Source organism: Rhipicephalus sanguineus, chromosome 11 (assembly GCF_013339695.2).
Source record: "Rhipicephalus sanguineus isolate Rsan-2018 chromosome 11, BIME_Rsan_1.4, whole genome shotgun sequence".
NCBI classification, from domain to species: Eukaryota; Metazoa; Arthropoda; class Arachnida; order Ixodida; family Ixodidae; genus Rhipicephalus; species Rhipicephalus sanguineus.
The window spans coordinates 56472014-56958941 of NC_051186.1; the positions used below are offsets into that span (position 1 = coordinate 56472014).

Here is a 486928-nt window from a genome sequence, read left to right on the forward strand (position 1 = left end):
AAATCAGTGCAAAACCCTCAACTCGGGTGCTAGCTTTTGCAAAATGTAAGCAAACAAGCAGTTTAGCAAATATCTCAATGTCTGCAGTTAAGATGAGAAGGAAAATAAAACTTTCAAAAATCGACACAGTCCTTGCTCATCGGCAGACATGCAAACGTTAGACAGCTAAACAAAACAATAAAAAAAACTGGATACAAGACAAATTCTTAGTATCCTTCGTGACACTGCGTAATTTAATGCGGCACCCTTTCAGACGTGCTCTGGGGGGACGCGCATACCACAGTTGTCGATGGGCCAGATCGCGACGGAGGGACAAAAAGCCAACCCGTCCGAAGCACACAGTGGCGGTGACCTTTGTTCCGCGGGCTCCGAACTCAGACAAAGAGGCACCTGGACGCTTAAGCTTCCTCATTGTGGGCCTCCCAGAGCAGCGGTCACCCTCTCGCAAACCTGGGGGAGGACCTTTGTCGTTACAGTCGCGTACGCACCACCTCGCTTTGCTCCACCGTTTAGCCTTCACCAAAGATGAAGAAACCAGGCGACTACTTCGGCGTCTCTTTTTCCTGGCCCTCGCGACACGCTTTATGGCTAATCTCGATTTGTGCGAGACCCGCAACTTTTGACTTTTAGAGAACCTCTTCGGGGTTTCCAGCCTCCGCCCGAGGCAACTTGGACCTTTCCCCTTTCCCCGAAGTTTTCGCTGGCGCCTTTTTCTTTCGGGGCGGCACGGAACGCTCACCGACTCGGCAATAATACTCGGAAGTACATTGCTCAAAACTCCAGGCGGCTCAACTGGCCTATCCTCGGCGTTATTTCTAGCTGTCTGCACTTCAGAAACAACGCTACAATCGACACTTGCTAAACCAGCCGGCTCGCCATCAGATGTCTCTCCTTGATGAGAGTCATCACCTCGCGCTAATCTAAGCGCTTCATCACCTCGCGCTATGTTGAGCGCCTCTTCCTCTCGTGGTAAGCTAAGCGCCTCATCATCTGAACTTTTACAGTTTGCTTCATTAGCGCTTTCTGCTTCCGGAACCTCATGAGCAGTCTCACAGGCCATCGGATCCGTCATAGCTGCCGCCGATTCGTCACCAAAACAAAGGCCTTTCGAAAGCATATCCACGTCATTCTGAGAGGGATAATGGTCGGGCAGGTTTTGGGACACCAAAGTTTTCGTGGCGAGCAGTCTGAACGTTCCCTCACTCTCAACGCGGGCTAATGGCAAACACACACTTTCATTTTCAACTACTTGCCATGCACACGGGAGTTCCCCTGTGGTCACCTCATTTGTCAAAGAGTACGGATGTACACTATCAAACGTTGCGGCATAGTCCCGCGGTACGTTTTCCTTAACTAATTCCTGAATGGGGGGTTTCAATTGTTCCAGATCATTGTCGCTGCTGTCCCGAAAACAGAGAACATTCCTAGGCTTGCGGCAGCCGATTGCGATGTGACCTAGCTCTTTGCAACGGTGGCATACAACCGGCTTCCTAGCCTTAAACGCCTTTTCTTTCTTTCGATCTTCTGAGTGGCTCACTGTAGACGTGGACTTAGCAGGACTGCCTTTCTTTTTCTTATCTGAGGGTGCTATCTCGTTATTCGGGTTACTTGATGCCTGATAAAGTGCTAAAGCCAATCGCCTTTTTTCATTTATCCTGTCTTCTTCAGCCCATCTTTTGTTCTTCTCAACTTCCTCCCAGCACTCTTCAATTTCATCATCCTCCGCCCCGCATTCCTGAATAGCCTTAATCAGCTGCGACTCTCTCTCTTCTCTCCCAACCTTAATTCCCAGCTCTTCACACAGTAGTAAGAGGTCTGGTCTCTCTAGCTTCTTTACCAACTCCATGGTCTTCACGAGTGAGGACTTTCTACCCGCCGTGACGTTAGGTAGCGAACAAGCGAAGCCTAGACGCACGGTAAAACACTGCCAGTTTTAGAACATGAAAGCTAAAATGGTGAATAGCTGTGACGTATGGTAGCGGTACAACGAAGCCTATACGCACAGAAGATTACACACAGATTTAGAAAACTTCAAAAGCTAAAACCTGGCAAAACTCAAAGAAAGTCAAGCACTCACCATATCGTTGAGGCCCGAGTCAAGCATGGGTCATCCCGTTGCTGCTAACCAGTTGATGTGTTCCAGTTGTCAGCAGCATCACACCGCTGCCATCCAGTTGATGTAATCGGGGGTCTGCCCAGATGACCGGAGCCAGCCAGAGTCCCGGGGAGATGTCGAGGAGAGGAGCCCGGAGCTGTTAACAGTAACGTTTATTACATATTTACAGGTAGCGTGTTGCTACATGATGGGGTTAGCATCATGGAAGCTCTCGAGGGGAGCTTCTCGTAGCTTGTGACAGCTTGAGAAAACTTGTGAGAGCTCGTCGGGAGCGCATCGGCGCTCGCATTTTATGTCCTGGCCTTCCCAGGGTTCCCTGTAGGAAAAAACAATGGAGGCCAGGATAGTCCAATGAAAATTTCCATCTTCACCTCCGCCCCCAAAAGGGGAAGGTGAAACGCCGCCTCCTTCCTAACCCACGAAAGGAGAAAGAGGCACGTCCAGTCCGTCCCATGGCGAGGGAAAACACTGCCCACCGCGCACACACGGCACAGCACGAAGACGTTGAGTCTTACGTGGAAGTCAATTTCGTAGTCTGTTGCAATGATGGGTATGCGCGAGGCAGACCACGAACTGTGGAAACAGCGGCAACAAGGCGCCACGGAGAACGTGGGAAATGCATCCGAAGACGGTTCCCGGACGCTGGGTCCTTTGTCCGGGGCACCTTGACGACAAAGCCAGCCGCCTCGACGGCCAACAACTCCTCCCAATCTGTCAGTCGGTCAGGCGTGCCCAAAGGGTTTTACGAGGGGCGCAGACAACCTGAGAATAATAGACGAACGACCTTCGTGTTGTCGCCGCTCTTGGGGCATCTCTGGAACAGCTGACCCGGAAGAAATCAGGGTAGTCTTAGCCGCAACGTCTCATGCGTCAAAGCGGCGCCAAGCCAGGCAGGCCGATCATAACACTATACTCTACTTCAGCATTACTATCAGCCTTATGTCGGCTCATGTTTATACTCACGTATAGTCCCACATACTTCAACGCGCTACCGTTCATACGTCAGCTCAATATTTATTGATTAGAGGCGTGAGTTGAGGGAGAGGGGGAGGAGGTGCCTTGACCCCCCCCCCCCGCAAACTTTTTCGCGGGAAGTTACTGATAAAAATATCTCGCGTGAGTCATCTTTTATAATAAAAAGGTCCTTACTGAACTGCAAACTCAGATAACTCGTATTTGAAGGTACGAGATCAAAATGTGCTAAGTAGTGCACCGACTATGCGAGATATTGGCGTTAAAGAGCATTGACATTATGGTAGAAAAAGGCTAATTATAAGCTAACGGACTCATGAGTCGACTCACTCAGACTCTCTCAGACTCAGATCGAGCCGTGAGTGTGAGTCTGAGTGAGTTCGAGTGAATTATATTTTGGTGAGTCTGAGTCCGAGTGAATCCGGTTGAGAAAAAATATAGTGAGTCTTAGTCCGAGTGAGCCCGGATGAGGAAAAGTTTGGTGAGTCTTGAGTCCGAGTGAGCCCTAAGGGTAAGATATGTTTCGTGAGTGAGTCTGAGTGGGCTCCACATTTTTTGCCGACCTATGCTCCTCGCCGCCACAATTGTCACAAAAAGGCTTGCCAACCATTTCGATTCGAAAGGAGAATGACTTCGTGAAAGCCACTCTTAGCCATAAACGGCGTGATCTGTAGCATTGATGGGGCGTAGATAAGAGCGCCAGCGAAAGACGAAGACGAAGGCTGTTGTTGTTGGTGCTTGCGCTCACTCTGCTTGGACCGCACACCATGTTACCTGTGTCAGTTTTGTCATAAACATCTCACGGGCTCAACGCTACACGCGTACCATCAGAATGCATGAATGAATGAAACAAACATCTCAGCCAAGTGACATTCCTTTGGTCTGAAGAACACAGCGTGCGATTCGAGATACCAGAACCTGTAAAGTTTCAAGCGAAGCTTGTATTGGCTGACCTGTGTAGCTGGTGGTGTTCCAAAAAACCCTCCTCACCCAAACCTTGCGCGCGCGAACCAAAGAAATAATAAAGAAAATAAATTTTCTTTTCGGGGCTCGGGTATGAACCCAGATCACCCCGGTCCGGAAACTTGGCCTTGGCCACTAGTCCACGCGCCGATACTTGTCCAAAGTGAACTGAACTGAAGCATACGAATGCGTTCGACCGACGATGCCGGAAACAATAGGCAAGCAGGGCACTTGCTGTGGGAGCTTCATTGCAATATTTCGTGTTGCTGGACAAAAAGAAGCGATCTGCTGGGCATCTGCATGGATGGATGGATGGATGGATGCTATGAGCGTCCCCTTTATAACGGGGCGGTGACATGTCTGCCACCAGGCTCGAAGGATAAAAAAAGAAAAAAAAAAGAAAAAAAAACTTCCTTGTTTCATGTTGTCCTAATGCCTTATCTACATTGATTAAATCTATGTTATTATAACAAAAAATATAAATTCACAGTCCATCTCTCTGCCTCTTAAGGCAGAATAACCTTTTTTCCCCCAATTATTTATTTTTGTACTTTATCTCTACTTTTCTGCCACCAATACTCTAACCGTCTCTTACTTATTTCTATCGCGGGAGTGTTCAGCTTTCCATTGTTGTCCCTAAAACCCAAGGCTTCATGTAGACTCGTGCCCACACGTATACCTGGGTGAATATCGCCACATTCAATCAGTACATGTTCCATCGTTTCCTTAGTTCCCCCGCAGCATGTACATAGTTCTTCTTCGTTACTGAATCTCGCTTTATAACTACGCGTTCTCAGGCAGCCCGACCTTGCTTCAAACAGTAAAGCGCTTCCCCTTGAATTATCATAAAACCTTTCCCTCCTTATTTCGTTTTTTCCTTTTCGGTAATTACTCAGAGCCGGCTTCTTTTCCATCGCTGTCATCCAATAAGTCTTCTCCGCCTCTCTGACCTTCCGCTTAATGCTCCTTGTTGCCATATCGCCCGCACTGCCAGCCGTATATTTACTGGTGAGCCTCCTAGTTCTTTTTCTCCACTGCATGTCAACGCTTTTTCTATACAAATACCTGAAAACCTTCTCTGCCCATCTACTCTTCTTCATTTTCCTCAGCCTCTCTTCGAATCTCATTTTGCTCTGCGCTTCCCTCACTTCAAAGCCCGTCCATCCCATATCACCCTTCACCGCCTCATTTGTCGTCTTCCCGTGAGCGCCCAAGGCGAGGCTGCCCACCGTCCTTTGATTTACATCCATTCCTGATTGCACCTCTGACTTCATGCACACCACTGAGTTCCCAAATGTAAGCCCCGGAACCATCACACCCTTCCACAGCCCTCGAAGCACCTCGTACCTATTGTATCCCCATAAAGCTCTGTGCTTCATAATTGCAGCATTCCTCTTTCCCTTTGCTACCGATGCTTTCTCTTGTACCTCCATATATCTATCTCCCTCATTTACCCATACTCCGAGGTACTTGTACTCGCTTACCCTCGGTATTTTTTGGCCCTGTATTAAGACCGTATGGTCTCCGTGATCATTGAATATCATCAATCCACATTTTGTTGCACTAAATCCTAGTCCTAGAGCCTCACACTCCCTTCCGCATATATCTGCCAGTCGCTGTATATCATCTTGACTGTCCGCAAATAAGACAATATCATCAGCATAAAATAGACCTGGAAGCTTCTGCTCAACCATCGCTCCGACCTGTTTGTGTGACAAATTAAATCCAATGTTGCTACCTTCTAGCGCTTTTTCCATCCTCGCCATGTACAGCATGAATAACAGCGGGGACAAAGGGCATCCCTGTCTCAGCCCCTTGCTAATTGTAACGCTGTCCTTGCTACTTATTCCTTCCCATTCTATACAAACTGTATTTTCTCGGTATATTTCTCTCAAAAGCTGTACACAGTCGTCACCTATGCCCACTTCCTTCAATATATCCCACAAAATTTCCTGATTAACGTTGTCATACGCCCCGGTGATATCTAGATAAGCTACGTATAAGGGCCTGTTTTCTATTTTAGATATTTCTATACACTGGGTAAGAACAAACAGATTATCGTCTAACCGCCTGTCGATTCGAAATCCATTCTGAAGTTCTCCCAAAATATCATTTTGTTCTACCCACGCTTCTATTTTTAATTTTACTGCCTGCATCGCCAACCTGTATAGCACCGATGTAATTGTTAGGGGTCTATACGAGCGAATGTTATCTTTTTCTCTCTTGCCTTTATAGATTAAGTTCATTCTACTTTTTCGCCAACTGTCTGGTATTTCCCTCTCCTGTAAGCACTTTTCTACGGCTTTCAGCAGTGCTTCTTTAGTGTTATGTCCGAGTTCGTTAATGAGGCTGATGGGAACCCCATCTAAGCCCGGAGTAGTGCGCTCAGGAATTTTTCCTTCGGCCTTCTTCCAATTGAAATTCTCAAAATTCTCAAAATGCACAGCGCCATCTGTCGACAAGCCCGTAAGATCGATCCACCATGTTATGCTGAGTGCGAAAACAAAACTTGTCGCCTATCGCAGCCTCTCAGATGCTAGCGGTTGGTTTTTGTCGTCTTTCTGCGATGACTTCCCAATGCTTCGTACGCTGTTCAGGCAACGAGATAGGTGTCACAATGTCGGGAACTAGGTAGCACTTATTTTCGTCTGATTTATTGGTCACCCCCCGAACGAAGAAAAAAAAAGTACCGACGCGAACTTGTCAGTCGTCAACAAGATCAGCGCTCCACTTTGGTTCGAAATTGACCGGCACTCGCAATAGCGCTCTCCAACCGCAGTTCATATGTCCCCGTGCCGTTTAGTTGAACGCCTGCAATATAAGCTAGACTTCCAAAAGAAAATTTAAATATACGTATTTTTAAACGGACGGACGTCGCACGAGAGAGTGATTGATCAACATTTCCTTGTCAGTGTTGCAGATCGACTAAAGCGATCGTTTACGTGTATAAACGTGTGTAAGGCTCCGTCGATGTCTTACGACGCAGGACTATGGAAAACACGTGAACTCCACAGTACTGCGTGCGTTCTTGTGCTTTCTTGGCGTCCGGCGTCGTTTCTTTGTGATAAATCTCAAAATATGCGCGCAATAAGCGGCATTTTATCGCGGCATTCCATGTCGCAAAACATTCCAACAAGACTATTTAAATAGTCCGACCATTTTTGTCACTTCGGGTCTCCACCATCGTCTTCACTTCCGTCTTGTTTGGTTTTATAACTGAAAGTTTATACCTGATATTTATAGCTGAAATGTTGTCTATCCCTTCACTACTGATTAGCGCAAATTAGTTAGTAATTAATAAATGAACTAATGCCATTGATCAGTTAAGTCGCAACGCACTCGTGTTTTTAGTGTTTGTTCGACCAACCAAATAAGTAGGATGGTGCATGATCTGGTGCATCTCACTCTTTTTGAGAACATCCACCAAAAATGCATATTATTCGAGAAAAAAAGAAACCCTGCATCGATAGCGATTGTTGGCTAAGCCTGTGGACGGTTAATCGTTAAACGATTAAAAAAAATTGGCCGCGTATCTGCGTGCTTCGCTGCAAATGTCGTCTAAAGACGATAGAAGAGGTGCTGCGTGAGATATGGACGCCATCTGGCAATAGGTCCGGAAACATGAGTGCTGTGTTGCGGGCTGGTAGTCCCGGCGCAGCGGCAGGCGAAGACAGGCGGTGACCAACGCGACCGGTGGGGACGACGGCCAGCCCGAACACGCTGTTTGGCGCGATGCGCCGAAGGAGAAGAAACGTCCGCACTCAACGAGTACTATCCACAAACTCTCTTACTTACACGTCGCCTGGGTAAAACAGGAATGCCAGAGCGGCGCCCCCTGTCATTCGTACAATGCAATACTGAACCGAAACGGAAACACAACATGAACCTGCCTCCTCAGTCGTATTCGCCTGGAACGTTGGTGTGGCTTCGCGTTCCCTCCTCCGCTCCTGGCCTTTCCACAAAGCTATTACTGCCTAAGTACGAAGGCCCCTACCGCGTCCTACGTCAAGCATCCCCAGTTAACTATATGATTGAGCCTGTTCAATCTACGGACCGCCGTCGTCGCGGCCGCGAGACTGTTCATGTCGATCGACTGAAGCCGCATTATGACCCACCAGTTGTACCTGTTCCTTAGGTCGCTAGGATGGCTCCTTTTCCGCGGGGGAGTGATTTTTAACATGGTAGGGCGCAGACAAGAACGCCTGCGAAAGAAGAAGACGAAGACGGTTGTTGTTGGCGCTCGCGCTTGCTCGGCTGTCTCAACGTTAAACGCATACCATCAAGGTTTTTAAAATTTCGTATCTTTGTATTTTCTATTAAAGGAACACACGACCTAATACTTACCAAATGATGTTATGCCTCAGATATGCGTAATATTTACTTTTTAATCGACAACGTTCACAAGTATGAACAACCGTACCAGTGGTTCAACTTTGGCCGGTTGGCTGGATCGGGTGACGTGCCGACAAACAGAAAGACAGACCAAAATTGCTGCGTTTAAGTTCCCCAAGAAAGACTATCGTCTTTAAAATGTTTCGGCAGCTTCGAACTAGTGGTGCCAAGCCTGAAGAAAGAGCAGAGCTGTGCGGCCTTCTTTGTTTCTCAAAATTTTTCTCTTTTTTTTTTCTCTTGCCCTTTCTTTCTTTTCCTCTCTTCCCTCTGTCTTTTCTGTCCCTCTTTATATCTGTTTCTTCCTTTCGATTTCTTTGATCTCTCTCTTTCTTCATTTCTTTCTCTCTCTCTCTCATTCTTTACAAGCTATCCTTTACTCTCTCCCCTCCTACTTTCCCTTGTCCTAACCCGCATTTCCCTTCCCCACCTGCTTGCTATACCATACTATACAAGACTATGCTATGCTAGCGTGTCTGGATAGCCGAGTGCTTAAGACGCTCACCTTCGGGTCGTGGGTACGCGGGTTCTATTCCCGTCTCGCCAAGAAATTTTTTCGCGAAGGGTTTTTTCTGTTTCTCTTTCTATTTCATTTATTTCCTTCTCTCTATTTCTGTCGTTCTTTCTCGCTGTTCGCGTTCTCTCGCCCATCAGAATTATTGCATTACACGCCGGACGAATCGCCGCACGTGTTCGGGGAGCGAAGCAGTAGATGAAGAAGAGGACGAAGAGAACATGTGCTGGTTCATAATGATAATCATTTCTAGTGTTTCAATATTTTTTTCTAAGCAACACGATTCTTGGCCAATCCCCCTGAGTGGGTGTGAGCCAGCAGTATAGGATCTGCGTCTACATCTATACATTTCTCTTCATTCGTCCCGCAAAAATGCCCTGCATAAACCTACACTGGCCTTCATATGCTAGAACAATGTATATGCTCCAGATCGCCGAGCTCCCCTTGCTTTCGCGTTGTCGGGGACTTAGGCGTCATCTAATCAATCGCCTACCAACGTTCAGTATTAAAATGCTCGCTATTCCACCAACCGCGTACAGTGATATAATTTATGTTGCACTTTTCTGACGACAGCGAGGTCGCACAGTGAGCCAAGCGTTGCCCTCGCATCATAATAGAGACGACTTAAAGCACTGAGTTGTAGCATGTTTCGGGAGAGTTACTAAGACAGCTATTCCTCAACATTGCCGTCACCGATCAATGGTATCCACGCAGCACTGTCGATGGAGCCAATTGTCTTAGGGCACACTTAGCTTATGTCACCCTGAAAAGCCTCCGTGCTCGATCTTGTTATAATGCAGAATTCTGCTGCCTGTCCAAATGGCTGTATTCATAACCTACAAAATAAAAAGTCCTGCAAAACACAAATTAAGCTTCCATTTCGTCATTTAACTGAATGATTGCAAGATAATTAAAATGGCTGGAATGGCGCCGTTTAAACGTCTCCTACGAAACTGTTACGAAGCAAGGGGCGGGTTCAACAAGTAGAATGTAAAAACATTACACCATTTCCCGCTAAAGGGGACCATGGATGGGGCGATGCGAAGCCGGAGCACTCGCACGATCGCGTTCCGTTGGCGTTCTTTGGGCATGCTACCGACCTCGCGTCGTGGAACGCGAAGAGGAACGCTACGCGCGTCTTGTCTTCCCTCTAGCCTGGCCGTTAATTCTCACAGAGCGAGCGGGGAATGCGGTCGGCAGCGTGCGAGAGGGGGGCAGCGTAGGAGAGGAGAGAGAGGGAGGAGGAGGAGGAGGAGAGGTTGAGGAAAGGAAAAGGCGCAACTTCTGCAACCCTAATTGGGAGCACGGCTCAGCGCCTGTAGGGGAAAGGGGGAAAGGGAGATAAAGATGAGAAGAGGGAGGAGAAGGAGAGGAGGAATGCTGTCCATGACCGAGGACGCGGCGGGCGGCTACTATAGCCGGTTGGCCAGTCCAGTGTCCTCAAGGAAGCGAAGAACCGCCTTGAAAACCTGGGTGTGGTGCTTTGCAGGGAAGAGGAGGTCCCTCTGTGTAGCCGCGGGAATGCCCTGGCGACGGAGTGCGGCGAGCAAGGCAGCTCGTTGTGCTTGAAGCGCTGGGCACACACACAACAGGTGATCAATTGTTTCGTCTGCCCCACACGCACTGCACGCAGGTGACGAAGCTCTGCCGAGCCGATGACGTCGTGCCGCAGGCCAGGAGCAGCCGATGCGTAGACGCAGTAGAAGGGACCGCTCCCTCCTGGAGAGGCCCCTGTCAGGCAGCCGGGTCGGAGGTTCCAGCCTGGCCACACGTTCGTCGGGGTGGCAGCGTAGCAACAGCCGCCTCAAGGTCAGCCTCGAATAGTCTGAGGCGACCACAGCACGGCAGACAGCGACAGTAGAGTGGTGTGCCTCCTTCGCCAGTGCGTCTGCTTGCTCATTTCCCTGAATACCCACATGAGATGGGACCCAATGCAGGGAGACATCGACGCCACTGGCGAGGAGGGCATGCAGCTTGGTGACCAGCAGTTGAGTTCCGAAGCCCGCCCGTTCCGGTTTCGCGACGGCCTGCAGTGCGGCTCGTGAGTCGCAAGCGACAGCCACGGGACACATGGGGGGGTCTTCTGCCAGGAGATCCACGGCGAGGTGGAGACCGGCCGTCTCTGCGGCGGTAGAGCAGGCATCAAAGGGGAGACGACAGGAGGCCGTTCTACCAAGGGCTGACATGACGCAGGCGGCCGTGGCGGAGCCTGTAGCTGGGAGTACGGAGCCATCCGTGTAGACAGTAAGCCTACCAGCCAGCTCTTCCTCTAGCTTGGAGGCGACTGCCTGCTGGAGAGCGCAGGTGGGTGAGCGACGCTTGGAGAGCCGACCTAGATCGGTAGTGACTGTCAATGGTTTCACTGTCGGCGGAGGAGGGGGCATGGCTGGAGGCACAGGTCCTACAGCTTCTCGATAGACCTGTAGCAGTGCGCCCATCCGAGATGTTGGTCGGCTTTCCAGCCGGGCAAGGAGAGGGCGTCCATCAGGCGCGTGGGCGAGCCGATCGATGTGGAGGAGACCACGCTGCTGTAAGAGCAGGGAGAGGGGCCAGGCGCCCGCCTCTGCCAGGGTGGCTGCCACTTGCGAGGACCGCGGCAGGCCAAGGACACTCCGAATGAAGCCCCTATGCAACAGCTCGAGGCGCTCCAGTTGCCGGAGAGGAAGTGCCACCAGAGGCAAGGCGTACAGGAGCCTCGCGGTTGCAGCTGCGGCATGAAGACGGAGAGCCCAGGATGGTGCGCAGCCGCGGCCGCTCAGGAAGATGCACTTCACCGCCTTCTGAACTCTTTTCACCATCCCCGTGGCTTCTTTGATGGCGGGAGCCCAGGACAGCCGGTGGTCGATACGGAGCCCAAGGTAGGTCACCGTAGTCTCCCACGGAATCATGGAGCCATCGATGGTGAGGCGCGCCACGCGGCTGCGCGTTCTTGCCTTAGGGTGCACAAGAAGGGCCTTCGTTTTGGCCGAAGACACCGCCAGGCCAACAGAGGCGATGTGGTCGACCACGGCGTTCAGTGCATCCTGGAGGCAGGATCGGACAGAGATGGGGAGGGGACACGCATGCGCTGGTGCTCATCGCGGCGTTGCGCAGGAGAGAATTTCGGCATGTCTAGCCCGCGTTTCAGAGGAAGAGTGGAAAGGGAAAGTGGAGAGGGGAGAGGGAAAGTGGATAGGGGGAGGGTAGAGGGAAAGGGGAAGTGAGAGGGGGAGAGGAGAGGGTGAGTGGAGAGGGTATGCGCATGCGCAGTAAGGGTGGTCACGCCGCACACCACCACCACCGGATTGAACTCCGCCATAAGATACTTCGCATCTAAAATTAAGACACTTGTGGTGCCGAGCCTAAAGGAGCAGCTGTGCTGAGCGGCCTTCCTTGTTTATCTTTATTTTTCTCTTTATTTATTCCTCTCTCTCTTTCTCTCTGCTTTAACAGCGGATCTGTTTAAGCTCGAGGTTAGGCTGCGTAGGGTGCGCGGGAAACTATAATCATCATCAACGGCCTCTGCATTATATGGCATCTGGCGTCGCCTAGGAACGCATTGGAAGAAGGCAATTGACAGAAAAAGAGAAGTGGAGAGGAAGAGGAGAAGAAATGAATACGCCAAAATTAAATTTCTTGGCGAGGCGGAATTGCGTCTATAGGTGAGAAAAATCACGCCGTATCCACGAAGTGAACGATGATTGAGGAGCTGGCTCGGAGAAGATCGGGAAAACCCGTGAATATTCCGTACAAATCCTCTACCATCATACGAAGACGTGACACACGTTGTTATACATACATATATACACAATGTTGTATTATTTTACCATTTTGATGAACTATGTACACAATTCACAATTATATACACATTGATGAGGTATATATACAAGAAATATCTAAGAGCGTCTGATTCTCCATTGTCTACACTTGCAGACGCAACGCTCTTGATGTTCTTTCCATTTGAAAACTGCCCTCGAGACGCGAACGACAAAGTGGCCCTAAAAATAGCTGTCCGACGCTCGCCTGGCTGTCGACCGCGTCCCCCCCCCCCTTGAGAATTAACGGCCAGGCTAGAGGGAAGACACGACGTGCGTAGCGTTCCTCTTCGCGTTCGACGACGCTTTAAATGGATGGATGCAGGTTACGGCGCGGGGCTTCGCCCCAGCCTAAGAACCTGGCGAGCCAGCTCCTAACGATATAGGTAGAAAGAGAAAGAAAGCGAACCAGAGAGAGAGGGAAATAAACACATAGAAAGAGAGACAACAAAAGAAATAGAGATAGAGAGAAAGAAAGAGACAGAAAGAAAGCACAAAAATTCCCGCTCAAAGTGGTGTGGAGGCTGGCCCCCTGCTAGTCCCGCAACAGAATCACGGGGAAGCGAGTGCTGATGCGGAGATTTCTGCAGGGGTGCAACGACCCCGTTTGTGTCCGACCAGAGTTCAGACTGCATCGATATTTGCTGTAATTGACACAGTGCTCGGAACTTCACCGGCTCGAGTGGCTGGCATTTGAGCGAGCGGCCCTCGGGCAGGTACGCGATCGCTCCAGCCATCAACCGCCACTTAGCAGGACAGGGTGGGGGCTCACACCGACTCCATCGACGGTGGTACACCGTCTGACGGCTGTAAGACGCAGCCAGGTTCCTGGATTCGAAACCGCAACGCATTGCGTATTCAGCAACGATTGGGTCCGCGCCACATGGGGCAGTCATGACTGCATCGTCACTAGTCTGATGATGAGAGTGCTAAAGGTGACATATACCGGATGTCCCAGCTATCTTTAGCCAAGAGTTGAAGAATACAATATTAGAGGCACTGTATGACTTACTGCCGCTAGAGAAAAACATCCACATAAGAGAGACACGAACGGGACGACATATGGGCGGCTATAGCCGCTCATATGTCGCCCATAGACGCCCATGTGTCGTCCTCTTCGTGCCTCTTCTGTGTATGTTTTACTCTAGCGGCAGTATGTCATACAGTAAGCAATACCAACTAGGCCAAGAAGTTCTCCTCAAGTTAATATTAGAGGCAGGCGAGTGAAATCAGTTGCAAAATGCTGACAGTCACCTTGCGCACTGCAAACATTCTTGTTTTGTAATTAATTAATGTGTTCATTATGATTATTTACCTGAAGTGCTAAATATTGACTTTAGGCAAGAAATGTGACTTGCAAAGTTCGAGAGCGTCTTCAGGAACCCCCATTGCTTTATTTGCGATAAAGAAAGTCTCAGGTATACCACTTTTTTCCAATCTGCAAAGAGCCCGCGAAATACAAAAAAAAAATCACAGCATATCCACGGAGTGAATGATGATGAGTGGGCGAAGCTGCGGAGGTTCATCGGTAAACCGTGAATCTTCCGTGAATTCTGCCCAGTACATCATCACCGACGTGAGATCGGGCGCGTTTATACTAAAGGTTCGATGAGTTATGACGACTTGCAGCTGACTTTAATTTTACATGTACGCTGTGAATTTTCATTGTTTAGAAAACCATTGCTTTAGAAAACATCTGGCGTCTTTCGTTAAGCAGCTGGCGTCTTTTTTAGGGGCGAAGCTCCTTAAGGCGGCACCCGTTCGTCCCTCGTAGTCGTCGTGGTCGTAGTAGTGAGTAACAAGTCTTACGCTTTGACCTCCAAGGTGGTGCCGGTGGGAGATTTCTCCTGTGCGTTGTTGAACAATAAAAAATTCGCAGCGTGCGCGTTAACTAAAAGCCGAATTCTTCTGTCTCTCATTCCCCATTAGCAGCCATTGGCATGTTCCAGTAGGAAACGTTAGTAGAAGTAGAAGTGTAAGTGTTAGCTAAAAGCCGACTTCTTCTGTCTCTCATTGCCATTAGCAGCCATTGTTTACCTCCAAGGTAGTGCCTGGTGAGATTTCTCCTGTGCGTGATTAAACAATAAAAATTTTGTTCAAAACGCCGTTGATTGATGAAATAAACCAACGAAAGACGCCAGATGTTTTGTAAAAGCAGAACGAAAGAACGCCAGATGTTTTTCTTAAAGTGTAGTAGTAGTAGGGTAGTAGTTGCATGTAGCCACCTCGCCCGATCGTCAACGGGCGAGGTGGACCGGCAACGGCGCGAGGACCCTGCCGTACGAGAGTTAAATCACACTAAAAGACATACTTTGCGGGCGATACACTCTAGTGAGCTTTCAACTTTTCGTCTTAATGTACATGATAAAGAAATTATTTCTACGAAAAACGCAAGGCACACCTTGAGCAATATGTTTGGTTTTGGGACGCTAAATGGAACCATGAGGCGATGCGAAGCCGGAGCAGGCTAGTGAAAGAAACCCACGTGACTGGTATGGCAAATTGACCCGCCATCTATGGAGTGGGATCAGAGTTAAAATCTGCGTTCCGTCTCTTTTCTCCCAACTCTCCTCAACCCCCTCTCTGGCGGGATCAACTCCCTCTCCTCCGGGAGGCGCGCTTTCCGCCGCCTTTGAAATCCGTTGGGAAGTTTCGTGTCTGGCGTTGGTAAGGCGTGCGTTAGCCGTCGTTGCTCGTCCGTTTGACGGTGCGCGCTCGCTGTGTGCTTGTGCGACGCGATGTTTTACGACTCGGGATGTTCGTGCATAGTGCTTTGTTGTTCGAATACTTCCAGAACACGTCCCGGAATATATGTGCCGGCCCCCAAAAGAACAACAGGTGAGCGTGCCCTTTGAGTTGCGGCTTTCATTGTGTCAGTTTGAATTGACGTCCATACCGAGTAGCTGTTCTCTGCAGTGGGGCTACAGTTATTGTTTTCAAAAATGACTGATTCGAAAAGGGCACGATGCTGCGTTTAAATCGTTATACGAACAAGCAGCGGACATGAAGCCCATGCGACGTAACTATATAGTTACAGGCTTACAACTCTCACAGAACCGCGTGCTTGAATGTGTGCTTTGCATTTATCTCCGGTTAATTACTCGCCATCGCCTATAACCGCGTTTCTAAGGCTGTAGGTAAATGTATAAAAACTTGTGCTGCTCTGAGACGAACAAACGAATTCGCTTTTGCACGAGTCGACGGCGCTCTTCATCTGATTGGAACTTGTTCCTTTTCTTCAGGGCGGAAGCGTTTTTAAAGTACTCCGGAACGCTAAACAGCTGATTGGTGCGCCCAGAGAAAAGCTGAAGAATTGCAGAATCGGCGCATTTCAAGAAGAGATGCCATGAACCCTCCGATACCATCTGTTCATTTTCATGGCGTTTATCATCACTAGTTGTATGAAAATCAACGTTTTTGGAAATGTAGTCAATAAAGTGCGGCCAATATTAGTTGTGGTATATGTGGAGTTCGTTTTCACATCTTTAAAATGATCTTTACATGATTATTCTATTTTTAGGTATTCAACTGCTTTCATTGTTTTTGCATTGCAGTGAATGTTCAATTTTGTTAGTTATGATAATTTTGTGCAATATCGTGCGCATATATCAGAAGCTCTTCTGCACTTTTGTCAGTATAAAAATTGTTTTTTATTATGTGCTCTAATGTTATGCTGTTTTTTTATTCCACTGTTCTTTAAGTTCTTAACTTTGCCGATACCTTTTGTGTTGTTTAGTGGTCATGAACACGTCTATGTGAATCTCCTGTTCATCACTTCTGTTAATCTCCTGAACCTCTGTCGCACCACATTTGATGAAAATGTTGATTTTCGGAAACGAGGACAATAAAACGAGACCAAAGATATTTTGTGTTGTGAGTGCAATTCATTCTTTTGCGTTCTGGCACATGCTGCACGACTGCAGTGTGTTCAGAATGCTTGATTGCAAATTGCGTACATTCAAACGCGCAACGAACGCGCGGCGCAGCACGCGCAAGCGGATGCAAAAAAGAAAAAAAAACGCCGGCGCAGCACGCGCGAGCGGGCGGGCGAGCGGGTTCATGAAAAAAAGTGGGGGAGGAGGCTGCGCAGCACGCAAACAAAACAAAAAGAATAAAAAACGGCGCTTGCGAGAGAGCTAGGAGAGGAGGTGCGAGGCGCGGCTGGTGTTGCCATGACGACGCATACCGTGTGCGCCGCCATTCTGCAGTTTGAGCTTCTGAATCCCAGCCGCCAGGATAGTAACTGAAGGGACGTTTGGCGCTGCCAGCGCTGACGTCATGAATTAAGACGTCCTATGGGAGGTATACGGAGTAACCTCCCCCTGGCCGGAGCACTTGCACGATCGCGTTCCGTTGGCTTTCGTTGGGCATGCTACCGACCTCGCGTCGTGGAACGCGCGTCCTGTCTTCCCTCTAGCCTTGCCTTTAATTCGCACAGGGCGAGCGGGGAATGCGGTCGCTCTTGGCGCTCTTTCGCTCGGGAGCGGACTTCTTCCTTGCATTTCACCGATCACAAGTGATAATGAAGGGACCACGTAAACCAACAGTACAATAAAAGTTTGATGTTTAATATATACACGATGTTTCACACTCTTTGTATTATGTACTGGGCGCATTTCACGGAAGAGTTTCACGGTTTACAGATGATTCCCTCCGTAGCTTCGCCCCACTCATCATCATTCACCCCGTGGATATGCTGTGATTTTTTTTTCGTTTTGCTTTAGAAACATCTGGCGTTCTTTCGTTTTGCTTTTACAAAACATCTGGCGTCTTTCGTTGGTTTATTTCATCAATCAACGGCGTTTTGAACAAAATTTTTATTGTTTAATCACGCACAGGAGAAATCTCACCAGGCACTACCTTGGAGGTAAAGAATGGCTGCTAATGGGAATGAGAGACAGAAGGATTCGGCTTTTAGCTAACGCTGCGAATTTTTTATTGTTCAACAACGCACAGGAAAAATCTCCCACCGGCACCACCTTGGAGGTCAAAGCGTAAGACTGGTTACGCACTACGACTACGACTACGAGGGACGAACGGGTGCCGCCTTAAGGAGCTTCGCCCCTAAAAGAACTATGTGACCAGCGCATTCGCGCGCAGCGAACATGCTGCTCTCCGCCGGGGTTTGAGCGAACGAAAACAGCAGCGGCCGCGACTCACCGGCTCCGTTGCAGCGGTATAGGCCCATAAGTACACGGTGGTTTATTGGCCCGCGCTCGGTACAACTTGCACCGTCACGCGCACCAACTTGACGCGGGCCAAGAAGCCACCTCACTTAGTCCTGTACGGCGTCCGCCCTCTTGGTGGATTTCCTTTTAGATGCAAAGTATCTTATGGCGGAGTTCAATCCGGTGGTGGTGGTGTGCGGCGTGACCACCCTTACTGCGCATGCGCATACCCTATCCCCTACCCCTCTCCATAGAGTTTCCTAAAATGACCTAGAGGGAACTCTGGCGCTGCGATCGTTCAGCCACCATGGGAATGATGGGTAGTACACGGATTTGCCTAGTCTTCGTGCTTGTGGGCTTCGAACGCACTTGTGGCTTTGTTTATTGCTATGTTTTGGTTTTCTTTCGGATAAAAGAATGGATCGTTGTGAACTTCGTGACCAGATTTGAATCGGTGAGCCTGGAAAGTCTGGAAAGGCACAACCCCATAGCCCTCGATACATGCTTGCACTAAAGACATAAGATCATGCTGGGGTACGGAATAAAAAAAAATCTGCTATGTCAACTGAGAAACCATATCCCACATTAGTTTTCCCGCGCATGAACTGCACTACAACATATGAATTTTTTGTACGAAAGGGATCATTGTACACTAGCGACTTCAATTTTTTTATGTAAAAACAGGCTAACATTGTGTTGCCAGCACCCAGATTCGTTGACGATGGTTCCAAAAGGTACTTCTGTTTTGTGGGTATTGGCCGTGAAAAACACTGTCAATGACTTGCCTCTGCTATTTTCTATGCTTTTCGCAAGCGACGTTAATTCCGATTTTTCACAAAACTCTACAAACCTTGTTTTCACTCGAACCTCCCGCTTCCCAACAGGAACAAAGTTTTTTGGCACAGCCTGCAGCGTTTTCTGGTTAAAAATGCCTTTTTCCGCTATAACAAAACCCCCCTCCTTATCAGCCTGCATGAGGCAGAGGTCATTAGTTCTCAGAAAGGACAACGTGCGCCGAACACTAACATCTGAATGCCGGGGTGAGATTTCTGGCACCGACTCGTCTAAACTTACTACACCTTCAAGAAGGCATTGATCGCGGGACTCTTGCTTCGCCTTGGAATCGATATTTCTATCTATTGCGATCAGATCATGCGCAGCAACATACGAAGGTATACAAAATTTAGGGTCTTTCACCAGCAAGTGTTCATCGTCATCAGGCAGGTTAACATTTCCAAACACCTTCACACTTTTCTTTACAACAGGAGCAGATCTGTCACCAGAGCGGCACAAAAGCTAGATTTTTTCCCAGAACGGCACCAATAGGCCCAAAAGAATTTTTACTTAAGGTCCAATCACCCGGCGTCTGCTCAACCCCCATGATCCCCTATTATGGATGGGGGGGGGGGGGGATCATGAACCCCATGATTCCCCCCCCCCCCCCCCATCTGTTAGCTCGGGTTGGTGGTGACGACTAACAAAACGCCTGCCGAAGCAGAGAGCCCTGCGGGGGTTTATGTTTATGTGAAGGTGTTCGTCAGCCTCGTTCGCTCAAAAATTGAGTAGCAATAGAAACGTATACCCGCAGTTGCCGATAGAGAGAAGGACATTTTATTTTGAAAGCAAATTTGATAACCAGCGCTAGAGTATTGCAGGGCGAACTTTCTAATAACTACAAATTGCAGAATTAAAGCAAGAGCTGCATTTCAAAGCCGTCACCGGACGGCCTTTCTTCTTCAATGAATACGTCCGCCGCTATACGCTAAATAGGCGCTCGACGGACGCGTTGGATGGTACTCTTAAGCCGGCATCAGTCCGCCGCTGTGACAAAAGAACGTCCGGCGTGCTTTGCAAAGGTGGCGCCTATAAGACGATGTAGTTTTGTGCAGAACTTCCGGGATAATTTGATTAAAAAGTAACAAGTAACGTGACACGTCACGTTACCGAAAAATGTTAACGTAAGTACGTTACCCGTAACAATTCCGAAATGGTAACGAGTACGTTACTAAGTTACCGAAAAAAGTAACGCGGTACCGGTAATGCCGTTACTTGTGACGCGTTACCGCCAACAGTGGCTGTACGTCATACTGCAGTAGCGCCAGCACACTACGCCAAGGCAGACGCCGCCGCCACACTTTCTCGTCTTCTCCCCTACCGACCGTGCCAGCGCGGACGATTACCCTCTGCTACTCTCCTCCTCTTTCTGGCTATACTCTTAATAACGCAGAAAAGATGCAGTGTTTAAATGTAACTGTCGGGCCTACGCAAAAAGGTACGCGTCAACAAATGCCCGCTGACAGCAGGAGTGGTGTGGAGTCTGGCCCCCTGCAGGTCCCGTCACACAGCTCATCGCGGGGAAGCAAGTGCTGACGCGACGATTTCTGCAGGGGTGCAACGACCCCGGTTGTGCCCGACCAGAGTTCAGACTACATCGATCGTTGCTGCAGTTGACACAACAGTCAGACACTTTTCCGGCTCGAGTGGCTGGCATTCGAGCGAGCAGCCCTCGGGCAGGCACGGGATCGCTCCTCTGGCCCCGGACCATCAACCGCCACTTCGCAGGACAGCGTGGGCGCTCACACCGACTCCATCGGCGGTGGGTCACGTTCGGACGACGTTACGACACAACCGTCTTCCAAGATTCGAACCCACGACGCCTTCCATACTCAACAACGAATAGGTCCGTGCCACGTGTGGCAGTCCTGACTGCATCGTCACAGGTGTGGTGGTAACAGAGAGATAAAGGTCACATATATACCTGTGCATACAGCGGGTAACTATGTTGGCAGATAATGCAATTAAGGTCCGGGTATAGTAGCCAATCGAACGCATATACTTTTTTGGGACATGGCTGAAGACATAGTTCCGCAGTCAAAGTATATTCGCGGAACGAATGACACGATGGCCCTTGTTGGCCTCCAATTGGTCAGGGAACAAAACGTACAGTAGGCGCTGCTCAGGAACAAACGGACGCAGTCACGCCGTCGGGCAACAAATATGCGGACATTATTAACTGTTTTAAATGCGAAGCATTTCTTAGCGAACTTTTGGCACTTTGAGCGTTTCTATCTATCTATCTATCTATCTATCTATCTATCTATCTATCTATCTATCTATCTATCTATCTATCTATCTATCTATCTATCTATCTATCTATCTATCTATCTATCTATCTATCTATCTATCTATCTATCTATCTATCTATCTATCTATCTATCTATCTATCTATCTATCTATCTATCTATCTATCTATCTATCTATCTAGCCACCTACGTCTGGGTGCTCTCATGATCGCCTCCTTAACTTGGTCTAGACCAAAATTGGCATGGGAGGGTTAGAGGATTTGACGAATATGACTGTCGGGTCGTAACATGAATAACGTGAAAATCCTGTCGTGTACGTCGTCAAACCCTTTCCTCCAGACACGTGTGGCACATACCCGTTTACCACGGGCCGCGGTGCTCGGGTATGCGCCACAGGTGATTGACAGTTTATATCTACCCAGGAACGGCGCGAACAGACATTGGTAACTTATATGCGAGAGCGTTAAGAAAAACCGACATCGGCAGCGTTGACCCGACGAGTGTAAAGAATAAAAATTAGGATCCCAGCAGGAATCGAACCAAGCATTCTGCGTGGCAATCAGGTATTCTACTACAGAGCCACGCCAGGTATATAAACAGGTTTGGAAAAACTGCCTACGCAGGCGTAATGTCGGTGCAACGTCAATTGTGGTTGTGGTGCTGGCTATCCAGTTTTGCAAGAAAGCAATAAACACTACGTGATACTCCTACGATGTGTACTCCTACGATAGAGGCGTCATATCAGGTTAACGTCTATGGTTCGAGTGTTGGCTCCGCTTTGATGGCAGTCTAATAAACATTACAATTGTATTCCTATGATTCAGCAAGCTATATTGAAGCATTACTCGACTCCGGAAAAATATATCAACGAAAGTTACATATGATATTTATATCATCGCACCGTAAGGTGCACTTAGTCGACGCAGTGTCATCTTCATTTCTTACGAGGCTGGGCGATGGCCTCATGCTGACCGAAGACGATGCCAGATTGACTGGCAGCCGCTTTGTGGACTAGGTTACGTAGGCCACATACGTCCAGATAGTCTACAAATACGACAAGCGCCATCCACTGATGTTGGTCTACCTAGCACTATTCAGGCCTACCAGCCTCGACGGCCTATACCTCACCAACGCGAACGGTGACTTCAGGTTCCCGCATGTCGCCGGCTCTGTAAACAGACAATTTGTCCATGAAATGACCGAGGCATCCACGATTTCCATAAGCTGTACTATACCTCATACTTCACTACACATGGACCCCTCGTCACCGCGATCACGACCGAATCCACTAACAAGTCATGACCAGCTGCTGGTGCTCACTGACCACGGTGATGATGACCTTGTTCAAGAACTGTCAAGAACTTCTTCCACACATGCACACGGGTTCGTGAAACGTGCGTGCGTTCTCCATCACAAGGGACAAGTATAAGCACTACATATCAGCTTACCGCTTCTGGTTTTAGTAATACCCACGTTGCCGTTGGCAGCGTTACCAACTGTAAACAACTGGTTATATAACACATATGCGGCTCTTCAACATATCTGTGTGCGTACAAAATTTATGCAAATCATTAGCGTCATTTTGTAACGTTTCACTCAGTAAAAAAATTACGCCACAGTCGCCTTCGCGCCGCATGCTTCGCATAACATTGACTCCCACGGTACGTGGGATCTGCCGAATTTTTTACAACGGCGAGCTCGCCAGCCGGATCTACTGGCCGCGAGATCGAGCAGAGTCGCCGCCTGGCGGCTTCCGGATGAACCGCTCCTAGTGTGGATTGCTCCATGCGTCGTCTGCTAGCCACGTTGTGTTTGCATGTGCGCGTACGTCATGCAGGTCCTCAAAAGGCGGTTTGTTCCGTTGCGTTAGTGCAACTTTAACCACTCGTACGTATGCCTAACACGCTGTAAAGAAGCATTTGGCCTTGATCGGCTGTATATGTACTGTAATAAGATCAGTCAGTGCACTTGTCAAAAGTGCTGTGTGTGGTCGTCGTACCCTCCGTTCACGAGAGTCATATCAGTGTAGGTGCCACTCTGTGGTCCAAGCGCATTGCAAAGAGCACTTGGCGTTGTCCTAAAGATGAGAACTATTAAATCTCATGTGAATATCGCCTTTTAGCGGCTCGGTGGTAAAAAAAAGGGCTCTCATGCACTTGCGCGTTGTGGTTAGGTATATAACTTCGGGACTGTCGTTTATAGGTTACGCGACGAGCTTTAGTTTTGTATGGTCCTGGTCCCACTGCAGAGAAATATTTCTGTTAAATCACATCTGACACTTCGGTACTTAAATTGCCCTCCAAAAAGAACACAAAAAGGAATGACACGGAAATCGCAAAACTGAGTTGCCTTGCGCAATTATAACTTGTGGCCAAATGTATACAATGACAACCATTTACTTAGATTAAGGTACACGTTAAAGAGCCCTGATGGTCAAAATTAATCCAAACGGCGTTCTTTACATTTATGTCGTAGTAATTTCACGCGAAGGTACATCTTTTTTTCTTTACGTTACCTTGAGTGTTTGTGTTGCGTTGGTATAGTAGATTGATGGAAGGCAGCGGACATTATTCGCATGAAAAATTTATTTTGGTCCCGTGAAATAACATGGCCTTTGGTCCATTACTGTCGTGCAAGTAATTAATCGAAGAATGTTCCGTGCTGTAAAGTTACCTTTGTGAACAGTTACTGCAATAAAAACAAGCCTGTGCGTGTTAAACGTCTCCGTAGCGCTAAAGCGCTGTCGGCCACGTACATTTCCTCAGTAAACCTATCAACTGTCCTACATTTTCATGGAGAACTGAATAAGAAATGCGGATGAATATTTGAGCACGCAGTGCACATAGTGCTATTTGAACTCACCGTGCAGGAATACGGGTTTTCTTTTTGTTGGGGGGTATCCAGATGAACGAGAAGTAAATAAATTCAGTCCCGCTACAGCATTTCGTAATAGGTGGAACACAAGCTAAACATGTACAAATAAAACAATAAGAAAACGTCATCTATTGCGAAAACGCCGACTGTCGCCGAAGGCGAGCAACCCGTTCGTTGGCAGAATGCGCTTCTCTCACAAGTAATAGTGACGTTCGGCGCGCTTCGTGCATTAATTCTGGAATGAAGAGCGCACATATTACCAAAAAGCTGCAGTCAACGCATTTTGTTTGCCGGGAATTGGGTCAAATTGCTCACAACGAAGCGCTGTTGTGTGCGTTTGTATACGCGCCGACAACCGCCTATCCACACTAGCGCGGCGTCGGTGCTGCCACCTGTACCCCGATCTCGCGGCTAGATGGTTGCAGCAGGGTGGAAGATGGTCGCAAGATGGTTGCAGCAGGGTGGAAGCTACGAGGTGTAAGCAAGTCACACGCTTGCGCAGCAAAACGTAGTTCCGTTTGTAATTGCATTATAATTGGAGAAGGTGCTACGTGCCACAGCAATACGTGATGCGCTAAGCAGGATTCGCATGAACGTCACGAGCATTTAATTATTGCTTCGGTAACTTGCAATAATTGTGATGACGAACCAACATGGCAACGCCCATGCAGACGCGATCGCCCGCTTCGATCGAAACTCGCGCTTGCTACTTGCACGCTGTCCTCACAGCAATAAATAAAGGGTGGAATCTGCTATCGCTTTGTGCCATCTCACGCTGAGGACAAAGTATCAGGTGCGTTTTGTCCTTATTATTGATATTAACTGTTTGTTCAGACATGCCTGCTAAGCCTTGTCGCCGAGAATTTGAGAATGAATCTTGGAAACAGTGCAAAATAGAACGAATACATTGCTGTCGAAGCACCAGGACGCAAATACAACGCAAACACAAGCGTCGGTTTAGAACTTACGGGCCGCGCAGCTCTCTACGGCTTAATTTCGAGGCGCAAGGAACCAGTATCGACGTGTGCTGCCATGTTATTCTTTATTTTTTTTATTTTTTTCCCCGGCGCTACCGTTGCTGCCCAATGCTAACAGCGTTGATTGCTACCACTTGTTCGTTTTACTCGCCCTACGCAGCCTGCCCAACGCATGTCTTTTTTTAAATGCGAATGCATTTCTTAGTCGGGCTATGTCAGGCGTCGATCGGTGTCCGCGCGCCTCTCCGCTCTCACTCCCTCTCCCATAGCAACAGCTGCGGGCGCGCGCGCTTATCCTCGCCCCTAGCAACCGGAGCAGGTGGTGCGGGCGGATTAGCGGAGAGTGAGTGGAGAGGAGGAGCGCGCTCTGGCGTGTGAGGGCGCTCGCATCGCGGGAGCTCGGCGGAGCTCCCGCCTGTGTGGAGAGAGTGTAGGAGAGGGTAGGTGCAGTGCTTCGCCGCTCCTTCTCTCGCCGTTCGCTCTCTCTCCTCCCTGTGCCACCGCCTCAATGCAGTGCGTTTGATACCCCTGTCACACAGGGCAACTTAAGTGCACTTTGAGGGAGTACACTTCGCCGCTAGTGTCATTTGCACGCTGTCACACAGGAACACTTAGTGACACTCGCTGCTAAGTACACTTGCCGGCAAGTGCGTTCGCCAAACTCACTTCGCTGCGACGGAGTGTCTAGCCTCGGTAGCAGTGGCCTGCAAATAAATACTCTAATGCAAAACACGGCGATCACGGTATTTTTAAACCATCGTTCTTGTTATTAGGAATACTGCCATGTATTCAAACAAATCATACTACATCAAAAAGCCTCGCTACTCTCGCCCTCGGGCAGTTTGCGGTCACGTCCGCTAGGTGGATGCAGGAGCACATGCCGTGCAATGGCCGCGTCCGTCGCGTTGTTTACTTCCTTGCACATGTGTAGGTCAGTCATTCTTTAGTCATTTGCGATGGCATGTGCGACGGGTGCCACTTCCACGAAGACAACGTGGTTCGACGCAGAGACGCGGGCACTTATACGCCTTTGGGAGAAGCAAATGAGTGCTGCCAAAACACGCTCCAAACACCCGTCACCACTACGCGTCCCTTCTGCACCGGAGTCCGCCTTTTTTTTTTATTCGACTTTGATATGACACTGTCTTGTCTTGGCTCGCGATGACCAGTGATGTTATACGGTTGCAATATTTACTTCATTTGCACGCAAAGTTTATTGTAAATTATGTTCATGCCTATTATACGCTATTAAACAGCGAGCATTGCCAAAAATAACAAATATATGTTGCGCTACTAAACCACCAATTGCCACTGCCATCATTTCCAAAGCACACTTATCTTTCTCGTGTAGCAGCGCGCCGCTAAAGTGACCCTCTGTGAGCGTAAGTGCACTCGCTCAAAATGACACTAAATTTGCGAGTGTGACCGGGGTATGAAACGCGTTTTGTAGCGTTTGTGCTGCCTTGGCTCAGCCTGAAAACAGTGCGTTCTAAACGCGTTTGTGCTGCATTGAAGGCGGTGGCAACATCCCTGAGGTGATTACGAACGCACGTAGGAAGCGTTCGTTGAAAGAGGCGCCCAAAAGGGAGACACTTGAGCGCGTCGATGTGTCCAGCTTTACGCCATTAAAATTACTACGCCGTGTATTCTCGGCGCAAGAAATGCATTCGCATTTCCTCACGATTCCCTTAGGGGAGGTGGGGGTATTTTTTTTTTCGGCGCTGTCGTTGCTTCCCAATGCTAAGAGCGTTGGTTGCTCCCGTGTGCTCGCTCTATTCGCACAACGCGTTATGGTTACAAGGACGCCGAGCAGACGCCGCGGCGCGGGAGAATACATCGTTAGGTGTGCTCGCTCTTCCTATTGGCTGAGCCGCCCCGTAGCTTCCACAGTGCCGTGACCAGCTTGTAAGATGTAGTACAATAAATAACTAGTAACATGACAAACCATCCAATATAATGCCAATAAAACACACAGAACATAATACGCTCAAAACAACATAACACATACAATGCACCGCGAATGATGCGTCACCGACATCCGACTGACCACGGGAGCCTGCGGGGACAAGCCGCGGTATCGTTCCGGCGGACCTCCCGCGGGGATAATAAGATAGGCATCCCTCCACGGCTGCGCAAAACCCCAAAAGACCAAAAAGGGGACCATGAGGCGATGCGAAGCCGGAGCGCTTGCACGATCGCGTTCCGTTGGCGTTCGTTGGGCATGCTACCGACCTCGCGTCGTGGAACGCTACCAGCGTTTTAGAGGAAGAGTGGAGAGGGGGAGGGGAGAGGGAAAGTGGAGAGAGGTAAAGGGGAGAGGGTGAGTGTAGAGGGGAGGAGGAGATGCGAATTGGAGAGGAGATGTGTGGAGAGGGTATGCGCATGCGCGGTAAGGGTGGTCACGTCGCACACCGCCACCACCACCGGTTTGAAAAAGCACTTCCTCAAGCGCCTGCGTAACCTTGCTACCATCAGGCGGCGTGGCTGGCGCTACCGCGCGAACGCAGTGCCACCTCTGGCTCGGCGGCGTTTAAGCTAACTACGACTAATCCAGGAGAAAATGACTTCACAGGGGATGTTATCAACCCCCTCGCCCCCCCCCCCCCCACACACGCACAGACATTCCGTATGCATTCCAATCCGTAAGAATGGTATGGAACTTTAGTGAAATGTTTATGCCCTCATATGTTCCGTAATTTTATGCGGTACTTATATGGCTTTATTACAATGGCACACGAAATGTTTCACTAGCGTTACCTTTTCACATTATGAAAAAGTGTCACTCTTGCCGAGAGCAGGTGCTTGTTAGAAAACGCACGAGCTGAAAATACAGGTGGCGACGCTACGTTGACGTACTCGCCCGAACTCACCATGGCGTCATGGATTCTGACGGCGTCCGCTGCAGTCTACATATTTCGTTATCGTTAAAAATGTATTACTCTGTGTTTTCTAAGGAAGCCAGAGAGACATCGCATAGCAAGTTTCGGGAAATTTTATTGGGCCATTGTGGTCAAAATGTACAAAAAGAAACTGACATCGGTGACGTCAAGATGACATAAAGTTTCAGCAGTAAATTGAACAATACAACTTTGAGCCTTCATTTCTCTTTTTTTTTAAAGAATGAATGTATTATTACAAAATTAACAGTATAGTCCTCAGAATATAATTTATCAACCTAAAGTTATTGTTTCACTGAATTACGCAATTAATTGTCATCTACTGTTACAGCACTCTATTCAACTTGGTCCTCAGTGCAGCGTCCGTGATACGTTTTATTGCAATGGGCTCGTGCGGGAGGTCTGCATTTCGGAGAAGGAAACAATAAACTGGTATTCACGATGAAATGTTTATAAAAATGGATTTATGAAAGCGATGACCCACGGTTACATCGACACTTTGTACTATCCCGCCTCTACTCTGCTCGAGGATAACAGCTGTCGCGCTAAAGAGACACCTTTTGTCCTCAAGTAATGAGCCAACTAGCTCAGCAACATGCCCTGCTGAATAGCATTTCCCCTGCGCTCCAATGTCGCTAAACCTGTGTGCAGGCACTGGCAGTTGTGCAGTCCGTGTCGCGTGCGTGCATGAGTGTTGCTTAACCGTAAATACATATAAACTCGCCCTTATTTATGTGCTATCTGTCTTCAGGCTCCATGGGAGCTGTAATTAATAGTTGTTGTTCTGATCGCTTGAACTAGATAGTGACTCTGCAGTAGTCACCTGGACACCCTGCGCAACAACTTTGTTTATTTTTTTTTTCGAAAACTTAGTTTTAAGAGACTTTTCGCATGAGGTTATTGAGTTTCCATTTCCTGCGCTGAATGAAGGACCCGGATATTAAACACCTATGAAGGATACTGACAAGACTCCATAAACCCATGGATAATTTTGTCTTGGTAGCTTTTTCTACGGTTCTGTTTAGCTTCCCAGAAAGCGCATGTATCGTGACGTCATGCATTGAAAGTGGTCACGTGAGAGCAAGAAATTTGTACGTTTTGGCGCCCAGTCGATCCTCTGCTACGCTCATCTGTACTCATTGCCAGGCCCCATGTGGCAGTGTTAAACAGATTACAAGGAGAGCTGCAGCGATTGCCAAAATTTAAAAAAAAAAACGACGCCAAATTATGCGCACGCCCTTTTTCCTCATCAACTAGCAGCCTTCTACGTCATTGCTTTGCTATGCACATGTTACCCAGAAAACGAGACTGAAACTTATCACGTGCAGGGCTATGTAGAAAAATAATAAACTCACTTCGTTGCTTGCCAGTTTATTTTTTAAGGGTCTCGATATGCGATACCTTGAAACGCAGAAGGAAAACGATCTTAAACTCGGAAACGTAACGTCTTTACTTTTTTTATTACTATGAAGACGCCCTTAAGGCATAATTCTTGGTGCGTGCATGTCTTTTACGTGAGCTGTAGGGCCTATGTTGTGTATGAATTGAAGCAGTATTTTGTGGAATTTGTTGTTATGGGTCTTAACGCTGCAGCAGGGACTGCTTGCAGCATAGGAGACGGAAGCTTTGCGATTGTAAGCCTGGACATGTTTATATCAGGTGGTACGCATCTGCCTCCATCACTGAAACGGAGCAGCGTGGACACGTAGCAACAAGTGGTAAATGCGACCAGTTCCACAGTTTTTCATTTAACGCAGAAAGCAGGAAATCAAAAATTCGAAAATGCCATGTCACTACTCCTTTGCCCTGCCCGCCTTCTTCTTCTCAAGCGCGCGTCGTGTCATGCACGCGCTAAATCAGCGGACTCTCTCGGACGACGGTCGAGTATCTCGGGGGCTGTTCTCCGAAGCGAGGCGACTCGGGGTTGAACTCTATGTGCCGGAAGCCGTGGCTTACTGGTCTCGCGGGATCCCTGGCACCGCCGCCGCGCTGGTAACGGCACGCTTCGTGCAACTCCGCTGCCAGGCTGTTGGTGCTGGCGTACTTGCGCGGCGGCGCGCCATTGAGGTGGCACGGCTTCTGCGACGTCGGCTTGTACAGGCCCTGGTGTAGACTGCTGCAGCTGATGGAGCTGACGCGTGCGTAGCCCGAGCAGTTGTCGTCGTCCTCCACCATGGCCTCCTTGGGCTCGAAGGCGGGGTTCACGTAGGCGGCGGAGTACCGGGATCCGTAGGCCGGCCGGTGATCGCGCGCGATGTTCCGCTGGCTCTCCTTTTTTCTGCAACGACAGGCAGGTAACATATCGATTAAGTGCAATACTTTTGACTATAAGTCGTGTACATAGTAAACCACTCGACACCCTTAAGGGGGTTTTACCGTGTCTATAACTAACACCCTCAAACCCTAGGAAAACGGCGTTTTCTCGAATCAAAACACCCGTGACATGGGAGGTTACCAATCCTCTAAACACCTTATTTCTGAAAAGCAGAAAAATAAACGTTACCGGTAAAAAAAAACAATTAAATCAGCATCTAAAGATGCAATGCTGCACATACACACCCAACCATGCACACAGAGATATATCATATAAGCACCAAATGCGCAGAGCGCTCGGACTGCACAACTATACACCGACCATGTGCTGTATATAGCCATAGTATTCTGAGGCGCCGTTCAGTGCCGGTGAGGATATTCCTGTTTCGCATAATTAAACAATAAAGATTCACAGAATATGGCTAAATTTATATGGGCTTGTATGCTGCCCTAAACCAGTCAGATCTGTTATTCTAAACCCGCCTCATATACAACGCTTTTTAAATTAGCCCGTTCCAATTATCAGCTGGCACTCCTACCGTATGGGCCACAAGTGTTTTGATGACCCATAACACCCTTACCTCCTAAAGGGTGTTTTAGTAAACCATTAACCCTTACGCAAACGAAAAGGCTATTTGGGCAAGTAAAACACCCTTTCGCCCCCATTTTTGCAACTTATGGTCTGGCAAAAGGGTGTTTTGATTGCTTAAAATCGCTTTAAAGGGGCCCTCTAACACTTTTTCAGCATGGCCAGAAAACGCTGGCGATCGGTAGTCGCGGCTTCTGAGAACACGCGAGCCAAACCTTATAACACAGCACGCGGCCTCGAATTTGATATTAATTTTCAAGGTCAACTAGAAATCTTTCCCTCTTCTTTCTACAAATGATGCCATATACCCAAATGACCGCTCCACATACCCAATTTCACGGCAATTGGCTGATTTGAGCATCGTGAGCTGCGTAGTTACCCAGGATGCCGCAAGAGGCTGCCACGTGCCCGCGCTCGCGATCACACTGAAAGTGAGCTGCGCGTTCGAAGAAAAAAAAATGAAAAAGTGCTCAAGGTCATGACGCACGCGTGGCGTAACTTCTTTCCCCTGTGTCACCCCTCCCTGCTTAAAGCCCCTCTACTCCGAAGGTAGAGGGGCTTTATCCCTGCTTAAATTCCAGCGTGCTCGTCAGGACAAGAGAAGTGAGAAGGCAATTACACTCTAAAAAGTTTTCGGGAGTAACTGCGCAGTTCATCCGAAAAAGGGCGCTTTACTCCCTCGAAGGACGAACTGCAGAAGCATGCGTGCCGTGCGCAAAGTTCGGAGGGTAACTGCTTCGTCCTTCGTCAAAATGAGAGGAACGGGAGGACGAATGGCAACACTTACTCCCGCACGCCTCGTGAAGGAGAGGGAGGGAGCCGGGGGGTTGAGGGGGTGAGCGGGTATATCTCCTTTCACTACTAAGCATATTTTTACGTTAAGTGCATTACGAAGTGTCAGTGCCTGGAAAATGTATATTAGTGGCCGTAACGATGCTCGTTCGTTTCTTGCAAGCAATAAGTGGATGAATAAATAACTAAAATAAAATTGTTAACAGAGATGACAGGATGACCTTTATTGAACGGTGGAGGTGGGCCCTGTTTGCCCGACGGTATGTATACGTCCAGGCCGGTGCACCGTGGCCCATACTTCCTTTATTCCAGGGTCCATACTTCTTCGCACGGGGTATGGGGCACTGGCGCGAGAGCCAGATAGTATATTGCTTGTGGTTTCGTAGCTGTGGGGCGCGTTGTGCATTCAGATTTCTGTCTCACGACTTGCTGGTATTTGCTCATGACATAGAGCTTCCTGTTATGCTTACTGTATGAAAGTCTATGGTGTCTATGGCTCGTCAGTCAAAAGTAGTGCTGCGTTTGAGAACATCGCAAAGAAAGGAATTTCTTGTTTGTCTGGTGATATCACATTAATGTAAACTTAGTAAAAAAACGTAGAGGTTCTTTCATTTTTGTAAAAAGACCAAAAAGCAGTAGATTCCGTCACCTTTTCACTGAGTCAGAAGAAATTACAAACATCAGTAGAGCTACTGATAAATCAGCAGTCATGGCCACGAGGACCGCACGTGGATACGTGCCGTGTGTCGCGGACAGTTTGTTTTGGAGTTTCCAGTGCTGGCAAGAGCCACGCGTAGCGAAGGCCGTCTAGCATACGGCCCCCGTGTCCGTGGCCTTGGAACATAGAAAGCGCGCTTGACTGAAACCGCTACTGTTGTCCCCTCCGAAGTGGGCCATAAAACGGGGGACACGTGCACCAGTGTCCATGGGCGTAAGCAGGGGGCACTTGCTCCCCTCAAGCCACACCGGCACTTGGCCCCCCTTCACCCCAAGCTATGCCAGCTCTCTCTCTCTCCCCCCCCCCCTCCCCCAGACGCGATGTAACACGGGTTTGTACCCCCCAAGGCAAAATCCTGCTGACGCCCATGCTAGTGTCGGTGGTTGTTTTTGTGTGTGTGTGTTTGTGGTGCAAGGAGGAGAATCCGATCCGGCGGGCCCGGGAAACATCAGTCGCCAGCGAACCTTTTGAGCTGCGTGGACGTTTCCTATTTTGGTGTATCAGTAAATAAGTTCGTTTTGTTTTAATCACCGGCTTTTTTTCACTTTTGGGTGTTTCAGGACTAGAGCAATCGAGTCGTAGAGACACTACACCGTGTATGTGTGAGCGAGTGCGTGTGCCGAAGCAGGCTTGAGAACTGTTCTTTGTCTTGCGCCGTTGTCGCCCAATGTCATCGAAGTGCCTCGTTACATACGGCGACAGAAATGCCGTCATCACTTTCGACGAGCCGTGGATGGGGCGGGATTCAATGGAACATATAAAGGAGTTGGACATGTTCTCTGAAGTTGACGTCTCCATCATCGGCTTAACGGTGAGTGCTTGATCGTCATGTTGTAGCGGTTGCAGCAGCGTTTGTCATCGATTACTGCAGCTTTGTGTTACATTTTTGAGCATCGTCCATTTTATATAAAAATCCGGCAGCGCTAAATTTTACGTTATTGCCAAATTTGGTCCCATCTAAGCCTTGATGCACCGAATTTAGCCCTCACTTCTTTCATCATAGAAAACGTGAACGTTATTTCTGTTGAGTAGGATATCATTCTTCGAGGCCACGCAAGGCGTCAATTCCAGTAGTGTTCGGCATCTAGCGCTGCTGCACGTGTATGGGTAGCCGACACTGTCAGTAGTCGAACCTCGTTATAGTGTGTTTTAATTTTATATGTAGTAAAATGTCGCGCTTGTCACTTGCTATGGCGGAAATTTGGGATATATAAATAGTATGAATGCTTGTGGCAACAGTCTATAGGCTGTGAATCTTTGTTGGCCAGCATTGCAACCACGACACTTCCGAACTTTTCATCCGTGTGTTACGTAGTTCCCTTCTGAGTTCTGGCATTCTTATTTTTATAGCGTTTCGACGAAGACTTCCAAGTGTCTGTAGACATTAGAGAAGTGGACGTGATCGAAAATAGAGCAAGAATAAATGCTCGAGTGACCAGCCAGGTCCCGTGAGTAGTAGTATCGTTATCAATTACTACTTAGTCTGCTTGTTGCACACCGCTTTCAGAAAAACTTTAGTTAGATGGGGAAAAACAGCTAAAAAAAAGACGAGGACGCAGGAACACAGTAGACTGGACGAGCGCTGAACTTAAAACTGACATCTTTATTGCACCAACCTCTCGTTTTTACAGCGCTCAAGCCGAGCACGCCATTCCAATCAAACCGCCAATCAAAATCATCAGGTATGCAAACTACATTGTCACTAAAAGCTATCACGTGTACATGAATGACACCGTGCGCATGAATCTTTCACACTCAGATAAAATGAACAAACCAGTTCCTAACAAGGATTAACAAGCAACAAAAAAAACAAAAAAACAACAACAAACAATCCATGTTCGATGCGCAGGCTCACTTTCCGCGATAACAATGATTGAGAGTAAGTCGATGGAAAATTAGAGGATGACCAACAAAAAACACAGTAAAGGAAATGATTTACATGAAAGCTTTGAGATATTGAATCTCAGCGTGAGTGAGCAAAATAGATGGCTTGCTGATGCAAGTGTCTCCTGCTTCCCTGATAAAAAACGCTTCCACGATTTCAAATTCTGTTTTGAGAACACACAATTTTTAAAGAAGGCAAACGGCAAAACAGAACGTGAAATTCATGTACATGTGATAGCTTTCAGTGACAATGTAGTTTGCATACCTGATGATTTTGATTGGCAATGTGATTGGAATGGCGTACTCGGCTTGATGCGCTGTAAAAACGAGCGGTTGGTGCAATAAAGATGTCAGTTGTAAGTTCAGCGCTCGTACAGTGTACTGTGTTCCTGCGTCCTCGTCCTTTTTTGCGCTGTTTTTCCCCAGCTAAGCATGTACCAACTAGCCCAAATCGAAGTCTTGCTCGTAGTTAGTTTCTTTATAAAACAGGCCTCTCAAATGGATAAGCCTCTTTGCTCAGTTGCTAGTTGCACCTTCAATGGATAAGCCTCGCCACGGCGGTCTAGTGGTTATGGCACTCAACTGCTGACCCTGTCATTCGATCTCGCGACCTTCGGGTCGCGGGATCGAATCCCGACTGCAGCGGCTGCATTTTCGATGGAGGCGAAAATGTTTGAGGCCCGTGCACTTAGATTTAGGTGCACGTCAAAGAACCCCAGGTGATCGAAATTTCCGGAGCCCTCCACTACGGTGTCTCTCATAATCATGTCGTGGTTTTGGGACGTTAAACCCAGATATTATTATTGGGTCATTCCATGCCAAGTGTCCCAGACGTGGCGCTCGCACATCGCAAATTTTGATGATAAAATTTGTGCCTTTTTCCTTTGCCACATAGAGTATTGTGGCAAAACATTTTTGCTCGATAAAAATTTTGACGATCATGGCGCCCCCTCTATGCTCGCTTGTATTTGTTAAACCCTGCCTAATAGAAAAATGTGTATAAAATCTATTTTTTTTGTGTTCAGCTTTGAAACCACGCTGGCGCTATCGCGGAGGTTCTCTTTAGTTGTCCTATTCATTAATTCCGAAATATTTGTGTTTCACTACCAGCTACGTATCTTCAAAAACTACAAAACTCTTCAATGTTCGTGATTTTTTCTTGTGCTATCTCCAACTCCCCCTAACCAATCTTAATACTAGTATGATTTTCAGGAAAGTTTATTATAGTACAAAAATGTTTAGGGGTAAAATAGACTTCAAAGCTTCCCGAAAAAAATTGTGAACTTATGCGATTTGTCGCATGTTTGACCGTATTTTTCATACTGATTCGGTCCAAGTAAAAATCCTCGTCATGCGGCGTTTGATAGAAGACTTTGTCGTTAAGTAATGAAGAAAGTCTAATCAAATCATTTTTTGTTTTAAGGAAGAAAATAATTTTTGAATTTGGCGCTCCGTAAGTGCCCGGCATTTCTTTTTGTTGCCACTTCGCCGCAAAGAACGTGGTCGCCCTTGCAGCTGAAACTCGTCACAGGCAGCGGCAAGATGCGAGATGTATGTCAGTGGCTCGTGAGTGCTCGAAAGTCTTGTCGCGTTGATGTCAGGGTGACGAGTAATGAATTCGCGTTACAATGTGAGCTTGCTTGGCGGGCCCAATGGGAAGTATGGACGCCCGAGAGCAGCCTATGGCGTCGTTGGCACAATGTGCTAGAGGCCGTCTGCACAACACGTATACCCCCAAAAAAAGTGTATACAATGTGCATTATTTCTTTCGGTATATATGTGTATGCTAGTTGTGCAGACGGCCCTGTAGCACACTGTGCCAACGCCGCCATAGGCTGCTCTCGGGCGTCCATACTTCCCATTGGGCCCGCCAAGCAAGCTCACATTGTAACGCGAATTCATTACTCGTCGCCCTGACATCAACGCGACAAGACTTTCGAAGACTCACAAGCCACTGACATACATCTCGCATCTTGCCGCTGCCTGTGACGAGTGTCACCTGGAAGGGCGACCACGTGCTTTGCGGCGAAGTGGCAACAAAATGAAATGCAGGGCGCGTTCGGAGGGCCAAATTCAAAAATTATTTTCTACCTTAAAACAAAAAAATTACTTCATTAGACTTTCCTCATTACTTAACGACGAAGTCTTCTATCAAACGCCGCATGACGAGGATTTTTACTTGGACCGCATCAGTATGAAAAATACGGTCAAACAAGCGACAAATCGCTTATTTTCTCTAACTTCACAATTTTTTTCGGGAAGATTTGAAGTCTATTTTACCCCCTAAACATTTATTCAATCATCAAATATTCAATCATCCTTTGCAATTCACAGCCATCTGTAAGGTCACATAGTTCTAAAATGTGTTTTGTGCGAGGTGTTGGCAAAATTAAGGCCATGAAGACCAGAGACGGCATGGTCTTTTCGCACTCTGTTTACTTGCGGGTCATTGCTGTAGTCATGCTAGCATGCTGGGCATGCTCGGTTCTTTCATGCCTCCAATGGAATCACAATAATGTTTTCGTCGATAATGCAGTTCTTAACTCCACAATTCTGTCGATTGATGAGATCATGGCCGAGTGTGCCAATGCGTGCAGTGGTGGTAAAGTTTGGGAAAAAGGGCTGTGTTTTTGGTCTTTCACTGTTGCAAGACATGCGGCCATTTACAAGCCACAACAACCTGGCACTATGCCGAAAATACTGAGCAGGTCAGCTGAGATCGTCATTGCTCGTGGCATTATCGCCGGTGCATCCAGCGATAATCTTGTTTATGGATGTGAAAGGATCACGACGGATGGTCGCTTCAAGATACCGTTTGAGGTGCTGGCCACTCAGACACTGGGTTTATTCGGAAAAAATGTACACTCAAGTTATCATGGCAGGAGCCACGTGGCACAATGGGTATCTATAATTAGTGCAGGAAAGTAAGTCTCTCAAGTCGATAATTGATTCTAACAGCTCAACTCACCTACCACAATGAATTTGCTCGCATTGTGCTGATCAGATGGAAAAAAGGTACAGGAGCCAACGCTGCACTTTTTTTTTTTCGTCAATAACCACTGAGATATGATTGTGCATTTCACTACGACTCTCACTTTTACTTTTTTTCCCATTTCCTGGCTCCTACATTCTTTTTGCACATGGCCTTGAAAAATGTATCAGCAGGGTTCTACTTTATAAAGTATGCTAGCATGAGTGCTGCCTGCAAACAGCAAAAGCCTCTGTTTTTTTTTTCAGAACCAATTAATTGGCTTCCGTGTAAACGAGACCAGTCTCTAACCTGTGGATAAACCTGTAGCCTTACTGCAAATGCTTTGACTTGTTAAGAATGTTCCTTCCAGTGCCGAATCATGTTTTGCAAATAAGTTGCAATTTCATTTATTTGTCAGTGTGTCGTAAAGCATTAGGTTTTATCTGTTGCTACATGAAGCAGCTGCTGTAATAATGAAGCAACAAGCGTTGTGTTAAAATGTGCCTTTTTTTTGTAGGACCACATCAAGACGCATCATGTGCCGACAGTGACATACAATGGAAGCTTGTTGACTTCAAGGGAATTTACTATGCGCCTGGAGGGCCTTGATATTAAGGAGACTGGCCTTTTGGCAGCCATTGCCACACAAATCGTGCTATACTGGGCGCTGAACATTGTTTTCGGCAAGAAAGCTCAGCGGACCTTCGATCTCCTGTGTCAAGTTCTGAAAGTTCAGAGCGTCTTGCGGCCGACGTCACTCGTCCGTGTGGCTCTAACCATCTTGAGCCAGTGAACAGCCAGACTGATTTCAATAAAGTATTTTTCTCACAAATAGATCTGGATTTCTACCCTCTCCTGGAGCATTTGTGTCAGACTTGGCGCAACCCGATGAAAATCATGTTCCTCAAAACTTTTTTTCATTTGCCGATGGGAGAGCTGGAGTGCTGGTTTCTTGAGGAGCACTCAATACAAGCAAACGTTACTCCATCGAGAGTCATTGAGAATGATTATAACTGCATGCTGCTCCGATGAGGAATGTTGTGAAAGAGTAAATGTCGCTCCCATGGGGGTATTGAGAGATAATATACATTCCTCCCTGCGGGACTAATGGGAAAGAGTAAGTGTTACTCCATTTAGGTGTTCAGAAAGAGCAAGCATTGCTCCCGTGGGAGTATTGACAGAGAGCATCCATTCCTCCTTGTAAAGAGAAACCGTCGCTCCCCTGGGAGTATTGAAAAAGACTATCTTTTCCTCCCTCGGGAGTATTTGTAAGGAGCAAGTGTCACTCCCATAGGAGTATTGACCAAGAGCATCCGTTCCTCCCTTTAGGAGTTTAGGAAAGGAGCAACGGCTGCTCTCTAGAGGAGTAATCGAAAAGAGTAACTGTCGCTCCCTTGGGGCTATTGAAGAAGAGTAACCGTCCCTCCCGTGGGAGTATCGAAAAAGACTATCCGTTCCTCCTTTGAGGAGTATCGAGAAAGAGTAACCGTTGCTCCCGTGGGAGTTTTCACAGAGAGCATCCGTTGCTCCAGTCAGTTACTCCCTGAAGGAGCAACTTCTACGAGGAGTAACGGTTCGTCCCCTCGCAGTTACCCCCAAAAAGGAGTAATGGGTGTGGCAGGTTAGTTACTCCCCTAAAGGAGTAACCTCGACCCCCCATTTCCTCCTTTACTTTTTAGAGTGTACAGCGTGCGAGAAATCTCTGCAACTCCGCTCGTACTTGACGGATTCTATGAATGAATGAATGCACAACTTTATTTGTCCCTGGTTAACGGGAAGGGGGCAATGGGACGGAGGGTGGGGGGAAGACCTGCTTGTAGTAGGCCTCCTCTACGTTCTAAAATTTTTGCCGCGGTCGATTCGTGAGGCTATAAACTCCTTTAATGAAGTCATTCGATGGTTACTTGGAAAAGTGTCGCAGGGACCCTTTAAGGGTGCAAACTGGTTTAGTGTGCATGGGCGTAGGAAGTGGGTGCAAAAATTGCATTAGCACCCCCCTCCCCCCTACGCCGCTATGCAACACGGCTTTGCACCCTCCTGAGACGAAATCCTACTGATATCCTTTGGTTCCCGGAAAATCGGGAACCGAAGGCAGGTAGTTGCGACATCATCGCTTCATTTTCATTTTTGCATCCATTGCGAAATTTGGTCCGTATTCCCAAAAACGTCTTAGGCAAAAAAAAAATGCGTAGGAGAATACTTCAGCCAATCACGATGCGGGACATATCTTTAGCGAAGCCGGCTGCCCATTGGGAAAACGCAAGAGTAATTGGGTCCCTTGCTTTTTTTCGGACGCCATATTAGCTGGGGGGCACGGTTCTGCATTCGCCCTCCAATGGAGAACCCTGCCACGCCTATATCCACTAACCCTAAGACTTCAATTTAAGTTCATGCATCAGTTCCAACTCGCAAACCTATCTACTTTACAGCAATTTAAGTTCACAAGGGCTGTAATCCGGGCTATTTCTTATTCAAGATCGTCTATAGAAGTACACACCGACGAGGGACGAACAAACATTAGGAGACATACAGCGCTTGTATGTATCCTCTAATTGGTTTTTCCCTTGTATAGGCGCTGTTCTTGAGGTTCGAATAAAGCGATATTTCGAATAAAGCGGCAACTTGGCTCCGCCTAATTGAGAACCCTACGCACGCCTAGGGATACAATCGGCAGTGCAGAGGGCCGACCTGTACCCGCGGTGGTGCATGGTATAGTGGTTATGGTACCCAACTGCTGGCCCGAAAGTCGCGGGATCGAATCCCGGCCGCGGCGGCCGCATCTTTGATGAAGGTAAAATGCTGTAGAGGCAAGTTTATTCGATTTAGGTGCCCGTTGAAGGACCCTAGGTGAATGAAATTTCCGGAGCCCTCTAATACGGCGGCCCTCATAATCATATCGTGGTTTCGGGACGTAAAACCTCAACAATTAGATGCGAAGCCGCTTATGGCGGAGTTCAGTCCGGTGGTGGTGGTGTGCGGCGTGACCACCCTTACTGCGCATGCGTAAACACTCTCCGCACACCTCCTCTCCTACGCTCCCCTCCTCTGGCGCGCCTGTCGACCGCTTTCCCCGCTCGCCCTGTGAGAATTAACGGCGAGGTTAGAGGGAAGACACGACGCGCGTAGCGTTCCTCTTCGCGTTCCACGACGCTTTGAATGGATGGATGCAGCTTACAGCGCGGGACTTCGCCCCAGCTTAAGAACCTGGTGAACCAGCTCCTAAAAAAAATTACACCATCTCCCGCTCGAGCGAACCATCTCCCCGCTGCTTCGCATTCACACATGGTTCCCTTTAGTGGGAGATAATGTAATTTTTATTATTATATTAGCGGGCCGACCTGTGTCCGTGTTCAGGATCCTCCTGGCCGGGCAGCGACTTGAGGATGCGGCACACGGCCGCCGGCAGCAGCAGCAAGAGTGCGCCGAACGCGACGAGCGACACTCCCACGAGGAAGGCGTAGAAGGCGCACACCGTGCCGGCGATGAGGAAGAGCAGGCCCGGCACCACCAGACCCAGCACCGCCTGCCGACGCACCGGGTCCGCCACCGTCGTAGCGCCGGCCGCGACGTCGTCAGCCGGGGACGACGTCTATCGATGAGGGGCCGCGACGCTCCGACGACCGTCTTTGGAGGGCGTCTCTCTCGCTCCAGGTTCCTGGGGAGGATAGGGTGAAGTCAGGAGAACAGGCTACAATGGCTGTAATTTGTCTGACTGCAATTGAGAATTGGGTGTAGTTGGTGTTACTGTGGGGAATGATAAGAAGTTGCCGAACTATGGGAATGACGCCGACGTTTCGACGAATGGACAAGCAGATTTGTCCCTGGCGGAAACGAATTCCCTTCATGGTTTTCGGAAAGCGCGAACACCTGCGACAGTGAAACTTGCTCCCCCCACTCCCAAAGGATAACACCCCACTCCCAAAGGAGAACCCCCACTCCCAAAGGAGAACACCCGCGACAGTGAAACTTGCTCCCCCCACTCCCAAAGGAGAACACCCGCGACAGTGAAACTTGCTCCCCCACTCCCAAAGGAGAACACTGCGCACGCCTATGCCTACTAGCACTTATTCAACCGTCCCTTAATCTTCGACTTAAATCCACAAGGGCGGTATTCCAGGACAGGGGCGTAGGCAGAAATTTCTTTCGTAAATGTCGTTGAGTGCCATTTTGTGCTCTGTATGCCATGGCAAAAAAAAAAATTCCGAGGGTAGGGGGGTGGACACGGGCTCGGTGTGCCAACCCCCGGCTACGCCACTGTCCCAGGATACTTGTTATTCAGGATCGTCTATAAGTACACACGGACAAAGGACGAACAAATATTAGGAGACATACAGTGCTTGGATGTATATATTCTCGTCCGTCCCTTGTCTAGGCGCTGCTCTAGACGTTCGAGTAAAGCGGCATTTCGAATAAAGCGGGATGTTTCTCTTTTCGTACTTGTCCGAACGCGCACTAAGCCCGTGGAGAGGCGCCTCTCAAGACAACGCGTGCCTCCTGCTCCAAGCTCGTACACTCTTGCCAGGGGCGTAGGCAGAATTTTTTTTTTTGGGGGGGGGGGGGGGGGAGGGGGCGTGGGGGTGCATTTTCTTGACTTAAGTGGGGGCCGGGTAAGTTGATGTGGTCGATTGTCATTTTGGGCTCTGTATGCCATACCAAAAAAAAAATTTCGGGGCGGGGGGGGGGGAAGGGGCGCGGGCCTGGTGTGCTCCCCCCCATCCCTCCCTGGCTACGCCACTGACTCTTGCGCGCCGCGAGTCAACCATCACACCCCCCGTCCCACCCCTTTTTCATGGGGCATAGTCAGAATTTTTTTTTTCGAGGGGTGGGGGGAAGGAGAGGTTTCAGCCACCATTTGCGTACCACCACCGCGTGTATAAGTAAAATCGAAAAATTTCGGAGGGGAGGGGTTGAATTCCTTAAACCCCGATCCCTGGCTACGCCAATGTCCCCTTCACCGTTCTCTCCCTGCTCCACGCCCCCTCTTCTGCGTGCGCAAGCGCACTGTCATCCGTCAGGATGATTAGAGCGTGGCACGATAACAGGTCCTCTCAGCGTGGCTTTGTTGGTGGGGCCGTCGACCTGCTGCTATACTGCTGCCGACAAAACCCGGGCCACGCACCTCATTTGAATGTGTATGCGTGTGTGAGAGAGTGAGACGGGCAATGGCGTCCAGCGCAGCGTTCCAGCTCGCTTGTGTCCGCGGAGAAAGGAGATGCGCGGTGCTGGCGTTTTGACAAGCACAATGGCGAGTCGCCGTCGCGCGTGGTCGTCGTTGTTGCGCGATTCGTCTACCGAGAGCGCGGACGAGTTGCCTTTGTACGCTGCCAAGAGCTCTCCATGCTTGTTTTTCTTTCTATGCGATTACATCTTTGTGATTTCTTGACGTTGCCGAATGAATACCTAGCTAAGACAAAGATGGCACGCTTCGGTCGCTGCTGGACCATTTAACGAGCGGCACGTGCAACTACTAATGTGCCGCCGGCATCTAACGTTTAGAGACCTACTGGGCCTGAGAGAACTTTAAATATCTCTGCGATTTGTGACTGTATTCGGTAGAACTCCGGAGTACATGTTAGCGCGCTTTAGAACAGGCCGGAAATCAGAATTCAAGGCTACCTGCCGAAGCAGCAGTAATATTACGTTTTTTCTTGTGTCTGGTGGTCCTTAAACTTTTGACGCTAACCGTACAAAAGCCGTAGTATATTAGTCCGAGCGGCAAAACCGTAAAACTTTTCACTTCGTAAATGCTCTTAACAATTTGCCAGCCGGTTTTGCTCTAGATATGTCCAGCGCCGTGACAGGCTATTAAATTTTATCCTGCGAGCGATTATAGCGTATATAAGACCATTTTGCGAATACGGGCCCTTTTGTACTTATATTAGACACTTTTAGTTGGGCGTACGTATCGAGCCCACGTACGCAGCACTGCCACGGGAGAGAACTGCGCATGTGCAGTACGTAACGCATCGATTCCAGAGATGCGCGCGTACGCCCGATAAAAAACGCGGCGTGCGTAAACGTGACCAGGCGAAGCGTACGCGGCGTGACGCTCTCGCGATATCTCGATTGATATATAGGAACCAGATAGCAAAACGGCAGCGATGGCGTCGAACGCAGAGAGCAACAAAGCCGGCCCAAATCGAGTTTATTTTACTTTGAGCGACGATATTGCGCTGCTAGCGGAAATACAAACATGAGGTCCTCAATTTCCGCCCAACTCAGGACCGACAACAAGCGCGCACTTGATAACACGCCCGTCGGAGGCATCCTTAGGCGCGCGCGCCGAGCTGAGCAAAAGCGCTACTTTCACGGCAACTGCGCAAAACACCACACCGCACGAATAGCGCACGCACACGCAGCGGAACTCAGCACAGTAGCAATGGTCAACACAGTCTGTCTAAACGCACACAACGTGACCAAACACACGGTAAAAGCGCACGCACATGCAAAACCTCGCGTAACTAACAAACCGACGTAGACCATGGATCCAAAAAACGATTCGCCTTGGCTTGGATGCTAGTGTCCATTATGACGGCCGCTGCTAAGCGAGGGCGCTAAAAAGCACCCAAAAGCTGTTTTATTTCTAATAACATACGTCCAGTTGAGCCAAACGTATCTCGGTACGGCAATACGGGGAACTAAAAGTGTCGTTGAGCGCTTCGCATGCAGCGTACGCAACGTATCGTACCGCGTACGTGGGCTCGTTACGTACGCCCAACTAAAAGTGTCTATTTAGCTTGATCTCGATAACGTGGGTTCAATTCCCGGCTACGGAGGCCGCATTTAGACGAGAGCGAAATGCAAAAGCACCCGCGTGTTTAGGCTTATAGGCACCCGTTAAAAGGTAACCCGGTTGGTAAAAATTAATCCGAATTCTGCCACTGCGCGGCGTGAATAAGTGATAGCCTTGCGACTGGTTTTCTCTTTTGCGTTGTAGTTCTAGTACTCCCGTTACGTAAGTACTCCAGTTGCATAATTATCACCGTTGCACAACATCAGGTCATACCTATAGACGAAGACATCAACGTTTTATTAGGCGTGATCCGAGATAGCGAGAACTGTACACGTATAATATTAGAATATCGCGCAGTGTTTGTTGCTCCGCCTATCCTCTGGCTGTGCTCAGCGCACCCTGCAGTATGTTTTAACGTCATAACGTTCGTCCCTTGTCTTACTATTAATGTATTAAACTTACTATGAATGTAGACATCGTGCAATAGCGCGATGTTTACATTGATAGTAAGTTTTAAAATTGGGTACTCAAGCTCCCGTACGAGCCTTATACTTTCTCAAGCCTTTCGCCATTGCCTTGTCCCGGGCGTTGTCTGTGTATTATCTCACAAATATCACATGCCTGTCGGTTCGTGTAATGTTAATTGTTGCGGTCGCGTAATATGTTGCGGCCGTGTGCACACGGCCGCTGCTTTACTTTCCTGTGTATAATGTATATAACAATATCATGAAGTATACATTCACAAGGTCGCAAAACTAATAAAATATTCACGCACCTACACTATAGCCTGTACCAATTGCGATTCTTATTTCAATCTGCCTGCCGTATTGTCTCGCCACCACCTCGCTGTCAAGGACAAACCGATCGAGACTCCGTAAACCGCTGCTTTAATTGTCTGTGGCAGAGACCACGTGCCCTGCAGCGTGTGCCATCCGGGGAAAATGCCGCTGTATTAGCTCGACGACGCCGACTCGTCTTGCATAACGTGTATACCTGCAACACCGGATGCAAGCTCGCACTGCCGAGCCGTTTATATCATCCGTACCTGGCTGTTCTGCGCTCATGCAGCTATGCACAGCGCACGCATCCATGACGGGCTCAGCGACGATGCCGCGAAGCAAGGACGTCTGCGCAGCCTGCTCCGCGCCCACCGCGCGCCAGCCGTTCGTCGTCTTCTGCGGCAAGTGCCTGAGGCAGTTCCACTGCAAATGCGTCGGGATCAAGGATGAGGACCACGACTTGGTCGTCGGCACGTTCAAGTGCTTCGCTTGCACCAGGCGTCACGACCCGGAGAGCGCCGCAGTCCTGGGCGGCGGCACCGCGGGCACGCCGGCCGTCGTCCGTGCACCTCATCACAAGCCTGAAGTCGTGTCGCCGACGGGCGACTCGGACCTGCTCCAAGTGGTGCGTCTCCTCTGCCGTAAAGTCGACGCCGTAGCGGCCGACGTGCGCTCGCTTAAAGACGACAACGCGTCTCTTCTCGAACGATTCGCCGAACAGGACGTGGAAGGCCAGAACCTCGCCGTCCACAGTAGCAAGAAGGGCCTGCTCTGTCAAAAGATTGACGGGACGTCCGCGGAGCTGTGTCCGTTGAACAACGCGAACGAAGTCCTTTGTTGCCAGATCGCGACGAAAGACGCGGCAGAACGTCTCGCTCCAGGCGGTGGCGGCAAGGGCGTGGTCTGCGTGGGGCAACGAGACGGTGCCTGCACCAGCGACGACTGCGAACTGTTCCAGCAGGTAGCCCTTCTTCGGCGGGACGTGGACGCCCTCGCGAGCGACGTGCGCCTGCTCAACAACGAGAGTGAGCTATTCCGGTTGCACTTGGCCAGAACGACGGAAGTTCTGGGTAAGATCGCGCTCGGGTTGGAGGACAGGCGTCCTGCTCCTCCGCTTCCGTGCGCGGCGACGGCGGCGAGCCCGAAAAGCTACGCGGCCGCTTTGAGAGGCGACGCCCGCCATTGTGTCGGAGGAACGGTTATCGAGAAACCTCCTTCGCCCACCAAAGAGCTCGAGTCGAAACGGAGCATCGCAACGGAGACTTCGAGAGAATTGGAAGGCCGCCGTGATACCGCCGCCTTGAAAGGGGCTCTGCCTCCGCGTAGCTCTTCTACATCGTCTGCGGCGAAGAACAACGCTCCCTTCTATAAGAAGCCCCGCGGACTTCCAGGAGGTCGACGCGGCCGCAAGTTACAGTCTTGCGTAGGAACGTGCCCCAACAGCGAGCTGCTGTCCGCCGCGCCAAGGCGTCCCGCCCGCCGAGCGCTGTTCGTCTCCCGTCTGCACGCGTCGACGACGTCCAAGAGCATCTCCGACTACGTCAACGGCGTGACGGGTGGCGCGTGCGTGTGCACGAAGCTGCCGTCCAAGCACGACACGTACGCCTCGTTTCACGTGGCCGTGGACGAGTGTGACTTCGAGGGCCTCCTGAAGGCGGAATTGTGGCCCGCCGGCTGCCTTTTCCGACCGTTTTACGGCAACATAAAGGAAGCCCGCTGCTCCGACTCTCAGAGTGTGATGATCGAGAAGTCGAAGTGAGCGTTCGGTCTGCCCGACTGCTCAGTGCATTTTGCGAACAATCGGTGCAATTAACATTTGCTTGTATGTGTGCCAGGCTTACTAGAAATCAGATGTAACCAGCCGGCTCTATTTTATCTCGAGTAAACCGTTTACCTCTTACTTAAATATTGCTTTCTGGTTGGCTTCGTTCCGAGTTTTCTGTGCATATTACGGCATTTGTAAGTACTGTATAGTGTTGTAATTAAGTATCCAAGCATATGCATGCATACTGACTTTAAATACGCACTTTTGAACCTAGTATTGCTGATTTGTTCGAAGTGTACTACAAACAAATCTACTATAGGGTGTACTAGATTCAAGACAATGATTCGATGCAGATATACCTATAAGGGTAATATCTCAGATATTCGGAGGCTCTCGTTTTCTGCCATTTACTGAGTTTGTAAGTCTTGCGTAGTGTTAGTAAAGTGTTTTGTTGGAAAACGTAGAAGTATGTCCATCATTCTTTTATTTAATCGCGTGGCTTGTCACGACGGATCGGACCCAAACAACGAAACCTATAACTGTTTGGCTAGTTGATCTGCAGTGTTGGCATGACAGATGGTCTGACAGTGCTTGTCGATAGTCTATTCCTTGCATCTTTGACCGGGTGCGCTCTTTATTATATTTTAATTATATAGAGCAGTGGTTCTCAGCGCCATGGATGTTTCGGGGACCCCGTGTGGACTGGTGGAAGTGATGAAGGACCCCTTGCGAAAAAAAAAAAAAGGGGGGGGGTCATAAATTAGCACAACATGCAGCGTGAAATAGGTGCCTCTTGTGCTTCGCAAGGCTTACATTACCTTGGAAAAGAATGGTCAAACTAAAGTGCCACGCCAGTTCGATTTCAACAGCTTGTCAATAAGCTGTGAGGTCTGCAGCCACATTCAACCTGTTTCTAGCTATGTTTGCTCTTCAAGTATGCAAGCCTGGAAAAAGCATGCTCGCGTGCATATGTCGTAGAAAACTGCAACAAATGCTTTACAGTCATCCCATTGAGAAAGGGGGAAACATAAGTCAGCTCCGCCGTAATGCAATGATGTTATGCGGCGAAGCAAACCAAAAAAAAAAAATCAGAAGGGGCCGTTGTCATGGGACATAGTGTATGACATTTTGCCGCTAGTGAAGCCAACACACACGCGAAAGGCACGAACACGACAAAATGTCATACAGTAACCAATACCAACTAGGTCAAGAAGAAGCTCTCAAGGATATAATGTGCCTCCAAAAAACGCGTTTTTTATTTTTATTTTCCCTCGAGGACGGGTTTCGCGAACATGGTTTCGCGGACCCCAATTTGAGAACCACTGACATGGAGTATAGACGCGGTAATATACAATCTACCATTTGTATACGCTTAGAAGCAGAGGGAGAAAGAATGAATGAAGGAAGGAGAGGCAGCCCAGGTTAACGAGATGCACGCCCGGTTTGCTACCCTGCACTGGGAAAATGGATTAAAGAACACAAAGAGAAATATAGCGACAGCGAGTAAACCACAACGCAGGCACGGCTGCACTGCAAGTGTATTAGTCTATTCTGACGTTGTTGTTTTAGGGGCGAATCACCTTAGGGTCGAGACTTGTCCGTTGTGCGTTGTTGTCCGTGCTCACGGCACAGCACCGTGTAAAATCGAAACACCAGGTTTAACAACGGACTAATGTCAATCATAATTGCGACAATATAAAACACCTACAAACACAAACCCTTTATACTAGTCGGCGACTTCAACGTAGACATTATGAACTTTAGGACCTATTTTGTTTTGTTGTTGTTTTTTAACATTCAGAAAGACCTAACTAGAAAGGCATAGGAGGAGCTGTTTGTATTTACCACGTTAAGTGTCGAAATTAACCCGCGGGGGAATGAAGGAGGACGAAAACACAACTTGACACCGCTTGTGTCCTTCCTCTAAAACGTGTAGCCCATATGCATATTACACTAAAGGACATCTTCGATGTGAAAATATTGCACTGCAAGTTTTTTTGTATTGAAGCCTCTATAATATATTCCGTGTACAATCTTCACGTGTGTCTCGCACGCAACCACAGACATCACGGTGGTTTCTTAAAATGAAGAGTAAACGTAATTCTCCGATACTTTTGGCTCCAAGAGACGTGACGTCCAGGTGTTTCTTTCTGACTTTCAGAGCGCATAGTACTATATGTGTTCGAACGTTTGCCTAAACGAGCCCATGTCGGCATTTCATATTTTAAGGCGGAACCCTTAGGTGCCTCATCAAACGCAGAAATTAACCGTCGGCGTCTGTGTCAACACGAGTGATGTAGAAAAGAAAAAATCATCATCACGGGATCACATCACCGACCGCCAAAATTTGCGACTTCATCGCATGACACCATCGCTTGGTCAAAAGTGGGCCGATTACGGAGGCAGTGCAAGACCAGGTGAGGCATAGAGAGAGAGAGAGAGAGAATAAAACATTTATTTCAAACAAGTTGAGTCTCTAGTGGTTGGACCTCCTAGTCCGGAAGACCATTGGCTCTTGCCGCCGTCCGGGCTCGGTCGACCAGGGCAGAAATTTACTTACTTCAAAGTGGCCACTCGAGCCGTGTCGCGGCCGAGCAAGCGAGGGTCTGAACACCCGCCAGGTGGCGTAGCTATGCGCCCTTCTACTCGTTAGTCAGCATCTCTAACAGCCGCCTTAGAAGGACCACCGGAGCGCGAGTTTAAGTTTTGCATAGGAAAACTTTTACTACTGTGTGAAATCCTCCACGTCGGCTCTACATCGTGTCCTGCAGACGTAGTTTAGTGCACTACCGCAAAATTTGGTAAAGCCTTTATGGAAAGTGTTCTCCTTCTACATTTGTTTTGCAACGCGGGTACAACGCAATCGTGTCAGATACACACGTATTCACGTAGTACATCAGGCATGGCTTTATAGCCCAGTGGTAAAGACACTCGCCTTCGCAGCATGAGGGCGTGGGTTCAAATTCCAGCACCGGAAAAGAAAAATCTCTCTTGTTTTGATCATTTATTTCCTTATGGCGATTATCGTCCCATATCTCGGAAGACATTGTCGGTCTGACCAGCCGCTTGTGGCGCTCAAAGCAGTACAGTAGCTCGGCCGTACGGCCATGCGGGAGTGTCCGCTCTTTACTTAAGTATACTTCTCTATAGGTGAAGTGCAGAAAGCTTGCAATGCCACCGATCCCGGAGGCAGTACAAAACCACGTTAGGGGCAGAAAGCTTTCGGAAAGGGGCGGTGCAGGATCAATACATTGACTGAGAAGAATCAGAAAAAGACGGTATTCGCCTTCGACTCATCTTAGGCGAATGCGTAGGGGACCATGTGAGTTTTTTTTTTTTCAAGTACACGGAACAGCTTTGCAGCTCTCCCATGGTAGAGTACTCGGTGCTCTTAAACCATCTTTTAACACATACAACCATATACAACTATTCGGTTGAGAGGTAGACTAGCTTCCTCACAATAGTCTTTGTTGAAATTTCAGGCCGGCTTACTACTCTCCTATAGTAGAGTACTCGGTAATCTGAATCTTCAGCGTTTCTTCTAGAAACATCGTAGGTGGTGCTGTTAATATCTCTACCTCTCTATCGCTTACCTTTCCTTTCTCAAAGTCGAACTGACACCAATCTTTGAAGCTCACAAAAATCCTAGCAATTACTAATTGATTGCTGAGGTTTTACGACCCAAAACGACGATATTCTCATGAGAGACGCTCGCCGTAGTGGAGGGCTCCGGACATGTCGACCACCTGGGGTGCTTTAACGTGCACCTAAACCTAAACACACTGGCCCCTAGCGTTTCGCCGACAACGAAATGCGGCCGCCGAGGCCGGGATTCGATCCCACAACTTTGGGTTCGGCAGTCGAGCTCGTATACGTTTGACTATCGCATTATGAATGTGTGCTGAATCTTTGGGCCTGATGGGCACTGCTTTGCATTCAGACTTCAGCAGCGTTAATGAGGACGCATGCGCGCATATAGCCTTGATGTGATCCCAGGCAAGACGATAGCGGTCGTGCGTGCAGAAGACGAGTGTACCGTTACAATAGCAGATTGTCGTGACGCTACAACGCCGTGCGAACGGTCATGCGTTAATTTTATGCAAGCGCTTACGCTTGACTTTTTTTTTTTTATTGGAATAACATAGGACAGTCGTAGATGTCGCCCTGCAGGCACGGCGTATAGTTCCTGTCAGCGGTTGACGCAAAGCTCGATTTACAGGAGCTGTCGGAAACTCCCGAAAGCAGCATCACTCTAAGAAGAAAAAAAAGAGTACGTGTGACTCTTTTCGGAGAGTATTGACTTGCCACGTATATGACTCTCTTTAAAGAGTCATATTAACTCTCTTTTGGGTCCCAGTACTCTCCGAAGAGAGTATAATGATCTCCAAAGAGAGTTCACATGCCTCTTTAAAGAGAGTCATATATGTGGCAAGTCAATACTCCCCGAAAGGAGTCAAAAAGCTTTTTTTTTTTCTTAGAGTGCAGCGCTCGTGGTCGTACAACAAACGACTCTTTTGAGAATGGTCCTTGCCGGCCGCCTCGCACGCAGGAGGTTACTATTGTGTTTTATTTCAGCGACAACCTAAGCTTAATATGGTATAGGTATGTGGCACTGTCTAACCCAAACATAATTGCATATATGCTCGAGCTAGTTAACGTTCACCGATTTCCGTGACTTCAAGCGCCTTTGCGATTTGAAGACAGTTAATATTACCGTACAGGTGTACCTTCGTGTCGCTGCATTTAGATTGAAATCGAATGTTCTGCAATGTTTTCTGGTGCCGAATGAGATATTGTACATAGAAACCACCAATGACATATTGTACATAGTCACGCCTCATTGTTGCCCGTCAGCCTACGCATTGTTAACGAGACACCTGTCGTTTGGGGTACGCATTATCACTGGAACGGAGAGCGGCAAAAGCACAACCAGCGGGAATGGAGGAACGCTACCGTACTGCCCTACCGTATTGGCGTACCGTATTTCCGTAACTTGCAAAACTCTCTAAGTCTGGCCTGTCCTGTCATGGCCACGCAGGTTTCGGACCATAATTACGGTGGCCGAGGACCCTTGATGTTGCATTCCGAGAACTGTTTACTTCCCAACTGCGACAGAACTTCGCTTCCCCTAATGGAGACCCCTGCGCCCGCCTATGGTTCGAGCAGCCGCTTGATTCGGCGCTGCTACGGTCCGCGATAGGCAATCGTCACCTTCCAGATTTGTCGCCACTGTTTGGCAACATGTTTCGGCAGTGAAAGTCACAGGTACTGCAGTGATAGTTGCAGTGTGCTCAATTGTGTTCCTTGTCCCGTTTGCATTCATAACGGTATCTCGTGAAGCTTATTGTCATGCTATATGATACATAGCCAAGTTTGTTCGTCCGATCGGGCTTTGCCTCGGATGGTCAGAGCTCACCAAGAATCGAAGACCTCGGGTAGAGGTGAAGGTGCTGTTTTTCAGGCTGAGCAACTTTGGTCTTACCATGTACATATTTGGAGTTTACAGAAAAGCCAGTTGCATGGGGTAGCAGCAGTTCGACTCGCAGTACATGCATGTAGTACGGCATAGAAACTTTTGCGAATAACTGACCGACGAACGTCACGCAGTGGTCGTAGTCGACGTTTCGTAGCCGACCAAGTGAAACGACCAAACAAGTTGACAAGCGTTGCGCCGGTAACATTTGATGCGTCGCGTGACACACATGAGTGGCGACCAATCGCGGTACCCAAGTACTTTGATTTGTCAGTAAGGTTATCAAATTTTAGTTCCTGGAACTTTTGTTTTGATTCGTTTGCTCGGTGCCGCATAAGGCAGCCGTCCTAGCCGACTCACCTGTGCAATCCGATCGTCCGCGCAGCCTTTCATAACCGGCACATCATAACGAAGAGAAACGTCACAAAGGCACGATGGCACAATATAAGGCAAGCTTGATATCGACTCCTCGGAGTTGCCTCATGACCGATGCGGGCTCTTGATTTGACCTATCCTGGTGAACACTTCCCCGTGATGAAGGTTGCTTGCTGAGTGTATCACGGCGTCTAAAACGCCCACCGAACTGCACAAGACGTTCGGTTAGGCCCACCACCCTGCTTCTGAGAAGTGAATCTGGAGACCCCGCGGGAAGGGATGCACTGCTCGAGCGACTCCTTTACACGTACTACTCGGACAAGACGTGCTGTATCCGTCGTGACGTCGTATATGGTATCACCGGCGGCAGAGTACCGCCGTACAAGAGACGAAGCGCAATTGAATGGGGCGTTCGGCCCGTCCGACTCTACAGAAGTGGGACCCCGCCTTCTTTCGCGCTTCGCTCGGCCTGGTATACACACGCACGCACACAGATTCGCGGGCTTCGCGCACTCCCAGCCGAGCGTGACGAGAAGTCGCGGGGCCGTGCTCCTCTCGACTCGTACATTCATCCTCCGCGGCGGCAACGTCGATCCCTCCTCTCTCTAGCAGTTTCTATGTCGTCCGCCAGGAGGAAAGGGAAAGATGCATTGTCGCTCCCATTCTCTTCTCGTAACGTCGCGTCCAGCTGTAGTTGTAAAGCGCCGCCTAGTGAAGCCACCGGATATCCTCCTTCAGCTGGTTGAGAAGTGTTCCGCCACGCGTTTCGCGGCGCTTGTCGCGCGTAGTGTATAGTTTTTGCCGCGTATTGTGAGAGGGGGTGGACTCTCCTTTGTTTAGAATGCGCGTCCGGCGCGTTCGCCTTAGATCGCTGACGTGATTCTGGGAGGACCACCTCCTTTCCGCAGTAACGACCTCCTCTCCCAAAAGACCATTGTTCCTCCCGCGGTGTAACAACGCTTCAGAAGCCGTAGCGGAAGGGCAATTTGCCGTCGGCTTCGTGCGTGCCTGCTCCGGTTTTTTTAAATGATCCCGATCCTCTCTCTTAACGCCGTATCCTCGATGGCGCGTCTTTCTCGCCCCCCTTCTTTCTTCGACACCGTGTTCATCTATTGTTGTTTTGGCGAAGCTGCGTGTATGATATGTTGGATGTGTTTGTTTTGCTTTTTGTTTGTGCAGCTAGGCTGTTCGCGTTCTTCGTGAGCGTGGAGCGTGACGACGTTCGTTTCCGAAAGGCGGTGGCGCTTCCTTGCACTCCGCGCCATCCACAATACCGTGCAGCTCTGGGAAAGGTAGAGAGCGTGGCTATGACCGACGCTTAGATGTGGACATGATTTCAAAGAAAGTCACCGACATCGTAATGGTTCGTCACAGATTAAATAACTATGGGGCTTTACGTGCCACTTCAACGATATGATTATAAGACACGCCGTAGAGGAGGGCTCCGGAAATTTAGACCACACGGGGATCTTCAACGTACACAGACATCGCACAGTACACGGGCCTCTATCATTTCTATCATTTAGCCTCCATCGAAGTGCGACCACCACGGCCGGGATCAAACCAGCGAGTTCGCCGCAGATTGGTGCACGCGACTTATGATTATTGACGGTAGTAGGACTGGTACTTAGCACACAGTCAAATCACACCTCTTTTTTTTTTTTCCTAAATGTGATCGGCTTCTCTAATTACGTCCTAGATGGGTTTTAAACTGGAGGCGTTGTCAAGTTCAACCGCGTTCTTGAATGGCGTCAATTCTAAATGGTCCAGAGGTCCGCTGCGGCCTCCGCGATTGGCTCAGAACGCCGGCATGGCGGAGTGTGACAGTGTCCACATGGTCCAAACTGAGTCATTTCATCGAACATCCATGGTTCAAAATGGATGCGCAGCGAGTGATCGGGTAGTTACTAATCCTGACGCTGCGTGATTGTCGAATTGCGAAATGTCGGCATTTTAAGCCAATCAGAGAGGAGGCAGCCCCCCGGCCCAAACAGAGCTTAACAGACAGTTTGGTCGCTTGCGCTACCTGCAATGATCCAGCATTGTAGGTAGCGCAACACTTTACGAAGGACGGATACAGAAAGGACGAACCACAAGCGCTTACTTCAACTAAACGTTTATTGCGAGAGGCGAATACATATGCGGGTACAAGGAAACAAAAATAAAATAAACAAGCCCACTTGCCAAGCCAATCATTACTCAACAGAAAGGAGGACATTTGGGCGTGTTGGTAGTTCATCGAACTTCAGAAACCATAGTGCACTAAACGACCATCAGACAAGATGAAGACAGGGCAAGCGACATTACCCGACAATTTGTATCATGCAAGCCATTATTTTAGTATGTAATGAAACCGACAGACAATTAGGACTTAATGAAGGCTTAATTGTCTGTCGGTTTCATTAGTTGTGTATAATACAGAAAGCGAGCCCCTCGGACAATTCCCCTACTATCGTACTTTTTTTAGCAAGTGAAATAGATGCTCCACTCACACATTCAATGTCACCACGTTTTATTTCAGCTTCCTCAACAATCCAGCCTTTCTGTATCCGCCCTTCGTACGCTACCTATACAATGATCAGTCAGAGCTGTCATAAGGGCGAATTCGGCAACGTGGCCGACTGCAGCGGTGTCCAGAACAGATACCCGGGGTAGCCAACGCCGGCTCTACTTTCTTCCTCGTTGAACGGTTTTAGCCGGCCAAAGTAGGACTCCCTCCTCCCCCTGTTGTTAGTTGCTATCTCGTCCTTCTCTCGTGATGCTTTTCAGAGCCACTTATGAGTCGCTGCTCGCGTGAAGTTAACGCCCGCTGCCCCGGCGCTGTTCTCGTTGTGCGACTTGCCAACGAGCGCATTCATGTTCGGCTCGCAGTTAAACAAAAGGGGTCGCGCGGCTTTATTTTTAGTGCAGAATGAACTTAGTGTTTCGTCTTGCGGGCTTCTGTGTTCGCTGCTGCTCATACAACGGTATGCGTCTCCGCTGTGGTACGGCTTGGCTGCACAGAGTGCAAAAAAAAAGAAAGAAACAGCCTAGTGAACAAGTTAACGGGGTCTCGTAAACATTACGGTGGATAGACAGGTCGTCAAACTCACTCATGAGTCAACACACTCAACCTCCCTCAGACTCAGATCTAGCCTTGCGTCGGAGTCTGGGTGAGTGCGGGTGAGTAATATTTTGGTGAGGTTCAGTCTGAGTGAGTCCGGTTCAGAAATATTTTAGTGAGTTTGAGAGAGAGAGCGAACTTATTAGAAGGCAGAGAGGCTGGCATGAGCTAGTGCGCTCTGGCCTGCTACTCTGCACAGGGTAAAAGGGGAAGGGAGAAAAAGAGTAACGAAGATGATGATGGGGACAGGAAGAGGTGATGCGTATGTACAATATAACCACGTGACACAGTGGACTTCTTAAAGTCTATTGTCAAGTCCTGTACTCTTGAGAAAATCTATAAATGCACTTGTAGCAGTCGTTGATGCTGTCTGGTCGGACATGGCGGATAATAAGTTAGTTTCAATTAGAGTGTTCGCACCGAAGCCGGCCAACGTTGAAGTCTGAGTCCGAATGTATCAGGTAGAGGAAAATTTTGGTGAGTCTGAGTCCGGTTGGGGAAAATTTTTGGTGAGTGTGAGTCCGAGTGGGCCCTAAGCGCGAAATATATTTCTCGAGCGAGTTCCACATTTTTTACTGACTTATGTACATAGTAAACATTTCTGTAACAGTGCATCAACTATAGTTCCGCTACTGTTTTCGTGCGGCGGCGTGTGACGGCGTGCCTGATACCGAACGCGCATGCAACGGACATCTGTTAAGACACCTGGGTTCGCTTTGATATGTGATAACTAATGGTTAGAAAAGGTTTGCTTACGTATCTCTCATCCCAGTATAGACCACGTATCGGCGCAGTTTTTTGTTTGTTTGTTTTTCATCAGAAACCGTACAAGGATTTTTTTTTTTTCGCACACTGTGCGTTTAGCAATGTCGTTGATCAAGTGTGTCTTCAGCTATAGTTATCTGCTCCAACGTTTGATTAAATGGCTTATCTACAATCTTTAGACTCGATTGAGAAGAAAACAAAAGAAGATGGCTTTCGCTTTCGAGTTGTGTGAGGCGAATCCATTATGGACCACGTAAGTTTTTATTTCTCACGTCGATTTATACAGGCCCATCGTCGAAGGTCATCCAGGAGTTCGTGACGACGTGATGCTGCAGAAAGCGTGACGACGCGATGCTGCAATCCATCGCATCGCGCGTTGACGTCATCACCAGAACGTCCTAAACGTGTACACCGTGACCGTATGCTACCCAGATATCGAGGTCATCAGTTTCTCAATGACCGATGGCGCCTCCGAATCACTGAGACATTCACGCTGTTTTCCTGTAGCTGCGACAAATACGCGAGCTACATTTTCGCCTCGCTCGTTCGACTTCTGTCATAATATTTTGCGGATTTTCTGCAGTTTAAGTGATTTCTGCGTGGCCGTGCATTGTTACTGCTCTGTGTACTGTTATGATACGAGGAAACTTTGGCTCGAAGAATCCCAGTCATATGCGTTTAAAAAGAGCGAAAAATATAGATTTGTTTGACTATGCATATCAGGCGCACACGTAAGTATGCCTAATTATGTTTCTGAGGTAACAATTTATTCAATTTTGTAAAAGCTTCTACATACATTCATATATCTATGATTGATGTAAATCTATCATTGTGGAACAACGAAATATACAATTATGAATTAAAAAATTCTGTGCCATAGATCCTTGATGGCCCATGTGTATGCTGTCCTTTTTAACAGCTTTTATTCGTTGAAGGATTGCTCACATGTTTTTTTTTTCACAAACACACATACACACACGCAAGCACAAACGATAAAATGCGCGCGCGTGCGTGGACACTAACACGAAGGAAGCTGGAGTAAAACCTGAAATCAAATATTCCAGATCTTATAATCCTTCCTGATTGTTGTTGGTCGCTGGCAGTTTAGTATACGGTCTCCTTTTTTTTTCTTTCTTTGCTTTTCTTCTCTCTTGGGCGGCTTCTCTAAATGTCCACAAGAATAGGAAACGCAGGAACGCTTAAGGGCTGCAGTGCACGGACCTGAAGGGGCGTGATAGCGGTGCTTCCCCTGGGGGCTCAGTCACGCACGGCTAACGGACTGCAGGCTTTTTTCGAGGTATGCACGTGTGCGTTCTCCTTTTTTTTTTTATCGTGGAGATAGTGTTCGTTTGGGGCACGATCTTGCCTTTTTACGCGAGCTTTTATGGTCGGCTGATCGGGGTCGCTGGACGGCCGAGTATGCCCATTCGAAAGGATTATCGCGACGGTGACCTAGTGTGGTTCCTGTAGCTGCCCCCCATGATGTGGAATAAGCCGGGGAAAAGGAAATAGACAGTCGTTAGTAGGGATACCACATTAGGTAGACCAGTGTGGCAAACTGTTTATGTTGGAGGCCCCTAGTACGTGCCACAACAATCCTAACAGGAGAAGACGACGACGACAAGCCAAGCAGGAGAGATGGCGGAGCCTGTTTCTATTCTCGTCTGACTAAATGGCTTCAGAAATATATAATTTCTGGACTCCCAGCATCGACGCCTGTGTGCCTGTTTTCACTCTACGAAAAACAAGATTACATGTTCCTCTTTCTGGCCAGTCCTGACTCGCCACATATTACCGTAGGTTTTTAGAAGCTAGTCTCGGTTCCTATTGCACCCTGACGTCACAACACAGTGTGGGGCTTCTCGTCACGTGCTCGCGCAAGATGCCGTGACGTTTTCACCACTTCTACGCTCAGTGGCTCCGTTGGTGGCGGCGCACAAGCGGCGATTTTGAATGTTACGGTACCTGACGTCATCGCAGCTAGCCATACTGGTGCGTGAAGTCATCAGAATTGACGCTGTAGCTTGACGTCACGATAGTGTCGATGTCAGTAGGTGCGCCATGGGAAAATTGACTTTAATGTCAAAATAACATGTTCTATCAGCGTGTTTACTGAGCTTCACACATGCACAGAGCCCGTGTCTGTATGCAGGATACTTGTATGACACAGTAAACTCACCTTCGAAAGTTGGTGTCAGTAGCCCTTTAAGTTCTGAAGGCTCGAATGCTGGTAGTGTAAAGTGACTAGAACGTATAGCAAGAAATGCGGAACATGTAGGCTAGAGAAGAATGACTAGGAATAAAGAACAGACACTGATGCATCAAGCTGCGAAATGATACTTTATCTTGGCACGATTTCAAATGCTCTTTACACGAAAACAAAAGCTTCGAGAACGCTGCAAACCATGTCATCTTGCGGGATGTTCACCTTCTTGCTAAAATTTTGTGAATGAATGCATAATCGGCTGCTTTGCAAGTCTGAAACCTGAAAGAGAAAGTTGCTTGCTAAATCGACCTTCAAAGCCAAAAATCAGTACAGCTAGAAACTATCCACCGTCTTCCATCACAAATGCTGTCCTTTACGGACCATTTCTTTGCACACTCTGATGAACTCCTTAAGATGTCTCTTGGCAGATTTCCGGGCATTTGTTCCTAATGAAATGAACCGTGTAGTTGTCGTTATTGCTCGTGCCGCGTCTCCGGGATTGGCTTCCTAAAACAAATGTTTTTCACAACCTTCAGCTTTCCCTCCATATCGACACCCCACACATGCACCACATATTAGGCCATCACGGTACCGAGTCAAACTGGCGGTGCTTTCAGCCTGTTTTAGTACCCCTCCTATCGCGTTTATTGAACAAGTCAGGGCGAACCCAAATATTCATTCAGGTAACGTGTGTACGACCACGTAGATTCGTTTTTATGCTACGTAAGTATCAAGACAACCTGCGAAGTTCAGGAGAAGATAGAGGCCCGAAGAGATGAAAAATCCTTGAACATGGGCAGTCGCTGGAGCCAACGTTCGGACAAACGGTTTTGTCTTTTCTTCAAGGTGGCAACCTTGAAGAAGTCTTGGGTGTGTCCAGATAAGATCGAACACGAGGTCCTGGTCACCATTCCCGATTGTGATGAAATTTACTGTAGGTCTAGGCATTACACCCAGAACAATGGTTTCGCAGTTAGTCTTGCGAACAAAAATTTTGTTCGCCTGAAAAAAAATATATAAATTTTGGCCGCAAAAAACGCTTTTCGGCCAATTTCGCGATTTCTGAATTTTGAGCACACCTAGGAAAAAAACGGTGCGCTTCTTCGTCACAATATTTATTCTCCTTAAAGAACAAGTGAAATACAATCTTATGAGTCTATTATTTTCCTTTCTTGTCGAAGCATTTTTAAAGAAAAAAATCACAAACTTGGCAAATCGCACAAAATACCTCTATTTCAGGAATTTATTGCTGCAAGCAAGTTCAAGTGAGGATAATGAAAATCGGTACATATTAACTTTGATACTTTCGTTCTCTTTTAAAATAATTTGTGTGGTTTTATCGTGCTCCGTTTTACTCGATAATTGGGCTGAAACGTAAGTGATTTACCAAAAACGCCGAACTTTGGAAATCATTTTCTCAAAAAGGCCATTTTTAATTTTTTTTTAAATCCCTCTGATTGAAGTCAAGGACGTCATCTACCATTGTGCAGAAAAAAACGTTGCATTATTTTGGTTGCTGACAAGTTATAGTGCGTCAAATGTGACCATGCCACCCTAGCGGCCGCGTCGTTCGTTATGGACTGAAACTCGTATATAAGTTGCTAAAAATACTTGTACGTGGCATAATCACAAATCAGCAGCTCCACACCAACAAATGCGCAGCCCTGTGTCATGGTTAAGCAAGCTTTGTCTTGGGATCAGCCGCTTGACAAACCCGCAGCAGCGGCTGCTCGATGCGGCGGGCACTCACATTACATGAGTACCACTTCGACGGCGGATGAGCTCCGCTGGCGCGCCAAACTACGATCAGAGGACAAACGAGTGAGGGAATGCATCACATTGAAAGTTAAAGGCCGTTAAGTGCCAACAAATCTCATAATATGCAACGAAAACTCTGCCGGCGATTTCCCAGTGAGCGCCTCCAGTAGTGCGCTCATGTGTTACTTTCTCTCTTCGGATGGCCTAAATATAATTAGGTTCATTCTATGAGCAACATATGGCACAAAAGAAAGCCATTGACATCTAAAGAAAGCTGTCATACGTGCTTCCGATGGTCGAGCAACTCAAACTGCAGTTGTTCATCTCGTGCCAGAACACTTGTGTCAGCCGGCTGTGAAAAGAAGTGTGTCCAAGTCCTTTACTTCATTAAAGAACCGCTTTTACAATACTGTATTGTTGTGCCTCCGCAGATAGAATATTCAACGCAAGTCGAGCGTTTATCACGATATCATGCGGCTTCGGGCATAACAGCAGGGGGAAAAAATACATCCGTGCTGTATTGAAGGCGCCGGCAGAGTTTTCGTTGCATATTATGTCATTTGTTGGCACTTTACGGCCTTTAACTTTCACAGTGATGCATTCATTCTCTCGTTTGTTCTCTGAGCATAGTTTGGCGCTCAAGCGGAGTTCATCCGCAGTCGAAGCGGCACTCATGTAATGTGAGTGCCCGCAGCATCGAGCGGCCGCTGCTGCGGGTTTGTCAAGCGGCTGATCCCAAGACAAAGCTTGCTGAATCATGACACCGGGCATCGCATTTCTTGGTGAGGAGCTGCTGATTTGTGATTATGTCACGTACAAGTATTTTTAGGAACTTATATCCGAGTTTCGGCCCATAAAGAACGACGCGGCCGCTAGGCTGGCATGGTCACATTTGACGCACTATAACTTATTAGCAACCAAAATAATGCAACGTTTTTTTCTGCAAAATGGTGGATGACGTCCTTAACTTCAATCAGAGGGATTTTTAAAAAAATTAAAAATGGTCTTTTTGAGAAAATGATTTTCAAAGTTCGGCGTTTTTGGTAAATCACTTACGTTTCAGCCCAATTATCGAGTAAAACGGAGCACGATAAAGCCACGCAAATTATTTTAAAAGAGAGCGAAAGTATCAAAGTTAATATGTACCGATTTTCATTTTCCTCACTTTAACTTGTTTGCAGCAATAAATTCCTGAACTAGAGGTATTTTGTGCGATTTGCCAAGTTTGTGATTTTTTTCTTCAAAAGTGCTTCGACAAGCAAGGGAAATAATAGACTCATAAGATTGTATTTCACTTCTTCTTTAAGGGAAATAAATATTGTGGCGAAGAAGTGCACCGTTTTTTTCCTAGGTGCGCTCAAAATTCAGAAATCGCGAAATTAGCGGAAAAGCGTTTTTTGCGGCCAAAAATTGTATATTTTTTTTCGGGCGAACAAAATTTTTTTCCGCAAAACTACCTGCGAAACCAATGTTCTGGGTGTAATGCCTAGACCTACAGTAAATTTCATCACAATCGGGAATGGTGACCGGGACCTCGTGTTCGATCTTATCTGGACACACCCTCTTGTCTTCTTCAACGCAGCAACCTTGGAGAGGACAGGACCACAGGTCGAAATGTTGGCTCCAGCGACAATCCCTGTTCAAGCATTTTTAATCTCTTCAAGACAACGTGTCGCCACCTGCATGACACTGTACAGCATAAAATCTAAATTTCTCCAATCATTCCCTGCCGGACGCACCTATAGTCTCGTAATCTTGTCGCGACTCCACAACGGTGTTATTGCGTTTCTTGAGATCCATCGGCCTGCGTGACCACTATGTGAAGTACTGAGTAACGAATGCTTCAGCACGTACGTTGGAGCGTGTTTGCTTGGTGTGCACTTTTCATTCCTTGTGCAGGGTAGCCAACTACTGGCTAAACCTAATTAACAACCGTGCCTTTCTCACAGATATTTCTCTCTGTCGGTGGATACTATGATCACTTGGCCATGTAGGTGCTTCGTGTAATCTTGAGTGCTTCCCAAGGTTACACGAGGGCGAACCTTGAGTTCACCGAAGGTTGACCCAAGGTTACATTGGTTGAACACCGTCACAAGTAAGCGCACAACAAGTGATGGTCTGTGTCATTTCACGCTTCAGCGCTAAGACGATTCATGAACAGCGCCCGGTTACGCTTGCTTACTATTGAATGTACAGGTAGTGTGGACGTGGCTGTAGCGAGCCTCCGAGCGTGTGCTCTGGCGCCCTGCGTAGACGAGTGCACAAAGGTGATCAGCATGCAACTCGTGATCAGCATGCAACCGGACGGAGACCGCGTACCGTGCACCGTGTACGCCGACAACACTAGCGATTCTCTATGGACGAGTAGCACGTCGGCCTGGCCACCAACATTTCCTTTTCGTAATTTCCTCTACGACTGAATCCCAGCTACGAAGAAGTTTGAGCAAGACTAGAAGAGGAGTCCCGTTGTCCGGACGGAGACGCACTGTCCTCGCGGTCCGTGCCCGAGTCCTCGTCGCCGCTGACGCTCACTGTGACGATGCGCGGCACCACCCCGCTGGTCTCTCGGACACCCGCCTTCGCCTGCTTTAGCGGCAACAGGCTAGCGGATTCCGCCTCTTGTTGCTGCGGCTTGCACAGAAGCGTGATCACGCCGGCGGCTGTCTGGACCGCCAGCGAAGTCCACGGCGCCGGCGCCGCCGCTTCCTTCGACGTCCGGGCCGGTCTCCTGGAAGGTCCCGACGACGTCCTTCGGAGCTTCGGCGACGCGGCTTCCGCCGCGAGTCTTTGACTGGCGTCGTTCGATCACGAGGAACTTGCCTTCGCGTCCCGGCTAGGGGACCCGCTCTTGTCTTTGCTAGGCTTGCCAGTCATCTTCGGGCCGTCTTGCTGCTGAGGCTGGGCGAGGTTTGTCGAGGATCGGGAAGTAGTCATCGACCTTGTCCTGCGTGTAATGGCGTACAGTGTTGGCATCTTGTAACATTAGATTGAAAAGTCTGTCAGACCTCAACGGCCTAAGTCTTGTCCAAGGCATTAGGCGCTATCAGAGCAAACTGGTTGCACGAAATCATCTGCATGTTCCACATCGTTTCATGAGCGTTCCGCGTGAGTTACTGACCAACCCTAGTTAAAACTGATCATCGTATCATTCGCCAGCTTACGTAAGAAAATAAAAACAGTGCAATTTTACTTTTACTACGTCACTTTCTTTACCGAGCACTGCATTGTATTCAGCTGCAAGTTTATTTATTCTAGCAGTGCAGCTGTTAAAGCCGGGCGTAAGGTGTAATCCGTGGACTGGAAAAACCAGTTGGTGGGTGGGCGCCACAGTAATTGGGCAAGCCCCACAACAGAGTACAAGCATTTATGGGAACCATATGAATACGTTGCTGGTAGGAAAGGGAACTAAGGGTGAGGAGGAGGGAAAGAGGGGGAAGCATTGCATAGCCATGTATAGTATAGTCAGGCCCGTAGCCAGGGGGGGCCCGGGCACCCCCGAAATTTTCATGATACATGGTGTTTTACCAAAAATAAGTAATGAAAATAGGCGTATTTCTCAAATAGTCCAGGTTTTCAGCAAGTGCCCCCCCCCCCCCGAAAAAAATTCCTGGCTACGGGCCTGAGTATAGTATAGCAAGGGGTCGGAAGTAAGAGTGAGGAGGAAGGAAAGAAGGAGGGGAGAGGGTAAAGCTTGGCATATCTGATGAGCGAGAGAACGAATACAGAGAGAGAGAGAAATAAAGAGATAAAGAGAAAGAGAGAAAAAGGAACTGAAGAAAGATAGAAAAAGATAGAAAGACAGAGAAAGAAATGCACAGAGAGGGAAAGAGAGAAAGAAACAGACACAAAAAAGACATTAAAAACTGAGAGCAAGCGCAGCCATGTATAGTACAGCAAGGGGCAGGAAAGGGAAGTAAGGGTGAGGAGGAAATGAGGAGGTGAAAGGGTAAAGCATAGCATAGTCTTGTATGGTATAGTATAACAAGAGGTGGGAAAAGGAAGTGAGGATGAGGAGAAGAGAAAGGAGGAGGGCAACGCCACCAGCCCCGCTGCTTCCTCAGACTTCGCACCACTAGGGCGTTGCTGCCCCATTTTTTTTTTTCATTTTCAATACTGCCAGTTTCTACATAGAGGTCGTAGCAGGTGGTCGTATTGTTACATCGCGAGGGTACAACAGGATACAGCACATTTCAGAGGACAAACATACGCCGATAAAAATACACATTATCATAATTATGTCATGGTGAGCTTCACCCCTTATCTAATATGTAAAAAAATGAGAAGGGATGACAGAGTGAAGACAGACAGAGAGGGCATAACCACGATTAAGAAACACTATTTGCTACCCTACGCGTCTATGAGTGTGACAATCAGGACTTAAGGACTCGTCTAATATATGCTTTTGCGCATACTTGTGCGCATGTATTGCTTATCACCTTCCTGGGGATAAGTTATGTGTGCGTCTCAGAGGAAGGACCCCTCACCACCCCACGTTCAAAGACGAAGGAGTGGTTTCCTTCTCGCCTTCACTACCCCTCCTACAGGCCATATCTTCTCCTCGCCACTTATTTTTTAAGAGCACGTGTACCATGTCAGCACTAAGCGTTGACCCTATCAAGATTTCGCGCTTGTCGGCTACACGCTGCTATTTCCGTTTGCACAGTCGCAAACACAGAAAATGCAGTGAAACCAGTTGATAGCACACGATAGTCATGCGAGGCAAGGAAGAACGGATTGGCGGCTGCATGGCAAAGCAGTGCAGGAGACAATTAACAACTAATATTTCGAGTATACGGACCAATCGAGAGTATGTATACGTCACGGGACTTACTGCTATGCGTCATGAAGTGCGCCAGAAAGACGAGAAACGCCAGGAGAAAATACTGCTCTGTTTTTCTTTTGTGTGTTTTCGGAGGCTGGTGAGGGACCCTCTATGAACTGGTGGCGCCGGTTTCCCGACCAACCACCTTGGAGGACGGCGCGGAGAAGAAATAGGGGAGAGGAAAAGTTACTGAGATCACGAGTTACCTGAGGAGTAAGTTCTGCGACGTTGCTGCCTCTTTCCGGCGAGCCGTGACTCCAGGAGCACCGACGGCGGCTGCCTGTAGCTGTTGCTGCTGCTGCTGTTGCACGGCCCGAATGCGGTGGAACCGCGTGTAATTCTCGTTGCTCAGATCCGAGATGGCAGTCCTCGCGAAAGGCGCGTCGTACAATTGCACAGCCATCGTCGCCACTCGAGGGTCGCTTCCCGCCGCGACACCACCCTTGGAGCTGCGAATGTACGGCAAAACAATATGGCATGCGGGTAAACACTGGCAGTACATTGGCATGCGGGTCAAATTGAGCGCATACAAAAACTAGCGGCTAGATCCATATACTCTGTTTGTTCTTGACAATCCAGTGTCTCTGAACTAATAGCTCAAGCAAACCTAGGACTACTGGCATAGCGAAGAATAGTTTCAAAGTTTAAATTCGTTTATCTTCTGTGCCATGGTCATTTCAAAATTCCAAAGACACGTTATTTACTTCACCCTTTCCTGCACTCATCAAGAACTAACCATAGTAAAACAATTGACAGTCTTCAAGCCGCGTCAACACGCATAAATATTCACTCTATTCCTCAGTAATCTCCCACTGAAACGACTTGCAGTACTGTAGAATCGTTTGTTACCAAAGTGCAAACCATTCATTTCTGTTCGTGATTGCCATTTTTTATACCTCTGTAACCACTCCTGCAAGGGCCGTTTGAGCGTGCAGTACGTTAAAGAAAATCGAACTAGCCCGATTGGCTTGGGCTAGTTGGTTCTGTAGCCCTACGCGTCGCAGGCCAACAAAGCGATGCGGGCACTGATACTGTTCTTAAAGTCGACTGGGCTAAGCGATCGCTTGTAGGCGGTTCAGTGTGGTAGAGGCGCACCTCTCCCACACTGACGGCACTCTCCTTTCTTTTAATCCCTCAATCAAATTCTTCCAGTGCAGTGCAGCACACCAGACGCGCGTCTGGTTGACCTCCCTTCCTTCCTTTCCTTCGTTTTCTCTGTATGTTTAACGCTACTCTCCCGAACTTATGGAGAAAAAACTGCAATGATGCTTTTTTTTGCATGTTCGCCCGCAGGCGATCGCATTTAGTGCAAATGCAGGCAACAATACATGTCAAATCACTTCGGAATGAAGCTGACAGCAACCGAACCAGGCTCCAAGCCAGACGTTGGCAATTGTCTATCGTTATTACCTGTAGCTTTCTCTGTAGTTGTTATAGATTGCTATTGCTGATCGTTATTCTGAAGTGCATCACGTGGCGCGGGGTCCAAACAAGACGGCGCTCTGAGCTGTTACAATAAGTGATGGACAAATGTTATATCGAACAACCCGTTCTCCAAAATTCTGAAAAATACAACGCAGATCAAACAGTTGCCAGACCTCTGAATTCGCATGGCGGGTATCTGCTGTAACTGCTGAACCCTGGCCACCGCAGGAGCTAGCGGGCGTTCCTTGTACGTCGAACTGTTGGCTGCAGTCTGACCCCTCAGGGACCTGGTCGGCGAAGACTTGGCCGAAGAGGACGGCGACGACGTGGTCGCCTCGTCACCCGACAGGCTGCCTCGGTGCATGACGGCCGACTTGCTCCGATGGAACGTGGTCTGCTCGAAGCTCACGCCCCTGACGAGCGTGGCCCTCGCGCCGGACGACTGACCCGACGCAGCCCTGGTACGGCTTCCGCCAGACGGGGTCCTCGCGGCAACGCCGCTGGCAGCCGTAGCGGCGGGGTCGTCGGCGTCCGCGCCAATGTTGAAGCGAACGACCTGTGACACAGACGACATGGGAGATGAAAGGGGACATTGACGACCGCTCGTTTGTAGCGCGAAGCTACGAGGAAATCCGTGCGAATTGACGGAAAATTCGTCCTGGTGCGGGAATCGAACCCGGGACCAATGCCTTTCTAGGGCGTTGGTCCCGGCGAGCCTTTCATGACCATTCCGCTACCTTGCGGAATTCCGCGGAACTGATTTTCGATATTTAGTGTCCATGTGTTTAGAGTTGTCGATTAATTCGCCCTCACCCTGCCAATCGCTAGCATTCTGGTAGCTCAGTTGGTAGATCTACCAGGTCTCTTGCTGAAGTCTCTCATGCACTCATGAGAGACCTTAACAGCATCGCCTTTTGTACCACTGTTCAGTGCACTGGTTACTTCCTTTGCGTTCATCTGTGTTTCGCTGCAATTCCTTTATCCTTCTCTTTTTATTCCCGCACACCATCCCTCCATGCAGGGTAGCCAACCGGAACTACCTTTGGTTATCCTCCCTGTTTTTTTATGCATTCTCTCCCTCTCTCTTTCTGTTCCTTAACCTAATGGTGATAATAAAACGAAATGCCGCAGCGCCATCTCTTCAGTCTGACCTGCGGTGGTACGTTCTTGGGCAGGTCCTCGGCGCGAATCACGGCCGACCGCGTTCGGTGGAACTTGCACGTCGGTGACGGAGTCGCCTCCTTCCTGGCGTCGTCCGCGGGCGGCGAGGCGTCGCTCCTGACGTCCACCGCTGAGCCGGGTCCAGTCCTGAGAACGTCGCTTCGTGTCCGGTGAAGCTGCACGGACCTAAAGGGCGATATGGATGAGAGGAATGAGAAGATTGTACTGCCAGATAGGTGTAATAATACTGCAGAACGTACAGCTTGAATTCACACACACACACACACACACACACACACACACACACACACACACACACACACACACACACACACACACACACACACACACACACACACACACACACACACACACACACACACACACACACACACACACACACACACACACACACACACACACACACACACACACACACACACACACACACACACACACACACACACACACACACAACACACACACACACACACACACACACACACACACACACACACACACACACACACACACACACACACACACACACACACACACACACACCACACACACACACACACACACACACACACACACACACACACACACACACACCACACACACACACCACACACACCACACACACACACACACACACCACACACACACACACACACACACACACACACACACACACACACACACACACACACACACACACACACACACACACACACACACACACACACACACACACACACACACACACACACACACACACACACACACACAGCTGCCACACGTTAACATGATCTTTTTTCCCCAGTATATTAATTAGTTGTTATTGGCCACATAAGCGACAGGGACGGCGCCAGGATTTCTTTTCTAGGATGGCACCCACGACAAGTGAACTCCATCGGGGAGATCATGTAGGCACGAAACTTAGGCGTCGTGTTCTGACTATGTTTACTCTTGGAGTGCAAAAGGGGGTTATAACTATCGTAGTTTGCGAATCATTGCATACAGTGAGGCAATGGCGTATTACTTCGCATGGGGTATTTCACTACATTTCTATAAGAGCTAATACACAAAATTAACTATCAGTTAGTCAACAGTATCCAGTGTTGCGTATAATCTTCTAGATATTTCGTTTTGTTTATCAAAGCGAAAGCCTTAGATACCTCACGAAACACTAAAATTGACCGTCGGCGGCATCGGGTTCAACACGAGTGGTGCAAAAAATCATCACGTGACTACGTCGCAGATCGCCAAAATTTGTGACGTCATATGATGACGTCATCACATGACATCGTAGCTTGGTCAAACGTGAGCCAATCACGGAGGCAGTGCAAAACCACGTTAGGTGCAGAGATATGTCGGTGGGGGGCGGGGGAGGATCATTACATCGACTGGGAAGAAAAAAAAGATGGATTTCGACTTTGAGTCATCTTGATCGAATCCGAGTTAGTCAAATGTATAAAGAACCCCGTGAGTTTTTGTTTAATGTTTAGTACGATTGTATGCTCGTTATTTCACTAAAGTTCTTTCTCGATTTTTGGTCCCGAAAGTGCCGTTATTTAGGTGAATCCCACAACTGCCTCTGAAGCGCCACTTGACCTCTCGACTAATGCTTCGCATTAAAAGTAAGAGACGCGCACTAAAATAGGACAAATGGAATTTTAAGAATGACAAAGATAAGCGAGCGGGGTTTACTGTACAATGCGGAATCACGTACGCGTCCGGCGGCGAGTTCTTCCCGGCCGGACACGTGCACCGGGGTGAGGAAGTCCGTCTGCTGTCGGCGCCGGGCGACCACGACCCACCGTCCTGCAACGAGCCGCGGGCGGCGTCCCCGCTTCCGGCTTCTTGCAGGACCACTTCCGGCGGAAATGTGGGAGCGTTGTCGCCGGAAGCGGAGAGACCGTCGTCCTCGACCACCACTTCCGTGGGCCGGTTGTCGGACTTTGTGCTGCCCGACCGCGAGCACCTGGCATTCTCCTTGTGACCTGCGGGGAGGTTGTCTTGTCAAGAACCATTCATTGCCCCCGCGGTTGCGTTACATATTTAAGAAATTTTAATTAGAGTGCATGAGCAGCGCTGGTCTACCACATGGTAATTACGGCAATACCGTACTGTTGTGGTCGACACGTATGGCTTCCTCAGCCCTTTGCGACACGCATTATGATCGACTGCCTATAAATGCGTGAACTTTACGTAATTTTATGCCATGGTTCTCTGGAGACGAAACTTAAGGCAAGCGGTTGTGTTAGAGTAAATTACAGTGTATTTTACAAGCCATTATTTGTGACGACAACGTAAATAATATGCAATAGTTATCTGCCAAGAGCGAGCACCTGCTGGTAGCGGGCTAGGTCAGCTTATGGTAGAAGTGGGGGTCGGAAGAGGACCTACCAGGTCCTATGGTATAATAATAAAATAAGGGAAAGGGGAGGGGGGGTCTGGACATCCGGACCCGTGCACCTATGGATTCGCCCGTTGAGGGGCCGGGAGCACGAGTCGTTGTGGTATACCTTTGAAGTCTATGCATAGCCCGAAGAGGAACTCGGCGGGCACGAAGACGAGCACGAGGCCGACGCCGGCCAGGGACAGACCTAGCCGGTGGTTGACGTACAGGCTGCTCATGCCGGCGAAGAACAGCACGATGCCCAGAACCATCTTGATGGTGATTGAGTTGCGCAGCACGCGGGAGAAGCCGCCGCCCAGCAGGCGGCTGGGACGCGTCTGCAGCACGAGCATGGCCGGCGCTGCGGAAAGACCAGACAAAGGCAATCAGTCAGGAATTCAGTCGCGGCAACTCAGTGGCGTCTTACACTGAGACCGGGTTAGTTGGGACAAAACCTTAGGTTCTGCAAGCGCAAATTGAACGAAAATATGTAACGACGTTGTTTTGCTGCACAATATTGCTCATGGGAAAATCATCATGGGGAAGCTTTATGTCACATTATGTCACTCAATTTACATTATATGGGGCAACGCTCAGGTAAAGTACGGTTACTCACGCATACGATACCCGGAGCTTCGCCCACTCGTCATGATTCACTTCGTGGAGATGCATGTTTTCTTTTTTTTTACTGGGAATGGGAAAACAGGGAAGCGGGGGAACTTATGCGTCGTAGTTGTGTTCTTCACACCGCCCCTGCATAATCGATGAACCTGTTGTTTTCAAAAAGCTCCTCTTCTCGGTCCACCGGAAGAAGCCACCATTCCAACATTGTTCCCTTGAATTCACCCATTGATGGTTTTAGATTTTCACATCCTATTGGGACTTGCAATGGCCTTCAGAGATACTTGCGAGAGCTATCAAATGATGAATTAGTGGTTCATTAGCCAAATATCTCACCATGATACTGTTCATACTGGAATTGCAGAAGGGTTGAAATGCGGGCTAGTTGGTATAGGTTCATACTGGAATAATAGCAGCACAATATAACGCGACATGGAAGGGGAACACAAACAGCTGTTCTTTTTGTGTTGTTTGTTTTCTTTGTATTTTTTTCATCTAATATGCATTGAATTAATTAACGGTATGTATGTATTCACTCCTGCAAATATCTTGCTATGCAAGATGACAGTACAAATACAGTACAAATAAATAAATAAGGAAACACGGGAGAAGCGCTGCTATCAGCTGGGTTTCAAATTAAGCTAAGCAATACTGGATATTTAGGTGTGTGTCCCCGAAGCCAAAAGAACAACAGGCAAAGCTAAAAAAATTGGCCGCGTATCTGCGTGCTTCGCTGCAAATGTCGTGTAAAGACGATAGAAGAGGCGCTGTGTGAGATATGGACGCCATCTGGCAATACGTCGGGAAACATGAGTGCTGTGTTGCGTGCTGGTAGTCCCGGCGCAGCAGCAGGCGAAGACCGGCGGTGACCAACGCGACCGGCGGGGACGCCAGCCAGCCCGAAAACGCGGTTTGGCGCGAAGCGCTGAAGCAGAGAAACGTCCGCACTCAACGAGTACTCTCCACACACTCTTTTATTTACACGTCGCCTGGGTAAAACAGGAACGCCAGAGCGGCGCCCACAACCGGCAGCCTGAAGGCCGCCCACAACGCTGCTTTTTCATTTTTTAAATATTTTTTTTCACCTTCTTGGCCTTCTCAAAAGTAAAGTTTTTCAACACCAACCCATGGCATTCGTACAGTGCAATACAGAACCGAAACCGAAACACAACAATGAGCTCGTGCGAAGGGCACGGAGGAAGGCAAATTTCAGCGCAGTCGCATTTTCAGCTTTGTTGAAACAGCGCTCACTAGACGACGACGAAGTAAAAGAAGGCACAGGACAGGCAGCGCCTGTCCTGTGCCTTCTTTTACTTCGTCGTCGTCTAGTGAGCGCTGTTTCAACAAAGATGAACGCATACCAACTCGCTCAAGCTTCCATTCTTATGCATTTTCAGCGCAGCTTAAGAAACTCGGGTCCTTAAAATTACGTACGTATGCATTTTCTATTAAAGGAACACGCCACCTAATACTTACCTAGTGATGTTGCACCTCAGATATGCATGATATTTACTTTTTGATCGACAACGTTCACAATTATGAACAGCCGTACCAGTTCAAGACGGCTGGCCCTTGGGCAAGTGGTTCAACTTGGGCCGAGTGGCTGAATCGAGGGACGTGCCGACAAACAGAAAGACAGACAGACCAAAATTTCTGCGTTTAAGTTCCCCAAGAAAGACTATCGTCTTTAATAGCTAAAAAAGACATGCTATCGCCGGGGAATGAGCCTCTGGCAATAGCGTGTAGAATTTTTCTCTGCTCCTGGTACACGTTCAAAAGAGTGGACGAATTTCCTGGTGATGGCATGTCTTTTTAACAGCGAAGCTCTTTAAAGCTAGCCGTAATTTGTGCGGCCTATCAGAAAACTATCATCATCAGGATGGGTACGTGCCAGAGAAATTGGGCAAATCCCACTACTCGACACTGGTCCACTAAGAACGAAGAAGGCAACAGTTAGCCCAAAAATGGCTATCATCACGCGTATGTGCCACAGAAATTGGGCAAATCCCAGTGCCCACCACTGTTTCACTAAGAGAGAGAGGAAGCTATTGAAAGATAGAGAGAGAAAAATTGAAATAATGGGAATAAAGACATAAAAAGATAGAAAGACGGAGAAACAGATGCAGAGAAAGAGAGAGAAAGAAGCAGAGAGAGAAATAGAAAGAATATAAAGATCAAAAGAGAAATAAAGGAAAAGAAAGAGAGAGAAAAAGGCAGAGACAAAGAAAGGGTCGTTCTATGAAAGGTGCGAATGCTCGGTTCTGGAGTTTGGACATCCGTGTTGTGACTAAGCTAGCTAAAGCTTATAGCAACAACCTAGAAGCAACCAGATTAGACTTCTGAATCGTGCAGTTGCGCTTTTTCAAAACTTCGCCATTTTTTTCTTTGTTTCTTTAGCTTTCTCTGCCGTTCTTTTCCTTAAGGGGCCCATACCTGTACATTGGGCGTTGCCTCCCATTAAAACTGAGTTGATCGTAGCGCTTGTCCTGTGTTGTCCTTTCGTGGTCCTTTCACCCCTTCTTTGTCTTGTGTTCCGGCGAAACGCGCTATTTCCCCTCCTTCCGCCATCAGTAAGGCCTACCAGTTTTGAGTAAAGTGCAAAGAATGACGTGCATTTATGTTGTTCATTGTTTTCAACGCGAGCGAGGCAATCGACCTTCGGCGTTCTGCATGCTCACGGGCTTGACAGCCCAAGGACAGCGTAGTCCGAGGCAGCAGCCGTTTGTCCAGCATTCTCTTTCTTCTCTATTGTGATTCGCTCGAACGTGCTCGGGTCGATGGGCAAACCGACAAAGGCAGTCTACTGGTCCCCACCTCTTGACAATAAGACAAAGGACATGGATCACAATCAGGCTGATTTATGCCTCTCGGTTACGTATTCTGAGATCCTTATCCGTCCTGCCTTGTATGCTCACTTGTTCAGAGTACGTCGAAGAGATTAATTAATGAGCACGATTGATTACTGATTTTGTGACGTTGCTTACATAACCACTTTTCCGCCGGGTGCGAATATAAAAGAAGATCCCGCCGCGTGTGCAACGGTCCAAAGGACATGAGTGTTCGTTCAGTCCAACCATAAAGGTCACTTGGCATAATAAGTATCACCGAAAATAATCATCCACCCCGAAAGAAAAGCAGCGGACAGGTGGGACGCCCTAACAAGGCTGCCAGCAACATAGCAATACATGACGATAAAGCAATTATCTCTGATATAGGAACAAAGCATTGTGAAGTCACCTCATCGATACATAATACAGAGTCGAGTCACGCATGATGTAGCATTTCCCTTCGATGCTGTCGCTGTATTTTACAGAATTACGGAATTTAGTGATCAGTCCATGCTGCGTAACTGCAGAACTCTGAAGTAGGTGTTAATTTATGTGTATTTAGTTATCTTGAATTTCCTCGTTTGTGCAAGTATTTTTGAGGTTGAAATTAATATTTCATTTCAAGATTCGCTAGGATTCGTTGAAGCGGTTGTCTGATGACGCAATTTTGGCGTTTGAACGTGTATTTCAGCAAGGAGGGCCATATATTAAAGAGGCAGATAAATTTTATGAAATTACTCCTTTTTCTGAAAGCTCCTTTTTCCGAGGAAAAATATTTCACTGCTTCAAGAATCCGTCAGCCCTTGGCATACGCGTGCCGCGCACATTTTCGCCAGAGCGCATACACTGCAGGTCATTTCGGATTGGATGTCGAGGTCTAAATTTTAACTCCATATCTAAGCACAGCTGCCAATCGAGCTACCCACTTCCGATGGCACCATTACCAGATGTAACTGTGTTTTGTAACTACATACTTAACCAATCCTCCCATGACTTTCAATACAACAGCGGTGATGTGCTAGCAAGAGAGTAAATCGGCGAGAATGGTGAGCAGAAAGAAACCAAGCTAGCCGCGCGCTCTCATTAAAATCCCTAAAAAATGTGGTTAAGTGCCGCGAAGTAAGCGGCTGTGCCTTAACCGTATGTGTGTTGAGGCCCAGGGGCCATTCCGTCCTTATCAAGGGGAGTGCTAACCGTCTCTCCTTTTATACAACACGCAAGTTGGAGTACGCCGTCGGATATATATAGCACCCCCGTTACGACCTCTCATTAATTGCGACCCCGTTTGTTGTCGCGTAATCGCAACTAATTGATGTAGATTACGCGGGTTTTCTTGTACTCTTCCGATTGCTGAGGCTTCTGCGGATTGGCCTTTTAATTGAAATCGATGCCACCTGCGTGTTTTTAGTGCTACATGTCGGAAATGTAGCTGCCTGTGAGAGGCCCGTCCGCGTGAAATATCTAACATGCACTGTGTATATAGCTACAGTACTCCAAGTACTGCCATATTCATTTTGCATGTTCTCCGTCGAAGTGGTTTGTTACAGACGTTTGTATCGCTAAATAAATAAATAAATAAATAAATAAATAAATAAATAAATAAATAAATGGGGATTCAGTGAGATGCGATGACACTAACGGAAACTGGAAATGAACGAGAAAGTGAACACAACTTCCCGAGCGTCCGCCGCGGTGGATCAGTGGTTACGGTGCTCGACTGCTGACCCGAAGGTCGCGGGTTCGATCCCGGCCTCGGCGGTCACATTTCGATGGAGGCGAAATGCTACAGGCCCGTGTGTGTGCGATTTCAGTGCACGTTAAAGAACACCTGATGGTCTAAATTTCCGAACCCTCCACTACGGCGTCTCTCATTATCAGATCGTGGTTTTGGGACGCAAAACCTCAGATATTATTATTACAACTTGCCAAGCGGCGCGCGGGAGCCGAACCCACATGTTTCGCATAACGATGAGGTTGTATTGTGCAAATTCCGCTACGAAGACATCCGTTGATCTAGCATATCGCAGTATAATACTCATCGCAAATTTACTTCATCTTGCATAAAAACATTGGCCGCGTATCTACGTGTTCCGCTGCAAATGTCGCCTTAAGACGATAGAGGAGGCGCTGCGTGAGATATGGACGCCATCTGGCAATACGTCGGGAAACATGAGCTTGTGCAGAGGGTTTTCTTCCTCCGTGGCAGAGGGCGTTCGTCGGCGCGCATATGACATTTTCAGCGCAGCGTAAGAAACTAGGGTCTTTATAATTGCGTATCTATGCATTTTCTATTAAAGGAACACACCACGTAATACTTACCTAGTGATGTTACGCCTCAGATATGCGTAATATCTACTTTTTGATCGACAGTGTCCACAAGTATGAACGGCCGTACCAGTTCAAGATGGCTGGGCGGTAAGCAAGTGGTTCAACTTTGGCCGGGTGGCTGAATCGGGTGACAGACAGACAGACAGACGGACAGACAGACCAAAATTTCTGCGTTTAAGTTCCCCAAGAAAGACTATCGTCTTTAATATTTGTGCGTCGTAATATTATAAACGAACAGCCACTATAGTATAGCGCGTCCAGGACGGTACAAAAACGAGCGGCACGGAAATGCACACACTCAGCGCTGGAACTGGAACCATAAAAAGGTGTTTACCGCCTCTCTGTTATTTAATATGCGATCAAGTGACAATTAAAAAAAAAATTCAGGAGCCCTCCCCTACCGAGAAAATGGGGGCAAGCCAAGCTCGTAACGTCCGTGCTTCACCTACTGGACTTTTCTTCCTTTCTATCGCAATGCTCAATACTCCCTTCTAACTTTTTTTTCCTTCCTCCATGCCGGGAATGGGACCTTCATCCGTATGCTTAGCAGCGCAACACTTCAGCTGCTACGGGCAAGAACGACGGTCATGCGTTCATGTCCAGGCGATAATGAAATGTGGCAGCGTGAAATGACAGGCGACATATCGATAAAAGATCAGGTTGCCACATGAGAAACGGTTGATCGCCGACAAGCCCACGACCGAGAGAGCGTCAATTATCGGAGAACGGCGCCTACAAATACGCATGTGACCGGCGCACCCTTCGATGGCCGCATTGCTGTAAGCTCAGCGGCGCCGACTTTGTCGCGCACGATGCCGCCGCCACCGAAATGTGTAACATATGTATAACTCGTAACAAGCTTCGCTTGAAATAGCTTGACTTGTTCCGAGGGACGGCAGACAACGTTTACCTCGGTTCCTTCCGGCTACGTGGAACTCGCATATTTTGTAGCGTTAGCTACACTGGCCTAGCCGAGCCAGTTTCGCGTGGATCCTCAAGAGCCGTGCTGCGCGTGCGCGAGGATCAGTGATGTCACGCACCGGAGCCGGCAACTCCCGCGCACTCCGCCGCCGCCGCCGCCGGTCTGCGCTTTCGAGGAGTGACGTCGTAGCCGTGGCAGACGTATTGGCCTCGGCGCGCGCGCTGCTATTCGCCTTCGCTGTGCAGTCGCCGTCTGACAACTGCGCGGGAGCCGTTTGATAGCGCCTCTGACTGGCGTTTGCCAGTGTGGTATAGCCATGGAGAAGGAGAGCGCAAATGCTGCTCAACGGCGTAGAAGAGCGGAGAAGCTTAACTCATCGGATCCCGAAGTAGTTGCCTGGCAAAATAAATATACATGTGCCACATAATACGTATACCGTGTGTGTGTGTCATTGGAACAGCAGTAAGCATGATAATCAAGCTAATCCTAGACAATCAGGAAAGCTAAGAATAATTAGCTGAACCTTTGCTAACGCTGCTTTATCCTGGCATAGCCGAGCTAAGCCACTGCAACATTTTTTTAAACATTGGCACAAGTTACGTTGAAACACCTTGTATGCAGTGGTTCGTTGATTTGTTCTCCTATTGCCGTATAGTGCAGTCTTCCCGTTCGCTCTGATCCCTGTTCATACAAGCATCAACTAAAAATGCACGCGTTGTCCAAAAACCGCGTCCATGTGGTCAACGCCCACACTATAACAATGCGGATGTCGGCAGATCGCAGTCCTCTTTTATCGTGCAGCTATGGTCAAGCATTATTACCCCACGCAGAAAGGGAGCTGTTAGTACACCACTTCTGTCTAGCACAGAAACGAACAGTGGCAAAGAAAGGAGGAAAGAAAGAGAAAGAAAACGTTGCTGGGACGTGGGTTTTGTGACAGCTTTACGACCCTTGCTTTCAGCGTCGCTTCCTCGCGTAAAAAGAGTGCGCCATAACCAGGAATCGTATTTTCCTAATTAGGTGCAGCGCTGCCGCGCGCAAACTTAAACTTACGGAGCAGTTCGGCGCGAAAGTTTTTGGTATGCGTGTGGTATTTGAGGAAAAAGAGCGGATTCACGCGCCGCACCCTGGTGACATAGTCCTGAATTCAAGGTATCAGTCTGTGCTAGCAACCTTTGACCAGGGCTTAATGTCTCGCTTTGCCACAGAGGGAGTGTTTTTGTGTGCGGATGGTCAAAATCTGTTGTATGTATGTATGTATGTATGTATGTATGTATGTATGTATGTATGTATGTATGTATGTATGTATGTATGTATGTATGTATGTATGTATGTATGTATGTATGTCACATACACACACAAACACTGTTCGTGAGAGGGATACGGACGAGTACATGTATTGCTGGTTGTGCAGGCAAGGATGACGGGTATTCAGACGGGGGAGAAATGCTCGGGGGGTAAAGGCGGAGCCTAGTGACGTCAACTCGCGAGGAGAAGTCGCCACAAATGCCCCCCACTCACACGGACGGGGCGAACGGAGGGGGAGACCAGTGTTACCAGACTACTCCTGTGGCTTGTACCGCCCGTTTCACCAGCTGCTGACGACGATGACCCCAGCTACAGATGACCCCAACTGCAGACTGGACACCCACTGCCGCTCTCTGCAGGAGCAAGTGCAACAATGTGGCCAAACAAGAGCCAGAAATTCCGCCACATCCCCCACCGCCGAGGGATTGTTTGTCCTTTCGGGGAAAACGTCCCCGTCTCCTCCGAGGAGGCGCGGGGGGGGTCACGCCCACTCGCTAATCCGTGACGTCGCGGTCACGTGATCCGCAACCCCCCCGTCTCCCCCGAGCATTCCTCCCCCGTCTGAATACCCCTTAAAGAAACTCGCACCCCCCGCTCACCCCCCATCCGATATTATCCGCTTTTGACGACATACACGGTTGTTTATTAAATGGACCACTGTGTACAGTGGTCCCAGGGGCCGACTGGGACCGTTGCCGTTCCAGGACTTCCGTCATAATGCAATAATTTTCCATACCCCTAAAGCGTTTTTGACATTTTGGAGCGAAGTTTCTATTAAAGATGGTTCCGGAAAAACCAATTGTTACATGTCTATGTAATTAACGTGCTAAATAACTATGAGCTCTATATAGCGTTACCGTAACGTTTTTCTGGTAAAGAAATAAAAATGATGGTCATGTTCTACTTTTTGTTCACGGGATCTCGACCTACATGGTTTGATCAAGCTGCATACTGCGTTCGAAACGCCTTGCGATGCACGTTACAACGTATGTTTACAGGGTGTATTCACGGGAAGTCGCATATCTTATGCTGTTCTCTCGTCCAAAGCTTCAACTGCACTGTTTGTGATCAGTGAACTCCATGCTGTTCACCACGCTGACTCTGCGCAGCAGTATCCCCTTCAGAGGTGCGTAAGTGACGTCACACATACGACATGTTTTCGTTCCGTTGCAAATACCCACTGTGTTGCTCGAGATAAGCTAATCGAGATAACACTATAGCTGTTCACCGTGTTGACCGTACAGTAATACGGCGGCGTCGATGACGTCACAAACGCCATCACTGTTGTTGTTTTACCCAGTTGCTTGAGATAAGTGAACAGAGATACCGCGTATAATTGTTCTCCGCGCTGACTATCGGAGGCGTGGGAACAGAGGGGAAGGGGGCAGCGCCCCCCCCCCCCCCAATTATCTGCCCCATACCTTTTCTCAGTCGGACCTGTCACGCCATTATTTAATGGGCATTAATTGTTAAGACCATGCATCTTTTTAGTGATCTCGTTGTAGGTTACTACTACTTGGGGCGTAGACAATTCCCACTGCCACACGTAAAGTTGAACAGGGCTCAGGCAGTCACGCTACGTTTACTGCAAACTGGGACGTACCCCACTCCGTATTTTGTAACAAAAATTCACCCTGAAAGTGAAATTAGAAAAGAATGTGACGCATGCGGTGGCATCATTGAAATCAGACACATGCTGGCGGGCTGTCCCGCGACTCTCGCCAACCCCGAAGAAAAATGGCTTCACTGGCAGAAGATGATCTCCAGCTGTTCGTATCAGGATCAACTACGGGCTGTCCAGAGGGTTCACGATGGCGCCCTAAGGCTCGGCCTAACGGTGCCGACGTGGACGCGGCCCGCCTCGGTCTGAAAAGACCGGGCTTCAGGACTCTTAATAAAGTTTTGTGAATGAATGAATGCATCTTTTTGGCGATGATGGCCGCCGAGGACCCCTGATGTGAAGGGGGGAGGGGGAGTCGCTGCTGCGAAACATTGCACCCCCTGTTCCCCGCTCCCCTTAATGGAAACAAACGCACGCATATGCTGTCTCTGCAGAGCAACATGGCGTTCTCAACGTGAGCACGTGACGTCATATACGCCGTCTTGTAGTACGATTCACAGCTTCACCTTTTCTGCTGGACGTGATAAACGAATCGAAACAACGCGCAGCAAATGAGGCAGTGCTGACTGTGCAAGCAATATGGCGCCCTCGATGACGTCAGTTCATAACCCCTCTATAGCCTCATACGTAGAAGCTCTGCTAGACTTCGTTGTTCCCGTTCTGTGAAGACTAGAAGCTGCGCAGTTCGAACGTGCGCTGCACCCAACTACGAGGGGACGGGGCGCGCGTCTCCTTCTCGTCTCGCGCTGTCGATTGGGTCGTTGCACGGCGCCCACGGAGCGTCGCCCACATATCCGCCCACGTGCAGTGTCTGTCCGCCCACCGAAAACCAGAGGCGTGCGTCAATTGACTCATGCGCGGATTGCGTGTCGTGGTCTGTATATATGCCCGAGTGATATCTCGCGTGGGTTTAACTGACCCACGAGTAAAAGCAAGAAGGAAACAGCCTCGAAGCGAAGGAGGAAAGGAAGAAAACGCAGGAACAACGTGTCGGTGAAAATCCATAGATGTAGCTCCCGCTTTTTTACTGCTAATTCTTTTGAACGTCCTCTCATTGAAAATGTTGCCGAACCGGCTATTTGGTCGGTAAAGTTGGAAGTGTGGGCAACTGTAGTGTCACCGGCACTGATTGATTGATTGATTGATTGATTGATTGATTGATTGATTGATTGATTGATTGATTGACTGACTGACTGACTGACTGACTGACTGACTGACTGACTGACTGACTGACTGACTGACTGACTGACTGACTGACTGACTGACTGACTGACTGACTGACTGACTGACTGACTGACTGACTGACTGACTGACTGACTGACTGACTGACTGACTGACTGACTGACTGACCTGACTGACTGACTGACTGACTGACCTGACTGACTGACTGACTGACTGACTGACTGACTGACTGACTGACTGACTGACTGACTGACTGACTGACTGACTGACTGACTGACTGACTGACTGACTGACTGACTGACTGACTGACTGACTGACTGACTGACTGACTGACTGACTGACTGACTGACTGACTGACTGACTGACTGACTGACTGACTGACTGACTGACTGACTGACTGACTGACTGACTGACTGACTGACTGACTGACTGACTGACTGACTGACTGACTGACTGACTGACTGACTGACTGACTGACTGACTGACTGACTGACTGACTGACTGACTGACTGACTGACTGACTGACTGACTGATTGATTGACACAGTCGCGTGATGGGAGGCGTAAGGACAAAAGCCATTCAGTGATGGCTGGAGGAAGTCTGGAGTCCCCAAGCTGACAAAGGTGGCCAGTAAAAGCACAGCACAAGCGTTCTCTCTGCATTGCCGTACACTTTGAAGAAATCATCGCATTAAAATACGTAAATAGTTACTGCACTATAGAGAGCGCCATGCATCCATGCGTTATCACAAGTCCTCTTTTTGTGGCACTTCCCCGCAAAACATGATTGTTCAGTGATCAGTGCGGCGATAGCATAAGGTGACGCGAGAAACGGTCGGAAAATCAAGCACATATTTTCAAACGCGAGCCCAATGCCGAAAAATTAAACAGCGACAAAACGGCACGTTCTGCTCATAGTCATTTCATATCATACGCTGTAAAGTTTCCGCAGCATCAGACTATGATCATTTCTTTGAACCCTCGATGTTGAATTGTTACTGCGCGTGAAAAGCGGCTGGTTGTTTTGCTTGTCTAGCGTGATGTGGAGCGATGTTTGTACTAATAGCAAAAATTGAAATGCAAACATGTCGGACACAACTCCAGCGCATTGAGCTCTCTCCTATGGTAATATATTCTGTAAAAGTTCATTAAGTGCACTCATCATTTCAGTGCGAGCTGACTGGACGGAGCTTGAAAGTTGACGGGCTGGTACAAATTGTAACCTCTTGGATCGACTCCTGTCCAATCACCGCGCGCCCAGATAGACAGCCCACTTTGTGAACTCTTACAGAATACCACCCCTGAATCACATGCACCACCCACCAGTGGCTTACTTCAGACACCAAAACGTCTACCTGTGGCTACGCCACGCTGACAGAAACTGATTACAGAGAATTTTCAGGCTACACTGCCATGTTGTTACCCGTAACATGCATTCTCCTCGCTTATATCGTGGTCGCTTTTCTAATTATGCTGACGATGCATAATGCGAATGCAGCTACTGAGGAAGTATCACTGCACTTGCACAACATTACGAACTAATTGACAGTCACTTCTGACTCGAAAGGATCATGCACTCGCAAACGCCATTCTATGCTCGAGAGTAATGATAAATCGTCAAATGATGAAGGGCACTGGAGGCTGGACCGTAACGTTTTCGTCAAGTAGACGTGTCCTCGTCAATGCGAAGGCAAGGCCGAAACGTTGGCTTCTGCGACATTAGACAACTTTAGAATAGGGTTCGTAGCGTTAGCGTTGATTGGTTACATCCGCTCGAAATATAACGTGCTTATCCAAGAGGTTAGCGAATGACGCTCGTGCAGTGGTGACAAAGGCCAGCGCAAACTTTTGCGTACCCTGTTCAAAAGCTGCCTCTTACCTGTTCTCCTGCACATACTTCTCGTCAATACAAGCGTCCATTTAACACGGACCTTCGGTCTTGTTCAAAGTTCATTGCAGAAGCAACACAAAAATGTCGAGCCGCACCGTTCTGGGTCTGACTAAGGCACGGCACTGCTGTGAATTTGGATGTATTGGATCAAGCCTCGGGTTTGTGAAGGTCACTGTATTCTCACTGAAATGCACAATGTCATTCGTAAGAGCCTCGGGCGATACCACGTGGATATGTTCCGAGTATCAGAGTTCTGTGAAAACGATAAGATAGCAGATTGGCCGCCATGGTGGCGCAGTGGTCACGGTGCTCGGCTGCTGACCAGAAAGACGCGGGTTCGATTCCGGCCGCGGCGATCTCATTCTCAGTAGAGGCGAAAATGCTAAAGGTCCGCGTACTGTGCGATGTAAGTGCACGTTAAAGAACCTCCGGTGGTCGAAATTATCCGTAGACATACACTCTGACAGCCTGAGCCGCTTTGGGGCGTTAAACCCCCATAGAACAACCAACGCAGATTCCAGCTTGAAAAATTGGCCGCGCATCTGGCGCATCTGCGTGCTTCGCTGAAAATGTCGTCGAAAGACGATTGTGTTGTACTGGCGTACTTCACGAGTCCTCCTCCTCTATGTTGAACCGCCGCATCTGGCCTAGAGGGTGTTGATCTGGCTCATAGCGCCGCATTTTCAGCGCAGCCTAAGGAACATTAGGGTCTTCAGAATTACTTATCCATGTATTTTCTAGTAAAGGAACACACCACCAAATACTTATGTATTGATGTTGCGCCTCAGATATGCGTAATATTCGCTTTTTGATCGACAATGTTCACAAGTATGAACGGCCATACCAGTTTAAGATGGCTGGGCGTTCAGAAAGTGGTTAAACTTTGGCCGGGTGTCTGAATCGGGTGACAGACAGACAAACGGAAAGACAGACAGGCAATGGCCTTCGTGCGTTTCACCGTGCATCTTCACCTTCTACAGCGGAGCTATAAGTGGCACACCCAGGCACACCTGCCTGGTTTTGTGGCGTCCGTCCGCGTTCCTCCAAGAACACAAAAAAATCTACGTAACACCCTCCGAGAGAGTGATTACATCATCATGGCGTCACAGATATAAAAAAATTGTAACGCGATCATGACGTCATATGAAGAGGTCACCAAGTGACATAGTGGATAGCTCAAGGGTGGGTTGATCCTGGAGGATGTGCAACACCAAGTGAGGAAAACTTCAGCGGAGCGGTACGCGTTCCGTACTTGTTTCGCCACGTCAGTCGAGTCTAGGCGCTGCGCTGGCGCGGTCGTGCGTTGCAAGTACGGGCCGACCGCGCATTCTTAGGACGCCCGAGGAGTAGCGCGCTCATAATGCCGACGAGAGCAGAGACGGGAGTGCGCCCGTCAGCTCCGCTGGTCACCCAACTTCACAGAGTGTAATCGTGTAATGGCTCCAATTTTGCTCATCACCTCTACCGCACCTTTTCTCGTGTAGCTTCAAAATCGGTCTATTCAATTTATTTCCAGGGAAAATGTATGAGGGTCCGCAAAAATAGCGGAAATTACAGCACTTGACTAAGGCTCGGGCTTACTGTACAAGGCAAACTGCAACTAGGCCGTTGTCAGACCTGAAGCAGTTTCCTGTAGGCCAACATTTGGCCCTTTCGTATACTTTCCACTTGGGCCAGATATGCGGTCAAATACGCTGGAGGGCAAGTTTGTGCGTGTGTGTTTTGAGCCAGCGTTTAATCATAGAGAACTATTTTCTCTCTCTGTGGTTTAATTCCGTCGGTCGAACGTCTAACAGTTTGTTTCTGTACCTTATGCTGTACACGAAAGTTCAGCCTCTAGTGTTTTTTAATAGCAAAGCTGTTTGAGCCAGCCGCGAAAACTTCGGTGTGTACAAAAAGTTATCGTCATCATGGACGGGTATGTGCCACAGAAATTGGGCAAATCCCACTACTCACCGCTGGTCCACTAAAAATGAAGAAGGCAACAGACTGGCGGCAAACACCAATTAAGATTTCTAGACAGACACAACCAGTAATTGAGAAGAACGTTAATAAGCCGTCGGGATTAACCCAGTGATGAACACCGTGAACGGACGTTCCAGCTTCGCTGAAGCATCTGTTCGGAGCGGGAAAGGCAACTGCGGCTGCGAGAAGACCCCGAAGCGATGGAAGCACTACGCGGACTACGACGTGCCCGTAGATCTATGGGAGGTGCGAGCACTCGGTTTCAGCACGAGTTTCTGTCTCTGGGGTGCTATAGCGGAACGATTCTATTCTTTATTCCAATGCTTTTCGTTCTTTTCGCGCTTGGCCATTGGTCAGAACGACGGTCCGTCCGCGTTATCAACGCGATCAGCCAGCCGCGAGTGGTGGATGATAAGAATAGCATAGAATATGGCATGGAATCGGGAATAGCGTCGTTCCGCGATTGCACCCCTGGAGTTTGGACATCCGTGTCGTGTCTGTGACTGTGGTTTAACTCGAACCTCTCTGCGCTGAGGAGCAACCTGGAAACAACCTAGCATCACCTAGCTAAAGCCTAGCAACAACCTGGAAAACACCAGATTAGACTTCAGAATCGTCCAGCTATGCTGTTTCAAGCGCTTGCGCGACTTATTGCAAGCTTCACCGTTTTTTTTTTTTTTTCCTTTTGCAATAAGTAGCTAACGACCCACTTATCATGACTGGAAACCTCGTTTGGTCGAGCGCGCGATTTAATTATTAAGGTGAAAGCCAACACGAGTGACGCAAAAAAAAGTCATCACGTGATGACACCGCCATATGACGCCATCGTGAGGTCACAGATAGCCAAAGTTCGTGAAGTCATCACATGACATGGTCGCTTGTTCAAAGGTGGGCTGATCACGGAGGCAGTGCAAAACCAGGTGAACCAGGGGCGTAGCCAAGGGGGGGGGGTTGGGGGGTTCAACCCCCCCCCCCCCCGAAATTTTTCAGTTTTGCTTGCGTATATAGGCACGCACACATACATACACACGCACGAACATACATAAAGTATGGTTGAACCCCCCCCGAAAAAAATTTCTGGCTACGCCCCTGAGGTGAACATCTGAAAGCTTGCAATGCCTCCGATCCTGGAGGCTGTGCGAAACCACGTTAGGTGCAGAAAGTGGCCTTTCGGAAGGTGGTGAGGGAGTATCAATACATCGGCTGAGAAGGGAAAAAAAAAGGAGATGGCTTTCGTCTTCGATTCATCTTAGGTGAATGCATAAGGGACCCTGCTAGTTTTTTTTATATATATAAATTATATTGCGCGACACAGTTTCACTTCCGTGCTAATAAAGTCACTGGAACGGGAAAAGTACCGCGTTCCTTTTCTCTTCGCCGCCGTACCCTTTCGGCGGCTTCGCCACACAAATGGTCCAGCTCGCTCGCCTCGCTAGTGTCTCCCGGCCACAGACGCACGGCGCTTTGGAAGGCGATTGTTTTTATAGGCTCAGGAAAGCGTGCAGAAATATTACGACATCCCGTATCGTTTTGAGACTTCATCGAAAGCCTATCGAGGCATCGAAGAATGCCCGGGTGCTGCGCTTTTGGGTGCAGCAACCGGCGGGAAATGGGCAAAGCCCTCTTTGCCATTTCCAGCGGGAAAAAGGATGCCAAGCGACGAGCTGTGTGGCTGCACAGAGTAAAGGCCGAGACAGACGGTACGATTTTCCGTGCGATGCGGCGTCCGACACGGCGGTGGGGGAGAGGGAATGGTGGCTGTCCGATGCTATGAAAGGTCACCATTCCGGTTTTCCCACCGCCGTGTCGGACGCCGCATCGCATGGAAAATCGTACCGTCTGTCTCGGCCTTAAGGCGGGAAAAATTTGTTCCCGCGACTGATACCCGCCTTTGTGAGGTAAGCGCTTCATTGAGAATTCGCGAATGTTGTTTCGGGGAATGTTTGCGCCTACCCTGCACTAGTGCAGCTTGTTTCGCGTGGTTGTCGCAGGAGGCTCATGCACAATAACATTGCCGGGCGGCACTTTATTATGTTTGGCGCAAAAGTGACGCCTTTGGGCTCACATATAATGATCAGGGCGCCATGAAAACTGACTGCTACAGATTGGTACTGCCTGACGTGACTGTATGACGAACACAAATAACAGGTGGTAGCATGAAAATAATGGCCGATGCTCTGGCGGCCGGTTCGCTTGCTTGAAATGTACCAAAATCGGTATTGCGTGGCGTGACTGTATGACGAACATAAATACCCTGCGGTAACATGAAAATATCGGTACGCATGTCATGTAAGATCTAGTTCACTATACATTGCATGTTTGACATGCATGCATGTTGAATCACAACGCGAATGAAAAGTACGTATATTCTAGTATATACAACGCATGTCCTGTAATTTATGTTCGTCACGCACTCATGTCATGCCATACCAAATGTACTATACATCCAGTTAACAAAACGGCCGGAAGCGCGCCAAGACAGTGTAATGCAAATCATGCCGCAAATGCCATGCATGCTATTATTTCCATGCTACCACCTGTCATTCATGTTCGTCATACAGTCAGGGCGCGCAGTACCAATCTTCGTATATATCAAGCTAACGAAATGGCCGCGAGAATACCAAGAGCGTGCCATCAAAGTCATGCCATACATGACACACAAGTCATGATTTTCACGTTACCACTTGTCATTCGCGTTCGTCATACAGTCACCTCACGCTATACCAACTTGGGTGCATTTCAAGCTAGCGAACCGCCCGCCATCGCAGCATGAGCGCGGCAAGTAAGTCATGCCGTACATGACATGGAAGTCATGATTTTCATGTTACCACCTATCACTAATGTTCGTCATACAGAAATAGCTCGTCATAAAAGTTTTGGTATATATGCATTTCATTAAACGACCGCGAGCACCCCGAGACCGTGTCATGTAAATCATATTTTACATGGCATGTCTGTCATGATTTGCACGTTATAACCAGTCACTTATGACCGTCATACACTCTTGTCACGCCATACCAATTTTGTTGTGTATCAAGATCGAAGCGGCCGCGAGTGCACCATGAGCGTGGCATGTAACTCATGCCGTACATGGCATGCATGTCATTATTTTCATGTTATCACCTGTAATTTATATTCGTCATACAGTCATGTTATGCCATACCAAATTTGGTGTACATCCCATTAACGAAGCGGAGCACAAAGTCGGGGGCGGATAGATAGATAGATAGATAGATAGATAGATAGATAGATAGATAGATAGATAGATAGATAGATAGATAGATAGATAGATAGATAGATAGATAGATAGATAGATAGATAGATAGATAGATAGATAGATAGATAGATAGATAGATAGATAGATAGATAGAAAGTCGCAGAAATTCGCTAAGAAATGCTTCGCCTTTAATAAATGCAGACAGCCGAGCTCGTAAACGCCGCGCAGTTCGCATTTCTTTATCGCGTTAGTACGCGTGCGTGCGCATGTAGGCAAGTGAAAACTGCCGCTATTTCTTTCCTAATCAGTCAGAGAACAACGGTATGCTTCATTGGGGGCTGCAAAAGCGCACACAATGCGTACAACATGCGTCACTCCACGTGAAATCAACACCGCACTGCCGCCGCTACGGCCGCGCTGGACCAAATATGGCGGCGCGCAGGACGGTCGCGGTACTTTTCCCGTTCCAGTGATTTTACGTGCTAAAAGTTCGACGCGCCCTCTAGGCATCACACATATTTTTTTTTTCCATAATATACCGCCTCAATAACTACCATACTATTATTGACATATACTACCACTATTTTTTAGCGTGATAGCAGCTGGTCTAAAAATCATCGGGTACACTTGAGATGAAATTACACTTCTGTAAAGTGTCGCACCAGCTAGTTTTCATTCTTAAGCGCCATTACTTTCCACTGATGTAAATACCAGGCATACTGGGAAAGAGAGTTTGTCGTTTTTGACTAAACTAGATTCTTTGGCTGAGTACTAACATCAGAATATCCATTTAAATTTGTCGGGAAGTTCAAGTTTTCTATCCAAAACCGGTGACACATGCCTCTGTGAAAAAAGTTGGCTAACTTCAAGCACTCTGAATCAACACCCCCTTCACACTGCTGCTTTAATATTCTTTGGTTGAGTTCCGCACGTATTTCCGTCGCGGAGTCCATTGAAAAGCAATCAGCACTCTTTGTCGTCTCCAGTTCAAGTGCGGGTCACTTTAAGGGCCCAGGCTGTCGTCTCATGTCGTCGCTTGATGCCCCGCTCAAAGTTCCAAAATGGGTCAAAAGAGGGCGCTACTAATCAAGCCAGTACCAAAATAGGTCATAAGAGGGGAAGGGAAAGGGGGAAAGAGGGTGAGGGGAGTGGAGAGGGGGAGTGCGGAGGAGGTATGCGGAGAGCATTTGCGCATGCGCAGTAAGGGTGGTCACGCCGCACACCACCACCACCGGATTGAACTCCGCTAAGTTCATTCCTCCTCCTCCTTTCCCGCCATGGACGCCGAGCAGGCAGCACGTTTGGAACGCCAGCGCACGCTTGCCCGTGAAAGCGCGCCGGTTAAGCTGTTTTCACGGTGTGGAACTGGCTGGGCTTTTTTTAAGGCGAAAGCCTTAGGAAACTCCGGTGATTTTTCGATATTCACCGATTTCAATTAAACTTTCAGCATATGTTCTCTTCGGTACCCTGATGATATGTGCCAAATTATACAACCGTAAGTCATTTAGTTCTTTAGAAAACGAATTTTAAAATTGGTAGCCAATTCTGGAATCACGCCTCTAAGTGCGGGCCACCCTGTGTACGTGACGCATCGTTTCTACCCCTTCTTGTGCGAGGCGGTAAATGCAGGAGAACGATCCTCAGGTCACGTGGGCATAAAGTCACGTGATCAAAGCGATAGCTCATCTAGGTACATCTTCACCTAGGACCAGAGAGTGTGTCTAGGGACGGTTTAGGTACAACCACCGAACACGCGGAACACGTAGTACAATCGCGTGGTGCGTGATGGGTGTGTGTGAGAGGCATGAACGGGGTGGGCGTGTGTCCACAGCTTCCGAGCTAGTAAAGTTGCGTTAATTCGTTACCACTTAAAACGCGGCAGCCGTTTCAAGCACGTCTTCATTAGCACTGAAACCGACTCTTGGGAAAAGAAATACAGGCAAGTGAGGTGTGAAAACGCAATGTGAAGTGCTAAATGTTGAGAAAGCTCCTATAAACCAAGTGTACTGGCAACAGCTAGGTTGAGGCATTTTCATTGGTGTCATGTGTGCTGACTCTACGTAGTTTCCGTGAATGGTTTGAGAAGTGTTTTGCGTTTTTTTTCCCTTCATGTATTGCATGAAGCTGCACACATTTTAAGTGTCCCGTAGAAATGCCTGTACGCAAGAAGAGTAGCTTGGGCTTGTTCGTGTACATACATAACGCAAGCGGAATAGCTCACACCGAGGCAGGGACGGTGTAAGCAAGTCGACACGAGAGCATGTGTTGTCTTGCTTGCTCCGTCGCTGTCTCAGTATGTGCTATTCCGCTTGCTCGTGCTAGGTCTAAGAAGTGCTAGCGCGCGCCCCGGCGCTTTCGCTGCCGTCCATCGAGAGCGTCCGACAGGAGAAAAGAATCGCTCTCCGCTAACTCGGGAGACGGGAACGCGAGGCTCACTTGTTGCGGGATCGGCAGGAACTGTAGGTAAACTGGGAAAACTTGGCATCGCCTCATAGCAGGGGCGTAGCCAAGGGGGGGGGGGGGGGTTCAAACCCCCCCGAAATTTTTCAGTTTTGCTTGCGTATATATACACGCGCACACACAAACGCACGCACGAACATACATAAAGTATGGTTGAACCCCCCCCGAAAAAAATTTCTGGCTACGCCCCTGCCTCATAGGGAATAATCGAGCTCTTGATTTCTCTCGTGGTTGACGCTGCACCGTCTCTAGAATTCCCCAGAAAGCGATGTTATACGGAGCGGTGACGTCTGCATCGAACTAGCCAATGAGAGCGAGGATCACCCTCCTGGAGTTACCGCTTCGCCCTTCTTGTACCCCGCCTCGCCCAGCAGACGGACGCTGCGCGCGCTTTCTTCTTCAAGGCGATGACGATGCTAGCACAGTTGTTGCTTTTTTTTGCTAGCTGCATATAGACCAGAATTTCCAGCGCTCGAAGGGGGCCGCCATGTTTGGCCGACCGAGGCGCCGCGGTGCGAGCATTTGCTTGGGGGCTGCTGAAACGCGCTGGCGTACAGCGCGGTGCACCACGTTTGTGGCTCTCAGTAGCGGGCGATGGCAGATTCGCGAGCGCTGCAGCCGCTCAGTCTTCTCTGAATGTCGGAACGTGCATCTTCTTTCATGCGACAACATTTTCGAACAGTGGAATTGTGCCAGGGAGCTTGCCAAACATCGCGAGAACGTTCAGCAACATCGTCAGGAAAGTTTGAATAGTTGCAACGCCGTGCAGTTGTCCACTCTCTTTTTTTTTAGAACTGTATCATATCAAGAAACGTTTTCAACTTACACACTTGCGTATTATAACGGCCAGATGAAGCCTAGTAAGCTGTATCTTCTTTTTTTTTTCTGAAAGGCAGCAGCGACAGATATTTTCGTGCCGCGCTACCGTCCGACTTTGTGCTGCACGATGGCTGTTTTGTGCTCTCTCGCAAAGTGCAACGGGATGAATTTAATTAGGCGATTATTTCAGTTTTTAACGCAGAACGCTGTAGCGGAGATTACGTGCGGCTTCTTTAATTACTGCGAAAGGATGGCCTGGCGCAGTGTCCGAAGCTCTTGTAGCAAATCTAAGCGCAGCGCGCATGCCGGCCCCCAACCTCTGTGTTCTTAAAGAGCAGTCTGCAAGAACACCCCGTCGCACAGGTGCTTTGAATCACTATCAAAACAGACGAAGATTACGTTTGAGTCCGATTTTGATTGAGTTCGATCCTGACCAAGCGGCGCACACGCGTGCGCTTTCTGTCGCGACGTGCCTCGTTCAGGATATACTTAAGACAAGATCCCTGTCACACGGGCACTTTCGATCACAATTGAGCCGGATCAGGATTTATCGCCTCGACCTTCCTTTGCTGTCACAGTAAAAATTTGTTGTTATGAAACCACAGGTCGACATGCCTCGCGGCTGTGAGGTTCAAAATACATATGTTCTATAGACACGAAGTTGTAAAAAGTGAAACAGTTCGTTACATCGAGGTTTACCTGGGCCTTTTTGAACAAATTTACAACCAATGTGGCCGCATTTTGATTTCAGAAGCAAGATTAAACAACCGCTTGTTAAAATTTCTGTGCATGTTAATAACTGAAGCTTGTTTCCTCTCGGCAGCTGCGGTGGCGCCTGTAAGTCTTCAGGCAAAATTAAGAGACATTTGTTAATTGGCTTCGCAGTGTGAGAAAATATTTGATGAATACTGTCTTTCTCATTTCAAGATTCGTCGTTGTCGTTCTAGTATTTCAGTTTAATATTTTGTTTTCATCCAGCAGGTGGTCCTGTTTTAACCCATACACTTGCAGTGCAGCCGTTTGAATAGGTAGAAAATATGGCCTCCTGAGCAAACGCACCAGCTCACTTATTACTTATCGAAATCAAGGGCCTTGCAAACGTCTAGAATACACGCTGCACAAACACAAGCCGCTCGTGTTCCCGTGAACGTCGCAGGTCTGTTGCATCAGCCGCTTCCTTTTTCTCTCGTTGTTCGGGCACCCAACGACGGCGCAGTGCCACCCGGATGAATGTTTATACATTGCACTGCCGTTCTTAGTACGCGGCAAACAAGCAACTAAGACTGCAACATTCTAACAGCTCTGAAAGCACTGACACAAGCGAACCCGCGACGCAAGCGCGGCTATCACCTGCCGCCATCAGCAGCCCCCGCCGTCGTCTGCACCACCAGGCGGCGCCTGGTGTCGAGAGTAGCGGCGCGGCTGACACTCGCGCTACGAGGCTAAGAAAAATCTGGTCTATAGCATGTGGTAAAAAAACGACGGGTGGAGGCAGGTGTTGCGCTTAACCCCTTCAGACACGCATTATGATTCATTGTCTGCAAATGCGTCAAATTCGCATGGCATGATTCGAAGACACTCACTATTACATTCCAGGAAAGAAAACGAACGAATGTGTTGCTTTGTGTGAGTTTGAGTAACTGATGTTAATTCGCGTGTGACTAATTATCTAATTATTCTGCCATCAGTCAGCGTCAATACTTGCATAACAAGAATCAACTATTAGGCCCGAGAAGCATGCACATCTTCTTTTTTGGTTCTATTCGTTTCGAGCGAGGAAAAAAAATACTATTGACATTGGTCCTGGAACGCGGCACGTCGAACGATCGTCTAATAGGGCAGTGTCTCAAGCAAAGTGATCCTCTGCAGCAATACGCAGGACAATGAAGTTAAATGACCGCTAGTTATCAAATCAGCAAGCGTGCACGAATGTGCACACTCAGTTTCAGGACATTTGAAGAAACACGCGGCGTGGGACGTGCCTCTGAAGTTCACGTCCCCAAACGAGGACGCCGTGTCGCAAAGGGTTAAGGTTGCAAGGCTGTTGCGCTGAAGGTCGCTGAAGGTTGACGCCGCATGACGACATCATCACATGACATCGTCGCGTGGTCTATGTTGGGCCGTTCACGGAGTCAGTGCATGCAGTGCAGTGCATCTGTACATAAAAACACATACATACGAACACATACACGAGCATACATAAAGGGGGTTAACACCCCCCCCCCCCCCCCACTTCGAAAATATTCCTGGCCACGCTGCTGACAGGCACGTTTGATCTCCGCTCACGTAACTCTAAAAAAACACTGGTGTAAGAGAATACGGCCGCTCTAACGAGAGAAGCGGATTTCGCACAGTCTCTTCGCGTTGAGAGTGCAGCACGTTGAAGGGTATGCGTACCTTCCGCTGATGCGTGCCGAGATAGTGCGCGCGCCAGCGATCGCGACCGCGCCCTTAGAATCAACGTTCACAGTTGCTGCTCGAGCGAAACCCCCTCACCCCCGCCTCCCTTCATGCTCTTTCAAGACGGGCGGCGCGTTTCCTCTTTGCTTGAGTAGCATTCGATGGCATGGCAGGCAGGCCTTGCACGCGGGTGATGTTATTGATGTTATCGCATGCGCCCTCCGAGCGACGGAAATGCGCCGGCTCGTTTGATCTCAGCTTCAGCCGCGTTCGTCTTCCCCGCTCGTGCGATTTTACCCGCGGGTAAAACATACGATGCGCGGGGGATGTTATCCATTTGGACTTTATACGTAACATGACGGCGACGCCAACGGCAAAAACCCGTCGAGTGTGTCCGTATAATTGCTATCGCAATAAAACGTTATGTTTGTCTTCTCTTGTGTCAGTGTTGGCCCGCCTAGCTTTTTTTTTTTTTCTACGATGAGCATTTAGCAACAGTTTCAGCTCTTCGTCGTTCAAAATGAAAGCGGCATACATAGCAGTACGAACGAGTACGAATTCACCATGAAACTTGTCTCTACGCTAGAGCGGGAGTTCGTTTACAAAAAAGAAGAAGAAGAACGAGACAGGAAAAGAGGATAACAGTACCGCCACTCCATAGCTACGTGAAAAGAATTCACTCCCCGCTTGTCGTTTTCAACCGTACTCAGTGATTACAGCTAGGGCGCACTGCGAAGTGGCGCGCGTGATATACAAACGATGTACAAATAACGACACATACAGATGACATACAAAAAGAGCGGCGCCTTCGGTCGAGTTCCTATTTCTCTTATATGTATAGTTTCACGCGTTCTCATAGTGGCCGGCGTCGGCCTCAATCCAGTTTCTACGCCTACCGCAGCACGGCTCATTGTGTTCGGGCATTTCGTCCGCAATATAGACGAAGTCCCTCTTCTCACATTCTTTTCTTTTATTTTTCTTGTTCGTGCTCCATTCAACGAGATTCGAAGCTATGTGAAAACGAAGTAAGCACACTGGAACGCGACAATAAACGCGAGACGACGAACATCTTGAACTCGCTCCCCAGAAGACGGAAATGACGTGCACACTCTTTCGAACTCGTGCTATAGTTCCCCCGTGAGAGATTCTCGTTTTTCGTTCGGATTCGCCGTATTGTGATGTTTTGCTTTACTCGAACGCACGAACGTTTGACGTGCTTTCGAAAACAGTGCCTTCTTCGAGCTCTTCCGCCCGCATTCTGTGACTGGGTGCGACGTGCGATTTCTGACCGAATATTTGTGGGCCGATCTCGGAGGCAGTGCAGTCAAACAGAGAACACTTAACCTCGTTACGTGACTTATTTAAACTACCGTGTTTGCTTGGGTACTCTCAGCACTCCTCAGCACCGGCTAATATTGGCTAGACTATGGCTAATGTCGGTCGTAGTGTTGGCTAAATGATGGCAAATGTTGGCTATGGTGCTGGCTAATACGATCGTAGCCTTGGCTAGGAGTGGCGCTGGCTAGCACTCCCAGGATTACACCGACAGAAACAACCAATAAAATGACTGATAAGAAAAAGAAGCTGGCTTTCGCCTTCGTGTCGTCTTAGGCGAATGCATAAGAGGCCGTGCGAATCTTTTCTTATAAAGTTTTGTGTGTCTATTTTCGTTGTTCTTGGGTTTCGCCCGTGGCGCATACCCCCATACCAAGGGCCGTGTTTTGCGGGCATGTGCCACGTGTGGCTGGGGAAAAGGGTTTCGCCACGTACGCGACAGGCATATTGTGTTATTCATGTCGTGACCTTTCAAATCGTGTTGCTCGTGTACTCATTTCCTACTATGCCAATTTTGGTATGCACCAAGAGGATGACCAGGAGAGCACCCAGACCAGGCGGATAGATAGATAGATAGATAGATAGATAGATAGATAGATAGATAGATAGATAGATAGATAGATAGATAGATAGATAGATAGATAGATAGATAGATAGATAGATAGATAGATAGATAGATAGATAGATAGATAGATAGATAGATAGATAGATAGATAGATAGATAGATAGATAGATAGATAGATAGATAGATAGATAGACAGACAGACAGACAGACAGATAGATAGACAGATAGATAGATAGATAGATAGATAGATAGATAGATAGATAGATAGATAGATAGATAGATAGATAGATAGATAGATAGATAGATAGATAGATAGATAGATAGATAGATAGATAGATAGATAGATAGATAGAAAAGACCGAATTATTCAGAGCTTATCTTATCCAAGCCTTCTCATGATTTGTCCTGCGGTCTGCCGCGCTGTCTCTTTCCTACCGTTTCTTTTTTTTTTTTCATTCCCGCCACAGAGGACAGCGACTTCATATGCGCCCATTGCATCATGGCGGGACGCTCTTCCATCTTTCCGCTCAGACACGCATCGGAAGGACTTCCCTCGGGCCACTTCCATCTCTCTTTATTCCCATTATTCTTCGCGTCAAGCTCTCAGTGTCGCTAAACTGAATCCCCTTATAATGGCCTCCCATGATGCGAGAGACCCTTGTATGTCTCCCACACTACCCCTTTGGGCTTTTTTTTTTTGTGTGTGTGTGTGTGACGTTCTCATCCTATACCCGACGTGTCGGAAAACTTCGTCGGGACTCCGCTCGAAGATCACTCGCTGTGTAATGTCTTTCATGACGGCGGACGAGAGTCGTGGCATCATCGCCTTTTAAGAGGGACACTTGTTCCCCCATTCGGCTGCTTCCGCTCGCTCTGTTCCCTTTATATTTGTTCTCTATCTTCTTATTCTTTTTGAAACCTTTCTTTCCCACTTTTATCATCTCACTTTGTCTCTGTGCGGGGTGCGCACTTCGAGAGAGTTGTTTGACTTGCATGGAGACAGCACCGGTATCCGTGCGCCGGCTATATATACATCATTCCTACCTAATTTTGCGTGCAAAAAAAAAAAAAAAAGATCGAGAAAGAAGAGAAAGACGTCTTAGCGAACAGACTTGAACTGACGTAATCTCTCGTCAAACAAATTGTCCGTTAAACGAATAAGCGTGTCCGTCACACTCACGAGTGTCCTGTCGTAGATTCCTGTTTTATTTATTTTCTCCTTCCTTTCTCCCCCCCCCCCCCTTTTATCCGTGATCTCGGTTATTACTGTTTGATGGGAAGTAAGTATTTTTTGAGTTATCGCAACTCGGATCCCTTCCTTGCCGGTCGTTACTTCAACCAGCTTTCGGGACGACCCTCGCAGGGCATAATCATCATGTTAATTTTCCTAGAAGTGACTCTCACCCCTCCCTTCTTTTTTCTTAGAAAAAAGAAGTGAAGAAGAAGAAGAAGAGAAAAAGAAGTTGATATTGAATAGGAAGAAGTAGAAGTGAGAAGTGGGAAGAAGTATAAGTGAAGCGGAAGAAGCGAAGAAAAGAAATAGCTATAAGCGAAAGAGCAGAGAGCAGAAGTGAGAAATGGAAGAAGTGAAGAAGAAGAAGAAGTCGGAGTGAGAAGTGAGGAATAGAGAGAAGAAAACGAAGTCAGGAGGAAGGAGGGAGAATTGAAGAATAGGAATAAGCAGGGATAGTGAGTGGTGTAAAGTTAGAAGAATTGAGAAAAATATGAAATTGAAGAAATGAACAGAGAAGAACAGGAAGAAGCAGGAAAATTGAGAAGTGAGAAATGGGAAGAAGTGATGAACGAGTGGACTTAAGGAGTGGAGTGATGAAGGATTGAAGAAGAAGAGGGGGAGGAGTGAGGAATGGGACGAAGTGAGGCAAAATGAAGTGAAAGCTGAAGAATAAAAATAGCTGGAGGAGGGGTAGGAGGATAGTCAGGAATATGAAGGAGGAGCGTTGAGAAGTGAGGAATTCTAAGAAGAGAGAAGGTGATGAAGTAGGGACGAGTGAAGAATAGGAAGGGTGAGGAGAGGAGTGAGGAAGAGTAAGATGAAGTGAAGCGAGAATGAAGAAGTGTAAAGTGAGGGATAGGAAGGAGTGATGTGGAAGTGGGGTGGAGGAGAGTGAAAAGTTAGTAATAGGAATAGGTGAAGAGAAATTGAAGTGCGATGTGAACACTATGAAGAAGCGATGAAGAAGAGGAAGAATAAGGAGGAGTGAAAAAGTGAGGAAGGGAAGCAGTGAGGAAGAGGAGTGCACAAGCAAGAATGAGAATTGAAGGATGGGAAGAAGTTGAAAGAGTCAGAAGAAGAAGAAGAAGAAGAAGAAGAAGAAGAAGAAGAAGAAGAAGAAGAAGAAGAAGAAGAAGAAGAAGAAGAAGAAGAGGTCTATAGCTGTGCCCACCCAGGATTAATTCGCGGATCGTGGGGCGAGTCGTGGTGTCTCAACTGGAGTCGTCGTCGCCGTACCGTTGTCATCTTTTTACTCGTCGTCCCGCCAGCAACGCCGGTGTGCCACACGACGACGTCCTCCGAGTCTCCTTGCGGTATAATTTCCTTCTTTCGACGACAGTTCTGGCAATAATGGCTCCTCCTACAGCCATCGAAGAGCCGAGTGCCGCGCTTTCGCCACTTCCTCGACGTTGTCTTTCTCTCTTTCTCGTCGGTCGTCTGCTTGCTTGCTGCGCGTGTACCAGGCGTCGCCGCCAGGGCTCGCGGCCGGCAGATGTTCTGCCACTTGGCGCCGTTTCAAGGACCCTCCCTCCCAGTATGAGCCGCGGCAATCCTCGCCTGCCTGCCATTTTTCTCCCCGCGTGCTGGTGGGGCAGCGGCGCGGTATCGATCGGCGCTCGCGACGCGCGCTCTACACGGGCCGCCGCTTAACGTCCACCTTTCTGTTGCTTTTGACGTCTCCGCGAACACCGCTGCATTGCGCGGCCGACGCGGGCACTTATATTGACGTATACTAATGCTCACGTCTAGATATAGACGTATTCAGGCTCACCGTAACAGTGTGTTAACGTGTACCTACGACATCTTTTCGAAAAGACTATATGTTCAAATGGAAATCATACCACGTTATTTTTCGGCTTGCACAAGCAATACGGATAGTAATGTCTTTCACGGCTCGTAGATTGCTTGGAGTGCTTGCATTGCAAGTTCACGTTGCTGTAAAGTTATACAGCGCGAAAACAGGACTGAGATAAGGAATGTACTCGACATAGGCGCTGTCTTCCAACCTGTGTGTACCTTTAAAATATGGCCAGTTTTCGCGCTGTACACAGTAGCACCTCTTCATGCTAACAGGTCCGGCTGAACGACATTTTGTAAATGTTATGTCGTTTGACATGGCTATAAAGTGTACCTTCCCGACGTAGTCTTATTTGCAATATAAACAAGCGATATATTTGAGATATATTTGAGATTACATGCAGGTTGGAGGCGATGCTTGATGTCCTTAGCCGCGGGCTGATATTCGTCAGGTACACCTTGTCAGAGTTGGGTTCTGACAAAGTAAAGACTATCAGAACATTTCTACGAAAGTTCTCATTGCCATAACACACCTTAATGGTTCCACCTCAAACTGCATGGAAATGTACACTGCGTAAACTAACCACATGCGCTCTCGTGGATGGTTGAAAACATATCCTCAGAACGACAGCAAGTTGAGCCAAATTTGTACGGAAGCTATCGCAGACTAAAGCACGGCGCACAGGAACGGACACACGAAAGAAACTGCGATACTTTGGCTTTTTTGCATTGTCATCCGCTACGATGGCCTAGTGGTTATGGGGCTGGACTGCTGCCCCGAAGGTCGCCTCATTTCGGCGGCCTCATTTTCGAGTTAGGCCAAAATGCTGGAGACCCGTGTACTTACATTTCGGTGCACGTTAAATAACTCCAGGTGGTCGAAATTTTCGGAGCCCTCCGCCATGGTGTGCCTCACAATTATATCATGGTTTTGGGACGTAATAATTGATTTTTAAGGCGCAAAGCAGGACATACACAAGAAAGGACACTGGACGGAGCGCCGTTTTGGGGACGTAAAACCCCAACAATTATTATATTTGGCGGTGTCCATTTATATTACATTGAGTCCGTCTCTGTACGCCCATTATTCAACGAAGGACGAGTTCTCTGTTTTTATCGACAAAGAAAAAGAATGCGCTTGTAGCGCCGTACTTATAGGCAAATTACGCTTATACATCTTTCATGTATTACGTTTATTTTTTATTAGGCTATCGCTTTCCACGCTACGTGCGCTGCGAACGTTGGACGTGGTTTTTCTGTCGCTGGCTCTGTTTAACTCCTTCTTGGACGAGACATCATGATCGCCCCAGCTGCGAACGTCTCAAATTCTACATAAGCTATCGCGCCCTCCCTCCCCATGTCTGTATACTTCTCGTGGGAAATTTTCTTGTGTCAACTGCGTAAACAGTGTTTATACAAACGGGCCGGGGACTGTATACACACTTAATTCAATATAAAGCAAGAGGCCCGTCCAACCACGCATACTCATTTATGCCAACGAGGTAGCACATTCGAGCCAGTGACTTAGCGCTCCCTCGTTTCATTCCGTTTTTTTTTATATATATTTTCGTCGAACCACTTTCAAAACACTGGTCGTTGCGAAAGCTACGCCCCTCTTTTTATGGCTATCTCGCTCTCGCTTCGTTGGGCCGTGGTGGCTCATGTTTTTCTCTCTCAACTGTATACGTCTTCTCCTAAGTTCAACAGCTTATGCGTGTATATAGGAATCACCGGCAACGCGTTCCATGAGGTCTCCTAAACGAAATTTGAATTTCGTGGCAAGGTGCATGACCGCAGAGAAAACACGTTCTGTGAGTCTTTCTTTGTTTCTTTTCTTTTTTTTTTCTTTCGAGGAGCACTTCCGTCGTGTGCTTAGTAAACCTAAACCCTGGCCATTCACTTTTTTTTCTTAGTTTATGGGTTTCATGGGATATGTTGCTGCCTTCGTCTGTACCGACTGTACTCCTCTTTGCATGACAAAAAACCACAAAGCGCAATAAAGATTTCAGGGGCTTTTGAAAAGGATTGGCGACGGACAAATACGACAAAATATTCGCTCAGTTCCACGCTGAGGCATCTAAGCGAGTAAATTAGGGTACCGAAGGGGGTAATTAAGGCACCAGGGTAAAATAAGGCACCAAAGGGAGTAAATGAAGGCATCGAAGAGAGTAAATTAGGGTACCAAAGAAAGCAAATTAAGGCACCGAAGAGAGTAAATTAAGGCACCGAGGAGAGTAAATTAAGGCACCGAAGAGAGTAAGCTAAGGCAACGAAGAGAGTAAATTAAGGCACCGAGGGCAGTAAATTAAGGCACCGAAGAGAACATGCGCATAACTTCTTTCACACATCCACCTAACAAAACACGAATACACAACATAATAAAACGCGGGCTACACACATAGAGAGTTGAGTGTGCACATAAAAAAAAATCAATTCGCATTTAGAAAAACTGCCTCAACCCGGCGAGAACGTTTATTGTTACTCGCATTGAATCACTTTATCAGATAATTTATTTAGGGGCTCTTGCAATAGCGTTGCCGCACTCATCTTTACCCAGAGCTTTGCATATACGCAATTACATTAGTTTGTCGCCCCTGTGCATACGCTAACCACTCTCGTATTCTCGTGTACGCTTGATTCTATTGCATTTTGGTTTACGGAGGAAAAAGATTCATTCTGAAACATCTACGGTGCGCTTACGCAAGCCCATCGAATCTAACAAACCCAAGGCCTAGGTAGCCATTTATAAATCACTGTAATGAATTTAGGGGCATGTAGAAGCCCAAGTAAGCAAGATCGCACAGTACAATTGCTTGTTTTCTTTGCCTGAACCACGCTTTAATTGTGCACATTGTTTCAGCCAAGTTTGTCATTGTAGCACCCCAATATTTACATGGCTCGTCGATTCAGGCGCGTCTACTCTAAGCGTTCGCCATGGTGTTGTAATCTTTGTAAGACGCTGACGTATCCTAATCGCGATTATAGTATCATAGACGTGACGTAGACGGTGAAGCAAGACTCATTTCTTGATTGCGCCAACATTTGTTGCTGTGAATAGGCGTGGGCGGTCCAAGTTTCGACAGCAACCTTTCCTGGACGGTAAGTTAGCGGAGCCGAGAAAAAAAAAAAACTGACAATTAGTTTCGTTTTCCTGAAATGTTCAGATTTCGCGTAACGTCCAATCTGCAAGTTTCCCATAACGTGAACAATTTCTGAATCCCCGCCCAATCAACATATGTATCGTCGGTGTCCTAATGTGTCTGTAATATTTCGGATCGGTAAGGCATCATTATTGTTCTATCTATCTATCTATCTATCTATCTATCTATCTATCTATCTATCTATCTATCTATCTATCTATCTATCTATCTATCTATCTATCTATCTATCTATCTATCTATCTATCTATCTATCTATCTATCTATCTATCTATCTATCTATCTATCACGTTTTTCTTCGCTTCCACCAAGGATCAGGTACATATTTATCCCTCTCACTTCGTTCCCTCCTCGCTCCAGCGATCATGTTCCTGCAACACGTGGCGACGTGGCGATGTTGACCCGCCGCACGTCCATGTCGTCGTACGAGCAGATTTCCCAGAGACGAGTCGCGTGCAGGATTCCCGTTTCCTTTGGACAAATATACTCCCACATCACGTTCTTTGGACACTGTCATCGCGTGTTCGCTTGTATGTGCACACGATACATATTCATTTGCTCGCCTGCACTTGCTCTCTACACATAGAAACACGGTGTAAGAATATTCAGGTGTTGACACTGCGCTCGCCTAAGCGGCCAGAAAATGTTCGGTCGTCGGTCCGTTGAGCGGTGCGCCATCTAATGGTTTGAGGCGGAGAGCGCCCGCGAGTAGCCCAATCACGGTGGTGCTACGTCATCGCCGCCGCGCTCGCCGTGCCCTCTCCTGTTGCTCTCTCGATTTCGCCCCTCGACGCCGCTTGGCGGATGCACATTATCCACCAAAATGGCACAGAAAAATGCACGTTATCAGCAGCATGCGCTTTGCTATGGAGACGACTGCCCCGCTTTTCGTAGCGCCCTCCAAGTCATCTGATAAGAAACCGAACATTATCTGGACGCGCGTGGATTGCGGTTTCCCATGCGTTGGGGGAAGAGTGTCATCACCTGAGTATATTCTTACACCGTGCATAGAAACCGAGGCGATAAACGTTTTGGTGACACAGGGAGACAAGAGATGCCTTTCTATTTGTTGAGTCATTGTTTCCTGTTCACCTTACAATAATGTTTTGTTTGTTAGTTTCCTTGTTTGTTTTTGCTTGTCTCTTTCACTTTGCTCGAAGGACCAGCATTTCGTATATATATATATATATATATATATATATATATATATATATATATATATATATATATATATATATATATATATATATATGGCTCGATATTTACCCTGTGAGTTTTGCAAGCTTGTCTCTCAGCAGCAGGATCGTCGAATCGTTTCGTTCCTAGGTTTTCTTTGAAACAGGATCGACGTCCGTGAAGGGTTGTTCTGTTTTTAGAATCTATGTGTGCTGCTACTCTCGAGAACAAACGAAGGTATCTGTTGTTCGCAGGCTTCCAAAGTTAGGAGCAAGAAGTAGTTCGCTTACTTCTACACCATGATGAAATTCCGACAGTCCATCGCGAACAATTGCGCGCACTATATGTGAAGCGTGGAAGCCCTGTGTTTGTATCTCGCGTTCGGCAGGCGTTTTTATATTCACACGATAATCTATAGATGTATCATCAGCAAGTTCGACCAGTCAGTCGTCGTGTCGCCGTGGCCTACACGTATCCAAAGATAATAACATAATAATTGTTGACGTTTTACGTCCCAAAACAACGATATGATCATGAGGGACGACGTAGTGGAGGGCTCCGGAAATTTCGACCGCCTGGGGTTCCTTAACGTGCACCTAAATCTAAGTACACGGGCCTCAAGCATTTACGCCTCCATCTAAAATGCGGTCGTGCTGCGGCCGGGATTCGATCGCGCGACCTTCGGGTCAGCAGTCGAGCACCATAACCACTAGACCATCGTGGCGGGTTAGGCAAAGAGACGAAAGGGGAACTGAGGCGCTCCATTTTCGCTTGTCACAGCTACGTAGAAATAGTTATTCTTTCTCCGCTGTTCAGCGATTTCTCATTGTTTTTCGCGCAGGCAATGCTATAGTCATCTTCCAGTAAGTGACTGAAGTGGGCGAGTTGCGATGTCAGCCGGAATACTCTTTAAAAAAAGAAAAAAGAAAACTTGTGTAGCGATTGGTGTAGTTCTAAATCATGCGCTAAATGCAGCTGTGAAACCTAAGGAAGTTGGCAGGACGGGCACCCAGCGATTCCCGTTCTTAGAGTTCCCACTGCTCCGTTTACCAAACCGTCGAGGACGTCAACGTTTGAGGTAAGCATGTAGGGTTTCCCCGGCACGAGTAGAATTTTGTTAGGGAGATTCGCAAACTCGGTGTACGACATGCGCGCTATACTTTTCGCTGCTATTTATCGAATTCCTGCTTGTTACGGCAGTTGAGATACGTGTCGTCTGCAGCGAGTTCCGCCAGGTTGTTTTCCCCTTCGGATGTAGCGGCGAAGGCGCCGGTGGGAGGAGCAGTCGCACGCTTGGCGAGGCGGTGGCGCCCTCTCTTTCGCTGCGCGAGTGTCAGACGCAGGTTTCCGATGCGTTTTTAGGGATTTAAAGTTAATTATTACGATTAATTATTGGCCACTTCTGCTAATTTTATTATTTTAGACCTTGTTTGTTTATTTTCACCCGGTTTTGAGCATTGTTTTTCTTCCTTTAGGCCTGTATTGTCTACTTGATTCTAAGCGTGATCACGCCACATGAAATCTATGCGGATGGACGAGTCGGACCTCAAAAGTGCTACTTACTTAAGACTGCCCCTCGAAGTAAAATGTGATCTGGTCGTAGGGGGTATGGAGTACACAATATTACCGATGTTACACTGTATACAGAGTGACGGCAAGTGTATCGTTACATTCAGTGATTAAACTCGTAACAGTGACTATTCAACGTCACTCTTGTGTTTCTCAAGCACGGTGACGCGCCTAGGTTAAAAAAAATGAGAAGTTGTTATTAAACAGTACAAAATGTTCCAAATGCCGGGTGAGCTCATGATTCTAAAATATTTACTCCGACTTAACGTAACAAAAACGTAACAAAATTACATAGACGTTTCGTCCCCTATGTGGGTGGCATCCTCTGTATACACTGGCACCAACTGTAGTAGCAAGTTCCGCTGGCACCACTGGCGTCTGCGGTTAACAATAATCGCTTTAGAACCATCATTGGCATCACTCGCTCGCCGCCCTCCAAACCCAGAGACAACGGAAACGTACACCGTCGCTAGGACAGGCCCGCGAGCCCGAATAAGTGGGGCTGTCCAAGATGCGCCGGTCTCATGCGCATTTGTCTGCGCCGTTTTCCAATAATTGATGCTCTCTCTCTCGCGGGCTTGTCGGGGATCAGTCGTTTATGACACGGCAATCTGACCTTTTATCGAGGTCACTTGTCGTTTCATGCTGCCACATTTCATAGTTGCTTTAACATGAACGCGTGACCGTGGTTGCTGCCTGTAGCAAGTGAAGTGTTGAGCTGCTAAGCACGTGATTCCCGGCATGGAATAATCCCCCCCCCCACCCCCATTTTCTTCCGTGAAAGAGACCAAAATGCGAAAGAAAGAAAGAAAGAAAGAAAGAAAGAAAGAAAGAAAGAAAGAAAGAAAGAAAGAAAGAAAAGTAGTAGATCAGGCATGGACACGTCAAGCTTCTCTTGCCCTCATTTTCCCAGCAGGGGAGCAGGGGATGGGCTCTTGAATTTCTTTTTCTTCCTGATATCGGCCCAACACGTGATTCAAGTGACTATATATAGCGTATTGGTCAAGAATGTTCGGCTGCGCATGGCGTATCTTTGCTTGCACTGTAACATGTGCTCGGACGAGGCGATCCTATGTTGTGTCGATGCCCCCCCCCCCCCCTCCTTTTTTTTTTTGCTTCAGTCGTACTGCGCAATGTTCTCTTCTAATCTCCCCCCACCCCCCACCCCCACCCATTTTCTTCCGTGAAAGAGACCAAATCTTTCCGTGCTCGAGCCCCGATATACGGTAATGACCAATCCCGAGTACGGCAATGGCTGATCATCTGCGCACTCTCCGCCCAAGCTCTCGGTCTTTATTGTATTCCTTTCACTCTGTCAATCTATCTGAGTGCTAGTACGGACAACGACGGAAGCTGCCCGAGCGTTATGCAACCGCGATGCCTCTCAGACTTGAAATGTGGCTCCTTCGACCGGTGAGTGGAAGAAGCGGACACACTAAATGACTGACGTCGGATGCTGTTGCTGAGAGCATCACAACGTGCAGCGGGTCCGATACTTACACGCTGGTCACGGTATGCTGAAACGATCGAAAGCTGTGGCCACACAACAGGGAGTGGAGCTAGCGTTTGAATAGAGCCGCCGGCTTCTAAGCTCTGCAGCACTCTCAAACCAGGGTACAGTCTTGGAGGGCCGCTCTATAGTAAGGCAACATAGAGAATAGAGCACTCCTGTACTAAAGAGCAGGGCAACTCATTGACCGGGAATTGAACTTGTTTAGCTCAACAGGACAATGTAAAAAAAAATCGTTTAATTTGGCAACCCTTTGAAGTACACTTCAAAGGGTCTGAAGTTTGCAATGGAATATAGCGTGATACGATATATTCAGTATTATCCCTAACAATCTCGTTTCTTGCTAATGCTTGTTGGTAGGCTAGTTGGTTTTGATGCATACTGAAACAAAAAACAGCGCGAGAAGACAGGTATGGAAGGTGGGACACACGAGCGCCCGTGTGCGTCTCCCTCCTTCCCTGCCTTCTCTTCTCGCTCTGTTTTTCATTTCAAACCAATATGCTGGTTTCTTGGTTATAAACAGTGCTACCCTTAACGTAATAAATTATTAGATTAGCCAAACCACTTAGAGTTTGAAATCCCAGTTCCAGAAACGTGCCATGTGGGGCAAAAACACGTATAGACAAAATTACGTCGTGTGTCGTTGCCATGTTGACATGTTTGCTACCATTTACTTTCCGTGTTATAATCATATAGATAGATAATTTTACCACACCATGTGTTCGTATCAACTTCGCAAATGCTCTTACCGCAATAACGTCTCTCGTACCTGTGACGTTTTCTTTTTTTTTTTCAATGCGGAAAGGTGTACCACACAGACAGACGATTTTTTTTTTCCACGGTAATGATTTTTTCCATTGTTGGGGCATTACGTCCCAAAATCACGATATGATTACGAGGGACGCCGTAATGGAGGGCTTCGGAAATTTCAACCACCTGGGGTTCTTTAACTTGCACCTAAATTTAAACACATGGTTCGAAGGCATTTTCGCCTCCACCGAAAATGCGGCCGCCGCGGCCGGGATTTGATCCCGCAACCTTCGGGTCAGCAGTCGAGGCCGAAGGTAGTGACTCTTTAATTACGAAGGAAGATCACATTACTTCAGAAGTGAATTCAACGTATCAGAAATGCTCGTCGATAACCTGCGTTCCTAGTTCACCCGGGCATCGCTTTTCAACGTCCCTTTTTCGAAATCGAGCACAGCAGCGGCCCTGCCAGCTCCCTCACTTGAAAGTGCATGCGAGTGAGACTGTGGCGCCATCCGCGAACGCAGCGCCTATGCGGTGATAAACGCCGAACGCCTATGCGGGTCATTTTTCATCCTGATGATGTGTCGAGGGCTGAAAGGCCGTTACGAGGGTATCCGTTAACTTCGAGGAAGCTCGCGCTTGTTGGACTCGCGCGTTTCGGCGATTGATGCAGCACCGTTGCATGCGACTCGCTCGAAAACAAGAGAAAGACAAAGTTCGTGTATGTCACGCAATAGAAAAAAAAGCTGCATACTGATAAAATTATCTTCTATCTAGTTTTATATACTGATAGTTTTATCTTCTTTCGTCGCCACTTTGTAAACGACAAGAACTGTTGCCAGGCCGAGAACTCCTGAACTGTTGCCATATGTGCAAGAACTGTTGCCAGAACCGTTGCCAAGGATTGTTGCTATGTGTAGTCGGTACCTGGAGCTCGAAAGCTTACATGAGTTAACTCGGTGGGCCACTCTTCCTCTCAAACTGTTTATCTTTGTGGCACCCATGGAGGATTTAAAAAAAAAATTTAATGTTTTAAAACGACCGTATAGTACCTTACATTCCTCATGAAATTGAGAATGCTATAAAGGCAAATGTGGTAAATCCTCAACTGTTGCTGCACGCCCATGCACCGAGCACTACGCAACACGTCTTGAGCTGCGTATAGATTATAGGATACTCTTCTCAATCATTTTAACCTTTTGTAGTACATATAACATTCATCGGTAAGTTTGGATTGTTGTAAGCCTGTACAAGTTTTGATCGTGGCAAAGCCATGGAAACTTTTTTGTGTGCGTGAACTTCCGCCAATGTTCTTTATAAGTGATATCAGGTACATCAATAGTAGAGCGCTAAATCGGGCTAGTCGGTTGACGTTCATCGTAAAGGCTTTTTTTTTTAACCGCGCTAACAAACACGGACAAAAAGGGAAGAAGACAGGAATAGCGCAGACCCACAACTGAGTGAGACTTCGCAAGTGCAGTTATCTTCCCTCCTCATTGTCCGAGTTTGTTAGCGCAGTTAAAAATCCTTGACGATGAAGTACACCAATATCCTTTTATTTTTTAAACCATTTTCGCAAAGCCCGCAAGACTCAACCGCGGAGTATTCAATTGAAATCGTTAGGAAACTCGGTGTCTGTATACTCACGCATCTTGACACTTGTCCCGAAGCTCGCCTTGGCAACGAAGGCAGTAACGGCAGCAGCAGTAGCGGACGATGCGGTGGCGAATACGGTGGTCGGGCGGCGACACCTCGGGAACGCTGTCCGGGGCCGGGACGCTCGGTCCCAGCGACAGAGGGTTCCCTACACCCCGCCCGAGCGGCGCGGTACATAGCTCCTCGAATCGAGGGCTCGCACTACGAACACGGGCCCCCAACGCTACGCCAGGGCTGATGGAGCGTTGGCCGACAGCGAGTCCGCCACGGGGGTTCGCCGTCAAACTCCTTTTTTTCCTTCGCGGTACGTCGGCACACCTCTCGCACTTCTCGCGCGGACACCGCGACACCGACTTGTCTCGGCTTGTATCTAAGCACGCCGCCGAAAGTGGACGATCTCCCACACTGAGCGAACGGGTGGCCACACGCCAATATTCAAACTCGCGGGAGCAGCGCAAGCAGCAAACGGATGCGCCGCATCGAGCTTAGCGAAAAGAGCAAAGAACTAGTACGATGATCGTCCCGTCGGAGATGTCCCTTCTCGGAATCGCGCCCACTCCGCCCCCCTCCTCCGGCACCTCACGCTCCCTCTCTCCCGCGCCTCCCATCCCCTCCTCTTCCTCAACTTGTCCCCACGCGCCTCCAATTCGCCGCTTCCTAATTTTCCTTCTCTCCTCCTCGATCCCACTCCCCATCCTCCCTAAATGGGCCTCCTCCTCGCCCACCACGCAGCGCGTCTGTTCTCCTCCTCGTTCTCCTCCTCGTTCTTGCGGTGCGCGCCAAGCGTCGAGCGAGCGAGGCGGCGGCGCTGATCACCGCGAGAAGAGGAGGCGCGGCACGAATCATGGCGGCTGCTGCATGAATTTGTCGCAGTCCTCCACGCTGGTACGGCTGCACGGTTACGGGGCTCGGCTACTGACCCGAAGGTCGCGGGTTCTATTCCAGGCATTCCATGGCATTTTCATTACCTTAAAGTCGTTTAGTTAAACGATGAAAGGGAAACTTAAATTATTTTATGGCAGTACTTTTTATCATGTAAGTTATGAGTATAAGCTATTTGAATAGGCAGCGGAATTCTTCAGTATAACCAGATCGAGCACGGAGGCTTTTCAGGATAACTTGAGCTAGGTGTACCCTTACGGATTTGGCTCCAAAGGCAGTTGATGTGGACTGCTAGAAGACGAATACAAAAGAACAAGCGGCAGATCCCATGCGTTGTGGGAAGCGGTTTCATGCGAAGCAAGTTCTTCTAGCTGTATGTTATGGCTATGAGCCAAGCGTTACGAGGTTGATCTACGTGTGTTTGTGAGTGTAGAAACTGTGTGCACATCGTGGGCTTACCAGGGACGTCGACAACACTGACGTTTAAAGGGTAACTTATGGTGCGACGTAATGTCAGCCCTCACGTTTGAGTACATACGTCAGTATGATCGAAACTAAGGGCACTTTATGGTGCAGTCATGTGATTATCATACGTAACATTCGTTAATGTATTCCTCCGGGGTCGGGCAATGTTTCAATATAGCTTGCTGACTCTGAGTCATAGGAATCCAAATCTAATGTAAGACTGCTATAAAAGCGGAGCCGACACTGGATCCGCATACGTTAATCTGACATGACGCCTGCATCATAGGAGTACATATGTAGTGTTTATTGCTTTCTGGTAAATTTAGATAGCCAGCACCACAACCAGAATTGACGTTGCACCGACATTACGCCTGCATAGGCAGTTCTTCCAAACCAGTTTATAGACCTGGCGTGGCTCTGTGGTAGAATGCCTGATTGCCACGCAGTATGCTTGGGTTCGATTCCTGCTGGGATCCTAATTCTTATTCTTTCCATTCGTCGGGTCAACGCTGCTGATGTCGGTTTTTCTTAACGCTTTCGCATTTAAATTACCAGTGTCTGTCCTCGCCGTTCCTCAGTAAATATTAACTGTCAGTCACCTGTGGCGCATACCCGTACATCGCTGCCCGTGGTAAACGGGTATGTGCCACACGTGTGTGGAGGAAAGGGTTTGACGACGTACGCGACAAGATTTTCACGTTATTCATGACATGACCCGAGAGTCATATTCGTCAAATCCTCTTACCGTCACATGCCCATTGTAGTCTACACCAAGTTAAGAAGGCGATCATGAGAGCACCCAGGCGTAGGTGGCTAGATAGATAGATAGATAGATAGATAGATAGATAGATAGATAGATAGATAGATAGATAGATAGATAGATAGATAGATAGATAGATAGATAGATACGCTCAAAGTGCCAAACGTTCGCTAAGAAATGCTTCGCATTTAAAAACGAACCCAAGCCGATGGAAGACATGGAAGAAAAGCAAAGTCCCTGATGTGGTTCGCGAATTTGACTGCCTGAGAAGATGGAGCGTGTTACCGACGCGTCAACGCCTCGCCAGATTGCACGTGACACCAAATGATAGATGCGCGAATTGTGGGCAATCCGAGATCACTAAGCATGCGTCATTCGAATGCGTTGCTACTAAAGGTGTATGGCGCCTTGTTTGGCGCACCTTTGGAGTTAGAGCTACACCTCTGTCGATCGCAAAGGCATGACGGCACGTTTGCCCAATTGATACTCTTGGTGACAACGTACGTGATCTGGAGACGTCGGTGCCAGGCAGAAGCTCGTCGACAACCACATGTAGCGTGTAGCGTTCCCAGCCATGCACCGTATTTATCCTATTGTTTTCGGATACCTAGTTGGCGAGCTGGAAGCGAGTGGTGTTGATGCCTTCTTAAGGCGCTGGCACACTCGGTTTTTCGCATTACGTGGGGAGAAACTGGAATTTCCAGCAGCGCCATATTGAGTTCGGAAAAAGAAAAAAGTTACCCGACTTCCCGTGCTACAATCCCCCCTCCCCCACTTTCTCCCCCCCCTTTTTTTATTTTTCTTTATTTTTCCCCGCCTCCTTGAGAAGTAAGATGCTTTAGTTAACATGTTTGTTGTTGTATAGTTGCTTGGTAGCGCAGAGTGTATTACTGCAGTCTGCATAAGATTGCGTCTAGCGCTTGTGTAAGTTACACTGACGCAATTTATAAGTGCACTCTAAGAAAAAATCGAGTATTTGGGGAGTATTTCTGCCACACAACAATAATCGTCATCCACCCTTGCGTACTTTCCTCGCAGTATCACCGCTGTCCCGGCAGTTCCCGGTCATGAACGACGCACGCGTTATCAGCATCACAAGCATTCTCGATAGGAAAGTGACGAGAGCCGGATTTTCAAGAAAGGAAATGCGAGCAAGCCAGATGACGATTATTGTTGTGTAGCAGAAATACTCCCCAAATACTCGATTTTTTCTTAGAGTGTATTTAGCTTATAAGGGGCGTCTCTAGCATTTGCGTGTATCGGTTCAATAAACTTTCCTCTGTGGTGTTCGCCTGATTTCAATATCTGATGTACGCAAGCTTCGAAGGCCTGGTACGCATATGTCAGTACCTTTCTCATAGTCGTCTACATAGAGCGTAGTAGCCAGTTCCGCTTATAATAAGCGGATTTGGGCTTCTTTTTTTCGCCGATGTCGCTGGTAGAGTTTTAACGCGATATCGTTAAAGAGCTCGTTTCGCAGACATTCCGGCGTCGGTGTCTTTGGTTGTGAGCGAAAAATTGATGCAAATAAAGCAAATAATAAAAATTATATGTTCTAGTGAGAATCGAACCCAGGCCGTCTGCATGCATGCGTGGCAAGCAGACGTTCTACCACGAAGCCATGCTATTGCTTGAAACTCCTTCGGGGGAAAAAAAAAACAGTATACACTCTAAGAAAAAAACCGGCTGAAGGGGGAGTAAAGTCAGATTTAGTCCTCAAATCGTGTCATTAGTCCCAACTGCCGCGAAGTGCGTGTCGTGTGCAAATTCGGAGGACTAGACATACCTCGGAAAAGACTAATGGGGGGACGAACGGTTGCATTTACTCCTGCGGGTAGAGGTTGAAGGGAAGACGTTTATTCTGTGGCCTTTGTTTGCAGCAAGGCTCAGCATCGAACGAACGCGAAGCAGTGATCGTAGACCCACGAATGCCTCTTTCAAAGGTCATGAGCTTAGCTCTCGGCCAGGTGCGCCCTATTGTTCCGAAGCCCTCCTTTCTACTCTGTCGCGGTGCGGGTTGCAGGCAGCGACGACCTGAGGGGTAAGGAATTCGGCGAACGCATGTTCAAAATGTCCACTGCACAGATGACAAGAAGGCATCGGCGCGTCGGCCCGCTTACTGCTGCGATCAAGAAAATAACGCGAGAAAAGTTTAATTTAATTTGTAGTGTGTTAATATTGTGTCATAAATTATGAGGACTTGAAACTTAGTTCACCAATAAGCTTCCCATGGCGGTGACAATCGTGTAAATCTGACGGACGTTTCAGCGCTTATGTTGGGTATCCTTCCGCGCCGCACTCCTTCTTCAGTATCGCTCGCCGGAGTGTCGGGTGCGGGTCTTGTTTGTCACTTGTGATCTATCTTGCTCTTATTTCGGGGTCAGCGAGTGCCGCTATTTACGCAGACTATGAACGCAGCTGTGAAGAACATACCTCGCTGCATGTGCTGCAATTGTGGACGCGCATGCACGTTTGTTTCTGTGTACCGGCTGTTTTTTGGACCCAACATCGTAACTTTCCTGCGGAAAAATGGACACCTCAGCTTACATGCAAGACTCCATCGCAGCTTCCTTTCTGCAAAGCTTCAGAGATGGACGCCGTCACATCGAGGTGTGATCAACAATTTCTGGATTTACTTGCTCTGCAAACAACGTCCCTCTGCTAATTTTAAAGGTAAGTTTATTATTTTCATTGCCTTGGTACATTGTATTATAAATAATATGAAGACTAAAAAAGCATTGTGCGTCGCATGTTTTTGAGCATGCGACCGCGCAATTATTGGGGCTTACCATTAAGTCGTTCTCTTCTAGCTACTTTATTTTGTAACAAAATTTTCTTTTTTGTATTTCTTCCAGGTAGGACTCGCCCTAGTAATTCGGGAAAAGGCCCTACACCAACTAAATAATGGCATTCGTTCCTTTTTGGTGTTTTCGTAAAAATAAAGATTGATGTTAATAGAATCGTGTTTCTCTTTCTTCCTTGAATAATTTATAGAACACCGTAGGTTATCTGCAACTTACACAATCAAGAAATCAAAACCGTTGGTAACCTGAATCACTGTGCATGTGTGTGTGTTTGGTGTCATTCATGTGACCTGTGTTCCCGTGTCGTGGTTTGCCACTTCTCGCCAAGTTTTTACCTTGTTCATAGGATTCAAAGTGTTTTAAAGGACTGAAAGATCAGGGCACGCAACTAAATATTCTCGCTAGGGCAAGTCTTGAAGCCGGTATACACAATTTCTCTCAAGTTCGGCAAAGTAAATTCGAATGATCAGCATTATTGCTTGCAAGCGCTCACTGAATGCATTAATAGCAGTTAATACATGTAAGTTGGGTACCACTTCTAAAGCACTATTTAAGTGGCATGTTTCCGTGAAATGTCCGTTCCTAAGAGCCCAGTAACTTCGCCACCATTTTTTACAATTGCGAAGCGCGATTTGCTCTCCCAAGGATCATTTCTGAGGATCAACCAATACTCCTTCAAGGAGTAACATTTGCTCCTTCAGGGACCATTTCTAAAAACCAACTGTTAGTCCTTACAGGAGTAACATTTGCTCCTTCAGGGACCATATCCGAAAATCAACTGTTACTCCTTACAGGAGCAACCGTTAGTCCTTTGCAGTTAATCCTTCAAAGACTAACTGTTTATCCCCTTGCAGTTCATCCTCAAAAGGACTATTGGTTGTGGCAAATCAGTTGATCCCCAAAAGGACTAACCTCCCTACCCCTACCTCCCCAACGCATGTAACAGGGGCGCAGCCAGAAATTTCTTTGGGGGGGGGGGGTTCAACCATATTTTGTGTATGTTTGTTTGTATATGTGTGTATATATATACGCAAGCAAAATTGAAAATTTTCGAGGAGGGTTTGAACCCCCCCAACCCCCCCCCTTTGGCTACGCCCCTGGTATGTAACATTGCATGACATAAGCGTAGAATCGGTGAAAACATGTGAATTACGCGACGAGGGGGTGTTTTAAAGGCCCATCTATTACTAGCGCTTAGGCCTATTTAATCATCATCAGCTGCAAAAGCATCAACAAACTGAGAAGCTGCGTATAGTTTTCGTGTTTCCCTACACTCTTAGCAAACGACCGCTTAAAACAACGCATATAAGGCGGAAAGTAGGTCAAATTTTCGACGCTTATAAATGGCTCTCTAAGCGGCCTACTTATACGGCTCTTTCATGCGGCCCTTCTTTATACGGCCTCTGGCTAAGCGGCTCTTTCTTATGCGGTCTAAATTTATGCGGCTCTTCCCTATGCGCGGCCATCTCGTTGCCAGAAGGCCGTTTAAAAGTGACCGCTTAAAGTAACGCATACCGTCGATGTGGTTAAGCGGTATTTCAGGTCAAATCTGTCCGGCTTATATACGGCTCAATATGCGGTCGAAATATATGCGGTACTTTTCGCAAATTTTTAGAAAAAAAAAAAGAAATTCTACGTTGATCGTGCAGTGTTCCTCTTTTTTTTTTCTTTTGTTCTCTTCAGCCTTTCAACTCATGAATATGCATTTACACATCACAAGAACACTGTACAGAGAGTCACAAACCATGTATCAACACACACACACACTCCACCACGGGGATTTGAACCCAGGCCAACCGCGTGACAAGCAGACACTGTAACCACTACGCCACCGCACCACACGATCTGGGTGGACTTCCGCGGCTTTATATATGCACTTCACGTTATCTTGGACGATTTTACGATCGGCTACAACGCTATAATTTTGCATATATGAGAGGCATCGTTCGCGTATAATGCGCGTGTATACGTGTGCACGACCTTAAGCGAACCCTCGCGGGCAGTCACAGTCAGTTTGTGTGTGGAATTATGTTTCTCGTCCGACGGCTTGCGCATCCCGCACGGAGACAGAGGTGAACAATGAACGATGCGTTTCCGAGTGCATTTCCATTTGCCGGCATCATACAGCAGCCGAACGTGCCCTGATGTGCAACCAGCCGCCAAAGAAAAGTTTTCTGCGATGTTTGACGCAGTACAGGCGGTGGAAGTCAGCTGATCTCATCTCTACTTGGCGAAGTACAGTCTCCCACGTCCTTCGCGAGCATCGCGTTGATGTCGGTGCGTTTATACGGATATGTAGAGGTTCATCTCAGAGAATCGGATTAAAACACATAATCGCTTATTCGCGCAACTGATGGGTTTGGTGTAGTGCAGCGCGTACGAGGCGACGGACCAGCTTTCAGAACGGGCGCGCTCATTTCTCTCTCGAGTGTAGCATAGGCGATGAAGAAACGTTGTTGTTGAGTCGAAAGAACAACGAGCCTTCGCAGAAAAAGAATGCAGTCTCCCGAGCTCGAGGCTGACGGCGCGGACGAGCGATGCCGTGGGATTGTCATGCTGGGGAGGACGGCGGGTCTGAGGTTGTTCGTTCTCGTGGTTCGTTCGTTGTTGACAGTTGGAAGTGATGCTCCCCTTGGCTTCCACAAACGATGAAACGTATAGTGCATGACTGGCGCGGAAAGAGCACGCATGAAGTCGCTTGCATCACCCGTTAGAACATATGTTTCCTGCCAAGCGTCGCATCAAAAATAGCAATGCTTGAAATCGAATGAAGTCACAATATGATCCAGCTTTCAAGGATAAAACCATGCTATTTCTTCAAAAGTCAGAAGTGGCCTGAAGGATTCAGAAGGATCATGTGAACAATTATACTGAATGATGCAAAGATTAACTTGAAACATTCTAATATTTAATAGGTGCTGTTAAATCTAAATAATAACCCCAAATTAAATATGCACTTGTTTTGCACCTTGAAGCTTCATGAACGTTAAGCTCTATAACATGCCTCAGTTGACCACATATCAGCGCCGAACAGCGATCTGGTGGAGGCCCTGTGTTGGGAAACATAGCAGGTTGAAGGTTGTTTTCGTATTCCACCCATTGTCGACGAGTGAAAGTGATTCTTTCCTTGGCTACGAGATGTGATCGGAGCGACAAGGGCCAGTATTACTTCACTCCACGTCATCCAGTCGAGTATGCTTTGAGCTTAACAACGCTTAAACGTATAAACTAGCAGAATGCTAGAAGTGGCTGAACTCGGGCAGTAATCTTGACTTCTAGGAATAAATGTTCACCTGTCTTAAAACTGTGCAGTCAGTAGCATCCTGCTTGATTCTGATCATGGGACACGACATGCAAACGTAAAATACTAAATAGTAGATACAGAGGAACAATTCTTTTACTCAGTAGTTGTCATAATTGCAAATAACAGCTGCAAATAAAAAGCACGCTTTCACACTAATAGCACACCCATAAATGTTGAGCTTTACGTGTCCCAGTCAACCTCCCTCATGTTCAATACCCGGGGCGTAGCCAGAAATTTTTTTCAGGGTGGGGGGGAGTCATCCATGCTTTATGTATGTTTGTGCATGCGTTTGCATGTCTGTGTGTATATATACACAAGCAAAATTGAAAATTTTCGGGGGGGGGGGGGTTGAACGCCCTCCAATGCCCCCCCCCCCCCCCGGCTACGCCCCTGTTCCATACCATGTAGCTTTACGTGCACCTTTATTTAAATATAAGCTGTCATGCAACATCCTTAGCTTTGGCTGGTACAGCAGCTAATACAAACTGTGCTTGAGAATCCAAGATTTATTGCCAGTACCAACACTAGCTATACACAATAACATTCTGTAGTAGTTCAAGCGCAAGTGTTGCAGCTTTTTTTTCAGAATTAGCAGCTCATATAGCGCTCACATAAGCATGCAGACATACACGTCTAAATGTGCAGCTATTATTCTTTTTTACGAAGAACTGCGTGAAATAAACTGGCACAAGGAGACGCACGGACAAGCGTCTTCCTTGTGCCAGTTTATTTCGCGCAGTTCTTTGTAGTCATGGATTACCAACTTGCCCAGCGATCAATTCTTCAATATTATCCTTTACGTGCAGCCCCCTTCCGTGGCAGTTACCACGGCACACCATCTCTCAGACATTGTGCCACATAAAGGGTATTTGCATATAGTACAAGATTTGTCCTTCACTAAATGTTGAGACCTGAAATGTATTTGTTATTTTTCTGGTACCATTTCAAAACATGACCTTTCCCTTGCAGTGTTGAGACATATATTTGCAATAAGTTAGTCAGGCATCGAGTCCAAATCCATCACTGTGCCAGCCTGGCACTTAATTATGTATGCATGGGTCCCTTATTTCCATTCTCTGCTTCAAGCCCTTCCCTTCACCCATTACTGTAGAACTGTGGCATTTAGGTGTTCCATCTGGCACCGCTAATTGTTGTTACATTTTGTGCCATTTCTTCGAGTACCCATGCCAGTATTTAGTGCACTAAGTGAATGAAGGAACATGTTATGCTGCTGCGCAGCTGCATACTGAGCAGAACAATGAAATGTAGAGCCATGAGAGAAAATATAGAGAATATTGTCACGCTACAACGCAAACACAAGACAGTGAGAAGTTCTACAAGAGTAGGAGGACAGCTTGTTGACACAAAAAAAAATAGCAGGCACAAACATGTCTAGCAAGACTGAAACTTGGGCTAGTTGGTTGTTCTTCATGATGAACCAGCAGCACAACCACACACAGAGGAAAGGTACACGAAACACAGCACTGTGTTATGTGCCTTCTTTCCTATGTCCGTGTGTGGTTGCAGTGCCGGTTCATCATGGACAAACACGATGTCTTCGGCAAAATCCCAAAGACCCACTAGACATTGATGTTCATTGATGTCCCCATTGTCTTTCTCACCTGCAGAGCACACGCATCACTACATATACAATAGGATGCATTGCAAGGGTTCTTCACCTATATGCTCTCTTGTTGGAGTAATAGGGCATTGTGTGAACAAAATAACGAAGGTAAAAATAAAATCACCCTAAAATACATGCCATATTCTTTATTGCTCAATTTGCAACCTCCACGTGTTCCACTTCAGCACCTGTGCACATAATGGCCCCCTAAAGGATCTCGGCAGTAGTTTCTCTGAAGTGGTTTTCAAAGCTGCTATTGGATCAGATTAAGCTAATTGAATCTCATGAACTTATCCTTTCAAAACAAATAAGGGGGCAGTCCACTTGTTATTTTCTAGCAAGCTACCTTAGAAATTTGGCTTTGAACGTGTGCACTTTCCTTGCAATTGTGTCCCAAACAATATTAACTACAAGACACATCATTCTACACTCTTAAAAGAAAAGGTAGTGCTACTTACTAACTTTGAGGTAGTAAATTGCTGTCACAACATTCACTACCTAAGTAGTAACTGCAGGTAGTAAACGGCAAGGTAGTAAAGTTACTACCATGTCATTTACTACCTGCCGCTATTACATACCAAAGGTAGTGACAGAAAGTTAGTAAATTTACTACCATGACAGTTACTAGTTCCTGTTACTACTTATTGGAAGGTAGTAAGCTAAGCTAGTAACATTACTACCACGACGGTTATTACTTAGTTACTAAATGCAGGAAAATAGTATTTGTAAGTTAGCAAATTTCCACCGTGCATGTTAGCTATTTGCAGCAACTATTGATGAAAATTTGCTACATCATTTGATAACGTCAGTCAACTTCATGAACTAGAAAAATTGCATCTTCCTTAACACAAGGAGCATGCATCAGCTAATCTCACAGAAAAAAAAATTAATGTATTTCAATAAAGAGACTAATGTCTTTAGACATCAGAATCATTAGACTGTCTTTTGCCAGTCTAATGCGCTTTCTCATGCACACCTAATGAGGGTCTACAAGGAATTGGCTGCTGTTAGTGTGTAGAATTCTGATGTATGAGTTTCAGCGTATTGCAGCCTTATGCCTGCAACAGCATGTTTGCTGCACACAGGTCAATAAATCTTTTTGTGGTTAACAATACGAAAGTGTGTAGGCTTTAGAGGATTGTAACAAAAATATCAGCAGAACATTTCCAGCAATGACTATATCAACAGCGTTCTTTACATGTAAGAGTATTTTGAAGGCAATAAGTAATATTGTAGGCCTATGATGCAGGCATTTGGAAACAAGCTCTACATTGTCAATTTATTTAGTTTCAATGGGACAATAAATGGGGCTAGTTGATTCAACTCCCACGAAAGTGCAGTTTTATAATCACAAACAAACCAATAAGATGATACGAGAAGTTTCCAGGAGTAAGTGCTTTTTTATTTAATTTCTCGACGCGGCACTGACGATAGGCTCTCCTGTGCTGCACTGTTGTGGTGGTACAGTTGCTGTATTTGAAACCTGCAAGAGAGAGTGTGAAAATGTAGTTTGGCATTGAAGCGAACAGCTTAGCGCAACACATCAACAGATGCTGCAATTTATGATTGATGACTTTCTGTTTCGAAATAGTGATATCATTTTTACCATTTTACTTGAATAATCCACGTGTATTCAATGCCCAACCCCATAGCCTTGGCTTAATGCTGCTTTGATCAAAAACATAAGAAAACAAACCGCTATACAGCACTTCTGAGGGCTGTGGTGTCATAGATAGGCCAGCTATCATATACAGGCCAATTAGCTCGGTCAGCTTCTTTGATGTAATGTTGCATAACAGCATCCTTTCGCTACTCAAATGGTACTCCATGCATGACTCCTGGATGACTCCAGGAATAGGCTATTCTGCCATGAGAAACGCCCTCATCCGATCATGCCCTCAGTGGACGGAAACAAGTTTTACGATTCAAGTGGAACGCTCGAGGAGCACGGGGTTCCCTAGTGCTCTTTTGAGCTCCCTAGCTGAAAAGATGCTCGTCACTCTTAGAACGACCAGAAATAACAGGCCAAACAAGCACACTCGCTCTCCCTTGGCTGACGTTCCCTACATTCACGGTTTCTCTCATAGGTTGAAGAAGACTGCAGGCAGAGTAGGCATAAGAGTTTTGTGCTCCATCCCAAACCATCTGGCCTCCCTATGCAGGCTAGTTAACAGGGATGAAACAGTATCCTTTTGCTGTGACAAGAAGCACAGAAATCATTTCATTGAATGCGTGAAGAACGTCATTTATGACATTCCATTATCATGCAGAAAATCATATGTAGGACAAACCGGACGATGCATAAATTACAAAATGCGTGAACATGCCAAATCTTTAAAAGCAACAACAGGCAGGAACCTGGCATTGTACATCATGCGGCTGCTCCCCATTGCTTGACAATGTTTAAGTTCTCATGAAATATCGGGAGTAATGTGCTCACAAAATTTGTGAGGCGCACATAATTCACAAAAGGGGAGCAGCTTGCGTTAGCGCGCTATCACTAGCACTATTTGACGAAGAACTTAGCTGCCATGAGCCTCAATTGTGATCACTAAGCTTGTTGTCACATGTTTTGTTTTCTTGTTTTGTTTTCTGTTTTATTGTTAGTGGTTGCAGTTTTCTAGCCTTGCTGTCACTTGCTTAAAAACCTTTTTTTTTCAGATCCTGGTTCTTCGTTTTTGTTGATTTATGAATGTCAGACTTTTAGCGGTTTTAATCAGTTTGGTATTGACCACCATGTCATTGTTCTTTTTTGCCATTTTTTGCTTGTGTTTATGTTTTAATGAAATCGGCTTCTGCCGCATCTTGTAAACCCTATCCAAAAAAAAAAGCCGGGCGGCCGAGTCACTTGATAGCATTTGTGCCATTTTTCGATTTTTGCTCGCCTGCCTACAGATTCTCAGACTTTCCAATAAGGAAATCAGTTGATAGTCAGCTCTGTGCCCTGTATGTTCTTCGTCCCGTTGTCTGCGCTCTTTTGCCACAAAGAAGAATCCACATTCAAGTGCGTTGTTACTTGTTAAACATCTTGACAGGATAGCACAGCTACTCAAGAAAAGAGCACATAGCAGTGCTGAACTCACGACTAACTTTTCTAGAAATCACGCAGATACTTAAGATATCACCTGAACCCAAGTGTTTTCACAGAGATAACATCATTTACAATGGTCGATTCCATGAAAGATAAATAAAAAGGTGTATACTTGATGTTTCCGATTTTCCTGATAATTTTGTATGTTGTGCACATATGACTGCACAGCACGAAATCGCAATTTGTTTTCACATAAAAATTTTTTTCAACACACGAAAATTCGACGAGTGTCGCCGGTTGACGACGACCATCTTACGAAGAGTGCGTTTTCGTAAATTCGCAACCATGCTGGCAGCTACTGAAGCTATACATTACAAATATCTTTCTATTTAGCATAAGTAGAAGTGAAGAAGAAATAGCTCATAATTTGATGGAATTCTGAGCAAATTATGCATTTTTAAAAATTCACGACAAACGCTGCGTTAGTGAAAATTAGTCAAATTTGGGACGCTATGGTTACTTCTGTGAACATCTTAGTTTGTTCATATTTGCTGTATGAATAGGCCTTTATGTGAATAATGAACCTCTGCATTTGTATTTCTCTAATAATTTTCAAAGTAGTAAATTTTCATGTATTATTTGTATGGTCGCCCATTTGATGTCGTCACCGATCATCATGCACTATGCTGGCTGTCATCATTGAAGGATCCCTCGGGCCGTCTCGCCCGCTGGGCACTTTGCCTGCAAGACTACGACATCCGCGTGCTGTACCGCAACGGACGCCAGCATGCTGATGCCGACGCCCTCTCGCGCTCCCCCTTGCCTGACGCCAATGCCTCCTGCTCAGTATCTCACATTGCTGTTTCTTCCATCGACGTTCACACCATCACTACCGAGCAGCGCAAGGATAAATGGATCACCTCGCTGATAGACTTGCTCACTGATCCGTCGGCAACACCAACCACTCGCCCGTTGCGTCGTCAAGCCCACAATTTCGCCATTCGTGACAACCTACTGCACCGACGCAATTACAACGCCAACGGCCGCCAGTGGCTACTTGTGATACCCCGAAGTCTGCGTGCTGAAATATGCGAGTCCTTCCACTCTGATCCGCAATGCGCGCACTCTGGGGTATCCAAAACTTACCACCGCATTCGACAACGATACTTCTGGCGAGGGATGTACCGTTACGTGCAGAAGTTCGTCCGCTCCTGCCTCGATTGCCAACACCGAAAACCTTCAACGCACGTGTCACCAGTCGGTCTACAACCATTACCTTGCCCTAACCATCCGTTTGGGCGCGTGGGCATCGATTTGTATGGACCACTTCCTCTGACCTCGGCTGGTAACCGTTGGGCCATCATCGCCGTTGACCATCTAACGCGATCTGCCGAAACCGCCGCCCTCACAGCGGCTACAGCGTGCGATGTTGCCTCCTTCCTGCTACACCGATTCATGCTGCGTCACGGTCCACCCTAGAAGCTTCTCAGCGATCGAGGCCGTGTCTTCTTGTCGGAAGTCGTCGAAGCCATTCTCAAAGAGTGCCATGCTGTTCACCACAAAACTACTGCTTACAACCCGCAGACGAATGGCCTAACCGAACACTTTAACCACACGCTCGGCGACATGCTCTCAATGTATGTCGCCGCCGATCACACAAATTGGGATGCCATTCTGCCCTTCGTCACCTACGCCTATAGTACCGCCCCTCAGAACACTACTGGTTTTTCACCTTTCTTCCTGTTGTACGGAAGGCACCCATCGCACACCATTGACACGATACTACCCTACAAGCCGGATCCATCTGAGTGTGCGCCTATTTCTGACACAGCCAGGCTTGCTGAAGAGTGTCGCAAGCTTGCAAAGACCTTTACAACGCACGAACAAGAGCGGCAGAAGAGCCTTCACGGTGGCACCACCACTTCTGAGTCCACGTTAGTCGCCGGAGCGCTCGTATGGCTCTCGGTCCCTACCACTGCAACTGGCCTCTCTTCAAAACTACTGCCGAAATACGAAGGCCCCTACCGGGTCATCGAGCGCACATCACCGGTCAACTACCTGATCGAACCCATCGAACCAGCTTTGGACATGCGCCGTCGAGGGCGCGACATAGTCAACGTGGAGCGCCTCAAGGCCTACTAACCCACTAATAGTGACAAGCTGTTAGGTCGCCGAACGGCTCCCTTTTAACCATTACGTTTATTGCAGAGAGTAGTGAAGACAGGACAAGAAGGGACACAGATAGGCGCTATCTTTTAAGTGTTTTTTGGACTCAGATCACGCATATTTATAATTTAAAAAGAAAAACTTCAACATGCGCAGGCACAGCTGCGTCCAGGAAAAATAGTTATTTCTTTGACAAGTAGTGTAATGACACACTAACGCAATCTCGGCCAAGATTATGAATACTTGCTGACTCAATAATCAATGTAGTATAGTTTCTTTACTGTTTGGCAAACAGGCAATCGCTGCGTTTCTTTACATTGTTGCAATGTTCCCTGAATCTTTCCTTGAGATGTTGCCCCATTTGCCCTCTATAATGCTTACCCCATGATAGGAGTATCTGATAAACGGTACCTTATATGCAGGGCACATAACGTGTCCTGTGATTCTTATTGCAGCCAAGCCTCTCCTCTGAGTATCTGGGTTGCTGCTTTTCCATAGTTTAACATGCTTATTTGAGGCCATGAACATTATGCTGATGATTCCGAGCACCAACCGTTTTTATATTGTTGAATATTCCGTGCAGATATGGCATCGTGGCAAACATTTTTCGGCCATCAAGATTTGGCTTTTTTTTTTTTTTTGGCTTGGCAACTGGAAGGTGGTTTTCTGGGTAGGGCATATGCAAACGATACAGCAAGGTGAACAGGATATCCTGCTTGTGTCAGGGGAGTTCTTTGGAAATTAAGGCTTGTCCACAAGTAATAGGAACAGAAATTTTACTGCGTTAGCGAGCCACAGTGGCATAGGCAGAAATTCATTTCGGGGAAGAGGGCGAGTGGGGGCATGGGCTCGGTCTGCTACCCCCTCGCTACGCCACTGTCCAAGCAGTGTCAGACAATGCACCTTTCTGCCATTATTGAGTGGGAGAAACTAAGAGGCAGCAATGGCTTGTTTCCCATCAGTTCGTATAACTAGCTCATGCACTTTTTATGCAAATGAAATTGTACATTCAGGAACCTGATATGGTACAATCCTTGCCCGGATGCTCGTGGGTAAGCACCAGTGGGTGTTAGTAATCACGTGCCAGTGTTAATATGTTAGTGGCTTCAGATTCGAAAGAACCCTTGTGGTTTTTACTAAAGAAAGACGCAGTCATCCTCATATCTAAAACATTTAAAAACTTATGTGCTTGCATATTGTACTAAATAATCATGTTCCTATTTCTTGTGGACGAGGCTTGATTTCAAGAACTCGCTGGATGCAAGCAGGATATCCTGCTCCCCTTGCTGTATTGGCTGCAGAAGCCCTACTAAACAAACACCTTCCAGCTGCCAGGCCAAGGAAATGGCTAATCGTGATGGCCAAAATATGTTTGCCACTATGTCATACCTGCACGGGATATCCGACAATATAAGAACGGTTGGTGCTCGGGCAATCATCAGCATAGTGTTCACGGCCTCAAATAAGCGTGCTAAACTATGAAAAGGTTGCAACCCAGACACTCACTTGGCTGCAATAGGAATCACAGGACACATTATGTGCTCTGTAAGGAAGGCATCGTTTATCAGATGATGGGATAAGCATTATGTGGGGCAAATGGGGCAGTGTATCAAAGAAAGGCTCAGGGAAGACTGAAACATAAAGAAAGGCAGTGATGACTGGTTAGCTGAACACTGGAGCATGTGTGGTTGCTTCCCACTTTTTGATGAGAGTTTCATCGTGCGTATGCACAGCAACGAAACTACTACATTAAAATTGAGTCAGCAACTATTAATAATCTTGGCTGAGATTGCATTAGTGTGCCTTCACTATCTTTAACAAAGAAATAATTATTTTTCTTCGATGGAGCTGTGCCTGCGCACGCCCAATTTTTTTTTTTTCATGGCAGCTGCACCACAGTTTCATGGCAGCACAAACAACACAGATGTTCGATGGAAGATGGAGGAGGCTTGAAGAGACGAAAAAAATCTTCATACGGTATGTCACTGCAGCCAACTCTTGTACGAGTAGACTTGCCTTCATCAAGATGGCAACATCAAGAATTAACAGTTGCTCCCTTTATGAAGACAACTCCAAGTTTCAAAAAGTTGGCTCTAGTGACATCCCATGTTCAAAGATTACAAGCTCAACAATACAAACTATTCGACGTTCCATGTTCAAGGAATGCAAACTAAATAATATGCATTGCACTGAAGTGCAGAAGGTACGTTTCTCACTCCTAAGCTAAAGGCCAGTATATGCTGTATATCAATAGACCTTATGCAAAATTGCTGCCATCTGTTGGAGGTTTGACGAAGCTAACGATTTGGCGCCATGTTGGAGGCTTGTGCCCGAATTCTATTGCTGTCGCCGCTATCACTTCTTGCTTGTATCCGCTTTGGTAGTCGGCAATCAGGGCATAAAAATGTCAGGCAGGCCTGTACACGTTACCGGCATTTCCTAGTTTTTACGTTGACGGTTATTACGTGTAAAGAACCGCCTCACAGCGAGAAGAAGGTACAAGTTTGACACTGCGAGTCACGTGCAGGCCTGTCGTCGTCGATAATGAAGCTCTGCACTAGGTTACAAATTGGCCTGTCTGTTTTCAGTGTAGCGAATAAAGCGTTGTTAGCTATCTGAATATCATGCTTGTATAATGTAGGATGGTTGGGAAGAGGCTTTATTTAGCGCGGCTAGGCGCAGCGATGACGGTAAGAAAGTGCAGTTGACCCAATTGAAAGCATATTTCATGAGGGACAGCCTATGTCAAGCCGACGTAGTGTCCATCTAATTTTAAATAAAACGTTGTCCTCTTTTTTATCTTTGAAATAATATTATTTCGCTGTTGTAGTCATCCGACCTATGTTATGTACAGAATTACCGTGCGATTAAAATGCAGAAAATTGCGCATCTCATGCACGTGGAAAGTGAACATGAAAAGTGTAGTGTCTCCTAGAAGTAGATGCCGATCAGCTGCTATTTTATTGAATATCCTTCAGATATGTGATCCTATATAACAGGAAATGCCAAGAATATTCGTGTTCACATTGTCGCTTTAGGGGCCTACTGGTACTTTACAATTTAAACCCGTTGCGGCAAGGCAGTTTTGCTTCGCCGACTGAAACCGCCTCAGCGTGTAACCAGTGGTAGCGCACCCACGGTAGAATGTAGCACATTTCCCGGAACAGCATTTTATTTAGTTTCATAAGAAAAGTACCACGCACTTGAAGCACCTGTTAACATTTCATAGCAAACTGGAGTGTACAGAGGATTTTTCCGAAGGGGGGATCAGCTTTTGGGAGAACCTGATTTGCTCTTCCTGGGGTATAAGTTAAAAAAAAAAAAGTAAGGGGTGGGGGCGGTCAGGACATCCGGGCAACCCGTCTGAACCTGGCAGTGATACCACATGAAATGCTTGAAAAATACGCATAGTGAAGAAATACGCACGCAAAGCATCCCACCAGACGCTACCTTGTTAAACTCCACCATCGAAAACAAACTACAAACACGCTCCAGCACAATCGGTCCGTCCGCTGCAAGTCAATGACGCGCACGAGCTATCTGTCTAACATGTAATTGTTATCGCAATTTAATAAACAAGCTAATATCAACAGCAGCGCAGGCATGCGCGAGTAGCCGCGATGCAGCTTTGAAGCTCGTACACGAAGCGGGTTTGTGCCTGCAGCAAGCACACGGTGCGAAAACTTTCTTGTTCTGGCATGACATGAAAGAGTGTTCTCTGATGAGTGCCGATGCTGTCACATACCGCATATATTAACGGCGAACGGAAACACGGCGTTAGTCGTAAGCAGTAACCGAAGCAACGGAACGATCTGCTGATTCTCGTCGGCCACGAGGAAATGTACTAACATGGAGGCTTGTTTCCTGCAAACCTTCTTTCAGCATCCCAATTTCCTCAATCTCAGCAACACAGCACTCGAAAATATGTTGGCATTTTCGTTCTTATCAGCCGCTACACGTTGATATGTACGCTCCTTGTCTACATGCGGAGCGCGCTTAGCCTTCAACATGGCGGAAATGCACACAGCGGCCGCTAGATGGCAGCAGATTTTGCATAAGGTCTATAGGTGCTATAGAGGAGGCTATGGTGCTATGTGTCCAAACTGTCGCAATCTAGTGATGAAAAGAAATGCCTACCACTCATTATGGCTTGCCCGGGCTTGCAGGAAGTATGCTCCTATCTTGTACTGCAATCTGTCCTCTGTGTCGGTGCCATGAACAGCTCTCATCGCTGATACATGCATAATAGATACCACAAGGAAATGTTGATTTTCACTCAAGACAAACCCAACCACACACAGATAGTGAGTACCAAACATGTCTTCAGGCAAGTCTATATTCATATATTAAAGAGATCGATCCTTGAATGAAGGGATCAGGGTGCAATAAGAACAGGTATTAGAGGACCAGCCACTTGCAGACTATTGAAAGAGTGCCATTGCGTGTTCAACATTCACACATGTACACAGTAAGCAATCAGTCATGGGCACGTTACCAGTAAAATGTAACAGTGTTACAGTTACCTAAGCCAAAAAAGTGGGATAGGTTTCAAACAGGAGAAAGTGCCTCAGACAGGCTGGCCGACGTTTCCATAGGGGGACCTATCTTTATCGAAGGCACCTTGTCATCCTTGGCGTGTTAGTTTTAAAGGGTTAGTGTTGACGTCATGTCTAGCGGTGGTGCTTGTCGCTGTTGGTAATTGCTGCCTGGAAAGAGAAAACTAGAGAGAGGAGTGTAGCCCTTGCCACATCATTTCAAGAAAGTTTGCAACGGCGCTCAGGCCTCTCATCTCAGAAGTAAGGGGAGCTGCAAAGAAGGAAAAAAAAAAGCAAGAAAAAGGAGAGAAAAAAAGAAAAAAAAATGGAAAAGGGGGGGGGGGGGGGGGTCTACTGAGCGAGAGCCGTCAAAGGCAAAAAAAAAAAGAGTGGAGTATGAAAGCCACTTGGAAAGGCTGCAGAAGGGCAGCACGTCTAGCCCTCACAAAGGGCTGCAGAAGATGGTGGGTAAGGCAACTACAGGCGGGGAAAGCGGGCGGCGTACTTTTAAAAGCCCACATGTGGAATTTAAGTGATATTGAGAGGGGTGTCTGAAAAACACGTGCTTGATGGGCGAAGTCATTGGCTCTGTTAAAGTAACTGTTACAGTTACAGTTACAGAGTTTCCAAAAGTAACCTGTTACAGTTACACTTACTGTGACAAGTAACGTCGTTACTTTGTTGCAGTTACTGTGACGAAGTAACGTTGCTACTTTTCCGTTACTGTATAAAATAAATAATAGATTACAAACCAAACGATAGAATTCATTTATTAAATAAGTATGAAGGCATGCGGGCAGTCAAAATTGCACGTGGTAAAACCCTAGACGAAGTAAACCTAATAGGGGGCCAAACACAAGCATTTGTTGTGTACACCTCATTTTGTTGCATCAATTTTGTTGTTCATGCACCGTTGGTGAAAAAGGGAATTTATTTGCAAATAATAATAACAAATGTCCTCCGATACTCAAAATGGAAAATGTGGTTGATGCACTAGAACGACAGCAGTATCATAGGATGTTTATTAACGACACCCAGAAGCGCATGCAAATAGCAACGGAGAGTGTGTGACGAATGAAGACGACGTCCATTGTGTCTGTTCCATATATATGTTCAAGGTGTATCAGACCCTGTTCGGTTAGCTTTGCGTCCGCTGGGCATACAAACCGTTTCTAAGTCCCGTTATACTCTGGGGCATGTGTTCGCGAAACCCAAAGATTGCACACCTGCAGACGATCAGAGTAGGGTGATATACAAGCCCGATGCGGGCATTGCGACGCGACTTGCATCGGCGAAATGGGAAGGAAAGAATCAACGAGGCTTAAAGAAGGCAAACGGGATGTTGTTAAAGCAACTCATGCAACGCATTCTAAGATGGAGCTTGTTTAACACTTCCGGAGAACAGGGCATAGCTTTGACGTAAACACTGTGACGACGCTGGCTCGTGAACGAAGGTGAGGGGAAGGAACTCCTGGAATCGCGGTTCATTCGCCGCAACGCGTCGGCTTGCAATATAGTTACTGTATATGGCACCTTTAGGAGCCATGTCGTAGCATATATAGTAACTATAGTCGGATACAACTTAAGAAGTCAGGAGAGACTAAAGAAAAGAAATGGTCCCGCTCATGCACGCGCCGATGTTCTCCAAAGGCGAAGCCACCGCCATCCCGCTCATGATGTCCGTCCCGAGTGCGCGCCCATTGGTGCAGGCTTGTGTTCATCTGCCTTTGAGGAGAAAATGCCGCTGACTTCTAAAGTTGTATCCGACTATAACATGCAACAACCACATTCCCCTACTGGTTTACACGGACGTATGGGACACTGGTCGATCTCCGCAAATTTTTTTCTTTCTTTCCTTTTCTTTTTCTTGTTGCCAGTGTATACTGAGGATGTCACATGCATAGGAGGCAAAACGTCCATGTGATTTTGTTAATAATTGTTGTATTAAGTTGGAGTAAACCTTTTACAATTAGTTTCAAAGAGGTTTTGAAAAATTACTCAGTTCACAGTATTTGTGCCTCTCAACCGTTTCGCGCTCTGCTGCTTTCTAGCCGTCAGTCAAACACGATTATTGCGCAGCCTCGGACGAAGGAGAATATAAACTTGGCGTCGTGATGTTCCACCGGTACACCAAGAACCGAGCTAGAAGCTCAAGTGACAAAAAGGATATATATACGCCGGAAAAAAAAAGCTACTTGAATTTAGCAAGTTGTTCAGTTCCAACATGATTGACTTACGACATGTAGTTTACAAGTAAACTTAAGTTGTGTTAAAGACTGACTGCTGACCTCGGTCTTCTGCAGGGTAGATAATTCTCTAAGCGACCTCCACCCCTAAATTGGTAGGGGAGCCGTGCTGTGGAAAGATGAAAGGTGGAGAGGATATGGGAAAGTAACTGTAACGGTATTTCCCATTACAGTTACTCTGTAAAAAAGTAACAGTGTTACCGTTACAAGTTCCTATAAATTAAAAGTAACTAGTTACAGTTACAAGTTACCGAAAAAAGTAACTAGTTACCGGTAACGCGTTACTAGTAACTAGTTATTGCCCAAGACTGTAAGGAATACCCGAAATATGCACATAGCCCTATGGGCGATCCACATGAAAATAACGATATGCACACTTTTATCGAAATATAAAAAAAATGAAAGTGTGCGTGGTCCATGTGCACTTGGTGTGAGGTGGGAATGAGCCATGCATATTGTATTGCATCATGAATGTAAGCCATTCAGGGAACAAACTTTTGGTTCTCTACAGCGAATTCCCGTGTAGTTTGTCTTGTAGAGTTGAGCTGTCAATTTGATTTCATTTTAAGTTATGTAAGGCCTTCACAAAACCGATAATATTTTCCAACTTTCTGTGAACTTCTGGAAACATATATGAGAATTGAGATCTTTTTCTTTTAATTTATGACCTTACAAAGCTCAATAAACCCTAAATCACTGCATACTAAACCTTGGTTATGCATTTAAGTAAGAGAGCAATATTGGTACTATGCTAAGTAAAAAAAAAGCGTGAAAATACAATAACTTAAAGCACCACACAATAAAGCAACATTCTCGCAACATGAGCACAATCTAAGTTATTTGTGATAGAGAACCTCGTGTGCTTAAAGATGCTAAGAAAAAATATATAATGGCAGAACACGAGCTCACGCATATTTTCTCAAACACACAATATTGAAACAAAGAGTAGCATGTGTTAGCTTAATTAACCTAATTGAATTGACATATTCGTCTACTAACACTATTTGATATAAACATGTGCTTCTTCACATTAAGTACGCATTTGTTGGAGTGTGCACTTAGTACCAGTACGTAACGTAATTCACTCAAATACATTACTTCGAGTGAGCTCCTTTAAAACATTTATGAGGCAGCTAGGTTAAAATCCTAACCACAAAACAACTGCATGGATTTCTGGCGAAAAGCTCGGGGACGCAACCACGAAAACATATCCATCATCGTGTGCGCGTGTCAGGGCTGTGTGTTTTGCTATCACGTCAGGGGCGTAGCCAGAAATTTTTTTCGGGGGGGGGGGGGGTTGAACCCCCCCAACACCCCCCTTGGCTACGCCCCTGTATCACGTCCCCAGTCTTGTGATAATTCTGCGTGTTATTGCCGAGTTTGGTGAACTCTCGCATCACCACAGTGAAAACATTATGGGACGACCCCATGTGTTTAAAAGCACACACTTTCTAACGGCGACAAGGGATTCTAGAAACACTCTCAAGCGATGATCTCGTACAGTAAACAGTCAAGGAATAACAGCACAACGACACGAGGCCTGCATGATCGAAGCATAAGATTGCGTAGCGCAATGCGCATCCTTCAAACATGTCATTTATGGTGGTGTATATAAGAGCACCCAAAGCACAAAACATACCTGCCTATCGGGTATCTGTTGATCATCCTCGCTGTGCCAACACGACGGTTCCTGCAAACAGTTTTCATGCAATGAAGTAACAAAGTTACGTAGTTCAGCGACCTTCTTCAACTTACCCAAGTTTTGCACAGTCGCTCGTCAAAAGGCTCAAGCTTCCGCTCCTGTGGAACCGCGGTCGCCGCTTGTCAAAACACTCGGACGCGGATTGTCTTCGGAAGTACACTCGATCACTCGATCAACGTGAGTAATCGATGAACGAAGCAAGAAAGCACTTTTGAGCGCGGACACAAAGCTGTGCGTCCCGTGAGGCTGTGTTGAGTGGCAACGAACAACGACCATCATCCGCCACTGGATCAAGGCAGGAGAACGCCCCAACACGCGGAAAATGCCCAGTCGACGAATGTCGCGTACGATAAGCACACAATTTTTATTAAAAATAAAACGTATTTGTGGCTTTTCACACAGGCGAAGGTCAGGGAGGCGGGGCTCTGTATATAAGCGTTGCGTCCGCCTTTCGCGTCGGGCCCCATATAAGCGTTGCGTCCGCTCGAGCCATTTCCGCCTCGGGCTCCATATAAGCGTTGCGACCGCTCGCGGCCGCATATAGCGGGCCCAATCCGTCACCGCAGAATTTGTCACGCTTAATGGCGATTGAAGGGCCGCTTATATGCAGTACGTTGTGGTGGAATAAAAATGGGCCGTTTATGTGCCGGACGTTATACGGTACTTGAATAAGAGTGTACATACGTACGCGTAGTGAACCCTTCGCTGATTCGCAAAAGGAAGAATTATGGAGTAGTGGGTACTTAACAAGTGCATGCCCTTGCAGTAGGGGCCGATGTCACGCGCACAGTCGTTTATTTTCTTACAGCACGGTTGAGGCATGCACCGACAACCGAATGAGGCTAGCAATTGAAGGTGTGATGTGCGCAGGGCCTGATTACGCTATCGCGTTCTACTCTTGAAGGCGAAGCTCAGGCGTCCTCCATGTTTTTCCAGTCGCTTGTCGCGTTTTTCAGGCTTATTTGCATTTTTCCAGCAAAAATTGTTATTTTTGGTGATCGTCGCATTCACCAATAGCGCGTTTGTCGATGGCTTTGAGTAGTTCAGTGTTTAAGTCAAACGTACATTAGGGGAATCAACAAATAACGTTAATCATGCACTGGCAAACGTGCATTCAACTGAATGGACACTATAGTGTCCATTCAGTTGAATGCACATAGTCTTCATGGTAACCATGCATGGAGACTATGTTAAAAAGTAAATATGTGCTTTCGTTGATAGTTGCGCATATTTTCGCTGTACAAAATAAGCAAAGTGATTCTTGCAACCCCCTTTGTATATCAGTGATATTTTTACATTATAATTAAAAATATTTTCAAGAATGGGAAAATTCATTTAATTTCCGCTTCTTGCGGGCTTCCTCGCGAAATTCGCGCCGCTTTTTTTTGTCTTTTTTCGTGATGATTATTTGCTTATTAGCTCGGTAGCATCTGGCAACTCTGACATAGAACCACGGGACTGATAGTTGGAGCTCAAAAATAGTACTTTATATCATCGCTATTGCAATTCGAGAGAGAGTGTCCGTCGCGGTGGGATCGTGGTTACGGCGCTCGGCTACTGACCCGAAGGTCGCGGGTTCTATTTCAGGCATTTTCATCATTTCATTTCATTTCACTTATTTTACCCTCAGTCGCACAAAGCTTTACAGGGGGAGTGAGGTACATAAATATAACAAAAACGCGAACAAAAATAGCATCGAATTAATAACTACAATACATATGAATATGCGATGTTAGGCTGATACAATTGATTTCAAATGCAGGTACGATGAGAAAGGCAAATTTTAAAAAATTATGCAATGTATACTTTACGCTTCACCAAGTAAATAGTTGTGTAAGGTGGAAGAAAACAAGTCATGACCAGAAATGGAAACGATGTCGGGGGGAAGGCCAGTCTTTGGACGTACGTGGGTCAAAGGAATAACAAAAAGTGTTAGTGCGGCAACTAATGACGTCCACCTTATGGCGATGGTCCAAACGAGTTGAGCGATGAGATGGGGTCGCGATCAACCAATGCCTTCAAAACTGGATGATTAAATATCTCACGAAAAAGCATGACACGAGATGCTTTGCGACGTGATTCCGGTGACTGCAAGGGTGCGTTTCATTGGCGTGATACTGCCAATGTGATGGTAGTTAGGTAATATATGAAGCGCGCTGCGTTATTCCGTACCATTTCAAGCGAGTGAGTCAAGTGCGATTGAAAAGGGTCCCAAATGGAGCATGCGTATTCGTGTTTAGGACGCACTATGGTGTTTTATGCATTGTTAGTTTCACGGCTTGAGGTACGCGACTAAGTTTCGTCGTAGATACTCTAGAGTACGGTTACTATTGTTAATAACGCAGTTAACGTGATGTTTCAAGCATAAGTCAGACTTTATGTAAATGCCCAAGTATTTATATGAAGTAACAGAATCTAGAGTAGCGTTGTTTAGGGTATAGTTAGCAGGAGGTCGGGTAGTACGCGAAATGCCTAAAACTTTGCATTTGTTAGAATTCAGGTCCATGTGCCAAGTTCTGCACCAGCTAGCGATATTAGTAATGTCAGTTTGCAAAGAACTATAGCGTCGAGCAGGTTACTTGAATTTTCACGGTAAACAGCGCAGTCATCTGCGAAAAGGTGGATAGAAGAGGTTACAACATCGGGTAAATTGTTAATATAAATACGGAAAAGTAAAGGGCCCAGCACCAAGCCCAGCCCCCAGCACAGAGTTCTGAGGCACCCTAGAGGTAACAGGAGACGAAGGTGAGCTAGAATTATTGGCAAGAACGTGCGGTGAGCGAATGCTTAAAAAAATCGAAGTCAGTCGTTTAGTTAAATGATGAAATTGAAGCTTCAATTCTTTTTTGCAGTGCTTTTTATTGGGCTATTTATGAGTAAAGCTATTTGAATAGGCAGCAGACATCTGCAGTATAACCAGATCGAACATGGAGGCTTTTCAGGCTGACTTAAGCTAGGTGTACCCTTGTATATTTGGCTCGATCGACAGTCGCAGTGACGTGGACCATCGCTTTTAGATGCGAAGTAGCTTTTCTGCTGGGCTGTGTCCGTAGTTCCATTGACGACCGTACCAACGTTACTGTGTACGCGCTAGCGCGTTCGGGCCTGTGTAAGGGGCTGGGTAAGACGCTGTGGCCTCCCCCCTTACACTCTCTCAGCAGTCACGTGATGGCGCCGGGGAACGAGATTCTGCAGACGCACGATGAACCCGCGTGGCGTGCTCTAACAAGAGCTCGGAACGAGTACCAGCAACAACTACAGTGAATTCATGGTGCGCTCCACTTGCAAGGATGCGTTAACATCGGGCAAGGTGCCCGCGATGAACGGAACTTTAAGTCGACCCATGCGCTGCTTCGCATCCCCACATGGTTCCCTTTAGTGGGGGATGGTGTAATTTTTTAGGACATGACATGATGTACAGCCGCGGTCACGTCTGTGTAGAGCGCGCGAGCAGCCGGTTTTTCTAGGGTGCCTTGATGCGCGTTTTGTTGCGCGTTTTGTCCGCACACATCGAGGCACACTAGGTTTTTCCTCTGCGGGGCGACACCTTCAGGCAGTTTCGGGCTCTGACGTGGTCAGCCTGACTACTAGGCCGCGCATGCTCCTGACACACCCAAGGAGGTTTAAAAAAAAATTTTAACCTCCTTGGACAGACCACTTCAGAGCCCGAAATTGCCTCAAGGTGTCGCCCCGCAGAGCAAAAACCGGCTGCTCGCGCGCTCTATACAGACATGACAGCCGCTGTAGATATATATTTGCATGCTCGTGAAGTTATGTATATTGCGTATATTGTGATAAGTGTGTGTGTGTTAGACTTCTGCGAAGAGACCACGTATATCTGCACCGTTCTTCCTCCATGTGTCGATCATTCACGCGCAACGCCTGCAAAGGCAAGCAGTCTTCTACCACTGTGTCCGACGAAGCGGGCATGTGAGAGCGAATTCAACCAAACGATTAATCGAGAAGTATGAAAGGGTTCAGGCTACGATCCAGGAGCTCTTACAAACTCCAGAATCACTTAGAGATGTTCGGAGAGCGATTATGAGAGGTTACGAAAAGCAGCCGCTAAAGTCTGAGGCTCTATTCAGACTGAACATGTCAAAGGAACTGTTTGGCCCATACGAGCAACTTGCCAGGGCTCTTCAGAGCCCCAAATACAGTGCGGCCGGAACAGAGGATGGCATTGATCGAGTTTTTCACGAAACACGAAATGCCGCCATGAGGTTGCGCCTTGAACTGCTTGAACACAGAGTTACTGTATATGCTACCTTTAGGTAGCAAAGTTGCGCATAGGTCCGCCATCTTGCCCGCCGAAACGTCCACGTCATTCAGGAAAGCCACTCCTTTAGAATGTAGGAGCCGACGTGACCCAGCTGCTCCGTGAGCTTTCTCGCTCGTTCAAAACGCGTTGCTGGCGCAATGACTTTCGCTTCAAAGAAAAAAAAAAGGAAAACTAGAACAAATAATGAATTTAGATGAAACTGCATGATGCTGTAACTTGTTCGATGGCAGTCACTATCGGTATTAATATTTTTGTCTTAAATAGCAAACAGGAAAACTTCAACTGACACGATTCTGGACAAATTAAGTTCAGCAAATCGCTCGTTTCACGCAGTTTTTGACGCAACGCTTTAAAAGATTAAGTAGGTGGCTCGAGAAAACACGTGCTAGGATTAGCACTCTGTGTTTTACAAATAACGCAAACAAACTAGAATTTTACGCTTATCCAGGTAGCTGTGGCATAAAGTGAACACCTGGTAAGGCTTCGAACTTAATGCCGCACAGTGCTCGGACTGAATTATTCTGTTTTGATAGACCTGTAAGGTTAATATTCACAGATTCATTCAAGCACAATCTTACCGTTCTGTCCCATTCGATTTTTGTCATTGACAGTGGGCGAAAAGTAATGCATATCCTGTTTGTTGTCGCCTACTCTAGTCGCAAGAATAATGCCATGAGATTTATAACTACACTATATAGTCATATTTCAGTAGGTCGTGACGTCTATGGGGATGTGCATTCTGGAACGTACTGTTACGCTGGAATAATGAGTCGTATTGAACTGCCGACGCATTCGACCTGCTGTGACGATTTCGACGGCTGACGAATGTACTATCGTGACGTGAGCACTGAGTCACGGCGCTGCTCCACACAGGCAGCGCAAAAACTGGCGTTCATTAAAAACGGACAACACAAAACACCAACGAAACACAATCCGCACCCGCGTGGTCGTGACGTTTGCTTTCCCTCAAATGGACGCTTTTTGCGCACGTGTGCGCGCTTGGCGAATGCGGGTGCGAGCGGCGAGTTCTATCAAAGCCGCAACTCTGCTACCTAAAGTGAACCCGTGGTTGCCAGACGCGTTAACCGCCCACTTGATTTGAGCAGTCAAATAACTTAGCCTGCTCACGCAAGGACAAACCTTCGAAAAGAGTTCTTTGCAGCAGGGCCGTACCCAGGAATTTTTTTCGGGGGGTGTTTGTGTGTAGAACGGCTAACTTTGGCAACTGGTGGTCGCTGTGTAGGCGTGCAGGTATTTTAGTGTCACCCGAAAAGTTAAAGCATGAATAAATTTCGGGGGGTGTCAGAACCCCCTCAACCTCCCCCTTAGCTACGGCCCTGCTTTGCAGAAGTTGACTGCGTGACATCCGAAATAAAAAATAGGTTTTATCAACCTGGCACAGAATTTCTGGTAAAGCTCGAATGTGCGATCGTCAGCAGTGCACGTGGACAGCGATCAACAGAGGAACAACTCAAAGGAGCTCTCGGAGTCCACAGCACTGGCTTTGATTTAGGCAGGAATTTGATTATATATTCCCATCTAATGCCAACCTTTTACCTTCTAGATATAATAGGATTGTTAGACGATAATTTACTTCGATTGGGCTGATCATCCATGTGCGAAGAGAAAGCGGGAGTGGGCATATTTTCATAGGCTTTATCATGGTCGTACTCCTTGCTCCGCCCAGATTGTACTCCCATATTCGAAGCTGAGCTCGTAGCAATTATATTAGCCCTTCGAAAACTACCAGTAAATGAGTCATCAGTTGTTGGGTGATTCCACGTAAGATCGAACAAACGATGGCTGGTCGACCTCTTAAATTTATCTCAAAATTTTATATATTATTGCCTGATGAGTGGAAAGAAGAGATCCGCAATTTGTTTTGCCACCAAAAATTTTTTCGAAGCACAGGAAATCAATAACGACGAAGAGGTGGAGTGGAGCGCTCATCCGCTCTGCTGTTTTGGCCAACTTTCGTTATGAATTGCACAAAATATATTAAAGTTAGGTAGCTGAAATTTATTTACCTAAATATATGCATGTTTTTGCTTCTGGTCAGGTATTTTTAGTTTTTATGTGTAGTGTAGATGTTTTTATAAAAAACCTCAAAAATGGCCCAATTGGCAAAATTTTCTTTATTTTGAAGGTCTTTATCTCAAAAACGCCTCGTAGCAGAGCTACAAACATTCCGCATTACGTTCTTCGCATGCTTATCTACCAAACTGCCAAATCTTGTCGTTCTATAACTTTTCAGTAAAGAGATATGATCGGGCTAAGTTCAAGAAAACACCAAACAATGGAAATTTCTCACGACAATTAAAAAAAAACCCCATTTTTTAAATTTCTTAAACTTTGTCCACTTATTCTCCTCCACATCAGCTTTCATAATCATTGAAAACATGTTGCATAATGTCGTTGCACTAATAGTTACGGCCCCTCCAATGAGACCCTTAGGCAAGGATGGGCAATTCCGACTTCCTGCCCAGCAAGTGTATAAAATGCAGGCAGGATTGAATTTCCTTTTATTAAAAGGCCAGCAGTACCAAAAAAGGTGTCGCCGGCACTGAAGACGTTAACTTTGAAAATATTTGGTCACTGCAGCGGCCACGAGCGCGGGGCTACCGAGCAGGCGCGCGCGCACCCGAGAGACGGTGCAGTGAGAGCTCGTTTTCGCGTCCTCAGACCGATTGAGTTCGAAACAGCAACACCTCTCGGGTGACTTGAACGCACGTGCACCGGTAGTCGCAGTGATCTGGTTAATTGCGTCGATTTCTTTTTCAGGAGGCATAAGAATGTCATCGTTAAACTGTGCGTTCCGTGAAGATCTTTCATTGCAGTGGTAGCAAAAGCACGCGTAGCACAAGTAGTCCGTCTCACTGACAGTCACTGATCTTTCGGGCGTTAAGCGTTCCTTCAAAGCATTTATGTCTAGGTCGGTAACTCTGCGAAATTTTGGCTTCTTTGCAATAATTAAAGGAGTACTGACACGATTTTGAGACATCGCAAAAGGGACATTTTTTGCTTCGTTGGTATGCAGTGTCCACGCTGTCCACACACTGGAGTCGGAGAACACGTATAAAATATTTTAATTTGACTTTGAAGTTTTCGTCGCTGAGCATTTGCAAGCCAGCCACACTGCAAGGACATTATCCCGACGAGTCAAGACAGTTCCTCCGAGTTCGCGAGTTCTGCGTCCTGCATGCAGCCTAAATCGTAGAAATGACTGTCAGGGTCACTGGACGACAATTCACTCATCGTTGTCTATTCCACCACGAGCAGATGACGGATTTCCCGCTAGTACGCCGCGAGTTTCTGTATCTCCGTGACGTCACACTGCTATGAAACGACACTGAGAAGCCACCCCCTCGATATCGAAACCGAAAGTGTCTTTTCAAGGTGGCGCTAATTAAAATATATAGGATGCATTCCCAGGCACCACAATAGTCGTTTTAGGTTTCTCGACACCAGTATTTTTATTTAGAGCAACAATCCGAAATTTTTTAAAACTCGTGTCAGTACTCCTTTAAGCTTCTTGTGCTTCGAAAGGTAGTCTCCACAAAAGACTCATTCAGAGCTATACTTTCTCGCCATGAGACGCACAGGAGGAGTAGAGTAAGAGCAAAGCACAAGAACTATCCGCGCCGAATGAAGTGTGAACAGCGCACCGAACGCGCGGCCAGTTCAGGCCGTCTGCTGCCGACATCTAATATAGGCAAGCGCATCCGGTTACCGATAGTTTTGCTTTTCTTTCCTTTGACAATCCATATTTTGCTTTGCCACTGGAGCGCCACGTTCATGCTTTCCACTGATCGCAACTGGCGCAGCGCAGTTTCTCTGGCAGCAGCGTGCGTGAAGCGAGCGCTCATAGCTCCCTTATAGAGTTTTCATCGTGCTTCCATCTCCGCCGTGTTATCAGCGCCTAGCTGAGATGCGAACAGAGGGCGGATAGAATAGCGAAGCTCCAGTGCACGTGCGTTAAAGTCACCCGAGAGGTGTTGCTGTTTCGAACTCAATCGGTCTGAGGACGCGAGAACGAGCTCTCACTGCGCCGTCTCTTACAAGGAGCATCTCGGGGGCGCGCGCGCCTGCTCGGTAGCTCCGCGCTCGTGGCCGCTGTAGTGACCAAATAATTTCACAATTAACGTCTTCAGTGCCGGCGACGCCTTTTTTCGGTACTGCTGGCCTTTTCATAAAAGGAAATTCAATCCTGCCTGCATTTTATACACTTGCTGGGCAGGAAGTCGGAATTGCCCGTCCTTGCCTAAGGGTCTCATTGGAGGGGCCGTAACTATTAGTGCAACGACATTATGCAACATGTTTTCAATGATTATGAAAGCTGATGTGGTGGAGAATAAGTGGACAAAGTTTAAGAAATTTAAAAAATGGGTTTTTTTTTTTAATTGTCGTGAGAAGTTTCCATTGTTCGGTGTTTTCTTGAACTTAGCCCGATCATATCTCTTTACTAAGAAGCTATAGAATGACAAGATTTGGCAGTTTGGTAGATAAGTATGCGAAGAACGTAATGCGGAATTTTTGTAGCTCTGCTACGAGGCGTTTTTGAGATAAAAACCTTCAAAGTAAAGAAAATTTTGCCAATTGAGCCATTTTTGAGGTTTTTTATAAAAACATCTACACTACACATAAAAACTAAAAATACCTGAGCAGAAGCAAAAACATGCAGATATTTTGTTAAAAAAATTTCAGCTACTTAACTTTAATATATTTTGTGCAATTCATAACGAAAGTTGGCCAAAACAGCAGAGCGGATGAGTGCTCCACTCCACCTCTTCGTCGTTATTGATTTCCTGTGCTTCGAAAAAATTTTTGGCGGCAAAACAAATTGCGGATCTCTTCTTTCCACTCATCAGGCAATAATATATAAAATTTTGAAATAAATTTGAGAGGTCGACCAGCCATCGTTTGTTCGATCTTACGTGGAATCACCCTGTTATAGTTACCGATTCGCTGACAGTATATGTACATATCTTTATCTTCTACTGCTTCTGAGTCTCCTGTTCTGAATGCATTCACTTCCTCAATCCCAAAAAATTTGCGTACCGTGCGGTTGGTATGGGTTCCAAGTCACTGTGGCATACTAATAAACGAGATGGCAGATACTCTCGCGCGGTGGTCTATGGGTGGTCCTATTTTGTCCATTGTGCCAGCTGACACAGCTTTTATTACTGATTCGAGATTTCGGAAGTATTCTTTAATTCAAGATGCCAACAGTATGAAATTACCAGTTACCGAATACGGTCATTTTTCATTCGGCTGGAATAATAAATGGTGTCCCACTCGAAGACTGGAAGTGGCTATTACGAAATTGCGATGCCGAATACCCCCACTTAACTTTTATTTATACAGGTCTGGTCTGGTGTCATCTCCTATGTGCTATTTTGGGCAGGAATCAGAAAATATTGATCATTTCTTGCTTACCTGCCGTCGATTCATTAGGCATAGAAAAAAAGCACTTCGAAATGCTATTCAGAAACTTATGAACTTGAATTCTCAAAATATTCTTTCCCTTGGGGCGGCTTCTGTTAGCTTCAGCAACAGGAACGTCTGCTCAGCCCTATGCGAATTTCTCGGTGAGACACGAAGAATTCGTTGTTAATTTATTCCTGAACAAAATTTGGTACTCCAATATTCATTTCATTCGTTCATAGTTTCTCATATTGTTGCATTATTCTGCTCCTTATTCCATATCGACAAGTCATTCTTAAATTTTCGTTTATTCTTTCGGCAATTGATTTATCCCTAATTCTTTAGCTAAAAAAAAAAAAAACCGCCGGTTTCATGGCCGATCCCCCGTAGTGGGTGGGAGCCAACACAAGGAACAAGCAAGCAAGCAAGGCTCGTGGCAGAGCTTGCACTCCTCCGAACTGTTGATTCTGGGGCAGATGTGACAGCTGTTGAAAATGTCGCTGAAGCACCGAGGGCCGAGTCTCAAAAAGTTCGGAATCTTTTGAACCAGGTTGTCAAACTTGTACAGCTTTTGTTGACAGCATATATACCATCATCCGCGGCATCGGGAGATCGCTCTTTTTGTGCACTCCGGCGAGTGAAGACGTATTTTCGGAGTCGCGTGACGCGGACCCGTTTCACTCATCTCCTCCGCATGCACGTCCACCCAGAATGGACGGGAAAGTTGACTCTGGATAAAATCATCAACGAATTTATCGCGAAAACGGCCGACAGCTCAGCAACGTTTGGTGCATGCTATAGATGTGTTTTTTTTTCTTTCGTGCCCTAATTATGGTGGAGTACTGAGCGTTCTATGTTTGTAATCGACACACCGACGAATTCGATTGTCGGTCGAATGTACACGTATTTTTAGTTTCCGTTCTCATCCCGCATATTCTTGTTGTTTCCGTAATACACTATCGGAATTTTACTAATGCGTAAGACGCCTTGTCAATCCGTGACACGTTATCTTCCTTGCTCGCACTTGTCTTTGTGCTGCCGGCTTCTTTAAATCTGTATTCGTCTTTATTGTATATTAATTTTTTTCTTGCGTGTGGAAGTGAAGTGCCCAACTAAATGTATGCCTCTATGTATGTGGAAGGGGGCAGGGGCGTAGCCAGAAATTTTTTTCGGGGGGGGTGGGTTCAACCATGCTTTATGTATGTTCGTGCGTGCGTTTGTATGTGTGCGTGTATATTACGCAAGCAAAACTGAAAAATTTCGGGGGGGGGGGGGTTTGAACCCCCCCAACCCCCCCTTGGCTACGCCCCTGGAAGGGGGATTCTTGCTTCGGCACAATTTTTGAAGGAAGTATATATATCTTTCCGTTGTTCTTATTGTGCGTTACGCAATTAACACATTATTTTTGAGATTGCAAAGGCTCACTTTATTGAACTAACATTGTTCGTAGTACACCTATCTCGAGTATGTATTATGCTTTCGTTTGAAGACGGGAAATGACGTCTTTATTAATGTCAAGCTAGAAATACCTTAGAAATACAAGCGTTTTTTGTCTTAAAAAATATATCATAAGCAATAACGGTAGAGGAAACAGCCATTTGCAAACAGCTAAGTAGCAAGTATGCATATAATTTATTGTGTAGCCTTAGTCAAATGATAGAAACAACCAGGGAATGCTGCCTTTCACATCGTGACCCAGACCGTATACACACATACCAACAGGATTGTTTCCAGTTATTTTATTGCTTCGGATATGGATACACTATAAACAAAGATGTTTTACTTATTCATAAAATGCAAATTATTATAAGACACTTGCTCCTAATTTAGTGAAAAAGTAATTAGAGTAAAAAGAAATAAAAGCAATGGTCATGGGTTGAAATGCTCCGTCCTACAATCTGACAAATATCTTCTGTAAAGTGCACATGCTAAGCATATAAACAGATCAGAAACGTGCGTGCACGTGCGTTGCTTGTGTGCGCGTGCGTACTTCTTTGTGTGCGTGTACATTAGAATATGCAGTTTCAAACGTTGTAGAGGTGTGCAAATATTCGAAAATTTCGAATAACGAATCGAACAGCGTTCTATTCGATTCGGTACTCGAATCGAATAATGCATATTAGAAATGCCGAATATTTTTCGAATAATAAGCACCAATGAAAAGAGCCTAAAAGAAACGAAACGTTGGAACAGATAGGGTAATTACGTTTCTTGCTTTACCAAGATTCATGCAGCCCAAGGTTTTACTGGACCATTGACGCCATATTGATTACAGGATGACAGCGATTTTGCTTAAAGGAGTACTGACACAAAATTTCGAAGGCGAGATAACCTGTGGTGTAGATTAGTGTGGGCACACACGCATCATCTACGAAATATCAACGGATAATATAGCCTAGAACATATTTAAAATCACGTTTAAAGTGCGCGTCTCGCCACTCCACGCGAAACGCGCCTTTGGTTTTCTTGTAAATAAACAACCGCCACCTGCGTCACGAGTTTGTGTTGGCTGCTACGATTGTGGCGCTCTCTCCTAGCAGACCTTTTCAACGGAAAGAAGGTGAGGCTTGCACGGGAGTACAAAGGCTGATGTTCTCGCCTCGGCAGTGCATCTTTGGGGGGGGGGGGGGGGGGTACAGCACCCAGGAAGCCTTCGTTGAAAAGAGTTGTCGACGGCGCGGTTTTGTGTGCTCACGTAGCCAGCTATGTTTACATAAAAAAACACTCTGGGTCCCGCCTCCCTCGGCGCTCTCTGAAACCGACACTGCGATCGACTGGGCCCTATAAAACCGTCTCCAAATAATTAACGGTCGCACTCGAGCAAACGAGCTTTCCAGCCGTGATAACGTGGGTCGTTAACTACTTATTGCAACAGAAAAAAAAAAAAAAACAAGATGCGAAATTCGCCGAAGTGACACTGGTCAAAAATCCACTATCTTCATCATGACAATATTCCTGATGTTGACTCGTGAATATTGTTACCTGCCATGGTAGCTTAGCAATAGGCTGACTCGCTGCTAAGGCCGAGGGCGCGGATTGATTCCCGGCCACGGCGGCTGCATTTCAATTGGAGCGAATCCCCCCCCGCCCCCCCCCCCCCCCCCGAAAAAAATTCTGGCTGCGCTACTGGCAAGGATACTTCACCTCATTTGTTTCAACTATATTAGGGTACGAAAACGAGAAATTAGGCACGCATGTCCTCGTCATTGCATATTCCACCACGCATTACATGCGAACGTGCCGACGGTGAAAGTGCGCAATTTTGTGCAAAGAGAAGCGTTCCAGCATCAAAAAAGAAAAAAAAAGAAGAAACTTGTAGCTGCTTTCAGTTTCAAACGTGGCCTCCGCAATTGCATGCCACAACATAGTAGTACACTATACCACAACGGCACGCAGGGACTAAATTGCGGAAGCAACGTGTCAAGAAATAAACATTCTTCTTGGGATGCAGTAAAGGCGAGCTCCCCGCACTACTGGCGTGTAAGCCGCGTTCAAGGAACCTCCTTGGCTGCATTTAAATTCCCTAGATATTAATTTTAAAAAAAGTCTACAGCTGAGCTAGTTGGTAAGTGTTCATGCCATGGAGGAAGGAAAACTCAGGAGAGGCCCTATCGTATCCCAATGCATTGCGAAAAGTGTGGCGGAAGTGACGTCAGATTTATGGGGCAAACAAACCGGTATGGGGCAAACAAAACAGCAGACGCCCCGCGGCGTGCTCTCCGCGGTGGTTCGCTTTGCTCAGATTTGGTAGTCCCGGCGTAAACTTAGCGCGTATTGTGCGGTTTGCACGTAGTAAAACGTTGCAAGCAGACGTTTACCAGGCTGTTCGTGCGTGGCAGGCCCGAGCGAGCGTTTTTGTGCTACAGAAAGTACCGGTACGTGCCGTAATCAAAAACATTCAGCCCCTGCATCATTGTATTCGAACTCACCTAGCAGTGACTTACGCGTTCTACTGGGCTTTAGATCTCTCTTTTCCGTTCTCGTAGCCCGATTGCCCGATTAGCGGTTGTGGCGCAACGCCAACCTATAGTTGACGTAACTTCACGTCGAAAAGAGGACACCGCTGAATTGTATAGGCGATCGTGCACGTAAAGTTTGTAATTCCAGTGCGCACACAACACAAGCACGCAGCGAGCGCACACCGAACAATACATACATCACGTAGTCCGATAATAACAACGAAAGTTTATTGCCCTTTCGTTGAACGACACAGCCTCTAAAACGCACGATGCCTTCAGCGCATGTTATGTACGGCGCGTCAGACGCCAAAAACAAAAGTTCACATGAGTTCTGAGTTGACAGAATGAGTAACAAGCAACAGAGCGCACATCCGAGAGCTTCGCACGCAAATACCATGCCTTAGTGATCAGCAATGAAGCGAACGTATACGTACACATGAAAAGTGACACCCGGTACTGTCCGCGTGCACGCGATTTGCACAGGGTATACGCAACAGCTGGGCATTGCGTAGCTTTCCTAAAGAACACACACAAAGAGCAGCATGCGTGAATTGACTACACCGCTCGCACGGCAAAAAAAAAACAAACAAACAAACAAAAAGGCTGCAAAGTTTCGCGATGCGCGCATGCGCTTGCAAACATCGAGACGGAAGTCGCGAAATGTTTCGCTGCGCCTTCGCTAGGAGGCAATGCGGGTGTTTGCGATGTGGAGGCTTCACGAATGTGACGTCAGGGCCTCTCCTTAGTTTTTCCTTCCTCCATGGTTCATGCTAAAGAGACAGGGCGTGCGAGCACGGCCACAAGAGAGAAGTCAAGACACCACAAACGCCGTTTGTGGCGTTTGTGGTGTCTTCACTTCTCTCTTGTGTCGTACAAAATGGCAAAATGAGGCTAATACATGGGCAATATTCATGCTTAGGAGACAGGGCGTATTAAAGCCCCTCCATGAGTTTTCCGCCGACCAAAAATGCGGCAGAGGACGCGATGGAGGGGCTTTAGGCGTATTTTGCCATGTATTGGTATTGGTTGTATCGCGTGCGTAGGCAGCGCCGTCCGCCGTAGTGTTGGCTTTGTGCAGTGTCCTTCTACCAACGTTTGCCTTCTACCAAAAAAAAAAAGAAAAATTCAGACATAGTGGGTAACGATGCAGTTTTTTTTCCTTGAACTTTTTTGTTCGACTTGGAAAAACAGCAGCTCTGCGGACGCACGTACACTTTGGCGGAAGTGACGTTAGTGCTGCACGGTGGTTGCCCTAAACGAACACATAATTTTTTTGTGTTAAAACAAAAAGTATTGTAAATTAGTAATATTGTCAACTCAAAGCCTGCGCATATTTAAAATAAATTTAATTTTAGTTTTTATAATAATAAAATGAGAACGTTTTAATCAAAACTTGCACTATTATTTCGCTGGTTTTTGCACCAGTGTAAGCATGTGACCACTGGTGCTGCCCTCGTGCAGAAGCAATGAATTTCCGGGTTTGTTCCGCTAGCAGTCATGGCGGTGCGCTGTCTTGTTTTGTAATGGCCAGCCTTGCGTGTTGTGTGCCCGTAGAATGTAGACTCGCCTGCGCGTAACCGTTTGTTTTGCCTCGTTTTCTCAGCGCGCACCTCTGACAGCTCAGCATGGCGACCAAGAAGAAGGCGCTCGAAATGCGCCGTAGCACGGCGGCGCAGTTTTTCATGGACGAAGAACAAGTTGAACAGAAATCCACCAGCGACCGGGTGATTGCATTTCTTGTTCACATACGCGTTCACTCGCTATGTTTGAGTGAACAGAGGTCTTAGGGGAACTTGTGTTAATGGCTGGAATCGTGCGATCTACGTTGCGTTTGGCGAACGCGTTCAAACGCGCTATCTGACAAGTGCCACGGGTACGGCCGTGTTCGATGTCACTCATTTATAAAGTAACGCGTTAAAAGTATACAATCACTGCATACTGCCAGTTCTAACATATGGTGCTGATACATGGAGGATAACAAAGCCACTAGAGAAAAACTTGAGAACCACGCAGCGTGCAATGAACGTAAAATGATAGGAATAACATTAAGAGACCGGAGGACTGGCAGATGGGTCGGGGAACAAACAGGGGTTGCAGATATCCTAGTTGATATCAAGCGAAAGAAATGGGCCTGGGCTGGCCACGTAATGCGTTGGGCAGACAACCTGTGGACTGTAAGAGCAACAAAATGGTTACCAAGGGATGGGAAACGCAGTTGAGGAAGGTGGAGAGTTAGATGGAGTGACGAAATTAAGAAGTTCGCAGGGACATAAATGGAATCAGCTCGCACAGAATAGGGTAAACTGGAGATCATTGGAAGAGGCCTTCGTCCTGCAATGAACTAAAACACAGGCTGAGAATGATGATGCTGATGCTCTTGACAGTTAAGTCATGACGGTGTTGCACACTTAAACGTGGTATGCTTACAGAACTGGATTTTGTACTGTAACAAACCACGCCGACATACTCATTCATGCGTTTACATCGATTGAGGAAGAAACGCCGTATGAGTGTGTGGTGTTCCAACGTGCAGGTTTAATCTGTTTACTGTGGATTGGCTTATCGGCTTGCCGTGGCTAGTGAAAAAAAGAAAATCTTTAAAGGATGTTGAGCCATTGTGGCAAGTGCTGGAAGGTTTGATAGCTTACGGTTCCCTTTCGTCTACTTTTCAGGTTGTCGAACTCATCAACTTTTCCTCATTGCATCATAGTATCAAGGACCATCACAAAGTGAACAATCTTCGCCAGGTTCAGGAGCTCATAGTCTACAAGGAGCCGGACCTACTCGACAACTTTCTCGATGTGAGTTTCATTGCACATGTACACGCACACACATTTGGACAGCAGGAGCATGTGCATAATGTGCAACAGCAGAAAGCGTACACAATGCACACTAGAGTAAAAACGTGTACAGCATTTTACAGTATTTTATAAATGGCTTACATGACGTCACTGAAACCACCGTGTTGGAGCACCAGCATGTGGGTTCTTTCATTATTTATGCACAGAGGTGTTCCTGCCACGTAGTTAGCCCAACTTGTTTGACGCAAAAGCCACCATCATGGAGTGTCTGTACGTCCAGAAGCTGCGCCCATGACGTCACATGCAAGCTATCTATACGTCAAGTGGACCAGCAGCATGCAGATACAAATTGATTTGCATTGCAACACACCTATTCAGTGCTGCAAACATAAGTGTCGATGACTGTACTTAAACTTTGCTGCTTCAATATTTATGTATTGCTTTCTAGTTACCTTATTTTATGTGTGGTTCTCTGGAGATTGTTATGCTCTTTGTGATATTTTATTCTGACATTATGATGTGTAATTCTTTACAGTGCTACAATGCTACTTCAGTGTGTATACGGAGATGCCCTTACATGTGCTCTTTCTTTTTCTTGACTGCAAGTTTTACTTTTTCAGTAAAAGCAAGCCCACCCCTGCCTCTAACCTACTAGTTGGGCTGGCAGTTTTAAATAAAAGTAAACAAAATAAAATGCCGAAGCGCTTCAGACCCAGGGATAGGATCACTGTAAGCGCGTAACGATGTAGCACTGTCTTCGAGAAATAATATGTCGCTAAAGAGGGAAAAGCTAGTGCAGGACTTTCTAAGTTCTGCGTGCACTTGTACTTCATTTAAGACTTCTAAATGACACCAATGACTGAAAGTGAATACAGTAATTTTGTGACGGCCGACATGGTTTCCTTTTCTGACTTCTCCAGGAAATGCTCGCGTTCCAAAACGACCGGTCATCGGAGGTCCGAAAGTTTGTCGTGGGATTCATAGAGGAAGCATGGTAAGAGTCGCCGTTGACATCCACGCCAAATATTATGCGCGAGAGAGACTTAACGCTGTTGCACGTGCTGATTGTTATCACTTTTCTTCAGCAAACAAGATCCGGACATCTTCCCAAAGGTCCTGGTCAATCTACGCATGATGTTTCGGGACGAAGCAGTCGCGGTGCAGAAGAGGGTCATTCAGGCCACCACGCAGCTGTACAAAGTAAGTTTTGCACAACTGTCATTACTAGTGGTGACTTGCTGAGGTAGAAGTTTCTACATTGCAGTTGTCATCGGTGCTGAAATAATGTCAACTAAAAGAGAGACTACGCACCTGAGGAAACCGAGTCATTTGCAGTAGTGCTGTAATCACTGATTGGGAAGTGACATACAATGCATGAATTTTGTGTGCGGGTGTGAAAAGGCAAAAGCTAGATGATGACTGTTCGGGTGTCACAGAATGCTTGCATAGGCAAGAATAATGTATTTACTGTACCAGGCCTTAAAAACCTTTTTTTTTTATCCTGATGTTCACGTTAACGATTACTGTTTCATTAGGATACCACCGTAGGGTTATACTAAAGTACCGTACAAAATTGTAGATTGTAATTGTGCAGTGGGTTTTGCGAAAAGTTAAGATAATTTTTAAGATTGAAATCACATGTGTTTATTACATTAGTAGTATTTGTGATTTTGTCAGTGCTAACCTATTTAATAGGGACGTAGTGACTATTTCTTATTATATTACTAAAATATCAATACTTTTATGCCCTTTTAGGTGGCACTACGATGGATATGCCAGGCCAAAAAAGTTGATGATCTCATGGAAACATCTTGGGAGTACATCAGAAGCCTCAAGAACGACATTGTGTCTCTTCTGGACTGTGACAATGACGGGCAAGTTGTTGCTTCTCTTTTATGTTGTTTGATCATTACAACTTTATTCAGTCGTGGAGCTGTAATTTATTTGTGACAGCTCGTATTGCAATCTGAATTATTGGGATACATTAGCTGTGATAACAGGAGCCCTGTTTTCACCACTTTCATCACCTCTGACAGTTGATGCCTCAACTATAAACGAATCTCGTTGAGGTGTCAATTTATGTGGAATCCATTTCAGCTCTACCCACAACTGACGGCATGTGGAAATTGAGGTTAGATAGCAAATGTGAAGTGGACTTGTGTAACTGTGTAATAGAAACATTTGCATTGTGAGCCATTAAGAGTCGCTATTTGCATGACTTTGTCCTCTGGTAGTTGACACCTCAACAATATAGGCGTCTCACTGGGATGTCAACTATGCCAATGCCATTTTAACTCTTTTCACAACTGTTGCATGTGGAAATTGAGATAAAATAGCAAATGTGATGTGACTTGTGACACTGTGTAATAGAGAGATTTGCATTGTGGGCCATTAAGAATTTCTACTTGCATCACAAGTGAGTCCAGTTTTACGGAGATCACTTCCATCCCTATAATGCCAGTGTATTGTATTTAAAGATCACTTGCAGTTCGTTAACATGTACCAAAATCAAGGGGGGGGATTAACACTTCACCTCGTCAGATTGCAACTGTCATTACTGAGAACAACCGAAATGTGATACTTCGCTCAGTAGCAGAACATCATATTTGCTAAACCTCTGCGGCTTGCTGCTGATTCCGTGGCATTGGATTTAAAGGCCACAACATGAAAAGCTCCATACATGTGCAACTGCCAAAGACTCATTTCTTGTCATATCATATTTCCATTTCAGTATCCGGACGCATACCATCAAGTTTATGGAAATGCTAGTCATACTGCAAACTTACCCGGTAAGTTGTTTTTATTGCACTCATAATGCCTAAAGTGATTTGTATCTAATTCTTATCACATTTCATCTGGCTATTTTTTAAAAAGATTTTTATCATGCAGACATTTTTGTTACCATGGATCACTCACCATCCTTTCTTATGTCAGTATGTTGGCCCCGTGCTTCGGGGCTTTCCAAAATTTGGCATAAAGGTAGTAAAAATGTGGGTTCATTTTGTGATTTTATGAATGCTGCATTGAGTTTTACAAACATTATTTCCGTTTGCAAAAATCTTCCAGGTGAGTCGGTCTCCAAACCTTCATTTGGAAGTGTTGTGATGGTTTAGCAAGTTTCAACTAGCTAACAAGTGTAAACTTGCTTCACCGAAGTTTATACAGACAACTACCCAATAGAGGTGAAAGTGCCGGGAGCAAGGTTACTGAAAATGTCGCTGTTTCAGAAAAAAATAAAAGCGTTATTTTCTTAGCAGTCTTAGCTGTTCCAAGCTTGCATACTGTGGCTAAAGGCAATATCTAGGCTAAACATAAATTGTGAATAATAAAATGCTTACGTATATTCCATTAAAACCCTGTGCTCAAAACATTTTTTCTAAAGACGCTATTCTCATCTACTTCCTTCTTTCTCTGGAATATCCACTGTATTCTTGCAATTCTTGAAATTCACATGTTCCCAGACTTGCCGATAATTGATTCTGTTATTTGTCTTTCCTTGCCGCGACTTTAAATGCAGGACGGTGACAGTCCAAAGAAAACGGGCAACGACTTTGCTCTGGACGACGTTCCATTGATGCTCAAGTTCATCAAGCCTCGCAAGTTGGAAGAGGAGGCAAAGCAAGTCTTCGACGCACTCGTCGTGTTCCATGGGACTCCGCACATCTCAAGGTAATTTGCTTGCATCATGGCCAGCTTAGATGTAGTAGTACTGCAGGCCACAGTTGACTTTCATTGGCTCCATCAGGCAGTTGGATGTTACTTGCTCTAATTGTTAACAGGACGTAAAAGACAGAGGGGGCTTAATTCATTCACTGGTGCCTGTTTTCATGTGACCATGTTGATCACGCAGATTTGTTGATCACGACCATGTTGATCAAGCAGAAATATGTATTGGAAATAGGGACAATATGTGCGGTCATATTGTATACTTGACCACATCGGGAAAGGAACTGTACTGTGACAGTTCTTCACTTCAACTCGCATGCCTTCTTGGTATGTAATGGTGTATAGGACAGGTTATTTTAGAATTGTGTGCACTGTGAGGCACCATTTTTCTGCATGCTGATGCCACAAAAGTTTGATGTACGTAAGCTGTACATGGGCAACCTCAGGTGTATAAATGCCTTGTCATATTAAGCTAGCCTAATGTGTAAGCTGAAGGCTCTACTGCATAAAATAAATTTCTTGTTTAGTAAGACAAAAAAACTGCCTTTTTAAAACAAAAGATTATTCACAAGCACCATGGACCTTTTTTTATTCAATATTTCAGCATCAACTTGATGACCTGTATGCAAGCTCTGGTGCTTATTGCGAAGCACAGGTCGGAGTTCATGTCAAGAGTCATTCAGGCACTGGAATCGCTTCACGGTGAGTGTTTCGTGCATGCGACCTTGGCCCATGATTTCAGATGCAGTGCTAATTGTAGTTAGTGTATGTCGCACGCATAGGCATAGATTCCCATTTTCCCAGGAAGAGGGAGAAGGTCTAAATCAAATGGGCATTTGGGGACACACCTAACGTAAATCAGTCACTCTGTTTTCCAAAATCTATAACTTTACCCACGCAAAGTTCATTTCAGCAGTGTACATATATGTAAAGCAAAATGCAGCTGGTAATAGGCCGTGCCATAGTTTGCAGCCTTGGGACTTCCCTGCCTGCCTTTGCAACTGATGTCTGTAGTCTTAGGGATTGCTAATACAATTGAGCTTCACCGCTGCACGTGTTGAGATGCAGTAAAAAGTGCCTTTCACACGTTGGCCTAGTCAACAACCCCATAACTGCTAAATCCAAGTTGGGCCACTCACAACCCTATTGTCTCGGGCTAAACTGGTTCGAACTGTTTCATAATGAAGTGGTTCCACTAAGTTGACAGAACACTCGTAACTAACACACTGGTAAAAGGCAGGCAGTGGTTAGCTTACGAAAGTCGCAATATTCAGGTTTACAGCATTCAGTTTTAATGTACCGGGGCACTTCTTGAAGCCTGGAATACATTTGTTTTTGTTGTTGCACAAATTAACCTATGCACACTCTTCGTCTGGTGGCACCAATTTGCTGACATGTATATTTACGAAATTTCAGCTAACCTGCCACCAACTTTGGCCAAGTCCCAAGTGAGCAGCGTGCGAAAGCATCTCAAGGTAATGAGGGAACACTCCCAGTCTTCAGTTCATATTGAACTTCCTGTCGTTTCTGTCACAATGTTGCATTAAACGTTTGACAAAGGTCCAGCTAAGTATGGCAGATTCATCTTTGTGCTTTCCCAAGTTCTCTTCGAGACTGTGAATAGTACCAGGCTGTTGTGATGATTATATTGTTGTGGTAATGACGTGTGCTCAGCATTGTGTAAGAACAGACTGTTGCAGAGACTTATCTTGGTATTTGTTTGTTTGTTTGCAGCTTCAATTACTAATCCTCATGAAGCACCCCGCTGCTGTTGACTATCATGGGCAAATTAGTACCCTCCTAACCGATCTTGGAGCAACACCTCAGGAGGTACAGTACCCATTTTTGATGTTTTGCAGAGGTTCGTTTGACGAACAAGTGAAATCAAGCAAAGAACAGATTGCCACAGTTTCATGGAAGCTGTCAGTGAAAGTGGTGACTGCATTCTCTGTAAATTTTGGCGTAAGTTTTGACTTCACAGCCACTGCTTGGGAAGCCGTCCATTCGCACTGCTGAATGTACAGGGTGACCGGTAAACACTGTAATGCTAAAAAGCACCCATAACTCTTGAACAGATAAACAAAGTGGAGATCACATTATTTTATTTGAAAGGTCATTCAATTCTGCACTCAAATTTTAGTTCCAAAGTGTCCACCTTACACTTTGATACAGGCTTTGAAGAGTCTCGTGGAAAATTTTCAAAATATCCGTGACGTATTCCGGAGGAATTTTGTCCCACACCTTTGCCAGAACACGCTTCAGCGATTCAATGGATTTCCGCTTCGCTGCCGGTCGTTGATGCAACCTGTCTCCGGAAACCGTTTGATGACGCGATGGACCTGAACATGCCGCAATCTGATCAATTTCGCCATCTGTGGAATCGCCGTGCCCTACTTGCGGTGGTCTACGACTATGTGGCACAAGTTTCCAGAGACTATTTTTCGTTTAAAAAAAACATGGGTCATCGGAAACAGTAACAATGCCAGTATTGTATCAAAAAAGAGCAGTGTACACAAGTTGAATAATGTTTCTGGTAAAAGATGTGAACAATATACTAAAATAAAAAAATTTAAGTGCGTTACGTTACTTTTTGGTCACCCTGTATTCGCACTGTTTCAGATCTCAAAGAGCATGCCCAAGCCGGACGAGATCAAAAAGCGAGCACGCCTCATAGAGGAAGGCACAACAGCCGCACCTGGAGGTGCCTCAGCACCGCCCAGTGTCAAGCGAATAAAACTTGAGGTGAGCATCATTGTTATTTTATGCCGCAGCTGTTTCGTGCAGTTTCGTAGCTACTGTCGTGCAGTGAAGGCCAGCAGGTGATGGCAAACTCGGTGTCGGCCAGCAATCACCTGCGTCAGAATCCTGAATTTTTGCGTTGAAACATCACTTTATTCAGGTGCTCTTAGTTTTGTTTTAACACACTGCAGGTCGATCGTGGCCCATGTGAGAGTGGGTCATGAACAGGTTTTGTTTGTTAGAATAAAGCGGAATCTTCGATAGTTGTCAGCAGTGGTGAAATGTCACTATGATAATAATATGGAAAATTGGTGTAGTACAAGGGAAATATGGAGTAGTACAAGGGAATAAGGGGTACCATAACAGACAGCAGTGGCTGGTAAATTGTTAAATTTTTTCTATGAGAAATGGCTAATAGGAAGAGGGACTATGTTCTTGTTTTGTTTTTTTTTTCCCTCTTTTTTTTCTTTTTTTCTTGTTTTTAGAACCTTGTAGGATGAAAGAACTTATTTAAAGTGTGCACAGCCAGGCCTAGTGCCGCATGTTAACCTCATGTAAAGCACCTTGATCAAAGGCGGCATTTTGGTCACGAAACTTCCTGGGCCTGGGGTGTTAAAAAATATAAACAAAGGGGGGAGGGATATTTTTACACTCTAGTGACACAATTTCTTTCTTCTCGTCAAAGGCCGAAGAAGAGGAGGAAGAGAAAGAGGAGGAGGACACCTCACCAATATCGAAGGCAGCCACCAACACGGCCATCGACATCACTGCTGAAGATCTGGTGCCGCGGCTGACGACCGTCAACGTCACCGACGTCGTCCTTGTGAGCATGGTGAGTGTTTGCTTTCTGGCCTTCTTTACAAGAAGCCTTTTTGTTGCTTTTTCTCATTGTCACAAGCCTTTGCTGAGTGTGCAATGTGTGAGACGAGAGTCACCAATACATATTGCCACGCACGCTTCTTTCTTTCTTTCCACGTGACCGAGTCTCACTGACAAAAACTTTGACGTGTTACCATTTGGCGCAAACTGGGCCTAAAATATATCGGTACATTCCCAAATGTTGTCAACGACTCTCATCCATTTTCTGTGCAACATGAAAAGCCATGTACATTCTGAAACTTGCTCAAGCACCAGCGATAACGTTGGAGCATACACTGATACATGTATAAAATCCAGCGCGCTCCATCTGAGATCTGATGATCGACAACCAACAACCGTGCTCGCCTCGCTGCTATCATTGTACTGCGAATGTTACTTGCCTGTACTTAGAGTATTCCTTTAGCAAGGCACAAGTTTGCCCAGTAACTAACTCAACCTTTACTGGTTTTACTATTTGGTTCTTCACTGTCGTAACCACATGACAATATTTTGTTGTCTTATTTTTATCTGTACTTGATTAAATTGGTACTCCTTGTTTAGTTGGGGTACTCATTGATCGACTGACGTGATTTTCCTTTTCTGTTTCCGTTAGCTTTCGTTGCCAGAGGTAATGCCGGCGCATTTCCAAGCATCCTACACTCCCATTGCTGTGGCCGGCACAGAGACCCAGATCAAGCATTTGGCGAGGCTCATCTCGACCCAGATGACTGCCTTGGGATTGGGCAAGGGAGTGGAGGAGATGATTGCCAAAGCCAAGGTGAGAATACTGGCACGAACTGTGCCTACTTAAAAATGTGTGCACTTCACAACATTCTTGACGATAGACGAAAAGAAGTAGACTGGACAGGCGCCTGTCCCATATATATTCGCCTATCGCCGAAAACGTCGTGAAACTTGCTAGAGCTTCAATTCTAATGTGTCTACTTGGGTTGGAAGCACAATACTGAGCACGAAATTGTGTGCAGTAACTAGTTTTCCAATTAGCAAGATCACCAAAATCCTGTGGATCCTATACAAATAAAAACTGTTACGAACCATTACAGAACATTTTTTTTCTTGTTCCGGAACAGGAGCGAAGTGGAACTTTTTTCGGTGGAACAAAACTAATACCAAAACGAAAAAGATTTCGTTCCGACACCCTGATCAGCAGTAATTGGCCGGAGAGAATATTATAAACAGGAGCAGCAAACTTTTATTTTTAAATGTGCCTAGCACAGTGGAACCCTGATTATAAGACTTTGAGGGGGCAATGCAAAACCGTCGTATAATCCGGGCATCATATAATCGAAAAACTAAGAATATAGGCAGCGACACTCAGCCTTGCTTAAAAAACGGGTACAGACGGCCTGAATAAGCCCATGGCACGAGCCTGCACTTCTCCAAGGAAGGTAGATTAAATTATTTTTGAAAATTGCAGCTAAGCATTTAATCGAAGGAGGTGTGAGTGAATATTTATTCTCAGCTTTAAAAAAATCGAATCCAATGCGCATCTTTTTTCCGATAAATCAAGCCCGAAAATTGCCTGCGTGTCAAAACGAAATCGAAATTGCATTGGCAACAGCCTTCCTTCGGAAGAGTCGGATACAGCGACATCGCCATCACATAATAATGATGGAGCACATTTTATTGCGAATTCGCGTAGGATGCTTTGGTGCACGACTGAGCCGGCCCCCATAACTGAGCTGTGTGCGTCGTATTTGTTCTCTTGTGAAATGTGATTCGGGATCTGCTGCTGTTATTAGAACAATTAGTATGTCAGGGGAAAGTATGTATGTACACTCATACCTCGATATAATGAACACAGATATAACGAAATATCGGTTATAACGAAGTAATTAAAGAATAGTCTTACAATACAGTGTTAGAAATATACTTTTATAACGAATTTTCGGATATAACGATATATAACAGCTGTTGCTTTGTGGTTGTGATTTTCCTTTTTTTTTTCGTCTTTCGCTTTACAGGAGCAGCAGCAGCAGGACGAGGAGGCCATGCAAACAGACGAAGCAGCAATGCCAAAGCAAACAATTCAGACTCTGCTAGGTAGACCACATTTGCTAGACATATTTCTAAGACCCCTAGAAATGCAATTAAGTTTCTCACTGCTCTCTCTTTTTCAAAAACTTGCCATCTCTCTAGGTGGAACCACAGCAGATGCCAAGAAGAAAGAGGCCAAGAACACCATTCTTGTTCCTACAGGCTTTGAGGTAGTTCCCCTCCACCGTTTATTTCACGGCTTGTAATTTCACGGCTTGTAACTCCAGAATATCTTAATGTATCATTTTTTAAATGCAAGAGCACTTTGGGTACTCTAACTCATTTTGGCCTAGCTTGCCGTCTGGCCCTCTATCGCATGACTACTATAGCATAACTCATACCATGACTACCTCAATACCATGACTCAGTACCAAGGCACCTTTCTGTCTGACCTCAACAGCACAACTGTTTGGAAAGAATTGAGAAAAATCTCTACCCTATAATAATTTGAACCTGGGCCAGTAATGTAGTAATCAATCGATCAGTCAATTTTGATTGTTTCTGATACATGTAATGACGGGTTACTTTTATACAGACAGGACCCCAGGACCCGTTCAAGAGTTTTGCAGGGGTCCATTATTTAACAAGTGGTTACTATTGAAATACAAGGCAAGGAAATACTACAGGTGTTACAGAAGCTATGTTACAAAGACTGCAAAACAGTTTCTGTTTTCCTTTTGTTATTGTAGTTACTTTTGTAAGTTGTGTATATTAACGCACACTCGTTGCTTTTATAAATAATAAATAAACGAGCACCTATCCTCGATTCCTTGTGAACGGTCAGAGACATGGGGTGCTTGTGTCTAGTAAACTATAAAGAAACGCTGCCTAATGGACAGCCTGTCACACTTCATGAATAGCTCTCGAATAAACTTAGACAATCATTGTATATAAGATGGATGCCAACAGAATTTCCTTTTCTCTCTCTCTTCATTTTGGCAGCCTAAAAGCCGAAGACTCCGGCAGCTGAACTTGTCAGACATCACGAGGCCCCTTTCCGACGAGGAAATGACGCAGATGCTCGTCTCTACGGTTCGGAGGATTCTCGACGCTGGCCGTGAATCGAGTATGGGTTGCCTTTACTGATCACTGTGTCTCACTGATTACTTAGATTTAGTGGTGTGCAAACATTAATTTCAGATATGAATGCAATATTTTTCTTACTCAAAGCATATTTGATTTTAAAATTGCGTATTCGGATTTTCTCGAATATAATTGGTAACAGCCGAATATTCTGTCAAATAGGCGAATATTCTGTTAAAGAGGTGAATACTCAAACAAATTCTAATATTTGAACAAGTGAAGACTTACAAATGCTACTCATTCTCATCTTTAAGGTAAAGCATCGCTAAAACGTTAATTCTGCTGATACACTAATGCGCTAACGCATTAACTTATTTGAAAAGACTAATGAAAGTTGTCCTTACTTAGGAGTGCTTTGGTCTAGGCAAGTTGGTGCGACATTTGCGAAGCTAACCAGCACGAAAGACGAGATGAAAGACACATGTACAAACAGGACCAGTGATGAACTCGTTGGTAGTTCAGCACTGGTCCTGTTTGTACATGTGTCTTTTGTCTCGTCTTTCGGGCTGGTTAACTTCGCAAATTGTCCTTACTTCTCGTTTTGCGACTTTTTAAAGATGCACGCATATTCAATGTGTGATTCGTATTCGAAAATTCCAATACTCACAACCCATACTTAAATTGTTTTTCTTGCGTATCTTGAATTAATTGCTTGATTTTTTTTTTATTCCTGTTACAGGGGCACACAACACCAGTATATCGCCGGTAGGTTTTCCTCCATTCTTCCCTTTTCAAACCTGCTTCAGTTTCGCTAAGTACATCCGACACTGATTAAATGTTGTTACGTTAGCTTCCATCTCGCGCACGTTCACGTTTCACAAGACTATATTTTTGGGCAGCGTAGTCCGTCTTAGTGATGATTGTCAGGCCATTTTCTAAGTAGGCTTCGGAATACTCATGCAAGGTTTCGTTAAAGTTGCGCTAAATTCTTCTTTAGTGCAGCAGGACAGTTTGTAAAATATAATAAAAGTCTGCATGTCTTCAAGCAGACCTTTATTTTTAAATTAAACAAAAGTGACTGCATTGCAAAGGAGGTGGTTGATGGAACAGTACATCAGCACAGCTTTATCCACATTAGCAGTTGAATTTTCACAACTTCTCATGTCGACTCTTTAGGAATTACTACATTCAGTACGTAAAAATGATGGTTGTCATTCTTACGTGTGCCTTATTTAGCCTCAAGGACAACCAATTGCTCTTGGCAATTGCTAGGTTTTCTGGGCAGTCTAGTGGTATGCTTGGTATAGTAGCAGTGATGGATGTTAACTTGTTAATATACTCAAGTGCTGTCGCAGCTTCAATAAAGAAGTGGGACAGGCTGCAGTGTCTTCTTCTTTTCTCGTGCCATCAGCAGCTCTCTTTGGCACCCCTTCGTCTTTTGAAATGATACTATTCACAAGCGTGGTTCGTAACTTTCATGTTCCCTTTTCTTTAGGTCCAAGTTAAGATTCTTGCTGGATTGGCGACCCAGTTTGGAGGAGAAATCAGCGCAAGTATGTGTTTCTTTCTTTATGGACTACTAGTGCATGTGTACCTATCTTACGCAAGCTTGAGTGAGCTCTTAAACCATTGAAATGCTCTCCAGAGTGGTACTATTTGGTTTTGGAATGAATGCATATCTAGAAACTCCGACTGGGACAAAGCGGGGCTCACTCTTGATCAGATTAAGCATTCACAAACCAAATGCAGACACGCTTGACAAGGCTATCAGGATCTGGAAGTAAAAACTTGTCAGGATATCTTCCATTGTAAATAAACACGGACCAATCGCGTGTGCCTGCCTTTGAAGACACAATGCAGAAATTGAAAATTTCATCAATCACATTACTGGAGCTGCATCATACTATCTCTATTGCTATCGCAGGGCATACTGCCTCCAAGAACCTTGTGCTGCAGCATGGTGTTCTGAAAGGACTGGCCAAATGTATTCTGAGCGTTCAGTTTAGACTGATTACATGTAAAGTCGACCGCCAGAGTGCTCTAAAGCATTCAAAAGCTAACGGCCAGACGCACCACAACTTTATCATAAAACCTCGTTGATGTTCTTGTACTTATTGAGGTTTCGCAAACTAGTAAACGGAAGGGTGAGAATGATTTAACAGTTCTGAGCTCAGAAGCATAATCTTCTGTTTTCCGAGAAAGTCTGCAAGATTGATGAAGTTTTATAAAAAAAGAAAAGTTAGTGTTTGCACTTTTTTTCAGCTCGTTTTTGGCTACCTTGTTACTTGAAAAGCTACAATGCTACATCCACACATGCAAGTTATGCTCTGCCAATTTAGCTATTGTGACTGCGTGTCGTCCCATTCCACCTTCTTGCCCTGGAATGTGAGAAATCAGATTAAAAAAAGACATTCTTGCGGGCTAGTTGGTTTGGACTTTGTGTGAGGTTAAAACTGTGAAAAAAATGAAGACATGTGGAAGGAACGAGCAAGATCATGGTGTCTTGCTCGTTCCTTTCGCTTGTTCTTTGCGAGCAGTTTTAACCTCACTCAAAACAGATTTGAAACTTGATGAAAAGCAGGAATAAGTAATTTCAGGTGTGCCCAAAAGCTCTATCCGTTGGGCGACAGATAATAGAGCTAATAGGGAGATAATAGAGTTAGTTGAGCATCCACAGCAACTCTGTAGTCGCAGACTGCCATTGGAAATGGCTGGCAGCATGTACAGAGCGGAGAGCTGCTGCGTATGCCCAACTAAAGCTGTCTAAGAAGTTTCCAGAGGTACTGGGACAGTTGCTGCATGGTGTGGTATTTTTTAATTCTTTGGTACAAATTGTGGTCTCCATTTTTATTTTGCAGTGCTCAAGGGGTACATCTTGGAAGACCTTCGCTCGCACGTTGACATCGCCCTGGCCTGGCTGTACGAGGAATATGCGCAGTTACAGGGGTTCCTGCAGAGCGGCACTGGCATGGAAAAGAGCACTAGCAGCGACTCATACGTTCACTGCCTGACCAACTTGCTCGTGGATATTCTGCAGAAGTGCGAGTCACGGGACCGAGATGCGTGAGTGGTGCAAACATTTCTCTCAGAGCTGTGTGGTCTCTTGCACTCTAGGAATAAGGAACACATGGCACGGATAATCGCAAACAAAAGGGAATTTATTGCACTTCTTATGCAGTAGTCCAGCTGGTTGAAACGCGAAATCACTGTACAATGCGGACTTCCCACGTTGAGGTATTGGGGATGTTCAGCTCACCACACTGGGATAGGAAGTGGGTAACATTCACCCCTGCCAGAAATCCACACCTATGTCTTTTGCGGGTGAAGTCTCGGTGACAGAGGTGCATTTGAGGGCACGGTACACAACTGCTGGACACACTATACGCAGCTCTTCATGATGTGTGCAGAGTCAAGCGTGCACAACTTCAATCTCAAGCTAAAGAGGAGAAGTCATGTTCGTCTTGCGCCTGAGTAACCACGCAGTCGAAGAATGTGACAGTTCGTGAACTCTCTCACTCCATCTCTTGCTCTGCAATGCAACTGCGCCGACCTTCAAGCAGCCAGCGCCATTGGAGGAAGCCAGTTTTCGGGAGACATGAAAGCTATGCTGGCGAAACAACGTATCGAGGAATGCTAGAAAGTCAGGCATCCCCACAGAACACAGCAAAGGAGTAACGTCTTGTGAGAACAAAATGTGAGAGAGAGGGTATTGGGGTCCGTGCCCACTCCTTATGTTTTGACAGTTGTCCCCAGTCATTGCTATCAGGAACTGTACAGAGACCCACCTGTAACAAACTGCAAGCCACATGAAAGGATTTTTGGTGTATCTATTATCTTTGTATTGTTGAGCTAACATATAACTCATAAAAAAAAAATGGTGACCCTCAAAAAATGAGACCTAGGGGGAAGTTCGTTTTACCCACCGTGGTGGCCTAGTGGCTGTCACATACATGCTGCTATGCACGAAGACATGGGTTTGATTCCCAGCCACCAGGCCACATTTCAGTGAGGGCGGTATACAAAACGTATATTTAGATGCACAATGAAGAACGACAGCTGATCGAAATAATACAATGTCCCCCACTACGATGTGCCTCATTATCATGCTGTAGTTCTGGCACATAAAACCCGGCAATTAAGTTAATTTTTTTAAGTTTGTCTCATCACATTAACGAGAAAGGCTGCACATTATTCTCACACTAAACAAGTGAATGGAAGCAAGCCAACTCATTCTTATCTAATTCCAATCTTCACACTCTTTTTATTGATCAGGTTGTTCAGCCGCTTCTTTCTGGAGATACCATCCATCACATCAGAGGCGCTCATCATTCTGAAGCAGTACTGCCAAAACGAGGTAAGCTAACACGGTGTTTCTTTACCTGCAGTGATTGATATAAACACCAACAGTTAGGTGAATGCTATTCAGAGAGCAGGCTACCCTGCATGTCACTAGATATGAACCGAACGCACAGAGGAGCAGCAAGTGGTGATCGAGCTATGTAAACACGGCATTTCTCCTGCTATCCTTGTTTTGATGCACTACTGTTACCTCGTGGTAACGCCCAGTGGCCTAGTCTTGTGCTAACCTGCTCCTGAAGTAATACTGTACGTTGCCATAAGGCAAAAGAGAACACATAGTGAAATGCAAACATGAGTTCTCAAAGGGGTACTGATAACAGTTTTCGGAGGTAAGTTTACTTTGCCATACAAATCTCCTGTATACCGAGACGGCTCTGAGCAAGTGTGAAGCTCAGTAAATGCTGATAAGATATTTTATGTTGATATTAAAGTCGATTTTCACATGGCACACCTACTGACATCAACACTGTCGTGACATCAGGCTACAGTGTCAATTGCGGCAACGTCACGCTGCATTATAGCTAGCTGTGATGACGACAGGTACCAAGACATTCAACATGGCCGCTTGTGCACCACCACTGGAGCCACGTAGGGGAGTAGCCATGGAAGTGTCACGTTATATTGCACGAGACGTGACAGGAAGCTCATACTACACTCAAACCTCGATATAACGAACACGGATATAATGAATTATCGGTTATAACGAAGTAAATGAAGAATAGTCTTGTCATATATACAGTGTTGCAAATAAACGTTTATAACGAATTTTCAAATATAACGAAGTTATTCTCATGGCAGATGTGACTTTGTTATAATGAGGGTTGGGTGTACTCAAACCTCGATATAACGAACACGGATATAACGAATTATCGGTTATAACGAAGTAAATGAAGAATAGTCTTGTTATAGATACAATGTTACAAATAATTGTTTATAACGAATTTTCGGATATAACGAAGTTATTCTCATGGCAGATGTGACTTTGTTATAATGAGGGTTGGGTGTAGCATGTTGTGACGTCAGGGTACAGTAGGAACCGAAAATAGTTTTTATTTTATAGTTAATAGTTAAATAGTTAATTACTTTTCCGGGTGCACTGACACTCACCAGCACATTTTGTAGGCTCTTGAGGGCTTGGCCTTTCATCTAACGCAAGAAAAAACAACTGAAAATTTTCATGTCAGTACTCTTTTAAGTGAAAAGTCTACTGCAGTGTACCGAGTGACATACAACTTGTTCCATTGTATGCCCAGTCCACAGTGGCCAACGGTCTGTCGATCCTGAGGTCGCTGGTGGACTACCGGCCTCCGGGACAGATCGAGTACCTGCAGAAGCTGCTCGAGCTGACTGTCTCTCAGAATCAAGAAGTGCGGCTGCAGGCAGCCAAGCATGCCAAGCAGCTTCATGAACGTGGAAATTTTAGGCCAATCATTGAGGTAAGTGATTATATAGTTCTATCTCTTGAATATGGCCTGTGTTCAGCGCAGCGAGCCAACCTTTTGTTTGATTCTTCGGCAGGACTTTGCATTGATGTACCTGAGGTATCTCCTGGAGCCGTCACCTCCCCAGCACTTGTTCCATGGCTGTCATGGTAAGTTGCCAGACGCATCGGCATTTATACATGTGCCATTGAAGATTCCAGCCTTGTCGCTGGTGGCCGTTTTAGTTCCAGAATAAACTCTACTGTTCACGCTGCGCGCTCAAGCTTATCAGAAGATTCTAAAATAATCTGGAAGGTTCCCAGACACTCAGGCACGCTTTGCATAAGGAAGTGGTTATACATGTAACGGACTGGTTACATAAAAATATAAAAAGAAGCGTGCATAGCAATGTAATGATTTCTCTCTTGAAGTAAAAAAAATAAACATTCTGATTTTGCCGGCTTGAATACTAATGAGGTGTTCACCTTAGATGGGGTTAACCTGTACATGGTACAAATTCTCGAAGGAGACTAGCGTAAAAACATTTATGTTAAAAAAAAACATTGGAGTATCATTCACTCTAAATATTCGTGTGCATTGTGGCCTTTGTATTGTAAAAAAAAAAAAGGTCTAAATTTGAAGATACATCCACTAGTGCTATAACATGCACACTCCGAATCTATAGCTTTGGCTGCATATCCACAAATGTCATGTGGTTGGGCTAAGTAATTGGTTTGCTTGTTTTGGGCCCGGATATTGTAGCGATGCCTTCCACTTTATCCTAGCCGCTGTTATTCTTAAGCTATGGTGGGCTTAAGAATGGGAAAGAACATTGCTTCCAGGTTAAGTCCTTGTTTGCACAGTCTTGGTAGTCTTTGTTCAACGAGATTTCTTGCCTGATACTGCGTCAGTTTGGCCGTTTATCATTCATGCTATTGTTCTGAAATTTTTTTTAAATTTCTGCAGTGTGGACGGAAGACAACACGAAGATCTGCATGCAACTGTACATAAACCTTCTGCCTGTCAATCACAAGCTGATCCATGAGTGAGTCTGCCCACACACGTGGGCTATGTACGAACTTGTCTCTTTGAGCGCATGTATGCAGTTGTGAAATGTGTGCAAACAATAGGCTTTCAGTGGCTGTGCATAAAGCTAGAGCAGCCGTTCCTCATTCTGTCTTCGCTGAATCTGAAGGGAAGTCATGACTTCTGAAAACACACTTTGTTAAGTGCAATTTGTTTTTTGTGAATTTTTTAATCCTTTCGTATTCCACACAAATATACCTTCGCTATATCGGATATTCGTTGCAAGGATCTCTTCATTACATTGCAATTCATGAGAAATGTTTATTTTCTTCACTCTGTCCTGCCGTATAATTTGCTCCAAATAGGCTTACGCAAATGAAGTTTGCTGACTGACTGATATGGGCTTATGTGATTCTCTTTATCTTCATTTAAAGAAAGTAGTAATTAGAGTCAAACAATTTTGAGGCAAGTATTGTCAGAATATTTGACTTCAACACGCAAGCCAGAACTTGGCATACCTAAAGGACTTCGTAGTGTGCTTGCTCAAGCCATTGCATTGATGCACCTCGTGTGCTCATTTCTTTGTCATCTTTTGCGTTTAGGTCTTTATTGCGGTCTAGCACATGTTTGTGCCGTTCTCCTGCAAGCTGGTTGACCGCATCTTTATCTTTCATGTGCCGTGCAGTCTCGCTGTTGTCTATGTGGGCGCCATTGCTGAAATCAAGAGGACCATTCTGCGTGGCCTTGAGGGACCTGTACGTACCCTGATGTTTTCTTTCACTTTTCAACAAGGTTGATGTTGTGTTTACGTTAAGGAATGTAAATCAACTTTCTTTGCGCAAAACTACAAAAAAAGTACTGGACACAGCAAGGAAAAGACACCCACCCAGAACATCAGAACTCGCCGTGTCTCACGTGAGAACTCACTGTGTCTCGCATCAGAACTTGCTGTAAAAAAACAAAACACAGAACTCGCTGTCTCCGGTACTTCTTTGTAGTTTTGGACAAAGAAAATCAATCATGTTTTGCCAACTAGCACATTGTCAAGTTTTTCTTAAGGAATGTGAGAGTGTCGAATCCTTGGTCTGGCTGTTGCAGCACAGTTGATTCTTTTCCAACCTCAAAATGGCTCCTACCTCCGGTCTCTTGCTCTGTTTTTTCACAGTTTAATAACTGTTTGCACTTCTCAGGCTTTTACACATTGCAAAAATTGGCCTTCTTGCATTTAAGACGTACAGTTTGCCCATACAGGTTGACCTAAGGTGTTTTTCTCCTTCTTTTTCTGTCCTCAACATCTTTTTTTAGCTTTGTAGCCTCTTTGATGATGTTTGTAATGTAGTGAGAAAGTACGTTTAGCAAGTTTTCAGTTATGTTTGCCACAATTTTGCCCTTATTCGAGTGTCGGCAACTTTATGAACGACATAAATGCTCGCCATCGCAATTCTGTACTTGTCGTAATTCTATCGTTAAGGCAGTGGCTCAGTGCTCGTGAAATTACAGGTCAAAGGCATGGGCATGTCCTCCCCCGAACTGCTGCTGCTGGTGGAGAACTGCCCGAAAGGGGCCGAGACGCTCGTCACTCGCATCATCCACATTCTCACCGACAAAAGTGAGTCATCCATTCCTCCACGTGCACGTTGGCGGTGTACTAGTACTCGAAACTTCTGAATAACAAACGTACTAGAATAGTCGCCATTCCTAGGCATGGGTGAATATTCGAACGAATGTTAGTTATTCGAACTCGCTTCGACACGAACTTACTGTATTTACTCGAATCTAACGCGCACCTTTTTTCCGGTAAAACGAGTCCAAAAATCGCATGCGCGTTAGAATCGAGTACCGAAAAAAAAAAAAAAAGAAACTCGGTTATCATATTGCCATCGGCATTTCAAAATGGCCGCCTCCTATGTGCCTTGGCCATTTCTCGTGTGCTGAGGATATTGTCATCCCGTTCTGCGTTCGCATCGACGGCATGGAAGTGCCGACTCGAAATACTCGACGAGTGCACCACGATGCCGCATTTAAAAGAATAGTTATTGCATGTGCAGAGACGGACGGAAATCGGGCCGCATCGCGGTCGTTCGGAGTTCTCGAAACGTGCGTGCGAGACTGGCGCAAACAGAAGCAGAAGATTGTTTTACAGCAAAGCTTCACGAAAAGGTTTCAGTGGACCAAAGCAGGGCCGGTTTCCCGAAATCGAAGAGCGTTTACAGCGACAAGGAGTTGTCCGACAGCGACGAGGACTGATCCATTACGAGACTCGTATCGCCGCCCTAGTGGGGACAGTTTAGCGGCAAGGTCCGCTGTTTGACTCTGGGTTTTATTTTTTGAAACTTGAATTCTTTAAAACCCAAATACTTGTTCTTCGGAATGTGCGAAGGTTGACACCTACGGACTTTTTTTTTTTGCTCTTTTCTCTCACGAAAAATGGGTGCGCGTTACAATCGATGCTTTACTTTTTTTTTTTGGTCGCGGAAAACGGGTGCGCGTTACAATCGAGGGCGCGGTAGAATCGAGTAAATACGGTAAATTATTCGAGATTTCGAAGTATTCGAATCACTTATCAGAGTTGCCACTTTCGCTTATAATAAGCGGATTTGGGCTTCTTTTTTTCGCCGAGTCATTTTAGAATTTTCCAGCCACGTTTTTGGGGCTTATGCATTTTTCCAGCAAATATAGTTCTTTTAGTGATCATCATGTTCACCAATAGTGCATTTGTCATTCACTAGTAGTGTGTTTGTCGATGACTTCGTGTAGTTGAGTGTTGAAGTCAAACATACATTGGGGGAATCAACAAGTGTGGGAATTCAGGCGTCCGCGCCAGTGGCTCGACGCCATCTTCCCTTGGAGAATTCTCGTGTCCCTCTCCTCTCGACCGGACGGGTGGCAGCGGGCCATAAATCGCCGTCACTTTGCTGCCACCCCGCCCTCGAAGGTTAAACACGGTGGCCGATTGGCCCAATTTTGGCGGGATTTGGACCTGGCTCGCGCTCGCCTAGAAGCGGTGGGCGCGCGACCGGGTTCGAGAGAGACCACTTGGGGACCTCGAAGGGTGCGTACGCGTTTTGGCCGCTCCGGCCGGCGGCGATCCTTTGTTCTTTGTTCTTCGCCGCCGGCCGGCGGTTACGTCGTTTTGTCGGGGCTCCGGCCTCAGCGGGCGCGCGCCACCCTCCGCGGTCTCGAAGTCCCGAGGCAGCGCCTCGCGATCGTGCACCGTATATGTTCCTTTTAAGTGTTGCTATGTCTGTTCTGTTTCCTTCTGCTCTGGGGTGCGAGATCGCGGGAGCGCTGGCCGAAGGGTAGGTCGGCTCTCCAAACCTGGTTCTTTCTTTGTTTGTTCGTTTTGTGGGTGTGCCATTCGCGGCCACATTTGGTAACAATTGTATTAGCTAATTGGTGTCCTGTGTAACTATCTTACGTGCGATTGGTTGTAACGAATTATTGTTCTCTTGTATTAAAATCCCCCGTAATAAATCACTGATTTGGAGAGTGTCGCCTAGGGTCTCCCTCGCTGCGCGCGACGGCTCGCCGTCCTTTCGCGGTGATGGGCCGAGTTCTCGCGCGCAGCAGTTCGAACGGTACACGGGCGCGGGACGAACGAGGACGCGGCGGCCTGCATGAAGCTCCCAGTGCTCGAACCCGCGGTGGTGATAGGCACGACGATACCACACTGGCGCCCAACGCGGTATCAAAGGCTCATTAAGCCTTTTATTAGACTTAGTCGAGTCAGCACGCCTTTGCGTATCAGGCTCGCCGTGTTACCCGCGTTATGTCTGCTAGGCGTGAGTTTTGTCCGCTGTCGTTTTTAGCAGATACCGCTTTGCTCGAGAACAGGGCCAGTGCCCCCTTCGAGCAGCATGCGCAACAGGCGCTCCCCGAGAACGGTGCTACGGCCGGTATCCCCTTTGAAACCGCGCCGCTTATCGAGCTCGGAGACAGTTCCCCACCGCTCGAACGCGCCGTTAACACACCGACAGCTTCCTTTGAAGCGGGTGCACAGACGCTGCTGCAAAATGCCGCCCAAATGATACAGGCGCTCACAGGGGCAGTCCAAACGCTTTCGGCTGTTCCGAAACGCACTCATCCCGCTGTCATGTTGGCCGTTCCGACCTACAGCGGGTACGGTGATCTGCAAAGTGCACGCGATTACCTGGACTCCCTCACACGTTACCAGAGAGCCATGGGTCTAGACGATCAGGATGTGCTCGGACGCGTCGTCCCGGCTGCACTGACTGACACGGCGGCGAGGTGGTATCGGCTTTCAGGCCACCGAGCAGCAACCCTCGATGAGTTCCGCGCGGCCTTCCTGCGCGAATTCTTACCCGCTGACTACGAGAGTAGGATGCGGCGCGAGCTCGAGCTCCGCACGCAAGCTCCTGATGAGTCGCTTCAGGAGTACGTACGCGCGATGGAAGACCTTTTCTCTATCGCTGAGCCCAGAGCTTCGAACGAGGAACGCGTCGAACGGGTGATTAGGCAGGCGCATCCGACCTTTTCGGCGTACCTGCGCGGCAGCCGCTTCCGAGATTTAGAGGAATTGGCCGCCGAGGCGAAGCGCATTCAAGGCGACATTCTCGCCGCGCGCGCCTATCGCCCGCCACCGCCAGCCAGCGTGGCCCTTGAACCGCGCTGCGCGTGGGGAGGGGCCGTGCCCTCTCCCCAACGGCAACAGCCCGCCGGAGCTGCCTTTGCGGCTCCCGCTAGAAGCGGGCACAGTTGGGAAGTGAGCGATCGCGCGTTAGATCCCTACAGGTACGGGAGGCGCGCAGCCTGTGCTGCACCGCAACTCGACACGCGCGAACAGGGACGCAATCCGCCCCAACGCATCGCTGAGGGTGACGCTCGTCATAACAGATCCTTTGATCAACAGGCGAACCGACCCCTGCCGCTAGAGGCTGCTCCTCCTCGGGAGAGGGGCCGCGACGGCGCATCTTCCCTTTCCCGGGACGGAATGCGCTGCTTCCGCTGCCGCGAGCGAGGGCACATAGCGAGGGAGTGTCCCGTATCTAGGCCTCCTGTGAGGCAGGGAAACGGGGGCGCGGGTCGTTCGTGAAGGCACGAGCGGCCGAACCCTTGCTTCTCCCCTCCGCGTACCGGGCAAGCAGTCTTGCTGGTGCGCACGCACCGTTTATTTCGGTCACCATTGCCGGCCGCGAATTTTCGGCGTTGCTGGACACGGGCGCAAGCGCTTCGTTGTTTGGCGAACAGGTGTTGTCCCACTTGCGGAAGCACTCGGTGCGCTTGCGGGACAGCCGAACGACATTCACCCTCGCGAAAGGCGTGGCCCAGTCGGCTGGCGCCGCAAGGTTGACTGTCACATGGGGAGATCGAAGGAGACGCACGCGTTTCGTTCATCTTCCAGGGCTCAGTGTTCCTGTGATTCTCGGTCGGGACTTTCTCCTAAAAACCGGTATCGTTGTGGACATTGCGAATGGCGGCTATCGCGACGGACCTTTTTCCCAGCTCAAGCCGTTCATCAGCCCGCCGGCGTATGCAACTGCCTGTGCAGTAGAGGCGTCGGAACCGTGTCGCGTGCAAAGTTCAGGGGCAGGCCCCTGCGCTATGCGTTCGTCGGCTCAAAATCCCCATCGGGATCGAGCGGCACGACACGAGGAGGCTCCGCATCCTTTGACCGCCTGTGCGACTCATTTGGATGATACACAGAAGGCTCGGTTGTCGGCACTGTTACGCGAGTACGACGAGCTCTTCACCGATCAGGCGGGCTGTACTGAGTTGGTGAGCCACGCGATCGAAACTGGCGACGCGCTTCCTTTGAAGTGTAACCCGAGGCCCGTCAGCCTGGCCAAGAGGCAGGTTATCGACGGCTTGCTGGACGATATGCTTTCAGCTGGCATTGTTCGCCGTTCGTCCAGCGCCTGGGCGTCCCCAATTGTGTTGGTGCCTAAGAAAGATGGCAGTCATCGCACGTTGGGAGAATGTGGTGTCGTCGTGCCTATCACCACCGCGGGTTCGAGCACTGGGAGCTTCATGCAGGCCGCCGCGTCCTCGTTCGTCCCGCGCCCGTGTACCGTTCGAACTGCTGCGCGCGAGAACTCGGCCCATCACCGCGAAAGGACGGCGAGCCGTCGCGCGCAGCGAGGGAGACCCTAGGCGACACTCTCCAAATCAGTGATTTATTACGGGGGATTTTAATACAAGAGAACAATAATTCGTTACAACCAATCGCACGTAAGATAGTTACACAGGACACCAATTAGCTAATACAATTGTTACCAAATGTGGCCGCGAATGGCACACCCACAAAACGAACAAACAAAGAAAGAACCAGGTTTGGAGAGCCGACCTACCCTTCGGCCAGCGCTCCCGCGATCTCGCACCCCAGAGCAGAAGGAAACAGAACAGACATAGCAACACTTAAAAGGAACATATACGGTGCACGATCGCGAGGCGCTGCCTCGGGACTTCGAGACCGCGGAGGGTGGCGCGCGCCCGCTGAGGCCGGAGCCCCGACAAAACGACGTAACCGCCGGCCGGCGGCGAAGAACAAAGAACAAAGGATCGCCGCCGGCCGGAGCGGCCAAAACGCGTACGCACCCTTCGAGGTCCCCAAGTGGTCTCTCTCGAACCCGGTCGCGCGCCCGCCGCTTCTAGGCGAGCGCGAGCCAGGTCCAAATCCCGCCAAAATTGGGCCAATCGGCCACCGTGTTTAACCTTCGAGGGCGGGGTGGCAGCAAAGTGACGGCGATTTATGGCCCGCTGCCACCCGTCCGGTCGAGAGGAGAGGGACACGAGAATTCTCCAAGGGAAGATGGCGTCGAGCCACTGGCGCGGACGCCTGAATTCCCACACAAGTAACGTTAATCATGCACTGGCAAACTGGCAAACGTGCATTCAACCGAATGGAGACTACCCTGGAGACAATGTTAAAAAGTAAATATGTGCTTTCGTTGATAGTTGCATATATTTTCGCTGCACAAAATAATTAAGGTGATTTTTTTTAACTCCCCTTTGTATTTGAGTGACATCTTTTTATTATAAATAAAAATATTTTCAAGAATGGAAAAATTCATTATATTTCCGTTTCTTTGGGGCTTCTTCGCGAAAGTCGTGCCGCTTTTTTGGGGCTTCTTTTGTGATTATTTGCTTGTTAGCTCAGTAGCATCTGGCAACCCTGCCACTTATCCAAGGGAAATCTGCGCTCCCGCAAGGCCCCACTTCAAGGTTAAATGTACATATTACCTTCACCTGCATTAATTATTTTTTAAGTTTAAAAGCTTGTTATTGGCCGCATATGCACTAGGTATAGTACATTTTAAAATGTAACATATTTTACCACTTATAACTTGCACTTTACTGCTATTCAAGAGTTGCTTCCACTTCATTTTGAACCAAAAAATTTACATTCCCACTTGCCTAGGTCCAGTTCTTAAAAATATTGTGCAAGTTATTTGGGGTATGACAAAAATGCTCTTTTTCTTTATTTGTAATATGTGAAATACTATACTACTCAAACTATTCAATTAGAAATTATTCAACAGTCACTATTCGCTTCGAATTTGCTCCGAACCTTGAGTTTACCTCAGTCAACTGCCGATTTTTCGGACGCCCGATTTTCCGGACATGCTCGAAAATTCGGACGCTTTCGCGGCACCGTCACCAGCCCCATAGACGACCGTGTATAAGAACGTCGGACATTTCGGACGCTGAAACTCTGCGGCGTCCGATTTTTCAGACTTTCTGCCTAAGTTTCTGGTCTGAAAGGCATTAGTTGAAGCCCCCACCTCTGTTGCGTCTATCATCTCGTAGGGTCAAGCCAGCGATTTCGAGAGTCGATCTGTTTGCTACAGTAGCAGAGTCCGAAAGTTAGCTTTGTCGCAATGCTGAAGTGTTTTGGGGTGAAGCAGACCAGAAATTCAAAGGGGCCGCTATCACGGCTCCATGCGGCGATGTATTTACGGATAAGCAGCAGAAATGCAGAAAGGCGTTATGGCGGCAGGTGGCAAACGCGCTGGTGCTGCTTAATCGCTGACAACCCTTACAATAAGCATCTTCAGTTAACTGAAGATGTTAACTTACGTTAACATCTTTAGATAGTGCATGTGGCCTAGCGTAGTTGCATGCGTACTGCACGAATTTAATAGGCGAGAACCCAAATGCGCCGCGCCGCCATTCATGCTGCCTTTTTGTGTGAGACCGCTAAATGTGCCGCACAGACGCGTTGCCTTCGCGAACATAAACAGCTCGCCATTGCCACGCCCGTGTGCAGTCAGGAACGGAGTGGGCATTACGAACCCTTTCATGACAAATGCGTGCGTACGGTACAGCAATAGTACAGTGATGCCGTCAGCTTAGTTGGCAATGTGCTGCACACAACTAGAAGTGATCGGCTTCACACGGCAGCAAATGCTGCATATCAGCAGAGATTCGGCGATGTGTGTGAGCATCGTTTACATGCGCACACGCATCAGGGAAAACCGGACGAGTCATCCACTCTTCCGCCACAGTCTTGTGTTCTGCGTTATCGTTTCGAAATGCTCCATGCGAGAGAGCCGTAATCTATCCCGCGCTTTGTTGGTATCAGCGGCGCTCATCACAAGATGCAAATTTGCAAGTTGCGGTTGCCACATAGTTAAGCGGGGTTCGCGGCAGGTACTGAATGTATTTGCAAGAGCCTGGGCGTGCACCAAAATGCCTGATAAGTGTATTGGGAGGCATTAAAGCTATTTCGGACGTGGCTGTGGGAATTTGACCACTTGTGCGGAATAAAAAAGCATGAATTCGTTTTTTCGGACTGCCTGGTTTTTCGGACGATTTCGCGGTCCCTAGGGAGTCCGAAAAATCGGTCGTTGACTGTATTCGCCCATCCCTAGCTATATTTTTTAACGTAAGAGTTCTGTCTAATTACGTCAAATTGCCAACTGCGTGATCTATTCCATCTGGGCAGCCATAGTAAACGTAAAGCACGTGATAATGCATTGTTAAGTGTGTGGTACGTTTTTGGGGAGCCAGACATTTTCTGGTATGCCACTATCATTGGCACTCGCTAATGTGTCGTGAGTGCAGGAAGGAGACGCAAGTTCATCCACTCTTTTTCTTGTTTTCAGCTCCGCCATCATCAGAATTAGTGGCCAGGGTCCGAGACCTTTACCACAAGCGCGTGTCTGACGTGCGTTTCTTGATACCAGTGCTGAACGGCCTTTCAAAGGTACGTGTGGATTTTCACTCACTTTGATTGCAATCATGCGGTGCAGGGATGGATCTCTGGTGCTTCGTGCTCAAATTATATGGTGTTATGCTTCCATCATGATGTTGGCACTGTGGATTGTGATGGCATTCTGAACTTGATGCACGTGTTTGCTTGAAATGTTAAAAAATTATCGGAGGTGGTTTAGGGGCCCTTTAAGGAGAAGATAAAGCAGTCATAGCCTTCCTACAAGCCACTGGACTGGATAAGCGACCTGCCCCAACATGATGGGGCTGTATATACTCACCTCCCTAACTTACCGTTGTCATTCATTACTCTTTCGCTCCCCTGTCCCCCTTCCCCGGTGTAGAGTACCAAACCAGAGCAAGCTATTGCTCAGGCCGAGCTCTTTGCCTTTCTGTAAATAATTCCCCCCCCCCCCCCCTTTCTCTCTCTCAAAACATGTCATTATACATTCTGAAATAGGCTTTGAAAACACCTTTGAGGTTCACATTTCATCGCAGTTTAAAGTTGAAATTCACTTTGTGCCTGCTTATATGCAGCAACTACTAATTCCAGTTCCCAATTCTTGCAGAAAGAAGTGATTGCAGCACTCCCCAAGCTCATCAAGCTGAATCCCATAGTTGTGAAAGAGGTTTTTAATCGCCTGCTCGGTAGTCACGGTAAGAAACATTGCTTTCTTTTATTCTATTTGCATTCCTGAGATTGGAGGCTACATCTACGTGTGAGCCTCGTCGAGCTCGGCTGACGTAGTTTCTCTTGTCGATTCACTGTAGCACGACAAGCAAAAGGCCGTAAGGAAACACTGTCATTTGACAGATGGTTTGCTATGCAAACCAGATGAGAATGTAGTGAGGACCTTCACACACCTTTGTAACTCTTTTATTTGCAGTTGAATCAACGGCAAACTTCACAAGCCCAGTGTCTCCTGCTGAGCTGCTGGTGGCCCTACATAACATCGATCCTTCCAAGTGTGACGTCAAAACAGTCATCAAAGGTTTGCATTGCATATTCTGTGTTTGATGGTTACTGTCAAATCATTAAAGGGGCCCTGCAACACTTTTCCAAGTAGCCTTGAAATGGCTTCACTAAAGGAGCTTATTTCCTCACGAATCGACCACTGCAAAAATTTTTAGAATCCGTCCAGTACGAGCAGAGTTGCAAAGATTTGTCGCACACTGTAATTGCTTTGCTTTCTCTCTTCTCTCATCCACACGAAAGCGCTGGAAGCTAAGCAGGGAGGGGTGGCACAGGGGAAGCATGTTTCTTTTTTTTTTTCTTCTTCTTCGAACGCGCAACATACTTTCAGTGCGATAGCGCGGGCGAGCAAGTGGCGGCCTCTCGCGGCGGCTGCAGTAACTACTGAGCGCGCCATGTTCTCAAATCAGCCAGTGACGTGGAACTTGAGTCAATAGCATCGTTTGTCGAGAGAAGAGGAAGCAATTTTTAGCTGACTTTGAGAACTTATTGAAAATATCAGGCTGTGTGCTGCGCTATAATGTTTGGCTCACGTGTTCTCGGGAGCCTCGTCTACCGATTGGCAGCGTTTTCTGACCATGCTAAAAAAGTGTTGCAGGGCCCCTTTGAATATTTTATTGCTCTCTAATGATACATCAATGAAATGATTCAAACTGAAATAGAAAATACCAGAAACTCATCTACAAACTTTTTATGTGGGTACAATTCATTCTGTCGTACTTGCACTAGTACGCTGCTCGTACATGACGATCGTATAATGGAACAATCGACCTCCCTGCATTACCATTAGCACGCCTTTAGACCAGTCTGTGGTGCCCCTATTCCCAGCCTCAAAGTGGGACCCTATGCATGCCTTTAGTTATTACACTATTGCTTCGTTCACAGTGATGGTGATCTGTGATTCACAGATGCTGCCCATTGCTGACATGTTTCGCACAATCTAAAACGAAGCTGGCCATGTTGCCTGAAATCACCCTCAGCTTTCGTTTCCCCCTTCACTGCTCTCAAAAGCAGCTGGCTGTTTAGTTTGCGCAAGGTAGATCCAACTTGTACTCAGAGTACCTTCAATGTTGGTTTCCACGATTTCGGAGGATCACAGCGACCATATGATGTCACCATGACATTTCTCCTGCCTCATTCTTTCAGTTTCGCTCGTTTGGTGTGAATATCTTAGGAGTTTATTTCGTTTGCAAAAGTAAGAAGGGTCATAGTGAGGAACTGTCATGTTCTTTTAATTGCATTTATATACCCGGAACTACACGGCTGTTGCAATCACTTATTCTAACAGCAATACAAGAGGGGGGGGTTAGCTTTTTTTTTATATAACAGTGCGGATATGCGTAATGTAAATTGGATTTCTTGACCTTATTGAGGTCTTAATATTTCATATAGTTTTCAACAAATGGGTAGAATTGTAATTGTCTCTGAGTAGACAACGGTTTTATTCAAAATATGACTGGCTTTGTCACCAACATGATCACCCTGTTATGTCCCAGGCATTATTTTGACATGTGTGCCAATATATATTAACTTTTAATTGCAGCCACATCTCTGTGCTTTGCTGAGAAGCACATCTACACGCAAGAGGTTCTGGCTGTGGTCATGCAGCAGCTGATGGAGCAGAGCCCCCTGCCCACCCTGCTGATGCGCACGGTCATCCAGTCTCTCAGCTTGTACCCAAGACTCTTGGGATTCATCATGAACATCTTGCAACGACTCATCACCAAGCAGGTGCGCTGTGTGTTCTGTAAAATTTTCTTGTGAACTGTTTGGTTCGAACTGAACTATTAACGTGCTGCACACAATACAAACGCTGCACTCTGACCTGTCTTTCTCTCTGTTTTGTGTTTTGTGTGGCATTTTTACTGTTCTGTGTGTTTGGACCATTGTTGCATGATGGTAAGCCATGTAGGGTTCAACTTTGGTGTTTTCTGTGTTTATTCGATTATAGCACATGCTTTGTTCCTGTAAGGGACACTGAAAGTTAGCATGCACGTTACATTCAAGAATGAAATCAGAACTACAACGGATGGTTTGCATCGACATCAGCTTGGTCGTCATCTTGATGCATGTCAAAAAGCTTCGCGAACCTAAAACGCATTACCATCAAAAAACATGACAGCACGACACGTCTATTTCATCGAAGAAGACGTGCCGGAAACACGGATGAGTAAGGAAAAACAGGACGAACGCTGCCCATTTTCTCTTTCCCATCCGTGTTTTCAGCACTGTTTTCTTCTGTGGATTCATACCAATCAGTCTTAGTTCAATCTCAGAAAGTCACTAGGTGAACTCAGTTGACAATGCGGTCTTCAGGGTGTTGCGTTTCAGTTCAGCAGCTGATTTGACCTCGCAGGTGTGGAAGCAGAAAAAAGTATGGGAGGGCTTCATCAAGTGCTGCCAACGGACCAAGCCACAGTCGCTGCAGGTGCTTCTTCAGCTGCCCGCCGAGCAGCTGCGAAATGTGTTCCAGGTCAGCCCCGACCTTCAGCAACCACTCGTGCAGCACGTCAGCGCCTTCACCGACCACCAGGTATGCCTTAGTGCACATAATTCTCAGTCAGGAAAAGTCGCACGGTCCCTTTATGTGTTCGCCTAAGATGACTCAAAGGCAAAAGCCATTTTCTTCTTTTGCTTCTTCTTCTCAGGCGATTGTAGTGATCCTCCCCAGTCTCCCAAAAGCTTTTTTGCACAGTTTTGCATTGCCTCTAAGATCGGAGGCATTGCAGCTTTCTGCACCTCGCATGGTTTTGCAGGACTGCCTCCGAGATCAGCCATATTATGTTGGTGATGACGTCATCGTGTGACGTCACATTATGCGGCGTCATAGTGATGTCACAATTACACCATAACGACGTCAAAAATTTTGGCGGCCTGTGACGTAATGATGACGTCATCGCCTGACGATGATTTTTTTTGAGTCACTTCGTGTTGACGCAGATGCCTCGACAGTCATTTTTCGTGTTTGATGAGGCTTCTGAAGCTTTCGCCCTAATTATGGAAAAAAATTTTGCGATAGACCTTGGCTAAGTCCAGTGCCTCAGCTCCATTTTAGCAAACAAAGATGTATGCCTCCATTTGCATCTACAGACTTCGTGCGCATACGCGACTGGTGTTCACACTGACTAGTGCAGCCCACTTGTCACCGCATCAAAACGTCTTGGATTTGGTGCTGTTCACATTGCCACATAAAATAGGCACTATCGATTAGTTTAACATTCAAAAGCTTCTTAAATAAATGCGGCTCTTAAATAGAGCAGCGAGTTACTAACTCGAAACAGTTGTTTTCCAATCATTCGCGACTGGTCACACGCAACTATTACAAGTGGCTAGTGTGTGTGAGCTACTTCTGAAAAAATTATCATTGAACCATCTGGGATCGTCTTTTCTATTGCAAGAGCCAATCTTTAGATTTGATACCATTTAAGAACTCTGGGTTACTTTGCCTTTTCTCATTCTGACCATTGCTCACTTAAAAGGGAGATACCAAGGCACAAGTAAAAGATGAGTTTTACTATTGTTTCACTCATTGCTTCGTGACTTTTCAATAAAAAAATGGAGCACGTCGTAACTTGGCAAATTTGTTCATAAAGGAAGTTACAAACATTGATACTTCACATTAAATGTAAATTGGTCCTCTGTTGGGATCCATATAAAGCTGCGCAGTGCTAAATGATTGACACCTCATGGCCTTTTGTTTTCTTTTTCTTTCTTTCCTCGCAGAGAGCACACATACCCGAGTCTATATTGGAGGTGCTCAATCTAGGCAGGCCCAAGGCTGACAGTGATGTGAGTGTTCTGCCAACTTGTGTTTTCCATGTGGAAGCACAGTAACTTATTTTTAAAGCACTTATAGTTGTTAAGATGTTTGCAAGCGAAGATAATCCTAAATAGTACTTATGTGTTCTAATCTCTACGCTTGTGCGAAATATCACTTTTGGTTCAAAGCAAAGTTCAAGCGAATTTGAGTATGTAGTTGTAGGATTTGAGTAGCAGTCGAGTGCAAGTTATAAGCAGTAAAATGCATTATGCTTTAAAATTTGCTATATCTAGTTCACAGAAATCCGTATAATTCACTCTGAAACGTTGAGAAAAGTTTTAATTGGGTGCAGGTAAAATTGCACTTAATTAACTTCGCGACAGTATGGATTTTCCCTGAATAGGCAGTTTCACAGCATAGCACATACCTGCCAAGTCTCCCGGATTACCCGGGAGACTTCCGGATTTTGAACGTTTCTCCCGGTTGTACGGGTCATAGAAAAATCTCCCGGAAATCCAGTTTTGCTCCGCGCGTCCAGTGCTTTGTCTGGCCACATGAGCAAAGTTGTCTGGCCACGTAGTAGAAAGGATTCTTCTTTTTTTTTTAACGATGGTAGAAAGGTTCAACTCAGTTTCATTGCGCATGAAGTAGTTGTGCACTTTGCGCCGCAGTGCTGCCAACGCAAACTTGTCATAGCGCTGCAGCCGCGTCCTGCCGGTGATGCGCTTCTCACTTTGGCCCGAGGAATTCAATTTCTTGCGCTTCGGGGAGGCAAGTGGGGACCGCAGAGCTTCAGCCTTGATACGCTTAACTGTTCGCTCGCTCACTCTTGCCCGACGAAATAACTGGTAAGCAAGCGACGACAGGCCTCGCACACGGAGCGATGTTATCGCATGCGCCCTTCGCGCGACGGGGACGGCCGGGTCGTTTCATCCTGCTTCAACCGCGTTCGTCTCTAGCGCTAGCGCGCTTTTACTCGCACATAAAACAGACGATGCGTAAGCGATGTTATCGGTTTGGACTCTGTACAAATCAGCGGCGACCGCGAAATCCCGCTGACAGTGTCCATATAATTGCTATCACAGTACCCCCCCCTCCCCCCCCCCCCCCCCCGCCCCCGCCTTCGTGGTCAGCATATTTTATATCCCCCCCCCTCCCGCCCCCCCGATGAATACATCCCCCGGATTCCGTTTCTCCAAACTTGGCAGGTATGATAGCAGTTTCGTGCAGCACTGAAACCACTTTTTCATGCTTGTTACACTCAACCAAAAAAAAAGCATCTCAAAATTTCTAAAACCTTACATTTGTGTTGAGGTGAACTTGAATACTGTAGTGTTCAGTCTAATATTCAAAGTGCTCAAATATTTGCTCTATCAAATAATCTTTCGAATAGTTATCAGTATATTTACCTTGAGAGGTCCACTCTAAATCCTACATGAAAAAAAAGAAGTAATCTTGGTGGATCCATTCAATTTTAATTATAGTATTTGAGACACTTTTAAAATTTGCTGATTTTTTATGGAACCTTTAACAGTGCAAACTTGTTTAAACAACATTAACAAAGGTATTAAAAAAGTTTTTGATTAAGCAACTTGGCAACCATCTAATCCTTGCACTGTTTGTTGTTAGTTTTGTTTTGTTTCTCTAGAAGCTCTAGAAGTAGTAACGTTCAAGCGTCTTTGCATGCCTAAAACTTCACATAAACTGGCAAATAATTTCTTTTGTACATCTGGCAGATTGCTTCCCTAACTATGGGTTAAATTTTGTAACTGCCTATTTCTCTTCTTTCATTTTTCTTTCCTTGGTTGTCTCGTGGTGTGTACCCAGTTTTCGCGCTTGCTCCGGGAATTCCACCCAGGTGGTTTATATGTAATTTCCTCGCAATGAAGATTTCCGTTTAATGTTTCAGCTTCCTGCCATCCTCTTCTGTACTACATTTCACCCAGTGTATTATAAGTCAGCATTCCTCCCAAATAGCTGTGTTACAGCTCACTAACTAGATGAAGCAGTTGCCTTTGGTTTTCTTTCTTGCGTTAACATTGCACGAATTCCTGCGCTGTCATAACAGATTTTACTTCGTCTTCATTGAGTATACGTAGCACGTTGATGCTGAAAGTTTATCTCATTGTTATAGAACGTGCCACTTTGCTCGTAACTAAATGCTTTGACATACATAAAACTGCAATGTGTGTTTACGGCCACCTCCGTGCCAAAGCCTGTGGTGACGTAATTAACCAGCATGTGCATCCGTGTCTCAAGAGTGTTGTATCTTAGTTTAGCTTGCGCACATTATTTCGCATGGTGTTTGTATGCACGGTCAGTTCTAGTGGTTTTTTGTTTGCTCTGTAGACACTGCCAGTTGCTTCGTTCTTTCACGTGTTTCCAAAGCTGCATGATGGAATTTGAGAGCATGCTTTCTGTGGTTTTTGTTTTCTTTCTTAGAAGTCAAAGTCGGCAGATAAAGATGTAAGTATGACCAACACATCGTTCATTTGTAAAGCAACTTCATCTTTGAGAATTTTTGCCGCAGACACTTACAGCAGCGTGCTATGTATATTCTTTAATAAAAGCAGACAAGAGAGGGAAGCAAGAGAGGCACAACTAGGAAAAAAACGGAAATCTAGCAGTTGACATTTCTCTAGAGCAATCTAGAATGTAGACTCACTCCACACGTGTTCGCGAAAAGGAAAGTTAGTGTCAGCGTGGATGTAGCATAAAGCGTCAGAGGAACGAGTTCCTTCGAAACAAAGTTGAGCACTTGAGGGAAAATTTGTTGTTGTTCAAGGGTTGCAACGAACATCGCCGCGTTACCGGATTGGCTGAGTGGGTTTTTTTTGCCAATATGTATTCACATAAATGCCAGTTTCCTAAACCTATGTTCGCCTTGCGAATTTATGTAGAAGCTTGTTAATTGTATGCAGTGCATAACACTTCTCTAGCTGGATAGTTGTAATGCACAAAAGTAAGCATGATAAACTCATCGTTGAGGCTTTGTGTACCTTGTGTAGTTATAGCTTTTCGCGAGAGGCACTAGTAACTTCAATCTGAAACCTTATTATAGATTAGGCTGCAGTTAACATAATACTGGGTGATTCCACGTAAGATCGAACAAACGAGATGAGTGGAAAGAAGAGATCCGCAATTTGTTTTGCCGCCAAACATTTTTTCGAACCACAGGAAATCAATAATGACGAAGAGGTGGAGTGGAGCGCTCATCCGCTCTGCTGTTTTGGCCGACTTTCGTTACGAATTGCACAAAATATATTAAAGTTAGGTAGCTGAAATTTATTTACCTAAATATATGCATGTTTTTGCTTCTGCTCAGGTATGTTTGGTTTTTATGTGTAGTGTAGATGTTTTTATAAAAAACCTCAAAAATGGCCCAATCGGCAAAATTTTCTTTACTTTGAAGGTCTTTATCTCAAAAAAGCCTTGTAGCAGAGGTACAAAAATTACGCATTACGTTCTTCGCATGCGTATCTACCAAACTGCCAAATCTTGTACTTACATAGCTTTTCAGTAAAGAGATATGATCGGGCTAAGTTCAAGAAAACACCGAACAATGGAAACTTCTGACGACAATTAAAAAAAAACCCCATTTTTTAAATTTCTTAAACTTTGTCCACTTATTCTCCTCCACATCAGCTTTCACAATCATTAAAGACATGTTGCATAATGTTGTTGCACTAATAGTTACGACCCATCCAATGAGACCCTTAGGCAAGGATGGGCAATTCCGACTTCTTGCCCAGCAAGTGTATAAAATGCAGGCAGGATTGAATTTCTTTTTATTAAAAGGTCAGCAGGTACCTAAAAAGGTGTCGCCGGCACTGAAGACGTTAATTTTGAAATTATTTGGTCACTGCAGCGGCCACGAGCGCGGAGCTACCGAGTAGGCGCGCGCGCACCCGAGATGCTCGTTGTAAGAGACGGCGCAGTGAGAGCTCGTTCTCGCGTCCTCAGACCGATTGAGTTCGAAACAGCAACACCTCTCAGGTGACTTGAACGCATGTGCACTGGAGCTTCGCTATTCTATCCGCCCTCTGTTCGCATCTCAGCTAGGCGCTGATAACACGGCGGAGATGGAAGCAAGATGAAAACTCTATAAGGGAGCTATGAGCGCTCGCTTCACGCACGCTGCTGCCACAGAAACTGCGCTGCGCCAGTTGCGATCAGTGGAAAGCATGAACGTGGCGCTCCAGTGGCAAAGCAAAATATGGATTGTCAAAGAAAAGAAAAGCAAAACTATCGGTAATGGGATGCGCTTGTCTATATTAGATGTCGGCAGCAGACGGCGTGAACTGGCCGCGCGTTCGGTGCGCTGTTCACACTTCATTCGGCGCGGATAGTTCTTGTGCTTTGCTCTTACTGTACTCCTCCTGTGCGTCTCATGACGAGAAAGTATAGCTCTGAATGAGTGTATTGTGGAGACTACCTTTCGAAGCACAAGAAGCTTAAAGGAGTACTGACACGAATTTTTAAAAATTTCGGGTTGTTGCTCTAAATAAAAATACTGGTGTCGAGAAACGTAAAACGACTATTGTGGTGCCTGGGAATGCATCCTATATATTTTAATTAGCGCCACCTTAGAAAGACACTTTCGGTATCGATATCGAGGGGGTGGCTTTTCAGTGTCGTTTCATAGCAGTGTGACGTCACGGAGATACAGAAATTCGCGACGTACTAGCGGGAAATCCGTCATCTGCTCGTGGTGCAGTAGACAACGATGAGTGAATTGTCGTCCAGTGACCCTGACAGTGATTTCTACGATTTAGGCTGCATGCAGGACGCAGAACTCGCGAACTCGGAGGAAGTGTCTTGACTTGTTGGGATAATGTCCTTGCAGTGTGGCTGGCTTGCAAATGCTCAGCGACGAAAACTTCAAAGTTAAATTAAAATATTTTATACGTGTTCTCCGACTCCAGTGTGTACAGCGTGGACACTGCATACCAACGAAGCAAAAAATGTCTCTTTTGCGATGTCTCAAAATCGTGTCAGTACTCCTTTAATTATTGCAAAGAAGCCAAAATTTCGCGGAGTTACCGACCTAGACATAAATGCTTTGAAGGAACGTTTAACGCCCGAAAGATCAGTGACTGTCAGTGAGACGGACTACTTGTGCTACGCGTGCTTTTGCTACCACTGCAATGAAAGATCTTCACGGAACGCACAGTTTAACGATGACATTCTTATGCCCCCTGAAAAAGAAATCGGCGCAATTAACCAGATCACTGCGACTACCGGTGCACGTGCGTTCAAGTCACCCGAGAGGTGTTGTTGTTTCGAACTCAATTGGTCTGAGGACGCGAAAACGAGCTCTCACTGCGCCGTCTCTTACAACGAGCATCTCGGGTGCGCGCGCGCCTGCTCGGTAGCCCCGCGCTCGTGGCCGCTGCAGTGACCAAATATTTTCAAAATTAACGTCTTCAGTGCCGGCGACACCTTTTTAGGTACCTGCTGGCCTTTTAATAAAAAGAAATTCAATCCTGCCTGCATTTTATACACTTGCTGGGCAAGAAGTCGGAATTGCCCATCCTTGCCTAAGGGTCTCATTGGAGGGGCCGTAACTATTAGAGCAGCGATATTATGCAATATGTTTTTAATGATTGTGAAAGCTGATGTGGAGGAGAATAAGTGGACAAAGTTTAAGAAATTTAAAAAATGGGGTTTTTTTTTAATTGTCGTCAGAAGTTTCCATTGTTCGGTGTTTTCTTGAACTTAGCCCGATCATATCACTTTACTGAAAAGCTATATAAATACAAGATTTGGCAGTTTGGTAGATAAGCATGCGAAGAACATAATGCAGAATTTTTGTCGCTCTGCTACAAGGCTTTTTTGAGATAAAGACCTTCAAAGTAAAGAAAATTTTGCCGATTGGGCCATTTTTGAGGTTTTTTATAAAAACATCTACACTACACATAGAAACTAAAAATACCTGAGCAGAAGCAAAAACATGCATATATTTAGGTAAATAAATTTCAGCTACCTAATTTTAATATATTTTGTGCAATTCATAACGAAAGTTGGCCAAAACAGCAGAGCGGATGAGCGCTCAACTCCACCTCTTCGTCATTATTGATTTCCTGTGGTTCGAAAAAATTTTTCGCGGCAAAACAAATTGCGGTTCTCTTCTTTCCACTCATCAGGCAATAATATATAAAATTTTGAAATAAATTTGAGAGGTCGACCAGCCATCGTTTGTTCGATCTTACGTGGAATCACCCTACTATTATGCATATGTTACTTTCATGAATTTTAATAGCATCCTACTAACTTTAATAACATCATACTTTATGTTTTCTTGCTTTCATTTGATAAATTTTTCCGCCCTGATACATTGTGTCAGCTGGTGTGCATCATGCATGCAGTGTGTGTTGCATGTAGGTGAATAATCTAAGCGTGCGTCTTTCTCCGCGGTGCATGCTTATTGCCTTCGTCATAGCTCATAAGAAAATTTCGCTGCATCAGTAGTAATATCATTACCATCATGTGCTTGCTTTGCAACGGTTATTTCTTAGCAGTGTTGTACGGTTATGTGCATGTTTGAGTAGCACGACACTTGGAACTTGCTTTGTAATTACTGATTAATGCAGCATAGGTTTAAGAGCTGTCATTCTGCGACATTCCAGTGCTGTATGGGAAAGTTTTCGATAGCACGTAGCACTAGTATTGCATAATAGTTTCCATACATAACATGGGCAGCGTAGAGCTTATTGTATGTTATTACGTACTGTGACACATCATATGCCACTTAGTTCTTTCATTTTAACCTCGTAAAGAAAACCCAGGAGAGCCATGCCTGTCCAAGTACTTTCGCCTAGTAGTTTATCTCATCGACACTTTCCACATGCTGAGGGGAAAAAACAAACAAGAAAAGCAGTGCCAAAATTTTTTTGAAAGTTTATGCCCACTACAACACTTCTGATACTGTAGTTGCTCATTCTCACACATACATTCACACTCTTTTTCGTTTCCCTAACACAGAAAGAATCTGTGAGTATATGAAAGTCTCCAATATGCATGCTTACGGAAAGATGGAATTGTTTGGTACTCATTTGCATGAGCTTTTGAGTAGCTTCCATAATTATGTTTACCCAGTTCTTATCTGCAGTTAGCACGTGTCCTGTCATCTTTCTTGTCCTTGTCAATTCATTGGCAAGACCTCAATTAGTACTGCTACTAACCAACTAGACCAAACAGCACTCTCGCAGCATTTGCACTCAAACCTTGATGTAACGAACACGGATATAACGAATTATCAGTTATAACGAAGTAAATGAAAAATAGTCTTGTCATAGATACAGTGTTCTGAATGCACGTTTATAACGAATTTTCAGATATAACGAAGTTATTTTCCTGGCAGATGTGACTTTGTTATAATGAGGTTTGAGTGTATTTGTAAGAATGTACTCTTCACAACCATAAATAAAGGTGTTAACATTCTAATTTTCCTTCTTGCGTAACGTTATTTGAGCTCTTTGGGGTCGGGCAAAGTTTCTAACCATGCTGCTTCCTGTTCCTGTGCATTGTGGCCATTTCGTACATTACTAACACGGATGCATTTTTCTCTTCTGCTTCCTCTCCTCGGCCTCTCCCATTCCAGATCGCCCTAAAGATGAAAGTTAGTATGCTCTTCCACTAACCACTCTATCTTAGAGGGACACTAAAGTGAGGCACTAAATCAGTTTAGGCTGGTAAATTGTTCTTTGATAACGACGCTGTCATAAATTCAGCTATCATAGCTTCATTATTGGAAGTTTCAAACGAAGGTATGGGTTTCATTTTTTTAACTTTGCATCGAAACCCCAGAACCTGTGTGTTAGTATGAGATCAATATTAAGGAGAACTAACAGACAATAATGTCAAGGAAAGTTTCCTTGGCATTGTTGTCTATTAGTTCTCATTAATATTGTGTCTAACAAAGAAAAATCAGCCCTTAAGTGTCACCTTCTTTCCTTCAGTATGCGATCATTTATCTCAACGTCTTTTTTTTTTTCAAACAAGATAAAGTTTGGCGAAAGATGAAAGCTTGAAGTGATGAGAAGTCGTTAGCAGGGAATGTTGCTGGAGCCAACATTTCGACTAGTGGATTTGTCTTTGTCAAGCAAATTGCTGCGTAGATGAAGGCAAGTCCATATGTTCAAACGTTAGCTCCAGCGGCATCTCCTCTTCAACGACTTTTCATCGGCTTTTTTTTTTTTGTATTTCAGCCACATTGGCTCAATAAAATTTTCTTAAACTTGTAATGTTAGGCAGAGACGTGGGTCTTCAGAAATGGTTTGTAAATAGTTGGGTGAATGGCATGAAATTTAATACACTTATTCAGTTTTTTCCCACAGATTCGAAATCTCTAAGTAGATTTTTAATAGCTGCATTATAACAAAAGATATGCTATGTCGAACGCTTATTAAAGCATATTTCTTACGGGGATCTTTGGCAACTTTGTTTTGTCAAATACAAAAAGAATGTATGTGGCCAGACAGCTGGTCTAGCCGGTGATGCTATTTTGTTTTCTTATAGTAACGTTCACCAAATTATAATTCTCAGTGATCAGAAATAGTGTGCAGCAAAAACAGTTCACTCATATTTGTGTCTATTTATTTTGCATTCAAAGTTCGTTGAAAACAATCAGGTTAGCATCACCGGCTAGACCATCTCTCTGGCAGTCTTGCCACATACTTTGTTTTTGTGTTTGACGAAGCCAAGTTGCCGAAAAGCGCCGTAAGAAACATGCTTTTAGAAATTGCATATTTTTTGTTCTAATGCAGCTACTAAAAATCTAATTAGAAATTTAGAATCTGCAGAAAAAATCGAATAAGTTTGGCAAAATTCATCCAGTTCACCCAATTCATAAGGAATAGTGCATGTAGGCCGTAGCAAATGGCTGTCCAAATTGATGGCGTTGCGGCAAGTTGGTACGGGAACCTCAAGATCAGTAGTGGCACGTCTATTTTGCTTGTCCCGCATTTTTTGGCTTTGCAGATATCTTCTCATGGCGCAATTTATGTTTTTAGTATTGCAGAAGTGTAATTAATTTACTTTGCTAATACAGCTGGAATTATTCTTTTTCTCTTTAGTGTCCCTGTAACAGTCAGTGTCCACTACTGTTTCCTGGATGTTTATGCGTCTTCTTTTTCGTTTGCTCACCTATTAAATAGAAAGACTCATCTAGAGAATCAAGAGATTCCAGGGAAGCGAGAGACTCGAGGGATTACAGTGGCAGTCGCTCGGAGAGGGACAGTTGGCGGCCTTCAAGCAACACCAAGATCAGACTGTCGACATCAGAAGACAGCAGTGGGGCACTGCAGGAGCTCGACGCGTAAATTTGGGTGAGCTGACGGCCTCGAACAATAATTCGGGCTGACTTTGTACCATCGTGAACAATGCGAGTGGGAACACAGAAGCATGTGGTGACTAGCCACATATACCGTATTTACTCGATTCTACCGCGCCCTCGATTGTAACGCGCACCCGTTTTCCGCGACCAAAAAAAAAAAGTAATACATCGATTGTAACGCGCACCCATTTTTCGTGAGAGAAAAGAATAAAAAAAGTCCGTAGGAGTCAAACTTCGCACAATCAAAAAAACAAGTATTTGGGTTTTAAAGAACTAAAGTTTCAAAAAAGTAAAACACAAAGTCAAAAAGTGGGCCTTGCCGCTAAAACTGTCACCACTACGGCAGCGATACGAGTCGCGTAATGGATCAGTCCTCGTCGCTGTCGGACAACTCCTTGTCGCTGTCAACACTCTTCAATTTCGGGAAACCGGCCCTGCTTTTGTCCACAGAAACTTTTTCGTGAAGCTTTGCTGTAAAAAATCTGCTTCTGTTTGCGCCAGTCTCGCGCGCATGTTTCGGAAACTCTGAACGACCGCGATGCGGCCCGATTTCCGTCCGTCTCTCTGCACATGTAATAACTATTCTCTTAAATGCGGCATCGTGGTACACTAGTTGAGTATTTGGAGTCGGCACTTCCATGCCGTCGATGCGAACGCAGAACGGGATGACAATCTCCTCAGCACACGTACGAACTGAAAAAATAGCAGAAATGGCCAAGGCGCGTAGGAGGCGGCCATTTTGAAATGTCGATGGCAATACGATAACCGAGTTTCTTTTTTTTTTTTCGGTACTCGATTCTAACGCGCATGCGATTTTTGGACTCGTTTTCCCGGAAAAAAGGTGCGCGTTATATTCGAGTAAATACGGTACCTGGATTCGACCGATACTAGGATGGCGCTGCCAAAAATAAAGTGGAAAGGGTGAACTGCTGTCATTCCCACCATGCTTCTGGTTTTACGACACGCTGAACTTATGCACACATAACAGCTTGATATTGTAGCACATAGCACTCACACGCAGCTAAAGGCAGCACTGTTTCTTTCTTTTCTATATTCTTCGTTTTGCGAGTGACACAAGGCGATTGTAAAAGTGTTAATTTGCGTGTCACTGCAGACAGCACACATCATGCTTTGCATCACCTACACGCCTTATCGTCACAAGCAGTCGGTGGCACGCAATAGGCTGCCGTTTGGTATCTGCACTATATCGAGGCAAGAGTGGCAACATCAGGCAGGACCGCGGCACCCTTTCCACTTTGTTTCCGATAGTGGCTGCCACTGCGAATCGCCGTTCGTCGGGTTTGAGGCTATTTTCCATGCCTTCACGTGTTCCCACTTATACTGCTCATCATCGTCCATAACTTATGCCACGCTCATATTTTGTTTACACTGGATTGCCTCAGTCTCACGATACGCAACTGGATGCATTGCTTTTAGACCTTTGACTTGGAAGTGTCTGCGTAAAATAATTGTCTGGGCTGTAGAAGCTGGATGCATGCAATACTTACCACTGGAGATTTAAACAAGTACGCCGTACAGTGGTAATTAAAAATTATAATTTTTTCATCATTTTAATTTAACTAAAATTCGAAATCGGCATGGTAGCCATGATGACTATTGCACAAATAAGTCTTACTTAGTAACAATCAAAATTAAAATTTCTTTGCCCATTTAGTAGCGACCTCATCAGCGACATTTTGTGCGAAAGTAACCTACTCTTCTTTGACTTGCATTACCTGAAGGATAGCTACAGCTGAAATGGCTGAACCACACTAAGTGCTTCGTGTGATCTTGTAATTAAAAAATGAAACAAATGGTATGCAATACACTGTGTGATGCCGTCCTTCTTAGATCATCTTCTATGGCATAGAGAAAATTGCAAACAGCTCACATATTTGGTTGCAATTACTATTACTGATTAGTAAATGCATTAGCTTCAGTAAGCCATGCATTGCCAGAGTAATTACTATATCTTGACTCCCTTTTTGTGTTTTCTCTCTTTCAGGGACGATACGTGTGGTAATTGTGACCGTGAAATAGCGAAGAATAAATATGTTAATGTACCAACACAAGTTGCAACACGACAAGTAGTCATTGTCTGACTGCTGACTGTGCGATGTAGTTTGTGTGTTCTGTTTCACACTTACTGCAGTGACAAGAACAAGGTGGTGGCACATGTATTTTATTCCTTTCCCTTCCAACAAACATTTTATACAACCTCAACAAGCCACTTCATTTGACACGCCGCTTTAATTGAGCTACTGTACAGAAAAGCTACGTTGCACTTGCAGATTTCCAGAAAATAATAACTGTACAATCTATCATTTCAGCTGTATTTTATGCTTCCGTCTTCATAACTCGCCATTTATCAACTACACAAGTATAGAGACTTTTCAGGTGACTGTACTTTTCCAATGCCCTCGAATGAATGTTAGTTCCAGACATGACGACATTGATGAGAAAATATGCAAATTTTAGAGTTGTTTCTTTATAGTACTGACGTTCGTGTACCTTAGCACACCTGACTTTTGAATCTATCTACAGGAATCTTTTGAAGCTACCTTATTTTCTTACTACTTCAAGGTAAAGCTGTATAGCACTTAACATGTTGTTAGCCTTGTGTTTTTATGTAAGTCCTAAAAGCACCCAACACACTGTCGATCAGAAACCGGGGTCCCAGTCTGTCTCTTGGGGCACCTGTTTGATGCTGTAACACACAAGAATGTCACCGTGCTGAAATCGGACATTGGGGTCCTGAAACATGAGTCCACACTCGACGTCCTTCTTTATTGACTCCACTTCATTCTTGAGATGCCTCATGGATACTAGAGGACCTGTGGAAAGCATGAAAGCAAAGTGTTAAGGTTCCTGTGACAAGCTTCACACATTAGTTCTCAACATTGAGAAGAAAACGATACACAGTTGATCGTCTCTGTTATGAAGTCACATCTAGGGTGAAAATACAGTGTTTATAACTATAAAAATCAGCTGAAATGCTTCTTTGGGTTTACATAAAAGAAAACCAAGCATGACGCTTGCAACAGGGCCAGCAAAGGACGGCCTGTTGATTTTAAGGGGGGACACTGCTCTTAAAAATTTTTCTTTATTTCTTGCTCAATTTTGATGAAACTTGGCGACTTTATGTATATTTGCGTGCTAATTTCAAGTATGCAATTATTTTTATAGTATGATGTGTAGTTTTTAAAATACAAAATATTTTATGCGCCACTTGGGGAGCAAGTTTTTTCTCAACTGAGTTAGTTACAAAGTAAATCAGCATATCAAGATAATCTGCGATCAGAACTGTGTGCAGTGCAACCAAAATGGATGTTCTAAACCCATTTGAACAAAAGTTATGGTATGTTGAACTTTCGCGAGCGAGTCAATTTCAAGCTAGAATTTCACTTGTGAATGTTCAACATACCATAACTTTTGTTCTAATGGGTTTAGAACATCCATTTTTGTTGCACTGCACACAGTTCCAATTGCAGATTATCGTGATATGCTGATTTACTTTGTAACTAACTCAGTTTAGAAAAAAACTTGTTCCCCAAGAGGCACATGAAATATTTTGTATTTTAAAAACTACACATCATACTATAAAAATAATTGGATACTTGAAATTAGCACACAAATATACATAAACACAGGAAGTTTCATCAAAAATGATCAAGAAATAAAAAACTTTTTTTCAAGTGCCATGTCCCCCCTTAATGGCCTGTCAGTTGCCTGAAGTGCCGATACATGGCAACACGAAAAGTTCCAAGCTACAAATACGATTTTCATCGTTAGAGAAGTGCACCTGTGTGAATTAGTATGATCACGACTAGTGTTCTGGACAAAATATGCATGCACATCCAGAATGCACTGTTTCAAGTTGCTGTTTTGCTGCTGGAATAGATATTTATAGTTGCAGAGCAAAGTAATACAGTCGAGCCAGAGTACAGTATATAAAGATGCAAGTCTAAGTAGTTTTTCATGCAAATATCACAGCAAGTAACAAGAATATATGGTTAATATATCAAGTATACTGGTGTGACTGATGTGGTTACAAAAGATATTAAACTGTAATCGCCTCACTGTAACCGTCTCTGATTGCATTTTCAGTTTTGCTAAAGCAATGCTACAACACAGTAAAATAAGGCATGGTCAACAATATTTCAGATTTCTTTATATTAAAGCTCAGCATGAACACTAACTGTACCTACTTTAAAATCAAAACAAAAGGCAGAAAGGCTGTTTTAATGACAAACTGAGCTGCTATCCTGAACCATAGCTGTAAAAGACTTCTCATAACCACGCGAATCTTACACCTGCGGACATAAGCATAAAAAAAAATCGCAAGTGAATATCTTGCTTACCACTGTGAATTACTTCAGAGTTTCGCACCACCTTGTAGAGGGCGTTCTTGCGCAATGTTCCTTTTGTACACTTGCACCCAGCTACGGGAATCTTCTTTCGGCCATCATTGATTAGGAACTCTTGCTGCACAAGTGCTTCCCCTGAGAAAGTTTTCAAAACAATGAAAACAGTTGTAAGGTGCACCACAACAAACCTACGTCTATGTGTCATGACAAGCTTGTGAAGCTAATCAGCAACAGGACCAACTTTTCGAATAAAGGAGTGCAGGGACGAACCTCGCTCACTGCATGCAGTTAATCCTTGAACTGGGGAATGTTAAAGGGGTACTGACACAAAATTTCGCAGCTGAGATAGCCTGCGGGATCGATTTCCGTGAACATGCATATATCATCTGCAAAATATCAACAGCGAATATAGCTTGGAATGTATTTAAGTGAATTTTGAAGTTTGCTTGAGCGATCGACACCCTCAAAGGTGACCCTTGGTGACCCCCCTACTTTTCTCACGTCACCACGCTGCAACAAATTATGACGACGTCATAGCCGGCCTTCTTTTTTATTTTGTTTTTTTGCCACATTCGCTCCAGCAGCCTACTTCTCGGTGGCTGCTCACGAACCGCACGGAAGTGCGTCGCAGTTCTGTGTGCTGAAGTGATCAAGCGCTGCACCAGCTAGGCGGTGATAGTTGCACCCAGAGGCTTGTCGTTATTGAAACCGAAACTGACACTGGTCAGTAATGAGAAGCCTGTGATCAATTATCTATCGTGAGCTGCAGCAAACGATGTGCCGTGTTATGACTAACAGGCCCCCAGCAACACATTGCAGCAAAAAAACGAGAGGTTAACATTGTGTCGGTACCCCTTCAAGGCTGTTTACCATGCTGCGATTGCAGTGAGAAAAAAATGTTCTGTTTCATCTGTTTGCAACTGCCACTAATAGTAGTTTCGTTTCGCATAGGCTGCAAATGGGCTACAACTTTTGTTCTGTGACTGCCGCGGTGCGCAAGGTTGCCTGCTGTTCTTTGTGGTAGGCAATGCATCATTTTTCAAATGTAATGTAACAATCTGTGCATTATAATATTGTTAAGTTTTTATCAATAGCCGAGAAGAGCACGTGTGTTTTGTTATTTAAGAACACTTTTTCAATCAAAATTCATTTCTATGAGCGCAACAGCAGCCATAACGAAAGCAAAACCAAAAAATCGCTCCGCCGCTGAGAACAGAGCGAAATATTTCCAACATGTTGGTTGCTCACCACTGACTGTTGCGGCAAGAGCGATCGGCTATTTCTTTTTTTTCGCTACGAGAGCATTAGCTGCCTGAAAATCGGTGTGTTTTGCGTCATGTGAAATATCCTTTAGCAGTGGACAACAGACAAGTCCTTTGGTTCCCGTAGCTTCTCCCACGTTGTCAGCTATTGAACTCTAAGCTGAAGATAGGCAAGCAAAGCAACTAACCGTGAACATCGTCCACATCAAGGAGGGGCAGCCGTTTGCCGAGTTCCTTCTTGATGTCGTCAACGAGATGGTAGATGACATTGTAACTGCGGATGTCGAGATTTCCCTCCTCCGCTAATGATGCCGCTGCACCGAGGACAGGGACGTGAAAGGCATAGACAACGCCTGCGAGAGAAGTTGCGGCTTTTCACAAAGCTGGGCTACACAGTGTGTTTGCATGTACACCATAAAATATGCCCAGGCCTTAAATTTTGCCTAGCAGTCAATCTTCATAAAGCTCCTTTTATTGCGCATCTCTTCTGACCTTTAAAATGAATGTAAAATTGCAAAAGTGAAATCTCAATCACTCCATTATTAAACTATGCACAGAGCAGCTTCCTATAACGAGCGTAGCTTACAGAAGGATTGCAGGTTTGAAACATTATTTATGATGTGTATACAAATATTTTGTATACCATGTAAGCATGTAGGTGTAGTTAGGTAATGAGATACACTTAATAGGCGTGGACACTAGGTGAAGAGGGAACACTTATTAGCTACTATTCATGTATTTTAAGCACATTCCTATTGTCATGCTAAACGAATTCGTCAACAAAGCTTAAGAAGTGAAGGCTTGACATTGCATAGTGTTGTGTTAACCATGTGCAACACACAGACAGAACTGTTTGCTTTTTCACACTGTGGTGAAGCAACAAAAAATATTGAAGTTGCACGGAAATTTTTAAATGTAGATTGAACTCATTAGTTGTCTTAGGAGATTTTAAGTGAATCGCTTGTACATGGCATTACCATTGAATGGTTGTGCCAATTCCACATCGGACTCAGAGACTGGTCCCACTCCGTAGTGAATGATGTCTAGACGACATTTCTGATGTGAGTGGTAAGTATCCAAGAGATCCAGCACAGCTTCCACAGAGCCATCAACGTCACCTGGAAATGGGGACGAAACGAATGCGCAGACAGATGCGTTACATTACTGGATTCGCTGCAATTTAGTACGTGGAACCTGCACAATTGGCTGAAGAAAAATTTTAATGAATGGGCCTTTCACCCAGTAACTCGCTTGACTTGAAGTTGCAGAGATATCATTACATTGAAATAATTTTTAGATCAGTTCATTATTAGAAGATAGTTCACACCGCCCCATTACAATGCTGCCAGAATTGTAAGGACATAGTCAGCAAGGACATCATAAGCTAGCATCTGCAAGCACTGCACTTTCCCTTCATTCTCCCATGTGTCTGTCTATGATAAACCCGCCTTTTTTTTTTCTTCTATTTTGCTTGTAGGGGTTTCGGCTGCGGCTAGCCCGGAACCCCTCAGGGAACACACCGTGACAGACTGGCAGCGGTCTTTATTCCGCCGATGCCCGGCCGCAACTGCTAGCTGCCAGCGGCTGCTGAGCACGAGCTGCGAGTGCACCCGCGATCATCGTTGCCTTCTACGAGTGCTCACAGCCGCTGCTTCATGACATATGCTTATATGCCTTATATGCTTATATGCTTTCATGACATATGCATGAAGCATATGCGCCCATATGCTTCATGACACATCTACAATGCTCTGCATTGGACCACAGCCTGTGACATTCCAAGGGAGCAGCTGTGACACTAGACATCCACGCATGCAGCTCTCGCGCTTTTTTCAAAGGGCTGCGTCCGTTTTCATGCTATGAAGCCATTCCACACCTTGCAGACACGATGGTCGCTGAGCTGTCTATGCGGCACTCTTGTTCGTTTGCCATGGCCAGAGCTGGTGAGGGGGCCCTTTCAGCACGAAACGCTGAGCTTAGACTTTGCATTCACACGTGGCTTTATCGCATTATTGTTGCTGTCACAGTAATGCCTGCTGGGGTTGAGCATACAAAATATTCCTTCTGACAATTGCAACTACTACTGCACTAGTTCATGTGGATTACCGGTGCAGCTGGGCTTGCTAAAGGGCATAGTAAGCAAAAGTAGGGCATACAATTTTGACACAAATGCCACTGTGCAAAAGCGGTGGCAAAAAAGCTTGGTAACTCGGGCAAAAACGTCTGTACCCACCTTTGACAACGATGGGTAGACAGGGAGTGTCGTCAACAGTGTATTCCTTCTCGCGGTTGGTGAGGCGCTTTCTCTTTTTCCGAATGCCCATGGCACGCCTTTGCTCGAGTTCAGCCTTGTACTGCTCCAAGTGCTGCTGCACCTTCTGCTGAATAGCTTTGTACTCTTCAACGTCCTTCTCTGCTTGCATCTGGGACTCTCGCCAGTGGGCGACCTGCTGCGCACGTTTCTGCAAAACACATTGTCGTTGAGGTCAGTAATGCACGCTTTGCGGCAGGTTAGTCAGAGCTGTGTGCTAAATGCTAGCGGTAATGCAGCATTGTGCAAGATGGCATTCCAGGACAGGCCCAGCATTACCAAAAGCCAAAGTACCAAAACTGCTACTTCACAATGGTATTCAGTGTGAACTTTACGAATGGTTTATTTAGGCCAGTTCAGTTCGGGTTGCACTTCGAGTATGACCACAACGTTGCGCTCACTTGCTGCACAGTTGCCTCGTCTCGCACAGACAAATATAGACAGTATGCCCTAAGGCTGTAGTATATACAAGCCCTGTGGATGTGTATTTTAGCTAGTTTTAAACAAAGAACAAAAGAAGCAATATGGTGCAGTTGCAATGGGGATCTGTGACCGCTCCTACCACTTGTCAGTGCCATGTAATCGGCATCAAGTGCATATTTGCTGTCACTTTAGCTTGTGTGTGGAAAGACAAATTTTGTTATTTGTCGTGTTTAGTGTGTAGATCGCCCGAAAGGGTATATATTTGCATGTGAACCTGTCAACATTAACTTTTGCAAGTTTAGAGGAATGGAAAGGTTCCAACCGCAAGCGTTGACTGCCACGTGTTTTGAGGGTATGCAGGCTTTTAAAGTTGTTTTTGTCAATGTGCGAACACAACTTCGACGAGTTATGTTAAAAGTGGTCTACACTGTACTACTTTCTTTCTGACAGCTGCACTGTGAGTGCCCAGTTCACTCTATGCAGCTCAATTAAAATAACCTTGCGTGTGCTCATCTTGAAGCACACCTAGTCAGAGCACCAGAACACTTTGGTATGCCTTCGGGCCATAGCAAGAAGTGATCGAACTTCACCTCTGATTCGACTTCAATGATGACATCACCAGCAGACGGCAGGGACCTCCAACCAATCACTTGAACCGGCGTTCCAGGCGGTGCACTTTGTACCGGCTTCCCCCACTCGTCAAACATGCCACGAACCTTGGAGGAAAACACAGGAAATGCCGCTTCAGTATTGTGCTGCAACTACAACCCTTACAAAAATTTATTTAGACAGTCTGTAGAGTGTCTAAACCCATTTTTAGACAGTCTATGGACTGTCAACATACATTTTTGTGCGGGAATACAACTGTCTACATTACAGGCACTTATGGCAAAGTTTACCTTTGCCCATGCCAGCCCAGCGACTAGATACGCTCCTTTCCTTAGTGTGCCCCGCTGCACAAGAGCTGTGGACAGCTTCCTGCAAACACAGGTTTGCACAGTCACTCACAAGCACATAACAAAGGCATGCCATAGGAGTACTACATTAGCTTATGCCATAGATTGGCCATTAATTTAAATAATCTAAAATAAAACACTATAACTAAAGCATGCCACAGGAGCACCATGTTAACATAACACGAATGTACAGCGTACAAACACAAAAGTGCCAAAGTTTTGCATGTTACGTGTGCTACTTCAGTGGTTGTCTCAACTAGCAACTCATAACGAAGATCAGCTAAACATTTTCAACATAAGCATGGTGTACAGGGATAAAACAAAAAAAGTTTTGTCGCAAGGGGCAATCAATGAATGCGATTGCAACATGTTGTAATGTTATACGAAGTAAGGCTAGCAGCTAAGTCATTTGGATACAATCTCGCGTAGCTCTACAAAACACTGGTGTAAGGGAATAGGGCCACTCTAGGGGGCGAAGTGGCTGCCTGTCGTCTCAACACAAAGTAAGCAATGATAGCATAGCACGTACACGGGTATATGAGCCATCTAGTGATGTCTATCGAGATAGTGCTCGCGACCGCAGCCTTTTGATCAAAGTTCACAGTTACTGCTCGAGCGGCAAAGCACCCCCCTACCAGCGCCCCTTCATGCTCCTTTGCCCCACGAAAGATGGGCAGGGCGCTTCCTCTCTGCTTGAAGAGCCAACAGCAGGCCTCGCATGCAGGGCGATGTTATCGCATGCACTCTTCATGCGATGGAAATGGCTAGTTTGTTTTATCTCCCCTTCAGCCACGTTCATTGCCAGCACTCCCACGCTTTTAGTAATGCGTAGAACATACAATGTGCAGGGCCATTTTATCAACTTGGACTTTATACGGAACACGACAGCAATGGCAAAGACCTGCCAAGAGTGTCCGTTGAATTGCTATCGCAATAAAACCTTCAGTGAAGAACAAGCGGCCATTACTGCCATCTACGCACTTGTAAGGGCACGTCCCTGCCTCACCCTCTGTGTTGGTCGGTCATTGATTCGATGACTACACCTTCAACAGGGCCCTTGGGGTCTGCTTTGATCTCCATCAGCTCGGCTTGCGTCAGAATAGTTTCCGTCAGCTTATCCAAATTTGTGCCCTGCATATAGTGCATATGATATGGTCGACAGAAATTTCGACCACCCAGCTATGCCTATGAAGGCAAGATGTGGTTGTTGCGGTGCAATTTCCGTGTGTATAACCATTGCCAAAGTGTTATCTGACACGCACTTCAACTGGATGGAACTACAAGAGTGACATATGCAGGAAAACAATTCTTTCTTTTTTTCTGAATGAGCCACGAACCTTCAGTGCCGAGATGCAGACATACTGTGTGTCCCCACCTTCGTCGTCCATCTGTATTCCGTGAACAATAAGACCTCTCTTGGCATTTTCCTGCAAAAAGAAAAAAAAAGAAACATTAATTCTCAGGCCTCTTAGACTGCATACAAAGTATCACTCACAATGTCAGCTGTAGGCTTGTCCATCTTGTTTATTGCAACAATTATCGGTACTGAAATACAAAAACAACAATCCGTATAAGTGTTGCGGAATCGATTTTTTTTTTTAATTTTTCAGCAAATGACCTTAATGATGCCCTAGGTTATTACATCTTACACAGAATGACCACGGCTCACATTCAATGCAACACACTAATTGAAAATAATGTGCTTTCTTGAGTGGCATTTACTTTGTAAAGTGGATTTCACCTTTACGTAAAAAGTGGCGGTGCTTGCTCAAGAGATAAAAACATGTCATAAAAATTTTGGAAATGCTTCTTACCCAGAGGTGCGTACCTGTAAAGCAGTAGCTTATAAATATGGAAGTATCAACAAGGCATTAGCGCTCAATAAAGCTGTTACTAGCACCTTCACGTAGACATCGAAATAAAGCATCAGGTATCCCAGGACTTGCCATTGGCTTCACGTGCATATCTAATGGATTCAACTGTTTGCTCCATGACTCCATCATCCGCAGCAACAACCAAGACGACGATATCCGTAGCCATGGCTCCTCTTTCACGCATTGCCGAGAAAGCCGCGTGACCAGGTGTGTCCAGGAATGTGATGCGGTCCTTGCCAGGAAGCTTCACTGAAAGTGCAAAGGACATACCATAAAAAAAGTGCAAAGGACAGTGAAAGTGCAAAGGACTTCCATAACTCGGAGGGCTGATCAGAATGTGCTAAAAATATTTGGCCACAATGTGAAATTCGATATTGAAAAACGAAAAAATTTGGCCATGATGGATGCTTCACATTCTTGGGACAGACAATGCCACCATTCTCTTTCTAAAAAATTATTTTTTTTTTTTAGCTGAGCATTCCAGCAGGTGATACGATTATCCTGGTTGGTACAAACAGACGCTATCTAAGCGTGGTAGTGAACAATACCTGTCACAAATTCGCCCACTTCGGTTGCAAAAATATGGCACGAAAGTTTAACCAGGAAAGTCGTACAGTATTATATCTTGATAGTACAGCGACACTTCGCTAGACAACTCCTCTATGAATTTTCACAGAGTGTAAATCTGCACACAAACATTCAACACAGATGTGTAGCTAAATAAACCTCATTTTGCTCATCTTGACATTGTGTACTTATTAGTTACTGCAAACCTTACCAGTGAAGGCACCGATGTGCTGCGTGATGCCACCGAACTCCTGGTCGACTACGTTGGTATTTCGAAGCGAGTCGAGCAGCGTTGTCTTCCCATGGTCAACGTGTCCCATGATTGTGATGACCGGTGGTCGTGGAACAAGCACACTGGGGTCAGGAGGTGGCCTGGACAATCAGAATCAGAATTAGTTTATTATGATGATTAAAAAGATTACAGAATGTTAACATGCAGGAGGAGGTCCCGAAGTCATACTGCAATAGAACCTCCTTTACAAACTGTGCATAAAAAATAGGTTACAGCAGTTAGTATGCAATATAATTTATCATTACTTAATATGCAATATATACATACCAGCAAATATCAAGCATGAAAGATTTTAAACGGCTCCTTGCACTTAACTTTACTGGTGCCCTCATTTTTCTCTGGAAGCTGTCAGTTTATGTAGTAATCATGATACTGGATGTACATCGGCCACAGACATCACCTATAACATATCCAACATTACTCGCTATAATCCGATCTAGTATCAACTGTAAGGTACTAGGGTTAATGCAATGTTATGCAAGTTCTCTAACGCTGTTACCCCACAGACCAAATGACAACACCGTCGTGCCTACAGTGCACAGCCTATCATGTTCTACATTTTTGCATGTTACCACATCGAACTGCAATTTTGTGCTAACCCGCCGTGGTCACTTAGTCGCTATGGCTTTGCACTGCTAAGCTCAAACTCATGGATTCCATCCTGGTCACGGCAGCCGCATCTCAACGGGGTAAAATGCAAAAATTTTCATTCACTTAGATTTAAGTCCCTCACTACTGCATGTGTCGTAACCATGCTGCAGTTCTGGCACTTAAAACCCAAGAATTAAATTTTTTTTTAGCTGGCCGGAACCTAAACACAAATTAAGTAGTATTGCATGAAATAAAAGTATTACTGAAGTCTGCTTATAATGCAGCATGGGTTATATTGATGTTTTTAGGTTATTTCTTTTTGGTAACCCGTGAATTTAGAGAGTGGAAAGGAATTCGGAGAGAGATTGCAAATTCAATGAGAAACTAAAAGTGCTGACCTGGCTTACAGGTTGGTATGTTACTAAAAAAATCATCATGAAAGCTCATCTTTAAAGAATTGTAACATGGCTCGTCACCTTTTTCTTTTTCCGTTTATAAGTGAATGCTAATTTACATGCAGGTGGTTTGGAAATAAAAGCAAAAATACTCGGTAAAAAGATTAGAATGTGCGGTGTACTAGCATGAAAATAATTTTCTAACCTTCGGACTGCATCCTGAATCTCCTTCTTTGGCGACTGCTGCTCTGGAGGAGCCACGATCTGACCACGAAGGCCAAGTCTCTTGAGGATCAGGAAGAGAATGTCGGTATCATCAATTGCTGGAAAAGAGCGAGGCATGCCAAACAATGATTGAGCGTTGCTAACGGAGGTCAAGTCAAGTTTATTAAATAGTTCAGTTGAGTTACATGGTTAGCGTATTACAGCAGGAGGTCCCAAAGTTTCAGAGAAACTGACAGGGGGGCCTCCTGTGGCTACATGAATGGGGTAATTACAAAATATACAGCAATAGTATACAGACATGTGAGTAATAACGAATAAACTTGATTAACAATAAAAATACGATCAATACATAACATAATGGTAATACTCACTATTGAAAAATAACATGAAAATAACAACATAATAACATGAAAATAACAAGAAACACTGACACGCTGCTATGGCAACCATCTCTGGCAACACGCTGCTATGGCAACCTGCATTAGGGCTGCAGTATATTCAAATAAATAAATAAATAAAATCTCTCCGACACTAACCACAATCGTCATGGTCGTACTGGCTGGCATTCTCAACAAGCAAGATCGCTTCGTAGATGTCATCTGAAATGAAGCAGAAGGGCGGAATTCAAAGTTATAAGGCTTCTGTATTTTTTTCTCTTCAACTGACATGACAGGACACTATGCTGTGAGCAATGTTTTCAACACGGACGTTAAGATACATAGACACACCCGCCGCGGTGTTCTAGTGGTTATGGCGCTCGACTGCTGACCCAAAGGTCAAAGGACCGAATCCCAGCTGCGGTGGCCACATTTCGACGGAGGAGAAATGCTAGAGGCTGGTGTGCTTAGGTTTAGGTACACGTTAATGAACCCCAGGTGGTTGAAATTTCCGGAGCTTCCCACTAGGGCATCCCTCATAATCATATTGTGGTTTTGGGACATAAAACCCCAACAATTATTAAGAGATACGGACACAGCCAATGACTTAGTTTAGCTGCGCCTATGTCCGAGTCCTTTAGGCAACTGTCGAAAATATTGCGTGCAGCGCAGTGTTCCATCACATCACCAGGACAGAAGGGCCCACTACAATGCGACTTATTTGACTGACAATGCACATTCAGTGGTTTCAATTGATGTCTTACCTATCGGCCGTTCTGCTACTTTGGCAAGATCCGCGACAGTGATATTCTTCCAGACTTTGACGACGGGGCTCTTGGGCTTTGTTTTTGATGGAACCTGAAACGAATTCGTAGTGCAGCATAATTACACATCTGATGCAAAGATTTTGGACAATGCACTTTCAGATGAATTCACATGAACACAAAGCTTGATGAACTGGTGGAAAGTCTAATTTGCAGTTCTAACTTGACTAGCGCAATTAGCAGTCCTAATTCTTGATGAACTGGTTTGCATTGCTTGCGTCCCATCTCCTCGCATCCTACCGAAATTTCTTACCTCGTCGTATTTTTAGTTTACGATGAAGTGTGTGTGTTTGTGCATGTGTTTACTCTTTTACGTTGTTACAGAACTATTGAGAAAATATTCAGTGACAAGATTGGTAAGGGTGTACGAAGGCTAGCAGACCAACTAAGCCACCCCGTTAAAGCCGATAGGATCAATGAAGCATAAAACGACGTTTCTGATAAGGGTGACCACAGAATTCTGGTGAGGCAGCTGGGCAATGTCCTTCTGTAAAGGAACTCTACGAGCACTTGACATGTGCGTAGCCAGCAAAACAGTACAGTGATTGTGCGGGGGTGGTATTCTCGGCAGATCACTTTCGGATATACTTTCGCGAGATTTCATGACACCAGCGAAGGACGCTTTCGGCCATCTAAGGGCCACAGCGGCCTGGCAATCCAGCAGCTGGGAGAAGACAGCGGACCAGAAATGTCGCTCGTAGACGCCGACAAACACGGTGCTGACATCGCGAAAGCGAAAGTATTGCCGAAAGTGATCGCCCTAGAATACCATCCCAGCGCGGTAGAGCAGCGTCTGCGCTGATGAACTGAACAGTGACGTGTAAGTACGGGTCGTGACATTGCGAGCAGCATTAATGACTCTTTGCGACGCCTTAGAGGCGCAAAATCACAAACGACATACGAATGGTTTCTCCATCTTCCTCGCCCATCGCCAGTCAGAAGTGCTGAATAAACGCGATCCGCAGAGCGAGCAGCCATGGCTTGTTCCGCTATGGTCTATATAACCAACAGCCAACGTCCGCGCTGCATCGCTAAGGCTCGAGGACCGCAATCTGCAAGAAAGTTCATTCAATGAATGATTAGCGCACCGCGAAGGTTACCGAGCTAGCTGGAGCAAGCAATCGCGGTGAATTAAGGGACCGCAACAGCAGTAATGCTGCCAAAATATATCTATACAACTTCTCAGTTTCCCACTTTTGCCTTGGAACTACGCAAACGGGACACAAAACTTCCTCGCCAGGCAAAAATACATACCGAAACCTGCGAAGATGCCTCACGGCAATAACTCTCATGGACGCCGCCATTTATTTTTGCCATGCGTGTAATGTCAGCGCAGGCGTAGTTTTATATTACCAAAAATTTCAAAGAAGAACGTTTTGCGGTAGGTTTTGGACTATTCCGCTCGGTTTACGTGCAGATTATTTATGAACATAAATACTGATGTGTTATTATAAACAAATGTGCAGTAATAAGTAATAACGTGTCTGAAAGGTCTTCGAAAGTGCCACAAAAACATGTTGCTGTCTTCACGGCCGACGCGAACGCATGTGCGGATCGCCATGTGGTTTATGTTGTCGTAATGTGGAAACCGCGGGTACCGCGGGTAGCGCTTGGAGCGATGCTTCTTGCTGAACTTTGGTGATGTAAAACCTGTGTACAGATAAGCCAACCTGTATTATGGAGACATCGGACGTCAACGCCTGTTTGGACTCCCTGCACAGCGTTCTAGTCGGTCCCGCAAGTGGTGTGGAAAGCCTTCAGACGAAAATCCGGGTAAATGTGCTCAGACTTTCAGCTTCGTTTTTGCACGCAGGTTATCATGATTCACTTGCGTTCATTTTGTGATTGCTTCCGCACGTTCTTCTACAGTCTGTCATCAATGAAACGGCGAAGCAGCCAAAGCTGAACTTGCCATGGTTACCGCTATCGTCGCTCCTTGTGGACATCTTGGCACATATCGCCGACCAGGTGCGTCAACACGCGCACGCGAAGATATTGCGTTCAGTAGTGCATCTGCAGCGGCATTATATCGTTAATTTTAATTAAACATGCTTGCTTTGGGCGTCGTAATATGATCTAATATATCAAGTACCGGGAATGATGCCGTTTCTACTGAACGTTTGCATAGAACGATGCGTTGAGTGCATTAAAATAGACATTTTCACACTGTTCGTTGCATCCATGCACTGCAGCGGCATAATATCATTAATTTTAACGTGCTTGCTTTGCGCGTTATAAAATGATCTAATATATCAAGTACTGGGAATGCCGTTTCTACTGAGCGTTTGCATAGAACGATATGTTCAGTGCATTAAAATAGACATTTTCACACGTTTCGTTGCATCCAACATTGAGAGATGTAGTAGCCAAATGAGCACACACGCGCACAGATAAATATATACATGCATTGAAGGAAGGGGTTGGGGGAGGGGGTGCTGGCTTTTTACATTGCACATCTTGTGTAAATAGAATCGATGCTCACTAAAACACTTTTTATGCAGGGTGCAAAACCGGACACACTCCTTCTCGCTGGGACGTGCGTCGTGCGCATTCTGTGCCGATTTCTGACACTCGATGCCGCTTCCAATGCCGTGCGGGAACTTCTTACCACACCTTCTCACGAGTCAACTCAGAAGTTGTGCCACAACACACTACTGCCATCACCGAGGTCACCTCCACAGTCTGCAGACACCTTGGAGCGTCCCACTTTTTATCACCTTTGCCTCATGCATGGTGTCCTGAGCGCCGGCCCAGACGCGCATTCTCTCCTAACATGCCAAAGGGACAAAACTGTAATTCCCTTGATCCTAGAAGTCTTGCGCCCCCTTGTCATTCTTGTGCACGATGACAGGATCTCACGGTATCACAGCGTGAGCACTTTGCACCTGTGGTTCAAAACACTGGAACAACTGCTGCGAAAGTCTGAGGCGAGAAACGAGGGCGAAGCATTTCCCGTCAAATCTCTGACGAAGAGCTTATTCACTCCTGAATCGGACGCAACGTCACTCGTCCTCTCTGCAATTGATGCCAACTGGGAGTCATCTGTGAATGGAGTCTCTGACCTTACCAAGAAAATATATCAGTCTTTTCTTAATGTGATACACAGTGAGAACATGACTGAAAACGGTCGTGCAAAGCCAGGGACCAGCCCGCCTGACATCGTGCCAACGTTTCACAAATATTTGCTTGAAAGAACAATGCAGCTTGACTGGAAGGAAAAGCCCAAATATCTAAGCCTTGCATGTCTCTTGCAGTTTGTGCCATTTGAGTTGGTGAGTGTAGATAGTATTTCCTCATCAAGCTACTTCATGAAAGGTGGTTCACTGCACATATTTTATCTGATGTTACTGTACCATAGACACACTTAAACAATACTGCATAACTAATATGCTACTCACTTATCCTTCTGTTCTCTCTCTTTGCTTAGCACTGCTAAACTGGGTCTACTCTTTAATAAACTTACACATGCACATTGTAGTGCACTAAGGTATGAAGCATGTAGTGGTGAGGCTCATTCTGTAGCAATGAAATTGTTTGAGAGCAAAACGTACTGCAATAAGCATGAGTGAAAGCCCTGGTATTATTGCTTTAGACTTTTCATTCCTAAGAATGACTATCGCAGTGTGTTAGTTAGTCTATCTCCAGATGCAACTAGTCTTCGGTGTGCACTTGCAAGATTATTACCACCTTTGCGGGGCTATCTAACTAGACTTGCTGAGATTAGCTAAATTGGTTAGCAAAGAGCACTGCTTATACACACACGCATATAATTTTTGTTGAACACCAACTATGCCTTACCAAGTTGTTCCAGTTCACACTAGTAAACGATATGTAACAGCTGTGTGTATGAGTCAGTGCAGTAAATGCTACTGTGGAAACAAACTGAAGGCTTTTGCCTATTGGCTGTGGATGTATTGTGTATTCACACTAACCTTCTTTCCTTCATCTCAATTTCCTTTCAGTGTCTGAAAATTGATGCTGATTTTACAAAGCATTGCATCCGTGGACTGCTGGCTAACCACCTTGTGTCAGCGACTGTGGATGTTTACAGAGCATCCTTGACATTTGGGTACTGCTTGTTTCTTAACTTTTTTTCATTTTAACCATATCTTCTGATGTTCAAATTGTCACCACGTCTATATACAGTCTATGTGAATGCTTTTTTCCCTGTATATTAGATTGCATCGCAACACCGTATATGGAAACGTATCTTTTAAAGGGCTTCGTTTTTTGTTGTTTTCTGCTTGTAAGAAAAAAATCTGGAAATCCGACTTCTTTCTCCTTCCGACTTCCGTTTAGTTCAACTCGCACAGCAAGCAAGGAAATGTGGTCTCTGTACTGGAAGGCGCCAGTTGTTGACATCATCAGGTGTGATGATGGGTGAGTCTTTTTTTAAATGTCTCGGGTATTCTTCTCCTGTCAGCTACGCTCCATTTATAGACAGAGCCGTTGTGTCTATTGAGTGCCTCCCAATTCACCGTGTCGTGTACCAACACCTCTTGCCGTGATTGAAACTATGCGGGCATTCAAGGCGCCTTTGCACCATTAGAGCCTTTGGCATCAATAGGCTTGCACATAGAGGGCCAATTCTGGTATAGAATTAATCGAGCCAAAATGAACTACCAACTAGCCCAACAACAAGTTATTTTATACAGGGCCAAGTCTCCAGAGATGCCCAGTGTTTCGGCAAAAAATGGCAAAGTCACATAAAAACATTTATCACACTACACCTAATTAGTTTTGCAGACAATTTAGGACAGTGTACCACCTTCTGCTGATGTGTGAACGGTGCATACACAAATACCATTACTTCAAGCAGGATGTCTTGAGGGGCTTGTTGGCTATCTCAATGACATTGCTAAATGCACAAGTTGGGAAACAGTGTGTCACGCAAGTCGAGTCTCGGTTAATACATTCTGTGTGTCTCTTGTGTTTTGTGCCGTTTCTGAATTTGCGCATTCCGCAATAAGTTGATAGCATTACTGTTGTGAAACTGTGTGCTTAGTGGTGCATATTGATGGTGCACATTGGTGGTCCAAGCAAAACTGACAGTATATGTCAAGCTACGAGTGCTACCAGTTTACTTACTGTCTCACCTTACCTTCGGAACTATTAAAACGCAATGCCTGGCCAGTTGTTTTATTTGCACCAAATTGCCGTTGATGTTTGACTCAATAGTGCCCTGCCACTTCTCTTCAGGCCAGATTCGTTTCCCCTTCTCAACAGAATAAGTAGTAGCTGCACCTTCCTTAATGTCGCGTTTGTCTCTCTTCACTACGTGACAACTAGGTGGCTATGGCATAATGCTGCCAAGCACAGGCTCGTGGGTTTGATCAAACTGTCAAGTTGATGCTAAAAGGTACAGCAGCAAGCAAAAGTTTTAGCTAGAAGGTAGAATTCACCTGAATTTTTTTGATAAAACACTTGCCCTCTTATGAATCTTCACCCTGTGAAACTTTGCGCTACCATTTGTTGCATCAATGAAAGTGTCTATATCTCTAACAAAGGCAAGGTTTTGTGAAACTTTCCCTCGTGTCATTTTTGCAGAACATGTCTTCAAAACATGACCACCCACTTACTGCCGTGGACTCTGAAGAACATTCCAGGCAGCCTAGAGGAGCTTGCGGAAAGCTTCAGAACATGTAGGACAGATGACATATCGCTTTCTTTCCTTGCGACACTGGGTCGTATTGCTGTACAAGCGGGGCTCGCATCCAGGGTGCTAGAGGCAAGTTCATAATTTGGCGCAAGATTTTGCATTTTGTTCGCAATAGTACTCAGTACTCTTCCTGTGACTACTTTTGTGACTGCATGTTTACGGAACATTTATGAAATACTCAGCTGTCCTTGGTATTTTTTTCTTATTGGCCTGCTAGAGTTTTTTTTTACTAGTGACCTGGTGTGGCTGCAAACATAAGTCAGGCTATTACTGATCTGAATGCATTGTGGTATATGTAGTAGCTGTTCTAAGGTACTTGCTTCTATTTCAGTACAGTAACATTAGCTATTGGCCGCGAGGTTGAACAAAGTCGGCACCTAGCGGCGAACGGACGAAACCCCGAAGTGTGGATGCGGGTGACCCGCCGCCGCTCCAGCAGCAGTGTGCCTTGTGTTTGTTGCTGGAGAATTCGCGATGGAAGTTGCAACGGGGACGATTTGGTCGACGTTCAGTAAACTCATTCTTTCCTTTTTGTAATGGAAGCTCGCAGAGCCCATCGCTTTTTTTTTCTCATTAGCGATGCGAAAAGCATTCGTTCAGTGCGACCACACTTGTCACTTTTAACCACATATACGCTTGTCCTCCAGCCTTCCGGGCTTAGCAAAGACAAAAAAAAGGTTCATGTCACTTTGACTAACGAGAAAACGATGTTCGCTATGGTTGGTCGCGGCGCGTACTGCAATTTGTTGAATCGCCCCTTGCGAGGCAGCTTATGCTAATCAAATACGCGCTACGGTAACTTCAACTTTGGTACTATATCAGGCCTCAATTATTACTGGAAGATCTGTTTAAAAGATTAAAAAAACTAATATATCAGCATGAGCTGTGGTTATCAGCTCGCTTTCGGATACTCGTTCATCGCTTATATGGTCCGTCCATTTCTGGCTCGCGAAACAATATTTTTTACTCTGCACGAGTTCATGCACAAATTGGACGAGTTTCGGCGCTTATATATTTCTACTTCGGAACACTGAGCACGCTTCTCGTAGTTGACTAAGCGCGACAGAAAACGCGCAAACAAAAATAGGTAAGGCTAGGTGACGCTCGCTTATAAGGACTCGCAGCTAGCGTGAACAAACATTGCATTCACTGCGAAGGTGGTGCACGCAGGATGCAGGCCGCATTGCATACTTGGAGAATCAATTCATTTACTTGCGGAAGTATGCAAAAGCGCATGTAAATCATGACTGTCAGCCCTGGCCAAGCCGCCACGATCTTTTGCGGACTGCAACAGTGTTTACGCATGCAGCGCGCAGAAATCACGCATACAGCAAGCATGAATGCACATATTACGGACTAATAGTGAGAAATGCGTTAGCGTATTTGACTGAGCATCAGCACTTTTCGGCAGCAAACGCTTCAACCCACCTTGACCGAAGTGCTTGCTACACACCATCGCAAAGTGCCTTGCCGTTTCGACGCCTGACAAGCCACTCTCGGTGTTGTTGCGCGTAGCCGGAGTAGGAATGAAAGCTTATATCTGGCTCTGTGCATTATGTGTGGCATTGCGGAACCGAACAATACTTCCGCTTGGAAATTGAAACGTTTTTTACACTTACGAAGCGCAGAATGACGATACAAACAGCAGCCCCGTACACTTACACACAGCGCACGGCCGACGATCCACACAAACGCAGGGGCGATGCTGCCACCTATAGGTCGATCTCGCCGCCAACATACCAAAAATTAGTGCAGCATTCAGAGTCTGCTAATTCATATACTACATTCTGCTCTTCAAAGTAATTGCTCAAGCTACTGTTCACTGTCGTAATTGATTGTGAATTGTTTATGCAATAACAGATTTAGCAATAAAGAATTCCATAATGTCCTAATTGTCTTTTCAGCTTTATCTGCATGCTTTACTACTTTAAATGTGATCTCTATCTCTAAAAATCAAAGCTTCAAAGAGACTCATTTTGTAGCACATATTTAAGGAGTTCATTTAGTGAATTTTTAATTTGCTTTTTTGCATTAATTCGGGCATCACAAGCTTAAAGCATTGGTGATTTTTTTCGGTGAGTTCATTACCTCTAACCACGAGATCATCTGAAAAAAAAAAAATTAACATGCCCAGCATCTTTTCTTATGTTTATTTACTCGCTTGTTTATTGATATCATAATTTTGCAGGAGCCACTGATGGCACAGTGTCTTGTACACCAATCCAATGCAATACGGATAGAAGCCTTCAGCCTATGTTGCTCGTTGTACATACTTCGTGCAGGTATGACCTTTTGATTTCAAGTGTAATACCCTAGTTTCCTCGCACCTGACACCTCGCACTAGAGCAATCCTTGACCTCGCAGTCACATTCAATGGAACATCAGTGTTGCAACTGCTTGCTTGCTGCGAATTTTTTTAAACTGTGGTCTGCTCCCACCAGGGATTGATAATGCTTAAACCCACTTTAAACTTTTCTTAAATATTAATTGTGAAAGTTCACACCTCGACATGCTTACAGTGTTGTTTGTTGCATCAATTATTTCTTTAATGATGCTACAAACATAGCTTGTGTCACTATTCTGATGTGTTTAAAATTTTAGTTGCTAATAAAACTTACTGGAATTATTTTACAAGGTGCTAAGCTTTCCTTTTGAAGCCTTGCTATGTAGAAAAAAATAACTATTCCTACAAAGCGTGTACATTTATTTTGAAAGCAACTCGATGCCCTGATGGTTTCATTCTACATGTTTTGTATATTACACTTGTTCGTAAGTACAAGAACAGGAGAGCCCTCAGTAAATGTCACTGGCATGTGATGAGATATAAAATTCCTGAACACAAGGTGTCGGTCGAACCAACGTTATGACAAGTGGTCTTGTCTTCTTGAAAGCAGCAACTAGCTTAAAAAGATGAAACATGTGAAAAGATGAAAAGACAAGTGATGGCTCATTTTTTTTTCTAACTTTTAGGAAAGCTGGAAGTGGACCTGTCAAAGATACTTCAATTTGTAACAGCCAACCTAAATGTTGACGACTCCTGGTTCCGGTCAAGGCTTGTCGTGCAGCTAGAAAACGTCTTAGTGGCTCTTCGAGAGACTATCGTGTCCGAATTCAGCAAAGCAGCACGCCAGAAGCGGAGAGGCCGTGAGGATGGCACGCTGCAAAACCATTACACATCGGCCTTCTGTAGGTATCAGCTTGCATGACCGTTATACGTAGATCAGGGACTGTGTTGAAAAAAAGATCTCTTGTTATTACTTCCGAAATTATTCCTTTCCTTCGAGTTTCTACCTCAAAAAAAAAAGGAACCTTATAGGTGTGCTGACACTAATTTTCAAAGCTGAGTTTACTCTGCCATATAAATCTCCTGAATATAGAGAAGGCTCTGAGCAAGTGTGAGTCGATTTTCGCGTAGCACACCTACTGACATCGACACTATTGCAACGTCAGGCTACAGTGTCAATTCTGGTGACTTCACGCACCAGTATGACTGGTTGTGAGGGTGTGAGGTACAGAGACGTTCAATATGGCCGCTCGTGCATCACCAACAGAGCCACGGAGCGGTCGCGGAAACGCCACGATATCTTGTGTGAGCACATGACAGGAAGCTCATATCGTGTCATGACATTAGGGTACAGTAGGAACCGAAACCAGCTTTTAAAAACATATTTGAATTAATTTTTCGGGGCGCACTGGTGCTTACCAGTACATTTTCTAGGTTCTGGAGGGCTTGTTTTTCATTTGATGCAAAAAAAACAACTGAAAATTTTCGTGTCAGTACCCCTTTAACATTCCTGGTAACATATTCGCAAAGTTATGTGACTTACCTGCCATGATGACTCAGGGCTGGGGTGTTCTGCTGCTGAGCTTGAAATTTGTAATGAAAATGTGTAATTGTGTTGTTTTACGTGCCAAAACTACGATATTATTATGATGCAAGCTGTAATGGGAGACTCCAGATCAACTTTGACCACCTGGGGTTCTTTAATGTTCACCTAATGAAAGTACACTGGTGTTCTGGCATTTCACTCTCATTGACATGCAGTTGCCATGGCCGAGAGTTGAACCCGCACTCTCAAGTTTAGCAATGTCACACCCTTACCTGCTAAGCTACTGGATTTTGTCAGCATGCAGTTTCGGGATTGATTCCTGGCAGCGGCAACTACATTATGAGGGGGGGCGTTAAATGCAACGCCACTTAATATGCTCAGATTCAGGTGCACATTATAGAATTCGGTATGTCCAAAATTTACCCAGAGCCCTCTGGAGCAGTTTTCCTCAGAGCAGTTTCGGGACGTGAAAACGTGCAATATCTTGTTTGCTGTACAAGCCGTGGACAAAAATTGTCAATCCATGGCCTTTCTTTTACGATTTATGCATTATTTCTTTTCGCTGCTAGAGTTCATGGTTTAACTTTTCAGAAATCATTGCAAGAATGCTGGAGAATAGCTAAGCTGTACTGGTAAATTATGATACTCGCTCAACAAGTAGTACACCTAAAAGGACTAATTATGCCACTGCAGAGATAATAGTATGCAGAATGGTTTTCTTTCTGTGAAATAAATATGGCACAACTGTTTTTTCCACTAAGGAAGTTTTATGTTTTTGTTTTCTTAGTATCGCTGCAATCTGTGCACATAATTGTTCAGGGAAAACCAGCAAGTAGTGTCAGCAGTTTAGTGAGAAGAGTCATTTACATTGACATACCTTGCAAATGCCACATTCTGTAGAGCATACTGTAGATGACCAGTGTAAATGACACCTTGTCTTAATGTTTCATTTGCCCTTAGGCTTCGTCAAAGAACTTGTGGTAATGGCTGTGGAAAATCTATTTCCGGGCGCAAATTACCAAAGAGCCATAACGTCATTGTCAGTCCTTGAATGTGTTGGAAATGTTTTTCGAGTGGATCCATCTGGGAAACAAAGATCAACACACAAAAGAGGCAAGTGTATTTCTAATTACAACTGAAGTGGGTCTTCTTGTTCAGTTCGTTACCGCACATTGATGATTTCCTGTCATGCCATGAAAACCTCCTGTAGAACTAGTGTTCAAGGCATAATTGCAGATAGATTGCTGAAGGAGTCATGTTTATTAGTTTAAGTCATGGTAGTATATATAACTGTCCAAACTGAAGTCAGGTTATTACCAGTGTGTCTCCTTTTTTATCCTTGAATTTTTGAATATGAAAGAAAATGTTATTTTCGGTGCTTTTAGAATTGATCTTGTGTGTTCTTTCCATCTTCTATCTTCTAGAAACCTTGGAGAAGTTCTTTGCTTCTGAGACGGGTCGCTTTGAACTGGGATCGACGCAGAAGAGTATCAGGGCGGCCTTTCTCAAAGCACTTTTTCATAACGTACTTGAGGTAAAATGACCCATTTTGTTTTTTTTTAATGCATTTCTCAAAGTGCCGAGCTCTTGTTTGTGCACTAGATGTTTGTGCACGTGCACAACTTTACAGTGTGGGGAACAGAACACAAGGTGACAGAATTATCTCGTGGTACAAACTGAGGCCCTTGCTTCGTTCAGGTTCGTCTTTCTGCATTTCGGCTCCTGAGCACTCGTGGCTGCCCGCTGTTTGAAAGTGGAAGAGATCTTCAGGATGTACTGCAGGATGCACTGCAGGATGCTGCAGACAAATACCTTGCTAGTCCACGGCCCCAAGACCATGCCATTGGTGCCTTGCTTCTGCACCTGTGCCTCACCAAGTAAGCATCCTGGCTGTGGCCAACCCAACACACAACATGTCTGTTTTTGTTCTCTTTTGCGTTGTTTTACATTGCTTTAAAGAGAACATCCATGTTGGTGACAACTTTTTCATGCATCTTGTTAAACAAAGCATCGCTAAACGTTGCAGCCAGCAGTTTAATGCCATTCATGTTTACCGCAGTAAAGTATTTCCAACGCATATATGGACAAGCGAACAAGCTAAACTTCTCTGATAACTAGGGGTGTGCGAATATTCGAAATTTCGAATATTTTTCGAATAGTGTTTGCTATTCGATTCGATTCGCACTGGAATTTTACTATTCGAACTGCCCCAAAACAAATACAGTCAACGTCCGATTGAAAGTGACCCCTTCAGATTTTTAATATGCTCCACCTCATTACACTCTCGTATTGCGGCAAAGCTACCTTTCAAGCTCCTTTACGGTCGAACTTAGCCAAGGCAGTCAACGTCCGATTGAAAGTGGCCCCTAGATTTTCAATATGCTTCACCTCATTACACTCTTGTATTGCGGCAAAACTGCCTTTCAAGCTCCGCTACGGTCGCAAGTGTATTAACTCAAGAAAACGCTGGTTCCAACATGGAGATGAAAGATGTGGCAGAGGTGGGGGCTCAGTTAATGCTGTTTTCGACCTGAAAGCCCGAAAAATCGGACGCCGAAGCTTTTTAGCATCCAAAATTTCAGATGTTATTATGTATCGATGTCTACGAGGCAGATTTGGAACTCCGGACTAGAAGGGAGCACACCCTTGTCTGCCACGTCAGTTGGGCTTCCACAGAAGTTGACAGAGGAGGAGAGGCTGAGGAAATGGCATCTTTGCCTATCACGTGTAAAGTGTTGTCGGCAACACTTTGGTTGCACCAAATCATGTACATAAATACAATTCGGCCTCTACATTGCCTCATTCTTGACAACTATTAAGCGCCACCCCACCAGCGCTTCATCAACCTCGCGAGAAGAAACACTTTCATGTTGCTATCTCATAAGAATATGCTTAGGAATCCTCTCTTTTTTTCCTGCAATTTCGCTTCGAAGTATTCGAAAAATATTCTACAAATATTCGAGAAATATTAAAAAAATTTTTTATTCGATTCGCACTCACACTTCAATATTTGAACTCGCTTCGCACCCAAAATTTTGCTATTCGCACAGCTGTACTGATAACAGTTTAGTACTATAGCAACAATAAAATATTTGAAACTGTAGAAACAGTTGTAAAAGCAACAGCAATGCATGCTACAATGTATAAAAATATTCATTTGACTTGATTGATATTGCAGGAGGATGAAACTATCTAAATATACAAACTATGTTGCATAGAAGGTAGAAATGGAAAATGTGGCTTTTGATTAGTGGATATTTTTTCTTTCTGTTTCTTTTTATTCCAGCCTGAAAGAGGAGCCAAGGCAGCTTGTTGCAAAGCTAGAAGAAATCTGTAGCTTGGGCGAAAATGCCTTCTTAGCATTCCAGCGTGATCCAGTGTCTGCATCAGCGAGTTTTCCACTTCATGGTAAACATCTTTTTTTTTTTTCATATTTCTTCAAATATATGCAGGGTCCGTAATTATTATATCCAAGAATTGCTAACCTGACCTTAAAGGGGCCCTGCAACACTTTTTGAGCATGCTCAGAAAACGCTGCCGATTGTTAGTCGAGGCTCCTGAGAACATGTGAGCCAAACGCTATAGCACAGCTCGTGGCCTGGAATTTATGATTAATTCTCCAAGTCAGATAGAAATTGCTCGCTCTTCTCTCGACAAATGAAGCCGTAAACCCAAGTCCACAACCAAAGTCCACAGCCATTGGCTGATTTCAGCGCCGTGAGCTGCATAGCTACCACGACTGTCGTGGGATGGCGCAATGTGCCCACGCGCTCGCTCGTGATTATACTGAAAGTAAGCCATGTGTTTGAAAAAAAAAGTGCTCAGGGCCATGACGTGCGTGTGACGCACGTCATGTGCTTCTTTCCCCCACGCCATCCCTCTCTGCTTAGCTTCGAGTGCATTCGTTGGGACAAGAGACGAGAGAGTGCTTACAGCAGGCGACAAATTCCTGAAACTCTGCTCGTACTTGATGGATTCTAAAAATTTTTTTCGCCAGTCGATTCGTGAGGCAATAAACATAAACTCCTTAAAGAAGCCATTCGATGATTACTTCGAAAAGTGTTGCAGAGTAAGAACTTTATGCCAGTCGGGTCGTTCATTTGTTAATTGTGAAATGACTCAAAGGAATAGCACAGAAACATAAGTAACTTCATTTAACGAGTTTCGACAGTATTTATAAGCTAATTTATCACACTCGGCACGAGTTAAGCTTTCGTCCTTTGCAAGCGTATCTAAATCTGGGACCTTTTCTTAATTTTTTCTTACTGGATTACACATGACCCTGAAAGCTGTCTTTCATAGGCGACAAATCAAATACTGAGACAGACAATGCAAAATCATACATTTTTGGAACGTATGTCATACATTACAACTTAACTTTTTTACAGGAGTGCTGTTGACCCTGGTCACTTGCCTAAGTGATGTGAAGTGCATACTGGCAGCCATGCAGGGTTGCAGCGTGGATGGGAAGAACAGCAACTTAATTTGCAACATTCTCAACAGGGCATTGTGTCTTGCTAAGAGCTCCCTCTTTCACTCGCTCCTTGTCATGGTGCCAAAGGACAAGCAACACATTCTCGGTTAGTACTTGCTGTTAAGCTCTCAGCATGCCTTGCAACCTTTTTGCAATGCTACATTGCAACCATCACATTGACTGTTCACATTGATTGTTGTCGATTGACGGTTTTCATAATTGTTCAACTAGCCTTCCCGTTAGGCTCATTGCCCTACTGATGGCTCTGTTGTCATTTTTGAGAGCAATCCGCAAGGACAGTTTGTTTGTTTAATTATCACACTGAAAATGTAGACATGGTTCATGTGATGAAATTATGTGCAGAAATAAGCCCTAGCGTGTGCAGTTAGCAGCTCATCTTTATATTTGCATGATTGTTTGTGCTTCCACTAGATAGGCAAATATGTGGAGTGCAGTATAGTGCTCTCGGCAAATGTCAAAAGTTCCTGTTGTCCACTTTAAATTAATGTGAACATTTTTGTACTCGCGCCTCCTATCCCAGAAAACCCAAGCACAATTCAACAAAGAGGAAAATTATAACTTGATCACATTTATTTCTTACCATTAAGAGTATATTCATACAGTTGAACCCCTTTATAAGAGACGTGCACCGGGGAGGAATTCTTGTCTTTTATATGAGGTGTCTTTTATAAGCCGGTTACAGTGTTCCCATTTTCTGTTCAACTCTTATTTCAATGTAGGCCACCAGTTTACGCATTTGTCTGTTACATCAGTGTCTCTTATAAAGAAGTTTAACTGTACCAGCAAAGAATGAGACGGTACTTGAGCTGTAGTATAATGATAATAAGAATCAATTATTTGTTTGCTGAGCTATCCACAACTGGAATTTCACTTCAGCGCATCAGAACTGCTAATGTGGCTTTTGTGTTCAGTTTACTGCAACCATCAACCCTGCCAGCATTTATCACAGTGCAGTTGCAAAAGTTGATGTACGTATATCTTCACAGAAGTGTATTTTCAACTGTGGTTCTTACTGGTAAAAGAGAAATACTTGTACAGGAGTGTTTTTTGCTAAGATCCGTCAATACTACATAGCTTACTGCAAACATTCCTACTGTTAACACTTACGTATAACTTCGTTCTTTTTTTTTTCCTATGGTTGCCATGCATACTTCTGGCATGTCTGCCAACATAAGACGTTGGTTGATGTGTATTTTTTAGGTGCAACATCTGCTAGTTCAGCAGACAGGGTAGCACCTTCCTTCGAAGACACAAACCTGGCATTCGCAGAGCTCATCAGAGACCATGAGATGGCTGAAGTGATCAGATTCACGTCAGAAGAGTGGCAACAAGTTGAGGAAAGACTGGCATCATTCTGTTGGCACTGTATCAAGGTAAATAATGCGAGAAAAGTGGCTGCGGGCTTCATCATAAACTTTGTGTACGCACGCTTATGTGCGTGTATCAGGGGAGGGTTGTCGCTAGGGTAGGGACACTGGACTGTTTCATCTCACCCAAGTGTTGTTTTTCTCGCACGGCTCTCGCGTATCCTGTATTTCAGAATATGTGAAAGTCTCAAAGACAAAATGCATAAAAGGTTAGAAGAGAGCAGAGTGTGTCAGGGAACAAACAGGTGTTGAGGACATCTTAGTTGAAATCAAGAAGAAATTGGGTTCTTACTGGTAAAACAGGGCATGTAGTGCAAATGCAAGATTACCGCCTTTCATAGAGTAACCAACTGGATTCGAGGAGAAAGCAAGCGCACGAGGGGAAGGCAGAAAGTTAGGTGGGCAGATGAGATTAAGAAGTTTGCCAGAATAACGTGGCTGCAGCAAGCACAGGCACGGGTTCACAGGTGGAACATGGTAGACGCCGTTGCCCTGCAGTGCACGTGCTCAGGCTGGCGATGTACTGAAACTCACCATTAATTCTCTATCTGTGCTGTAAGATCCCTTAAGAGGCACTTTCTCCTTTTGACCGCTTGTGCAGAACTCATGTTCGCTGTTGGACCTTGTGGCGTCAATTTCACTGAAGGACAATGGAATATCGTATGCACTGGATGGCAGGTCACTCCATGACATTGTGGATGCCCTGGTTGCAGTCATGACTGGATGCAGGCATCGTGTGAGTTAGTCTTTGATGCTGTGGCATTGGTTTTTAATTAACTAGTTCTCTGTTTTGTGGCGAAAAATAATTATGTGAAATAGTAGATGTCAAGTGCTCACGGATTGAAATGTGACATCAACACTCCAAGTATAGCAACTGGTATGCGCAGCTGCTTGACATAACCACGTGTTGTAGCTACGAATCTGGCCACTGAAGCTGATGTTGGCTTTGATGCAAGCCAGTATTACACCAATGCGACACGAACTGAAGACAGTGGAAACGAAAGTATGAGCATCACTTAGCACCAAATTGATGTGTTTTATTCTATTAGCACTGTAATGAAAAAACACCCAACACACTCGTCGTTGTGGCACGTTAATGCATGAGCATTGAAATTTCATGTGTTTAGTATTGCCACTTGGCACCTCTTGAAAGCGTGTTTGGTCACTGAGAATTCTGAGCCATTCACATAAAGAATCAGTGTTGCATATCTATTTATGGAGAGCATCTTAGATTGGTTATAATGAAGAAATAGATCAAATGTTTATTACAGTATTAGCATGTCTGCCTGCATGAATAAAAAAAAATTGACGCGTAATGTGGCACGGTACACCAGCAGTTGCAAGGTAACCTAATAATGGGTTGGTATTGTATTGCTTACAGCACGTTAGAATAGCAGCCTTGAGCACTGCTACTACTTCTAGAACTTCGAACTAAGCATAACTTAGACTGTGAAAGGACCGAAAAAAATAGTGGCTCATTACTGTATTTGACGACCCTACTAAAAAGAAACTTTCCTCTATCGTTTAAACCTGTCCTTGACTTCTGTTTCCTTAGGGAGCTATTGAAAGCTGCTGCGAGTCCTTGAAAAGTCTTTGCCAAGTTCTTTCCAGCAGTACAACCACAGAAATATCTGATATTCCATTCAATTTTGTAAAAAAGGTAAGTCTTGAAGCTAAGGATGTGTGCTTGTGAGTGTTGTGTTTATATGACCATCTTTTTTATGTGACCATGTTTCTTTTTTTATCTCTGGTATCTTGATGAAGAAAATAATCAGTTCTGTTTATACCCTGGTAGCCTTATGCGCATGATCTTGCGGTAGTGTTGTGGAGCATACTGATGAAGGTAATTTTAACGATGTTTCATGCCTTTGGCACTTGGCTACGTTCATCACCATCAGCAGGGGTGATATTTAGTTTGCTAGATTTATAATTTTGTAAGACATTTGCTTAAATTTAGCACTATAAGCAACCATGAACTGTAATAAAAAGAACGATGAAGTTGTTAGTACACTGAGTGCCTTCAACTTCATCCTGTGTTTGACACGTTTTCTCCACTTTCCTGTAATATACCAGCCAGCCCAATTCATTGGGCTTTTGCAACTGAGGTCTGTTGTCATTAGTTTTATGACTGGTTAAGTTTGACTGTAGTTTACTACTTCATGACAGTAGTGTGAATGCTAGCTTTCTTACGGACACACGTCATATTCCGTGCATGCAATTGTGTAGTGTACCTGCTATATGAATGTGCTGGCTTCCTATCACAGCTTACTCATTTGATGGTAAAGTTTGTCTTGCATTACATTCATGTTGAATGACATTAGTCTCCTTCAGCTTTAGCAGTGATCAAAAGTGTGCGTGGAGGAAGTTAGACATTTTGTGGTAATCTAAATATTTTGTTTAACCTTTATTCTAATGAGCAAGAACTATCCACTACATTACTTTTATAAGATATTCCCATTTATTAAGTAAATGCTGTTTACTATATGCTCTTCATTATGTTAGCAACTCATGCATCAGTAGATGAATTGCAGGCTTTGTCATCATTAACATCAAGATCAAAATCCTCCTCTATCACAAGGCGGTCAGCAGGTCTCCCATTACTCATCAGAGCGCTTCTTGAGGGAGAAGCAAGAAACGTGAAGGTAAGTCTTGTTGCAAGCAAATGTACAGACAGATTGAAAAAAAAAATGATATTAATGTTGAATGTGTTGAAATGTGGAACAAATGTTTTATTTGTAGGACAAATGCATGTATGAAAAGAAAATTTTTAATTAACTCGAATTAGTCATGCACTTTGTTGCCACTTGTAAGAAATTGTCATAACAGCCTCAACCTCACTGTAGCGTATTGTAAAAAGTGGCATCATTTTGAGACATTAAGCTCAGAGTTAGTAAATACAGTCGAACCCAGATATATCGATTCTGAAGGGGATCACGAAAAGTTCTATAGTATATAGGTAATTCATTATATAAAATATTTTATATATAGAATACATTTCAAGGGGATTTTACAACTGTTCAGTATACACAACAATTCGTTATATGTGGATTCTTGATGCATGTGGGTTCAACTGTGTTGGGCATTGGGCACTGCAGGGCTAAGTTAAATTGTGCAATTAATTAAATTAAAATAACTGCAGCTGGAAGTACATTCTCGCTGCCTCTGTATTTCTTTCTAGCGTAGCATGTCATGGACTGTGGATCACTTGAGCTGCGTCATCAGAGAGTGCGCAGAGCAGCGCGGCAGTTCTGCATCCACAGTAGATCTGCCCCAAGCAGAAGCACTGCACGTTCTGTGCGCAGTTGTTGGCTCGGCGACCTTGACAGCTGCGGTGATGATGCACCTCGGACGCATTCTGTGGTTTTGCTTTGAAGGCTTGGCGTCACCATTCTGGCTCGTGAGGAACGCGGCACACCAGCTCTACGGTACGTTTCTTCCAAACACTTTCTTTAAGGTTGTACATGGGTACTGTGAAGTCAGCTGGGTGTTTGAAATAAAGAAAATGGCTGACCCCCAGCCTAGCCCTACGTATGTAGTACTACAAATGTGTGGCCCTAGCCATCAAAGCTGATAGGAGGAGACAAAAGTTTGATAATCGTTGGGACTGCAGCGCAGAAGTGTTGTGGACAAAAACAATGGCAGAAAGGCACGCTAGTCCCAGTGCTCATCTTTGGGTCATATTCCAAGACAATCATTTTCGGCCACAGTGTCGCTTTGCGTGATGTACAATCTCGCGTGCCCAACGACTGAAACGATTGTTTGCCCTCTTTTGCTCAATAAGCCAATCAGCATTCATTGAAAGCGATATCATGCCCTTATCTCCGGCTCAGGATGTGGCCCCTTGTCATCTTTCTCGTCCACATCAATTCAGTGCCGTGGTTCCAATAATTGCTTCTAACCAACTGGCTCAAACATCCATACACATAGAATTTAGACGTAGATAGGTAAGAGCAAGTTGGTGGCGATAGTTCCAAATTAAAGCTGCCTGCATCTTCGTGATCATGGCTTCATTCTTGATAAATAAATTCACTCAGATAGTGACTTATGTGCAATTTGGTACGGCCAATAACTTGAAATGTTATAACAAACTCGTCTGATGCCCGATTTGTACTCCTGGCACATTCCTCGCTTGACCTGCAAGCTTGAACTTTCTGCAATAGAGCATCGACAGGAAGTGTTGCCCCTGCATGGAATCAGCGGTTTGTTGAAGCTAAATGTGCTTCTTATCTACTTGCGTCTGTGTTTGGAACACCAGAATAATTACAGATACCAATGGTGGGCATCACATATTTTCGTGTATTCTGCAGTAGAACAGTAAACTCTAGTTTTGTTCCGTGGGTGTTTTGGTATTATATATTACCAACATGCTCATGAAAGAGGTGTCATTCACTTGTTTTCTTTCTTTTTCTCGAGTACAGCGAGTAGAAACTAGACCAAACTAGTAAAATGTTGAGATATGACATTTATAGGCATGTGCACAAGGGGGCAGAGGGGGGGCGGCCGCCCCCCCGTCCCCCCCCCCCCCCCGATTATCTAAAGGGGGTGCCGAATCTGCCCCCTACCATTACTCGTTCGGACCTTTCACGTCATTTTTTAATACGCAGGGTTATGGCTACGCACGTTTTTTTTTTTTTTTTTGACGGTAATGGCGGCCAAGGACCCTTGATGTCGCTTTCAAATAACTGTTTACTTCCCATTTTTACCCCGAAAAGGCCTCTGTGAGGAGCACGTCATCGGTTCATTTTACTTTTTTGCATCCGTTACGGAGCTCGTTTCCTTTCGGACTTGAACAATGTGGGGGCGGAAGAAGGGGACGATGAGGTCAAACTCCCCCCCCCCCTTTCCCCCTAATGGAAAACCTCGTGCACGCCTATCGTGGCATTTGTTAACAAACTTTCATGCTGTCCTTTGACTGGGCCCACTCTCTCACAGTTTGTACACCATTCCTTGTGCTTGCGTAGTGGCATACTTAACTACAGTATAAATAGCACCAAATTATCTGAGGCCTTCTCTTTTAAATACGGAGGCATCACCCTTACTCCAAACCTTTCATGAACTACCCATATTACTAACGTGTGTGCCAACGCAGCCAGGTCATTAGGGTACTTACGTCGTAACCTTCAAAACTCGCCTGCCCTCATTCGCAAGCTTGCTTTTCAAACATTCATTCGCCCGCAACTTGAGCTTCCCTCTTCTATCTGGTCTCCCCATCAAAAGTATTTAATTACTTCATTAGAATCAATCCAAAACACAGCCGCACACTTTATTGCTCAAAACTATGACTACCATTCAAGCGTGACGCAAATAAAACTCTCTCGTTTCCTCGAGGTGTTAAGTGATCGTCGTAATATTGGTCTGTTGTCGTTATTCCATAAATACGTGTACCAGTTCGACCGTCATGTCTTGAGCCTGCATACATCAGCACACACCTATCGTAGAATACACAGTCATCTAAGCTTCATGCAATTTTACGGGAACACTGACGCATTCAACTATTCGGTGCTTTCGCATGCCATACGACTGTGGAACAGCTTACCTGATGCCATAGTCGCGGAAACTAACTCAGTGAAATTTCGGCAGTCACCTAATGCACATATCACCAGCAGATCATGTCCTGCCTAAACTTATTGTATGCAGTGATTGATGTTTTCAGGGGTCATTCAGTTGCTTGCACAGTTACATGTATGATGGCTTTCATGTTGTAGCCCCCCCCCACTCCCCCTTTTTTTTTGGTCCCATTGTATCCCATGGAATTCATTGTATCACATGTATTTATTTATGTATTTTATCATGCACTATATTATTATGCATTTTTATATTATCTATTTTTATTAGCTTGTATTTTACTCCTTGATGCCAACTTTTCTTGCGTGGTTCTCGTCATTCACCTTTTATAGCATTTTATTGTACTACTTCTCTTGTGTAAAATGCTGTGTTTTTATATAATATCTTTTGCACTTATTTAATGTAATTCGCTACCTTTGATTTATGTAATTTCTGTCAAGCACCCCTTACTCAATGCCCATGGGGCCATGTAAGGTACATTCAGATAAAAATAAAATTGTATTCAGCTAAGCCACACTGTGGTAAACATTAGTATTTTGTGCTTAGTGTACCTGCTCAGCTTAGGAAAGGATTGTAGTATTGTTGATGTATATACATGTTTAGAATAATTACATTCTGTGTTTAGAATAATTTCCACATCTCACTCCTCTTTTTTCCCCCCTTATGTTAGGTGTTACAGCACCGCGCGTGCTGGGACTAAAGAAGACACGAGAAGAATTCGTTGGCCATGATGCTATGACTGCATTGGACTTGTTTGCAAAGCTTCCGGATCTGCGGGTCTTGTTTCTGAACAAACTTGATGGCTCCAACGTAAACGACCATGACTTGTACTTCGTCCTTGACTTCCTCTCAAGGCTTAAACCACCTGCCATTGGACAACAGGGACTGTGAGTCGCAGCATTTGTCTTTTTTTCTGTTGATATGTGTAACAGATTATTGCATATGACTAAGTAAATTTAAATGTTTTGTGCTGATATTAACAAGTTAAAAATATGTATTTATGATGTGGTAATATTGTTACTATAACGACGTGGATTCTGATGTGCATTTATGAAAGGTGGAATAAAACGTTGGTAAAAGAAACACTGATGATTAATACGAATAAGTTGGAGTGGTTTACATTATTCGTGGAATTTCAGTACTGTTCTGTTTATGTGTACTATTTATACTACTATTTATGTATCATTAAGCCACCAATTCGAGCAGTAAGTCGTTTATTTTTCAACCTTTTCTGGGTCCTTCTTGAAACAGAAAGTAGTAAAATCTGGTCTTATCCGATAGTTGTCAACTACACCCCATACCGCAGTGCAAACTAGATGATATATTTTATTATTTATGATTAACATATCTAGCAATTTCAAGGAGGTGTATGACAGATAGCGCTGCATTTTTGCACATCATTATCAGTAAATGGAACTTCTGTTAATGGGAAGACACTTTCTCGGTGTCTTGAGGTCTTGTTTAAAGAGCTTCTACTGCATAGGTTTAACTGACTTGTTTAGATTTGTCTTAAGCAAACAGAAGGAGTGAAGACATGTAATATTAGAACCTGGGTTATTCCAACTCAAAGTGCCTAAAAATTTCAAGGTAAATAACCAAATTAGCTCACACTTTTGGTAAGAGAAAGCAGTGCCTGGCAAATTCATTATACAATGTAGAGTGACATAATGTAACTGTGGTTGATTGAATTTTCCTGTGTAAAAGTTCAAACATCAAGGAAGCAGTGGTATATGTGACGAGATCGCGCATGTTTAGCACTATACCGAGAGTTTTAAATAAGTATGCCGGGTTTTTTGATGAGGCAAAGAGTGTGCTATCATACAGTTAAAAATGGGTAACAAGTGTGTTTTATATGTAAAGCCCCAGGTAATATTGCAATAGTTGATGTGAGAATAAACAAAAGCCTAGCGAAAGGTAATTAAAGAATGCCTTGAAAAAAAAAAAGGTTGTGTTAAGTTTACTTGTATGTATTCTATTACTGCAGAAAATCTCTGGCACCATTTCAACAATGCATACGTAATCACCTGGGCTGTCGGTCATGGAAACTGCGCCTGCTTGCCGCGAAGTGCGTCTCTTCTTTCTGCCAATCGACAAGGGAAGAGGTTGTGTTCTTGCTTGAAAATGTTGCAGCCCTCAAAGATGCTAATTCTCACAACAGTGCCCACGCACACCTTCATGCCATTAATCGTCTCCTGAGGAACAACACTGTGTGGTTAGTATTGAAGTTTATTTTAACAGCGGAGCTGTTTAAGCTTTTCATTCCGCCGTTTCTAAGCTGCGCCTGCGCATGCAACGCAATAACTTGGCCGGCGCACTCTCTTCGTCCTCTTCTTCATCTAAGGATTGAATATAAATAAAGACAGTTTGCTCTTGGCGATGTACAGTCAAAAAATTAGGATAGTTATACAGTACATTTTTCTGTATCTCCTAGTAATTTGGCGGATAATGAGGCCTGTGGCCATCACACCCATTGAGGTTGACACGATGGATGTGCAATCTAGGCGTTTTTTTTTTTTTCAATGTGTATCCTGAAGAAAACAATAGAGAAACACAGAAGAGAAACGGAAGAGAAAGAGACAGAAAGAGTAAGAAATGGACAGGAACTGAGAGTGATAGGAGACTTTGCTAATTAAGACAATGCTAATTGGGAGCATGCTAATTAAGACTAATTATGACATTGTTAGTAGTCTAGGTCGATAGGTAAAAATCCAACTTCTTTTTTGCTCTTCATTATACATGTAAAGGGATCTTAGTTGCCCTTGGACCACTTACGCTACCGATAATAATAAAATAAATATTAATATAATAATAATAATTGCTTAAGTGTCAGATTTTTTTTACTCACCAAATTATCTAGCCATGTACATAAACTCACTGTGTGCATTGTCATCAAGTTAAATTTTATTGTACATGACTCGACACATAACTCATTCAGTAGATATGTTTCATCCTTCTATGCAGCGTGCCGGACATGGCCAAATGGTTCCAAGAGAGTGGTAGTCTCAGCAGGTTGTCATGGGCTTTGGCATCAAACTTTTTCGTGAGGATGGAGTTCTTGGACTTGCTTGACCTGCTATCTGGTAATGGTGGCCGCACCGAGTGCCGAGAGAAGTTGCAGAAGTCATTTCTGCCGGACATCGCTCACACTTCCGGCCTTAAAAAGGCAAGATATGGTATTTTGTTTGCACATGCAGTGGCTGTTGCATTACATTGCTGAGCTTGAAGCTGCGGGTTTTCAAACAGACACTGCTGCATCTCAAGTGTGGCAAAATGTAAAAATGCCATCCAGTTGATCCCCTTTATAAAAAGAGGCACAAATGTAACAGACAATTGGGTATAAGAGACACTACTGTGCCTACATCGAAATAGAGGCTGATGAGAAAATCAGAATGTGGTACCCTGCTTATAAGAGACAGCTCGAATAAGGGACAAGAACTGCTCCCTGGTGTGTGTCTCTTATAAAGGAGCTCAACTGTATTTTCTTGTGCATGACTCGCTCAAAATGCGGTAGGCTCTCAGTAAATGGAAATCTCTTAAAACGGAACTGATGCTTAAATGGAACAACTGCCTCTTATACGATTGGTTCCGTACTTGATTCCTGAACCCCTATTCATCTCTCAGTAAACAGAATTCCTGTTAAACAGAACACGTTTTCCTGGTCCTTTGAAGTTTAACGAGAGTGTACTGTATACAGAAAATTCGGAGCTGAAGACGGGAGTGCGAGTTATACATGAATTTTGGTTCACAACAAGTTGGCTTCATGTCAATGCTTCACTGTAATTTAAGGAAGGCAGGTTCATGAAAATATGCGGGAATCTTATCCCTTTTTTTATTTCTCGGTTCGTAGATGGGGGTGTGGATTATATGTGCGGCATATTATACGCAAGAAATTATGGCAGTTGTGTGCTTTATACTCAGATTGCGAACTTTCTTGCAGTCTCCCACTTCTGCATGTCTCATGATGTCATTTTGACAAGTAAATTTGGCAATTTCCATAAATAGCTTTTGCTTGATTAAAGCATATTCTCATTATCGCCAATGACAGTGAAAGCTTAGTTTCCCATTGTCGCGTGTGACAGGGACCGACTGAGTAACAGAAATCAACGAAAATCTTGACTGTATTACAGGTCCCTGTTCTGTGGTGACCATCAACACATTTTTGCCTGCGGTGACACCCTTACGCAATGTGTTCATGTCATAGCATATTGTGGCAAGCGATGAGTAATCACCGTTGTCCCTGCAGATTACCATTGTCCCTGCATTTCGTCTAATTTCAGCTGCCTGGGTGCGTTTCTTGGAGACAAAAGCAAACGGAATGGCTTCTTAGAAGAGCTGCCCGTCTGTGCCCACCTGAAATAGTCACTGTGGTTCAAAAGGGAAAGGAGTGTGATGTTGTTATGGAAACGGCTCTCGAATTTCTCATTCCTCAAGCACTGCAACCGGACTGCGGAATCTCGTCAGATTTATGGTGTGAGGTGGCGGTACGTTCTCCCATATTTTAAGTTTGCATTCTCATTGAACTGTACTTTCGTTGCCAACTTGTTTATGAGCTTGCCTCATATCGTTGTATGGTAACATTTCAGGTAGCCCTTGTGACATACTTGAACAGTGCCTCAAGTCTGCCAGCCCAATCAGCCGATGTCTTGGACTTGCTGGAGGTGCTCTTGAATAAACAGGAAGTGGCAAACGAGTGCATTAACCTCTCCTGGTTGACAACGTTTCAACGCATCGCCATTGAGGCGTCATCCGTAGCAGGCACAACAGTGAGAGCGCTGTCTCTGGTGGTGTGGTCACACTGTTTGAAGCGCTGTTTACAAAACCTTGACAAGTGAGTACTAGATGCTTATATCATAGATCAACATGGACAATGTCAAGAGTAGAGAACTGTGTTAAGATTTGTTGTTGCTGTTTTAACTTCTACTTTGTCACATGAGTGTCTTAAAAAGGGCCAAGGTGAAGGCCAGAGTTCCGACTGACATTTTCTAGTCCCTTTTTTTTTTCTTTTCTCAACTCGTGGTTACATTTACAAACGTTTTACAGTATACTGAAAATTTCAACTGAACATATTTTGTTTGTAGCATGGGTGCACCTACAGTTAGTGATTTATTGAAATAACAGGAATAAATACAGAGGAACACACAATGCTTAACCTTCTTCCGCCTTTTTGTGCACATAAAAATTGTTGATTTCTTCATTGGTGTTGGGGCAGTGACACCCCAGTTATGCATGATAATCAGTTTAGACAAGCATTGCTTGTTCCCTTGAAGGGGCACCTGAAAAGGCTGCTAGCTGTAAGTGCTTGCCATACCCTGACCACTAATGTGTGTTTTTGTATTCATGGTTTTCTTTTTCCTGCTTTTAGAGCATGCTTATAACTATTGGTAAACATTACTGACAAATTATTTTTCTTTTCTTGTGTCTATTTTCTATCCTCTTTTTTTTTATAGAAAAGCAAGCAAGATGTGAAGCACTTGTTTTCTGAAAGTACTATACGTAGCTATTGAGCTTGAGACTTGTTTTCCCATGTCCAGTTACTCAGTTGAAGTTGAAGGAAGTGCCGAGTCATGGATCTCGGCCATCACATGTGCCGTAAGCAACCAAGAGAAACTGGCAGCTACAGCGGACATCTGTCGAATGCATGCAGCGCGTTCTCTTCACATTGCTGGTGATGCCGTGTTCACCTGGGCTGCTTTCAAGTGCAAGCCACGCAAGTCAAAGCTTCTTCAAAGGTAATTTCGCGAAAGATAACCCTTTTGCATCTTTCCACTCTTTGTGAGCCGGATGAGTAACTACACAGCACACTGAGGCCTAGATATTTGTTAAGTTTACGCGACTGGACGCGGACAAAGCAGAACACGCGCACACACACACAGCGCTAGCTTTCAACTGGAAATGTTCATTTTCATATGCACATGATGCAAATATACATGCGCGTTTGGAATTGTTCCGCATCTCTCTTGTTTTGTTTTCACCTGCTCGCTTGTATATATATATGTATATATTTGTATGTATGTGTGTGTGTGTGTGTGTGTGTGTGTGTGTGTGTGTGTGTGTGTGTACACATATATATGTAAATACAGTAGACTCCCGTTAAGACGGAACTCGAAGGGACCGCGATCATCTGTTCGTCTTATCAGAAGTGCCCTCAAAAAGAGACATGCTAACATGCCAATTAGTGCATCCAAATGTTGCTTGAAAACATTGAATGGAGTAGACTTACAATGGGGGCAAAAAGACAAGAAAAAGTATTTATTTGGCTCATCTAGATAAAAACTATGCCTTCAAGCAGAGTATTTACACGAATCTTACTAGCACCCGATTTCGCATGTTCAAAAATAAAAATGCCCGTGACGATATTTGCTACCACATTTTAATGATAAAACTGTAACACGCTCCTATGTTGACGATTAGAAAAAAATTAAGAGACAAGCACAATTTTCCTTCAAAGAATGTAAAATTTATTGTCCTGGCAGTTCCTTTTCTTGTGTGAGCCTGTTTTGCTGGCTCTAAGATCACTTCTGGATACGCCTCAGTCGCGTGCTGTTGCCTTGACAAAGTCTTTATACGCTCAGTTGCTTAAGAAAGTCTGCAAGGTTTTCTTCGAAGTCCGGATATTTTCCCGTTTTCGGCCCGTAGCACTTTACTGGGAACAGATACAAAGCGCACAGGTCCTACACGAACCAGCGCGAATTGACCACAAAACACATGTGCTCATAGAGTTAATATATAGTATATTAACCGATATTAACTCTATGCCAATTGTCTATGCATGTGCTCGGCCGCCATTGTGTGATGGCGATGACAATGCACCTGACCCCTCTGATGGGAGTGTGCCGCGATCGTGGCTCGATTGTAATGCACAGACGATTTTTGTTCCTGTTGTCGCTTTCTTTCTTTTTTTCCCCCCACTCCCCTTGCGTTTGCCCCTCTGACCACGGCGGAGGGGCCCCAAGCTCTTGTGTTGTTCTGTTCTCCTTTGTACTCCAGCTGGGAAACCAAAAAACAGGGGGGAATAAAAAGGACGCAATGGCTTGGGGGTCCAAGTTGTAAATCCCCCACTCTTTTTTGTTGCTTTCTTTGCTGATAAAGCCCACACCTCCCCCACCCACAGGCTGGGGGTGAGAGAGGATACCGGCTTTATCCGCTGACCGGTCTTCGTTTATCTCGCGCCCTCCGCGTGGCGATTTGCTTCGCGTCTTTGCTCCAGGAAACGCTTTTTTTTTCTTCATCTTTTTTGCTTTTTCTTGGTCGCCTGAATGCCCCACCAAGACTGCAGTGTTTCGCTAGCGTTGTTGATCACCGCGAAAGTTCGTCTTAACAGAAGAGTACAGTTGGGCGGTTCGTCCTAAGCGAATTTTTTTTGCATTGAGTCTATGGGAAACCAAACAAATGGTCCCCTTTGTTCGGTATAAGCGAGAATTCGTCTTAACCGAGTTCGTCTTAACGGGAGTTCACTGTAAATGTATATATTTGTGTCACATGCATATGAAAATAAACATTTCCAGTTGAAACTCAGCGCTTCGTGTGTGTGCGTGTTCTACCCTGTCTGCGTCCAGTCGCACTGTTCAAACTTAGCATGATCAACCAACTAGTCCACCAATGCACTTTGGCAGATATTCGTTGTTTGTCTCCACTATTTTTTAAATTAATATGTAAAGTCATTGCATTCTACCAGTCCTCACATACGGGGCAGAAACTTGGAGCTTAACAAAACTTGAGAAGATAAAGAACACACTGTGAATGATGAAACGGGAAATTATATGCGTATGTCAAGAGACTGGAAGAAAATAGTGGTGTTAATTAGAAATTATATAGGTTTAGGCAGGAGTAGATAGGGTTCAATTAGAGAGTAGGTAGGGCAGGCCATGTAGTGCAAAAGGCAGATAACCAGTGATCTGTCAGAGTGACAGAATGGGTGACATGCAAAAGGAAGCACAGTCGAGCACATCAGACAGCCAGGTGGCATGGTTAAATTGGAAAATTTGCAGGCATAGCATGGAATCTGCTAACAGGACTAGGCAGTGAATTGTAGACAGGTGGTAGAGGCCTTATGAAGTTATGATGCTTTTGTAAGTATGTTTGTATATTTTCGTATGGGGTATGTGCGTGTGCAGAACACCATTTAATATACTACCTCTGTGGACATGCACAATATTACTTTTGTTATTTATTTCCAGCTTGTTTAGCGCAACACTACAGCTTCTTCAAGATGAAGACCCCCAAGTTCGCTCTGAAGCTGCTGGTGCACTGCCACTTCCAAGTGCTGGACCACAGGTACGTAATTGGGGGAACTGACAAGTGACTTATAAATGGTTATTTCTAAAGTTCTTAGCACTAATGCGCATACTTGGTCAATAAAGTAAAAAGCAATCGGGTTAGTTTTGGCTGCATGTTTCTGGCGCACATACATAGTATTGGGATATACATTCACAGTGCTGAACCTAGACCACACCACTTCAATTGCATTGTTTGTCTCCTTAAATTTTATGAGTGTGCCTGCCAACCCTTCACAATATGCTTTAACATAAAATTAGTCATTAGATAGCTTTTCAAGAATATTTAAGGTGCAACTTCATTATTGCAGTTGACAACAGAGAGATCACAGCACACCCTTGCAATATGCAAATCTAGATAATGATCTGGAATATCAAATGGTGTGTTAAAGTGACTAACATTCTTTTACCTATTCAGGGATCGTTAAAGGTTTAGCATGTGCTTAAACTCAGATTATTTTGATGCTTACTGATCAATTATTTCAGATATATTGCTTTACACTGCAAAAGCTGCTGAAATTCTCACTGCTTTGCTTCCAAGTGTGTGCTTTTGTAGTTTGTACATTACATTCATGTCTTTGTTTGTTTACAGTCACTTCCTGTCCAGCCTAATATTGCAGCAGATGTGAGTACGACGATTTTTTTTTAATGCATAATAGCATGAGGCTGATGATCTCTGAATGCCCCTTAGCTTTGCATGTCGCAGTGAAGCGAAATAATTTAATAGTATGGCCTATCATCAATTTATTATTCCAGCATTGCCTAACAGTGGTGCTTTCCTGCATAATGTACCTCCGTGCTCTCTGCTGTAAATTTTGCTGGGCTTGGTACCTGTTGACATTCTATATTAGGTGAGCCATACAGCAAGTACCAAACGAAAATTGCCTGTTTTTTGTTTTCGTACTTGCCTGTATGGCTCAGTTTTGTGATGATGTAGAAGAATGAGATGACGGATTCAAGTGCATCCTAAAGGGAGCAAAAATGTCTCTGTACTTATATTCAGATGTGCAGTGCTCACGGATTAAACGTGACAATTTAGGGCTGAGTAATGCACATATTTTCATTTCCACTGTCTTCAGTTCCACGTTAGATCGGTGTAATTTCAACTAGAACACTTACATCAGAGAAAACGCTACCTTTAGCAGCCAGATTTGTAGTGATATGAAGCAGTTATCTCGAGCAATGGCGCGCATACCAGTTGTTATACTAAAAGCTTTGATGCCATGTTTCAATCCATGAGCGCTGTACATTGAAGAACATTAGGTCGTCAGAATAATTTGAAACCTTGCATCTTTTTTGGCTATTTGTTCATTTTGCTCATTAAATCTTGTCAATAAATCAATTTCCGCTTGCTATATTTGTATTTTCCCATTTTGTTTCTTTAGTACACACTGGTTGCTTTGTACAGGAGCCTGCGATTTAGAAGAATAAATACACTCAATGAGGAGACCCTTCTTGTGAAGTGTTTCCCTTTAAGTTAAATGTGTTGTTGCTTGCAGAGCAGTGTTTCACAGTCATGCCTGCACTGCACGAATACAGACCCAAACGCACTACACATTACACGTTTTACCTTCCTAATGAGCTTGTGCCTTATTTAAAAAAAGAAATGTCTTACATGCATTGCCAACCACGAGTGGTGGTGATGTTGCTCAACTTAAGTGTCAAACAACCTTGCTCGTTCAATGCAGAACCTGTTCAGTAAGCTGGTGCTTGCTTTTGCGGGTGATGCGGCAGAGTTGGTCGAGTTCTTGTGGTGCGAGCTTTGCCGGAGTGGCCCATCTGCGCTCTCTGAATTCCAGCAGCTCGCAAAGCCCACGTGAGTCCTTCGACTTGCAGCTCCTATCTCTGCTTTCTTATCTTGACTTTTATATTGCGTTCTACTCAGTGCCTCGTGCACGTGCATTTCTGCTGGTGCAATTTCCAATTTATGGCATGAAAGCAACAAATTTCATTCACCTGTTTATAGCACAAAGTTATGAAGAAAATCTGTGTGGATTTCTCGGGAAGAAAGCCTCCCAGTTGACACGGTTGTAGGTTTTTTTTTTTTCTTCAATAATTACTGTAAATAGTTTTGATCACACTGATTACAACAAATATTTCCAATAATATTTATGCAAAACAATACATTATCATTGGTCCTCAAAATAATAAGTGCACTGTTGTTACGACGGGAGTGTGCACAACTGAAATGAAAAGGTGGGTTCTTTTATGCTTTTTAATCAGCATAAATGCATAACCGTGACGATCCATTTAGAATAGTTGTTCCTTTATTTCGAGTTCTCTAGTTTGGCGACTTGAATATCCAGCTAACCCTGAATGCCAACCGAAAGTGTTGTTTGTTTCAGTGTTGCGAGCCTCTTCGAACAAGATGAAAGTGGCATTTTTGTGGAGCCCACAGTCGTTTCTCAGATGCTGCATCGAGGCACTCAGGTGAGAGGGCAGCATCGTAAATAAATGACTTTGGGAGCGTAGAATGGATCTAGTTTATGTACTAAGTTTGTAAATGTGAGCTAAATTTAGTTTCATTTAATTGCTTTTTCATGCGTGAAGTAATCAGCACGAAAGAAACGTGGGCCCCTCTGTAATGCCTTTATGCGCCCGAGGGTAATGCAAATAAATAAGTAAATAAATAAGCGTGCGGCAGTGTACCGAAAAGTTGGTATTTCATTACTGATAGACGAGAAGCAGGAAAAAAAAGGGGGGGGGGATAGAAAGAATAGACAGGGATTAAAAATAGCCACATCTACGCTTGTGTGCAAATATGTGTCTGTGCCAAAAAGGAAACTCTAATGCAAGGATAAAATTGTTGCTTTCAGTACTGTGTCTGCCCACGTATGAGACGTGGTTGCATGTTTTGCATTATCTGGTCTTTAACACTTTTGCTCAACCTATAGCCAGTGAGAAAGGTTCCCGAGTAACAACACACATCCGTTTGATATCGAGCTGTGTTATGAAACAAAATTGAACTGTGTGTCAACGTCATCTTTGTCAATTGCATTGATGCTCTAGGCACATGAACAGAGTGTTTCTACATCACTGCAGAGCCATACAGGAGCTATGAGTACCTAATTAATACATTTTTGTAAGTTATTCACAATTGTAAATTTGCATTTGGCTGAGGCACCTCACCCCTGCTTGTACAACTTTCAGTTCAATTAATTTCTGGGGTTTTATTTGCCAGAAATCATTTTATTATTATGAGGCACTCGGTAGAGAAGGGGGACTCCAAATTTTGACCAGCTTGGTTTCCTTAACATGGACCCAGATCAAATAACATGGGTTCCTTGCATTTTGCCCCCCATTATATAATGTGAAGCCTTTAAACCACAGCAGTCTGAAGGTACAAAGAAAAAACCCAGACAGGTTTCTTAAATATCCAGTATTAAACAATCGATAAACAGGCTCAATGAATTACTCTAAGAGCAAATTGATCAATAAATCAATTTCTTGCTTCAGATGGCACTGGAGGCAGCACTCAGAAATGGTGCAGATGTGACGAACTTTCTCGTAAATGAAGCTGCAAGACTAGAAGATGAGCTTAAAGCTGCGTCCCAAGCCATCGATGAATTCACCCTGCTCACGGGCAAACCCCTTGGTAAGTTATCACCACTCAAACAGTTGTGTTTGGTCAACTTTCAGGGCTTCGAAAAAACCACCAGCTTTCAAGATATACCGTGAGTACCAATGCTTGCGCATTTTTTAATGAGCAAACATTTGGGTAGACCAAAAACTAGGGGCGGGCGAATAGTAAATTTTAGGTTCAAAGCAAATTCAAAGTGAATTGTGATTTGGTTGAATAATTTCGAATCGAATAGTTCGAAGTGTATGTATCACATATTGTAATGAAAGATGAGCATTTTTGTCATGACCCAACCGACTTGCTCAATATTTTTAATAATTGGAACTAGGCACGTGTGAAGGTAACTCTTTAGGTTTGAGGTGAAGTGGAAGCAACTTTGATTAGTAGCAAGATTTGAATAGCAGTGGGTGCAAGTTATAAGCGGTAAAAAATGCTAAGTTTTGAAATTTACTACACTTAACGCAAATAAGCCCATATAGCTAGCTTTTACACTTAAAGGCATAATTAAGGGGGATGTAACATGTACATTTAACTTTGAAGTGTGGCTTCACGGCAGTGCGGATTTCTCCTGGTTAGGTGGTTTCATGGCATAGCACCCCCACGCTACAGTGAAACCACCTTTACAGGTGACTTACATGAGGTCAAATTACATCCATTCGTTCATTTCGAATGTTTCGAAGTTTCGAATAATTTAAATTCGTGTCGAAGAAAACTGCGATACTTGTAATATTCATCCGAATATTCAAAGCACTCGAATATTCGCCCATGCCTACCAGAAGCGTGTTCATGTAACAGCATATCAACGGGTCATGCGTACACCTACAGGCTCAAACCTCGAGATTCTGGGCAGGCCCAAGCTGCACCATGCCATTGCGGTGTTACGAGCCCGTGCAGATCTGGTTGAATGGGCTTGCGCGCAGTTCGGTGCGGAGCACAGTTCTGGTGTATTCGCTGAAACGATGCCGCCAGGTAAGGAGGTCAGTGAGCTGTCGCTGCTAGCAAGTGCAGCTTTGCAGCTTTCACGCGCAAAAGCTCACCTTTTAGAGCTCTGGACTCGGCTGACCCTTGCATAATAAAGTTGTGTACTATAACATCTTTCCACTAACTTTCTTTTATTTGCAAAATGTGACAGCACGAAGGACAGGACTAAAGACGTAAAACCACGCAGCACTCGTCCTGTGGTTTTGTGTCCTTCGTGCTGTTATATTTTGCAAATGTCGCACCAACTTGCCCAGACAAAGTCTCTGCTTTTTTTATGTATTTGTTATTTAGGAACCTGAGAGGGCCAAGCTTGCCGTGTGTGTTCTGCAGGTGATAGCGTTCATGGGGGGGGGGGGGGGGACCTTGCTTTAGAAGCATATTTCTTTAATTTTGAGCGAATTTTTGTGTAACTTTCACAGCTTATGTATTTTTATGTGCCATTTCAAATATGCAATCATTTTTCCAGTACATTATGATACTTTTCAAATATCAAACATTTCATGTGCCTCATTAGGAGCAAGATTTATTTTTAAACTGTGGGAGTTGCAAAGCAAATCAGCATATTACAATAATCTGGAATAAATACTGTATGCAGTAAAACAAGAGCGGGTATTCTAAGCCCACTTGAAGAAAAGTTATGGTACATTTAACTTTTGTGAGCGAAATCTCTGCTTGACGTCAACTCACTTGTGAATGTTCAACTTAGCATAACTTTTGTTCAAAAGGATTTCGAACATTCATTCTTGTTTCACTGCGTACAGTTCTCAATTTAGATTATTTTGATATTTTGATTGGCTTTGTAACTCTCACAGTTTAGAAGAAAAACCTTGCTCCTAACAATGCAAGAAATATATGATATTTTAAAAACTACATACTGTATATAAAAAAATAATGACACATTTAATATCAGCACATAGAAACACAAACTGTGAAAGTTTTTAAAAAACCTGCTGAAAACAAGAAAACATGTTTTTGAAGCAGGGTCCCCCCTAAAAAGAGGAGAACCGAGTGAAACAGCAAAACAAAGCTGCGCCTCGGTTTTTTTATTTCAGTGTGTTTGTGCAGCAAGTTTTCCCACTCAATAGTTCTTCAGACAGATGCAAATAACAAAGAGACTCAGTCTTACAGTACAAGCGGTAAAGCACCTTTTATTGCTCGCCACAATGTACAAAAATAGCGTCTGCATTGCATGCTGGGACGGGATGGGCACCTACACTAAACACATGCTGCAAACGGCCGTCAAGCCCAATGTTGTAGTAGTTGCTGAGAAGGGCTCGAAAATTCTCAATTCAAACACAAGGGAAACCCTGCTCGGACAATGAAGGCTCGACATCTCTGAGCACTAATTTTTCTAACGCTGGATTAAAACCACACAAAGTGCGCTCGGCTAAGCGAAGGTGCAACAGTTTGAAAAAAGGCGTATCGTACAGCCTAACAGCACACATGAAAAGTACAGTCGTAAACGCTGAAAGCTGGGACGTGCACAATTTTTCTTCACAACACTGAAAAGGCGAGTTGCGCAGAACAAGTAGTGCATGAAATACGGCGTACAGTAAAGTCAAGAGTGGCAGGACATAATAGTTACAGCACAGATTACTTCCATCTGCTGCGACACAACCGTGCAAAGGAAAACACGTTTGTCGTTTGCAATGAGCGCACAAGTCAGCTTCCATCAGGCAACCTCATCGGCAATTTGGCTGAAGATATTTCCAAACCATTAAGTGTAATACCTCATAGTACATATCAATCCTATGAAAAAATTGCAGCTTCGCCAAACTGTAAATGTTATGCCCATCTGAACAAACATACATTGCTTGGGCTCTTATCGTATAATGCAGACACCGGGACATCAAACAAGATACAATTAGAAGGAAAGAAATTGTGTAAGTCTTGTAGAAACGGCGTGAAGATTCTGAATGATCGTAATTTATCACAGCCTAAGCAGTAAGAATAAAAAAATGTAAAGAAAACAAAATATATGAGAAAAGTCTCAGCTGCATAAAAAGCTTGCAAATATGTCCGTGTTCCCTGCTGGTTACGCAGTGGGCTCTTTGCGTGCTCCTGGTAATTAAAACTGTTGCTAAGCTAAGACGTAAATCAGGTGGACTTGCATTCAATCCGTATCAATACTTATTGATACCCTCTGTGCAATCTACAAATGCTGCATTGTGGTCTTTCTTTGCAAAAACTTACATGTATGACAAAAATCTAAGCTACTTAAAGCAATTTATGTTCCTTAAAGGGGCCACAACATGGTTGTTGATGATCGTAATTGAGAGCAGAGGGACCAACGTCGTCAAACCAGTGAAAATTCCAAGCTCTCGGCGCAAGTTGTACACCTTAAATTTTTAATTTTGTATTGCTGCATCTAAGCCCCTCCCACCTAAAGCGACTGCCATTTTGGCACGGCTTGAGTGGTATCAATAAACGCAAAGCCATTACTGTGTGGTTTGCACCGAAATGTTCCGACACCGTACCAAAGTCAGCCTGCACTATTCTTGCTCTATTTCTACACACTCTGGCATCTACTGGTGTGGTTACACCGTGCCCACAGTTATTTTGATTGCACAAGAAACAGCGCCAACCACCAAATGCCTGCAGAAACCTATCTCGGAATGACTACATGCAAAAACAAAACTGACCATGCAAAGATCACCTTAATTCAACATCTGTAGGTGTTGCCAGAAAGCTGTATGGTTCAAATACTGTACAATGTCAAAATTCTGAACTACAAATTTTCATAACATCGTTTTTTGTGCCAAATCACAAAGTGAACAAGAATGCAGAAAGATGAAACATGCACTTTCTGTATCGTTGTTCACTTTGACTTGGCGCAGCAAACGACATTATGGATCACCGACGCCAACAACCAGCCCAAGCCCATACCTTGCAAATTTTCTTTCGAATTCAATGCTTAACTTAACAATCTAGCATCGTGGCCCCTTTAGGACAAAGTAGTTTGAAACTCTTCATATGTTTGTTCTACCTTGTATTCCTTAAAATCAGTCACTCATATTAAAGGAACGAGAGATTAGAAAAAAAAAAAGAAAAGCCAAGTAGCAGTAGATGCACCGCACCAACGAATTGCGCCGATTGAGCTGTCCAGGGGAACAGTACACATGCTTGCATATTAGAAGGACCTTTGCTTTAAGGTACTCATTTACAGAGATGTGCATATATATTAAAGATCTCTATTTTACAAAAGCCAAGCATTGCACTGCCAAGCCAAGGACCCTTCGGGGACCCTGGAAGACGGCTTCACTGCAAGATGCATCCGCTTTCCGTCTTTGGGTCGGCAGTGGAATGGGAAGACGTCTTCTCCTGCACTGCCGGGAGATCGCCTTCAGCCTTGACGGCTGCCTTCTGTTTTTACCATCGGTGGAGGAAAAAAAAGGCAGTTTATTATGGCTTTCATACACCTAGCAATGAAATCGTAAATGGCAGGCATAACATGTACGCTTGAACCTGCATATAATAAATTACTGTGTATACCAAACAGTTGTAAAATCCCCTTGAACATATTTTGAATATATAAAATATTTTGTATATTAAATTACCTATATACAGAACTCTTTTGTGATGCCTTTCAAATTCGGTACATCCGGGTTCAACTGTATATGCTTTCATAAACCATGCAATGATATGGAAAATGATGGACGTAACATATATATGTATTAGGTGTTACCAAAAAGTTTCCGGAATTCAGTCGTAAAAAAAATTTATTCACTATAACACCTAATCAGCACCGTCTCCTTCAAAGTAGTCCCCTTGAGCATGCATACACCGATCCCAGCGTTTCTGCCACGTTTGCATGCTACATCTAGCAGCGGTGATGTGTACCACACTCAGTTTGCCCGTGCTTTTCGAATTCCAGGAATTTGTGGTAGCACCTTGTATTGTAACATGATAGATGTAACAAGTACAGGAGACGTTTGCCCCGGTGACATACTTAGCATACACCGGGCAAACAATGGGCATAGTGGTATTAGCAGTGGGTGTAGTCAGGGGACGACGATGATGCTTAGCATGCTACTGCAGATGAAAAGAAAGAATGACAAACGCAGTGTGTGACAGATACAAAACAGACACAAAACACACCACCACACTTATCAAGCTAAAGCAGGTACAGTGAAACCTCGTTAATACGTACCTGCCGGGTACGCGGCAAAACTACGCACTAAACAGTAGTACGCATTAACCACCAAGTACAAATTTGCCTCTCCTGGCGTACGCCATCGCCGCCAGCAAAGGAAAAAGAGTGCCGCAGCAAATATTGCCTAAACTACACACTGCAAAGCCTTTTCTTTCTTTTTGCCAAAGTGGAGAAAAGATCCTGCACACTCGCACGACTGCCCGATAGCGCGCGGTGGCCGCCACGTCAAAGAGCATTTCGAAACCATTACAGGGTCCGGGATACTTAGTGCCCGACAGAGCGACAGAACAGACAGTGTCTGCATTCCGCGATATATGTGTATGCGTCTGTGCCGCGATCTACTACTAAACGAAAACGGACACGGGGAACGGCTGCGTGGAGCCGATCGTCTCCTGGGTAGTTGCGTGCAGCGAGTCGCCTACTTGGCTCACGCCGTCACTGCCGGGCCGCTTGCCCTACCGCACGCGTGCATTAGTCGTGGGAGTGTTCTTCGTGCCCGCTTCGCTCCAGACCTTGCACAGATGCGGCGAGTAGCTTGTTCAAATAACGCGGCGATGTCGTGCTTCCTCCGCGACGCTGTAGCGGTCCTGGCAGCGGACAGAGGCTCGTTGGGTGGTCGCCTAATAAAAGCGTGCAGTATGGTTACAACAGCGCTATGCTTGCTATACCGTACGCGTGCGTTTAGCGTGATAGCGTCAATGCAGCGAGGTTTCACGCCGTCCGCGACCCGCAACGCTCAACTCCGCAACAGCGAGCTGCTTTCGTTTCTACAAAGCGGTGCGCGCTTGAACACGGCCCCGCACGAGGTGGCAGCGATCAGCGGCCCAGCACGTTCAGGTTGTCGCAAATAAAAGCGTGCAGTATGCTTAAAGTAGCGCTGCACTGCACGCGTGCCCGAGCAGATAGCTGAAGATACTTATTGTGATAAGGTTGTCGGCGCTAAGTCATGCTGGCCCATTTGTCGGTGGCCGCCGCTTCGCCTTCGTTCTTTCCCGATGCTTACCTGCAAAGGCGTCGCCGCAATCGCGCGGAAGTCGGAATCGGTGATCGACCGATCTCCGCACTTCTCGAAAAGACTGGAAACCTTTGGTGGCACACTGTGGCATCGAGAATTTCACTCGTGCAGTAAAATTTTATGGCAGAAAAAGTTATCGCGGTACGCGCAGGTACGCACTAACCAGTAGGCATAGGGCGAACCACTACGGCTTAAGCGGTCAGCGAATGCATTGGGCTCTATGGGACTCGGTCGGGGATTCGTCGCAACTACGTCTTAACCGTTAGTAAGTTTAAAGAGGGTACGTATTAACGAGGTTTGACTGTATACAGAGCCTGCCTCTGTAGCCATAATAGGATGTCTACAGCAGCTGCGTCTGTCTCTGTGTGTTTACAAGAAGACTAGCATCCTAACAATAAAGAGTACTCACGAATTGAAACATAACATCGTTGTTGTTTTTTAGTATTGGCAACTGCAATGAGCAATCGCTCGTGATAACTGCGTCATGTCACTGCAAATCTGGCCGCTGAAGGCAATGCTGGCTCTGATGTAAGTGTTTGAGTCAAAATTACACTTGCATGACACGAACTGTAGACGCTGGAAATGAAAGTACTACACACATTACTTAGCCCTAAATTTTCGCGTTTCAATCAGTGAGTACTGTACCTACACAGTTGTGGAGGCTTTGCATGGACAGAGTACAACAGAGTGAACTGAGAGACTCGCCGAGTTTGCAGGGTCAGGAGCGCCGCTGGTCTGTACGTAAAAAGCGGCGTAGACAACTGGCGTCCAGGCCTTGTCATGGGCGGGCATCTGGAATTCCTCGGGGCTCACCAGGCCGTACGTGGCCCTCAGTTCCAGTTCGGGTGCGTCGTTGGGCACCTTTTGGTGGAATCTACAAAGACATTTTTACAAGGAGTGCGCTTTTATTCCATTGCTTGATTGATTCAACGGCAAGATGCCATGCTACAGCGGAACCCTGTCAACACATTTCTTAATTTGATAATTGATCACGTTCAGCCATATTGGATAGCACGTTTTCCCAGATTATAAGTCTCTTCCTCTTTTTTTTTTTCAAAACACATGAACAAGGTTCTGCTGTGTGCATGCCTTTTCTCTAAACTGCGCGCTAATTGACGAAGATAGGAAGCTGTGTGCTGAAATCATGTGAAATTTCCATAAAATTCTTGGTGTAACTCTGTCATTGCTCACGTGATTTCAGGACTGCCATCCCACAGCAACAAGGTTAATTCACGCTCGAGGTACTTAAATCTGCGCTTGAGTCAAAGTACAGTTTCAAGTGTGGCTTCTTCCATTCCATGGCCCAGAGGATAGCAAATTGCCACAGCCAGGCAACAAGTACTAGTGTTTATTGTACCAAACGAGCTTTCATTAATGTCATTTGGATCGAATGAGTTCTAATACGGATGTCTGCATATTGTGCTGGTAGCTCCTTAACCCCAACAATTACTATCATATTACTCATTGTGGCATAGGGCTACATTATGCAAATAAGGGAAGCTGTGCAATGAGGCGACTGCCACATGGCACAGGCCACTCTTCAAACTTGTGCTAAAACAAGTCTTGCTGTTCTGTCACTGAATCGAAGAAATCTTTTTTTTTTTTTAACGAAGTTAATCATACCTAAGGGAATCTTGCACAACTAAAGAACAAACACTAAAATAGGGGTTGAAAAGGAGTACAGCTTAGCTCACTAGTACACTTTTTTTTTTTTAGTTTCATATAAAATTTCATTTTTTAGCCATAATGTTACTGCTCAATCTTTCAGCTATTCTCGGAAAATCTTTTTTTTTTCTTTTCCTTTAAAATTATAATGCAGATGGCACCACACACAGCAGTTTAGGCACACTCTCTAAAATGCAGAACCTCTTGCCTTTGAAGGCAGCATTACCTCAACATAAGATTGCTTTGAATGAAGCATAGAAGAGGATACAAAAGACAGTCTTTGAAAGATTGCATGTCTGGTTAGTACTTCAAGTCTAACATAGTGCACAGACATTTCTCTCCGCATGCATGTACAGTAGACTCTCAGTAAACAGGAATCTCTTAAACGGAATAGCTGCTTAAATGGAACAGCTGTCTCTTATATGATTGGCTTCGGGCTTGTATTCTGCAACCCTGTTCAACTCTCAATAAACGGAACTCCTGTTGAATGGAACACCTTTTTCTCGTCCCTTCAGGTTCCGTTTAACTAGAGTCTATGTAGTCTGAATCTGAATCACACTTGTCTAGAGTGGCCAGGCAGCCACTTCAACTGCCATGTTTAAGCAATAATATTGCCACGCGCTAGTGGTGGCAGAAGAAGAGAGCGACGAAGTTGGTGGCTGTTGTGGCCGAAAGTAAACAGCTGGTCGCTTCGAGTTCCCTGTGTGTCGTTTCCTCTCGCGACAGACTGGTGGAGGTGCTGGGTACTGCGACGTCCTATGCCTGCTGGTCCTGAACCAGAAGCAACCAACGCCAGTGCACCAGGGTCTGCTGATATCCATCGAAGCAGCCGCCGCCTTCAAGGTCTACCACCACAGTACGGTCCCTTGGCAAGTTCCTCGAGGAAAATGTCTGCCACGACCGCAACCCAAACCGAGCATGACCCATTCGCTGCCGTACCCTGTGTCGTCAACACGCCTCGCACGCCCAACCCATTCCACGGCGATGCCAGTGAGGATGTGGAAGACTGGTTGGACCATTTCGATCGGGTCGCTGCCATCAATGACTGGGACAATCGCCGTAAGTTGAAGAACGTTTACATCTCCCTCGTAGACGCGGCAAGAGTGTGGTACGAGAACCACGAAGCTTCATTCACCAGTTGGCAGGAGTTCCACCGGCAGCTTCGTGAGGCCTTCAGCAACCCCGAACGGAAAGAAAGAGCTGAGCAGGCACTTTCTTCGCGGTTTCAAATGCCGAACGAGAGCGTCGCCATGTTTGTAGAAGACATGTCGCGATTGTTTCGACGGGCTGACCCCCTCATGTCGGAGGAAAAGAAAGTACGCCTGTTAATGCGAGGCGTAAAGGAACAGCTTTTCGCGGGCCTCGTGCGCAACCCTCCAACAACGGTGTCGGAGTTCATCCGTGAGGCAACAATTATGGAGCGCATGCTTCGGCAGCGGTTGTCGCAGTATGAGCGCCAGACCGCCATGTCCGCAGCGTGCTCGCTTGTGCCAGGGTGTGATGGCAGGGAGTCCCTCACAGAACTCATCCGGCAGGTTGTCCGCGAAGAACTCCAGAAGTCTCATGCCACGGCAACTCCGAGTGTCACCGCTCTTACCGACATCATTCGGAACGAAATCAGGCAGTTTGTTCCTTCTTCACCACCATCGCGACCCGAACCTCCCACGCTCTCCTACGCGGATGCCTTGCGGGTCTCTACGCCGCCGACGACGCATTTTTTTCATCCACCTGCTGGGGCCCCTCGACGTTTTCCAAGTCCAACCCACCGCCCGGCTTTGCAGGCCGACTTCCGTCCTGGCCCGCGGAAGTCCACCGTCTGGCGTGCTCCTGACAATCGTCCTTTGTGCTACCACTGTGGCGAAGCAGGACACATGTACCGCGACTGCTACTACCGGCGAATCGGCCTACGCGGATTCCACCCGGATGCCCGTTGTCCACGCTACGGTGAGCGGCCGCAAGAAATTGAGGAATACTTAGAAAGCAGTCATGTGTCTCCCGCCCCGCAGCGACGACAGTCACGGTCGCCATCACCCCGTCGGCCCGTATCGCCAAACCGCATCCGACCATCCTTTGAGTCCCCTGGTGTCAGTGGCTCAAGTCCACGCCGGGGAAACTGAGAACAGCGACCTCCGGGGGTGAGGCCGCTGTCACGCGAACCGACAAATATCCTCCTCCGATGCCACCCCCTCACGACGTACCCCTAACGCCTTCTTCTGAAACCGCTAAGAGAGCGTCCGCTGCCATTACCGTTTCCGTCGACTGTTATCCAGTGACTGCACTTGTCGATACGGGCGCTGATTACTCGGTCATGTGTGCTTCGCTGGCTACCCATCTACGCAAGGTGCTGACAACGTGGGACGGCCCACAACTGACCACCGCTGGAGGACACCTCGTGTCACCCATAGGAAGGTGCACCGCAAGGCTGGAAATTTGTGCGTCGGCTTTCGTAGCGTCATTCCTTGTACTGCCCAAATGTTCTCGGCCGGTTATTTTGGGCATGGATTTTCTTCAAGAATACGGAGCGATAATTAATCTCCGTGATTTGTTCGTCACTTTCGCTAACTGTGTCTCTCCAGATTCGGATGTCGAGAACGAACATCGTGGCGTGGCGTTACGCGTGGTTGACGACTGCGTCACGTTGCCGCCTCGCAGTAGTATCTTCGTCCTTGTTGAGTGCCCAGAGGAAAAGCCAAATACGGGCATCACCGAAGGTACGGGCATCGCCGAAGGTAACCTCACGTTATTGCTTGATCGGGAAGTCGCCATCGCTCGAAGTCTCGTTCGGCTCCGAAATGGCCAGACTACGCTTTTAGTGACGAACTTCAGTGGCGAATACAAACACTTTGCGAAGCGCACCACCATAGCTTACTTAGAGGCACTGGATGAGTCGGACGCCTTCCCTTTGGTTACGACAATCTCGACAGAGGAAAGCTGCAATGCCGACGTGACTAGTCGCCTAAACGTCAATCGCCAGTTAGAAAAACCTCAGCGGGCAAGGCTCCTCAGTCTACTGTCATCCTTTAGTGACTGTTTCGCTACTACATCGAAGGTCCGGCAGACACCTCTAACGAAGCACAGAATCATCACTGAGCCCAATGTCCAACCTGTGCGCCAACATGCTTACCGCGTGTCGCAGAAAGAACAGGATGCCATTCGTCATCAAGTCAAACAAATGCTCGATGACGACGTAATTCAACCATCGACAAGTCCTTGGGCGTCACCTGTCGTGTTGGTTAAGAAGAAAGATGGTTCCCTACGATTCTGTGTAGACTACCGCAAACTAAACAAGATCACGAAAAAAGACGTATACCCTCTTCCTCGCATCGATGACTCCTTGGATCGCCTGCGTCACGCCCGTTACTTCTCGTCGATGGATCTTCGTAGTGGGTATTGGCAGATTCAAGTAGACGAAAGGGACCGAGAAAAAACGGCGTTTATAACACCTGATGGTCTCTACGAATTTAAAGTCCTCCCTTTTGGACTGTGCTCCGCTCCAGCCACATTCCAACGAATGATGGACACAGTTTTGTGTGACCTCAAGTGGCACTCGTGTTTAGTGTATTTAGACGACGTAGTCGTTTTTTCCACGACGTTTGAACAGCACATTGAGCGGCTTGAGGCGGTTCTCCTGGCCATTCGCACCGCCGGCCTGTCTCTGAAGCCGGAAAAGTGTCACTTTGGATACGAGGAGCTAAAATTCCTTGGCCACATTGTCAGCAGTAACGGTGTTCGACCCGACCCTGAAAAGGCCGTAGCAGTTGCTTTGTTCCCGATCCCGAAGACAAAGCAAGATGTACGCCGCTTTCTGGGTCTTTGTGCGTATTACCGCCGTTTTGTGCCAAATTTTTCGAAAATCGCCGAACCTCTGCAGCAACTCGTCAAGGACGACGTCGCGTTCGTTTGGGGTCCCGAACAATCAGACGCTTTCCGTGACCTTCAACAACGCCTCCAAGCGCCGCCGATCCTTGGTCACTTTGACACCGAAGCAGACACAGAAGTACGCACTGATGCTAGCAACCTTGGTCTCGGAGCCATTCTCGTGCAATATCAAGATGGCGTGGAACGCGTTATTGCCTACGCTAGCCGCACGTTGTCATCTGCTGAGAAAAACTACTCAACGACTGAAAAAGAATGTCTGGCGGTCGTATGGGCTATTACGAAATTCAGGCCATACCTGTACGGACGCCCCTTCCGAATCGTCAGTGACCACCACTCTCTCTGCTGGCTGGCGAATCTGAAAGATCCTTCGGGCCGTCTCGCAAGATGGAGCCTTCGGTTACAAGAATTCGATATAACAATAGTTTACAAGTCTGGCCAGAAACACACCGACGCCGACTGTCTTTCCCGCGCACCCATCGAGACCGCTGCGGAAGACAATGACGAAGATTTCAGTTGCCTTTCTATTCTAACATCCCTGAACGTGGCTCAGCAGCAACGCGACGACTCAGAACTGCAACCACTCATCGAATACCTTGAGCGACGACGCCCACAACCCCCACGTCAGTTTGCGCGTGACTTGTCATCTTTCTGTCTACGCAACGACGTCCTCTACAAGCGCAACTTTCATCCTACGAAAACTGTTTACCTCCTAGTCGTTCCTGCTGTTCTCCACGACGACATTTTGCGAGCATGCCACGACGAACCATCGTCCGGACATCTTGGCTTCGCGCGTACTCTGGCGAGGATCAAGCAGAAATACTACTGGCGGAAACTTACAAAAACCGTCAGGCAGTACGTCAAGACTTGCACGGCTTGCCAACGCCGCAAAAATCCACCGATGAAACCAGCTGGTCTGCTTCAACCTGTACGACCCCCTCACGCACCTTTTGCACAGGTCGGGATGGATCTACTCGGCCCGTTTCCGAAATCTTCAGCTGATAACCGCTGGATTGTCGTCGCCACCGACTACTTGACCAGATACTGCGAAACCCAAGCCGTTCAGCGAGCAACTGCTTCCGATGTGGCTAATTTTTTTGTCAAAAACATCGTTCTCCGCCACGGTGCCCCCGCTGTTATCATCACAGATCGTGGTACGGCATTTACGGCACAATTGCTCCGAGATATCCTGCGGCTGAGTGGTACGACACACCGAACAGCAACCGCGTACCACCCGCAGACCAACGGGTTAACCGAACGCCTTAACAAAACAATTGCAGATATGCTTTCCATGTATGTCGCCAAAGATCACAAGAACTGGGACGAAATCCTCCCATATGTCACATTTGCCTACAACACTGCGCTTCAGGAAACCACCGGCTTTGCTCCTTTTAGTCTGGTTTACGGCCGCGACGTCACTACGATGCTTGACATCATGCTACAACCAACTCCGCCGGACGCGATTACCCCGGATACAGACGTATTTGTTCAGCGCGCCGAAGAGGCCCGGAAGCTAGCACGCTTACGCATTTTGTCGCGGCAAAATCAAGACGCTCACCGGTACAACACCCATCATAGAACTGTAACGTACGAGCCTGGCGACCTAGTCTGGGTTTGGATCCCCATACGTCAACGAGGGCGCTCCGAGAAGTTGTTATGCCGATACTTTGGACCCTACCGAGTTCTTCATCGCCTCGGTGAAGTCAACTACGAAGTTGTCCCAGCAGACACATCGCACCATTCCCGTAGACTACGCTCCTCGGATGTTGTTCATGTCTCCAGGATGAAGCCGTACCATTCCCGTTGACTGCAAGTCACGCACTTTGTGGTGCGGAGCCTGCCTTCAGGACCATTGTGCAGTTAATTCCCATTTCTTTTATCTCGCTCTTGTGCTGTGCAACAGACACATTCTCTTTTTTTTGGCAACGCTTTCACTGTTGTTGTCTCTTTTTTGTATGTTTTCATGTCTTTTTTTTTCTGGGGAGAGGGTAATGCCACGCGCTAGTGGTGGCAGAAGAAGAGAGCGACGAAGTTGGTGGCTGTTGTGGCCGAAAGTAAACAGCTGGTCGCTTCGAGTTCCCTGTGTGTCGTTTCCTCTCGCGACAATATGCAGAGATGGACGCCATAGCGATACCAAACGTAGTCATACCGCATGCTACATTTTTGTCCTACAATTCAAGCACGAATGGGAGTCGGTAGCCAACGCAAGGAAGCAGCTGCAAAGAGCACCAGCGTTTATAGCTTCGCACTCGACCGCTCCAGACAAGTGTGATTCAGACTGTGCATGCATGCAAAGGTCGAGTTTGTATGCCTAGTTTGTATGCTCACATGAAGCCATTCTCCCGCTCGCACTTTTCGAGGGTCCGCTTAACCAGGGGCGCGAGCTTGCGGAAGAAGAGGTGCTGGTCGATCTTAGCTGCAGAGCCAGGTCCCTTCATGGTGCTGTACTGCCTGCAGATTTGCACAGCATCCTGGTAGCCTGCAGTGGCATGCAGAGAAGAGCTGTCAGTTTCGGTTGCTACGGTCGCGTCGTCACTTCCGATTAACGCATTCCTGAGAAGGTGACCTACTGGAGGGTATTGGTTTAGCACTAAGTGATGTTTCACCTTTGTAGCATAATGGCGTCCAACTGGAAAAAGCAGGCAAAGGGAAACTGCGCAGAGTTAATTTTAAGGCTATTACATATAAATGCAAATGGTGCAAAGTTATAGGTGAGGAGTCGGGTCAGACTTTCTGTGCATTGGGAGTGAGGCACTCGGTATACAAAATAAATCTGTCATTGTTGCGATGAAAAATTTGGAAGTTTATCTGTGCAGCGTTCATTTGAGAGTTATAATTCCCATCTAGAACAAAATTTAGCCGTTAATTAGGGCCACTAAAGTATGCACAATGAATCTCGTTTTCTTACACTTGTGGCTCTCCTGCAGGGCCCTGATCGCGTCTCCACACTTCTCCTGCGCCAACAAGTTTTCTCCCGCATAGCAGTACGCCTGTAAAGACAAGCGTTGAAAGCATGCACTTAGTATTCACCTGTAACAAGAAAATCATGGGAGCAAAGACTTAACATGTCACCTACTGCATGCTCAAAAGGCCAACTTCAACGATATGTTAAGACCACATAAAAAAAGCGTAGCTTCAACAGCACACGTATAGAGGCACCTCTGCGTGATATTTTACACTGGAAATACAATCGAGGGCTCATGAAAGATGGCCATTTTTAATAGCGAAATTGAAAAAAGAAAAAGAAAATGTCGCCATTACCCAGAACTGACGCACGACAAGAGCACCACCTGGAATATGCGACACCTCGGCTTGAACTTTCAAGATAAGGGGGTGCTGAAGCATTGCGGGAGGTGGAGTCACGGCGACAACCACTGGGTGCATGCGTCGCTTACCTAAGAACTGCTTGAAGGCTGCTGACAAGATAACTATTCAATTACTAATACTATGGCCTTGCCAAGATAGTTTTGGTGATATATAGTACTAGTACTCACTTGTAACAAGCTTAACCGAGGTGAAATTTCAGTACACTTGCCCTTTAACAGAAAGTTGCTTGGTATGCTTAGCAAGAGGACTTGCTCTGAATAACATATTGGTTTAAATATCACAGCAAAAAAAGAAGAAACATGCAGGGAAAAAAGAACACCGTGAAAGATAAACCAATGTCATGTTCTACAAAATGAACTTGAAATACAAACGGGTGTTAAGACTGGATTCTTTAAAAAAAGCTATGTAGAACTTACATAGGAGAGATAAAAGACAGCCTTAAGAATGAGAAATTTCCTCCAACGTCCAAACTTGGATGCTTCGAGGCTCGCAAGGGAGTCCGCTGCACAAAAGCAAAATTGCCGTGTCAGAGTAGAAGAAATGATGATGGAGTCTTTGTACAAGAGTCCAAGCTTCAATCAATAGTGAATGCGGCATTAATGATTTTGATAATGCAGTTTCCTGAACTACATGACTGGCATATCATTGGTAGCCATCTACTGCCGTTTTATTTTGAGCAGTGTTGGAGCTTGCATGCAATCAGCAAATCAACATTCTGGCAGCGTCCGCTAGGGCGTTTATGAATCTTTGTCACAAAAATGGGTTGAATTGTGTTCTTAAGGAGTGTGAAACATGGCATGCCAAGTTTTGGAAACTTTCATTGAGCCAACTTGGCCACATAGTGCTTTGAAATCCGCAACATCACAGTTACATTTTGCAATTGTGCATTTTGGCATGAAATTCAAGAACAACTTTACCTTCATTTTCTTTTCTAACGATGAACTTACAATCGAGAAATTAATGACACCACAGGCTTCCCAAAAAACAACTTTTCAGTCTAAATTGACTTAATGTCTCTTTAGAAAAACTCAAATGTTGTACAGGCTGTTTTAAACAAACAAGCACTGCTCTTACGCAAGGGGATGGCTTAAGAAGGGAATTTTTTTCGAGGGGCTTGTATCTTTGTTAGACACAACCAAATGAATCTAAAAGACAATTAGGCTAAGGAACGCATAGAGGCCATTAACTCTTGTCTTTAACTGTAGTGTAGTAATAATGACGTAAAATGAAATGACTTAAAGTGGACGAAAAAAATCACCCTTGCCGTCGGTTGGATCTGAACCCACACGTAATTCGAAGGTTGTGGGTTCAGATTACACCAACGGAAAGGGCAATTTTTCGTCCACTTTAACCCTTTCCCTACCATAGAAAAAAAGAAGAAAAGTGTATCAAATTTACCAAATTTTTTTTTCGCTCAATTTATAAATTTTTTTAAAATAAAATGGCACCGTAAATTCAATGGTTCCTTTATTTCCCTAATTGCGCAAGAAAGGTAGCTCTAAGATGGCTTCACCACATGGCGATGCACTGACAGATAGCAGTACAGTGAACGCTAAGACACATACGTCACAATGTGGACAAGTGCGGCTGTCTATCATCAAGAAACGCACCTATGAAGAGTATAGTCGCCATTGGTTCAATGTTGGGCCAGTTTCTGTTAATGACGAGTATAGTTATTGGTAATTTTTATACGAAATCTCATGATGACTACACTCTTCAACGGGACGGAAAGGGTCGATTCATTTGAATTTATGTCATTATTACCACGCTACAGTTAAAGACAACATTTAATGGCCCCAATGCTTTCCTTGGCCTAATTGTTGGTTGGATTAATTTGATTGTGACTAACAACGGGATAACTAATGTCATTTATGACTCCAGTCTTACCTGCCGAAGTGTACATCTTTGATGTCTCGTGGGCCAGGGCAGAAATGAGCCCAGGGGCGTGCTTCATCTCAATGGCTCGCCCAATGGTCACTGCAATAACAGCATTAAAAAATGTGTCATATATTGGCCTCAATCCACTTTCAAAGACCCAGTGCTACTCATGCCTCTGATGCAACAAAGTTATGCAGCAGCCACAGTATTAATAGTAATAATAGTAATAATTGTTGGGGTCTTACATCCCAAAACCACGATATGATTATGAGAGATGCCATAGTGGAGGGCTCCGGAAGTTTCGACCACCTGGGGTTCTTTAACGTGCACCTTAAACCAAGCACACAGGCCTCTAGCATTTTGCCTCCATCAAAATGCGGCCGCAGCAGCCGGGATTCCATCCTGCTACCTTCGGGTCAGCAGTCGCGCACCATAGTCACTGTAATCGCAGCCATGGAGTGAGTAGGTGTATTTTGGCATAGTGACACATATGCATTTTAGGTTTTGAAACTGAAACTGGCTTGTAAAACGAAAGCTAGAGTAAATTATGTAGGGCACTGTAATGCTCAACAGCACATTTTTTCCAAGATTTAGAGGGTTGGCACCTTTAGTCAAACGTTGGTAGTGTGAACACTCCTTTAATAACGCGCTTATACTACGGCACACTGGAAGAAGAGTAACTGCCGAAGTAATAAGGATTTCAAAGGCCACCACAAAAAATTCAGGAGCCCTTGCCCTATAGGGAAAATGGGGGCAAGTGAAGCTTAACGTGTGCATGCCTGACGTGCTACTTTTCTTTCTTTTAAAGACGATAGTCTTTCTTGGGATACTTGAACGCAGAAATTTTGGTCTGTCTTTCTGTCTGTCTGTCACACGATTCAGCCACCCGGGCAAAGTTTAAGCACTTGCTGAACGCCCAGCGATCTTGAACTGGTAGCTGCGTTCATACTTGTGAACATTGTCAATCAAAAAGCAAATATTACGCATATCTGAGGCGCAACATCAATACGTAAGTATTAGGTGGTGTGTTCCTTTACTAGAAAGTACACAGATACGTAATTCTAAAGACCCTAGTGTTTCTTATGCTGCGCTGAAAAAACGACGCTATGCACGAAAAAGCCCTCTGCCGACGATATGGTGCTGCCACCTGGCAGGGGCCCTGGGAACAGCATCACGGGTGGCCGCGGATGAGACCAGGACTCGTGTAGTACAGCCGGCAGAAGACTATCGTCTTTCGACGACATTTGCAGCGAAGCACGCGGATACGCAGCCAATTTTCTTTTCTAACGCATTGTGCAATGCTCTCTCCTGTTTCCTTCCTCGCAGCACAACACCGCATTTGCTGCAGGCAACAACGACAGTCACGTGTTCATAACCAGGCAACAATGAAATGACATGTCACCTCAGTAACATCAATGAGAGATCAGATTGCTGTATCAGAAACGGCTGATCGACGACGAGCCCACAATCGAGAGAGCATCAATTATTGGAAAATGGCGCGTAGAAGTACGCATGCGACCGGTGTACCTTCGAGGGCCGCATTTCTTTGCGCTCACGGCCATTTTTTGTTCTTTCTTTTTCGGTCACATCTGCAACGCCAGTGACACTTATAAGGCAATACAAGCTTGGCTTGAGTAAGTTCTAGTGAAATATTTGTATGCCACAGTACCTTCCTGTGCTTCTGCAGTGCACTGGTTGATGTAGGCGGACGCCACTCGCGAGTCCATGTCGGATCCCGGCACTGGTTGCTCTCTCAGCTGTCCCACGTACTTGTTCTGGGCCAGAATTGAGGATTACATGTCATCAAACAAGGCCACTGCTCACGCAGACTCTGTATCCACTGGTGTACTTGATGCGCGAAGAAGACGTAGACACAGGTGTTCGTCCTGCTCGTTCTACTTTCTTGTGTCTTTGTCATCTTTGCGCTTCAACTACACCCATGAATGCTTCGAAACTCGCCTATGTTTTAGTTCTTCTAGAATCTGTATAGCTTTGTTTTTCATATGCAAATGCTGATTTTATCACTTGCAATTGCACTCTAGGTGATTGCAAGATTAGGAGCAAAAGTTGCAGTCACCTTCATCGCGCAGAAGTAGCCAGCGGCTTTCCTGAGACACGTGTGCACGTCCTTTGCTTCATCCATGCTGATGCTGGAATACGTACATCTAATGTCTCAGCTTGTCAAGACCAGAAAAAAACATATAGTACATATATATATATTCCTTTGCAACTCCTGCATTTGCACACTGAAGGGACATCAAAGAGAAATCGTGTTTGTAGATTGCCCTTCTACAATACCAAAAGCACTACTCTTGCTGTAGAAAGGTGCTTGGTAAGTGATGAAAGACACGCTAAAAGAAAACACAGCCGGCGACACCCCCTCGAGGTTCCCACACGAACTAGTTACGACATCAAATCTTCTGATGCCATATGCCAGAGATTACATAATTATTTATCGGTGAAAATATATTAAGTTGTGCCCTGAGAGGGCCAGAAACAGCAAGTTTCATAAAATTTTACTGAGCTAACAGGGCACAATTATGAAAAAAAAATAAAGACTTTGGAATCTATGACATCACAGTGACGTTCAAGTGATGATATCCCGGTATGAAATTATGACCCTCATTATTTTTACTAATGAGGAACCTATCATGACAAAGTTCATTACTATTAATAAAGTTCTTGATGGATTAATAATCACTCTAAACTGATTTACTGTTTCACTTTAATGTCCCTTCAACTGAATTTCAAGTCGCTCAAAAATTTGTACAGGAAAAGCAGACTTACTCCTCCTTGGCAGCAATCGCCGACGCATGCTTCATGTGCCAAATCCCCACATTCTGGCAGATCGAAACCAGCTCAAAGACTGCATCTGACTGCACACTGCACAGGAAAGAGGCAACACAATCACATAACATGCCAACATCTCATCAAACATAGAATGTCAAACAGCACTGCTGTAACGTCATTATTAGTGTAAAGATCATATATAGTATACCTGCAAAAAAAGTATGTTTGCTGATATAAATGTTTATTGTGACCGGCATTACAATATACACAATACTCGTCCGTTTTTAGCGCTGTTTTTATTTCAGAATGATAAACCACCAACTAGCCCAAGTTTCTCTTCTAGTTCTACTGATAACTTCGGTAGGGAACCTTTAACAAATCTGTTGGGTCCCAAAAGTGTTTTTTGTAATCACATGCATGTCTTGTGTTAAATAAATATTATAATATAATTTGTGCAATACTAGTTTACCAGACGCTGGTGTTGCAACATCTTGCAGGGATTTATCTAACCACAGTTCGAAACGTTTCATTTTTGTTCGACAAGTGGTCTTACAGAAAAAGAGGTACAAAAAAGCGATTTCTCCACGTACATGCCATTACTGAAAATTTACACTTGCAACAAAGGAGCATACACTTTCTTACAGCAATAATAGCCGTGTTTAACTGGTTGGGCTCGGTGATACCAGGTGGCACCACTGCCCCACCAAAACATGTTTGTGACCCCAGTGACCTCATAATCTTCGTAAGTTTGCGGACAAGCAAAAACACAATACATAGTTGTGCCATAGTTTAAGCTGGGTTCACTGTCTATCCTTGCACTACACACTTGCAGATTATCTCTTAAAGCCCTGATTGAGCCAATGTTCATTTAATGAACCCACCTCTTTATTCAACTACAGTCGAACTTGAATATAACAAACGTGGATATCTCAAACACCGGAAACATACTGACCGACGCTCACCTAACTCTCTCATGACAAACTGTACATTGAATATATCGAACCTGAAGTGTGAGCTGCCAGTTCCAAAAAGTCATTTGCGTGTTGTAAGTGCAGTGCTAAGAGGAGTTAATTTTTTTTTTTTTTCATGCTTTTTCTTTAACTGTACATTGCCAGTACTGTAAGAAGTGGACAATCTCGCACATCAATACTTGCTGTCATCGTTAAGTACCTTTGAATGGCAGGCAATTATTGGTGACGCCATGAGTATATGACTGCCATTGATATCAATTAAATGGAATTAAAATGCAACGAAAAATGATAGGAGTAACATTAAGAGATTGGAGGAAAGCATAATGGGTCAGGCAACAAACAGGGGTAAGCAGATACCCTGGTCGACATCCAGCGAAAGAAATGGACCAGGGCTACCGGTGGACAGCAAGAGCAACAGAATAGTTACCAAGGGATGGGAAACGCAGTCCAGGAAGGCAGAGCGTTAGATGGAGTGACGAGATAAAGAATTTCACAGGGATAAAACAGAACCAGCTCGCACAGGATAGGTTAAACTGGAAATCAGTGGGAGAGGCCTTCGTCCTGCTGTGGACTAAAACAGGCTAAGAATGATGAGAATGACGATGACGAAATACAAGTTCTTTGAGCTCCTCTACAGTTTCCCAGTGGTCTTAAGAATGCCGTCTAACCATCTTGCACAAGGTCAGCCTCGTTTGCTCCGGCTGCTTACACTCTCGCCAGCATAGATATTCGTGTTCGTTAGAACAGCATATAAAACATCATACTGAAAACTCACAGTGGTGCCTGTCCCAGCATGGTCTGAGTCCAGCGAAACCTTGTGGTGTATCTCAGCTTGCTCTCACCCCCCTTTTCATCAGGGGCCAGGATCATGCCAGCGAACAGTGCCAGGTAAGTGTTCAGGGCCGTTTCAATTGTGCCAATGTCGTTCAGAGGGTCAGTCAGCAGGTCGAGGAGGTGGTTTCTCGCCAAACGCAGGTCACTGTAATCGGGTAGCAGTGCGCACTCACCAGTCAAACGTTTCAGTAGTAAGGCGGAGTTAGTTGCACTGAGCTAAAGGCACAAAGGACAGGACAAGTGGTGTGCAATACTTGTCCTTAGTCCTTCGTGCCTCAACGCAACTACACTAGAATGTCGTAGCAACTAGCCCAAGTTGAAGCTTTGCTGAAGGTGGAATCACTTTTAAAAAAAGCCATCTTTAGCAGGCCAGCAATACAAGCTAGCTTTAAAACGTTCTTTTTCCCCTTCTCTACGCCCCATGCTTTCACACTCCCCTCCTTTTCTTTTTAACAGTTTAATTTTTTGCAAATGAATGCTGCACTGGCTGTACACATACAAACTTCATGCTAAAAGACTGGGCACATGTTTGTGATGTGATGACTTCTCTCTTGTTAGTCTAAACACCTGCAAGATTTGGATCTTTTGCATTGACACCTTAAACACTGTGATCCTTTTTATAACATCGTCACCGGTAACCACTGTTGATACCATTAGTATATATTATACAAGCGTTTCTGAATGTCGTCTTGGGCGCAGGTCGTAATGATATTACATGTATGAAGTAGAATGAAGTAGAATTGCTTTAAATTCAGAATTGGTATGTACATTTTCGATGGCAAATCAATCATTGTAACCATTAGAAGAGTGTAGGTGTAGGCCAGTTGGTGATTCATGATTAGCGAAGGTAACCTCAAAACCATACGGGACACTGAAAGAGACAACACGATTACGGTTACGTTTGCTAATCATTGTACCCCTAGTAGTCCAGTTTCGTATCAAACTCTTTAATTGCGTCAGCTTGTTATCACAGACGTTCTATGCGTTTCGGGAGCGTAAAACAACTGTCGATGACTCCGCCAAGCATCACCGCCAAGCTGTGATCACCTTCGAACTGCGCGCGGATTTACCAAACTATCGAGCAAGCGAAACCAGCGACATAGTGTGCCAAATTGCACTGCCGATTGCACAATGACCAGTCAATCATTGGACAATCGCGTGGGTTTCAAGGTCGTTTTACAAAGCTCAGACGGCGATAACAAGCTGAACTAAACTAGACCGGGGAGGAGCCACTGACCACAACTAAACTTGGAATACATGTCAATTTTCAAGGCCGACAACTTGACCGGGCCGTTGTCACTGCAAGCGAACTCCCTAATCACGAGTTCACTTTTACTTTGTTGCCGACAACGGCTCCCGATAGGCCACAATAATCACAATATGAACGACTCTTATCGCTAATTCAGTACCGCAAAATGATAGTTCACGTAGCGTCGCGCTTGACGCGCTTGCGCCACTTGTTTATCGAAGCGTTCGCTTGCCGCGGCCGGCATTGAAAGCCGCGTTATTTCGACTGGAAGACACAGCTGTTGTCTAGAAATCAAACACGTTTACAGATTTCAGAAATTCGACTACGATCGAGCAGACAAGATTGAATAAGGCACCGGATGCACAGCTGGGAAAGCTGACCTGCACAGCTTCAGCGCTTGGCTGTCCATGGCAAGCATTTTGAGGTCAAAGTTGACGATGCCAGTGGCTTTTAAAGGGTTTCGGTGAAACCAGTACGCCATGGTGGCTCCCGAAAGTGTCCAGGGCGCAAATTATAACAGCGTTTCAACACACGAATGAAGTTTCACCTACACGAACCAAAACAACTCAACCCGACAGGAGCGTCACTGCTCGTCTATCGTAAATACGAGAGTAAAGTTGAAGTATCTTTAAAAACCGTAGTTTTATTCTGCGTTATTACAAAAAACATATATGCATACTACAAAATACAAAAGCTTTTGTCATTTTTATTAAAGTGCTATCAAAAATGCTAATAAACAAAAATTTAGCAATGCACTGGCGCTTCCTAGCGGCGTCGCGGCGTTTCTTCGATGTTACGGAATCTTTCCGTTCTTCCATTCAATGCTTTTTTTTTTCTACGGTCAGCTGTGGTGCTTGACGTAGTACCATGCCGTGGAATTTCACACTATCGCGCGGCACGGGGCATAAAAAATGAATTGAATCTAATTGGGCAGTGATTACTACAAACTTATTTCATTCCTCTTTGTTAATGAGATGCACAATCAATCGCGAGACCTAGTTTGATGCAGGTTGTCTCGCAAAAGTTCTCCTCCTACCTGCACAGGACATTTATGCTTGACGCTTGCGTTTTCCGACGCGCAGTAGCTGTGTCGGACTCTTCGCGCCGCGTGAAAACCTCGAATAAACTGATTTCGTTTCATTCTTCGGACGGCCTACATCTCCTGGCTTCGCTGAATGCGAGAACGCATCGAGGAACACCATTTCGCCTCACTCATTTTGTAGTTTTTTATCGGAAGCCTCTTTTAGGCTTTACCGAAAAGCCTTACAATCGAGCGTTTGTGCCTAGGGGTAGACGAAATTATCGCCGCGTTCAGTTTCGAAGCACAGGCGATGTATGTAAACAACAAAACGTGCGTGTGAACCTCGAAAGAAATGAATCAGCTGTTGCAGCCCCTGCGTGACGTCAACGAGTTCGAATTTCGCGCCAACCCTGGTCTCACAAAGGAAGACCCCGTGGATGCTTTGGCAATTTTCAAAATGGCGTTGTATTCACCCAGTAGGTGAGGTGAGCGATTGGTAAGTTTTTTTCCTCGTCACCGGACTCTGTGGACGCGTTCGTCGGCTATTGTTTGGCTTCGTGAACTTTTTACGGATCGCGCGCGCCGGCGCGTGCCTAGGAAAAGTGTTTCGCCGCATCGTGCAAAATTTGGATGCGTTTTTCGCCCTGGTTTTGTTACTCTTTCGAAGCCTAAATCCCAGTGGCATCTTTCCGAGATACGTGCTAAGCCTAAAAGCCTGCATACTTAACCCTAAAACAATTTAAATTTTTCGCCTGGCGGCCTTGCATCGGCGGAGCGGCCGGACAAGACCGGCCAGCATCGTGCTTTTGCGCGACGTTCCGTGTCAAAGTGGCGAGACCCGGAGGCCGGGCTTGTGTGCTGAGCCGTGGTCGGTCTCGCAGGAGACCAGGGATGTGATCGGCGGCGCGACAGTTCCAGCGACGAAGAGCGGAGAAGTCAGCGCTCGACGTCGTTCCACAGACGACGAGTATGGCGGATACGAGAAGACGCGTCAAGTTGTACGCCTTGAACGCCGATCGCCAGTGGGATGACCGCGGCACGGGACATGTGTCCTCTTCGTACGTCGAGAGGCTCAAGGCTATGTCCCTTCTCGTGCGGGCCGAATCCGACGGTGAGTATCAAAACCCCCCTCCTCCTCTTGACCTGTGATGCTTGCGGCCCAAACGTCACTCGTACTGCACGTTTCAACCGCGTTGCACGTCTTGCGCCTTCCACGGTCCCCTCGAAACGTCAATGAGACCGCCTAAAAAAATGGGGCTTCCCTTATTGTTTACATTCCTGGGGAATCGTCTGCAGCCCCTTTCTCCGTAGCACCGAGTTTTTTTCATTCTTGAGGTGATCAAAATAACGTTGTTTGGGGGGGGGGGGGGGGGCTCCTTCCTGAACGTATTTATTTGTGCGTGTATATCTTGTTTGTTTCTACATCTGTGTCTGTACTTACGTCTTTCTGCACGGCAGAACCGCGCTTTCCATTTTTGTTTTTCTGTTTAGCGGCCACCCCCCCATCTTTCACCCCGTTTTTACTTATTGATTCGTCCCGCCTCTGGAGCATGCCAAAATCGGCGCTGGTGCGATGTGAGAATGAAGGAAAGACGGTGAAGTACGATTTAGCGATGAACGTATACTTTGCTCCGTGCGCTTATTCTTGCAGAACAGCTGAATGCGTCGCCTAATGTGACGAGAATAAAGGAATGGCTCCGCGAAACATGATTTACACAAAGGACTACGCGAACAACTCGCGTTCTTGGGTCTCCACGGGTGCGAAGATTCTGACGTTTCGTAAGAGAAAGGCCGAATCCGGTGGCGTCACCCATACCGCGTCGCACGGCAGAAGTTCGAAGATGATTTCTCTCTCGTATGACTAATTCGCTCTTCGTTCTCTTCCCTTTTTTTTTTTTTCCTTTTAAAGGCTCGTTACTCTTGGAATCAAAAATACAGCAGGACACGGCCTACCAGAAGCAACAGGTAAGCGAGACCCTGCATGATGCAACTTGTTCAGACAGCGACCCATTACACAAAAGGGCGCTCTACATTTAGAGCAAATACACACGGAATCAACGGTTTATGATTGAGTAGCCTCTTCATACATTGTTTGTTCACCACTCATTGTCATGGCCCCATGAATAGCGCAGCTCGCCAAATTCATCAGTCTTACCAAATATGCACACGCAATTAATTACATGTTACGATTGAGTAGCATGTTCGTACATTGTTTGTTCTTCACTAATTGTAGTAGCCCTGTGAATAGCATAGCTCAGCAAAATTGATCAGTGTCACCACTTTATATTTTTACCCTGGCTTTCTTGTATTCTGTATCAGCAGTGGTAATCACACCTACATAGATTGAATGATCAGATCTGTTATGGCTGTAACCTGAAGTGCTTAAAGGGCAGATCTAGGTAACAATGATTGCCTGTCAGAAAACTGTTCTGACGTCGTCATCTTCGATGAGGCATTAAGTGACAAAAGGCTCCGCAGCTGCGTAAGCTGTGTCGATAAGCTGCGTCTAATGCCCTTTATTGTCACGTTTAGTACTCCGGTTCGTCGTCACCAACTGCTTGAATTACGAAACAGCATACCAGTAGGCCCTAAAATTATTACCTTTGTAAGCTGTGCTGTGCCCTCTTCTCGAAAATTAGGCGCAAATTTGGCACTCCCTCATTCACACATGCAAGTATAAGAGTCAATGTGTCAGTGAACCATCTATGTTGTTTCCAAAGGCAATGGCTTTTCTTCGTACAATTTGAGTGCCGATAGCCATTTTACCTTTACGATGTTGTTTGACGGCCTTTGTTGTTGCTCATGTGTATTTTGGTCTGATTATTGCACTTACATTTCATTAGTGGCCTTTGCACAAGCACAGCATCATTATGTATACGGGTTCCTTTACACACAATAAACAGTTGGTAGTGAGCACTGTTTGTCGGGTGTGGTCGTGAGTATTTGGCTGTGTGAATAAGAAAAAGCTAATTTTCGAGATTACCTATTACCATCTAGCCCAACCACAAAGTTCTAATACGCTGTGCCCTCCTTATCTGAGTTGTTTTGTTCGTCCCACACGTCACGAAAACGGCATTGTACCCCGAACTCCACACTTTCATAACGGCCGTGACGTAACGCCGTGCATTGCAGAGCTGCTCTGCTTTCCCTTTTTGGCGTTGGTGGCAGACAGCTTGACGCCGCCGCCTTCGTTTGCGCGGATGAAGAGGCGTTCCACGATGTCCGCCTCTCCCGCTGATAAAACTACCTCGGTCACCGTTGCGGCTCCCCCAGTGTTTGCTGCGATAGTCGTGTCTGGTGTTAATAGATAAGGCGGGTGGGGCTTTCCAGGGGCCTGCACTGCTGCCCGTTCTACGCAGGTCTGTTATCTCGCGTTGATAACTCCCCTGTCTTGCTACCTGTTGCTCTGTTTTCGTTGCATTTCTTGTCTGGGAAGGACTGCAGTCTGCCTTCTTTATGATAGTCGCAAGCACTGGGGGTGTTGCTCAACCACGAACATAAAAGTAGGCCGCGGATCGTAGTGTGTTTGTAGTTTGTTCTTCTACAGAAACGCTTACTTCCATACACTTGCTGCACGCTTAGCCTGTGTTCTGTGCTATTTATTTAAAGAATGCATAGCGTTCTAGACGCTGTCACTGAATTCATGTCAGTAAACAGTTCTAATCCATTGACTTCAAACTTTTTTAGCTGTCTGAGACAAAAAGTGCTGCCTTTTAGACGCATTCTCATGAGTGGAGTGTAGCTTTAAAGATGTGCAGTAATTTTTAATGAAACTTCTCAAACATGTTTGATATTGGTGTGGGAGCATGATTATGACTGCAGTTGGTTTAAGTTCTAAGAAAAACACGACAGAAAGGGCCCAGCTAGTGTGCCCAAATTGCAAGAAACATCGTGGAACTGAGTGTTGTCACTATGGTACAATTTCTTGATAAATGTGAAGTTCGGCAGTCATGTTTATGTTACACTGCTTTATGTTGACCAAGGCAGCAGAATGCACTGTACAGGCAGTGAAGGCACTGCACGCATTAACTTCTAAAAAAGAGAGGTTTAAAAATCAGAAGGTTTGATAGCGACTTAATTCTTTGTGCCGAGGACGCCAGGTAGTTAGGTGCAGTGACAAGAGTAAGAACTTCCCCAGCATAAACTGGAATTGGCTCGCACGAGATGGGGTAAATTGGAGATCGTTGCGAGAGGCTTTTGTCCTATGATGGACATGAAATAAGCTGATAATGATGACGATGAATGATGCGTAAGCATCGGAGCACGCTTTTCTTTCTTTAATCTTGTAATATGTGTTCAGTGATCCCATTTCAAAGGAACCTAAACGACGTTGCTTTGCTTTCTGCACTCTGAATGAAACGGCTTCTTCACTACTGGCGTGCAGTGTGAAATGACGCAAGAAGCAGTCCTGGATACTGTTCAAATTACCGATTCACGAGTGTTTCCACACCCTCCTTTGTGCTCTTGAGCAGCCTAGCCTAGATAAGCGTTATCCATTTGTGACATGTTGTCCTCATTTGGAGAAACGATTTTTGCCATTTCTGTGCACTATTGGCAAGGAAGAGACCACGAAAACTGAGCTAATGGTAAATTAAGCATTCTTGTTGCCTGTGGTTCTTTTATATCATTTCTAGTTGAAATATTTTGCTACACACAATCACTTTGGTGAAGGCGGCACCGTGTTCGACGAGGCGTGGGGCATTTCTGCAGGGGTTGCAAAATACTTTTTTACCTTTTTAGGACTGCTCGCTGCCAGCAGATATCTATTGCATGTAGTTTGAGTGGGTTATTGAATTCGGGTTATGAAGAAATATAGCATGGAATGACTGCATAATAATTAGATAATTATTTATGTTGTAACTCCAATTAATTGCTGTAAAGTACACTATAATTTATTCTAACTCATCCACCTTGGCACCAAATTATGTAAATTTCACACGTTTATTCACAGCCGATCATAACACGTGTTGAGAAGGGTTATACATTTTCTGGGCTATTGAAATGAAAGTGACTGCTTGTGGCAAGCCCAGGCCGCATTTATATTTGGGCAGAAAGAAAATGATTGATGAGCTCTTGACGTTTATGTGAAAAAGAGCTTCTGAACGTGGTTTGTGTACCCCGTTTAGAAAACGTGTTTAGTCATACAAATTCTCATGGGCAGCGTGTGTGCATTCTGCTGTAAGCTTTGTTGCTATTGTGAGAAGATTTGGCACTTAATGAAATGTCTTCTGTGTGTTGTGTTTTTCTTTGCAGGAGACGTTGATCGTGTGGTCAGAAGGTGACAATTATGACCTAGCTCTGAGCTTTCAGGAGAAGGCGGGCTGCGACGAGATATGGGAGAAAATTTGTCAGGTATGCTTTTACAAGCCCTCTTTCCAAAGCTCTGCTTCTGTTTTAAAGGGACACTAAAGTGAAGCAATGAATCAGCTGAGATTGATAAATTGTACTCTGGGAGAACTTTTCGTTATTAATTTTACCATCACAGGTTTATTAACAGAGCAGAAAACCGAGGTCAAAGTTTCATTTTCAAACTTCACGCCGAAATCTCCGCACGTGACGTCACTGATGTCAAAGTGTATTTTTTGCATTTTGGCAACATTGGCTCAACGAATTTTCTTGAAACTTGGTATTTTACGTCTATGGGCCCCTAAGAGGACAACTGCACTTCAGTTTTAGCGATTAGAAACTACGCATGACCTAGTAGACGCCGTCAAAATCAATGACGTCACGGCGTATGGTGCGGTGATGCTAAGGTATGCGGCATCGCTACTCACATTTCCTTTTCATGCGTTTTCTTGTTTATCAGGCATCGTCGCGCGGTAAGAGTGGTGTTTTCGTCATTGTGAAATGGTAATTTACTAATACAAGAAAAGATCCTTTAGTGTCCCAGTAACGGTAACATGGCATTTATTGAAGAAAAGGTAATGTTTGCCCCCTTAGTGGAAGGACATGCTTAGGATGGCAAAAAGTTTAGCTGATTATGAGGTCCATGTTGTGTGTATCATTGTTTGTTTGTCCATGTCTTTTAAAATTTGCACTGCTGTTCTCAAGATCATGTACCACAGCCAATTAACCCGCCAGTACCACCTAAGCAAGATTGATAGGGATTCGTCGTAGAAGAAAGTAAGGCACACAAACCCGGCATTGTCTTGTTTCTTGCCTTTTGTGTTTGTGTTTGCTCGCCTTACTCTATTCTATGAAGACGAGTTTTGATCATAGTTTTGCTTTTTATATGGTTTTGCTTTTCTATACACTTCGCAAATTATGAGACATCCATGAGTGTCACTTGATTCAAAATGCAGAGTGGCTTTAGATTGATGAGCGAGGAGCATTGTTTATTTATTTTTGTTTTATTTTTCAAAACCGTCCATGGCAAAGGCATTTTGGAGAGGGGTAGAAACGTGATTTTTGTTACTCATACAATGCTAGCTAAAATAAAAAAAGCATATGTACAAAGAGAACAGGCAAGTTGGATTGCTTCAGTATACGATCTTAGCTGGTGCAGAACGAAGCAGATGATGATCAGTGACGGTGCCCACAGATCCAGGAAGACAACAAGGATATTGCACGTAACCTCAAGCCCAACCTTTGGCAGCGTATTGCACCTACTGACAAAAAACAAAGTAAAAAGCAAAGGACTAATTAGCTTAGCTCACTGCTGGTAGTCCAGCTGTTCTTTTATATTCTCTCTCTCTCTCTCTCTCTCTTTTTTTTTTTTTTTTACCGTTGATAGGCTCCCCCAGCCCTATCTCAGTCTCGTGCTCGCATTCACATCGTCATTGGATGTGGACGTTGTCATGGCAGCAATACTGATCACCAAGCTCAAAAGCACTGCTAGTCGTTTCGCTTGTGAATTTTTTAGTTGGGAGTAAGCAGCTTGTCGTCTCCCTTCGTGCTTTGTCTTTCGTAGCATTAAAACTAGAGCTGTGCGAATAGCAAAATTTCGGGTGCGAAGCGAATTCGAATATTGAAGTGTGAGTGCGAATCAAATCGAATATTTTTCTAATACTTCGAAGCGAAATTGCAGAAAAAAAAAGTTAGAGAGGATTCCTAAGCATATTCTTATGAGATAGCAACATGAAAGTGTTTCTTTTCGCTAGATTGAAGCGCAATGTAGAGGCTGAATTGTATTTATGTACATGATTTGGTGCAACCAAAGTGTTGCCGACAACATTTTACACGTGATAGGCAAAGATGCCATTTCCCCAACTGATATGGCAGACAATGGTGTGCTTCCTTCAAGTCAGGAGTTCCAAATCTGCCTCGTAGACATCAATATACAACATCTGGAATTTTGGATGCTAAAAAAAGCTTCGGCATCCAATTTTTTGGACTTCCTGCCCAAATTTCAGGTCCAAAACAGCATTAATTGAGCCCCCACCTCTGCCACATCTTTCATCTATATGTTGGAACCAGCGTTTTCTTGAGTTAATACACTTGTGACCTTAGCAAAGCTTCAAAGGCAGCTTTGCCGCAATGCAGGGGTGTATTGAGGTGAAGCATATTGAAAATCTGAAGGGGGCATTTTCAGTTTGACGTTGAATGTATTTGTTTTTGGGAAGTTCGAATAGTAAAATTCCAGTGCGAATCAAATTGAATAGCAAACACTACAGTCGACGTCCGATTTCCCGGATGCCAGAAATTCCGGACATGCCTGATTTCCCGGACTCATCTGTGGCACCGTCAAGTTCCCCGTAGAGTCAGTGTATTAAAAAGTCCGAAATTCCGGACGCTTATAGCCTTTGCCATCCGATTTCCCGGACTTTTTACTGTTAACCGCCGACCCAAAGTCACCACCGACGCCGCCATTTTGGTTGTTTTCATTTTCATATCCTTGAACCCACCATACTCGCATCGCAGGTGTGGCCAGCAGCACCGCCGCACCGCGCCGCGGCTGCCGTAACCTCGAAACCGCACGTGTCAATCCGTTGCCAGCCGTAGCTTAGCCAAGCCAAACCTCACTGTGTTCGTTCACATGTTGTTTTATCAGCTGTGCCAGCTCTGCGGTCGTGTCTGCAGTTGATCGTTTGCTGCTGCGCGCTACCTTCAGTGATCACGTTTCCCGACCTTCAGCATCCACTGAGTTCCTAGCTGTTTCGTGCTGCGCTTTTCGTCGAGCGGATTCGCCGTTTACAGCAATGGCACCGACTGCTCCTTCGTCTTCGTCCGCGCCCCTCAAAGCGCACAAAGCCACCTCGTAGGCTCACGATGACGAACTGCCATCCGCGGACGTTGCCTTCGACGATCTGCGCGCTGGCGGCGTGTTGATTCCAGCCGAGATAACCCTTGAGAGCTTCACCGACGCTGACAAAGACCTCGAGCTATGTGCGGAGTTGACCGACGATGAAATCGTTCATCAAGTTACGGAGGATTCCAATGACTCCGACACCGAGAACGAAGAGCCAGCTCCTACACAGCCAACGAGCTCGGAGTTGACGCGAGCACTGATGACACTGTCATTGGTGTACAGCGGCAACATGACGTTGACTGAAATTGAGGCAGACATAATCGCGGGCAAGCGGACCGTGCAAAAGAAAATAAGCGACTTCTTTGCGCCCAAGTGCTGACCTATGAGGTAGTGCCGGCCACGTTGTTTTTTTTATTATTATTATAAACGGCTGTTTTCAGAGCCACCTAAACGATGCATTGGCTGAATTGCTATGGGAATCTTGTACTCCGGCTGTGACCCTCTCCGTCAGCGAAAAATACCTACCAAAAAGGTGCGTTTTCACGTGCATTCGTTTTTCCGGACTGCCCGATTTTCCGGACGTTTTCGCGGTCCCTTGAGGGTCCGGGAAATCGGACGTCGACTGCAGGGTGTCTACCGACCGGGAAAACCGGGAATTCTCAGGGATTTTTGGTAGTCTGGAAATTCTCAGGGAAAACTCAGGGAAATTGTGCTCCCATCAGGGAAAATCCACAGTAACTTTATTGAAAGACAACGAGAGTCGCGGTAGGGCTGGCTCGACATTTTGTGAACACATTTTTTAAATCCAACGGCCGCTGTGGCTGCGGGGAAGTGGCGCACCTCGATGCTGTGATCGCCTTCGGAGCGGTGAAGTGGGAGAGAATCCGGCTAATGTGGGGGACAGACGGTCCGATTTTCCATGCGATCCGACGGCCGACGCGGCGGTGGGGGAGAGGGAATGGTGGCTGTACGATCCTATGAAAGGTCACCATTCCGGTTTTCCCCTCCGCCGTGTCGGACGTCGAATCGCATGAAAAATCGTACCGTCTGTCTCGCCCTTAATGCGTGGCATGCGGGAACCATGAACCACGACACATCGTATCGCGCAATGTTGTTAGGGTGTTCTGTGACTACGCGGTGTAGTTTTGTATTCTTTGTCGCGCGTGCTGTGCGTTAGCGCCCGATATGGGGTTCTTGTTATCGCCAGCGTGTCATGTAACAAGCATGATTAGTTGTAGAAGCGGTAGCAGTAGATGTAACGAGCTTGAGTTATCTTGCAAGCGATCGCGATCGTTCAGGAAGCGGATGTCTTCGACAAGGCTGGTATCTGGCAAGTCATCCCGATCGGCGAGAAAAAAGACGACGCTTGTTGGCTGTTATCGGAGAGCTCACTCGCTCTGATCCCGAGCTTCAAAGATGCTATTTAGGACTCCGTGAAGAATAGAATAAATTTCCAGGCGAGAGCTAGCGTAACTAACGGGCCCATTCACAGCAAGTGAAAGCTTTTTTTTTTTTCTTTTTTCCTGATGAGGGCACTGCTGAAACAAGTTTTAGGCAGTCGACCGATATTTTTCGGGGCTGCAGCTCGCAATTACCAGCCACACCACGTGGATATTTGCTACAAAGCCGAATTACATAACTTTTCAGAGCCAAGGCATAGCGACGACCGAAATTGCGACACCGGCACGGGTCCTACTTGCTCGATTCGGCGCGCGATGTCGGAAAACTAACGTTTCCACCATAATCGAATGTGCCGTAATTCAGGCTGTTGTCGTGCTTTCATGCGATCTTAGCCCGCAGCTGTATCGCTTTTTTTGCGATAGCAATTATATAGACATAGACACTCCGACGCGAATTTTTTGCCTTCGCCATGATCTTCCTTATCAAGTCCAAATCGCGATTACATCACCCCGCACGTCGTATGCTCCATGCGCGAGTGAAAGTGCGCGACCGTCTCATTCGCGCGATGGGCACATGGAGATAGAAGCCGGCGGGTTGGGGAGGTGGGGGGGGGGGGCTGCGTAAGTCCGACAGGAAGTGCGTACTTTATACCAGCGGGCGTGGTCGCGTGCGCCGCTTTATCTTTAGTGGGGATCAGCAGACGGCTCGTACCTTTGTAGGTGTTGTGTTCTAATTGCAAATCTTCCGTTGAAGCCATAGCAGTGACGGATCCAAGGGGGGGGGGGTAGCGGCGATCGCCCTCACCCCCCCCCCCCCCCTCCCCGCCCCCAAAGCCAACCCCCGCCCCTCCCTTCAGTGCCTGTCGTCCACCTCCTTTGTCAGGCTGCCTGTTGAGTTTGCCCCCTTTTTCAGGTTGCTTTGCATGCCACTGCCCAAAAGGGGTAAAGAGAATCTTGTCCCTGCTCTATACCTCTATTCTCATCGCTCTACCCTTTCCTGCTTCCGTATGCACATTTACAACGAAGGATTCTTAGGCGCCACCATAATCCCCTCTGGGCTGTTGTAAATATGCGTGGCCCACCAAAATGCACTGCTGAGCGTTGGCTTCAGCCTTTCTACCCCCCCCCCCCCCCCCCCCCCCCCCCATTATGTACCTGAATCCGCCCCTGAGCCATAGATAGGGCACTTCTCTTAGTGCAGCGGCTGCATCGATGGTTTTCGATGTTGTGCGTTCGTGGAGCGCAAATGGTTCGGCTGGGCAACATGATAGCAAAGGCGTTGCATTGCTCTGGGCAACGCGCGAGGATTTGACAACAACCCGCAGCAGCAGAACAAGCGCAATTCCACAGTGCAATAAACCCGCATTTGTTTCGTCTTTACATGCGACACTCTGGCAAGGCATCTAACTGTGGTTGCTGCACCTCAGGCTCAACAAAATTGATTTTTTTTTCACGCAAAAAATTAAAAAACTTTTTCATGTTGCCATATTAATCGAGCATTCTTGTGGTATTTTCAGTTTAAGATTAATCCTTCAGTAACTATACCTTGCATGAAAGGTCGAATTTCAGTTCAACGAAGTTTCGATATAACGAAGTGAGTTGCCGCTTTTACCAACTTAGCTATATTGAGGTTTAACTATTCTATGTACTATTCAAATGGGATTAAGTCGTTTTTATTTTCTAACGCGCGTATTATAGAGTGACATCACCGAGCGATATGGTCTCTAGCCATCTTGACATAAAACAAAGTTCTGTTTCACTCAGGGAATTTCAGCAAAAACACTCAGGGAAGACCTGGAAAACTCAGGGAATTTAGAAATGTCAACTCGGTAGACACCCTGGACTGTATTCGAAAAATATTCGAAATTTCGAATATTCGCACACCCCTCATTAAAACACTTATGTCACTATGCATCTCTTCAGTAATCTCACAGTATTTATTCTTTCTCCTGAGCAAAAGGACAGTGCAATCCTGGAAGAAGGACTTTTTAAAGGTTTGTCACGTGCCATACGCTAGTGCTGTGTATGCTACTCGGTATTGGGGGAGTGAATCTGAACACCTGGACGACACCTCTGCATCTGAAGTTCAATGGGGTTAAAAGCTGGGCTAGTTGGTGATCGATCGTCATATCAAGTGGTGAAGTAGTGTACCTTTAACAAGGACAAAGGGGTCAAGAAAGTGTAGCGAGTGCCGTGTCTTCTTGTCCCCGTCAAAAGTGCGCCACCTCACCATACAGTATGATGACTTCTATATCCGCACTTGAGTGAATTCCATTGTAGCTTGAAGAATCAAAGGCCTTTTAACTTGGTTTCGTACGTAGCATGAAATGCTGTGGAAGCTAGGCAAGATGTTAACCGAGCAAAATGTGTGATGCCATTTGCTCTCTCCCTCTCTGCTCAGGTGCAGGGCAAGGACCCCTCGGTGGACATCACCCAGGACGTGGTGGAGTCCGAGGATGAGCACCTGGAGGAGGTGGGGGACGGCATGCCCCCCGTGGAGCTGCCCCCTTGCGAGACCCAGCGGCTGGGCGAGGTGGCCAGCCTGGTGCAAAGCTGCCTGCCTTCCCCCGTACGACGGGACAAACTGGCCACCGCCCTGGAGGAGCAGGACTACATACGGCGCCTGCTGCCCGTCTTCCACACCTGCGAGGACCTCGACTACCGGGAGGTACTGTCTGTCACACGAACAACTGTCATTGTTGAAAGGGAGGGGAGGCAGCACCTCGTTGCATGCCTGCCAACTCTCCCGATTTGCCCAAAAGACTCCCAATTTCAGACCAGCCCTCCTGATGGTACAGGCGCAGCTACAAGTCTCAGGAGAAATAGCCACTCAAAGAGAAAATTACAAATGACAACAGTTCTAAAAGTTTTCTGGCTTTGAGGAACTAGAACAGCTTGCCATGGGACCGTCTCCCCTACCCACTGATGTAAAGAAAGGGGAGGCCGTTGTATTTGTGTGGCCTTGGTTATTTACAGTTTGGCATGTTATCTTTATCTCGACAAGGAATTCGTGGTAGCATTGCGCTGCAGCGCACTCAAAACTAGCTTCGCCATCATACAGTGTTATCCAGGGAAGAGTGCTCAGTGTGGGAAAATGCTACTGTATTTTGCGGGTCACAGCATATTTTGATTGGCACCGCTTGTGTCATTGCACATGCGTGCTATAATTGCGAGCACATGTGAGCTTTTCGTCGTCTTAGTGAATGGCAGCGCGTACGAGTACGACGTGGATCCTAACTTGGATGAAGAGAATGAAAACACGAGCGCTGCAACACCAACTAGCCCAACGTCGTTCCCTTTTAGCATTTGAGGGTTTACGTTGTCAGATGTTTTCTGTGGCTAGGCCTGATCTGCGTCCCGAGCTTTGTGTCTCGCTTCCTTGTTTGTTGCTTAGCGTGCAAGGCCTGATCTGCTGAAATGGCTTCGATGCCACCCCTTTCCATATGTGCCGTCGGAACTAAAGAAACGCGGCAACTACAAGGCCTTGACGATTGCAAAAAAAAGCAGTGATTATTTGCCAGGTGGAACGCGGCCAACCTCAATCGGAAGTTGCTCGGGAGTTTTCGCCTAGTGGGTTGATGAGATCATCCGTCAGCTACTCGAACCAGCGCATGTGGACAGTGACTGCCGGGATGACACGCCTCCTACACCACAGCCATCAAATGCAGATTTTGTCTAGGCCATTACAGCGCTATTGTCGACCTACAGGAGTGGCCAAACATTGGCTGAAATACAGGCCGACTTGGTCGTGCGTAAGCATGCATGGGTACAGACGCGCATTGACAAGTTTTATTCTGGCCACTGGGCCAATAAAGGTGCTTTTTTCTGGTGAATCCTTTCTTTCAGACTACCGATTATTCGGGCTTTTCGGCAGTTCCCACCAAGTCCGGATGAACGGTCGTGACTGTAATCAGCGCTAAGAGATGTGTAAATTACTAGCAAGACCCACAACCTTCAGATTCAGAAGTTGTGGATTGAGTCCCCATCGGCAAGGAGCTTTCTTGTCCGCTTTTAATTCATTTTTCTTTGTGTCATAATTACCAAACTTTGGTTCAGAACTACGAATTATACCCCCCCCCTTTTTTTTTGGCCTTTTTATAAAAGATAGTTTTCATTAGGATGTTGCCAGTGTGACTTTTTATTACTTCCTATGCTACGCTTTTTGTCTGTCCTGCCAACAACTGCATCTTTAGGTATTGTCAGGTAAATTTTGACTTCGACCTCTTTTTGTCTGTGTTCTTCATGCAGGTGGTGGCATTGGTCGTACAAGGCCTTGCTGTAACTTTTATTCATCTTACTGCATGCGCAGTGAGGCTGATTTGCTAATGCATGCTTTCCTTCCCTTTGCAGGGTTTGTACCAACTGTACGACATCTTCAAGGGCATCTTCTTATTGAACAAGAATGCACTGTTTGACGCCATGTTTGCCGAGGACGCCATCCTGGACGTCGTTGGCATTCTGGAGTACGAACCAGGGTGTCCAGCAGGCCAGAGGCGGCGGCATAGGGACTACCTTCGGCAGGTTGGTCTACCTAGACCCTCTCGGCATGGTCTCTTTTTACAGCAGAGCTGTTATGCTCGAGGTTTGCCGTGTGTCGTAGATGAAAAATTATCATCGTGAGCCGGCACGCGCTCTTCGTCCTCTTCTTCCCCTTATGTTTCACTCCCAGAACACCTGCGCCAATTTGTCCAGTGTGAGATGCAGTGATCCTGATTGGCAAGAGAGATAGAAAGAGAAAGGAAGGTATTCTTGGTGAAAAAAAATTTCTTGGCGAGGCGAGCTTTGAACTCTCGCACCAATGATTCGAAGGCGAGCATTGTAACCACTCGGCTATCCAGGCACGCTAGCAGAGCACAACCTTGTATAGTGTAGCATAGCAAGGAAGTGGGAAGGGAACTGAGGATGAGGAGAGAACAAGTAAAGAGAGAGAAAGGCAGGGAAAGAAATAGAGAAATTGACACAAAAAAAAAAGAGAGCAAGCATAGCCATGTATGGTATAGTACAGTAAAAGCTCATTAATTCGAATTTCACGGGGACGCTCAACGAGTTCGAATTAAACCGAATTCGAACTAACGAAATTAATTGAAAGAAACAGCGTGAATTGAGGTCTGGTTGCTAGAAATCAACCGAAATATTTATTGGCGAAAATAATCCGTTATAACTTTCTGTTTCTTTTCTTTAAATGCGATGGCCATGGCTTTGTTCTCCAAAGCGTGAATGTGTCGGAAAGCATCCTCTTCGCCCTCCTCGAAGCTAAAAAAGAGGCGCGCGACACCCATTGCCTCCAATAGTTGTGAAGCTGAGGGCCGCGTCGGCGCCTCTTCCTGTTCATCGCTCTTATCTGCTTCGACGACGGGCTCTTCTCCGCCAGTCACCTGCGCGATAATGTCATCGTCGGTGATAGTGCCGCAGACCACTGCACTGTTATCTGCGTCAACGTAGTCGTCGAAGCTGACATTGTCCAGCGCATCACGCAGTCCGGCAGGGATGACCTCGGCCTCGCATTCTGTGCCTGGGCTTTCGTCGGGTGCGCAAAAGCCACTGTGGCGGAAGCAGTTGGCGACTGTTGTTGCCGTCACCAGATCCCAGGCACGCACCAACATATGCATGGCCGTGAGCAGCGTCACATTGTAGTCTTTCATACTGGCGCACAACACCAAACGCTCGAGCATGTGACGCCTGTAGAAGCACTTCAGGTTCTTAATGACGCCCTGGTCCATTGGTTGCAGGGCCGCTGTTGTGTTCGGCGGCAGAAACGCGAGCTTGATCGCCTTTAGTTCCACATCAACCGCGTGCGCCGAGCAATTGTCCACAATCAGAAGCACCCGTCTGTTGGCCAATTCAAACCTGCGGTCGAGCTTGATTAGCCACTGTTTGAATATCTCCCGCGTCATCCACGCCTTGCTGTTGGCTGTGTATTCCGCCGGCAGTGTACGGATATTTTTGAAGCAACGAGGCTTCAGAGCCTTTCCTATGATGAGGAGGGGAAGTTTTTCCGTCCCGGTCATATTTGCTGCAACCAAGACGGTAACGCGCTCTTTGCTTCTCTTCCCGCCAGCACAGTTGTCACCTTTGTAAGTCAGGGTTTTGCTCGGCAGCAACTTATAAAATAGTGCGGTTTCGTCCGCATTGAAAATATCACGCGGCGAATAGGCGTTAAGGTACCCTTTCAAAGCATTGCTTCGCCAATTCGCGCATGTGTCACCATCCACCTCTTTGCCTTCGCCAGACACGGTGCGGAACACGATCTCGTGCCTCTCCCGGAAACGATGGAGCCAGCCCTCTGAAGCTTTGAAATCATCGATGTTCAGGCGAAGCGCGAAGTCCGCTGCCTTCGCCATAACGATCGGGCCGCTCAGCGGGATGTTCTCGCTTCTCATTTCTTTGATCCACATAAGCACCGCGCGCTCCAATTCCGGGTGCTTCGCCAAGCGAAGTCTCTTGCGACTGCTGGTGAAGGCATCAGTCGCGTAAGCCTCCTCAATCGTTCTCTTATTCTTGATGTAAGTTGAGAGAGTGCTTTTAGGGATCCCATGTTTTCTTGCGATCTCTAGTTTGCTTGTCCTGCCAGCATCTACTTCACGAAGGATTTCCACTTTCTCCTTAAGTGTTTTGGCACTGTGTCCTCTGCCGCGAGAAGTCATGGCGAACTGCGGTGACGCTAGGCCGGCTAGGCCCAACAGCCGAAGACGACACCACCCACGCTGACCACCACTTCCAAAATCCACGACACGACACGGCACAGAACGACTTCGCAGCTCTGACGAACCCAAGGATTAGCGACCGAGTGTGCCGGCAGCGGAACGAAGTTGAACGAACAAACGTCTGCAGCACTAACTCGACAGGGAGGCTGCAGGGTACGTCCGACACGGAGCACCACACGATGCGAAGAAAGAGCGCGAATCACGCGGGGACGCCACGCCGGCCACACCACACATCCGGGCACTACGCTGAGCGCTCGCGCCATCTATTGTCACACCAAGAAAGCTTGCAGCGCCAGTACGAAATACCACCACACGGCGGCGCGCAGTTCGAATTATCGTTAGAGAAGCCGATGCGCGCATGAACTAATGAGTTGGTTTACCCATAGACGCCTATGTATCTCGACCGGACCATGACCGTCAGTTCGAATTAACCCGAAAGTTCGAACTAATGAGGTGCGAATTAACGAGCTTTCACTGTATAGCTAGGGGTGGGAACGAGAGAGGTGAGAGGGTAGAAGCCTAGCCAAGCCAAGACCAGCTATGAGCCCACCAACTCTGCTGTGACCCAGCCCTGTGAGACTTAGTGCAAGCTGCACTAATTATTTCAACCGTGCCCTCCTCATTTCATTGCGCGACTTTTTAATGGAATTGGCGTTCCTTCAATAATTCGCACGCTTCCCAGAATGTTCATCTCTAGCCACTTTCATGCCAACGTCGATTTATCGTTGTGCAGTCAAGGTTGTTTTTATAGCAGTGTAAGAACAAGAAACTTCACCTTTCGATACATATTTTTCACTTTTTCTCTCTTGATGTAAACAACAGAATTAGTAGTAGTAGCAGTAGTAGTAGTAGTAGCAGTAGTAGTAGTAGTAGTAGTAGTAGTAGTAGTAGTAGTAGTAGTAGTAGTAGTAGTACCGTATTTATTCGAATCTAAGCCAATGTTTTTTTTTGTTTTTTTTTTTTTTTTTTTTTTTTTTTTGAAAAAACGATGTGCGAAAGTGGGGGGTCGGCTTAGATTCGAGTACAATGATTAAGTTTTTCTTTTTTCTCGACTTGCGAATTTCGGGGGTCGGCTTAGAATCGGGGCCGGCCTGGATTCAAGTAAATACGGTAGGCATCCTGCCGGTCACGTGACCAGAGGGAGAGTAAATAAAGAACAAAATGATGATGATCATCATTATTATTATTGTGCTCGAAATGTGTCGGCGCGCGTTTCAAATCTAGCGGCGGGTTCACGAGGCCGCATGATCTCGTTAGCCAACCACATACATGCGCTCGCTTCTTGCAGTTTCACTGTGCGGTGATTTTCACAACGTGGAACTGGCTGAAGTTTTTTTTTTTTGTGTGGTTGTTGTTTTTACTGACCTTGCAACGCTCTCGTTGGGGCCTGCATGTGGTGCAGGTGTCGAGATTTAGGGAGGTGATACCCCTGGGGAACCCCGAGCTGCTAGCCAAGATCCACCAGACGTACCGGGTGCAGTACATCCAGGATGTGGTGCTGCCCACACCATCAGTCTTTGAGGAGAACATGCTCTCCACCCTCTCATCATTCATCTTCTTCAACAAGGCCGACATTGTCTCTATGCTTCAGGTGGGTGTTTTATTTCGTTACGTGTGGGTACGATAGACCGGATAGCTGGCTTGTAACGCTCGTGCCTCGACCTCTGTTGAATGAAGAGAAGAAAAAATGGGGAAGCGCATTTAATACCCCTGTCACACGGCCATAGGTAGGCAAAAAAAATTTGGAGCTCACTCAGACTCACTCAAGAAATACATTTTGTGCTTAGGGCTCACACGAACTCGGACTCGCCAAAATTTTCCTCACCGGACTCCCTCGAAGTCAGAGACTTGCTAAGGTTTGTGTCAACCGAACTCACTCGGACTCAAACTCGCCAAAATTTTCCTCACCAGACTCACGCGGACTCAAACTCGCCAAAATATTACTCACCCGGACTCACTCAGATTCACGGCTCGATCCAAGTCTGAGTGAGTTTGCCGACCTATGCACACGGCACATGTAATGTCATCGCGATCTCGCGTTCCTCGTCCACAATGTTATACAAAATAGCATTCACAATTGATGTCAATGTCTGTCGTCAGTCCAGTACGCTTTTTTGCCTCCTATTATTTTCCACTGATGAAACTGCAGAATTTACTTCCATGGCTGGCAGATGGATATCGCTTGTGAAATTCCGACCTTGCTAATAGGCACCACTTCACCGAAACAACATGGGGGAATTGAAAAAGAAACAACAGACGAGCGTTTGTGAACGTGGCCAACAGGAGGCGTGAGCATCAAGTCGCAGTCTGTGAATAAGAATACGGTTGCACAAGTTGCTCCAACTATCGTGCTGTACGTCAAAAAGTTATCAACAGCCATGAATAAAAACCTTCACACTGATTAGATTTTGCTGTAAGTTAGCAATTTTGCTATGTGTTGCCAAGCACCTGTCGTCTAGATGACTCATGTCGCACTTGCATGAGTTCAGGAAACGCATTCAATGGCCGAATGCCGTTAGCTATGAATGTCACTCACTATTCCCATGTAGCAGCAGCAAAGATGGCATTAACACATAATCATGTTCGCTGTGAATGACATTAGATAGGTTGTAACGAAGTAAATACTCTTTTCCTTTGAGATCTTCATAGTGATGTTTTCGAAACACTTACCGTATTTACTCGCATAATTTGCGCACTTTTTTTCGCGAATTTGGAGCTCCGAAAAGGGGGTGCGCAAATTACGCGGAGATTTCGCGAGCACATCTGAAATAACGCAAAATATATAGTCCTAACACGCGCGATATAATACATTAAAGAAGAAAATAAATTATAGCGCAAACATTAAAGAAGAAAATAAATTATAGCGCAAACGAACGGTTTTTAACAGAATTAGCACGTACTTTAACCAGCCAGATTCGGTCATGCACGGTCTAGTCAGAATCACTGGTTGAGAAGTCCGACTGAGAATCATCGCCGCGGCCGCTGTCACCGCTTTTCCAAAGCGTGTCGTCCTTGGTTCCGTCGAGTGCGTTGAGGCGTCTTCTTGAAGCTCTTCGCGACAATGCTGGGAGTAACGAGGTGCCACGGCACGGCGATACCGGTGGGCCTAAGCTCTCGCACATATTTGAAAAGGTACTCTTCAACGGCAGGAAACTTTCCATGCTTCGGTCCTCGGAACGGTCTCCTTCTCGGTCTTGTATTAAAAAGCGAACTCTTATGCGGCACGGTTCCCGTTTTCGTAGGCAAATTCTATAACAGTTAGCTTGAATTTTGCCGAGTAGTTATTGTAGCCCAGCGCAAGAGAACAGTGAACACGCAACTGGCTGATCGCGAAACCTAAACTTCCGAAATCACCGAAGGCTGCGTCTGCGTCGCAGCGCGGACGCAGAGGAGGAGGGTCAGCGAGGGGAAATGTTGGCGCGACTGGCCCTCGCACGCCTCCGATGCAGAAAGTAGTCCGTGCCGTGTCGCGTGCATGCATTCTCATGGCGGGAGAACGCTCGAATAGTTCCGACAACCGGTGAACAGATTTAGGTGTTCGGGTACGGTAGGTACGGTCTCGGCGGTTTCCGGAGAATAGAACGAAGTAATCGGAAGAAGGGACTTCGCACTCGCAGCCTGTCTTGTGTATGACTGCGCTCGCCTGCTCGGTGAGGGTCGCGGGGCGCGGCCATCCAAAGTTTCCCCGTGCGCGCGCGCCGGCGAGCTGGCTCAAGCGGGGCGGGGAGCGCAAAATATGCGAGTAAATATTTTTTTTTAGCAAAGCTGGTTAAATATTAGGGGTGCGCAAATTATGCGGGTAAACACGGTATTTAGTAAAGTAATGCTCCCATAAAATGACACACCTGTGGTTAGTGGTGTTTCATAGACCTCCGTGACTGTCGGCAGTTGTTGATGACATTCCCATATTTAATCATATACACGAACACCCAAGAAAGTGCATTAATGTGATACCTCTGGTTGGAGGGGCGTTTCACATACCGTATTTTCTTGCGAATAACCTGCACCCTCAACAGATCCCCACGTATTGCCGTGAAGCCACCTTTCACACTTGAATTTGCATTTTTTTGTCTTGATTTTTCTTTATTTTCTGTGCGGGTTATGTGGGATAAAATACGGTATACTGCTTTTTCTGTGAGCAGTAGAGTGACATTCCCAGAGGAAACCGCCAAGCTGTTGGATGGGTGGCACCATGGTTTAAGGGGGGACGTGGCTTTCGGTACCAACTTTCTTATTTCTTCATGGATTTTGATGAAAATTGGCACACTTATTTGAAATGTTTTTTAATGCTACTGTAGAAATTTCATGAATATATCTTTACAACTTTTTGATGTACAATATATTTCACCTTCTGCTCTTGTTCCGAGTCTGACTCACTTAAAAAATGTGATAGCAAACTCGTTCAAAGTGCTATGCATTCTAAGATGTCTGATTGCGGGCATGACATTCTTAGATTTTTTTATTTGCAACAGATTTTTTTTTTAGTTTTCATTTTTCATGAGGTGACTGTGCAACAGGCATCGAGGCTTTGTGCAACTCGTCAAATAGCTAATTATCAAAAGGCCATACTGAAAAAGCAAGAATGTCACGCCCTGAACTGTGCTTCAAGGAATATAGAACAAAAAACGGAACTGAAATAGACCCAGCGGTCAGTGAGAAATCAGCGGAACAAGCGAAGCAGGAAGCAAGAAAAGTCGTTTTGAGAAAACGGCTTTTAAAGTTGTACCAACGATATTACTTCATCAAAAGGCACTGGGGTCGTAATCTTTTGAGTCCTTCGTAATGTGCACTTTCTTGAGTGCCCTGTCTTTAGTTTGAGGTGCCTTGCTTCTCTAAAACACAAGAAGATTGTGATCTTTAAGGTGTTTTATAAGGTTGGACCTCCTGCACATGTGGCCTTTCATAGGTTGTGCCTTTGTTTTCTTTCTTTTTTCTTAAAATCCTTTTCTGATATACAAAGAACACGTAGCATGAATTTTAAAAGAAGTTATGAAGTGGTGTAATAGACATGACAAAAAACAAGATATTGTAATGCAAGTAGGTCACGTACTATGATGGTTTGCCAGCTCTCTTGTATTCATGCTCTCATTAACATAATTAACAGTCTTGATTGCAATTGATCATTGAATCATTTTTATAGGACACTAAGAGCGGCTCTCATCATGGCAACCTATCCCTTCCTCCTAAATAACAGGCAGTTGTGGCCAAGACATTGGTGGAATAGGAATTCCTTAGAAGTTTATTCAAGACGCGAACTGGGCAGATATGAATTCATCTCCCTGTTTCACTCGTCAAGTTAATTTGTAAACCTCGCCTGCGATGCGCTTCATCATTCACCCGGTCGCGGACACGGTTTTCTGCGAGGCTTTTATTTTTTCAGATGATTCATGAGCGCTTACGGCGATACCAAGCACGGCCCCAAGCGCGCCTAAATTGCATCACCAGTGCTTTATTTCACGTCTAAGTGCTCGGCCTCGTAGTCCGGGAAGTCGGCACGCAATGTGCTGGGTGGCGGCATTCGGTGACGATGCGCAATATGCCTAGGTGCGGCGACGAAAAATAGGCGCGCAACGTGTTTGGCCTCGCATTGCGGGACGCCGACGCGCGCCCGCTGCGCGACGAGCTTGGCCGTGGGGTCCGCTGCCGATGCGTAAAATGACCATCCGCTGTACAGAGAAGCCGGCGGGGGAAGCGCTTCGTTCCTTGCGAAGAAGCACACTGCCGCGAGTCCGCTAACGCGTAGCTCTTGCCCGCAAAGTTCGAGGTTCGTCTCGCGTGCCGACGCCGTGAGCGGAGTTAGGCCTAGTGACGACTCCGAGCAGTAGACGCGCCGGCCGCGGTGCCCGATGTTTCAAAGTACGTAATGCGTGGTCGCGAGTACAAAGAGTCGTCCTGCGATCATCTTCGTCACGACGTCCGAAGTGCGCATAAGCAGAACCTCCAACCACGGATCCGACGAGTCAACGCTAGAGAGTCGGTCCGAGACGCGCGTTTGCGATGTTCGCTACGAGTGCGGCGCGCCATCGTAATCCCACAGAGCTTCCGCTGGTAGCTCCAAACTAAAACGTAGTTCTTGTTCAAAGTTATTGTCGAGCCATGAACACAGAGCGATTGCGAACACGCAACGAAGTAGCGCGACTTTCGACAGCCGTGAGCTCGAGACGCATGAGCTGCAGACGACGATCTCCCGGAGCGAGCATCGGACCAATGGCGAGGCGCGCTGGGGCAACATGGCGGACGCGGCCAATCGGAGGGCTCGAAACAACCATCGAACATTTGCTTTTTGTGCACTTGTTTTCGAAGGGAGGAGCCAGCTGCGGCGGGGAATTTGAAGACGGAGAAATGCGCTTTCCGATGAGCCCAAGATATCGGCGCCCGGTGGCGTCGTTGCGAAGCTATGATTTTTTGAAAATCAGTGTTTTTTTGCGATTTCCCCAATAATTTTCGCCACCTCGGCAGGCGCAACAATTTTTTTATAGCACTTCTACGCGGTTTTCGGTGAAGATATTTTGGAATCGGATATAAAAAGGGCTACAGAAACTGAAAATGTGATTTTCAAAAAATCGATTTTTTTGCCATTTTTCGCGATACGAAAGCCGCGTCCCCCCTTAAAACCCTTTTCTGATATACAAAGAACATGTAGCATGAATTTTAAACGAAGTTATGAAGTGGTGTAATAGACATGACAAAAAACAAGATATTGTAATGCAAGTAGGTCATGTACTATGATGATTTGCCAGCTTTCTTGTATTCATGCTCTCATTAACATAATTAACAGCCTTGATTGCAATTGATCATTGAATCATTTTTACAGGATACTAAGAGCGGCTCTCATCATGACAACCTATCCCTTCCTCCTAAATAACAGGCAGTTATGGCCAAGACATTGGTGGAATAGGAATTCCTTAGCAGTTTATTCAAGACGCGAACTGGGCAGATATGAATTCATCTCCCTGTTTCACTCGTCAAGTTAATTTGTAAACCTCGCCTGCGATGCGCTTCATCATTCACCCGGTCGCGGACACGGTTTTCTGCGTGGCTTTTATTTTTTCAGATGATTCATGAGCACTTACGGCGATACCAAGCACGGCCCCAAGCGTGCCTAAATTGCATCACCAGTGCTTTATTTCACCACTAAATGCTCGGCCGCATAGTCCGGGAAGACGGCACGCGATGTGCTGGGTGGCGGCATTCGGTGACGATGCGCAATATGCCTAGGTGCGGCGACGAAAAATATGCGCGCAACGTGTTTGGCCTCGCATTTCGGGACGCCGACGCGCGCCCGCTGCGCGACGAGCTTGGCCGTGGGGTCCGCTGCCAATGCGTAAAATGACCATCCGCTGTACCGAGGAGCCAGCGGGGGAAGCGCTTCGTTCCTTGCGAAGAAGCATACTGCCGTGAGTCCGCTAACGCGTTGTTCTTGCCCGCAAAGTTCAAGGTTCGTCTCGCGTGCCGACGCCGTGAGCGGAGTTAGGCCTAGTGACGACTCCGAGCAGTAGACGCGCCGGCCGCGGTGCCCGATGTTTCAAAGCACGTAATGCGTGGTCGCGAGTACAAAGAGTCGTCCTGCGATCATCTTCGTCACGACGTCCGAAGTGCGCATAAGCAGAACCTCCAACCACGGATCGGATGAGTCAACGCTAGAGAGTCGGTCCGAGACGCGCGTTTGCGATGTTCGCTACGAGTGCGGCGCGCAATCGTAATCCCACCGAGCTTCCGCTAGTAGCTCCAAACTAAAACGTAGTTCTTGTTCAAAGTTATCGTCGAGCCGTGAACACAGAGCGATTGCGAATACGCCACGAAGTAGCGCGACTTTCGACAGCCGTGAGCTCGAGACGCACGAGCTGCAGACGACGATCTCCCGGAGTGAGCATCGGACCAATGGCGAGGCGCGCTGGGGCAACATGGCGGACGCGGCCAATCGGAGGGCTCGAAACGACCTTCGAACATTTGCTTTTTGTGCGCTTGTTTTCGAAGGGAGGAGCCAGCTGAGGCGGGGAATTTGAAGACGGAGAAATGCGCTTTCCGATGAGCCCAAGATATCGGCGCCCGGTGGCGTCGTTGCGGAGCTATGATTTTTTGAAAATCAGTGTTTTTTTTTTTTTTTTGCGATTTCCCCAATAATTTTCGCCACCTCGGCAGGCGCAACAATTTTTTTATAGCACTTCTACGCGGTTTTCAGTGAAGATATTTTGGAATCTGATATAAAAAGGGCTACAGAAACTGAAAATGTGATTTTCAAAAAATGGATTTTTTTGCCATTTTTCGCTATACGAAAGCCGCGTCCCCCCTTAAGGGGGGACACGGGTCTTTGGCACCGAAAAATCGCGAAAAAAGCGAATTTTTGAAAATGCAATTTTCGAAACCTACATGCATTATTGTACCAATCTGTTAAGTTTCATTCATCAAACGCATCTATTTCAACCGTAAAATTACTTTTCTTGCCTCAGTTTGCGTAGATATAAAACAGAAAACAGTGCCATTTCAACGATGCGCAGCTTTCGTGCCCCAGCTTCGCTCGCCGCTATCTTGGTCTCGTTTGAAAGAGCAGCCCTTCGTCTTAAATTTTCGCGCGCCAGCGCCTTCTTCCATTCACACGTGTCGGCAGAAAAACGGCGCGAAAAAGTGGTAAAACGGCAAATCTATTGGTTGTTTAGAGCACGTGACAAAATCTGGCTACGCGATTGGCTGGGAGCATCGTCTGCAAGCGCGAGCGCGTCAGTACGCGGCCGCCATTTTACCCTGTCGTACGGCGCGGATCAACAATGCCAGCGGGAAAGTTTGCGTGCCGACACAAGTACGGCAAAAAGAGGAAAAAATCGCATATATTGAACATCAGAAGAGTTGCGGAACGATCGATGGTCATCGAGGATGAACTGCAAGGCGAAGATGAACGACCGCAGGCATCGAACGACGGAACGGCCGAGGAGCGCACTGCCGGAGTAGGCCTAACGTACCCGTCGACGAGTGCCCCCGACGTCGGCTGCGTTCGTCGCGACACTGTTATCTTGGCGCCTCCAGCTATGATTGAGCGTGAAAGGAGAGCCAAAGATAAGGTGAAAGAGCTTTCGACGACTGCCGCAACGCAACGAAAGGCGGACTTGCTGGCCGCGAGCGACTCCGGTGCCTGCCCGCTTGATGAGACCACTTTCACCGTGGTGTGTTTGGATTTAGTGAACACGCTTCTCGGACACCTGAAGTGCAAGGTATGCGGTGGAGACGCCAAAATTTACCAAGACGAGCGCGAATATGGTCTTGCCGTAAAACTAATGCTTTTCTGCACCAACTGCGGCGATAAAGCAGCGGTATGGAGCTCGCCGCGCGTGAACGGGGACAAAAAAGTGAATCCGTTTGTAATAAACATTTTGACCGCGCGCGCGATGCAAGCCACTGGCAACCGACAAACGGCACTGAACGACATTTTCGCCGTTATGAATATTTCCCACCGCGGGCTGCACACAAAAACGTGGCAGACCTACCAGAAAATGAAGTTGACGCCTGCCGCGAAACGCGCCGTTGAGAAGCAACAAAACGAGAGTGCAGTATCGGTCCGCAAATTGTACAGCGAGCTCGACATGGACAATCCTGGCAATATTGCCGTGTCCTACGACGGGTCTTGGATGACCCGCGGACATTCGTCCCACATTGGGGTCGGTGCGGTGATTGAACTTTTTTCCGGGCTCGTATTAGACCACATCGTTCTGAGCAACTTTTGCGCTGGTTGCGAACGCGGACCGAAGCCTGATGACCCCCACTACGAGGAGTGGAAGGCCACTCACATATGCCAAAAAAATACGGATAAGAAGTCCGGTGAGATGGAAGTTGAGGCGGGCCTTATCCTGTTCAAAAGATCTTGGGAGAGGCACCAACTCAGGTACACGACCGTTCTGTCAGACGGTGACAGCAGGACATTCCTCGCCCTAAAGGAGGCTGGAGTCTACGGCTTCATTGACATTCAAAAGGAGGAATGTGTCAACCACGTTCAAAAGCGTATGGGGACAGCCCTCCGCAATCTGCTGTCAAAACACAAGGGTGACAAACCACTTGGCGGAAAGGGGAGGTTGACGGGAGACCTCGTCAATAAACTCAGCTCCTACTATGGCTGGGCAATCAAGTCCCACAGTGACGACCTTGAGGCAATGGAAAAGGCTGTGATGGCGACTTATCATCATGTAACATCAACCGATAGTCAATCGAATCACAGCCTTTGTCCTACTGGTCCTGATTCTTGGTGCCGTCGAAATGCCGCACAAGCCAAAGGGGAGCCAGCACCAGGACATAGATACAACCTTCCTGATTATGTGGCGAAAGCTATGCTTCCCATATACCAGCGCCTATCCGAGAAGAAGCTTCTCGAGCGGTGTGTGCGTGGCAAAACACAAAACGCTAATGAGAGCCTACACTCACTGATATGGTCGCTCGCTCCAAAAGAAAAGCATGCGTCACTCTTCAGCATTGAGGCAGCTGTGGCTGAAGCCGTCATGAATTTCAATGCAGGCCGTGAAAAGACCTCAGTGGGAATTCTCAACGAACTGAGCATGAACCCTGGCCATCGAAGCATGAAACGCATGCGCGAAAAGGACCACCGACGATCAGTGTCATCTGTGCGCAAACTTGTGTCTGCAGACAATGTGCAACGAACATTGCAGAAACGGCACAAAGGTGGCAAGGATCAAAATGACTATGCCCCTGGAGCTTATTAGTGGCTTGCAAGGGGAATCTGTACATATTTTGTTTAATTTTTTGGGTAAATAAAGCATGCGTTCGTTTTTTTTACTTTTCTCAAAATGAAAATAATGGTCTTACTCAGCAGCCATCGCTGCGATATCTCACCTTCAGATGCAGATATGATGATAATTCTTTCTGCACTGTGTAGCTGAATGAGTGCAGCACAGATTGTTGCAAGCAGATTTTTTAATTTTCATTTCACAGATTTTTTATATGAAGCAATTTCTGACTTGGTTATTGCCTTACATGGTGTGCTCATGTTCAATGGGCTCTAATTTTGGATCTAATTCTGCGATTGAAAATCTGCTTGCAATGTTGTATTCCTTATGCTTCAGAGAGTCTAAAAACATGTTATTAAGTTATTTTTAATCAATGGTTAATTTTTAATTTGAATATTACATAGTGACAATTAATTTCTGATTATCTTGTGAACTAATTAGGCTAGAGGAAAACTAATTGCATTTTCAGAATCTGCTAAAAAAACTGAATAAGTGTTGCAATTTTCATCAAGTTAGGCCAGTAAGTAAGAGAGTTGATTTTTGGTGCAGTGTCTCCCCTTAATGGTGTCAGCCCCACTTCCTGGGGCTGATTATTTTTTAATTTCTGGTTGCCTTACTATTTCAATGTTTCGAATAAACACAAAGACCAACCTTTTCGTATGTTTCTCAGGCTTCACAGTCTGCCGCTGTATAATTGTGACCAACGAAAATTGAGCCCCGTGATTCTCCCCTATTTCGAGCTTTGCAATATGTGGCTGCTTTGTAGAACCGCTTTGCCACGGTGTTGATGTTTGCTGTTCGTGTTTTTACGCAATCGCAGGAGGACGAAAAGTTCCTGAGCGAACTTTTTGCCCAGCTGACGGACGAGGCGACAGACGATGACAAGCGACGAGACCTTGTGCTTTTCCTCAAGGAGTTTTGTACATTTTCACAAACGCTACAGCCGCAGTGTAGAGAATCATTTTTTAAGGTACGTCTTTCTCTTTTACATTTACATCTGGTTTGTTTGTGCAAAACCAAGATGTGCGTTATATTTGCATTTTTAAATTTTTTCGATGAGCTTCAGCTCACCCAAGGCAACTAGAGAAGCAAAATTTTCTTGACCATTTTAATCTTAACTTGTCGACAGTGTTGAATTTGCATTAGAATGGGGTCTGATCAACGGAGGTAGGTGCTATCACATACATATTTTTCTCAGCATCTGAGAATGGGATCAAAGATAGTGCTCCACTTTGACAGGAGATCATTGATTGCGCTTTTCTTCTCTGGTTGCAGACACTATCAAGTTTAGGTATTCTACAAGCATTGGAAATTACTTTGGTAAGTGAGCAAAGCTTTCCAGCATGTTTTTGACACTTGTAGTTTCTCCGGGTCAGTCTTGTGCCTAAATGAAGTTACCGAATGGCTAAATATTGTTTTAGCACAGTGTTTGTCAAATGGTTATTCTTGCCATTGCGAAAGAATGTTGATGCATGCTGTCGTGATTAATTTTGAGTAGCATGAAAATGGACAGTGACAACAAAGGAAAAACACAGGGCAAGAACTCATTCAAAGCTGTTCCTTAGCCATTGTTATCCATTGCAGCTTGTTTTCCAATGCTTGCCCTTGTGACTGAAATTTTTTTGGGCTCTACTGTGTAACCGGTTTAAAAATTGAAAACCAACCAGGCAGTCTTGTAGAGGCGGACCATTTCTACGCAACACACTCTCGCAAACCTGCACCCATTATCTCTCTCTCGTGTGCAGGGCATGGAGGACGTGGTGATCAAGACGGCCTCCATCGACATCCTCTCCTACTTAGTGGACTACAGTCCGTCCATGGTGCGCGAATACGCATTCCAGCAGTCCAACGTGCAGGACGACGTAAGTGGCATTCTTCCGTTGTCACGCGTGTGTGCAGTTTTGTGCGTGTGTGTGTGTTTCTGGCTCTGGGCCATCGATATTGATGCCTGCTTGACATCCGAAGTGCTGGTGCCACTGTGTATTACGTATATTGCATCTAGGGTAGTCAAAATCGGCAACAGTTGAAATAAACAGTGTGTTATGCACACCAAAAAGAAAAAAAGAGGCTTCCGGAGATTACAGCATATCTCATTCTGTCTCATGGAATAAACATTGGCATGTGCCTCACTTGCGGAAACATGTTTATGTTGACAGTTTGAAAGTTTGCTTTGTTCTAGCCCGCTGAAATCTTTTGTGAACATAGAAGCGTCGGACGGGCTAAGTTCACCCTCTTTCCAGTCTTGGTTATGATTAGTAGGATTGTTCAAGTGGTGAAATTTTCATCTGTGTCTCGGTTATAGGCCGGCAAAAAGTGTGGAGCTCACTCAGACTCACTCATGATATACATTTTGCCCTGAGGGCTCACTCATACTTACTCACCAAAATTTTCCTCAACCGGGCTCGCTCAGACTCACACTGACTAAAATTTTTCTCACCCAGGCTCACTCGGATTCAAACTTACTAAAATACTGCTCACCCAGGCTCATGGTTGAGTTTGCCGACCTATGGTCCCAATAAAGCAAAAAGCACCGGGCATTGCATCGAGTTGCCAACTGCTGAATTGTGCACCTGCGTAAATAGGATGCTCCTAACAGAGTTTTTCCGGGCTGCTTCCATAGAAAACCCAGCAAAAGACAGGAAAATCAATGTTACACGTCTCAGCCAGGCATGACACAATTGGACTGCATGTGGGCACAAATTAACAAGACAGGTGTAAAAGTGTGCGCCTTTTGTGCCAGCTGGCACCAGCCTGCATGTCTGAGGAACGGCATTTACACTCGCTGCTTATGGAACATAACCAGCCAGGCAATCATCCCCGTTTTATGCAAATATTGTGGAACATCAATAGCATGCTCTTGTTTTTTGGAATTTCCCTCCTGAATGACAGAAATGAGCTTGCGCTATTCACTCAATTCTGAGATCTTATGCAGTACGGAAGTGGTGAAAAAAAAAAGTAGTTTTCTCCCTATTTCACCAAGCTGCCTGTAACTTTTAAGTGCTTTTAATTCTAGTGGGGGTTCATTCGCAATCATTCTATCGCAAAATATTTGATAAACCGTTGTTATCTCATACAGTAAAAGCTCGTTAATTCGACTCTCGTTAATTCGGAAAATCGGTTAATTCGGACACGTCATCTGGTCCCTGTAAATATATGCATCACTCCATGAGACTGGGCGCTCGTTATTTCGGACAGATTTGACCGCAAATCGGATAATTCGGTGACTTCGGGCCGCTGGCAAGGCTCGAAAACGAAAAAAGAACCATTCGGAACAAAAGGGAAGCTCAAACGCAGCATCGCCATGGGCATCAATTATCGGCTTGGCTTGACTTGAGGCTGGTTGAACGCCTTTTCTTCGCGCGCATTTTTGTTGCTTTGTTCCCGTTGGTGTGCTGCATCGTTGAGCGCCGTTTTATCGAGGAACAATTCAGTGCGGCTCCTTTAGCTTGATCGTTGCTGGTGCTTTTGTGCTGACTTCTCGTGTAAACGCACTCTCCGCCGATGGCAACGCCGGCGAAGCGGACTTCACCACCAAAGTAGAAATGTTGCGTGCCCTGAAAAATGGGCTCTCCCGCCAAGAAGTAGCTCTTGTGCCATGACGTCGGCAAACAATACGACGTGAGTCTCCTGAGCGCAGTTAGCATTCTTCGCGTATGTGTGGCAGAGCACGCCTGCGCGCGCCATTGCCAACTGTTTCAGGCACAGTGGCTTTGTTGTACCCCACTCCAGCGATGCCGCAGTGGCCGAAGTGTCGCCGAACGACGGTGCCGATGACGGGCAGGATTTCGGAAGTGTTATGCCTGATGCATTGACACTCGACAATTCTATCGGCATTGATGGCGTTGCCACTGCCGGCTCTCGGCTCTCTGACTGATGAGCAAATCGTCAAGGAAGTGATCCATGGCGACGAATCCGAGAACGAAGAGCCTGAAGAGGAGCGGCCCCCTCGTACTGTGAAGGAAGCCGCGGAGGCCCTCGTCGTCCTTAAAGAATTTTGTTTTGGCACTGCAGACAGCATGCGAGCTGCTGAGCACCTTGAAGGGCTCAGAAAAATTGTGTCCGCGCGAATTTCTGCTCGAAAACAGAGACGCATCCGCGATTACCTTGTAAAGTAAAGGTATGTTGAAAAAACTTGCATTTATTGTGTTTATTTCGACCATTCAATAATTCGGACATTCGGTTAATTCGGACATTTTTTCTGGTCCCTAGAAATCCGAATTAACAAGCTTTTACTGTATTTGGTGTTGTAGGGATGTGAGTCTAGTGCAAGGACCATGTCTGGCCAAAGAGTGCCTTTGTCGTAGTATTCTCATTGTGTCTCTCTGTCTCATGCAGGATCAACTACTGATCAACATCATCATTGAACAGATGATCTGTGATCCAGACCCAGGTTTGTACAAAAATCTCATCATTACCAGCTTCCAGGGGCACCAAAGAGAAGACGCTAAATTAGTTCCGATTGATGGAGTATTTGTTCATGAAACCGTGTGCGTTTATTTCACGGTAATGGGTTGGTGTTTGTTTTCGCGCTGAAGTACAGGAACTGGTACCTCAGTGTGATGTGAATTTTTAAGCACATTCTCATAATTCGGCTCTGTAAATCTGCTGTTCAACCTTGCTATGTTCAGCTTTGATTTCCCTTAGACTACGTATATAGTAGTCCAGCCCTATTTATGGAAATTTAGCTATAAAATCAAGTATTTGCTGTGAATCCTTTCATGCACAGGCCTGCTGGTACAGAAGCTTTCAAACAGTGTCACCGTCTGTCCGTTTTGCCAATTTCTAGTGTGCTGATGCAGAAACTCGGGCAGAGGGTTCACAGTGTGTTTTACTTCTTCCCCTTTATTCTTTCAGACCTTGGGGGTGCGGTGCAGCTTTCGGGCATCTTGCGGTTATTGCTTGACCCCGAGAACATGCTTTCGCTCGACACTGTGAGTTCGTCCTTGCTTCTTTGGATGCCGTTTCATTTGGATGCACTTACGGGCCTACACTTATTTTAAGTTGTAATGTTATGCCTGACGAGGTCAGACCTGCCGTGCTTTTTTGACATGCGGAATCCTCGTATGAGCACTGAAAAACTTTGCTGCGAATCCTGCAGCAGCGCTTTTTGATACCCTGTAACAATTTTTCAGTTGCATCTAATTCGGCGATTCAGGCGCTGAATAATAAGTTACTGTACTAATCAAACTGTAAATTAGTTGTTCGTACTGATTCACTCTGTGTGCCTGCAAATAAATGCGGATAAGTTTCACAAGCTTTTTTGTGATTTGAAACTGTTTGGCTATCGTGCGGATGTTGAAGTGAGTTCATATTTTCATATGGCTGAGCCGAGCATCCTTAAAGTTGAGGAAAGGCAGAAGTATTATACATACGTCTTTATTAATGTAAAGTCTGTTGAAATTTGTAGCTGTCAAGGCAACATATTGCTTGATTGCGCATCATTTTAAGTGCATTTTGGGGGAAGGTATCATAGTACGTGACATGCTTATGTGAAGACGTTCCATGTAGAAACAAGTGTTGATTCTTCTTTTGTTTTCTGATACAGCATTGAAATTTGTAAGCTGCCCCTTCTTGCCTACAATTTGTCATTTAGGTTCCTCAGAAGAATGAAATGTTTTGCTTTTTGTATGTGTGCAGAAGCAGGTATAGGCAAGAGCAATGCGAGCTGGAACACCAAACTTGCCTTTTAAAAGTCATAGCAGCTAAACGCAGTTGGCAAGCACAAAAGTATTCATGACACTAATTGCTCAAACTGAAAGGTATCTCTTGCAATTCAGTCTGTCACGTTTAGATTGGTGCACTACAAGTAAATGTGGAATAAGCAGCTCATATTGCTCATGTTTGACGGGCCACATGCACTTACACGTATCGTGTTTCCATGGCATTATTCTTTTAGAAGTGTCTTGTTAAAATGCCAATAACATTTTTTTTCCTCTTCATTCTTCCCCATCCTTTCCAGAAGTCTGAGTTTCTGAGCTTCTTCTACAAGCACTGTATGCATGTGCTTATAGCCCCAGTACTTGCCAATACCACCGGCGAAGCGCCCAGCAAAGGTACACATCTCATTGACTTTGTTCTCAACTTAGCCGAGTGACCATTCTATTACATTGTTCTATTACATTGCATTGTTGCTTGTCTCTGTGCTGTAAATGTTTCGTTTCCATGTCTTAGTAACATCAATGTGTAAGACCAGCTAGCTCGGTTCAAGATATTGCCCAAGTTTGAATCCCCAGCCCAATGGCTGATTACTATTCGCAGCACTGATAGGGACTGGTGCTGAAGGCTGTGGGGTCTGAAAGATATCGCCGCTCTCTCAGAACACATGGAGACAGTCCACGCAGTCCAGAAACAACCAAACACGTGTACATTTATAGACTGCATTTAATCCAACAAGCTCTCCAGCTGAATCTAATACATGACTAGTAACATGCTAAGTAACCTTACACAATGCCAATACAATGCACAGAAAACGTAACACACAACGTACCGTGAATGCGGAGTCGCCGACATTCACGTAGCCCTCTGTGTCTAAAAAATTGGGGTTCAACTGCAGTTTCAATGGTGGTGTCCATTGATTCATCGTCGCATGCCCTTTCTCTTCCCGTAGAGACGAGCCAAACGGCACAGCTGCTGAGCCTGATAGTGGAGCTTCTGTCGTTCTGCGTGGAGCACCACTCGTACCACGTCAAGAACTACGTCCTGCACAAGGACCTGCTTCGAAGGGTGCTCATCCTCATGCGCTCCAAGTGGGTACCCCCTCGTGGCCTCCTGCATCTTTCTTGGCGCGTTGTTGCCTGTGTAGATTTCAGAGCGAAAGATGACGTTTCAGTGGAGAATGATTGCCGTATTATGACACAGGTTGCAGATGGTGTTAAATTCTTGAAAATCTTTTGTCAGGAAAGTTCTTTCTGAAACTCTGACAAAGGAACATGGCACTTTTTTTTTCCCGCAAGTTTCCTATGTGCCCCCCTGGATGCATGACAAGCACAAAAGTACACAAAAGGAAAGTACAAGAGCATTTATGTAGATAATTGGCAGATACTACTGTCGTGAACATTTGACAGTGTTGGCCATCACCACAAAAAACAGTTTTATTGAAAAAAAGCTCCTCCATTCACATGAGAAGAGTTCTGCCTTTGCAGTATGTTTTAGCAATGTAACAATAATACAGTATAATTCCATAATTGAGCCATCATTCTGTTATGGCACTTGTTGCTTCGGCTGCCATGGCGATTTGGGGTACATTCTGCTCAGCGACAGTGCAGCAAGTCTGTGCTAAACTGCCCCATTGCTTTGCCTTGCTGCACAGGTTCACGTTCCTTGTGCTGTGCGCGCTGCGCTTCCTACGGCGCATTGTGGGCCTGAAGGACGAGTTCTACAACCGCTACATTGTCAATGGGAACCTGTTCCAGCCTGTGGTGGACGTCTTCCGGCAAAACAATGGCCGCTACAACCTCCTCGATTCGGCTGTGCTCGAGCTGTTCGAGTTCATCCGAGTGGTGAGTGTGAAAACTCGTCGCAGTTCTGGAAGTGAAAGCGTTGTGGCATAGCAGGCGTTGAAGCTGCGCGTGCCCTGCCTGCGTATACGTGTGATTACGTCTTCCTGTGGTGTTCAGCTCTCGCTATGTTGAGAAGCTATCCCGGTGATGCTAACAAGGCCACACAGTAGCAATCAATCAATCAATCACTTTATTTGGCATTCATTACAGCATCTTGCAGTCACAGGAGCTATGTTTGCTCTGTGTGTGCATGCAATGCTCAAGTTTCACGGCTTGTTCCTGCATGTTGTAGAGTGCAGAAACGTCTTTAGTGCAGTAGTTGTGCAGACTTACCTGCGTGTGTTTGCATATTTGCTAGGCCTGTGCGAATATTCAAGTGAATATTACAGCACACGAATTCAAAATTTTCAAATTTTCGAAGTATTCGAAACGAACAAATAGACATATTTTACCACGTGTGACCTGCCTGAAAAGTCTTTCACTGCAGCGAGGGGCTGTTATGTCATGAGGTCACTCAGGGTAAATCTACACCTCTTTAAATCCACATTTCAAGGTTGAGTGTCTATGTTACCTGCACCTTATGCCAAATTTTAAAACCTTTTTTACCCCTTATAGCTAGCTTGCATCCTACTACTCTTCAAACCCTGGTACTATTATTCAACACTAATTGTCACTCGTTTCAACTTTGCTTTGAACCAAAAAAGTGATACCGTATACACTCGTGTAAGAGCCGCACTTTTTCTCCGCAATTTTGATGACGTGTGGCCCTTTCACGGAAGTGGGAAATCTTTGTTAAATTTTCGATCCTCGTATGGAAAAACCTATTTAATCGTGCCATATATACCTAACAATGGGATATGTCTACACAGTCGTCAAAATGAACGGCGGCATAAAGGATCAATGGCGCTGGCGGGAAAAGCTACAAGATCTCCCAGATAGTGCTGCGCGCCTGAAGCTCATAGATAGCGCTGCGTGACGAAGCCGCAGGACAGCAATTGCCATCTGGGAGGGAGCGGTGTTTACACGAGCGCGGCCCTTATTCGAGTGTATACGGTATTTGCACAAGACTAGTATTTGCAAATCATTTATCTTTGGTCATAGTGCTCCCGATTGGAATTGTGTAGATGTAGCCAACACGTCGTTTAGCAAATCTAGCAGCAGGTGATGCTGTATTCATTACCATCCCTTTTGAGCAACAAGACTGCACGTGGCTTGGTGCTGTGCTCCGCAAACGAAAGAATGTGTTGGCTCCAATTGCCCGCTGGTCCTCGTCACGCAGGACGATGTGAAGACCCTGTGCATATACGTGGTCGAGCGTTTCGGCAAGATCCTCGAAAAGGTGGACTACGTGCAGACGTTCAAGTCACTGCGGCTCCGCTACGAGCAGCACCAGGAACGGAACCGCGACCGGCCCACCCTGGAAGGCAGCATCCTTCGCAGCGCAGGCGGCGGAGGTGGGGGCATACCCGGAGCGGCCCTGGGCCCCGCCGTGGTGGGACCGGGCGCCCTCGGAGCGTCGGCCCGGTTTCGGCGCGACCCGCGGCAGCTGGAAGAGGACGAAGAGATGTGGTTCAACGAGGAGGAAGAGGAAGAAGAGGAGCTGGAAGGGCCTCCGGGAACCGTGGCGCCGGCCGACAGTTTCAGCCGCCGCCTGGACGCCGAGTTCGACCAGCTGGGAAAGATCCTTGACAAGAAAGGTAAACTTTTTGTTTACTGTTAAAAGCCAGAAAAAAGAATTTAATCAACATGGATAATCTTTGCGAGAGTGGCATTTTGGACAAGTTGGTTATCCATTACCTCAGCACGACTGCACAACAAAAAGGACACGGAAAACAGAGAAGACACACCCAGTGTGAGGGTGTGTCTTCTTCTCTGTTGTCCGTTGCTTTTTTGTTGCGCAGTTGTATTGAAGTAATGAGTAACGTTTTAATGGGCTACTATAGGTACACCATGAACATCGGTGTTCTTGGTGCATACAAGACAAGGGCAGCAGGAAAACGCGTAGCAGAACCACTGCTGGTCCTGCTGTTACGCGTCTTTCATCTGTTTTCACCTTGTTTGCATCAGTACACTTCATTCAGTAACTCCGTTTGCTTCCTTTTTCTTTAGAGAGGTGGCCATGTGAGGAATACCAAACATGCATTGTGTTTCTTATCTCTGTAGAAACATCTGCATGTTTAGTGTGATGGAACATGTTTATCCATGATTTCTGCTTGCACTGAAAACTCACTACAGTCTGAAAAGAAAACAAAAGCATTTCTGTAATCAATGACGCCTGATGTGCGCAACCACAATGGGGAGACACTGGAGGCGGAAAAATTTTGAAAAAGAACAATTTCTTGAAATATTTTTTTTGATAATCTAGAAGGTCTAAAAAAGTCATTTCCAAAATATTACAGACATGTAATGCATACTTGTCGAGTTATTTGGTCTTGAAGTCAGTTTCATGACCATTTTTGCTCACCAAAGCACCTCAAAACGTCCCATTCAATAGTGCACCGTGCAGGAACCACATTAAGTAGCACAGCCATTTTGGTCTCATTTGAAACGCACACTTTTCTATTAGCTGTTCCTAGCACAAGAACGCTTTTCATCTAGCAGAGGCGAAGCCATTGCGCTTAAAAAAAAAAATTTGCTCGCACAGCATTGGTGCATTTCTATCACACGGGGTAAATTATTCCTTCCATCTTGGATGCTTGAGGATGCTTCTGCTAGACAGTGGTGCATCGTCGCATTGTCCGCCATTTTGCGGAGATGCCTAACTGATGACAGTGCAATGGCAGGCAGTCGTTAGAAGTTCAGAATTGCTCATGCATTCGGGAGGAAGTGATATCGGCAGCTGCAAGAATGCAGCATATCACCAGCGGGACCAGAGTGAAAAGAAACCATACTAAGAAGAATAATGATGACTATGTTCCTGGTGGCTTCTACTATCCTAAGAACACCAATTCAGGCCTTTTCCAGTTCAAAATAAGTGCCCACCATGTTTCTAAACTTCTTTTCTCATTTTCTCAAAACCACATTTTTCATCACATTATAGGCTGTTGCCCACAATATCTTTTGATGTAGCGGTCAGATTTTGATAATTTTTGCGGTATTTGAAAGCTTATGCACTAATTAGTGCAAGAAAACCAAGAAGTTACAACATTTTTATTAATAACTGTGATTTAATTAGCAGTAAAATTAAGCAACAGTTTCTGATTTCTCATTAGTGTACTTGTTAAGGCCATAACTTTTGAATGGATACAGCTAAAAATTAAGTTATGGTTATGTTGCACTCTCTGGTCTTTATAGGATGCAGTGATATCAAATTCATAAAGGTATTTTGTGAGAAAGCTGTCAAAAGTCTGGGCAGAATGCAAGTGTATGAAACAGTCAATATCTTACAATCCGTGCACGATAGACAAAAAATAATTGCATATTTGTTTTCAGCAGTTGAAAATACATATTGTGTGTAAATTTCAGGCAGAAATACTAAAAATTGAGACAAGCAGTTTTCAGACCAGTGCCAGACACGGGGATCAATCGCGAAAAATGGCAAGAAAATCGATTTTCTGAAAATCACATTTTCAGTTTCTGTAGCCCTTTTTCTATGTAATTCCAAAATATCTCGCTGAAAACCATGTAGAAGTGCTAGTATTAAAAATTGTTGCGCCCGCTGAGGTGGTGAAAATTGTCGCGGAAATCGCAAAAAAGAACGCTTTTTTTTTTTCAAAAAACTGTAGCTCTGTAACTTCACGGCCAGGCACCACCATCCAGGGCTCGTCTGAAAGAGCATTTCTCCGTTTTCAAATTCCCCGCCTCAGCTGGCTCCTCCATTTAAAAACAAGCGCACAAAAAGCAAATGTTTAAAGGTCAGTTCGAGGCCCCCTATTGGCCACGGCCGCCATGATGCTCGAGTGCGCCTCGCCATTGGTCCGATGGTCGCTCCCAGTGTGCGTCGTCTGCGGCTTCCGCGTTGCGGGGTCACGGCTATAAAAAATCACGCTAATTACTAAAGCGTTCGCACTCGTTTTGTGTTCGTTGGTCGACGATAATTACGCATTAACAGCTGCACCCAGAAGCTCAATCATCAGACCGTGCATCAGACTGCGATAGCCCGACGCGCTCGTCTCGAACATCGCAGAAGCACGTCTCGGACGTGGATTGCGTTCACTCGTAGGACCCGCGTTTAGAAGTTCTGCCCGTCGGCATCTCGGACCTCGTGACGACGACCACCGCGTAACGACTTTTTGTGCTTGTGATAGAACATGGCTAACTTTGAAACATCGGGCACCGCGGCAGCGCACACCGCGACCGAGCTTACTGCTCGGAGTCGTGGCTAGGCCTAACTACGTTCACAGCGCCGACGAATTCAAACTTTGCGGGGAAGAACATCGTGCTAGTAGACATGCAAAAGCGAACAAGCCGTAATGCACTTGGTTGCAAGCAACTAATGATATCGCCCACTGGCAGCTCGGAATTGCTGATCGGCATTTTACGCATCGGCAGCGCCGCGGACCCCACGGCCAAGTTCGTCACACAGCGATCGCTCGAAGCACTGCAATAATTTCGCACGTTGGCGCCCCAAAATGCGAGGCCAAGCATATTGCACGCCGATGTTTCGTCGCTGCGGCTTGGCATATTGTGCATCGCCACCAAATGCTGCCACCCAGCATATCTGACACTGACTTCTCGAACCCCGCGGCCGAGCACTTCGCGGGCAAATAAGCACGCAGTGGTGATGTAATTTAGGCGCGCTTCAAGCCGTGCATGGTATCGCAGCAAGCTTTTGTGAATGTACTAAAATAATGAAAGGCTCGCCGACTGCCAATACCATGACCGGGTGAATGATGTAGCGTATTAAGGCGGGGGTGACAAATTAACCTGTGTAAAGGAATGGACGAATTTTTATCTGCCAAACTCGCTTCATTAAGTACTACTCAGCTATTCCTGTGCCACCAATGTCTTGGCCATAACTGCCACAGCACGCCTAAATTTGCATGCCACAGACTTGTAATATGCAAGTCTGGGCATTAAAGCTGATAGGCTCACCCTTCAAAGAGCTGACAAAAATAACCAATACCAAAAAAGGAAAGCACGTAGTGCAGAAAAATGAAAGATCAAGGACATACGAAAACCCCTGCAAGCAAAGACACTAAATATTACAGCCCCAGGGCATTTTGATTTACATGTAGTGGCTGTGCAACTTTAGGGCCCATTTTCACAGAAGTGTGTTTTGACCCGACTGTCCCGCTTGCAGAAAGCGTAGCACGACTATGGCTTGATGGATTTTCATGAGGTCTGTTGCATTGTATTTCCTAGTCAGTTCTCTATGCTATGACATTGCTCTATTTTTTAATTACTCACTCATTCTTTTACTCTTTAGCTAATTTGACATGACGATAACGAATGCATTATGCAAACATGGATGTAATGTTCCGTGTAAAAAATAATCGGGGTAATAAAAATATTTTGAGAATGTCATAGCATGAACCATTCCTATGGCTAAAATATAAGGGCAACTTTGGGCTTTTACCCTGTTTTGTTGTCATGCCAGGCTTTCTACAAGTTTGGTACAACATTGATGCAAGTAAAAATTTATAATGTCAAAACTGCTGGAGATATCTTAATGAAACTTTGTAAATAGTCATTCAGTGCACTTCCCAATAAGCATGCCAAAATTCAGCTCCGATCCCCATCTCCCCCCTTAACTGCTAGCTAGACGAGCACAAGCATTTAGGCTCAGCCTTATAACTAGTGCATCGACGGCTATTTCACAGTGCGACTGTGCATGCTTTCATTTTGTTTTGCGAAAAATAGAACAAGCTTTTGTACATACAGCACTTCGTTTGCATGAACACATTGCTTACGGCGTGCGGTGCCTAAACTGAAGCATGCATTGTATGGTTGCAGGCACTTTACCGACACGCAATGGCGTGTTGGGGGGGTGGGGAATCATAAGTCTGTGTGTTATCACAAGTGCCGCATCAACAGCAATAGCCTTCGAGACGAAAGATAACAGGCCAATGTGGCGGCGTTAATACTGTGGTTGCACGCATTGTTAAGCGCCATCGCTTCCGATGTTCCTTGTACTAAAATTACACAAAAAAATTTGGTGTTCCCCAAGGCGAGAAAGGTTGAGAACCAGTGCTCTAGAACAGGGGTCGGCAACCTGCGGCCCATGGGGCAGTATTATGCAATCCCCAGCACAAGGTCGGACCCACTGATCTCCACTAGGAGGAGCTGGATGGCGCATCGAGCACGCGGGCGTGAAGCCACCGGAAGCCGCCGCTTTTGTCCCGGAAAAGAGCTTTTCTCTTCTTTTTTTAAAGAAATACCTGCTTGTAGCGCAGTAAACTGTACGAATCTACCGGAAAAGTCGTCAGGGAAAACATTTCACGCGCAAGTACCTCAAAGTTGCATTACTTTTTACGCATTTTGTACGTTGCAGCACTATGCCGTATTCGGACGGTGTCGGCACGGCGTCTGTCATCTTTTGTGTAGCGTTCGTCGGCGTCTAAAGTGAGGCGTAATCGCAGAGCTTGAAAAAATAAAAAATAAAAACGATCATAACAACAGCTGCCACCCGAGAATGTTTGAATTGCGCGACTGAGACGCACAGAAGACGCCGGCTTCCGGGACAAACAGGGCACCTTCCGGTGGCTTCACAAGCGCCCGCCTCGCAGAGCGAGGATGCGCCGTCCAGCCTTTTTAATGGAGGTCAGTGGTCGGACCCCCCCTTTTCTCCGCTTGTCACTTCCTATGTGAAGGCTGGCATGGGAGTTTGGACCTCAAATGGGGTAAGCTATGTTGTCAATTGCAAATTTGTCCCGTGCTTGCTGAAAATGAACTTTGTTTTTATTCCAGTTTCGTACATTATTATCAATTCGCGAATTTTTTCTCTTTGCCTGTAAAGACCTTCCCCCCTTCTTGATTTACCATGTGGCCCCCGCCGTTGGCTTCATGCAACTCCACCCTTCGCTTCAAAAGGTTGCCGACCCCTGCTCTAGAGTTACCTGGCTACCAAGAATGGATTCAATTTCTTTTTAATATTCGAACATGTTTCGCAGCATATTTGTTTAAGCAAGGGCAACAGAAAACATAGCATGCCTCTTATTTTTGTCTGCAGCGCAAGAAAGAGAGGGCAAAGAGAATGTGCGCACCTTGAACCGGTCGGGGTCACCTGTTCTGAACAACAGTGCTGGACGGCGGAGCCCTTCTAATCCAGCTGGACCTCTGAGCCCCACTACGGTGGTGGAGGTCAAATCCCCCACGGGACCCCTTCAGCAGCGAAAGGTCAGTCCATTTCTCTTTCAGTCTCGCCCGAATCACGCCACGTGTGAGATCTTTGTTCACAGAGGCATTTCCCACTGCTTTGCTCTGTCGTCGCTAAGTGTTGAGGCGTGTGTGTTTAAGGGGACCAACAACTGGCCAGAACATGTGATTAAATCTTGGTGGAAATGAAAAGACTGTGAATCATAGTGCTGGATCTAAGCACGCTTTTCGCGATTTGAGTAGGATTATATTCTTCTGTTGAGTTTAATCTAAAAAAACTGGTATGTCGCGCAGCCTAGTGGAAGAGCCTTGATGCTGCACCATGGAGTCGTTCCATTTGCTGTACATAGGCTAACGCCTTTAAGTGCACCGGAACTGGTGCTCAAAATTAGTGTGTATGTTATTATCCATCGCTGCTCTATTCTGTGCTGCTTGCAAGGTAAAAGGAGTTGACGCTGAGAAGCAGCGCTGCCTTTGCTGCAACTACTGGAACATGTCGAGCCGCGGCGCATACGTGCGGTGTGCACTCGTGCACAGCGAACCGCCGTGTACAAATACAAACCACTCTCGCTCACCTCTCTCTGTTTGCAGCATGTGTTGTGTGTATACGACTGCACAGTCAGCACATATCGAAAAGTTCTCATCACTTGCATTCTACCGAAAGTCGAATCCTGCTACTATTCAAAGTTGCTTGCACTTCCCTTTGAACCAAAAAGAATGACATTTGCACGTGCCTTGTTTCAATTTTAAAAAATATTGTGCAGGTTAGTTGGGTCATGACAAATATGCTCAATTCTTTTTTTATAATATGAAATATACAGTAGACTCTCAATAATTCAATCTTTAGGGGACCTCGGGATTTTATTTGAATCAGAAGTTTGAATTATCAGAAGTTCTCATAAATATGACTCGGGGCAACACACCAACTAACACTGCGATGGTTATTGTTTCTCAGTGACGCAGCAACATCATAGACTGCTCTGCATGATTGCCAGTAAAATTTTTAGACTTCAGCGATAATTCTAGTACTTGTTATTATACAAGGCACACGCACGGGTGTGTAATTAAGGGACAAAATGTGTTGCATCCCACAACAGTTGCTAGCCTCTTCTAATTCTTAGGATGCTTTCTCGCATGGCATACCAGAGAAAAAGTGACTTTGAGAAACGTTTGGCATGCGATAGGTCAAGGCCAGACCGTACAGTTTTATTTTTCCCCTCGGTCAGCACGAGATTATTGGTGCGCAAGGTTCGGCTAGTTTGGCCGTTTTGTAGGCAGGCAATCGGCTTTTATTTGCGCCTGTTAGTAACAGAAAAACGTGAATGTTCAGCTAGAAGCAACAAAGGCAGCAGATATTTCCAGACAAGGACAAGCAAAAAGTTTGAATTAACCGAATTTGTGCAGTGAGGCAGTTTGAATTACCGTATTTACTCGATTCTACCGCGCCCTCGATGGTAACGCGCACCCGTTTTCCGCGACAAAAAAAAAAAAAGAAAGAAAAAGTAAAGCATCGATTGTAACGCGCACCCATTTTTCGTGAGAGAAAAGAACAAAAAAAAAAGTCCGTAGGAGTCAACCTTCGCACATTCCAAAGAACAAGTATTTGGGTTTTAAAGAACTAAAGTTTCAAAAAATAAAACACAGGGTCAAACAGCGGACCTTGCCGCTAAACTGTCCCCACTACGGCGGCGATACGAGTCTCATAATGGATCAGTCCTCGTCGCTGTCGGACAACTCCTTGTCGCTGTAAACGCTCTTCGATTTCGGGAAACCGGCCCTGCTTTGGTCCACTGAAACCTTTTCGTGAAGCTTTGCTGTAAAACAATCTTCTGCTTCTGTTTGCGCCAGTCTCGCACGCACGTTTCAGGAACTTTGAACGACCGCGATGCGGCCCGATTTCCGTCTGTCTCTGCACATGTAATAACTTTTCTTTTAAATGCGGCATCGTGGTGCACTCGAGTATTTGGAGTCGGCACTTCCATGCCGTCGATGCGAACGCAGAACTGTATTAAGAACTCCTCAGCACATGTACGAACTGAAACAATGGCAGAAATGGCCGAGTCACGTCAGGAGGCGCGTAGGAGGTGGCCATTTTTAAATGCCGATGGCAATATAACTGAGGTTTTTTTTTTTTTTTTTTTTTTCGGTACTCGATTCTAACGCGCATGCGATTTTTGGACTTGGTTTATCCGAAAAAAAGGTGCAGGTTAGATTCGAGTAAATACGGTAAGCAGCTTTAAAATACATTGAAAACATAGTGGGCCAACCAAAAATTTAAGATTTGTTTGAATTATCAGAGTTTGAATTATCGACAGTCTGCTGTATACTATTTGAATTTGATTCGAAATTATACAACCAAATCACTATTTGCTTCGAACCTAAGATTTGCTATTCGCCCAAGTCTACAGATCGGCACCTGCATACTGTAATGAAGTAATGGGCAGTTTTTGGGGTCACTCTGAGGATGGAAACTATAGATCTCTCGGGTCTTTTTGCAGGGTGGCCTCGTCGACTACCCCGACGAAGACTCCGACGAGGAGGAAGAGGAAGAGGACGACGGCAGCATGACCACGGGCGGTCTTCCTTCACCGAAGCGGGCACGACTGTCATCTTAGCGCCCGCCAATGGTGCCCTGCCTCCCGCCCCAGACACTGCTGCAACACGCGCGTGCATCTTCTCGTCCATCCATCCCCTTCACCACGAAGCGCCCCCCTCATCCTGCTATGCGGCAGCACGATTTCCCCCCAAACACAGTGGACAACGTCACCATCGGCTTCGTCGCCCGGGCAGTAGCAACGTTCTTCGCCATCGCCGAGGTCGTGGGCTTCGTTTCCCATCATCACCACTTGCTGCCCTGGGCAGACGCAAGAAACTGCGCAGCGGCGGAACGCTGCCCCAAAGGCTCACGCGCCAGTCGTGACAACTTCAAAAACGCCGACGCGGCGACGCACCCCATCTTCTTTTGTTTTGTTTCGTTCGGTGTCCGCTGCAGCGACTTCTTTTTCTATAGACCTAGCACAGCGGGAGATGTGCTTCAAGGGGAGAAAAAGCGTGCGAAGGACATATAGTAGTGCCACTACCTTATTTTGCCGTATCGTGCTGCTGCCTCTGCGTTTGAAGATCTCTTCTCCTATCTTCTCCCCCCTCTCCACCATATTTTTTTCCCCCCAATCACGATTCTCCTCTTCGCCACTGAGACGTTCGCATCACCACCGTTTGCCCTTTCTCGAGACCATCTCCCGGCACCTGCCATCTGCATTCTACCTTCTCTGTACATAGTTATACATAAACGATAGATATATATATATATGTGTACACATAAGCACCGTACATGCATATATATATATATGTGTGTATACATACACAAATTTATATATATATTATAAATATATATAAAGGGTGTGTATCAAAAAACATCAACTGAACGTTTAAGCTTGGGAAACTGTAAAAAAAAATGCAACGACTGTAGTTTGCTCTGGCAGCCTGGAACAAAGTGGTGAAACGAATGTTTGTAGCTATGAATTTTTTTTTTCTTGAGTTCTGAAAAAATGCCGTGGCATGAAGCCAACGCTCTGGGAAGTCACTGGTGATTCATCGTCATTTTTCACACCATGCCGTTTCGCGCGAGTCTCTCGGTTGTATCTCTCGCCTCTGTCCGGGGTTCGTTTTCCGGACAATACATCATCTAGCGTCGCCGTATGCTTCGATTTTGCAATTTTTGCAACCTTGTGCAGTAGCAGTACATTTCCTTTGTGTTTGTTTGTTTCGGCCCCTCTCATCTCTCCTCCTTCCCATAGTTCATTTTGCATAGACTGTTCCCCCCTCCCCTTGTTTCTTGTACATCTATCTACTCATGCGTGGCCCACCATTTCTAGTTGTATGTCTAGAATGCATTTCCTTTCTCCAAAAGAAAAAAAAATGGAAAAAAAATTATAATTGAAGCGAGCCTGCGTTTTTGTTGTTTGTTGATTTCCATCCCAAACAGGGATGGGGGTATAAAAATTGTGTGGCTTTGGTTTGCTTTCGGGGGGGGAAGAATGGAATCATTTTTTTTTTTCTTTGCCCAAAGGACCAGCTACGATCGTTGTTTTGTTTTTCGGCAAAGAGCACGTTGATTGAACAAGTGGTCTGCAAGAAGAAGAATGAGCAAGTTGTGCGGCGACAGCAAAAGCCGAGCTTCATGCCTCGTCAGGGGTTCACGTGTGCAAAACAGCCGGAGCATGTGTGTCTTTGTGAAGGAAAACAAAGGATTTAAAAAAAGACATGAAAAACTACGAGGCGCGGGAGAAAAAAAAAAGGCCTCGTCTCTACGTGGTGCGTGCGCGAAAAGCCGTCGTTCTCACATTGTCAGTGCAACGCGATATTTTATTATTTTTTTTTATTTGTGACAGATTTGACTGCCAAGTGACTGCCGCAGCTGGCAACTCACCGACCAACTTGACATTGGTGCATTTTTTTTTTCTTCTCGCGTCCCTCCCCCTTTCTTCTTTTTTTTTTTTTTTTTCCCCAAGCCCATAAAGACGCCACTTCCTGCCATGCTGAGTCAGAGAAGTTGTGTCTCTGTAGAGTATATTCCTCCCTTGGTGTTGATTTTCTTTTTATTATAATAAAAACCAGTTGTTTCAGCTGTGACTGCATCAAAAGACAATGATGTGTCGCTCTACGTCTATTGGCAAGCTTTGCCATGGGCCATGGGCATTCTGTGCTGTAGATACAGTAATTCTGTAATTACAATCTTTAACGCACTGTATGGGGTCTTATGTCTTTTAGCCAAACAGCTCAAGCAACATGGCAAGTCTAAGCGTAGCCACTGTTTGACCGTTATGGCGATTCACGTTATAGAAACTCTGCCAACACGATGCGTAGCCAGAAGAGTTCATAGGAAGCGATCCCCTTGCCGTTAGTTTTCTTCTAAGCCTGCTGCCGATAAAGCTTCAACTGTAAGACTTCACGGTGATCCTGCCAGTGTTTTGCACTGTTGGCCACGTTTTTCTGATTTACACACGCTCTCTTATTGAATGTGTCGACCTGTTGTCGGACAGCCGACCGGTGTGTGCTTGCAATTTCATGTTCTAGATTGTCGTCCCTCGGGCTAGTTCATTCAGCTGTTGGAGCAAACATTCGTTCGATGACTGCACAGTGCTAAGAGTTTCGGAGTCTTTGCTTTGCACTCGCATCACATTGCGTGGTCGGTTCTGTTGCCAATGTCGGCATCAATAGAATTGGGAAAGTATGACGTAGTTGGTGTGAAGGCATGTGAATCTTTATTTGGTGTTTTGGACACTACTGTATTTACTCGATTGTAACGCGACCACGATTGTGATGAGAGAGGTGATTTTTCATGCCATCCAGGAAGCAATAACAGTAGTTTCGGTATTCGATTGTAATGCGAGGATCAACTTTAGGTAGCAAAAGTCTGGAAAAAAACTCGTTACATTCGAGTAAATATGGTAATTTAGTTCATTATATGCACGGACACTACAATGTTACATTGTTGAAATGATTTTACAAGTTGAGAATCCCTGAAGAACTTCAAGAGGAATTGCAATTCATTATATGCAATACGTCGTCATAATGTTTAATTTGCAGCACACAGCCTTCTACATCACACCTTGGAAAAAAAAAATTTTGCATACATTTGCAACATTCAGCCATTTTCTGACCAGTGTATGCAAAAAATTGGAAATCGCTTATGCCATTCTTTCATTTTTCATAAAGTGCAGACTACAAAGAAAAAAGTTGCAGAGGATCCCTAACATTATTATGAGAGAGCACATCAAAGCATTTCTTACAAAGCATGCTGACTATCTCCCGAATGTTTTTTTAGAGCTCTGTTTCAGGTTGAATACCAGTTGATTGCCCCTTGACGTTTGCATCATACACCTCTATATTGCGAGCTTTGCTTCAGTACGGCTTTAAAGCCAAAAAATAAAGAGCCAAAGTTTTTCGTATGATGGAACAATAAACAACATATTTATTAAGCCTTTTGCTCAGGATACGCATTCAACAGTAAGCGACACAATTGATCATAAATGTTCAATGCAGTCTTCTAGGCTGGGCTGCTCGCTTGTGCTCTGCAAAACAGATGATGATAATGCCAATTAGATACTCTGTCACAAGAAAATTGCCGCGAGCTACTTACAGTAATGTCATAAGCTTCATCAGCAGCAATACTTGAGAGATTTGAGGTTGCCACAGGCAAAGGCAGGACAAGGACTCTATGAATCTGAAAAGAATGAACAGAAGTCGCATATTGTCTTTTTACATATTAACAACAATGGAAATTTGTAGAGTTCTTGGTAAACGGCACTCGCCACCATGACGCAGCGATAGCTTGAAAGGAAATAGACGTGACAACTGTGGCAAATGAACCTGCAGTATTTGTCTATGGTGAGAACGATTTCGATCTCCCACACTTGGAAGAGCCAACACCATGGCACACAAGACAATGCACAACCGCAAAGCCTATGTTAATGAGATTTTGAAGCCTATTTCCATCATTTTAAAGTCAAAAGGCAAGCACATGTACAATGAGAGGCCTTGCAGCATCACATCCCGAGGTGTTCCTAACAAATTATGAATTCCGCTTGTCAGAGTGGTAAAGTTTTTCAACAGCGGCTGCTAAAAAGCTGCATAGCTAACAGTTCATATGGCGCTATGTTCACACATGAAAGGAAAACTTACCCGTCCATTTGTAGCATGAAGTTACGAAGAAGCCCATATAAGGGGGCACCTCCTTGCAGCCCTTCAGGGTGGCAGGTAGGTGCCCCACCCCCCCAAGTAAGAAAATCCTGCCCTAACCCCCCCCACCTCATGAAAAAATCCCCGCAAAGGATGTGGGGAACTTTTATGTTGTGTTTTTGCTATTTGTAATGGTGTTGTGTTCTCTCTTGCTCTCTTACTATGTTTGCTTGGGGGGGGGGGGGTGTAAATTTAGGGTGGGCGGCCACCCCCCCTGGTGCAGCCCCTGCTTCCTTGACAGGTGCCCGTTTCGCTAAGGACATAGAGTTTCCTACAATACTTACTAGAGGGAACTCTGGCGCTAGTGTCTATGGGAGCTGCAACGCATGACGCTTCAGCCAGCATGGGAATGATGGGTAGTACACAAATTTGTCTAAACTTCGTTCTTTCAGCTCCGTTTGGCTGAAGCGTCGCCTGCATCCGCTTTGTCGCAAAACAAAGTTCAGCAAAAGTCAGCAGTTCCACTTCACCACTTTAACTTTTTTAGGCTCACCAAATCAAACCTGGTCACAAAGTTCACAACAGTCTATTCTTTTATCCGAAACAAACGCCAAAACACAGCAATAAACAAAGCCACAAGCACGTTTGAAGCCGCAAGCACGAAGACTAGGCAAATTAGTGTACTACCCATCATTCCCATGGTAGCTGAATGATCGCAGCGCCAGGGTCCTTTCTAGTTAATTTTAGGAAACTCTATGGCTTAGGAAGCCCATTAGAGATGCTATACCTATGACTTCAGCTTTGAGGCGGGCAGCCAGCGATTTACGGAAGGCGAGGTTCCCCTGATCGGCCACATTGGGTGTCTCGAGCGTCACGGTGCCTCCGAGGGCGGCCCTGGCAGCCCTGGCAGAGCGGGGGCGCTGTGGCTCGTCTCGCTCGAGTGTGCTGTTAAGTTGCTTCTCTCGCTCCGCACGTTTCAGCGCCACCAGCTTGTCCCGCTGGTTGCGAAGGTACTCTCGGCGCTGGTTGACTTCCTCGGTAGTCGCTCGGTGCCGCCACGCCAGTTCGTCGTCCTGAACGAAAGTTGTGAAAGTTAAAGCAAAAATACCCACCAAGAATGTTAGCGAGAGTTTGTAACAGACGTGGGCACATTATGTACCAGCAAGAAAACTTAGTGTCGCAGTTAGAGTCTTTTTCACTTTGTAATAGCACTGCGAAGAACGAGGACACACAGGGAAGGAGACATCTGACGACACACAGCTCCAACTTCCAACAAAAAGTTTATTTCTGTATTCCAGCAGTACTTACAGCCCTTGACATTGAAAGACACATGAGCATTGCATAGCAAAAAACATAAATGAGCATAATTTTGTTATGCAATGTTCACATGTCATTCAGTGTCAAGAGCTATAAATACCGCTGGAAAATGTAAATAAACTTTTTGTTGGAAGTTAGTGCTGTGTGTCCTCATTCTTTGCCGCGCTATTGCAAAGTGAAAATGATATACCAACAAGCACTTACCGATTGCAGGTAGACTCACTTGGAGCAGAAAAGTAACCTTGTTACTGTTAAAGGATTATACACCTTGTTAGTTATAGTTACTGCCGATCGAGTCACGTCATTACTTTTTCGTTACTGTAGGAACAGCAACAAGAGTGTCACACATACAAAATGATATACGTACTTTATTTCAATTCAGATTCAAGACAGAAATATAATGGACTTTCTGTGATAAATATACAATACATTTCAGCTTTTTTTTGCCTCTTCTTTTTACCTTTTCTTTCATCTGTAAAACATTGTTATATGCTAGACATGCATTTTAGTAGCTGCAAGAGAGTAACATTGTTACCGTTTAGGAAGTAAAGCTGTTACAGTCACAAGCTACCGAAATGAAAATAACGATTATGGTAAGTTCCCTAAAAATGTAACTAGTTACCAGTAACTAGTAACTGTCCAAGAGTGGTATGTACCTCCATGGCAGCATTTCGTTCCTCACTCCCTGCTTCACCGCTCGGTTTTTCCTTGGGCACGGTTTCTTCACTTTCAGCGGGAGGTTGTGGCGACTCCGCTAGGGACAACTTGAGAGCCTGCAGTGTTTAATATTTTCTAGCTTAGTTTTTATACAAAATGTTGTGTGCTGCACTGTTGTAAGTGCAAATTGAGGACTCTCAAGAGAAACTGCAGCGATGGGATTCCTTGATGTGGGCATGTTGGCTTTCTGGCTAAGATCAAACTGTTGAATGACAAAGCATGAATATGTTACAGTGAAATGTATTAGGACTTAATCCGATGAGAGGAAGCGTTGTATTTATAGATAGTACCGAACAATACCAGTTGAAAATTCTGTCTAACCATAGTATCGTGAGTTATTGGAGCTTTGACTGAAAAGTCTAGCGACGCAGCGAACTCTAGTACATTAGTCTTAATGTGAAATGGAGATCAGTTACAGCATTATTGCTTCATGTTTTATTTATTTATTTGTTTGTTTGCTTGCAAATACTGCAGTGCAATAAATGCTATGGCAAGAGTGCATTTACAGAGGTGAATACACACAAAAAAAGAATATACTGCGATATAAAAAGTCAATAAGTTAAGCTATAGATGATTATTAATTATGAATACAAATCTCGGATGGTTTATTCAAAGCTAGGAGATGGCCATGAACAAACATAATCAGGTAATGAATTCCAGTCTACAAAGGAATGGGTGAAGAATCTCAGTCTAATCACATTAGTGTATGCATAGTAAGGTGTCAAGTAAGTTGTGACGACATCAATGACTCTGGCACAAAGTTAGAGTAGTTATTATCGGAGAATTTAGCCCAAGAGCTGGTGATGCAGTGCGAGAAACAGAAATGCACGGTTAACATGATGCATTGAAAAAAATATTTTAGAAAATACTTGTATGGTGACTACCCAGGAGCTGAATTAAACAGAGCAGTATTCTACTCGTAATTCAAATCTTTGGAATGCTAGCACACCGTTAGTTTGTACCTTGTCCAAGAGTTCTTTCTCCTTGCTACTTTCTGCTTCAAGGCGCTGCTTTTCCAGGAGAGTGGCCTGAATGGCTTCCTGAATAAGCTTCTCTTCCATCGTCTCTTGTTCCTTCGCTGTTGCCTCTTCTTCCAGTGACTTCCTGCAAAATGGATCACCACATGGAAACATGTTTTTACTCTGAAATCCTGATCTCTAGTAGAAAGTAGTAGTAGTAAGAAAGGAATAGCTCTGGGCATCGTAACTGCATCTCTTCCCAGAAGACACCTGAACTGTCTGCAGTGATTCGAAATATACAGAATAAGAGAAAGAAAATATAAGACAGGAATGCGACAAAATACGTAAAATAATTATGAGGGCACCAAATGGAGATGGGACAAAACTGTAAATACTAAAGAAAAGTTATTAGTGTGCAGCAATTTAGTACACTTACAGTAGCATGTGATATCATTTAGAGTACCCGTAACACATATTGTGAAAGCTTTCAGTGTGTGGAGCCATAAAGAAGCAACCGTTTCATCTAACTTCAGTAATTTTACTACCGAAGTGCTGGTCGCATAAAGTAGGACAGATTGAAGCTTTCCCTTCTATATGGGACACTCAATGTAGATGGCTGAAAAATTGTCTTTTCGATCCCACCTCACAATAATTTTTATGGTCAAGTGTACATCCGTTAGTTGTTCAGTGTATTAAACGTATTGCACACGTACTGCAATGCAGTGTGAAAGACAGCATAAGTGAGCATGTCAGTTCATCAAAATGTAGCATTAAATCACAGCTGGCCGCATTGGAGTTTTGCATAGTGTTGTAATTAATAGGGTTATGCCGAACACTTTGGCTTGTTATGCTGTACATTGTAAGATCTTTGACATATAGATGCATGAGATATAAAAGCAGTGCTTCTGTGTGTGGTCATCCAGCAAGTACTTGTACAGAGTCTCTGGTACAGGCTGTTTGCCAATCAAGAATAGCTCAATCCAGCCAACGTTTTTATGCACCTTAGTGAGAGAGATTACAAGTGGCCAAAGATAGCAATTTTCGATAATCAACGCATAAAGACATGCAAGTCGTACTTCATGACGTGAGCCATGAGAGCCTCCTCGTCATCTTTGCTGCTCTTCTCATCCGCCTTCTCAGCATCGTCCGTCGCACCCTGTGGTTCACCCTGGAATGAGTCCGGCACGAGACCGTACCGCTGAGCCATGATCTCCAGTGCCTGAAGCTGAAGGTCAATGTTCTTCTGAGTCATCATGCGCTTGAAGATTTCATAATCATCTGCTGCCCAGACTTGCTCGAAGAGACCCTGAAAAGTAAAACGTACTCCACATACATGCATATAGACCACAGGATCAAATCCCAGCCACAGCGGCCGCATTTCGATCAAAGCGAAATGCTAAAGGCCCGTGTACTTGAATTTAGGTGCACGTTAAAGAACCCCAGCTGTTCGAAATTTCCGAAGCCTTCCAGTGCGACGTCCCTCATAATCATATTGTGGTTTTGGAACGTAATACCCAAGCAAATATTATTGTTATTGTGACATACATACATACGTACAAACACACATACATATATCATTCATACATACATACATACATACATACATACATACATATTCTGCACCGTCACTGCTAAGAACATAACAATAACCTCAAGGACTATATGCGTACCTGATGAAATTTGGCAGCTATGCCCCTGTTAGGTTTACCGCAGACTTTCTCGAACTGTTCAGGTGTTATTCCCATGTCTTCCATGTGACTTCCCAGCATGAAGTCAACCTGAAACATTTGGAGCCGTTTGCCTCGAGGTTTTCCTGCAAGGCACGCAAGCGGCCAACTACCACGTAGCGCACTTTTTCCTCACCAGGTTCTTGTACTCGTTGTGTATCTTTCGGTATTCCTCGTTGTCGCATCCTGGTTCGAACACTGCAAAGTATACGTGTGGATGCGAAGGCGGCATTGGCACATATCGAATACTAATTGCCTGGATTAACCGAGTGTACAGCGAGTAATCGAATACCAATCAGCCTTACCGATCGATTTCTGTTCGATGAAAGTTATGATCGGAATGTTCCACGCGGGACCGCGCAGGTAGCCCACCAGGGACTCGAAAACCCAGGACGATTCGTCGTCGTCCGAAGACATCGCGTTCGCAGTGCGATAGAACTTGGCACGTTGTGTACAAACATTGTGTCGCTATGACAACTCTCGCAGTTAATGCTCATGGCCAGTGCTCCACAGATGGCCACTCCCTTCGCGCGCTGATCAATGGAACGGGGCATTCGGAAAAACGGCACGGAATAGCAGCCGCTTCCAGTGCTTTGCCAGAAAATGCATGCGCTACGAGGTCATGGCGATATTGCCGGCTTCCGCGTAAACCTGAAAACAATGCGAACGGTGTTGTGTGGTCGTGTGGTTTGTTAAAACGGCTTCAATGCCTTGAAGCGCGTCCGACGATCCAAGATCCCCAGACCAGAAACTGAAACCGAAACTTTATACTCTGCAGGAAGATAGAACGTAAGGTTTCTGTACATATCAACGTAGAGAACAAAAATTATCTTGTATTTACTAATGCATGTTAGAAGTATTTTATGAGCTATAAAACTATGCAATAGAGCGTGTTGTTAAGTTAAAAGCGCTGATACGACAATGGGACTACCATTCACAGCATTCAGGCCAATCAAGATGGCGGCGTCCTGTGGTGGTTTTGCCAGCTTTGCTGCTTAGATTGTTTGATCACCTTATGCTATGCTCGGCTCTCCGTGTTCGCACACCCAGTCGTAATCTGCAGCGATGACTCACGGCGCGAGAGGCAAGGCCGGCAAAAAATCTGCGGCTGCGAAACCGGCGTGCAACGGTAATGCCGTTCGGTCCTCGTCCAAATTGCCGTGCGAGAACGTCCGGGGTGAGCCCCTGGACTTTTTCGCCATTAATTACGGCAAGAACTTAGTCCAGGAGTATATATTCCGACACCGAGCCTTCAACACTAAGCGATGGCTCGTGTTAACGCCTCTATTTCTCGCCTGTTTTCTCCGCTGCGGCCTCCATACGAGGGTAAGTCGTAGTTGCATCCTTGACCCTAAACTGGCCCAGTTAAATCGTTAAAATGCATGATACTACAGCAGAGAAAGGGCGTTGTTTCTAGCGCTGTTTTAAGGATGCGCGAATACCAGCAGATTACTGTTACGTACCTAGCGTAACGCTTGGTTTCGATGTTAGTTCTACACGCCTTTACGCCGTGATTTGACCTAATTTGATGTATCTCCCCTTCGCTAGGGAGTCGACATCCTTGGGTTATCCCTCATCGTATTGTGTCTTCTCCTGGTTGTGAAACTTCGGCGACGCGTGAAAGAAGGTGAGCTCCGCCGGCTTGTCTGCACGCCTGTGGAGAGAAAGTGCTGCGCACCGGTTCAGTGTAACGCCTTTCCCGCGCAGAATCGCTCCTGGTGATGAGGTCGCTGGGTCTGCAGACCACGACGACATTCGTGACCGGAAGGCAGGAGTCGAGGTTCATCAAAAAGGAAAACATTGATGACGTCGTCATTTCGGAAGCAATATCCATGGTAACTGTCGCATTCAGTGACGCCGTATTAGATTTAAAGCTGCAAAGCGGGCTTGTTGATATGGCATATTTTTCAGCGAGCGACGCTGTGTGTGTGTGTGTTCGTCGTCTTTCTTGTGTCGCGTTTCTTTGCGCTATCATAGTAATAAAAAATATGCCGTATTAGAAAGTTCCGTGTGCGCCTGTTCACATTAGGACGTGTGTGTGTGTGTGTGTGTGTGTGTGTGTGTGTGTGTGTGTGTGTGTGTGTGTGTGTGTGTGTGTGTGTGTGTGTGTGTGTGTGTGTGTGTGTGTGTGTGTGTGTGAGAGAGAGAGAGCGCTTGACTGAGATAAACCCCCTCCTGTACAATGCTGTACTGTTATATCACCCGGGAAATAGGCGGTCTAGTTCGCTTCTACGAAATGCCAGTTGCACTACTGCGTTATTGTGCTTGTATACTGTAGATTGTACACAATCATAAGATGAAAACGTTGCTTCAGCTTCAAACAGCGCAAATGACAAGGGACAAGTTGAAAAGAAAACAGGACAGGCGCTGACTCGCGACTAAGTTTAATCACAAAAAAAAGAAGAATGCAATACACACTACACATGGTTACTTCGCACCCATCAACCCAATGTGCCAGCAAGATATGCTGATTCCCTCTCAGATAGTGCAGTCGAAGGCTGGCTTATGCATACCGTGCTTTTTCGGGCAATCTGTGCTGCATTGACAACTAACCTTGTGTTCATATCTCTACACTTGTACAAAATCTCTTGTGTCATAGAAATTTGGCGAACACTTGCACTGACGGCAATGCGCAGACACATGCACGTAATCATTCCTGTTTAGATTCGAGGCAGGCTTCCCGCAGCCTAACATTGATTTGTGACAAATGAAGCAGCCCTCCTCTGACACTAACGTGATTCTCTGAAAGCTTCTTCGAAGCCATTTTGTTAACACTGAAATAATATAGCCATTGAAGACAAACCGCCGGCGGAATGTCCCCTCACACTGCCTGCCAGATGCTGGCTGAAAACCCACTAGCTCTCTTGTTGAAAACCTCTTGCAGTCATGCCAAGAACCCTCTGTGGTGTCTTAGCAGCGAAGTTGTTGCTCCGCTGAGCTCAAAAGGGCAAGCTCTACTTCAAGCCACGGTGGCCGCATTTCGATGGGGGCGAAACGCAAAAACACCAATGCACTTAGATGCAGCCGTGAAACCTAGGTGGTTGAAATTAATCCCAAGTCTCCCACTACAGCATGCCCCATGATCATATTGTGGTTTGGCTCGTTACACCCCAAAATATAATTTTTTTAAATTCCAAGCAGCATCATACGTTATGGCAATATGGGCACAGCAGTGCATGAGAAAATATCTTATAGTAAGTGCCTTTCTTGTATCAGACACAACCAAACGGAACCAACCAATGACGCTAAGGAAGCTATAGGGGATGTTACTTGTATGCTTTAACTATGATATAGTAATCTTGCTTTCATTTTCTTTTTGTGACTGGCTAAACTGCCTGCAAACTTAACGCTATGCAATACCATTTCCAATGAATACCAAAGTGTGTAGCTAAGAAAAACTTCTGTCTGCACAGAGAGTTGTAAATAAGGATCCAGAATCCAGCAGTAGCTGTTCTCGATTGTGTTACAGTTAACGAAAGTAGTTTGCTGATTCATGGCTCTTCATCTGTCCACACAGCACAGCGTCATCTTTTACTTGGTCATATTGCTCCACAACGTAGATTCCAAGGTTCCCAGCCTGGTGCCTTTATTTCAAGTGAGTCCCAAGACATTGCTTACCGAATGACCTCTGCCATGCTGTATGTCTGTATCACAAGCCACACGTGTCTGTATACATGTACAGTCGGCGTCAAAATTTTTAAAGATTGCTAGGTCTGAGAAAACTGAATTTCCCAGCAATTGGTCGAACTGTGCAGTACGTGTTGTTCGCTCATTTTAGAACAGGCCGGAAATCTAAATTCAGGGTTATGTGCTGAAGCAGAGGGAATATCCAGCTATTTCTTGTGTCTCGTGATCTCTAAACTTTTTGCACTGACTGTACGTAAAAATAGTACGAACAGGATGATCCCAAGAGACCAGCTGGACAAGTTTATTGTCGATTATGAAAAACAAAGCTACATTGATGGAGGTCTCTTATAGGCCTTTTTTGTACATCAAAGTAGCTTAAGTTTATACAATGCCAGAAAAAAAACTCACCATTAACACAAAGTTCAAATTTTGATGTGATTTGGTAGTGTCGGGCATGAACAGAAAAATACAGTTATCTACGTCCACTTTCCAAGTTCAAGATCCAAATTCATTTCAAACAGTTGCCATGTAGGAATTGTTTATCAAACAACTATGCTAGAACCTTTATGTAACAAGAAACATGTGGAAAGTTCTGAAAAAGTGTCTGGTCTGTCAAGTCCAATAAGTGAGTGCAGTTGTTTGCGATTTCTAATGCTGCTGCGATTTCTTAAAGTTTGGAAAGGAACTTTTGTTGCAATTGAGTCCGCGAATGGAGTGCTTTTATTCTACCAAACAAATCATTAGGCTTGTGTGAATGTCACTGTTATGGTTCAAAACGAATGGTAATTACTGTAAAATAATTTCAAAGCAAATTCAAATAGTAGCAGGACTTGAATAGCAGTGGGGTGCAAGTTAAAAGTCGTAAAACGCATTACCTTTTAAAATTTGCCAAACATAACCCGTATTAGCTCGTATTACACGCTTGTAAAAGTTAAGGAAAAAAATTAATTGGGTTTCAGGTAATGTGCGCATTTAACCTTGCAGTTTGACTTAGCGGCAGTGTGGGTTCTCCCTGAAGAGACAGTTTTACGGCATAACACCCCATGCTGCAGTGAAACCACCTTTACAGGGGAAATCCGCACTGCCGCGAAGCCACATTTCACGGGTAAATGTGCACACTACCTGCACCCTAATTAACATTTCTTAAAGGTTTTAAAGCGTGTCATTCGAGCTTATAAGGGTTAAGTTTGGAAAATATTAAAAAGGTAACGTATTTTACCACTTATAATTTGCACCATATTGCTGTAGAAATCCTGCTTCTAATAGAATTCACTTCGAAATTATTCAAACCATTATTCACTTCGGCTTTACATTGGACCAAAAAACAGTAATATTCACGTGTAAGCTTAGGTATCACGCAACGCTGGAAAAACCTTTTAGTATATCTTCAGCATCCTTAGAGATAGCAAGTCCGTAATTTTGCGTACCCACCCGCCACGGTGGTCTAGTGGTTGTGGTACTCGACTGCCCACCCGAAGGTAGCGGGACCGAATCCCTACCGCCACAGCCGCATTTCGATAGAGTCAAAATGTTATAGGCCCTGTGCTTTGATTTAGGTAACCCCAGGTCGTAGAAATTTCCGGAGCCCCCCACTGCGGCGCCTCTCGTAATCACATTGTCGTTTTAAATGCAAGTATTATTCATTTTGCACACCCACAGAACACCATGCCGAGGCTCGACGCCCTGAAGATGGTTTACCGCGGCTGGAGCCTGCAGCAGTGATGCCGCATACACAGGCAGTAACCGGAGCTGCCACCATCATATTTTTTTGTTGATGACTCGCCGTCGACCAAGTCTATCGGCGTCTTACAACTACTTGCCATATTGACTTATGTAGTGATCGTTTTTACCATTTCGGGGGAGCACTGTTCACCGTAGCCATCCTGGATGCCGCTCGTGATCAGCGACGTCCCGTCCTTATTATTTACTTATTTATAAAAAAGCCCATCCCTTTTAGAGTTGTGAACTTGCCAAGTTTTTAGTCTAGCTTTTTACGTAGTCAACTAAAAATGTTCGCAGGCATGTTGTGCCTGGAATGAACTTAACTACATATCACCTGTGTGTGTACTGTTAGCCTTGCCACAGAGGGAGCTGCTTCAGCTCACCAATTAGAGCAGAAAGCTTCAACGATCACTCAGCTGTGAAAACCTTCGTTACCTTAATGGTGCCCTGCAACACTCTTTGAACATATATTTTTAAAAAATGCTTCCAAGCAAGGCTCCGTTGAATATCTCGCCCAAATATTCTTGCACAGCACGTAGCAGTAAGTTAAAAATGTCACGTCAAAAACGGCCAAAAAACGCTTGCTCTCTCCTCGGCTGTTTTGTTATAAACTATGCAGCGGGTGGGAGCAAACAGGTGCAACAGGCACTGGGTCCTTTTAAACATATAATACTAATACTGACATAGTAGTGTCTTTCCAAGATAACTTAAAAGGGTGTTGCATGACCCTTTTAAACTTACAATACTGATACCAATATTTCAGGTTTTCTGCTTCATAACTCAGTGCATATCATGGACCATAATGTTGTATTATTAAGTGTGATTTTTACTTTTTTGCTTTCTCTTTTTTTTATATATGTGCATTGTTAACAGACTTGTTTCAATTCCCAAATGCATTGTTTCAATCCGGTGCAGATGCTTGTGACATACATAGATTGTGTGGTCTTTGATAATAATGATGTCTCATTGCACACGCTGTACCACTTTTGAAGCCACAGCCAGTGTGTTTATGTCCTGTTCGCAGCCAAAAAAAGCAAATTGTAGCATGCCATGTGATGCAGCAGGATGACATTTGAAGAACTCGTCGAACTCTCTGAAAGGTCTCAGTACAGCTGAATGTTGTACATCGATGGACTGGGTGCGAAATACGAAATCAGTCGTGTACAGTAGAACCTCGTTGATACGTTCTCGTTTTGTACAATTTCCCAGTGCCAATGTTCGCTATATTTTTATCAAGCGAAACTGGGCAATGTTTTGGTGAGCTTGCGTTGTATGTTTTCCCGGATAGTGTGTTTCTTTCTTTTCTTTTTTTTTTCTAAGCGAAGCTTTCATAACTCGCAGATTTCAGTGGCGGTGTCGTACGGAAAAAAACCCAGTGCTGGCGAGTGTACAGAAATGCGAACCTTGAAGGTGCGCCGGTCACGCGCGTATTCGTATGCGCCGTTTTCCGATAATTGATGCTCTTTCGATCATGGGGCTTGTTGATGATCAGCCATTTCTGATACGGCAATCTGATCTTTGATTGAGGTGACTTGTCATTTCACGTTGCCACATTTCATTGTTGCCTGGGTATGATCGTGCGACCGTCGTTGTTGCCCGTAGCAACTGAAGTGTTTTGTGGCTAAGCATGTGGATTAAGGTCCAATTCCCAGCATGGAGGAAGCAGGAACAATTAAGAGGGAGCATTGTGCTTTGCGATAGAAATAAAGAAAGAAAAGTAGTACACCAGGCACGGAAGCGCAAAGCTTCGCTTGCCCCCATTTTCCCGATAGGGCAAGGGCTCCTGAATTTTTTTTAGAACGCATGAACGAGGTGTTACCATACATCGATTTAAGTTCACGTTAAAAATACTGCTAAAGTGTATGGGCAGTCCCACCTGAGTCTGAAAAAAGGATATCAGCACGCTTTTTGTAGGAAGTGCAACAGTGGTGTCCAAATGTTTTTTTTTTTTTTAATTATGAACTGTCTTTTCTATACTTTACAGAATTCCCCGATGATAATTGAAAGGGGGGCTGGTTTTAACGTTATCATAGTAGCACTGTACTTTGATGACGTTTTCATCGTTTTCACAAAGAACTCACTGCAACAAAATTTCACTTTGGCGGCTTTTTTATTGTGCCCGTAAACAGCTCGTTTTAAACACAGTTTAATGTATTAAAAGAAGGAGTGCATCATAAAAATGTTACGCATCTAAAAAAAAGGTGTAAAAAATGTGCTGTGTGAACGTTAACAAAGCAATCTTGGGTAAAGCTGCAGGACTGATAATCATCTGATTGTCTTATCAGCAGCCTTCAGGTATCACATAAGGATTCAATGCACACAGCTTGTGGTTAGCAAATGTGATCCCAGCTTGCACCTCCTGTGTTTTAGCATGCAGCGAAAGTTTCTTTCGATGTTCTGGGTCATGCCTCTCTTCGAGCAAGGAGTAGTGGTGGAATTTAATGCATAAAAATTTTAGTATTTGTCATCATCAGCAGCCTGACTACACCCACTGATGTGCTGTAGTGCTTCCCTTTAAAAATTATGCTTCCATATGTCTGCAACATAACAAATGAGTGCTCTGATCCGAGAGGTAGTGTGTTATTGAAATTGCAAGGAGTCTGCAAGAGAGGCATGACAAGGAATTTCACTTGTGGATCGTGCAGTTACGCAGTTATAGCGCGTTACTGTGCTGTACGTTTGGTGCACAAAGAAAGCGGGACGCTACAGTTGCTGCACCAAGTAACTATACCAGGTTTGAAAGCATATCCTAGTGACCCCCACCCCCGCGATTTTGAAAAGAGTGGTGGATGGTGACTGGTGTTTTTTTCTATAAGACGGCATAACTTAGGAAATGCTTGTGTACATATTTTACCAGGTTGTTACTTCCAAACTAGTGCTCAGTATTTTTAAATTACTGTACCGCTTGAAAGGCTTGCGTTGTGTTGTGGAATGTTGGCTCCCAGAGAGTTGCCCTTTCGTTAAATTTGCTTGTCTTGCTTCCATGATGTGAATAAGGAGATAACGAAGGTCGTATTTGGTTGTGTTCTTTTTTTAATTGCAAACTGTTGCAGAACTGGTCGACCCTTGTCTGTCCGAAAAACATGTTGCTACTCTTCAGTATATCCACTTGGACATTTTGCCAAGAACTGTGGCAACACCCCTGAAAAAAAGAAGGAAAGAAAAAAAAAAGCGAAGAGTCTCTTACTATATTGTGCAAATATCTTAAAAAGGGCTTGTACTTAAAAAGTACAGCTACACAGAAGTAGCGCTGGATACGTGATTTCGTAAGTCTACGGATGCAAGAGCTATGAAAGAGCGATGTCTTATTTACAGCCCGTACCTGGCAACATGAGAATTCAATAGCGTAAAGTCGCATCCTTGCGCGCATTATGTTCATGTTTTTTGTAGCGTCCACGTCTAGTCCACAAGGTCATTTTAACTTGTTGCTCAACATTGTCATTTTGTTTTTTTGTTTGTATTACCAAATTTTATGCACGCAGTAGCCAGTAGCATTTGCTGGCATCACACAGGCATGCGCAGAATCCTTCATTAGGAAGGGCGGAGCTTTGCCCCCTCCCCCCGTTTTTGGTTGAGTCCGAAAGAAAAGCTTTTGCGATAAATGCAAAAATGAAAATGAAGGGATGACTTTATTCTCACAGTGGCCTGTCTTTGGTTCCCCGCTATACTCGCGGACAACTTTTCTTGGCAATGAAGGGAAAGCTACGGGGGTGGAGCGTCTGCACATGTAATGCTACGCGAAGTAGTCCGGTTTGGCGCGCGTAACGCCGTGGAAAGTGATGGCTAGCGTTGCATTTCGACGCAAACGCTGCTCAGCGTCTAAGGTACGGGTAAAAGGCGCGACTTTTTCACGCACGCAAAAACGCAAAGTGACAACGTATAAAGTAAAAGAAGTACAAATATCTCGCTTGTGAACGCTGCGTTCCGTCTCAAAAAGCTACATGTAGAAAATGAAGGAATATTTTATATATCTCATGCAGAAAATAAGGACGCAATTGTGGGACTACATTCATCAGTGGTAGGATACGTGCATTGTGGCTCTGTAGCCTTCGCTTCATTGCCAAGAAAAGTTGTCCGCGAGTATAGTTAAGATAGGAATTACACTTTTCGAAATGCAACGTCAGGGGTCCTCGGCCGCCATTATCACCAAACACTTCCTTGGACAAAACCCTGCTCTTTAAACAATGACGTGACTAGACCGCTTATGCAAAGGTATGGGGCAGACTTCGCGCCCCCTTTAGATGACTAAAGAGGCGGGAAGGGGGGTCTTTTGATAATGTAGAATAATCCATGTTATTAAAAAAGACAATCTTTTGTCATTCTTTCATTATGAACCAGCTGGAAGAAGTTATTGTGCATCTGGAATAACATTTTTTTTTTTTTTTTGCAACTCCGGAAGAATGTCTCTTGTAATTTGTGCTGCAGCTTTTATGATGAGATAGTTAGTGTGGTTGTGTCGCTCTGCTTTTGTTTGGGTCGTACCATTTGTGTCTGGGATGGATCACTTAACCAGGATTGCTACTTTCTTTCGGACATGTTTCCTTTCCTTGCGTGCTTTTTAGGCACTCGTTTGTACGTGCTAATGAGAAAGAACTGCAGTGGATGAAATTTGAGCTGACTTTGTGTTGGAACTCATGCCCGTGCGACACAGTGTGGGCCAGAGTGACCTTTGCTCCATGTTAGAACATGCTGTGTCATGCTGCTTCAGTATTTTTAAAAATGCACTCCGTTACATGCAATATTTGCATGACTGTTGGAAAACTAGTAAGTGTGCGTTTTGTTTCTATGCACAAATTCTGGATTTGCATTCCTTTGACTTGCCCCGAAGAATGTCGGACTTTTCTGTGAATGATTACAAACTACACTCATGGTCTCAGGTTTTATGTCAACAATGACCACATGTATTATGAGTATTAATGCTAGTGATATTGTTTTGTATTGTTATTATGCTTTCAAAGATAAAATAGAGTAGTAGATTGTCAATGTCGTCGGTACCTGACCAAATGTTGATTGTAGACATCTATTAAACGTCGTTCTAATCGAGATATACTGCTGTGGTTGTGCTTTTATATTACTGGACGCGCATTCAGAGTGGAGCATGATTAGTGTGCAGCCACTGAAGTTTTTATAGCAGTGTGACAAGCCTAGAAAATTTTGAAATTTTTAAGAAGGTTGCTTTCTGGTGTTGGCTGTTTTACTAAATGCAGCCATGGCTTTGTTAATGATTTTATACATAATACAAATTTATAAATCGGGGGAATCACCTTCTTAGGCTCTGAAACAGCCCAGTGCTTGGTGCTGGTTCGCTGCTCTGGCCATACTGAATGGCCCGTGGCCCGCTGCATTCCAGGGACACACTGTTGTCGAGGAAAACGATAGCGTTGTTGCCCTTCTGGACTTCCGGGATATCTGCGTACTGCTGAAGCGATCGGTAGATCATGTCGGGTACGAAGTATTGCTTCACGACAAGTTCATGTCCAGCTTCCTTGGGTCTCTGAAAGACATGTGGGCAGTTTGCACTAGAGGCGCAAGGCAGTCGCAGCGGAATTGGTGGTCTCCTAGATAGTCCTGTCTTGGCTCGTTCTCAAAAGGCTTAATTATTATGATTAGGCCACGTGAAACTGGTGTATCTCGGCGAGTTGGCCTGGTTCGATCACACTCAACTTAATTAGGTTTAGTCTCAATTAACGCTAATTAGACTTAATTGGGATTACGTAGGCATCGACTTTCACTAGCCTCATTGGGAATTCGACTTGGATCGCCCGCCTTCTGTGGCTTTCCTGATTATGATAGTTTCCTGGTGAAGCGTGCAAAATTATGCATACGTGTGATCATCTCGCTTCGCCCAGATTTGGCAGAAAAATGTCGCAGGTTTACCATGTAACGCAGGCAGTCTTGCACTGAGAACGGCAGTGCTCGCTCCAGGTCGCGCCTGGATTGTCTGCGTACCACAGCGTGTGAAGCTGGGGTGGCCCTGTGACGGTACATTGCAGGCAACCTGATCTTGCGTTTCTCCCTACGTGGTGGCCATCTTCGTTTCACTGGTACCACGGGAGCCTCGCTAGATGAGCTACCTGCTGAAGCATAGACGAATTCGAAGCGAAAAGCAATTCACCACCCACCAATAGGAAAGGGAACAAAATCGCCGATGAAGTTTACAACCTTCGTCGTTGTGGCCATGGCGGATGACGTCGGTTGAGCGCGCGACGATATCGTTTCTCTGGACGCGCACGTGGAATTGGTGGCGGTACAATTCGTACATCGCGCCGTCCCTCTCGAAAGCCATTTGACCGCTGAACTTCCATTCGCGATATTCTGCGTTGAATGTGCACACGTTAAGACCTTGCACAATTAAACTAAAGCGGGGCAGCAAAATATTGCAAAATGTAACACTTCAAAGAAAAGGATACCAATGTCGGCGGTAAACTCTCCGTTGGAAATCTTCCGAGGGTACTCTTTCTCGCTCACAGCCTCTACTATAGTCGTGATAACGTCCTGTGGAGGGAAAGAAGTGTCAGTAAATTATGCGGGCGAGTGGTATAAACGACTGAAAGGACAACCCGTTCGTGGTTTAGAATGTCGACGCTGCCAGGTGGCCTATGAACAGAAAAAAAAAAAAAATACGGTTAGAGCAATGCGTCTTAGCCAGTTCAGAGATGACAGTATCACCCGGCTGATGTCAGTATCTCACCATTCGAGTTTGAACTTGTACACGAACTTGCCATGCCAACATAGTTTGTATCGAGCGGCCATCTTTCGCCAGTTTCGCTTCTGGAGCGGCGTCGTCTGCTCGATTCATTAGCCAACCGGAGCAGAATAGCCATCGAAAAGCCAACTGAAGCCGAAACGAAGCCAACGCGGCGATTGCAGCTGTTCAGCGCGAAACTGGCGAAACGTAGCAGCAATGTCTCGTTCTTTGAAACACAGCAAAGTGTTTGACGACTCCAAGGGTCGTTTCTTCCTCGTTCTGCTAACAGAGGAGGATGACGCGAGGCTGTCAAAGCTAAGCCTGTCCATTACGGACGGCAACAACGTTTGGAAAGCGACGACGAGTTTCGAGGAGTCGTGCGGATCGCTGAACTCACGTCGGGAGGAAAACGTAAAACATTTAATGTAAGTGTGCAAACAAAACGGAAACGAAAGCTGACCTAAAGGGCTTCTTGTCGCGGATAACCTACACGCTGTTCACCAATGGCCTCTTTGCAGAAGGCGCGTCGGCAACTGCAGACTCGAAACTTGCGACGAAACGGATGAACTGTCCGTCATGTTCGTGCCTCCCGGGAAGACCTACGAGCTCAAGTTTAAGAAGGCCACCGGTGCGAGTGCTGCCATAGAACGTCTCGACCTGCTAGTAGCGGTAGCCGATGCCGGAGATCTCAAGACGCTCGTGGACTCTGCCGATAACGACGCGTTGTTGGTCGCGCCAGCTAATAAGAGGAGCAAGTCTCGCAAGGAAGCTGCGCCAGTGGAGAAGGAAGGCATGAGCCTCTTAAACCCCAGAAGTAGGAAAATCCCGACTAAAAGGGGTATCGATTTTGACTGACTTGACACAAGCGTACGAACTGACACAACTGCCTTAACCAAGTATATTTTAGCGTCTGGTTGAAGAGCGTTGAGTTTAAGCATGTGATTGCTTTTTCTGCGCTCTCTTTATGGTCACATAGCACGCAGCGTCACCGATTATCTGCCAGTTCTGCGAGTATGTCACATCCGGCTTTAGCGCGTGTTCAACTTTTACGAAAGTGCTTGCGAACGTGAGAATTGTTGAACCATGCAGTGAGGTGAGCCATTTCGTATATTTATTGTCCAATGCTGTCGTCAGCGGAACAAAATGTTTGGTTGTTTGGTGCTTGTTTACGGTCATAATGCAATGCGGATACACACAAAGCTTGAGCGAACTTTTGAGAATATGACAGGCACTCTATGCCAGTTAAATATATAGTTATTTAAAACTGTGGCTCCTGCTGTGCGTGTAATGACGGTCATCACCTTGATATTAAGATGCGTTGTTATTAATTAATGTGGCTGTGGCATCTGAGCATTGTAAAAAACAACAAATGAGCATCTTGCGCTGCCTCTCAAAGTGGCACTGTATGTATGTGCTTGCATTGCGTTAGTTATGACATAATTAACGCAGTGCGAGCATGCACATACAGCTACATCCTAAAGCTGTTCTCGTGGTTTCATCAATCCAACGTGGAGCAAGTCTCAGGCCCGTTGCGAGTATTGTGCACTGCAAAAGCTAAGCTCTGTTCAGGTGCCCCACTCCATGCAAGTTGGGAAAAACCATAAAAAGCCTTTATAGAACTTTGAACTGCAAAGCACTGCTTTGTGCGAGACTTTCAGCTGTGTGTTACAGAGTCTGGAGCTCTCTTGTAAATAAATACGTCGTTTTCATCATGACTCCACTTATCGTTCATTAACACGCTACAGCCAAGTATGTTTTTATTCATCGTTTATTTTTCCTTCTGTTCAAGTTTACAAAGATGAGTGCAAAACATATTTAAGCCCAAGTTGGAAGAGCTGCTTTACAAAATGCCAGCACAAAAAGGAGAGAATGGCAGAAGTGGTATCGTACAAGCATGACAAGTAGCGAAAGAGAGCTTTACTCCTTGGAAGTCTTTTGCAATGATGCTTTTATTTTTAAATGTGGTTTCTTCAGCTATCTGGGCTTGCTGCCAAGTGCAGAGCTGAGTGTTCCCTCGCCGAAATAAAAGCTAGTTGTGACCAAAATTCGTGGGACTGCACTGTTATTTGTGCCTTAATCTCGTGGGCAGTTTATTTTGTGCTAATGAGTGCCATTTCCGTTTCCTCGCGAAACATACACACGGGTAATGCGTAATAGCCTCTCTCATGCAATATTTGAAGGTAGTTTTGACTGTCGGTTCTCGAGTTCTTGCTAGACGAAGAATGAGTTCTGTTCAGCATGCCTTTCAGTAACTGGCAGTCATATCCCAGAAACAACAGCACGTTGCCATTTACTGAGATGCTCATGGTGTTACTGAGATACTTGTGATGCTGCTGCACCGGCTATGATATTCTGCAGTCATATAGTGGGGCTTTGTTCACAGTTGTGGTTGGCACGTTTACAGTGCTAGCAGAATGCAAAAAAAAAAAAAAGAATTAAGCTAGTGCTTGGCAGTAGCACGGCCACTGGATGCAAACGCACATGGTGTGTGTGTGCATCCTCCGGCTGTGGTAGTAGTAACAGGGTGGGCCCACCATAGTGATTCAGCTGTGGACCATAGCACTCTGACATTGTAGGATGTTGAAATCTCGGTTGTGGTTGGCATGTACTGATGGCTGCAGAATGCAAGACCACTAATGCTAATGTGGTTACATCTCAAAACACTATCGGCAGTCATAGTCAAACTGAAAACTTACTTTGGTATCTCGCGTTAATTTGGGACATCAAACAATAATGTTTAAGCGCACAACCAGACGAGGACACAAAGAAGAATGCGTAAGAGACACATGGCGCCCATGTGTCATAACGTCTTTTTCTTTGTGTCCTCGTCTGGCTGTTCGCTGAAACTTTATTGGTCATGTCTTACCAACATGCCCAAACTGCCACGATTGGTACATTAAACCTTACAAAGTAACAGAGTCAAATTAATCTGGAGATTACCACTGGTCATCATGGCTCGCAGCGCAGCTTCAATATGTTGAACTTGAACTGCCACAATAATTATTACTATTCATCCCTGCCATGACACTTTCAACTATTTATGAAATGCAACGGTAGCACACTGCATGCGACATTGTTATATGTGCCGTACATGCCGATTTATCGCTCTACAAGAAAAAAAACGATCGTATGTTGCCTTGCATATAGATGAGGGCACGAAAGAAGCACAAATTGGAAGACTTAAAATGTCTGCATTCTCAGCTGGTCTCAAATGATTTTTAAATGATGCAGCTTTAGTGAAAAAGGTTAACCAGCAGTTCAGAGCTTTAGTTGCAGCAGTTTAGCTGTAGAGCAACTTGGCACATTGCACTCGCGTGGGCTTAAGCTGGAAAAGCAGGCTGAGCCGGAGCATGCTGTTCTCCGGTGTAGTTGGTTGTCTGCTCCTTGGGGAACTGCACCTGAAAGAAAAGTTCTGGCTTGAATATGCATCCTGAAGATGCCATCACTCAGTATCCCTGTGTTTTAGTTCTGCTTCCAACACAGACCTGTGATGTTACCACTAGCCCAATTTTGGCAAATTCATTTGCCGTATGCAGCATTTATGAGCTATGGAATGGGCTCAAGCTTCCTGTCCACTGACAAGAATTTCTAGTCATTCTGTTATGATATTTGGAACAATGCAGAATGTTACTACATGACAATGCATGTCTGAAAAGCAAGCAACAGCGTATCCGACGATAACATAGCGGCAAAAACGCAGTGAGAGTGTTTTGGCAACAACGATAGTAGTGTGGAGACGTCATGGTGACTGGCTTATTGTACTCCAGCAAAAGTGCGCTACAACCTGCTCTCTTACAACGTGGACAAACACCAAGAACAGTTAAAAAAAAAGAGGCCCAATCACGAGAACAGTGCTACATTGGGAGGAATGGAGATTGCTTAGGCTGTAATATTCACTCGTGCAAATAATGCATCTGTCTGTTGTTCTGGGAGACTGCGGTTCAAACGCCATCATAGAACACAATTTTTTTTTATTTAGTGGCAGCCTGTGTGAGGATCCGTCTACATCTACCCAACAAGACATTCGACATCCGTAAAAGTGGGGAGAAGAGACGAAAGCAGCTTTACTTTAAAACACCTTTGCACTGTGCACCCTAATCACTACTCTCTGTTCTGATGTTACTGCAACTGGTGTCTGTAGTCCAGGAAATGGGCAGAAGAAACTGCATTAAGAAATGGACCTATCCACCCACAGGGGTTAGCAAGCATACATACCGTGTGTGTAAGGAGTGTCATGCATTCAAAATTCAATTCCCTTTGATGTTCTCTGGATGACGATGTTCAAGTGGTCAAACTGAGAAGCAGTTCACAAAAGCACTGATCAAATAAGCTGACCAACTTGAAAAAAAAAATGTTCAAGTTGCGATTCCTAGATAAAACACAATGGAAGCAGGGCAAGCAGAGAAGGGCAAAAAGATAAGAGACAGGCCACTGTGTTGTCACTGCGTAGAGATAGAGACTGACTCTTTATTGGAAAAACGGAGATTTTCACCGGTGCATATATAATCACTCGCATGTTACTCTGTACAGGGATGGGGTATGAGATTAAATGATTCCAGATGAGAAGGAAGGAAATAATAATAAAATAAAAAAGAATATAACTAAATATGTAATGTGCAAGTGAACCTGGTATTGTTATTTACAAATGGCATGTCAGGTAAGTTTAGGCTTTTCTATATGAAATAGTGAATCATTAAAGCTTTCCAATTAGGCCAAGTCACTTTGTACGTAGTCTGTCACTGTGCAACTCTGTAATCACTTGCTGCATGTTTCGTATCCTTTTTTGTGTCCTCGTTTTGCAGCGCACCCTACATTACATGACCACATTTTTTAGTTCGCTACGTGTCGGTGCCTTACCGCTTGGTCTATGTAGAGTGGCACCTGGTACTGCGCACCGGTTGTGATTGTGGAGGGGTATGGCATGTTACCTGCCAGCTGTTCTTGCGAAGCTGCAAGTACAAAATTGGTCAACAATACGCATTGATGGACTACTTCATTCGCTATGCTTAAAGATTTAACAGTGCAAAGAATACTCAAGGAGGATAGGACAAGAAAATGGAGGTACATGCACTCGCCCATCCTCTTCTCATCAGTATTGTTCGATCCTTGTGCAGTAATACATGTTCAAGCGTAAGTACAAGCTGAGTCCATTCGAGTTTGATTAGTGTGCCACTGAAGGACTAATGCTTCATGTGCAGGGACAGGAAGATATGTCTCACAGAAATGATCATTGAGTGAAGCACAGTTCCCGTCAAAGGCGAGATGCACACATGAAACAAAATTTTTTTGGTTTTTTAGAACACCATTTCTTCAAGCACAGTTATGTTTGTGACTCTGGGGTGATTCTGGGTGACTCAGAGAATTGTCTAACTCATTCCTCAGTTCAGCCATTGGGTAAGAAAAATATATTCAACGGTCTATGCAGGACATAAACGGCACAGCATTTAGCGAGTGTATGTCTAGTTAGCCAGAGAGAAGGGTGGCAAAACATAAGGAGTGCTGTCCGATATACATACGTATTACTTTCGTAGTGAACATTTGTGTGCAAGGACTTGTTTATTGATTACAAAAATACCTACACCCATGGCAGAAGATAAGATTACGATTTCTATTCACTGTTCCATGTACAGTCGAACCCGTTTATAACGAACTCGAAAGTGTCGCGAAAAGTGGTCGTTATATCAGTAGTTCGTTGTATATGGACTCGCCCTTCAAAACGTGCGCTTTGCGGCCAAACCGTTTTTTCCCCCTTTGTGCACTTTTATTAAAGTGCTAACAACTCCTTCGGTGACAAGCTAAGCCTTTTCGCGTCGTGAAGCGACGCCCGCTGCGTGCTCACGAGTGAACTAACCGCCTTTGCAATGAGCTGACACCGTTTCACCGAAGCGCGGTACCGCGACGTGGAGCCGATCGTCCCTGGCTAGTTGCGTGCAGCGCGTCGCCTACTCGGGTCGCGGAATCACTGCCGGGCCGCTTGCTGTATGCTGTATTCGCGCGTTTGTACGTTCTTCGTGCTTGCTTCACTCCGGATCGTGCACGGATGCGGCGACTAGCCTCTTCGGTAAACGCGGCGAAAACAAGCATTTTCCAAGCAACGCGCACTACGTCTCCGCGCTCTCGCGGCCCTGTACGACGATGCGTGGCGCACTTCAGTTGTCACCTAGTCAAACATGCAGTATACGCTCGCTGTCAGTGCATCGACGTTTCTCGGTGCTCGCGCCGCTCAAAAACAGCGAGCTACTTTCGTTTCTACAAAGCGACACGCACTTTAAAAGCGGTCTCGCACGACACGGAGGCGGCAAACTTGCGAACGGCAGCATGGCTAAGCATGGCGCGCTCGTACCGCCGTCAATCCGCAGTGTATGGTGTACGCCACACGCGCAGCCGAGCACATATCTACAGATGACTATGATAAGGTGGTCGGCTATAAGGCATAACGGCACGTTTATCGACGGCCGCCACCTCGCCTTCGCTCTTTTCTGATGCTTATCCGCGAAGGCATCGCCGCAATCACGCGGAAGTCGTAATCACCGATCGACCGGTTTCTGCCGTTACCGAAAAGACGGACGACTTTTTGCGGCACATTGTGGCGTCGACGAGTTTAAGGACGCAGTGAACCTTTTTGCGATGGAAAGTTATCGCGGTTATCACTTCTTGCATTTATGCCTTCTTGCGTTCCAAGGCATTGTTTGAAAGCTGACCGCAAGGCTTCATGCTGCCTACTATTTTTTTTTTCCTCACTGCCATTCTACCACTGAAGAAAAGGCTGTAAAGTGAGCGACCTCGCTCGCAGCGTCCGAAATCTGCGTGCGGTGCTCGCCGATCTGGGTATCTTAGTCGCGAGTAAACGGGAGCGGGGCACGCGCGAGCGCGCGCCCCTGTCCCGCTTTAGAAGGCATGCTTTAACTTTTTTTCGCTTCGTATGCGCCATATTTTTACCGCGACTGCGTCTCAAGTGTTCGTTGTAAAAGTAGGAGGCTCTGAAAAATGTTCGCTATATCTGGACGCAGCTTCAATGGTTAGCATAGGAAAATCGTAAGTGCACCCAAATATGGTCGTTATAACCGATAGATCGTTATATGTGGGATCGTTATAAGTGGGTTCGACTGTATATATATACTGCTTGACGCATAAAGGTTAGCACAGAATTATGCAGAGAATATAAGAGCAAATTATTTGCGATTTACAAAGTGTACATGTCTTACAGGGCTTGGTGGGTGGGCTGTAGATTTCTCCGGCAGTATATTCTTGCTGACTCACCATGTGATTACAAGAGAAGCACATCACTCTGAAATGTATACATAAGCATTGTTAAGTGTTATAGCTCTGCTTTCTGGACAATGCAGACTCTATGTGCCTAGAACATTGAAGAAGGACCATATACACTAATATATTGTCGATATTATTTTACTGTGACTCTGTTCAGACAGGATGAAAAGACAGATGTTAAAAAAAATCCTGGTCTCCAAAATCGGCCTATAGTCCCCAATTGTAGCCTTTCACACAAGCCTTTCACATCCATATGTTGCACTGGCACACGAGGGCCAATCAATCAATCAATCAATCAATCAATCAATCAATCAATCAATCAATCAATCAATCAATCAATCAATCAATCAATCAACTTTTTATCATATCTATGTTTTATGTTTGTGGAATGTACAAGAGGTGTCTGTAGTTGTGGAGTTCAGGGTATCAAACCATAATTGAATCGAAAACTGAAAAAAAAAAGCATTATTTTAGCGTAAGCCAAATTGAACTGTAACAGTTCGATTTTTTTTACTCCAGAATGAAATTGAAAAGAAAACTTGTGATCTTTAGTTCGGGTTGACCACCTTCTTTGGATCATGTCATCCATGCCTGCACTAGTGACCCAACCACGTCGTATCGTTCGTAGATGCATGCCAGGTTTTTAGAAGCCTCGACAGATTTTAAAAGTGGCAGTACCATTAGCACAGTATTCAACAGATTTCATCTACATAGCCCAGCAAAAACTCCCAAAGAATTGGCTTTATTTCTGTGCTCTTTGCTTTATTTGAAATAAATGTTTCTCTCTCTTGGTTCTAGCACAAGTGTTCACATGGGCATTATGGTGTTGACTACAGTTTTACTGAAGAAATAATAGACCTTAGTTTCAACATCTAAGGCATAACAAAGAACACTGCTTCAGACAAAGCCTGCTACACTTGCCATGATATACTTACTTTGCCAACAGGTAGAACAGCGACACCTTGAGAGCAATGATCCCAAGTCCCTTGAGTATGACAACAAGCAGATTGGGTTGTTCCTGTGGGAACTCCATAAACCTCTCCGTGTCTGCAGCAAGATATAGATACATAAAACTATGTGCCAACAGGCATGATAGCAGAACTGTGACAATGCAGTGATCTTATTTCAGTCTATTCCTTTTGGTTTCTTTTGCATTCCTTTTTGGTTGATAGCAATGAGATAAAATCGAGCAAGAATTGTTACGTTATACACGGATCCAGCTATCACTTCATGATACAGCCTTTGTAACATCGCAACCAGGTGAAATCACCAATGACAGCTGCTGTCTGGTTGTTTCCAAGAATGCGGATGTTAATAGAAAAATTATACCGCAACATATAGTGCTCTCGTTTCATGTCAATTTCACAGATCATAGTGTGATTCCAAATCATAACCTTCACAGTTGTCAGCAGGAATTCAGTTTGCACTATATGTAAGTGCTAATACAGTAATTGTAGTTGTGGAGTACGTGACTGCTTGAACCGCAACTGCTGTTGCCACCAAATTTTTTTAGGTCTCATCTGTAAGGTATTTACTAGTAACATAATATACTTGTTAGTTTTATGGCATGTTGTCAGCTGATATGCTGACAATCTGCATTTACTGGTACAGTTGAGTATTAAAGGAACGGACATTGTGACTTATGCGCACCTGTGCAGGTAAGTACAAGGCATACTTTCACTTCGTGTGCCACCTGATAACATTATTATTGTTCTTTGTTGTTTACTATGTATTTCCCTTTATAAATACCACCCTAACAAATGAACAATGGAAACTGTTGCATCCTGGGTAACAATCGAGCCTTAAACAAGGCATGATGTAAACTTATGTTCGAAGGTAGGAGAATATTCGCGCGCTTACCATCTTGCATCCGTGTGGGTTCGCACCAGTCCTTTACCTGTTTGTACCCTGGCATGCAGGTGCACCGTTGGGTGCTGCACATGAGGTGAGAGCTGCACTCGTTGTCATGTGTGCAGTTCTCGCCAAGGAGCATCACTGTTGATTGAGTTGAGGCCACAATGGAGGATATGTGGAAATGGGCAGAATTGAAAAGGCAATTCAATGTAAACACTATAAAGTTGTTTAACTGCTCATTTCGACACATGCACCATGCATATCGCATGGGATATGCATGGTGATGCACATGCATATCGCATGTGCATCAAACAGGATTATGCACCTACCATTGTTTTGTTTTCACTCAAATTCGTGGCAAGATCATCTCTTTTTTTCTCTGTATTATTAGAACGCTTGGCATTTGTTGTTTCCTAATTAGGCTGTGCCTTTAATTGCCAGCAAATGGCAAAATTGTGTACCAGCTCACATCTCCAATTGCAAGACATAAACACAATGACAGTCTTTGTTTTATTGCGATAGCAATTATATGGACAGTCTCGGCTGGATTTTGCCGTCGCCGTCGCCGCCGTCATGCACCGTATATGTATAAGTATGTATATATATATAAAGGCCCCACAGAAAAATAACTCAGAAAAATGCTTCCGAAGCGCGGAATCGAACCAGGGACCTCTTGCTCCGCAGCGAGCGGCGCTATCCACTACGCCACGAAACGCAGATCCTCCACGTAGCTAACGGCGAGCATTATATACACACCATTTAGCGCTGGACGGACTCGGAGACAGCAGGCGATAATAAGCGTTTCTTCATTACCAGCGAGGTGGCGCTAGGAGCCCGACGGGCGCATTTAAAAGTCGTCGGCGAGCTCGCTCGCTTCTTCTTATTTTCTGTGTCAAACAGCCGAACAGTGGGGAAAGCTGTTGTATTAACAATGCGGAACAAATAATGTAGTATTGCTACCAAACGTACTTCTAGGAAAACAAAGCAGCGATTAATATAGCACGTTTTTCATACGTTAGGCTTAAACTGGAGATTGCTATATGCTCTTACTTATAATCATTGTTACAAAAACCTTCTTTAATGATCAGCCACGTATAATCACGAATTATCTCGATATTTTATGTCATGCAGTTCATTGTACACACATTACAAATTGCATTAGATGTAATTTTATATGTTTCTTTGAAATAAAAAGTACTTTTCGAGTCTGTGTTGTTAATGAGGGTCAAAAGCATGATGATTTTGCAAGGGCAGCTTATCGCAGCTAATAGTGTGCCCATTTTTCACAAAAGCGTTCATTGCAGCAGTGTTTATCATGAGCAAAAGTAAGTTGAGAGTCCTCTGATTTCAAAAGAGGTGTGGACTAAGGAGCTGTATAGACTAGCTAACCTCTGCATTTGTTAATCCTAATGTAACATTGTCATATTCAACGCGTTGAAACAAACATGTAAGAGAACTCTGCTCTAGAAATCACATTATGTAATGGATCAAACTTCGCAAAAAGAAAGCTCCATCCTACACGAAAATGCATTCATTATATATTAATATTTGTTATATACATCTATCCACTATGTGTTTTTATATAGGCAAGCAACATTCGGGGTATGCTTTGCTATATCCGGTAATTTGTTATGTTCATTTTATACCGAGGTTCGACTTCATAATAAGCCGTATTTCATTTGGTTTGTTATAAGTTTACATTTTGTTGGATGGAAATAGTAATGTAGCAATACTAGCATGTTCAAATGGGCAGAGAATGTGTACTTCGTTACATATGATATGACATGCCGTTATGTTGGTGTTATACCGAGGGTCGCAGTTTTATTACATTGGCAAAATTCCGTACAGACACTTAGACAGCAGAGGAATATTAGTCAACCCATAATGTGCACTGTACTGCTGTTCATGTCTCTTATATGTGGACAATTACATGCATACAATTAAATGAAAAAAAAAACTTACGTGGAATGCAGCTGTTATTTTTCCAGCTGTAGTAGTGGCCCCCTATACAAAAGCAGCTTGAATATATGCATTGGCTTTTGGGCAGCAGAGCCTGGCATTGCACTGTCGTATTGCAGGCGGTTCCGATGAGGCGCTTTTCTGAGACGCGAGAAATAGCAAAAATGAGAGGTCAGGGCTAGCTGGCATTAATAGTGCGAGGACATCACAGCGCAGGTTTTAATAAGGTCTGCACTCAGTCTTAAGGCAAATGGAAACGACATACATATACCACTCGGTATATTTCGATGTCAAGTATGTGTTGTGACCTCTATATATCTGGTGACTGCAGGTTTTTAACAATTGTCTCTACTGTTCCGGCGCGCCAGACGAAAACCTATTTTCACTTCTTCGCTAAAGAATTATGCCCAATGTCGTGCACAAAACTTTTACACCTGCACTACACGCCCAGAGTGAAGATAGTGCATGGGAGTGGTCTTTGTACCTTTGGCTTCCGGGTCATAGCAACGAAACGTCAAGGCGTACTGCATTTACTGACTGTTCACCAAGAGTTTTTCTTAGATCAGACTGCCATGCACAACCCACAACTTATTATATGGTCCTCTGGGCACCCCTCATTACCGTGAACGTGCATTCACAAACATCGCCGAATGAAGGCTGCGAGAAGATATACTCACGAATGATAGCGGAGTCTACAATCGTCCCCAGGCATATGAGTTCCAAGACAGCGGTCCCGAGTAGCAACCAGGGCATCTTTATCTGTGAGATAATAAGAAATGAGCCGCGGCAGCTCGGAGTAGCCGAGTGCGTTACTCTAGGCGTTGAATTTCCGAGGAAATTTACTGTAGATCATGTTCCTTTTGGGCTATTTCACATATCCGTCTGCAGTGACATCCGAAATCTACAAGAAAACGCCGGCACAGAACGTTTGCCTGAAACTGTGGCTTTTCTGCATTAATTATCTTTATGAGGAGAAGCCAACTTACCGCCCAACTTAAAGTTGGTTTCACCACGTTAGTTAAAATGCTGCAGTGAAGCCATTCACGTGAGGACTTAATTATGTAGCAGTTAGGACATGCTGTCCTGATGTTACACGTTAAGGATGATCATTTAAAGCAAAACTGTTCCAGCTTTTTTTTTAAAAGACATCTGAAATATGTGTCATGCCGTTTACATGAAACGCGCATTGTACACACGTGGAACTGCGTGACTGCATCTTATGTCGAACTTTTCGTATAAAAAATAACCCGCAGAATGCGCGATACATTTACCTTGGCGCGTCAATACGGTGTGCACTCTTGTCGCATTTTATCGTGTAATTTTGTGCCAGCCAGCCCACCCATGTCTCCAAGTGGTCGGGATGCGCTCTGGAAGAAAAAATCAATACGGATTCTCCACTGAACCTGTGTCACTGCGCCACGTGCGTGGGATTAAGTTATGAAGTGACGACCTTGTGGAACTAAAGAAGACATTGAATCACACGTATTATGGTGTTTGATTACGCCTGCTTAATTTATTAACGCGAGCAATGAATCGAATCACCACACGCGAAGCCTCGTAAGCTTTTAGCATTTTTTTTTTTCACTCAGGCCCGTGGTGTGCATCATATGTGTAACGGTTGAAATAAAACACGAGGAAACATAGATGTGTGCTCGTCGCATGTGGATTTCGTTGAAGCCGCATTTTTCTGTAAACAACAGTCAATCCCTGCTTTCTCCACGGTGCAAGACTGCGTTTAGCCCCACCATTTGTTTAGACAACTGGAGAACCGTCCAGTTTTTCTGATATGCACGAATACTCAAATTGTCCGAAACTTAAAGCAAATTGGAGCTCGCTGTGATCAACGATAAACGTTGATTACAGCAATAATGTAGGCGTGTCACTTGGCGTGAACGGTGCTGCCACCCTCAACAGGCGCAGGTCTATAATTTTATTACGAACGAGAACACGCCTGGAAGCATACACAGAGGGAAGCCGTAGCCAGAAGCCAAGTACGAATGTCGAAAAGGAAACATCTGACTGGAAGCGCCTTGGGTTCCAGGCTAAGCCTGGTATGCGTGGTGGTGAAGTTCGCTGTGCGGGGAATTGTTGCGGGGTGCCCCATGCTGTTGTTGGATGCGATCTGCTGCCCTCGCTAGCGCGACGATGTGTGCTTGCCCGGACCATTTGAGAGCAGTGTCGGCAGCGAGTGCGGTGAACCATGTTCATTAAGAAACAGCACGTCGACGTCAGGAAGTCGGCGCAAAAGGTTCTCGAACCGAAGCGAGATTCCCTCAGTCGACTGAAACACCTTCGGGTCTACCTAGGTAACTTGTGTTTTCTCTCTCGCTTTCTGGTGCTGTGCGAGCTAGAGGCTTTTCGCAAGAAACGTGGATCCGTCGCGCATCTACTTCGCTCTTTTTTCTCGGCGCAGTTGATCGCAAAGCGACCGCGGTGCTGTTTGCCTGCACCCAAGTTTCGCCTCTCGCGATGGGCGAGTCAGGCTTAAAATCGCCCGTATGGCTGTCAAACGCCGCTCGCGAAGGCGACCCTATTTCTACCGTACCGTCGATCAAACCGCGTCTAATCGATGACCAGAGCAAGTGCGGTCCAACTTTCGAAACCCTTTAAAGATGCCACTTTGAACTGCGGGTTGTTTATCGCGTTCTGAACCTAGTGGGCGGATTCGCTGCATCGCCTTGCGCCCCCTCCGCGTAGAAACGTGGAATTTTCTCTGATCGGCCGACTCTGCAGGCTTTCTGCGACCCTTCGTGCAGTACTTTCCCACTCCAGTACGCGTTGTCACCGAGGCCGAGTAAATTTAGTCCCGCAATTAAAAAAAAATAAACACATAAAGTAAGGTATCGCAATAGCGGATCGGAAGGGGAGGTTAGTAACCTGGATTCAGCGGTTTTCCTGGTCCGCTGGGCGCGAGTGGGGCTTCGTTTCGTGTTTTTTTTCGGCTGGCAGATTGCGTGCCAACGCGACCAGAAACTTTTTTTACGGTCGGTAATTGCGATACCGGGTCCGCATGAGCAATTCTTACTGGCACACAATCAAAAAAGCACATTCCGACGCGGTGGGTTCGTTTCTTGGAATCGGGCGCGAGTCAACAGGTTTAACACGGGAACGTGCAGCGGCTGTGCAGATCACGCGGCGTGCCGATTAAAAATTCATCGCACGAATCTTGTTTCAACGGCAAATTTGTATCTGGGAGTGCTTTGCGGGAGTGCAGGCGTGTTCCGCGCGTTAAGACCGCTACAGAAACTTGCCCTGAAGGTATTTGCCACCTCGCGATATGCTTCCACTTAAGCAGACAGCAACCTAGTTTACGTTGTCGTACCGTCTGATTCCCGGGCATGCGAGTGGTTGTATATGCAAATGCGTGCAGGCCGCATTGCTGAATCTGCGCGGATGATTTGCCGCTTTTCCTGTGGTGTTGTAAGCACACACACGCACGTCTGTCGTGTATCGCGGTTGTTTCTTTTTCGTTCATGCGATCCCAGATCATTTTTTCGCATGTGTGTAATGCATGTTATACAGTTGTACATACAGGCTCACACATACGTTATCTGAAAGTTCTTTACCTCGTTTGGTTTAAGTGTGAGCCGTGGCACCAATTGAAAAGCGGCATGTACGCTATAAATGCCTGCACTTGTGAACATCTTTTTGAAGAGTGTTGCATTCGTGAACTCGCTATATGTTGACATTGATGACACAGCAATAAGCCATCATCATACACGTGATAACAATAAAAGCTTTCCTGGTAACGCTACGTTGTAGGAGTTTGTAAGATATAGTAATTTCTGAGAATGCTTTGAGTACAAATCAAGTGGCATCATGATCAAATCGAATGCGAATAGTTTTCGATGAGGCTTTGAAAACTGAATGGCTGTTTCACCATTACTCTGAAGCGATCTCCACATCCAGGTATATTTGCAAAAGTTGTTGCATTGCACGCCGTGATGAATAGTTACTTGTTAAAAGGGGAAATAACGCATTGAGAACAGATAAGCAGTTTATTTGCATACTCGGCACTCTTCACTAAATACTAATCACTTGTTGCAGTTTAGCCAGGGATGTCTGGTTTCTGAGTGACATGATGCGCTTCACTTTATTCGCCATGGTAACTTAGTGGCTCTGGCATTGCGTTGCTAAGCACAAAGGTGTGGATTCGGTTCCCAGCCATGGTGGCGACATTTTGATTGAGCAAAATGCAGCAGTGCCCATGTAATTAGCTTTAGGTTGAAGAACCCCAGCTGGTCAAAGTTAACCTAGTGTACTTCCCATTGGGTAGTAATCATGTCGTGGTTTTGGCGCGCAAAATACCTGAACTAAATTTTTATGATTGCTCCACTGTAAGCCTTTGGTTATATTTGTTTATGGGGTCATGCCTGGAATGAAATATGTCACACCTTTTCTCCGGTACTGTGTTTGATTAGGCATAGTTGTCAGTTTAAATTTTGAATGCTCTTACGAAAATATTCATGTTTACAAGCAGTGACTGTTCGCTTAGAAAGCTGAATCAAATAGGATGCTGAACAATTCGCCATTCAAGAGTTTCGAATGTTAACGTGCTGCTACTATGATGGGCTTACACTTTCAAGAAGTGTTGCCCCCCTTTTTTTTTGTAATTGCAGTTACAGTAGTGTCAGCAGTCAGCTTTACAGCGAAAGCTGTTATGAGGTCATAACAGCTGATTTTGATGGCATAGTTGTGTCCCTAACAGCTTTCGCACACACTGAAAAAAAAAACAAAAACAAAAAAAAAAACAGGGTTCGAGCGGGATTAGCACCCGGGCACTCTGCCTGCCAATCCAGTATTTTACCACTTAGGCACGCTGGTGCTTGCCACTCCTTTGCAAAAAGACCCTTTACAGGCGTCATGTCGGGCAAGGAATTACATTAACAAATGTAATATAGTGTGGTCTGAAGAGTAAAATAACATCAGAATGGCGTAACGAGTGGGTGGTTTAAATCTTTTCACCCATCACAAAGGCACAGCGATAATAATTTGTCATCTGCCAGAGCATCGACAAAGTGCACGTAATGCTTTACAGACGCATAGTGGGGTACCTCGCTTCTCTGCAGAATGGTGAATAATGGCATAGTGGGTACTAGTGGCATCGTAGAGCCTGGCGTTTTTTAAAAACTGCTTCGAATTGTTCACTTTGCAGACAATGTCGAAACAGCCGAGGCAAAGACGTTCTTTGAGATCAACTACAGTCACATCTACTGCATCTTTCACGATGTCTTTACCTCGCTGGAGGGGATGCTTAGACAGAGAGGTTTGTGGCACACCTTGTTTTTTTTTTTTTCCAATGGATATCTTAATGCTGACCTGTTCAAACTTTCTAAATTTTATTTAATTCTTTCTTCACTTCACAGTGCACAAGACTCAAAAGGAGGAACTGGACAATGTGAAATACATATTTGAGGTATGACTGACACGGAAGCGCTTGCATTAGACGCTGTCGTGTCAAATGGATTTTGCGGCAGCTGTGCCCACACTCCTGTGGTGGTGGGATTCGTACACGTTTGTGTGTTGCTGTATTTGAGCCTGTGTGGCAGTGATGTGCAGTGTGGTTGAAATTAGCCCAAAATGCTCAGTTCTTCTAATGGCCTAGCTGTAGCACTGATGCGTCAAAAACGAATCAGTCAGCACAAGCTATGGAACAGTTCTAGATAACAATTGGCACACGATCGTGTTGAGTATTAGGCATATTTGATCTCTCTTGTTTCATTAATTACTGGAGGGAAGCATTTGCCTGGAAAATGGGGATCGCAGACTTAACAAGCTGCCTCTTCGCTTATGGATGCCATTGTTTTTTTTTATCTCTTTATGATAGCGCAATTTCAACTTGAACTAGTAAAAATTTCTTCATTAGCTAATTAAGCATATAGGCTTCTCGTGAAAGTGACCTCTTTTTCTACATGTAATCCAGCTTTAGGAGTAAAATCATGCTCTCTCCCACGGGCAGATGCGGATGCAGGATTTTTTCTAGGGAGGGTCAGGGTGAGCTCACAGGAGGACCTTTTAGGTCCTCTTCTTAGAGGTATACACGAAAAAACAGGACATCCAGACCCCCCCTTATAGATTCGCTCATGCCCATGGGTAATACTAAAATATTTTTTCAGTATATTGAAAAGGTCCGCCGCGGTGGTATAGCGGTTACGGTGCTCGGCTGCTGACCCGAAGGTCGCGGGTTCGATCCCGCCCGCGGCGGTCGCATTTCGATGGAGGCGAAATGGTAGAGGCCCGTGTACTTAGATTTAGGTGCACGTTAAAGAACACCAGATGGTCGAAATTTCCGGAGCCCTCCACTACGGCGTCTCTCATAATCATATCTTGGTTTTGGGACGTAAAACCCCAGATATTATTATTAGTATATTGAAAAGCACCTGACCTATAAAAAAAAATGTGGCAGGGGGATTCAGGTGTTCGAGAGCAAATGTTGTCATTTGTCCAAGTTTTTGTGGCAGACCAAATTAGGAATGACAGGCCATTAGAATTTTCCTGTCATGTGCCAAACTAATGAATATCTGTGGTGCGAATGTCATTTCAGCGAATTCTGGTGCTGCTTCCTGAACTGCTGGCTCAGCGATGGCAGTGGCACAGTATACGCATCATCATTCGAAAATTCCTTCACCCGGGAAACTCCCTGAGGGTATGTGCCTTCCATTCCGCCGCTGTAGCTATGAAGGTTAATGCTTCATTCAGCTGGCCACTTTCAACCGCTCTTGTAGGGGCAGTTTGCATTTGGCTGGTCAGTATTGTGTGCATGGAGCACGCTCCACTGCTAGTTCACTCAGAACATTGTACTCCATCTCGGAGTCGACAAGAGGGGTGTGACTTATGTCGCATTGCAGTTAATTTCTTTTTCACAGTGAACAGTGCATTAAGTGTCAAACATCCTTCAATTGACTTCTGATTTCACTGTTCTCAGTTTTGACCTAAATCTCTAATCTAGGTTTTTATCTGTTCATCCTAGCACTGCAAATAGTCAGCAGCCCCTGTTGTGCAGTCAAGCATCCTGTTTTTCCTGCTTGTCACACAAAACAAGCAAACTAGCTACCAGTGAAGTCATATTCTTGTCTGAAATTGTTTTGGAAAAAAAAAACGGAAAAGAGTACATCAAACTTGCAGCCTTTAGCGAGAAAATTAAATAAATTGAAATGGCCATGTAGAATGGTGAAAAAAAAGGGGGAATTTTGCTGCTGAGATCACCAAAGCTTCTTGGCCAGTATTTTCAACTCGTCAAGTAGCCAAGCTCAGAGGTAGAATGGTATAACATATGTTCCAGATATCAAAGGGGTGAGTTTGCAAAAGAAATTCTTGCAGTAAATTAGTATACAACAAAGATTTCAGATAATGCAGCCAAATGAAGCATAGGAGGCATTACCTGTAGTTTTTAATAGAAGTTTGATCATTATGAGATAAATGGAAACTAATGTGAATGCAGTAGTCAGCCATCATTACCAAAACTAGCTGATAGCTAGCCAACCCTAACCACCAGAGCCAAAATTGGCATGCCCTAGCCAACACTGGGCCTTTGGAAGCCACCCTGCCAAACTTTGCAAATATGAGTTGGTTGATTATATTAAGTAAGTATCTTGGCTTTCTTCTGCAGTGTTACGGAGATACGAATGATTATAGGAATGAGGTATGTGATGAAAAAGACTTGAAGTTGGGGTGGCATGGGAATTACCTTTTACGGACATGCCTTCGGCTGCAGGCAGCTCGTCGACGCCACCTACGCCTTGCGAGACTTGAGCACACCAGGCCACGAGACTTACGTCAGTGGACTTACGGCCCACACCATAGGTCCCATCTGGACTTTATGAATGAAACAAAACTGCACAGTTATGTGTAAAGTGCAAGCTAACGAAATAAAAAAGAATTACAGCAAGCAATTAAGGTCTGAGACCTAATTTCACTTCCCTTTATTCCATAGTTACTACATTTGAATTAAAAACTGCAAGCATTGTCCCCTATACTTTTATGTGCTGCATTAACAATTGTCTTCATAAGGTTGGGTCTAAGAAAAATAGGTCCTTCCCTTTCTTCTCGTTGAAAGCTGTGAAATTGATAAGGTGTGGTCGCCCTCGACGGCAGCTACGCAGGGAGGGCGTGCGTTTCTTCCTGCTGTGGTACCAGATCCTGGGTGAGGGGGCCCCTTCAGACATCCACGCCATGTTTCTGCACCTAGTGCCGGGGCTGCTTCCGGGCTCGCCACCGCCAGTGCCTGCGGCCGGCTCGGGCAGGTTTCCAGAACCGTACCAGGTGGGAATGTGTGAAGAGGCATAATTACATGCACGCTTATTTCTCAGATTGAATTGTACTGAATCTTTATTTTCGTGTGTAGTACATGAAGGATGGCGGGAGTAAAAGCTGCTGTAAAGCAGCTTGGATAGCTCCCACTACCTACAAGAGGGGTCAGAAGCAGCAACATATAAGAAATGAAGAGCACGATATACTGAAATATCACATTGTGAATCAGTACATACAACAGCCGTAATCAGAATTACTACATAGTCTAAACGTTAACAGGATACAATAGTTAAGCAAAACATCACAAGATGGAAGCGAATATGCAGTAAAAGCTCATTAATTTGGATTTCACGGGACCGGAAAAAATGTGCGAATTAACCGAATGCCAAATTATGAAAAGTATCAAGAAAACAATAAAATAGTGTCTCTTACTCAATGCATTTTCATTTTCTCGATGGATACATAAATCCAGTACTTATTTTGCATAACAGGAGTGGGTACTCTAATACATAGGTGTCTCTAAGATTCTTTCACGATTTCAAAAGGGACGTAATGGAAGCCCTTCGCATTAGGAAGAGCTGAGATAGTTGTGTCAGCCAGCCACCTATAGTGCTGTCACATTCTGAGTCTGCTTTTTTGAATGACATGTCATTGAGTGTTCTTGATTTTCAACAGTTTCACACGCGCATTTTCACACGCGCGTTTCTTTCTTGGTGTTATTCAGTAATAATGCTGTTCTAGTAATGCTGTTCTAGTAATGCTATTCTAGATAATAATGCTGCTTTGTGATGACGTACATTCATTCCTTGCATATACATTCATTCCTTGCATATACCCAAATAAAAATTTTCGGTCTCTAATAAGCACTCCATCCAACGTTCTTTCTTAAGTTTCCATTATAGTTGTGATTTTGTTATTGTTATCTTATACCAACATGACCAAATGGCAGTTAACCTAAATGTAGATTGTTTGCTGGGACCGGACACCAGGAATGTTGTGCATGAGAAAATGTACAAGTGAGGAAAGTACAAGCATTGTTTTACTGTACTAATTAAAAAATTGAAACTCTCTTAGATGATGGAAAACACGTGCTGTTGTTTTCTTCATCTTTCTGTTGTTTTATAGTTGCAGATTTCATTCTTTTTTCAGTTTTCATCTCTGTGCTCTTAATTTATCTCTGGCTCATCCACCTTGCAACAATGCTGTCCGTGGGCGTGCTATTAATAAACACCTGCCCTTGCAGTGTTAACGTGCCGAGATGCTTGGCACCCCGGGAGGCAAATTTTTCTGCGGTCACGTGCTGCCAAGAGGGTGGCATCTGGCACTGTGACAAGTGCACTGGCACCTCACGTGTGGCGCATTCTGATCTTAGCTCTGTGTTGGCTGTGAACTTGATTGTCATCGTGTAGCAGGGGACGGACATCACACTGTGTGCACTTATTTATTTATTTGTTTATTTTCGATATTCTTTCTATCCGTCCAACAAGGTCTCGTATACATAGACAAAGGAGAGGTATACTCTATTTGATGAAGCTTAGGCACTCCCAATGCAAACTCGGAGCATGTGATGTAAGAATATGAAATGATATATTTGCGTGTGTAAAAGCCAACAACTGCATTAACAAAAAAGAAGGCAAAACAATGCATGTTTGTATGTTGTTAATGACAGAAAGCATAGATATAAGAGATCTAATTACAAATTATTATTTTTTGTGGCTTGTTGATAATATAGTAGTGAAAAAAAAAGGATGTGAAAGGTTTTTAAATCCATGGCTTAATTCTAATAGGAATGTTAGAAATATGATGCATCTGTCTTTATTTTGCTCAGAATAGAATGACTAACAATTGGTCTTGTTCACATCCTTGCAGAGCATGTATACACTGAAGCACTGAAACAGTCCGAAATGTTGCAACGGCTATTACATAAGTACGCTCTGGAAAGATGCAGGAATAGAATGCCATGAAAAGCAAATTAGACCTCATGAGGGAGTTGTTTAACCTGCTGCACGTGTTCAGATTCCAGGCACGAAGAAATTATGTCTGCATTATGAATAACTACTTATGCAAGCACGGTATTAGAATGCTCGAAAGAAGGGGAGTGGATCAAGGGGTCGTTTTCTTTGTTAGACGCAACTTAATTAAACAGACAGACAGTGAATCCAAGGAAGTTGTAAGGGACATCATTTGTGGTCTTCTAAATGTAGTGTTGTAATTATGATATAAATGTAAGGCAGTTAAAGTGGACGAAAAGACATCCTGCCACCTGCAGCTCTGGCCCGCCTTATCCAAAGTTTCCAGGTTCGGTCCCTACGGGGGGCGTGTTGTCTTTTTGTCCACTTTAATTTCTTTGCATTTATATTATAATTACTACACTACAGTTAGAAGACTACAAAAAACTCACAGGGTTCCTTATGCATTCCCTTAAGTCGACGCGGAGGCAAAAGCCGTCTTTTTTTTTTCTTTCTTCAGTCGATGTATTGATCCTTCCTCGACCCCCTCCGAAATCTTCCTGAACCCAGCGTGCTTTTGCACTGCCTCCAGATCAGAGGCATTGCAAGCTTTGTGCCCCTCACGTGCTTTTGCACTGCCTCCAGATCAGAGGCATTGCCAGCTTTGTGCCCCTCACGTGCTTTTGCACTGCCTCCAGATCAGAGGCATTGCAAGCTTTGTGCCCCTCACGTGCTTTTGCACTGCCTCCAGATCAGAGGCATTGCAAGCTTTGTGCCCCTCACGTGCTTTTGCACTGCCTCCAGATCAGAGGCATTGCAAGCTTTGTGCCCCTCACGTGCTTTTGCACTGCCTCCAGATCAGAGGCATTGCAAGCTTTGTGCCCCTCACGTGCTTTTGCACTGCCTCCATGATCGGCCCACCTTTGATCAAGCGGCGCTGTCATGTGGTGATGTAATCATGTGACGTCACGTTATGTGTCGTCATAGTGATGTGATGATGACATCGTCACAAGATGATTTTTTGCATCACTCTTGTTGACGCCACCGACAAAGAAACGCCGATGCCGCCGACGATCAATTTTTCCGTTCGATGACGCATCTAAGCATTAATAACGTCTCGGCTTCATTCTCCTTTGGTTTCATTGGATACGGCCTTGGAACGTCACTGTAGGCCAATCGTTATTGTAAAATGCGCTCCGATCGTCAGAATGCTGATACAACCGAATTTCCAAGTATGAGGGCTTTTGCAAAATTTAACACCATCTGGGGATGAGTCCACTGAGGTTTAATTCGGGGAAATTATGCAGAATACATTTATTATACACTAGTATTTGTTTTGTGTCATTCTTTTTTAAACAGGACTCCACATTCTACACGTCAGTGGAGGTCGACTCCGGCCCGATTGTTCCCTGCGATTCGGGACCCCTGATGCCTCCACAGAGTGGTGAGGTGCAGCCGGAGAATCCGACTGTCACGTTTCTGGAGTTCCTCATGGAGTACATGGTCACGCAGGTAAGCATCTCCCGCTAGTCATTCCATGTGTGGAAGCCGTAACGTTAACGGCACATTCGGCTCGTCATCTTTGAGTGCTATAGAGTGCTCTCAGCATCATAGGTCAGCGAACTCACTCATGAGTCGACTCACTCAGGCTCAGTTAGAGCCGTGAGTCTGAGTGAGTTTGGGTGCTTAATATTTTGGTGAGCTTGAGTCCGAGCGAGTCCGGTTGAAAAAAAATTTTAGTGAGTATGAGTCCGAGTGAGTTCGCTTGAGGAAAGTTTTGGTAAGTCTGAGTCTGAGTGAGCCCTAAGGGCAAAATATATTTCATGAGTGAGTCTGAGTGAGTTCCACAATTTTGTGCCGACATATGCTCAGCATTACATTTGTCATTCGTCACACTTGTCATTTGTCACAGTTGTCATCTGTCACATTTGGTGTCACAGCATTACGTTTCACTAGTCAAAGTCTAGTTCTTTTAAAGCACTGCGTTCCAGCTCGGGCATGCTCACAGGTGTTCTCACCTTCTCGATTGGAGCACGATGTAAAGCATTTTGACTCCAAAATAAAGTTTAACCATTGGCGTATGGGCTCTTGTGTGGCAAATATAGGATGTGATGGTGGTTGTGAACTCTTTGTTTCGCCCAAAAAGAGGAGACCAGTCTGAAGATCAGTCCTTCCTTTCAAATTTTACATGTACCATGCAGCACAGTTTGCTTTGGCGTATGGGCGATGTGTGGCAAATATAAGAGGCATTCCTTCCTTTTAAATTTTGCGTCTATTACGTAGCACAGTTTGCTTTGTCAAGGTTGTTTACCCACAGAGACAGCCATTAGATACTTGAATGACAAATTGCAATGTTCAGGTGGTTAATTAAAAAGGTTCATTATGTGTCTTTTAATTATTCATGTCAGGATGTGTGTTCAAAAAAACAGTTGTAATATGGGCTTGTTGGTGTCGCGTCTGAGTAGGTTTTTCTTGGTGCGAATCAAAGACTGAACAAAAGAAGAGACAGTGCCATCTGTGTCCTCGTGTGTCTTCTTTCGTCCAGTCTTTTACACTAGCGCTAAGGAACACCTGTTCGATGTGTTCCAATTGCAGATTTGAAGCTGAGTGGGTGGGTAGTGAAGTCATATCTGCTTAGCCAAAATGACATGACTAGTCCCCCCTTTCGCAGTGTCCATCCACGAACAGTGCTAAAGTATTCATTGGCATTCCAGGGTTATCTGGAACTACTAGTTGATGCATGGTTTTAAGTGACTGTGAACAGGAATGCCAATGTATTTCACTGCGTGCTTGAAGACCGGATATCTTAAAAGGCATGCTAGTTTTAGAACTCCTGTTAGGGAAAAATTATTTCACCACTTCTTGGATTTTTCTTTACTGTGGCCACATGGCTCTAAAGTGAACTATTAAGTTAATTAGTGGATATTTTAATTAGTCACCTGGACATGGCAATGTTTTATGCAGGTAATTTTTGCTTCATTCTAGAAATGTATTTGAAAAGGCACGAGAACGCTTACTTATCATTTTAAGAGACTAGGTTTTTGCTCTGATTTTATCATCTTATCTTTCCACTCGTAGTTGTAGGCATACATTCGAGAATTCGTATCATTAGTGCTAAGATGCAACACGTCCTCTTGTCTTCCATGGACATCAGGCGACAAAAATCCAGTGGTCGGAGGCCCAGGACGACAACCATCACCGGTGCTTTGAGTTTCTCTTCGAGAAGTTCAAGAAGCACTTTCTGCCACACATCTTTCCCGACTTCTGCTACTCAAACAGCATCTACAAGCCAAACCTGGGTGAGATAATCAGAGCTCAACAATCCGTGCCGCTTTGCTTGCAAGCATATATATAGCCTTTGAGGGTAAACACAGTGTTCGCATAAGGCTGTACACTTTGTATCTGAAAGTATGACACTTTCCTTTTATAATTGCGAATCTCTTTGTTATGCCACCTTACTGAGTTTTGAAACAAGGCAGAAGTTAAGGAAAAGATGGAGGCTTGAAGTGATGAAAAATCCTTAAGTAGGTGTCGCTGGAGCCAGCATTCCGACAGGCGGTCTCGTCTTCTTCAAGGCAGCAGCTGAGGAAGACAAGACCGCTTGTCAGAACGTTGGCTCCAGCGACAACCCCTGTACAAAAATTTTTCATCTCTTACCAAGTTTCGGTGTCATAGCATGACACCTGGAGAAACCTGGACGCTTACGAAGAGGGTTCAACAAAGAGCGACGACGCAGTGAGCCATGGCAAGGAAAATGATAGGTGTAACCTTAAGGGATAAGAAGAGAGCAGAGTGTGTCAGGGAACAAACGGGTGTTAAGGACATCTTAGGCAAAATCAAGGAGAAGGAATGGGCGTGGGTAGGGCATGTAGCATGAAGGCAAGACAACCACTGGTTGTCTTGTGTAAGTGTAACAGACTGGATTTTAAGAGAAGGCAAGCGCGCGAGAGGGAGGCAGAAAGTTGGGGGGGGTCTGATGAGATATAACCGCCGCCGCCCTCGGAAAACACGGACACAGTTCACGCGGTCGGGCAACAAACGTGGAGGTTTATGAAACACTTCTTTAATATATGGCGAGCTCGCCGGCCGAATTAGTAACACGCTAAACTTATACACTCTGACAATGAATACTGGGAAAACAACACGCACACTCAAGACAATATAAGACATACATAAGACATACAATACACCATAACATAAGACAACATGATACATACAATAAGACAACATATTACAATACAAATGCGAAGGCGGCGCTGCAGATGCACGACTCACCACGAGGGCCCGAGGGAAGCGAGCCGCGGTACCGTCCCCCGCGGACCCCAGCGTGGCCGTCGCCCATCCGCGCGCGCTGCCACACCCCAAAAGAGACTCACTCCTGTTTCTATGCGCCAGCCTAAATTCGCGGCGGCGATGCCAGCGCCACCGCGCTAAACTCGGGTTACAGCCAGCGCATCCCTGACCTTGGACGAACGTCTCCGCTTACGCCAAGCACGTGCGTTCCAAACACAGCGGCCGCGCCCAAGCTACGGCAGTCGCCTTTACAGGGGTGATATAGCACCCCCACAAAGTTAATTGGGCAAATGAGATTAAGAAGTTTGTGGGAATAACGTGGCTGCAGCAAACACAGGACGAGGTTGATTGGCAAAAGTCTTTGCCCTGCAGTGGGTGTAGTCAGGCTGATGATGATGAGTATGATACCACCAGCACAGCCCCTCAGCTAGACATCTCCTGTGACTTGGTATTCTGTAAAGGCATTTGCAAAAAGGTTAAAACCCTTCCAGTCTGAGTTTCCCAACACAGCTCACTTTGTGTGCACCCCCTCCTCTGTTGCCTTTTCATGTTTTGTTTCCCATTTCTTTCTTTTCTTGCCCCCACACACATGGCACATGCAACTTGCACAATGCAACCATGCCTTCTGCGCCCACGCTCGCCCCAACCACGCCACTACTGCCTTCACCTGGCTTGCTGAAATGGATGTGTTGCTACACTGGAATGGCTGCACCCTGCAACTTCTTTTGCTGCACACACTTGTGTCTGCCACTGTACACGAACACTTGCGGTGTGAAATCGGCACATGTCTTGTTCTTCTTTATTTGTCGTGGCGCACCCACTTTCATTTTGGCACGTGAACATTGTGTCGCGTACTTTACGCCAACCATGTGTATTTCTGTGCTCGAATGTCCCGCAACTCGTCTTGTCACTTCCCACGAACGTTTGTGTTGTTCTGCGGCGAATTTTGCCTCTGCCGCAAATCAATGTCGACATGGCGAATCCCGCGCATTTGATGCCCAATGCTGCGCATGAATGTCATTATTCCACAACCTTGTGTGTGCACTGCACTGATGAATGCCGATTGCCTCAACTATTTGTACAATGCTATCTTGTGATCTTACGTGTGTACCCTGCCCTCTTCCTGTTGCTCACGTTCCTGCACAACTGCACCTGAATGCACAACACTGCACCCAAATGTATGCAACTGCACCCAAACGTATGCAACTGCACCCAAATGAATGCAACCGCACCCAAATGAATGCAACCGCACCCAAATGAATGCAACTGCACCCAAATGAACACAACTGCACATGGATGTGACCGGTGTGTGTGCCTCCCGCCCACTGCTGCTCGCTGGTTTTGTGCTGCCCCGCTTGAACAACTGCATCGCGTGCGTTTGTCACCGCTGTCCCAGTGTCTGAAGGTTATCACTGGGTGTGCACTTCTCTAGAGCTGCCCTCACTCCGCAAGGACAAGAAGCCTGCCGCCGCCGATTCCAATGCCGCCGCGGTGGCGGCGCTGTGCCGCAGTGTCGTGGTGCAGTGGGTGGTCAGCCACACACAACCGGCGAAGCTGCGCAAGGACGACGCTGCTGCGGCCAGCCGGTCAAGTGACCTGCACCAAGCCAGGTATGAACGTGAACATATGCCAATGTAGATGTTGTCATCGCCACAACTTATGCATTCTTTTTTGTGGTCTTTAATTGTCTAGCTTGGAAGCATTTACCCGAACATTGAATTTTGTTACTCATGGCACCAAATGAAGCATGTTAATGTAGGCAAGAATGTTTGTGATCCACGAGAAGTGTTAGAGATGGCTGATGAAAGTTTAAAGTATGTTCAATAGGCTCCCTTTAGTGTCTGCATTGCTAACTCGTTTCTCTAAAATGCACATTTAATTGATTCTTGACCAAATAGCACTGCTTTTAACTGAAAGTCATGCCGCACTTCACAATTGCTGAGAATATCACCCGTACACAGTAACCACTTCTGACGAGCGTCAACTTTCTCGAGTCAACATGGAGCGTTGAGCAGAGGGATGTTCTAGAATATGAGAATTTTACAGAAATGGAGTGCAAAAATATCTGGCTAGTACAAACCACCTCATATTTTATTTGTTATCTTCTGCATGCTGCCCTGCAACATCATATGTCTAGTAATCCCGCTGAGCTGAAGCTCTGATAGCAGTACATAATTTTTGGCACTCAGTAATGGCTTCAGTATAGATGGCTACGCATTATGTGCACCTTTTTGACAAATATTCGCTGTTCTCAGAAAACAAGACCACAATGAGTCTGGTTTGGAGAGGATATCAGCACCATCTGGGAGTTCTGGCGGCATGTCGCAGAATGTCCACGAGAGCCACTCGGTGTCCTCCGGGTCGTCCTCAGCACCATCGTTGACAATTGGCAGTCTCACAGAGCGAGACTCCGAAAACCAACTTCAGCAGACGCAGCAGTCACCACCGGAAAGTGGCCACCGAAGTCTGCGGCAGGTGCGAATTCTTCCTTTAGACATCTGTCGTTTCAAGTGTTCCTGGCAATAATGAACAGCCTAGCACAGTGTAGTTTCAAACCCTAGAGTTTCTTACAACAATACCTAGAAGGAAATGGGTTGTCAGTGGCTATGGGTGCTGGGCCGTCATGGGAATCGTGGTTATGTGTGTCTGCAAGGCCTGTGTTGGCTGGCATTGAGCTAGGCTTATGCTCAGCACAAATTTGGAGTTTGTGTTGCCCCGACTTGGCGGCTTAGTGACTGGTGTTGCACTGCTGACCCTGAGGACACGGGTTTGGTTCCCGACTATGGCGGCCACATTTTGATTGGGGGAAATGCAAGAACACCCATGTACTTAGCTTTAGGTTTGGATTAAAGAACTCCAAATGGCCATAGTTAATCCAAAGTTTCCCGCTATTGTGTGCCTCACAATCGCATTGTCGTCTTGGCATGTAAAACCGCAAAATTTTTTTTAGTTTGTTGAATAATCTGTGCAACTTTTAGTCAGCGCTAACAAGCTGCACTTGGCACTGCTTCTGTAACTCGAGCATGAAAGCAACGAAAAATTGCAGAATTTTACTTGCTAAGCAGCATACCTCTTTGTATTTTTGTTTGTTTATTTATTTACCAGTTCCTCAAAGGCTTCAGTGTGGTGTGTTGCATGAGGGATGGGCGATCGCAGGATTGAAGAGTGCACTTAGTGGCAGTTTTGAAAAGGCGTTGGTTGGAGTGGTGCACGGTGTCAGCAGAAAAGTAATTCCAGTTTCAGGCTGTCCTAAAAAAAAAATACAAGGGAATGAAGGTACGCTGTAGTTCGAGCAGAGAGCGGGTACACAGATTTTTCGGAACTTACATTATTTTCTCACATAACTTGCCCCTGCATACAACCCACAACGCCAACTACTACCTGCGGAAAAATTTTTAAAACTGATCTTCGCTATTGCTGTGAACCAACCTTCTTTGCATTGTCGTATAGCATTGCCATAAAGCTACATTGCACATCAAAATTCGCGTATAATAGGCACCCCAAGTATAGCTCCAAATTGTCTGTTTATTGTTGAGGTAATACGCAAGAAAACATGGTATACGGCAAGATATGGGATTGCATGGTGGAATGGCACGAGTAGTGGGGGACGAACAATAAAACTTGTGATCATGGCACCTTGCATCTGAATTTGAAATTCCTGCTGTTATAGATGAGAGACACTGAAGCGTGATTTGAATCAACAGAATAAACTCTTCCACTAATATTTTCTTTTGAATATTTTCTTCAGATTCAAGTGGTCCGGAACGTGCTTTACTCAAAGCGTGAGAATGTGAACCTGGTCCATGAGGTCCTGCGGCAAGCTTTCCTGGCTCCCTTTTCACAGGCACACACCACTAAAAGCGTCATCTGCACCTACAGGGACTGGATACAGATGGCGGTATGTTCTCTGCGGTTGCCGTGCTTTTGCCTTCGTGGTGTCTGGCTGCACTTGATGTGGCTGAACAATGGCTTGCAAACTGTTGGAGGCTCTTCACAAAATTATGCTGAAGTGGAAAATAAGTTATTGTTTGAGAACTCTAGTGTCAATAATATTGCCACATGCGCGTTTATTGCTGTATTCTGGCTTCAGCCGCAAAAACTGTTAGCAAGGCTTGGCGCAGACAGCGCCGCAGTGTTTTGGAAGCTTCGCGATTGTTTGAGATCATTCTGTAAAGATTACATGCAGGACGCGAATAGTCAAGTTCATTCGAGAGCTTGCGCGAGCACCAGCGATAATGCTAGGATCGTTCGATGGCTGCTGAATATAAGAGACGACGCGTTCTGCCGATGATCAGCTTACCGACTGCCGATGGTTCGTTCACCGCTATCAGTGTACAGTATGTATTGCTTGTACTTTAACTTTACATTTGCTGGGCACAAGTTCGCCCGAACAAAGAGTTTCGTCTTGAACCCGCCAACTGCTGGCCTCTTCAACGTCACGACCACGTGACAATATTACAAGCATAGGCTTATTATTGAAAGAAAAATCGATGGTCATATTGCCAGTACTAACGTATGGGGCTGAAACTTGGAGAATAACAAAGCAAGTCTAGAAGAAGTTAACCGCGCAGCATTCAATGGAACAAGAAATGATAGGCATAACATAAAGGGGTTAGAAGTCGGCAGGATGGATCACAGAACAAACAGCAGTAGCTCATGGTCTTGTTGACATGTTGTGGATCAATCCATCGACTGTGAAGAAAAAGAAGAAAATGGCTTTCGCCTTTGAGTCGTCTTAGTTGAGTGCATAAGGGAACCTGTCAGTTTTTTTTACCATATTGGCTCAGATTTTCTGAAACTTGCCACATTAAGTGCCTGGATTTCGTAGAACACAATGTAATTCATTTTTATCCATAAAGAATTATGTAGGCCATAGCAGAAACCTAAACAATCTAAGACATCAAGGCAATTTGGTGTGGTAATGTCAAGTTAGCGATGCCACCTGCGTTTTCTTCTTGAGTATTTTCTGGCTTACCGAGCGTCTCTTCACGGTGAGGGTGATGCTTTTAGTATTGTAGAAGGATAAACTATGTACTAACACTAGAGCAAATCACATTTCTCTTTAGTGTCGCTTTAGTTCCACATGGCGTGTTCTGGCCACATCAATTACAGCCATGTTTAAAAGGCAGGTTGTTAAGATTCCTTGCATTTTGGTTTTCTCACAGTCCCCGGACATGCCTCCTTTTCTGGTCGACCCTGAAGGGAAGGACGGCAAGGAGGACAGTCGCAGTGAAGTATCAGAGGTATAGCATGCACTCTAGTTTGTTCTTAACGAATGTGGGCAGCATAAATAAGCCTTCATCTGTTCTAGTATGTTGTTATTGCAGTCTAATAAAATAGGTGTGGTGTTAATGAAAGGTAACGGAGTGTTAGTAATATAGAATAAGGTGGAGTTTGTGTGCTGACGCATTATAAGCTCAATACAATAATGGTGCAAATGTGCATTTCTACATGTTCACGTATGTGCATATGCAGACGTACACATACATGCATGCATATACATACATAGTGCTCTAGGAGGGGACGGTGGCGCATAAAAAAAAATTAAGAAAGATAACTTCATTAACATTTCTTCTATAACTGCTAATTACTCAAATGTCAAAGCACGAACACTTCAAAAGATTTCAACACTCGGTAGCATGAGTAAAAGACTATTTAAACATGTTTCTGTGAGCATAGTGCGTCATAACGTTCATGTGGTTATTGAAGATCCTACAAATTTGAGAAAATTAAAAATCTAATGATGTAATGCAGCACATTTGTATGTGCCTTACCCCGAAGCCACTGCTACTTTTTTTAATGTCTTGGTTGATGCTGCTGAAGCTCCACGCACTGAGTAAATTCATGATCCACAGCATATGATGTTTGAGTGAATGTCTTGCCTTTTTGAAACCACCATTTTGAAGTCTTGCCTTTCTCACGCGTTCAGCAGCAGCAGCTCTGTAGAGATTGTAACAAGACAAATTAAGGTCTTGGTTCACATCAACACATCACGGTTCAATTCATTATATGTTCATTTGGCTCACTTCGTGCCCAATCCATGTAATGGTCGCCATCATTCACTACTGACTTTAATGACACACTGACCGTAGTAGACTTTTCCATGAAATGCCTTTTAAACAAGTCTACGTGTGTACTACATAGGTTCTTATCTTCACCTTGGAACTTGGCTCAGTTGCACATCCAATGAACTACGTTCATGCAAGACACTGCGAGAGAAAAGAAAGTTATAAAAAACTAACATTATTCTCTGCACCTCTTCTCCAGATGAGCCAGAGTACAAGTGGAACAACTCCTGTGAAGAAGGAAAGCGTCTTTGCTGGAGTTCAGAACATGTACCAAGTGTTCATCACCAATGCTGCAAACGTGTTTCTTCTCGAAGTTGGCCCTGACGAAAAGACGTTTCTTGATGAACAGGTCGGCAGTCATTGTTGCTAACTGCTACTGGCATTGCTTAGTATTTCGCGTCTTCTGGCACTGTTGTGAAAATAACTGAATGGCATATTGTGAATCAGTCAGGTGCATAATGTATACCATGAGTGCTCTCTTTAAACCTTGCTTTTCAAAACATCGTCTCTTTGCTCTGTTTGCATGCCTTGGTAGGTGTGGTTGTTGCCAGACCAATTTTTCTACTAAGAGTTTACATGCCATATGTAGTTTTGTGTAAACTGAAGCAAGTAGTCATGCATGTTATCAATTGAAGGGTTTTATATAAATATTTTGTCATGGTATACTGGTGATATCTCTTACACATGGGCTTGCTTACAAGACACATTACATTTGAACTTGTGACTTCTTTCTACATGTTTACGTAGAGTTGTACTTTTGATCGAAATCAGAAGTTGATCTTTTGTGTCGGTTGTCTTTGGGACCACTGACATTGATGTAAATTTTTCGAGATGCCGTGATGTCCATTTGCTGACTGTAGTCACTAGGTACTTTTGTGTAGCTCACTTTGTTTTGAAATCTAGGCAGTAAATTGGTAAACATGTTTCTGAATGTTCAACAATATGCCATGACTTTTCAATCAGGTTGAACTGTGCAAGCGGGTCATGAACATATACCGATACATGGTCATGAAAAGGCACATGGAGAAGGCAACATGGTAAGTAGACGTGCTTTTTTGTTTGCATGTTTTGCTTTAGTTGCTATAAAACAAAACAAAAATATGTTTGGGGCCGTACATTGTCAGGGAGCAGCTGTTGGTGGTTCTTCTGCGCGTCACCTCGCTTGTGCTCAAGACGACTCCGCCGGCACGCAAGGAAGATGTCTTGGGAGGCAGGCTGGCCCCTGCGCTCTTCCAGGTGAGTTTGGCATCTATTCAATCAATAAATCAATCAATCAATCAATCAGTCAGTCAGTCAGTCAATATTTATTAGTAACATGATAAGAGAATACAATACGGGTAAACATGCAGAAGGAGGTCCCAAGGTTACAAACGCAGGTGGGACCTCTCACAATCAATCAATAAATCAATCAATCAGTCAATAAATCAATCAATATTTATCAGTAACATGATAGGAGAATACAATACAGGTAAATATATGCTGAAGGAGGTCCCAAGGTTACAAACTGCAGGCAGGATGTCCCATGTTAATACACTAGAAAAAGGAACAAAGCAAACATATAATAAAAAAACAATTTTAACCTGTTATGCATAATAAAGACGCCATCAAATATTTCAGTGATTACTAATAAACTCGTGAAACACAGAGAGTTAACAAAGTTGGCAGTGCGCAACAGTTACACATTGGGTAAAAACATTTTCAGCTTTCTTCTAAATGCATATATAGGCATTATTTCTAGGCATCGGCAAATATTCATGCGCTTCGCATATACAAACAAGTATTACAGTATTTGAGCTCGCCTCCGCATGATTTTGAAATTTCCAAGATTTTGAATCGAAATTAAAGAATAGACATATATTTGACTGCATGTAACCCCACTGAAAGGTGATTTCACCGCAGCGTGGCGCTGCTAAACTGTGAAACCACTTATCCAAGGAAAATCCGCAGTGCTGCGAAGGCACACTTTAAGGTTAAGTACTATACATATTACCTGCTGCTCGATTATTTTTTTTTCTTTTTAAAGTTTAAAAGCGTGTTATACGGGCTTATATATGCTAAGTATGGAAAATTTGAAAATGTGGCGTATTTTACCAATTATAACTCGCACCTTACTGCTATTCAACTACTGCTGCAAGCAAAAAAAAGTGAGATTCGCTCAAGTGTTTTCTAATTCTTAAAAATATTGTGCAAGTAAGTGGGGTCATGACAAAAATACGCATTTTTCTTTATAATATGTGACATATCATTCGAACTGTTCCATTCGAAATTATTGAGCCAAATTGCTGTTCCCTTTGAGTTGCTTCGAACCTCAAATTTACTATTTACCCATCCCTATCAGCTAAGGTACTCACAGATTAAAACGCGACAATATAGGGTGAAGTGCTGCGCATACTTTCATCTCCGCCATCTTCAGTTTGTGCCATATCGGCATAATTGTGACTCGCACACTTACATGAGAGCCGACATTAGCTTTAGCGGCCAGATTCGCAGCGACAGGGCCCGGTCATCTCGAGCAGTTGCACGTACCAGTTGTTATACAAAAAGTTTAAAGTTTTGATGCTGCGTTTCAATCTGCAAGCACTGTACATATGACAGAGCAATTCTGAAATGTTTCTCGCTAATGTCAGCATGCATTGAGTAGGTACATGTTTATTGTGAATGTCAAATGTATAGCAAAAGGTGTTTTGGTGTTTCGTGTGGCCTTTTTTTTATGATGATGTGTTGCATGCTAACAAGGCACTCCAACCAGCATAAATTGCTTACATATTGAAAGTTTTCATGTCTGGCACTGTGAAAAGCAACAATTAGCCGCACAGATATAACAAAAAACTGTTATTTTTCTTGTGTGTTTTTACCTGATTGTGCATGTTGCATTATACTCAGAACTGTACTAAAAAGAAAAAGTAATTGTAATAGCCTATCCTTTCATGAAAAAAAATTCATGGACAATTTTCAGACTCTCCAAAGCCATTACTTGGCTTCTAACATAATATCTGACGGTAACAACAACTTTTTTCAAGGATGCACAAAAAAAAATCTAATCAACATAGATGTCTGATATGCTAAACCTCTTCCACAACATAAGAACCTTTACATAGTTCTCCATGCATTTCACCAAGGCAAAGGTCTAGGCATCTCGTCAAGTGTGGTCAGGATGGAGTGGTCACTTAAATCCTTGCCATGATGTATGCAAATACATGAAACTTTCATTTGGATGATGATCTCAACTATCTTGTGTCAACGTTATGAATAAAAGAACAGCAATCTTGAGCAGTACTTCACGTGTAAACGTTACCGCATGCCTGCATCTGTTCCAGACCCTGATTGTCACGTGGATCAAAGCGAACCTCCATGCCACCATCTCTCTGGATCTCTGGGATGGTTTCCTGGGGGTACTGTCCTCACTAACACAGTGGGAGGAGCTGATCCACGAATGGGCGGTAAGCTTGTCCTAGTTAAAGTACACGTGACTGTATGAAGAACATAAATCACCGGTGGTAACATGAAAATCATGACACGCATGTCATGTACAGCATGATTGGTACTTAGAAAGTACTAGCATCCCCCATTTTCTTGCAAAATTATGGCTTTTTTCTTGTATTTCTCAACGCCTGAACAACCTAGGAATAAGCAGTTGATCTCATTCAATAAGACACATGACAAGTTGATAGCTTAGTGCTGATGCTTGTAGCCATTGGATATAAAAAATGTGTGGCACTTTGTGGCTTTATGTATTTTATTTATCGGGATGAAAACAAGTAAAACATGGAACTGCTAAATATATGGCCCCCAATTGGAGCAGTAAGAGCTGTGACCTTTTACTTCATTACTAGTGCCTCCTGGAAACTGAGACTAGAGAAGACTAATCCATTCAATAGCTGTCAGTCGTGTCCCATACCACTATCTTATACTAGCTTATACGTTCACCTCTTTACATGTGACGTACCTGACAATGTGTGGAGGGTGTGTGATGGTAGTGCACCTCTGCTTATTTTGCTTAGTTAATAGGACTCTTCTCTACCGGAACACATTTTTTCAGTCCTTTGAGATCATTTTAATGAGATTCTAGGATATTAATCTTTTTTTTTTTTCAATAGTTTTCTCTTAGGCATAGTAAAAAACAGTGTCAAAGACGCATGAACAAATTTGATTCAGGCAGAAAGCCTAGCAGCAAATAATGAAATGGTAACGTTGTACTCTATTAAAGGGGGGGGCACTGCGCTTGAAAACTTTATTCAAATTCTTCATTGATTTAGATGAAACTCACTGAGTTTATGTATATTTGTGTGCTGATTTCAAATGTGCCATTAGGTATTTTCCTAGTAAAATATGTCGTTTTTAAAATATCTCCCATACCATGTGCCATTTTGTGAGGTATAGTTTGCCTAGACAAAGTAAAGCGTTACAAAGTAAATAAGCACATCAGAATGACTTTGAATGAGTACAGAGTGCAAGAAAACAAGAACAGATGTTCTAAGACCATTTGAACAAAAGTTATAACATGTTGAACATTCGGGACTGAAATCCCAGCAGCACATAGACTCACTCGCGAATGTTCAGCATACCATGACTTTTGTCGTTCAAATGGGTTTAAAACCTCCATTCTTGTTTTCTTGCATTCAGCTCTCATTCCAAGTCATTCTGATGTTCTTATTTACTTTGTAACTCTCTCAGTTTAGGCAAACTGTTGCTCCCAGAAAGTGTATAAAATGTTTGATATTTTAAAAACTACATGCTGTACTAAAAAAATAATTGCACATTGGAAATCTGTGCACAAATATACATAATCTTGGCAAGTTTATTCTCAGTTGATAAGGAATTCAAAAAAAAATTTTCACAACCCATGTCGCCCCCCCCCCTCAATTTTTACTGTTCCTTTCTAACTAAACCTTTGTCTGGCACTTTCTGGCTCAGAAAACGATGGAGACGCTCACCAGGATTCTGGCACAGCACGTGTACCGGCTGAACCTCTCAGACCTGCCGCTGCAGAGGGAGCAACAGAACAAAAGGCGGCGAGGACTCAAGCACAACGCGGGAAACGCGCAGGGAGCCACCGCGCGGACGAGAAACGACGTGGGCAAAGGGGACGACCCGACGACGGGCGGCGGCTCCGCAAACGAAGCGACGTCGGCGATGAGCAGCACAAACGGCTCCGTAGCGGGAGGCATGCCGATGCCGTTGCTGCGCGCCTCGCCGAGCCTGGCAGAATCGCGAGACGGGAACCGCGAAACGGGAGTGCCACTGTCACCTCGACTGCGCACTGCGAGCATGGGCAGGCAGCTCAGCAGAATAGAAGGTGAGGAGGCAATTCCAAGCTCATACTAATTCACATTAAAGCGCATGTCATAACTGTGAAATTGAAGGCAAGCAGTAGTAGAGTTACGTATGTTTGCGTATCATAAATCTTAAGGTTAACACCACTTTTGGGATATGAAGTCTTAAAAAGTGCGCTACATGATATGCAACTGTATTACTAAGTTTACCAAGAATATGTGTCAGGCAACTGGTGGGATCTTAATTGTAACACCAGTAACACTAGTGCACTTATAGCAAATTTTGGAAGCGACATTGAGGATAGCATTATTTCTCTCTCTACTTGATGCACTTACGTTAGCTTGCTGATGCTATTCTACAACAGTGTATTATTATAATGAAAAATGAAGGTTCTCCTGTCTTATTGCTTCTGATGAATGGCATTCTCTCCATAAACGATTGCATCCTTATTCATCACTGACAAAGCTGTGCAGTACTTTTTCATAAATACGCTTGAGTTTACGGAGCATTTGAGTGTGGCTCTTCACAACCTGTGAATTGAAGAGGTCTGGCTTACTGCTTGTGTAGCGAGCATGTGCCTGCTATCCTCGCTTTTGCAGACGATGACAGGAATTCAGATCGAGCTCGATGCAACAGCGGTGATAGTTCCTTACCAAGCCACCACGGTGACAGGGCTTCGGAGAAGCCACCACCCGTCGTGCGGTGTTACTCTGACGGCCACCTTCTCCTGCACAAAGGTTAGTCTCTGCTCCATTTCAGTCAATTCTCATCGATATTGTGCCTTAAACTTCACCGCGTTTAGCGAAGTTTGGGTCACCTTGATGACAGCTTTGCCTTCTTGTAGTCTCAACGAGAATTTAGGGACCGAAACATCGAGTAAATTGACCTGATAAAATTCTAGGCGTTTCAGCTAAGTTGAACGGCCTCATTAGGTTGTTGCATGTGGCAGTTTGCCTAGCATGAAACTGATTGATCTATTGATCAGTGACATATGTTCAATGCTATCAAGATCAGCAATGTGATACTGGAGCGTAATACTTCTTCAGTCGGTCTTCTCACCCCTAAGTGGGCACTGTACCAGTGCCGTTTCTTAAATTGACGTTTTTGATAACGTTTTCTTTCTCCGCTGTGTTTCAGTTGAACGACTGCGACGCATGAGGAGGGCACACGCTGCTCCTGCTCAGGACAGGTTTGACATTACGTCAGGTAGGCACGGCTGCGTTTTCACGTATCCACACGCGCCACTGTGTACTTTTACGTGAACATACAGCCACAGGCACCCTACTGCAAGCTGTCGTAGTCTAGTATATCTTGCTTTTGTGCATGGCACTGGCCGCAGCTGCTCTGTTCACAGTCTTGTCGTCTAGGCACGAACTCTCTGCGCTCGGTCTCCGCTCGAGGAGTCGTCTATTACGTGTAACGATTGTGTGCCGCGGTGTTTCTATGGCACAGTGTCGTTTCGGTACCTTTCTTTTCGTGTTTGTTTAGTTTTGCCCTTTAGTGTTTTGTTCTGAGCTGTCCTTTCTTTGTTTGCTCTCTTCTTTCTTTTCCTTCTCTCTCTCTTCTCCCTTTCTTTCTTTTTTTTTCTCTCCCCACCCAACCACTAGTGTCTTCCGACACAAACATTCAGTCGGATGGCCGGCTGTGCCCGCTCGGCAGGAGCAAGTCTGCGGATTACTTGTCCCTAAGAGGTGAGGCTCTCTAAGTTCGATGTCGTCCAATGTCTTACAAATGCTGCATTTCCTAGTGTGTCACCAGAGCCCGTGTTCGTAACATGGCTGTCAAAATATGCGCCCATTCGTGCCTGGGAGTTGATTGCTTTCATGTCGTTGCATATACCTTGAAATAAGGAAAGCATACTTTGAGTGCAGACTGGATATTTCAGCATCAGATAGCAGATCAGTTCTGTTCTCTCATAATAGCTGCCATGTTGGCTGTTCATCACAACTCCATTTGTTATGCTGAACAAAATAGCAACAGCTGAGTTCAGGAATAAGGCCAGGAATAGAAAGCAAGTGTGGCTAGAGTGAGAACGGTACATGGAATGCTGCCTGCTCACTCGCAACATGGATACTTTGGGCTCTCTCTAGCTAAGTTTCAGTAAGTAATTCATATTCTATGCATAGGGCACAGATGATGTTATGATGGGTAGGGTTTTGGGTAAGGATTAACAGGGGATATTTCGGCACGCTGCACTAGGGCAGCTAAAGGCTGTGCAAGGAGCAATAAGATAGTATATGATACGCATAGCTTGAGTAGTTAAGCGTCAAGTTTGGGTTGAGCTTGACAGGAAGAAGTGAATGACAGTTTCAGCTTGCCGATTATCAGTGAGGTTTAAAAGTATTGTCCGTTAACTTTCTTTGTGTGAGCTTTATTGAGCAGTGGGCCATGGCTGACACACTAAGCAATGTCTGGGAAATGCTGTAGTGCTTTCCCACGCATAGAAATCCCCCGCTTTGTCTCTTAGTCTAGTTGTAGTTGTTGTCCCGTGTAATGTGCAAACACTGTGTCCGACTTCGAGGGACACTAAAGGGAAACACAACCTTGGGATGGATTACGCTTTCTAAACACCGAATAAGGGATGGTATTACGAGCAGACTCGTTAAGCCAGAAGGGCCGCAATTTCAAAAGGCATATTCTTAGAGCCACTGTGAAATTTCCATGCAAGCTTCTAGTGATGGTACGAACGCAGGTTGCATCTTCTTAGTAGTTTTTAAATGGTTATCACAAAGGAGTATATAAAGGCTTAATCAAATTGGTCACTTTTTAAAGCTTTTTTTTTTTTGCATCAAAAATACCAAAATGTGCGTTAAGTGGCACTTCAATATGTAATCAACATTTTTTTGCCCAAAAAAGGGGAAACGGCGTTTTATAAATGCATACCAAACAAAAGATATTTCAACGATATTATAACATTTGAACAATATAATGTTTCTTTTTAGTGTCCCTTTTAATTCTTCTTGTTTTGTAAGTTAAACTATAATTTGCTTCCCTTTTATTGTGCCTTCATAGCATCTGTATTTTTGTTGAAATCTACTACTACATGTTATGTATTGCATAACCTGCATGGCTATATACACTTTCACATTCTTTAACACATTCACATTCCTTAACAGTCTTTGTTTGTGTTTTTATTTCTTTTGCCTCACTTATTCTAATTTCGCACCTTCATCTAATCGTGCTTGTGGTGCATGCTTGACTAATCACACATCCGTGCTTTGCTACACAGTGATGGTCATTTCAGTAGAGACTGCATGTTCAGCGTGTTATGTTCAGTGCAAGACTGGAATATCAGCCTTCGGTTTCAGTCTTTAACAGAATTATTGTTCCAAACCAGCAGCTCGGGGCAAAGCCTTTGTTTTATGAATCGACTTGGGAATCAAGATCACTTTTCATCCCTGCCTGCGATTTTCAAAGATTGAATGTAACAGAAACTCACAAACTTAAAGTTCTCGTATGCTAACATTAAGTTCACTGTTTTTCTCTGTTCATACTTAGTCCTTTGTTTAAACCAACGACACGACTTAGAGTCTACTAATTGAGTTTAAGCATGCTTTAAATGTGCTAACATTTAGTACTAACATTTAGTACTAATGGGACATTGCATGATATCAGAAGTGACATTCATTGTAACCTATTTGTCTTTTGCCTTCTCTGTAGCTTGTATAAAACTTTTTTTTCGGTCCCACTTTAAGAAGGCACTCTACATGCACAAATGTAAAAGATTCGTTATTGGTCCTTAATGCTCACAACTTTTTGGCATGCAAATATATATATATATATATATATATATATACTACATGTTTGGGTTTTTGTATCTGATGCTGGTGTCTGTAACTGTCAGGGACAGTGAGCGCCTTGGCTTTCAATCAGTGTTTAGCAGCTCATTTTCAGTGCTGGCGGTTCCCGGTTTGTCTTTGCTTTGTATGTTTCGATGCCGACGCCATTTCTGTGCAGTGGAATCGCCCTGCATGTCCCACACATCTGAGTACCGAAGTCGGTCACCGTCGCCCACGCCATCTAGTGGCTTGGAGAGCACTAGCATCAAGGATTCGCCCATCCAAATTGAGGTCATCGTGACGAGCAGCGAGAACACCTGCAACGCAGCCGGTGCGTTCCCAAGTGTGCGCCTCTAAGTTTATGTTTTGTTAAAAAACTTCGCGTCAAGAAAGTCACAGACAGATGTGACGAAAGAGGACACAGTGCACGTGCTAGTATCATGGTTGGTTTGGTTGGTTTAGGTATTTTCAGCCGCTGCAATGGTACAGTGGTACCAGTGCTCTGCTGCTGACCCGAAGGTCGCGGGTTCGATCCCAGCTGCAGCGGTCGCGTTTTAAATGGAAGCGAAAATGCTAGAGGCCCATGTACTTAGTTAGGTTTAGGTGCATGGTAAAGAACCCCAGGTGGTAAAAGTTTCTGGAGCCCTCTACTATAGGGTGCCTCATAATCACGCTGGTTTTGGCGCGTAAAATTCCAGCAATTATTATTATTTAGCTATTTTTGAAATGCAGAGCCAGCCTGGAAGTTTTCACTGGGAATTGCTACAAGCAGCTCCACCTATCATGTCCTGTATCGATTTATGATCAAGCCTTGTTGGACAGACGTACCACACTATTTTGATTCTTTTTGCATGGAGCTTTTTCCCTACGGGTAGTAAGTGAATGAGTGAGTGAAATAACATTATTTAAGATCCGGCGAATGGAAGGCCCAGGCCTGGGGCCGCCTAGATGTGCAACTTTTTTTTTAGTAATTAGCCGAATCCAGCTTTTCTCGAATAAACCTCCAGCTGATAGTAGCTCTTGTATTGTGTTCTCTTTGTTACGTTATTGTATCTTTTCCGGTACAAAATTTTTTTGCATAAATTAATACCAACTTGCTTATTCGCCCTTCTCACCAACTTTAATATATGTTCTGGTTTCCCCACTAGCTGCAAATTTATGATTTGTGGGTAGAGTCACAAATTCGTTCTCGTTGCTTAGCAGGTCTGTCGGAAAGGAAAAGAAAAGGTGAGTTGCATCCTCCGTAATTTTTTTGTGTTGTTACAATATTTCAACGTCAACTAGTTGGTTCGTCATCAACTTTTATGCTTGAAACAGTCTTAAGAATTGTTGCAAAAAACTTGAGGCCAAGCAGCACCTTGTCTGCCTTGAAGTTTTTTTCTGACAATTTTATGCTGTTTCAAGCATAAACATCTTTTTTTTTTCTTTTTGATTAGGCTAGCTAGTCGGAGTTTTAACGCGATAGCGTTAGAGAGCTCGTGTCGCAGAAATTCCGGTGTCGGTGTCAGCACCGTTGGTTGTGAGCGAAAAATTGTCTGTGAGCGAAAAATCGAGAAAGAAGCAAATAAAATAAAGAATAAAATCTTCGGTCCCATTGAGGATCGAACCCGGGCCGTTCGCGTGGCAAGCAGGTGTCCTACCACAAAGCCACGATGTTACTTGCAGCTGCTTCAGAAAAACACTACATAAATGTCATGTAGTGAAGGAGTCTCCTTAACGCATTTTGTTCGGCAGATGTCACGACAAAAACGAGCCCACTCAGCGATTTGTAGGCGCATTGGCGAGACCATCAAACTACATCGAAAAAGGCCGGGATAGTGCAGCCATCGCCGCTAAAAACACACACGGACTTTCAAACAGCTCTAAAAATGGACAACTATGTCCATCTAGCGGAAAACATATCAAGTGATCGCTGGCTTTCTAGAGGAGGCATTGATCAAGCAAACAGCAAATGCTAGATAATGTGCTGCCATCTGTGAGGCATTGTGAGAAATATGTCTCGACTTTTTATGGCCTCCGAGATGGCGAGCGCGCGGCATACATCTTGGAGGCCATGCGATTCTTGTTTTAGATCGAAAACCTCTACCATTTGCGCGCGCGCACATGTGTATCTGTGTGCGTGTGTGTGTAACAATACAGATTAATAAGTATGCACTTAGTGGTTGAAGTGTGCACTAGGGGCCGGATTTCGCTATCGCGTTCAACTCTTAAAGGCGAAGCTTAAGGGTCCTCCAATTTTTGGCTTGCCTGTTGTGCCATCTGTCGTTGTAGCTGTGTAATTACAGATGTTGCTCCTGCCATTGCACATATGTTGTACGGGAAAGCTGAATATTGAGAGACGCGAGAATTGTGTGGGGAAGATGAACTTCCAGAGACAAGACAGTGCCACTACAAAGCATAATCACTCATATTAGTCAGTTCTGTTCATTAACAGTAGCTGTATATTAATGACAGACAACTGTTCTTTAGCCAGCTACCGTAAATATTTTTATTCATTCAGTGGGCAGCGAAATTTTGATTACTAACACACAGCATGAAAGAAGAAAAGAGCCAAATTGTGTGTCTGATTTTGTTGTTTGTCAACAAAATCTACAGCTGGCTGCTTTAACATATCTCTGTGTGTGTAGCTGTGTCTCTATGTGCTCTATGCTGTGCATAACCTCTTCTATCATAAGGCTTTGTGACTACCTAGATACTAATTTTTTTATGGAAGTCAGCGTTGATTTAATACATTTTTGCGTAAATTTGGACCCTTGTTTTTGTGCTGTTTACCATAATATCTCGGGTATAGTTGGGCAGAATAAAGTTCGCAAACTTGCACTATACAAATTCAAGGGATGATTAAAAAAAAAAACCCTGCGAAGTTCAGAACTACATAGCGTGTGATGGAATGAAAAATGATAGGAGCAACACTAAGAGATAGGAATACAACAGAGTGGACCAGAGAACAAACATCTGTAGCTGATATCCTTGTATATTTGAAGACCAAAAAAATGGACCTGGGCAGGTCACGTCATGAGAAAGAGAGATAACTTATGCTCAGTTACAGTGAGAGAAGGGATATCAAGAGATGGGATAGTGTGGCCGACGATGACAAAGGTTTAGGTGGAGTGGCAAAACTAAGAAATTTGCAGCTATAAATTTGAATCATCTTGCACAGGACAGGGCGCGTTGTCTTGTAGTGGGCGTGTGATAGGCAGATGATGACGATGATGCTGCGAGTGGCACTTAGCGTAGTGAAGGTTTACTAACCGCTCCGCGGGCATCAGACGTAGGTCCGGGCACAGACCGACGCAGTGTCCTAGCCGGCGGCAGCGTGAAGGGCTGGCTTCCCGAGGTGGCTGTTGTCTTGTGGCGGCGGATGCTGGGAGCCTTGGGCAATGTGAACGCGATCCGCGACCCGCTCATCCACGCCCAGGTCATGGAGCACCTCATCGACCTGTCTGAGACGCTCATTAAGGTCAGTCAGGCAGCTGGTGTGTTGTTAGCGGGTTGCACCGAAATCTAGGTTTGCAACCTGGCGTCCTATGAGGTTGCGTGTAACAGAGGGCGGTGCTCTGGTTTTAGTGTATTGCGGGGCCTGTTTCTACTGGTCTTTGCTTTCAAATGTTTTGCTGAAGCAACAGTGCCAGTGGCATTGTCGTATTTCACTATACTGTCATTATTTCGTTGCATGTATTTTATTTCCATATCACAAATCATTGCCATTGTATTAATATCTATATGTTTAACAGAATGCACAGTTACTGATATTGAGACATTTATATATAGCCGTGTCACAGCTATGAGCGCCTTTGTAACGAGGTGACCTTTATGACACAGAATTGCTTATGCCAGAGCTGTATTGCGAGTGCGCATCTTTCACAAAGAAGTTTTCTGTATGATGAAGTGTTTTGAAGGTCTTGGGCATTTTGTTCAAGAGGCGTTCAAGTGTAATGACATTGGAACCGTGCACTACTCTTTGGCTGCTTATTTGCTTCTTTTTCTGTATAGCAGCAATAATCTGCCAACTTGGAGAGTGGCCTGTGGTGTTCTCGGTGGTGTCGACGCCTTCACTCGTTTTCATGGTCATTTTGCTTGCTCCTTTCTTCCTCCTTGCACCAGATGCGTGACAATCTTGGAATCACGGAAGACAATATGACGACTCCTCCCCCTCCAACGCTCATTCCTCCGCTTCTGCTGATCGCACCGTGGCTCTTTGAGGTGAGGCCATTTTCACAACCTGTTATGGCTTGTTCCTGGTAGTAGAGCTCAGCACACTGGCAAACTGAAATGACAAAAGTTCGCTTTTTTACGCATTGTGAATCAGTACCGTTGAGGGAATCCGGTAATGGGGGCAGTGGTGGCAAGTGATAACGTGGTTATCTGGATTGCACGAGACAAAAATGGTTTGGCAGGTACTGTATATAACTGGACTGTGCAATGGACCAACATCGTTGCCACAACCCTAGGCTGAAGCACATTCTTTTAGGAACTTAGAAACAAAATATTAAGGTAATTCGTTTATTACAAACCTTTCCCCGAACAGCTGCCTACATTATCAATGCTTACCACGCACTATATATCATTCTGGTTCATTACGCAGGTTAGTTATAGAAAAAGCAAGGAACAGTACACAGATACAGTAATACCTCGTTAACTCGAACTCGCATATCTCGAAAAATCGGCTAAGTCGAAATTTTCCGCAGCACCGAACCATTTCCTATACGTCCTATGTATTTCTTGCCCTTTATCTCGAAGTAATTTTGGGTCAGATTGCGGATATCTCGAAATCTTGACTGCGAGTGGAACAAAAATTCCGCCGCCGGACCATTTTACAAGACTCGCGCGATGCTGCCGCGCCTGAAGTCCCTCGGCTTTTTTTTTTTTTTTTTCTAGCCGGGCGCCTGCCACAAGGTCGATGCTTTCCGCGAACGCGAAGTCGGAGCCTAGCGATATCAACTTTGTCAAGCAACCCTTCGGAGCGTCATGTGGCATCGCCATTACCATCGCCATCACATGCGCAGAGCAGGCCCTCGGCCCACGCTTGGCGCAGTTTGTCTCGTTCGCTTTGTGCAGTGCTCGTGATTTTTCTCTCCAAGAGCTGTGATTTCCGTTTAGTCTGCGCAACGCACGCGGTACGGATTTTTCGCTGACTGTGAGGAGCGGCAACTTCGCGTGAGTGCAGCGAGCATGGCGTCACTCAAGCAGTGCAAGTCGCTAACGCTTGAAAGGAAGGTTGCCCTAATTAAGGAGGTGGAGAAAGGAGGCCGAACAAAATCAAGCATCGCGCTGGAATTCGGCATCCCATTGTCTACACTTTCGACGGTGCTAAAAAACAAGCAGAAGGTGCTGGATGGATACCAACAGAGCTTCTCCAGCCAGCGAAAGCGGGTTCGAGGCTCCAAGTTCCCGGACGTTGAAGCGGCGTTGATGGTGTGGCTGCGAAATGCCAGAGCGGCCAACCTTCCCGTCACCACAGCATTGATGATGGAGAAGGCAGATGCTCTGGCCTTGCAAATGGGGCACACAGATTTCAACTGCAGTAGCGGCTGGTTTGACCGCTTCAAAAAAAGGAACAGTGTTGTGTCGAAGTCGGTGCATGGCGAGAGCGGCACTGTCGACGCAGCCGCTGCAGACAATTGGCGCAGCAGCCGGCTCGCCGAGTTGCAAGAGAGTTACGCCGACAAAGACATATTCAACCTCGACGAGGCAGCACTCTTCTATAAGATGCTGCCGAGCCGTACCTTCACACCGAAAGGTGCAGCGTGCTCGGGAGGAAAACAAAGGAAGGACCGGGTAACGGTCCTTTTCGGAGCAAATTCAACGGGCGAAGAAAAGCTGCCGTTACTTATAATTGGCAAAGCTCTCAAGCCTAGGTGCTTTCGTAATGCACGACTGCCGAATGGCATTATCTATCGCGCCAACAAAGCAGCGTGGATGACAGCAACTCTTTTCGAAGAGTACGTTCGCGCCGTCGATAACAAGATGGCCAAGAAAAACAGGAAAGTCCTGTTCATTGTGGACAATTGCCCAGGCCACGGCAAAATTGACAACTTGCAAGCAGTGACAGTAGAGTTTCTGCCGGCAAATATGACCTCTGTGCTGCAGCTGATGGATCAAGGTGTGATTGAAGTTGCCCGCAAAATCTACCGAAAGAGCCTGCTGCATCGAATTTTATTGTCGTACGAAAACGGCAAGGGCTATGAAATTGACCTGCTGGGAGCAGTACATCTCCTCAGCAGCGCTTGGCAGCAAGTTCGCGCAGCGGCTATCGCCAACTGCTTCGCGCACGCGGGGTTTACACGTGCCGCCAGTTTGCCAGAGGCGGAGACAGACGACTTCACGGACAGTGAGGAACTCTGTCAAGATGTCATGAAGCTCACCGGCGATGGTGCCACCGACGGTGACGTGACCTTTCACGAGTACGCGCTGTGCGAGCAGGATGTGCCGGTGACAGGAGAAATGACGGACGCCGAAATTGTTGAAATGGCTACAAATGGAGGGGACGACGGAGACGATGGCGACGACGACGAACCACCTCGAGAGGTGCCATCATCTGCCGAAACAAGGAATTTGCTGCGCTTGCTGCGAAATAAGGTTGAGTGCGGCGGTGGGGAAGATCGACTCATGCGATGCGTCAAGCAGCTAGAGGACGCCTTCCTTGGCCCAAGTGCGACCGCAAAGCAGACCAGCATTCGGCAGTTCTTCTCTGCTCAATAAAATGGCAGTGCTGCGAAACCCAGCCGGTTAGCGTCTCTTGTATGTTACTATTTTTTCTCTTTCACACCTTTACGAGAAGAAAGATTAGAAGCTGCTGCTGAAAGCCGGTAAGTAGTAGTTATTTTTCTGGAAAGAGCTCGATTTTTCCCGGTGATTTCCGAAAATCTGCTTATCTCGAAAATCCGCTTATCTCGAAATTTTCGCCGGTTTTTACGACTTCGAGTTAACGAGGTATTACTGTATGTTTATCAGACAAGAAGTGTTTACACAACTAGATGATGTAAAAAATTTGGTTTTGACAAAAATAAGGTTCAGCCTTCAATGTTAAGATACAACAGCCAATATACCTAAAGTATACTTGTGTTGCCCCTACTTTTCACTGCTCAAGTCTTTTCTTGTGCTGTAAGTAATGAATGCTGTGACACCTGCATTGTTGTGTGACATTCAGTTGTATGCTACGGCATAGTCTCTCCTTGCTTGGCGATCCTCACTGTGTGATGTGTGTGCATTTCAGGCGACAGGTCTTCCCGAGGGCTTTGAGAAGGGAAAGCTGCTGGCGTTGCGGCTTCTGTGTTGGCTGACAGTGAGGCGCCACGACATTCCCCTCTCCTTCGACTACCTCGCTCGCTTCTACCGGGTGCTGCACGCCGGCTTGCTGGGGGAAGACCAGGCAAGCGCGGTCGTTGACCTCTGCTTTAGACTAGCAGAGATTGTGAAACGGTGTTTCTCTTTAATCGAAAAACGTCCTTTGACAACCTCCAGTTGTTTCTTTGTTATATATCTAAGTGTCAAAGGTAATGTACTCACGAATTGAAACATGAAAATTTAGGGCTAAGTAATGCACATACTTTCGTTTCCAGTGCCTACAGTTCGTGTCATATTGATGTAATTTTGACTCTAACACTTCCATTGGAGCCAGCATTACCTTTAGTGGCCAGGTTTGCAGCAGCATGACGCAGTTACCATGAGCAATTGCTTATGGCACTCTTTATACTAAAAAAACAATGTCACGTTTCAGTTTGCGAGTGCTGTACATATGTATATGTAACAAAGAAACAATTGTATTTTGACACTCAATCGTCCAGTCAGTATTGTGTCTTGAACAAGTTACTGGAACGTTTCATGGCCTAAAAGAATTGAGCTAGTATTGTACAGTTAGTTACAAAAATTACTAATAGCCCCTGAGGGATTAAAGGCTCATTCATAACTGCGACGTGGACTGGTTGCGCGACCGTTTGCGACTGGCAACCAAAAAGTGACTCAAGGCGACCGATGTTCACACTTGTGATTGTGACCTATACCCGTCGCCACACAGAATTCACATCTGCTTGCATATGGCTCGCATTGCCCCATAGAATAAGCTGACTTCCTGTTCCTGCACATGTGATTGGTTCACAGGTTCGCTACTGCAGTCATGCGACTGAAAAAATTAAGCAGCGAGCGACTGAGCCAAAGCAGTCTCTTTGCGACCAAAGTGGCCATTTGCGACCGGTGCTAGTAACAGGTGTGAACGAGCCTTAACAGTAGCTTGGGCTTCTCACTTCCAGTGTCTACCAACCTACATCGGCTCCTTTAGGACCTACTTAAAGTCATGGGGAGGAAAAAATTCACTTAACGGCCTCTAGACGTGCATGATTGTTGTCAAAACATCGACACATAATGATGAAACAAGGACGCCAACAAGCATAGCATTTATTTCTTGGTTTCATCTTTCATGTTTGTGTACTGCTATGCCAACTATGTAACGTAAATGATAGGCTTCCCTTACAAAGTCACTGATATCACTAGAGTGAGCTCAAATGTTAGGTTTTTTTTTTATTGCAGAAAGTTATCAATGCCATTGTCAAGTACTGCGGGACCAAGTTTTTCGCAAGCAGACTCCCCGGCCACACTGTGCTCCTGCTCAACTTCATTCATGGTGCCAGCACCATCGTCACTTCCAACGCTGTCAAAGGGGTGAGTGAGCTTGCCCGCGCCCAGGCAAGCTTCACTCTGGCAAAATTACAAATGTCATCGTTGCTATCGACTGCGGGCACATTCTATAGACATCGCAGAGCACTTTCCTCTTTATCGTCATCTGGCCCTGGGCTTTGGCTGATAATAGTATTGCTGCCACCTTTTCTTTTGCGTTTTGTTCGGTTCAGTCTAATTGCACTCTCATGTCACCTGTGGTTTGAAGTGGCACCTGAAAGTTCAGAGCGTTTCTTGCTTCTTTCTTTCTACGACTCAAAGCAGGGGCGTAGCCAGAAATTTTTTTCAAGGGGGGGGGGGGGGGTTCATCCATACTTTATGTATGTTCATGCATGCGTTTTATGTGTACGTGTATATATACACATGCAAAATTTAAAATTTTCGGGGGGGGAGGGGGGTGAACCCCAACTCCCCTTTCTGGCTACACCCCTCACTCAAAGCCCAAAACAGGGTGTTTGCAGAGGGGGGGGGGGGTCAACCATACTTTACGTATGTTCGTGCATGCATTTGTATGTGTGTGTGGATATTATACGCAAGCAGAATTGAAAATTTGGGGGGGGGGGGTTGAACCCCCCCCTAGCTATGCTCTTGACTCAAAGCCCAAAACAGGGTGTTTACGGATCACTCAAAACAATCATTGAGCTTCTGTATGACATTTGTTGCTTCTGTGCACGAAGAGTACACCCCAGCACTTTGAACTAGCTTAACAGTAATTCCCTTTCAGAGGACAGGTATTCTTGGACGCTGTTTATGGCTGATATCAGTGCAAGCAGCCTTCTCTCATGGTTTTACCCATGCTGATAAACACACAGTACACTGCAATCATGCTAAATCTTTACTGTAAATACCTGTGAACTTAATGTCCACATGAGAGGTACAGTGAACTGACACCAGACATTGGGGATAAAGAAACTATGGGGCTTTGTACCAATAGATAAACAGGTAGCAGAAAAACACTTTGCTGAAACAGTCAAGGGATCTTACTCAGTGTCTTACTCAAGGTCTAAAACTGTTGCCAACCTTTCATGGTCTTCCATTTGTCTCCGACATCATTTTCTTAATCTGCTGTTCTTGTTTGGATGCTGAGGATTTCACGTTTTACACTTATATTTCTGTGTACTTGTGTATTGCTTCCTTGCCACTTGTAAGCTGATATGCCTTCTAGTTGCTTCAAAACTTTTGAGCCAAGAGAATCTTTCATTTCCTTTTGTGATGAAGACATTGAGAGGGCTGTTCTTCAGGCAAACGCGTGCATTTGCAAAAGGAGTATGCGTGCGCTTGATTTTTAGTTTTTTTTTTTCCTTTGCAGATGCCACGTGTTGAGGCAGTGACTCTACTGGGCAGCCTCGTGTGCTTCCCGAATGTCTACACTGAGCTGCAGGTGCTGCAGTGCTCAACGTCTGAGCCTCCACAGCCGGCAGCAGCTGCAACCATCAAGGTAACGATACTTTTATTAATGGCACAAGCAATGAGTCACACTTTTGTTCCTCTTCCGAGCACATCCGGTCAAGCACTTAATTCCAGTTGTCCAAATATTCAGAAAAAGCGTTTTAAAAAATAAAACTGATACGAAATCGATGGTTCTGATTGAAGTTAGGAGTTATATTGCATATATATGATATCGGAGCATAAGTTTGCTTATGATAAGAGGCAATTAACTATGAGGATAATTAATAAAAATTAATTGAATGAGTTCACTGAAAGAGCAGATGGTTTACTTGTGAGCAGCAGGGATCGTTGCGCCACCTGGTGGAGCAGCTCTCAACCACGTGCTTCTTTCTATGTGGCCTCTGAGATCCGATTTGGCAGTGCAATGAAACACAGTTAACCCAAGGAATACACCAGGGCATACTAATGACAAAACACCGACTGCAGCTATCAGACACCGAAGTTAAGGTTAGGGGTCGCCTCCAATTTTTTATTTGTATGCATGTATGAACAGTGTGGATGACGAAGACATAGTCACGAGATGATCGTCAAGCTTTAAAACTACTTTATTCACTGCAAACCTGGCTGAAACATCTGTGTGCGTCACACTTTCCTGGCTCTTATATTCTGAAAAAGCACTGCTCCCATTTAGTTGTTCTCAGAGGGGCATGTGTGCTGGCTTCTCGTACGTTGAACATTTGGAATTGGGGTTACATACAAAAACTGCAGTAACGTGTGATCAGAGTGGCAGCGTCGGTCTCGACAGCTACGTTGACCACCGCATCTCACTGCTGAAAGTGGTCATTTCGCATGTTTTGCATAGCTTTTTTTTTCCAATAAAGTTGCAATTTTGGGAGATTCGCTTACGCATCGTGAAAAAGATTTGCTCTAGAAGGCACAGATAAAGGTTTCTTCTTTGTTCTGGTAGTTTCAGTTTTAGTAGATTGCAATAGTCCTTTGCTTTTCTATTTAACCTTGGATAAATTTTTATGTGAGCATAACTTATTGCCTCATCTGAAGTGCTGCAGCAATGGTCAGTGCAACGTTTTTTTTCTTATCTTTCATTCTTGGACGAAAGGAAAGTCATGCTATGGTGACGATGATGTATTGGTATTTGACTAACATTAATTTGAATATGTGAGGACTGGTTAACTGGCACACACGAAGCATGGAAAATTAATGTGCTAGAAAGTATAATGCTACTTATTTGTGAGCTCAGTATTTTGTGCTTGGCCGAAACATTCATTTTTATCGATGATTAGGTGGGTATTGCTTGCTGTGGGATGTTTGTGTGGGCCCAGGCGCTCAACCGACAAGGGATGGGTCACAGACAAAGACAAGACATTTATACACACTGACATAAATACATAAATGGTCTAACTAGATAGATAAACTCAAAATCTCGGCCGGTACAACCGTCTCTAGTGTTCTAGTGCATGCTCTGCACGGTTCTCACGGCCCTGACACCGCGCGTCTAGTCCGCGCACCACTCGACGTGACACACTCACACTTCGCTGTCGTCGAGATGTTCCGACGTGTCGCCGTGTCTCATCCGGTGTTGACGCCGCGCGGTTGGTGAACCACCACGGCAGTCGTTGGGTCGGCCGCTTCGCTGCGTGGTGGATGGCCAGACCCGTGCTCGGCCACGTCCGAGAACATCGGTAGTCCGGCCCAGCGCTGCTCAGCTTTCCTGGCTCGGCGCTCCGCGTAACCGCCCACTCGCCCGCAGGTCTCGACCGTGACCGCAAGCACGGTCGTCGCCTGGCGTAGCTTGTCGCCCGAGTCCGTCCGCAGTCCACCCGTGACAGGTTGAGCGCCGCAACGGGCCGGTAGCCGTCACGAACCCTCGTTCTGCCACTGCTGCACCAACTGCTTCGGCCCGACTTGCTGCTCGAGCGTTCTAAAATCTTCTTCGCGCTCCCTCACGAGCGGCGCCGGCGCGCACCATACACGCACTTTCTTCTTCGTCTCTCTCCAAATTCAGCTTTCACTCAAAAATGTCCCCCACTCGTCACACTTGCAAAATTGATTAAAAACAATTGCAGGCCATTTTAGAGAGTTGTGAAAATTAAGTCTGAATTCTTTTCGGCGCCTGTTGTCTGTAGAAAAGGCTCATCTGTTCATGCAGCTTGTGTTGCTTTGGCGGAACCATTGGCCTCGTGCTTCTCTATTTTCACTGTAGTTCATTTTGAAGGAACATGAACTTTCAAGATGTCATATGTTATTTGCACTTGCTAATGAATTGTGGAACTCACTTGATGTGACGTGATTTTTGTTCAATCTTTAGGAACTTATTGTAGACTTGCTGCTGAAAGCAGGGAAGACAGACCCAGATGGAGTGGCAAGGTAAGCAAGAGAACTGTGTGTTTCTCGAACTGTGCTATTCAAAGATAAGTTTTTGTAGCTGGTTAACTGCTCAGCTGTGTAGGTGATCTCCAAACATTATAATACTAGGTACTAAAAGACAAATGTTTAAATGCATGTTGTCTCTTCAAACCATTATTTGCTTTTTTTTTTTGACAATAGAAGATTGATTTCTTACAAGACAATGCCGCCCGAAGTGGTTTCTGTGAATTTTGCACTCAAAACACTTCTCTGGTAATCAGTAACATTTTAAGGATTTTGCTGCATTGTTATGAATTTCAAAAAAAAAGAGGAGAGCATGAACAGAGAACTAAAATGTTAAAGGGTTAAATTTTCAATTCCGTGGTTCAAATATAAAACATCGCATTCCTGTGAACGGCATCAGTTAGGACTTCAACAAGTGAGCAGGATTGATATGGTGTACATAACTCCGAGTTAATACCAGTAATTATGTAATGGAACTTTTGCATGAGTAATGAGCTCTTGCCTGTTCTGTTTCATCTGCAGGTGTACAGCATTAAGTGCCCTGGGAATATTTGCTTACGAAGAACTGTCCCATCGGACTGGCCATCCCAAGGCTCGGGAGGCCATCGGAGTCCTTCTGCTGTCCATAAGGGTAAGCTCAATTTTCACAGGTATGGTTGCGATAAAAGACGGCACTTATATTGCATTAAAAACACAGCCGGTAGTAGTACCCATTAAAAGAAAAACCAAAAATCACTGCCCAAGCACTCCGTACCGATGATTAACCAGTGAAGCTGACACATGCAGCCCCAGTGTTTATTACTGGTTTAACCCCGACGGTTTGTTAAAGTCTTTCTTAATTATCGGTAACCATCTGTCCAGAAATTTTAAAGGGGTACTGGCACGAAAGTTTTCAGTGGTTTTCTTTTGCGTCAAACAAAAGGCTAAGCCTTCAAGAGCCTAGAAAATGTACTGCTAAGCATGAGTGCACCCTGAAAAACTAATTATAGTATGTTTCTAAAAGCTAGTTTCAGTTCGTACTGTACCCTGATGTTACAACACAACATGAGCTTCTCGTTATGTGCTCGCGCAAGATATCGTGACGTTTCCACAGCCACTTCGCACCATGGCTCTGTTGGTGACGCACAAGTGGCCATTTTGGAAGTTTTGGTACCTGACGTCATCACAACTAGCCAGACTGCTGCGTGAGGTCACCAGAATTAGTACAGAAGCCTGACATCAAGCTAGTGTCGATGTCAGTAGGTGCGCCATGGGAAAATTGACTTTAATATCGAAGTAAAATGTCTTATCAGCATTTGCTGAGCTTCACACTTGCTCAGAGCCGTCTCTGTACACAGGAGATTTGTATGGCAGAGTAAACTCACCTTCGAAAAAGTGGTGTCAGTACCCGTTTAATTGGTGTTTGCTGCTCGTGTGTCCCCTTCATTTTTACTGGACCAGTAGTGAGTAGTGGCATTTGCCCAATTTCTGCGGCGCGTATGTTTTTGCCCGCGGACGAATTCTTCATTTGTAGTGGACCTGCTGTGGGTAGTGGGGCTTGCCAAATTTCTGTGGCACGTATGCGCTAGGAGTTTTTTTCACACGTAGGACAGACGAATTTTGGTTTCGCCTAGTCGTATACAGCTAAAAATCCTGCCAAGTCTGCTAAGATTGACTTTGACACAGCTGTAAGCGCAATTTTTTTTGCGCACACGTGTTGGGTTATGCATTTCATTTCACGCGTTTCCCTCGCGTTTTCTGTGCAGCATCACAACCACACGATTGCGCAAGTTGCGGGCGACATGCTGCGATTGCTGTGTGACCACGCTGCCCACCTCACGGGACAGATGGACCAGGTTCCTGCTATTGTCGTCGAAGTAAGTCCCGTGTGACAACGGTGTTTTCTTGACATTCCATTGTTCGTTTGCCCATTTTATTTGTCCTTAGCTTGTAATTTATACTGTTCAATTAAAAGCTAAACATGAACATCCCTTATGTTTTTTCTGTCTTTATTAAAATTTGTTGGCTTCATATGGATCTCATAGCTTTAACATAGTTTTGAGACACAAAATTTTCAATTCACTGGGCTTTTTCTTTTTTATCTTTTTTTGCTAGACCATGTGTAATTTTTTTAAAATCTTAGTTTCTTGTCCTTTAACTGGATTACTCAAAGTAACGGACATCAGTTGCAAAGCAAATTAATATCATAATTGACTAGTTAACAAAAATCCGTAAATTAAGGTTTTCTTATCCGATTGCTAGGCATATATCGCAATTTATTGCAATTTACAGTTAGTAGCATATTAGGAGTTTGGAGGGGCATATTCACTTTGGAGAAATTCCGAGTGTGGCAATGTTTTCGGATACGTGCAATGTCAACTACTCTGTCCCACTGTCTCCTGCTAAAAAGTTGTGCCCTTTCTGTGTACACTGAGTCGTTGTACATAAGATTTCAGGAAGGATTTCAGACTAAAGTCTTTTCTCTCTCTTTTTTTTTTTCCTCTGCTCTTAGGTGGTAGCATCTACGATCCACAACCTTCTCCCCAGTGACGATTCGGATGTCAAGGAGGAAAACAAAAAGGTGAATACATATTTTGTTTTCTGGTCCTCTTCTAGCTGGTTCACCAGATTACCATTGGGTGCATTGGGTGTCATTACTAGAAAAAGGGTAATCTGATCAGAATTGATAACATTTAGTAAAATTCTGATTAATGATACTGCTCTGAGGAATGCAAAGCCTACAAACAGCATATACTCTGTAGTAGGCACGTCTGAATATAACTTATTTGCTTCGAAGCAGAAATGTCAGCTAAGGCTGCCATTTTGAAAGGAGGCCTTTCCCATGTCTCATGTATGGGTCATTTCTGAAGGAGATGTGACGTCAAGTTTTGAGAAACATATTGATACTGATCTCCAGGATGCTTGAAATCTATGCAGTTGTTATGCTGGAAAATGTTCCTTCAAGAAAAATCAAGGTTGCATGCCTGATTTGCTGTGTATCTAGGACAGTCGAACGTACAAATGAATTGTTGCATTTAAGAGAATTTTTCCTTATTACAGGAAAGGCCCTGACTGTACTGTTTTTAGTGTATATTGCCACGTGCGTTTCTTATTATCACTTTTGCTGCATTCGGTTTTCGCCCACAAAGACTGTCAGCAACGCTTAGCGCAAACCGCGCCTTATTGTTCGAGAAGCTTCGCAATTATTGTAGATTGTTTTGTTAAGATTGCGCGCAACACGCGAACACTCGAGCTTATTCTAGAGCGTGCGTGACAGCCAGCGATAACGCTGGAATATTCGACAGCACATGTATAAATGCCGACACGCTTTACCGCTTGTCAGTTTTATCGACGACCGACGCCCTGTTCGCTGATATCAGTGTACAGCGTGTCTTGCTGTAGCTTGAGTTTTCATTTCCCGGCCACAAGTTCGGCCAAATAAAGAGTTTCAGCCTGAACACGACGACTGCTGTATTCGTCGACGTCACGACCCCGTGACAATATTAACATAGAGGGTAGCACTGCAGTTTGCAGCCTTGGGACCTCCTTCTGCATTTGCCTGTATTGTATTCTGTTATACCACTAATAAAAAATTAATTGCTAATAATGGCAGTCTGTGGCACCACTAATGTTTATTGTAAATTCTCTGGCAAAATGGGGCAGATGCAAGGCAGTGGGTGTCAGTATTACTGTGTAGCTAATGCACAAGCACAGCAAGACTATAACTCTTTTTCATAAACAAAGACGCTGTTGTGAGAATATTGCCGCTACTTATTTAGAATGCCTGCATTTAACTATAATGAGAACTAATAGACAATCAAGCCAAGGAAAGTATAGGGGATGTAATTCGTAGCAATTGTGATATAACTGTGAAGAATTTAAAGTGGACAAAAAGATAACTTGCCGCCAGCAGGTACTGAACCTGCAACGTTCAAATAATGGGTCCACCAATTGAGCTATGCCGGCGGTCATCCTCCTGTCCACTTTTATTGGGTATATGGGTATATGTGTGCATTTAAACCTGGGAGTGTTAATCAGCGCTGCTCGTAGCCATGACGGCAAGTGTGGAACACTCTTTTTCTGCCTTTTGGCATCACGTAGCACGTGATCTTTTTACAGGCTGGCAGCTGACCAATAATCCCTTGCATACTACCTGAAGGCTTCAAGTCTGCCAGAACGAGACCCTTGCCATAAATGAACAAAAGAACGGGAATTTTAAGCGTACGTTTTTCTTTGAGAAAAACAAGCCCTTAACATTCCCCTTCTTTCGTACTTTTAACTGTGCCTTTGTGAAAAAGGCACTGAAGGGTGCGAAGCCGACTTATAACGTGCCTACCATTGTTTTCCTGATGATTGCAGTGGTTGAGGATTGCAATAGTAACGGTCCAGGCGCAATGTCCGTACATTTCAGCTGGTGCTGTCGCTCCTCTTCTGCTTGGCCGATTGGTGCATGAACATTCCGCTGCGTGCCTTGACAACACCTCAGGCCGACGGCTGCTCTCCACTGCTCTCCACGCTAAACGTAAGATTTCCAGTTTTCACCAGGCGTCCTTGTTTACGGTGGTTTGATCTAAACCTGCGAAAGTCAGATGGCCCATTGAGACGAGGCAATAATGAATTATATAGGAACATTAATTGAACACAGTTCCAACTTATGGTTGAAACTTGTGGTTGAAGTGTTTAGCAAGGTTGATGGCCAGGGGTAATAAGGAATGGTAAGCCCTTGGCGAGTAGCTCACTAGCAGAGGTCACGAACCACTCGAATAGCAGCTGTTAGTAGCTCACTGGCATGAGCGTTGGATTTGATGGGGTTGAGTCGGTCACTGGGGTGGCACGACATTATGGAATAGTTAAAGTACAGAAGAAATCATGAGAGTTCTATGTTTAAAAATTATGACTGTTATTTATTGTTCTAATGTAGTATGACTTTGTCTTGCTTGTCAAATAAAGCATGCTAATAAAGTTTTAGATGCTTATCTAATATGGTGTCCCTGCCTCACATGACCTGAAAGTTTAAAGCCCTTGGTAGAATAGGTCATTGACTTAGATCGAAAAAGAAAAAGGAACTAGGCTCTATTCTTCAGGATTTGCACAGATCTCTTATTATCAACTGAAATGTCAAGCTTGATTAAACCTTAATGCCGGTTTTAATTCACCCGTGCCATGGCCAATGGAGGGTGACGAAAAAGAACAGACAAACATTTTCCGTTCTTTTGTGGTAGGTGTTGGACCACATCCTGACAGGCAAGAGCCCGCTGTTGCGGCCAGATGTCCTGTCCCTGCTGCAAGCACTCTGCCCAAGCATTGTCCTCGCAGACATTGAAGCACAGCCGGGTGAAGGCCCAGCCAAGGCCACTCACACCAGCTCCTTGGGACACCTGCCCAGTGGTGGCAAGATTGCCCGTTCCATCGCAAGTTTCGTGCCGCCGGCTGTGCTTCAGAGTGATTTCCGGAAGAGTGGCAACGTGAAGCTAGCAGCCAGAATGGTTAGCCTATTTTGTTTAATATTACCTCTTGTGCGCACAGTGTACGGTGCATAGTGTACAGCAAACAGCGTGCCACAAATGGTGTACGGCAAACGGCGTACGGCAAACAGGGTACGGAAAACAGTGTACGGCAAACAGTGTACGGCACATTGCGTACGCCATTTGGCCACTATTTTAAAAAGGAGAGAGAGAGAGAGAAAACTTGAATGCGATAGGCAGGGAGGCTAACTGCAACTCCAGTTTGCTACTTTGCACTTGGGAAAGGAGGTAGGGGAGAAGAGAAGGACGTGTGGTTGAACAGTTCAGTGTGTACAGTGCAGTGAACTGTTAAATGGAACGCTCGAGTGTAGAGCACAAGCGATCTTTTTCCTCTTGCAAGTGTACAATCACCCAGTTTTGAAGCAGGGCGACGTTTGGCCGATGGCAATGCTGTGTGCGTGTGAACAGTTGCTATGTGCAAGACAGCACATGCATGTACTAAAGGTGGGGTACATTACTAATGCAAGCGTGCCAACACGCTTTGCAGAAAAAGTTTGCCGCATTCTTTTAGAAAATATGCAGGCAGTGTTCACAGCTTAATACAGTGATAGCTGTCACCTGGTGATGTAGTGGTGTGGGTAGTTTACGGGAGGATAGCATGATAAAATGTAGTTAAATACATTTCCGGATTGTTTTGTAGGAATGTAGCGTGACTGTATTGTACAAACACCATCCGAATGGTAGTTGTGCAGCGACAGTGGCAAGAGAAGGCAGACCACAACTTTGCAAATGTTCAATTATTTAAGTTGTGCGTGACCTGATGCTAGCTATTGCTGTCGCTGCTGTGCGCAGTAAGAACAATTAAACATTTTTGTTTTTTTTAATATCATTTCCTGTCAGTTTGGGACAGGGTTGCTTTGACTACATTCATGTGTGTGACAAGCTGCAGTAGCTTTTCCATCCTAAGGAGCTTGAATTAACGATTCTGACTCGTTCCAGGTTTTGAGTCACCTACTGCATCAACTCGGCCACTTCCCAATGGGCCTGGGTGCGGCACAACTCACCAGCCTAGTAGCAGAGCAAGACGACGTGCCCGCCCTCCGCGACAGCGAGCTGTCCAAGGAGGTCTTCTCCGCGCCAAACATCCAGCTCTTTGTTCTCAACAACATGTCCATACTGTCACTCGTCGAGATTCCTGCCGAGGTAAGTGAGCGCTTTGCCGTCATAATGGAGTGGCATTTATTTCGCCAAGGAGGTAGCAGTAGTCTATACTCTATTCCATACATCGCAGTCAACACTGTGGAGCTAGTGCAACTTTTTGCAGTAGATGTGTTTGCAACAGGAAATAGTTTGTTCTTGTTTCGCACTCACAATGTGATTTCTTTCAGTTTTATGTGCAGTAATAAATTGGATGTCTTTGTGGCTTAGAGGCAAACAACCCTTATACAGCTGTGAATATGTTGTTCTTATCTCTCAGCTCTCAGCGTTTCGTTGTCTTCGTGTCTTTTTTTTTTTTTTTTTCATTTGAAGCGTCGCGACACTTGACGTGCGTACCCTTGCAATGCTCACACGAGCACTTACAACTACGAAACAACGCGCGGATTTTGCTGACCAAACTTCGTGCGTAACCTTCACAGTGTTGACTGCTGTGTGTGGAACGGAGTATAGTTAGCTGACTATTGCTGTTCTACAAGCAAACACGGAAAGAGACAAGCTTGAGCACTGAACTGCAGGCAACCAATGGTTTATTGTTGCAAAACAGGCATGCTGTTATACAGTGTATGTGCAAGGAACGAAAGAGGAATTTTTAAGGGCTTGTTTTTCTTTGCTAGACACAACATTAATGCGAACCAGTAGACAATAAAGCCAATAACAAACAATTGTCTGTTAGTTCTCGTTAGTGCATGTGCAAGTGATATGTTGGGAAGGGATGTAAGGGGCACATCAAAGGCACGAGGTTAGAAATCAACAACGTAAAACTGCAAAGCCACTAGAGATGAACGGAATCAAGACAGAACAAAGTGATAAGCATATCTTGACTTCATGACCACCAAATGAATAAGAATCGTTTCCTTTCTAAAATAAAAATATTCAATGCATGTCAATGGGAAGGCACAGCGCAACTGAGACAATGGACAAGAACACGCAACACAAACGAGCGCTGCAACGAGCGCTGCAACGAGCGCTGCAACGAGCGCTGCAACGAGCGCTGCAACGAGCGCTGCGTGTTCTTGTCCATTGTCTCAGTTGCGCTGTGCCTTCCCATTGCTATGAACCAACTCGCCCAGACCAAAGTCTCAATGCATGTGTTTCTTATTCAGTGTATGTGGACTTATCCACAAGTGCACTGCTTTTACAAGGCAACAGGGACGATTTTGGGCTGTATTTCACTTCTTGCTTCTAGACTATCGCATCCCTATTCCAGTTATTCAGCTACTTAATACTGAACATAGGTATATAGTTATAAATTGTAGCAAGAATATTGCAAGAATAAAATCAAGGAAATTTATAGTTTTCTTTTTGTAATTATTCACGGGTATTGGTTGTGTCATTTGTTTCTAGTGGGCAGCTTTTTAATGTCATCGTTACAATCTCTACTTGCATATTTCACTGCTCATCCAGGTGTTTCTATATCTAGACTGTCTGTAAAATATGTTTATTTCATTACCTCTTGTGACATTCTTGAGGTTTCTTAGTGATCGATTGTTTAGCGAGTGTCCGACCCGGCATCTGGCACTTACTATAGTGGCTGCCTCCTCAGGAATGGAAGACGACGAATGCACCCTTTCAAATTACCAAGAACGATAAAACACTGTGGTTTTTAAATATGCTGGCTGTGAACTAGTAGTGGTATCCGGGCGAACTATTGGTTCCACCAGGAAACTTCTACCCAAAGAGCCAGTTGTGCACACTTTTTTTTTTCGGTTTCAGTTCTTGTCACAGATATTTTTGGACACTTGCTTTCAGTCTTCAGTAAATTTCACCCATCTATACAAAAACTGAAGTGGTTAAGCGATCAACTGGTTAAAAAAAGAAAGATTGTCAAAATGCCTGTTTCTGTCGCTTTCTGCTTCTAGGAAACTTCGGGAGGCGCCGCAAGCGTGGGTCTCACCACTGGCAAGTCCCAGGTGCGAGCCATCGTGCGTGACCTGAGTGGCAAATTTTCCTGGGACTGTCTGACACTGTACGGACCACACGGTTGTCGTGCAGGCTCCTATCCACCTGGTGAGATGCTCGCTTTCTTCCCGTAGGAGAAAAAAAGAAGAGAATTCCAGTGCACGGTTACAATAACACTCAGCGTTTTTAAAAAAAGACTCGGGAAATTAGTGCGAAAGTAACTTGAGATGACAGTGCCACATTATTTCTTTGAGTCCCCAACAGTCCATTCTTGTAAGAACGGTGTAACACCTCACGTTGCAGTTTCTGTGGGACATGACTTTGCTGTTTCCCTAAATTCATCGCCGATTGTACACATGCGCGCCACATTTATACACGCGGTTAGAACAGTGGTAGGATCGTGTTCCCAGGCTAAACCTTGATCCACAAAAGAAAGTCACTCAATTCGTTGATCAGCAAGCCATGTCGGGGCATGATGTATCTCCTAATTAATGGCCCATTTCTTGGAACCTCGCTACCTCATTTGCCAGGAGTGTTGCTCAGTTTGCAGTTTTTATGTGCAAAAGCTTAGTGTAACACACACCCTGTGATTTTTTAATGGAGAATGGTTAAGACTGGTGGTGTCCCAGCCCATCGTACTTAGTCTAACACTATCAGCACTGCTTAGCATTGGCTTATGTTGCATAATGTTGGCTAAACATTGCTGAATGACTGCTAATGTGGGCTAGCGTTGACTAAATGACTGTGTCGGCTAATGTTGTCTATGCACGTTGAATAAAGACATCAAAAGCAATGGTTATGTGTGTCGTAATGCATGTCAGAGTCCGTGTACTTTCGCATATAGATAAACAGCAATTCTAGTCGGTCCTGTGGCTGCCTGACTTTATCATTTTTGCTGTATCATGCAGGCCCCGTTCCCGACCCGTGCCTTCACTACACCACTCACCGTGGCCGAAACCAAGACCTTCAGGAGCAACAACGCTGCCAGGCCGATGCTGCCGCCCGCGATTCGGGGCGGCGGAGTCCCCTTCATCGGCCGCCCGACCAGCTGCCCCTGCTGGAAAACACGCAGGACAACTACGACAACCTGGATGACGTAAGCATCGCAAGGTTCTTCTGAAAAAGAGCACCGATACATTTGACTCTCGTTACCTCAATTTCAACCGGCCAACATAACGAATGGTCAACATAATTTCTCCGTTAATCCGGAGGGCTGAGTTAAAAGGGGGAGAAAACAAGCATTTGAACGCATCATTGCTTCATTTGCATTTCTTCACACCTTCTGCACTCTGAACACAAGTGTGGTTTTGCATACGGTACTAATTTATTAATTGCATAACGTCACCGAAGCATTCTAACTATACAGTGTATAGTTCAGCCAGCCACAGTGTGTTTAATAGAAGGGTCCGTGGCAGTATTTATCCTACCTCCTTTAGTTCAGTCTCCAGTAAATTGCACACTCAAATGTAAGGATGCGATCTTGTACGTGTTCCACAATTTAGTATGCGTTAGCGAGCTTACAGATAACAATCATATATTTTGCCTGTCGCTTGAATATCAACACTATGGCCGCTTTCACACCAAGCCTCTCTGCACAGGCCTGTGGCGTGATGTTGTACGCATTCTATAACAGAACATTCGTCCTCGCTGCACGTGATTGGTCAAGGCTTGCGTTTATGTTCCTCGTTAGTGTTGTTTACGCAAGCCTCAACCAATCGCGTGTGGTGAGGACGAATGTTCTATTATAGAATGCGTACGACATACGCCGCAGGCCTGTGCGGAGAGGCTTGGTGTGAAAGCGGCCATAGTGTTGATATTCAAGCGACAGTCAGAATATATGATTGTTATCTGTAAGTTCACTAACGCATACTAAATTGTTGTCTTGTAGGAGATTCTGCCCACATTACCAATTTTAAAGGGAAGAAGAAGGGCAGTTGAAGCTGTTGAATACGATTCAGGCATTGACTGTTGTATTTTGAGGCGTAAGCCTTAGATGCCTCATGAAACACAAAAAGTGACTGTCGGCTTTGACGGCTGCTGTGTCAACATGAGTGATGCAAAAAAATCGTGTGGTAGCGTCAGAGGTCGCAAAAGTTGTTGTGTCATCATGAAATGACATCATGTGACGTCACATGACATCACATGATGATGTCATCACGTGACATCACCGCTTGGTCAAGAGTGGGCCGATCCTGGAGGCAGTGCAAAACCACGGGTGTAGAAAGTTTTCAAGGGGAGGGGGGGAGGGGGCGTTAAAACAATTGACTGAGAGAAAAAGATGATGGCTTTTGCCTTCGAGTTGTCTTCGGCAAATGCATAAGAGACTGTGTTACCTTTTCATTTCACAGTCTCATGATCATTCTGTCACTCATTCGAAGACAGTGAGTAACACAGAACCAACCAACAGCATCGTTCAGCAGTTGCGTGCTTTTGCTGTGCTGTCTGTGCAGCTGCTGCAGTACATTGGGCACACGAGCCCCGAGTGCGTGCAGTTGCCCTGCCAGCGGCTCAACTCGGCACCCAAGGCGACCGACGAGTTGGCGGGCATCCGCGAGGCCGAGACCGTCCACCTGCTGCTCAACCAGCATGCCCAGGAAGTCCAGCACACCGCACAGGCCGCCTACAGTCCAGAGTGAGTGCTTGCTTGCTTGCTATGTTGTAAGCATACTTAGACCCCTTTCCAGAAATGCGACTTGAAGCCATTGCTTAACTTCAGTGCCTCGCTTCACTGCAATATCTCTGATATGTGTGTCCAGTGAAGAACAAAAGCATCCTGGGTGTGCTAATATCAGGCACTATTTTATCCGGACTTGACTTAGTCAACATGGACTTGGTCAGAATTGATTTGGTCACAAGTTGGTCGACAGGTTTGGTCAGAGTTGCTTAACTTGAATGGTTAGCAACACTGCAATACCTGTGATGAGTGCGTTCAATGAAGTGCAATAAGCATCGTGGGCATGCTAATGTCGGGCATTACTTTGTCTGGATGTGAACAAGTCAAATGGGACTTGGTCAAATTTGATTTAATCAGAAGTGGGTCAAAGTTGACTTGGGCAAGTCAACCCTGACCAAACCTGGGTCAACCCTGATCAAGGCAACTTTGACCAACTTGGTCAGCTCGCGACTTGGAGCACTTCTGAACACAGGGTAAATACCTACAGCATGCCCAGTCACTCTAAAATGCATGGGGGCCTTCACTGCGGTGACGTCACATTTCCAGTCATTTTGTATCTGCTGTTGCTAGAGCGTGAAAAACAGTCACAAGATGATTTTCCCACTCACGTGCCTAATCGTTCATGTCTATGAAACAACCCACTTGCAGTTGTTTACGCGACGCAGAGTGCCTGTAATGTGACTTTCTTGGAAGGTCATGACTATGGAAATTTAGCACGTTTTAAGAGTAAATTCCATCTTGGACTCTTAAGATTCAATAATTTTTGCATTCTGCAGATGACCAGACGTAGTGGCATCATTGATGACCTTGACCAAAGATCACTGACTTGTATGCATAAAACATGTTTCAGACCCTTTAGTAGTCACGGTGGCTAGATAAAGAGGTTGCAGAGGTTTCAGCCACTGGCAGACAGCTTTTATGATTCAGTTTGTCAAATGATGCAGTGGGTACGTGAACTACTGGAATGATTAATTCAAGACGTTTTGATGAATGTTCCATCAGAACTTCAGCAGTCTGTGAAATCTAGGGCTAAATGACAGGGGTTATTTGTGCTTAATTTTTTTTTTGTATTCTTGTTCATCATTATGCTGCTTTTAGCTAAAGCAGTGATACAATATGACATGCTTATCATTTCGTAATACTGAACTTTTTTTTGTGTTGTCCCTGTGATCGTAAAATTGTACAGCCTTATTTGGTAAGTATTTGATCCTCCTTGTCCTCTCAGTTACAGTTGCATTTTATCAAGCCGTCACACTTATGCACTGGTATCACAATTTTTTATTGAACGTTTCGACACAATTAATGTTTCGAGTCTGAGTTCCAACGTTGTTCAGTTCAGCCATCACACTGTTCAGGTGTATCAGGGATGGTGACAGTGAGTCAAATATTTATCGTAGCGCACTTACTGTTAGCCATGCTAAGGTTGGCCACGTTGCTGTGCAGGATGCTGGCAAAGGCTGCCACCCCTCCCAATCCAACCGAGCCACTGTCGCCGTTCCAGTACTCACGGCTGCTTCTGGAAAACTTCAACTTCTTCGCATGGGAAAAGAGGTTAGAAGCCTCGCGTATAGTGATCGCCAAACAGTATCAAAAATGTTTAATACTTGTACTGCTTACTTTTTCCCTTAAACCGCCCACGTACAGCACCCACAGATTGAAACGTGACATCGTTTTTTTTTTTAAGTATAATGACTGTTATGAGCAATGGCTCGTGATAACCGTGTCGTGTAGCTGCAAATCGGGCCACTAAAGGGGATGTTGACTCTGATGTAAGTGTTTGAGCTAAAATTGTGCTGATACGACACGAACTGCAGATGCTGGAAACAAAAGTAGTATGCGCACTACCTAGTCCTAATTTTTTGTGTTTCAATCCGTGAGTACTATATCAAGGTAACAGTTGCTTTACTTCAAATCTCATTAACCTTTTCCCTTACCTTTATTTCCCCCGACTCTTGAGGGCAGTTTTTTTTTTTTTTTCTGGCCTTTTATCGCTGTAAGTTGTAACTCTTGGCTGCACGTCGTGTTCTACATAAGACAAGACAATAGTGTCCTGGCATGCTTCCTTTTTTTTTCTTTCAAAATTCTCACAATACTTATTTTGTGACAGAAAGGCCTGGAAAGCTTTGATGTCGCACACAATTTTTCTCCAGCATTTTTCATGTGCAGAACTATAGCCCACAAAATTTCTATTAAAAACCAGCTTTTAATTATTTACATTGTCAAACTGGAGTGTTGTCCCACCGTCTTAGTCTGATTGCCACATAACTGCGCTTTGTTATGTTCAGTGGTTTTTTATTGAGCATATTCACTGAGATGGCTGTTGAATTTGTAGTGCCATCAAAGCACGAAAGCAACTTAAGCAAGAATTGTCTGTTTACCTTAAGTCTCAAATCTCTCTTACTGTAGCCTTCCTTCGTTTCTATATCTACACAGTTGATGTCACTAGTATCCTTACCTGTTCAAATCCTAGCTTGCTTCTTTGTGCCCTTGCAAACCGCTTTTACTTTTACGTGTGGACTCGCTACGGATTATGTGCTCTTTGTATGCACGATCATATACCCAGCTTTCTTGCATCTCTTGTTACAGGCCAAAATTTGACCTTGTGAAGAAGAACGAGAAGCTGCTGCGAGAGCTGCGGAACCTCGACAACCAAATGTGGTGCGTTTTTCTGCGTTGCCCTTTTTTTCCACGCTTCAAGACATGTTCATGCAAATAAACTCTGCTTTAGTCGGCTTTCTCCACACGTGTTGTCGAGGTAACACTTACTATAAGTTTTCTGGACATACTGTTTGCATTTTGTCTCGACATTTCTAGCTTACAGTTCTTAGTTTCATTGTTTTGGCGCTTAAGAAACCTGCGAGATATACTGTGTTTTCTCGCATATAACTCGCACCCTCAACAACGAATTGCGGAAAATTTTCTAAAAGAAAGATCTCCATGTATTGCTGTGAAGCCACGTTGCACTCAGGCATTTGAGTTTTTTGTCTCGACTTTAGCTCCAAATTTTCTGTATTTTTTTTTTGTGTGATTTATACACAAGAAAATTGTTGGATGCCATTGCTTGACAAGTCACTATCATTTCAAGAACCTCTGTCTTGTTTAAATCCAAACGAGGCAAAAGTTCTGGAGAAGATGGAGGCTTAAGGAGATGAATATTCTTGAACGGGGTGTCGTTGTTTCAACATTTCGACAAGTGGTCTTGTCTTTTTTTTGTTGTCTTTTTTTTTTTTTTGTTGCTGCCTTGAAAAAGACAAGACCACTTGTCAAAATGCTTGCTCCAGCTCTTGTTCAAGAATATTCACCTCTGTCATGTCTAGACACATGCAGCTCGAAGTCTGACGTAGCCGTGCCATTTGTCGTTGCAGCCGAGAGACTCACAAAATAGCTGTGATCTATGTGGCAGAAGGCCAGGAGGACAAGAACTCTATATTCATGAACAATACCGGGAGCCGTGCCTTTGAAGAGTTTGTCGCAGGTCTGGGCTGGGAGGTAAGGTGTTACTTTAGTAGTCTTTCCATTTACTGTGCAAATAAAAAAAAAAGTTACCAGCTTTTTAGTGGCACGAGCACCAAGTGACACTCTTTGCCGTCTTCCAGACCACCCTGTCTAGCACCGATGCGAGTTGCCCGAAAACCCTAATAAAAATAAAAACATATAATAAAGGGACCGAATGGGTTAAGCTAAGGGTTGTATATGATAGAGTGAATATTAGGGTATGTCATAAGTTAAAACTAGAATCATATAATTTGTAGAAATTAGTGCAAACAGCAATTGCAACTCAGAAACAAATTGGATGGGGCTCGTTGTGGCACCTGGTGGATCAGAATTAGCTAAAGTGGTTGCTTGGGCGAGTTGGTACGAGATACTTCACATAAAAAACAGCGCTAAAAAACGGCGAACAAGAGAAAGAAGGACACAGACGGCGGCGCCGCCGTCTGTGTCCTTCTTTCTCTTGTCCACCGTTTTTTAGCGCTGTTTTTTATGTGAAGTATGGTGGATCAGATTTCAGCCGTGCACTTCTTTCTCTGGGGCTTTGGCAGACTGCGAAACACGCACGCCGAAAACTCGATCGAACTGGTGTTAGTGCCCACTTTCAGAACCCTAAATCTTGCATTAGGGTCACTTTCTGAAAATTAGCTTCAGATCAAAGCACTAGTTGTCTCTGATTTGTCATCTCCTACTGCCAGAGATGCTATAGATTCAGTCAATGTATTTTGGTGTACACAGCTACTCGGACAATTCCAGAATAGTCTGGAACAATAGATCAAGGAGGCCCACCGTTCTCATTCATCTATTGATCTGTGACAACTGAGAGCTGTTAAGCATACATGTGACGTTGGGTTTTGCCTTCCCAGGTTGACCTGGAGGTGCACACAGGTTACAATGGTGGTCTCGAGACCAACAAGAGCACTGGTAGCACAGCACCATATTATGCCACCTCGTTCATGGAAGTACTGTTCCATGTTTCCACGCGAATTCCTGCCATTGAGAAGGACTCCATCACAAAAAAGGTACTCATTGCAACTGTTTATGTCGTTGTTATTGTCAGTCTGGTGTAATTGATCCTGCAGTAATTTGGAGATCTTTCACTACAAGTCTGGGAATGTTGTGCGGGTTTGAATATGTGTGTGTCGATGTGCGATGCAGGTTTATGCAATCTTTGGGAAAACTGAGAATTTGTGATGATGAGATATTTCATCTCTTGTTACTATAGTACTAAACGAATGCGTTTCCTGGTGAATGTTTTATGCAGCGATCCCTTTATTGTGTTCACAACTTGAAACTGTGAATGTGAGAGTTTTGACTTGTTTTACTACGTTTCACTGTAAGCAAGATGTTTGCCCTTGCTTTCACTGAGCTGTCAGGCCCAGTGCTGCTTAGTCACTTCGAGTTCTTAAAATAAGCCCTGAAAAGGTGAGAAAGATGTAAAACCTTTCTTTTACCTACTGTGTCGCCCAGGCATACTTTGGCACCCATCCCCGCCACACTTGCAGACAACTGAGAGGTGTTCCGTGCGGCGTGACGTCCAAAACTGGCACATTGTGGCATAACATCGTTGCATTTACCATTGCACAGCCAAGAATGAAGTGCTGTCTCTCGTAGCTTGACCTACTGAGCTTAGAAGCAAAAGTACAGAATGCAGTGAAAAGACGTGCGAGCACTCCTTGTTGTCAGGCCTAGCATAGTACAGCCTAAAAAACGAACAGTCTGTAAATTTTAAGTGTGAACGGAAGTTTTCTAACACTAATGCTGCTTCACAGCTGCGTCACCTGGGCAACGACGAAGTGCACATTGTGTGGTCGGAACACATGCGAGACTACCGACGTGGCATCATCCCGACGGAGTTCTGCGACGTGCTCATTGTTATCTACCCGCTTGGAAACTGGCTCTACCGTGTCCAGATAAACCCCAAGCCGGAGGTTGGTGATTCTTTCGGCTCTTGCTTTTTCTAGAGATGTCTTCATCTGAATCTTTCCAACCCCTGCCACCATTTGAGTTGCTATCTACTGCGCACTTCATGTGAGGGCCTTTACAAAACTTTTTACATACCTTTGTAGTGTATGTGCTTCGTAGCATAGCTTTGTAGCATAGCTTTGTAGTGTATGTGTAGTGTATGCAAACATATGTTCAGCTTGCATAAGTGTGTGTGCTGGAGAGTGAGTGAGTGAGTGATCACTATAATTATCAACCTGCACCAGGAGTAGCATGCCGGGTGGTTAGATAGTGACATGTCAAACTTATTATAAAGTCAGTGTCTTTCTCTCTTACTCCAGCCGAGACTAGTTTTATCAACGACATAGAACAGCAGGGGCTGCTTGTTTCAGAAATGATGTATCATGCAGTACAGTCAAACTGCTTTGAAGGGTGATCCTTGAACTGCAAACAGTACATGCTAGGAAGCAGATACTAATGCCATTGATGTGGTTGCTTCCGTAGTCTCCTAATAGTGAATGTAAACAGCACAAAACTAACACGATGATGCAAAGCTACTAGATGGGACAAGTGCTGTTTCGTTACTCATCCCATTGTATTAATTTCTGTCCCCGAGTTGTTTTTTCTCTACTTTATATTCAGTATCCATTACCAACTAGACCTAGTCAGCCATCTCCTCAGAGATGTTCTTGACTTGTGCACTCACCACTTGTACTCTCTAGGTGCCATTCTTCGGGCCCTTGTTTGACGGTGCCATTGTGGACCACCTGGTTCTGCCGAGGCTGGTTCGGGCGACGGCCATCAATGCCGGAAGGGCCGTCAATTCGCTCAAACCCATGTTTCGTACATAGTATCCTTTAGTTTGTTTTCTTGCTTTGTTCCTGCAATCCTTACCAGCAATGACTTCCGTACTCACGGATTGAAACAGGACAATTTAGAATTGAGTAACGCACATACTTTCATCTCCAACATCTTCAGTTTGGGTCATACCGGCGTAAGTTCGACACAGATTCATCACAACATGACGTGGTTGTCTCGAGCAGTTGTGAATACCAGTCGTTATACTAAAAAATTCGATGTCTCGTTTGAATCCGTGAGTACCGTACAGTGCTCATAAATTGAAGCGCGACAATTTTGGGCTGTGTAATGCACATATTAAAGTTCCACTGTCTTCAGTTCATGTCATATCGGCGTAATTTTAACTGGTAGACATGCATCCGATCCGACATTACTTTTAACAGAAAGATTCGTAGTGATGTGACACGTTTATATGGAGCAAATATGGAGCAATTGTGTGTACCAGCTGTTATACTAAAACTTTTGATGTCACATTTCAATCTGTGAGCATTAGTCACTAACGCCCAAAGCACATTCAGCCTTGCAAAATACCACTTGAAATAGAAACTGGAAGTTCTGCATTCGTGTGACTTTTGATTACGATAGGTAATTGTAGTTCGTTAGTTCTTTCATATGCTGTTCCCATCCAATGTGGATATGCAAACTAGAAAAATCCCTGTCTAGCTGTGTGGTTTATTTATCACTGCAAGATGCCGAGATTGTCTCTTTTGAGACCTCATTGGCAGTCCGTGTGAGTTCGGCGTAGAAGAGATGTTTGAATACTTTTCCTTTTCTTCATAATTTAGAAAAACTCCTGCTTCATAAATTTTTGAAACTCAATGTGTCGTGACAGCAGGCCCTACATATAGGACCACACAACCACAGCAGTGATGTTTGAGCTAACTCTAATGGACTAATGTCAGTGTCACGTTTGTTAGCCATTCTTTATTTAAATTTTATTTTCTGCCAGTAAACCTGTTTTCCCACCCATAAAGTCAAACCTTGTTTGACCGTACAATGAATCTAATAACATTTTGGATGCAGTGAGCTTGTCCATGCAATCGCCTACGTATTTTTGTGAATGTGGCTAGATGCACATATTTTCCTGACGCGCGTATCAGTTACGAGCAGCGAGCGCAGGCATTAGAGACCGTTGTGCAGAACTACAAGGAGCTCACAACGTTTGAAGATTTCGCCTCCAAGGTTATGGCCCCAGCACCTGCCAAAAGCCCCCTCGTGCTCCGTCGATCGGGTGAGTGTTGTGTTTTTAAAGCAGCGTCACGCAGCCGTGTCTTAAATCTGCACAATATTTGATGCAAGACTTACAGGACTGTATTCACTAAAGCAAGCTGAGTGTTGTTTTTAGCAACGGTCAAAATTTGCTGTCTAGACTTTTTTTGAAATGTGTATTTGTGGTAATCTTCTAAGTACGGTTGCAGTTTTTAAACCATGTAACATGCACACAACCTGTGTTCTTTTTGAACGACTCAGAATGTTAGTCGTGTAAGCATTTGTTACCGTGTAGGAAAGCTGACTTTAAGGTCTTGCCAAGAATCCACCGAGATGGTAGGCGTCACTTCAGGAGAGACTGCAGTTTTTTACGTGAGTTTGTGGCCTCTTTACTGTGCACTACAGTGCAGCAGTATTTTAACCCTTTCAGGCCCAAATTATTTATTTTTAATGTAAGCTACTGATTTTTACATTTTGAGATGTGCATGATCATGGTAGTCCAAAAGAATGAAAAAATTTTGTGCTCACACTTTTCAATGAAGAGTAATTAGTGAGGAAATTAATTTAATAAAGATTTATTATTTAATAATACTTCAGTTATTTTTAATTAATTTAGTGATTTAAATGTTATTTACATGGGATAGCATAATGCGCAATAGCCAAAATTCAAGTTTTCAACTCAGAATTAAAATAAATGCCCGATCTCTGCATGGCGAAAGAAGAAGCTGCCCCAGCGAAACAGGGGAACGGCGCGACCTCTCCTGTAATTTCTCTGTTCGCATGGGGCCTCACATTATTCTGTGTACCAGCTTAGTGGCATATATAGAGTGGATGCTAAGCATGAGTTGTTGATGAAGAACAACACTTCTTTTTACCAGGTGGTTGCTGACTGGGTCAGCACTGGGCCTGAAAGTGTTAAAGGAGCACTGACATCAAATTTTAAAGTCAAGATGTGCCATTCATTCGATTGCTGGGTATGCATAGGTCTTCTTGGCCAAATTTTAATGGCGTCGGTCGCGTGGAAGTAATTTTATTTCGAGGGCAAACAGCGTACAAAAGCTCAACTGAAGATTGATCACGCTGCGACATCGACACTAGTGCTACGTGTAAGGTGCGATACATTCCGCAAATACCATCCTGAGTGACGATACGCTAGTAACAGTGACGTCGCCGATCTGAGTGTATTTATTGTGACGCCGACGCCAGGCGACGCTCTCGCTCCCAGCCAGTGGCTCTCCTTGCTGTCCCGATCTGTGCTTGCGATTCATCGTGTCGCATCGATTAATTTGTCGTGTGCTCCACAGCGCGAGTGCGATCAATCGGAGCGACTACGTGCCAGCATGTCGGGGAACCGCTGCGTAGTGCGGACCTGCTCGTCGAGGCGCGGAAAAAGCAGAAATTGCGTGGCGTTTCATTACACGTACGGTACACGCCAACACGACCACAAGCTATCAAAGTGGAGTAGCCTATAGATAAATAACATCGCTAACAAGTAACACGCATGTAGCGTTAATAGTGAATGTTAGTTCGTCCGTGGACTTCCTTGCGCTAGCGTAATACGGGGTTACTGCAGCCGTAACTGTGAGAGGCCGGATAGGTGGGGCCATCTGGCGGAGCAAAGAAGACCCTGGCAAGCACAGAATTGTTATTGTAGAAACCTATCGTATTCTATTTCTCCGCTGGTGTGCATTCGCTATGCGGATATTCCATAGACCCCTTTGCGTATACCGGAATGCCGTGCACGCTAAAATTCTCTGATATAGCTAATTGAGACACACCAGCGAGTATGGCCCAAGCGTGCGTCCCCGGGCACCTCCTCGTTGCTGCTTGGAACGGCGTCCATTTCTGAATCGCTGTTTTGCAAAGGGTCGAAGCGAAAATGATTCGCGACGTCGCATATCGCTGTGATTCTAAGTTCCAGAATGTCGTCTTCAACACAAGTCGATACTTTTGACGGCGACGACTGCGACGCTGGTGACAAGGCATGACTGAACGTGTGCGCCTAGCAGACGAAATGTTAGCTGAGCAGCTGATCCTCACGTCACTCCTTTCTGTGGACAAGTGGTAAACTGGGGCGCAGTCTGGAGTTGACCGCTAAAAAATGGCGGGCTTGCGGGCCGTTTTGAATCGTGCTAGATACCGGTGATATAAAGCAATAAAACAGATAGCTATTCGTCCCTCAATTGCATTTTCGGTCGCGAATTGCTACTAGGAGGTAGATAACTACTCGTGGATGCAGAAATCATGACATGCGTAAATTTGATGTCAGTGCTCCTTTAAAGGGACACTAAAGGCAAATAACAATTTATGTTAGAGTGAAAGCCCAATGTATGACAACTTCTAAAACGGCAATATTATCAACAGCAGTGCCCTACTTACCGGGAAATTAAGCTAAATGTATCACATGACGAGCGCCACGAGTGGGACATTTTCGAAGTGATCCCGATGACGTAGGGAAGTCGGCCTACAATATATCACTAGTAATCAAACTAGCAGCAGTAAAAAAAGAACATTCCGAGCATCAAAAGACGTAATAAAATGCTGTTTGTTCGTTTCCGCTTGATTCATGGAAAACAAAACCTCCGTGGCGTTGCCATGGGGAACGGCGCGCGTGGTTCAAAGGTTGCGTTTTCGCCGAGCTGTGCCTCGCCCGTCTCAGTGGTAGTTTCGGGATCGCGTACTGCCGTGCGTGTTTTGCGCGCTCGTAAAGTCGCTCTGACAGAAAGTTCGACAAAATGCCGCATGCGTGTGATATTGCCGGATGCCCGAATGGTGCACAACGCCAGTGCTGCAGCAAGGAAACCGGTGTGTCTTTTCACTGGGTGCCGCGGAATGAACCCTTACGCTCGAAGTGGCTTAGTGTCATGCCATTGCGCCAGTGTGCTAAACAGTCAAAACCTCTGCGTGTGTGCTCGCTGCACTTTCGTACTGAGGATTACGAGACCAACCACAACTTGGTGACGGCTTTGAATGTGCCCATCCGAGCAAGTCTTTGCCGCAGCGCCGTTGTTGCTACTGTGGGTCCCGCTACTTCCGCTCGGCTGCTACTAGTGTCGGCGGCCGCGCAGTAAAAGCGGGCAACGTTGGGCATGGCAGCAGTGACGTATGAGTCGTATTTTCAGGCGGGAGATTTGAAGCGCGCTAACGCGATGCGGACCACTAAAAACGTGATTTTATTTCAAAATAAGCACTTCCTTGGCACAAAAGCAGCGCTACGAGGTTTCTGGACCGCTACTTCAACAATCAACGTCGACTTAATATTTGCCTTTAGTGTCCCTTTAAATAGAAGCCTCTCTTCAGATGGGCGTTATTAAATTTACGATGTATTGCTTTTATTACAATTATTACGTGACCTGCGTGATGCTTACTACTACTACTACTACTTACTACTACTACTACTACTACTACCACTACTACTTACTACTACTACTACTACCACTACTACTACTACTACTACTACTACTACTACTACTACTACTACTACTACTAACTACTACTACTACTAACTACTACTACTACTACTACTACTACTACTACTACTACTACTACTACTACTACTACTACTACTACTACTACAACAGTGCAGGGTAGACTGAGACAGCTTCACTGTAAAAGAAGTTATGTACCGAGGTGATCTTAGTGAACTTTTCTCTGTTGCGTTGTCCCAACTTAGCTGGCCCGTCCGGATCAGAGGGAGGCTCGCCTCAGCTGGGGTCAACGTTGGCCGCTGCACTGCTGGACAGCGACAGCGGCTCACCGTCAATGCAGCACCACCACCCTCGCCCACGGCCGGCCACTGTGTCCAGTTCGGCCGGCGACCAGGGTTCGTTCTCTTTTAGAGGTGAGTCGCCCACTTTCAGATGCAGCACATACAGAGCTTTGTGCCAGGCACTACCTGAACACAACCTGGTGACAATGTCTACAAGCACCGCCAATAGTACAACAATTTAGGTGTGGGTAGTATCGGTGATGTGATTGGAAGCTGGCTTGTACCAAGTTTCTCAGAAACACAACCATTCAAGCAGCCCACATCATGTACACACATGCACACACTGACTACACACAGTGCAGGGGCGCAGCCAGGGGGGGGTTGGGGGGGTTCAACCCCCCCCCCCCCCCCGAAATTTTTCAGTTTTGCTTGCGTATATATTCACGCACACATACAAACGCACGCACGAACATACATAAAGTATGGTTGAACCCCCCCCCCCCCCTTGAAAAAAATTTCTAGCTACGCCCCTGACACAGTGCCACTAACATTGACAAATGCCAGAAGTTTGCTGTTCAACCTGTGAAGATATGTTGCCAGCTACTGTGACTGCACACGATGGCAGAAATAGCCAAGAAGGGGTTTGTCATGTGTGTCTAGTGAGGCCTGAGAATATAAGCGCTCGGCAGTACAAGTAGTCCTTATCTGCTTTGAAATTCCTTGCAGGCTTTCATTTTAAGTTTCTACAGCTGTGGGTCATCAAAAATTCTGTCGCACTCCCTCTGTAAGCGGTACTTTCCAAATACTGCATCAGGTGTAGGAATACCCGCACTCTACAGAGATGGCATTCAAGTGTATTTTGCCGAATAATGTACAGTAACCGAGTTTGATCTGAATTTTACTTGGTGCCTGCATATTTTATTGAGCGCCTCATCGGCGTTTTGTGCCTTCTTTCTTTCACGTTCCAGAGCACCACGCCATTCCAGCTTCACAGAGCCACAGTTCATCACCTGTGCCCAACTGATGCGGGTCCCAGACGTAGTTTTTTCCCGCTTTGTTTTTCCCGCCGGCTTTCCGGTGATTTCGGCTTCTTTCGACCAGCTCTTTTCTGTTACTGTTGTTATTATTATTATTATTATTGCCTATTATATGTTTTATATACATATATATATATAATATACATACATATATGACGCAAGTGACCTGCTGTTCTGATGAGCACTCCTGGATTTGCTGCGGGACACTATGTTTTGTGCTGTCGGCAGTTGTGTGCTTTCTGTTACTATCTCGCGAGGAATGCGTGCTGTGCTCCAACAGTTTGGAATGGGAGGCAGGTTTGTGATTTTTTTTTAAAGCAATTGTAGCAGAGGGCGCGAAAGAAAGCCGGTGGTGAATGGACTGGCCATAGTGTCTATGGAGACTTTGTATGCCTTGCGGCGTACAGGAACACGCTTGCTGTGTCGAGAAAATGCATTGCTCACGTAATTGACCTTGCCACTTTGGAGATCTGCTGCGATTAAGTGCACATTAAGTTTTCTTTTTTTAACAGTTTTATTTCATTCTTCTTTCACTTTACCGAAGAGATGAGGTTACAGCAACATGGCACGCTTGTTCGAAGGTCTCGGACAAGCGTAGTTTGCGAAGTTCAGCAGCCATGGTTAGTAGAGTGTGTCGGGCACAGGAGGTGGTACAGTCGAACCTTGTTATAATGAAGTAGCGTTAGGACCATAAATTAGTTCGTTATATCCGATATCTATTGTAACAGTAGAAATAAAAATTGGCTCTTAACGGATCGGCGATCTGGCTTGCACGAAAATCCTAGGTACAAAATTACATTATTCTGGGCTTCAAAACCGCTATAAATGAGGTAACCCTTACCTGTTGCCTTGTGGCACTTCAAGCTAACCAGACCGGAATGTGAGGTGAAATTACAACGTAACAAAGTTCGTTTGACAAAACAGGCCTGCATTCACATTTATTTGATGAAGGATGTGGTATGTGGTTGAAGAAGGATGCAAAAATGTGGTTGTGAATTGTCTTTCAATATTTATTTTGGTTTTTATGTTACCTTTTGAGCTTTGAGCCTCGCGCGAACTGAATATTTCTTCGCTACAGCCAATACTGAAGCGGCTCTCGCGTCATGGAAGGAACAGATGTCACTAAAATGAAGCTTGGCCAACCAAAGTTTGTTTTTAGTTCGCTATAACCGATAATTCGTTATATCAGTGCTTGTTATAACTAGGTTCAACTGTATCATAGGATGTTACGAATTGCTGGAACTTTTCAGTAACCTTTGACTAGCTGCATCAAAAATGTCGAAATGCCGTTACGGCGATGACCAGTGGTTGAGTGAGCCAGCTGATTGAGTGAGTCGCTGTAGCCAGCGTTTCGACTCGGGGACGTGTCTTCGAAACGACAGCAACTACACTGTTGCAGTACACCTCTCGCCACGCTCTGCACTGTGGCTTGCCGTTACAATGCGAAGGCAGCGAATGTTCGAAATGTCTTCCATTTTTCAAAGTGTTAGCTTTAATTTGCGCTTAAATATGTGCGTCATGGAGCAAAAACGTTTGTTTTAAAGTGGCACACGATTGCGCAGTCTTTCTGAATGCGTGCTTGCGAATTCAAAAACCCCTTTCAGGTCTGTGCAGGGTTGTAAGGCGCACTTTCTTGAGTGCAGTTTATATGCGCGCTGAAAATTGTGAGCTAACGAGCACATGCAGGTGTAGAAAAATGAGCCTTCTTGCTTCACTGCACGAGTTTATCCTTTCTAGACAAAGCCTCATGGTAGGGCTTGTTAACGAGGTGTTGTTTAATTGGATTCACTAATGCATTAAGCAACAAGCAGCTGTGCAATAGAGGCGGCTGTTGCTAGCTTTTGTATTCCTCTGATGTCGTGTCAGATTTGTCATAGCTTTTTTTGCTCTAGAAGTGCTACTGAGAGTATAGTACACTGTCTTGACAAAGCTTCAGTGTTTGAGCTGGGATGCAATGAATTTTGTATTGAACGCATGTTTACTGTTCCTAGCCGTTTCCCCCCAAATATTGTGCTTGCACTTGACCATATGCAATCTGTCACGTTTGTGTTCAGAACGAACATGTGGTTGAAAAAAAAGATTTCGTAGCTTTTATTTTAAAATCAGCATTAAACAAGAAGCGTTAGCAAGGAGGCGCTTATATCTTTAAGGTTCACTTTAGCTTGGCTGAAGTGTGTATAGCTTAGTTATCCAGGTAAAACGTTACAGCAATTGCTTTTCGTCAAGTTTTCCCCTTCGAAAACAGTGCTGCACCTACTTGCACATTCACTCATGGTTTGCGATGTTTTGTTGTAGTATTAGTTTGTCTTAGTGTGTCGTAATGTGTGTCCAAGATTTGAGGTGGTGGTTTTGCGGATAACGTCCTAGGAAGCATTGCGTAGCGTTCACATTAACGGGGAAGCAGCCTGACACGTTTAGCGTTGTATTAGTGCCATGTAAATAGGTTCGCACATTGAAAGGTGTTTGTGCACGTGGTTCCACGTGGCGTGTATGTGCAACTCGTTTACTCTAGATAAAACAGGGGCCAAGCTTGCACAAACACACACAGTACTACACACATGCTTAGCTCACACACAACAGCACCTTGAAATGTTTGCCAGCAGCATCTTGCCACCCATTTTTTCATCGAGGGCAACGGATGACCGAGTGTTAGCTGCATCACTCTTTGAATGAAATGATGCTCGCAGCGCACGGATGGTCTTAAAGTGTGTGCAAGCGTTCCCAGCATGCTCTCAATCACTGTACTTAAACTAATGGTGTGTCACAACTCGCTCGAGACGAATGCGTAGCTGATGGTCTGTCGTCGACACTGTGTCCTTGTACATAATGTAAATGCACACTTTACAGTCTGTGTAACGTTTCCCAGTCTCTCCGTAATGCACACAGAGTGGCCGAACCGTGACACGGGTACACTTAAAACGTTGTCCCCAACCTTGTGTTCCTAGGTCTGGCCGAGTTGTGGGAACTTCAGAATAAGGAACCCGATGGCGATTGAAGTTGGAAGGTGTTTTTTTTTTGTTTTGTTCCCATCTTGCCATTGCAGTCTGCTCGCCAGCGTCTCCCCTGTCGAGACATAGTATATAGATATAGTGCAAACAAGGTGCTGTTTCATTTTCAAATGTACATAACTCTCAGCGGGTTTCGAAAGCGTGAACGTTGCGACTTTCCGTAAGCGTCAAGACTTGTGTGGGCTGAGGTTTTGTGTTGAATAGAAGCGACCACGGGAATCCATTGCACGATTTTTCTGTGGGGTACGTATTGAATCGAATGTGGCCTTTTTGAGGTAAGAATGAAAGGCCGTCACATGCAATTTGCGACCTGATGCATACGACTCTTCGGAGCTCTCTACCGACACTTTGTCTAAAAAAAAATGTCCGCGTTGCTCGTACAGTTTAACCTAAGGCTTCGAGCCATTTTCGTACCTTTGTTTCCCGTGTCTAGAATTAATTCTCAACATTAACGATTTAACAATCTAAGTTTGGGAGGAGGTTTGCCAGCTGGCATGCACAGTGCACAAACAGCACAGTGTCATTGGTGTTCTACACATTGATGTTGTGATCATGACAGCTGATTTTGTTAGCTTTAAAAGTCTTATTGAACGATACCTCTTTGCTTGTAGCTGAAGGTCTGTGGAATTTTATTGTGTGTTACTTTTGAGAGTTCAAAACTTTTGCACCATCTTGGAGAACTATCAACTGTGCCATTGAATGAACGCGAGATCTTTGTCGAGCTCTTCGGCTATGAGAAAGAAATCGGGCTTGTGTTTTTGTGGTGTTTTGTGAATGGATGTGGGATAAACGGACGACATATGCATAAAAATCAAGATTGTACATAAAATATGTGCATGCGTGGGCTTGCTCACTTTTTTGTCGTTTCACAAGGCTCGTTTTATAACCTGTCGGGGTGGCTTGCACTACGGTGTTAATATGTCGTGGATTAAAGTGAAAAATAAAAAAATAAATGGAAATTAACAAGTGCTTTCAAAGCAAGCCACATTTGTCTTGTATGTGTGGTTCAGCGTGCAATAAAAAAATGCAAAGAAATGCATGGGTTCATTTTTGTGGTGAACGTCAGCTTTGTGCATGGGACATAGGTGGCAATCGCAAAAACTGGCATGTTGTTCTGTTTTGATGCGGCAACCATTATTACGCAGTGACACTACATGCAGTATTTGCAAAAAAGATAAAAAGTGTTAGAGCGGTCTTCAAAGGCAGAAGCTATGTCCTTGCTTTTGTGTTGTGTGGCTAGCATGCTTTTTTTAACCATGTTTGTTGTGTAACACCGATATCAATGTTGAACCACCTGTTGCTGTGTGCTACTGTGACAAAGCCCTGCAAGCAGCATAACTTCTATTGAACGAACAGATTTCTTGTGCAGTGTGACAAAAAACTGCCAATTATTGGCCGTTGGTACACAGCAATATTTTACTTGTAGGAGCAGTGGCAAGCTCTACTTCAAGTCGGATCCTCGGTCCCACTACTGTGTCGCCTACTGCCCATGTCACATTATCACCGCATACAAATCAGCTGCACAAGAACTAATTCGCCTCATGCACAAGCTATATAAAGTGGGAACAGTACAGGAATATACTTTATTTCGCCGTTTTGTCAGTGTGTGGTGCTTTAGCCAAGACGTAAGCTGGCCACTAAGGTCTACAGGGCTGACACGTAGTCAGGTGACTGCTCTGAACCTGTCGCGATGGCCACTGGAGTCTACGAATACGATGGTTGGCCTCCCTGCGGCTCTCCTAGAAACAAAATGGCAGTATACCAATGTTAATGGCACTTCTTGATGGAGATAGCCTGCTGCGTATAACTCGTGCTTGCAAAGTAAACTTGAGGTGCGGTCAACCCTAGTACATCCCAGCTCTTTTACAGCCATCCCTCAGGCTCTAGAAATTGTGATGAAGTCCTAATGACTTAAGACAAGTCCGAGTAATGCAATACCTTTTAAGTAGAGCTGTGCGAATAGCAAAATTTTGGGTGCGAAGCGAATTCGAATATTGAAGTGTGAGTGCGAATCGAATAGAATATTTTTCGAATATTTCTCGAATATTTCTAGAATATATTTCGAATACTTCGAAGCGAAATTGCAGAAAAAAAAAGTTGGAGAGGATTCCTAAGCATATTCTTATGAGATGGCAACATGAAAGTGTTTCTTTTCGCTAGGTTGAAGCGCAATGTAGAGGCTGAATTGTATTTATGTACATGATTTGGTGCAACCAAAGTGTTGCCGACAACACTTTACACGTGATAGGCAAACATGCCATTTCCTGAGCCTCTCCTCCTCTTTCAACTTCTGTGGAAGCCCAACTGATGTGGCGGACAAGGGTGTGCTCCCTTCAAGTCCGGAGTTCCAAATCTGATTTATAGACGTCGATATACAAGAACATCTGAAATTTTTGGATACTAAAAAGCTTGGACTTCCGATTTTTCGGACTTCCTGCCCTAATTTCAGGTCCCAAACAGCATTAATTGAGCCCCCACCTCTGCCACATCTTTCATCTCCATGTTGGAACCAGCGTTTTCTTGAGTTAATACACTTGCGATCGTAGCGGAGCTTGAAAGGCCGCTTTGCCGCAATGCGGGGATGTAATGAGGTGAAGCATACTGAAAATATAGGGACCACTTCTAATCGGACGTTGACTGTCTCTTGGCGATGTTCGACCGTAACGGAGCTTGAAAGCCAGCTTTGCCGCAATACGAGAGTGTAATGAGGTGAAGCATATTGAACATCTGAAGGGGGCACTTTCAGTAGGACAACGACTGTATTTGTTTTTGGGAAGTTCGAATAGTTCGAATAGTAAAATTCCAGTGCGAATCGAATCGAATAGCAAACACTATTCGAAAAATATTCGAAATTTCGAATATTCGCACACCCCTACTTTTAAGGCAACAGTTACATCAATTAAAACTGTACTCTTGTTTTCATTTGACAGTGTGTTTATTATTAGCATAGAAAATAAGACAGGACTTCTCTTGCCTCAATTCCACATCAAAACTTTAACACCAGTGAGTCAGTGCAAGATCGCAAATATTGAAGTATTTCCTCACATTTGGACCATTTGAATGTGAAATAAATTATCTAAACTTGCTAAATCGAGTTCATACCTTTTAGCATTCAGCATGATGCTTTGTGTTAAATAAGATGTTAACTAAACCAGAGCAGACACTGTGGGAATGCAAGTCCGGATGAGCCAGTGTGAGAACTTTGTACCATTTTTCACCACATGTTTTTTGTTCTTGCATCTTTTTCGTTTTGTCAAGCCTCCTTCCTTAGGATAATATAAGATACTGTGTCATTGCTGAAAAATGTCGTGTATGAACGCAGATTAATTTAATATTCCTCTTTTGCGTCACCATACAAGGCTAAATTCGTTGCAGCTTGCACACAGCCGTAGTGGGCCTTTTATAACGGCACAAATAGCTTTCCCTGGCCTGTACTGATAAGCATTTCACTGAGTCAAACCTCGATACAACGAAATGCCATTGCACGAAAATGCCTCCATTAAAAGCATGTATTTGTTACATGCCGATAATAGCAAAAATAATGTTGAGATTTTTATATGCAATAATTCCTTACATAAAGGCTCTACTGATATTCAAGTTTCTGCACACATTCATGACCATGTAACAAGAAAAGTGAGGCGAGAAGTGCCAAAGAAAGTAAGAAAGACTCTGCATAACAGTTTGTACTATAGGTGCCAACAATGCTGCTTTGGCCAATTGTCACTCTAAAAATAAGCAACGCACTAGCAGGCATGAAAGAGGTGCTTATGGTGCTGAAGATAGCTATTAAGTTTGGTAAATTCACCAACTAGTTCCCAGTGTTTGATATGGGACACGATTACCTACTTCACAGTTTATTTTTACTATGCAAGACTTCTGGAGCTGCGCAATGAAAAGAATGATGACTGTATTGTGCATCGGTTGCACTATAGTAAAATTAACACACATGGCATGCAAATTGTGCATTAGTGTGTTTTTAAGCGTGGGAACCTCCCAACATTTTGCATATGAAAGCAAAATGGTCCATTTTACCCCTAACCCAGCAATGAATCTGAGTAGTTTGGCACTTAAATTCAAAAATTTGTCAGAGTAAAGCCAAGGCTTAACCAAACAGTTAAACTTGTGGTGTCATTTGAATGGCGGATCACTTGATCTAAACAACAAAAGAAACATAAAAGGCCACCAAGGCTTAACCAAACATTTAAATTTGTGGTGTAATTTGAATGGCGGATCACTTGATCTAAACAACAAAAGAAAAATAAAGGCCTACACTTGACCAACGAATGATTTAGTCATTCATTCTAAATGGCATGAGAGGAAAACTACGTCCAGCACTAATGAGTGAGCATTGTTGTTTATTACTGGACTAAGCAGTTAAAGACGACAAAATGCATGCCAACAGTAGCAAGGTGCTCAGAACAGTTCTACTTGGTGTATAGCATGCGCGGTACAAGCAAGCGTCTGGAAACACCGATTGAGGAAAGTGAAGAGATTAAACTGGCGCACCAGTGTGGTACTTTACCTTTTGTTCCTGTTCCTTCACTTGCTTTAGCCAACTTGAACGCAGTGCATTGGAAGGGCAGCAGATGTAGCAGTGTCATTTACTCTATTTACTTCATTATACATGTTTTTCCAGGAAAGTATAGTAAAATATGACGTTTAAATTGGAATCTAGCATGAAACTGAAACTGCAGTATATGGTGTCCATATCGAACCCTTGCCCACAAATCTTAAATCCCACCTCAGGTGCAATGACGGCAAGCAGTAGCGTAGCCACAATTTTTTTTGGGGGGGGGGGGGGTGGCGCGAGGGGGTGAAAGCTGATTTCCACAACACCCCCTCCCTCCCTCCATGCTATGCCAGGCAAGTGAGGCCCGGTCCACCGTGGCTCCAGTGTAGTGCATTTTCCTTTTGGAATAAACTCCTGTTTCTCTCCCTTATTATGAAGTCCCTTAAAGAAATCATCAGTGGTATTGCATTTTTTCTTAAGAGATTAGGCATTACAATTGATGGCAATGCACTTTGCATTTTCGGTTATGAAAAATCTAACGCATGTTATGATGACTGAAATACAGTACGTGCAGTAGAATCTCAATTATCCGAATTTCTTCTTTTAGCTAACTCATTCAGAATACGTATGAAGCGAATCCAAGTCGTATTTGTTTACTTATTGCAATTGCTCTCAGTTGAAATCGACGAATTTCTGGACCATACTTCACCCATAGTTGTTGTGAAGGCTACCTTGTAAGGTGTAAAACTTTTCACATACTCACCTACACTACCATACTTTACTGCATGCCATAATGATAACTTTTGCCAAGTTCACGAATCTATGCTAGGATCACTGAGAACAAAAGTCTCAACCAACATTAATTTTCCAGTGAGTTAGTTCTTTTTCCTACCATTTCAATTCGTGTTCAACATAAAAATGAAATTCAAGCTCCCCTTTTTGCTTGTTCTTTCACTAGTTCCATCAAAATGTTAACCTCCGTCTATTTGCACCTCAACAGCTCTGGGCCTCATTACCGGAGCAGAAACGTCATGTATGACGTCATACCACCCCCGTGCCGTTTGAATGAAAGGGAAAGGTTCTGCCTGGTGTTGCATGAGTATCGGTATTTTGCCACTGTCGCTGGTTAGCCCCTGTCACTGGGGGGGCGAGTAACCTACGCTATGCTGCTTCATGGTTATCACGTCGCATGACCCCAAGCTGCTGAGGCATAAGTACACTCTAGCTGAGCTAACTGAGAGTTTTGATCGCATCATTCGCTATATGGCTGCTTCCACATTCATAAAAGCATGCAATGAGCAACATACGAGCGATTGCAAGCTGCTCTGTCCATTCAAGGGTGGCAAAAGAAAAAAAAAAGCCTAATGCACCGCAGGATTTGAACAAATGTGTCCAGCAAAAATGCTTTATTCCAACATGGACAACAAACAGCACTTCAGCCAGACAAGCAGTCACACGCATGCAAACATCTATGGATACTCATGCTTCTACGTCTGTACTCTACTCCTATATCGTTACTTTGTTATGATGAAACATTGCATAGTGTGCTAAGGATGACGCTTCTTTTAAATCTAATGCCCATAATGACGAATTAATTATGCACTCTGTGCAACATGTGAGCATCTTTGCAAATGGATCTGGTGCCTGGCATTGGTGCACTCTCTCTGACTTAGTCGAAACTGTTTCAACAATCGCGAGTGCTCGCAAACAACTAAGTGCCTCAGCTTTTCGCCCTGGCATTCGTGTCATCGAGTGGGTCGTACCCGTCTTTCTCAATCTTGTCCTTGAACTTCAGGTATTCCCTCTTGCGGTCGAAGTGCTTCACCTAGAAGTTAGAAAAGAAACCAGGCAAATTCTGAATCGCAAGATTCGTGATCACCTGCCGTAACGACACATTGAGGTGCTGCACCGCTAAGCTTGAGGATGCGGGTTCGATTCCTGGCTACGATGGCCGCATTTCGATGGAGGCTAAGTGCAAGAACACCCGTGTACTTAAGTTTAGGTGTACATTGAAGAATGCCAGGTGGTCAAAGTTAATTCGGAGTCGCCCACTACAGCATACCTCATAATCATGTTGTGGTTTTGGCATGTAAAACTCAAAAACGCAATTCTTTTAGATAGGTGACTGAATGTTGGAGTTCAACATCCCTGAGTGAATCTAAAGGGAGGGCAGGGGGGATAAAAAAGATGCTACGGTGGAGGGTTCAAAATTAACTACGGCCACGTGTGATTCTTCAAAGTTCACCCAAAGTTCAAAGTTCACCTTGTGCAGTACAAGAGTTTGCAGAATAAACAGCTTCTTTGCATTTAGCCCTAATTTTTATTACAGCAGCCATAGCCAGCAATTGAGAGGCCTGATATTACACACAGCAGGCAAACATTGCAGCGACTACCAGAAGTTAGTGATACGATTTTCAGTGCAAGGGCACTCCCCCCTAATCAGGTCCATTCTATTCCACCAGTAGATTCCTCAAAAACCTTCGTGAACAATGGTTTGCATAACATTGATTGCGGCATTTCCTCCTCAAAGGCGGATGCACACAAGCCTGCACCAATGGCCGAACACTCCAGACTGACATGATGAGCCGGACGGACGGTGACCCTGCCTTCAAAGAATGTTGCCGAGTGCATGAGCGGCCTTAGTATTTCTTTAGTAGTGGAGGCAATCGGCTGCTTCGCTTCAGTCATCTGAGCGGTGCCTCCCCGACTTCTCAAGTTGTATTCGACTATAGAATGTTTCGTGACATAAATTTACCTCGTAGTTTAATTTCCAGACACTTCATACAAAAGCTCCATGCAGATTCCTTCTTCATCAAGGCAGTTTTTAGTTTGTCCTACATGTCCCATAGTCAGTCAAGAAAATACAATGGAATCGGTGTGAGCGCCCACGCTGCCAAAGGAAACGCTATCAAAACAGCACGGGTGATCTAGTATGCCACGCAAGCACTTTCCAAGCAACTGAAATGCTACATGCCTCTTCCTGGTCAACCAAAACTCGAAGGTACATGTGTCGACCCCTTCAGTGACAAGAGTTGTCCATAGAGTGGCAACAGATGGAACCTCTGGCGAGAGACTTGTGCATGTACAGTCCAGTACATTGCTAAAGGGAACTATTATCGAGCAGATATGGAGCAAAGCAAAGAGAGATTCTTTACGTGTAAAGGTACGTTTAATTGATCGTATCAAGGGCCCTTTACCAATGCGGGTGCACAAATTGTTTAGTTGTGCCTTCTTTCTTTTTGTTAATGGCAGACTGTTCCGTTTAACAGCCGATCGGACTGAATATCCCGCGACAGTTACTTAATTACGATGTGTTGGTGTACAAAATCCCAATAAAGGCTGCATGTGTCACATCTCACGCGTCGTACTAAGAAACATACTATAGTGTAAGAAACATATACTAAAGTGCAAGAAACACTACACGCACCAATCAAAGTACAAGTCTGCTTACCCACTGGCTCGGACAATGGGTTTCATACAAGGACTTCATTTCTGCGCAGCGTTTGGCATCCTCAGCGTTGCTGTCAAGGCACTCCCAGTAGCGATCTCTAGAATCCCAACACTTCTGACGCTGTTCCTTGTTCGGAAAGGACATCGCGGTTTCTTGCGCGCTGTAAGGCAAGATCAGATAGTTGCGCTCCCGAAAGTAACGGACAGCAATAACAGCTGTTTAGCAGACATCTGGCTTAAGCAAGTCCATTTGTGAACAGCGGTTGTTAAAGGTGAAGCATCTTGACTACACTGCAGTCATTCTTGTAGCAGTAGCAAGCACGTGAGTTTTAGCGGTCACGCTTACTTGCCTTGATTATGTCGTTGAAGTCAGGGCACCGAGACGAGAATGCGTCGGGCTACGTTAGTTGCCCAAACAACAACACGAGTACGACCATTTGAGACAGCGTTTGGTTGCGATCCTTCCTCTCCGAAGGTCTAAAAATGAAGGGGCACTTCGGTCGCCGCAAGCTCGGGGTTGTTGCTGGTTTCGAAAACCCTTCGCATTCGCCCTCTGACGGCTGCAGGAACCGGAAATCGTCTACAACCCGTTAACGCCAACAACACAAAAGAAAACATCCGCGACAAGAGTGAATGTGGGTGGTTGCGGTTGTTTTTCGCGACCCTCTCGACTAGTTGAAGTTCGGGGATTGTCGTAGGCGGAACTAGATTGAAGAGACGGGAAGCGTTTGGCATTGCTCGTTTCATTCGCTTCTCAAGCTTTCATTTCCACGTGATTTCGTCATAAGCCTCCTGGCGCGGAGCGTTACATTAACACATCGCCGTAATGAGCATGCGTCACGGGGCTGCCTCCGTGCTGAAATGAGCAGAACCGCGTTGTTCGCGCTGTTCGATTAAATAAGTAGAGGCATTTCTTCGATTTTGTTTTGCTCGCCGATCGCTAGCGGCAGGTCGTGCGATGTAGCAGGGGTGCGCGTCTATCGTTGGATGGAGTGTGTGGCCGTCGGGTGGAGAACGAAGTATGAGCCGGAGCTGCCGAGCTCGTGTCCATGAACGATGGAAGATCCCGACCGTGCGGACCCAGTAGGCTTAGAAAGTTACAGCGATCACACGGCAGGATGCAACCACGGGGGTTCCGGGCCAGCTGACGGCCTAGCCGCCGGCGAAGATGCGGACCACGACTTCTGGAAGGTCTCGGACGAACTTCTCGCGGCGCATCTCAAGAAGACGCTCAGCCTGAGCCGCCGCGATGCGGCTCCCAACGGGTGCTCTGTCGTGGGTGTCGGTGTCGGGCCCTCGGACAAGCTCAACGGTGTCGTGCACTGGCACACCAACGACGACGAGAAATCAACCCTTCAACGACCTCCTAGCCCGTCCAGTGATGTTCGGTTGGCCGACGGTGTGCGCGCTCCTCCGAGCCCGCCGTGTGCCGACAGCGACGGAATCTCGTACGTCGCGTACGAGTCCGAGAGACAGATGCCGGACATTATGCGCCTGTTTCAGAAGGACCTCTCCGAACCTTACTCCATATACACGTACCGGTACTTCATACACAATTGGCCACGATTGTGCTTTCTGGTAAGCGCGCGCCGCCACGCTTTTCTCGGGCTCCATGCCCGCTTTGGTAGTTAACCATGTGCTGTCGTGCTCGGCGCACACCTTTTCGTGTATTCTAGCGGTGCTGTGACGCCAGCGAAGACCGTCGCGTCTCTCATGTGACTGACAGAGTGTAGTCCAAAGCGTCTCGATTGTAGTCTGGCTTGCGCACGCTAAAGGTCCTGCTGTGCGGCCCGGAGGGCGACGGCAGCTCAGGGTCAAAAGCGCAGACGGCATGGAACGGTGCGATGCGTTTTTCTTTTTTCTGTCGCTGCACCGACGAAACCATGGTTGTGTATGTGTGCACGCTAGCTGGACTACTTCCAGAGTTTTTCGAGGGAGCGACGCACTACTGAGGCTTGTGGTGCGCCCCTGCTGCAACCTTCGTTTACGTCCAAGGGCCCGATAGCTGGCGGTACTTTCGAAACAAGGCCCACGTGACGTGCGAGAGGGAAAGAGCAAAGAAAGAAAAAAAAGAATCAAGGCCGACAGCGTTTGAGGCCCGCACTACTATCTGCCGGAAGGCCAACAGCTTTCTGCCGATCGCACTGTTACGGTGTTTCGCTCTCGGGTTAAGGTCAGCGATAGAAAGCAGCTGGCCTTTCTATGCAGAGCGTTGCTTCGTATATTACGTAATGGATAGCGTGTCATATGCTCGGGCCTGTTTGGGTATCAAGACCCTGTCGATGCCGTCTTTCCCGAAGTGCAAGGTTTCTATTCACTGCTCTGGAAGGTTAAGGTCGGACGCCATTTGCCTTAAAGCCCCTACATTTCCTATTCTTTGCACGCCTTTTCAAGGATGGCTCCCTGGGTGCTGCCATAATTCCCTCTGGGCTGTGCAAAGTACGCGTTAGTCCCCAAAAATGCACTGCAGAAGGGAGGTGTACCCCCCTCTCTTTTGAGAAGGTCTATACAACTGTAAATTTTTGGCATGTTTGCTTATGCTTACGTAGAATGATGCACACTTATGTGCCTACTTGATATGAAACAGACCCATTAACGTATAGAATTGCGTGGGTCTTCCCTGTCCCTGTTTATTTCGCGCAGTTTTTCGTAGTTGTGGAATACCAACTCACCCAGCGCTCAGGTCTTTTAACGTATAGAAGTGCTGCTGTTATCAGTTAAGGCAAATAGCTTCAGCGAAAGCTCATAAGGTGGGGCAGTTCATGAAGGGGGAAAACTGTCTACCGTTCGTTTGTAGCAAAAAATCCCTAAAAGGAAGCCGTGCGGATTTCTCGGAAAGAAAGCTTCCGTTTTGAGCAATCCAAAGCATCATGCTATTAATGGACGGGTGATATCCTTCCATTTCATGTTATCGGTTAAATTACGGCTTTGGTGTTGGTAGAAATTAGTTAGTACGTACTTGCATATGCAAGAAATAGTGATACTAAAACTTCTTCGTGTGGCTGATAATTTGTGCGGATTCTCTTGACAATTACAGGTCCGAAACAAAAAGTCTGGACTTCTGATGTGCCAAAACTAAGACATGATTTTGAGGCACACCGTAGCGAGTGATTCTGTCTTAATTTTGAATACCCAGGGGTTCTTTAATGTGCACCATAAAAATTTAAGTGCTTACGAGTGCGTACATTTCATCACCGTCTAGATGTGGCCGCTTTTCCGTTGTGCTTCATAATGCCATTGCCGCTAATCCACCACAGTGAGTGAGGATCGAAGCAATCCCTTTATGATTTTAATCCCTTAAACTCTCTTTAAAGGAATACTGACACAAAAATTCTGTATCGTTTTTTTTTTTTTCTGTTGCAATAAGGAGCTAATGACACAATCGCAGCTTCTTTGCTCGAGCATGCAACGGTTAATTATTTGGAGTTTTTTTTTTCATGGTGCCCAGTCGCAGTTTTGTAAAGTGCCGAGAGAGGCGGGACTTCATTTTTTTTTTCCTTTCTTTCATTGTAAACATAGCCGAATATGTGCACACGCAAAACTGACACGCGCAGCAACGTATGCTGGCCAGCGCCGCCTTGACAACTGCGACAGGGAGCACAGGGTTGTTGGTTGCTTGCATTAAAACCAAGTCAATGTCGCAAGGTGCTCCATAGTGCGCTCAGTTGCGTGGCATACACTTTTAAACATGTTCTGCACTATGTTTGCTGTAGATGTTTTGCAGACGCTGTGCCTGTGTGCCTGGACAAATATATCTTGCTAGTCATCTTAAAAATTTTTTGTCAGTACTCCTTTAAGGCTCACCTTGTCACCAAAGTAATTATCATTCATCGCATACTTTTTTTTTGTTTAGCATAGTACAACAGGCAATTTCTTACCATAAATGGTATGTCATGCTGACACCTGCACGTTTTTCATGACTTGAAAGTACCGAGAGCGCAGTGTTAAACAAGGCGCGCACATGGTGGATAATGACTGACGCTTGAGGACAAGACCCAAAGCATTTTCTTTGAGTGTAGACGGCCTCACTTTAAGTTTTAAGTGTGTAAGGAAATGATGATGCTGCCTGCACATGGTCTGTTTGAAATCTGAAATCGACAGGCGTATCGGACCAGAAGAGCAGACAAAAGAAAGGACAAAAATTGCAAAGGTTGAACCTTATTCTGCTGCGCTGTTAGTAGTACATCTTTTGTAGTCCTCAACCCCCATGGTATACAACATTGTCGTGTTGGAAGTAGTAAAATGCGAGGTAGACCCGAAGATGTGCTGTGTATATTTTCTGTAACTGGCTCTTACTGTAAGGAGTTTATTGTTCAAGATAAGCGGTGACTTGCTGGTATGTACACTTATAAGAATAGCTGGCAGGGTCCCTCGTGGAGAAAATCTTGCACTTAACGTGCCATTGTTATGGCTTGATAGCCGAGGCATTTGGCAGCACAAGCTCATGGGGTTGGTCCACGGGGTCAGCAGCCACATTCCAACTGGGCGCAGCGCAATAAGGGGTCTTGTACAGAGAGTACAGTGTACAGTACTCACGGATAGAAATGAAAAAAATTTGCGAATAAGTAATGTACATACATCCGTTTCCAGCGTATACAATTCATGTCTTATCGGCGGAATTTTGACTCGCTTACATCAAAGCCGCCTTTAGTGGCCACATTTGCAGTGACATGACCCAGTTATCACTAGCAGTCGCTCATGGCAGTTGTTATAAAACGATCACAATCGTGGCAGTTTGGGCGTGTTGGTAAGACAGAGCAATAAATTTTAAGCGCACAACCAGACGAGGACAGAAAAGAACACACAAGACACACGGGCGCTAACTTTCAACCTTGAAACTTAACGCCCGTGCATTTTAAGTGTTCTTTTCTGTCCCCGTCTGGTTGTGCGCTTAAAATTTATTTGTTATAAAACGATGTCGCTTTTCAATCTGTGAGTACTGCACATCGGTCGTGTTTTGTGTGCCAATACTTAGCATAAACAACTACATAGATAGCAGAAGGGCAGCAACTACCCAAAAGAGTACTTAAACTTTTTTTTTTTAATTATGTAAGCAGTTAGGCTACAACTAGGTTAAATGAACAATACCATAATTTAAGCAAAGCATTTTGTGTCAAGGGAGCTACGGGCGATGAAAGGCTACCCTCCTCTCGAGCCATGCATTTCCTCAACTTCTTCACCGAGTAGGTGGCACTTCATTCAAATTCTGTTATTTGCAGACATAGGGTGTACAAAGTTACCAATAACTGGTTGGACCCATAGCCAAAGGCTAGTTGCGGGCCCAATAAAAAAATGTATATATGATTACAGTACATAAGAAGATATATCATGTGGGTACACATCTTCATTATACTGTAGAATTTGCACGAGAGTACAAGGCAGTGCAGCATAGTGAAAAACATATCAAGTATTATTCATTTTTAATGTGAACATGTGGAAAGAAAAGTAATGTTAGCAAGTTGCAAATATTGCACTGCTGCGATCTGTTGGGGTGCACATTTTCAAAACCTTATAGTAAACTGCACACTTTTTGCGGAGTGCTTAAATTGGTCTGCTGATGATCTGGAGGACCTACACTACTGGCTCAACGAATTCGTAAAGGAATCTTCAATTGTGTTTTAGGCTCTCTCATATTCTTGCGGCTTTTCAAAAGAAATTGCAAAGTGACAACCCTGTGTGGCATGCCAGATGCTCTGAAGAGTGAAAAGCACACTCCACTCAACGCCGGTAGCGTTCGTGCAGACCATAGGCCTCAAAACTGGTTACATATTCCGTATGTAATGTCAGCTTGGGCAAGGTTTCATTGTGAGGATGAGCAAGTGTGCATTCTAGTTAACCATTTCCAAAATGGCTATCGTGGAATGGGAGCTTTGACAATGCACTTTTGACAACAAGGTCACAGATTTGATTCCTGGCCGCAGCTGCTGCATTTCGATAGGAATCAAATGCAAGATTGTTTGTGTACATATATTCAGGCACGTATTCCCGAATAGTCCGAAATTTATCTGGAGTAGACCACTTAAGCGACCCTCATTGCCCACTGCACAATTTCAGAACATTGAGACTTGATAATTTATGGAATTTTTTTTTTTACATTCAGTGATTACGCAAATTTATGACTGTATGGTGGTGTCTCTGCGTGTAAAGACACTTCCGCAAAAGCTCTGCATGCAGAACACACTTTGTAGGTTCACGATTGTGTTTTCATTCTGCATACTGGAACGAAATGCTGTGAGACCATCAAAATGTTTAATCTAAGAAAGCACACCCCTAACCTCTCCATTGCCAAATGTGATGAGCTTAAGTCAGCCCATAATTTTTACTCTACTGTCCACACATGTGATCATCATAAATGCTGAACATGTGTATGATTTTGATGGCTGTATTTTGGTGGGAAAAACTACTACCTTTCTTCGATTAGCAGAGAGTTACTATAGCCCTTAGTGTTGGGCTCTTATGCTTTGCATTATGGCACCCTTTACACTGCGAATGCTTAGTTAAGCATGCATGCGAATTAGCTTCATTTCAAATGATGCTAAAATTGTGTGCTTGTCTTTCCTGTGCGCTGGTTAGCCTGCCTCAAGACTTGCTGTGTCACGCAGCGAATTTACATGAGGGATCACTCTCTTCATATCCATGTCTTAGTAACTGCAAATTGAAAAGCAAAAGGGATGATGACACGCTGTTTGGCACTTCCAACACTACTAGAAGCGTAGCAAGCGGAAAGAGTTAAATGAAGAGTTGTAGTAAACATTGCGTCAGCGCTGCTCCGTGATAATTTTTTACCACCTTTGAAAACCGTGTCTGTAGGAAGTTGCACATATTTGCATTTCAAGTAGCTTTGGATTTAAATAACTACCGCCCTCTATCTTCAGTTGGATGCACTGCTTCTGTGTGCTGCCTTCCATTACAGTATAAAAGCTTACACAGCTCGTGTGTGCGTGTGCACAGGTTAGCCTTCCTACAACGAACAGCTGGGTGCCTCTGAATGATGCTGCGTCATGTCACAGCTGCTTGGTTGGCATACCAAACTCTTCCATGGAAGTTTCGAGACCATAAAAAAAAAAATGTTTTGACTGTAACTACTAAAGCACAGTTCCTGACACTATGAGAACTAATGCTGAATGTTGTTTGTTGTGTTAATTTTCAACATTAGTTTCCTTGTACTTATTTCGATTTCACCTTTTTCTAGAGACCGTGAATAGATTACAGGTAGTATTGCAGATAAAATCGGAGGTTTTCACGAGGTGCAAGTGTACAGGACATACAGCAGTAGCTTTACAGTCGAAAATTTAATCTGGGAGCGCCTTCATTTGTCAGGCGTGTGCGTTAGCCTGTATGGTCACTCTAGTGAAATTTGGGTGTTCCCTTTCAAACTGCTTGAGGGAGCACATGCCCTGGGAGCAGTGACCGACTGTTCCCAGCTCTTTTGTTTTCTTCGTCTTCCCCAATATTGCTTATCCCTTTGCGACACGCATTATGATTGACTGTGAAATTGATGCATGAAATTTACCTAAGTTGATGCCAAGGTTCGGGTGGCCAAATTTAAAGCAAGTGGTAGTGTTAGAATAAGTGATAGTGTATTTTACTGCAGTTTATGGTAATTACAACAAAAGTGACTAATTATTGTACAGTCGGTCACAGTATATTTCTTCTTGAACCAAATTCAACGACCCACTAAATTACGTGCGATAGTTTTCTGCTGGCACCGAGTATTCATAAAAAAGTAAAAAAACGTTTTGTGATTCCTGCTGAAACACCTCATATCGAGCGTCTCGTTAAACACAGTTCTGCTTTCACCGAAGCGATTGTGTACGGCAAAATCTATCAACAAGAAATAATTTAAAGGAACCCTATGGCATCAACAATGCTTAATTTACCATTAGCTCAGAGTTTGTGGTCTCCTCCTTGCCAGTAGTGCACAGAATTGAAAAAAGTAAGTGGCGTGTCCAAATGAGGATGCCGTATAGTGGAAAATTTGCGCACACCACACGAAGACACACTGAAAAAAATGTAGACAAGGACCAGCGCGGACCTTTATTCCATAAGAAAGCACATGTATACACTCCCGATAACCACCTCATAATTACCGCACATGAGCAACATGGCACCGCATATTCCTTTACGTAAAAACGATAAAACCGTTAACAAAACTGATACACTATCACATCTTGTTTACCAAGTTGATTTCATCTTCATTCAATGCGATAAAGGTCTGCGCTGGTTCTTGTGTACCTTTTGTCGTGGTATCTTTGCGTGGTGTGCACAAATTTTCCACTATGCAGCCAAACCAACTAGCCCGCCTTTGCCTCATATTGAGGATGCCGTGTCGCAAAGAATTATGTCATTTCTACATTCAGGTTCTTGAGAAGGGACCTCTGCTAGACTCGATGAAATAATAACGTAAGCATTCCTTGGCAGCTGCTGGTGTTCGGTAACCTCTTTATTCTACACGACAAATGTCGAGCCTTACGGCACTAAACATAAATTGCAGAGTCTGTCACATGAAGCAGAGATCATGGTCGGTCGCTGGCACCCTTCCACAGTGGCTTTGGCATTGGAAGCAGCGGCGCGATGCAAGCTTGCAGGTCGAAAGGCGGGCAACTCCCCCACCTAACAGATGCCCGACTTTGAAAATAGACGCGCACAAAGTTGGGTCAGCGCGAAGCTATTTCTGGAAGCAAACCCAGGCATGCCCGGCAGCTGCCATCACCCTTTAGGCATTGTGTGACGTCACCATCTCACCGCGTGCCCGTCGCTTGTTAATTGTAGAGCGTTGACGTAGCACTCGCACGCCTGCTCATTTGAGACGCTGTTTCGCCACCCAGTGCACTTTGTTTCTTCACAAGGTTGCCAGGATTTTCCGAAATAAGCTAACTTCCTTTGGGGAGTTTGTTTTCGTTGCGTTGGCTGACGTCTGTGTTTAAGAGTGTTTCCATCTGCAAATGGGCAGTTTAGAAGAGGTTGCTTTTCTGGGGCTCGAAGAAAAACAGTTGCCTGCCAATTTTAACGTCATGTTGCCTGTTGGCATATTGCTATAAATACGGTGGAAAAGCTTGTCTGGTGGTGTTTTAAGTTTTTATTGTCACAAGATCATCAGTATGCATTTAGAATGTTTTATATAAAAAAAAAGATCTGCTTATGAGAGCAGGTCTCTGAAATTAAAAAAAGTAACCAAAACCAATATTACACAGCAATAAATTATTGAATTAAATGCTGGATCATGTAAAACTGAGAAAAGCACTCTTTAAAAACCTCATTTTGATTAACTTTATGTAAAGAGGTTAACGTTTGGGAGAGAAGATAGTCAAACCTTCGTTTCTTGAATTTCGCGCCAAAACCTCACCGCCAACATACCAGCCTCATGAACTTCAAGGTTTCTTTTTTCATTGGGGCTTCTGTGCAGTGAACGTTCCTGGAACTTGCCTCATTCGGTATTTTGCTTTGGTTAATTAATTGTTAGGGTCTTATGTCCCAAACCACAATATGATTATGAGAGACGCCATAGTGGAGGGCTCTAGAAAATTTCAGCCACCTGGGCTTCTTTAACATGCACCTATATCTAAGCAAACGGGCCTCTAGCATGTTGGCTCCACCGAAATGCGACTGCCGCGGCCAGCATTCAATCCCGCAACCGTTGGGTCAGCAGTGAAGCACCATAACCGCTAGATCACTGCAGTGGGTACTTCCTTGCTTTGAAATGTGGTGTAGTCCATCTGTACGAAAAAACATATTAAATTGGTTGAAGCAAACACTTTTACAATTTATATCAACACGGTGCACTGGTGGGAACATTACCATAGTCTTGCTGCTGGCCTGTCATTTTCAGAATTTTACTGGGTTGTCGGGCTGTTCCTCAGGAGAAGGGCGATAATTTTTTATATAGTGTAAAACATGCTGTTACAGCTGATCTTACACTTACTACTCCGGTCCCTTCTTAAATCTCTCAAAGCACTCTGCTACACTGATGTGCTTTTTCTAGCATGCACTGATGTGCTTGTTCCCACAACTACATCCTATGTAGACAGTTGCAGTCCACAATGTGAGATGTTGTTCCGTTCAGAGTGCTCCAGTTAGTCTTTGTGCGGAAGTAACACGGTGTTTTTGCTGCGCAGGCGATGGACGGGGAGACGTGTGTTGGTGCCATTGTTTGCAAGTTGGACGTTCACAAGAAGTTGGTCAAGCGGGGCTACATTGCAATGCTGGCCGTAGACTCCAAGTACCGCAAGAGGAAGATAGGTGAGTGCTCGTTTGTCATCACCATCACCATTTCATCATTTTCAGCCAGTGTTATGTCTACTGCAGGACAGAAGGCCTGGCCCAGCGATCTCCAATTTACCATATCTTGTATGAGCCGGCTTCATTTTATGTCCATGAACTTCTTCATTTCGTCATTCTGTCTAACCCTCTGCAGTCCTCGGCTACATTCCCCATCTCTTGGTATCCATTCCATCGCTCTAAATGATCATGGGTTATCCATCCCTCGTGCCGTGGGACCTGCCAGGTCCACATTTTCTTCTTATTGTCAGCTAGAATACACTCTGCTCTCTTCCTGTCTTTTAACGTTATGCCTATCACTTTTTGTTCCATCGCACAGTGTTTGGTTTTCAACTTCTTAAAGGGATACTGACACGAAATTTTTCACTTGTCTTTTTTTTTTTTTTTGCGTCAAATGAAAGGCCATACCCTCAAGAGTCTAGAAAATGCACTGCTAAGCATGAGTACAGCCCGAAAAGGTAATTACAGTATGTTTTCATAAGCTAGTTTCGGTTCCTGCTGTACCCTGACATCATAACACGGTATGAGCCTCTCGGACGCTCCGCTCCGTCGCTTTGTTGGTGACACACAAGCGGCCGCATTGAAAGTTTTGGTGCCTGACATCATCATAACTAGCCATACTGGTATATGAAGTCACCAGAATTAGTACCGTAGCCTGACGAGACATACTATTGTCGATGTCAGTAGGTGTGCCATGCGAAAATTGACTTTAAAATCAAAATAAAATATCTTATCAGCATTTACTGAGCGTCACACTTGCTTAGTACCATCTCTGTATACATACAAGAGATTTGTACGGGAGAGTAAACTCACCTTCGAAAATTGGTGTCAGCGCTTCTTTAAGTTTATTTCTTATCATCCAAGTTTCTGCCCCATATGTTAGTACTGGCATGCTTGCATGTAATTTTCAATGGATCCTGAGCATATAGGTGAAGTGGCAGTTGTCTCTTCACTTATAACTTTTGCTCTCAGCTCACCACACCATAAAATTTCTTGTAGATGTGTATAGTATGTCTGCAGCCTGGAACTCTAGAATGTGGTGGCTATTAAAACTTGCACAGTGTTTTAATATGTCATAACATTTATGCAGTAGGCAATGCATAGTATGTCTGCAGCCTGGAACTCTGGAATGTTGTGGCTATTAAAACTTGCACAGTGTTTTAATATGTCATAACATTTATGCAATAGGCAATGCATAGTATGCCTGCAGCCTGGAACTCTGGAATGTGGTGGCTATTAAAACTTGCGGAGTGTTTGAATATGCCATAATGTTTATGCAATAGACAATGCATACCACAAAATTCCGAGCAATCCCCCCCCTCCCCTCCAGAGGTGGTGATAATGGCCACGATGAAGGGGAGGGGCGCTTGCTCGGAAGTGCTGCAAAATTAAAGATGGCGTACGATCCTGTTTTTTTTTTGTTTTTTTTTTTAATGATAAAAGCTTCTCACAGCGATGTACAGAGTAAACAAAAGGTTTGTTGGGAAATTTTCGATGATTGCTCGAGGAGGGTATCGTCCACTTCTTTGCTTAATACTACGATCGTCCGCTTCTTTGCTTAATACGGGAGCACCGTTGCTCAGCTTGCGTCATGACTTCGACTTGCCGAAGTTTTGTTGTAGTAGGGCTACATATTTGTCGTCCCACTCGCTAATCCTCCTGCGATCGATGTTGAAGTGCCACAAGGTTGCGTGCGCATTTCTTCCACCTTGGCGATGCCACTGAACCACCTCAATTTTCTTGGCAACAGTGTAAGAATGCATCGACGGCATCGTGCAGCAAAGTCGACTACGAGGAACAACGGACAAATACCTACTGGCTACGTTAACACACGCCAAGCCTAACTGCTATGGCTAGAGACGGAGAAAGGGCGCCAGTTTTGATAGGGGGCGCTTGCTCGGAAGTGGGCGGCAAACTCAAATTCCCAAAACTAGGAGGCTAGGAGGGGGGGGGGCGCTTGCTCGGGTGGGGGTGCTTGCTCGGAATTTTATGGTAGTATGTATGCAGCCTGGAACTCTGGAATATGGTGGCTATTAAAACTTGCGGAGTGTTTGAATATGTCATAACATTTATGCAATAGGCAATGCGGTATTTGAAATTGAACTTCAACTTGTGTCCACATTATTTGGCCTTTAAATTCAAAAACAAATGGCCAGTGGCTGCGACACATTTCAGGGAGCCAATTAATACCCCTGTCACACGGCAAATCTAACGTCATTTACGATTAATGACATTAGGTGAACTTAATGTCATTTTACCTGCCTGCTGTCACACGACGAAAACAAATATCATTTTAAAATAATGACCATGACCTTAGCACTCCTGAGCCGTGAATTTGGCAGAGAAAAAAATCTATTAAAACTTACACCTAACATGCATGCATCCTCGAAAATAGTTTTCTATCACTAAAAAGCTGCTCCAAGAATATAAACGCAGCCGTTGTACATAACTTACCACAGCTGCACGACACAAATGAAGTCAAGCCAAGAACCAAGCGAAAACCGACATGGCTGACAATGTGAGCGGGCATCGGTATAGTGGACTGAGGCTTGGGAGCACGACTGATGCTCCGGGTACAGAAATGAGACTGCCACAGCTAATTCGTGGAGTCACCACCTCGATCACGAAAACACGTGCAATCGGACGACGAACACCGGCGATACAGGCAACAAGAGAGCACAAATGAAACATGGCCGGCGTCCAGCCGCTGTAGTTGAGAGTAGCTTTCTTTTAGAAACTTTCGCACATCCTGTTACCTCATCAAACCAGGAAAAAGGTAATCTAGTAAAGAATAAGATATTTACGAATTACAAAAGTTACGTATCCATAAGTCAGCAGTCATCTCCCTAAAAGGTCCCTGGCGTCGAGACTACTCATTCGGTCCGAAATCGAATGCGAATGTGTTTCAGGAACTCATTCGACAGAAAATGTCGTTTTCATAGAACGGCATTAGTTTTCCCGTGTGACAGCAAACAAATGGCATTACAAACGAATGACATTAGCTGTAAATGACATTAGATTTGCCGTGTGACAGGGGTATAACTAGAACATAATTAACTCGAAGTTAATTTAGACTGGTATGGTGTTCCTGTTACCTTTTTTTTCTCCAAAGGATCTATTACTGTAAAAAACAAAAGACCAAACTTCCCCCCCATGTTATGGGCCTTCTTTCTGTACCAGTTATGTCAGTTTGATGTAACATATTTAGACTAATTTTTTGCAATTTGTTCATTTTTGTGCTGTCAGGGTTTCCAAATTTTACGAGGTTTAGACATTTGCATTTTACATTGAAGGCTTATCTACCCTTGCTAATGAATATTAGGGCTAAATGTCAAAGCCTGTGATATGAAGGGGAGCAATTATCACACTCCTCTGTTTTTTTTTTTTTCTGTTGTTTACCCAAAGAGACTGACAACCAAATTCTTGTTACACGTTTTTCCTTAGTGTAACAGAAAGCTTACCAGTCAGTGTGTGTAATCATGGAGCACATGCGCTGCGGCTCAACATGGTTCCACTAGTTGGCACGAAGGCAACGCCACTTCTCAGCGTCAACTCCTTTTACTTCGTAATAAGCATAGAAGAAAGCAGGGATGCTTAATAATAGGGACTGTAATTTTAAGCACAAATTGTGGTGCACCCAAACAACTAGCGTTCAGCAATCTGTACGACTCATTCATGCAGTACTTGCAGTCATTCGCCCATTACCAAGGCTTGTCACCAGGCGTTGCGACGTGCCACTTTTCGTGACTTTCAAACCCAATTTAAGTATACAAATCCTTTTCAAATCGCGAAAAGGATGCCAACATAAAGCGAACTTTTGCAGTGAAATATGCGTATGATCTGCACCCTGACATTAGCTCCAAATTTTCTGTATGTTTAGTGTGGATTATTCGTGACAAAAAAAACGCCAGGCCTGCGCTGAAACCGCAGCACAGTCACAGCGAAAGCTGGAAGAGCGGCGTTTCTAGAGCCCGTTGTCAGCTCTCTTGGGGCTACAATACAAGTACACTAGAAAGATACCCACTACGCCATAAATCACAATTTTTGTGAAGTTGGGAAGCATCTACTAAGCCATTATTCGTCATTCTGCGGAGAAGCGAGGCACCAGCCGCACGTCTGTAAGGCATTATGTGCACTTTGTTGACGCGACGACTGATGATGATGAAGAATTATGACTCAGCCCTTTGTAATGGGTTGGCAGCTTTAAACGGCCCACCAGTTCAGTAATTTGCATTGGGTGGCGCCCGGTTGCTATTTCCCTCTCCCGTCATGCTGTATAACATACGTTGCCGTGGGAGAGAGACGGGGTGGGGTGAAGTACTTTACTGAGACCCCAAGTAAATGCATCATGCGCTTATGGGATCCTTTGGCAACCAATACAAATGCACTTGCGAGGAACCCACTGCGCTCTAAATCATTGTAATTTTACTGAGACCCCGAGGAAATGGATCATGCCCTGATGGGCTTCATTGGCAACCAATACAGGTGCACTTGCGAGGAACCCACTACGCTCTAAATCATTGTAATTTTACTGAGACCCCGAGGAAATGGAACATCCGCTAATGGGCTTCCTTGGCAACCAATACAAGTGCACTTGCGAGAAACCCACTACGCTCTAAATCACTGTAATTTATCTGAGACCCCGAGGATATGGATCATGCGCTTATGGGCTTCCTTGGCAACCACTACAAGTGCACTTGCGAGGAACCCACTACGCTATAAATCATTGTAATGTTTGAGAAGTAGGGCAACAGGCACTGGGCCATTTTTCGTCATTCTACGAAGAGCCGTGGTACCTGCCAAACGCATGTAAGGCATTATGCGCACTTTGTTGATGCTGTGCCTGACGACGATGAAGAATTATGGCAGAGTCCTTTGTAATGGGTTGGAAGCATTCAACAACCTACTCATTGCGCAATTAGCATTGTGTGACGCCTGGTTACAGAATTCGCGTTGTGCGACGCGTTGCGCGACACTTGGTGCTTATTTTACTCTCTACCACGCTATATTGCATATGCTAATGTGGTTCCTTCCCGACATGAAGTCTGTATAGGACCTTTTTGCATAGCAGTTCCAAGCACCGGAATGGCTCAGAGGTTGAATACTGGGCTCCCACGCAGAGGGCCCAGGTTCGAACCTCGTTCCTTCCTGGCATTTTTTTTCTTATTTCGTTTTTTTTTTCTTATTTCGAGCGATACTGGTTACGGACACCGGCGGCGGCGGCGGCGGCGGCGGCGGCGGACAACTACGGCGCCAAAAACGGCCGGTGAAATGATCTCATAACAGCTTTCGCTGTAAAAATATGGTGTATTGAGCTCATTAGACTTGCCAATTAGTTATCTCTGCAAAGTTCCTGGGTACTAGCACAATCTTGCGCAATTGCAGTCATTGCTTGTCAGGCAGACCATCTCTGATCATCACAGATCATTACAAGCACTTGTGATGTTGTGTGTTTCTTCTTTGTCCTGTTTTATTCGCGCTGCGCTTTTGAATAACCACGAACCAACTTGCCCAAATCAAAATCTTACTGCAACATCTGTGAAGGCCATGCGACACTTGCATCCCAACTCGAAGCTGCATGGACAAGGCGTTCCAGGCACACAGGGTAGCAGCGCCTACGTCTTGCACACTACAGTAACACTGTTAATTTTTATTCTCAGGTTTACAGGTATCGGCAATGACACGTGCACGTGTATCTGTGTGTGTATGGATCATTTATGTGTTTTTTTCCTCTCGCAGTGTTATACCCAACACCTTTGGTAGTCTGCCAAACTGAGTGATATCTCAAGCTTGTCATTAAATTTAGCATGTTTCTAACTCTTGATACTCCTTTGTCTGCTAGGTTCTACACTGGTGCTAAAGGCGATACGGGCCATGATAAATGACGACGCTGATGAAGTAAGTTTACTTTTTTTTTAAGTTACTGCTTTAAACTTTACATTTAGACATTACTGTGTGGTTTTCACACATTTAAAGGACCCCGTAGAGTGTGACACATGTGAGCTAAAAGCTACATTTGTGATCATTTGGCAGGAAGGGCTTCCCAAGGTTACTTTTGAATACTACTAGCTATTACATTAAGAGTATGGTGTGTCACTAGTACACTTGTATGAACAAAATAAGGGGAATTTTTTTCAAGAGGCTCGTTTCTTTGTTAGACACAACCGAATGAATCCAATAGACAATTAGCCCAAGGGAAGCATAGGCGACATTAATTGTTGTCTTTAACTGTAGTGCACTTCCCTATGCTTTCTTGGCCTAATTGTTACTTGGTTTCATTCGGTATTATACTTGCGAGCATTGGAATTGGCGCCTTCATTGGCAAAGTACTTATATAAGATTACTGCGGTGAAGACTCTCTTCCTGTCTGCGCAGTCCCATTTCGTCACATTGGTATGGTCTGTAACTGAATCAGGTGCAACAGAAATTATGTATAGCTTGTGACATGGTGCTTCTAAGTTGTTCTTCCTCAACAATTTTTTTAACCACTCGAGGTCTGAAGAACAACATCCATGTCATTTAAATTTTTGTGTATTTCCATGCAGTTCAAGAGTGCAACGGAGTTTTTATGCAACATAAGTTTAAGCCATTTTCCCATTATTATTTTTAAATTACGTAAGCATGCATAAACCAATTGTGGTGTCCTCTCTCTTACATCCTTGTTTGCTGGTACTGAATATGTTCTCCAATTGAAACCAGTCAGATATGTCTTTTTCTTTTTTTTTTGCCCCAGAGTTAAACCGGAAATTAGCCTTTTTTTTTTTATGAAAGCTGTACAAATGAACCACTGCTTATGCACAATGGTTACTTTTCTGCACTAGCTTGCGTTTAACACGCAGCCTCCTTAGCACGTGCTGTCTTCCCTTGTCTTTGCCCATGTTTACTAGTGCAGTTAATAAGCTTTAAAATGTATAATGTATATGAGCCAACGAGCCCGACTTGGTGCTCTACCTACTTGAGAAGCTGCTCTAGAAGCAGCAGTACTTGTGAGGCTGTAGATACATCTAGCTTCTGCATCTCATCTGCATACAGGCTTGTTAAATATTCGCTCATTCAGTAGCTCAAAGTCTGATCATATAGTTCCTGATGCCACATATTGCAGTGCTGCTTTAAAAACTTTGCAAGATTCTTTGTTGAGTCCCTTTTTAATGCACGAGTGTTAGGAGAGGCAATATGGAAAAAAAAAAATAGCATGTGTACAGCACTCATGAAATGAAATGCAACGTCAAAAAATTGTGTATAACTGGTATGCAAAATTTCTCAAAAATGACTACATCACGTCCCTACACTACATCGCGTCCTTACGAATCTGGCCTCTAAAGGTAACATGGGCTCCGATTAGAGTGTACGACACAATATTACACTGATGTAAACGAACTAAAGATGGTGAACACAAAAGTATATGAAGTACTTTGCCCTAAATTGACATGTTTCATTCCGTGAGCAGCAATGTGTGTAGTTCTGTCTGAAGCCTGTTGTGTTATGCGTCCCTTGTTTACTCGCGTAATAGCACCAGCACTGCCTAACTGATGGCTGTCAGTGTAATTAAAAGTAATTGGAGGCAATTGAAGGGGACTCCAGTGTATTTTTTACCATATTAGGCTATTGCCGTATTCAAACAGTATTGGAAGTACCGTAACAACTAGCGCGGTTCAGTTTGCTGAGAGACTCGTCAGTAATTTTAAATAACCAAAAAACGGCGTGTCAATACTGAAATGGGTAGTTGCATCATGCAACGTCCACAATGACGTCACATTTATACCCCACCATAGTATAAACATAATATGTATGATTCGAGCACTAGAAAAGAGAATCTGGTGGTGATGTCCGACACTGGATTGAGCTGTGCCAGCCTGTCAAATCTCGACGGCGACTATATTTGACCGCAGAAGGACCGCCGTTAGCTTTCGACCCACCGCAGCGCGAAGCGATGTAGGAAAATTGTAGGATACAAACGTGACGAACACAGGGTGGCCCACATTCAAAAGCATAATTCCAGAACTGGCCACCAACCTCTAAAATTTGTTTTCAGAAAAACTAAATGACTTGCAGTCTTATCGTTTGGCACATGTCATCATGGTATCGAAGAGAACATACGGTGAAAATTTATAGATCAGTGAGCATAAGAAAAATTCCAGTTTCTCTTTAAAGGTAATGTAAATACATGTCTCTAGCATTCATTGCTGTATCGTTGCTGAAATTTTTTTTTCCCCACCTCGTCTGCCAGGTGGTGCTCGAGACCGAGATAACCAACAAGCCGGCACTTCGGTTGTACGAGAACCTGGGCTTCGTTCGTGACAAGAGGCTCTTCCGATACTACCTGAACGGGGTTGATGCCCTGAGGCTCAAGCTCTGGCTGCTATGATGTGCAAGTGGCGTGGCGACAGCGAACGACGGTGGCGAAACAAGAAAAAAAAAATCGGCGAAGGGTGAAGACTGCTTCGGAAGGCACCTCGTGCAGAACTGACCGCTTGTTCATCGCCTGTTTAGTGCAGTTTAGGACGGCCATTCTCTTCCTTCGTGTTGCTTTTTTGTTTCCTTTTTCTGCTCCTAGCGTCACGCTCGCGAATGAGTCGGCCACCGAATGCTTTCGTTTTGCGGGGTTTCTCCACTTTCCATGAAATCGAAAAGGCCTACCAGTTGCAGAATCGTGTGTCAAGTAATTTTTTGTTTTTTTTCCTAAAAGGTAGAGCATTCTCGTTTGCATGAGGTTTAACAAGAATCCAGCAAAGACAAAAAGAAGCTTATTTTAATGCAGGAATTGGGATCACAAAGACGGGAAGTATTGAGTATTGAGAAGCAGCTTGGATGTCTAAGAGAGTTGTTGCTTTCGTACTGGCTGGCGGATAACTACACTGTTAAGATGAAAAAGGCTGCCATCGTGACAATGAGTTTCTTTTACACTTTCATAAATAGTCCTGCCGGTCTTTCCATTTGCGACTGAGGATCAGGAAACAGGTTGACGCATCGAGGCTTCAACATTTCCGTGCTCTCAGCCAAAAACATATGATTTTGTATCGTGCACTGTAAGTTGGCTGGAAGGTATGATAAATAAAACAGAATTGTTCGAGGCCATTTTGCACTTCCATCGAGAGGAGATAATTGTGAGTGGATAATTCTCTGCCGACTTAGTGTAAGTGCAGGTTCGTTGCTGGAAAGGATGCCGCTGATATCTTTTCTTGAAGCTATTCCAATTGGTTTATGTGTTTTGCTAATGCCGTAGAAATATTGGTTGAGCGTCATTTTTTGTGGAAATGTTGGAGCTAAGGCACTCTTGGCTGTAAGCAGTGGGGTCTTGTGATGAAGGCTGCTGAGAATCATCATTCTACATTGTGCTTGGCTGAGTCAGAGTTTAATTTTTTTTTTTGCTTGACTGGAAGGTCTGCATAGGGGATAGGAAAATGTATCGTGTGGTCGATTAGCACTTCAGTGAAAGATTGCAAATAGATATTGTTGAAGGCTGTTACAGAAATCTACAACTTCAAGATTGTCACCTGTTGCTAAAAGGAGCTTTTCTTTTTGCTTAAAAAAAACCTTACCTTCTTACCTCAGTGCGCATCCTATATGGCATGTTTTTGCACGTACGTGATCGTCATGGTCACTGCCGACTACACTGTGCAGATTATTTTTTCTTTTCCTTTTGGTCTTTATTCAATGCCTGCTCTGCAGCAGGATATCGTGTAAAAAAAAAAAAGCAAGCCGCCGCACTTGCCAAGAAAGCGTTTTCTGGTCCTAACAGTCGCCCCTGAGTGATCCTTCTTGCTGGTGCGGAATAGAAGTTATAAGCCTGTTTCCTGAAGTTTAATAAAAATTTAAGTATGTAAAGAATGTCTCTCTCTTCTTTTGCTTTACTTTTGGCATGGCTGGCTGCTTTATCATGCAATCTGGCTCATTGCTCCTGATACGTGATCAGACGTCATGTGATGCTTCTTGCCGCAGTTTGCTGCTCCGCTCAACTTCGCAGCACCATTAGTGCCTTGTCCTGTGCTAGTGAACAAGATGCTCTGCAATTCGCTGAGGGAGCAATGTGCACCCAAGGGGCCAATGGCCTGATGAAACAAAACTCGCCGATGGCAAGTCTGTTGTTGACCAGGTCATGTCCGGACAAATGTGACCAAGTAAACTGTCGTGTACACTGTAGCACAAAACACACACGTGACAATGAAAGAAGACCGGGCATGGTACTGTGTGTGTTTTGCGCGACAGTGTACACGATATCGTACTGGCTGTACATTTCTGTACAAACTGTACATTTATCTCTTAATGCCTAAGCATGAGAAGTCCCATTATGATCAAAAAGTGCAGAAGTAGCGTGCATTATTTGCAAGTCCAACTTTGGGCCATCTGGCAAGCCGAGGATGCCACCCGGGTGCAAGGGCTTCAAGCCGTCACCTGACACCATCATCATCGAGGGAGAGTGGGACGGGTCAGGGGTTAATCTCCTCTTCCCCCCGCCTCGCCCGGGCTTTATAGTTTATTCATTCATTCGATAGCAGGGCACCCTAATTATCAAAAAAAAAAATGGTGGTTTTAAGAAGTGCTTTTTCTTGGGATAGTAGGAATAGCATACTGCATTTTTGGACGCGTTTGAAAAACAAGGACACAGAGCGGCACACATAAACCACAAACGAAAGTGCTTTCGTTTGTGGTTTGTGTGCCTCTCGGCGTCCTTGTTTTTCAAGCGCGTCCAAAAAATACATTATGGTTTTAAGGTTCTACAGGTGTGAAGCATAGTACCAGATAACGGATACTGCAACTATGTGCGCACACGTTGACAGGATGAATAGAACACCTATTCAGAATTTCCCAAGCGCATGCTGGAGCATACAGGCCATGACATGCTTGATCAATTCTCATTATGTCAAGGACATGTGGGCCCCAACATTTCGACGCTGCGTTCTGCGGCAACAATTTTGCAGTACTCTTTCCAGTAAGTGAGAAAGGACTTGCTAATCACTTCCAACACAGGGAAGGCTGACCTTTTGTGACAGAAATGGAGCCACACGCCATTTTTATTGAAACACGACGAAACATTCCAACCAGGTTTCCGGATGCATACCTTTTGTGAATGGACCCACACCCGATCTTTATTGAAGTGCAACGAAACATTCAGAAACCAATAAATACTAGATTTCCAAAGGATTTCCAAAATGCTAGATACCATTTTTATTGAAACGCGTCACACCTTGCAACGATGAATCAATCTACTGTGCGTGTAAGGGACTTCCAAGCCAAAGGTTCCCCTGATGGGTTTGCTTCACCGCAATATATGTGAAAAATTAGGCACTCGCGAAAGTTGACGCCCTTATCACCTATGATAAGGTTCAACTTTTGTCTGACGTCACACCTCGCAACGATGCACCTAGTATGCGTATTTTCCGAGCTAAAGGTTCCCCGATACGCTTGCTTCACCTCAATAAATACCGAAAAGCAGTCGAAAAAAAAATGCGAGCAGTTTGCTCTAAGTCGCGCAAAGCCAATCAATAAAGTTTTGCCATCCATCCATTGGCACAGCGAAGCACGGACCCGTCGCCGCTCGTGCACCCCGTCGACCGGCGAGCCAGCAGACCAACGTCGGTCGAAGGGGTCATCCAGCGAGCAGTTGGGGCTGTGTTATCCTAAAGGATCCCCGCCGACCTTCTCAGCGCAACCAGTCTTCGCACTGGTCCCCTCTTTTTGGGCGTAATAAAGAGTACACCACCACCACCCGTGGACCAACACGTCTAGCCCGTCGGTGGGCGTGGCTAAGCTACTGCGCATGCGCGGCTAGGCCAGGTGGTGCGGTATCTGGTCGCTAGACGATGCGATGCTTGCTTCCTCTTTCTTTCAATCTTTCTTCTATCTCTACTTCTTTCTCTTTCGTTCATCTTCTCTCTCTCTCTCTTTGTTTCTGCATTTCTTTCTATTTCTCATTCTTTCTGTACTACGCTTTACTCTCTCCCCCCTTCCTTTTCCTCTTCTTCATCAATTCTCTCCTCACGCTCACTTCTCTTTCCCAGCCTCTTGCTACACTATACTGTACAAGGCTAGGCTCTACCCTTCCAGCGGGACTGTATAGCTGAGTGGTTAGGACGCTCGCCTTCGGATCGAGGATACGATGGTTCGAATCCGGCCTCGTTTTTTTTTCAGCAAAAACATTTCTCTTTTTCTTTATATCTTTCCGTTTCTCTCTCTCTCTCTGTACTCGTTCTCAGACAGCCGCTCAGTGGCACGTATACCCATTGAGATGATGATGGTTTACTGCGATCGGCTCGCAAGGAACGATTTACTAAACAGCTTCGCTGTTAAAAGTTGAGGCCCTTAATCACCCACGGTAAGGCTCAACTTTTGTCTGACGTCACAGCTTGAAGCGATGGGCCTACCATGCATTCCTTCCGAGCTAATGTTCCCCTGATGCGTTGGCTGCACCGCAATAGATGGCCAAAACCAGTCGAAAAAGTTGAGGCCCTTATCAGCCATGATAAGGCTCAACTTTTGTCTGACGTCACAGCTTGAAGCGATGGGCCTACCATGCATTGCTTCCGAGCTAAGGTTCCCCTGATAGGTTTGCTTCACTGCAATGAATGTCGAAAAGAAGTCGAAAAAGTTGAGGCCCTTATCACCCACGATAAGGCTCAACTTTTGTCTGACGTCACAGCTTGAAGCGATGGGCCTACCATGCATTCCTTCCGAGCTAAGGTTCCCCTGATGCGTTGGCTGCACCGCAATAGATGGCCAAAACCAGTCGAAAAAGTTGAGGCCCTTATCAGCCATGATAAGGCTTAACTTTTGTCTGACGTCACAGTTTGAAGCGATGGGCCTACCATGCAGTGCTTCCGAGCTAAGGTTCCCCTGATGCGTTGGCTGCACCGCAACAAATGGCCAAAACCAGTCGAAAAAGTTGAGGCCCTTATCAGCCATGATAGGGCTCAACTTTTGTCTGACGTCACAGCTTGAAGCGATGGGCCTACCATGCATTGCTTCCGAGCTAAGGTTCCCCTGATGCGTTGGCTGCACCGCAATAGACGGCCAAAACCAGTCGAAAAAGTTGAGGCCCTTATCAGCCATGATAAGGCTCAACATTTGTCTGACGTCACAGCTTGAAGCGATGGGCCTACCATGCATTGCTTCCGAGCTAAGGTTCCCCTGATGCGTAGGCTGCACCGCGATAGATGGCCAAAACCAGTCGAAAAAGTTGAGGCCCTTATCAGCCATGATAAGGCTCAACTTTTGTCTGACGTCACAGCTTGAAGCGATGGGCCTACCATGCATTGCTTCCGAGCTAAGCCCAGACAACACGAAAAGTCCTAAGGATGCCCCAAACAAGTACCGAAGTCCCACATCCAATAAAGGAAGTCATATGGGTGTCCCGTAGACTTCAGCGAACGGATGTCCATTAAACATCCCAGAAGAGGACATGAATGGGTGGATGCTTGCATGCCTCACATCAACACATGCGTTTTTAATCTACTTACTCATATTAGCACACATATATGTATGTTGTCTTCATGAATTAATAACCCAAGCAACGCTGGCCGACTGCCGACGTTTGGCTGATCACTGGCAAATAGCCGGCAGCCGACTTCACTGGCCACCAGACATCCGAAAAGGGTCGGCCGGAGGTGCGCTGCCAGCTACGTCGGCACTAGATCGGCTGCACTATTCGCGCCACCGTCGGTGGCCGAGTGAACGCCGAGCGCGCCAAACGCTTGTCGGCACTTGGTCGGCTGCACGATTCGCACCACCGTTGGTGGCCGAGTGAACGCCTAGCGCGCCAAACGCTTGTCGGGGCGACAAGTCGGCAACACGTCGTGCCGGCCTTGGTTGCCGGCAGAGGATTCGAACAGCGTGTATTATTTTAGGGCAGCATAAAATACACTGCAGGAAGTGTAAAAAACTCCTACAGTGTGATTTTTTAAACATTACAAAAATCACCTGTGACACACAACATACTTGTGGTCCTTGAGCTGATTACACCAACTGGTAGAGATTATTTGTGCGAACAATCCAAATACATTATTGACTAAACAAAAATAATAGCGAGCCATTACATTCGTGCATGGTTTCTCCAGGCGTGCATATCTACTTTTAAAGATTTTTTCGAGACCATCATTCGCCAAGTGTGCGACAGTATTTATATACACGGGCGTTAAACTAGGCTTTTGTCGTTGTTCGATGCTTAAAACTGATTCTTACAAAAATAAACGTGACTGAAGCAACAGTGAACTTCTGCCTAAAATTTGATGGCATAAATATTCAATCGTAAGATTTCATTCCAATTATTGCAAACTCAGTGGCTACAGTTAGTCAGTTGCAGTAGGTAAGTCAGTGTAATTTTAAGGTCATTAATGAACTTTATTTAGATAGGCGATTATTTATTTTGCTTTTTCATGCAAGTAATGTCACCCGCTTGCATTAAACCGAGCTCACATAATACATTTATGTCATTTGTGAACTAAAACGGCCATTAAAAACCATTCTGTATAATCTAAAAGAAGCATCGTCTGTATACAGACAACATGAAGCATGAAAATTTTTGCGTGCTGCCCGAGCAGCGCTGCACACCCAAACAGTCTGTGGATAGAGAGACGCAGTGTTTTGGTCTAACAGGCTAGTCCTTTATTATGTAATTTGCGCAATGTAATGAGTAAAAGTTCTTATCTTTCGCTGACGGATAAGTCAGGCAAGCGGAAATACCATATATGCTATGTGAAAAAAAACTCATCAAAAGGCGTGGCCGCAATGTAAGATTTTAGTACCAATACACGAACAAGAAATATTCTTTCAAGATTGTTAGAACGAACACATAGCAATGGCAATCCACTGAAGACTCGTGCTGTGAAAAATAAAACGCAGGAGGCGGAAAAGTGCGGGAAAGAAGAGGGCCAGAAGGAACCGCGCTGCTCTACAGTATAGAGCGTGGAGTGAAAAGCACATTTAAAAAAAGAAGCAAAAAAACATGCGCTACGGCGGCCCGCGCCCCGGAAGGTCCCGGTGGGGAGAGGGAAACTTCCTTTTTTCTTTTTTTTCTGCTGTTCTCCGGTTTTCTTTCTCAGCGTGGAGCCGCCTCCTCTTTCGAAGAAGCCGCACATCTGCAGGCCCGCCGTCAGTGCCCAGCAGTGCTTTTTGCCGCCAAGCTAAGAAAATGGGACACGTCCGAAACAGCACCGCTAAAGACTTGCGTTTGTCAAAATTTACGCATGTACGTCTAGGTAGCAACAAATTTTCAATTAAGTTAAAGCGAATTTTTTTTTTTTTTATTGTGCAATGTAGTTACACCTTTACCTCCCACAGATAATAAGCTCTGGCTGAAACCAGGGAACTATACAGTTACGACGGGTATATTCCCCGATATGCCTATTTGAAAAGTTTCTGTTATCCCATCACTTTGTCAGAGGTCGCCTTGTATATGTTTGTGACATTCATCCTTTTAGCACAGCATTTCAAATAAAAATGAACCCTTGTTTTTAATAAAAGACAAAGCAGGTACACCGTAACCTACATTATAAAGAAGTTAAAATACTGCACAATTAGGATATCACTGCCTCAAGATACGAAATAATGCCAGTCAGAAGTCGCATTGTGGTCGTTTTATACGTCTTGAAAATACTAAACAAAAAGATAAGCGAGCGAATATGATGCATGGAAATGCATGAGAAACATTCCGCGGATTTGTCTAATCTTCTTACTCATACGTATAAAAGAATCGCATATAATGGAGCATTTGCGGCGGGTAACGCGCAACGCACACTGCTGTTCTGTTGGATCAATGTTAATAAAATGTTTGCTAGTTCCGTTATTTCACAGAATAATAATTATCCATAGGAGCAACACGTGCTTAAAACTGGACGCTGTAGCTTTATATTTCAAGACTCATTAGACAAATGCATAGCTAGTGCCTCGCGGTAATCTGCCGTCGACGGTGCCTCGCATGCAAACCGAAAAAAAGTAATAAAATTACATTGCTAATAGTAGACGCTTCACGTGCCGTTGACGATGTGTGTGGCTGACTGTCTGCGCAACGTGAGCGTACAACACGTTTCTGCACATATGAGAGCTTAATTATCAAGTCCCTTTCCGACGCACCACATGGGACCAGGTGCACTGCTCGACACCGTTAGATTGATTTATATATTTGTCCAGCCTTACACCGGCTGCATAGAGTGATGAGGATTTGTCAGCAGAGCTCATCAATCTAACGCCGTTGTTATCGAAAGCAGAGCAAAATAACGCGACGTGGTGAAAAGTATTCGTCTCTGATCGAGTGACAACTTGAACACCGGTCAATTTTACTTTGAAATTCAACATTTAGGTTTCGAGCTAACAAGCGCGAGCGCGTTCGGGCAGTATGTTGAGGAATAAGTCATGTAGTGCAGCTACAAACGCGATGACGGCCTTTGGTCAAACAAGGAAAACAGCAATGACCGTCAACCACAGACGTAAGGGAAACTTCCGGCTAAGGAATAACATCGAGTTTTGCTCCGAACTGACTGAAGTTAAGCTATTATTCGGATGCTGACTAGACATGCGATGGCCATAATGATGAGCGCATGCATTGACTCAATAGGGAAGTTGGAATTCGTCGGCGTTGTGAAGAATTATTCGTTTGGAGACATATCGTTAAAATATTTTTATAACCTTGAGAAATCGCAAGATTTGAACACTCTGGAGATCAATGTATTTGCCACCAGGAAGTACATAGAGGATAAGAAAGTGCAATCACACGAATTTATCTTTAATGTGGCTTTACAATGGTCCATTGGGCTGCGGTATAGAATTGACTGAAATAGTTCGCAAATGGCACGTTGATTGTAACCGACCACGTACATTACACCATCTATTAGTAATAAATTTTATTGAAAATGAATTAATTCAATCTTTCTCCCATCGGAAAGGTTTTGGCTGCTTTATAGCGAGCCCCAAAAAATATTAATTTCGTCACACGAAACGTGCGAAATAGAGATCTCGCGGACTGTACAACTTTGCTGGAAAATTTCAGCTGCGTGTTTCAGGGGCGCGAAAGCTCTGATTATATGAAAAGCTGAATTGCCAAGTGATCTTAAAATCTGGCGTTCTTGCAGCTTATTAAATGTCCATCTGTCTAAGAATGATGTCGCATTTGCAGTTCTGCTCCAATCAATAACCCCAGCACTAAAGTCATGTTTGCTGTGTCTCAGCATTCCCGAATCCAGCCGAATATTTCTGATGTGCATGTTAAGTATTTGACTATGAAAAGGTATACAATTACGGAGTTGGTTAGGGGCGGAATTTAAATGTCGAAGTTTTTCACCTGTTTCGCAAGAAACTTCGCAACCTTTAGCGATCGGGCCGCCGAGAATCCTCCGCCGCATTGTCATGAGTACCGATCAAGCCCTACCTCTTATGATGATGCACTTATATGCTCAATGTACAGTGGTACGACATGAGTGCTTTTCAAGTGTACTGAGCGTTTACGGTTTCTGCTTGAAGCTCAAGAAAACGTACCGCCTTTGCATGCATTAGATGCAAAGCACTTGAGTTGAACAACAGCAATAAATGGGAATAAATGCGAGTGCCGAGCAGAAATTTAATTTTGATCGTGATACTATAGCGCGCTAGGCTCTATTAAAATATCTACGATTTTGAACTGTCCACGGAAAATTATCCTCCCCTCCTCCGCCTTGTCTATGAGCTCAAGTGGGACAGTTCGGCACTTCTGGAACGCTAGCACGGTGCTCACGCTTTAGCACTGTCGTGAATATAAATATATGATTGATCTGATCGAGCCGCATGACAAAGGGGGGACATCAGATATAATGGTTAAATATAGAAGTGTGCGAAGATTGAACATTTGGAATATCGAATCGAATATCGTCATACTTGATTCGGTCTTCGGGAATAGCCCATATGCGTTAATACGAATATTTCAAAATATCATCTATGCCCAATTAAACACGAAATTAGCGTAAAAATACAATAATTTCTACGGTCATAAGCTATACGTCGTTTGCAGAGCCAGAATTCGATAGTCCGCACACACTGAAGAGTTTTAAAATTTCTACTTGATGCTCAGTTTATGGTTTTCATGTTAATTTGTTTTAATGTTAGAGTACCAACGATATTTTGTGTTAACAACGAAAACGGTTCAATTCAAATTCGATCCGCTTCTTGCACGCATTAGCGCTGCCCTAAAATGTTCAGGCATGTGCTTCAGTTGAAATTTCCCGCTCCTTTTTTTCCTCACCCGAAAGAGCTGATATAAGCAACACGTGCGTTCCTCCGAAAAAAAAAAAAAAGTGGTGAGATCTCTCTCCCAGAAAGAATGACAAGGCCTGAAAGGAGGAACGAAGAGGGAGGCGGGGCGTGCAGCGGGGCTACCATAGCGGGGCGCCGGACCCCGCACCTCTCGCGTTTTCTTTTTTTTCTTTGCCACAGCGCTGGGGAGGGGAGCAAGCTCCATGCGTCAGTTCCCGCCAAATTGTAGCTCTTTCGAGCGAGGACGTGCGGACTGAAACACTGCACAGAGACGGGCAAGCACTCAGAGGCATTTCGTTTGCCCTGATCCTGGAGGCGGCCTTCTCCCATTGCCGAGGATTTGAAGCGAACTCGTAAGTGGCATTTTATTTCCTCGCTGTATCGCATGGTGAGTTTTGTCTAGCGACAAAATCAAATTTTATTTGCACAATTGATGCGTCAATCTGGTCGTCTCTTCTAGCTGGCAGATCAGAAATGTTCAGGCGAACGGCGGTTATATTTGTCTGTGGACCCAAGACTTCGTTGACGGGCAAATATGTCAGATTTTCTTGTTTTTTATTTGTGGCATCTTATTGTAAAGCCGTGACATATTTTGCCGTTTTCTCTAGGGAACCCTGCAACAAGGACTGTAGTGTGAATAGCGTGCTGCGCTGCTCTCGCCAACTGAAAAGAACTCTGGTAAGATGCATGCTTGGTTATGAAAGTCTCACGCAATCGCTTTTCACATTGAATTTGGTCGCAGGTGTGCTGTAAATGCCGACTGCACAATATGTGACTGGCCCGCTGCTGCTTTGAAGGTAAGATTGTGTTCTCATTAATCTATTTATTGTACCATTTGTTTTCCAGTGACATAGCCAACAACGAAAACCTCGATCCATCCTCTCTCCACATATTATCTAGTTTGTGCGCTGTGGAGCTTGAAGCACTTCTCGGAATTTCAGCACACTCGCATTTATTGTAAGTGCAGTGTTTTTCTTATTTGTGCAGCGACAAAATTATTTTGTTTAGTTGTGTGAATAGAGTTTCTAGACGCGACATGTCTGTGCAACTGGTCAAGTAAATAAAATAGTCTACCTTTCTCACAGTATTATTCATTGTTGTTTCTTTCAGTTTTTCCCGACAGAAGAAAAATGCAAGTCTAACATCTCGACGGTAAAACGTCGCATCTGCGCACGTGTTCAGGGCCAAGAGCACGAGAAGTGGCCGAAAGAAGGGAGCCGATCCAACAGGAATGCCGTCCGTCTTTATATTTATATATGTCAGCGTTATCATGCCGTGATCACATGGACTGTACGGTTGCGTTGCACAAGGGCTGATGCAAACGCCCCGTGCGAACAATGTTGCTTGGAAAATTAGTGCACCTATACAATTGCAAAATAAAGATCTAAAGAGAGAAAACTTATATTCACGTCTTTCTTTTATTGTGTGTTACGTATTAACACGTTAACAAGTGCAGACCGTTAGAGGCGTTTAATTCCGTCTTACATGTGCACTCTGCCCGTAATTAATTCAGATAGAGTTAAACGCCTCTATAAACTGCCCGTTCACATTAAATACGACACGCATCAACACACCAGAAAAACAATTGATGCGTTTTGTTAGAACACGCACAAAAAATAAGAAAAAAAAAAGCAGAGCAATACTAGCGAAAAACGTCCGCAACCGACCCACGGCCGTCGGTAAATCGACGTTTATGTAAGGTCGGGCATTAGTCAACCCGCGAGCGGCATGCACTCGGCCTCGTCGGCCACGGTGGACGGGCCTACATTGGGTGCCGACGCAGGCCCACATGAGGCCAATGTCAATCCCCGAGACCGGCCCTACATCGGGTGCCAAGGTTGGGCCAACGACAGTGCAGTTGGCCAGCGACGTCAGGCCGACATTTTGCCAAGGATAAAATGTTGCTTGGGAATGCACTTTTCCAGCGATCATATATTGCACCAATACATATACAGAACTTGCGCAACCCTTCACAAATACTTAACATATGTATTAATTAAACAGGCGAGAACACATAACGGCTCTTGTTTGCGGAAGTTTTGCATACTAATTATTCTTTCGTGCAGGCCTGAATAATTAAAGCACGTCCAACTTGAGCAACGTCATAGTATATTACGTGATGTCCTGTCGTGCTGCGCGTTGCTCGTTTATTCGGAACCACATATATGCATGCGATCAACCTTGCCCACTAAACTGTTTCAACGTACTTAGCCCGGATGGCACACGAAAAAGTCCAATATAGTTTAATGGGGATTGAAACCGTCCCATGTAACCGCTCCGTTCGAGAAGCGGCGAGCAGTTTCGGTTTCAGTTCTTTGAATGTATCGTTTTACATGTACACTGCTCTTAAATGGGCCGGCGAAAAATTACAAAAACGACGACTTTGTAATTCGTATTTGAAGTGCGCTGTAGTTTTTTAACTTTTTTTCTTTTATTTTATGCTCATTATATGTACGAAAACATTACGACAATGCGGCAATGCGGCTGTGGCTGCAGTCTGTTTCTATAGTTCCGCATTTGAAGCGTGTTCTCTGCGTGCACAACAGTTACAATTCGCGCGCACTCTGAAATTTGGGTTCGCGGAGCTGGTTGTAATCGAAGGTAAGTGTTGTTTTCCGACTGTTTTTTGATTTGTCAAGCGTGAAGATATACGTGTGTTGGCCTTGTGTTTTATCTTTAGAGCTTGCATACGCTAGGCGGGAAGCGCGCGACATGGAAAGCGAATACGAGAGTAAGTTATCGTTGCATTTATCATTCTTCCACGTTTGTTGTGTTCATCTGCCTTTTGTAATGTGCAGTGCGATGCTATACTTTAGACGTCACCCGCTTAAACAGCACGACAAAAGTGAGTTTACCGGTTACCACGTGGTTCACCAAGTGGTTTACCACTCTTCTAGTCGCCTAAAGATGGCTTCCATGTCGAGATCGACTGCTGATCAGTCACGCCGTGCAGGCCGATGTGCGCGCAATCTTGGTAGCTGCTGGCGAATCTTTTAACGCGAAGGAGAATCTTTCACGTGCCGCTTTTACCTCCAATCAGCCAGAAGTTCCCGAACCACCTCTGAACCGTTCGCTCAGCCAAGTTGCGAGTGCCGGCATTTATGGCCGCGTGCAGCCAGAAGTGTCCGAACCACCTTTGAACCGTTCCCTCGGCGAAGTTGCCAGTGCCGGCATTTATGGCGGCATGCTGTAATCTTGCGACTAGGAGTACCATACTGGTGACAACATGCACAGCGTTCCCGTGGAACCCGATAACGTGCCCGACGGGTGCCACAGATGCCTTAGCCTACACAGCAGGACACTGCAACAGATTCTAACTCAAGTATATTGAAAGAACTGGATATCGCATCGTTGAGAGAAGACTTGTGACAATGAAGCTTAGAGTCAAGTGTGCCTCACGATGCCGTCATAAATCTGTTAAAGGTTCTTCGCTCGTATTCTTGCATGTGTGAGCTACCAAGTAGCGCCAGGGTGCTTTTGTCCACACCAAGAGTGCCAAATGTCACACTACTGCTGGATTCTGGACATTATTGTCATTTTGGTTTGCGTGAAGGGCTTCAATCTGCTCTCAGACATGTTTACCATGTGCCCAATGCCTGTGGTCTGTTTTATGTTCAGGCTCATCGCACATACCAGTACCCTCAACTCTTACTGCGGCTGCAGGACCACACACGGAACCACGCATGTTTGGTATGTCATTCTGGTTTCACATAGCAATTTTTATATTGCTGCGGTTAGGTGTTTGCTTTTGCATTGTGCGGCAAGGTGGAGTGCGAACTATCGTTTCTATGTTTTAGGTGCTTTGCACATGTTGGAAGCTGCCAACTCTTTTACGGAACTGCAATCCCATGGTATGTAATTTATGCGGTATACATCATTATGTTGCTGTTATGCAATGTCTCCAGTTTTTACCTTGTTTTGTTGTACAGTCATTGTGCTATGGCCAAATGCCTGTGGTCTGTTTTATGTTCAGGCTCATCGCACATACCAGTATCCTCAACTCTTGCTGTGGCTGCATGGCCACACATGGAACCGAGCATGCTTGGTATGTCATTCTGATGTCTTATTGCATGTTGCTGTAGTTTATTTACATTTACTCGTTAAATTGAGAATCCTTTGCCCACTTCAGGTGTTTTGAGCCTGCCTGTCTGTCTCTGTACCTATTTCATCTCCGTCTGCCTCTCTGTGTAGCTCTAGATGTTAACTTGTGGTGTCAATTATGTTCAGATTCATCTTACAGTCCTGGACCTGCATATCTGACCGGGGCTACAAGGTCACAAACAGACCCACAAGTGCTCGGTATGTCATTCACCTTCTTTAATGGTTACAGTCCATAATGTTCTGTGTCCTTGGGTTCTAAGGGAAAAATTCCCGTCTTGTTTATGTGTTTTCTTGCTTCATGTTTACTTGAGGCAAATGTTTCCTTTGTACTGTAGATGTACTATTCACATATGTGATAATGCATGCCCAGAAGAGTGAAATTAATTCCACGAGTATTGTTCTTTTGTGTAACGTGTTGGAAACGGAAAGTGATATTCTTAGCACTAAATCAGCTTAGTTTTTTAGTTGGTGTTGCTGGCTTCATGATGGAAAAAATTATGGCAGAACCCATCTTACAATGACTGTCACCAGTAATACGATTTGTGTTCAAGCAGTGTAACAGCCTGCTGTATTGCTCCACCTCCATCTCTTGAGCTCATGTATGTGGGCAGTGTCCTATTTCCTTCATATATGCTATGTATCAGCATAAATAGAAACACAAACTGCATAGCTTCTGAACAGTGTGCCCCACCTTGCTCTGGTTTTATGATAATAGTATTAGTCTGAGCATTCATTACCCTCCCCTATGCCGCAGCCACATAGCACAAATGAAAAAAAAATTGTATGTTGCTGCTGGCATAACATACTTTCCCATTGTCGTTGTGACACAGTGACACACTACCATGAGTCATGTTGAAGAGACAGGGCGTGCAAACATGAAGACAAGAAAGAACTCAAGACACCACAAACGCCTTGACATCTTGGATTCTTTCTTGTGTCCATGTTCGTCATTCTTCAGCTTTCGTCAGCTTTCGTCAGCTTTCTGTCATTCTAACCATAAGTTAGTGGCGCAGTTTATCCCTTCGTTCTTCTTTAGGAGCATGCCTCATCATTTGAGCAACGATGGTTGCTAATGTGCAAGCGGTGACTTATAAAAACATTTGTGCTCGTGGTGCTGCTGCAACATCAATCAAATCGTAGATCCTCACTTACACTGTTATCACCAAGCCAGTGTCGCAAAAACTGCAAAGAAGGCTGTACGTAGATTTCAATTATGTTAAAGAACTCCAGGTGGTCAAAATTTTTGGCTCGATAATCATGTCGTGCTTTGGAACGTAAAACCCCAACAATTCTTAATGCAAAGGAGACTCATGCTTTGCTGTTAGCGCTCCTACAAGTAACTCTCAGCAATGTTCATGACCGTTTTTTTTATGTGTTGCCATATAATTCACTGAAAAGTTTTAAAGCTATATTTTGAATATAGGTTAACCTATAGCTACCTGGAACAGCAAAGCACTTTGAACATTACACACCTTTAGTTACCTTAAGCCTAGCTATGTTCGAATTATTGCGGTAGTTTTTCATCTTAAGACATATTGCTGAACTGAAAACTCTCATAACACTGATGTCATCACTTCTTTTTCAGCTTTCATGGAAAGGATACAACATGTGTTAAATAGCATGAAGCACACCCAGCAAGCCCATTTGCAATATTTCAGCGAGCTGCTAAGTAATGCCGACAGTGCAGCTCCGCACCCTCATGGCCTCCCAGACCTGCCTTTCTCGAATGTGGCGGATGTTCTTGCGTATGAAGAGAAGCTCGAGACAGACAGCAAAGCTCATGATCAAATGGTAATTTCTCTGCTTCATGGCCTAAGCTCAGTATAATGTTGCCTGTCTTGTAACTACAGCATGCTGGAGTGACTAGGCATTTATAAATTCATGTGAATATTACTTATGACAGTCGGATTAATGACGTACTGTTGAATTTTTACATAGCTAGCTGCGTATGACAGTTCTAAACAATTTAAGTAAAGCTAGAAGCCAGCTTGTATTTCTTTATTACCACAAGATCATTTAGATTGCAAAACATTCAAAGTAAACTGGATCCCAATGTGTCTTTCTAGCTGTATATCTTCTTGTTTCCTTTTAACAGAAAAAGCACATGGCTGTACAAGGGGGAGATTCGACGAAACAGAAAAGAACATGTGTACTGCAGTCCCTCCTCAGCTGGAATGCTGCAGTGGGCTTCAGTTGGTTTGGCACAAAGTGAAAGAAAATTCTGTGAACTGCACCTCTGCAAGCTGATGTGCAGTGAGTCAGGTGTAGCAAGCTTGATATCACTTGGTTTTTTGTGAAATCTTCTGGTCAAGCAGTATACTCAATATACTAGGTTGTCTATTTATACTTTGCTGCAATTAGTCCTGGTATTTACTGTCAGTTTTTAAGTGTGTAGTACTTTTGGGGCCCGGGCTGCCGTATGCTGTCATCGCTTGGCATAATGCAGGCAAAACCACGTATAGCATAGCCATCTGTAGAGTAATGAGCGCGTGATCGCACCAAAGGGGTCTTCCTCTTGTTCTTCGAGCACCTTGATGATGATATTAAGTGTGGAGCACATTAGGGGCCCGGGCTGTCGTATGCTGTCGTTGCTTGGCCTTACGCAGGCAGAGCCATGTAAAAAATAGAAAAAAGAGGAAGCAAGCGAGAAATAGACAGAGAGAAAGAACAGGAAGAGGTAGAAAGAAAATTAGAAAGAGAAAGAAATAGATAGAGAGGAAGGAATAAATACAAATAAAAAGAGAAGAAAAGACAGCAAGAGGGAAAAGGAGGAAAAAAAAGAGCGGCGGAAAGAAAGAAAAAAACCGAAGAGAAACAAAGAAGGCTGCCCAGCTCCGCACTTCCTACAGGCTTGACACCACACATGCGAAGCTGCCTTAATTTCTAGAAGAGTGCCATACCGGCCCAAGTTTTGTGTGGTGTGCAAAACTTATAGGAACGATAATATTGCTTTTGTGCATGCAGGCGTGTTGACTAATGACATCCGAAACCCGAATGCGACCCTGAAGGATGTGGAGAAGGCTGCGATGACCTGGTTCCTTCATGCTGCTGAGCGGCTGGCCGCGCAACAAAAATAGTTTATTTATTTATTTTTTCAACTAATAAGATAATCCTGAAGGTCAGTTATTGTTGCAAATTCTCTGCATTGCGTGTATTAAAATTTGTGTTGCTTTTTTTTCACCACTGTTTCATTCCTTCTTTGTTGTTTCTTGTTTATGTATGCCATATTCAGTGCCATCATTTTTCTGGTGAATTGTTTCCTGTGCTGGAACTGAACTTTTTGTTTCCTAAAACTTTTTTCACTGCCTGTAGATTGAAGAGCAAAGAGTAATTAACTGCACCAATAGTGTAATGCTAAAATCAGGTCCACTACATAGTACATTGTTCAAAAAGTGCCCTGCAGTAATCGCAAAAGCATCCGAGCAAGCAAGCACAACCCTGAATTCCGCACTAGTAGATGAGAATTAAACAAGTTGTGTGTGCTAGTAAAGAAATTGTGTTTCAGGAAATCAAAATTTCAGTTAGGCTAAGGGAACGACAGAGCAAGAAAGTGATTACTTTAAGCTTTTTATTAACAGTTCCAGTGAGGAGAATGTTTCCTAATGATATATATGTGTGCCCTTTATGCATGGCAAATGTGCAGTAAAATAAAGAATTCAAACTTCTATTTGCATGAACTATATATTGTCTAAGTAAGTTATAGTGTGACATTAAACTAGTGTCATACATTTACAACAGATCCAGAAATACTACGAGTATTTTAAAAATTCATTTTTCTGTCTGAACACGCCTAACTTTAGCCATTTTCAGAAAAGTATATGTGTTGCACTTGTCCTACTGCTTTTTCTGTACTCATCTCTGTTATAGAACTGTTACAGGATCATGGAATTCAGAGCTTTTATTATTGGCTTCTTTACCTGTGCTTGAAAGCGCCTTCAAGCTGTTCTTTAATTCAGGCTTGAAATTGAAATACATGGGGCAAGATCCGTTGTTCTTCTATTTTACATTGGGAACTTTTACATGCAAAGTGCTCTGTAGGCAGATGTGTGGGGTTCTGCCCTTGCAGCAGTGTTTGCAGTGTTTTGAAGATTTAGAAAATAAGCAAAGAAGAAAGCAACAGAACCACTGAGCATATTATAGGCCTGCAGTCACATGAAAAAGCAGGCAGTGAATTGCATTGCTGGAAGAGTACGTGCAGGGGTTTTAAAAACATTCAAAGAAATATAAGGCTTTCAAAAAAGCAGTTCTTTCTATTAACTAGCATGTGCCCTTTAAATGCTGCATGTACTGATAATGGAATGTGCAACATCCAAATCTAATCCCAATATCATCCCGAGATGTCCTATGGGGAGGAAGTCCTATGGATCCCGTTTTTTGTCTCATTTTGGAGGCTTCCTGGAGGTTTGCGGGAATTGTTTGGGACGTCCTTAGAACTTCCCACACATCCTAAGGAGCGCATCCTAGGTGTATCCAAAGGACGCCATTGCGTTGTCTGGGGTAAGGGCTCTAATGCTTCCTCCGAAACGCAAAAACCCCATAATTAGGGAACTCTATTCAATGATTAGTGCCGGCTATGCCAACAATCAGCGGGTTGTATTATGCTGGGTTCCCGGGCACAGAGGCATCAAAGGTAACGTACTTGTCGATGAAATGGCTACATCGATAACAAGCAAACCAAGTACTTCCTCAATAGCTGTTCCTGCCACTGACCTGAAACCAACTCTGAAAAAAAAGCCTTAAGAGCTATTGGCAGCAATTGTGGGATAAGGAAGCCTCAAACAAATTACACCTAATTAAGCCACAGTTAGGAGACTGGCACCCAACAACAAAAATACGAAAGAATGATGTCATCTTTTGTCGCCTCAGAATAGGACACACATATGACACACATTCACATCTCCTAACTGGCTAAAGAGGCTCCCATCTGTGGGAGATGTGGCGACCAACTCACCGTCCTCCACGTCTTAAATGAGTGCCGCGAAGCTGAAATAGAACGTAAACGCCACTTCCCTCTAATCTACAGAGAGCATGTCCCCCTACATCCTTTATTATTTTTTGGGGTGAAGCCTTTATTCGACAGTAAGGCTGTATTAAACTACATAAACGACGTCGCATTGAATGTTATAGTGCCAAAAAACTCGTAGCACACCCTCTCTAGAGATGGTGCTGCTGCGAGTGTCATACTTTGTGTAGCACGCGCCTTCAGACCCTTCTAAACAAGGACTCTGCTAAGGCAGCAGTGTTCCCGGTTATATTTTACAAGCGCCATTCTCTGTAATACAGAACCATTATTTACGCAACTAAGTCCTCTTTAGTATACCACTAGTCATCGCCATATTTAATTACCTATGTCTTTTACACTTTTGCAGCGACCCATTTTAGGCCCATTTACAGCCATATCACATCTACATCCCTGAACTTCTTCTAATTAGTTGCCACTAACTTCTATTGAAATGGCGCTCTTTGGCCAAGAGTGGCCCTTGCGCCAATAAAATCAATCAATCAATCAATAGTTCACTACAGCCGGTACGTACGTTGAGGAAGTGGCGGATGTCCGGAGGTCACTCACGTTACTACTGCAGATTTGGTGTGACGTCACTACAACTTTCGTTGTCCATCCTACAGATCTACGTCAGTGTTGGCGCGCTAGCGATGGGTTTCGATCGGGAGACTGAGCATTTAGGTACACTTTGGAAGTGAATTAAAATATATCCTAACGTTTTCTGTGTCCCACCCTTCGTGTGGAATGTCCTTGCATACAGAGGAAACCCACACCAGGCTTGTTATGGCCTCGAACTTTGATGGCACCACGCCTTTAAGGGATCACAGCCTGGAGATATCGTCCAGGCCATACGGGAGAGTGTAGCCCCACTTACGCAGAGGCTGGTGATATGCTCCGCCCCCGAAGTTGCAACTAGAGGCAAAGCAATGCGGGCAAAAGCAATGCTCCCAACTCCGGCGAATTTTTGGCCATGTCAAAGTAATGGTGCTTTTATGTTCCTGAGACGCTCCTCTTACGGGCCCGATAGCAGAAATACTCGGCAAATTGGAGAATAATTTTAAATAAGCAAAAAAGCGCAACACCGAAACCGAAACCCAACCGAGTGTACTGTCTACGTATGACGTAGACGTTGTTACGAACGAACCGGAAGTTGTGCAAGGCATGCCGGTCACGCCGGCGCGGAGTATGAAAACTGTGACAGCCGGGACGACCAGCGAAGCGCCGGCCAAACCAACGCTGTCTGTCGCCCTGTGCACAGCAGACGCTCGCTGTAGCGGCCGAAGCGCCGAAGTTAGCGGTGCCCTCGGCTGCGTCACTTCCGCCGCCTTCCCAATACTGACGTCACAGACGCAATGTTGCCAATAATTGTGGGAAGCCAGGAGGGCGTTTGCAGACAATCTTTAAAATTCATTTGCAAACAATCTGCGCACGTCTCAAGCCTGTAATTTGGCATAAATGACGGAAACGTGCAAAGGAACGTACCCAGCGAATTTCATTGAGATCCATCGACCTCGAAAAATCGCCGGAGTTGGCCTTTAACACTGAACTTAGGAAGCTAAGTGGAGCTCTAAAGGCGACGTTTGTTGACCTATCCGATATACTGGCAGGCGAAAAGCGACTAGCCCAGGCAGGGTCGTAGCCAGAAATTTTTTTCGGGGGGGGGGGGTTCAACCATACTTCATGTATGTTCGTGCGTGCGTTTGTATGTGTGCGTGCCTATATACGCAAGCAAAACTGAAAAATTTCGGGGGGGGGGGGGTTGAACCCCCCCACCCCCCCCCCTTGGCTACGCCCCTGAGCCCAGGACGGTATTCACTACCTGCCAGCTACAACGCGCCAAGTTGCGACGCAGCTGGCCCAAGTGATACCCCCTTTTTTAGGACCACAGAGGCCTCGAAGGAGCAGAGACAACCCCACCCGCACACCTCGGCGGAAGTCAGACCCAAATGTCTCCTCGCCTGCCCTTGAGACGTTAGCCGTGCCCCCGCCCCCGCAACCTCCTGGGATGGCAGCCGTGACTCAGAACACGCCGCACAGGGAGTTCAGAGACAACATCCAGGACCTCCCCCACCTGATGTACTTGATGAACACGGCGCATCTACCGACCCAAAGCACACAGCCATGCCCACCGAGGGCGAGCCCAGCTCCGCAGACATGGATATCACACGAAGGCACCACCCACCCTGCGATGGTCCCATGGCGACCACCATAGGCGTGCGCAGGGTTCCCCATTAGGGGGGGGGGGGCAAAGGCTCATCGCAGCGCCCTCCACCCTACAATGTCAATATATGGGGAAGATTTTGCGCCACCAGGACAAAATGCTGAAAACAGATGCATCGCCCAATGTATCGCGGAAGAAATTCAGCGCTGGGGTTCCAACAGAGAGGTCCTAATTATGGGAGACTTCAACGGACATGTCCAAAGCACCGATGGCTTCCAGGACCATAACGGCGCACTTATGCTACAGCTAGCAGAAACGTTCTCCCTTGAAGTCGCCAACCTTCGACCTGACTGCATAGGCGAGACTACATGGAGCGCCAGAAATAGGTCTTGTATCGACTATATCCTCACATCGCCTGATCTAGCGGCACACCTGACAAGAGTACATGTGGATGAGAGTGGGCGCTATAGTTTGGGTAGCGACCACAATCGCATCGCCCTGACATTCTCTACCTCCGTTCATCGGAATCGTCGGACACAAAGCCGCAAGCCGGCTCGACGTTACCTACCGGTAACATCCTTTGAACTAGTGGCGGAGGACTTCGAAGAGAATGACATACATGCGCACCAAACCACTTACGAGGAGTTCGTGGGAGAGCTATGTGTCGCTATGAGAAGCGAGTCCAACCCCGAGGTGGCGCCAGACCAAAGGCCTGGTGGGACCAGCAGGTGAAGACGGCACTTGAAGCGAGACGTAAGGCCAATAGAGCTCACCGATACGCAGTAAAGCGCCTTTCCACTGAGGAATGCCAACAGGCGTGACAGGAGTTCTTGCGCACCAAGAGAGACATGCAACAGATGGTCCAGAAGAAAATCGCGGAAAGCAATCAAAAGCAACTGCGTGCAATTACAGAAGCTAGGCAACAACGGACCGCGCAAATTTTGGACATATATCTCGTCGCTCAACAGCGAGGCCCCCATTCCTACTATCCGAGATGCAACAGGTCACGCTGTCGCAGACCTGGAAGAACACCTGACGATCCACATGCAGCGAATGTATGACAACCCGTCGCCAGAACAACAGGGAGTGTCATACCAGCCTCGTGAAAAAGTATGTGAGATGGAGAACGGCACCACGGCGGAGTGCGAGTGGAAGGTGTCCCGTGTGGCAATCGACCGAGCCATGTCCAATGATGTAAATTCTGTTCGTTACACTTTTTCGACGGTAACTCGTCAGAAAGTCACACGAGAAAGCTTTAGTAACAAGGAAACAACTCACTATATTCCAGGGGCGTAGCCAGAAATTTTTTTCGGGGGGGGGGGGGGGTTCATCCATACTTTATGTATGTTCGTGCGTGCGTTTGTATGTGTGCGTGTATATATACGCAAGCAAAACTGAAAAATTTCGGGGGGGGTTTGAACTCCCCCAACCCCCCCCCCCCCTTGGCTACGCCCCTGCTATATTCACAGGATCAATACAAAAACGTCTTCTTTTTCTCAGTCTCTGGGTCGCAACTGGCCTCCGTTTCCAGCCGCCGGCCCCCGTCCCAGTTGGGGAGAGGGTTTCCTCCTCGCATGCGGTTTTCGCCTTTCGGACCCCACTTCCCTCCAGGGCTTCTTCAGATGTTTCTGCTTAGGACGGGCCTGCTCCGTTTCTTTACTTTTGTATTTTCTACATCCTCCCCCCCAAATGAGCGTCGCTCATTTTAGGTTGGTCTCTAGCGGGTATAGAAGTTGTACCGGTCGCCGAACGGCCTTCCCGAAGGGCAACTTGACGATGCAAGACCGCACGGTTCCATCACGCCCTTTGAACACCTCAGAAATGCGGCCAGTTTTCCACATATGTGATGGTGAGCGGTCTTCCTGCAAGATAACCAGGTCGCCAGGCTTGAGCGCGTTGGTTTCACTAGATGAAATGCACTGCGCGGATCGCAGCTGTAGCAGATATTCTTTACGCCACCGCTCCCAGAAGGCATCTGTTAGCGATCGACGGTACCTCCAACGTCGACCAATGTCGCTTCCCGTCGAAGAAGGGACGGCTGCGGCTCTTGCTTCTGGCAAACTTATCACTCGACTCCCTGTCAAGAGGTGAGATGGAGTCAGAACTGATTCCTCGCCAGGCTCCTGTCCATCATATGTCAGTGGGCGCGAGTTGATGGTAGCCTCTATGTCGGCCAGTACTGTAAGAAGTTCTTCAAAAGTGAGGCTTTGGCGGCCGAGAATTTTCCTCAAGGAAACTTTGACGGATCTCACCATCCGTTCCCACCAACCGCCCCACCAGGCGGCTTTCTCCACGATGAATTTCCAGGTTATTCTCTGCAGACTGCAGTAGTCCTGTGCTTCGCGACTTCGCAGGATGTTCCACAGTCTTTGAATGTCCCTCGAAGCTCGCTTGAATGTCAAGGCATTGTCACTGTATATTGTTGTTGGCAGCCCTCCACGAGCGATGAAGCGCCTGAGTGCCAGTAGAAAACAGTCCGAAGATAAACTTGACACCAGTTCTAAATGAACTGCTCTCGTAGTGGCACAGGTGAAGAGCGCAATGTAGCTCTTGGCGCTGTCATTCTTCGTCTTTGTATATAGAGGGCCGGCAAAATCAATGCCGACTACTCCAAAGGGCTGATTGCAATTCACCCTTTCTCTAGGAAGGGGTGCAGTCGGTGCAGTGGCTGGCTTAAGTCGGTGTCGCAGGCATATCCGGCAACTTGAGATTACCTTTCTCACCAGCTGACGGCAGCTCTGTATATAAAAACGTTCTCGAAGCTCCGTCATGGTCGTCTGCACACCCCCATGCAGCGTCCGAAGGTGAGCGTCGAGTGTAAGAAGTTTGGTGACAGTATGTTCTTTTGGAAGTAGCACAGGGTGCCTGGTGTCGTGAAGCTCCGAGGAAAACTGCAGGCGACCTTTCACACGCAGCAGCCCTTCCATATCGAGAAAAGGTTGATACATAGCGACTTTGCTGTTCGCAGGTAAGCTCTTTCCCTGATTAAAGGCAGCAATCTCTTGCGCGAAGACCATCTGCTGAACGTGTCGTATCCATAATTTCTGGCTTCGTGCAGTTCAACTGCGGTGAGATTGTCCTCGGTGCTACGTGTTCGCTTCCGACAGTTGTTAATGAACCTCATTATCCATGCACTTATTCTTAATAGTCGTGTATAGCTGCTGTACTCGTCTGCCAATAACAAAGGCGTCGTTTGGATTACTTCTGTCAACAGTCCGACGGCGTGCTTCCGCTTTTCTCCATTGATTAGTGAGTTAAAGCAAGCATTTTCCTCCTTCATTACAGGCCATACATCTGGCGTCTCGGCCAACCAGCTTGGTCCGTTCCACCACAGCCTACTTTCAGACACGGAACTCGCCGTCATACCCCTTGTCAGGCAGTCAGCGGGGTTATCTTTTCCTGGACAATGCCTCCATTCCTCCGGACTGCTCAAGCTTTGGACTTCCCTCACGCGGTTCTCTACGAATGGCTTCCATTCTTTGGCTGTGCTCTTTATCCAAAAGTGTTACGGAGGAGTCTGACCACAGGCACACTGGCACGGGCCGGCCCATTACGCTCTGAAGGTAAACAGCCATTCGAGCCCCAATTAATGCCGCCATCAGCTCAAGTCGCGGCAGGGAGATCGTCTTCAGGGGAGCCACACGGGATTTGGCAAAAATGAGGTCTGCACTCACCCCTTCGGTGTTACTCTCTGTTCGCAGATAAGCGCAGGCACCGTAGGCTCTCGGGCTTGCATCACAGAAGATGTGCAGCTCCCATGAAGTTGGGTGACTGGGTGAAATGCAGCGCGGGAACAAGAGCTCTCGTAGGCTGGGGATGTCCATACACCAATCTTTCCATATTTTCTCCAGGTCTTCTGGAAGCTGTTCATCCCATCCCAGTCCTCTTTCCCAAAGTTTTTGGAAAAGCACTTTAGCGGTAACCACGAACGGGGCGAATAAGCCCAAATGATCAAACACGCGGGCGGACGCCTGTAACACTACCCGTTTTGAGCTGACGCCCGTGTGGACAGCATTGAGCACCGCACCCATCGATATTGTCATGCAGTCACTCGTAGGCATCCATGGCAAACCCAATACTTTCAATACTTCATCTTGGTCTTGGGAATTACCCTCCCGAAGTTTCTCGCGAACCACGCTTGAATTTGACGACCACTTTCGCAGGTGCATACCGGCATCTTTCATTATTTCCTTGGCGTCTGTGGCTATCTTTAGTGCTTCTTTTGCTGTACCAGCGCCGGTTACCAAGTCATCCACGTAAAACGAGTCTTTCAGTATAGCGGCTGTATCTTGAAGCTCACCTGTCTGTTTATCGATGTGTTGGAGAAGGGTGGCTGTCAGTAGGTACGGGCTTGCTGTTGTGCCAAATGGTACCCTAGTCATTCTCCACTCTTCAATATCGGGCAAGTCGTCAGCGTTGAGCGGTGGGAGGCTGTACCACAAAAATCTTAGTGCGTCTCTGTCATCAGGTTGCACTTCGATATCTGCAGAAATGCCTTTTCTATATCTGCGACGAGCGCCAGCCGGTGTAGACGAAACCGCAGCAGCATTCGCCCCAAGTCGCTGATGAGGTTCGCGCCTTTTTCGAGATGCTCGTTCAATGACGATTGTCCCGGCTCATGTGATGAGGCATCGAACACCACTCGTAGTTTCGTAGTAGTCGAGTCATTCCGAATTACTGGCTGGTGCGGCATGTAATACACTGGGTTCTGTGTCGCTGACTCCGTCACGTGTTCGGCATGCCCCGATTCCAGGTAGACTCGGATTGCTTCGTCATATTTCTGAGCGAGTTCTTTGTTGAGACACAATTTGTTTGTCAATTTTCTGAGCCTTTGCACCGCCATATTCCGGTTGTCTGCCAGATCTGTTGCTTCTTTCTTCCACGGCAACGCTACCTCATATCGCCCGGCTTTCTTTGTTATCTTGGCATTGCCTGTATGCTCAATTTTGGTATTTGGGGCTTTATCTGAGATGCCGATGGCGTCCAATTCCCAAAAGTTCTGTAGCGTCGTTTCCACATTATCTGCAGTGTCTACGCCGATCTTTAAGACGCAGACATTTGATGCCACAACAAAGCTGGTGTTCACGCTGAAAGGGCCTTGGAATGTCCAACCGAATGTTGTGTTGATAGCTGCCAGCCCCTGGTTTTCTTCGCAACGTTGAACTTCTCCGGTAAGGAACTTCCAGAGGTGGTCAGCTCCAATTAACAATCCAATTCCGGGAACAGCTGGCATGCCCGCATAAAGTAGTTTGTCGGCAATTATTGCTCCTTCTTGTTCCAGCTGTTTTACGAAGGCATGCTCCACGGGGACTGGCGGAACGTCCTTACATATGAAGGGCACCTCGACGGCTTTATAGTTGTTTCTTTTCCTGTGCACTGACTCCAGACACGTAATTCGACCACACGGCGACTTTGAGCGTTAGCCTCAGTGCTGCCGAAAGTGTTTAGGTGGAATTCGGTGGTTCCCAATGTCTTCAAGTTGAGTATTCTGGAAACATCTTCTCTAATAAAAGTCCTTTGGCTGCCGCCGTCTATGACGCCTCGGAGGTAGCCCCATCTGCTTTCGCCAAGAGTACGGAACGTTTGAAGAGCAACTTCGTTGTTTTTTTCTTCTTTTGAGGCTGCAGCTGCATGCACGTTTGTTGCGAGTACCTCCTTAACTTCTGTTGCTCTCCAGTCGGGGTTGCACACAGAGGAGGCATGTCGTTTATTGCAGTGAACGCAGTTTACCTTTCTTCTACACTGCTTTGACTGGTGCCCTCCAACTGTGCAGCGAAAGCAGCGCCCCGCTCGTCCCATCTTCGCTAACTTTTCTTTCAGGGGGACGGGAGCCGTGCAGGCCTGGGTGTCATGTTCTCCTGACTCACAAAAGAGACAACTCCTCACCCGCTCTGGGTTAGTGTGAAGAACGGCCGCACTTGGCTTTCGAGGTGGCTGGCGTCTTTCTTGTTTTTCTTGGCATCCTTGTTTAGCTTTATTGCTCTCCATCGGGGAATGTGCCACCTCCCTGCATCGCTCCCTGCTTTCTGTCTCCAAAAGGAGGAAGTCGAGAATTTCGGAAAGCTTTCCGTCGACGCCGGTCGCCATTACACTCGGGGAGGACGACTCTTGCCCTTCCGACTGGACTGTAGACATGTTAGATTTGCTGGCTCGGCTTGCTTGTCTATGGAATTCGACTATCATGTCTTCAGGAAGCGATGATAAGATTATGCCACACAACATCGCAGAGTACGTTGATGCGCTGACGCCTAGTCCACGCAGACCACGAATATGCATCTGTATGTGGTCATACAATCGACGCAGTCCCCTTACGTCAGCCGATGAAGATACTCGTGGCAGTGCTCTTAATTTTCCAAGATGTTCTTGCTGGATCCTTTGTTTGTCGCCGTATCTACGCTGTAGTATGTCTACGGCATCCTCGTAACATGCTTCTGTCGCCTGCAGCCCTTTGATGGCGGCCATTGCTGGTCCATTGAGAAGCGACCTTAGGTATTGAAATTTCTGTGATTTCGATAGGCCGTCATTTTCATGCACTGCCTGCTTGAAACATTCGCAAAATGATTGCCAAGAGGATAGCTCACCACTGAAGGTCTCCATGCTCAGCTTGGGTAGTTTGATCCCCTGCTGTGGCACTGGCATAGGCATTGTGTGCGTCGGCTGCGTTGTTTGCACGTTGCTTGTCGGACCACTAGTTGTGACAGAAGCTGTAATTCTTGCCTTCAGAAGACCAACGATGTTGTTAACTCTGTCGTCGTACTGCACCGATTCGGCGTAGTCTTCTTCGAAGATGTCGTCCGGAAGGCAGCTTTCCAAGTCGTTGTTGACCTTTCGCAGTTCGCTGTTGTGACTTCGTCTTTGTAGAAGAGCGGACAGTTGCAGGCGTCTGCACCTTCCAACGCTGTGGTAGCCTCTTTGATTATGATGGTACTCTGTCGCTGCAGGGTCCTTCTCTTAACCTTGAGCTTCTCCATGTCGTCTTTTCTTTGTTCTTACTCGCGGGCTGTTACACACTTCTCAGACGATGTCCTCCATCCCGGGTTTCGGCACCATGATGTAACTTCTGTTCGTTACACTTTTTCGACGGAAACTCGTCAGAAAGTCACACGAGAAAGCTTTAGTAACAAGGAAACAACTCGCTATATTCACAGGATCAATACAAAAACGTCTTCTTTTTCTCAGTCTCTGGGTCGCAACTGGCCTCCGTTTCCAGCCGCCGGCCCCCGTCCCATTTGGGGAGAGGGTTTCCTCCTCGCATCCGGTTTTCGCCTTTCGGACTCCACTTCCCTCCAGGGCTTCTTCAGATGTTTCTGCTTAGGACGGGCCTGCTCCGTTTCTTTACTTTTGTATTTTCTACATCCAACATTGGAGCCCACAGCGCCAACTGGATGAAATTCAACCTGGGCTAGTGAAACGGCTTGGACAGAATGCAAGAGAGACCTTGGCGTCCATCTTCACCGGCATTATTCATGGTGACTCAATCCCAGAGGACTGGCGCCGCGGCAAGGTGTGCCTGGTGCCCAAGAGGGGAGGCAACAGTGACCAACTACACGATTATAGACCACTCACCGTCACCAGTGTGCTGTACAGACTGTTCACGCAGGTCATAAAGAGATGGATGAGTGGGTGGGCGGAGATGCAGGGACCACTTACTGCGCTGCAAAATGGCTTCCGTCGGAATCGGCGAGGAGAGGACAATCTCTTTGTGCTCATACAGAGCATCGAGATTGCACGCAGGGAATCGCGCGGGCTAATCGCTGCTTTCTGGACGTAGCCAAGGCGTACGATAGCGTGCCACACGGACACCTTCTTTCTCGGATGGAAGACCTCAATATGCCGCCTGTGTGGATCGAACTACTGCGCCGACTCTACACTAGCAACACAGTTCAAACCACCTTTGGTGGAACACGCACGCGCCCAGTAACAGTACAGTGGGAACTGAAACAAGGCTGCCCTCTTTCCCCATTGCTGTATATGTTATATACAGCGGGTCTGGAACATGCCCTCCTGGATTCAGGTGTGGGGTTCAGGCTCAGCTGGTCCGACGACAGCACCCCAACGACTTGGACACTCCCCGGCCTCATTTTCGCGGATGACCTCGTGCTACTGGCCGAAAATAAGGCGCAACTGCAGCATCTGGTCGAGACATCAGCCAACCACCTGGACACTCTAGGCCTGGCCTTCAATCCGAAGAAGTCAGCGGTGCTCCGGTTCTCTGGTGATTGTGGCGAGGCTGCTCTGGTACTACCAAATGGCGAGGAGCTTCCCAGACTGGAGGAATACCGCTATCTAGGCGTGCTACTGTCCACCTCAGACAAGCTCGTAGCGGGGAATGAAATCCACTTGAGACAAGTGGCACAGCGAGCCAACCGCATACTGCGTCGACAATGCCTGTGGGGCTGCAGCCGATACCACATGGTGCGCGACCTGTGGAAAGCCGTGTGTGCCTGGACTTACGCTAACTCGGCCATATGTCTGTCAGCCCCAACACGGGATTGGCTGGAACGTGGGCAACGAGAGGTGGACCGCATAGCCTTGGGATGCCATGGCCGTGTCGCCGTGGAGGCTATCCAGGGGGATGTCGGATGGTCTTCGTTCGAGGCTCGAGAGGCCCGCAGCAAAATCTCGTTCGAATGTCGGCTACGGACCATGAATGACAGGTGAGCACGCAGGCTCTTTCGTTACATTTACATCAAGGGCATCCGCACTCAATGGAGGTACAGAGTGATGCTCTTGAGGCGGAAATACGGCCTCCTCGACTATGTCGAAACTGGACCTGAGCGAGAGACTGCTAAAGGTATTCGTGACCGGGTTCGCGAGGCAGAGGGAGAAATGTGGCGTTCAGCCATGCTCCCCAAGACTACCCTCAACCTCTACCGGGAAAGCAAGAAAGATATTGCAACGGAGCCAGCGCTGTACGACAACAGCTGTGGTGATGCCCTCGATGCCCTCCTCTTCGAGGCTCGGGCGGGCGCGCTGCGCACTCTCGACTATAATCTCAACGCTACGCCAGCGCCACCTCTCGCGACGGCGACAAAACCTGGCCGCCTCTCGAAGCTAGTTTGCAAACTGAAAATAATCTAAAAACGTTGATTGTCAGGCTCCTCCGTTCGCACCACTAGCATATATGCTCTAGTTCACTATGGAATACAGTGTTCTAGAAGTTTGTAGTGCGCTCACTGAGCGGCGGAGCGTGACGCACTTCATGTCGCCGCCGACAGGCGGCGCGGCTCGCAGCATCACCTAGAGTTACTGTATATGTTACCTAAAGGTAGCATATACAGTAACTCTACATCACCTGAAACTTTCCCGCGGGTTGCAGGGCGCCGCTAGCGCGAGTTGCTATTTGCGCGCAAGAAAAGTCAAAGTTACGGTGCGCAACTCACGGAAGTTCTTTTGATGCAAGTTTTATGTGTGTTGTGAAATAAGGTACTGTCGTTGTGACTGATATGCGGAGGGCGGGCGATGTTTTAAGCGGCTATTGCATATATGAATGCTCCTCCAAGCAGCCGCTGCAATAACAGGGTGTATAGTTGGGGGCGTTAGTCTTTTTTTGGTCCTGCTGATCAATACGATTTTCAATGCCCTTTCGCCACTTTAGCGATCATAGCGACTTCACTCCCGCCTTTCGAGTCCCACAATGCCGAATATAAACAACGCCTCATTTTTAAATTTTTTTCGCATATATATGAGCTGGTCTGTGTAACAACCCACTTAGTGTTCTTTTTTTTTCGCGAATCAATAATGGGCGGCATCACTCGGCTTCGTAATAAATGTATCCGCACCGTACTCTTAAAATATTTTTTTTTATTTGCAGACGTAGATCGTACAAGGTTACCAAAAGGGCAGTTGGACTCGTATGCCCAATGAAAAAAAAAATATTTATACATAGTTATTATGAGTACATAACAAGTAACATACATCAAGTGCGTACACATATTTTTATTGCACCGTAGAATTGCACCAGTTCTTCAGCAGCGCGGATAAAACAGGACACGAAGAAACACTCTACAGCATCACGCGCTGACAAACTGATTTTATTTACACAAAACCCTGCCTATGTATTCGCAAATGTTTGCCATATCACAATGTGGATTAACAATGCAGAAATTGTCACTCGTGGTCGAACAATAAACAGATGCAACAAACGTGTATGAACATCTGCTAATCGACTATGAAAATGAAAAATAAAGGACAGCAAGAAACACTCAATGGAATTCAAAAGCTTATCACTGTTATATAAAGGCCGAAGACAGAAACATGGTCACTGTGCAACTCCGCTAAAAAAAGAACGATCAACGCTCGCAACACAAAAGAATGTACGCATATGGTTAACCAAGCGTCAAAAAATAAAATCAAAAACATAAAAAAGAGGGCGAAACAATGAGACAACCTACAACCACCCAGAAAAGCAAATTCCGCGTCATTCAATAAAATAGATGACTGGCTGGCGCAGTTGGCCTCAGCGAAAAGTAGAAACATCAAAAGGCTGACTTCGTAATGTTCTGTTGAGTCATCTGGCTTAATTTTATCCGCCCTGCATGGGCTTCGTACCTGCAGTATGTAATAAATAAATAAAACAGCGAGTTATGCTGAACACATTTTAACGTCAGTTCTATGTAAGAAATTTAATATTTAGGCGTCATTGCTTCATGAGTAAGGATTATGTGCATTCGTTCTTAACACGCGACATAATATTTAAAAAATGTAAGCAGCTACATTAGTGCTATAACAATGTTCATTTATATTAAAAAAAGAATTTGCGTGCTCACCGGAAAAACGTACATTCACAAGCCTCCAGGTACGCAAACTATTTACACACCACTGGCTCCTCCTGAAGAAGTTTTGGCGATCTTTCGATGCATCGATGTCTTTCTTTTTTAATGTTTTCTTTTTCAGAATTGATAGCCTTTGTGAAGAAATGCAGCCGCGTTGTAATATAAAAGCTTATCACATTTTTAGTGAGCTCAGTTGCATGTTCGCTGCAGCCAAGTTTGCGTGTGCACTTTGTCTTGACAATACTTAGCACGTCCAAGATACTGTCAGCATGCAGTTGACTCTTGCTGAAGCATTCTGTAAACATATCTTCCAGCATTTTTATGAAGGAAAAGAGTACACCACGTGGGTAGAGAAGTCGTCCTCTGTCCTTGTGCAGTGTCAATGCTGCAAGCCCAGGGGTATCATCTGCAGATGGCATGGTCAGACAATCCATGCAAGGCTGGCAGTTCGTTTTCATTACGCACTTTCGTGCTACATATCCAGCCACATAATAAGTTATGCGAAAGTCACTTCTCTCTGTGTTGGTCATGATCTGCGCTAGACAGTGCCTCTTCAGCGCCAGGCAAATTGCCCGAAGCGATGAAAGCGTCCACCTGATCCCACTAGTTCTTGCTTGGAAGGCAGCTGGAAGTACTGACTTGGGTATCCAGCAAAGCACTTACAGCACATGGATCCGCATTTCCGTATCGAACGGTTTTCACTAGGCTGTAAAAGGATAAGCAGTTCATTGTAATGAGAAATTGAGTGGGTGTCGAATGATCATTGCAGCCTGACGCTTGTCTGACGATTCCAAACAAATTCTCTATAAGGTCCTGACTAAGCCGAGATGTCATGATGTACCTATACCCTAAATTTTCTAGATACGCAAGAAGCTCAATAGTGCTCGAGATGGTGACCTGGAGGCCAGTCGCTGTTGAGTCGCTTAAAAACCCTCCAGCTTCACCAGCGTGCTGCTCCCAACATGCCAAATAATCCAAGAATCCCGAGAGAGCTTCGGTTGAGGAAGAGTTGGGTCTCAGCGCTTCTTTCGGGAATCGATATGTCATAGCACAGATGAGGCGGTTGATCCTCCTGTAGAAAAATCGTGACTCGTTTTTAGCTGAAGATCTTCCGTACATGTGTGGTTTAATTTTGCTGATGTTACGGTACACATGAACTGTGAGGTACGTCGAACCCACTCATAACGACACCAGCTTTGGCAATATATCGGTATACAATAGGAAGTTGCTGCGCCGTCAACGTTCGTAAGTTTTTTATGACGAAATAGGTCTCCTTCTACAATGCTCCCATGCTGCGCTATCTGTTAGAATAATGAGGTCTGGCTGCTAGGTGTCCGTCCCAAAAGTAATGGAACGCGAAATCCTTGAAAAGAAAGAAAAAAAGAAATTTGAGCCGGTTTCCACCCGCTAACCCAACGACCTCTTCCGCCTCTCTCCCTGCGCTCATACAATCAACAGGACATTTTTGTAACAGCCTCTCGCCTTTCCACCCCTCTGAGCATGAATAGGCTCAAAAATATTGTCACAAGGCAGTGGTGGGTAAGTGGCACAAGGTAGTAGTGGGACGCTCTCTGGAAGAGGAACAACGACGAAGTGCTGAAGGGACAGGCTCTGGACCACCACTGTCTCAGCCATTATTTCTGCTTGTACATATCTGTAAATATGCGTTTCCTTGTAACATTATTGGTGGAGGTGCGGATCACCCCAACAGTGGATCACTGTTGGACAACATAATGGACCACCCCAACAGTGCTTTTGCTTGCTGTCACCACATTATGCGCAGTTCTGGTCCTGGCCACGGCTTCCGAAAGGAAACACTGCTGATAGTCCCGCTGATCATTAGCACTGCGCGACATTGCCGGCTAAAAGAAAACGCACTTCTACAGACTTGGAAAAGAAGTATAGAACTACTGTGAAGGACCACAAAGACGGGAAAGCGTGCTGCTCCGTGCATGCAATTCCGACAGTGTACACAATCCCCTATTTTTTTTTTTCATACACTCCGTTTATAACAATTATCGGTTATGACAACGTAAATTTAGTGACACTTAAGTATTGCTATAATTAAGCAAGTTCGATTGTGATTAAAAATGCATATGCACGTTTATTTATACGTACAGTAAAAGGAGCATACATACATTAGCTATGTGACTGTCACAATCAATAATTACAGCATCAAGGCAAGCATATATGTTCACCTGAAAAATTCCTGAGTGCATTGTATGGATCCAGTCTTTGCCTCAATGTCAACCTTGTAAAGGTGAAGGCATTGAAGAACTCTCTCGCCAAAGAGTTGGAATGCATAAGAAACTCTTTGCTGTTCGAAAGGGTTTGGCTGGAGGTGACACTGTTATTCCCGGCATCGCCTTTAACGTAACGCTACTGGAGTCGATCTTGTGCGCTTCCTTGAAGTGCCACATTGTTACCTGAACAAAAGCAAAGTAATTGCTAAATTTAAGACACAGCTAAACAGAGCCAATCGCATTTGATAAAAAAAGCGACCTGACGAATGTGGCATCTGGATAATATACAGATGCCACTGTATATACATGTCTCCATTCATCTTGACACTATATGCGTGACTAGAGAAAACAACTTACGTGTCCGTCCGGCGTGTTGAAAGGGCCCTTCAGCAGGCTGTTCCTCAAGTACTTTATAAGGTGAGGAAGGTCCGATATGAAGTGGCGGCTGTCGTCGACTGGGTGTTGCACTTTTCACTTGATTTCGGCCGCTGTTCCCCTGACGCCGAGAATTTTCCACATACGACGGTTCCACGTAGCACCATCACATGTAATAAAATCAACAAAAAGCCCACTTTTTTTGTGAGTATTGCTGCTTCTACCATGACCTTAGCCAGCAAATCTCCCTTCATGTTGCCTTTAGTGGCAATGTCCCGATTACTTGTGTCCACCCACCGACGAATGACACGAATAAAATCACCATTCCATGATCTGAGTACATTGTCTTACCTTCTGCAGAGGTGAATTCCCCTAAATCTACAAACCCTTCGATTTGGCCAGATTGCTTTACGGATAAATGCTCCGAGAGCTTGAGCTAATCTACAAGAAGTCCGCCATGCTTCTTGAAAGGATCCATGTTTTGCGTTTTGTTCTTTAGTTCCTCTAACACTTTCCTGCTGAATCCGAATGCGGAGCGGTACAGGGCCATATATCGTTTGAGTGTGGATTCACTTGGCAATGCAAGTATTTCGTTATCCGTTATATAGTCATAAAGACGCGAACTCTTCATTTTCATTAATATGCATTCAAGGATCCACATTTTGCTGTAGCAGAAACCTTTCTTTTTCACTACTGCCGCCGCAAAGCATTGTTTCACGCATTCTTGTTGCTTTTGACGAAGCTTTGAAATCTGTTCACGAAACGCTTCTTCTGTGACCTCTGCATTGTACTCCCGCATTTTTACATGTCCTCTCTCATTGTGGAAATCCGTGAAACGAACCGCCTGTTCTGACGAGCCACTGATCTCAATTTCTGGGCGATCGTTTTACAAGGCCTGGCAGGCGCTCGTCGGACCCTGGACCTCCTAGTAAAAAGAGCCTTCCGGAAGTATTTGCAGCTCAAACATTGTCCACCTAAAAATAAAAATGGCAAAAATTGAGGGGTATACTTTTATATATACATATGCGTGTCTCAAAGAAATAAACGAAGCGCATAGCCGAATTAATTAAAAAGCATAAAACTGGATGACGAAAGGTCACGTACCTTTGTTTGTTACTTTGCCGCTGCAACCGGTGTTGAAGTATGTGCCATGCCTGATCTTGAGCTGCTTCCGGAGTCCTTCGGTCAAAAAACACGCATCGCAATCTGTGGCATTCAGAGCGCCAGCACACAGTTCAGCGGCTTGCACGCTTTTCAGCACGTTCTCTGCTTCTTCTTCAGATCGTGGTTAAGTTCTTCGATCAAGCGTCTCCCCATGTACACTTTTCAGTAGACATCGGGTTGTTTGTCGCAGAGGAACATCTTGTCGGATGTGACAACCCCTTCTTCTAGGTAGGTCGACGTGCAATAAAGCACTCCTTCGAGATCGGGAAGTTGATGTGAACTCCAGTACTTCGAAGGAACTTTCAAACCAAAAAGAAACGAAAAACAGTGGTGACCCTCTGCCGTAACGCCTTCCTTTTGCGAGTCATGGTTTATACCAGACGTTTCGGGAGCAGCAAAGTCTGAAGGATTACAGGGAAGTGTGCTTCGGCTCCTCTTGTTCAGAGGTGCACCGTCACTTTCACACTTCTTTCTCTTCTTCGTGGAATTCGGTGTCGTCTTCGTTAGGTATTTCGGTAGATTGGCAAGAATCGTGGGCACGGCATCTTCCGTCAGCAGTGGCTTGTCACGAGGAATGCGTGCCTCTTTACCGTCTATGTGTGCACGAAATCCGTAATTACGAACCGCGGTTCAAAGTGCAGCTCACACACTGCGCAAGATTCATCTAGTTTGGCACGGTGGAGGTTCCTCTCCCATTCCCTTCGCCTTTCTTCATCACCTGGAACGTTGAACAAAAACGCCTTCGGTGCATCTTCCACGCGACTGTAGCCTGTTCTGCATCGGGGTGCAAAACAGTAATTACGACGACGAGCAGACATTACAACTAGACGTGCACATTGAGCTAAAGCATAGAAACACAGAGTGTAATGATCGAACAGTGACCGAATCACGATCGTCTTGATGCCGGTTGGGCCCGATTGCGATGAATGTGACTGTGTAGCAACACTTGATCCGGATCGGATCATATTCATCCACGATTTCTATTGCCCACCTGGAGAAATTGAAACTACTGCGAAAAGAAAATGTGTATGCTGCTTTGTGAGACTCTAATGTAAAATGAATCGTGTTGTAGGCTTAAAACGCTTGTGAAAATTGTTTTTGCTTGTATGCTTTATCAAGCAAAGAAAACTAATGCTGGGTTCCAGGACGTTAATCCTGGAACGTAACACAATGAACAATGTGTTGAACGGTTCACGGAATGTGTTGACGGAGCTGGTGCCATCTTGTCTTGGTCTGTGTCCTGCAGGGAAGCTGGCTGACAAGGCATGCCAACACGCTATCAGGGAATGAGAGCATCCCTACATCCCCCAGCAAAGCACACACAAGTATGAGCTCTGTGAACCGGAGGCAGTACATGTGGGGTAAATGTCATTATAACATGTCCATGCACTAGTGACATCACAACTTGTTGATATCACTGGCATTTGGTGCTTGTCAAGCCCTGTATCCACACCTAGACAGGTGACCTGTCTGCAGACTCAATAGCAAGATACCAAGTCAAGACTGCCCAAAGGCAGTGCAGTAGTGCTGTCTGCATCAACGTGCCTTGCCACCAAGACAGCCAAAACAGCTGGCTCCTGTCGCAGCTGCCAAGGGTTGCATGCTTTCATGTGGGCACTTTTTGTGTGTTACCGTACATGCACACAATAGCACATAGACTGAAAAAGTGTCTTCCCGGTACGATGTAAGGTGATATTCGCAGCACCCCAAAATTGCTAGTGTTGTGTATTGAGAAGGCAACATGCAGAGCAGTAATGAAGGGCGCTAGAGATTCAACATGTAACATCAAACATGTCAAGAAATTTTTTTAGTGCATGTTAGAAGTTTGTAGAATCCCTCTGTACTGCCGGGCACCCTACATTGGTCGGAAGAGCAGGTGCCTCAACAAAGGGCTTCAGGAACACAAGAATTTTTGCAGTAGAATTTGAATCGAGGGGAATCTTGCTCAGCACTGCTGTGCCTGTAAGTGTAACCCGAATTTCAGAGACAACTATTTTGGCATACAGCAAGGACAAAATTAAAAGAACAATTGTAGAAGCATCTTGTATGCTGCTGGGGAAGCTAAGCGCATGCATGAGCTTTCCGTCCACAGCGCTTACAGACAGGCAAGTGGCATTTCTAGGAAAACAAAGATAATTTTAACTGCTGCACATATTTCACCTTGATACTGATAAGGCATTTTGTAAATGTTAATTTCCAAGAGATAAATGCAAGTTTTTTTTTTACTATTAGCATTCATGTTTGCTTATTCACAGTTTGCCCACAGTGCCCTCTCCTTGCAAGTCTCTGCCTACCCCTTTTTAGTGTTATTGCTTAATTAAACAAGTTCTTAGAGATACACTTTGTCTGTCTCATTCCTGTCTGCCATCTAACTTTGCAGCGCTGCCTTTATATTCCACTATGTTCCAACTAGCCCCTACACAAGCTCTTCTGAATCCAAATCTGGATTTTCGTGCTCCAAAAGCAACATTTTGCTGCTACAAAAACTGCTTCAAATTCTATTTTGGCTATTGCACCCCTGCACATGTTCAGATCATGAGGAACTAGTAAAACTTGAAATGGTATAGCGCATTACGGGGAAAGAAGAAACGCCCGAGCAGACTGACCCAAGAGGACAGAGCACTAACTTCTAACTGAGCTTTATTGTCAAAATGCATCAAATATGTAGACTTGCGCAAGCATACAAAAACCACCCTAACGCAACGACAAGATTAGACGCAACATCGCAACTTCACAAACAATTCATAGACGGTTCGCCTGATTAAGTAAGGCCACTTCATGTTCAGATAAAGCCAACGGGGTCGGTCTGCTTGGCCGTTTCTTCTTTCCCCGTAATGCGCTATACCATTTCAAGTACGACAAACCAACTCGCCCAATCTTCAACACTTGTGAACTAGTAAAAACTAGTTTGGTATTACAAGAAAGCTGGCAAACAATTTCTTCAGTTAATTGAACAGTGGGACATTTTATACTGCATTATATCATGTTTACCCTCAAGGATAAAAAATTGGTTGCTCCCTACTGCCACCTAATAAAACGCTACAATGAATAGCCTTTACGTTTTTTAATGCTCATTTCATGGCTTCCACTCAGACGGCAGACAATGGAAGCCAAACTAATGTGAATTGGACAGCAGAAACGTTCAAGAAAAAGAGTGAAACTCCAAAGCACAAAGAAGAAGGGATGCACGGCAACTATGCACATTAAGAAGGTTGAGGTCTTCCCAGACTTTGAAGTATGAATATCCGTTAAATGGCGGCCATTCCATCTACATTATCTAGTTTTCTGTTCAACGCATTTAATGTGCATGCTGTTCAAATGAAGACCTTTATAAACATCCTAACCCAAGGTGTAGTATAATAAGCCTCTGTTTCAAGTGTTTCACCATACTTGTCACACCTTCGTATTGCACCTTGTGGAAAATGGTGCAATACCAGGACTCGGAACAGCACAAAAGCACTGACCTCATGTTTTGTTATATTCTCAGCTCTCATATATAGCACACTTTGCCAACACATGACCTATTCATGTGTCGGTTATGGCCGACAAATATCTACCTCATGGAGATCATTTGGGCTTGTGCACAATGTCCTAGCCGCTATACTTCGGCATGCTTGTGATCACTAGTGAATTAGGTGCAGCAACAACACTTCAAAATGCTAGCTGTATTTCACTATGGTGACAGCGGTGACATTACTGTAATGTCTGCATATCTTATGGTAGTGCTACATATTTGCCGACAAAAGTGGCTTTGAAAACATCCATAACATGTTTACGTAACCTGTTCTCTTGATCGCCCTTAGATTGCAGTGCAAGGATGTACGAAGAACCGGATCACCATGCTGAAGTCTGCTGCATTGACTAACTTGTCACAACAACTTAATGGAGACAATCTACCAAGGTCTGAGATACTTTACCTCACAATAACAAAGATGCCATGCCACACAGAACATGACTTTGGCAACTTCATGAAGTATGGACAGACAGTGGACCGTAGTATTATTGAAAGAATAAATGACCTCGTTCAGGAAGGCATTACGTCTGTGCATGAAGTGAAGACATGCCTTCGTTACTATGTACAGGACGTACTCTTCAATGGTAAAGAAAAACCTGATCTAGACTGCAGAGCGTTTTACCCAACATCTACTGACATCCGCAACCGTATCCAGGAATCTTTGAGGCAAGGACGCTGTAGCAATCTAGATCAGGAGAATGTTGCAATGCTGGTATCTGCACTGGAAGGAGAAGAACCAACATCAAAGGTGCTCTTCCGACCATATTGCTACACAAGTGAAGCAAAAACGACAATCCCCGAGGCTGACGATGACCAGATTAATGTAGAGGAGACCTCGGCAAAACAATGCGACAGGACCTTGCTGTTCTGCTATCAGTCTCGCTTCATGGCACAACTACTAAAGCAGTATGGCAACAATGTGACATGCCTTGATGCCACAAACAAGACAATAGATTACAACTTGCCACTGTTTTTGCTTGTCGTAAAAACACCCACGATTTACATGGTGGCAGGTGTTTTTGTGGTGCAGTACGAAACAAGTGCGTGCATCAGCGAGGAACTCAAGTGTGTTTATAAGGTGGAATCCTGAGTACTTGTCTAAGTATTTCATGGTGGACTCTTGCCACGCTGAAATAAGTTCGATTTCTGAAGTCTTCCCACAGAGTGAACTCATGCTGTGCAACTTCCACAGTGAACAGGCGTGGGAGAGGTGGGTGAAAAGGAAGGAAAATGATGTCCTTCTAGACCAAAAGGATGCCCTACTTGGTCACTTTCACAAAATAGCCAATTCAAGCAGCAGGGAGGAATTTGACGAGGCTTACAAATGTCTGAAGAACTCCGCTTTTTTTTTTTTTGGAGGAAGGACAAAGTAGCTAGCTACTTTGAAACGCAGTGGATGCCAGCAGCCAATATGTGGGTTTAATACCACAGAATAGAGTTTGGTGTCATCGTTACCACGAACGGAACAGAGACGCAGAACCGCATCCTCAAGGGGCACTACCTGAGGTGGAGTCACGGGAGAAGAAGCCTTTCGAGCCTTATTACAGTAGTGGTGAAAAAGTTTCTTCCAAAAAGACAAAGCGTCTTTATTCAGCAGAATGCAGAAAAATCGGCAATGTACCGCAAGTACCATGAATATGTGCCTAAGTACCTGCATAACAGACCTCCGAAAGTAACAAGGCATATCATGGCTCGTATCAACACAGCCTTAGACTACGAGCCTGAAGATGCTGCTGTGTTTCCCGAACCTGGCATTTTTTCTGTGAAGTCAAGCAATCCAGGCTTGCTACATACGGTAAACATCCATACACGACTTTCTTCGACATAAATTGCCATGCAAGCACTTCTGTGCAATTTTTCGGTATTTCAAAGAATGGTCATTTGAGCAGCTCCCAAGAGAATAGATTGAAGGCCCAATGCTAAGTTTGCACAGCAACATGCTCTGCACACCAGAAAGTGGGCGCATTTTACCGGCAAACTCTACCGTAGGCATAGATGACATTTTGCAGGTACCCTCAGAAGAGGAATGTGTTGCTGAGCTGCCAAAGAAAATTCGGGAAACTAGCAAGTTATCCAGGAGAATGATCGCAGACACAGCCCACAAAATTACAAGTGCTGTCATCTACTGCAAAGATGAAAGGAAGAGAAAGGAGGCATATGAGCTGATGCTTCAAGCATACAACGTTCTGAGAAGTGGGTGTGAGAATTCAAGTAGTGGCTTAGTCATTCGTGGATCTCCGACAAAGGGTTGCTCTGGCCAGACAACCACTACACAACTAGCAAAACGAATCCACCTAAAAGCACTCGAGCGTGCAAGACGCCATGCGGAGAGCTGGAAAACAAGAGGTAGAGTAGGCAAGCAAGCTAGCGAATTTAGAGCAACATTTAACGTTGCACCATAATAAACGTGTGATCCTCGCGCGTGCGCTTCATCGAGGGATAATAATAATATCTGAGGGCTGCGGAAATTTCAACCATCTGGTATTCTTTAACGTGCAATGACATCGCACAGCACACTCTACCATTTAGCCTCCATCAAAATGCGACCCGCGCGGCCGGGATTGAACCCGCGACCTTCGGGTCAGCAGCTGAGCACCATAACCACTGCTCCACCGTGGTGGACCCTTAATCGAGGGAAGGGCGCCTAGATGGAAAAGAAACTTCCCATGGCTGGCTTTGCGTAATCAGCACCTCCGAGACTTTCTCACAGCTGCAACAAATGGCACGTGTTGGGGGAGTGCACCTACGGTAGAGATGCGCAAGCCAGGGAAGAATTTTTGACTGCTTTGGCAGTTGATTTTGAACCAGCGAAGAGCACGGGCATCGGTGTCACAGAACTCACATAGGCAGCGAGTGTGGAGTGTCCTGTGCAACGAATAGAGTTGACTGTCTCGTTGGGCATCCTCGTTATCTACTGAAGCTGGCAAGACAGTCGAGCGGCAGGCACCACGTTTATTCATCTACGAGTACTGTAAGCTGGCATGGTTAAAAACACTGTGAAGTAGACACGGACAAGAATTCACACAGGCAACGCTGGTCCTGTGTGAATTCTTGTCCGCGTCTCGCGCTGTTTTTAACTATCCGTACGTACCAACTGGCTCGCATTCACTTCCTTTTAAGCTGGCATGGTCTGTGAGGAACCTTTTATTGAAATTTTAACAGCAAAACTGTTCGAGCTATCTACAAAACAGTGCTTGTCGATCAAAAACATTGCCTAGCCATGATGTTGCCTAGCATAGCCATGGCAACCAAGCCATCTGCGCATCGCCCACAACCTTCACGAAGCTGTGCACACCTGCCTTGACACTAAGCATGACCGTTCCTGCGCACTGACTCGTACCACATTGTGCCAGCAGGAGCCATGTTGTCATCATGTGCTGAGTCTTTGCTTTCGCCATGGGTAGACGTAAATAAATCAACTTCGGAAGAAGAAGCCGCATATAAATAATGACAACGTGCCGCGAAGTGGGAATATGTTCAGACGCCAAGCCAAAGAGGCTGCTACCAAGCTTCGCCATTAAGCGGAAGAGCCAAGGTGAGCTGCTTGGCGAAGGGAATACATGCAAAAACCATTGCGAGTACATGCCCGGTCTGCGTGTGGATGAGAGCTTCCAAAGCAGGGTCCGGCAGAGTACCGCTTCAGTGGATAGCTGGTTTCGTCGGGAGTTTCTGAGCACGGAATTTGGGCATGCCTGTCATATCTGCAATAACCTAGCAAAAACCATCTAAAAACTTGAGAATCGACCAGCTTCACTGTCTTTTAAGTGGTTTTTTTGTTGCTATTTTTTAGCCAACTTTGATGATGTGTTGTGTTTAATGGCACAAGGGCCAGTTATGGCCAAAGAGCGCCATGTCATGTGGTAGCGGATTTACAAAGTAGTATATGTGATGATTCAATGAGTTGCAAATGGTAGATGCGACGTGGTTGTATAGGGACCTAAAACTGGTTGCTGTGGATTTGCGGAAGTCATCCACGAAATAAAACTGTGAGAATGACTAATGATGTGAGCTATGTGCATATAATCTCCATTACAATGACATGATAGTGTACAATCTATGGAAAGCATTAGTGTTCGAGAGGGTACTTGAAGTCACAGATGACCAGGCCAGATTATTTGTAGCTTGTTTACGTCCTCTAAAAACTTCAGTACTGTTTTAGAATCAAAAAGCGGTTCATTGCTAAGAAAAAATGCCGGATGAAGAGGGATGTGTTCACGGTATGCGAGGTGAAAGTACTTTTACGTTGGGTTTCTATTTCGGGGCACTGGATGAGAACATGAAGGACTGTAAGGGTGTCGCCACACCCGTCACATCTCGGGGGATCATTTCCATTGAGTAGATACGAGTGTGTCCCATAAGTATGTCCAATCCTTAACCTGCAAAGAAGTACTTCCTTATATCTTGTTGCTTTCTCGAATATCCAGTTCCCTATTCTTGGCTTGACTGTGTGTAGCTTATTTGACACTTCACTGTCCCAATTCCTTTGCCAACATTTTCGCAACTCTTGACGCAGAAAAGGCTTCAGGTCAGTGGGAGGGATAGCTATTTTTGTGTCTGTGTATTCAAGGTTTACTGAGGTGGCGCTTTCGTCTGCAGCTACATTGCCTTTTATGCCTTTGTGGCCGGGTACCCAGCATATTATAACGACTTGGCCGCCCATATACGCTGAGCATAGCAAGCTGTATAATTCATTGCAGACTGGGTTCTTATGTTTTCGTAGGCTCATTAGAGCTCTAACGACGCTCAGTGAGTCCGTGAACACAATTGCTTTCGTAACTTTAATTTGCTTTATATACTTAACCGCCGTGAGGATCGCATATGCTTCCGCTGTAAATATACTTGTATGTGGATTCAGTGCGCCAGACATGGAAAACGATGATCCAAGTGCTGCGTAAGCAACACCAGCATGTGATTTAGAAGCGTCGGTGTAAAATTCTGCGCATGAATACTTGTCCTGGAGCTCGAGGAAGTGCGAACGTATGTGAGTCTCAGGTGCTCGTTTTGATATTTCTATAAAAGAAATGTCGCACTGGATATTCTGCCACTCCCACGGCGGTGGAAGCCGAGTGGGGGCCATTAGGGCATTATCTAGAAGAGAGACACCCGTTTCCTCTGCCACTGCTTTCAAACGGAGAGACAGTGGACGTCTAGTAGCTGGTTTGTTGCAGAACAGCCTAGCCGTGGATACGTCCTCAATCACTGAGTTACATGGATGATGTACATCTGATTTTACTTGGAAGGCATATGAAAGGCTTAAGTATGTTCTTTGTAAATGTAGAGACCATTCATTAGATTCGACGTACAGGCTTTGTACCGGACTAGTCCTGAAGGCTCCTGTAGCGAGTCGGATACCCATGTGATGAACAGGGTCTAATATTTTCAGTATACTAGGCGTAGCAGAGTTATAGACTATAGCTCCGTAGTCAAGGCGCGACCGTACGAGACATTGTACAAGGTCAAAAGGCACCTTCTGTCACTTCCCCAGGATGTGCGGGACAAGAGCTTCAGCAGATTCATTGTCTTAAGGCACTTTGCTCTTAAATATTTCAAGTGTGAAATAAAAGTCAATTTTGAGTCTAAAATTAGCCCCAAGAATTTATGTTCACGGCTCATAGATAGTCTTTCACCATGTAGATTGATTTCAGGGCTTTGAAGCACGCCTCTCTTGTTTGTGAAGAGGACGCACGTACTTTTTGAGGATTTAGTTTGAAACCGTTCTCATCTGCCCACTTAGACAGTTTGTTTAAGCCAAGCTGTATTTGTCGTTCGCAGGTAGTGAGATTACATGACTTGTAACCTATCTGAATGTCATCCACATATACAGAATAAAACATCGTGCTTGGCATTACACTATGGAGCGAGTTCATTTTCACAATAAATAGAGTGCAGCTGAGTACACCACCCTGTGGTACACCCGCCTCTTGCGTAAATGGACGAGACAGGACATTACCGACTCTAACACGGAACGTGCGGTGAGACAGGTAACTACTAATCACGTTTAGCATGTTGCCTTGGATTCCCATTTCTGCCAGATCGCGGAGAATTCCAAAACGCCAGGTTGTGTCATATGCTTTCTCCATATCTAAAAACACCGATAAGAAGAACTGGCTGTGCACAAAGGCATCGCGAATAGTAGTCTCAATGCGAACAAGGTGATCTGTTGTGGATCTACCTTCCCTGAAACCGCATTGTAATGGGTCTAATAGATTGTTTGTTTCAAGAAAATAGAGCAGGCGCCGATTAATCATTTTCTCAAAGAGTTTGCATAGGCAACTTGTCAAAGCTATAGGCCTGTAACTACTGGCGGAGGACGGGTCCTTGCCCTCTTTAAGAATAGGGATTACTATTGCTTCTTTCCAGGCAGTCGGGATATAGCCAGCAGAGAACATAGAGTTAAAAAGCGACAGTAATGTTTTGTGGGTTTCAGGGTGTAAGTGGCAGATCATCTCGTAGACTATTCGGTCCTTTCCAGGGGCTGATTTATTACAGCACTTTAGTGCAGCCTGTAGCTCCGCCATGTTGAATGGGCGGTTATACGGTTCATTTTTATTTCCCTTCCGGTGGAGAGGCAACCGCTCCACTCTTCGCTGGTACCCTCAAGAATGTGTCCGAGTAATGAGATGAACTAGAAATGTGTTCAAAATGTGCCCCTAACGAATTAGCCTGATCTTCAAGAGTGTCGCCCTGCGTATCTACTAGTGGTAGAGGATGGGTTTCTCGACCTTTTATCTTGTTTACCCTGTTCCAGGCCTTTCTTTCATCGGTATACGAATTTATGCTGGAGACATATCTTTGCCAGCTTTCTCTTTTAGCACGCCGGCGCGTTCTCCTACCTTCTGACTTTATGTTCTTGAAGCTGATCAAGTTTTCGGCTGTTGGAGAGTCGCGAAAAACATTCCAAGCCTTGTTTTGTTTTCTGCGAGCTTCCTTACATTCATCATTCCACCAGGGAGTGCGTCGTTTTAAAGGAGATCCGTTGGTTTCGCGAATACAGATTGATGCCATATCAACGATAAACGCCGTCAAATGTTCAACTGCATCATCAATGGGAAGTTCCGAGATGGCTTCCCAGGTCATGTGAGTAAGTTCTTTATACCACTTCCAGTCGGCTGACTCGACTTTCCAATGGGGAACGCGTGGAGAGCACTGGTCGTCTTTTGTTAACGTTATGATAATGGGAAAATGGTCACTGCCATATGTGCTTTTAATCACGTTCCACTGTAGATATGGAACGAGTGTACTTGATGCAATGCTTAAATCGATGGATGAGGATGTATTGTTTGCCATACTAAAGAAAGTAGGCTTCGTCCTGTTCAGTAAACATGCACCTGTAGAAAAGAGGAAGCTTTCTACTAGACGCCCTCTGGCATCACAACGGCTATCTCCCCACAGCGTGTTGTGAGCATTGAAATCTCCTACGACCATATAAGGTTCGGGTAGTTCACACATTAAACTTTCAAATTCTGTTTTTAACAGAGTATAGTTCGGGGGGATGTGCATCGATGCAATAGTGATCAGCTTGTTAAAAAGTACTGCGCGGACCGCGACGGCCTCTAGGGACGTTTTTAGTTGCAGATGCCGGCAAGCGACTCGCTTATCTACGATTATTGCCACACCGCCCGACGAAGTCAGGGCGTTATCGCGGTCTTTGCGGTAAATGGCATAGTGCCGGAGAAAGTTCTTGTGAGAAGAATTAAGGTGCGTTTCTTGGACGCACAGCACCCTTGGACTGAACTTATAGAGGAGTTCCTTAATGTCATCTAGGTTGTGGAGCAAGCCTCGAACATTCCACTGAAGTATTTGGGTATCCATTTTGTCGTGTTTTATGCTGTGCGTCTAAGGAAGGTGGGTTAATTAACAAGACCTTTCACTCACGAGACCTTTTCAGGTCCCGTGATGCGGAGTTTTCTTTCTTACTGCGCTCGAGTGAGCTTCGACGTTCCTTGGGCGTCTGAGACGCCGCAGGAGAGCTAGAGGTATCCATCACTTCTGAGGTGGTGGAGAGCGCCCGCTCAGCGGGCACATTTCCGAGTTTTTCGGGCCCTACTGCCGAAGCAGTGGCCCTGGGTCCGGCAGACGTGGGAGTCTGCTGGCCCTCATTGGCAAGGGGCGGAACAGCACTTGCTGCTCCAACCGGGGGCGCGGATGGCTTGACTGCAGTCACACTACGTGTGGCCGTTGCAGCCGCCGAAAGATGTGGCGCTGCGCCCCGACGCGTCACATCGCTGTAGGAAGGAGAGGACTGGTTGCGCAGAGAAAAACGCTTACGTGCTTCTTGGAAAGATAGGTTGAATTTAACTTTGAGTTCTATGATTTGTTTCTCTTTTTTCCACGAGGGACATGATCTCGAGTAGGCGGGATGGTCTCCTTCACAGTTGGCACAGCGGGTTGTTGAAGTGCAAGTGTCAGATGAGTGGTCGTTGGACGCACACTTTGCGCAAGTGGCACGCCCTCTGCAGCCCTGTGACCCATGTCCAAATCGTTGGCAATTGAAACATCGGCGGGGATTAGGTACGTACGGTCGGACTCGAAGTTTGCAGTAGCCAGTTTCGATTGACTCGGGTAAATCACTGGTTCCAAAAGTAATAACTATGTGTTTGGTAGGGATTTGCTTATCGTCTCGCCTTATCATTATTCTTTGAACCTTGACAACGTTGTGCTCTTGCCATCCTTCCAGTAATTCACTTTCACTAAGTTCAAGGAGATCATCTTCTAAAATGACGCCACGCACTGTGTTCATTGACCTGTGTGGGCCAACTGAGACAGGAATATCGCCGAAAGCCACAAGTTTCGATAGTCTGTCGTATTGGGGCTTGTCGCGAACCTCGAGAAGGAGATCGCCGCTTCCCATCTTCGTTATTTTATAGCCTGGACCGATCGCTTCCGTGAGAGACTTTGACACGAGGAATCGTGAAATAGTTCGAACGGTTTTCGTTTCGTGCTGACTGTGTATCACATGGTATTTGGGGAAAGACTGCTTAGGCTGGGCAAAAGTGGACGGTTCATCGGTGCGCCACCTTTTGAGGCGGCGATCAGGAAGTGCGGGAAAAGTGTTTGCCATATAAACATTCAAATTTCGGCGGCGATGGTGGCCACCCACCATCGAGCCCAACAAGGGGACGCTGCAAGGTAGAACACTTGAAGTCGCCAGCCATGCATCGCCGCTATAACCAAATATAACTACCCAAGGTTGGGCAACTACACAAGGTTAACCCTCGCCGCCATGAAGAACGGAAGTAAAAAGAAGTGAGGAGGAGACAGGAAAGGCTAAAAGTGGGAGAGAAAGACGAAGACGTGGGAGAGAGAGAGACAGGAAGAGGCGACTGCCGATTTCCCCTGGGTGGGTCAGCCCAGGGGTGCCGTCTACGTGAAGCCGGGGCCAAAGGGATGTGTTGCCTCTGCCGGGGGGCCTTAAAGGTCCAATCACCCGGCGTCGGCTCAATCCCCAGGATCCCCTTTTCCCCGGACACGGCAAAGCCACGCACGGCTAGGCGTGGGAGGAGGTCGAAACGCCCCCGTTAGCTCGGGTCCGTGGTGTCGCTACACACCAAACGCCTGCTTGCGCAGACGCCCCTGCGGGGTTTTAGCCAACTTTGCATTTGAGTTGCACGAGAAGCTCTGCAGTATGAGCACAGTGTTTCTTCCTCTGCATTTCTTTTCACGTCAATCCTCTATTTTAGTAACCTACCGCGTTGTCTGTATTTTGTATCTGTAGTTATTCATTCAGTGTGGTTTCTTGTGTGGTTTCTTGTGTCATTCTTTATTTCATTGCACATATTTTTGTTTCCTCTTAGTTAACTGTGTATCTGTTGCCATTGCCCTCTTTCTAATTAAAGGGTTGCTCGTTTCTTTATATGACACATCTGTGTATTCTCAATGAATCTGTCAGTCATCCCGAACATCACAACCAGCGCCTCCTCTATTTTTTCAGTGCCTGGGCGAACGCTCTCCTTGGGCCGTCGAGCGCGCGCTCCGCGTCCGCTCGCCGCTGACGCGTGGTGGCGCTGTGCAAGTAGACTACGGGAAGCTGGCGCTGAACGGCCGCGCGTATCACGAAGCTCACGAATACGTGTATGCATTCGAGTTTAATTGCATTTGTGCTTCTTGCAGGCTTTCACGTGTACAGGGGGATGGAAAGAAACACGAACATAGAGCGTGATGAAAACAGCGCGCCGCTAACCATGGTGGCAATAAAACGATGCTAGATGGTATTTTATTGCGTCATGGATAACGTCGTGTTGTCATCAATCATCCAGGCTATAACCACTTGAAAATAGATGCGAAACAGCAAAGAATGCAGATGCCGCATATTCGCGTGTCATTCCATCCTCGCTGTACGTCTTCCGCAGGCAGACTGTCAGGCCGTGCTGCCGGTTCGATACTTGCACTCGAGTTTGATCGTATTCGCGTTTTATTTTCTACTTCAGGCTATTTGAACCGCCCCAATGCCTTAGTATGTCATACTGTTGTGTTCCGCTCTGCAAATGGAACTGAAAGAAATCGCGATTGTCTTTTTTTATTTCCCTTTATTGATAACGAAAAAAAAATCTCACAGGGTTCCTTATGCATTCATCTAAGACGACATGTACCCTTATTCCTGACGAGGGGGAATCGTTCAGCCACGACGCTGGGCAGTCGGCTTGTTATGTGCGAGTCGTACATGAGTCACGCGATTTGCGTGGCGTAGAGCCGGGTGAGGAGCGTATGTGGTTGGGGTAGACGCAGTGTCGACAGCTGTTGGGCGGCGTGTGGCTGATTGTTGGTGTGGTGCAGTGCTATTTCAACTGTGGACAGGCCAGGTAGGCCTACGCGCCGGGCAGAGTGTGTGTGGTTACCGATGACCGAGACGGGTGGCGCCACAAGGCCAGCGGGCGCGAAATTGGAATCGTGAATGTGAGGGCGGCGTCGGAGCGTGCCGTGATTGCAGCGATTGCAGTTCCAAGTGCCGAAATGGGAAAACCGCCGGGCGGTAAGCGAATCCGCAAAACAACGACGAAGGCAGACTCCACGGAGGACTGGGTTATGTGCACCGGATGCAACTACTGGCATACATTGGCATTGACACCTTACGAGTCTGTAGAGGAAGCGGAGGCAGCGCCGGATTTTTACTGTCAGCAATGCGAGACGATCAGGGTCCTCTGAGAGGAGTTTGTACAATTGCTGAAAGAGGAGACGGGGCGATGTAAGCTTACAGTGGCGAACATGAGAGCTATGCAGGAGGAGGAGAGTAAGGCAAGAGAGGCAGAGCGGGGGCGGTTTGAGGAATTGTTGAACAAAGAAAGCAACAGGCGAAAAAATCTGGAGGACAAGATTAGCGCAATGTTGATCCAGAGTGGACGCCCGGAGACGGCGGCGGCAAAGACACCCGCGGGAAGTCCCCAGCTGGAAAAAAGACGAAGGCGCGGGAGACTGCGGCAGGAGGTCAGAGAGGCTCTTACGTGGACATTCTGTTGGATAATGTGGCCGTCAGCAAGGAAGGACCAGGGAGCGAGGACCAGCTAATACAGAGCAACGATAGTCGCGAAGATATGAGAAAACCAGAGGGCACGAAGACCTCTACCATGAGTCGGGAGGCGCATGGAAACAATCGGATGGCAAAAACAGCGGAAAGGAAAAAGTGTGGTGACAAGACTGGGACACATGGAGGGCGACAGAATATGCAGACGAAGGCAGATGGTGAACGGCGAGTCTTCGTTTTCGAAGATGGGAATGCTCTACGCATGAGAGAGAGAACAACTTTATTGTGGTCCGTTACAGACGTGGGGAAGAGCGTCCCCCGCGCCCACCCGGCTATTCCCATGTGGGGACCGACAGGTCTAGCCTGTGGGCCCTGTCGCGGGCGTATCGGGCGGCCAGGATTTGGTCTTGCGGCTTCGGGCTGTGCAGCATGGCTTCCCATCTGGGCTTGCTGTAGGTCGGGCCTAGCGACCCGCACTCCAAGAGCATGTGAGCTAGGGTAGCGACCTCCTGAACACATGCGGTGCAGGATGTGGGCCACACTCCATACGGTAGGATGGAACCAGAAGATACAGTTCAGGGTAGAGACCGAGGCGACGTTGAGAGAGGTAGTCGAAGCCGTGGATGCAGAACTTGAAATGTGCGGTACGGATGAGGCAATGGTGGTACAAGCAGCTACTGCGAAAGGTCATCCTATGCCTCGGCTGGAACAGTTTGGTGCCTGAACGAAAAGAAACCTTCGGGCGCGGACGAGGTAGCAATATCTGCGCTGGCTGGTTTAATCACCACAGCCAGCTCTGTCCTCATGTTCGTGGTCACCTATAGTATGGCATAGAAAATGTATGCCTAGAAAACCTTGGGATTAAGAAACAAAGTCGCCAAGAATGTTTTGCGCCTCATGCGGTCCCCCATCAACAGTGCATCATGAGCTGCGTATGTGCGTGCTTCTGTTCTGCTCTAGGAATTAGTGATTGATAGGTAGGCCATCGACATTTCCCAGATTATCCATGTGCACGCTGGCAACGCGAAGAAAGAACGACATTATGGTAGAAGGGAGTGCTTATTTCAACCTGACAATCCGGCTGGGCTGCACCCAGAGAACTCGCCAGGCCCCATTGTCCAACAAGTAAATAAAACAAACAAACCAAAAACACCACACACATGCCCTCTCCTCCAGCAAGAAAAAAAATTACACCATCTCCCGCTAAAGGGGACCATGAGGCGATGCGAAGCCGGAGCACTTGCACGATCGCGTTCCGTTGGCGTTCGTTGGGCATGCTACCGACCTCGCGTCGTGGAACGCGAAGAGGGACGCTACGCGCGTCGTATCTTCCATCTAGCCCGGCCGTTAATTCTCACAGGACGAGCGGGGAAAGCGGTCGACAGGCGGGCGAGAGGGGGGGCAGCGTAGGAGAGGAGAGAGAAGGGGAGGGGACGCGCATGCGCTCGAGCTCATCGCGGCGTTGCGCAGGAGAGAATTTCGGCATGTCTAGCCCGCGTTTCAGAGGAGAGGAAGAGTGGAAAGGGGAGGGGAGAGGGGAAGGGGAGAGGGTGAGTGGAGAGGGTATGCGCATGCGCAGTAAGGGTGGTCACGCCGCAAACCACCACCACCGGATTGAGCTCCGCCTAAAGATACTTCGCATCTAAAAAAAGACTCCAACGGCTCCAACGGCAATTCCTTTCGGCAACGGCACTCCCTTTCGGCAATGACGCCAGCGTTCCCTGCTATATCGTGGTCTCTAGCCACCCGATATTCCAGCTTAAGATGCAGTTTCCGTTTTTGGTTCTTTGAGGCCACATGGCCTGGACAGTGACGCCCTGCGGGATGGCCTTCCGCTTTTGATGTTCCACCGTGGCGACTCGCTTCTAGGGAACCCGCCCTCCATGCAATATTTCAAGGAATGCTGTCACAGCTTTCAAGTAACAGAACCACATTCACTATGAAGAAAAAGTTCCATGCCTTGCTTGCTCAACTACACATTAGATTATATCACCCTCCATGCAATATTTCAGGGAATGCTGTCACAGCTTTCAAGTAACAGAACCACATTCACTATGAAGAAAAAGTTCCATGCCTTGCTTGCTCAACTACACATTAGATTATATCACAATTTTGTAGCTGCTCGAGTAATTGCACAATGCCTCCTGTCCCCTTTCTTTATGTAGAGCTCCCAGAAGAGCCAGACTACCCGTCCCAGCCATCCACGTCAATAACTTCCACGCATGATAAGTTCCATGCCCTGCTTGCTTGACAACAAACATATAGTATTCCATGTGACGATTTTGTTCTTGCTTGAGTAGTTGCACAATGTGACCTGCCTCTTCTCTTCCCTAGTGCTTCCAAAGAGCCAGGCTTCTCTCCCGAGCCATCTGCGTCAAGTCCAAAGGCTGCTGCTTCCATGGAAGGCAAGATTCATGCCCTACTTGCTTGTATTCCATGTGACGATCTTGTTCTTGCTTCAGCAGTTGCAAATTGTGATCTGTCGGCCCTCTCATTGTAATGCTATCCAAGCCATCTATATCATTTAATACAGCCTCCCCAGCAGCTACAGGAGAGCGATTTGTGGGCACTACACCCACACAGAGTGCGTTTCCACTTTTTAACTTCAGACACAGTCACAGAACAGTGTAATTATTAAATATTGGAATTACTTCCATTTGGATTACAATGCTTTCTCCATCTATCCTCAAGCCACACCAAGAAAGACCAGAACCAGGATCCGGAAGGTGCCAACGCCACGCACGCAAAAGAGGTTGCGGCATTAATGTGACGAAAACATGGGCGTTCGTCAGACCATCGCAAGGATGAAGAGGCCTGTGAGGGAAACCCTGTCACATACGCAGCTCATTGCTGAAGCTGGGAAGTACCTCAGCAAAGATTTCTCGATGATGATATGTGATGTAGCAAACATTTCTTGGAGATACTGAAGGTTCAATTGCATTTGCAGCCGCTAAGAAGGCACAGAATGCGTTGGCCCATGCCGTTTCGAAAGTTTGCTCTGAATCTTTATTTTTCGTGTCCAAACGCATACAAATATCTTTCTAATTTTCTCAGCCTTCCAACTGTAAGAACCTTGAGAACATGGCTACCTGTTATTGCCGTAAAACCTGCATTGTTGCCTGCTGTCCTTGACCTCATCAAAGAACAAACCAAAAACCAATGCTTGACAGAAAGAGCTTGTTGCTTGATATTTGATCAAATTTCTTTGAGAAGAAATTTACAGCATGACCCAAAAAGGACGTTATACTTGGCTATGTTGACAATGGGAGAGAAAGGAGTGGTAGTGTAGCAAATACTGCGGTGCTCGTGCTCGTGAGAGGAATAGTGAAAAAATTGGTTCAGCCAGTACGTTTTTAACAGCGGATGGCGCAGTTCGTTCAGCACACCTTCTACTCTTACTTAGGCAGCTAATCAGCAGACTAAAATTATGCAACCTCTTTTTGAAAGTATACTATGCGACCAAGATGGGAGCAATTGTGGGTGTAAATCTAGATAGGCCATTTGTTATCTGAGAAAGTACCTCATCTGAGAAAGTACCTCATCTGAGAAAATGCACAAGGAATAACCTGCGTAAACATGACCTTCAAATAGGTGGAGACGTTGTATCTTTGAAGTACATAAGAGCATTGTGCGAGTCTACCTACAACTTGAAGTTGAAGTATGTTCCAAAGTTGACAGATAAATATATATATATATAAGAGTCCATTTGGCAATATGAAAGTAAAGTGTGCTACGCAGGTTTCTAGCAACAGTGTTTACCTAGCAGTAGAAGCTTTTGCAGCCTTCACTGTTCTTCCGCCAGAGGCCACGAAAACAGCTCAATTTCTCGAAAGAATGGAGCAGCAATTTGACTCATTAAATAAAATAGTTCACGCGTCCATATCAATGACAGGAAGACGAGGCATGCTATCAGTGAACAAACTGAACATATAAACTTCATGAATTCCTGCATTTCCTGAATTGAGTCACGGCAGTTCAGTGCATCTCGCCAACCACGAACCATACAGGGCTGGCAAGTGACGATCAAGGCAGTAATTTTGCTCTGGTAAGCGGTGCATGGTCCAACCACTTAGGAGCCAACTCACGCACCAAGTCACCCAGGAACAAGTTCTTCTAGACTGGATATGCATGATATAGTGAGAAAAAGCGCATAGGTGAAAAGCGGGAAAGGGAGGCCTTCCGCCGCATTTTCAAAAAGCTCTCGAGGTTCTTCGGGCTGGACGAATAACATTCTGGGCGTAGAACGCTCACCTGTTGTGTGAAAGGCCAAAACTGCGAAGTTTGGCGCAGTTGGCGCGACTTATACTGGACATGGCAAATCGAGGCTAGAAAGATTGGATTGTAGCAAAATGGCGCAAATGGCGCAGTTGGACCACCACTGTCTGCTCAGAGCTACATGAATAATTTAATTTTCAATTCCTGTTGACGCGCCGTTTAAACCAGGATGTCCTAGAGAACATGTTCGGAATCTGGGACAGTAGTATGGGTGCAATAAGACGCGTAACCGTTACCAGTTTCTGGCCTGAAGCATGCTATAGTAGGTAAACTGTTCAAACGTTCGGACCATAGTAACAGTGCGAGAACAAAGCAGCTCTTCCAAGTAAGCTGAGGAAGCTGTCGCTATCTCGATCACATTGTTCATTATCCAGATCTGAGCAAGAGCAAGAGAGTGCAGCCGAGCGCCTTGAGGACATTTCAGACCCTTTGTCTGGAGGTGAACCAGTTGACGTGCTTCAGGCAAACGTTATGAAAAAGTGCAGTTTTTCATAACTTTCGGTATGAAAAAGTGCAGTTCTGCTGAAAGATAGCAGCCAGGGTCTATCTTGATAGAGTCAGATATACATGTTTCGGTCAGTGGAGAAAAGGGCAAGCCACTTGGACATTTAACTACGCCAACTCAGGCAGCACTATCTTTTGTTGGTAAACTGGAGGACTTATTCTCTGCAATTCTCTGCACAAATTGGTTCTGCTGCACACCGTCTAGAAGTTTCTCACAAACTTCTGACCTAGAACTGAGATCCGAAGGAATTTTTACAGCGGAGGCTGTCACAACTGTTCTGCAAACGTTCGAATAGGATACTCTGGTTTTTTGAGATTCAAGAAAAGAGAGTTACGCAAAGCTAAAGCATTGAAATCAGCTGCAAAAAAAAATATTCAGAAACTAGTATGACATCTATAATAAGAAACTTAAATGTCCTATCTAATTCTAGTATGCATGAAGCTTACGGTTTAAACACTTTGCAGCTTGCCTTTAGGTCAAGCTTCTAGCATGCGCTGATGCTGTCATGCTTGCATTTTACGCCACCATGTGTTCATATGTTCATCGAAGGTCCGAATTGTAATGAACAATAGTATCATGCAATTCGTGCTGTTT

At 45.4% G+C, this 486928-nt stretch overlaps 19 protein-coding genes, 2 long non-coding RNA genes and 1 other non-coding gene across 36 annotated transcripts; 12 read left to right on the top strand and 10 right to left on the bottom strand.

The window, feature by feature from the left end:
- Positions 1-29575: 29575 nt before the first annotated feature.
- On the bottom strand, positions 29576-41777 carry LOC119375058 (uncharacterized). The gene is made up of 3 exons (XM_049411138.1): positions 41754-41777; positions 40353-40603; positions 29576-30025 (listed from the first exon to the last, which is right to left on the bottom strand). The coding sequence occupies exons 1-3, from the start codon at positions 41775-41777 to the stop codon at positions 29599-29601; spliced, it is 702 nt and encodes a 233-aa protein (XP_049267095.1). The 3' UTR covers positions 29576-29598.
- A 2943-nt stretch (positions 41778-44720) lies between these two features.
- Positions 44721-46744, top strand: LOC119374678 (uncharacterized). The gene has a single exon (XM_037644851.2). It carries the CDS (start codon positions 44753-44755, stop codon positions 46283-46285), a length of 1533 nt encoding a protein of 510 aa, XP_037500779.2. The 5' UTR covers positions 44721-44752; the 3' UTR covers positions 46286-46744.
- A 14773-nt stretch (positions 46745-61517) lies between these two features.
- On the bottom strand, positions 61518-97653 carry LOC119373575 (uncharacterized). Its single transcript, XM_037643637.2, has 7 exons — positions 97650-97653; positions 69911-70144; positions 69115-69385; positions 67370-67565; positions 66392-66774; positions 65000-65242; positions 61518-62915 (listed from the first exon to the last, which is right to left on the bottom strand). The coding sequence occupies exons 2-7, from the start codon at positions 70134-70136 to the stop codon at positions 62777-62779; spliced, it is 1458 nt and encodes a 485-aa protein (XP_037499565.1). The 5' UTR covers positions 70137-70144; positions 97650-97653; the 3' UTR covers positions 61518-62776.
- Positions 74326-74448, bottom strand: LOC119375674 (U6atac minor spliceosomal RNA). The gene has a single exon (XR_005180423.1). It is a non-coding gene; the product is annotated as a U6atac minor spliceosomal RNA (small nuclear RNA).
- A 49103-nt stretch (positions 97654-146756) lies between the features above and the next one.
- LOC119373666 (symplekin) lies at positions 146757-190542 on the top strand. 4 transcript variants are annotated; one of them, XM_037643726.2, is made up of 35 exons: positions 146757-147002; positions 147951-148079; positions 149000-149073; positions 149165-149279; positions 149835-149953; positions 150811-150868; positions 151597-151748; positions 152350-152447; positions 153162-153220; positions 153480-153575; positions 154365-154487; positions 155170-155316; positions 155956-156120; positions 157328-157406; positions 157503-157570; positions 158343-158466; positions 159163-159188; positions 159919-159976; positions 161282-161486; positions 162696-162777; positions 164036-164218; positions 164301-164373; positions 165170-165248; positions 165915-165984; positions 166730-166838; positions 174295-174395; positions 174970-175057; positions 175288-175392; positions 176917-177104; positions 177730-177906; positions 179097-179162; positions 181576-181599; positions 186737-186754; positions 188292-188462; positions 190476-190542. In XM_037643726.2, exons 1-34 carry the CDS (start codon positions 146904-146906, stop codon positions 188454-188456), a joined length of 3522 nt encoding a protein of 1173 aa, XP_037499654.1. In that variant the 5' UTR covers positions 146757-146903; the 3' UTR covers positions 188457-188462; positions 190476-190542. The 4 variants fall into 4 exon arrangements, with proteins under 4 accessions (XP_037499654.1, XP_037499655.1, XP_037499656.1 ...); XM_037643727.2 differs by lacking the exon at positions 186737-186754; XM_037643728.2 differs by lacking the exon at positions 181576-181599.
- Positions 190543-190646: 104 nt separating this feature from the next.
- On the bottom strand, positions 190647-204246 carry LOC119373667 (translation initiation factor IF-2, mitochondrial). Its single transcript, XM_037643730.2, has 17 exons — positions 204189-204246; positions 203836-203986; positions 202875-202968; positions 202270-202332; positions 201714-201831; positions 200442-200602; positions 199736-199912; positions 199285-199334; positions 199127-199216; positions 198796-198920; positions 197733-197811; positions 197424-197549; positions 196333-196561; positions 195077-195217; positions 194288-194452; positions 192832-192972; positions 190647-191304 (listed from the first exon to the last, which is right to left on the bottom strand). The coding sequence occupies exons 1-17, from the start codon at positions 204236-204238 to the stop codon at positions 191132-191134; spliced, it is 2133 nt and encodes a 710-aa protein (XP_037499658.1). The 5' UTR covers positions 204239-204246; the 3' UTR covers positions 190647-191131.
- A 235-nt stretch (positions 204247-204481) lies between these two features.
- LOC119374513 (thyroid adenoma-associated protein homolog) lies at positions 204482-236804 on the top strand. Its single transcript, XM_037644644.1, has 30 exons — positions 204482-204707; positions 204804-204902; positions 205436-206206; positions 206897-207003; positions 207234-207314; positions 208482-208662; positions 210782-210875; positions 211564-211779; positions 213384-213536; positions 213848-213957; positions 214122-214300; positions 215710-215831; positions 216812-217003; positions 218119-218291; positions 218887-219021; positions 219841-219945; positions 220817-220927; positions 221464-221710; positions 224521-224737; positions 225835-226062; positions 226812-227013; positions 228128-228331; positions 228434-228678; positions 229382-229579; positions 232028-232124; positions 232716-232748; positions 233812-233939; positions 234469-234553; positions 235580-235718; positions 236529-236804. Exons 1-30 carry the CDS (start codon positions 204612-204614, stop codon positions 236774-236776), a joined length of 5196 nt encoding a protein of 1731 aa, XP_037500572.1. The 5' UTR covers positions 204482-204611; the 3' UTR covers positions 236777-236804.
- A 1002-nt stretch (positions 236805-237806) lies between these two features.
- Positions 237807-259027, bottom strand: LOC119374070 (BRO1 domain-containing protein BROX). The gene is made up of 11 exons (XM_037644134.2): positions 258823-259027; positions 257135-257338; positions 255386-255481; positions 254676-254748; positions 254268-254373; positions 252608-252697; positions 251137-251222; positions 250302-250383; positions 249722-249872; positions 242558-242726; positions 237807-240047 (listed from the first exon to the last, which is right to left on the bottom strand). Exons 1-11 carry the CDS (start codon positions 258921-258923, stop codon positions 239943-239945), a joined length of 1263 nt encoding a protein of 420 aa, XP_037500062.1. The 5' UTR covers positions 258924-259027; the 3' UTR covers positions 237807-239942.
- An 859-nt stretch (positions 259028-259886) lies between these two features.
- Positions 259887-305869, top strand: LOC119374345 (serine/threonine-protein phosphatase 4 regulatory subunit 3). Of its 4 annotated transcripts, none has more exons than XM_037644423.2 (18): positions 259887-259959; positions 260345-260574; positions 261373-261428; positions 264717-264815; positions 271453-271719; positions 273402-273572; positions 277158-277346; positions 287303-287452; positions 287758-287802; positions 288228-288344; positions 290818-290872; positions 291337-291413; positions 292442-292535; positions 293090-293228; positions 293792-293981; positions 295261-295678; positions 301093-301259; positions 303737-305869. In XM_037644423.2, the coding sequence occupies exons 2-18, from the start codon at positions 260433-260435 to the stop codon at positions 303851-303853; spliced, it is 2493 nt and encodes an 830-aa protein (XP_037500351.1). In that variant the 5' UTR covers positions 259887-259959; positions 260345-260432; the 3' UTR covers positions 303854-305869. The 4 variants fall into 4 exon arrangements, 3 of the variants coding, with proteins under 3 accessions (XP_037500351.1, XP_037500352.1, XP_049276433.1); XR_007417983.1 differs by having other exon boundaries at positions 259906-260574; positions 303737-304015; positions 304055-305869; XM_037644424.2 differs by having other exon boundaries at positions 259906-260574.
- A 1327-nt stretch (positions 305870-307196) lies between these two features.
- On the bottom strand, positions 307197-313187 carry LOC119374346 (cilia- and flagella-associated protein 36). 3 transcript variants are annotated; one of them, XR_005180141.2, is made up of 9 exons: positions 312945-313187; positions 312776-312837; positions 312583-312690; positions 311989-312218; positions 310916-311057; positions 309893-310009; positions 308707-308992; positions 307381-307464; positions 307197-307312 (listed from the first exon to the last, which is right to left on the bottom strand). XR_005180141.2 is itself a non-coding variant. In XM_037644426.2 (9 exons), exons 1-8 carry the CDS (start codon positions 313054-313056, stop codon positions 307457-307459), a joined length of 1065 nt encoding a protein of 354 aa, XP_037500354.1. In that variant the 5' UTR covers positions 313057-313187; the 3' UTR covers positions 307212-307312; positions 307413-307456. The 3 variants fall into 3 exon arrangements, 2 of the variants coding, with proteins under 2 accessions (XP_037500354.1, XP_049276434.1); XM_037644426.2 differs by having other exon boundaries at positions 307212-307312; positions 307413-307464; XM_049420477.1 differs by lacking the exon at positions 307197-307312 and having other exon boundaries at positions 307364-307464.
- Positions 313188-313573: 386 nt separating this feature from the next.
- LOC119374349 (phosphatidylinositol N-acetylglucosaminyltransferase subunit H) lies at positions 313574-323031 on the top strand. Its single transcript, XM_037644429.2, has 5 exons — positions 313574-313965; positions 314188-314266; positions 314347-314474; positions 316157-316234; positions 317926-323031. The coding sequence occupies exons 1-5, from the start codon at positions 313705-313707 to the stop codon at positions 317986-317988; spliced, it is 609 nt and encodes a 202-aa protein (XP_037500357.1). The 5' UTR covers positions 313574-313704; the 3' UTR covers positions 317989-323031.
- LOC119374347 (uncharacterized) lies at positions 321007-324620 on the bottom strand. The gene is made up of 6 exons (XM_037644427.2): positions 324549-324620; positions 324399-324483; positions 324151-324303; positions 323866-324062; positions 323253-323482; positions 321007-321130 (listed from the first exon to the last, which is right to left on the bottom strand). The coding sequence occupies exons 3-6, from the start codon at positions 324272-324274 to the stop codon at positions 321085-321087; spliced, it is 597 nt and encodes a 198-aa protein (XP_037500355.2). The 5' UTR covers positions 324275-324303; positions 324399-324483; positions 324549-324620; the 3' UTR covers positions 321007-321084.
- Positions 324621-324831: 211 nt separating this feature from the next.
- On the top strand, positions 324832-326450 carry LOC119374351 (uncharacterized). The gene is made up of 3 exons (XM_049410912.1): positions 324832-325101; positions 325195-325543; positions 325584-326450. Exons 1-2 carry the CDS (start codon positions 324893-324895, stop codon positions 325529-325531), a joined length of 546 nt encoding a protein of 181 aa, XP_049266869.1. The 5' UTR covers positions 324832-324892; the 3' UTR covers positions 325532-325543; positions 325584-326450.
- A 1316-nt stretch (positions 326451-327766) lies between these two features.
- On the bottom strand, positions 327767-337235 carry LOC119374348 (uncharacterized). The gene is made up of 8 exons (XM_037644428.2): positions 337030-337235; positions 336436-336517; positions 335762-335899; positions 333806-333940; positions 332881-332992; positions 331882-331964; positions 329534-329625; positions 327767-328074 (listed from the first exon to the last, which is right to left on the bottom strand). The coding sequence occupies exons 2-8, from the start codon at positions 336509-336511 to the stop codon at positions 327997-327999; spliced, it is 714 nt and encodes a 237-aa protein (XP_037500356.1). The 5' UTR covers positions 336512-336517; positions 337030-337235; the 3' UTR covers positions 327767-327996.
- Positions 337236-337791: 556 nt separating this feature from the next.
- LOC119374062 (probable Rho GTPase-activating protein CG5521) lies at positions 337792-401440 on the top strand. 3 transcript variants are annotated; one of them, XM_037644121.2, is made up of 44 exons: positions 337792-338064; positions 340914-341024; positions 341125-341174; positions 342303-342404; positions 343853-344020; positions 347317-347469; positions 349112-349256; positions 351647-351860; positions 352506-352725; positions 353999-354148; positions 355416-355493; positions 356518-356667; positions 357282-357355; positions 357443-357554; positions 359636-359758; positions 361233-361614; positions 362192-362329; positions 362730-362798; positions 363200-363283; positions 365550-365702; positions 368641-368831; positions 369476-369574; positions 372588-372743; positions 373898-374029; positions 375354-375482; positions 377760-377818; positions 378344-378452; positions 379567-379677; positions 380313-380381; positions 382212-382322; positions 383023-383286; positions 384265-384468; positions 386343-386490; positions 387291-387478; positions 388833-389014; positions 390500-390607; positions 391643-391714; positions 392422-392545; positions 393412-393567; positions 394318-394476; positions 395212-395339; positions 396448-396578; positions 400230-400397; positions 401234-401440. In XM_037644121.2, exons 1-44 carry the CDS (start codon positions 337959-337961, stop codon positions 401287-401289), a joined length of 6036 nt encoding a protein of 2011 aa, XP_037500049.1. In that variant the 5' UTR covers positions 337792-337958; the 3' UTR covers positions 401290-401440. The 3 variants fall into 3 exon arrangements, with proteins under 3 accessions (XP_037500049.1, XP_049276435.1, XP_037500051.1); XM_049420478.1 differs by having other exon boundaries at positions 351683-351860; XM_037644123.2 differs by lacking the exon at positions 363200-363283.
- Positions 401441-405874: 4434 nt separating this feature from the next.
- LOC119374066 (cytochrome c oxidase assembly factor 6 homolog) lies at positions 405875-412800 on the bottom strand. Of its 2 annotated transcripts, XM_037644126.2 has the most exons (4): positions 412621-412800; positions 412272-412431; positions 410584-410645; positions 405875-406049 (listed from the first exon to the last, which is right to left on the bottom strand). In XM_037644126.2, exons 2-4 carry the CDS (start codon positions 412413-412415, stop codon positions 405974-405976), a joined length of 282 nt encoding a protein of 93 aa, XP_037500054.1. In that variant the 5' UTR covers positions 412416-412431; positions 412621-412800; the 3' UTR covers positions 405875-405973. The 2 variants fall into 2 exon arrangements, with proteins under 2 accessions (XP_037500054.1, XP_037500057.1); XM_037644129.2 differs by lacking the exon at positions 405875-406049 and having other exon boundaries at positions 410208-410645.
- A 272-nt stretch (positions 412801-413072) lies between these two features.
- On the top strand, positions 413073-432376 carry LOC119374065 (N-alpha-acetyltransferase 30). Its single transcript, XM_037644125.2, has 4 exons — positions 413073-413848; positions 422386-422509; positions 428391-428446; positions 430776-432376. The coding sequence occupies exons 1-4, from the start codon at positions 413327-413329 to the stop codon at positions 430911-430913; spliced, it is 840 nt and encodes a 279-aa protein (XP_037500053.1). The 5' UTR covers positions 413073-413326; the 3' UTR covers positions 430914-432376.
- A 7404-nt stretch (positions 432377-439780) lies between these two features.
- Positions 439781-442512, top strand: LOC125760340 (uncharacterized). Of its 2 annotated transcripts, none has more exons than XR_007417883.1 (4): positions 439781-441114; positions 441222-441439; positions 441504-441718; positions 441872-442512. It is a non-coding gene; the product is annotated as an uncharacterized LOC125760340 (long non-coding RNA). The 2 variants fall into 2 exon arrangements; XR_007417884.1 differs by having other exon boundaries at positions 441222-441298; positions 441370-441718.
- A 732-nt stretch (positions 442513-443244) lies between these two features.
- On the top strand, positions 443245-447901 carry LOC119374031 (uncharacterized). 3 transcript variants are annotated; one of them, XR_005180067.2, is made up of 7 exons: positions 443254-444451; positions 444559-444612; positions 444735-444806; positions 444989-445060; positions 446448-446653; positions 446958-447124; positions 447827-447901. XR_005180067.2 is itself a non-coding variant. In XM_037644090.2 (6 exons), the coding sequence occupies exons 1-6, from the start codon at positions 444445-444447 to the stop codon at positions 447833-447835; spliced, it is 420 nt and encodes a 139-aa protein (XP_037500018.1). In that variant the 5' UTR covers positions 443245-444444; the 3' UTR covers positions 447836-447900. The 3 variants fall into 3 exon arrangements, 2 of the variants coding, with proteins under 2 accessions (XP_037500018.1, XP_037500016.1); XM_037644090.2 differs by lacking the exon at positions 446958-447124 and having other exon boundaries at positions 443245-444451; positions 447827-447900; XM_037644088.2 differs by lacking the exon at positions 447827-447901 and having other exon boundaries at positions 446958-447393.
- An 8571-nt stretch (positions 447902-456472) lies between these two features.
- Positions 456473-457258, bottom strand: LOC119375059 (uncharacterized). The gene has a single exon (XM_037645256.1). It carries the CDS (start codon positions 457256-457258, stop codon positions 456473-456475), a length of 786 nt encoding a protein of 261 aa, XP_037501184.1.
- A 12421-nt stretch (positions 457259-469679) lies between these two features.
- On the top strand, positions 469680-471403 carry LOC125760415 (uncharacterized). The gene is made up of 2 exons (XM_049420502.1): positions 469680-469817; positions 470386-471403. The coding sequence occupies exons 1-2, from the start codon at positions 469779-469781 to the stop codon at positions 471184-471186; spliced, it is 840 nt and encodes a 279-aa protein (XP_049276459.1). The 5' UTR covers positions 469680-469778; the 3' UTR covers positions 471187-471403.
- Positions 471404-472556: 1153 nt separating this feature from the next.
- LOC125760383 (uncharacterized) lies at positions 472557-479947 on the top strand. Its single transcript, XR_007417954.1, has 2 exons — positions 472557-473871; positions 479664-479947. It is a non-coding gene; the product is annotated as an uncharacterized LOC125760383 (long non-coding RNA).
- Positions 479948-486928: the final 6981 nt, after the last annotated feature.

What these genes read in the sequence shown, in the direction of transcription:
- LOC119375058 (XM_049411138.1), bottom strand. Translation starts at nt 41,777, where the DNA reads ATGGTTGACTCGCGGCGCGCAAGA. An exon ending in TTGACTCGCGGCGCGCAAGA is followed by an intron (nt 40,604 to 41,753) that starts GTCAGTGGCGTA and finishes CCTCATCGATAG; the next exon opens with ACGTCGTCCCCGGCTGACGA. An exon ending in GATCCTGAACACGGACACAG is followed by an intron (nt 30,026 to 40,352) that starts GTCGGCCCGCTA and finishes CTGTCGTTGCAG; the next exon opens with AAAAAAGGAGAGCCAGCGGA.
- LOC119374678 (XM_037644851.2), top strand. Translation starts at nt 44,753, where the DNA reads ATGCAAGCTCGCACTGCCGAGCCGTTTATATCATCCGTACCTGGCTGT.
- LOC119373575 (XM_037643637.2), bottom strand. Translation starts at nt 70,136, where the DNA reads ATGCTCGTGCTGCAGACGCGTCCCAGCCGCCTGCTGGGCGGCGGCTTC. An exon ending in AAGAACTCGCCGCCGGACGC is followed by an intron (nt 67,566 to 69,114) that starts GTACGTGATTCC and finishes ATCGCCCTTTAG; the next exon opens with GTCCGTGCAGCTTCACCGGA. An exon ending in CCCGCCATGCGAATTCAGAG is followed by an intron (nt 65,243 to 66,391) that starts GTCTGGCAACTG and finishes GTACATTCGCAG; the next exon opens with CTCCAAGGGTGGTGTCGCGG.
- LOC119373666 (XM_037643726.2), top strand. Translation starts at nt 146,904, where the DNA reads ATGGCGACCAAGAAGAAGGCGCTCGAAATGCGCCGTAGCACGGCGGCG. An exon ending in GGATTCATAGAGGAAGCATG is followed by an intron (nt 149,074 to 149,164) that starts GTAAGAGTCGCC and finishes ACTTTTCTTCAG; the next exon opens with CAAACAAGATCCGGACATCT. An exon ending in GCGTGCGAAAGCATCTCAAG is followed by an intron (nt 153,221 to 153,479) that starts GTAATGAGGGAA and finishes GTTTGTTTGCAG; the next exon opens with CTTCAATTACTAATCCTCAT.
- LOC119373667 (XM_037643730.2), bottom strand. Translation starts at nt 204,238, where the DNA reads ATGGCGGCGTCCATGAGAGTTATTGCCGTGAGGCATCTTCGCAGGTTT. An exon ending in ATATGCACGTGAAGCCAATG is followed by an intron (nt 199,335 to 199,735) that starts GCAAGTCCTGGG and finishes TTTGTATTTCAG; the next exon opens with TACCGATAATTGTTGCAATA. An exon ending in TCATTGAAGTCGAATCAGAG is followed by an intron (nt 196,562 to 197,423) that starts GTGAAGTTCGAT and finishes TGTGTTTTGCAG; the next exon opens with AAACGTGCGCAGCAGGTCGC.
- LOC119374513 (XM_037644644.1), top strand. Translation starts at nt 204,612, where the DNA reads ATGGAGACATCGGACGTCAACGCCTGTTTGGACTCCCTGCACAGCGTT. An exon ending in TGACTGGATGCAGGCATCGT is followed by an intron (nt 219,022 to 219,840) that starts GTGAGTTAGTCT and finishes CTGTTTCCTTAG; the next exon opens with GGAGCTATTGAAAGCTGCTG. An exon ending in CTGAGGAACAACACTGTGTG is followed by an intron (nt 226,063 to 226,811) that starts GTTAGTATTGAA and finishes CCTTCTATGCAG; the next exon opens with CGTGCCGGACATGGCCAAAT.
- LOC119374070 (XM_037644134.2), bottom strand. Translation starts at nt 258,923, where the DNA reads ATGGCGTACTGGTTTCACCGAAACCCTTTAAAAGCCACTGGCATCGTC. An exon ending in ATGCTGGGACAGGCACCACT is followed by an intron (nt 255,482 to 257,134) that starts GTGAGTTTTCAG and finishes TTTCCTGTGCAG; the next exon opens with TGTGCAGTCAGATGCAGTCT. An exon ending in CTGTCTTTTATCTCTCCTAT is followed by an intron (nt 250,384 to 251,136) that starts GTAAGTTCTACA and finishes TTGTCTTTACAG; the next exon opens with GCGTACTGCTATGCGGGAGA.
- LOC119374345 (XM_037644423.2), top strand. Translation starts at nt 260,433, where the DNA reads ATGGCGGATACGAGAAGACGCGTCAAGTTGTACGCCTTGAACGCCGAT. An exon ending in AAGCATTGGAAATTACTTTG is followed by an intron (nt 287,803 to 288,227) that starts GTAAGTGAGCAA and finishes TCTCGTGTGCAG; the next exon opens with GGCATGGAGGACGTGGTGAT. An exon ending in CGGCGAAGCGCCCAGCAAAG is followed by an intron (nt 292,536 to 293,089) that starts GTACACATCTCA and finishes CTCTTCCCGTAG; the next exon opens with AGACGAGCCAAACGGCACAG.
- LOC119374346 (XM_037644426.2), bottom strand. Translation starts at nt 313,056, where the DNA reads ATGTCTTCGGACGACGACGAATCGTCCTGGGTTTTCGAGTCCCTGGTG. An exon ending in CATCGAACAGAAATCGATCG is followed by an intron (nt 312,838 to 312,944) that starts GTAAGGCTGATT and finishes TATACTTTGCAG; the next exon opens with TGTTCGAACCAGGATGCGAC. An exon ending in ACAACGAGTACAAGAACCTG is followed by an intron (nt 312,691 to 312,775) that starts GTGAGGAAAAAG and finishes CAAATGTTTCAG; the next exon opens with GTTGACTTCATGCTGGGAAG.
- LOC119374349 (XM_037644429.2), top strand. Translation starts at nt 313,705, where the DNA reads ATGACTCACGGCGCGAGAGGCAAGGCCGGCAAAAAATCTGCGGCTGCG. An exon ending in TCGGCGACGCGTGAAAGAAG is followed by an intron (nt 314,267 to 314,346) that starts GTGAGCTCCGCC and finishes TTTCCCGCGCAG; the next exon opens with AATCGCTCCTGGTGATGAGG. An exon ending in TTTCGGAAGCAATATCCATG is followed by an intron (nt 314,475 to 316,156) that starts GTAACTGTCGCA and finishes CTGTCCACACAG; the next exon opens with CACAGCGTCATCTTTTACTT.
- LOC119374347 (XM_037644427.2), bottom strand. Translation starts at nt 324,274, where the DNA reads ATGGCTTTCGAGAGGGACGGCGCGATGTACGAATTGTACCGCCACCAA. An exon ending in AAGACTGCCTGCGTTACATG is followed by an intron (nt 323,483 to 323,865) that starts GTAAACCTGCGA and finishes CATGTCTTTCAG; the next exon opens with AGACCCAAGGAAGCTGGACA. An exon ending in CTGTTTCAGAGCCTAAGAAG is followed by an intron (nt 321,131 to 323,252) that starts GTGATTCCCCCG and finishes TCTTTTTTTCAG; the next exon opens with GGGTGTTGCCACAGTTCTTG.
- LOC119374351 (XM_049410912.1), top strand. Translation starts at nt 324,893, where the DNA reads ATGTCTCGTTCTTTGAAACACAGCAAAGTGTTTGACGACTCCAAGGGT. An exon ending in GAAAACGTAAAACATTTAAT is followed by an intron (nt 325,102 to 325,194) that starts GTAAGTGTGCAA and finishes GCCTCTTTGCAG; the next exon opens with AAGGCGCGTCGGCAACTGCA.
- LOC119374348 (XM_037644428.2), bottom strand. Translation starts at nt 336,511, where the DNA reads ATGCCCTGGTTGCTACTCGGGACCGCTGTCTTGGAACTCATATGCCTG. An exon ending in TGTAGACTCCGCTATCATTC is followed by an intron (nt 335,900 to 336,435) that starts GTGAGTATATCT and finishes CTCGCGTCTCAG; the next exon opens with AAAAGCGCCTCATCGGAACC. An exon ending in AAATAACAGCTGCATTCCAC is followed by an intron (nt 333,941 to 335,761) that starts GTAAGTTTTTTT and finishes CTCAATCAACAG; the next exon opens with TGATGCTCCTTGGCGAGAAC.
- LOC119374062 (XM_037644121.2), top strand. Translation starts at nt 337,959, where the DNA reads ATGTTCATTAAGAAACAGCACGTCGACGTCAGGAAGTCGGCGCAAAAG. An exon ending in CACATGGAGAAGGCAACATG is followed by an intron (nt 357,356 to 357,442) that starts GTAAGTAGACGT and finishes GTACATTGTCAG; the next exon opens with GGAGCAGCTGTTGGTGGTTC. An exon ending in CAGGCCGCCTACAGTCCAGA is followed by an intron (nt 389,015 to 390,499) that starts GTGAGTGCTTGC and finishes GTTGCTGTGCAG; the next exon opens with GATGCTGGCAAAGGCTGCCA.
- LOC119374066 (XM_037644126.2), bottom strand. Translation starts at nt 412,415, where the DNA reads ATGTCCTTTCCGAACAAGGAACAGCGTCAGAAGTGTTGGGATTCTAGA. An exon ending in CCCATTGTCCGAGCCAGTGG is followed by an intron (nt 410,646 to 412,271) that starts GTAAGCAGACTT and finishes TCTAACTTCTAG; the next exon opens with GTGAAGCACTTCGACCGCAA. An exon ending in GACAAGATTGAGAAAGACGG is followed by an intron (nt 406,050 to 410,583) that starts GTACGACCCACT and finishes TTTTGTTTCTAG; the next exon opens with GAGAGCCGCAGGGAGGCCAA.
- LOC119374065 (XM_037644125.2), top strand. Translation starts at nt 413,327, where the DNA reads ATGGAAGATCCCGACCGTGCGGACCCAGTAGGCTTAGAAAGTTACAGC. An exon ending in GGCCACGATTGTGCTTTCTG is followed by an intron (nt 413,849 to 422,385) that starts GTAAGCGCGCGC and finishes TTTGCTGCGCAG; the next exon opens with GCGATGGACGGGGAGACGTG. An exon ending in TAAATGACGACGCTGATGAA is followed by an intron (nt 428,447 to 430,775) that starts GTAAGTTTACTT and finishes CTCGTCTGCCAG; the next exon opens with GTGGTGCTCGAGACCGAGAT.
- LOC119374031 (XM_037644088.2), top strand. An exon ending in CATGGAACCGAGCATGCTTG is followed by an intron (nt 444,807 to 444,988) that starts GTATGTCATTCT and finishes AATTATGTTCAG; the next exon opens with ATTCATCTTACAGTCCTGGA. An exon ending in GCAAAGCTCATGATCAAATG is followed by an intron (nt 446,654 to 446,957) that starts GTAATTTCTCTG and finishes TCCTTTTAACAG; the next exon opens with AAAAAGCACATGGCTGTACA.
- LOC119375059 (XM_037645256.1), bottom strand. Translation starts at nt 457,258, where the DNA reads ATGCCAGCTGTTCCCGGAATTGGATTGTTAATTGGAGCTGACCACCTC.
- LOC125760415 (XM_049420502.1), top strand. Translation starts at nt 469,779, where the DNA reads ATGCACATTAAGAAGGTTGAGGTCTTCCCAGACTTTGAA. An exon ending in AGGTCTTCCCAGACTTTGAA is followed by an intron (nt 469,818 to 470,385) that starts GTATGAATATCC and finishes GATCGCCCTTAG; the next exon opens with ATTGCAGTGCAAGGATGTAC.